The 544,276-nt window shown below is 50.1% G+C and overlaps 171 protein-coding genes across 171 annotated transcripts; 82 read left to right on the top strand and 89 right to left on the bottom strand.

Annotated features, from left to right (window-relative positions):
* Nucleotides 1–1,418: 1,418 nt before the first annotated feature.
* Nucleotides 1,419–6,362, bottom strand: MRS44_017979 (uncharacterized protein; the record flags this gene model as incomplete). The annotated part of the gene is made up of 4 exons (XM_065615864.1): nt 1,419–1,571; nt 1,625–4,445; nt 4,592–5,812; nt 5,878–6,362. The coding sequence occupies 4 exons, from the start codon at nt 6,360–6,362 to the stop codon at nt 1,419–1,421; spliced, it is 4,680 nt and encodes a 1,559-aa protein (XP_065471936.1).
* A 644-nt stretch (nt 6,363–7,006) lies between these two features.
* Nucleotides 7,007–7,225, top strand: MRS44_017978 (uncharacterized protein; the record flags this gene model as incomplete). The annotated part of the gene is made up of 1 exon (XM_065615863.1): nt 7,007–7,225. One exon carries the CDS (start codon nt 7,007–7,009, stop codon nt 7,223–7,225), a length of 219 nt encoding a protein of 72 aa, XP_065471935.1.
* Nucleotides 7,226–7,746: 521 nt separating this feature from the next.
* Nucleotides 7,747–7,974, top strand: MRS44_017977 (uncharacterized protein; the record flags this gene model as incomplete). The annotated part of the gene is made up of 1 exon (XM_065615862.1): nt 7,747–7,974. The coding sequence occupies one exon, from the start codon at nt 7,747–7,749 to the stop codon at nt 7,972–7,974; it is 228 nt and encodes a 75-aa protein (XP_065471934.1).
* Nucleotides 7,975–9,343: 1,369 nt separating this feature from the next.
* Nucleotides 9,344–14,273, bottom strand: MRS44_017976 (uncharacterized protein; the record flags this gene model as incomplete). Its single annotated transcript, XM_065615861.1, has 2 exons — nt 9,344–9,445; nt 9,855–14,273. The coding sequence occupies 2 exons, from the start codon at nt 14,271–14,273 to the stop codon at nt 9,344–9,346; spliced, it is 4,521 nt and encodes a 1,506-aa protein (XP_065471933.1).
* Nucleotides 14,274–15,313: 1,040 nt separating this feature from the next.
* On the bottom strand, nt 15,314–18,048 carry MRS44_017975 (uncharacterized protein; the record flags this gene model as incomplete). Its single annotated transcript, XM_065615860.1, has 2 exons — nt 15,314–17,442; nt 17,670–18,048. The coding sequence occupies 2 exons, from the start codon at nt 18,046–18,048 to the stop codon at nt 15,314–15,316; spliced, it is 2,508 nt and encodes an 835-aa protein (XP_065471932.1).
* Nucleotides 18,049–19,047: 999 nt separating this feature from the next.
* On the bottom strand, nt 19,048–21,471 carry MRS44_017974 (uncharacterized protein; the record flags this gene model as incomplete). The annotated part of the gene is made up of 1 exon (XM_065615859.1): nt 19,048–21,471. One exon carries the CDS (start codon nt 21,469–21,471, stop codon nt 19,048–19,050), a length of 2,424 nt encoding a protein of 807 aa, XP_065471931.1.
* Nucleotides 21,472–24,758: 3,287 nt separating this feature from the next.
* On the top strand, nt 24,759–26,522 carry MRS44_017973 (uncharacterized protein; the record flags this gene model as incomplete). The annotated part of the gene is made up of 1 exon (XM_065615858.1): nt 24,759–26,522. The coding sequence occupies one exon, from the start codon at nt 24,759–24,761 to the stop codon at nt 26,520–26,522; it is 1,764 nt and encodes a 587-aa protein (XP_065471930.1).
* Nucleotides 26,523–27,789: 1,267 nt separating this feature from the next.
* On the top strand, nt 27,790–31,416 carry MRS44_017972 (uncharacterized protein; the record flags this gene model as incomplete). The annotated part of the gene is made up of 6 exons (XM_065615857.1): nt 27,790–28,559; nt 28,690–28,840; nt 29,270–29,686; nt 29,752–30,025; nt 30,084–30,488; nt 30,542–31,416. The coding sequence occupies 6 exons, from the start codon at nt 27,790–27,792 to the stop codon at nt 31,414–31,416; spliced, it is 2,892 nt and encodes a 963-aa protein (XP_065471929.1).
* A 175-nt stretch (nt 31,417–31,591) lies between these two features.
* MRS44_017971 (uncharacterized protein) lies at nt 31,592–32,650 on the bottom strand (the record flags this gene model as incomplete). The annotated part of the gene is made up of 1 exon (XM_065615856.1): nt 31,592–32,650. One exon carries the CDS (start codon nt 32,648–32,650, stop codon nt 31,592–31,594), a length of 1,059 nt encoding a protein of 352 aa, XP_065471928.1.
* A 634-nt stretch (nt 32,651–33,284) lies between these two features.
* MRS44_017970 (uncharacterized protein) lies at nt 33,285–33,707 on the top strand (the record flags this gene model as incomplete). The annotated part of the gene is made up of 1 exon (XM_065615855.1): nt 33,285–33,707. One exon carries the CDS (start codon nt 33,285–33,287, stop codon nt 33,705–33,707), a length of 423 nt encoding a protein of 140 aa, XP_065471927.1.
* Nucleotides 33,708–34,234: 527 nt separating this feature from the next.
* Nucleotides 34,235–35,654, bottom strand: MRS44_017969 (uncharacterized protein; the record flags this gene model as incomplete). The annotated part of the gene is made up of 3 exons (XM_065615854.1): nt 34,235–34,372; nt 34,448–34,747; nt 34,812–35,654. The coding sequence occupies 3 exons, from the start codon at nt 35,652–35,654 to the stop codon at nt 34,235–34,237; spliced, it is 1,281 nt and encodes a 426-aa protein (XP_065471926.1).
* Nucleotides 35,655–36,355: 701 nt separating this feature from the next.
* MRS44_017968 (uncharacterized protein) lies at nt 36,356–38,103 on the top strand (the record flags this gene model as incomplete). Its single annotated transcript, XM_065615853.1, has 6 exons — nt 36,356–36,590; nt 36,644–36,849; nt 36,907–37,201; nt 37,249–37,351; nt 37,407–37,771; nt 38,036–38,103. The coding sequence occupies 6 exons, from the start codon at nt 36,356–36,358 to the stop codon at nt 38,101–38,103; spliced, it is 1,272 nt and encodes a 423-aa protein (XP_065471925.1).
* Nucleotides 38,104–38,477: 374 nt separating this feature from the next.
* Nucleotides 38,478–39,656, bottom strand: MRS44_017967 (uncharacterized protein; the record flags this gene model as incomplete). Its single annotated transcript, XM_065615852.1, has 1 exon — nt 38,478–39,656. One exon carries the CDS (start codon nt 39,654–39,656, stop codon nt 38,478–38,480), a length of 1,179 nt encoding a protein of 392 aa, XP_065471924.1.
* Nucleotides 39,657–42,459: 2,803 nt separating this feature from the next.
* MRS44_017966 (uncharacterized protein) lies at nt 42,460–44,683 on the top strand (the record flags this gene model as incomplete). The annotated part of the gene is made up of 4 exons (XM_065615851.1): nt 42,460–42,500; nt 42,568–42,911; nt 42,957–43,053; nt 43,276–44,683. 4 exons carry the CDS (start codon nt 42,460–42,462, stop codon nt 44,681–44,683), a joined length of 1,890 nt encoding a protein of 629 aa, XP_065471923.1.
* A 1,330-nt stretch (nt 44,684–46,013) lies between these two features.
* MRS44_017965 (uncharacterized protein) lies at nt 46,014–46,799 on the bottom strand (the record flags this gene model as incomplete). The annotated part of the gene is made up of 1 exon (XM_046280186.2): nt 46,014–46,799. One exon carries the CDS (start codon nt 46,797–46,799, stop codon nt 46,014–46,016), a length of 786 nt encoding a protein of 261 aa, XP_046128622.2.
* A 1,608-nt stretch (nt 46,800–48,407) lies between these two features.
* Nucleotides 48,408–49,613, bottom strand: MRS44_017964 (uncharacterized protein; the record flags this gene model as incomplete). The annotated part of the gene is made up of 1 exon (XM_065615850.1): nt 48,408–49,613. One exon carries the CDS (start codon nt 49,611–49,613, stop codon nt 48,408–48,410), a length of 1,206 nt encoding a protein of 401 aa, XP_065471922.1.
* A 3,630-nt stretch (nt 49,614–53,243) lies between these two features.
* Nucleotides 53,244–54,260, bottom strand: MRS44_017963 (uncharacterized protein; the record flags this gene model as incomplete). Its single annotated transcript, XM_065615849.1, has 5 exons — nt 53,244–53,451; nt 53,532–53,660; nt 53,732–53,828; nt 53,885–54,139; nt 54,218–54,260. The coding sequence occupies 5 exons, from the start codon at nt 54,258–54,260 to the stop codon at nt 53,244–53,246; spliced, it is 732 nt and encodes a 243-aa protein (XP_065471921.1).
* Nucleotides 54,261–55,289: 1,029 nt separating this feature from the next.
* Nucleotides 55,290–62,589, top strand: MRS44_017962 (uncharacterized protein; the record flags this gene model as incomplete). The annotated part of the gene is made up of 8 exons (XM_065615848.1): nt 55,290–56,396; nt 56,488–56,989; nt 58,910–59,982; nt 60,044–60,470; nt 60,572–60,625; nt 61,378–61,595; nt 61,749–62,137; nt 62,202–62,589. 8 exons carry the CDS (start codon nt 55,290–55,292, stop codon nt 62,587–62,589), a joined length of 4,158 nt encoding a protein of 1,385 aa, XP_065471920.1.
* Nucleotides 62,590–64,666: 2,077 nt separating this feature from the next.
* MRS44_017961 (uncharacterized protein) lies at nt 64,667–65,576 on the bottom strand (the record flags this gene model as incomplete). Its single annotated transcript, XM_065615847.1, has 3 exons — nt 64,667–64,845; nt 64,943–65,092; nt 65,396–65,576. The coding sequence occupies 3 exons, from the start codon at nt 65,574–65,576 to the stop codon at nt 64,667–64,669; spliced, it is 510 nt and encodes a 169-aa protein (XP_065471919.1).
* Nucleotides 65,577–68,059: 2,483 nt separating this feature from the next.
* On the top strand, nt 68,060–68,515 carry MRS44_017960 (uncharacterized protein; the record flags this gene model as incomplete). The annotated part of the gene is made up of 1 exon (XM_065615846.1): nt 68,060–68,515. The coding sequence occupies one exon, from the start codon at nt 68,060–68,062 to the stop codon at nt 68,513–68,515; it is 456 nt and encodes a 151-aa protein (XP_065471918.1).
* Nucleotides 68,516–70,814: 2,299 nt separating this feature from the next.
* Nucleotides 70,815–71,102, bottom strand: MRS44_017959 (uncharacterized protein; the record flags this gene model as incomplete). Its single annotated transcript, XM_065615845.1, has 1 exon — nt 70,815–71,102. One exon carries the CDS (start codon nt 71,100–71,102, stop codon nt 70,815–70,817), a length of 288 nt encoding a protein of 95 aa, XP_065471917.1.
* Nucleotides 71,103–73,483: 2,381 nt separating this feature from the next.
* On the top strand, nt 73,484–75,172 carry MRS44_017958 (uncharacterized protein; the record flags this gene model as incomplete). The annotated part of the gene is made up of 3 exons (XM_065615844.1): nt 73,484–73,561; nt 73,630–73,746; nt 73,796–75,172. The coding sequence occupies 3 exons, from the start codon at nt 73,484–73,486 to the stop codon at nt 75,170–75,172; spliced, it is 1,572 nt and encodes a 523-aa protein (XP_065471916.1).
* A 1,986-nt stretch (nt 75,173–77,158) lies between these two features.
* MRS44_017957 (uncharacterized protein) lies at nt 77,159–78,610 on the bottom strand (the record flags this gene model as incomplete). The annotated part of the gene is made up of 5 exons (XM_065615843.1): nt 77,159–77,603; nt 77,666–78,109; nt 78,158–78,237; nt 78,290–78,481; nt 78,536–78,610. 5 exons carry the CDS (start codon nt 78,608–78,610, stop codon nt 77,159–77,161), a joined length of 1,236 nt encoding a protein of 411 aa, XP_065471915.1.
* Nucleotides 78,611–84,242: 5,632 nt separating this feature from the next.
* On the bottom strand, nt 84,243–84,719 carry MRS44_017956 (uncharacterized protein; the record flags this gene model as incomplete). Its single annotated transcript, XM_065615842.1, has 1 exon — nt 84,243–84,719. The coding sequence occupies one exon, from the start codon at nt 84,717–84,719 to the stop codon at nt 84,243–84,245; it is 477 nt and encodes a 158-aa protein (XP_065471914.1).
* A 1,272-nt stretch (nt 84,720–85,991) lies between these two features.
* MRS44_017955 (uncharacterized protein) lies at nt 85,992–90,913 on the top strand (the record flags this gene model as incomplete). The annotated part of the gene is made up of 3 exons (XM_065615841.1): nt 85,992–88,352; nt 88,440–90,774; nt 90,828–90,913. The coding sequence occupies 3 exons, from the start codon at nt 85,992–85,994 to the stop codon at nt 90,911–90,913; spliced, it is 4,782 nt and encodes a 1,593-aa protein (XP_065471913.1).
* A 4,844-nt stretch (nt 90,914–95,757) lies between these two features.
* MRS44_017954 (uncharacterized protein) lies at nt 95,758–103,646 on the top strand (the record flags this gene model as incomplete). The annotated part of the gene is made up of 8 exons (XM_065615840.1): nt 95,758–95,767; nt 96,051–96,510; nt 96,558–96,638; nt 96,685–97,054; nt 97,104–97,718; nt 98,019–98,259; nt 98,985–100,171; nt 101,334–103,646. 8 exons carry the CDS (start codon nt 95,758–95,760, stop codon nt 103,644–103,646), a joined length of 5,277 nt encoding a protein of 1,758 aa, XP_065471912.1.
* Nucleotides 103,647–104,157: 511 nt separating this feature from the next.
* Nucleotides 104,158–105,813, bottom strand: MRS44_017953 (uncharacterized protein; the record flags this gene model as incomplete). Its single annotated transcript, XM_065615839.1, has 1 exon — nt 104,158–105,813. One exon carries the CDS (start codon nt 105,811–105,813, stop codon nt 104,158–104,160), a length of 1,656 nt encoding a protein of 551 aa, XP_065471911.1.
* Nucleotides 105,814–106,838: 1,025 nt separating this feature from the next.
* Nucleotides 106,839–107,941, bottom strand: MRS44_017952 (uncharacterized protein; the record flags this gene model as incomplete). The annotated part of the gene is made up of 4 exons (XM_065615838.1): nt 106,839–107,089; nt 107,150–107,490; nt 107,562–107,785; nt 107,837–107,941. The coding sequence occupies 4 exons, from the start codon at nt 107,939–107,941 to the stop codon at nt 106,839–106,841; spliced, it is 921 nt and encodes a 306-aa protein (XP_065471910.1).
* Nucleotides 107,942–110,018: 2,077 nt separating this feature from the next.
* Nucleotides 110,019–111,269, bottom strand: MRS44_017951 (uncharacterized protein; the record flags this gene model as incomplete). The annotated part of the gene is made up of 1 exon (XM_065615837.1): nt 110,019–111,269. One exon carries the CDS (start codon nt 111,267–111,269, stop codon nt 110,019–110,021), a length of 1,251 nt encoding a protein of 416 aa, XP_065471909.1.
* A 211-nt stretch (nt 111,270–111,480) lies between these two features.
* Nucleotides 111,481–112,706, bottom strand: MRS44_017950 (uncharacterized protein; the record flags this gene model as incomplete). The annotated part of the gene is made up of 4 exons (XM_065615836.1): nt 111,481–111,541; nt 111,594–111,667; nt 111,750–112,490; nt 112,542–112,706. The coding sequence occupies 4 exons, from the start codon at nt 112,704–112,706 to the stop codon at nt 111,481–111,483; spliced, it is 1,041 nt and encodes a 346-aa protein (XP_065471908.1).
* A 1,068-nt stretch (nt 112,707–113,774) lies between these two features.
* On the bottom strand, nt 113,775–114,251 carry MRS44_017949 (uncharacterized protein; the record flags this gene model as incomplete). Its single annotated transcript, XM_065615835.1, has 1 exon — nt 113,775–114,251. The coding sequence occupies one exon, from the start codon at nt 114,249–114,251 to the stop codon at nt 113,775–113,777; it is 477 nt and encodes a 158-aa protein (XP_065471907.1).
* Nucleotides 114,252–116,850: 2,599 nt separating this feature from the next.
* MRS44_017948 (uncharacterized protein) lies at nt 116,851–117,747 on the bottom strand (the record flags this gene model as incomplete). The annotated part of the gene is made up of 2 exons (XM_065615834.1): nt 116,851–117,470; nt 117,708–117,747. The coding sequence occupies 2 exons, from the start codon at nt 117,745–117,747 to the stop codon at nt 116,851–116,853; spliced, it is 660 nt and encodes a 219-aa protein (XP_065471906.1).
* Nucleotides 117,748–117,779: 32 nt separating this feature from the next.
* Nucleotides 117,780–119,588, top strand: MRS44_017947 (uncharacterized protein; the record flags this gene model as incomplete). Its single annotated transcript, XM_065615833.1, has 4 exons — nt 117,780–118,284; nt 118,367–118,722; nt 118,834–119,507; nt 119,561–119,588. 4 exons carry the CDS (start codon nt 117,780–117,782, stop codon nt 119,586–119,588), a joined length of 1,563 nt encoding a protein of 520 aa, XP_065471905.1.
* Nucleotides 119,589–120,382: 794 nt separating this feature from the next.
* On the bottom strand, nt 120,383–125,474 carry MRS44_017946 (uncharacterized protein; the record flags this gene model as incomplete). The annotated part of the gene is made up of 6 exons (XM_065615832.1): nt 120,383–120,463; nt 120,518–120,706; nt 120,760–122,018; nt 122,358–122,548; nt 123,226–123,436; nt 124,049–125,474. The coding sequence occupies 6 exons, from the start codon at nt 125,472–125,474 to the stop codon at nt 120,383–120,385; spliced, it is 3,357 nt and encodes a 1,118-aa protein (XP_065471904.1).
* Nucleotides 125,475–126,119: 645 nt separating this feature from the next.
* MRS44_017945 (uncharacterized protein) lies at nt 126,120–127,417 on the bottom strand (the record flags this gene model as incomplete). The annotated part of the gene is made up of 3 exons (XM_065615831.1): nt 126,120–126,464; nt 126,514–126,825; nt 126,896–127,417. 3 exons carry the CDS (start codon nt 127,415–127,417, stop codon nt 126,120–126,122), a joined length of 1,179 nt encoding a protein of 392 aa, XP_065471903.1.
* Nucleotides 127,418–127,927: 510 nt separating this feature from the next.
* MRS44_017944 (uncharacterized protein) lies at nt 127,928–128,869 on the bottom strand (the record flags this gene model as incomplete). Its single annotated transcript, XM_065615830.1, has 1 exon — nt 127,928–128,869. The coding sequence occupies one exon, from the start codon at nt 128,867–128,869 to the stop codon at nt 127,928–127,930; it is 942 nt and encodes a 313-aa protein (XP_065471902.1).
* A 2,868-nt stretch (nt 128,870–131,737) lies between these two features.
* Nucleotides 131,738–133,186, bottom strand: MRS44_017943 (uncharacterized protein; the record flags this gene model as incomplete). Its single annotated transcript, XM_065615829.1, has 5 exons — nt 131,738–131,824; nt 131,888–132,526; nt 132,566–132,740; nt 132,788–133,077; nt 133,121–133,186. 5 exons carry the CDS (start codon nt 133,184–133,186, stop codon nt 131,738–131,740), a joined length of 1,257 nt encoding a protein of 418 aa, XP_065471901.1.
* A 712-nt stretch (nt 133,187–133,898) lies between these two features.
* Nucleotides 133,899–136,250, top strand: MRS44_017942 (uncharacterized protein; the record flags this gene model as incomplete). The annotated part of the gene is made up of 1 exon (XM_065615828.1): nt 133,899–136,250. One exon carries the CDS (start codon nt 133,899–133,901, stop codon nt 136,248–136,250), a length of 2,352 nt encoding a protein of 783 aa, XP_065471900.1.
* A 618-nt stretch (nt 136,251–136,868) lies between these two features.
* Nucleotides 136,869–137,650, bottom strand: MRS44_017941 (uncharacterized protein; the record flags this gene model as incomplete). The annotated part of the gene is made up of 2 exons (XM_065615827.1): nt 136,869–137,473; nt 137,587–137,650. The coding sequence occupies 2 exons, from the start codon at nt 137,648–137,650 to the stop codon at nt 136,869–136,871; spliced, it is 669 nt and encodes a 222-aa protein (XP_065471899.1).
* A 1,960-nt stretch (nt 137,651–139,610) lies between these two features.
* On the bottom strand, nt 139,611–142,061 carry MRS44_017940 (uncharacterized protein; the record flags this gene model as incomplete). The annotated part of the gene is made up of 3 exons (XM_065615826.1): nt 139,611–141,089; nt 141,308–141,562; nt 141,924–142,061. 3 exons carry the CDS (start codon nt 142,059–142,061, stop codon nt 139,611–139,613), a joined length of 1,872 nt encoding a protein of 623 aa, XP_065471898.1.
* A 1,551-nt stretch (nt 142,062–143,612) lies between these two features.
* Nucleotides 143,613–146,910, bottom strand: MRS44_017939 (uncharacterized protein; the record flags this gene model as incomplete). The annotated part of the gene is made up of 3 exons (XM_065615825.1): nt 143,613–144,525; nt 144,637–146,043; nt 146,609–146,910. The coding sequence occupies 3 exons, from the start codon at nt 146,908–146,910 to the stop codon at nt 143,613–143,615; spliced, it is 2,622 nt and encodes an 873-aa protein (XP_065471897.1).
* A 748-nt stretch (nt 146,911–147,658) lies between these two features.
* Nucleotides 147,659–149,130, bottom strand: MRS44_017938 (uncharacterized protein; the record flags this gene model as incomplete). The annotated part of the gene is made up of 2 exons (XM_065615824.1): nt 147,659–148,815; nt 148,974–149,130. 2 exons carry the CDS (start codon nt 149,128–149,130, stop codon nt 147,659–147,661), a joined length of 1,314 nt encoding a protein of 437 aa, XP_065471896.1.
* A 281-nt stretch (nt 149,131–149,411) lies between these two features.
* On the top strand, nt 149,412–151,110 carry MRS44_017937 (uncharacterized protein; the record flags this gene model as incomplete). The annotated part of the gene is made up of 2 exons (XM_065615823.1): nt 149,412–150,929; nt 150,982–151,110. 2 exons carry the CDS (start codon nt 149,412–149,414, stop codon nt 151,108–151,110), a joined length of 1,647 nt encoding a protein of 548 aa, XP_065471895.1.
* A 3-nt stretch (nt 151,111–151,113) lies between these two features.
* On the bottom strand, nt 151,114–152,447 carry MRS44_017936 (uncharacterized protein; the record flags this gene model as incomplete). Its single annotated transcript, XM_065615822.1, has 2 exons — nt 151,114–152,129; nt 152,423–152,447. The coding sequence occupies 2 exons, from the start codon at nt 152,445–152,447 to the stop codon at nt 151,114–151,116; spliced, it is 1,041 nt and encodes a 346-aa protein (XP_065471894.1).
* A 2,338-nt stretch (nt 152,448–154,785) lies between these two features.
* MRS44_017935 (uncharacterized protein) lies at nt 154,786–157,700 on the top strand (the record flags this gene model as incomplete). Its single annotated transcript, XM_065615821.1, has 5 exons — nt 154,786–154,876; nt 154,954–155,068; nt 155,197–156,179; nt 156,295–156,615; nt 156,979–157,700. 5 exons carry the CDS (start codon nt 154,786–154,788, stop codon nt 157,698–157,700), a joined length of 2,232 nt encoding a protein of 743 aa, XP_065471893.1.
* An 852-nt stretch (nt 157,701–158,552) lies between these two features.
* Nucleotides 158,553–159,146, bottom strand: MRS44_017934 (uncharacterized protein; the record flags this gene model as incomplete). The annotated part of the gene is made up of 1 exon (XM_065615820.1): nt 158,553–159,146. The coding sequence occupies one exon, from the start codon at nt 159,144–159,146 to the stop codon at nt 158,553–158,555; it is 594 nt and encodes a 197-aa protein (XP_065471892.1).
* Nucleotides 159,147–159,709: 563 nt separating this feature from the next.
* MRS44_017933 (uncharacterized protein) lies at nt 159,710–160,807 on the top strand (the record flags this gene model as incomplete). The annotated part of the gene is made up of 5 exons (XM_065615819.1): nt 159,710–159,746; nt 159,848–159,942; nt 160,043–160,183; nt 160,326–160,525; nt 160,582–160,807. 5 exons carry the CDS (start codon nt 159,710–159,712, stop codon nt 160,805–160,807), a joined length of 699 nt encoding a protein of 232 aa, XP_065471891.1.
* Nucleotides 160,808–162,309: 1,502 nt separating this feature from the next.
* Nucleotides 162,310–163,014, top strand: MRS44_017932 (uncharacterized protein; the record flags this gene model as incomplete). Its single annotated transcript, XM_065615818.1, has 1 exon — nt 162,310–163,014. The coding sequence occupies one exon, from the start codon at nt 162,310–162,312 to the stop codon at nt 163,012–163,014; it is 705 nt and encodes a 234-aa protein (XP_065471890.1).
* A 1,143-nt stretch (nt 163,015–164,157) lies between these two features.
* Nucleotides 164,158–164,838, top strand: MRS44_017931 (uncharacterized protein; the record flags this gene model as incomplete). The annotated part of the gene is made up of 1 exon (XM_046272950.2): nt 164,158–164,838. The coding sequence occupies one exon, from the start codon at nt 164,158–164,160 to the stop codon at nt 164,836–164,838; it is 681 nt and encodes a 226-aa protein (XP_046128688.2).
* Nucleotides 164,839–165,508: 670 nt separating this feature from the next.
* MRS44_017930 (uncharacterized protein) lies at nt 165,509–166,120 on the bottom strand (the record flags this gene model as incomplete). Its single annotated transcript, XM_065615817.1, has 2 exons — nt 165,509–165,988; nt 166,058–166,120. The coding sequence occupies 2 exons, from the start codon at nt 166,118–166,120 to the stop codon at nt 165,509–165,511; spliced, it is 543 nt and encodes a 180-aa protein (XP_065471889.1).
* Nucleotides 166,121–168,969: 2,849 nt separating this feature from the next.
* On the top strand, nt 168,970–172,200 carry MRS44_017929 (uncharacterized protein; the record flags this gene model as incomplete). The annotated part of the gene is made up of 6 exons (XM_065615816.1): nt 168,970–169,841; nt 170,220–170,612; nt 170,783–170,943; nt 171,026–171,366; nt 171,527–171,661; nt 171,727–172,200. 6 exons carry the CDS (start codon nt 168,970–168,972, stop codon nt 172,198–172,200), a joined length of 2,376 nt encoding a protein of 791 aa, XP_065471888.1.
* Nucleotides 172,201–173,405: 1,205 nt separating this feature from the next.
* On the bottom strand, nt 173,406–174,300 carry MRS44_017928 (uncharacterized protein; the record flags this gene model as incomplete). Its single annotated transcript, XM_065615815.1, has 3 exons — nt 173,406–174,043; nt 174,101–174,134; nt 174,199–174,300. 3 exons carry the CDS (start codon nt 174,298–174,300, stop codon nt 173,406–173,408), a joined length of 774 nt encoding a protein of 257 aa, XP_065471887.1.
* A 4,056-nt stretch (nt 174,301–178,356) lies between these two features.
* MRS44_017927 (uncharacterized protein) lies at nt 178,357–179,353 on the top strand (the record flags this gene model as incomplete). The annotated part of the gene is made up of 2 exons (XM_065615814.1): nt 178,357–178,979; nt 179,041–179,353. The coding sequence occupies 2 exons, from the start codon at nt 178,357–178,359 to the stop codon at nt 179,351–179,353; spliced, it is 936 nt and encodes a 311-aa protein (XP_065471886.1).
* Nucleotides 179,354–181,253: 1,900 nt separating this feature from the next.
* MRS44_017926 (uncharacterized protein) lies at nt 181,254–183,542 on the top strand (the record flags this gene model as incomplete). Its single annotated transcript, XM_065615813.1, has 3 exons — nt 181,254–181,372; nt 181,692–181,811; nt 181,868–183,542. 3 exons carry the CDS (start codon nt 181,254–181,256, stop codon nt 183,540–183,542), a joined length of 1,914 nt encoding a protein of 637 aa, XP_065471885.1.
* A 1,619-nt stretch (nt 183,543–185,161) lies between these two features.
* Nucleotides 185,162–186,904, top strand: MRS44_017925 (uncharacterized protein; the record flags this gene model as incomplete). The annotated part of the gene is made up of 3 exons (XM_065615812.1): nt 185,162–185,672; nt 185,725–186,065; nt 186,125–186,904. The coding sequence occupies 3 exons, from the start codon at nt 185,162–185,164 to the stop codon at nt 186,902–186,904; spliced, it is 1,632 nt and encodes a 543-aa protein (XP_065471884.1).
* Nucleotides 186,905–186,911: 7 nt separating this feature from the next.
* On the bottom strand, nt 186,912–188,854 carry MRS44_017924 (uncharacterized protein; the record flags this gene model as incomplete). The annotated part of the gene is made up of 2 exons (XM_065615811.1): nt 186,912–186,929; nt 187,037–188,854. The coding sequence occupies 2 exons, from the start codon at nt 188,852–188,854 to the stop codon at nt 186,912–186,914; spliced, it is 1,836 nt and encodes a 611-aa protein (XP_065471883.1).
* Nucleotides 188,855–190,244: 1,390 nt separating this feature from the next.
* MRS44_017923 (uncharacterized protein) lies at nt 190,245–194,359 on the top strand (the record flags this gene model as incomplete). Its single annotated transcript, XM_065615810.1, has 7 exons — nt 190,245–191,106; nt 191,160–191,530; nt 191,578–191,967; nt 192,158–192,527; nt 192,915–193,144; nt 193,212–194,090; nt 194,138–194,359. The coding sequence occupies 7 exons, from the start codon at nt 190,245–190,247 to the stop codon at nt 194,357–194,359; spliced, it is 3,324 nt and encodes a 1,107-aa protein (XP_065471882.1).
* Nucleotides 194,360–194,713: 354 nt separating this feature from the next.
* MRS44_017922 (uncharacterized protein) lies at nt 194,714–198,609 on the bottom strand (the record flags this gene model as incomplete). Its single annotated transcript, XM_065615809.1, has 6 exons — nt 194,714–195,368; nt 195,435–196,349; nt 196,776–196,807; nt 196,915–197,646; nt 197,706–198,046; nt 198,099–198,609. 6 exons carry the CDS (start codon nt 198,607–198,609, stop codon nt 194,714–194,716), a joined length of 3,186 nt encoding a protein of 1,061 aa, XP_065471881.1.
* Nucleotides 198,610–199,920: 1,311 nt separating this feature from the next.
* MRS44_017921 (uncharacterized protein) lies at nt 199,921–200,850 on the bottom strand (the record flags this gene model as incomplete). Its single annotated transcript, XM_065615808.1, has 1 exon — nt 199,921–200,850. One exon carries the CDS (start codon nt 200,848–200,850, stop codon nt 199,921–199,923), a length of 930 nt encoding a protein of 309 aa, XP_065471880.1.
* A 188-nt stretch (nt 200,851–201,038) lies between these two features.
* MRS44_017920 (uncharacterized protein) lies at nt 201,039–202,026 on the top strand (the record flags this gene model as incomplete). Its single annotated transcript, XM_065615807.1, has 2 exons — nt 201,039–201,346; nt 201,417–202,026. 2 exons carry the CDS (start codon nt 201,039–201,041, stop codon nt 202,024–202,026), a joined length of 918 nt encoding a protein of 305 aa, XP_065471879.1.
* Nucleotides 202,027–202,652: 626 nt separating this feature from the next.
* Nucleotides 202,653–205,901, bottom strand: MRS44_017919 (uncharacterized protein; the record flags this gene model as incomplete). Its single annotated transcript, XM_065615806.1, has 5 exons — nt 202,653–202,961; nt 203,009–203,387; nt 203,445–203,461; nt 204,266–204,916; nt 205,140–205,901. 5 exons carry the CDS (start codon nt 205,899–205,901, stop codon nt 202,653–202,655), a joined length of 2,118 nt encoding a protein of 705 aa, XP_065471878.1.
* A 4,473-nt stretch (nt 205,902–210,374) lies between these two features.
* On the bottom strand, nt 210,375–213,669 carry MRS44_017918 (uncharacterized protein; the record flags this gene model as incomplete). Its single annotated transcript, XM_065615805.1, has 4 exons — nt 210,375–210,991; nt 212,653–213,188; nt 213,266–213,295; nt 213,353–213,669. 4 exons carry the CDS (start codon nt 213,667–213,669, stop codon nt 210,375–210,377), a joined length of 1,500 nt encoding a protein of 499 aa, XP_065471877.1.
* A 479-nt stretch (nt 213,670–214,148) lies between these two features.
* Nucleotides 214,149–214,424, top strand: MRS44_017917 (uncharacterized protein; the record flags this gene model as incomplete). Its single annotated transcript, XM_065615804.1, has 1 exon — nt 214,149–214,424. The coding sequence occupies one exon, from the start codon at nt 214,149–214,151 to the stop codon at nt 214,422–214,424; it is 276 nt and encodes a 91-aa protein (XP_065471876.1).
* Nucleotides 214,425–214,679: 255 nt separating this feature from the next.
* Nucleotides 214,680–216,500, top strand: MRS44_017916 (uncharacterized protein; the record flags this gene model as incomplete). Its single annotated transcript, XM_065615803.1, has 1 exon — nt 214,680–216,500. The coding sequence occupies one exon, from the start codon at nt 214,680–214,682 to the stop codon at nt 216,498–216,500; it is 1,821 nt and encodes a 606-aa protein (XP_065471875.1).
* A 75-nt stretch (nt 216,501–216,575) lies between these two features.
* Nucleotides 216,576–220,575, top strand: MRS44_017915 (uncharacterized protein; the record flags this gene model as incomplete). Its single annotated transcript, XM_065615802.1, has 3 exons — nt 216,576–217,037; nt 217,100–218,142; nt 218,301–220,575. 3 exons carry the CDS (start codon nt 216,576–216,578, stop codon nt 220,573–220,575), a joined length of 3,780 nt encoding a protein of 1,259 aa, XP_065471874.1.
* Nucleotides 220,576–222,391: 1,816 nt separating this feature from the next.
* Nucleotides 222,392–224,094, top strand: MRS44_017914 (uncharacterized protein; the record flags this gene model as incomplete). Its single annotated transcript, XM_065615801.1, has 4 exons — nt 222,392–222,434; nt 222,837–223,097; nt 223,363–223,670; nt 223,723–224,094. The coding sequence occupies 4 exons, from the start codon at nt 222,392–222,394 to the stop codon at nt 224,092–224,094; spliced, it is 984 nt and encodes a 327-aa protein (XP_065471873.1).
* Nucleotides 224,095–225,064: 970 nt separating this feature from the next.
* Nucleotides 225,065–225,649, bottom strand: MRS44_017913 (uncharacterized protein; the record flags this gene model as incomplete). The annotated part of the gene is made up of 1 exon (XM_065615800.1): nt 225,065–225,649. The coding sequence occupies one exon, from the start codon at nt 225,647–225,649 to the stop codon at nt 225,065–225,067; it is 585 nt and encodes a 194-aa protein (XP_065471872.1).
* Nucleotides 225,650–227,967: 2,318 nt separating this feature from the next.
* On the top strand, nt 227,968–229,666 carry MRS44_017912 (uncharacterized protein; the record flags this gene model as incomplete). Its single annotated transcript, XM_065615799.1, has 2 exons — nt 227,968–229,485; nt 229,538–229,666. 2 exons carry the CDS (start codon nt 227,968–227,970, stop codon nt 229,664–229,666), a joined length of 1,647 nt encoding a protein of 548 aa, XP_065471871.1.
* Nucleotides 229,667–229,669: 3 nt separating this feature from the next.
* MRS44_017911 (uncharacterized protein) lies at nt 229,670–230,551 on the bottom strand (the record flags this gene model as incomplete). Its single annotated transcript, XM_065615798.1, has 1 exon — nt 229,670–230,551. The coding sequence occupies one exon, from the start codon at nt 230,549–230,551 to the stop codon at nt 229,670–229,672; it is 882 nt and encodes a 293-aa protein (XP_065471870.1).
* Nucleotides 230,552–231,421: 870 nt separating this feature from the next.
* MRS44_017910 (uncharacterized protein) lies at nt 231,422–233,254 on the bottom strand (the record flags this gene model as incomplete). The annotated part of the gene is made up of 2 exons (XM_065615797.1): nt 231,422–232,303; nt 233,051–233,254. The coding sequence occupies 2 exons, from the start codon at nt 233,252–233,254 to the stop codon at nt 231,422–231,424; spliced, it is 1,086 nt and encodes a 361-aa protein (XP_065471869.1).
* A 2,945-nt stretch (nt 233,255–236,199) lies between these two features.
* Nucleotides 236,200–238,623, bottom strand: MRS44_017909 (uncharacterized protein; the record flags this gene model as incomplete). The annotated part of the gene is made up of 1 exon (XM_065615796.1): nt 236,200–238,623. The coding sequence occupies one exon, from the start codon at nt 238,621–238,623 to the stop codon at nt 236,200–236,202; it is 2,424 nt and encodes an 807-aa protein (XP_065471868.1).
* A 1,211-nt stretch (nt 238,624–239,834) lies between these two features.
* On the top strand, nt 239,835–240,944 carry MRS44_017908 (uncharacterized protein; the record flags this gene model as incomplete). The annotated part of the gene is made up of 2 exons (XM_065615795.1): nt 239,835–240,295; nt 240,470–240,944. 2 exons carry the CDS (start codon nt 239,835–239,837, stop codon nt 240,942–240,944), a joined length of 936 nt encoding a protein of 311 aa, XP_065471867.1.
* A 1,262-nt stretch (nt 240,945–242,206) lies between these two features.
* On the top strand, nt 242,207–243,091 carry MRS44_017907 (uncharacterized protein; the record flags this gene model as incomplete). The annotated part of the gene is made up of 2 exons (XM_065615794.1): nt 242,207–242,584; nt 242,726–243,091. The coding sequence occupies 2 exons, from the start codon at nt 242,207–242,209 to the stop codon at nt 243,089–243,091; spliced, it is 744 nt and encodes a 247-aa protein (XP_065471866.1).
* A 1,589-nt stretch (nt 243,092–244,680) lies between these two features.
* Nucleotides 244,681–246,141, top strand: MRS44_017906 (uncharacterized protein; the record flags this gene model as incomplete). Its single annotated transcript, XM_065615793.1, has 3 exons — nt 244,681–245,217; nt 245,282–245,505; nt 245,559–246,141. 3 exons carry the CDS (start codon nt 244,681–244,683, stop codon nt 246,139–246,141), a joined length of 1,344 nt encoding a protein of 447 aa, XP_065471865.1.
* Nucleotides 246,142–249,655: 3,514 nt separating this feature from the next.
* On the top strand, nt 249,656–250,627 carry MRS44_017905 (uncharacterized protein; the record flags this gene model as incomplete). The annotated part of the gene is made up of 2 exons (XM_065615792.1): nt 249,656–249,805; nt 249,881–250,627. The coding sequence occupies 2 exons, from the start codon at nt 249,656–249,658 to the stop codon at nt 250,625–250,627; spliced, it is 897 nt and encodes a 298-aa protein (XP_065471864.1).
* A 1,876-nt stretch (nt 250,628–252,503) lies between these two features.
* Nucleotides 252,504–253,391, bottom strand: MRS44_017904 (uncharacterized protein; the record flags this gene model as incomplete). The annotated part of the gene is made up of 1 exon (XM_065615791.1): nt 252,504–253,391. One exon carries the CDS (start codon nt 253,389–253,391, stop codon nt 252,504–252,506), a length of 888 nt encoding a protein of 295 aa, XP_065471863.1.
* Nucleotides 253,392–256,456: 3,065 nt separating this feature from the next.
* Nucleotides 256,457–258,744, top strand: MRS44_017903 (uncharacterized protein; the record flags this gene model as incomplete). The annotated part of the gene is made up of 2 exons (XM_065615790.1): nt 256,457–258,559; nt 258,610–258,744. The coding sequence occupies 2 exons, from the start codon at nt 256,457–256,459 to the stop codon at nt 258,742–258,744; spliced, it is 2,238 nt and encodes a 745-aa protein (XP_065471862.1).
* Nucleotides 258,745–259,906: 1,162 nt separating this feature from the next.
* MRS44_017902 (uncharacterized protein) lies at nt 259,907–261,034 on the bottom strand (the record flags this gene model as incomplete). Its single annotated transcript, XM_046284251.2, has 1 exon — nt 259,907–261,034. One exon carries the CDS (start codon nt 261,032–261,034, stop codon nt 259,907–259,909), a length of 1,128 nt encoding a protein of 375 aa, XP_046128645.2.
* A 1,881-nt stretch (nt 261,035–262,915) lies between these two features.
* On the bottom strand, nt 262,916–265,725 carry MRS44_017901 (uncharacterized protein; the record flags this gene model as incomplete). Its single annotated transcript, XM_065615789.1, has 8 exons — nt 262,916–263,066; nt 263,107–263,154; nt 263,498–263,652; nt 263,708–263,763; nt 263,956–264,300; nt 264,339–264,663; nt 264,713–265,520; nt 265,565–265,725. 8 exons carry the CDS (start codon nt 265,723–265,725, stop codon nt 262,916–262,918), a joined length of 2,049 nt encoding a protein of 682 aa, XP_065471861.1.
* A 2,268-nt stretch (nt 265,726–267,993) lies between these two features.
* Nucleotides 267,994–269,277, bottom strand: MRS44_017900 (uncharacterized protein; the record flags this gene model as incomplete). Its single annotated transcript, XM_065615788.1, has 1 exon — nt 267,994–269,277. One exon carries the CDS (start codon nt 269,275–269,277, stop codon nt 267,994–267,996), a length of 1,284 nt encoding a protein of 427 aa, XP_065471860.1.
* Nucleotides 269,278–269,317: 40 nt separating this feature from the next.
* MRS44_017899 (uncharacterized protein) lies at nt 269,318–272,940 on the bottom strand (the record flags this gene model as incomplete). Its single annotated transcript, XM_065615787.1, has 2 exons — nt 269,318–271,627; nt 271,807–272,940. The coding sequence occupies 2 exons, from the start codon at nt 272,938–272,940 to the stop codon at nt 269,318–269,320; spliced, it is 3,444 nt and encodes a 1,147-aa protein (XP_065471859.1).
* Nucleotides 272,941–274,724: 1,784 nt separating this feature from the next.
* On the top strand, nt 274,725–282,036 carry MRS44_017898 (uncharacterized protein; the record flags this gene model as incomplete). Its single annotated transcript, XM_065615786.1, has 6 exons — nt 274,725–275,017; nt 275,125–276,574; nt 276,653–278,275; nt 278,328–279,008; nt 279,113–279,854; nt 279,914–282,036. The coding sequence occupies 6 exons, from the start codon at nt 274,725–274,727 to the stop codon at nt 282,034–282,036; spliced, it is 6,912 nt and encodes a 2,303-aa protein (XP_065471858.1).
* Nucleotides 282,037–285,082: 3,046 nt separating this feature from the next.
* MRS44_017897 (uncharacterized protein) lies at nt 285,083–285,481 on the top strand (the record flags this gene model as incomplete). Its single annotated transcript, XM_065615785.1, has 1 exon — nt 285,083–285,481. The coding sequence occupies one exon, from the start codon at nt 285,083–285,085 to the stop codon at nt 285,479–285,481; it is 399 nt and encodes a 132-aa protein (XP_065471857.1).
* Nucleotides 285,482–286,171: 690 nt separating this feature from the next.
* MRS44_017896 (uncharacterized protein) lies at nt 286,172–287,251 on the bottom strand (the record flags this gene model as incomplete). The annotated part of the gene is made up of 1 exon (XM_065615784.1): nt 286,172–287,251. The coding sequence occupies one exon, from the start codon at nt 287,249–287,251 to the stop codon at nt 286,172–286,174; it is 1,080 nt and encodes a 359-aa protein (XP_065471856.1).
* A 626-nt stretch (nt 287,252–287,877) lies between these two features.
* Nucleotides 287,878–289,233, top strand: MRS44_017895 (uncharacterized protein; the record flags this gene model as incomplete). Its single annotated transcript, XM_065615783.1, has 1 exon — nt 287,878–289,233. The coding sequence occupies one exon, from the start codon at nt 287,878–287,880 to the stop codon at nt 289,231–289,233; it is 1,356 nt and encodes a 451-aa protein (XP_065471855.1).
* Nucleotides 289,234–290,167: 934 nt separating this feature from the next.
* Nucleotides 290,168–291,278, top strand: MRS44_017894 (uncharacterized protein; the record flags this gene model as incomplete). The annotated part of the gene is made up of 2 exons (XM_065615782.1): nt 290,168–290,725; nt 290,787–291,278. The coding sequence occupies 2 exons, from the start codon at nt 290,168–290,170 to the stop codon at nt 291,276–291,278; spliced, it is 1,050 nt and encodes a 349-aa protein (XP_065471854.1).
* A 361-nt stretch (nt 291,279–291,639) lies between these two features.
* MRS44_017893 (uncharacterized protein) lies at nt 291,640–293,266 on the bottom strand (the record flags this gene model as incomplete). The annotated part of the gene is made up of 2 exons (XM_065615781.1): nt 291,640–291,699; nt 291,749–293,266. The coding sequence occupies 2 exons, from the start codon at nt 293,264–293,266 to the stop codon at nt 291,640–291,642; spliced, it is 1,578 nt and encodes a 525-aa protein (XP_065471853.1).
* A 1,233-nt stretch (nt 293,267–294,499) lies between these two features.
* On the top strand, nt 294,500–295,408 carry MRS44_017892 (uncharacterized protein; the record flags this gene model as incomplete). The annotated part of the gene is made up of 1 exon (XM_046271317.2): nt 294,500–295,408. The coding sequence occupies one exon, from the start codon at nt 294,500–294,502 to the stop codon at nt 295,406–295,408; it is 909 nt and encodes a 302-aa protein (XP_046128888.2).
* Nucleotides 295,409–295,435: 27 nt separating this feature from the next.
* On the top strand, nt 295,436–295,729 carry MRS44_017891 (uncharacterized protein; the record flags this gene model as incomplete). Its single annotated transcript, XM_065615780.1, has 1 exon — nt 295,436–295,729. One exon carries the CDS (start codon nt 295,436–295,438, stop codon nt 295,727–295,729), a length of 294 nt encoding a protein of 97 aa, XP_065471852.1.
* Nucleotides 295,730–296,921: 1,192 nt separating this feature from the next.
* MRS44_017890 (uncharacterized protein) lies at nt 296,922–298,145 on the bottom strand (the record flags this gene model as incomplete). Its single annotated transcript, XM_065615779.1, has 1 exon — nt 296,922–298,145. One exon carries the CDS (start codon nt 298,143–298,145, stop codon nt 296,922–296,924), a length of 1,224 nt encoding a protein of 407 aa, XP_065471851.1.
* Nucleotides 298,146–299,431: 1,286 nt separating this feature from the next.
* MRS44_017889 (uncharacterized protein) lies at nt 299,432–300,824 on the top strand (the record flags this gene model as incomplete). The annotated part of the gene is made up of 2 exons (XM_065615778.1): nt 299,432–300,037; nt 300,084–300,824. The coding sequence occupies 2 exons, from the start codon at nt 299,432–299,434 to the stop codon at nt 300,822–300,824; spliced, it is 1,347 nt and encodes a 448-aa protein (XP_065471850.1).
* A 782-nt stretch (nt 300,825–301,606) lies between these two features.
* On the top strand, nt 301,607–302,713 carry MRS44_017888 (uncharacterized protein; the record flags this gene model as incomplete). The annotated part of the gene is made up of 1 exon (XM_065615777.1): nt 301,607–302,713. One exon carries the CDS (start codon nt 301,607–301,609, stop codon nt 302,711–302,713), a length of 1,107 nt encoding a protein of 368 aa, XP_065471849.1.
* Nucleotides 302,714–304,690: 1,977 nt separating this feature from the next.
* On the top strand, nt 304,691–306,691 carry MRS44_017887 (uncharacterized protein; the record flags this gene model as incomplete). The annotated part of the gene is made up of 3 exons (XM_065615776.1): nt 304,691–305,443; nt 305,633–305,709; nt 305,761–306,691. 3 exons carry the CDS (start codon nt 304,691–304,693, stop codon nt 306,689–306,691), a joined length of 1,761 nt encoding a protein of 586 aa, XP_065471848.1.
* Nucleotides 306,692–307,549: 858 nt separating this feature from the next.
* On the bottom strand, nt 307,550–308,404 carry MRS44_017886 (uncharacterized protein; the record flags this gene model as incomplete). The annotated part of the gene is made up of 1 exon (XM_065615775.1): nt 307,550–308,404. The coding sequence occupies one exon, from the start codon at nt 308,402–308,404 to the stop codon at nt 307,550–307,552; it is 855 nt and encodes a 284-aa protein (XP_065471847.1).
* A 548-nt stretch (nt 308,405–308,952) lies between these two features.
* MRS44_017885 (uncharacterized protein) lies at nt 308,953–309,699 on the top strand (the record flags this gene model as incomplete). Its single annotated transcript, XM_065615774.1, has 1 exon — nt 308,953–309,699. The coding sequence occupies one exon, from the start codon at nt 308,953–308,955 to the stop codon at nt 309,697–309,699; it is 747 nt and encodes a 248-aa protein (XP_065471846.1).
* A 2,684-nt stretch (nt 309,700–312,383) lies between these two features.
* On the top strand, nt 312,384–313,185 carry MRS44_017884 (uncharacterized protein; the record flags this gene model as incomplete). The annotated part of the gene is made up of 2 exons (XM_065615773.1): nt 312,384–312,435; nt 312,497–313,185. 2 exons carry the CDS (start codon nt 312,384–312,386, stop codon nt 313,183–313,185), a joined length of 741 nt encoding a protein of 246 aa, XP_065471845.1.
* A 318-nt stretch (nt 313,186–313,503) lies between these two features.
* On the bottom strand, nt 313,504–316,999 carry MRS44_017883 (uncharacterized protein; the record flags this gene model as incomplete). Its single annotated transcript, XM_065615772.1, has 5 exons — nt 313,504–313,871; nt 314,535–314,878; nt 315,396–315,985; nt 316,457–316,603; nt 316,655–316,999. 5 exons carry the CDS (start codon nt 316,997–316,999, stop codon nt 313,504–313,506), a joined length of 1,794 nt encoding a protein of 597 aa, XP_065471844.1.
* A 1,966-nt stretch (nt 317,000–318,965) lies between these two features.
* Nucleotides 318,966–320,147, bottom strand: MRS44_017882 (uncharacterized protein; the record flags this gene model as incomplete). Its single annotated transcript, XM_065615771.1, has 1 exon — nt 318,966–320,147. One exon carries the CDS (start codon nt 320,145–320,147, stop codon nt 318,966–318,968), a length of 1,182 nt encoding a protein of 393 aa, XP_065471843.1.
* Nucleotides 320,148–322,380: 2,233 nt separating this feature from the next.
* On the top strand, nt 322,381–323,737 carry MRS44_017881 (uncharacterized protein; the record flags this gene model as incomplete). The annotated part of the gene is made up of 3 exons (XM_046271297.2): nt 322,381–322,429; nt 322,482–323,292; nt 323,674–323,737. The coding sequence occupies 3 exons, from the start codon at nt 322,381–322,383 to the stop codon at nt 323,735–323,737; spliced, it is 924 nt and encodes a 307-aa protein (XP_046128918.2).
* Nucleotides 323,738–324,883: 1,146 nt separating this feature from the next.
* Nucleotides 324,884–326,319, bottom strand: MRS44_017880 (uncharacterized protein; the record flags this gene model as incomplete). The annotated part of the gene is made up of 2 exons (XM_065615770.1): nt 324,884–325,298; nt 325,586–326,319. The coding sequence occupies 2 exons, from the start codon at nt 326,317–326,319 to the stop codon at nt 324,884–324,886; spliced, it is 1,149 nt and encodes a 382-aa protein (XP_065471842.1).
* A 1,409-nt stretch (nt 326,320–327,728) lies between these two features.
* MRS44_017879 (uncharacterized protein) lies at nt 327,729–329,436 on the bottom strand (the record flags this gene model as incomplete). Its single annotated transcript, XM_065615769.1, has 2 exons — nt 327,729–327,825; nt 327,989–329,436. The coding sequence occupies 2 exons, from the start codon at nt 329,434–329,436 to the stop codon at nt 327,729–327,731; spliced, it is 1,545 nt and encodes a 514-aa protein (XP_065471841.1).
* Nucleotides 329,437–332,568: 3,132 nt separating this feature from the next.
* MRS44_017878 (uncharacterized protein) lies at nt 332,569–334,314 on the bottom strand (the record flags this gene model as incomplete). Its single annotated transcript, XM_065615768.1, has 3 exons — nt 332,569–332,931; nt 332,984–333,756; nt 334,041–334,314. 3 exons carry the CDS (start codon nt 334,312–334,314, stop codon nt 332,569–332,571), a joined length of 1,410 nt encoding a protein of 469 aa, XP_065471840.1.
* Nucleotides 334,315–337,492: 3,178 nt separating this feature from the next.
* MRS44_017877 (uncharacterized protein) lies at nt 337,493–339,016 on the top strand (the record flags this gene model as incomplete). The annotated part of the gene is made up of 1 exon (XM_065615767.1): nt 337,493–339,016. One exon carries the CDS (start codon nt 337,493–337,495, stop codon nt 339,014–339,016), a length of 1,524 nt encoding a protein of 507 aa, XP_065471839.1.
* Nucleotides 339,017–340,708: 1,692 nt separating this feature from the next.
* MRS44_017876 (uncharacterized protein) lies at nt 340,709–341,679 on the top strand (the record flags this gene model as incomplete). Its single annotated transcript, XM_065615766.1, has 3 exons — nt 340,709–340,741; nt 340,797–341,040; nt 341,099–341,679. 3 exons carry the CDS (start codon nt 340,709–340,711, stop codon nt 341,677–341,679), a joined length of 858 nt encoding a protein of 285 aa, XP_065471838.1.
* A 1,862-nt stretch (nt 341,680–343,541) lies between these two features.
* MRS44_017875 (uncharacterized protein) lies at nt 343,542–344,315 on the bottom strand (the record flags this gene model as incomplete). The annotated part of the gene is made up of 1 exon (XM_065615765.1): nt 343,542–344,315. The coding sequence occupies one exon, from the start codon at nt 344,313–344,315 to the stop codon at nt 343,542–343,544; it is 774 nt and encodes a 257-aa protein (XP_065471837.1).
* Nucleotides 344,316–348,527: 4,212 nt separating this feature from the next.
* MRS44_017874 (uncharacterized protein) lies at nt 348,528–349,398 on the bottom strand (the record flags this gene model as incomplete). Its single annotated transcript, XM_065615764.1, has 5 exons — nt 348,528–348,587; nt 348,643–348,912; nt 348,970–349,022; nt 349,078–349,192; nt 349,375–349,398. 5 exons carry the CDS (start codon nt 349,396–349,398, stop codon nt 348,528–348,530), a joined length of 522 nt encoding a protein of 173 aa, XP_065471836.1.
* A 313-nt stretch (nt 349,399–349,711) lies between these two features.
* MRS44_017873 (uncharacterized protein) lies at nt 349,712–351,439 on the top strand (the record flags this gene model as incomplete). Its single annotated transcript, XM_065615763.1, has 2 exons — nt 349,712–351,220; nt 351,269–351,439. 2 exons carry the CDS (start codon nt 349,712–349,714, stop codon nt 351,437–351,439), a joined length of 1,680 nt encoding a protein of 559 aa, XP_065471835.1.
* Nucleotides 351,440–351,614: 175 nt separating this feature from the next.
* On the bottom strand, nt 351,615–355,828 carry MRS44_017872 (uncharacterized protein; the record flags this gene model as incomplete). Its single annotated transcript, XM_065615762.1, has 6 exons — nt 351,615–352,976; nt 353,895–354,121; nt 354,413–354,548; nt 354,767–355,026; nt 355,079–355,508; nt 355,808–355,828. 6 exons carry the CDS (start codon nt 355,826–355,828, stop codon nt 351,615–351,617), a joined length of 2,436 nt encoding a protein of 811 aa, XP_065471834.1.
* Nucleotides 355,829–356,521: 693 nt separating this feature from the next.
* On the bottom strand, nt 356,522–358,130 carry MRS44_017871 (uncharacterized protein; the record flags this gene model as incomplete). Its single annotated transcript, XM_065615761.1, has 2 exons — nt 356,522–357,368; nt 357,493–358,130. 2 exons carry the CDS (start codon nt 358,128–358,130, stop codon nt 356,522–356,524), a joined length of 1,485 nt encoding a protein of 494 aa, XP_065471833.1.
* Nucleotides 358,131–359,197: 1,067 nt separating this feature from the next.
* Nucleotides 359,198–360,025, bottom strand: MRS44_017870 (uncharacterized protein; the record flags this gene model as incomplete). Its single annotated transcript, XM_065615760.1, has 1 exon — nt 359,198–360,025. The coding sequence occupies one exon, from the start codon at nt 360,023–360,025 to the stop codon at nt 359,198–359,200; it is 828 nt and encodes a 275-aa protein (XP_065471832.1).
* A 1,439-nt stretch (nt 360,026–361,464) lies between these two features.
* Nucleotides 361,465–362,277, top strand: MRS44_017869 (uncharacterized protein; the record flags this gene model as incomplete). The annotated part of the gene is made up of 1 exon (XM_065615759.1): nt 361,465–362,277. The coding sequence occupies one exon, from the start codon at nt 361,465–361,467 to the stop codon at nt 362,275–362,277; it is 813 nt and encodes a 270-aa protein (XP_065471831.1).
* A 318-nt stretch (nt 362,278–362,595) lies between these two features.
* On the top strand, nt 362,596–363,777 carry MRS44_017868 (uncharacterized protein; the record flags this gene model as incomplete). The annotated part of the gene is made up of 1 exon (XM_065615758.1): nt 362,596–363,777. One exon carries the CDS (start codon nt 362,596–362,598, stop codon nt 363,775–363,777), a length of 1,182 nt encoding a protein of 393 aa, XP_065471830.1.
* Nucleotides 363,778–366,675: 2,898 nt separating this feature from the next.
* On the bottom strand, nt 366,676–367,129 carry MRS44_017867 (uncharacterized protein; the record flags this gene model as incomplete). The annotated part of the gene is made up of 2 exons (XM_065615757.1): nt 366,676–366,957; nt 367,013–367,129. The coding sequence occupies 2 exons, from the start codon at nt 367,127–367,129 to the stop codon at nt 366,676–366,678; spliced, it is 399 nt and encodes a 132-aa protein (XP_065471829.1).
* Nucleotides 367,130–367,778: 649 nt separating this feature from the next.
* MRS44_017866 (uncharacterized protein) lies at nt 367,779–369,814 on the top strand (the record flags this gene model as incomplete). Its single annotated transcript, XM_065615756.1, has 2 exons — nt 367,779–368,993; nt 369,059–369,814. 2 exons carry the CDS (start codon nt 367,779–367,781, stop codon nt 369,812–369,814), a joined length of 1,971 nt encoding a protein of 656 aa, XP_065471828.1.
* A 1,291-nt stretch (nt 369,815–371,105) lies between these two features.
* Nucleotides 371,106–371,648, bottom strand: MRS44_017865 (uncharacterized protein; the record flags this gene model as incomplete). The annotated part of the gene is made up of 1 exon (XM_065615755.1): nt 371,106–371,648. One exon carries the CDS (start codon nt 371,646–371,648, stop codon nt 371,106–371,108), a length of 543 nt encoding a protein of 180 aa, XP_065471827.1.
* A 2,621-nt stretch (nt 371,649–374,269) lies between these two features.
* Nucleotides 374,270–376,098, bottom strand: MRS44_017864 (uncharacterized protein; the record flags this gene model as incomplete). The annotated part of the gene is made up of 5 exons (XM_065615754.1): nt 374,270–374,620; nt 375,358–375,664; nt 375,726–375,805; nt 375,963–376,005; nt 376,058–376,098. 5 exons carry the CDS (start codon nt 376,096–376,098, stop codon nt 374,270–374,272), a joined length of 822 nt encoding a protein of 273 aa, XP_065471826.1.
* Nucleotides 376,099–379,165: 3,067 nt separating this feature from the next.
* On the top strand, nt 379,166–382,470 carry MRS44_017863 (uncharacterized protein; the record flags this gene model as incomplete). Its single annotated transcript, XM_065615753.1, has 4 exons — nt 379,166–379,422; nt 379,512–380,588; nt 381,371–381,925; nt 381,966–382,470. 4 exons carry the CDS (start codon nt 379,166–379,168, stop codon nt 382,468–382,470), a joined length of 2,394 nt encoding a protein of 797 aa, XP_065471825.1.
* Nucleotides 382,471–383,161: 691 nt separating this feature from the next.
* Nucleotides 383,162–384,086, top strand: MRS44_017862 (uncharacterized protein; the record flags this gene model as incomplete). Its single annotated transcript, XM_065615752.1, has 2 exons — nt 383,162–383,516; nt 383,584–384,086. 2 exons carry the CDS (start codon nt 383,162–383,164, stop codon nt 384,084–384,086), a joined length of 858 nt encoding a protein of 285 aa, XP_065471824.1.
* Nucleotides 384,087–384,410: 324 nt separating this feature from the next.
* Nucleotides 384,411–384,981, bottom strand: MRS44_017861 (uncharacterized protein; the record flags this gene model as incomplete). The annotated part of the gene is made up of 2 exons (XM_065615751.1): nt 384,411–384,563; nt 384,637–384,981. The coding sequence occupies 2 exons, from the start codon at nt 384,979–384,981 to the stop codon at nt 384,411–384,413; spliced, it is 498 nt and encodes a 165-aa protein (XP_065471823.1).
* A 1,458-nt stretch (nt 384,982–386,439) lies between these two features.
* On the top strand, nt 386,440–387,620 carry MRS44_017860 (uncharacterized protein; the record flags this gene model as incomplete). The annotated part of the gene is made up of 3 exons (XM_065615750.1): nt 386,440–386,504; nt 386,558–386,845; nt 386,903–387,620. 3 exons carry the CDS (start codon nt 386,440–386,442, stop codon nt 387,618–387,620), a joined length of 1,071 nt encoding a protein of 356 aa, XP_065471822.1.
* A 510-nt stretch (nt 387,621–388,130) lies between these two features.
* Nucleotides 388,131–388,735, bottom strand: MRS44_017859 (uncharacterized protein; the record flags this gene model as incomplete). The annotated part of the gene is made up of 2 exons (XM_065615749.1): nt 388,131–388,562; nt 388,667–388,735. 2 exons carry the CDS (start codon nt 388,733–388,735, stop codon nt 388,131–388,133), a joined length of 501 nt encoding a protein of 166 aa, XP_065471821.1.
* A 675-nt stretch (nt 388,736–389,410) lies between these two features.
* On the top strand, nt 389,411–389,872 carry MRS44_017858 (uncharacterized protein; the record flags this gene model as incomplete). Its single annotated transcript, XM_065615748.1, has 1 exon — nt 389,411–389,872. The coding sequence occupies one exon, from the start codon at nt 389,411–389,413 to the stop codon at nt 389,870–389,872; it is 462 nt and encodes a 153-aa protein (XP_065471820.1).
* A 970-nt stretch (nt 389,873–390,842) lies between these two features.
* Nucleotides 390,843–391,481, top strand: MRS44_017857 (uncharacterized protein; the record flags this gene model as incomplete). The annotated part of the gene is made up of 1 exon (XM_065615747.1): nt 390,843–391,481. One exon carries the CDS (start codon nt 390,843–390,845, stop codon nt 391,479–391,481), a length of 639 nt encoding a protein of 212 aa, XP_065471819.1.
* A 702-nt stretch (nt 391,482–392,183) lies between these two features.
* Nucleotides 392,184–392,924, top strand: MRS44_017856 (uncharacterized protein; the record flags this gene model as incomplete). Its single annotated transcript, XM_065615746.1, has 2 exons — nt 392,184–392,201; nt 392,256–392,924. The coding sequence occupies 2 exons, from the start codon at nt 392,184–392,186 to the stop codon at nt 392,922–392,924; spliced, it is 687 nt and encodes a 228-aa protein (XP_065471818.1).
* A 607-nt stretch (nt 392,925–393,531) lies between these two features.
* On the top strand, nt 393,532–394,329 carry MRS44_017855 (uncharacterized protein; the record flags this gene model as incomplete). The annotated part of the gene is made up of 1 exon (XM_046270348.2): nt 393,532–394,329. The coding sequence occupies one exon, from the start codon at nt 393,532–393,534 to the stop codon at nt 394,327–394,329; it is 798 nt and encodes a 265-aa protein (XP_046128887.2).
* A 431-nt stretch (nt 394,330–394,760) lies between these two features.
* On the top strand, nt 394,761–398,132 carry MRS44_017854 (uncharacterized protein; the record flags this gene model as incomplete). The annotated part of the gene is made up of 3 exons (XM_065615745.1): nt 394,761–395,022; nt 395,328–396,096; nt 396,164–398,132. 3 exons carry the CDS (start codon nt 394,761–394,763, stop codon nt 398,130–398,132), a joined length of 3,000 nt encoding a protein of 999 aa, XP_065471817.1.
* Nucleotides 398,133–399,401: 1,269 nt separating this feature from the next.
* MRS44_017853 (uncharacterized protein) lies at nt 399,402–403,609 on the bottom strand (the record flags this gene model as incomplete). Its single annotated transcript, XM_065615744.1, has 3 exons — nt 399,402–399,993; nt 400,052–401,918; nt 402,178–403,609. The coding sequence occupies 3 exons, from the start codon at nt 403,607–403,609 to the stop codon at nt 399,402–399,404; spliced, it is 3,891 nt and encodes a 1,296-aa protein (XP_065471816.1).
* A 1,147-nt stretch (nt 403,610–404,756) lies between these two features.
* MRS44_017852 (uncharacterized protein) lies at nt 404,757–406,481 on the top strand (the record flags this gene model as incomplete). Its single annotated transcript, XM_065615743.1, has 1 exon — nt 404,757–406,481. The coding sequence occupies one exon, from the start codon at nt 404,757–404,759 to the stop codon at nt 406,479–406,481; it is 1,725 nt and encodes a 574-aa protein (XP_065471815.1).
* Nucleotides 406,482–407,689: 1,208 nt separating this feature from the next.
* Nucleotides 407,690–409,057, bottom strand: MRS44_017851 (uncharacterized protein; the record flags this gene model as incomplete). Its single annotated transcript, XM_046272949.2, has 1 exon — nt 407,690–409,057. One exon carries the CDS (start codon nt 409,055–409,057, stop codon nt 407,690–407,692), a length of 1,368 nt encoding a protein of 455 aa, XP_046128681.2.
* A 732-nt stretch (nt 409,058–409,789) lies between these two features.
* Nucleotides 409,790–410,956, top strand: MRS44_017850 (uncharacterized protein; the record flags this gene model as incomplete). Its single annotated transcript, XM_046282271.2, has 1 exon — nt 409,790–410,956. One exon carries the CDS (start codon nt 409,790–409,792, stop codon nt 410,954–410,956), a length of 1,167 nt encoding a protein of 388 aa, XP_046128682.2.
* A 230-nt stretch (nt 410,957–411,186) lies between these two features.
* On the bottom strand, nt 411,187–411,591 carry MRS44_017849 (uncharacterized protein; the record flags this gene model as incomplete). The annotated part of the gene is made up of 1 exon (XM_065615742.1): nt 411,187–411,591. The coding sequence occupies one exon, from the start codon at nt 411,589–411,591 to the stop codon at nt 411,187–411,189; it is 405 nt and encodes a 134-aa protein (XP_065471814.1).
* A 2,139-nt stretch (nt 411,592–413,730) lies between these two features.
* MRS44_017848 (uncharacterized protein) lies at nt 413,731–414,630 on the bottom strand (the record flags this gene model as incomplete). Its single annotated transcript, XM_046277989.2, has 1 exon — nt 413,731–414,630. The coding sequence occupies one exon, from the start codon at nt 414,628–414,630 to the stop codon at nt 413,731–413,733; it is 900 nt and encodes a 299-aa protein (XP_046123884.2).
* Nucleotides 414,631–415,344: 714 nt separating this feature from the next.
* On the bottom strand, nt 415,345–416,103 carry MRS44_017847 (uncharacterized protein; the record flags this gene model as incomplete). The annotated part of the gene is made up of 3 exons (XM_065615741.1): nt 415,345–415,568; nt 415,659–415,884; nt 415,927–416,103. 3 exons carry the CDS (start codon nt 416,101–416,103, stop codon nt 415,345–415,347), a joined length of 627 nt encoding a protein of 208 aa, XP_065471813.1.
* Nucleotides 416,104–416,713: 610 nt separating this feature from the next.
* Nucleotides 416,714–418,420, top strand: MRS44_017846 (uncharacterized protein; the record flags this gene model as incomplete). Its single annotated transcript, XM_065615740.1, has 1 exon — nt 416,714–418,420. One exon carries the CDS (start codon nt 416,714–416,716, stop codon nt 418,418–418,420), a length of 1,707 nt encoding a protein of 568 aa, XP_065471812.1.
* A 59-nt stretch (nt 418,421–418,479) lies between these two features.
* MRS44_017845 (uncharacterized protein) lies at nt 418,480–421,806 on the top strand (the record flags this gene model as incomplete). The annotated part of the gene is made up of 3 exons (XM_065615739.1): nt 418,480–419,264; nt 419,346–419,956; nt 420,215–421,806. 3 exons carry the CDS (start codon nt 418,480–418,482, stop codon nt 421,804–421,806), a joined length of 2,988 nt encoding a protein of 995 aa, XP_065471811.1.
* Nucleotides 421,807–422,650: 844 nt separating this feature from the next.
* On the top strand, nt 422,651–423,493 carry MRS44_017844 (uncharacterized protein; the record flags this gene model as incomplete). The annotated part of the gene is made up of 2 exons (XM_065615738.1): nt 422,651–422,793; nt 422,851–423,493. 2 exons carry the CDS (start codon nt 422,651–422,653, stop codon nt 423,491–423,493), a joined length of 786 nt encoding a protein of 261 aa, XP_065471810.1.
* A 7,519-nt stretch (nt 423,494–431,012) lies between these two features.
* MRS44_017843 (uncharacterized protein) lies at nt 431,013–433,081 on the bottom strand (the record flags this gene model as incomplete). Its single annotated transcript, XM_065615737.1, has 4 exons — nt 431,013–431,491; nt 432,063–432,109; nt 432,153–432,545; nt 432,615–433,081. The coding sequence occupies 4 exons, from the start codon at nt 433,079–433,081 to the stop codon at nt 431,013–431,015; spliced, it is 1,386 nt and encodes a 461-aa protein (XP_065471809.1).
* A 1,186-nt stretch (nt 433,082–434,267) lies between these two features.
* Nucleotides 434,268–434,657, bottom strand: MRS44_017842 (uncharacterized protein; the record flags this gene model as incomplete). The annotated part of the gene is made up of 1 exon (XM_065615736.1): nt 434,268–434,657. One exon carries the CDS (start codon nt 434,655–434,657, stop codon nt 434,268–434,270), a length of 390 nt encoding a protein of 129 aa, XP_065471808.1.
* A 1,002-nt stretch (nt 434,658–435,659) lies between these two features.
* Nucleotides 435,660–439,995, top strand: MRS44_017841 (uncharacterized protein; the record flags this gene model as incomplete). Its single annotated transcript, XM_065615735.1, has 9 exons — nt 435,660–435,727; nt 435,802–436,393; nt 436,570–436,914; nt 437,241–437,675; nt 437,717–437,801; nt 437,996–438,247; nt 438,543–438,837; nt 438,902–439,032; nt 439,394–439,995. The coding sequence occupies 9 exons, from the start codon at nt 435,660–435,662 to the stop codon at nt 439,993–439,995; spliced, it is 2,805 nt and encodes a 934-aa protein (XP_065471807.1).
* A 1,784-nt stretch (nt 439,996–441,779) lies between these two features.
* On the bottom strand, nt 441,780–444,743 carry MRS44_017840 (uncharacterized protein; the record flags this gene model as incomplete). Its single annotated transcript, XM_065615734.1, has 1 exon — nt 441,780–444,743. One exon carries the CDS (start codon nt 444,741–444,743, stop codon nt 441,780–441,782), a length of 2,964 nt encoding a protein of 987 aa, XP_065471806.1.
* A 235-nt stretch (nt 444,744–444,978) lies between these two features.
* On the bottom strand, nt 444,979–445,903 carry MRS44_017839 (uncharacterized protein; the record flags this gene model as incomplete). The annotated part of the gene is made up of 2 exons (XM_065615733.1): nt 444,979–445,426; nt 445,857–445,903. The coding sequence occupies 2 exons, from the start codon at nt 445,901–445,903 to the stop codon at nt 444,979–444,981; spliced, it is 495 nt and encodes a 164-aa protein (XP_065471805.1).
* Nucleotides 445,904–448,847: 2,944 nt separating this feature from the next.
* Nucleotides 448,848–450,771, top strand: MRS44_017838 (uncharacterized protein; the record flags this gene model as incomplete). The annotated part of the gene is made up of 5 exons (XM_065615732.1): nt 448,848–449,324; nt 449,376–449,500; nt 449,551–449,676; nt 449,726–449,809; nt 449,871–450,771. The coding sequence occupies 5 exons, from the start codon at nt 448,848–448,850 to the stop codon at nt 450,769–450,771; spliced, it is 1,713 nt and encodes a 570-aa protein (XP_065471804.1).
* A 115-nt stretch (nt 450,772–450,886) lies between these two features.
* MRS44_017837 (uncharacterized protein) lies at nt 450,887–452,979 on the bottom strand (the record flags this gene model as incomplete). Its single annotated transcript, XM_065615731.1, has 6 exons — nt 450,887–451,325; nt 451,470–451,629; nt 451,966–452,366; nt 452,550–452,622; nt 452,683–452,782; nt 452,878–452,979. 6 exons carry the CDS (start codon nt 452,977–452,979, stop codon nt 450,887–450,889), a joined length of 1,275 nt encoding a protein of 424 aa, XP_065471803.1.
* Nucleotides 452,980–454,485: 1,506 nt separating this feature from the next.
* Nucleotides 454,486–457,303, top strand: MRS44_017836 (uncharacterized protein; the record flags this gene model as incomplete). Its single annotated transcript, XM_065615730.1, has 6 exons — nt 454,486–454,646; nt 454,717–454,771; nt 454,840–455,041; nt 455,099–455,346; nt 455,400–455,585; nt 455,639–457,303. The coding sequence occupies 6 exons, from the start codon at nt 454,486–454,488 to the stop codon at nt 457,301–457,303; spliced, it is 2,517 nt and encodes an 838-aa protein (XP_065471802.1).
* Nucleotides 457,304–457,514: 211 nt separating this feature from the next.
* MRS44_017835 (uncharacterized protein) lies at nt 457,515–459,310 on the bottom strand (the record flags this gene model as incomplete). The annotated part of the gene is made up of 4 exons (XM_065615729.1): nt 457,515–458,333; nt 458,405–458,486; nt 458,549–459,069; nt 459,146–459,310. The coding sequence occupies 4 exons, from the start codon at nt 459,308–459,310 to the stop codon at nt 457,515–457,517; spliced, it is 1,587 nt and encodes a 528-aa protein (XP_065471801.1).
* Nucleotides 459,311–460,549: 1,239 nt separating this feature from the next.
* MRS44_017834 (uncharacterized protein) lies at nt 460,550–461,865 on the bottom strand (the record flags this gene model as incomplete). The annotated part of the gene is made up of 4 exons (XM_065615728.1): nt 460,550–461,012; nt 461,080–461,447; nt 461,514–461,618; nt 461,695–461,865. 4 exons carry the CDS (start codon nt 461,863–461,865, stop codon nt 460,550–460,552), a joined length of 1,107 nt encoding a protein of 368 aa, XP_065471800.1.
* An 868-nt stretch (nt 461,866–462,733) lies between these two features.
* On the top strand, nt 462,734–463,750 carry MRS44_017833 (uncharacterized protein; the record flags this gene model as incomplete). The annotated part of the gene is made up of 1 exon (XM_065615727.1): nt 462,734–463,750. One exon carries the CDS (start codon nt 462,734–462,736, stop codon nt 463,748–463,750), a length of 1,017 nt encoding a protein of 338 aa, XP_065471799.1.
* Nucleotides 463,751–465,316: 1,566 nt separating this feature from the next.
* On the top strand, nt 465,317–466,128 carry MRS44_017832 (uncharacterized protein; the record flags this gene model as incomplete). Its single annotated transcript, XM_065615726.1, has 2 exons — nt 465,317–465,719; nt 465,851–466,128. The coding sequence occupies 2 exons, from the start codon at nt 465,317–465,319 to the stop codon at nt 466,126–466,128; spliced, it is 681 nt and encodes a 226-aa protein (XP_065471798.1).
* Nucleotides 466,129–466,476: 348 nt separating this feature from the next.
* Nucleotides 466,477–469,019, bottom strand: MRS44_017831 (uncharacterized protein; the record flags this gene model as incomplete). The annotated part of the gene is made up of 4 exons (XM_065615725.1): nt 466,477–467,280; nt 467,690–468,137; nt 468,698–468,853; nt 468,955–469,019. 4 exons carry the CDS (start codon nt 469,017–469,019, stop codon nt 466,477–466,479), a joined length of 1,473 nt encoding a protein of 490 aa, XP_065471797.1.
* A 559-nt stretch (nt 469,020–469,578) lies between these two features.
* On the bottom strand, nt 469,579–473,036 carry MRS44_017830 (uncharacterized protein; the record flags this gene model as incomplete). The annotated part of the gene is made up of 3 exons (XM_065615724.1): nt 469,579–470,625; nt 470,952–472,259; nt 472,428–473,036. 3 exons carry the CDS (start codon nt 473,034–473,036, stop codon nt 469,579–469,581), a joined length of 2,964 nt encoding a protein of 987 aa, XP_065471796.1.
* Nucleotides 473,037–473,050: 14 nt separating this feature from the next.
* MRS44_017829 (uncharacterized protein) lies at nt 473,051–473,299 on the bottom strand (the record flags this gene model as incomplete). The annotated part of the gene is made up of 1 exon (XM_065615723.1): nt 473,051–473,299. The coding sequence occupies one exon, from the start codon at nt 473,297–473,299 to the stop codon at nt 473,051–473,053; it is 249 nt and encodes an 82-aa protein (XP_065471795.1).
* A 747-nt stretch (nt 473,300–474,046) lies between these two features.
* Nucleotides 474,047–476,587, top strand: MRS44_017828 (uncharacterized protein; the record flags this gene model as incomplete). The annotated part of the gene is made up of 2 exons (XM_065615722.1): nt 474,047–475,057; nt 475,103–476,587. 2 exons carry the CDS (start codon nt 474,047–474,049, stop codon nt 476,585–476,587), a joined length of 2,496 nt encoding a protein of 831 aa, XP_065471794.1.
* A 101-nt stretch (nt 476,588–476,688) lies between these two features.
* MRS44_017827 (uncharacterized protein) lies at nt 476,689–478,314 on the bottom strand (the record flags this gene model as incomplete). The annotated part of the gene is made up of 1 exon (XM_065615721.1): nt 476,689–478,314. One exon carries the CDS (start codon nt 478,312–478,314, stop codon nt 476,689–476,691), a length of 1,626 nt encoding a protein of 541 aa, XP_065471793.1.
* Nucleotides 478,315–478,429: 115 nt separating this feature from the next.
* MRS44_017826 (uncharacterized protein) lies at nt 478,430–479,323 on the bottom strand (the record flags this gene model as incomplete). The annotated part of the gene is made up of 1 exon (XM_065615720.1): nt 478,430–479,323. One exon carries the CDS (start codon nt 479,321–479,323, stop codon nt 478,430–478,432), a length of 894 nt encoding a protein of 297 aa, XP_065471792.1.
* A 2,262-nt stretch (nt 479,324–481,585) lies between these two features.
* MRS44_017825 (uncharacterized protein) lies at nt 481,586–482,503 on the top strand (the record flags this gene model as incomplete). Its single annotated transcript, XM_065615719.1, has 2 exons — nt 481,586–481,801; nt 482,024–482,503. 2 exons carry the CDS (start codon nt 481,586–481,588, stop codon nt 482,501–482,503), a joined length of 696 nt encoding a protein of 231 aa, XP_065471791.1.
* A 3,227-nt stretch (nt 482,504–485,730) lies between these two features.
* MRS44_017824 (uncharacterized protein) lies at nt 485,731–487,185 on the bottom strand (the record flags this gene model as incomplete). The annotated part of the gene is made up of 2 exons (XM_065615718.1): nt 485,731–486,889; nt 486,959–487,185. 2 exons carry the CDS (start codon nt 487,183–487,185, stop codon nt 485,731–485,733), a joined length of 1,386 nt encoding a protein of 461 aa, XP_065471790.1.
* A 918-nt stretch (nt 487,186–488,103) lies between these two features.
* MRS44_017823 (uncharacterized protein) lies at nt 488,104–489,789 on the top strand (the record flags this gene model as incomplete). The annotated part of the gene is made up of 3 exons (XM_065615717.1): nt 488,104–488,726; nt 488,873–489,620; nt 489,673–489,789. The coding sequence occupies 3 exons, from the start codon at nt 488,104–488,106 to the stop codon at nt 489,787–489,789; spliced, it is 1,488 nt and encodes a 495-aa protein (XP_065471789.1).
* A 114-nt stretch (nt 489,790–489,903) lies between these two features.
* MRS44_017822 (uncharacterized protein) lies at nt 489,904–495,262 on the top strand (the record flags this gene model as incomplete). The annotated part of the gene is made up of 4 exons (XM_065615716.1): nt 489,904–490,546; nt 490,803–491,500; nt 491,583–492,767; nt 492,824–495,262. The coding sequence occupies 4 exons, from the start codon at nt 489,904–489,906 to the stop codon at nt 495,260–495,262; spliced, it is 4,965 nt and encodes a 1,654-aa protein (XP_065471788.1).
* An 852-nt stretch (nt 495,263–496,114) lies between these two features.
* Nucleotides 496,115–496,954, bottom strand: MRS44_017821 (uncharacterized protein; the record flags this gene model as incomplete). The annotated part of the gene is made up of 1 exon (XM_065615715.1): nt 496,115–496,954. The coding sequence occupies one exon, from the start codon at nt 496,952–496,954 to the stop codon at nt 496,115–496,117; it is 840 nt and encodes a 279-aa protein (XP_065471787.1).
* Nucleotides 496,955–498,149: 1,195 nt separating this feature from the next.
* MRS44_017820 (uncharacterized protein) lies at nt 498,150–499,200 on the bottom strand (the record flags this gene model as incomplete). The annotated part of the gene is made up of 3 exons (XM_065615714.1): nt 498,150–498,431; nt 498,478–498,810; nt 498,865–499,200. The coding sequence occupies 3 exons, from the start codon at nt 499,198–499,200 to the stop codon at nt 498,150–498,152; spliced, it is 951 nt and encodes a 316-aa protein (XP_065471786.1).
* A 581-nt stretch (nt 499,201–499,781) lies between these two features.
* MRS44_017819 (uncharacterized protein) lies at nt 499,782–503,229 on the bottom strand (the record flags this gene model as incomplete). Its single annotated transcript, XM_065615713.1, has 11 exons — nt 499,782–499,811; nt 499,858–499,884; nt 499,959–500,226; nt 500,270–500,641; nt 500,687–500,951; nt 501,352–501,505; nt 501,969–502,067; nt 502,149–502,278; nt 502,322–502,508; nt 502,561–503,011; nt 503,062–503,229. 11 exons carry the CDS (start codon nt 503,227–503,229, stop codon nt 499,782–499,784), a joined length of 2,151 nt encoding a protein of 716 aa, XP_065471785.1.
* A 294-nt stretch (nt 503,230–503,523) lies between these two features.
* Nucleotides 503,524–504,769, top strand: MRS44_017818 (uncharacterized protein; the record flags this gene model as incomplete). Its single annotated transcript, XM_065615712.1, has 5 exons — nt 503,524–503,780; nt 503,826–503,867; nt 503,918–504,022; nt 504,078–504,650; nt 504,715–504,769. The coding sequence occupies 5 exons, from the start codon at nt 503,524–503,526 to the stop codon at nt 504,767–504,769; spliced, it is 1,032 nt and encodes a 343-aa protein (XP_065471784.1).
* Nucleotides 504,770–504,888: 119 nt separating this feature from the next.
* Nucleotides 504,889–505,677, bottom strand: MRS44_017817 (uncharacterized protein; the record flags this gene model as incomplete). Its single annotated transcript, XM_065615711.1, has 1 exon — nt 504,889–505,677. The coding sequence occupies one exon, from the start codon at nt 505,675–505,677 to the stop codon at nt 504,889–504,891; it is 789 nt and encodes a 262-aa protein (XP_065471783.1).
* Nucleotides 505,678–506,385: 708 nt separating this feature from the next.
* Nucleotides 506,386–507,636, top strand: MRS44_017816 (uncharacterized protein; the record flags this gene model as incomplete). The annotated part of the gene is made up of 1 exon (XM_065615710.1): nt 506,386–507,636. The coding sequence occupies one exon, from the start codon at nt 506,386–506,388 to the stop codon at nt 507,634–507,636; it is 1,251 nt and encodes a 416-aa protein (XP_065471782.1).
* A 3-nt stretch (nt 507,637–507,639) lies between these two features.
* On the bottom strand, nt 507,640–509,346 carry MRS44_017815 (uncharacterized protein; the record flags this gene model as incomplete). The annotated part of the gene is made up of 3 exons (XM_065615709.1): nt 507,640–507,768; nt 507,821–508,569; nt 508,617–509,346. The coding sequence occupies 3 exons, from the start codon at nt 509,344–509,346 to the stop codon at nt 507,640–507,642; spliced, it is 1,608 nt and encodes a 535-aa protein (XP_065471781.1).
* A 588-nt stretch (nt 509,347–509,934) lies between these two features.
* On the bottom strand, nt 509,935–510,232 carry MRS44_017814 (uncharacterized protein; the record flags this gene model as incomplete). Its single annotated transcript, XM_065615708.1, has 2 exons — nt 509,935–510,066; nt 510,113–510,232. 2 exons carry the CDS (start codon nt 510,230–510,232, stop codon nt 509,935–509,937), a joined length of 252 nt encoding a protein of 83 aa, XP_065471780.1.
* A 655-nt stretch (nt 510,233–510,887) lies between these two features.
* Nucleotides 510,888–511,244, top strand: MRS44_017813 (uncharacterized protein; the record flags this gene model as incomplete). Its single annotated transcript, XM_065615707.1, has 1 exon — nt 510,888–511,244. The coding sequence occupies one exon, from the start codon at nt 510,888–510,890 to the stop codon at nt 511,242–511,244; it is 357 nt and encodes a 118-aa protein (XP_065471779.1).
* A 906-nt stretch (nt 511,245–512,150) lies between these two features.
* Nucleotides 512,151–512,969, top strand: MRS44_017812 (uncharacterized protein; the record flags this gene model as incomplete). The annotated part of the gene is made up of 1 exon (XM_065615706.1): nt 512,151–512,969. One exon carries the CDS (start codon nt 512,151–512,153, stop codon nt 512,967–512,969), a length of 819 nt encoding a protein of 272 aa, XP_065471778.1.
* Nucleotides 512,970–513,829: 860 nt separating this feature from the next.
* On the top strand, nt 513,830–514,735 carry MRS44_017811 (uncharacterized protein; the record flags this gene model as incomplete). The annotated part of the gene is made up of 1 exon (XM_065615705.1): nt 513,830–514,735. The coding sequence occupies one exon, from the start codon at nt 513,830–513,832 to the stop codon at nt 514,733–514,735; it is 906 nt and encodes a 301-aa protein (XP_065471777.1).
* A 9,168-nt stretch (nt 514,736–523,903) lies between these two features.
* MRS44_017810 (uncharacterized protein) lies at nt 523,904–525,559 on the top strand (the record flags this gene model as incomplete). Its single annotated transcript, XM_065615704.1, has 1 exon — nt 523,904–525,559. The coding sequence occupies one exon, from the start codon at nt 523,904–523,906 to the stop codon at nt 525,557–525,559; it is 1,656 nt and encodes a 551-aa protein (XP_065471776.1).
* Nucleotides 525,560–534,367: 8,808 nt separating this feature from the next.
* On the top strand, nt 534,368–535,249 carry MRS44_017809 (uncharacterized protein; the record flags this gene model as incomplete). Its single annotated transcript, XM_065615703.1, has 1 exon — nt 534,368–535,249. One exon carries the CDS (start codon nt 534,368–534,370, stop codon nt 535,247–535,249), a length of 882 nt encoding a protein of 293 aa, XP_065471775.1.
* Between the last annotated feature and the right edge of the window lie 9,027 nt (nt 535,250–544,276).

Raw genomic sequence — 544,276 nt, 5'->3', positions numbered from 1 at the left:
CGCATCTATTCCCTGCTCAACATCCTCGTCGTCATCATATCCTCCCTCCTTACATACATTGCAACACCTACTTCACTCGTCCAACTCTGCCTCAAAATCCGTCGCATCTTGCGCCTCCTTTATCACATCCAACGCTCGCCCCGTCTCTATCTGCCGGATCAACCTCCTGCTTCTCTCATAATTCGCCTCGATATCGCCACCCTCGCCCTCGCTATCTTCTCTTCGTCTTCACCTTCTCCATCGGCCCATGATATATCCCTCACCTATGCCTATGTCTTCATCTAATCCTCAACGCCCGCTCGCTATAAACATCGCAATGCTCTTCTTCGCCTACCTCGCACCTTGCTCGCCTTACCCTCTTCTCTTCCCTCTACTTTACTTCCCCTCCTCGCCTCCTTTCCCCTTGTTTATCTCCCCGCTTATTATTGCCTCACTTGCCTCATCTCTTTCTCTTTCTCTTACCTCATCTCCTCCTCAAATATCCCTTGGTCACATACATCGCATGCGTCATATATCTCTTAGTCGCATGCCTCTTTGGTTGCATCTCGTCTATAAATCCGCCTCCCCTCTCTTCTCAAACTCTCACCTCAATTCTTCCTTTCTCCCTCCACCACCGACCGAAACCATTGCCTACGCTCGGACTTTCGACATCTCGACCGCAACCCCTCGGCCGTCGCCCCTCCGTTTAAAACCACCTCACTCTCGAAACTCGGTATTTCACCTCTATCCCTTGCCTCGGCTCTCTATGGCCGTATCTGGACCTCACTCCCCCTAACTATATTCATAAACTACTCCCCCTATCCTTCTCTTTAAACCCTTACCCTAATTTTATTCTTAAATCTATCTCTCTACTTATATTTATAATTATTCTTTTATTTTTATTTTTATTTTTATTTTTATTTTTATTTTTATTTTTATTTTTATTTTTATTTTTATTTTTATTTAATTTTTCTATTTTATTTATGTTTTATATAACTATTCCTTTATTATATTTATTAATTTATTTATTTAACCCCTTTTATATAAAACCTTTTTATTTTTTCTTTTATTGCCCTTACTATCTAATTATATATATTTCTTTTAAAAAACTCTCTTATTTATATTTCCTTATTTACCTCTTAGCTTCTTATCCCTCCTTCTCTTGCCACTGCCTCTCCAAACTCACTACTACTTGACATACCCTACTTGCTTGAATCCCGCCGCCTATGCCTCCACCCCATTCAATCAACTCCCCCAACCACTCGAATAATCTACCCATCTGCTCGCTATCTACCTCATCAATCACCTCACCTATCTTCCGCCCTACCTCCCTTAACCACCAGTCTATATCCCGCACCCACTGCACTGCCATGATCTCAAATAATACCCCCTTATACTGACATGTCTTGCCCCTTGCCCTCCTAAATAACCTCTCATCATCACCCGCCGCTTCCCACTGCTCGCATATATCTTGTGGTAACCCGCAGTTGAAACACGCCGAGTAATCCGCGAATCGCTTCAACTCCATCATCGCCTCCTCTGCCCGCGTTATGCTCGCCCTCACCTTCCGCCACTCCTCTGACCCCTTCCATCTACATGCCTCCATCTCATGATACACATCCTCTACACCCTCGCACCTGCATACACTGCAGCTTCCACTCCAATCTGCCAGCATGTTCTCGAACATGATGACCTCCCCTGCCTCCCGCATTGCCTTTGACCTCCTCTCCACCTCTCGCTGCTGCACCAACCGCTGACTCCTCTCATAATCCAGCGCTGCCTCTGCCTCTGCCTCTGCACTTGACCCCTCGTCAACGTCCGTGATCCCCATCATGTCGCGACGATCCGCGATCTCTCTTTCCACCTGCTCCGCCTCGCATATATCACACATCTCCTCCTCATCCACGCACCCAAACCTGTCAATATTGCCATCCATCTCCCGATCAAGCACTTCTCGTCGACAACACTTGCCCTCGACGAACTCGACCGCATCCCTATCCCACTCCCACTCGTCCTTCTTCCCCTGCCGCTGCTGTTCCCACCTCTTCTTCTCTGCCTCCTGCTCGAGCCACGCCCGCCGTATGACCACCACTGACTCGCTCCTCTGCCCGTCTCGCCCTCCTCGTCCACTCTCCTGCACAAAGTTCTCCAGCGTCCGCGGCATCCCCACGTGCACGACTAATCGCACCTTGCCATCGTCGATGCCCAACCCCAACGCATTCGTCGCCGTGATCCATCCCTCCTCACCCCCGCTGCTGCTCATCCACTCCTGCAACCGCCGAGCCTTCTCTGCCGAGTCACCGGCTCCGCGCCAGTACGCTATGCAACCCAGCCTCTCTGAAACCATTTGCACTCGCCGGATGGTTCCCCCGTACACAATCACCTTGCCCTCGCCGTGTGCCTCTGTCCACTGCCGGACAATCTCGCACGCACGCTCCACTGCCTCTTCGTCTTCACCATCATCCCCATCCCCTCCTTCCTCCTCGCCCTCCCGGTTAACCCTGACAACAACACTACTACCACCACCACCGCCGCCGCTGCTCTTTATCATCCTCCTGCGGCCGGTATTCATCGAGTTCCTCCTCGTCTCCTGCTCCTTGCCCTCCACGACGTCGACGCTATACCGTATGTTTCGCCGCGTTGTTCGCTCCCTGAATATGTGCACCCGATCCAGCGTGAACTCCATCGCTTTGAACAACGCACTCTCGTCCGTCGGCTTCAACGTTGCCGTCAAGCATATCACGGGCACGCCAAAGTCACGGAGCGTCTGGCCTAGTCGCTTTATCTTTGGCCGGAACTTCTTGCTGCACCGCAACACCGTGTGACACTCGTCCACGACGACCCGGTCAAGCTTGTGCTGCCCGTGCATTCGCTCCACAAACGTCCGGAACCCCTTGGTGACGGCCGACTCGGGCGTGATAAACACCAACGCCGCCGCTCGCTGGACGACACCGCGGCTCTTCCACACGTACGCGTCGATGCCCGACCTCATACACCTCGACACCATGTCATCCTGCAGCGACACCAGCGGCGACACCACCACCGTCACCCCATCCGGCGTGCAGTACGCCGGGAGCATGAACGTCAAGCTCTTGCCACCCCCCGTCGGCGTCACCTGCACGATGGGCCAGTAACCACGGGTGACGGCGTGGATCACCGCCTCCTGTAACCCCCTGAACTCGGCCCCCGGTCCCATCATCTGCTTGAGCTGCCCCCGCATGTCGGCCCGGTGCAGCCGGTCGAAGCGCCTCCGCCGCATGCCGTCCCGCTCGTCGTCGATGGCGTATCGGCCCCGCTTATCCCCGATGCCCAACTCCGTCCGGTCCTCCGCCCCGAAGCCGAAGAACCGGTGCCACTGCATGCTGATCATCCGGAACCCCTCCCGCCGCTTCATCGTCCCCAGATCTCCCTGCCCGTACAACCTCGCGTATGCCAACCCGGCGATGTGTGACCCGTGCCCGGCCTGCATATCATACATGCTGTCGGCAAAGCCACTGCCCTCATCGTTGTTGTCGTCAAACCATTCGTCCCCGTCCGGCTTGAACGCCTTGTTGAAGTACCGGTTGCTGATGCCGATCGCGATGTGCCGCCAGCCACTGATGTTGAGCTCTTGGCCGGAGAACTGTGAGCTGTAGCGCTGTATCACCCGTCGGGCACGGTCGTTCCCCCACTTGCGCTCGCTGAACCAGTCCATGAATGCGGCCTCCTCCTCCATCATCATCTCGTTCTCGCTCTCCTCCTCCTCCACCGTTAACCCCCCGGGCTCTCGGTTCACCCTCTTCACATTCCACACCCGCTTCTTATCCTTCCGCCCGTCTTCACTGACCACTTGGTCGGCCCACAAGAACGCACTCCGCCGGCGCTGCTGCTTCACCCTGCCCTGCACCGCCTGCCACCACGGCAGCACCAGCCACATATACCACACCAGCAGCTCTCCGACCTCGCGTGGCAAGTACCGGTGGATGACCTTGACGGTGCCCGACCTGCGGTAGCCCTTGTGGTACATGGTCACGAAGCACACCATCCCCTCGTGGATGAATATGTTCCTGACGCCGCCGTTGGCCGTGTTCCACATCCGGATCCCCATGAGCTCGGTTGACCGTGCCGGCTGGCCCCCGAGCATATGCATCAGCATCAGCAACTGCCCCCGGAACTGCTCGACCAGCCGTCCATACTCGCGCACTGCAGCTTCTCGGTATACGCTCTGGCCGGCTTCCGACATGGTCGTCCACGCCTCCCGGGCGGCCGGCGAACCCTTGATCTGGTCCTTGACCCAACCCTCCCCTCGCCTGACCCAATCCGCGTTATCCTCGTTGCTCAAGAATGAATGATCTAGCATGGTCTCGCCGTGCCGGTCCTCTATCCTCGACCATGGTATGCGCGGCAGTGACCGGGGTAAACCTTCACCCTCCTCTTCAGCCATCACATCATACTCTCCTCCTCCTCCCATCACCTCATGCTCCCCCCTTCACCTGCCGTCACCTGCCTCAGCTCTCTCGTCCTTGCCCTGCCCTGCATCTTCCTCTGGCACCCCACCTTGCCCACGACCAGCTGGGCCAATGTCTGCCGCGTGTGCAACAGCAAATTGTGCAGCATGTCCGATATCTCATACATCCTGAACTTGATGCTGCCGTGGATGATCTGATCACCCCTCCAGTCGATCGTCTCTCTGCCCGGAGTCGTGAAGTGGATGTGCATGCCGTATGCGCGCGTGTTCAAGATCCAATTCATCGGTGTCGGGTCAGCGGCTACCCCCTCTGGAGTCCGGATCATGAACTGCAACATCTTGTGCCGCACGATCCTGAACAGTCCCTCGGCCTCCTCCCTCGCCTGGCGGGCAGTCATGTACTGCCGCAGCTGTGTCACCTGCGCCTCCCGCTCCAGCATGGATTGGTACAGCACCAGATACCTGGCCACCTTGATGACGGCCGAGTATATCGGCGTGTACTTCCCCACCGGCACCCAGCCACGACCCTCTCGGTCTATCCCCATGACGGCCAACGCACTAATAATAATATTCTCGTAGTGGTTGCCGGTCTTGAACGGATGATCGAGAAACTGCACAACCAAATCGAGACAGCCACGCTGCAGCTGGGCATCGCTGTACTGTCCCGTGGGCTGAACCCCGTGCCTAGTGGCGTACGTCACGGCTCGGCTGAACTCCTTCCACAGCTCCTCCTGCCGGATGGTCATGCGGTATGGTGGCCTCTTTCGCTCGACGGATGGCGTCTCGCTGGACCTGCGACTGTGGTTACTGCTGCCGCCGTCGCTCTCTCCGTCACTGAACGGACCACGCTGCTGCTGCTGCTGCTGCTGCTGCTGCTGCTGCTGCTGCTGCTGCTGCTGCTGCTCCTCGTCGCCTTCCTCCTCGTCGCCGGCAACACTCCAACCCGGGCCCTCTAGCCGCCGCCAGATGATCATCAACGTCATCCACCACGCCTTGTAACGCTGCCACGCGTCTGGCTCCATCAGCCCCTGGAACGGGTCGTTCGTCGTGATGGAACCTTCCTTGCGCTGGACCTCAAACAACTCGGCCGTGCCGGGATGACAACGACTCGCAGCGGCGTACGCACTGTCCAGCACGCGTTCGAAAACCTCCCACATCTTCTGCAGCACGGGCTCGTCGGGTCGGATCGGCTGCATGACCTCGAGCATATGGTCGGGGTTGATGCCTTCGAGATGGTGGGCCCAACCGCATCGCATTATCCAGCTGTTGGCCTCCCACTTGTCGTGTATGCCCTGGATGTCCTCTCTGGCCTCTGTGGTGAATGCCTGCGTATCTTCGTGGTACATTCGATCTATGTCGGCGGCCGGGTTCTCATCGTGACCTTGACTGTCATGATGGTCTTCGTGCCCCCCTCGTCGACCCGGCCAACTTCGAACCATCGGTTGCCGTACCCCCAATGACAAATCCGTTGGCACTGAACCCCAACCCTCCATGGCACGGGATCCTGCTCTCGCCGAGTACCCCGCCGCGTGCTGCCGGTCCTCTTTGGGCCATTGGTTAAACCATGCTGCTCCCGATAATGCTTCCTTATCTGAACTGTATCTCGGACGACGTATGGGCAATGTTGGCAACCTAAGCCGTCGTTCTTTGGCGGCTTGATATATACAATCGGGCCGGTCGTGGGCGGCGGCAGAGCCCAACAGCGTAACTCGGCCTGATCCTTGGCAACACCGTCCATCGTCATGATGGCTGCATTGATCCTCTTCCGGTCCTTGCGATCAATCTGCGAATGCTTGGACTTCAGATGGTTCATAACCTCGCTGGCGATGATGCCAATGCTGCAACTCTTACAGATGACGAACGGGTACTCGTCCAAGTAGATAAATGGCCGGATGCTGGGCATAGAGCTGCCTAAGTTGCCTTGCTGGTTCGTCATGGTGTCTTATAGCTGGCTCCTAAGTAAATGATTGCCGTGTTGATATGTTATAAACTGTAGATATAATGTTTTATGGGGTAAGAATAAAATGGAAGCTGGTCTTATTTTTTATTTGGGTTTATATATTTGTGGCGTTTATGAAACTCGACTTGAAGTTGCTTTTGCTGGTTGCTATAGAACCATGCTTACTACCTATACTAAGCCTACTAATCACCTATTAAATATAGCATATAGTTATATATTAATAAAGCTTCTTTATAGTAAACTTGACTATATTTCTGCCTTATGCTTTCTAGTATATTACCCCTTGGTCGCATATCGCTCGGTTATATATCTCTTGATCGCGTATCTCTTGATTGCATCTCTCTTGATGGCATATTTTTTGTTCGCATGACTCTTTGTTCACATGTCGCCTATAAAAACTTCTCTTATCTCTCACCTCTTGCCTTCTTCTTCTTCCCTCCCTCATCGTCATACTCACATCGACCAGCCCGGCTTAATACTAGCAACCTCAACCATAATCCATTTCACCCGTCTCCATAGTCACCCCTTTCGATCCAACATCAACTCTCTTGCAACGGGTAATAACCTCTTGTCTACTATGCGGCAATTAGCGCTAACTTCTGCTCAAGTCGTCTGTCGAAATGCCTGCCCTTGTACCTATCGGCCCTCTCGCCGTGGCCGCCACCTTTGACCACGGCACTCTCACTCTGCGCTTCGGCCTCGGCTTTCCGGGCTTCTATGCCATCGTCTACATCAGCATCGGCTTCCCCCTGCGGCCCGGCCTTTCAACGTCGCCTTTCTTCTTCACCCTGCAAACTGGATGCAACTGCGCTGGATCTGGCATTATAGCTACTACTTGACAACGAAATTCAACGCTGCTGTTACCCTCCTGCTGCACGCGTGCCACGTTTGACTTTATCACTAAATTGCCTCTTGCCTGCGCATAGCTTCTGCTATCTGCTATGTAGTCTCTCTCTCCTACTATTAGTATTTTACTGACAAGCTGGGCGACTTGCCTCTGTGATGTGCTGCTGCGCACAGACCACGTAATTCACCCAATAATATTACATGCTGCCCTCTGATTCTCCCCTCTCTTTCAACCACATCAAAAACTCCAGCATAACTTAAATCACTTACTGCTTAAGCAATTTAAGATATAATACCTTATAATCATATATATAGTATTGCATATAAGTTATCTTTAGATCCCTCTCTTTTTTATATTTTTTTCTCTTATAGTTTTCAAGAGTTCACCCCCTCTATTTATCATGAGTTCGCCCCCCTGTCTTCAATAGCGCATTTTCCCCCAGTATGGTGATTTTCATAAGTTCGCCCCCGAACTCGCGTTGATGTATAGTTAGGCCCCCCTGCCCTCGCCCTCATGTACGGCAACGGCACTATCACGCTGCGCCTCTCTCTTAACTTCCCGCGCTTCACCGCCATCGTTCTCTTCAATATCGGCTTCATCCCTGCCGCCGCACCCTTTAACGTCGGCTTCTTCATCAATCCCATCATCCCCGACAACTGGACGCAACGCAATGGTTACTGGTCTTGTGGCTATGGACTCACTCTGAAATACAAATCAACACCTGCAACTACTCTGCTTTGACCCTCCTGCGTGACTATTCTGTGATGAATTATACATGCTATCCCTTGCCTCGGCTCTCTATGGCCGTATATGGACCTTACTCCCCCTAACCTTCTTCTCAAACCCTATCCCTAACCATATTCATAAACTACTCACCCTAACCTTCTTCTCAAACCCTATCCCTAACCATATTTATAAACTACTCCCCTAACCTTCTTCTTAAATATCCCCCTTAAATATCTTCTTAAATTTATCTCTTTACTTATATTTATAATTACTCTTTTATTTTTATTTTTATTTTTATTTTTATTTTTATTTTTATTTTTATTTTTATTTTTATTTTTATTTTTATTTTTATTTTTATTTTTATTTTTATTTTTATTTTTATTTTTATTTTTATTTTTATTTTTTTTTATATCTTATATATATCTATACTTTTATTTACTTCTTTTTTATAATTTCTTCTTATTTTCCCTTTTATCTTTTTCTTTATAATTTCTCTTCTTATATAACTTCTATTTCTCTTCCCCCTTCCTTTTCTTTTCTTTCCTTTTTTTCTTTCTTTATTTTACTCCCTATATATCTTTATATTTCTCTTTTATTCTTATTTTTATTTTATTTTTATTTTTATTTTCTTTATTTACTTTTACCTTTTTTTACTTCTTATTCTTTCTTATATATTTAATGCTTTCTTTATATTTACTTTTACTTACCCTATATACATTATATTATACCCTCTCTCTCTCTCTCTCTCTCTCTCTCTCTCTCTCTTCCTTCCTCTCTTTCTCCTTTTTAACCCTATTATCCCTATTATTACCTATCTCTCTCTCGTCTTTCCCCTTTATCTATATAATATGCTGCCCCTATATCTATATCTATATACGCAATGATTAACTCGCTTCTTTTTCTATCTACCCTACGTTCTCTTCTATACTTCTTATCTCCTTCCAATATACAATGCACCTCAATGCTACTGTAATCCTCTTGACCCGCTTGATCATTCCTCCTCGTATGCAACCGCCCCGCCGCCGACTTCTACATTATGAATCCTTTTGTTCCTTGCCTTGACTCTTTGCAACGGACCTAATTGCTCTCCCATTATCTATCTACCCCCTGCTGTATCCATAACCTATCTAATCGTATCACTACCTGGCATAACCGGCTCGCCTGTATCCCTCCGCCCGCCTTTCCACCCCACTCTACTAATTCCCCTAACCATCTATATATCCTGCTTATCTGCTCTTTGTCTGAAAACTCGACCTTCTCCCCCATCATCTGCCCTATGTGATATTGCCACCACTCATCTCCCTGTACCCGCTGCGCTACCATGATGCCGACCAATACCCCCTCGTACTGACGCTTCCTCCCTCGGACCCTCCTGAATAACCACCTATGTTCGCTCGCTGCCTCCCAACGCTCGCATATTGCGGCAATGGCGAAACGCTTCCTTGTCATCGTCTCCTCCTGCCACACCCTCACTCTCTTCCTCCCCCTTGCTTCATCATTAACTGGATAATATCATGAAACCCCTGACAAAACCTGCTCGTCTCTAATGAACCCATTTGAACTTTATCCCCTAACCACTTCATTAACCCCTCCCCGTAAATCTCTTGATCGTCCGTATCTTGCCAATCATACTGTCGCTCCACATCCATCTTCCCCATCACCTCGTTGACATCGCTCTCATACCATGCACTGGCCGCTCCCCATACGCTCGCCAATAACCCGGCATACTGGCACTCCCTATCTCTCCGCAACCTATACGTCCCCTGATCATCGCCCACTGCCTCCCAATGCGTGCAAATATATTGCGGTAACCCGCACCAAAAACAACCGGAAAAATCCCGCATCACGCCCTTCTTGAACATGCCCTGCTGCCATTTCTCCTCGCATCGTCTTACCTGTCGCCACCACCTCGCACCTCGTACCGGGCACTCTTCCCTCGGATGAAATTGGTCGTCCTCTACCGTGCCCGTCGCCATGAAACAACCCATACATCGACCGGCCATCAATGCCAACTCCTCCTCTAACATCTTGGCCTCCTCGTTTACCTGCATTGCGTCCTGTCTGGCCCTGAACTGCTCGTATCGGCTGTTCTGCTGTGCCCTCCTGAAACGCTCCTCAACCTCTGTCTCTTGGCACTCCTGTACCCTCCTTGCTTCCGCCTCTACCGCTATGTCGCCTTCTCTTTCAAACCATAACATATCCTCCTCTAATGCCAATTGGTCCCGTTGCCGCTGACACACATCACATGCCACCTCCGACTCTGGATGACAACCTGCTCGATCGTATTGGCCATCCATCACCTGGTCCAACACCACACGGCGGCACCACTTCGCACTGATAAACCGCTCAACGGCTGCTTCCTTTGCTGGCCACTTGGCCCTGTCTGATACTGCCGCCTTCCTTCTTCTTCTCCCTGCCTTGGCTGATGACCGTGGACCTCCTGCTTCCTCCCCCTGCTGGCATATGACGACGACGGCCTCGCTATGGTTACCGTCCCGTCCGGCCCGTCCGCTCTCCTGCACGTAATCTCGCAATCGGTTCGGCATCCCGGCGTGGACCACTAACCGCACATCTGGCACGTCGACCCCTAACCCTAACGCGTTCGTGGCCACGATTAAATGACCTTGATCGATCCACGACCTCAATCGCTGCGTCTTGCCCGCTGCTGTGTCGACCTTGGAATGAAACACGCTGCACTCTAATAATCGCCCCAATCGTTCAACCCGGTCGATGGTGTTGGCGTAAACGATGACGCGACCTTGGCTGTTTCTGTGTAACCAATCCTGCACGATCTTGACCACGCGGCTGTCTTCCGCCTCTTGGTCTGCCCCAACCTCGCCGCCACCGGTCTGACTGGTATTCTGCTGCTGCTGCTGCTGCTTCTTGTGGTGATCTCTGCGCTTGGCTGGTCGAACAACCACTACCCTATACCCGATATTCGGCCTCGTCGTTCGTGATCGGAATACCTTTACACGGCTGGCTGATAACCCGACGACCTCGAAAAACCTCCCAATCTCATCTGGTGGCAACGTGGCCGTCAAAAATACCTTTTGGACGCCCCATTCGTTCAATACCCGGCCCAACTCCATCAACTGCGGCCGGAATTGGCTGGTACTGTCCAAAATGGCGTGGCACTCATCCACGACGACACGATCCAACGCTTTCCGTGCCTGCAACCGGTTCACAAAATCGCCGAACCCTTTTGTCACTGCCGACTCGGGCGTGACGAACACGATGGGGGTGATCTGGTGCCCGCCGCGACTGTTCCAAACGTATGTCGCGATCTGGCTCTTGGCACAACGGCCGTGCAAATCATCTCGCAATGCTACCAACGGCACGATGACGATGGTTGTCCCTCCGTCGTCGCTGGAACAATACGCCGGTAACATGAACGACATGCTCTTGCCTTCTCCCGTGCCTGCGATCTGCACAATCGGGCTCTCTCCCCGCATGATGGCCCGGATCACCGTCTCTTGCTGGCCACGGAACGCGGCGTCTGGTCCTATCATCTCCCTTAACCGGGCGGCAATGTCGACCTGCTGCAATCGCCTGAAACGCTGCAACTGGTGGTACTCCCGCTCCGTCTCGAATGGCTCCCGCTTTCGGCGTATCGCCACGGCCAAACTATCGCCCTCGCGGAACTCCAAAAACCGATGCCACTGACGACTGACGGACCGAAACTTATCGCGCATCGTGGCCGTGCTGAATAACCCTTGCTGCAACTCTCGTGCGTATACCATGCCGGCCACGTGCGTTCCATGGCCGGCTTGTAAATCGATCGGGTTATCGTCCACACCGTCGTCGTCTTCTTCGACCCCATCTATCGTCGACTCCTTGAATGCCTTGTCCAAATATCGACGGGATATGGCGATGGCAATCTGCCGCCACGAACTAATGTTCAACATGGTGCCCAATAATCGTTTGCTGTCTCGTTGGATGATGCGGCGGACACGGTCTGGCGTCCAATTGCGCTCCTGTACCCAACTGTCGAACCTCGCACTGGAACCGGGCTCATCGGTACCATCCTCATCACCACGATCATCGCCGCCGCCGCCAATGCCGTCCTGGCTGCCCTGGCTCTCCATTTCGGCCTGTCTCCTCTCCCTCTGCTCCGTCTCGCTGACTTCGTCCCTGCGAACCACCTCGTCTGGCCATAAATACGGGCTGCGTATGCCGGCATCTTTGACGACGCCCTGTACCTGCTGCCACCACGGCAACACTAACCACAAATACCACACCAATAACTCGCCCACCTCGCGTGGCAAATATCGGTGGATGACCTTGGCCTGCCCCGTGGCCCGGAACGACTTGTGGTACGACGTGACGAAACACATCAACCCGTCGTGCGCGAATATGTTGCGTACGCCGCCGTTCATGGTGTTCTTATATCGAATGCCTAAAATCTCGGTGGATCGCGCCGGCTGGCCACCTACCATATGCATCAACAAAAACATCTTTTCCATGAACTCGTCGAATGTCTTCCCATATGACTGCACCTCTCTGGCCTGGAACGGCTTCCCGTCCTCCCTTCCGTGGTCGAACCAACTCTTACGCCGCCCTTGCGTCTTGATGATCTGTCGCGCGTTCCAACTCTTGCCGGCTGCCAACCACGTGTGGTTACGGTCGTCATCCAAAAATGAATATCCCACCTTGTCTTCGCTATGGTCGTCTTCCATCGACGACCACGGGATCCGCGGCAACTGGCTGATGTCGTCCACCATCGTCAACGTCGCCAACAACTCTCGGGCTTCCCTCTTCAACGCATGCAACATCTCTGTCAACTCGCCCATGCGGAACTGCACCCGCCGGTGCTTGATGCGGTCCCCAACCCAATCGATGGTCCCGCCGGCCGGCGTGTTGAACCGGATGTGCATCCCGTACGTGCGTGCTTCGTAAATCCAATCCATCGGCGTTGCCTCGGCGTGGGGATCCTTGGGCGTGACCGTCATGAACCGCTGCACTTTCCCACGCACGATGCGGAATATGCTGGTGGCCTCCTCTTCTGCCTCCTCTTCCGCCTCATCTTCCGCCTCCTTTCGGGCATGCTGCTCTTCCCACGTCTGATTTCCCTCCTGCCGCCGCCGCACCATCCACTCGTCCATCTTATCCTGCTTCAAACGCATCACCTCGGCCTGCCTCTCCTGGTATGACTGGTACACGACCATGGCACGGGCGACCTTGATGACGGCGGAATATATGGGCGTATAATCCAACACATCCATCCAACCGCCGTCCTTTCGGATACCCATCACGGCTAAACCGCTGATGATGGCGCTGCGGTACTCCCCCGCGGTCAAACGGTGGTCCAACAACGCTATGACGACCTGCAATGTCAACCCGTCCACTCGGTCCTCGTCCAATGGCTGTGCCTCCGGATCGTTAACGTGCGCCTCGACCAAATCCGCCAAATCATCCATTAAATCGCCTTGCCGCTTGGATAACCGAAACTTGGGCCTATCTGCATCTGGCATTTTCTCGGCACGGTATATGTAACACACCAACTTGGTCCACACGGCCGTGTAACGCGTCCACGTATCGTCCTCGACCCGGTTGTCGAACGGCCGCCGTGGCTTCTTGTCCACCTCTTTTCGCTGTACCTCGAACAATGCATGGCTGCCAACGTGGGTGGGCGTGGCTATGGTGCGTGCTCGGTCCATCACTCGCACCAAACTGTCATGGATCAACTGCAACTCATGCTCCTGCTCGCCCACTGGGTCGACCAACCGCTGCATGGCTTCCGGATCGAACCCCTGCAAATGGGTGGCCCATCCGACGTGCTCTAACCACGCGTTGGCGTCCAACTTGGAATCGGCGGCCTTGATCCGTTCTTTGTCCTCCAAATGAAACCGGCGCTCCTGCTGGTCCAACGTTTGCATTAAACGGTCTGCAACGGCTGCCTCGTCCGGGTCCTGGCTGATCGGTGCACCGAACCCGACCTCGAACCAACGGCTGCCCGGCCCATTGCTGAAAAAACGTTGACACTGGACACCGCTACGCCACGGGACCTGCTGTGTCTCCATGGCTCGCTGCTGGACACTTCCGCCCCTGCCTCGGGGATTCGTCCATCCATGGTCACTGCGGTAATGGTTCTGCATGGCTCGTTCTGAACCGACCACGTATAAACAACCCTCCTCGCCGCAACCCAATTTGTCGCTCTGTGGTGGGTGGATAAATGGGATGGGGTCGGTTGTGGGTGGCGGCGTTGGCCATGTTGCCAACTCGGCCGGGGTCTGGATGACATCTGGGTCTGACTGGATCGCTTTTGTAATCTCGTTCCTTTCTGCTACCCGGATGGACCTGTGGTATTGCTTCATGTGCTGCTTAATATGCTTACCGATGTATGCATAATGGCATGTTTTGCAAATAATTAATGGAAACTCGGGCAACTTGATAAATGGCTCCATCTCGGCCACTGCTATTCTGAACTGCGATGTATGTTAACGGGCATCCTTGACGAACAATATGATCTAAATCCGGCTGGAACGAATGGCTCTTTCTCTCTTTGGATTTATATTATGCTATTATCTCTCATTGGTGGCTTGCACTCACATATATCGTGCTGGCTTCGATGGTCTGACTGGCTGTGTGCTGATTGCTCTGTCTGTTTTACGGGAATTGGTGGTGTGCAATGAATTAATGTTTATCTATTATGATATTTGTTGCTTTTCATTGTTTGTGGCTTGGTGCTTGAACTTGCTTCTGCGGTTGCGGGGGCGCTCCCGTTGACGTTTTTATATATGGATTATTAATTAACCATTGCACTTCATTGGATATCTCGATGAAAAACCCTTCTATATAATAAACCTGCTTTAACTAATCTCTCTTGATCAACTACTGCTCTTCTTGACTTATACCTGCTCTGATACTCTCTCACCGGATGGTTGGCGGCTTTATGGCTGGACTTCTTGGCGGGTGAATTGCCACGGGTTATCTTATGGCAATAATATAAATCACTTATTTAACCTGGCATTATATGACCCTTAACCTAACTGCCTTATTCCTCATATACTCTCTTGCATGTAGTCCTTTCTACCTTGGCTATGCTGACTAATAATTCTGGGAATCTGGGTTTGATCAAAAATGGAATCTTGCTGCACTCGGGTCAATACTTGGGTTAAGTTTAACCTCGCCGCAACGCCGCAATACTGGATCTCTGATGCTGATAATTGAAATGCGATATGCCCTTAACGTAATGAATTGATGCATGTACTTGAAATCCATTTTTATCTACTTTTAAAAATGTCGACCTGTTTCCGTTGGGGGCAATCGTATCAGGTCGACGATTTCACTAGCGCGGTTTTTTTTACTATGGGATTGCCATTGGAATCAGACCTGTATTCGCCATGCAGCTGGGTTAGTCGATACCAAAATCTTCGCGGGCCCGATCCAAGATGTCGTCCATCAGCGCCACGAACGGGACCACCACGATGCTGGTGCCAGTCTCTTCCGCAACCGCGGGGAGCATGAAGAAGATGCTTTTGCCACCACCGGTTGGAAGCACGCAGATCAGCACTTCACCCCTCCTCATGTCCATGATTCTCACCATGCATTCGTGCTGCTCGTCAGACTTCCAACTCGCGCCCTCTCCTAGAAGCCGTTGTAGTCCTTGCTGAAGCGGAGCGCCTGGTCCTCCGACCACTGCCCCTCCTCCTCCTCCTCCTCCTCCTCCTCCTCCTCCTCCTCCTCCTACCGTTGCCGTCCCTGCTTCGGCTGTCCCGACCTTCCTCCTTTTTTTGCTTTCCTCTCCCATGCCCGCCGCCTCGATCTCAACGGCCTTCCGCTTGGCAGCACCCTTGCCTGCAGTCGCCCCCAAAATGTCGGAGCAGCCCTGATGATGATGATCATCATCATCATCATTCCCTATCGGGCTCGCGAGAAACCAGTGCCACAACCGGCTGATCTCTCGATAAGTGGCCACCATCTGCGGCTGCAGCTGGTCTGGGAACTGGATGTTTACCGCATAGCGCTGCGCCAGCACGCTGCCGTGCGTTGATTGCAAGTCAAAGACGTACTCAAACCGTCGCTTGCCCCGTGTTTCTCCGGTGACCGGGTCCACCTCAGCCGTCATGTTGTTCTCCTCGCCGTCGGCCTCGTCGCCGATGCCCACTTCCACCTGCCTCACCGCCAATCCTCGGACCTTCCTGCCCATCTCGATCCCGACGTGTCGATACTCCGAAACACCCATGGTAAGACCCGTATGCTCGGCAGTCAGAAGCCTCAGCCGCTGGGTGAGTAGCTCGGTGTCCCATCGGCCTTTCCTCGCATCTGCCCAGAGAAAGCCTTCGAGAGACGGTCCGGGCCCCTGGATGCCCGCTTGCTCCTGCAGCATCCTCGCCGTGGGGATGAGCCACGCGATGTACGCGACCATCATCTTCGTCGGCAGCTCGGGGAGGAACCGTGCCACCTTCCTGCCGATGCCGCGGATTGCCCGGCTCTTGTCCCGGTCGGTGATGAGCATCATCTGTCCGTCGAAGATGAACGCGTTGCGGATGAGCTGCTGTGAGTCATAGTGCCGCATCGTCAAGATCTCCGGGCCTCGCCCGGGCATCCCCCACCAGATGTGTGTGACGACGACCATCGCCATTGCGAAGAGCCGGAAGGTTGAGAGAAACTGCTGCACGGCTCTGCGTCTCCAGCCCCGGCCCTGCCGCCAGAGCTTGGCCTTCCCCAGCTCGGCGACTCTGCGGTGGCCCGGCCGGAGCCACTGGTTCCTGCCGTTCGTCGCAAACGACCGCCCGGCACCCTCGAACGTCAAGCTGTCGACGATCCGCCCCAGTTCGATCGTCGCTTTCACCTTCGCCCATTGGCCGTACGTCAGCCGGTCCAGCAGCTTTTCGGCCTCCCTGACCGCCACCTGGGCCGCCTTCCGGAACTCGTCGATCGTCAGCCGCTGCCCCAAGTATCGCAGAGCCTCGCCGTTCTCTTCCCACATCACGCTCGGCATGCCGCCGTCCTTCTTCCGGTGGCCCTTGCCGTACGCCATCAACCCGATCATGGTGCTGAATGGTGAGTAAGATCCGTCGACGAGCCACTCTCGATGTTCCTCCTGGAATTTCTCAACGACCTCGAACCGCATTTCCTCCGGCTCCTCGGGCTCCTCCTCGAAGATGTGCTCCAGCATCAGCATACGTACGCACCAGACAAGTCCTGCCAGCTGCCCCGTATAGCCGGCTGGTCGCTTGTACGAGTGCCCTGTTCTCTCATCGCCAATGCCTAGCACCGCCGTGAAGTGTACGAGCGGGTTGCGATGAACGTCGTATGCTACCTTGTGCTTGATCGAGCTGATGAAGAATTGGAAGACCCTTCGGTCGAGCACCGCCCTCCTCCTCTCCTCCTCCTGCTGCTGCCTCGCTTCTTCTTCATCCTCGTCGTCGTCGTCGTCGTCGTCGTCGTCGTTCTCGCCACCTTCATTGCTGGCCGATTCCCTGTCGCCGTTGGGGTCGTTGCCGCTGTCGTCGCGGCGCCCGCGCCGGTCGTCGTTGACTGTGGACCCGCATCCGCTCCGTCCCATGGTGGGTCCCGACGGCCCCGGTACCCCCCGCCAACCTTATTATTATCGAGAGCCTCCACAACGGCACATAAACGGCCCCACTGCTCGTCCGTGAAGCGTATCCCGACCTCGGTCTGTGCCTTGTCCCGCCCAAGCTTCCACACCCGCCAGCAGTGGCATAGATACCGCCCCCCGTACGCCCAATATTTCTCGTTGGAACTCTCATGCTCCTTCAGCTTGAACGGCTGCCCTACCGGAGTCTCCGGGTTGATGCTGTTCAGCCAGCGAAGCGTCTCGTTCGGCACCCGTTCCAGCCGACCGACGCACCTCGACATCTCTCGATCGAAGCTCTCGATAAGCCGCGCCAGCGTCTCCTGCTCCTCGCGTTCGGCGCCGTCTCGCATGCCTCTCCGCACGGCCTTGGACTTGGGCCCTAGTCCGAGCTGGTAGATCCTCTTGAGATCTCGCCCCTGGAAGTGCTTGGCCCAGCCCGTCTTGTTAATCCATGTCGAGTCGTGGTCGATACCGCCGGGCTTCTGCGCGGTCCGTCGCCTCTCGTCTTCCTCTTTCTTAAGTACACGGCCATACTGGGTCAGCATCCCGTCCCAATCCCCCCATCGGCCTCGTCCCCGTAATAATACCCACCGGCATCCGAGCCCGGCTCTGATTCGTCCGAGCACCGGCTTGCATCCCTTTCAACCGCAGCGTCCCGCGGCATCGGCCTCTTGATGACCCAGTACCTCGCGAAGCGTCCCTGTGAGAAGGTCTGGAGCTCCACCGTCTCCCAGTCGCCCCCGATGTCCGCGTGGTCCGATTTCCTCGGATGGGCGAGTATGTTCTTTCGGTTGATCGTCAGGTACCCGCATATGGTGCACCTGCAGCCCGCTAGCACGGCGAGATCCTCGATCGGTGCGCTGCCGTCGGCTGGCAGCTGGATCTTGTGTGGATCCCGTAGCGGCAATCCCGAGCAGTATGCGGTCACCCGGGCCAGCTCTCCTCCTTTGAGCTGGTGCTGCTTGCGGAAGTGGCTGATAATCCCGCTGATGCGGTCCCTCCCTGGAGGCACCGCCGCTCTACGCGTCAGGCATATGCATACCTCATGTTGCGTATCGAACCTCACCCGGCGCTGCGTGTTAATATCCCCCCTCTTGGTCCTTGTTTTCTCCCACCGTTGACATTGCCTTTACCTTTGCCTTTACCCTTGCCTTTGCCTTTGCCACTGCCATTGCCAGGAGGTGGATGGTGATTAATGATAATATTAATGATAGTGGTGGTGGAGGTTCTGCAAAGCAATGTCAACACCACCCCTTTTTAAATGCATACTACCCATACCATATATATATGCCGAATTAAATTTAAATTTAAATAGATATAATTAATGATGGTCATGATATCCCCTTTTTCTCTTCACCAACTGAAACCTCAAGTTAACCCCGAGCTAAAACCCCTGAACCATGCCGCACAAGTTCAGCCAGTCATCTAATCATCAGGGGCCCCTGCTATATATAATGAGAATATAAGATAAATATAAATTTACTATGAAAAAGGCCGATGGCAATTTTACCCTCTTCATATTCCATCCAAACATATAAATTCCTCTACTCTTCCACAATCCAATAGCGCGCATATTTACCCTTTGCAAATGTTTGAATAGTAACATCCTTCCATCCTCTTTCACCAGCCTGTTGAGCTCCATGCTTAAGTTGACTACAGTGGCTAAGGATATTTTTACGGTTCATAGTCAAATACTCGCAACTCTCGCAGCTGTGCCCTCTCAATATTGGTAGCTCAGGGATGGGCTTGCTTTGGTGATTTGGCAGCGGCACCGTAGTCGGATCTTGGAAAGATCTGCCACTGCAGAAAGAGATTACTCGCTGAAGCTCGTCGCCTTTGAATCGGTGCATTTTGCGGAAGTGCTGGACAATGCTCTTGCCCGGCCCGATTGCAAACTTGCAGAGGAGACAAATGAGGATCTGGTGCTCATCAAGAACGCAGAGAACGCGGTCTATCCATGCGGGATTTTCTCTTTCAAGAAGTCGTGGAGTAGCATGGGAGGATTTGTCATCTGGCGGAAATAAGACTTCACCACCCTCGTCTTCTAGTTCCAGTGCCGGCATAGATCCTGAACTCCGCTCTACTAGTGATCCGACAATTTCCCATCCTCTTGGTCGCTTGGTTGGATAAATTTGGTCTATGGCAGACACAGAGTCCAGTGAAGCATCGGTGATTGTTCGCTTGTGGCATGTGGTGAGCGATTCAAGGGTGGTAAGCGCGTGTTGAGGTGACAAAGATAGCTTCTTGCTTGCTTGACGAATGAATTCGTGCCAACGGGTCGAGGCCCACTCGTAAGCACGCAGCAGCGGTGGTTGAAGCCGGAAAGGGTACGCCCCATCAAGTCCGTATGTGGTCCCACGCTGTAGTGGGCGATGTCCACTTTGCCAAGCAAATACGACGTTGACATCAGCATCGCTGCTATAGTCATCGTATCTGTTGAATGGGGTGTATACTTCACGGACGTGCTTCTCGGTGACTGCTACTGCTAGTTGGCGATACAGACGAACATGGACCGCCTGCTTCCAAACTTCCAAAGTGGCCTTGGTAAGAATACCTGTGAGGCGAGAAGTGGGCCATGCTTTTCCGTTACTGTGAAAGAGCAGTCGCGTTTGTGTGCGTTCCTGGTGGCTTTCGATATACCCGACCTGCTCCCGTCGCAGCAAATTGGCCAGCTTTCGGATGTAAACAAGATACAAGTATAAAACACGGCCCAGCCTGACCGGCAGAAAGCGGACCACATAGAACTCGCGATTCGTCAGCCGCTTCACTTTGTGATGGCGGATGACGTATACCATATAACATGCCCAGACGTATATCCCACAAGTCGTGCTTGGACCATTCTCACATTCAAGACTGAAGAGTTCGCGCACTCGCGGAGTCTGACCGCATGCGGTGTGAAGACCACCGGCGAGCTGCTCCTCCATCTCGGCCACTCGTTTCAAGTATGATACGACGGCATGCCACTTCCAGGTGCCGCCCCTAGCAAGTCCATTCTTGCTCGAAGTGTAAGCTTGGACGAGTAGATCTAGGTATGCTGATTTAAGGCCATTCCCCGGGTGCTCTACGAAGCAGTAGCCGCTTTCTGAACTAGCCATGTCGTCTTTGATCTTTGAGAGGTCGACATCGGGTTTCATACCGAACATAAGACTATCACATAGTGCTTCCGCCCGTGAGATGAAGTATTCTGGGAGTTTACGAAATTCCCTCATTGTCAGCTTGAGAGTTCCGTCAGAGACTGTTTCGCCGTCACTGCTCCAGTGGAAGAGGGTCGATGGTGGCTCGGTGCGGGCAGCATTGCGGCCAAAGTCTCGAAGGCTCACCAGCTCTGCGACTGGGGATTGCGAGCCTAAAACCATGTACTTTTCTCGAATTTTATTCAAGGTCTCGAGCTGCTCCGTCCGCGGCCGCTGCGGAATGCCGACAATGGGATATGGACGTAGCGGTAACGCACGCTCCAGAAGCAATATGCGCTGGATATGGATGATTGCTGACAGTTGGGGGCAGTACTGCCGGGCGAGTAGGAACTTGCGACAGTCTCCAGAGAATCCAAGAACCCCACTGAAGTATACCAACAACGTAGAGCCCGGTTGTCCATCGATGAATGTCTCGGTGCATAGCGTGAGACATAGTTGGAATAGAAGCTCATGGAACTCGTCGAATGCTGGCTTGGCAGACTTGCCCTCCACTCTGATAAGCGGTTCTGAGTTGGGCTCTTTGTTGGTTCCGATAAGGTCGCTATCATATCCAGGATCATCATCATCGTAGTCATCCTCGTCGTCTTCGAGCTCCCAGTCCTCCACGTCGTCATCATCATCATCCCCGTCATCCTCCTCTTCATCTTGTCTATCACCGTGTATCCCTTCTCCATCCTGCAACACATCGCATGCGTCCCTGTTTGATCGATCGTCGCTGATAGGAGCATCATCAAGTGTTTCTCCAATGCCACCATAGCAACTCTGACTTTCCATCCTAGGTCAGAGCCCCTTCGACGTGTCAAATAGGTCCCAGACTCTATGGTTCCAGATCTGCTCTAGTTGGCCGGAGAGTTTCGAATTCAGCCTGATGTCTGCAATTTCTTGTCGAGCATTGCTTGGCATTCGGTACGTCCGAAAAGTGAAGGCCAAGAGTTTTTTCTCAATCTGCCTGTATCTGAGCTCGGTATTCCTCTCTGCCACGAGACCGAAGGGTATTTCCCGGGGGCTTTGAAGTCGTGAGCTGAGCAGCCAGCAGAGAAGGGTACGGCTGGTGTGGCGAACCGTATCCTCGCAACGATCTATGACCGAGTCCAATGCTCCCATAATACACGATATCTTCTGTTCGTCCTCGTGTGGGCTTGTAAAGTCTGCGTCGTCTTCAAGGGTCCCTTGACCCAAAATATAATCTGTCGTCAGGGATTGCCGGTTTGGTAGTCTGGTCAACGCCCGTAATATGTCTCGCCGAGCGTTTTGGTACGTAGAGGGCCATTGAGTTCTCTCCAACCAGAGACTTGTAGCTGCGAAAGTTTCACTGCCTGAATCCTTGCTGGTTATACGTGGCTGATTCATGGCGTCCCGGTATCCCTCTTCTCGTTCCAATATCTGTCTCAGGTGGACGGACGCTTCTGGGGGAAGACTTTGAATCGCCGCCTGCGGCTTTGAGGAAGCTGCCTTCGCTTGCGACTTCTTCTTCTTCTTTCTCTGCCGACTGGTATTTTGACTGACTTCAAACCATCTGCTGCCCGCCCTGGAAGGGAAAAAGCGTTGGCATGTGATGTTTTCGATCCACGGCAGTTCAGTGGGAGGTATTGGGCATCCCTTTGATGGTCGTCCTCTGCACCTTGGATTGACCCATTGATGGGCTTTGGCACAATGAGCTTGAATTTTCTGAACCTGACGTAGGATGAGGCCGCATGCTCGACACTTTAGTCCATCCGGCTTCGGTGCGCCGAGACAAGCAATGGGCTCGATTGTCGGTGGTGGATACTGCAGCTGATCCAGCTGAGACTGATTTCGTAACACATAGGGCAATTTTTGTATGGTTTCCACCAGCTTGCGCCGACTTTCCGGGTCTATGTCGTGATGTCGTGTTCGCAAGTGCGTGGCAACTTCATCTGCAACACACCCAAACTGGCACAACTGGCACACAAGAAGTTTGTATTCAAGAAGTAGAACGAACGGGTAGATGGCACTAGATGAGCCTCGTTCTATGATAAAACTCATCGTCGTGGCGCAGTGGTGATCGAAAAGTTGAAGTGCCACAGTTAAAAATTCCAACTTCTTTCGGATTGCGGTTCCTCCCCTTAAATGCTAATCACGACGAGCCCCAGGCGACGCGTACCAGCGTTCCTCGCGTATGACGCGCCTCAATTGGATGGCAAGGATTATGGCCAATCATAAATTCAACTCTACCCCTTGCTTAAATGAACTCTACCCCTGGTAAATATCAACTCTACCCCCCTGTTGACCTGTAGAGTGATTTTCTGAAATTCAACTCTACCCCCCGGCATAAATCAACTCTACCCCCTGTGAAGTGGGGCAAAATAAATCAACTCTACTAAAGTTGATTTTGGTATGTAGCAGTAGGGAGGCCTCGCAGCCTACCCTAGACCTCATCCGGAGGCCCCTAGCCCCACAGCCTACCCTAGACCCCTCCCAGAGGCCCCTAGCTCCTTCTAGCCCTAGCAACGGCCTAAGCCCTAGGCCTGCCAAAACAGCCCAACAGGTGCTAAAGGAAGCAAATAAGGCTAGGCTAGCAGGCTTCTTAGAGGACCTTCCCGCTAGCTATAGGCACGCTAGGCTAGAAAATGCTAGCTATCTCGGCCGTAAGTGGCTTGGAGTCTTGCCTACCCAAAAAGCCCTATCTTTTACAGACTCTGAGATCACTGAAGCCCTCCGAAGCCGGCTTTTCTACCCAATCAAGCCAATTAGCCTACCCTGTAGCTCTTGTGGAGCTATAGCTACCCTAGGCCATCAGGATACCTGCAAGGGCGCTAATTGTCACGGCCCAGTACCAGACCAGGCGGTCTGGCAAGGCAGAAAACCACCCACGTGACAAAGACGCTGCAAGAGTGAGCAGGACCCACTACAAGGCAAGTGAGCACTTATACGTCGCGCTCACCCGCAACAGTATAAGGACAGTGAGCAAGTGAGCACCACGGGTTCTACCCCGGTGAGCACCCCAAGTATATAGGACATACTCGTCACACCCTCTTATGTAGTAGCTACCCCAGCTATCAATACAACTTGGTTACACTCAATACCCTTGAGCATATTACCAGACGTGACTACACCCTCTGCCTCAGAGTACGCTACCTGATCCCCTGCCAACATAAACCTAGCACGACCGGTTTATCCCTTGGGAAATACCCACTCGTCACACTAATAGAAGGTGGATTGCAAGGCATGACGCTATAACTAGGGCTTTTTTCAAAGCCCTAAGCAGCCAGCCTACCCTAGAGGTCAAGAAAGAGCCCCTAACCCACCCGGAAGGCAACCTAAGGGCCGACTTCGCAGTTACCCTAGGAAATAGCCGCTATTACTATGATATCCAAATCGTAGCTATTTCAAAGGATTCTGCCAAGGAAGACCCTTATAGCACCTTAAGAGAGGCTGCAGAAGAAAAACGCAGAAAATATAGGTCTCTGGGGCCTTTTTTCAGCCTCTTATCTTCTCAGCAGGTGGCCTTATGGACCTAGAGACAGCTAAAACCTACCAGAAGCTCCAGGACCTTATTGGCCCCCTCGCGGCTAACCAGCTAGACTCCTCTATAAGCCTTGCCCTTATGAGGACCAGGGCTACCTCTGCGGCTTCTATAGCCCGAGATACCCCTAGTAACCTAGCTAGGTCGATCTGGAATACTTCTAGGGCTTCTTAAGGCTATTTTGCCTTTTATTATCTCTTATCTCTTATCTCTTATCTCTTATCTCTTATATCTCTTATATCTCTTCTCTAGCTATATTTCTCTCTTTAGTTATATTTCTCTTTTCTTAGCTTTATTTCTCTTTCTCTTAGTTATATCCCTTCTTTCTTAGCTATATCTCTCTCTTACTTATATCTCTCTCTTTCTAGCTATATCTTTTTACTTTTATATCTCTTTTACCTCTATTTTCTAGAAAAATCTCCTCTCTTTACCTTATAAGCTATATCTTTAGCTAGAAGAAACCCTCTGGGCAAAATAGCTTAGATAGTAAATACTAACCCCAACCATAACCCTAGAACTTCCACGCAAAAAGGCAGCTCTGCCACCACACGATACCAACCCACAGGCTGAGGAGATTATGTCGGAGAATGAAACAGACACTATTCATGTACGAACATCCGAGCCTCGCCATGACTCGACCGGGGTGACAGACCAGGACGAAGAGCTCCGAGTCTCACAGAGATCAACCAAAGCAAAACTTCCTTCGAGGTACCTGCTCCTAGGAACCAATACTCTCACTAACCTCATGTGCGCCCACGTTAATCTTGCGGCTTCCGTGGAAGACGAGGCGGAGCCCCGAACGATAAAAGAAGCCCGAGATTCTCTTCAGTGGGAGAACTGGTTCAAGGGAATGACTGCCGAGATAGACTCCATTAAGGAGAACGGAGTCTACACCTTGGCAAATCTGCCACCAGACCGAAAGGCACTGAGGGGCAAGTGGGTGTTCAAACTCAAAAGGGGAGCTAATGGAGAAATCCTGCGGTTCAAAGCACGCTATGTGGTCCGAGGCTTCGAGCAACAAGAAGGAATCGACTACAACGAGACGTTTGCCTCAGTCGTCAAGCCTATGACTTATAAGGCAATTTTTGCTATAGCCGCAGCGCTTGACCTCGAGCTCGAACAAATGGATGTCAAAGCTGCCTTTCTCTATGGGAAAATCGACGAGGAAATCTACGTTGGGCAACCAGAGGGCTTCGATGACGGAACCGGAAGAGTCTGGAAACTGCGAAAAGCCTTATACGGGCTGAAGCAATCACCTAGAATATGGTACCAGACTCTCTCTTCTTTCCTCCAAGATCAGGGATTCCAGCCTCTCGTCTCCGACATGGGTGTCTTCGTTAAGAGCCAAACCTACATTGCCGTTTACGTTGATGACCTGCTCATCGCAGGACCATCAAAAGGGAACATCGAGATGATAAAACAAAGCCTCAACCGGCGGTTCAGCATGACAGACCTGGGGCCTTGCCACTTCTACCTAGGGATGTCCATCACTCGGAACCGCAGACAGCGAAGACTGAGCCTCTCGCAAAAAGGGTACATCGAGAAAGTCCTCAAGGAATTCGGACTATGGGACTCCAAACCGACTGCGACCCCAGTGGCAACAGCGAAGCTAGAACCCGCTCCTGACGATGACGAAGCTCACCCAGATCGCAAGCGCTGGTACGCTAAAGCGATCGGATGTCTGATGTATGCAATGCTAGGGACCAGACCAGACATTGCATTCGGCGTCTCCCTATGCAGCCGCCATCTCGCAAAGCCCACTAAGGCCCACGAAGCCGCAGTAAAGCGCATAATGAGGTACCTACGAGGAACCTGCGACTTCAAGCTCGAGTTCCGAGGAGATCTGCGCCCGTTGACCGGCTACACGGACTCGGACTGGGCCGGAGACACTGAGACTCGAAGGTCCACTGCGGGATATATCTTCAATGTTGGCAGCGGTGCGATAAGCTGGGCCGCAAAGCGACAACAATCAGTGGCGCTGTCTACCTGCGAAGCTGAATACATGGGGCAGACACAAGCAACCAAGGAAGCCATCTGGTTGCGAACCCTGCTAAAAGAACTACTGGGAGGTCTAAACGCCACAGACCAAATCGCTGCCACAATTATCTACGGAGACAACCAAGGGGCAATAGCAATGGCTAAGAACCCCCAATACCACTCCCGCACAAAGCACATTGCGATTCAGGAACACTTTGTGCGAGAAAAGACGGCCAGCGGAGAAGTTGAGATGAACTATATCCCAACCGACAAACAAGTGGCTGATGGACTTACAAAAGCACTTCCCAAGGACCGGTTCCAGTTGTTCCGGAAGGCTCTGGGAGTTGTCGGATCGGACGAGTAAAGCTATTCGGGCCAGAAAGGGGATCCACGCTACGAGGCTGTGCGATTTCTGGAACATATTCAACACATTGTTACCCCTAGCTCACTCCGCGAGGATCCAGTGGGAGTCTACTACCCGATTATCACATACAACGGCAGCTCGTCCGACTCACTCCAACCACCGCTAGAAGGCCAATAAATGGCCCGGCCGCATGGTTGCAATTCCCGACCAGACCAAGACCCAGACATCTGGCAAAAGACGACTCGAAGGCTTTGGGGACTGTACACAGTGGACCGAAGCCGGGAAGGAAAGCTGCTTGGGTTGCAAGTCCCGAACTGGACCATGGACCTTGGTACTGCCAGCAGCCGCAGTGATTGCCAACGAGCACCAAGGACCCGAGGCTGCTAACACGGCCTGGTGCGCTGCTAACACGGCGTAATGGATCCGGCAAATGACGAACTCGAAGGCTCGGGGGCTGCACAGAGTGGACCGAAGCCGGGAAGGAAAGCTGCATGGGTTGCAAGTCCCGAACCGGACCGTGGAACCTTGGTACTGCCAGCAGCCGCAGTGATTGCCAACGAGCACCAAGGACCCGAGGCTGCTAACACGGCCTGGCGCGCTGCTAACACGGCGTAATGGATCCGGCAAAAGACGACTCGAAGGCTCGGGGGCTGTATTCAGTGGACCGAAGCCGGGAAGTATAATGTATTAGAAGCGCATATAGCGCTCATTGAGGACGATACGGAGGTGGGCTGCAGTGGGAGCCTTGTCATATCTAAGACAATATTCCCCACGCGCCCAGGACTGTGTCGAGCCTTGACGGGTCCAACAGTACTCTTTCCTCTTTCACCCACGAAGGTGTTTTAAGGTTTTAATGAGACTGCTGAGATCTTAGATAGTCTAAGAACCCACCGCCTTGCTCGAGTGGGAGTGTTGGAGATCACAAGTGTGAGGCGACCAAGTCGGTGGCAAGGTGTGGAAGAAGGAGGAACATTCTACAAGAAATCGTGCCTGTACATAAATAGTGGTTCCCCTACTTCACTTTGAGAGATGAATCAAGCAATTAGCATCTTCTCATTTCAACACATATACACTACCGCCGTGGCACAGCCGCCTGCCCATCGGGTACGACCTCGACCGAGATATGGCGACAGAAACTGCCAGCAGGATGGAGGGCATCTTGGTGGCAACCAGTGCTTCTGAGAAGGCAGGAAGAGTAGGCATGGGCGGCATCGTTCGTGATACCCCGGGCAACAGACCGGGCTAAGTGGCGGCCAGGTACTCGATTATGATTGGCTTGAGAGACGATCAGAACGTGTACACAGCAGAGCTGGAAGCTATCGCAATGGCGCTGAGATGCATGCCGGACGGACTTCAACATCGACAGTTGACCATTATGACGAGCAGCCGATCAGCACTGCAGGTGATCGCGCGGCCGCAACAGCAATCGGGACAATGTACCGTCCATGAGATTCACAGGCACGCCGAACGACTCCAGAAGAGTGGCAATATCGTCAAGATGCTGTGGGTACCATCCGGAGCCAAAGACTTCCCCATGGGCAGCGAGGCAAAGGCGGAAGCGCGAAGAGCCGCACGAGGAAGACACAAACCAGAGAAACCAGCATACCAAGCTCGCTCCACACGGATAAGACTGGCGGTCGCACAGCAGCAGCGGCAGAAGACTCTGCCCGACAGGGTCAAGAACTATTCGAGGCGTATCGACAGAGCGTTACCAGGCACACACACACGCTCCCTGTATGATGGATTGAAAAGACGCGAATCAGACATGCTCTCCCAGCTGCGCACGGGAACGGCAAGGATCAACAGCTACCTGCACAAGATTGGAGCAGCGGAATCGGACATGTGCGGCTGTGGACAAGCAGCAGAAACGATGGAACATTTTCTATTCCGGTGTACGAAATGGGACGCGCAGCGAGAAGGCATGCAACGAGTCGGACAAACAATGGTGGGAAACCTCTCGTTCTTTTTGGGAGGAAAGGCAGCATCAGATGGCCCAAAATGGGCACCCAACCTACAGGCGGTGCAGGCGGCGATTAGGTTCGCCATGGATACATACATACATACATAGGTTCGCCATGGACACGAAGAGGCTTGATGCAAACCAGGCTGGATGGCTTACTAACCAATAGCGTTTAGCGGCCAAACCTAGCGATACTAACACCAACAGCCTCAAGCTGGCAGACCACGCTTCAGCTGCTGAAGATAGGATGCTGAACACTTGGAGAAATTGGCCTTCAAGCAGGCCTGTCACACAGAGGCGAGACCAACCAGCGGATGAGGAAGAGTGTGGGGCTTCTGGGAGACGCGAGCAGGATGGCGTAAAACTGTAAATAGCTTAGCGTACTTGGCCCTATGAGGTTAGTCCTCCCGGGTGGAATAAATTTCGTTCATTCATTCATTCCGGTCAACTCTTCGGACCAGCCAGCGGGACGCGCGGGACCCGCCCCAATATCGGCTCGGCCGGAATACATTCCTTCCGTTTGCCGAAATCAATCCAAGATCCATCTTTCTCCTCCACCATCCCGAACTTCTCTGATGGCGGATGCACAACGAAACGCCGCCCTGCTGTCCCCGGACACTCGAAGTGGCCACTGGACATGCATCGCCTGCAGAAGAAGGAAAATCAAGTGTAATGTCATCACCTTCTCCAGCATGTCCTCTCGTGCGACAACCACGCTGGGCGAGCAACTACTAACGAAACGCTGGCGGCAGGTGACAAACGCATGCCTTGTAACAATTGCATCAAGGCCAATACCGAATGTATCACGCCAAGCTCAGGTCGATCTTCTGCCAAGTCTCTAACGCGCCCGGATCCGAAGCGCCGGTACGTCGAGCGCATCGCAGCAATCGAGGAAATTGTCCAGTCTTTCCACGAACCAGGCGGAAGCAAGATCCCTGATGTTTCTAGCGAATATTCGCCTGGGGACGACGAGACTGAGTTGGTCCGCAAATGGCGCAAAGTATCGCATCTCAACGATACACCAGGGAACAGGAGCGTTACTGGTGAGACGCTTGGGTGTGACGCTGGATCACTGACCCCTTCAGCTGTCATTTCGAACCACAGCCTTCAGCCAACCATCAAGATCAATTTGGAGCAGCTTTTTTCCAGGTCTAGAGGAGGCCACTATGTCAACACGTGTTTATTGGACGTCCTGCAGCACGAGGTGAGTGGTAGCCATCATACCGACGAGCCAATGAGATGGCATTGATAGAGATGTTGTTTCTTTAGGTCGGCGGCCTAAACATTGCCCTTGACCTGGATAGCAGACAAGCTCAGCCTCCAACGGGCGGTGGTTTAGGTTTCCATTTGCATATGTGTGAATCTCAACAGCTCAATGTTCGCCATGAGCAAGTAGCACACTTGTGGTGTTATTTCAAGGTGAGAGTCGATCCGATCATGAAGGTCCTACATGTTCCGTCGATGGAACTTGTCATGACAGCTGCTAGCAATCTACAGCCTGTCTCAAGAGAGGCTGAGGCCCTCATCTTCGCCATATCCTATAGTCAGCTTGCTCACCAATTCAAGCTCCAGCCAAGCGGGACATAGGCTGACGTCCGCAGTTGCCATCCGCTCCCTGACAGCCGACGAATGCATGTTTGCGTTCGGCGAGTCCCGCGACGCTCTATCCGCCTACTACCGCCTCGGCTACGAACAAGCCTCAGCACGTGCTGGGTTCATCGAGACCACCAACCTTGCAACAATGCAAGCACATATCCTGTATCTGGCTGCGCTAAGAAGCGAAGCAGACGCTAGAGCCATGTGGACGATGATGGGGCTCGCCTCGAGGGCAGCGCAGTCGTTCGGTCTCCATAGAGATGGCGTTCATTGGAGCCACCTCTCCCCGTTCTCCGTTGAGATGAGAAGAAGGTCGTGGTGGCAGCTACTTGAGCTTGAGGCGCGAATATCGCAAGTCTCCCTTCCTTCCCTTGGTCAGTTGATGCTACCGTGCGCGGTACTCAACAATGGTCTGTGGATGCCTTGAAAACCAGACAACTGACGAGGAGACATCACAGGGAAGATAATGGGCGTGCCCCTCTCATCGCGGAGACGCGGTTCGACACTCAGATGCCGCTAAATGTGGATGACGCAGATCTTTCTGAAAAGATGGATGAGCTTCCAAAGTCTCGGAGAGGGCTTACGGAAATGACCATCAGCTTGATTGCATTTGAGCTGACAAACACTCTCCGACGCGTCTTGTTGAGCTTGGAAGACCCCAGCAGCCAATCCCCCAAGGACCTACATTACCAATCGACTGGAGAGGAGAGAAAAGGTTGGGTCATTCAAAGTCACCAGAGGATCGAGCAGACATACCTAGCCAACCTGGATGTCAGTCAGCCGTTTGCATGGGTCGCCTTCACCTATGCTCGCCTCGTCATGTCCAAGATGTGGCTAGTGGTTTACACTCCTGCGACAATACCTCACGAAATAACAGAGCTCCCCGCGGACATCGTTGGAAAGCTCTTTGAGGCTTCGTTGGAAGCGATCGAGGAAGGAAACCGCCTTGATAACGATCCCCGAGCTGGTCAGTGGCGGTGGTATTTTGGAAAAGACCTCCAGTGGCACTCAATAATACTCCTACTTTCTGAGCTAAGTAGACACTCGAGCGGTGACCTCGTCGACCGCGCCTGGAACGCCATCGAGGGGTTGGTGCGTGGCAGGTTTCAGGGTGAGGGGAATGGTCCTCAGCAGCAAGTACTGCTTTGGCAGCTCATAAGGCGATTATTGATCAAGGCTAGGATGACAAGGGAAAAGAAATTTATGGAGGAATCGCGTCTGCGGGGCGAAGGGTTGTGTGTGAATCATCCCAGGCCCTTGGATTGTCACCCAGCCATTGATAAGCTGCTGGCCAACGAGAGCCGTGTCAAGCCTGGCATTCAAGAGCAATGGCACTGAGACTAGAGCCAGAGGAGTATTGGCAGAAAATAGGACAGACAATCGAATGGTCTAGGTTTATCGGGCATGAAAAGCGTAGGAGAGTGTTCATCAAACCAGTATGATTATCGAGAATACTTCAGGTTCCCAGAGCGATATGCGCCCCCTTGTAGCAGCAGGCTAAGAACATCCAATATTACGAAGCTTCCTGCCAGTGTTTCTCCATATACTCACGGACAGAAACGGGCTTCACAGTTGGACACAGTCGGTTCAGCGTAGGGCGCAGAACAACCTCATCGTCCCTATCTCGGATATAAGCCAGATTGAACTCGATCCACAAACGTGCCATGAAGTCGTCGTAGCTGGTATTTGCCAGCCTCTCGAGGAGATCCTGCCGTTTGAGCTGAGTAACCTTGAACTTCTTCCCCGTCACAGCTTCTGCGGAAGCCAGCAGTTCGCCCATAGTCAAGGTGTCCCCGGCCATACTCAGCTCCTCCTCCCATTTCGGTAGGTCAAGGGCCGCGGCAACAAACTTGCCCACGTCCCTCATGGATGTGAAGGTGATACGCGGCCACTGTCCATCATCCTTGACTGGAAGTTCCGCGATGCCGTTCTCCAATCCAACGAGGTAAGCCCCAGACTGGTCCGCCAACGGGCCTTGTCGATGGAGCCCCTCACATGCCGCGTCCTCGCCCAGCTTATAGCCCTCGCCGGCTCGGTACTTGGCTAGGGCTTCGTCGGCAGTATCCTCAGGCTCCGGAGTTGCGAATATGCCATGACCAATGTAGTTCATGAACGAACCCTGGTTGAAGTAGGCGATCTCGATCTGATCTTGGTGCTTGGTGCATTCCTCTCGAACACCTTGATTCGCCCACTGGAGTGATTCAACTTCGGCCCAGCCCGTAGGCCCGAAGCCCCATTGAGATGGGGCGAAGCGCTTGCACCCAGCACTCACCGCCGCCTGGAGGAGATTGATCTGAGCCTGTGCTTGCGTACCGTCGACAGCCGAGGTGACGGAGATAAGGGTATGGACCCCCTGGCCTTTAAGGGCTGTGGCCAAGGAGTCGACGGAAGCGTAGTCGACCGCCGCAATCTTGTGACGCTTAGCATCTTGATCGATTGCGCGGAGCCAAATGGGCGGACGCGTTGAACGCGAAAGAATGAGGACGTTCCATGAAGTTTGCGCAAACACGGCGGCGACAATTGCCCGACCGAGGCTGGGCGAAGTGCCACCGGCAAGTGCTAAGGTAGGCATAGTAGGAAGCAGATGAACAAGTGGCCGTGAGTCGATCAAGCAATACCTCTAGTAGTAAGCAAAGCAGACTTGGCAATGAGGCAGGAAAAAAGTGTGAGGACGTTGCTTGCAAGCTCGAAGTGCTGGCAGGTCAATACGAAATGCTGGATATCGAGGTGGGATTTATACATCTCTGACGATCCACTCCAACCCGACCGGCCAGCCTGAACACGGACGAAGAAGACGGGATCCTACCCTGCCCTATTATTGAGGCAAAGGGAGTGCTTGACCGAGCACCCCGAGAGGCCGAGAGTGAGGTGGGGTTGCCACTTACGGCAGACCCACCCCGGAGGCAATCGTTGAGCGACGCCTCCGCGGCCGCTCACAACAGTCGTTCCGCTTGGTTGGAGTTCCCGAGGACCGAGAGCCGGGCCACAAGTTATTTGTCAGTGCAGAGCCCCATACATTCTTATATAACCCAAGGCGTTGTGTGGAGATTCTTATGCTCTCCTCCTCGATCTCAGCCTTTCTCCTCCTTCGCGCTGTTGCCCCGAATCCCTCATCGAAATCAACGTACGGTCGTGGCACCTGTCGGATGCTCGTACCTCCCATCCCCTCCCCGATACCCTCCTCTGGCTCTGTCTCCGCTTCCATCATGGCACAATCCACGATACCTTATTACGTCTTCGGCGTGCTGGAACCGACTTTACAAATCCTTGGTTTCGCCGTTGCCTCTTTCACCCCTCACTACCTCGCCCTTACCCAGACGCCAACGCCAATCTCGCACACTTTGCTGCCATCCGAGAAGATCATTACGTATCAGCTGGGCAATCTCTTCCTCCTGGTCGCCATCTTGGGCCTGAGCATCATGAACTCAGCAAGCGATCCTGCTGTTATATCGACATACTTATCGGCGTTGTGGTGGGGTGACCTGGGCCACATCGGTGTTACCGCTTGGGGCATGGGTTCCCAAAGATTGCTGAGTGTACGGGAGTGGACTTTGATCAATTGGGCCAGCATGGGCTTCCCAACCTTCTTATTCACGATGCGAAGCCTCTACTTCCTCGGCAGTTTGTAACCCTACTGCAGGTGTAATCGGAGACATCATCTCGGCCACATCACCCAACGTCTTAATGACATCACCTCGCCATTACAGCAATCAACTCTCATAAATGCAATCATTAAACTGATTTCTTCAACATAGATGCTCCAAATACTGACCGTGAATATTATTTCTATGGCTCTTGTGGAGGCCGAGAGGTCGAGTGTCACGGCCGCAGCTGCGATGTACCTCGCCTAGCCCGCTGTGAGCTAGCCAGACACGAAGGGTCCAATGTGCCAGTATGTGGACGAGTGCAAGAAACAAATTTTCTCGTCCGAGGGATCCCCGGAGAAAGACAGTCTAGGATAACGTCGCTTGACCGCCGTTCTGGCACAAGTAGGACTACGTTTGGGGGAAGGGACCGCGGAGCGTATTGGTTTATTCCTCGACACGCAAGGGGAATCGATTGGTTTGATGTAGAAGACGAATGCAACTCTTTGTCATCGTAACTCGTCCTTCTAAATCTTAAAAATATCCGAACCGAACCTGGCTACTTGAATATTCTAGTCATGGATTTCGGCCTTCATGTTCCCATTGAGATACCACCATGCCTGGTTGACCTCTAAATCCAGATTCTTGGTCTTACCTGGCACCATGATATCTCCGCCCTTTCCATCTGCAACATACGTAACATTATCCTCCTAATGATTTGCGACGTCAGTTCAATCCCATAAGCGGCACGCAGGACTAAAGGAAGGGGCACTCTGAGGACTCACAAGGCCTAAACTTAACTTCAGCATGCCATCAATAACCTTGGGCTCGTAGTCGCGCAGCATGGTCCCTTCAATCATAGCCACAATATTCTCGCACACAAGATCAGCTTGTGCCATGGCTGTTCTGCCTATCTTGGGTCCATTGCTCTCAGCGACGTCGCCAAGGGCGAAGATGTGGGAATGAGCGTCGTCATCGAGTTGGAGAGTGGGTCGGACGAGGACTCGGCCTGTCGTGCTTGAGAAGCCAGAGGGGATGAATGAGGTGAGGAATCCTATATTCGGGGTTGCGCCTGTACAGGGAATCTGTTCGCAGAGGCATGGTTAGCAAGGAATTCGTCGTCAGGTTGGAATGGAAGTAGATTCTCACGATCAGGTCGAACTCGGCTTGCTTACCGCCCTGGAATTGCAGCACGCCGCTTTCTTGGATGCCGCCATGGCCCACTTCAGCCCCTTTGGCCATCGTTGGCAATATCTGAGGCCTCTCTCTCAGGACGACCTGGATGCCCATCTTTTCCATCTTTGACTCCACATAATTACTCAACCTCTCCCCAAAGTTAGTTAATAGCCTCTCCCTCGAATGTACTAGCAGGACGTCCTTGTGTGGAAATACACTTTTGATGTCAGTCGATAGCTGCACTCCAACAGGCCCGCCTCCCACGATGGCTATCCTTTCTGCTTGCTTGATCTTCGCCCTGAGGACCCTTAGATCTGTGCAAGCCTCGTCTCTGTCGGATGAGACCATCCTTGCTGGCAGCGGTTGTTGGGAACCGGTGGCAATGGCCAAGTAGGCGAATGACAGCTTCTGCCCGGACTCTAGCAGAACCACTCCGTCAGCAACACCGGATACCGTGTCCCTGAGTAATACCCAACTCCCCTCGGGAGCCCGCCCGAAAGCATTGGTGTACGGTATGAACGCCTTCCTCTCCTCACCCACAACGGAATAGCGAGGAAAGTTGAACGTAAAGTTGAAATGAGAGTGCTTTTCCACGAGCACTACACGGAAGCCGGAGGGCAACGACTGAGAAAGCCGCTTCGCAAGCTGTAGACCGGCGAAAGAGCCGCCGAGCACCACTACATTGCGGGCGTCTGGTGAGGCTTGATAGGTGTACCGATGATATACGGCGTGCACTTGTTGAGAGACTATCTTGGCACTGGATTCGAATATCATGGATGTAAAGTTGGTGAAAATACGAACGGAATCGGGTGCCATGATGTGTCGGCTCGGAAGCATTCTGCTGGCAAAGAAATGGGAAAAGGCGTGTACGAAAGAAATGTCGGCTTGCGCCATCAGGACACTTTTCAAGCGCATAGCTTTCCACCTCAGCCGAAACATCAGCGCCCTGGAGCGACCGGTCAAGCGAATAGTGGCAGTGTCCGCAAGGGCCTCGACTAGCACCGGAGCTCGGGCTCGGTGTAAGTTGTATAGCGGAAGTTTATCTCCCCACCAGAGCGCTAGTGTCTCCACCTCAATCTGTGTAAGCCGAGGCCGAGACCCCGAAACCAGCCCCGGCCCCCACTTTCCGCCCCCTCTCCCGAAGCATGGCAGAACGAACAAGGGTAAGGATACTCGTCGGCCCCGTGTCGACTCCGGTGAGTTCTTGTAAGGCTGCCTGGACGTCTCCCTCCACTCTTACTTGTTCGGCGGATCGGGCTCGGTGCCATGTATGATCAGACATGCATGCTACCTCTTTTGATGATCTACGAGAGCTGCGTTGCCTTCTGATCATGGCCAGCCCCGATCTCAAAACGACCGACAGTTCCACGCCATAAGTTAGGTGCAACACCTCTGACAAGGCTGATTCATTTTTTATTTTTTTTTTAATATTTTTTTTGAGTTGATTTACTGGAATATCGCCTTGGAAAGGCACTTTTCGCACCTAAACCTGGTACTGTTCTCCAAGTTTCACTGGGATGACTAACTTCGACGCTGAAAGGAGCCCTGAGGCCAAGGACAACGCCATGACTACCACTGAGGGTTTCCCTGACGGAGGCGTCCAGGCGTGGCTAACAGTTGCTGGCTCTTCGGCCTGTCTCTTCGTCTCCTTCGGCTGGGTTAATTGCATAGGGGTCTTTCAGGATTATTACCTGGCACACCAGCTCCGGGCTTACACAGAATCGGAAGTCAGCTGGATCCCTGCTCTGCAAGGTGAGTATTCTCCATTAATTTCCCACATCCCACTTGCTAAACGTGACCCGCAGTCTTTTTTATTTTATGCGGAGGTCCCTTTGTAGGCAAGCTTTTTGATGACTACGGACCCCGCCATCTCTTATCTGCTGGTGCAATTCTCCACGTCCTCGGCTTGATGATGGCGAGCATTTCAAAAACCTACTATCAGATTCTACTCAGTCAGGCTGTCTGCTCTGCCATTGGGGCTTCGATGGTTTTCTACCCGGCAATATCTTCCGTAAGTTGAGGATTCCAGAAGACGTTGTCCACAGTACTGATTGATTGCGCCTTGTAGGTATCAACCTGGTTCTCACAGAAGCGCGGTATCGCCCTCGGCATTGTGGCTGCCGGATCATCGCTAGGCGGAATCACATTCCCTATCATCGTCATTCATCTCATCCCACAACTCGGATTCGCCTGGGCGATGCGTGTCTGCGCCTTTGCCATATTGGCGCTGCTCACCTTCGCAAACTTCACAGTGAGGTCTCGCATCAAGCCCACGAAGCGCCCATTCAGCCCCATGGCTTTCCTTAGACCTCTTAAGGAGCCTGTATTTTTGCTCTTGACCTCAGCCGTTTTCTTCTACTTTTGTGAGTGTGTCCACTTGGAACTATTGGTGGGAAACCTGACGGAATAGGGGGAATGTTCATACCTTTTACTTTCATCGTCGTCGCCGCACAGGAGCACGGCATGTCCCCGCGACTGGCCAACTACCTGGTGCCGATTCTCAATGCTGGAAGGTCAGTCCCCAGCCTTGTCACTATGACAGGGTGGTTTTTGCTAATTATGAACCAGCGTAATCGGACGGACCATTCCCAACGCCGTCGCTGATAAAGTTGGCCCTTTCAACGTGATGGTAGGAATGAGCTTTTTCACAACTATTCTTGTTCTGGTACTGTGGCTGCTTGCGACGGGAAATGCAGCCATTATTCTCTTCGCTGCGCTTTTCGGCATCGGTTCCGGTGCGGGCATCGGCCTGACTCCAGTGCTCTGTGCGCACATAGCACCAGTCAAGGAAATCGGGACCTTCACAGGCACTGTCTTCGCATTTGCGTCACTCGCAGCGTTGACTGGCTCCCCAATTGGAGGCCAGCTCATATCTCTGGATAATGGTTCGTTTCGGTACACCACAATGTTTGCTGGTGTTAGCTGCGCTGTGGGTACGGTTCTTTTTGTACTCTGCAGGATTACTCTCGGGGGAGTAAGAATGGCCAGGATTTGAGTCGCAATCTGCCCAGCGGAGCACAAAAGCTTTACCTTGTGGAGTCGGCAGGGAGATCTCCCCTTTTGCGGACTTCGCCTAACGGTACTATTCTGCGTGATACCATTCTGTAACATGGGGACAAAAGAGGAGATGGGCAGGTGCAATGTTTGCTTCAATTGGAAAGGTTGTAAATACGTTTCTATTGACGGACCGAGTCCAGAGAACAATGCCGAGGTGGTCCTATTAACCCAACCCATGAAGCTTGATCGTTACAAGGAAGAAGACTAAACCTATAAAGTGGCTGGCGACCAATGTGCTCGCCGTATGTGGTAGACAAACTGGTGGCAATCTAGCTGCGAAAAGCAAGGCACTCTCTGCTGCATTTGATGGTGGTTGACAGTAGATTATGGTGGTCCTCACTGTTCAGCAACCTCGTTGACGGTTGAAAGGTTCAATCCACCAGCTTCTGCATCGATACATTGGATGCTCTTCCCAGGAAGCACCCTTCTACAACGAACCCGGGAAGATTCACCAACGGGAAGAGGCTGCACCAATACGTGAGTCAATGTCAGCTAACAGAATCACGCCATCCACCAATGCAAGATATGCCGCCCAAAGCCCGGGCTAGTGCCGGAACGCCAGCATAGCAAATCCAACGAGTCTCAATACCAAGCCCCCATTTCGGTGATAGAGCCAGCGTATTGCGCCCCGTCCGCCGATGTTATATCATTGCAGGTTTCCGAATTGGGCTTTTCGTCCGCATGGCCCAGGTTGTGCTGGTAACTTGTACCCTCTAGCATTACCTGCGTCGAGATCTGAAACCCAAGCTGCTGGATTTGTGGGTCGGCAAACAGCATGTGTGGTTGCATTGGTGGTTGCCCGGGTATCAACGGACCAGTATCAATGTCTGTCATAGACCAGTCGAAGCCCATGTTCGACAGCATATCCACCTCCTGCTCAACTCCATAAGTTCCGACGTTTAGAGTTGCTTGAGATGGGCTTGGGAAGACAACTTGGGTCGATGGATCGTGTGTCGGTACTGCATACTGCTCAGAAGCAGCGCGGCCAATGCTCGCCCAACCTAACAGCATATCAATCGCGGGGTAACTTGCCACGGATCTAGCATCCCCAGGTACAAGTAGGCGTTGTTCTGCCAAGGAGGCCTGCTCTCTTGCCATCTTGGCTTTCAACATCAGCCTCTTCAACGGCTGCCACAAAAGTGCGCGGCGGGGGTCTGTTTGTGCATCGCCAATTCGCGTCTGCACCAGTACTTCCATGGCCCGCCAGGCACGCTCGACAAGCTCGCCTTGGGTGCTGCTGCATAGCTCTGAGAGCAAGAAAGCAACCGAATGCCACTGGAAATACGTTCCAAAGAGCCAGCTCCATTTTCGGGTGCGGGCGTCGTTGTCAAGTTGATTTGCGTATTCGATAGATTCGACGGAGACGAGGAAAAGCTTGTCCTTGATGCGCTGAGATAGCTTTGGGTGGTCGCCAAGTCTCTGGAAGGGATGATACGCCATCAACCACATCTTTGACATGACAAGACGTGTGAGGGTAGCTGCGGCCCAAATGGGCGGCACGGTTAGATCTGCGTTGGCGAGATATGTCTCCTCCATCCTTCGGTGGCACTCGTTGATCCATCGCTCCTTGTCGTCGCTGTCTAACGCTTCGAAAGAGGGTTTAGAATTTATGGAACCGGGAGGTCCGTGTTGGATGCGCCGGAAAGTGTTCGCGAGTTCGAAGCCAACGAGGCAAAAGGTCATGTCGGTGAACCCTTTACGGGATCCAGGGAGTTGGGTCATACCAGGGCTGACGTCGGCGTCATTGACGTTCAAAGGCATTTGGGTATCAAATTGTGCCTCGACAATCGTGGCGTCACACCCATGGTCTTCTCTAGATGCCCCTCATGGTTAGCCGGGGATAACTTTTCTCAACAGGAACAGGGGAACTTGCGAAGCCCTTGCATCTAAAAGGCACACCTGCCACCATAGCCTTCTCCTCATTTCAACCTCGAATGGAACGAGACCGAAATGGACCCCATCCCTATGCAACCCGATTGCTCGGGCGATTCTTACCACCAAGCCTGTCAATGCCCAGACGGTCATTGCGTTGTCATTCCGTCTGAGCACAGCAAGGAATATTACGAAAGCTTGCAGAACTATCAGTTCTGCAGAATGGAGGAAGCTTGCACGGGTAAGGGCTTGTTCAGTGGCGAAGCGGTAACGGGTTAAGAGGACGCTCTTGGTTTCACCAAGTTCTCCAATGCAATCTGTTGACGTGAGAGAGGTAACGACGCCTAGAAGTTGTGAGTCTGGATGTGGGCAAAAGCAAGGGGAGTGTGGAGGCGGGGGTTGGGGGAACTATACTATAGTATATGGCGAACATCAAGGCTTCAATCCCTCTTGAGAGGTTATCCAGGTGGTCCTTGGCTTCTAATATTATTGGTTCCATGGTGGGAAGGTGAAGAATTTTAACAAGCGGATCGACGTTCGCCTTGAACATGGCCCATATGCGAGATGCCAACTCGCGAGGGGGATGCAGCGCTGTCAGGTCGATGTTGCTAGAAGAAAAGCCAAAGATGAAGCCATGACAAAGTGAGGCGTCTTGCGGCATGGGGGTGGGGGAGGATCATCATCACTGTCGGGTGGCTCACTCAAGATAGTTTTGAGATCCTTGACCTTTGTGAGTACCAATTGTTACCATTAGTCCATAGCCAAGAATGCTCCGCACAGAACGTACCTCTCGATCTATATTTGCCCAGAAATAATCGTTGATGTAGCGAGTCCCACCCTCGTGAAGCATCAACCTCCCTAACCTATACTGAGGCGGGGCGTCCGTGGCATCTTCGCCAGCGGATGACCCGTTTTCGTGCTGTCTGCGACCCTGAAGGGGGTTGGGTCCGGTCCTGCTGGCATCTGACACCTTACGCCAACGACGGAACAGCTCGGCTTCGTCACATTCTCTAGAAAACGGTGACATACCATCTTCAATCCCCCCAGCTTCTGCGACTTCAATGCGTTTATTGTGCCCTCCAGTCGTGCTAGGCGCTCAAGAACATCCTCCTCGGGGCGTTTACGCGGCTTGCGGGACATGCGGCTAGAGGATGGGACCACGCACTCCGTCTTCGCTCTCGTGCAGTTACTGCAAGGGTTCCTCCTGTCGCCTGTAGGAGTCGCAGACTCGGTCAGATGTCGCCAAGAGGGGTGGCAGGGAGGTAGTGAAGGACATTACATTTCACCTTTCGGTTTCGACAATTCACGCATGACCAGATGTTCTGAGATCCAGTATCAGCGCTTGTGCCCTCAGTGGCCATCGCTTCTCCTGAAGTCGTTCGCAGTGTGGTCCTGATCTGGACTGGGGAACAGGGAAGTACTGGGTCGTGCGCCACACTATTGGTGGGTGCCGCTGTGGCTGAGAAGGAATCTGTTCGAGGGGCAGAGTGAGGCAAGAGTTCTGGTGTTTTTGAAACCGACAGGTGTTGTAAATAAGGAAGACAAATAAGCAAGTGTGAGGATGACAGCTGCACCTGCGGGGGTGCAAGGGGTGCCTCAGGCATGCATGCGTTAGTCCAGGCAAAGCGGGGCCATTGGCTACGAAAAGAGCTGTTACGGTTAGACTGAGATAAAAGCCCTGCTCAAAGGACAGAAGATACTACCCGGGGGGTTAGGTAAGCGATTTACGCAACCCCTCTCTTCATCGGAGAGGGGGCGTCACAACCTGTAACTGCGTCACTGTTGTACTTGCGGGGGCCTCCAATTCGGCACCCCCGTGGTCGCTGCCGCTCCCACGGGGGGGGCGCTGACCAGCAAAAGGGGCCCTTGACTCGCAAAAAAAAAAAAAAAAAAAAAAGATACCTCCCCAATCGAGCTGATACCACCAAAATAGAAGTACCTCTTTTTCATGAATAATCCCGCATTCTTGCACACATGACCCTGTTATCTGCAACACCGCTGACTAATCAGGAATGGAGACTGGAAACGCACCGTGTTTCCAACTCTGCGCCAATCAGCGTCCATAGAACTCTACCCTAAATTTCCCCTCTTGAAACGCATTGCGCTTCCTGTCGAGGCCTGCTTTGCAGCACGCGAAACATGTCGCGTTTTGTCAGACAATTGGTTCCGCAGGGATCATTGGTGGCACCAGTCGATTGATGAGAATTATCTAAAGAACAAAAGAAATCGAACAGCCATGTGTTCGGGCACAGCTATTTAAGCTGATGTCGTTAGGATTATGCGACAGGCCAGATGTGAAACCGGATAGTTACATCCGGTCACACGAATGTTATGCGACACCCACCAATTCAACGATCAACAGCTTCTACAACGTCAATTGCATGATCAACAACTTCTACGGCATCAATTTAACTTGCCGCGCCTTTCTTCTGCTACAATGAACTCAATTGGACCTCACCGTCGCTTCCCTGCTGACGCCCTCCCCTGAAGGCCAATTCAGCTCACGGGAGGAGCTGCGTACGGCGATCAACGCTTGGGCGGCGCCGCGAGGCTATGCCTTTATAACGGGGAGATCTAGGAAGACTCCCAGTGGAAGGACTGTGGTTATCTTCAGCTGTGACCGTGGAGGGCGCCCACCGCCCCCCAAAGACCCAAAGCAGCTGAAGCGAGATACCATAACACGCCGTACAGGATGCCTCTTCTCTATTATAGCGAAGGAAAGCCTGTGCGGCGGTATATGGAGTCTGAGGCATCGCCCCGAGGCTGCCTATGGTCAACATAATCACGAACCAAGCCTCAGCCCGGTGGCACATCCCTCGCTTCGCCAGCTTTCACGCGAGGATGAATCAACGGTCCAACGACTCACCAACGCTGGCGTTGCACCAAAGAAGGTTAGATCCTACCTACGCATCCACTCAGATACACTTGCTACACAGCAAGATATCTATAACTGCATTGCACGGGGTAGACGGGACCTTGCTCGAGGCCAAAGCCACATACACGCCCTCGCTGATCAGCTCGAGAGCGATGGCTTCTGGAGTCGAATTCGCCTTGACGAGACTGGCAGAGTTGTGGCAATATTCTTTGCACATCCGAAGTCACTGGGATACCTTAAATCATACCCCGAAGTGCTTATATTGGATTGTACGTATAAGACCAATAAGTATAACCTGCCTCTTCTCGAGATAGTTGGTGTTGATGCCTGTCAACGAACCTTCTGTGTTGCATTTGCCTTCCTCAGCGGCGAGGAAGAGCATGACTACATCTGGGCTCTTGAACACTTGCGGTATATATACGAGCTTTATGGCATAGCCCTTCCATCTGTGGTGCTCACAGATCGCTGCCTTGCTTGTATGAATGCGGTTTCTTATCATTCTTGTTTCCCCGAGTCAACCTCGCTACTATGCTTATGGCATATCAACAAGGCAATCTTAACCCATTGCAAGACTGCTTTCCTTCAAGTTAGGGGCGACCCTCAAGGGCTTGAAGCGTGGAACAAATTCTATAGCTGTTGGCACGAGGTTGTTGCCTCACCGACTGAGGTTATCTACAACGAGAGGCTTGAGAAGTTCAAGAAGCGATATATCCCTGACCACATCGACGAAGTGGGCTACCTCATGGAGACCTGGCTGGATCCCCATAAGCACAAGTTTGTCAAGGCGTGGGTTAACCAATACCTTCACTTTGAGCAATATGTCACATCACGTTGCGAGAGCATTCATAAGCTTGTGAAATCCCACCTAAAAAACTCACAAGCCGACCTCTTCGAGGCCTGGAAGGCCATCAAGCTTGTTCTGTCAAACCAGATTGCTGGGCTTGAGGCCAACCAAGCTCAGCAGCATGCCAGCACACCCCTTCAGTTATCTGGGGCATTCTATAGTCATATCCGTGGTTGGACCTCACATCAAGCCTTACGGAGGGTTCATGCTCAACGGGAACGACTATTAAAGGAGTATCCCGCCTGTACGGGGGTCTTCACCCGGACTCTTGGTCTGCCGTGTGCTCATATCCTTCAGCCTTTGCTGGAGCAAAAGCAGCCACTTCAACTACACCATTTCCATTCACATTGGCATCTCCAGCGCTCGGGAACCCCCCAGCTGCTTATCGAGCCTCGTAAGCAGTTCGATCGCCTAGTGGCCAGTTCAACGCTGCCGCCGACAAGCACACAGCGGGAGCCCTCTGCTTTCGAGTGTGTTGAGAAGGCAACACAGCCAAAGGCGCCGCCAAAGTGTTCGAAATGTGGCGAGGTTGGCCATACTTTGAGGTCTAAAGCATGCCCCTTACGCTATGAGCATCTATTGCCGGCCTCCACCGAGACCGCTACGACAATGCATACAACAACACACACATCCACTCGCTCTGTGACCCGCTCATTATCCCCGGGATCCCCATCAGGGGCCTCTATTGTCTCTGAGACTATTACAATAACACATACAACAACACACACAACAACCCGGGTGCTGTCTCCCTCGGCAGCTAAGCCAGTAACCGCAAAAGAGGCGCCTGTATTGCGAGCTGATGACCCCCGTGCCATCTATCAGCGATACAAAGAATCACGAGAGGCCTGGTATGCTGCGTTGCCTCGGGGAGCCCCTAAGACCAATCAGCTATATCGGAGGGCTATGGGGCTGCCAACCCGCTATAGTAAAGCGGACTATGACTGGTGCCTTGACTATAAGCAAATGGGGAGGCATTGCAAGGCAGGAAGAAGCATTAGAGATTGGACCAAGGAGGAGATGATGAGTTATCTTGATTGGGATAAGGCTGGGAATGAGCGTGTTGAACAAAACGTAGGGATAGAGATGGCAGAGCAGCCTTTCTCGGGGCGGCGAGGTATGCAGGAAATATGGGATGCTGCCGAGAGAGATCTTGAAGTACAGGAGGGGTGGTACGGAAATGAGAACCCCCCCAATTAATATTTGTAGTAATAGTACGGTATGCAATTAATATGTATCATTATAAAGACAAAGAAAATGCCAATCTCCGAGTATAGTTATGGTGACCTAATTACTTAATTGAATAGAGCTATGGCCGAGTTTATATGTAGTGCAAAGTGGGCTTGGTAATCGCTCATAGGTATGATAAGTCGCGACATAGCAACAACACGATAATATTACCTATTAAACTATTTACTGTGTGCCCTGCCAAATCCACGTAACATACCCATTCGGATCAACGTTCTAGATATAAATCCCTGACCGCCAAACCTCAACTGGGAATGGCGTTATTGATGCATAATGAAGGCGCCCCGGGGCCTGTGCCTGTTGGTTATTGGCAATGGGCCGTAGAATACACTGGTTGTTATTATTTACTGTTAAAGGCTCTGTTGGTGTTGCTGTATTATCCATAAAGATGGGGATGTCTTGAGGGTTCTGACGCTGGCTTTGGTTGCGGTTATACATCTTGATGATGATGTTGTATATGAGAATAGAGACCATCTTCTAATAGAGAAGGCCCTGCTTTATATATTTCACGCGTTGAAAGTGATTCACTTACATCGTGATCGCCGTGGTGTTCATCACAGCCTTGGGCAGCCTGATGCGTCGCCAATAGATGACGCCAATAGATGATATATTATTCATTGAACAGCTGTATGCCTAGTGAATCATTCAATCTCTTCAATTGCACGCATCAATGCTGTTTCTTTAGCTGAAGGAGAGGATATCTCTCTCTCACACATATGCCTCTTACATAACAGATCTTATTTGCACCGCCGGCGGTGTCTGTATTGGCTGCCCGAAATTGTGGTGATATTACATAATGTTGAGGGCAAGGATCACAACCATCGTGAATAGCTTCACTGTCAGCGTGAACGCTACACCACAACTAGCATCAGACAATAGTCTGCTGCCTATGAGATCGGCAGACTGAACACAGGTACAAGAGACAGACTCTCGTCACTCCTTTAGATAGAAATTTAAGCGCTCATTTGATCCTCGATTCCTCATGGCCCATCAGTGCCTGGAAACCTCCAAACCGTACCTCGCCCCACATGATCCCGGTCATCCCTGGGGTACGAGAGGGGTACGAAAAGTGTCATCTTGGAAAGAATTCTTGCCAATTCCCTGCCAAAATACTATCAATTAATTTAATACCTACAATGAATTCCCCTCCAATTCTACAAGAGATATAGGTCATCAATGCCTATGGTATGTATTACAATAAACTACTTTATTGTCATATTATTCGCAACACTGATTCTGTGCGGCAGACATGTTTCCAAGCAAAGAATCTGCATTCTGTCTATCAGAAACCGTGAGTTGCAAAATCGACCTCGGATGATGACTTCGACACGGCCTCCCCGTCAAATGCCTTCGTCACTCCAATGGTTGAGTCGACCGATAACTTTCTGCAGTTGCTCCCCGTCTCATCATCCCGCCTTTCCACGCGGTGGACGACAATCTCCGTTGTCATCATGACTCTATTGTCATCCTGAGTCGGCGACATCTGTACACTGTCATTGGAGCCTTCGCCGCCTCCCCTGGCATATGCCGGGTATGAGACACCACCAGTAGGCTTGCCGCCTGCGTCGCCGACCAACGTTTTCAGGGCGACACTGGTCTTATTAAGTGTGATATTGTTTCGACTCCGTGAGCCGGAGCTAATGTCCTTGTTTCCAGTCGTCATTTCGACAAGGCGATTTAGGATGGTAAACTCCAGTTTCAGCTTAGTGCTATAGACGAAGCACTTATATGCTGTCTGGTACTCATATTGGTTCGCATACTCAAGACCGAGGATGGTGATATCGAGGAGGATGATGAGGACGTTGACAAGGATAAGGTGCTTCATCAAACGGCGGCTCGACTCAGTGTTCCCCATGGCCCGTTCGAGCCTCATGAGCTTGACTGTTTCGACAATGTAGAAACCGGATAGGATGACTTCTTGGAGAAAGAAGGCGGTGACTTCGATCTTTTCCATGATGGTATAGGGTTTCTGCCACATCTCAGGGCTGCTGGAGAAGGAACCATAGACCATTGGGATAATGGCTCCATGGCAGACGATGGCGTTGGTGATGATCATCCACAAGATCATCTTGAGAAGCTTTCGATCCCGCAGCACCAAGTGGACCCGGGACCAAAGCACCATTGACTGACCGGTGACCAAGCATATCCAGCCTATCACGATCAATGTGCAAGAAAAGTAACCCAACGACGGGGACCCCAAGTATTTGGTGAGGAAGCCCGCGCAGTATAGTGGAATGCCCCAGGTAGCGACGACGAAGGACCAGAAGTACAGGCCAGCATGACGTTTGAACGTCCACCAGATAATGCAGTTGAGCTCGATGAAATTGTGGAGGGAGATAGCAAGAAAGACGATGATGATGGTCACGGATGTTTGAGAGAAGCCGTCAACCCCGGAACCGAAGCCGCGACTTTTCATCCAAATCGCCATCGGAGGTTGCAAGACGATGCTTCTTGCTTGGTAATGGAATATATTAAAGAAGGGCTGCCCAAAGGCGTGAGTGCCGGCCAAAGGGTGACAGCTATTTGAAGACAGGGGAAAGGAGGAGCAAAGCTGTCTTTCGACCCTGGGATGATATGATAGGGTCGATGGTCACGAGCCATGCACTCGGTTACCCCCTGTGGCTGTTGCATCTGCACAGTCTCTGGTCGCCGCTAGCTGGGGGCTTGGGTTCAAGCTTTTGACTAAGGGCGACCGCTGATGTAAGAGGCTTCGATACCGTTAAAGTCTACCTGAGGGGCTGGGTGGGGTTGTCTACTGGATGCAAGGTCCTGACTAGCAGGCTTTTCCCGACCTTTTCCTCAAGCCTCAGTCAGTGGGAGCCGGGAAGCGCTGGTACGTCTTGAGGTCTGAGGAAAAATGTGCAGAGAGGCTCTGGCTGTTGTGTCGAAAGCTGAAGATAGATGGGGTTGGCTACGGGCTTAGAAGCCACTGATGAGACAAGTCAGTTACGCTGACGCGCTCACCTGGGCAGGCAATGTCAAGAGGCAGAGGGAGGGAAGCCACTTGAGAAGAACTGAACGTCCAATTCGACTTGCGGCGAATAAGAGTACGACATGTGGGAGCCCCCCGAGAGTGATGAGCGAGGTGCCTCAAAGCTTCTGGCCCTGGGTGACCAAGTCGGAGATGCCAGCGTTGCTCGGATGCCATGCTAGGTGCCCGTTCGGTCCATGAGTTGAATTGAATCCGTCGTGCTGCGAATACTGCTTTCGTAATATCGAGAGGAATATGCTCAATGACGAATTGATCGAACTGATCAATCAACCGACATACCATGGAGTCATCCCACCTGCGGATGCAGTTATTAGCACCCTTATTGTCCCACCAATATCCCTTCCGACGCAGCCGCCGGAGGGACACGATATTGCATGCGAGGTTTTGGCAAAGTGCGACATCAGAAAGTATCATGATGCACGAGCCTTGTGGTCCGTCAATGCAGATGTCAATTTCGCCGTATCCTTGGATCGGCACCTTCACCTCTCCAGCGAATACAAAATCGCCAGTTGGTGCGTGTCGGTAATTTCGGAACCTTGAGAATGAATTAAAGATATGGATCGTAGAACCCGAATCTAAGATGGCGGAGTTCTTCAAGGGGTACGGGGACGTGTTAAACGCTGCTTTCGATCCTTCACGAATGATAAGGAAGCAGCTCTTGGTCACTCCGACCCCGTGGTCTAGTCAGTCATCTGACTCGAGTTTTGCTTTCTTCGAGAGCCGGTTGACCTCCTCTTTTATCGCCGTATCTGACTCAATTTGGATCTTTACAAATCTTGCCGCCGCCTCGTTAAACCGAAAGCCTTCCGGTGCCTTCTCCGGAAAGACATAGAAGCAGCTGCTGATTGAATGACCGGGCGCAAGGCAAGCTTTGCATCTTCTTCCGCTTTCAGTCTCAGCGTCTGATTCCTTCCGTTTGCGCTTCTGATCTGTCTTCTTTCCGCCTCGGCCGCTGTTGCTGCCCTTACTGCCTGCCTTACCGCGAGGGTTTGCTGGCTCTGGGGGCTGAGTATCGCGGTCATCTTGGTCGATATCGTCCTGATCAGCCTGCTGACCGTGGAGAGTCAAGAAGCCGGCCTTATAGCTGTCTCTTGGAACCGCGCTGCGGTTGCGTCTGTTGGCGATTTCCCTCAACAGATTCGTTGCCACTTCGCGATAGCTGACTTCGCGATTGTTCACTGTATCTAGCTTGTTCAGTCGGTAATTCGATACCCAGAGTGGCGCCGTTTCTTCGACTGCATTGACGAAGTCAAGAGCCCACGCTCGGGGCTCCGTCGTCTCGGGTACTCCTTGTCTCTGACCTTCAGCCATGAGTTCTTTCCATCTGACGATCCACTTCTCGAGCCCTGCTTCCTTCTTTGGAGCTAATCGGAGATGATTCTTGAAGGCGATTCGAGCGTCTTCCATCCGGTGACTCGCGTATTCCTCGCCTGATTGGGCCAAGATCGCGTACCACTTGTTGAGATTGCCGTTAGGCGGAAGGTCGGTCTTCTGGATTGACTTGTTGACCGTCTTCAGCACCCACTCGCGGAGGGCTCTCAGTGACTTCTTGATTGTCTCGTATCTCTGTATCGCGACCGTATATTCATTCCAATGTTGCTGGAAGCTCAGCCTCCCAGCGTCGGAGAGATCGCCGAGGCCTTGTGGAATAGCCGATCCAGTTGTCTGGGATCTACCTGATCGTCCGGAGCTGTTCGACTCGGTATTGGCATGGATTGTATTCGACTGGTAGTCCGCGATATTCGGTGGCGTGGGCTCTTGCGGCCACGGAAGGTCGCTAGTCGGCTCGATATACTGCCAGACGTCTTCGCCTTCCGCTCGTTTGCGGAATTCCATCTGCCAGTCTTCCCAGTCTTTGGCGTCGTTGTAGTAGACGGCGTTGTCAGCCATGTTGGATAATGTCTGTATGATGTGAGGAACGCGTATCATTCGTAGCGCGGAAAGCTCTTGGAGCGGATGAGACTCTTAATTGTCAGACACGCGTGTTCGTATAATGATGGGGACAGATAGTCAGAAGATGGGGGAGGAGTGAGAATGATTGATTTAGGATGATCATCATGTGTGTGACTGATCTGTAGATGTGTTGTCTCCTCGTTCTTCGTTCTCCCTCCTCGTCTCTATATCTGAAGAGGCGAGGCCAAGATACTAGATCTGCTGATCCTGCAACAGGTCTGTAACGCTGTTCAGACAATTCATGTATCATCGTGAGACATCTTCCCTTGAGGTGGCTGCCTGTGTAACATCATCATGCATGCCACTTCTCCAACAATAATGGCCTATCCAGATTGGAGCAATGCGGAAGATGATCGGGTTGAGGTAGAAGTGGCGGCAGAGATGGAAGGGAATATGTTTTCGAGTAGAAGAGGTATGCACGATATCTGGGAGGCGGCTGCGAGGGATATCGAGGCGCAGGAAGCTTTCTATTTAGGTAGGTAGATAATTAATAATTCATCGGTATTCTAGATTGTAAGAAACGCTGCGCACTGCAGGCCCTGAGAATTGCAATTGTGGCTCAGTAGCCACACTGGCTTAGTCAGGGTGCGCGCATTTAGCTGAAGGGGTGCGCGCACCTAGACGGCGCCTGCGACCAAGAGGAGGGAACTTTAAAAAACGAGAGTGACAGAAGAAATCGTCCTCATAGTCGAGCTGAGAGGCTGGTCAAAGTTGTAGAATCGCAGCATCGAGGTCGTGTTTTAAGGGAGCCAAGAACCGAACATGTTAATGTTGACGGAGTGCCGGTTGAGAGACGGAGTCTTGTAGTCTCTCTTCTTGTCTATACCCAACTCGGTCAGATCAAAAGCGCTCTGCTGAATAATGGCTCAAGGTTGTAGCAACTCGAAAAACCCGCCCTCTTGGCATTTCCACTTTTTACTCCACTATGCACGTTAAACAGCCTAGCGGCCAGCCACGCTTCAGGTTGCTCAAATCAGAGACGGACGCTTTTGCTATCTCCCTCCTATATCCAGAGCAGCCATTGGTTGATCGTGAATTTGATGTGGTCCACTTTGCCAAGAGGGCGGATTTTTCGAGTTTCTACGGTATTAGCCACCCCTTCTCTGGATTCAGGGGAACTGTGCAGGAGCCCACACGCCAAGGCCATATCGTAGTATTGACCCGCACGAGCTGAGGCCTAGTTTTGCGTTAACACGTCGGTTGTGTTTCCCGACCGGTGATCATGAGTCAGGACCTCTTGTAATTACTTGAAAGACTGCGACCCTGCAACCTGGGATCCCGGAAGCAACAGGCTTGGCGGGTGCCATTATGTCCCTCTTCATTCCATGGCGGCGATGCGTGCAGAGCGCTAAGCTAGAATGCTAGATTAACATTAAGATTGTCGTCAGTGGCTCAAGAATGCCCTTATTTGTATTAACCTTCGCCAAAGGTGGAGATCTGGCCCAGCGGAACACTTCCCTGGCGCGGCCTTGTCTTCATGCACGTTGGTGCTAGGGGTTTGGTGCTGTCGCAAAACCTGCTGCAGATCCTGCACATGTTTTGCCTTTCACAACTCCCCTTCGCCTGATCATCACCCAGTCATAGAGTTCGCCTAGTCCACCGTTTCAAGCGAGGGGAGCATGACCTCGAAGCGCGGCATTGTGGATTTCGCAAAGCTTTAGCCTTTCAACTCCAGGGCTGATTGACCTGTCTTGTATTTCCTCTTGAGTGGTTGCCCCATTCCTCATAAAGATGAAGTAAGGCCAGTTGTAGAATCCGGAACATAAAGCACCGTGCGTCTCGTCGCTCAGGCGTAATGGAGTAGAGAGTTAGCGGCCTTCCCCTACTCAGCTTGCGGCAGGGCTACTCGCAATCTCCGACATCGCACGGTCCTCCTCGATTCAGAAGCTTTCAGGCATGCTATATCCGGGCAGCGACGGATGCCCAATCTACTCGCAAGCAAGGAGTAGCCCAAGAGCCAGTTTACGAGGAGAAACGACCCATTGTGAGCAAAGATCAGCAGCTCCTGCACAGAGTGCGAATAGCGAGAGAGATAAGTGGGCACGTGTCGGTTGCTGGAAGAACTGAGAGTTCCCCCTAAACTTCAGGATCAAGATTAAAGTTTGAAGTCCTACGATTACCCAGGGGGCTGACTAATGATAGGCCGCCCCTCTGTTCATCACAGAGGGGGCATCACAACCTGTAACTGCGTCGCTCCTGTAACCACTGTCAACCTATAGAAAATTGGCTGTCTGACAAAAATAACCCTGTAAAATCGCCCTCTGAAAAAGTGGGCCAAAAGTTTAAATTTTTTTGATTGCTTATTTTTGTCAAATAGCCAATTTTCTATAGGTTGACAGTGGTTACAGGAGTGACACAGTTACAGGTTTTGATGCCCCCCCATGAGGAACGAATGGAGGGGCACTTCGATAGAATATGCCCCCTGGGTAAGGTTCAAAGTCCTAGATGGGAACATTCAAAAATATAAGGCGCCAAAGGACCTCTCATTGAGATCATGAAAACCTAACCAAGAATAATTACAATCACGACAATAAGAACTACCTTTTGTCAAATGCACTCAGCATCCCTGCGCGACACAACATCGGTTCCATAGCTGGGCTGAAGATGTGTGCCTCCTGTGCTAAGAGAGATCCTCGCAACAAATAGTTTCACATTACGCGCTAGTGGTTCCTCACTACACGTGGTCGGTTTACGTCTCACTCACTCACGGATCTCGAACGTACTCTATCGGGGGTAGAGTTAATGAACATGAGCCCCCTATCTCCTCAGTGCGTGAAGCCCTCCAGTCCGTACCTCGCCCCACATGACCTCGGGAACCCCGGAAGTACGTGAGGGGTACGGAAAGTTTAATCCGTGAAAGATTTCGTGCCAATTCCCCGCCAAAACACCACCAATTCATTTTGATGAAAACGATAGAGTCCCCTCCAAGTCTTGATGAGATCCGGGTCATCAATCCCTATGACGACAAGAGCTTTCTCGATGAGAGGTACAGCCATCGTATTTGGCCAAATGACTCGACCCGGGCCGCGGTTTTTCCGGCCGAAGAGGACCGAGGCACGACCTTCGAGCCCTTCCAAGTAGAACCACGCAAATTTGTCGCTCGGTACGGGTGCATGACTAGCTGACGACCGGGCAGAAAGTCCCTCGGTGAATCGGGCAACGAATGACTCTTGATTTCTCTATCTAATGAGGGTCTAAAGGTTAGTCTTTTATAGTTAAAGTCTGCTGCCAGAGCTGGGACTTCTATGTGTTTGATCCTTCGGATAGTCTCTATCCGGCTCGGATAACCCCTATCCATGTGACACTATTGAATGAGCGACCTGATCTTGGCATTGCTGTAAGTAGGTGCTGCCTCCTGTCCGTCTTGGAAGGCCGACTGGTCTTTGGCTGCCTTCTCTTCAGGCTACTACAGAGGGGGTTCTGATGGCGTTTCACAGCTTCGTCCCGTGGGCGCGGTACGAAGCTACCGGCTGGCTCAGTGACTGGATTGCGTTTGCATCTCCTGGTGGCTATCTTCCTTGAACAATGACCAGTCATTAGTCCTCGACAAGCCCCAGCATCTGATGATCAAATCGACCCGTGAGAGGCGGCGGCAGCTCTCAACAATTCGGCGCCACACGCGGGTGCAATGGCCATGACGGAGATCTGCCAGAATTCGCCGCCTGGAAGAACCCTAAGTGAACCGAGGACTGGGCCGGAGGATAGTTCTCCGGGTATACATTCCATGGCTGTTGCTGCGTATAGGACGGATGCGATGGCGGCATGGGAGGGTTGCCTGAATAAGGGCTATGATTAGCCTCCTCATGCCTTATTAGACCATGGGGTTCCATACGGTGACTCTTCACCTCCTCATACCCCAATTTGATGTCCTTGTGGGACAGGGCGTTGACGTTGGTGTTGCTGTTGTTGGAGGACACCATGGAAGTTGACACGCTGGTGTGGATGTACCCAGCATTGTAGTCCGCACTGGCGGATGACGAATGGCTGGAAACGTTGGAGTGGACGGGGCAAGGGACGGTACTTGCCCAAGGTTCACATTTGGTGGGGAGAGGAACGTATTGTTGACTGTAGTCGGCGGAGTGTTGTAGTTGCCAGAGGCGAAGGGCGACGTCCTGGGAATGGCTCCACTACCAGGGCTCAGGTTGTCGGAGACTGTTGAGAAGTGTCAACATATCAGTCACCTCACAAATGAACTCGTCCGGTAATACTTGGTGTTGAGTACGGAGAAGAAGCCATTGAGATGGCCATATTCTCCTTTAACCGGTTCAACTCATCCTCGAGTGCCTTGTTTCGTCGAAGCAGCTCTTGAACAGTCTGATCCCGGCTTTGCTCGCTCTTGAGCTCTCGCTCCAACCATTCAATGTGCTCCTTAGTCCGGGCTCGAATCGCCCGCTGGGCCTCTCGGTCGTTTGCTCGCTTTCGAGCAAGTTGTGAAGGAGTCAAGGTCCGCACACCTCGAGTGCCTGTGTAGCATATCCGTATTAGTCGCACGATGAGGGTAATTACATCCAAACAATAACAAACAATGAGCGTTCCCTTACGCTTAGTAGTCTTAGCAGCCCCGGCCGAAGATGAGCCCACCATCTTGATGGATGATTCTAGTGAGGGCGCAGAATTGGTCGCAGAAGATGTGTGTTGTTGCGTGATTGAGAGTATTTGGACTACTACACATGTAGATGCAGGGTCGTGTGGGGCAATCTTCAGTGGTCGCATACTGATCGACCATGTCTCACGGTGTCATGCAGATGCACGCTGTGCGGCATTCTCGCCTTGAATTTCAGGAGGGATTGGGCTCTCTGCCACCAGGATTAGCGCGGCCGAGGGCGAGCGAATGGCGTCAGTGAACCCCGGTCTCAGATCCCGGAGCGGCAAAGCTCTTGTGGGTTGTTGGTTCGCCCGAGCGGCTGGCACCGCCCAACGCCTCGGTTCGCGCTACCCCAAAAACCAACTGAACGCCAATTCTTGTTCTGAAAAGAAAACAAAGTGGTCCCAAGGATCTGGTAGAAATGGCTGGCATGCATCACACAAAGATTGCGCCCCTGATTGGCAGCTAGGAGATAACTGAGAATCTTCCCGAAATTCGGGATCTTCGTTGAAATTGAGCATCAGAATCACGCCACCATACATTTTGAGCGACAGCACCCGCCAGGGAAATTCCCTGCCCGTGTGGCCTAATTTGATTGCAGTCTCCTGAAGACTCACTCGAGGCTGCCTCCATGGCCAACGATGCCTCACGCTGGCCAACTACCGTGGGATCTCGAGAAATTCGGACGCTCTAGCTCCTCCACTTTTCCACTTTTTAACCTCCAAACCGTCGAGTTACCATTGGTTAATTGGCTGATACGGAGTTTTGTGGCGACGCTAGAGTGCCCGAATTTTTCGAGATACTACAGTACCACCGTGTCTGGCGCCACTCGGCTCAGCTTCCCCTCCTCACCCAGTGCCCCTGCTTCTGGCCCTGGGCCTGGATCCATCTCTTAGACTGCGCGAAGGCATCCAACGCGTACCCGCCCCACTCTTTCTAGGTAATCACGTGGATACAAGAGGGGTACGAAAAGTGCCTTTGAAATCAATTACTGCCAAAACACCATAGAATTCATTTTAAAGATACTCATGACTTCTCAATCAATTCCCGGCGAGGCACTTAACGCCTCTGATCCAAGTAGCTATATTACAGAGGAAAATAGCCGCCGCGAGCAACCTAACGATAACACGTGCCGCCCGGTCTTCAACCCGGCCACAAGGTGCGGGGCTTATTTCCTTCCAATGCAGATGCCTTCACAAGGCCCGAAGGTCAACGAGCTGCCCCAGACGCCCCTAGAGCTTTTCCAGCTCTTTATACCTTATTCGTTAGTTGAAATATGGGTTCAATACACCAATAGCTGGGTTGACAGCCTCATCCAAGAGCGGGATTTGCGCCCGGCCGCCCGGCTCCGCAGCTGGCACCCAACCTCCGCCGAAGAGGTATTCGTATGGCTCGCTATCCTGATTTACATAGGAATTCATAAGGAACCTACGATCCACGCCCATTGGGAGACTTCTTCGCTAGAGCATCAGGCCCCTGATCATAGCATACGCAAATATATGACATATGATCGATTTCAACTTCTTCAACGCCACCTTCGAGTCTTCAACCCTTTCAATATCGCCGATATAGCCCTTCCGAGGGTATTCAGAGCCGTTGATGAGTGGTCTGAGCATATACAACGCGTGTCTATCGAGATATGGAGCCCGGGCACGAATATCGCTGTGGATGAGTGTATGACCCGCTATACAGGGAGGTCATACGAGACAACGAAGATTCCGAATAAGCCCACGCCTCTCGGCCTCAAGATATGGGTTGTGGCCCAATACGGCTTCTTCTTGCGGTGGATTTGGCACCAGCCAAAGAAGAGATACGGGCCAGTTGCTCTTCCAAAGAAGATGCCGACGAAGAAGAGTCATCTTGCGAGCCAGGTACGAGGCCAAAGAAGAAGGGATCTTTACGCACCTCTCAACCCGACGCAAGCAGTGGTTGTGGCCCTAGTTAATAAGCTTCCAAAGGCCAGACATCACGTCTTCATCGATAACCTCTTCTCATCGGCAGGCCTCTTTACGCAGCTTCGAAGACTAGGCCACGGGGCCACAGGCACAGCCCGCCGCAACTGTGGCATCTATAGGCCCTTCGTGCAGCTCAAAGTCGATGACACTGCCGGCCGTAACCTTCTTGCCTTTGGCGAGGTACGGAAGGCCCCAACAGTTGATCACAAGGCAAGGAATTCAGACACCTTTACGTGTGATTTACATACTAATTTGTCTCTTGGCTTGGAAGGTCAACCAAATCGCATGGAAGGATAACGCCCTCGTGCTCTTCCTGATCTCTGTGTTCGACGGAGACGAGCGTATCCTACGCAAAAGGAAGAGGCCAAACACACAAGAAGCTCGTGCACGCCCAATACAGCGTTTTTTCGGTGACGAAGGCGTGAAGGAATTCAGGATTCCTTTGGTTGCTGCTACGTACAACGACGAGATGAATCATGTGGACCGAGGAGACCAACTGAGGGCATCCTTAGCTTATGATCACCGCATTCGTCGTGGCCCTTGGCAAGCCCTAGCTTGGACCTTCCTCCTGGGTGTTGCTCTTATTAATAGTTATCTCGCGCAGCTTCACGGAGACCCTATGTGGAAGAAATACGAGTCGCAAGAGGCGTGGAGATCCCGGCTTGTTGACGACCTCATCGCAACCTACGCTCCGAAGTGTGAAGGAAGAAAGAGATATCGATCCGGCTGCGATAACCTTAATCATCCGGGCCACAAGCTCGTCTATAGAGGCCGTACGAAATATAGTTATTGTCATGCCTGTCAGGGCCATCGCTGTGGCGATGCGAGATCACAAGGAAGAGACCGAGCCTTGGTGGAGACGAGTGGGAATAGGGGCAAGAAAATGGTGCCCAAATCAAGGTACGGCTGTGAGTTGTGCAATGTTGCGTTATGTAACTCATCAATTTGCTTTGACAAGTATCACCATAGAAATTAGGTAGGAAAAGAAGTACCCTTCATCAGCTGCATTTTCATTGGACCAGATCCCTGCGGGGTACGCGTTGGATGCCTTCGCGCAGTCTAAGAGATACCAACGGGACAATCTCTTTGCTTGCGCGAAGGCATCCAACACGTACTTTGCAAGGATCTAAGCCAATTACGGCTAGCGGCTCACTTAGCTCACTTAGGTTGCAATATGATAATAACAGCCCTCTACTAAACTTCTGAGACACTTAGATAGTGCGTTAGCAGTGGGGCGAGTACGCGTTGGATGCCTTCGCGCAAGCAAAGAGATACTACGTACAGTGGGGGGCAATAAGTATCTCCTTGACTGCGCGGGGGCTACCATTAGGTACTGGTCTCCACTGCTAGAGCACTATCTAAGTCACCATTGAAACTCGTGGCATCGGGTTAATGCCTTATCGCATTTTCAGTAAGCCAAAGGAGCGACTAACCGTAATTGGCTTAGGTCCTTGCAAAATACCCAATGGTAGCCCCCGCGCAGTCAAGGAGATGGACTCTTGCCATGCCGACCCACTAACTAGCCCGATTAAGCCAGCTTTTTCGATGCCGCTTTTACAACTCGATTTCCATCTTTCAATAATATCCCATGAGTGCCCACAAGACTGCAACCAGGTCACGACGGGGGGTTGAGGCCAATCAAAACTCCCAGTGGCGACGATACTTCGTTACTCTCTATTATCCGCCTGAGAACGAAGTATCGCGATGTTAAGGCCTTAGCAGTCATGCGACCAGGAGAAGCAGCTGATGGCTAATGACATAACACTGGGGCAAGATACGGTTTGCAGTCTTGTGGGCACTCATGGGATAGTTAATTGACTCGTGAAAATCACAGGCAGTTTAGCGCTAACTATGGCCCATTTTAGACTGACGACATTAAAAAGGGCTATCTCTGCAATACGGAGCATCGATTCGACATTATGCCACCGATTACTTGTATTGAATCCTGACCTGCCACTTGTGGTTCAGTGCGAGTGACTCGTCACCCTGCCAAATCAAGTGCCTGCCGCAGATCACGATCTATTATTGTGACGGTCAAGGTTCCCAACGTAGTAAACCGTAACCCAATTGGTTTATGTTGGCAGTTGTGACGGGGCGTCGTACTGAGCGTAGGGTGGCGAATCACGTCTGATAATATCAAGAAGTATTCTTGAGTAATCAAATTGTATTGAAAGCTGAGGTAGCGAGAGTGTCTGTCTAAGGGATGTTGTGTGGTTTTTTATAGGCAGGGTCTGGGGAGCATCTCACGATGCCCATCGTGAGATAGTGTTACATTCTCACTTGTCCGGAGTGAGAAAATGGGTCCCGCTCACTCGCACCGAGTGAGCGGAATACGTTGATCCGTGCCGTGTGGCGACACGCATTCGATCGCGGCATGGGCCGTGACAATTATCCCTTCAATTGTCGAAAGCCTCCGTCATGTACCTCGCCCCACACCACCCCTGTCACATGACCAGTACATGAGGGGAACCTAAGACACATCATCAATGATTCTCACTAAAATCATCATATGAATCATTCTGCAGCCGTCAATGAGCCCTCAATCAATCCCTGCAGAGGCAATAAATGCCTATGACGACCGTAGCTTTATCAATGAAGCTAACAGCCGCCGCGAGCATGAGTGCGACAGCACCCGGCGCCCCGTTTTCCCCCTTCTGACACCCGAGGCTTCAATTTTCAACCTTTCGCTGTAGAAAGGCGCGATCTCAAGGTCAAAGAGCTGCCCCAGGGGCCGCTACAGCTATTCCAATACTTTGTGCCTCTATCCCTAGTTGAAAGCTGGGCTCAGTACACCAACAAATGGGTCGATAGCCTGTTAGAGAGAGGCGTTATTGATAGCGCTAACCATGAACTAAAAGACGGCTCACGACTGCGAGAGTGGAAGCCAACTACCGCGGCAGAAGTATATATCTGGCTTGCAATCCTGATTTACCTGGGAATACATAAGGAAATCGCGATTGAGGACCATTGGAAGACCCCCGAGCTACAGGATCAGCGCCCTGAGCACTCTATCATTAAGTTCATGACTTATAACCGGTTTCAACTCCTTCACCGCCACCTTCGCCCTTTTAACCATACTAAATTCGAAGATGACGAATGCTTCCCTGAGGTCTTCCAATGCGCGCAACCGTGGTCTGAGCATATACAGCAAGCTACAACGCAGCTCTGTGAGCCGGGCTCTCATCTAGCTGTAGATGAGGGCATGATCCGTTATACAGGGAGGAACTCAGAGGTCACATATATACCGGGCAAGCCTACTGACACAGGGTTCAAGGTATGGGTTGTGGCCCAACTTGGTATCTTCTTGCGTTGGATTTGGCACCAACCCGGCGCGAAATATGGCCCTATCGGCGTCGAACGTCCTAAGAAGAAGTTACCAACACGAGGGAGAGGCAGGGGCAGGGCCAGAGGCAGAGGGAGAGGCGGCTTAAAGAGGAAGGATAATGAGGCTGATAAGATCGAAGAAGTCATTGAGGTCGCTACGACAAACGGAGGACAGGCTATCGCCCTTAATTCGACCCAGAGCGTGGTTATTGCCCTGCTAAATTTGCTACCAAAAGCTATCTATCACGTCTTTGTGGACAACCTCTTCGCGTCACCGGATCTCTTCCGCTCCCTTCGTCAGCACGGTCACGGGGCTACAGGCACAGCTCGCCCTAACTGCGGCATTTACAAAGAGCTCGCAAACTCTAAGTTAAGGGATCAGACTGGTAAATCAGGCTTCCAATTTAATGAGATCAAGGTTGTACCTACCCCTGATAACCAGGTAGGAAGCTTCGACTCTTCTAGCTATATTTCCCTTACTAACTTATCTACTTATCTAACAGGTGAATCAAATCGCCTGGAAAGATAATGCCCTCGTATTATTCTTATCAACTGTGTTCAAGGGCGATGAGAGGACCGACCGTTGGAGGAAGAAACCATCAACGAAAAAGGCTACAGCGCGGCCGATACAGCATTTCTTTGGCGGTGAGCCAGTCAAGCTGATATCTATCCCTACGGTGGCTGCTTCCTATAATGATGAAATGAATCATGTGGATCGAGGAGACCAAATGAGGGCATATCAAGGTTATGATCACTCGATCCGCAGAGGCGCTTGGCAGGCTCTCACTTGGACCTTCCTTCTTGACGTGGCCCTTGTGAATAGTTACCTTCTTCAACTCCATGGGCAGCCAAGTTGGAAGCGATATACAAGTCAGAAAGAGTGGCGCCGATACATTTATAACGAGCTCTTCAAGGCGTTCCATTCGACCAGTCAGTCAAGGAGAAAGTTTCGGACCGGAGACGAATTTACGCCTAATGCACAGCATGAATTTATCGCAAGAGGGAAAAAATCGGACTGCGTAGCCTGTCAGGGTCATCGCCTTGGGCAGCCGAGGTCGAGGAGCTCGAGGCGGCCGTTGGCGCCGGTCAGTAATAACAGAAGGGGGCAGCAGCGCCGACAATCAACGAAAGGATGTAAGCAATGCGATGTCGCGCTTTGTAACTCAGATTATTGTTGGGACTTCTATCATAGGCTAATTTAGGTGGGAAGTAATGTACCTTTCATGTTTGGATTTTAATTGGCTAGACACCCCTGTAGTGACCTCTACGGAAGTTTTCGACAATTGAAGGGATAGTCCAGTGTTGAAATGAGAAGATGCTAATTGCTTGATTCATCTCTCAAAGTGAAGTAGGGGAACCACTATTTATGTACAGGCACGATTTCTTGTAGAATGTTCCTCCTTCTTCCACACCTTGCCACCGACTTGGTCGCCTCACACTTGTGATCTCCAACATCCAGATCCCCACCGGGAAGCCAACGGTCTGGTCCGTGGGCCGATCCTGCACCGAGGATCGTGAGAGTTGGCGCCGTCTCCTCTAGCGGTGTTTATCCCAATTACAAAATTAGCCGTGGCTTTCTTCAAGCACAAGACTTTTGACATGTGTTTCGCTACGTGCCCAGGAAACTGTACGCGTGTGCCCACCAATGAAGATCGATTTGTTGATCGGGTTCAAATCACCAAGTCCCGGACTCCCATGACTCTCCTGCGACCAAAAGAGGAAGGGGTTGTTATATAAGGTGAGCGAGGCAATCCTACCTTATACGACCTCTTTCCCGTCTTAATTCTTGCTTTTGTGCCCAGCCTATTTCGTTGCTTTGTCGCTCTGATCACACCAGGTCTTTTCATGGATCTCGCTTCCATATACTTTGGGCTCTTTTTGGGCGTTCTTGTGTTTACTTTTGCAAAGGCCGTGCAACAGACTCGCGGCATATGGAGACGTACGCGGAGCCTTCATCATGGCTACCTATACATGATCTGGGCTGAGGCTTGGGTGAATTTCGTATTCGCCCTCGTCACATTCTTGTACCTGAATGAAATCATTCCCGGAAGGCGAGTACTAGTCCTTCGGTGGTCGCACTAAGCGTCAATGCTAACTGACATCTCCAGTGTCGGGTTTTACTTATTCACGGGTAATGATCAATAGTATGGGAATCGTGAGAGAAACTCTTTAGCTAACAATCATGCGGTGGCACTATGGGCAATCCAGACGCAACTCTTGCCCCAAATCATTACCAACCGCGTCGCTTTGATCATGACCAACAAGCGCAGAGCCAGGAAGTTGAAATGGGGCCTCGTGCTTGCTATCGGTTGCATCAATGTCGCCGTTGCCTACATATGGGTAGTCGCGCACCTAGATGGAGCTACACCTTTCCAGGTCCATCTTAACCTTGTGTTCGAAAAGGCGGAGAAGTCTTTCTTCCTTGTCGTTGATCTAGCGCTCAACTTATACTTTTTGTATTTGGTGCGCTTCCGCCTGATTGCCGATGGGTTGAGCAAGTATTGGAGGCTCTTCAACTTCAATGCTGGTATGATAGTTGTCTCAACATCCATGGATATTCTGCTCCTTGGCTTCTTGAGCTTGCCAGACCCCTACTTGTGAGTTTCTGACTACTGTGACCCTTCCATCTTGCCGTCAACAGCCAACTGACTCCTCACGCAGATACGTCCAATTCGCCCCTCTCGCATACATAGTCAAGCTGTACATCGAGCTCCTCATGGCCAATTTGATCTCCAAAGTTGTGAGAAGTGGTGCGGCTGGGCAAGGAGATGGCTACCACGGAAGTAGCAGTCACAAATCTAACCCAACCAACTATATCACTTCCCGTGTTGTCGTTAGCGGTAGCCACGCCATGCCAAAGCCGGGTAACACGATTTTGAGTAAGTTAGGAAAAGACGAACGACCTCGTCAAGGTAGCTCTGGCTCAGAGATACATCTAGCCACATATCCCGGCCCACATGGCATCACGAAGACGGTCGAGACTACAATTGTGGTCAATGATGGCGATGATGATCGCAGCAGCGATACCTCATCTAAGGAGGCTTTATAAGAAGGCCTTATGTTTAATAAATTCAGTTGCCCGTCTCATATCTATGCAACGAGAAAGAAAGAGTAACGTACTTGATAAGTGAGTCGGACGGACAAGTCGGACAAAAATTACTACCCTCAACATATAATATCAAATAAAAACACAACAAAGCGACTGGTCAATTAAAAGTCATCGCTGTACTCTTTACTACACATCGCAACAACTATCTGACATGTTCTTGCGTTATGACCGGTCTTGCCGCATGTTCCACAACGCTTTTCCTTCGGTCGCGCCAACCGTCAGCCACGCTTAGTATCTAGACGCTAGGTTTCGCCTTAGCATTCCTCCGCTGCTGCCCGGCACTCTTCATTCTTACCCCTACATGTCGCATCACTGGTGGTAGTAGTCAACCTGCAATATATATCCTATGTACTGCCCTCAGCCGCAGTCATCGGTCCACTGAACCCTTACTCAGGCTGCTCAACCTAGTATGCGCCCAGCTTGATCATGCTGCTGACGTGCCGCCTCAATGGGCTTCTGGTCGGCTTCGTCCAGAACTGTCGCTGGCAGAACCAGGACGAGGGGATCTGCCAGATTCTGGGGCCTGCAAAATTAGATATGCAGTCTCTATTTCGAGATAATGGCCAGTGACGAGTTGCATGCTCGCCAGTGCACATCCCCATTGCAGATTTGATTCGCAATCTTTTGGAAGCTGCCGGCATGACCCGTCTCACGGAGCGCATCGCCATCTCATCCGCTGGCTTGCACACCCGACACCCGTGGCTCCTGCAAGCCCGCTCCCCATCCCGTAGTTCTGTACCGGAACGTGACGGACTGCAAATCACAAAATGTGTTGTCACATCTGACGAGGGACTCTGACTGTGCGTTGAAGCTTTTGATTTCTAACTAAATGAATGACTGAAGTTGGTCTGTTTCATCCTTCCTTGGATAGGGTCGTATTCATCCGCTTTGACGGGGTGTGCCGCGTGATCTGTTTCATTTACGTCTGATCCCGTAGGTCACACAGCCCGTGTGTCAGAGCGGCCTTAGTGATACGATGTGACATGTGTTACTCTCAACTCTTAAGCTTGAAGTTGCATGAGCAAGGCTGTCCGTCTGGCTGTGATATAGAGTTCGCCGACTTCTCAGCCCTGAGACGGTAGGAATAAGCCATGTGGCATGTTGGGCGTGAACAAGTCTGCTGCAAGTGCAATGCGCCTGGCTGATCTGATAGATGGCATGCTGCTAACGATGTTTTGGTCTTAGTCTTGTTTTGGTAGTGAGGGGTTAGTTGCGGCCATTTGTCGGCGAACGGTGATCAATGAAATGTTTCCTGGAGGTGGTCTGAGAAGGTGAAGGCGGCCGACGCTTTTGCTGATTTGTGACAGAGTTCTATCCGTTTGCGGTCGACAGTGAGAGTGTCGGAATCCCCCGACTTTGCCCCAAAGATTACAGTTGCAGCATGTGAATGTTCATGTTGACAGGTCATTTTCGGCATCAGGGTGATGAATCCAGACCATGGCATAACTCCACCATGATTGGACGCCACAGTCCATACCCCTTAGAAATGCTACCCCAAAATGCAGGGGTCCCAAAAGTTGGCTCTCATGGGAAGGACGTCAGGGGTTGGTTCACGTTCCACTCTCACTATCTGACCCAAAATCGCCCAATCAGCTTACGTCCATGGCAGGATCCTGGTAACAAGGATCAACACAGGCACCAGTGATCTGCCCGTGTTTAAAGACGTCACCGGCTGCTTCGTGGCTCTGGTGAGCAATTACAAAGCATGCTCGCCAAGGATTGAGCTAATGCGAGGAACTTCATTTAACCAATGAAACAAAGTCCTGCTACTTGGCACTGTGTCACACGGCCGAAGGCTGAGTGGGACTGGTGAGGATTGTTCTGTAACTGCCGAATGCAGAACTTCAGGAACCCTCATTGGGCACAGTTTGTGTCCCGAAGCACAGACCGCATACAATGCGCCACTGCCCCTGGGGAGACGGTGCGGAAGTTGGTGCATTGTGTGGACAGTTGTGTCGTTACAGGCAATGTGTCAAGAACCTCCGGGACTCATCGACACATCAACTGGATTTGGACTTCAGGCCGCTCGTTCCTCGGAGTCGCCAAACGAATCGAGACACGCGGAGTCGGTAAATTCCGAGACGACAGTGCAGGCCAAACCACCGCGACCGGAGCCCGCCCAGAAGCAGCGAAATCGTGTGGCGGCGTCCTGTTGCTCGATCTTGAGTTCTCTGACTGCTCTTTGGTGGTACTTGGCTGTCAGTTGTGGCGCAACTTATGTCCCCACAAGCAAGGAGATAAGTGCGCCGTCCACAACCTCAACAAACTTCAGAGGGAACCCTATTCATCATACCTTCAATTCCTGTTCCTCGTGGAGTTTCCTTTGCGATCGACGGAATCGTCAGTGGGCTGTTCTTCGTCTCACTGAGCGCCGCAGCATTGCCAGAAGGCTCAGGGCCACTGGCTCGATCGCGCCTCGCAACAACTGACGTGGTCCACCGAGCTAATAGGGTTCATGTCTAAGGCTCTGACCAGAAGGACGGGCCTATGCTTAGAGCTCTCTTAGGCTCTGCCCATCTGGTGCTGCTCAAGGGTTCTTGGCTTATGATGAGATCAATCAGCTGCGGCACATTCTCCGTTCCAAGGAGCTGAGGTGGATGGAGGCTGGTGGCGGAGGAAGGCGTTAAGTTGGCTTGGTGGGAGAGGGATTTGGCGATTTGCCAAAGGGGAGGTAGTCTCGTGTGAACTCCAAGGCGAGCGCGTTCCGTCATGAATTTCCTGGCGGTTCCGTCAAAAGGCGACGCACCAGGCCTTAGAAATGGAGACTCTTCAGTGGAGCGAACTCTTGACCGAGCTCGTTGGCAACTCCCATCCCAGAATGGACCAGCTCGCTGGGATGCGTTCGGGAGGGAAGGGGGGTTAGAACCGATTCTGATTGCCTCGCCGCCAATTTCGGGAACCATGTTAGGCGCGGTTAGCGACGCCATGGCAGACAGCCGCGGCACCCCTGGACCGCGGAGTGGATTGCTTGTACTAGCGCGCAGGTATTCCCAGAATATGCCAGCAGAGCCAGCGTCTTAATATCGCAGTTAATGATATTCTAGCGGCAGGCTTTCTATCCATATTCCATATTCCATATGGAACGATTCTTGTATGGATTACGGATTCCTCCTCGTATGGAAGCTTATTCCATACGTATGGAATACAAGAAATGACGTCATCTATACTTTGCCATTTCCGTATTAGGAAAAGCGCGCATTGTCTCGCTTATCTGTCAGCGCGGCTGGAATCCCTGATGCCTGGTTTTGTCCGACTTATTGTACGACTTCCTAGCAGCTACATCGATCCTGGATACGTTTCGCCGTGCTCCAGAAAAGAGTCAAAAGACACGCTCTGGCTAGGTGGACATGGCATGTTGATATCAATGGTCATTTTGGAGAGACGGTGTTGTTCATGAAACCATACTGCTCGCCGAGCCACCAAGTCAGCGGGGACCGGCCACTAGCGGCACAACAACTTTTGTTCCTGGCGGAAATCATGAACATGAACTTGTTGCCTGACTGCGTCGCCCAGGATGGTGCCCGCCGGGATTAACATTCTTCCGCTGTATTTCCATACGTATGGAATACAGCCATCTCATATGGAATACGAATAATCCATATGGAGCGTTCCATATGGATTAACTTAATCCATACGCGTATGGATAGAAAGCCTGTCTAGCGGCCTGAAGGATCCTTCGACAACTAATGCGTTGCGAAGGATCTGTCCAGGCAAGGGCCATTTGCGAGGGCAGCAAGCTATTGACTGGTTCGCGAGACATGGCGGAGTGACAGTGCCTGGAATGTTTGTGAGCTGTCATCTCCCAGCTTGTGGAATACTCTCAGAAAGGCAGAGCGGCGACACTGATCGGGTTTAGCCCGCCAGCACAATCCCTGCCGATGACGCCCTGTTTTGAGGCACAGGAATGCGGCATGCGCCCTGCCAACAGGCAGCAGCCAACACTAGTGGCAATACTCACCACCATGCCCGAGTTCCGCCACGCATGGGCCTTCCTGCAAAGTTCCGTTGCAGGAAGGGGGATGCTTCCTTGGGTTGTGGCTGGACTGGATATGGAGACAACAGTTGACAGCTCATTATCGTTGCCAGGGTGGTCATCAATTCAATCTAGGACATCGATTGAGTTGAAGCATGGGTGGCACGCTCAATTCTATGGCACTTGCACGCTCGCACGGTTCACTTGTTGATCTTTTGTCCACCAGACGTGTGATTGAATTGAATTGATGACCACCCTGATCATTGCCGTGAGGTGCCCTCGTTTGATTGGAACATGGGATTGAACCAATGGGTGTTGACCCATAGACAGGGGCCGCCGCGGGTAGCAAAGAACGATGACGGTCGACGGCGCAGATATTTGGAAATGGAAATGCAGCGTGGAAGTCCTGAATCAATCCTGTATCAGACCTTCGGCAACCCCCTTCGAGCCACTGTATCCATGACCCAACCACAGAACCCCCCAGAGATGTCTACAGGCAGACGTTTGCAGTTTGTACTTTTCCTTTAGAGGGCAAGGACCAAAGAATGGTCGAGACGGTAACCACCGTCTGGAGCAGTGATAATGCCGATATGGGAGCGACTGTGGGTGGCTTCTACTATCTCCTGAGTGCGTGAAGCCCTCCAATGTGGTCACGACAAGGGTATCAGGCCAATCAGAGTTCTCGTTAAAAGCGATACCTCACTCTCGCCTATCTTTCGGCCAAGGCTTAAGTAGACGTATGATAAGACCTTAACAGTCACTAACAGTCACGCTCCCTGAGGTCCCCTATAAAGGGCGCCAGCTGTTAAAGGCATAACACTGGGGCGGGGTACGCCTTGGAGGGCTTCACGCACTCAGGAGATTAGGGCTAGACTCTCCTGGACGGACCTCAACTCTATCACCAAAACTTTCCCACGATGAGACACAGAGTGCTGCCACGTGCCTGACCTGTCATTGGCAAAAAGAAGCCATGTACAGCGGCCATGGTGATAATAAGACGTCACACGACCTGCACTTAGAAATTGGTGGGCGAGCAGGGTGTTGGAGGACAGTGACGTCATTTGGTTCTCCAAAGGCTCTGGTAGCCTGCCTATGATGGAAGGTCTGGTGTGCATCACAAGGCACCCCTCGGACAGTGGATTGCCTTTTCCGTCCTCTGCTACACCATCTCAAGTCTTTTCAGGACATGGCGCGTCCGTGCCTTGCATCTACCTGCTTTTGCAACATTCCTCCCCGCCATTGCTCGCCACGAAGCTATAATCTCGACGACCTTCAGCAACCCCAAGCTAGTAGATTGCACGTCTGAACACCAACCGTCGCTACAACTAGATGTCTCTCAACCTTGCGGCATAGGAAAGGGCCTCGAGTATTCCTTTTCCTTCTCGTCTACCAATCGCTTTCGTTGCCTTAGTTTGTACTCACATACACACAAACACCATGACTTTCGATCTCTGGACTTACCAGTTTTGCCTTGCCTGCGACAAGCAGGTGCAATCTGACGGTGCAGCCTACTGCTCTGAGACTTGCAAGATGGTCGACTCCGAAAGGGCAACGTTGCCGCCCAACTCGCAAGTCAGCTCCCCTGGATTCCCTCCGCCTCCCACCAAGTTCTCTGCCCTCCGGGCGTACGACTTAAGTACCGCATGGCCCTATGCGCCTGCGCCTCAGCAAATGCCCTGCATCCATTATATGATACCTGGCACTGAGCAGTTCAGCTCTTCTGTTACAACCCGAAACCTCAAACACGCTAACTCTCATAGCAGCCTTGGCTCCATGCAGAGTACCCCTTCCACCAACGAGACAGGTCACCTGTCAAACAAGGCGAGGATGGAACTCCGGGCATACGCTGTCTCCTTTGAACAGGCGACGATGCAGCGGAGACGGCCATACTAGTCAGCATTGCTGAGATGTCTTGCGTTCAGCCGATACACTGCATCATCTGGCTTGACAGCAAGCTGCCGTTTAGAAGCCATGCGGAAAAGTGGACAACCAAAACACAGGCTGTTGCCTACCACCTGAAAGGGCTTACCAACATGAAACATGGCTCGTTACCCAAGGCTGTTCAAAGAGCTGTCAGAGCATGTATCGAACCGATCTTGCTGTCTAGAACGGAGGCATGTAATCCAGGCGGAACCCGTCCCGTATGGAACCATCCCTCCAAAGAAGTGCCGACCAGAACAAGTCATCTCGTACAGAGGATGAACAAGGCCTTGAATGCAATCTATGCAGCCAGCTGCCCGTATGGAGAACGACTGGAAGCTCGCCGCATACGCTTCGCTGCTCGCCTAAAATTCCTCGATAAAGCTCACTCTCTTGCGAAGCGCACGGCTCCGCCAACCCCTTCGATCATGAAGACAATCAAACATTGATACCAATCGACGCGGAACAGTTTCGGAACCCCACTTCGACAGACTGATGAACTCCTCACAACGTGCGCGCAGCCACTTATTCCACAACGCTGCGGCGGTGAACAAACAACACCGCTGCATGGAGCATTAGAAGAGGAACCTGCCATAGCTTTCCATCGATTGCTAGAGTCAGTATCTCCACTCGCCTTGATTGTGTAGACGGACATATCCTTATCCGCCGAAAGAGCTGCTGGGTATGGCTACACTATCCACAAAAAGGCCTAGGCAGTCCTCGCTGGCTCGGGCCGTCTCGGTTCAGCTGAAGTCTTCGATGCTGAGGCAACAGCAGCGTTGAAGGACTCGCAGGCCGCTCTCAGCCTCCCCGATGCAACGACGCAGGACATCGCCGTCTGCCTCGACAGTCTAGCAGTCGTCACATGCCTGCGGGACGCACCCTCCGACTCCTCTCAAGAAAGTCTCCCTCAAATTTCAGGCTCTAGCCGCATCATAAGGAGCCACACTGGTGCGCCGGATACCTGGTCACACCAACATCCCTGGCAATGAGCAGGCCGACGGCTTGTTCAAAGCCGCATGCTCCCTGCCCCAACCTACAGATGTCCTCTCAACGTTAGCATACAAGCGAAAGATTGCCAGACGACCGAGAGCAACGACATATCTCTCAAAAACCTAGCCGTTGACTTTGGCTTTAACAAACAGCACCAGCCGCTTCGTTGCTGTGGGCATATTATCAACCTTGTCGCCCGATCCGTACTCTTCGGCACGGACGCCGACGCCTTCGAGGACGACTGCTGAGCCAACAAAGAGGTCCAAGATGAGATAAAACTCTGGAGGTCGAAAGGCCTAATTGGCAAGCGGCACAATATTGTTGATTGGGTGCAAAGATCTGGCCAGCGCATGGAAGGCGGTGCCGAATCCTAACAAACGTTTTATGACTCTTGGTGAGACTCTAGCCGGTGGAGAGGCCATAGCCGAAGAGGAGACTCAAATTATGCCTGTTGTGGTGGAATGTGGCTGTTCAGGCGAGCAGGAGTCAGAATCGGAGGCTGCCTCGGTCATTGAGGTCAGAGAGGAAACCATACCCCATCAACCAACCACGCGATCAGGGCGGCTTATCAAAAGACCCAGGATTCAATAGAGAGATTCAATTATTATTAATAAGACGAAAAATTTTGCGCATATCTATCATTTTGGTCAAGTTCTTTGTAAAGTTGTTGATTTTTGGTGGTGCTTTTTTTTTTTTTTTTTTTTGCGTGGCGAACGAGTGGGGTTGGCGAAAGAGTGGTTGTGCATCTATGTATGTATGTATGTTTTATTACACCCGGGAGAACTAATCTCATCCCATGAGTGCCCACAAGACTGCAACCAGGTCACGACGAGGGGTTGGGGCCAATTAAAATGCATCAAATGAAAGGTACTTAATGCCACACCTAAATTACACGGTGATAGAAGTCCCAACAATATTGGCTGTTACAAATCGCGACATTGCACAAGCGGCAGCCGTACCGAGTCTGCTTCCGGCTTTGGCAGTTGCCGCTGAGCTCCCCAAAGGGACTTATTTTCTCACCTTTTGACCTTATCTGCCCCTGCCGAAAGCCCTTACAAGCTAGGCAGTCTGAGTTTACCTTGCGATTGACATGATTGACCTCTTGATTGATGTGAACATGCTGTAAATCAGGGCTTTGAAGGTTATGCTCGTCGCCGGCTCTGTAATGTTGCCGCGACTGACTTTCCTGGCCGTAGGTGTTGAATAACTCATTGTAAATGCACTCTCGCCACTCTCTCTGAGTCGTGAATCGCTTCTAACTTGGCTTCGGGCCCCGTAACTAAATAACATAGCTATTGACGAGTGCAACGTCAAGCAGGAAGGTCCAGCAAAGAGCCTGCCAAGGGCCGCGGCGCAAGGGATGATCATAGGCGTAATATGACCTTAACTGGTCGCCCCGATCCACGTGATTCATCTTATTATTATACTCAGCGGCAACAGTAGGGATAGAGATATCCTTGATGGCTTCATCGCCGAAGAAGCGGCGTATCTGCCGGGCCTCTGGCTTCTTGGAGGTGGGCTTCTTCCTGCGGCGTTCGACCCGCTCCTCGCCGGAAAAGACGGTCATGAAGAAGAGGACGAGGCGGCTATCCTTCCAAGCGACTTAGTTAACCTTATGAGATGAAGAGAAGATAAATTAATAAGAGATTTATGTGTGAAAGTATCTTAGCGTCATACCTTATTATCAGGCGTAGGGATTACTTTAACCTGGTTAAAGTCATAGCTCGTACTAAGCCTTTTATCGCCTCTGAGATCATAAATAAGCTCCTCATTGATGCTGCTGTTAGGTCGAGCCATGCCTATGGCTCCGTGGCCATACATACGAAGGCTGCAGAAGAGATCTAACGACGAGAAGAGGTTATCGACGAAGACGTGATATATCGCTTTTAGCAGTGTATTTGCTAGGGCCACGACGACGCTTTGAGTCGAGTTCAAGGCGATAGGCTCATCTAAGGAGCTCCCCTATGTCTCCTATGATCCTTGCATGCGGCGGGTGCAGCGGCGCTTTGCGGGAGGAAGCTCAACACCAACGGCGCCGTATTGTGCGCCCGTGATATGCCAGAACCAGTGGATAAAGAAGCCATGCTGTGCGATAACCTAGATCTTAAAGCCTTGAGGAATAGGCTTGCCTTTGACGACTGTTATCTCATTAGACCTACCCGTGAAGCGGATCATATACTCATCCACAGCGAGATGAGAGCCCAGGGTAAAGATCCTTATAGACGCAGCTTATATGAGGTCAGACCACTCGTCACAGGCTTAGAATACCTTCGGAAGAGGCGCGGTCTCGTCGATCTTGGTGTAGTCAAAAGGGCGAAGGTAGCGGTGAAGGATCTAAAACTTCTAATAGGGCATGAACTTGATGATTGAGTGTAAAGGGCGCTGTTCCCCCGGCTTTAGAGTACTCCAATGGCTCTTAATAGTCCTTTCCTTATATAAACCTATATAAATTAGCACTCCAAGCCATATATATACTTCTGCAATAGAGGTCCCTTACTAAGCTCGCAGCCTAGCGTTCTTCGTCATCAGGTGATTCCAGCTATCGACAACGTCATTTTCCTTAAGCCACGAGAGCCAGCTTTAAGTATATTAGACCCATCTCTTAACAAGGGAAATAAGAAGGAAAAGCTGGAATAGCTGCAGCGGCGATGGCGGCGGTATGTTGATGTGGAAGTTACGTATCTCTACGTAGAAGGGTTCAAAGTTAGTGCCGCGACCCTTTTCGGCCAGAAAAACAGCCACCCGGGTCGGGTCATTAGGGTGCATTTAATGACTATGATTTTCCTTGATAAAGCTCTTATCGTCATAGGCATTGAGGGCTTATGCCTCTTGTGGAATTAAGAGCATGGCCATTGTTTAGTTTAAAATAACTTATATGTGATTTTGGCTATGATAGCTTCATTAAGCTAACTTTTCGTACCCTCCTTGTACTAAGCCTATCACGTGGTCAATGTGGGGCGAGGTACGCGTTGCAGTCTTGTGGGCACTCGTGGGATAGGGCCGCTAGATACGCTAAGCCATTTACACTTCCGTCGTGTTGATCCTGACCACAAAAGAATCCCAACCTTCTCCGATTCTTTTTGTTCCAGCCTCGCTTGATTCGTCATGTGTTAATCATGTCAATGCTGTTTTTTTCGCATCTTGACACCGTTTCCTTGGCAACCAGTTCCCACTTGATACCATACCTCGTCAAATGTAACCTTTCATCTGTGCTTATTACAGACCTGGAAATTACCATCTAAAGCTTGAGTCAAAGGCGACGCGAAAAACACGCGACACGACGTCGCGCCACCGTGAAGCACCAGGACTGAAATTTCGCGACGCAGCTAAGAGGCCAGTATCAACGCGTACCGATGCACTAACGAACCTTAATATTACCCCAACACAAATTAAGCAGAGCAGTAGACGAATAGAGGCTTAGGACGGAGTAATGTATACTTACAAAACCTGGCTGTGAGAAGTAGAGTAAACGGATTATTGGAAAGGAGAAAATAGCCATCAGAGGAGAAGCAGTATGAGCAATACACCGGGTCCGACACTGCCCGGTAATTCGGTCTGGTAAAGTCAGCCATAATGTTAGCAGTCTTGTAAGGCTGCTTCAAGGTGGTGCCTTTCCCAACGCAAGGGGACTTGACGCAGCACGCCAGCCATTCGAGTATGCTCTTTGACGTCAGTTACACTCAACGAATGTCACCTTTGCTTGTACCATTGACACAGAATGTCTCCTCCGCGTCGTGTTTTCAAGGCCCAGGCCGTAACTCTCCTCTTCGCTTCTCCTCCCTTATCTTGCAAGCATATTCCTCTTCCCTGGTCGCCTTTTCTTCAGACGTACCTCAGACTGCTGTTCCAGAGCGTATTGCAATTCAGTCACCAACATAACCTTGACACTAAACTACCCCCTCTGTCTTGTGGCTTCCTCTGCCTTGCGTCGTTGCCCAACAACGCATCATGTTCTACTCCGAGACTCTGCTCCAGAAGAGCGGGCCGCTTGCTCGCATCTGGCTTTCCGCCAACCTCCAACGCAAGGTTCGAAAAAGCATGTGCTCCAGTCGAATATCATCGATAGCATAGCACTCATCACCACGCCGAGCCAGGCACCTATGGCTCTTCGACTGAGCAGTCAGCTCCTGCTTGGAGCTGTCCGGATCTACCAGCGCAAGGCACGATACTTGCTGGATGACTGTGACGACACTTGGATGACGATGCAGATGGTATGTAGGACCTCTTGATCCATTTAATTACATGCATTGACATTTCTAGACCTTCCTACCAAGCATAGACCATGATCTGCCCATCAGTCTTCAACACCCCGACCCCGGAGCACTCAGACTTCCCAATGAGGTGATACCTTACAACGGCTTTGAGCTGGCTCCTCCCCCCGACGCGAACTGGCTCCTGTCTCAGATAGGGGATGTTGGAGTGGCCCCAATCAGCCGCAAGCCCCGCGTCAGCCTCCGCGACATTTCCTTGCCAGAGGATTTGAGCCCGAGTCGGTACCCCGGCATGTATGAGGAGGCTGCGGTGCCCATGGAGGGCTTGGATCTCGAGCTTGATTTTGATATCGAGATTGGCCGAGAAGCGCCAGCTCCTCGCCCATTTGAGGAAGAAATGGTGAGCGAGCTGGAACCAAGGCCACCTGAAAAAGAGGGCGTTGCGATTGAGCCATCCTTTGAAGAAGCACTTGAACTCCCGATAGGGGTTGAAGAGTTTGAGTTCCATCCAGCGGATATCAGTGGCGCTCGAATCCCCGAATCCCCCTTGTCCGAGATCAGCGAAGAAGTTGTTCGGCAGATTGAGGCAGAGATTCCCTCACTCCGCCTGCCCGAACTTCGTGAACCCGAAGAGGAACGCGCTATATCGCGACGACCTGAGCAACGTGTTAGGAGACGGAGGATTCTGGTACCGGATGAAGAGATTACTCTCTCAAGCCGCCAAATCCAGGAGCAGAAGACAAGCCACGAAAGCATCATCAGACCCACAAGATTCATCCCTCGAGACCCGTTTCTGGCCGCCTTGGTAGATATGCAGACATCCGGTGGCTTTGTATCCTCTATTATGATGGAAGGACGAAGCTCTGGGTGGGCTCCCGAGTTGCGAGGAATCCTCTCTTTTGATGCCATTCAGGAAGCAAGACAACTGGCACGGAAGCGTCCAGCCCGAGTTGCTGAAGTTGAACCAGAGCCTAGAGTCCCCAAGTCCCCACGGCTGGAAATTGTCGAGGAGCCAACATTTGAGCTTGGAGCGGAGGGCCTTGTTGAGCCGAGCATGGCCGCCGAAGAAACCATGATTGAGATTCCAGCCTTGGAGCCCAGTCCTCTTCCTCCCAGCATTCCCACTGAGCGGCCCCCAATCGTGGAAACCACCGAAGATGTCGCCTACATCTTGCAAAATCAGTTCGGTCCGGAGGGTGCGATCAGTTCTGACGTTCGGGCGAGAAGCTCTGTCATTTTCCAAGACCTGGTCCCCGAACAAGAAACCACGAAGGTCGAGGCAACCAAAATGTTCTTTGAGTGTCTAGTGCTTGCTACCAGGGATGCAATCAAACTTGAGCAAGGGCCGGGGTTGGGAGATACTATCCAGATATGGGCCAAAGAGGGCCTTTGGGGAGACTTTGCCGAAGCAGGTACGAGTAGTTGAATAGAGCCTCAGGTTACGGCACTGGTCAAAGCAGGTAGCCAGCTACAAATTTTTTTTTTTTTTTTAATGTCGTCGGACTTAGTTTTGAAGCCCAGAGAAGCTACGAAAACTACCAGTTATAACACTGAGCTTTGGAGAAATATAAAGACTTGCCTCATCGATTTCCAAACAGCGCGCTGCTTATTGTGGTGAGACGTAAGCGTCGCGGTAAACTTCCAGGTTTATTTGGCCACGGAGCGAATCTGTCAACACATCCCAAAATTCCATAAAGCGCAAGATAGACAAAAGCCAGAAAGGACTCACACAACTTCTAGCTTACAACGTCATGTTCACTAGTATCAACCTCTTGGTCCACCTTGCTGATTGGGAATGCAACTCTGGGATAGCTAAGAACATTCCAAATAGTGCCATAGTCCCAATACCCGGACTTGTTAAAAGGCGAGGTAGCACCTGGAAAGAGAAGACATAGAACCACGTCAATGAGCTCGTCACCTGGTCCACAGCTGTCGCCCAAAGCTCTCACAAAGCTTGCTCGGTATGAATCTCTCTTTTATGTATAGTCCTAAACCTCCTCGAGGCTTCCCTTGACTAAGTGGATGTGCTCTCTCTATATCTAAGTGGCAAGACGCTCCAAGTCTTCGCCGGCATTGTTCATAAGCCCCAGCCAACACGCCTTCGCCGTTATGTAGTCAGTAGTGGATATGCCGATGTGGGTAGTAAAGAAGTTGCACCCCCAGCTCTCTATGGTGAGGTGCTTCTTGGTGCTGATAGGCAGCCCATTAATCTACACGCGCCTAGGACGTCGATTGACTGTTCTCGCCATCTCTAGATACTCTCTGTACGCAGATAGGTATCCCCAAATGTGACACTCCATCTAGCAATTAGGTCAACATCCATGCTATTATGCTTCAAAATAAAGGAATCAAAGGTTTCCTATTTCACCTCTTACGACACTATCGTACAAATTGATCCGCAAAGCTGGCACTTAGTCCAACCGCCTCATAATGCTTCCTTGCATTATCCAACTTGCTAAACACATCCTCGACGTCGTCCAGATACATTTGCCTCGTTGCCCAGTCCTGCGGGGATTTCCCTGGCCATGTATTCATCTCTCGTTCTTCCTTTATCAGAACCATTCACAGTGTATTTCCAATTCTCAATGATTCATCGCCTCCCTTGCCATTCATGACTGGCGCCGCTGGAAGGGCTTCAACCTGTGCCCCACGCCCCTTGTTCATGAATCCTCGCTCCTCCAAACTCTGTCAAACGGTCGTTGCAGCATCGTGTCGGACTAGGTATCCTTTTCTATCAACCAAATCTCCTCGGCCCCTGCCCTCACCCGTTCTCACCTGCCAAAAACAAAATTAATAAACCTCCCAAATCGCCTTCAATGAGGTTACTGTCCGCCTTTCGTGAGATTTTACCCTGATCGCTGCTAGAAAGACTGACAATACAAAATAAAAGGCGAAACGATATCAAGCGACCAAGCAATGCGTATTATTGTCAATGCCATGCGCTTGCACAGGTAGGGCTTCGAACAAAGGGGAATCGTAATGCGTGATATCAAAAAAAAAAAAAAAAAAAAAGGGGGGGGGGTTTCTCGTCAGAACACCGACTACTGCCCAAGGAGAGTTTGCTTAGCCCAGGCATAGTCATAGAAGAAACAAGAAAACCGGCCCGTTCTCAAATGCTCTAGACCCGGGTAACAGCGCAAGAACGCCGAGAAATGCTTCCAAGTCGGGTGTTGTAGGTCCCGTCCAATCCGCAATGATTTCGGCGCCCCCTTGGCAGCGTCTTGGTTATCTGCTCGCATTTGTTCCCGTACAGATATCCTAAGTGATATATCCAATAAAAGCGAAAGAAATAAAATTAAAAACCGGGATAATATTTGCCTGGTCCATCCTGGGTATGATACTGATACAGAGATAGGCTCAATTGGGAACCAACTCATGCAATTATGCCTGTGTAGCACGCCATCGAGGGGTTTTAGATGGTCCTGAGTCTGCTGCTAGGCAATTGCATGATGGGATCGTCAAATTCGATCTTTGGACCACAAAAGTCATAGATAGTAGTGCCATAGGCGGGCAACTGGCCAGTAGTGGTCACCTTGGTCGGGGGTTGGTATCGAGGCCAATGTTCCTCCTGAGGCTGACAAGTCGGCTGAGGGTAGTTATTGGTCGCGGAAACTGGGCTTTGCTGCCATGCCTGGGTAGTGACGGTCCGCTGAGCCTGAGACATGGCCTGGCGCATCGGTTGAGGGTAGGTGGGCAATCTCTGATGAGAGTCGACGGGGGAAGCAGCCTGGATGGTGTACGAAGGTGGGTGTTGCTGTTGGGGCGGGTAGAAGCCGCTATCCTGCATCAGGGTGCTCTGCACAGAGGCAGCCGAAAAGCACTGGGACTGCTTTGGATAAACGGCTTCGCCGCCATGCCTGGGGTCGAGTAAGGCATCCCGATGGGAGGTCGCTCAACCTGCTGCTGAGCAAGCTGGTACTGGGACGAGACAGGATTGGTCGTTATGGTCGTGATTCCAGGGTTGCTCTGGTCAGTAACATAACGGGCTTGTCGAGGAATGCTCGCTGTTCGATGGGTCATATGCATGTCGACTTGCTGTTCACCAGCCGTGTGCGAATGGAACTTGGGAGGAACATTAGAGCGGATTGTTTGGCGGCCAACGTATTGCTGGTGGTGCTGGAGAGGGTAATCATGCATTTGCTGTCCAAAGTCAGGGTAGGAACTGGCACGATGCAACGCGCCCTGGGGTATTGACGAGTTGGTTGCCATCAGAGGAGACCAAGTCATCGAGGGGGTCTGAGGAGTCGACGGGAATTCATCAGAGTCGGAGTCCGACGAGCAGTCGTCCAAAGGATCGTGAGGGTCCATTCCGTTCTGGTGCAATCTACGCTGATGCTTGGTCATCGTAGTCTTCCTGCAGAAACTGCCCCTTCGTTAGCTGGAGGGCTTTAGCAAGGGCCAAATTGCTGACCTCTTCAGGCAGCCATTATGGCCACACTTGTAAGGGCGCTCTCTAGTGTGGATTCGGCGGTGTCGGGCGAGACTGGAAGACTATTGAACTGGTTAATTGCGGCAGGGATTTCCAGCTTTACGAACTACTCACGTCGGAAAAGCGCTTTCCACAGCCAATGTATTGACACTGGTAAGGCTTTTCACCAGTGTGCGTTCGGATATGGACAGTCAGGGCACTTCGTTGAATGAAGCTCTTGCCACAGCCAGGAATTGTGCAAGCGTAAGGACGCTCATTCGTGTGAATTCGGTAATGCCTCTGCAGGTCAGACTTGCGGTTGAAGCTCTATATCCGAAGTATCAGCCTCCAAAAGGCTCAAGGAGGAAGAAGTACACTAACCTTGATGCATTCTTCCCAGTTGCACCGGAATGGGTGGGCCGCAGGCTCGTTCTCGACAAGTTCTAGAAGTTCCATTATAAATTCTGATATCTGCTCTAAGAGCCGTGGTTGCAAGCGATTGAATGCGTTGAAGCTCTTAAATAGATCGGTGAAGCGCCAAGTCTTCCAATAGGGGCATGCACAGGTTCAGGAGACGTGATGCTGGTCTCAAGGGTCAGATAATAAGCCTGGCCCGTACCGGTGACAAAGAGAACAGGTCGTATTACACAGGGAGTAGTCCAGGAGGAGAGCCGCGGCTTTGGCACGGGGGAGTCGGAAATGATGTTGTGCTTCCGGGCGATGATGCTCTTAACCGCTCTCGTTTCCAGACCAAGGATTTGAAAGATCCCAGGCTACAGCAAATTAGGGCACAGGAACGTTGAGGCCGAGATCCGGCTGGCCAGAGTGCGATTGAATTAAGAGCTCGAATATGAGAGGGATCTTGTAACTGGGACAGCCCTTGGCAGAGCGATGATTTGCAGAGCCGTTGATTCGAGACTTCGGTGGTGGTAGGATCTGTTGCAGAAGAATATCGAGCCGACTCTGAGTGCGAGGACTTGTGGTGAGGAGTGACTCCACCAGCGGGATTTTCTATGTCAACCAAGTCGGCAGCTAGGTGACTTATAGTGGGGAGGGAAGTGAAGAATTAGAGAAATTAGAGAAGGGATGAAGGTGCATTAATCAGTTAAACCGGGCGATTATTGTGAAGTAGAAGTTGTTGAAGAAACATGGGGAGGATCAAGTCGAAGTTGAAGAGGTAACCAAGGAGCCTATAGAGGAGAAGTGGATGAAGCCGAGAGTTGAGGGCATGTGGCGTTTTAATACTGTATTAGAAGCCGCAGATAAAGAGGTACAATAGAGTTGACCTGTGCTTAGGATGCGGTGGAGGAGGGCCGATTCAGTCAATTGGAGTCAATCCAGGATGAGTGTCGAGAGTTGAACTGGGGGAATCAGCGGAGATATCGATGAGCTGAGTGGGTGATGCGCCTTGATCAAGCTGGGAAACGTTGTGATGTCGGCCCAGGACCAGGGCTGGGCGATGTAAAATGCTAAAACTGAACGGGGATGGGGAAGGAGGCGCAAGTGTGAATCTCCACCTTTCAAACCGGAGATTCAGCGACCTTCACGAGGTAAGCCGAGCACTTTACCATTGCGACCATCATTGGCCAGTCCAACTGCTGTTTCGGAATCCAAGCCACTTACGCTCTAAGCTTGGGGATTTCTGATGAATCTTGCATAACCGAGGATCATGAACACCGGTGACTGGGGAATGGGCGGCTTGCCTTCTCCGTAAAGTGCCTTGAGTTCTGAGTTGCATCCTACCTTCGTCCTAGCACAAGCAATTGCCTCGCTTTATTGGTCCAAGGAGTTGGGATCAACACAGAAACCGGGCATGTGTCCGCGCTCCGACCGCCATGTTGCCCATGATGCCCATGGCCTTACACTCACGTCCTTGAGCCTGGCCTGGCCGAGACCGTGACGTTGTTGGGTTGGGAGCTTAGGTACATCACTAGCAAGCTGTCCGCAGTGACCCATTTTACGTCATCACATCATCGATCTTTGTCGCATATCAGCCTGTCGCACACACGGCATAGCCCACCGGATTATTTCCGGAATTCCACTCGGAATTTCCGTTCCACACGGATTTCCGTCTTCTATATAAGACAGCAACGTCATTCTCTTTTGTATAGTACAATTGCTCCTTAGATAATTCTCATCAATCGACTGGTGCCATCAATGATCCCTGTGGAGCCAATTGTCTGACAATCTTACTACCCCGGCAACTTTTCGGTAGCGCCACTACTGGTGGCTTTTGCGTCTGTCGAGGTTCTGGGGTGATGTGCCCTTGAGGTAACGCGCACCTTAAAGCTCCCCTCCCCGCTAGAGCACTCGAACAGTGCCCGAGACTCGAGTTCCACAGAGCTTTATTTGGTTCTTGGATTGGCCGGTGCCGGTAGTTGACGCTTCATTCGGGACGTTGATGTTGAAGATGTCTGGGATACGGCCGTCAGAGTGGACATCCCTTGGGCAAGGCCCGTTCGCGAGAAGCAGATGGAGCTTTGATGCCGATGGATGAACAACCTAAACAGTGCTTTCTTTCGAATGCAACCCACATCCACTGAGTACAGCAACCGCATGAGTCAACGATGAAAGGGGCCCACTATTCATCAATTCAGGGTGGAGCTAGTGCTGGCAAGCTGGAAGGAGGTGATGGTTGAGGGACCAGGGATGAGAGCTCATGCCCAACTTGGATCCACGTTCGCAGCCTCTACTAATCCAGCAAATGTCCAGAGAGCACCTACAACTATCTGGCCAGCCCAGCCTCGCGCGCTGATTGTGCGATCGAGAATCTTTTTGATAGAGACCGAAGCATGCTTGAGCTGTTCATGCCCCCCCCGGCTCTCCCCCTTCCCCCAAACCCCTTCAAAAAAAGAAAAAAAGAAAAAAAAGAAAGCATGAAAGTTTACGTAGTTATCGTATCAAACAATTGAATTCCACATCAAACAATACAACAACAATCATGAAAGGCGTCCTAGACGGTGCCAGTCGATTGCTGAGAATTATCTAAAGGGCAAGAACTCAGGAACAAGAGGCACTAAGTCGTGCAGCTCTTTATACACAAATGAAAGCGTTGCCAGTTGAGGCAGGAGCAGCTGCCTGCAAGGCAACTGCTCTAGTGGGGCCAGGGCTTGATATGCGACATGTCGCTCTCGCCAACGATTGAGCGCTGCGCTCCATTGACTGCCTATGTGACGACTCTCAGTTGGGAGCCAGTATCGTTGCTGGCAGGATCAGCGGAGGGTGCGGGTATTCTGTACTCGGGCCAATCCGATCTTGGGAGTCGCGAGTTTCGCTGTCATCCCAAGTTTGTTGTGTAAGGGAGGCGTTGCATCGAGAGGGATGTCTCTTATGAATGGCACTTGTCCTGGATAAAGCTTCCGCAGCACTCTGTTGCATGGAGGGGAATTCTAGACTTCGCAGGACTGTTTGGGCCGTTATGTGCAGCTTCTAGACTTATGCCAGTTGCCTGAGCTCCTCCTGCTCCAACAAGCATCTGACGGTCTTCAGTCCACGATCTTATGGTCTGGCACCGGGATCGGCACCAGAGGTTCTTCTCCTGGTCTCTTGCCCTAAAATCGGGCTCTTTAAGCGCTCAAATCTGGCGTTTTGTCCCGGCAGATCGGAGTTGAGAGATACCCCAACGCGACGCGACATCACTCCGGGGTCCCCAATAACCCAGGATTAGGAGATTTCCGGACTAACTTCACTGTGCCTTGAAGAACGAAAGGACTCTGCCCCAGCCACCTGCCTCAACCCTCAATCTCCCGCTTTTTGGTCGTTGGTGCCTTTTTTTTTCCCCTTGTGTGTTGTCTACCCCCCCGCGCAGGAGATGCAGGTTGATGACGGTAGCTAAGAAGCCAAATCTCATTCTAGCCCAGAAGGAAGGGGTCCAGTTTTCAGTTGGGGCTTCGGGCACGGACCCATCACGCCTTTACCACCAAGCACGGTCTTCACACTGGCCCACCCTAACAATGCGTTCCGCTCCTTTGGGTAACGTTGACCAGGGTGAGTTCTGACGGCTCCGCTTTGTTAATGTGGCTATATGTTGGTGAGGAAAAGATCCGTAGAGTTCTGCAGCCTCTTCCTGATTAAGGGTCATCTTCATTTCCAGAGCTGTGGCCACAGATGGGAACAGACCCGCCAGTGCTGTGGGTGGGTTTTATTGTCCTCGTTGGATTGTGCATAGAGGGTGAAGGGCGAGGCTTTGCAGGGGCTTTGAAAGGACCGGATATGACAGGCGTTGGCCCCTTGCAAGTCCAAAAACAACATGTTGCATGGTGGGGCTGAGCGACGGGAGCAATAAGGTCGCTACAGGGGCCAGGGCAGCATGCATCCTCCCTTTTCCCTGGGTCAGCTCGCGAAATCAAGGGTCAACGTGCAGAGGTGAGCTCTGTGTCTGCGAAAAGCGACGTGTCATACGCGGACGTGGCGATTAAACTTGCATATATTGCCTCCTTCACCGGGACTATGGCTTGGTTTTCATCCGAACTTCGATTTCGATTGTAAGGGAGACATACACAAAGAGAAAAAGAAGCCCATTATCGTAGAATCAATCCCATTGCGTTATCCTTCCGTCAGTCGATTCGGCTCGCTCAGCTTACATACATCTTGAGAACTTCCCTGCCACTGCCTCTAGCCTGTACTACGAAAGTCCTACTCATAGACGCCGCGGAGATGCGGAGGAGTTGTCTCAGACATCTTTGTGTGACGGTCCCACGCCGCCGTTCGTTACGCCCTAACTGGACCGGCGCCTATCACATGTTGATATCTCCTCAGTGCCCACAAGCCTCAATCCCGTACCTCGCCCCACATGACCCCGGTCATGACGACAGTACAAGCGGGGTACGAAAAGTCAGTTCAATGAAGCAATTTCGGCCAAAACACCATACAAATTATTGTGAAGTTATCAATGAATTCCCCGCCAATTCTAGAAGAGATACATGTTATCAACGCCTATGATGACAGTGGCTTTATCAAAGAAGATCACAGTCGCCGTATACACCCAAATGACCCGACCCGGATAGCTGTTTTTCCGGCCGAAACAGACCGCGGCACCAAATTCGAGCCTTTCCCCGTAGAAACACGCAGCTTTCGCATCAACACACTACCCCCAACGCCGCTGCAGCTATTCCAGCTTTTTCTTCCTATTTCCCTTGTTGAAAAATGGGTTCAATACACCAAGGTCTGGGTCACGTGGCTCAAAGAAAACGGCGTTGTTGATAGCTGGAAGCACCCAATGAAGAGAACGGCAAGTCTGAGAAAATGGGAAGGAACCTCAGTTGCAGAAGTATATGTATGGCTTGGAATACTAATTTATATGGGCATACATAATGAAAGAACGATCAAGAGCCACTGGAGTACCCCCCAGCCGGGTGTTCAACGCCCTGAGCACTCAATCATCAAGTTCATGCCGTATTAGAAGTTTCAGCTCATCCACCTCCTCAGCAAACAGTTGTACACGTTCTTCCCAAGGCCCCAGCGCAAACGGGTGAATGGCCTCCATCCTGTCTACAGGTACCCCCTGATGCGCGCTGGCGATCCGCTGTAAGGGTGAGACAAATCTTCTGAATGTCCGGCCTCCAACTCTTCGGAGGGGGTTACTATTCGGTAGCGTTTGGAGGTCTATCCACAGCTTGGTCGCCCTCTTAGCGAACCGTTCTCGAACTGGAAGTATGATCGCCTCTGCCTCGGCCACGGCGGTCGCCACCGTGTGGAAGGTGCCGACTATCGCTTGTGCTCCTAGCCTCTGAACTCTATTGATGGCCCTTATAGACGTCTCCCTGCACGCATGCATCCAGATGTTGGAGGCGTAGTCTGTCACCGGAGCCACCATCGCCACAAATAGGTGTCTGGCGACCGACCGGGACAGCCCCTTAAGTCGTCTCGGTGCCATCGCTGCTTCGAGGCCTTTGGTTACTGCCATTGCAATGTGTTGTTTGTATAGAAGCTATGAGTCCATCACGACGCCTAGGATCTTGACCTGGTCTTTAGGTTAAACCGTCTCTCCTTTAATAGTGAACGGGATAGAGTCCACCCGACTTGCCTTTCTGGTAAAATGTATGATTGCCGTTTTCTCCGCCTCGAATGTACCTCCACTCCGCCGTTCCTAGTCTAGAGCTTTCTGGATAATCGCCTGGATCCCTTCGCGGTTGGATTGAGCCGATGGTCCTGTGACCCATGCCGTGTAATCGTCTACGAATGCGACCGACCCTCCCCTCTTGTAGATGTGGTGCTGCACCAAGTCTGCATTGAAGAAGAGGAACAGGATGGGTGATAGGGGTGATCCTTGGGGGAGCCCGGCTTGTGGTAAGACGCGAGTTTCAGAGCTTTGGCCGTTTACTTCGATAGTTGCTGTGCGCTTTGAGCAGAACGCATCGATCCAGCGTAGTAGCTTCTGCGGGATGCCACGTGCGTCCAACCTCTGGAGCAGTCTCTCCTTGCATACACCGTTGTACGCCCCCTTCACGTTGAAGCTGATCAGACTGACGACCTGCCGAGATCGCCAGGCCTTGTAGATATATTCTTGCAGTAGCATCAGCGCCTGCTCTGCGGATCGTTTCTTTCGAGCTCCGAAGTGATTCATGGGCAGCAGTCCGAACGCCTCAACCAAATATGATATCTTTTCTGCTACTACCGACTCCAGCACCATACCGAGCGTCGATAGGAGCGAGATTGGTCTCTACGCCTTCGCAACCGTGTAATCTCCCTTATGTGGTTTCTTGAATGGTATGATCTTGGCGTGTCGCCATTGAGTGGGTAGTTCTCCTTTTTGCAGCGATGTACGAAATAGTGCCAGGACCCTGTGTTTTACCACCGGCCATGTTTGCCTCCATACCATTGCTGGCAGGCCATCCTCCCCAGGGGCCTTCCATGGCTTTGCAATAAAGAGCTGTCGTTCCACTTCTTCCAATGTGATGTCTGGTGTTGGTACCGGCAGCAGCCGGGGTCGTGTCCCTTCGTCCGCAGCACGCATCGATATGAGTTACCAAAGTAACTGAACATGGCCACAGAAGCCATCCTGTCGCCAGCAGAGCCGCGCTGTTGCGGCCGATTGTCCGTGCGATTGTTCCTCGATACTTCCAAGGCCGTAGTACAGGCCCCTCCCTTCCCTGCCCATAGAGGGGCCTACACATCCCGTCCTTCTCCGCAGTGTTGCGAATAATTCAGCCCGAAGGGCGTTTTACTCAGTCAGAAAAAAAGAGCATAAAACTTTTTCTGATTGGCTAATTGGCATGGTCTATGCTCAACTCGTGCTTGAATTGGTCAGTTGTCAACGCTAACGACGCCACTACATGGGAAAGCCCGCGATCGTTGACTAGGTAACGCTTTTGGCAAGCTCTCCAGGAGCTTTAAGGTTGTCCTTCAATCAACTCCGGCCTCCAAGCGCGATTCTGGCTGGAGCACCGACATGGCGTCTGCTTTCCCTTTGCCGTCAAAACTATTATCCACCAAACCTTACGAGGTTGCTAACGACGTCTCGGCTCACGTATCACCTGCCTCCGGTCGAGCGGTGCAGTGTCCCCTCCTTCCCTGATCGTTCGAACCTAATCAAAACACCCTACAGACAACCTCCCATATCGAGATCTGTCACGCTACGGGACATCTAAGCAAACCCTCGCTGCCAAAGCGGTACCTACCCGGTCGTCTGCATGGGTAAGAGGCGGATAATAATATATGCAGCCGGATGGAGAATGATATACCCCAGGCAGTTCGGAACTGCCATACTTGCAAGCAAGACCTGCCCGAGGTCGAGTTTCGAAGCGTCAAGGACCCTGCGAGGCTTACGAGACAGTGTAGTAGCTGTAGGGCACGCCAAAAGGAGCGAGTGGCCGAATCCCGAGCCGCCGTTGCCGCCATGCGGAACATCGCCTCGAGGCTATCGCCGCGCAGAACGACGAAGAGGACCGATTCTCAGGCTCAATTGACGCCTCCACGGCGAAACGCGCAAGCGCTCGTGCCCATCAATAGCTCACAACCCCCTGCAACGCCTGCTGTATTCCGTGGTCTGGCGCCCGTCCTCCAGGGACTGCCCAGACCTCTGCTGGGCCCATCTACCTCAAGCGCAGCGGAAGGAGCCCTCCCTATCCCTCCCACCTTAAGCCCGCCAAGAGTAGTCCTGGGCACGCCGATTCCTAGTGACACGGCCACAACGGCTCCTATTGTGCTAGGCACGCCTGTACCACAGGAATCGTTCCCTACCACTGCTTCATTACTGCCACAGGGTCATCGCCGCGGCCGCTATACACGTCAAGGCATCGTGAACCGACGGCCACGGCCACAGCTTCAAGAACGACAGTTTGATCAGATAGTTAATCCACCTTTTACAGGGGACCTTGATTTGCCTGCCCTTAGTGAGGAGGATCGGGCGCTTGTGCGGGAGTTCTATACTGCCCTGAATGACGACAAGATGCATAGTTGCATTCGCTGCCGGGAGCATTGGTTCGACATGAAGAAAAACAGCTTAGGAGTCTGCAGCCGCTGCATTAGTCGAGATAGGGAGAGAACCGCTGATGAGCCCTACTTCTTTAGCGCTGCGAATAGCCTTGACTTCGGGGAAGTCCCCGGTAATCTACCTAGCCTAACGATGGTTGAGGAGATGCTGATTGCTAGGGTTCACGTACACGTGAAGGTCCTACAGGTACGTGGCTCTCAGTATAAATACCGCGGCCATGTTGTCCACTTCCTTCGCAATGTTGGTAGGCTATTTGAAGAGCTCCCGGTCCTACCTGAAGAGCTAGATATCGTGCTCCTGCGGCCTCCTGATATGGAGGGCGACCCTCACTTCCAGCAGCAGTTTGCTCGCGATTTCCGGGTACGCCGCTCATGCCTGTTGACCTGGCTGCATTACCTACAGCGCCACCACCCGGGCTATCGCGATATCGTTGTGAGGCAGGATCGCTTGCAACGGCTTCCTCTTGACGGCAGCATAGTTGCTTCCGTTGCTAGCCAAGTGGCTGACATACCTGACGGCGAGGCCCCTCAAGGTCCCGTTGAGGAGGATGTAGAAGAGGATCCAGCAGATGCAGATGCATCGGTGATCCCCGATTTGCAGGTTACAGACACCGAATTAAACGCCCTGCAGTCCCGATTGCTTCATGGTACCCCTGGCCCTGAGCGTATGGCCGATCTTGAGCATATACCGCCTAACGCGCAGGCTCAACACCAGATGCCACTGCCTTCCGTTCGCAGGACTCCTATCAACGAATTCAACCGTTCCCAGCCGCTGTTGACGCTCGCGTTCCCCACCCTCTACCCTGACGGCAAGGCCGACTTCGTGGAGCCTCGCTTACGGAGCGTCACGTACCAGGACTACCTTGCCCATGCGATGAGATGGCAAGACGGACGTTTTGCCCGGCATAAGACGTGGCCTTTTGTCGCCCTCAACACGCTATTACGTGCGCAGGTCAGAAAGAGGAGCAACTACTCGGTCAAGCAACACGAAGGCCGCCGCCGTCAACCCCTTACGCGCGCTGATATAGAGGAAGCGATGGCTAGGCCTGACGAGCCAGAGGCTCAGGCCCTGATCCAGTCGATCACGCGCCAAGCGGCCGTGATCAGGGGCACCCGTCCATATTGGTATAAGCAAAGGAAGGAATTGGAGGCATACGCCTACAATCTAGGCAGGCCTGGCCTTTTCGTCACAGCAAGTGCGGCTGATTACCACTGGGAGTCCCTATATCGTCATATGCCTCGATTCCAGGAGTGGAAAGCAGCTCCTGAGGCGGCGCGGATGGCTCTGTCCCGGCAACTGCTGCGAGACAACGCCCACATTGCCGCTTATCACTTCCATAAGCGTTATACGCTCTTCAGGACTATTGTCCTGAAGAAGAAGTTCAACCTAACGGACTTTTGGGGTCGCTACGAGTGGCAGGGCAGGGGTTCCAGTCACCACCACGGCCTATATTGGCTAAGTGGCCACCCGGACTTGGATCCCGATGACAGCCAGTCCCGGGAGCGATTTGCCCGAATCTGGGGATATCACGTATCCGCTGTCAACCCAGAGCCTCAGAGGGTGCAGGCACCTGGGGAAGGGAATCCCTTGATCAGTAATCTATTGGAACATCCCCTTACCGTCCAGTTCCTGTCGATGGTGGTAAACCGCGTGCAGCGCCATCGCTGCAACAACTACTGTATGCAGCTCAGCAAGCATACCAAGCAGGTGGAGTGTCGCTTTGGATTTCCTCACGGGCAGCGCCTGCTAGCCTCCCTTGAAAAGGTTCCTCATTCTAAGCACTGGAGCTTCAGGGGCGAGCGGAACGATAGCCAGATGAACCACTACAACCGCTTACTTGCCGTCGCGTAGCTAGCCAATACAGATGTCTCACCCTGCACGAGCCTGCAGCAGGTGATCGATTACGCAGCTAAATACTGCTCCAAGTCAGAGAAGAAGAGTGAGTCTTTTGCCCAGATTAGGAAGGCCCTGATGCCCCGGGTCAAGGACCACAACCCGCTGATTTCCTTCACGTCAAAGCTCCTAAATCAGCTAGTTGCTGAGCGAGACTACTCGAAGCAGGAGGTTAGCCACTTGCTCCTCGGTCTGCCGTTACAAGAGGGCTCACGAACCTGCTTACACATTGATTGCCGTAATCCTGACATGCATTCCCGCTCTTTACGGATTGACGCCGATGAGGTTGACGAGGCCCCCAACGTTTACGAAAAGTACTGTCAACGCCCCGAATCCCTAGAGGACCTGACCTATGTTTCCTTTCTCAAATACTGGAATTTCCACTCTAGGGACCCTTCCAAGTGGAAGCAATGGCAGCCAGCCAACGTCAACGGCAGGCCGCGTGTATTGGTCTACTTTCCTCGCTATCAGGCTGATCCAGAAGGCCAACAGTGGCCAGAGTACTGCCGCGTAAAGCTGGCATTGAACCACCCACATCGTCGGCATGATGAGCTCCTCATGTTTGACGGCCATCGTTTTAATTCTCACGCTCAGGCCTTCTCCTATTGTTGGCAGCACCACAGTCATGGTGATGACCATTACGGCCGGCCAAAAGAGGTTCGATTACAACCTCAAGAGGATCAGTACGAGGCTCTGCCAGTGGAGGAGGAATTTGATGATGAAGACTGGATCCGTCTCGCCGCCCTTTTACCTGACAACCCCCTTACCCAGGAAGGTCTTGACCTACTTGGCCGCCGCGATATCGATGTCAATTACGACTGGACACGGCATGTGGGCACTTATCCAGAGTTTCGAGACAGCTACTGGAAAGACCTCATCGCTAGCAACCCTATAGCCAACGATGTGGAGGTCCTTGGCCCTCACTGGCGTGACCAGCTCAACCCGCAACAGCGGTTAGTGTACGATACCTTCATGGGTCACTTCCAGGCGCAAAATCCTACTCAAATCCTTCTCCACGTCGACGGCGGCGGTGGCACGGGCAAGTCCTTCCTTATCAAGGTGCTTTCCTCCCACCTTCAGGCGGCTGCCCTGCCCAATCCTAGCCCTATTTGCCGCGTAGCGCCAACGGGTGTTGCGAGTAACCAGATACAGGGCAGCACCATACATTCCTTGCTACGTCTCCCAGTAGGCGGTGCCTTTACCGACCTTCGCCCAGCTGACGCAGCCGCCCTTCAGTCCCGCCTACGGCACGTCAGGTACCTCGTCATTGATGAGAAGAGCATGCTAGGACTTGAGCAGCTCGGGCGAATTGATTCTCGCCTGCGACAGGCCTTTCCACAGCGTAGCCTCGAGTTCTTTGGTGGTGTGAGCGTCTTGCTTGTGGGCGATTTCTTCCAGCTACCACCCGTCCGACAAAAGCCGCTGTATTCAACCGCCAGCACTGGCCTGTCTTCGTTGGAAAGGAGAGGACAGGTGGCCTACCGGCTGTTTGACCGCACCGTCTTCCTGACCACGGTGCAGCGCCAGACTGGTGATGATCAGGCCCGGTTCCGCCAGGCCTTGCAAGAACTGCGTGAAGTCAAGTTATCTATACCCTCCTGGGACCTCCTTAGCAGTCGGGTGCAGGCCAAGCTAACGCAGAGCGAGGTTGACAGATTCAAGGCCGCTATGCGGGTGTATTCTACAAAGGCCCGCGTTAACGAATACAATTACGAGCATATGGTGCACCTGAACGCCCCGGCAATACAGGTGGAGGCAAAGAACCAGGGCAAAGGCGCGGGGCAGGCGGCAAGCGACAACGCTGGCAATCTATCCAACAAGTTTGCTGTTGCTAGAGGCGCCAGGGTAATGCTCACAACTAATTTGTGGCAACCAGCTGGCCTGGTTAATGGCGCCCAGGGTACGATATATGATGTCGCTTGGAATGAAGGCGCCAACCCGTGGCAAGATCCCCCGGACGTTATCATGGTGGACTTGGATAACTACGACGGACCGCCGTATCTGACAACTGACGAGGGCAGGAAAATCGTACCCATCCTTCCCGTCACGCGTGATTTCCTAGTGGGCAACGAGACCTGCTCTCGCACCCAGTTTCCCCTGATCGTGGCATTTGCCATCACTGTTCACAAATGCCAGAGCTTAACGAAGGATCAGATAGTTACTGACCTCGCTACACGCGACTTCCAGGCCGGTATCAGTTATGTTGCAGTGTCACGAGTTACCTCGTTGCAAGGCCTACTCCTCGAGGCGCCTTTCGACCGTCAGAACCTCTATAACCACACGCCCACGGAAGGTTTATACGCCTACGTTTTCTACGTACTGCGATTATGGCTGACTACAACGTAGGGATGAAGATGCGCCTTGCTGACCAACAACGCCGTCAGGCTCAGCAGCTGATCGATCCGCCGTATCCACCACGGTACATTGACTAAATGACGTTTTCCTATAAGCTACAGGGAAAGGGGAACTCAATATACGGTATATAGTTGATTAGACTTGACAGGAAGTGGTAGAGGGACCCCTATGTCTATCAGTCAATTCCCTTACTACAGGTTTGAAGTGGTTTTAATAGCTGGTTACCGCCGCAGTCGAAAGGGGGTTCTAGGGGGTTCCTCCAGAAGAGTTTGATAGCAGGTATACGGTATTTACCCTTTGGGCTGAATATTCAGCCGTTAAGCCCTTGCCTTGGCAACTTAACGGGTGTTCGAAGTATTTTAGCTTGTTCGTCGGAACGGGTAAGGGCTCATGGTGCTGATTCCCTGCCGCCGTAAATAGGAAGCAGCTTGATCGGCTCTATTTTTAAAATGGAAGAGAAATTACTGGATGATGACCCTACACGGAGAATGAGATGATCAAATTAAACCCGGCCTACACGCATATTGTTTCGACTCAAAGCCAAAAGTCAGAAACGGACATGGGTCTGGAGGTCATTGCCCTCACATTCGTACCATCGCTCAAGTGCCCTTAAGCCAGCTTCCAAGGCTCTCAGGCCATAGCTTCGACGCGGAGCGGGAGAACCAGGGACCCTGATGGGATGATCTCGTTATCTCCTCTCTGGGGAAAGAGAAAACTGCGTCGATCCATTGCCATTTTTGGTTTTGATGGAAACCCTTGTCGGGGGCTCCATTGACGGCTTGTTTGACCGGCTGCAGCCACAACAGCCCCGTCGCAGGGTCGAATCTTACGAACAGGGCGGACATGAGCACACGCCAGACAGGTGCCTAATTGCAGGCAGCTAAAAATGTCGTGGCGGGGACACATGGGTATCGGACCTTCGGTTGCGTTTGATCGTCGGGCGGGTGTGGGGGTAGGCGGGGTAAGGCGCAAGCGTCTTGAAGGAAGAGGTATAGTTTGTAGTAAGAAATCGTGGTGGGGCAGTGGGGGAGAAACTGTCGACTCAACCGCAAGGATTGGGGAATAATCGCCGTGGTATCTTGCCTCAGCTTAGAGGTGACACGACAGGTCAAGTCGTAGTAGGGCAGGCCGGCCCGCCCCGTGCAGATCGCTTATTTTGAGCCGACGAGATGATCTGCGTTATCTATTCGCCCTCAAGAAAAAAGCTTGCTGCAGCATTGCAGAGGTTGGTTGTGACCGAGCTTGCTGTCTTGCCTCACACAATACGAGTTGCTTGTCTACCGGCAGCAGCCAAGGTGGATAAAACCGGCAAGATGCGGAATTTTCTCAACCAGCGTTGCCGGAAATGCAGAGACTCATTGCTGCCTGATTGTCAAACCTGCAGCAATACTAAAACAGTCATGCACTGTGCCGTCCGAACTGCGCGTTGCTGTGGCCGAGAGGTGGCTTACTAGGGGGTTGCGGGGGCGCGTGATCGGCCGTGCTACGTTTGAGGGGGGCCGAGCGGTGGTCGGTGATCAAACAACTCTCTTTGAGTTGCTCAAGACGTGCATCCTGATAAGACACTGGATCCGGAAGGGGAGACCATTCCGTCGTTATTGCAGCCTAACAGCTCTTGGTGTTGTGGGTCACTATCTGTGGTACGGGAGTAATGAGGCCAGACGGCAAGTGGGGCTCAGATCAGAACAGCGTGTCCGCGATTACTTTAAAAAGTAAGAAAAAAAGAATTTTATCATCGACATGGTAAGCATAGCATTTGCGCTTTGTGGAACGGATTCCTTCCCCTCTCCCAAGACACAATATAAACGAAATACGTGGGAATATCTTTCGCATCTCGTAGCCCGCGTCCAGGGAATATGCGTCGAAAATGACACCACGCGTCAAGATGGCAGGCGGGACGCGCTGGACCACCATTGCGGGGCAGCTCCAGCTACCCCGCCAAGTCATCGTCAGTTGGTGTGTAATCGAGACTGTCAGCTGCGGGTTGTGGCCGGCAGGTCGGTGACCCCCGAGAACGCCCAAGAGTGGATCTGGGTTCTTTCATTATCCACTCTGCTTGCGCAATACGCTAGTGGAAGAGTGGTTGAAACTGTCTCTCATTGCACCCGGTCCCCTTGCTGGTGGCTGTCTCCGGAGATGCCGAGCATTATGCTTCTCAAACGAGAGGTGATCCGCAGCATGTGCTATGCAGTGTCGGCAACGGCTTTTGTCAGTCTGGTTCCGCAGTTGGATAATTGGCAGAGATACAACTGACGCAGCGTCGTCCTCCTTCGTCCAACCGGCATGATTGTCGGGGAACTATGGAAAAGCTGGAGGTGAGGTCTCTGACACTGGGGTGGTGACGCTTGATCCATTCACGCGCTTTTACTGGTCAATCTTTTTAAAAGGCCTCTACCAGTTACGCCATACCTGACTCCAAGAGCCGGGTCAGTCCCTGCCGTAGGGTGCTCCACTTGAGCTCTGACAGCCTTACGTAGGGTACATGCAACGGCTTTCGTTTGTCATTACGTAGTATTTCGTTTTTCTTTCGACCACCAGGTGCCATTTGTGGCTCTATGTAGTAAGAACCAGGCGCCGCATTAGTAACAACTTCGGTTGGCTTCCTTGTGGGGCCATCTTTAAAGGGCTGTCAGCGGATACAGCTCCCAAGCAAAATCAGGCTAGCATATCTGCAGCTTGCCTGGAAGCATCCTTGGGCTTCATCATCGGCAAGGATCAGCGTTGTGACGCCGCGCAGCTACGTGGCGGACGCTGAAATCTGCTTCCAATTCGCTAACTACCCGTCACGGTGCATGCGTACCGTAAGACATGTCAACGAAACCCCGGTTGAGCCACGTAACTGGCTAATTTCACATGTCCTTCACTCCTGCAGCTGAAGCAAGCGAATTACTCGGAACCAGGTTGATACAACGTGTCCTGATTGGAAATTATACTGTGCTCAGCCCAACATCCTTTTAATTGCACCCCGAATCTAGCCAAACTTGTGGATGCGAATTCTGAAGTTCATCCACGAACGCCCATTGGAATCATCATCGTATAACTTGCTGATTCCGATTTCTCTACCCCTTATCGTACCGCATTCATTCAGATTCGATACATTCAAGAAGTCAAGTGAGTTACTGAATTTGAAGTGGGTGGAATACGCAGAAGTCAATTCCGGCAGCAACACATGTGCTGGCGTCTTTAGATGAACTGATTACAAGCCAAACTGTCCTGAACGCCACTAACTATGTTGTAGAATGGCTGTAAGCAAACTAGGCTGACAGTGAGCATCTCTGTCCTTGAGTTGGTGGCTGACCTGGTTTTTCGAATGGAACATAGCCCGTAAGTCAACCAGGCCACTACTGAGCATCTTATCCTTAAATTAATGGCTGACCTGGTCGTTTGAATGGGGTAGGATGTAAGTCAACCAAGCTGACACTAAGCATCTTCGTCCTTCCATTCATGGCTGACCTGGTTGTTTAAATGGGATATAAGGCAGTAAGTTAGCGCTGCTGATACCGAGTATTTTGTGCTTGAATTAATGGCTGACCTGGTCATTCGAACGGAATATAGGGCGTAAGTCAAAGCGGCTGATACTGGGCATCTTATCCTTGAATTGATGGCTGACCTGGTTGTTTGAATGGAATATAGCTCGTAAGTTAGCTCCCCTGGTACCAATCATCTTGCTCTTAAGTTGATGGTTAACCTGGTCGTTTGAGTTGAATATAGATGGTGAGTTAGATCCGCCGATACTCAGTATCTTCCTCTTTTAAATTGGTTGCTGACTTGGTTATTGGAACATAGCTCGTAAGTTAACCAGGCCACTTCTGAGCACCTCTGTCCTTTGATTGATAGTTGACTTGGTCATTTGAATGGGATATAGGAAGTGAGTCAACGCAACTAATACTGAGCATCTTTGTCCTTCAATTGATAGCTGACCTGGTCGGTTAAATGGGATATAGGATGTAAGTTAACACGGCTGATACGGAGGATTTTATCCTTGAATTGGTGGCTGACCTGGTTGTTTGAGTGTGGATATAGTTTGTGAGTTACTGCAGCTGAGATTGATTATCTTATCCTTGAATTGGTGGCTGACCTAGTCGTTTGAATGGGATATAGGAAGTTAGTTAATGCGGCTAATACTGAGGATCCTATCCTTGAATTGGTGGCTAACCTAGTTGTTTCAATGGGATATAGCGTGTAAGTTAACGCGGCTAATTCTGAGGATCTTATCCTTGAATTGGTGGCTAACCTAGTTGTTTCAACGGGATATAGTCTGTGAGTTAACACGGATGATACTGAGGACCTTGCCCTTAAATTGATTGCTAACCTGGTCCTTTGAATGTGGGATATAGTATGTGAGTTAACGCGGATGATACTGAGGACCTTGCCCTTAAATTGATTGCTAACCTGGTCGTTTGAATTGGTGTAGGAAGTAAGTCCACCAACTTGGCACTGAGCATCTCTATCCTTTGGCTGATCGCTAACTTGGTCATTTGAATGGGATATAGGAAGTGAGTTGATATGACTACTACTAAGTATCTTATCCTTGAATTGGTGGTTGACCTAGTCGTTTGAATGGGATGTAGGAAGTAAGTCTGCCAACTTGACACTGAGTATCTTTGTCCTTTGATTGATAGCTGACTTGGTCATTTGAATGGCTGTAGTTTGTAAGTGAATTTGTTCAAGTATATCTTAGGGACATTGTTAACGCTGCTTCCCATTCCGCTATAGGAAGTGAGTGAACCTAGCCACAAGAAAGCACACCTCGCTATCGAATTGATTTCTAACCCCCTCTAATCACTACAGAGGGTAAGTCAACCTGCGCCATCTCTTTTTAATCCATTGGCTTTCTAACCCTTTAACCACTACAGAGGGTAAGTCAACCTGCGCCATCTCTTTTCAATCCATCGGCTTTCTAACACAAGGTCTCTTCACCATGTCAGTTTGTAAGTCATACCGCTAAAGCGACGCATTCCTTTTTATCGACTGACATGTGACCATGTTTCTCTGCTTCGCAGAAGGTTAGTGGGCTGTGGTCGAATTGCATACCCTCCATTGAATTGATATCTCACGCCGTCTCTTAAAATCATTGCAGAGTGTAAGTGAACTCCGCCGAACCATAGAATCCCTACTGGCCGAACAACTGCTGATGCAGGCCATCATAATCATCACAGGTGGAGAAGTGGGCATTCCACTCCGTTTCTTGTCCTGGAGAACTTCGGACTACAGATGAGCCAATGTATGGCTCTGGCTGTGATCCCGATAGTGAAAACGCCTCATCTTCTTTCATGAAATATGAAGCCCCAAGTATACCTCGAGATTACGCGGATATCGACCGGAACGACTTGGGCGCCGCGTTGTTTGTTCCACAGGATGGAAGAATCAAACTTGCATTCGACTTGCATTGGCTGCGCTTGCATGATCGCCACAGATGGAGAGCGGACAACTTATGGGGCGACATGGAGGAGCCTCCACCAGACGACTTGCTAGCCAGAGCAAAAACGAAGATGATGTCACATAAACATTTCGGCAACGAAATGAAGGAATACGGTGATTTCTTCGTCTTAGACACTGATCCCTCGAAACCAGAGTCCGGTAACTTATTGTACCGATTTGGAGAAACCAAACCTATACCCGGTGTATCTCCTGATGAGAAACCTGACGGGATGAGTGAAGAGTGGCTTAGACTGTCAGGTTCCCCTGGTAACTATTGACTCTCAAGCTGACATACACTAGGTTTCGAGAGGGTCGCCTCATCGAATCTGATGAACCTCCACGACGAAGTTGCCATAGGATTGCACCATGGCGAAGAGTCATGTGCGTAGGACCTTCTGGATAGGCAACAGCATCCTAACATTAGCAGATCCTGCGAAGGTGTTTCGCTAGTCGCTGAGGAGAAGAAAACTGAGGACGAACTGTCCTTCCCCTTTCTTGTCTTTAATGAGAGGGACGATCCAATCAAGAAAGCGACCGACATTCATCTATCTGGCGAACGAAGGAGTGGAAGCAACGCTACAAATCCATACTCCAACGCCCACAACGGATTTCACATCACGTTCTACGAAATGTTAAAGGACCTACGTGAGGTCATTCCTAATCCATACTACCTGGAGAAGGTAGTGAAGCGGCTTCGCGACAAGAAGCAGAAAGTTGGCCGCCTTTACCAGAAGGAACGGAAAGATGGTGGTAAGGATAGTTATAGGGATCTAGCATTTCGACAAAGCTCGTTCACGGTGAGACTTTATATCTTCATGAAAGAAAACTGTGCTTACGATTCATCAGATGCTTGCAACTGGCGCACTCCTCAAGAGACCATCCAGGTCGCAAGCACCATTCGACGACTATTGGACAATTTTACTATTGAGCCCTTCTCGATTCTTCCCCGAACCGACAGAGAAAATGGCGATGCGCCCCGACGTAGGACAGTCATGCAAACAAGTCGCTGAATTATCCTGGGTCGTCTTTGCGCTAAAGGTAGTTGAGAAGCGATGGAGAAGTTTGAATACCTATATCGCAAGCTTACTCAGTGAGGACTTCATGGACCCAAAAACTTACACTCAACTCTTATTCGACGACGAAACTTTCAGTCGATCCAGGTTATACTTTTGGGTCATTGGGTGCCTCAACGAATTTGATGTCACTATCGGGGACAATATCAAGCAGTGGGAGCTATTTCGAGAAGCCCGGGTTGGTCCGCTGTTAAAGCCACTATCAACTCAACCAAGCGAAAGCGACAAGTCCGATCCCGACTCTCTTCAGACATCTGAAGCAGACGAAGCAGAGTTAGGCAAGCTCCGAGAGCTAGACAGAGAAGCGGAGGAGTTACGACAAGGCCTGAAAGACTTGCGGTCAGAATTCCAGAACAAACTGACCACGGTGCAAGCGTTGCGAGATGGCGTGAGTAGTCTCTTACCCGCCGAGTCATTGTATTTTATGCGTTCCTTCTCAAATTAATATTTCCTTGGACCGACTACTGACGTTTTGCTTAACTCTTCAATGCAAGTGCTCTCATCGAGAGCAGGTCCTCTACCAGGTTGGGACAAAATGTGCAGTTGCTTACCTACGTCAGCATCTTCTATTTGCCACTGGCATTCTGCGCCGTAAGTACTCATCGCATAGCCTATTGTTGTGTACTTTACCTAGTATCAAATTCCAGTACATAGAGCATGCTAATCTGACCGGTTTACGGATCTATAGGCGCTCTGGGCCATTCCTAATGTCACCGATAGTGACACTAGAAATCCCTTCATCATCACAGCTGTCCTGGTCGGCTTTGCAACCTACCTGATTGTCTTCAATCTCGGGAATATCGCGGGAGTTCTCGGGAAAAGATATCGAGATCGGAGAACAGGGCTGCTAGAGAAGATGCAACATGATCCAGATGAGCGTTGGCAAAGGCGTGGAGAGGAATTTGAAGAATTTCCTCCTAATAACGATCGTAAGACCCCATCTGAGTGGTGGGCAATCACTTACCAGGTGCGGAGACTCTTTTGGAGACTCTCGGGAAGGAAGCGAACAATGGCTCAGTCTTCAGAGGATTGGAGTTGATGAATTTTCATATCTCATTGTGAAGTAACGTACTTGATAAGCGAGTGCACCGGACAAGTGAGTGCACCAGCACACTGTATAACCTAAAATCACTAAATCTTAAGTTTCTAAAAATAGCTATAAAATAGCTATAAAGTTAAAAAGAGTATTTATATAAATCTAACTTTATATAATATCTAAAAATATTTTTTAATATTTTTTAGAAAAATCCCTTTATAAAGAAATAGCTATATATACAGTGCGAATATGAGTTTTTTTTTTAAACTAGCTTAATAAACGATTCTTAAAAAATCTATAAAAAAATAGGGAATAAATTTCTTATTTTATATAACGTACATGATAAGCTTATGTCACAGACAAGCATGTGTCACAAAAATCCCTCATTCTCTTCTCTTTACATTTGATCAATTGATTCTCAACCATTAAAGATGTCCCAGTCAAATGATGAAGCAAAAATTCTTCTTGCCCTGCAAGCCCTTCAAAATGATCCAAAATTAAGCATCCGAGGCGCCGCATCAATATACCAAGTCTGTCATCAGAAGCTAGGTCGCCGCCAGCGAGGGATGCAGTCTCGACGCGATTGGGTCCCTAAATCACGCAAACTATCTGATCTAGAGGAACAGATCATAGTTCAGTTCATCCTCGACCTGGATTCGCGAGGATTTCCCCCGCGACTGCGTGGTGTGGAAGAAATGGCCAACCGATTGCTCGCTGACCGCGACGCGCCACCCGTCGGCAAGCGCTGGGCTTCTAACTTCATTAAGCGACACAAAGAGCTTAAGACGCGGTTTTTTCGCAGATATGACTACCAGAGGGCTAAATGCGAAGACCCAACGGAGATTCGAAAGTGGTTTAAGCTCGTGGAAAACACAATCGCGAAATATGGTATCGACCTGGCTGATATCTACAACTTTGATGAGGTTGGCTTTCTAATGGGCATGATTGCAAGCGGAATGGTCGTCACAGGCTCAGAAAGGCGTGCAAGACCAAAATCAGTGCAGCCTGGAAACAGGGAATGGATTACTGTCATCCAGGCGATCAATGCGGAAGGCTGGGCGATCGCGCCGTTCATCATAGGTGCCGGCCAATATCACCTCGCCAACTGGTACCGGGAAAGTAACCTCCCGGACGACTGGGCTATTGCAACATCTCCAAATGGCTGGACCGATAACGAGCTAGGCCTTGAGTGGCTGAAGCACTTTGACCGATGCACAAACACGCGATCAGTTGGTCGCTATCGTCTTCTGATCCTTGACGGCCACGAAAGTCACCACTCTCTCGACTTTGAGAAATATTGCCAGGCAAACAAGATTGTTACGCTCTGTATGCCGCCTCATTCATCTCATCTACTTCAGCCTCTTGATGTTGGGTGCTTTAGCCTGCTCAAGAAGGCTTACGGGCAAGAAATCGAGCATCTGATCCGATGCTCTATAACCCACGTTTCCAAGACCGAGTTCTTTCCCGCCTTTTATGCAGCGTTTCAGGCCACCATGACAGAGAAAAATATCAAGGCAGCTTTTAGAGGGGCTGGGCTTGTTCCTCTTGACCCGGAAAGCGTGGTATCGAAGCTTGATGTGCAGCTACGGACTCCAACGCCGGTTGAGGAGGAGGCCGGCCCCTCTGCCGCTTGGGTTTCAAAGACACCCAGGACTGTCCTTGAGGCCCAATCTCAGTCTGAATACCTCGATAGACGAATTAGAAGGCATAAAAGTAGCTCGCCAGAGTCAATTCTGGAAGCATTAAAGTCGCTTTCTAAGGGAACAAAGGCAATGATGCATGAGAACGCCTTATTGAGAGCTCAGGTCCGTGATCTTCAACAGGCAAATGAAACACTAAGCCGGCGTCGAAGGGCAAAAAGGACCAGACTACAGAAAGGAGGGGTGATGATAGTAGGGGAAGCAAGGGAAGTAATTGATCAGATGAATATAGATGGGCAGGTCGAGGGCGAATCGTCGAGAAGTGGTGGTCAAGGAGGGTCGGCGCGACCGAGGGAAAGGCGCTGTGGAGGATGCGGCAAGACGGGGCATAACGCAAGGACATGTCAAATAGTTGTTGCAATATCTGAAGAAGAATACAGCAATTGATTTTAATTGATTAGAGAGTTTGTTGTGCTTTTCTGGTGATTTCTGTTTTGAAGGTTGAGATTTTTTGTGACACATGCTTGTCTGTGACATAAGCTTATCATGTACGTTAATTATATTTCAAAATTATAGCTTTCTAAGATTTTTCCTTAATTTTAGAGAATTCTTTAAAGAGATTAAAAATTAAAGTATAAATCCTAAGAACTGTTGTTGTGTCGCGCAGGGATGCTGAGTGCACTTGACAAAAGGTAGTTCTTGTTGTAGTGATTGTAATTATTCTTCGTTAAGTTTTCATAATCTCAATGAGAGGCCCTTTGGGGCCTTATATCTTTGAATGATCCCATCTAGGACTTTGAACCTTAATCGTAGGACTTCAAACTTTAATCTTGATCCTGAAGCTTAGGGGGAACTCTCAGTTCTTCCAACAAGAACTTTCAAAATGGTGCACTCACTTGTCCGGTGCACTCGCTTATCGATGGTGCCCGCAATTACGTCGTAATTCGCCCAGGCCACGTGACGACTTATCCCCCGCAAAAAGCGGCCCGTGAAATCGTGTGCGCGACGCCTGATAAGTGCGTTTGATAAGTCCCCCGCAACTTATCTAGCTCCGGACGGAAAAACGACACCACATAGAAAGGCCTCGATCGACCGAGATGGCCGCAGACGACTCGTACACGGCCGCAGACGAGCGCGCCCGCGCCGCCCGGAGGGTGGGCCTCCAGGCGAAGAAGGACGAACAGCCGGCGAACACGGCGCGGAGTTACGCTGCGAAGCAGCGGGAGTGGAAGGCGCGTCCTCCCCGGCCGCCCCCCTCTCTTCCCCCTTTCCCTTCCCTCTTTTTACGCAGGAGCCCCATGGACGGCTAACAGACGAAAACCTATAGGCCTGGTGCCGTACGCCCCGGGCTGCGGCAGACGGCTCACTCTATAGCTGGCCCGACGGCGAGCTCGTAACGCCGGACAAGCTAGCGGCGTGGCTCAAAGAGGATATCCTCTTACGACGCGTAGCGCCGCCGCAGAAGAAGCCACGGGCACGGGGTAGGGGTAAGGGTAAGGGTAAGGGTAAGGGCAAAGGCAAGGCGGTACAGTTACGGCAGCAGCTTGAACAGGAGCAGCTCGAGGCCGCGGCCCTGGCAGAGGCCGAAAGCCTAGCCGAAGCCCTAGAGGTCCCCCTGGTCGAGGCCGCCGAGCTGCTCGCGGACGACCGCGAGGGCTACGTGCCACCCACGGCCCTTGCGCCGGCTGCAGCAGACCTTGCCGAAGGATCTCTGCTTACGAAGGGCACTATCGACGCCTATATCGCGGCCGTTATCGAGCTCTGGCGGCTCCAGGTAGCCCACGGTAACGCGAACACGGAGAACCCCAGGGGCGCCGCCGTATGGGGCTTTCTTGAGCAACGAGGCCGACAGCGGGGGAAGCACGACCGCGCCTCCTTTAAAGACCGCGGAACCGACGGGATCCAGGCCGGCTATTCGCACGATGAATGGCTCCGGATCCAGGATCTCCTTCTCAGCGGGGCCGTATACATGCCGCAAAACCTCCGTACGCGAGTCGACCTCCTATTCGGCCACTACTACCTCCTACGAGGGGAGAACCGCCGTAAGATGGAGCTTGCAGACCTATCCCTACTCGACTATCCGTCTTCAGAAGGCCCGACCCCCTGTGGCTGCCTCGTGACCCTTCTGCGAGACGGTAAGCTGAACAAGACGGCAAAGAAAGAGTTCATGGGCGCCCTCCGGCATAAGGACCCCTTGCTCTGTACGCAAGGGGCTCTGGCACAGCTCTTCTTCTGGCGCTGGCACGTCGCCGGCGAGTCGCCCCCGTCCTTCCGGCGCCGCCAGGACTGGTATCGGATCAAGGTCCTTGTTGGACGGGACCGCGAGCAGGAGCTCTCGTACCCGACGCAGCTACAAGAGACCTGGCGTATCTTCGGCGCCGCTGGCCTTGTCGCGTCAAAGAAGACTCACCTCCCGCGCAGGGTAGGCGCCCAGGACGCTGAGACCCACGGCACGTCGCTCGCCCAGATCTCGCAGGCCGGCCGCTGGAACCAGAGCGTGCTCTGCCAGGCCTATCTTACGCACCTACCGCGCCAGTTCATGCGTATCGTCGCCGGCTTCTCGGCGTCACCGGGGGACTACTTCCTCGCGCGTGCGGCTAATGAACCCCCGTACGTCTTACAAAAGCAGCTCTGGCCGTGGATCGAGGAGTGGGAGCCTCGCTTTGAAGCGCGCGCGCGCCGGCAATGCTGGGCAGAAGGCGGCCTCGACGACGACGACCTAGCCGCTGACGGCTTCCTTAAGCTTATGCGGCGCCTGCGCATAGTACTCTTACAGGACCTGGCTGTCTTGCAGCCTCGCTACCCGTCGCTGCCCTTCTTCGCCTATGCCCCTTTCAACGGGTCTGAATGGGACGAGTTCGCCGTCGCCGTTCGCTCCGACGCGGCAGGGGCTACGGAGCCGTTAAGCCTGCTCGTACAACGCGCCCTGCCAGAGCTAAGCGGCGTGTTAGAGAGCACGCGCGAGGCCCTCTTACAGAATAACCAGCGACTCGCCATCCGGTTAGCGGCCCGGCTAGAGGGAATCCAGGGCGGTCTTGATTCCCTGCTCCAGGGCAAGGTCCCAATCACCTTTACCGGCCACTTTGGAGCCGGGCCAGCAGTGTCACTTGCGCCGGCGCCGGCGCCGTCGACAGCCCCTACCTTGAACTTCAATACGGCTCCGGCTCCGGCTCCAGAGCCTCCAGTACCAGGTATGCCCGTCGTTGCAGCCCTGGCCAAGGTCTTTACAGTGCGGGACGTCTGGAAGGAGTGGGAGGAAGGGATTGCAGGTCAGCCGGCTGTACGGGTGCTAGAAGAGACGTGGGGAAGCCGCTGGCGCCCGGGGAACGGGATCAGGGTGCAGTTCTGTCGCCGGAAGGTGATCTGGGACGAGCTCTTGGCCCGCACGGCGTCCGGCAAGAGCGAGGAGGAGGCAGTTGCAGAGCTAGAGCTCTTACGCGCCGGCCGGAGCTTGAACCGGCTCGTCGACGAGCTCAAACAGCGCCGCCGGCGGGGCCAGGGCCAGGGCCGGATACGGGTACAGGTAGGGACCCCCGTGCCCGATGACCCAGACCCGGGACCAAGGCCGACTCGGGGCCAGGGCCATCGGGGGCGCTGGGCTCGGCTAGGGAGGAGGCGGACCGCCCCTCGTCGACGGTAAGCTGGCCGTCAGGTAGGATCTTTATATATTTGTATAGCGGTAACTAGTCCGTATATATCTATCTATCTATCTAGAAGGCGTATTTTTTTTTTTTTGAAGATTAAGGAGCAGCAGGATCAGCGCATTGCTATGTCGTAGTCCTTGCAGCGAAGCCTGGCCCCCCAGCCGCTGCACACGCAAATATCTCAGCGCCCGCTCGCCTATACAGCGTCTCTCTTGAACCAAACGGACCGCCAGAGCGTAGCAGTCCTGCAGCCCTGGAATTGCATCGATTTGGCTCCTAACCGTCGAGATATTCGCGTGCGCGGCGCCGGGCACTTATCAGATGGTAGTTGTGTAATCACATACGATTTCCCGAAATTACTCCGCAAAACGACCCCACGATAAGTTCTGCTTATCATGTAACGTACTTGATAAGTGAGTGGATCAAACAAGTGAGTGGATCAAAAATCCTCACCCTTCTCAATTGAAAATTCTATAAAAACACAACAAATCATCTAATCAATTAAAACTAGTCGCTATACTCTTCTTCAGACATTGCAACAACTATCTGACATGTTCTTGCATTATGCCCCGTCTTGCCGCATCCTCCACAGCGCCTTTCCCTCAGTCGCCCCGACCCTCCTTGACCACCACGTCTCGACGATTCCCCCTCTACCTGCCCATCCACATTCATCTGATCAATTGCTTCCCTTGCTTCCCCCACTGTCATTACTCCTCCTTTCTGTAGTCGCCTCCGTTTTGCCCTCCGCCGCCGGCTTAGTGTCTCATTTGCCTGCTGAAGATCGCGGACCTCGGCCCTCAACAAGGCAAGCTCATGCATAGTTGCCTTTGTTCCCTTGGAAAGCGACTTTAATGCTTCCAGTATTGACTCTGGCGAGCTACTATGATGCCTTCTGATTCGTCTATCGAGGTATTCAGATTGAGATTCGGCTTCAAGGACCGTCTTTGGCGTCTTTGAAACCCAAGTAGTAGAGAGCCCGGCCTCCTCCTCAGCCGGCGTCGGCGTCCGTAGCTGCACATCAAGCTTCGAAATCACACTTTCCGGATCAAGAGGAATAATGCCAGCCCCTCTAAAAGCTGCCTTGATGTTTTTCTCTGTCATGGTGGCCTGAAATGCTGCATAAAATGCTGGAAAGAACTCGGTCTTGGAAACGTGGGTTATAGAGCATCGCATTAGATGCTCGATTTCTCGACCATATGCCCTCTTGAGCAGGCTAAAGTACCCGACATCAAGGGGCTGAAGCAGATGAGACGAATGAGGCGGCATAAAGAGCGTAACAATCTTGTTTGCCTGGCAATATTTCTCAAACTCGAGAGAGTGGTGACTTTCGTGGCCGTCGAGGATCAAAAGACGATAGCGGCCAACCGATCGCGTCTTGGTGTACCGGTCAAAGTGCTTCAGCCACTCCAGACCCAGCTCATTATCGGTCCAGCCATTGGGAGACGTTGCAATGGCCCAATCGTCCGGGAGGTTGCTGTCTCGGTACCAGTTGGCGAGGTGATACTGGCCCGCACCTATGATGAACGGTGGGATCGCCCAGCCTTCCGCATTGATGGCCTGGATGACAGTAATCCATTCCCGGCTTCCAGGCTGCACTAATTTCGGTCTTTCACGCCTTTCTGTGCCTGTGACGACCATTCCGTTTGCAATGACGCCCATCATAAAGCCAACCTCATCGAAGTTGTAGATATCGGCCAGGTCGATACCGTATTTGGCGATTGTGTTCTCCACGAGCTTGAACCACTTTCGAATCTCGGCTGGATCTTCGCATTTGGCCCTCTGGTAGTCGTATCTACGAAAAAACCGCGTCTTGAGCTCATCGTGTCGCTTGACGAAGTTGGAAGCCCAGCGCTTGCCGACGGGTGGCGCGTCGCGGTCAGCGAGCAGTCGGTTGGCCATTTCTTCCACACCACGTAGTCGCGGGGGAAACCCTCGCGAATCTAGGTCGAGAATGAACTGAACTATGATCAGTTCCTCTAGATCGGATAATTTGCGTGATTTGGGGGTGGTATCGCGCTGAGACTGAATGCCATTGTGTCGGCGCCATAGTGTACCATAACCAACTTTATAGGTCTTTGCAGCGCGTTTGAGACCTAGATTGGGGTTATTTTGATAGGCATGAAGTGCCAGAAGGATTCTTGCCTCATAATTTGTCTGTGACATGCTTGGTGGTGAAGAATCAATTGATCAAGTAGAGAGGGTGGAGGATGAGGGATTTTTGATCCACTCACTTGTTTGATCCACTCACTTATCAAGTACGTTACGTTATGAGTAATAGATATGCCCTCATTCGCGAGTTCTCACAGGAATTGCAAGCCCCGTTGGAACGGTTGACCGGGATAACTTGACCCCCTGCGTATGACGCCGAGACCGTTGCGTCGGCAGTCAAATTCCTCACTTTGGAGGAACGGGAACGCCGTGCAGGTCGCAAGGTGCTTACATTGGAGGCTGACGGCTTGGAAATAACAGTTGAAGACTGCATTAAAGTCAGCCAGGGCGTATTTACGGTGCCAAAGGAGGAGGAAGTTGAAGTATTAAGTTGACTGGTGTAAATACATGACATGCCCCCGGTCGCAAATATCACATATTATTCTCATAATGAAGTGACTTCCAAATTTGTGGAAGCCCCTCCTGTTCAGAAGTACCTTTTTTTTGCGAGTCAAGGGCCCCTTTTGCTGGTCAGCGCGCCCCCCGTGGGAGCGGCAGCGACCACGGGGGTGCCGAATTGGATGCCCCCACAAGTAGGGTCATTACGCGGATATGGGCACACGCTGCACTGATCTACCTCTCCACCACCATCTCAGGGTGGCAGCCAGCCAGCGATACGATTCGACAAAATGTCTCGGCCATCTTGGAGCTTCTGAGCGAAGTCAAGTCTGGGGCACAACTACGAGCTTCAGCGTGGCCCGTCTGTGTGGCTGGCTGACTTGCAATTGCCGACGATGAACAAAAGTTTCGTGAGCTTCTCGCTGATGTTGGCGACCAACAAGCGTTGAATACGCTTCGTGAGGCTGGTGAGGTTATGCAGGCTGTGTGGGTGAACCAGGAGAAGACGGGTCACAAGACGTGGGATATGGAGTATTGTCTGCAAATTTTAGGCCGGCCGGTCCTGCTAATATAAACTAATGAATAAAAGAACGAAACAGAATCTTGAATCTATCTAGACACTCTGCATGCTTAGGAGCGATTCATTTGCTCTTCCAAAGGTTCAACATGTCCTCAATGGTCGTCGTCTTGATCTCGGGAAACTTTGCGTTCAAGGTACTTTCCTTTGGAAAGTCATACAATCCATCGATTGCGTACAAACTATAGGCGGCAAAGCTCGCCTGGAGAATCTTTTTTGGAAGCACCGAGTACGACTCAACATGCGCCGGGAGTTCCGTCATTTCTCCCCGTCGAAGCTTCTCGACGCTATCATATGCCACATCGAAGTTGGACCCTGTTTGGAAGTCTCTTAGCATAACATTGATGACTATAACAACGACAGGACTTTACATACCTGTTATCTTCTCTGCCAACTTGACAACCTCATTGAGCGTAACCTTGTCGCTGTAGCAGAACAGATCCTCGTCCCACTTGGGCAGGTCCAGTGCGGCAACGAGGAACCGCGCCATGTCGAAGCTGTAAGTGTAAGCAATGACATCGTTTCCCGAGCCTGGAATAGCTGCTGCTTTGTTGGCCACGTCGATGTTGATGGGGAGAAAAGGCAAGTAGCTCTTAAGGTGCGGGATGCCGAAGCTGTCGGAAATCTGCCCGATGCGGATAGACGTCCATTCCAAATCTGTTTGGCGCAGCTCCTTGGCTGTGCCGGCTCGAGCGAGAATACGCCCGAATTGTTTTCTAAGTGGCCATTGTTTAGAACTTCACAGTACATCCAGGATGTGGTAGTAGAATTATGGAGATGGACTCACTCTTCTGGAATGGGAGCTGAGTAGTCACTCGCGACGAAGCGCTTTGTCGGTCGTGATTTGCTAGCAGCCCTAACGAGATTGATCTCTGAAGCCCCAGACTCATCATCTTTGACTAGAATAGCAGAGATTATTGTGTGAACTCCATTGCTTTCAAGAATGTCAGCCACCGAGTCGATGTTATTATAGTCCACGACAACAGTGTGAGTGTCATGGTCGTTTGGTGCCTAGGGATTATGTGAACAAGCCGCCCTCAAATGTCTGCTAAGGGCAAGTACCTTGCGGGACAGAGCAATGACTTTGTGAGCTTGGCTTTTTTTCAAGATATCGAGGATAGCCTTGCCAATGTGGCCGGTGGCTCCAGCGATTGCAACGGTGACCATTATGGTAAGGTTCGAGGAGAAATGGAGGGAAATTGACCATGTATGCAAACTGAAAATGGAATGAAGGATTTAAGACCTGATACGGGGCTACTTGTTCCCTTTAAATACCTGATTTATTCCTAGAAAACACCGACTGTGCCGTGATACCGACGTGATGTGACCGACAGCACCGCTTCACTCACCGCGCGATGTCGCCCAAAATGGAAGACCGCGCGCTCATTTCCTATTTGGGCCATCTCGGCGCTCTGCGCAAGCTTAGGTGACTGTATGAAGTCTTCCATTCCCGCCAAGGAAAGGATTTCACCCCGAGCCAGGGGCGCCGCCTAGCGTAGCTGGCCGTATTAATACGGTCAGTGATCCACAGGTTTTGCATCACATTCGGGGGGTTTCGAAATCACGCTTTGTAAGCACGCGATTTGTCTGGCTTGTCTTGAAGTCCAGCAGCGGACCAGGATCTTCTGAACTATTTCGGTTAAATGCTGAGGGAAATGGTTATGTAGAATCGGAACAATTGGAACCCCGACCCTATTTACCTGTAGAATCGTGTCTGGCCCAGCCGTCTCTTCTGCTAAATGCACCACGGGCTGTATATGTGGGGACAAGCTTCGAGGGCTGGACGATACTTTACACCACTTTCGTGGTCGTGTAGCATTTGGGCACGGCCGCTGGCAGGGCTTGCCGAGTTTGTCAGCAAGCGATAGCAGTCCATGCATGCTATCAACCAGCGCAGGGAGGAGTTGTCACGAGCTCTGATTCTGTGAGGCGTCCGATTGGGTGTGTGTATATTCCGAGTCACTCAAGATCTACATCTCTATTGATCCTCCCTCTTTCACTGAAAGTGGACGTTTCCCGATCACATTGGCTGATAATCCCTGTATCTCCCCCGCATTCCACTTTCACTTGAGGGAGGGCTCTCAATAAAGGATTCCGACCAAATTTCAAGTCAAAGTGGGGCCTCTAGCCTTTTGATTAGTTGACTCTCCTGCTTCTTCTATGTCTTAATGAGATCCGAGTTTAGAATGGTTGAAAGATCTGGACCCAGCGACGCGTGTAGGATATGCATCTAGTCGTTAATGGTTTCAGTTGAATACCTTAAAATTTAGAAAAGGGAATAAATATTAAGAAATTTTAAGACGTGATATTCCTTATTTATAATACTAACTAAGTAATTAGCAATATTTGGAATAGCAGGCATCTATTAAGGTCGCAGTTTTAATAATTTAAGTTGAGTTATCCCATCGACTGTCATAAACCTCCAACGCGGTCACGACAGGGGGGTCGACCCAATTAAAATGGCGCAAATACAAGGTACTTCTCCTCCCCACCTAAATTAGCCTATGGTAGAAGTCCCAACAATCCTTCGAGTTACAAATCGCTACATCGCACTTGTCGCATCCTTTCCATGACTGCCGCGGCCGCCTTGGCCTCCTTCTGTTGCCGCTCACACCTGCTAAGGGCTTCCTTTTTTGGCTTTTTGACCTAACCTCCCCAACCCGAAGGCCCTGACAAGGAATGCAGTCTGATTTTTTCCCTCTTGAGACGTAATTGTGCTGTTGAACAGGCGTAAATTCGTCCCCAGCTCGAAACCTTTGCCGCGACTGACTGTCATGGTGGAAAGCCTTGAAGATATCATTATAAAGCCGCTCACGCCACTCAACCTGACTCGTATATCTCTTCCAACTTGGCTGCCCGTGAAGCTGAAGAATATAGCTATTCACAAGGATAACCTCTAAGAGGAAGTGCCAAGTTAGGGCCTGCCAAGCGCCCCGGCGGACAGGGTGATCATAGCTGTGATATGACCTCAATTGGTCGCCTCGATCTACATGATTCATCTCATTATTGTACTCAGCGGCAACTGTAGGAATGCTAATTAGCTTGACGGTCTCATCACCAAAGAAACGCTGTATCGGCCGTGCCCGGATGTGGTCTGTTGACGGCTTCTTCCTCTTACACTCAATTCTCTCATTCCCCTTAAAAACGGTCGACATAAACAACACGAGGGCATTATCCTTCCACGCGATTTGGTTGACCTAGGACGAAGAGAGAACTTAGTAAGGGAATCATATATAATTCCATCTTAGTTACTTACCTGATTATCAGCTGTTGGTATGACCCGGATCTCATTAAACTCGTAGCCTGATTTCCCTAACTTATCCTTGTTTTTTGAGACTGCGAGGTCTTTATAGATACCGCAGTTAGCACGGGCTGTGCCTGTAGCCCCGTGGCCGTGCTGACGAAGGGAGAGGAAGAGGTCGGACGACGAGAAGAGGTTATCCATAAAGACGTGGTATACGGCCGGCGGCAGCATATTGATAAGGGAAATAACCACGCTCTGAGTCGAGTTCAGAGGGATGACCTTATCCCTTTCGGTCATAACCTCTATAACCTCCTTAACCTCCTCAACCTCCCTCGGCCTCGCCGGCCTGCCTCTGCCTCCTCTGCCTCTGCCTCTGCCTCTTCCTCTTCCCACTCCACTCCTCCTCTTCTTAGTAGGTTCAACGCCTACAGGGCCGTATTTTAGACCGGGCTGGTGCCAAATCCACCGCAAAAAGAAGCCCTTTTGGGCTACAACCCAAACCTTGAACCCCGTGTTGATCGGCTTGTTCTGTACGGTGGTTTTCTGGTGAGATCTCCCCTCATATTGGATCATGCCCTCATCCACAGCGAGATGAGAGCCCGGCTCTAAGAGCTGTGTTGATACGTATTGTATATGGTCAGACCACGGTTGTGCGCACTTGAATACCTCAGGGAAGCGTTCATCAGGTACGAATTTAGTGTGGTCAAAGGGTCGGAGGTGGCGGTGAAGAAGCTGAAACTTATTGTAGGTCATAAACTTGATGATGGAGTAGGTAGGACGCTGGTCCCCAAGCGAAGAGGTTTTCCAATGGTCCTCGATCCTAGTTTCCTTGTGGAGTCCAATATAAATCAGGATTCCAAGCCAGATGTATACATCGGAGACCTTGAGCCTCGTCCACTTTTGCAGCCTTGAGCCATCTTTCAGTTCGTGGTTTTGGCTGTCAATGACGCCACTCTCATGCAAGCTGGCGACCCAGTTGTTGGTGTATTCAACCCAGCTTTTGACTAGGGAAACAGGCACAAAGAGCTGGAAGAGCTGTAGTGGATCCTGGGGCAGTGGGTTGACCTTAAGGTCGCGAGGCGGCACGTTGAAAGGTTGAAAGTTGAAGCCGCGGTCTTCAGCTGGGGGAAACTCAGGCCGGCATGTATTATCAGCCGCTTGCTCACGGCTGCTGTTTTCTTCTGTTATGAAACTATTGTCATCATAGATATTGACTGCCGGTATCTTAGGAGGTATCTTTCGGGAGGGCATTGTAATGAGCAAAATGAATTATGTGTGATTTTAGCTGTGAAGGGTCTGAGAGGGGTTTTTGGGTTCCCCGCAGGTACCGTCACGATGACAGGGGTGATGTGGGGCGAGGTACGGAATGGAGGTTTATGACAGCCGATGGGATAGTTAAGATTCTTTCACAGCTTACACACTTAGTTACATCCTTGCTATAAACTAGCATAGAAAGCTACATCTACTCAGTATTCACTGCAACTTTGCCAAAATGCTTCTGATCTAACATGTACTTGTAGGCCCTGTGATGCATTAGTTAGTAATATAAATCGTTGCAAAATGGAATCGACGTACTCTTTCAGGTCCTCGAGCTTGAAGATGTGTTGATCAAGAACGGGCTTGATATTGGAGGCCTCAATGACCCGGATCTACATATGTAAGTAACCGCTTATCAATCGAAAAGCTAGCAGAAGCCACCCAAGGGAGGTAATCCGTTTCCATAGTACATACCATTGCTTCGAATTGTTCTCGGCTTCCGACAACGATTCCCCTGACAACTGCCATGCTGGATAAGATTTGGGGGAAACTCGGTCCAGTCTCTCCCTCTCCGCCGATCCAGCCAATGATGGTGACAAGACCACCGATGGCGACGGCTTTCAGACTCTCTGTCACAGTTGTCGCGCCTCCAACCTCGAGGACATGGTCGACACCAGCACCTCCCGTGATCCTCTTGGCCTCCTCGCCCCAGTTCGGAGTATCCCTGTAATTGATGACATGATCTGCTCCGAGGTTCTTCAATATCTCAGCCTTGGCCGCAGAAGAAGTCGTGGCAATGACTCGAGCCCCTGCCGCCTTCGCAAACTGCAGGCCAGAGATGCTCACACCGCCCGTACCCTGCGTCAAGACCCAGTCGCCGGGAAGGACTGCTTTGAGCCCGTAGAGAGCATTCCACGCCGTCAGGGCGCTGCAAGACAGTGTCCCAGCCTCCAGATAGCTGAGGTTCTTTGGCATATCTACCAGTCCATTCTCGTTGAAAATGCCGTACTGACGCAGAGTGCCATCAATGCTACCACCTACCCCCGTCCCCAAGACCTTTGGGGTCAACGGCCCACCGTAGTGTGCTTGCATGAACAGTGTCACAACTTTGGAGCCTTTTTCAAAGCGGGTGACCTTAGAACCAACTGCGATGACTTCTCCAGCTCCGTCGGAGCCTGGGATGATATTTGGCGTCACATGAAAAGGATAGGTTCCCTGCAAGGGTTAGTGGATGACAGTGGAGTATGTATAGGAAGGTGTAGTTACCAGGGCAATCATGATGTCGCGGAAGTTGAGAGACGCCGCATGGAATTTGACCAATACTTCGTTATCGGAGAGCTCAGGAAGAACGTGCTCCTTGTTAAACTTGAGGCTATCGAGGCTGCCCTTGCCCTCAACCGTCCAGGCTTTGGTGGTTCTTGGTGTAGACATGATGGTTCCTTTAAATTGGTGTTAAATTTGAAATCTGGATGAGAAAATAATGAAGAGACTTGACCCACTTGATGCTTAAGGGGACAGTTAATACTTGGTCGGACAACTTGAACCTTTATATAAGATGGCAGTCTTTCTCCGGTCTTCCTTTGATTATCAACGCGTTTATCACACCATCTTCATTCTGCTATTAATAATTTTACAAGGGGACGAATGAATTGCCTCAAAGTTCCTTGCCATTTCCTCAGGGTCAGTGTACCTGAGTCATAGATTCGGCAACATGATGCTCAGCGTAAAGAGGATTAGGTCAGCTGCAATCAGAGAGCATTGCTGCCATGTATAGCTTGTGGATCACTGACCGTATCAATACGGCCTGCTACGCTAGGCGGCGCCCTTGGCTCGAGCTACTGCCGGTGGGGATTCCGGGAGCAGCGGCCCCTGCGTTTACGGACATGGTAATCCGGAGTACTGGGAGAATGGGTCCTTGGAAAATTAACTGACCGCAGTATACGAGAACTAGAGCCAACACGACGTGAATGAGACATTCTCCTTCATCCATCCCCTATCAGACCTCCTGATACCTTACGCCGTTGCGAGTGGCCGCGGCAGGCCCCTCGGCGCTAAAGTTTCCAACCCAAAGATAAGATCACTCGGCCACTTCATAGCGTCTTCCCACCCATCTCCGAGAACCCCCATGATATATCCCAGCAACCCGCTTGGCCAGTCTCTTAGGCACCAGTGCTCCTTATAAAAGCTCATCAAAACAGTAAAGTGAGCCATAATGACGAGCGCCACGGGATGTCGCGCCGAGCACAAATCTAGAAAGGTCTGATATACCTCGAGTCCCCAGCCCCAAATCACCTTGCCCGGTTCGGGGTCTCCGAGGTTGTCCGAGAGCATTACAATGCGGCGGAACAGTACTCTGGCGGCATGGAGGCACGCTGCCTTCTGTTCCCCCATACACCGACGCTCTATATATTCCCGGAGAGACGCGAGCTGTGGATATCTTATCTCAAGATCCTTTCGAGTATTTTGGTGGTTAGCCACGAATTTAGTGAGAAGCCACGATTATGAGACGACTAGAGGGGGGAAGTTCTGCTGTACAAACGCCAAGGTAGACCGGCTAAAGTGGAGTGCCTTTAATAGCTCCTCGATAGGGTCGAACTGTGCTAGAGAGCGGACTCTAGGGGGGCGAAACATAGGTTCCGCTACCGCATACATTGAGGTGAAAGCAGAAAATCCCAGCAGGGCTTGTTGCTGTGTCTGATCCAGGGACTCGAAATGGGGCCTGGCTCGGGTGATTGCGGCTTGCTGATGTGCGACGGCTCTAGCGTACCACTTAGACCGGGACTGGTCTTCACTATAGAGCTGAAGGGCTGTAAGGCCCAGGATACTATTCAGCAAGTAATGGTGAGAGAAGCCCAGGCGGACAAGGTCATATTGCAGGTGCTTCGTAGTCTCCGATAAGTCGCCTGTGATGGGATACCGGTGCCAGTGCTCCAGCAGCTCGAGATCAGCTAAGCTGTCCTCGTTGAGTGGCGTCATGGTAAGGGTAGGGGACGAGAAGCTGCACGAGATATTGGCCCGCTCGCATTGAAGGCATTGCGGATGGACCTCGTTGCACTACAGGGTTCAGCTGTGGGCTTCGCCTCGGCATGACGAGTAGTAGGGACAGCACAGGGAGGGGGCGCACCGTACCTTAGCGTGCCGCTCCTTGCATTGAACACAGCCTTCCCGAGACTTTCTGTGCACTTTACGCCTTCTGATCATATTTGTCATGAGCCGTTGTGTCGTGTCATGGAGAGATACGTTGAGGGTCGCACGAGGCGCCGTATAGATACGGTGATGGAGTGCGGAGCCTGGTTGATATATGCGTTGAGGGGGGTCGCACGAGGAGCCGTATAGATACGGCGATGGAGTGCGTGGGCCCGGTTGATATTTGATTAGTTTCAAGCTAGCAAATTAAGCGGCCACACTTCATTGGCCGCTTGCTAAAGCGGGGGCAAGACGAGTCTGCTTTGAACGCTTACCAATCAAGGGGCTTCCAGATCGGAGATGCGCGAAACATTGCTGGGCGTAAATGTATATATGTATGTAACGTACATGATAAGCATATGTCACAGACAAGTATGTGTCACACTAATACTGTGCAGCTAAAAGTAAAAAAGCTAGATTTTCTAAAAACTACAATAAAATAGCTATAAACTTAAAAAGAGCATTTTTAACCTAATTAATAAATAGTTAGAAAGTTAGTATTTTTCCTAGAATTTTCAAAAAATTATCTAGCTTATAAAGTAAAAAAAGGCTTAAAAAAACAGTGCGAATATGTTTTTTCTTAATAACTTAATAGGAGTTTTTTTTTAAAAATCTTAGAAAAATTAAGCTTACTTTATATACTGCTAAGAAAGTTATTCCTAAAATTTAGGTTATTTTTAAACTAATTTCAGTTTTTAAGAATTTTTTAAAAATCGCGATTTAAGGTGAAAATCTTACTGAGACACATACTTGTCTGTGACATATGCTTATCATGTACGTTATGTATATTTTTCGTCCGGGGGCCGTGAGGCTCGTAAAGTCCCCTATTGGGGCATAGGACGTGCTGAGCTAGAGTCTCTAGTGCTAAATTCTACGTAAAGCTTTCGCAAATTACAGAACAGACCACTATCCAGCATATCATTGGCTCAAAGGCGCGTCCTGTCGAGCCTGTTACCCGTCAGCGGGATGACCAGGTGCGGCTATCATAGCGGTAGCCGCTATATCGGTCAGTCTTTAGTGAGACTGGGAAGAGGGCGTCGGCGTGACCGCACGAGGCGGCCGAGCCCGTGAGAATAAAGAAAAGAAACAAAGAAACAGAAGGGAAAGGAAGATAGAAGGAGGGAGGAGACGCAAATGCATCTCCGAATTGCTGGGCGTAAACTAGCCGGATCAATGATGGGTCTAGGGTGTCGGATTTCACTGTGTTCGGGAGGATTCAGCCAATAAGGTCGCGTCTTGGACGAACGGCACCCTTGTAAATTTCCAGGACTAGTACGTATCGGTGGTAAAGCGAACGCTATCCCTGTTAAACAGCACGGTACCCCTGTTCTCTCGACAAGATTGAGAGCCCTCTTTCAGGTGAAAGAGGATTGCGGGGAATTGCAGGGGTCCTGAGCCAATGACAACGCGAAACGAGCACTTTCAGTGAAAGTGGGAGGAACAATATTGCTGTAGAAAAATTGATGACTTTGCCTCGGATCTCGGAAAGGCGCATGAATAGGGGGCCTCGGAAGAGTTGATTACTATACTGCCGATGTTTCAAACCGAACGGCATTTGGTTCCTTGACGTTCTCAACAGTGTGTCACGGGGCGGGGCACTCCACGCTTCGGTCTTCGGCGTTATAACGCGGGGATGATTACATATCATCTCCGAATCAGAAACTCACCCATCTTTACCGAAATGTGAGGGCTATGATTTTTCGCCTGGAAGGGGCCAGGCCGATGGACACCTGTCGTCGGGGCGTATTAGTGATCTATCCGCAATTTGGACCTTGCCCCGCTACATCTCCAGTTTGCCTCGGAAAGCAACATGTTAGATCAAGGACAGTCGTAGGCTCCATGCTTGATATATAACTGCCTCTATTAACTCCTCAAAGATACTTTTGCTTTTCTAAATATCTCTGCCACAAAGAATCCCTCTCATCCTTCTCGCTACCGTGCCCTCCGCAATGTCTTCCCCCAGATTTGCAGTCTACGTTGCACCCCCCATCCCGTTCGAAAGTCCAGATCCAGCCTACGAAGCCGGAGTCTGGTCTCCAATTTCTTGCACTTTAATATATTCAGAGCAAGAAGCAGTCCTTGTCGACACGCCTATCACGACCCAGCAGACACAAGAGCTCATTGCGTGGATCGAGAAGGTTGCCCCTGGCCGTGCACTATCCTATATCTACGTCACCCACGGTCACGGAGATCATTTCAGACCTGCGTATATCGATATCCACCGAAATTCTGGCCATTATATCGATATCCAGATAAGTGGGAGAAATTATCTGGATATCGATATATCCAGGTAGATATCCATACAGCCACATAGCCACTTTAGCAAGGTTGATATCCAGATAAACCACATATAATTCTTGTAGGCTAGAAGAAAGAACAAGAAAGTACCCTAATCTAGAAAGTCCTCTGCCTCTGTTTCAACGCTAAATTCAACAGCAACGCTGGAAATAACGCCCCTGCCACCGTGAGACTTGGGTACAATGATACCCTCGCGCATCCAGTTGCCCACACACTCAACCTTCGCCAGGTTCTCGCAGGTCATGCTCTCTCTATCCCATGATAGCGTACGCCGCGCCGATGAGAAGTGAGACTCAACATCAGATGATTCAGGAGGGATTGAGAGGATATCAATTGCCATGCGGGATAACCGCGGATATGCTTTCCTTTGATCTCGATGTAGCCACCACTGGAGAGGAGAGCCAGTTATCCGGGTCGGTGGTGCATCAATAAAGGTTTCGAAGTCATCGGCGTCGTCTAAGATAGGGCCAGTAACAGCAATATCGCTCAACAACTCATCCAGCTCGTTGTGCTGCCTCCCAGATGAAGAGGACACATCTAGAGGTACCCGCAAGGATTCTGGGATTGGCGCGGCATTATATTCATCTAGCCAAATTTGCTGGGCGGCGGCAATAGCAGGCGCGTGCCAGGATTCTTGCCAATTCCGCTCAATGTATTTTCTTCGTTTCGAGGGATCGAGAAGGAGTGCGGCGGCATACACAGGTGTCTGGTCTGATAAGGTGTACCATACGCCACCACCCTTTCGCCAACCCCACCCTTTCGCCAGGCAAAAAAAAAATCCCCCCACCAAAACTCAACACTTTCATTTATACACAGCTTGGGCAGAAAAACGGCCATTTACAAGCGGTTGCTTCTGTCAAATATAGAATTGATTGCAATTTATGGTTTAGGTCTCATGCAGTTGAGTGGGGCACGTGATGTATGTGGGTCGTTGCAAGGAAAATTCACCAGTTCGATCCCCAATTTCCTCACCACTCCTCTCCAACATTTCTGCTGCTGGTCTCTCACAACACGGTCAAAATGCCTTCATCGCGGCCTCGTTGGAAATATACGGAAGACGATATGGCTGAGGCTATACTGGATATCACCGATAATGGCTGTTCGCCCTCTCAAGCGGCCCAGAGACGGGGCGTGCCTCGAAGGACTCTAATCGACAGATTTAACGGCCAGGCGGCGGTAAAAGAGCAGATTCAGCCTGGCCAACGGTTATCCAAGAGTCAAGAAGATAGATTGGCTTTCTGGATTCTTCGTCAGGAGTCTCTAGGTTATGCTCCGTCCCACAATCAGATTCGCGCTTGCGTCATGGGCCTCCTACGACAACAGGGCGACCAACCGGAATTAGGACGCAACTGGGTAGCCAGATTCATCGAGCGCCGTCCAGACCTTAGGACCAAGATGGGCAGACGCCAAGAAGCCAATAGATTTGACTCCTTTACGCCGAGGGCGGTTCATTGGTACTTCGATATCAGGGAGGGCCAGTACGGCTGGATCAAGCCTGAGAACACCGTTAACGTCGACGAAGGAGGTATCATGGCTGGTTTTGGCAAGCCCCCATTTCTATTTTCTCTATAGTTTTCAAATTTAACTAACTAGACTCCCTTCGTTAGGGCTGGATAGTCTGGTGGTCGGAAGCGCGGACCCGAAGCGAAAGGCTCTTCTCAAGGGATCACAAACTCGAAATTGGACCTCGTTTATCGAAGCCATCACTGCTGACGGCCGCGCCTTGACTCCTGGCATAATCTTCAAGGGGAAAGAACTCCAGAAACAGTGGTTTCTGGAGGAATTCAAGAAGATAGCAGATTGGCACTACATAACTTCGCCCAACGGGTGGACCGACAACCACATTGGCATTGAATGGCTTGACCGGGTCTATTTGCCCCAGACAAAGCCCGCCGACGAGTCTGATGCCAGGTTGATCATTCTGGATGGCCACGGGAGCCATGCAACGGCATGTACTTTGCCCGTTCCGTGAAAAATGACTGCTAACCGAGAGAAGAATGAATGGATGGCCACGTGCTTTTTGAACAACGTTTATTGTTGTTATCTGCCAGCACACTGCTCCCACGGACTCCAGCCATTAGATAACGGGGTATTCAACGCCTCCAAGGCCGCATATCGTCGAGAGTTGGAAAAGTTCGCTTCCCTGACCGATTCTGCTCCGATAGATAAGGTCAATTTCATCCGAGCCTACGCCAAGGCTCGTCAAGTGGGAATGACGAAGAGGAATATACTCTCCGGTTGGAGGGTTACTGGAAATTGGCCGATTTCACGATCTAAAGCCCTGCGGCACCCAGAAATCCAAGAAGATAGGCCAAATGACAGCCCAAGGAGGACTCCGGAGCGGGCGCCGTATTTTGGCTCGGATGATACACCAAAAACTAGCCGCCAAATTCGCGATCTTGGGCTAAACAAAACACCCAAGACACGGAAACGATACAACGTGATAGCCAAAGGCTTTGAGGCTCAACAACAGACGTTGATGGCGCATACCGTGAGGATTGCTGGCCTGGAGGAGGAACTGGCCCGTCTGAAGAGAGGGAGGAAGAGGAAGGCTCTTCCGAATCCCAATAAGCGGTTCATGACTCTGAGCGAGGCTCTAGCATCTGGAGAAGCGATTCCGGAAAAAGGAAGCGAAAAGAAGGATGCAGTGGCGAATTGTAGCTCCTCGGGGGAGTCAGAGTCGGAATCGGAAGCTGCTTCGGTAATTGAAGTCGGAGAGGAAATCGTACCACCGCAGCGCACCACACGGTCGGGGAGGCTGGTAAAAAGGCCTAAAAATCAATAAACACATCAATTTTAAGTTTAAACCTAGCAACCATTTACAAATAACTTTTATTTTGGTCAAGCTGTGTATAAACGAAAGTGTTGAGTTTTGGTGGGGGAATTTTTTTTTTGCCTGGCGAAAGGGTGGGGTTGGCGAAAGGGTGGTGGCGGGAATTGATCCAGGCACCGCCGGCGGTGTGATTATCCGCACGTGACCTGGGCACCGCCAGCGGTGTAATTATAATCCGTTATGTAAGCATGATAGTTGCGATGGGGCCCCATAGGGACACGCCTAGGCGCGCCTCCACTCGCGAACGCGTAGGCGTGCAGATTATGTCAGCCCTCAATTTGGCTTAAACCCCGCACAGCTATAATTCCGAGTTCTGAGGTAGTTCTTAAAATCCTATAAACTCTACTACTACTACTGAGTACTAAAATCCTATGATCCCGAACGGTGAGGAATAGTTGATTATCTACCTGAATAAATAGCCTGCTGGGCCTCGCCATCTGCCGCTGCCGCCTCCCAAATATCACACATACCTCTTCTACTAGAAAAAGGCATGCGTTCCATCTCCGTGGCTACCTGAGCCTCGACCCGGTCATCTTCTGCTTTGCTCCAATCTAGGTAGGCCATCATCTCCTCTTTAGTCCAATCTCTAGAGCCAGTTGGCGTATCGCAGCGCTTGCCCATCTGCTTCCAATCGAGACACCACTGATAGCTTGATTTGTCATACCGCAGAGGTAGACCTAGCGCCCTCCGATATTGCTGGTTGGTTTTAATACTGCCACGAGGCTGCGCCTTGTACCAGGCATCTCGAGCAGCAACATATCTCTGATAGATAGCCCGCGGGTCATCATACCTAGGTGCCGGCACCATCCTTGCCTGAGCCGACGGTGCTGATGATGATGCTGCCGGCACTGTACTGTCTGTGTCGTCGATACTAACAACAATGCAGCTAGCACTATCCCTGATTGGCCTTGCCTGCCCTGATGACCCTGAAGACATTGGTCTTAGAGCTTCCCCTGCCTGCAAAGATGGTGCTGATGAAGATGTCATCGGCACTGGTCGTACCTGCCCTGATAATGCCGACGGCAACGCCGCTGGCATTGCCCCTACCTGCGCCGACGATGCTGACGACTGCAAAAGTTCCTCGTATCGCTGAGGGCATGCCTTTGAAGTCATTCTATGACCTACTTGGTGGCATCTGCTGCATTTGGGTTGTGCCTTTGGCCGTACTATTGCCTGAACTGCCTCGAATGCACTTGGCTCTCTCTGGGTGCTTGATTGCGGTCTACCAGTAGTCGAACCGGCGGCTATTCGATCAGGTCGATGCCGAGGCTCTAGTAGTAACTGATGAACACCATGGCGATTGAGGTGCCAATGCGTGTGAAAATGCTCTAGGCGAAGGGCTTGACCTTGTTCTTGTAGAGCCTTGAGAGTATGGGCGCAAGGGAGGCCGTGAGATCGAGAGAATGCGCCGGTGCAACTAGGCAGGTTTTCTTTCAAGAGCAGCTTCCGCTGTTCTTCAACTTTGCGTAAAGCTTCGTGAGATACCCAGCCACGTATGGCACTATATAGTGATCCAGAGAGCTCAATTGGTATTCTCATTTGCTGTCTCGCTTGGTTGGATCGCAGTTCGGCTAATTGATTAAGAAGCGCATGCTTCATAGCCCTCCAAGCCTCGAAGAGATCCAGCGTAGATTTCTTGAGGTGGCTCTTAAGGAGCCCATGGATACCCTCAACCCGCGAGGTAACTACATTACCAAAATGAGGGTGCTGATCAACCCAAGCCTTCACCAGCTTTTCCTTGTATGGATCGAGCCAATTGGCCTTGATATAGCCAACCTCTTCAATGTATTGCGGTAGGTAGCGCCTTTCAAGCTCTTGTACGCGCTGATCAAAGGCCTCTTCGTCTGGTGACTTCATAATTGAGTGCCAGTGGTTGAAAAACTCACTCCAATCGCTCAGACCCTGCTGATAGGCCTCCGATCCTTGTTGGTGGCGCACGAATGTCGGCTGGCAATAGCGGAGGACTGCCTTGTTCGCGTGCCATAGGCATAGCAGCGAGATTGAAGATGGAAAGCAGATCTCTGCGGCGTTCATACAAGCCTTATCGCGGTCTGTTAAGATAACAGATGGAAACCTTGTATTGCAGAGTTCATACAGGGACCTGAGCCGGTCCAAGGCCCATAGGTAGTCCTGCTCAGTCTCGCCACTAAGGAATGCAAAGGCGATGCAGAAGGATCGCTGGCAGGCATCAACGCCAATCATATCAAGGAGTGGCATCCCATATTTGTTCGTCTTGTATGTGCAGTCCAGGAAAAGTAGGTCTGGATAAGCCTGGAGGTATGCCAATGACTCTGGATGGGCGAATAACACTGCCGTGATTCGGTCATCTGAATCAAGCTGCATCCGGTTCCAGAACCCTTCCTTATCCAGCTGGTTAGCAAAGGCGTGTATAGTGCTCTGTCCCTCACACAGCTCTCGTTTGCTATCTGCGATACGATTATAGATATCTTGCTGGGTTGCAATGGTGTTCGAGTTCTGACGGATATAAGTCCTGATATCCTTTGGCGCTACCCCGGCATTCGTAAGGCGGCTGATTGTTGACTTGTCCGCATCAGAGAGCTGCCGATGGACTGGATGAGCCGATTTGTGCCAGCTTGGCTCGTGGTTGTGTAAGGAAAATCGGCTGTCTGGACGATGCCTTAAAGACCAGGTCGCCTTATCCAGGGATTCCTTCGCAATGATTGAGAACCGACAATTGGTTCCTCGTGTAGTAGTCTTGCGCTAGCGATCTTTTAAGGCGCTAGGTAGACGACACCACCGATCACATGCGTATGTAACAATCTGCCTTCCACTAGTTGATCGCGAAGACCTCCCAGTTATGAATGCGTATCCTCTGGGTGCTGCCCATTCGTTGATAGCTGCGAGTAGAGCCTCTCGTGAATCGTATGTACCCTCCGGCGGGAGCACATCATCAGGAAATGTTGCTTGGGCCATAGCGGAAGCCCGCTCCTGGAGACTGTAGTTGTGTTCAGCAGTGGCAGCAACAGACGGAGCCCCTGAAACTGCGACTGTGGGGTTTAAGCCAAATTGAGGGCTGACATAATCTGCACGCCTACGCGTTCGCGAGTGGAGGCGCGCCTAGGCGTGTCCCTATGGGGCCCCAGTTGCGATGTCCCTCTCCCATCTAAAGACAGGGCATCTATTTACATAATTGAAGAGATACAGCAAATCGCTATATATGCAGCTATTCAATATAGAGTACATAGTCTATTTACAACATACAAGCCCGCTCAGGGCCGTGGAGATTACACAATGCGTACACTCGCATCATCCGAACACCACAGCTATCACGATGCAAGTGAATCACTTTACACATCGTAGTATATAAAGCAGAGGCCTCTCTCTTGTAGAAAGCTCTTCGTTCTTGTATCAACGCATTGAAAAATACCATCAAAATGGCTAACTTCACCCCAAACAACACTCAAAAACTAAGCCCCTTCACCCTGTAGTATAACATCTCTCCCGGCAGCATCCCAGATATCCTGCATTCCTCGCCGCCCTGAGAAAGGCTGCTCTGCCATCTCTTTCCCTACATTCTGTTCAACCCGCTCATTCTCAGCTTTATCCCAATCAAGATAACTCATCATCTCCTCCCTAGTCCAGTCTCTGATGCCGGATTCCCCCCTGCAATACCTCCCCATTTGCTTGTAGTTAATACACCACTCATAGTCTTCTTTACTATAACGTGTAGGTAGCCCCATAGCCTTCCGGTATTGTTGATTGGTCTTCTGAGATCCCCGAGGAAATGTAGCAACCCAGGCCTCTCGTGCTTCTTTGTATCGTTGGAAGATGGCACGGGGGTCATCGGCCCGTAATGCAGGCACCGCATTTGCTGGTCCGGCCGCTGGAGGAGATACCACATGAGTTGTTGTGTGTGTTGTTGTACAGGCTATGATCTCCGATACTATAGAGGATCCCGATGGGGATGATGGGGATAGCGATCGAGTTATAGAGCGAGTAGTTGTATGTGTTGTTGTATGCGTTGTCGTAGTGGTTTGAGTAGGAGCCTCCAATAGATATTGGTAACGTAAAGGGCATGCTTTAGACCTCATGTTATGGCCTAGCTGATGACAGCTCGAACACTTCGGCGCTGCCTTTGGCTGTAGTGCTTTCTCAACACGTTCAGATACACACGGCTCACGTTGTGTGCTTGTTGGTGACAGCGTTGAACTAGCAGCTAGACGATCAAACTTCTTGTGAGGCTCAAGAATAAGCCGGGGGGTTCCTGAGCGTTGGAGATGCCAATGTGAGTGGAAATGATGCAGTTGAAGGGGCTGATTTTGCACTAGCAAAGGCTGAAGGATATGTGCACAGGGCAGACCAAGAGTCCTAGTGAAAAGCCCTGTACATGGAGGATATTCCTCCAGCAGTCGTTGCCGTTGAGCCTCAACCATCCGCAGGGCTTGATGTGATATCCAACCACGGATGTTGCTATACAACACCCCAGATAGTATACGAGGTGTGTTGATGTGCTGCTGGGCTTGGTTCGCCTCGAGCTCGGCAAGCTGGTTTGACAGAACAAGCTTGATGATCCTCCAGGCCTCAAAGAGGTCAGATTGCGAGTTTTTCAGGTGGGATTTGAGAAGCCGATGAATCCCCTCGCACCGTGACGTAACATATTGCTCAAAGTGAAGGTATTGGTTAACCCACGCCTTGACAAACCTCTCCTTGTAGAGATCTAGCCAGGTCTCCATGATGTAGCCCACCTCGTTGATATGGTCAGGGGTATAGCGCCTCTTGAACTTCTCAAGCCTCTCGTTGTAGATTGCCTCAGTCGTCGAGGCTACAATCTCATGCCAAGAGCTGTAGAACTCAGCCCACGCTTCCTCCCCTTGAGGGTTGCCTTTATCCCCAACAAATGCGGGCCTACAATGGGCCAGAACTGCCATGTTGATATGCCACAAGCATAACATCGAGGTTGACTGAGGGAAGCAAGAGGAAACAGCATTCATACAAGCAAGGCAGCGATCTGTGAGTATCACAGATGGGAGGGCTGCTCCATGGAGCTCATACATATACCGTAACCGTTCAAGAGCCCAGGTGTAGTCATCCTCTTCCTCGCCGCCGAGGAACGCAAATGCAATACAGAAGGACCGTTGACAAGCATCAACACCAACTATATCGAGCAGAGGCATGCAGTACTTGTTGATCTTGTATGTACAGTCCAATACAAGCACTTCGGGATATGATTTGAGGTATCCCAGCGACTTCGGATGTGCAAATAACACCGCCGTAACTCTGCCACTCTCGTCAAGGCGAATTTGATTCCAGAAGCCCTCGCTCTCGAGCTGATCAGTAAGGGCATGTATGTTGCTTTGACCTTTGGCAAGCGCTCGTTTGCCCTCTGCAATGTAATTGTAGATATCCCTTTGTGTAGCAAGTGTTTTTGAGGTCATCAGTAAGTAGGATCTAATCTCCTTTGCCCCAATGCCGGCACTAGAGAGTTGTCGGACTGTTGATACCTCTGGGCCTGATAGATGACGATGCGTTGGATGTGCTACTGGGTCGATGCTTGGTTCGTGATTGTGTTGATCAAATCTAGCCCCGGGCCGATGCCTCAGACTCCATATAGTCTGACACAGGCTTTCCTTTGCTATCACAGAGAAGGTGCATCCTGTGCGACGTGTTGTAGTTTGCCGATGCTGTTTCCCCGGGGCCTTTGGGGCTGAGGGGGGAGGAGAGACCCCTGGTCCACGGTCACAGTTGAAGATAACTACTCTTCTACCATTGGGAGTCTTCCTAGATCTTGCAATCGTAAAGGCATAACCCCGTGGCGCTGCCCAAGCGTTGATTGCTGTGCGTAGTTCCTCCTGTGAGTTGTATTGGCCTTCAGGGGGAAGGGCATCATCAGGGAAGCGGCGGGGGACCTCAATTGGGTTCATTGGAGCAGGGTGAAGGCGCGACAAGTTAAATTGATACTGCAGAAGCTGTTGCTCGTTGAATTGGTGGGCCAATTTGCAGTATGTTACCCCTTTTCAAAGGCCGCGTAACTATCATGCTTACATAACGGATTATAATTACACCGCTGGCGGTGCCCAGGTCACGTGCGGATAATCACACCGCCGGCGGTGCCTGGATCAATTCCCGGTGGTGGCGTATGGTAGTGCTTATTAAGTACAAACCAGCCCATATCGATGCAGTGTACCATGTGGGGATCATGGTTTTCCTTTGAACTATAAAGCTCCTAAATAAGACAATTAGTTAGCCGATCAATTAGATAAAAGAAAAAACATCGCCACCGACCTTATACTTCTCGTACTGTCGCAATAAAACATCCATTATCGAGAGTGATTGGGAGAGTGTAGATCGCGCCCCTTCGGCCAACAACGTAGCTGAGGCAAACGGCTGTAGGAAACGATGCGTCCGTTCAATAAACTCCCACTCTGAAGCTAGCAGGATATCGTCTTGAAGCTCTCTATCATGGTCAATTAGGAACTGTTTTACACGGGATTGATACCGCAGAAAATTATCCAACAATCGATACCATGAATTCCAGCGTGTGGCATTATCTATGCCTAGTCGGAGCTTTATTTCATCGTCCCATATAGCCGAATGAAGCGTAGATTTACGTATCCAGACCGCGATGTTGTGTACTTTCCGTAGGGGCGCGATATGCTGCCATCCAGTGAAGTTCTCAAGTATACGATTGCCTCTTCGCGAAGCTGATGGGCCTCATCTGTTCTTGTTGTCTGTCCGGCGTCGTGCAAGGTGTCGTAGAACTGTGCAAACAACTGATCGTTTGAGGTATCATCGGTGGCATCAAGAGCGGCGATTAGTGCCTCTTTTGAAGACGCGAGAAGAAATGCTTGAAGGGATAGGTTAATAATGTGGGCGACGCAGCGGATACGGCGCTTAGAGGGATCAAACGTCAACTAGCAACCAATTAATCCTAATCCAGAGATAAGGGAAGGGTTATCGTACCCCATAGTCTTCTCGTAACCGCCGTGAGAGATAAGACAAGCAGGTATCATTTGAAGTGGCATTATCCCCTACATGGTAGCCCACTTTAGAAGCAATGCCGTACTTTGCCAGTGTATCGATAATTAGAGATGCCTGGGTTTCACCACTATGGCTATAGCGACATTCTGGCATCGCTAGCAGTGCCCTTCGTGGCTGATAATCCTGATCAACCCATCGCGCAGAGATGGCGAGTATCCCATGGCGATGGGGCGATGTCCAGAGATCAGAGAGGATATGGATCTTTGAGATGGAAGCTTCAAGAGTTGCCATGAGCTGAGAAGTGAGAAGAATATAACTCATATGTGGCATCAATTAGTCGCATTAGAGCACTTCGGTTGGTCACTAAAAGGTCCTCTATAGCAGGATTAGCTGCTAGCATAATCTCTTGCATCTCATCCCAGGTAATTGCTGAGAAGGCAAGCCGGCGGCGTGTGATTAGGCTGATTATTGCATCTAAATACCGATCGCGGTCGAACATACGGCGGAGAGAGACATCCGAGTAACGAGAGGGAAAGAAAGCATCAATCCGAGGACGTTTGGCTTCCCTTTCATCATCTAGAACATCAGAACTGCCCCCAATGAGCGTGCGATCGAGGGAAGAGATAATATCGGCATGGCACCGCCGGGCGTGATGCCATGCGTTGTCCCGCTTCCGATTCGCCCAGGGCTTATCGGCAGGGCAATGGAGACATCGATACATCACCATACCCCTAGATTTGCGCTTACGTGACCCGCCGGTGGCGTTCTGGGTGTCCTCATCAGGATACGTTGCTTTGAAGAAGAGGAAAAAGTCCAGAGACGTCCCAGTAATGGGCTGGTCCGAAATCGAGGGCGTAGAGGCGGCGGTGGTCTGAGATGATGCCATGGTCGATAAATCACCTGGATAAGCTAATTGTGCTAGAATACCTAGAGCCGTTTGAACGAGTACTGAGATGGTGGTGCTGATGTTGAAATTGAGAGAAGTTGTCAGACAATTGGCTCCACAGGAATCATTGATGGCACCAGTCAATTGATGAGAGTTATCTAAAGAACAAAAGAAATCGAACAGCCATGTGTTCGGGAACAGCTATTTGAGCTCATATTAGGATTATGCGACAGGCCAGATGTGAAACCGGATACGCGACCCCAAGGTACGCCCCGTGTTTCATATCCAGTCGCACGAACCTAGTGGTGATGTGCGACAGAAGCCTTTTCATCATCTGATCAATTGATAAGATCTTTTCAGCCAATCAGAGAGCGGTATTTAGGTGGATATCAATCTGGATATCCATTTAAGAAGCAGAGAGTTATATCGATATCGATATATATCAATATCGATATATCCAGATAGCACAGTTGATATCGATATATCATATCCAAATACGCAGGTCTGCACTCACGTCAAGCGGCTGCGTGATATGAGATGAATTGGGGGGGGGTTTAAGTAGACGAGCTGAATTCGATGAAATGCAGCCCGGAATCGAAATCGAGGAGATATATGGCCATCGAACCCATCGAGGACCAAAATCCTCCAGGAATCGACTCGTGATGGCCTCGTTTCCGGTATAAACACCTCCTTCAACCGTTTTTCGCATATCCGAGCATTTGACCAGCCTGTGGCCGAACAATCATAGGCCCAGTCTGGAGGATTTTCCGGAAACCACTGTTGTTGGAAGTTGATGCCCGTAAATACCACACACGGCTTGATGCGTCTCCCAACAGCGTTGGCAGCTTCCAACACAGAGACCCAAGTGCGATTATCGCTCTGTGAGACGAAAGAGCGGCGACTGAAGGCATCGCCAAACACTTTTCCGGCCTTGGTTTTCCCCTCTGTGAGGCCGTGTTCATCCATATTGTAGATGCGGTCCGGCGGGACATTCTTCTCTTCTATTTGAGTCTCCAGATCAGTGGAAAAGCGACGGATTCGCTCGGGAGTTGCTTCTTTCGCTCGGGCGGCCTCGATAGGTGTAGATGGCTTCAATTTGATGTCTGGGTTGCGTTCAAGGAAGCGTGAGGGCCAGTTCTTTCCAATCGTGATGTCTTCACTTTCAGGGTCCAAAATCTCCTGTGCAATCTCACGGATATCACGCCGCGAGAGGCCCCGGCCGGCAGCCTCTTCTTCGAGAAGGTAATTGGCCAAGACCGCCTCTTGTAAAGGCGATAGTTTTTGAGCCCCAATTTGCGCTGTGCGTGCGTCTTTTGCGCCCTTTTTCCGACCGCGTAGCATACCCTCATCCAAGTCATATAGCGTGGCAAGAGAGCGTAATTTCTCGCCATTCTGGTTCCTGCGAAGGACTTCAGCTATATCATTCTCACGAGCGACTTTAGATAAACTCATAATGAAGATTTGACACGGATTAGATGAGAATTGGTAATATTGTGGTGGTTTGATTGAGGGAGGAGTACCAGAGCGCGTCGCGAAAAAACGCGTGGGAGGGGGGGCGTGGAAAGGCGGTGAGCGACGTTATGCCCGGATAGCGGGGTCAGGCGAACAGCCGAAGCCCCTCGGATCTGTACTGATCCGCGGTGCCCCACTTCGCCAACTTCAATGCCGCTGACCAGCTGTTCCCAGATTTCCCGCTTTTTCCTCCCTAACCACTGTTTACATTTGCTTGCCGGCCCTTGTAAACAGCGGTTTCCTGCTAACGCATACAAAGTTCTAGGCTCTGGCAGGACATAACTTTTGAAAGCGCCCTCCATAAGCTTCAATTCAATCTCTTCTGGCTACACTCTATCCTCCCTCTAAGAGGTAGTATTAACGCTTATAAACAGCCTAGTACATACTCGTTATAGCGATATGCAAGCCCCTATTCCAATTCGACCACTAGCCAGGGTCTGCTCTCATTCCATGTTGATTATCCATAAGCGGCTAGTGTCTAAAGCTGAAAACTATTACACGCCACTCTGCATTTAGGTCCGAGCTCTTTAATTACATTTGCCATATCGGTACGGAGTACAGAGTAATTATCCATGAGCGGCTGAAAACTATTACACGCCACTCTGCATTTAGATCTGAGCTTTTTAATTACACTTGCCATATCCGTAATTATCCATGAGCGGCTAGTGTCTAAAGCTGAAAACTATTACACGCTACTCTGCACCTAGATCTAGCACACTCGGTCTGGGTTTAGCGATTCATCTTAGAGCAAAGAATGGCTCTATCTGGAAGTCGCTGGGCACTTACCGGCTGAGTAGCGTTGAAGCTTAAATGTCGTTACCAACCCGCGCATAGCGAGCCCGGACATATTAAAGGGCTCCTCCCTCAAGAAAATAAAGATCTCGACTATAAAATCTATACTCTTTCCCTATATCAACATATCCCATTCCCAATAAGTCCAGCCTGCAATGATCTTAAGCAACACCTTAGCTGTCCTTTTTGCCGCTCTGGCCTTTACACGGACAAGCGCCAGTCGCTGCAAGCCGGGTACGTCCCTGTCGACCTCGACGACTACTACATCTACTGCCGCAACCACTACCTCCTCGATATGCACGCCTGTTTCCGAACTGCCGCAAGGAGTGCCATGTGGCTTCCAGGGGTACGCAAATCCAGGTTCGTTCCCCGGCGATGCGATAATCGGTTCGGGCGATCCGTCGAGTCTCCAGACATGCCTCGCCACATGCACCAACAAGCAAGGATGTGCTGCTATCGCATTTAAGTCCGGGCAAACCTGCATCTTGGTTTCGAGTGTTTACGCATCCATCGATTTCGTGCCCAGGGACGATTGGCTCTATTGGTATTCCTTGGAATGTTTCTGTCCATAAGAAAGCGCCGCCGTTGAATCGAGTTGTTGGTCTGTGGATATTATAAGGGCTAGGCTGATTCCTAAGGGATAAATATGGTCAAGACTGGGTCTATGTTAGCAGATGGACTACTGGCGTTTATCCTGAGCGTTGCGGTGGGTGTTACGTTTGGTAATGTGCTTGGGACCGAAGGTTCCAAGGTGTAACCAAATTCACTGTATAGAGTAAGGAGTCTAATGGTAAATCATGTTGAAAGCTGAGGCAGCTTAGGTACTATCCAATGTTCAAAATGAATGTACTTATATACTATGTGTCTGTGGTGAAGCTCACGATAGCTCATTGTGTGAGCTATCGGCTGTCACGGGCTAAGCCCATGGGGAGGTCTCGGCTTGCACTCTGGAAGTTTTGCAAAGGATGTCAAAGCGAGGAGGATCGGAAATGGGATCGGACCGCGTCCGCAATGCACATTGGAAGTATCCACGGCGGGCGGCGGGGTATCTTCGACACAATTAACATATTCATTCATCCCGTCGGAAAGAGGAGGCCGAGAATGATGTTAGCTGGATTACTGCTGGCCTTATTGTGAAGTTAGATGCATGCAGTTTTTCGGTGTCCGCCGAACAGTAGCCTTTTCAGACTTTGAAGTCTCTGGTACTACCCGGGGCACGAGATATTGCACAAGGCTGCCCCTCTCCTGCCGGAGAGGGGGTAGCAAAACCCGTAAATTCGTCGGAACCCGTAAATCTCACTGAAAAAGGTAGAGGGATAAAAGTGGGCCTAAAATCTGAAAATTGAAATGTCCTATTATTTCTGTCAGCCCACCTAAAATGCCCCCATTTTTAGTGGGGTGAAATATTTACAGTTTCGACGAAATTACGGGTTTTGCTACCCCCTCTCCGGCAGGAGTGGGGTCGGCCTTGTTAAGGAACGTACATCACAGACCCCTGGGTACCTGCTTCAATGTGGGGAGACTTGTGCTGCTGCTGCTGGGCGGGTAAAAGTCATGCAGCAAGCGCTTCTTGTTGATGTTCTTCGGGTAATTCTGGGATCCGCACGCTTAGGAGTAAGCATCGACCAACTCGGATTGCAGCCGTACCGTACCAGTGGTTAAGTTGTAAACAGTTACGAATCAGGTGTGGTATTGTGCCTGTCATCTTGCCGACGCTGATTGCCCATATAGTATAAGATGCCACCCTTGGATACCACACTGATCAATTCAGTGTGGTCGGCGAATTCAACGTCATAAGACAGACTCGAGGGATGAGGCAGCGCCAACGTTCCTAAATAAAGACGGGAATATTATCGTAGTGCTCTTCACAGTGGTGAGACCCTGGCCAGGCTTCACTGGGACATCACCTGGCACTTCACCCCAGCTTCTATTATCGGTCTAGAAGTATTAAATACAAGCGCCGATCATTCTTGATAGATACCAGCATAGTTCTAGATTTACTGTTTTTGCGCATCTTTATTTGCCATGCCTTCCCTCAAAGAATCGCGGTGTGCCATACAGGCTCTCGTAGTAGGATGATCCGACCCACTTGTCAGACGACAGCTACAGCCGTGTGCAAAACTGCACCAATGCATGCATCTGGAATACGTCGCTATCGGTGATTACCGCCACCATTGAGCATCCGCGTAGGACCTCGAGGTCCTCCTCAAAATCATCTTCGCCGTATTCCAGCTGGTCTCGTATGTAAGCTCGGAGCACAGACTCGGGAATTCCTTGCGGACTAAAGCAGCTCATGAAGGAGAGTAGGTTGGCAGCCGATGGCCTCTCGCGACGGATCTGCTCGAAAGTGATCTGCCACGTGGTCACGATCGAATTGGAGGCGGAATCGTCCCGACGGAGATCTCCTGCATCTCTGTTAAGGAGCCTCACCCTCTTCGTGTCGCTCCTCCGGAACTCGTCCGGGTATTTGGATATTGACATCCGCGGTGCCCGGCGGTTGATGAAGGCGGCCGCCTGTGTAATCGCAAGAGGCATATAGTCGAGAACACGTACTAAGTCAGCTGCGATTCCATTGTCACGGTTAAGTCCGAGTTTTCCTCGCAGTAGTTGGCATGCCGCATCCCTTTCCATTGCCGGTATCACAAAGAGGTTGCTCCGACCACCCGCCAATCTTTCCGCCACATCCATGCTTCGCGATGTAACGACGATGGATCCGTTACAACTCTGCGTCAAGAACGAGGCAAGTCGTCCCTGTGCAATCGAGAAGAAGACATCGGCATCATCAGCGTTATCGACGATCATCTCCTATGGCCCGTTCTCCTCGACGCGGAGCCACTCGCTTACCAGCCGAAAGACATTAATATCGGGATCGTTCCGTCTGGGTAGTTCGAGCCTGTCCGCGATAGACTCATAGGTCTCCTCAAATCGCCCTCGGGTGCTAGCATGCACCCAGAAGACCCATGTGTTGGGCGAGCGCTGCCTGATTTGATGCGCATATTGAACGGCAAGCTGCGATTTTCTTTGATCGTGAGTCGAGGGTGGCAGTTGTGCCGTATTTGGACTTACCCTATGCCGCCAAGGCCGACGAGCGCGATGCGAGCAGCAGGTCTGGCACATTTCTCATGCATCCATTTCAGGATATCGGGACGGTCGACAAAGTCGGGATCAGGTGGGAAGGGCACTGTTGAGAACGGCTTGCGGGGTTTAGGTGGATTTCGCTCAGCTGGGCCGACTGGTGCACGGGGTCCATAGAAGTGGAAGTTGTTCGATCCACCATGGGACGCTTGCGGGCCCGCGATGGTGATGGCGGCATGAAAACAGGACGGAGCAGCCAAAGCCGCGCAAGGGCCAGTCTTCTATGGCCCCATCTCAGGCAAATACGTCATCCCGGGAACTCACACGACGGGAGGGACCGCCTATCAGAAACAATGCCGCTGCGCCATATACAAAGTAGGAGGCCCCCATACCTTCGTACAGGGACAACAGGGCATACAGTGGGGTGCAAGAAATATGAAGCTTTTCAACCGTACCGACCCATCTGACCTAATCCAAATTAGCTGAGGTACCATGGCCGCTTTAAGGTTGTAATTTCAACTTTTCATATCATCAATTGAACACATCTAATACTTCGGATGCCAGCCATTAGCCTTGATAACGGCGGCAACCCGGTTAGGCATTATATCTAAGAGGTTCTTTAAGACCCGATCCTCGATCTCATCCCAAGCTTCTATCGCAGCTTGTACCAAGGCGTATTTGGTTTCAACCGTATCCTCGGCGTAGTTAAGTTCAGGGTATAAACGATAGATTTTTCGGGCCGTCCCCTTCCCACCGGATCCCAAGTTTGTTGAGCGGAACGCTAGGGCTGGGCGGTTCTGGACTCAGCTCCAGGGGTATTCAGCTTGCGGAGAGAGCTGTCAAGACCGGTCTAGTGTTGGAAGAACTGAGAGTTCCCCCTAAGCTTCAGGATCAAGATTAAAGTTTGAAGTCCTACGATTACCCAGGGGATTAGGTAAGCGAGTTACGCAACCCCTCTGTTCATCACAGAGGGGGCATCACAACCTGTAACTGCGTCACTGCTGTAACCGCCTTGCGCACCGTATTTGCCTCATTTGTCCACGAATTGAAGTCCGAATAGCTTCAAATTAAAGGCAGACCTTATTTTTAATTGAAATTAACTATGCCTCGATTTTCAAGCAAAGAAAGCGCCGCTGCGGCGCGTGCGGCGCATGCGTATCTATCCGGGGCATCCACGCCACCGACAACTCGGGCGAACCCCTCACCAGGCAAATACAGCATCAGTGACACCGCCGCGCTCCACCACGCAAAGGCCGCCCTGACTAAGAAATATATATATCTATTGAAAGCTGGGAAACCGCTGCCTTCTGATTCCAAAGGAGGGACACCGTCAGCGCTAACTGGGCCGGAAGAACGGGCTTTGGTGACCTTTATCCGCTCAGTTGAGAGGAGCGCTTTTGCTGTGTCAGAAACCTCCATCCGTAACTACGCCAGTTTCCTTCGGGGGCACCGATTTAACAGCCCACAGCTTCCTGTATCAGTATCGTGGGTACGGAGGTTTAAAAAGCGTCATCCAGAGCTTCAATATAAGTCCCCAAAAGTCCAAGAAGTCACCCGTGCCGCCGCCGAGACCGATATACAACACATCGACAATTGGTTCGAGGAATTCGACGCCCTGATGAGCACCCTTGGTATCCAAAAGTGCAATCTTTGGAACTTTGACGAGACCCCCTTACAAATTGGGTGGGTAAATGGTAGCCTTAAGCTCTTTTCTACCCGGATGAAACGAAACACACGGACGACTGTCTTTCAGCCCGGGAATAAGGAGTCTTTGACGTCTGTTGATGCCGTCAGTGCAGCTGGGAGGTCAATTCCTTCGTTCCTGATACTCACGGCGAAGACGTTATTAGAGGAATATACGCGGGCTGATATTGACGACCGGGTTGTCCTCACATTCACTGATACGGGTTTTAATAACTCTCATCGAGCTGTCCAGTGGCTGCAACACTTTAACCGCTGTTCCTTTGCCGCCAGCGAGACCTTCGCCGGATCCTCTATTGAGGAGTGGTTTGGCTACCCAACGACTATCACAAAGTCCCAGTTTGACGAGGAATATGCGTTCAAACCTCGTTACCAAGTCAAGAAGGCTCCGACCTCATACCGGCTCTTGCTGATGGACTCCTTTTCCGCTCATGAGGATCCTGAATTTCTATGGTATTGTGGGATGTTTGATATTATCCCGTACCGCCTGCCAAGTCACCTGAGTCATCGTCTGCAACCTCTTGACGTTGGTGTCTATCAACACCTTAAAAATGAACAGAAATGCGCTCTTAGAGACTTCATGATGGCCGGCGGTATGCAGATCTCTCGATTTGACTTTCTTAACCAGTGGAATCGTATGTATGTAGCCGCCTTTAAGGCCTGTCATATATACGTTGGGTTTGAGAAGTCAGGTATCTTCCCTATTAACCCAGAAGTTATCCTAGGTCCGCTCCGCCGGCACGCTGAAGAGCGAGAAAAGCCGCTATTCCCAGTCAAATTAAATAGGGATAAGGTGACCCCGAGGAGAGTCAAAAAGCAACTCTCTGATCGCTCTGTCCAAAGGTCTATATCCCTCCTTGATACACCAACGAGGAAGGTTATCCGGCACGCTGAAGCGTGTGTTGATCTCGCCATTGTGACGCAAAAGTCACATGAGAATACCCTCACTTTACAGAAGGAACATATACGACTCGAGGGACGCCGCACACGAAGTCGACGCCAAATTAAGGGCGTAAAAGATGGAGCTTTTACTGTAGGAGAGTTAAAGCGTATGGTTGAAGCACGAGACCGAGAGGAGCAAAGACTAGAGTCAAAGAGACTGACTCGGCAGCAGAATAATGTCCTCCAGAACCTTCGTGACGATGGCCGGCCGCGCCTCCGTGGCGGCGCGGCCGTGAAAGCAAAGCGGGAAAAGGCGGCCGCAGAAGCGGCCGCGATGGCTTCACAAGCGGCCAACCGCCAGAGAATAATATCTGAGACGGAAAAGGAGATCTTAGAGAACCGTCGGCGCCTTTGGATTGAAGCTGACGAGGAAAAACGGGACTTCCAGCATCGAATTTGGGGCCGGCACGTTCTTGAAGCTATTCCCGAGGCCGCCGACTATTTGGCCGACCTTGACAAGGCTGCAGCCTTGCGAGGTCAGCTAGATAACATACCTGAAGATGTGCTCTCGGTATCATCGGGAGACTTGACGCCGCTTTTGGCCGGCAACGAGGAGGAGGATTGTGACGATATTGAGGTCATCATGAACACACAGATCGAGGGATTCACACAAGCCGCTTTGGCGGCCGGAAGAGGGGATTATTCGCCTGAAAATAGCGATCAAGAAGAGGATCTATCACACCGAGAAGATTGGGGCGGATTCGGCTATGATCGCGTGCCTAATAACTACTCGGATGACGAGAGGGTCGAGGCGTGCATTGTGGTGGCCGGGATGACAATTCCCGTGCCGCCGTCGCGGGCCCGAGACTAGGCATTACACTCACTTACACACAACAATGTGGGAATAGCTTCAAGAAGGTTCAAATTGTCAGAATCAATTGATCAGATAAAGCGCTATCTATTGATTATATTTTTATTGGGATTGGACTTTATTTGGTGGAGAAATGAGGCAAATACGGTGCGCAAGGCGGTTACAACAGTGACGCAGTTACAGGTTGTGATGCCCCCTCTGTGATGAACAGAGGGGCGGCCTATTATTAGTCAGCCCCCTGGGTAAGGTTCAAAGTCCTAGATGGGATCATTCAAAGATATAAGGCCCCAAAGGGCCTCTCATTGAGATAATGAAAACTTAACCAAGAATAATTACAATCACTACAACAAGAACTACCTTTTGTCAAGTGCACTCAGCATCCCTGCGCGACACAACAACCATCTATCGAATGCGACTCCCGCAGATTCGAATTGAATCGAGTGCGTCTCCCATAGATTCGATAACTAGCGAATGCCAAGACTCGATCGAATTCGATTCGAATTCGACCGAACACATAACAAATCCCGCGACGGTAGAAAATGTCAGGCATCGTGTGACTTCGGGAGAGACGCGGCAGAACAGAGGCAATTAGGTAATTGAAAAAAGCTACTAGGCAGATTACAAGTCGCTCATGTCCTTCAGCGACGCAAGTACATCAACCCATTGGCTATCCCTGAGGCTAAGCAGCGGCAGTGAAGGCTTGTAGATCCCAGCTTTACTCCATGATCGAATGCACTGAGCCATCGCCACTGTCTCCCTCCTCAACCGGCTTCTCAACGGTGCCATCATACGTCCTGCGCTACTAAACGTCCTCTCGCTCTCTGCAGACGACGATGGGATGGTGAGCATATCAACAGCCATCAGAGACAGTCGCGGGTACCGATTGGCGTTGACTTTCCACCAGCCAATTGGTCTGCTCCTGTAGTGGTGACTGTGGACAATATCCTCCGCACAGTACCGCGCATATTCGTCGTCAGTCATTGCTACCGCGGCTGTCTGTTTCGTCTTACGGGTGGTCTTGCGAGGGTTGGACGCCGCAGAAGTTTGGGTTAATGTCGAACCGGCTACGCTCCTAGCAAGCCTTCCCTCGATGTAATCCATTGACGCCTCATCAGCCATGCTGAGGACCTCACAGTTAATGTCGCGTTCCTTATACGTCTCCCAGATCTCCACTAGCTTCTCTTCGTAATCAGATCGCCAGCTCCTGGCCTTAGGGGAAGGCACTCGAGACCATAAGCGGCGCTAGTCAGACGGCTGTAGTACCATGCAGTACCCACCTACCGGCAAGCAAAAAAAAAAAAAAAAATTCCCATAGAAAATGCTCAATTTCACTTACACGGTGTTTGGCCAAGATTGAAGTTATTGGCATGATACAATGCCTGTTGTATTGAGAATTTCATGCCGTTTGATATTATCACATTGATTTTTTGATCACGTATGCGGTATGGTCGCATGGCACTAATGTAAAATTTCTCAAAACGCCGCCTTCGCCACCCAGCCTCCCCGACACTCCTTCGGATGTTTCTCTACATTAGCCTTCCATAATCGCCTTGAAAATGCCTCGAGTGTCTTATACAGAGGATGAAGTTGTTGAAGCCATACTAGATGTCACAGATAACGGCCTCTCCCAGAACGAATCCGCCCAGAAGCACGTGATCCCTCGATCGACCCACGGAGACCGATTAAGAGGCCTACCGTCAAAGTCCGAGGTCACCCAGCCTTCCCAGCTGTTATCCAAGTCTCAGGAGTCCAGATTAGTCACCTAGGTACTTCGACAAGAGGCCTTGGGCTATGCTCCCTCTCACAGTCAAGTTCGCGCCACCGTCGCTGCCCTCTTGAGACAGGAAGGCCGGGAAAGGCCTATCGGCGTACACTGGGTAGCAAGGTTCGTAAAACGCCATCCGGCCATCAAGACCAAGATAGGGAAACGTCAAGAGGCATCGAGGTTCAATTCTTTTACCCCAATGGCTATCAATTGGTAGTTTGATATCCGGGAGAGCGAATATGGCTGGATCAAGCCGGAGAACACAGTTAATGTTGACGAGGGCGGTATCATGGCTGGATTTGGTGAGTACTGATTATTTTTGCTACAAAACTCACTAATCCACTAAAATACTAGGCTTGGATTCCTTAGTTATCGGCAGTAGCGATCCCAGGAGGAAGGCCTTCCTGAAAGGCCCATAGTCCCGCGCTTGGACTAGCTTTATTGAAGCCGTGACTGCAGATGGCCGTCTTCTGAAACCAGGGATTATTTTCAAAGGCAGAGAACTTCAGCAGCAGTGGTTTATCAATGAGTTCAAGAAGATAGCCGACTAGTATTATATCACTTCTGAAAACGGCTGGACGGACAACCATATTGCAGTCGAGTGGCTCAAAGAAGTCTATCTGCCTCAAACCCGACCAGAAGATGAGTCTCATGCGAGGCTTATTATATTAGATGGCCACAGAAGCCATGTATCTGTGAGTATCTGGCTGCCTGAATCGTCCACGTCGCTGACTCGAAATCCAGGATGAGTGGATGGCTGCCTGATTTTTGAACAATGTATATTGTTGTTACTTGCCCGCTCATTGCTCTCATGGCCTTCAGCCGCTGGATAATGGCGTTTTTAATGCCTCCAAGGCTGCATACCGCAAAGAACTGCAAAAGCTGGCAAGCCTGACCGATTCTGCACCGGTGGATAAGGTCAACTTCATCAAGGCTTATGCCAAAGCCAGGGAAGTGGGCATGGCGAAGAAAAATATACTCTCAGGCTGGAGAGTGACTGGAAATTGGCCAATTTCACGACGGAAAGCCCTCATACATCCAGAGATTCAACCAGACAAGAAGGAAACTACACCTGCATCAGAGGGTCACAGAGACGGGCAACTTGAATCCGAGAGTTCCGATGGCAGTTCCTAGTTGTAATAGAAACGTCTCAGCATGCTACTTATGGGTCGCGACAACCCTCAAACATGAATTATGTCTGAAGGTTATCGCGATCTAACTCGTATCCAGTCAGAGACTATAAAGAGGACTTATAGACACTCAGTCTTCGCAAATCACATCGAGTATTAGTCTCGGTCCAGTTGACAAGCTGACCGCGCTGCCAAGGATCTCACTAGGTTAAGCCAAGCTACTTGCTGACGGCATCTATGCACCAGCATTGCAGCGGAACCCATGCTACCGAGCTCGTGTCTATTCCCCGAAAGGAATAAATGATGCGAAACAGCTCTAAATAGGCCATTCGCATCGCGATGCGGAACTATCGACAAGGAATAAAGATAAGACAGCAGCCCAAGCCCTGTCTCTCAAAAGCTTCCGAACATAATGTATTCAAACCTATCCAGTTTTCGCTCCCTAAAACTCCCTTTGGATCCCTTTCAAAAAGACTTGCCAGAACTTGACCCAGGAGTAGATCCACTGCTTTCAGGGAGCCTCAACGACGACAACTCTGCTGCCAGCTGCGATTTCCCCCAAGGCAAATCCTCCCACTCGACCATATTCTGCGTCCTGGCAGCTATCATGGTCTCGTAAATGTCGGCAACCTCCTGGCTGTCCCAGATCCCCTCTCTCCGGCGCACGGTACGTAGCAAGGATATAGCTCTGTACTGGATGTCGACGTCTCGGCAGTACGTGCAGACCTTAGAGAGCAGCGGCACCAGGTAGCCGTTAAAGGCAAACACAGGACTCGGCCTCCAGTGCTCCATCTCAATTAGCACCTTTGCCCTCTGCAGGATCCTCTCTCCATCTTCCCTCGCAATCTCCTGGTCGATCGTCTCGAGCTTGACCAGCCCGAACCAGACAGCCTGGTACATGTCGAGCGATGCGATTGCGCTCTTTTTCTCGGGCGTGGGGTCCTCGTACATCTTTTGACGTTTGGTGAGCTCGTAGCGGGAATTCCACACGGCAAAGGCTCGTCTTGCGGCATCCAGGGCGGCCTTTCCTGCGCCATAATCAAACGCCGCTCCTGAATGCCCATGGGACGGCGACTCGAATGGCCCATGTAGTCGAGGGCCAAATGCGATCCCAATGTAGCTTTCATCGTACAACTCGTCGACGCGCTCTAAAAAGAAGGCTGCTTCGAACAAGCTAGAAAAAGGTGTGTTGGGGTCGCCCATGTATCCGGTTCGAGGTGGCAAGTCGAGGTCGTCAAAGGTGTCGTTTCCCACGTAGATGGCAACATTCTGTCCGAGCCGGTAGAGCATTTCAGTGACCAGGTCGAACAGGGTATATTCAGCTTCTTCGCCCTCCGGGAAGTACAACAGCGATGTCGGCACATTCCCATACTTCTTTTCCGCCCGCACAGAGTTGAGGAGCTGGCAGCCAGCCTTGAGGTGTCGGATAGAGTCTGTGTAGCGTCCATGCAAGCTCTCGATGCAGATAAAGATGACGCAGCAGATGAGGGTGGTTTGCAGGTTGATCTCGGAGTTCTCCTCCATGAGTGGCTTCATGTGCAGTATAGCCTGGTTGTACTTTTGAATAGAGGCATACTCGAATTCGGCGGCCGACGACAACGATGTGGCGTCTCCCCTATAACCAGCCTGGAACCGACGATGTGCTTCGCCGAGGGCGCAGAGCGCATACTTGACTGGCTCGACGGTGTGGGCGAGCGGTAGCACAAAGTTATGCCAGAACATGGGGCCGGACAAGACATCGAAATCTTTGATGGTGTACTCCCGGGCGTGGTAGAAAAGGGCGGCGTCGGCTGGGGAACCGAGATTCTCGATCGACAGGGCAGGTCTCAGTGCCGAGAGGGCTCGGCAGGCTTGACTCTTCGGCTTGGACTGGTACTGCACAAGCTTCAATTGCTTCTTTGCTTTGGGGGCAGGAGGTTTGGGATCTTCGTAGCCGTCGCATTTCTGTCTATCTTTTAAGCACCGCTGGCACACGGGCTTTTGCTCGTCACACTTCAAATGCCGGATTCTGTCGAGGCGGATCAGTACGCAGGGATAGACGACTCGGCAGTCTGCACAACTAACTTGCTGCCAGGGGTTAGCAACATAGTCACAGCAAGCACAGTAGGAATTCAGCGGCATGACAAGATGACGACATACCAAGTCTTACAGCCAGTCCTCACCCGGGGCGCCTTTGCCCTTGTCCACTTCTTGCGTGGTGGTTGCTGAGGCTCAAGCGGAGCCATCTTTCTCAGAGAACTACGAGCGGCCCAATCAAGGCTCCCAATGTGGATTCCAAGAGGTGTACCTGTCGCGTGGCCAGACTTGCAGCGGCGTAAAGAAGACTCGGAGAATTCACACGATACCCTTGGCGGCGCGGCTTCGAGAGTTAAATGGTTTAGGGGCGCCATGGACATGATCCTAGAGACATAGCGGGTCTGTCGAGTCTGAGCACGTCTATTGGCTACACCGTAAAGAATACGGATACTTTGCCGTTTCCGGTAAGTCAGTCAATGACAGTCCTGCGCCTCAGCCCTGTGTCGGGGACGTTTGTCACCGGCGTGGCTGTGTGGTCTGGACCTTTCCACGACTGGTCTCATCAGTCGGTCTGTTTAAATACCCGAGCATCCCCTTTTGCTCTGCGTTACGTGGTGGACGACGTAATCCAGATTGAGCTGAAACCACAAATGCGGCTCGTTCATTTGAAGAGCATGGCTATCTCAGAATGCCAAGAGGCTTGGCTCTAGGCAGCTTCTTAGAGGCAAGGCTTTCTTTCAGCTCATAACTCAAACCACTCACAGACTCCTCTTCAGGTGTTGGATCCTTGAGCTCTTTTGCCTCACCGTTTGACATGCATCGTCCGTGCAACATTGCCAACACGAGAGCAACCCTAAAGAGGCCGCCAAGTCTCAGAGGTCGATCAGGGTTTCTGGACATAAGCACTATTCAGCTATACTGTTGATCACGGTACTGCTTGTGCCGCAATTCGTTCTTGTGATTCCTTCGTTACAATGTAGGGCGACAATCTTTGTCTCGATCGACGTGTGAACTGGGTCACGTGGGTGCCGACTGCCGGGTTTAGCCGCGTTGGAGCCCCTCTTCTTTGACAATTCATGACTCTACCGCTGAGAACATGCAGAGTGTGGATTGCCAGGCAGCTAAGAGATGGACTTGGCGGATCTGCCCGAGATACCGGCTGTCGAATACGTCCTGCCTAACTCTGCGTCTGTGTTGCCGCCATGACGGCGAGAAACATCCGCTTCGACTCTCTCTGTCCCAATCGCCAAGTCGCAACTCAAGGTAAGTTCTGCCAGACCAACGCTTTGGATACAGACCCTGACTTGACTGAGTAGACTGTCCTCTCTGAATTAAACGACGGATAAAGTGCGATCGAAGCCTACCAACACAGGGTCAGACATCTTACGAATGGGAAGCGAATCGATAGATTCGATTCATTCGATGCCAAGTCTTACGAATGTCGAATCGATTGTCTTGGCGTTCGATTCGCATCGAATCAAATGGGCGCCCTCCATTCGACATGCGAATCGAATATGCCACATTTCATTCGACATCGAATCGAACGGCGCTAAGCATTCGACCGATTTTCGATCGATTCGGTCGAACAGGGCTCCCGATTGTAGAAACACGTGTTGAGATCCGTTGTTTTGACGGATCAATGGCTATTCCGATCCATTGGTGGCTGGGATGTGAATGTCTTGTCTATAGCTTCCGCTGGTTAGCGCTAGCCTTTCTTCTTCTTTAATCAATACAACATGCTCATTTCAACAACACGTCAGGGGGCCTAATTTTGATCGACGCGTTAAGAAGCCACTAGCGCGATCTTACGCGAACGACCGCGATTCGCTACATCATTCGCCACGAGCCTGTGTTGTGCTAATATACGTTAGTGAGTACGTCGATCCTCACCAAGAGATCTATGGAGTAATAGGTACCTTGCAACTTCACTCATCATCCCGACAACAACCCACAATTGGATGTTTCATAAAAAGTTCGAAGACAATACCATCTTGTAGCTTGGAATGAGGTATCTAGTCGATTTCCATGAAGAACATACGGTTTGAGGGAGGTGTTGAAGTGCGAGTTATCTTGGCTGCAAAATCCAACTTGCAAAGTTAGGAGGTACTGACATTACCATTATTACGGAGGTCAGAGCTGCGGTAGCCCCTAACGCAACTGTATAAAACAAAACTCTCTAATCTCCTGGCAAAAAAAGTAAGCAGCGTCATAGAATACGAAGAGTACGATTTTCGTGTTCCCCGTATACTGTCAGGGTGGCGATCAACGCAATCCACTCAACCTCAGCCTTCAATTGAGTGAGTTGACTGCTTAATAAGCTTTTCCTCGGTTGAGTTGATCAACCCAGGTCCTATATTGAGTTGGTTGGCGTTGCGTTGATGGTTGACCAGCGCCCCATCCCGCCTAGTCCGACTTTCACCGCCAGCTTGGAACCTAACGGCCAACGCAAGCCTACTCCCACCCTGCCTCCTCCTCCCGCATCTGCATTGGCAAACCCCTAAGCCATTCTCTTACCGACTTCTCCTCCACCGACTTCTCGCCCATTGTATCATCCGCTTTGTCCAACAGCATAGGATCAACTTCCTCCACGATGCCTGCCTGCAGCCATGACCGCAGCACCTGGCAAATAGCAATGGTACTTGCCTCCAGCTGATTCCGAAGAGGCGTCACCATGCGGCCTGCCGCCGAGAATAGCCTCTCGCACTCAGCGCTCATCGGCTGAACCGTCATAAAGTCCTCCGCCATTCGCGACAGCCTAGGGTACTTGAACCGCTGCGCATGCCAATACTCGAACGGATCCCGAATCTGGTTATCCGTAGGTAACACGTCCTTCTGCCACCTGGCATACTCGTCTTCTGCCTTATCAGAGTCCCTTTCTTCGCAAGAACGTATCCGAGCTTCATCCTTATATCGTTCAAAGGGAGAATAGTACTGTGTCCGCTGACGCTTAGCGGATGGTTCGCCATTACCCTCCGTAGAAATCTCCAAGGTCTTGTATCCTCTGTCCCAAACAGACTGTACCACATCTTTCGCTTTTGAAATCCACGTCGGCCGTCCAGACCACACCATCTCGAAATAACCCCAACGATAAGCGGGGTGGAGTGCTAGTGAGGCGTAGTATATCGGAGTCTCATCCAGCTTGTTGTAGTATTCGTCAAGCTTCTTCCAGCCAAGGTTAATGTTAACCTTGAAGTGCTCGGGTTCAGGATATTGATTGACCATGGCTTTGGCTTTCTCCAATTCCGCCAGCAGGAATTCATATCCCACGATCACGTCCCACACGTTGCCATAGGACTCGAAATGTCCCTGCTTGCGCTTCCGTTGAATCCCATCACCTTCAAGCGCCTTGACTGCGTCCTCGAAGCTCTGCAGGATATTTCCGAACGCCTCTAGAACGGCCCAGTCCTTGTCGTCGAGTTTATTCTCGTCTCAACATATGGCAGGCATGATTGCGCTTGCCTTGAGCCGCTTTGACCGCTTCGACGTGTTGTCCCTCTCCCATTCTTGCTTGTGCTTCAAGACCAGTGTCTCGAGATAAGGTCGAAGCTTCAAGGCGCGGCGGATCATATACAGCTGCGATAGCCAGCGGGTTTCGTTGTCGACAACCACATTTAGGGGCTTCCGAATTCTCACACGAGGATCCTCGGATGCATCGAACTCCAGCCGTTGGATACTGCGGAGAAGTGTGGTGAGTACATCAGATCGGTGGATCGCAACCACAAGATTATGGAGTTTGCCGACCGGGCCTCTCTTCCGCCAAAGCTCATGCTCAGCCGTGGCTAAGACATCTCCATGTTCCAACCGGGATTCAAATGCGTCGGCATCCTTTCCAAAGAGAATGGCTTTAACTACAAGATTGATTACGTGGCCAAAGCAACGGCCCCGCCGTTCCTTGCCATGGAACTTGAATCTCTCCCCAATGGTATCCATTGCAGTGTCGTTGTTTGGTGCGTTGTCAAGCGTGAAGTACCCGATTTTCTCCTCTGGGATCTCATATGACTCGAGTATTTCGACGATCTCGTGTCCAATATTGGCCCCGAAGTGTCGAACTGTCAGCTCAGGCACTCCCAGAATGAGCTTGCGGGCCTTGCCATCCTCATTTCGAAAGAAGCATGCAACACCATGTAAAGCGTGCCTATTCCGCGATCTCCAACCGTCGAACGAGATGTGTATCAACCCAGCTGCATTTCTCAATACTTCGATTACCTTGCCCTTGTGTTTCTCAAACTCGGCAACGGCGCGCTTGCGAACCGTGTCATGACCGACATGGGCATCCGCGCTCGCGACAAATGGATTGAGGTACTCGAAAATGGCCCGCAACCTCTTATTTTCGGGTTCTCGGAAGGACAGGTTGCTCTCGACGATCCATTCGACCACTAGACGCTGGAAGACATTCCTATCAAAGCTCTTAATAAGGTGATTCGCAATTGCTTGCTCTCGGGGCGCGTTAAGATCGAGGTTGAAGGCTTTCGTTATCGTCTGGTGTCCTGTGGACGCTTTCTTTCGAGACGCTGGCGCAGACCGTTTCCCAGAGGGATCTTGAATCTTGTGGTGGTCCCAGAGATGCCGTTCAGCGTTTTGGGTGCCAATGGCAATTACATTGCCCGGCTTCGGCCTGTTCCTTTCAATGCACAATCTGCAGACCCATCGCCGCTCCGAGTCCTTCTCGATATCGAAGCCGTATTCCCACACCCATGATTTTGTATTTCTGCTTCGTTGAGACCACGTGTAGCCACGGAAGTGTCGGAACAGTCGATCTTCGTCTCGTCGAGTGGCGCGGGCTTCGGCTGGTGTGGACGGCTCCGGTGTTGATGGAGCTGGTGTTAAGGGCCCCGGTGTGCAATGGGAAGCTGCTGCGAAATTCACAGCCTCAATATCTGAACTTGGGGACATGTTAAAAGCCGGAGAAGTGAAACGCCAGAGAAGCAAGCCGTGAAGGGGAGGTCAGGCTGATGCTGCTATAAGAATGACAAAGTCTATGGGACGTGCGAGACGAGCAAATCGCATCTGACGCGTTGACGCGTCGAGCCAATAACACGTTAAGGTAAGGTCCAGGTGGGCTCCATAGTACCTAGATTTATGATATAATTAGGTGTGGTGGGAAGTATCTCCTAATAAGCACCAACACCCGACCCGCCTCGGGCTAACCTACCCGGCACCGGAGTCTGGGAACATCGCTGCGATACCTAATCAACCTTATCAACGCAACCAACTCAATATCGTGATGATATTGAGTTGGTTGATTAGTAAGAATAGGCTCCGTTGAGTTGGGTTGAGTTGGTTGACATCAACCTGGTTGACAACCTCTTGATTGACGTTGCGTTGATCGCCACCCTGGTTGGGACTTTCCGCCGTATATGTGATGTTGGTTGCGAAGGTGAGCTTCGATGTTGGTAGTCGCTGATGCAAGATGGGCAGTTATCTTCGGATCCTTCTTCCGGACACACTCGTAGCAAACCCATCTATAGCGACTCTGGTCTTTGACCTCTTGAAGGTCATAGCCATGCTGCCAAATCCAAGACTTGGGGCGCCCGCGCCTCTCAGATATTGTTAGATTGGGGAAGCTGTGCCAAGGGAAGATGTTCCAATCATCAGCGGGTCGTGGTTGACTCAATTGAATGGAAAGGTTCGAGGGCGCTGGTGATGAGGCACTGGAAGGTGTTCTGGGCTCAGAAAACGGATCTTCGAAAGGGCCACTGGTAATGCTGGCCTCCGGAATCGAGGCCATGGCCGTCAGTCGTTCAGCCATCTTTGGGAACAGCTCCAGTGAAGTGTGAAGAGCGAAGGTTTATCGAAAGAAAAGGGGCTGAATGAAAGACGAATGTTACTCGTAAGTATAGGAACCTTCTCCTTGGCTAATTCTGCTAGCACAAATAGGTACCAGAACTCAACCACGTTACGCAGGGGGTCACCTGTCTTTCATTTCATTATTGTCATTTCATTGCCGTCTCTCCAATGCAATGATCATTATTTCGGGCATGGCGTCAATGAAATGATTGATAGTGATCATTATTGATCATTCAGCACTAACTCAATCACTATTAATCAATGATGCGCCAGCCTGACTGTGGGACGGAGCGTAGCCCAAGGACTCCTGCCGGAGTATCCAGGCAGCCAATCTATCCTCTTGGTTCTTGGACAAGCGTCGATGAGGGTGGATCTGCTCTTTAACGGCCCCGCGGCCGTTAAGTCTGTCGACTAGAGTGCTTCGAGGCACTCCCCGTCTCTGAGCGGCTTGAGGAGGTGAAACGCCATCATCAGTAACATCCAAGATAGCCTCTGCCATGTTTTCCTCTGTATATTTCCATCGGGGTCTCGACCTAGGCATTTTCTTGTCGTTGTCGCAGACAAAGGTCAAAAAACACGGAAAAGAGCGGTGAGGAGTTTGATGATTAAACCAACACTTTATTGGTGACCTCACGCAGTCAAGAGGGACAGAGTGTGTGTAGTTTGGCCGCAACGGGTCACCTGTCACTGCGGTCTTATGCGTAAGCGTGTTAGACCGCAGCGTCAGAGAGGGCCCAAATGACCCGGGCCAAACTAGGATGGTGGAGGGGACGGTGGTTGAACCAGAGACAGCGGCGCCGGCGAGCCCGTCTGGAACTGGTGGTTGAGCTGATACAAGACTGACGCGTTCGTCGTGAAATAAACTCTGAATGCCTCCGAGGTCCGAATGCCTCTGAGGTCCATCTCCCGAGCATCTGAATCTGGTCGTTGAGAATCCCACTATCGTGCGCATGTTGCGCTGCACCTTTCCGAAAGCTGTGGCCTGAGTAGCCGTCCGTTTGCAACCTAAGAGTTCTTAGTTTGGTAGAGAGGGTAGATAGGAAGTTGCTGCGACTGAATGGTTTTCTGTGGAAGGAGAATAACGGGGCGTCGTGTTCCTTGGGGTCGAGGAGTAGTAGCTTTTGAAGCGCGTCGATTGGGCATGCTCCGTCTCCTGTTCTCGCGAGGATGATCTGCACTCCTTTGTGGCGGCGGTCCGTCTTACTCTTCTTGAGTGTGAGTTGAGTATGGTTGGACGAAGACGAGAATCTGATGTTTGAGCGCGTTAGTTTCGTTGCTAAGAAGATGGAAGGTGTGCCAAGGTCTTCTCTCTTGTATGTGAATTCTCCGACGCGGAGGAATCCAGTAAATGCCACCCGGCAGGCGGCTGCGAAGTTTAGATCATCCCTGAGGTCAACGGTCATCTGCGAGGGCTGTAGCGGAAGTGTGTCTAAGCCCGCGGATAGCGCTGTGATGGCCTCACGCGAAATCGGCTTTCTGACTCGTACTTTGGCCGTTGGGCTGAGTCTTCTCGCGCCATCGATGAGACGGCGGAAGTGCTTGTTATCAAAGAGTTTATCATCAAGAAAGTTATCAATGTGGTAGGCCCGGAGGGCGGCTAAGTCTGCCAGGGCCGTGTCTGGCTTGACTGATTTCTGGCCGGAATTTCCAAGAAGTCGTGAGGTTAGCCACGAGATCAGCGAGTGCCTCGAAGCTGGCCACGCTGGCAAGTTTTGCAGCGCGCAGTGTCTCTCGTAGTTGCGCTGGGCAGAGAGGTACACGGAGCGCGTGTTGGCGCCGAGTCCGTTCCAGAGCAGCTTCAGGTGGCCTGCGTTGAGCTGATGAGCTCGTGAGGAGAACCACGCGGGCGGTTCAATACCGAGAGGTCCTGCCAGTGAGGGCAAATGTTAGCAATCTGTTGAAGGTTATTACGCGAGAGCGCGTCTGCTAATGTGTTTTCCCCGGAGGGTAGCCAATGTGGCACGATTTGGATGTCCCTCGCCGCGGCTAGGATAAGCAGGCTCTTCAGAGGTGCATTGGGCGGACCATGAAGGAAGCCTTTACTTAGTCCTGTGTGCGCTGTAGAGCTGTCCGTGTGGACCACGAGGGTGTGATGAAGCCAATGTTGGCTGAAGAGTAGGAAGCCTTGTAGGATGGCGTCTACTTCGTTGGTGTTGATGTGCGCATGTGTACGGTCGCACATTACCACATGGGTGACAAAACCATGTACGAAAATGACTGGAGCTATTTCGCACATAGGCTTTAGGCGTTTGTATATAGGGCTACAGTATTGATACGATAGCGCACTGTTTTGAATGTAGCAGAGCTGATGCCATACCAAGCGGTGCTGATGCCATTCCACCGGCGCCGAAGCTCCGATATGCCGGTCCAGAGGGGGCAGGATATTGCAGCTGGAAGCCTTGGAAGGAGGTATGAACTCCGACCTCTATCACGACCTCGACCCCCTGGTCTGCGTCTCGCACAATGCCGAGGCCTCGTAAGGACTTGGAGCGCGTCAAGGACTTGATCCTCGAGCAGCGGCGAGAAGGACTATCCATTGACACTATATGTGCCCATCTCCGCGACGATGGGCACGTACCCAACGTCAGAACCCTGAAAAGGAGGTTAGCGGAATGGGGTGCCCAGGAGTACTCCCCCCTTCACTCAAAGATTGATACCAACACCTTCGTCGAGCTGATCAAAGGCTACTTCTACCGATACGGATATAGCGACACTTCCATCGTCCGTGATCTCAAGCGACGCGGCATCGAGATCTCCGAGCGGACTGTACAGGAGTATCGTCTGAAGCATGGCATGAAGCGGCGCTTCCGAGATCTGGCTGAACGACAGGAAGCTATTCAAAAAGCGAGAGAGTTCCTCTTCCAAGACGACCGTCAGTCTTCAAGCATCAGAGGATTTGGCAGGGGGTATCTATACCATTGCGTCCGCATCCGTGCCGGCGTCCTTGTCGGCCAGAATACCTTATATCGCGAGTACCAAACGAACCCAGAGTGGAAGAAGCGGGCCGAACAAAGACGCCTTGCTGACTGGAAGCACCGGAAGGACTTCCAGGTTCCTGGGCCTAACTTTATGTGGTCTCTCGATGGGTACGAGAAGCTCAAGAACTTCGGCTTCTCTATCTACGCCTGTATCGACACGTACTCGAGAGCCATCATCTGGATATATGTCGGCAGGGGGAACATGACTGCGCTGAGTTCACTCAAACAATTTCTACGGACTGTGTCGTACTCAGGGGTCCGCCCCCTTTTCACCCGCTCGGATCATGGTATCGAGACTCCTCTTTGGGCCGGAGCCCAGGCGATTCTCGCCGACCTTGATCAGACAGAGCTTCGGTATACCACCGAGGATAACGACCAACGAGTCCACAGGCAGGGAGCGAGACTGAGCTCCTGTCATATCTGGGGCCCAAGCACATCTAACCAACGGATCGAGTCTTGGTGGGAAAAGCTACTCAAAGGTGTCAGTCAGCGCTGGATCGCGTTCTCACACGAGCTGATTGATAGCGACCTCTTCCAACCAAACCGTCTTGCTCACCAGATCGCGGTGTATGCTCTCTATGGACCCATGATCCGTCAAGAGGTTGCGGACTTCACGGAGATGTGGAACGGCCATCGGATCCGGCCACGGAAGAATAGGGAGCATCTCGTCGCCGGGATCCCGATGGATCTGTATAATACAAGCGAAGTGGAGAACTGGGCAGTCCATCTAGGGCCTGCGGCTCGAGATGGGCTTGCCCAGATGATGACCGCTGTCGATTCTATCGATATAGACGATCTGCTTGACCCAATAACAACGGACTGGTGTGATCAACAGCTCCGGGATCTTCAGTTCGATGGTCAGCTAGATGGGGAGCTTGATCATAAGCGGCCACACCTCGCGATCTACTTACGGCTTAGAGACAAGATTCAGGTTCATCTCGACTGCGGGGCAAGTCCGGTGCTGAGCATCCCAGAGAGTCCAGTTGGAGGGCAAGAGAGATTCGTACGTAAAGAAGTACTCCATCGCACTCAAAAGCTAGCTGACAATGCTTTAGTTTCAGCTCCTCGAGCAGAACTACCTTGAGCCTATTAACAATAGCCTCTCCGGAACTGAGCTACCCAGCGATATTATCAATAGTGTGGACGAGCTGATGGGGGACCTGGGTCACCTTGAGCTAGAGTAACTACTATTTCCTCGTCTGTTTACGAGGATGCCGACTACTTGGCCTCCTCGTATCAACTCCTCTGGTTCCAGCAGCGGGACCATGGGCAGTGAAGGCAGGGTCAGCCGAGAGCTCCTCATCCTCTGCCTCTACCGAGAGTGCTGAGCTTATAGAGTCTCGAGCCCGTTTCTGACCCGCGCGGGTCTCGTCCACGTCGCTAGTAATAACCTCGATCTGGTCTTCTGCGCTAGCTCTCGAAGGAGGTAGAACTGGGCTCAGAGAGGGGCTCAAGGAGGGCGAGTTGAACTCGCTCCCGATTAATAAGGCTGGCTGTACCTTCACCTCGGTCTTGACTAACTCTTTCTTGATTCCCTTCTCCTTTTTGAACGGCTTTACGGCTGACCTCGCCGTCTTGATATGACGAGGGGCCGGGACTTGTGGTCGAGGAGGCAATGGCTCATAGAAAACAAGGAAAAGGAGATATCTGCCCTCTGTTTTACTGAAACGAAAAGGGCAGTCCTCGCCGAAAAGCTCTGCGACTGTCTGTCTCTCCCAGTCGAGGTCGCTCAGCTCCGTGATACCCTCTTTAATATGGGCGTTCTGAACGAGTCTCTTGTCGAATTGAAGAACAGAAGAGAGGGCAGGCTTGTCCTTGAACTGAGGGAAGAAGATGCTGTCGAACCAGAAGTGGACAGGTAAAGATGGTTCCTCGTCGACGAAGGGGCGCAAAGCGACCTTCAGCAGCTCTCTAGCCAAAGACCACTGGGGCTCCTCGTCTTCGTCTAGTATTTCCCATGGGTCAGGCCTCGCAAGGAAGACAGTGAGACGCATCGAGATCTTCCGTCTGCTCTTGTTTTGGCTCTGTTTAGCCACAGCCTCACTGAGTTGCGACGAGCTCGCCCTCATGCCCCTCGCGATCCGACTCTGGGTAAGTTTGGCATCTCGATACACGGCTGAGGGCCGCGATGCTGCGAGGATACGGCCAGGGCCGTCTCCAGAGCCGGTGAAGATCGTCTGTGAGGGCGTGGAACGATCAGAGGCTGTTAGGTCGATAGACTGTATAGCGGAGGAGGTGGAGGCTGTCTCAACGTCTCGAAACGGGACTGGCGAGCTGTCGAGGATGGGGATGCTCGTGGGCTAATGTCTGCCGCAATATGGACAAAGATTAGACCCTAGGTAGCTATCGCGGATGAAATCGTGGCTCCGTTGGTACGATTTAGGGGCCACGGTCTTCGGAACATCGGGACATATCTGCGATAGGACGTGATCGGGCATATCTACGTATAAGATAAGGTCAGTCGCATAATCTCATAATAGATAGACCTGAGCTTACTGGGGAATGGATGGGGATAGCCCATGACTGCTACGAGGTGGCGATGGGCTGGGTATTGATGCTGGTGTGTATGTGTGAGTGAGTGAGTGAGTGAGTGAAAAAATTGTGACGCGTCACCAGGAATTATCACGACATATTCCCTAGTGGAGATGCCATCCAAATGGAGAGATACCTTCCGGATAGTGTGCAGTACTGTAGTCTTGCAAGGGTCCACAAAATTACTAAGTATTTTAACATGGTTGAGGCTTCCCAAAAGGGTTTTGTCACCCATGTGGTAATATGCAACCGTATACCTGGCCGTCACGTTCGTTGTCTCCGCCCTCCAGTATCATCTCCTATTTACTGTCAGGGAGAAGCGCCGCCTCACCATCAATTCCATGACGCCGTCCTGGATCCTTCCCGTATTTCCCATTATGCTCACTGGAACCCTTGCCGGTGCCTTTTCCAAGACCCAGCCGGTGCACCAAGCCGCTTCGATGCTTTACGCGGGCCTAGCCGCCCAAGGTTTGGGGCTGCTGATATCAGTCTTTATGTACTCGACTTACTTATCTCGACTTATGGCTGTCGGACTTCCGATCCAGCGGCCCGGTATGTTCATTGCCGTAGGCCCGCCGAGCTTTACGTGCGCTGCATTGATAGCTATGGCGTCGGACACCCCGCGAATCCTTACCTATTTGTCCAGCCATGAGGTATCAATCTTAGCAGGCCTTGGCGATCCGATAATGTTGGCTGCTAGTGTCCGCATTACCGCATTTAATGTATCGATATTCTTATGGGGATGGAGCTTTTGGTTCTTCACCTTGGCCATGGCTGCTGTCCTCACGAGTATGACTGATCGACGATTTCACCTCAGCCGGTGGAGTTTTGTCTTTCCCAATGTCGGCTTTACAATTGCCTCTATTCGGATAGGGCATGCAGTTGCCAGCGACGGTATTTTATGGATGGCCACGGTGATGACACTCTCCCTTTTCCTCGCTTGGGCTTTCATCTCATTCCGCTGTGTAAGAGCTGTATATAAACGCGAGATTGTGTGGCCCGGTCATGATGAGGATTCAAGTTGACCCATGGCTTTTCGAAAATGCTGACGGCTTCTTCTTGGTAGCATAGAAAGTTGTGACCCATGAACTCAAAAGGCTGCGCCCAAAGGCACGACAATATACGTAATGGCACGGAGGTACGGCGAGCTGTTGGACAGCATAGCAAGGTCCAGTTTCCACTACTAATGCAACAAGCTAAAGTCCCTGGGACTGAATGCCTGATCGTTACACAGATGTATTCTAGCGGAGGACAAGCTGCCATGCGCGATTGGGAATTCTAGCCCGCCGTGGGACAAAATCTACACGCAGTTGACCGATATGTTTTCAGGTCGGAGTCTCGGCACACCGCAGGTGAAATTATGAAACTGAAGGGGGTCGAGCAAGGCGGAGTTCTCTAAGCTGAAAGGGAAGGAACATTAAGAATGAGGGGAGGGGATGCAATATGTCGCAGGGTAGGCATGATCTTCACGGTCTCATGAAACAACTGCGTTAGTAATCTAGCCGTAGGCTATAAGTAGCTCTGCGGGATGGAGTACCTGTCAACCTAGCACCGATACATGAATGCAGACATCGAACAAAAGATCAGTGTAAATTGAGGATCAAAAGGAGCGTGTAATTTTCTATCTAAAGGAGCGACGAGAGTCGGTATCTTTATACCCGTGTTCAGTCTGCCGATTCATAGACAGCAGGCTGTTGCCTGACGCTAGTTATGGTCGTTCACTCTCATCGTGATCCTTGCCTCCAACAGTAACCGAAGGTCTCCGGAGCTTGACAGTACCCCGCACCAGAGACAACCTCAGACAACGATTAATTAACGCACTGCTGCTGCTCATTATCGTTTACCTGACCCTTGATCCTTTTAGCACGCTCAGTGCGATACTTTGTATTTAAGATGATGTCCCAACATTCACAGTGCCCATAGTCCCGGGCATACACTATATACAACGTAAATCACGCCACTAGGTTCATCTACCAGCGACGACTTGTGCTGTCGAGTTTGCAGTTTGTCACCTTCTTGAGCCCCCCCCCCCCCGCACCCTCTTTTGATTGTAAGTTTTAGGGTGTTTTCCTTTTTTTCGGAGCGCCTAATCTTAGGTCAGGAAGACGTCAGTGTGAAGTGATGGCGCAACCTGAATGTAAATATCAGATCATGGCTGCATTTCCAAAGAGCTCGCAAGAGCTTCTTATGCGCTATCTGCGACCGTCAGATCATGTTGCGGTTACATGTTATAGGAGCATGCTCCTGTCAATCTGTCAACTGGTCCATAGCTTGAGTCCTGGAAATCACTCCCCTCCCTCCAGCCATGACAGAATCCACTTTTCACAATGTCCGAATTTGGTAAGAACCCCTTCGGGCAACCGCAACAGCGACCGACCGGCTTTGACGCATTCGGATCAAACACTAGCAACTCTAACCGTACGATACCCTGCGAGCTTAGTCTCCCCTCCCGTAGAGCAGCGACACTGATTTCGTTAGCAACTGACTTATCGTAGGACCCAGTGGTTGGATTTTCGGTTCCAACACGCCATCGCCTACTGGATCTTTTGATACCACACACGGATCATTCCCTGGAACCTCTGGCGGTAAGGCCCCTCTAATGCCGCTGTCGTACGGTTGTCCGAAGTCATCTGATATCTATCTCGAGTAATGGTGAAAATACAGGAGCAAACTATAATGCAAAACACTCCCTTCCCATAGTTTGTGATACTAAGTCCCCCTTCTCTAGATTCTCTCAGTTCGCTCGGACCACGGTCGTCTAGCTCGGCACCCACGTTCCCACCTACAACAACTGGCACTAGTTGGTTTGGGCGGCACAGTAACACACCAGGGACGACTGCATTCAGCGGTTCTGGCGGAGGTAATGTCGCGAGTCCTTTCGGCCTGACCGGGTTTGGGGGCGGATCCTTTGGTTCAAGCGCCACAAAGACGGGCTTCGGCACAGGAACGAGCCCAGGTACGGCCAAGTTTGGCTCAAATGCTTGGACAGGATTCAGAACCCCAACCACCTCCATCTTCGGGGCTCCGAGCCAACCTTTTGGGGGTTTGGGTTGGGGGAGTCCTGCGACAGATACCTCGAAGCAGCCATTCTCTCCATTTGTGGAAGGTGAGCTGGGCAGCAGGCAGAAGAGTTCGTATCAAAATCTGTGTTTCCAAGGTCCATACAAGAACTTCTCCCAAGAAGAGCTGAGACTTGCAGATTACGCCCTTGGCCACCGCTATGGTGTTTCATTTGGGTTCGGCAGCTCAAGTTTTGGAACCGGCTTCGGTACACCCATGCGGAGAAGCGCTTCTGGTCCACCTCACAGTTTTGGAATGGGCTCTCAATCTGGTGCATTTGGCACAGACTTTGGAGCCATGGCAAGTGGTGCAACTGGCTTCGGATCTGCTACTACTTCGCCCTTTGGACAGGCCAAGGCCGACGGAACCTTCATCTGGGGTCAAAAAAATCAGGGTCCAAATCTGTCCGGGATCCAGCCGGACTATGTTAGAGGAGCAGGAAGCAGCCAAAGAACATTCGGAGCTTCTGGAAGCCCAGGAACTGGGTTTATTCAGAAACCACTTCCTAGTAGTGCTCTACAAACGAGTGGCACCTCATGGTCGAGCCCTTTCACCTTTGGACTCCAGGGTCAACAGCAAACACGAGGATTGACGTCCTCTGCTGAAGCTCAAAAGCCGAGCTCTGGCGGACTGTCTACAGGATTTACGTTTGGGACGACGAGTACGAGCCCTGCTCCTAATCCATTTGCTCTGAAGCCTACCGCAGTGCCCGCGGTTTTCGGGGCCCCCAAGCCAAACATCCTGGTTTACTGAAAGGGGTGCGACTACTCAGGCAGGGCAGCAGGCAACACAATTCCCAAGTACGGGAATCTCGGTTGACCAAGTTCAAGTTCCCCAATCATTTGGCCAGCAGAGTCAGTATGGACAGACCGGCATAGCTCGTTCTGAGGTTTTTGGAAGGCCCACTTTGACTTCTGGTGATGCTATGCTCATTCAACAACAACCACAAGCCGCTGGTTTCGCAGCCTCTCAGCCAGAACTGATCGCAAAAATCGATGAAATTACTGCCTACGGAAGACCGTGGTTATTCTTGACTGCAGAGGAGAAACAGCAACTCCAGTACCGAGGTCCGTTGGCGGTCCGACAGGCAAGCAAGGGTAAACCTAGGAGCAGATCCGTGCCACCTGGATTTTTACATTTAGGTACCCTAGGTTTGCATCTCGCCAAATCCTCTCAAAGGCTTCTGGGTCCGGGTTTCGGTACGGGTCGTGTACTTCGTCAGACCAAGTCGAAGGAAGATCTCAGAGCTCCAGCTGGATGCGTCCCCCAAATCCAGGTCGTCAACCGATCGAGAGCCTGTTTACGAGCGGCTCTGGCCAACGTCTTACCAGCGAAGGCACGCCGTCAATCAGCAGCCATACAGAGGGTTCGAGCACAGTCGAGAAAACCCTGTCACAGGTCTCTAGGCAGCTAAAGACGCTTGAAATCAAATAAAGGCCAAGACAAACATTTATTCTCAGGTTTGCCTAAGTGCAAGGGCCAAGGAAAGAACATCGACACGATGATACCCACTGGCGTTGTCGTTGACGAGAGACAACTGCAGCCACTTGACCCTGGTAGAGAAAGAGGGGCAAAGAGCGAAACCCTAGGCACTACAACCGAAGGCAACGAACGTGCTAGTAGTCCACCCGGCCCGGGTAGGCCCGTCGTTAGATTGAATGACGAAACGGACGTGGATCAAAACATGGAGATAACAACACAGCGGCCAATTCCCGTCGGCGAGTACTGGATGCGACCTACAAAGGAAGACATTCTTGCTATGGACAAAGATAAGCGGAAGGGTGTGATAGGCTTAACCATTGGACGGGAGAATGTTGGTATCATTCGCTTTAAAGCTCCAGTTGATCTTACAGTCATTGACCTTGAAAGTTTGCTCGGTGGTCTTGTCATACTTGAAAGTCGATCAGCAACGGTCTATCCCGACTCCGTTGGACTCAAACCTCCTATTGGTGAGGGCTTGAACGTTCCTGCCTCAATTTCCTTGGAACATTCGTGGCCTCGAAGAATGACGAAAGGAAGGGGTCCGTCAGAGGCGGAGACCAAGCGCCAGGTGGCGAGCCATATTGAGCGTCTCAAGAGCGTTGAAGGAACCACATTTGAGAGTTACAGCGAGGAAAACGGAACCTGGACTTTTTCAGTCAATCATTTCTCAACCTACAACCAAGTTACATACAATAGCTGAATTGCTTACCAATGATATATGATGTCACTTAAAACAAATAAGAAATGTTCGGTCGAGTGCGCATGAAAACCTTCTCGTCGTCAATTTTCGAGGTCCAATGACAACCCATTCTGGAACATGTCTGGAGGAGGTTAAGCGTTTGGGTTTGGAAGTTTGTGAGTGCCGTCTCGCAATACTCGAAAAGTGACAAAACAACCTGCTAATGTGTTGGCTTCACGAGGCAACTCTTTCGATGTAACAATGACAATGTAGTTGCCCGTTCTTGTCTCTAACCTAGGCGATCATACCCAAATTCCGCTGCCTTGCAACGAATACGATAAATTCGCGCATTACTTGGGGGAACTAAAAATCCCCCTCTCCCCCCGGACCATATGTCAAGGGCCAAAGCTGCATAACCAGCTTGGTTAAGCAGATCTAGGTGACACGCCTTTACTCATTGCCTGGTCTCTGGAGAGGTTTGCAGGACCAGCAAGTCACGCACCGGTATCACCGAGTCATCTCTACAAGTCAGCACAGAGCTCCACAGCCTGCAAATGGAACATGAAGCAAATACAACGGAGGATCCCGGCTTTCTCTCACGAGGCGGAGTGGCTCGTGCATGCACACACTCTTTTTATGTCCAACAGATTTCATAGATAGTAATTCCGACCGAGTGTTATATTGTTCTCATTGATACTAAAAGAGTTTTCAATACTACCCCCTCTGTATTAATATCTCAGATTAGTTACAGGGAATGTATAATTTAAAATAGACAAGTAGTGCCCCAGTCGTGCTCTGAATTTCACGAAATACATTACAGATAATAAAAGCAGGCGAAGCACAATGCAACCAGCTCCCGGTTTTGATGCCATGTCAAGTGTTGATGCTGATTTGCTTTTTAAGAAACATGGATTCGGCGCGATTCGTGTTTCTTAACCTTGGGAACGACAATGCTGAGGATACCATCTTGGAACTTCGCGCTGACGCTATCCTGATCCACCTTAGAGGGAAAGCTAAAGGTGCGAGAAACTCCCCGACGCTGCGCTCAGCGAGCCAGTACTTCGTCTTGTCACCCTTCTTATCGGTCTCCTCCGTGCGTTGAGCGGGCTGCGATGTATCGGGCTCCTCAGCATCACCTACGATGGCACCGCGCATAGTGGTGCCTTCGATAAACCCCGCAGGAGGGTTGCCAGAAGTATAGGTCCGTTCCGATTTTCCACGGATGACCATTGTCTGAGGCTCAGTGAACTCAATGTGAACCTCCTTTTTGTCAATGCCAGGGAGCTCGCCATGGAGTTCGTAGGCTTGACTGGTCTCGCAGATATCAAACTTAGGCTGCCAACGGCGCAATGAGGTATCTCGACCGCTCTGGCCCTGCCGAGTATAGCTGTCGTAGTCGTCAAGAAGCCGGAACAGGGGAGTAAAGGAGGAGTCAGAGTTGTAGAAATGGCGAGGGAAAAGAGCCATTGTGCGTGAGGTTGGCGGTGGGCTTTAGAAAGACGCGTTTGTTGATAAATAGTTGACCTGCAAGGGTGCTCGTCTGTCTGCAAACAGTTGATCTGCAAAGAGAAACATGACATGAAGGTGGTTGTTCGGGTTCTCTGTCAAAAACTCTAGGACTGGGGGATGGAAACCATCGCTTTATACCTGTGGAAGCAGAACGTGGGGATGATGGCTTTGCAAAAGATGGCTGGCAATCCTGAAGCACACCTCCACTCAGGGTTTCTTTGCAGGCGAATGGAAGCGCTGCGAACTGTATGATGTGATGTTCGGTGTCATAGTGACGCGTGCCCCGAACTTACTTGAGGGGTTCTGTGTTTCAGCCCTCACCAGCGACTGGAGTGCTAGAGTCGAGAGAGCGCGAGGAGAGACGATGACAAAGCACCACAAAACTCAATTTTGCATTTGAGAGAGGTATGCGTACTTGCGATCATGGCATGATATACTAGATTGGACTAGTTAGTAAAAAAGGGGCTCATTCATATAATTATTCCCTCAGATCTCAACATTCTCACCCATAAGCCCACACCATGGATAACTACCAGAAGTTAGAGAAGATTGGCCAAGGTACGTCTGACCCCAGCCTAGGGCCCTGGCCACGATTTATGCAGCCATCTTATTTTCCAATATATCCCCCGTTTAATTACCGGACTAATTAAATCTATCAGGTACCTGCGGTGCTATCTATAAGGCTCGGGACCTTGCCAGTGGGGGACGAATTGTCGCGTTGAAAAAAATCCGTCTCGAAGCCGAGGACGAGGGTGTACCCGAGCACTTCCATCCGGGAGATTTCTCTCCTCAAGGAACTGCAACACCCCAACATCTTGCGTCTTCTGAACATTGTTCACGCCAATTGCCACAAGCTTTACCTCGTTTTCGAATTCCTTGATATCGACCTGAAAAGGTACATGGAGGCCTTACCGGTCAGTGATGGTGGACGAGGCAAGGTGCTTCCCGAGGGATCGTCGGCATACCTCATGCAACTAGGCATGAACGACATGGTGGTGAGAAAGTTCATGTTCCAGCTCTGTGCTGGCGTTAAATACTGCCACTCCCACCGTATCTTGCACCGAGATCTGAAGCCCGCTAATCTCCTCATCGACAAGGAAGGAAATCTCAAGTTAGCCGATTTTGGACTGGCAAGAGCTTTTTGGTGTGCCTCTGCGCCCATACACTCATGATGTCGTGACGCTCTGGTACCGAGCACCTGAGCTTTTACTGGGTGGAAGACAATACTCGACGGGTGTTGATATGTGGTCTGTCGGCTGTATCTTTGCAGAGATGTGCGCTCGAAAGCCGCTGTTTCCTGGTGACTCTGAGATTGATGAGATTTTTAAAATCTTCCGGTTAGTTATAGCCTTCGCCTATGCTGTGGGTGAGAAGTCTGACCTTGATGCTCTAGCACACTGGGCACTCCTACGGAAGACGTCTGGCCTGGCGTTACCTCGTACCGGCATTTCAAGTCCTCGTTTCCTAAGTGGCAACGTAACTACGACCAGGCTCTCTGCAATAACCTCAACAAAGCAGGCCTCGAACTTCTCGATATGACGCTGATCTACGATCCGGCCAGACGTATTTCGGCTAAACAGGCCTGCAACCACCGTTACTTTGAGGGCTTCCTTGCATAGTCAGGCCACCTGAAAAATTACTACAAGTAGGGGAACTGTCACATATTACCACTAGGTTCCTGCGACTGGATATGAAACGCGGGACCATACTTTTGGGTTATGAATCTGGTTCCACATACTTCTCGCCTGACTCTCTTCTGCTCAACTCTCGCCTGACCCTGTATGAGTTTAGCATCATATCCTCAGCAGCTGAAGCATGGTCTGTCAACAAGAGGCTATTTTAAGTTTGTCATAATCTTGATTGCTAGTATATCGAATCCTCCTTATTCACGCGCAGTCTCCCCGTTTCCATTGCAAATTTAATCTCCGAGATGCCAATTTTCCGCTATCACAAGGGATAAGCAAAGGAATGGAGGCAACAGCATATCCGAGGGATGCATTTCAACATGCCTCACTTACATCGCCACTCACAACATAAGAACTAAGACTAGCAACATCATTAGATAGAAGAAACAAGTCCTTCCCCAGCCACATCATCCCAGAAAGCTTAGTGCGACATCCGCCGTCTAATGCCGTCTTTTTCCTGGGAAGAATGAGAGGCTTCCCGTCTTGCTCTGTCCGATTCTTCGCATGCCTTTGCGCTGTGTATCCCATTTTGTGCATCGTAAAAGAAATTGCTTGATCGTTTCGGCCGTTTGTCCACCACAAACACACACATCCGACTCCTCTGCGCCTATTTTAGACAGGTAGCTATTGCTGCTTGCTATCCCTGTGCGAAGGTGCGAGAGGACCTCTGCTTCGCGCTGCTTCATTCCGTTATAACGCGTCCTTGATTTGCTGCACCGGCCCACGGCTCTAACCTTTCTTGGATAGGGCCGTATTCGTCAGCTTCAGCAGGGTTTTGCTCACAATCTGTTTTTATATTGATAAAAATGGTCCCCTCGAAGCTGGTCCTTGGCCTGCCAGAGTTGAAGAATTGCCATTCGGGGAGAATATTGCGGCCCAGATCCTCGAGATCTTAGAGAGCTATGAGATACTTGATAGGGTGGGGTACATCACACTTGACAACGCTGGCAATATGGATACAGCAACGGAGGAGATTGCGGGGGCGCTGGGTTTCGATCCGAAGAAACGGAGAGTGCGATGCTTCGGCCGCGTCCTCAACTTGGTGGTAAAAGCCCTGTTGTTTGGGCACAAGGCTGAGGCTTTCGAAGCAGAGATTGATGGGGGAGTCTGGTTTTGGTGCTGCCCAGCACGAAATCTGGCGAAAGAAAGGCCCCATCGGAAAGCTACACAACCTTGGTCCATTGGATCCATCGGTCCGACAAGCTGACTTACCGTCTTCGTGCGCTGCAGGAAGAGTTCTTTCAACATTCAGACAACCCGAAGATTCGAGCAAGGAAGCCTGTTGACGTTGTCCGCGATAACCAGACTCGCTGGTTGTCGACTCTGTATATGATGCGGCACGGTCTCATGTTGCGTCCGTTTCTCGAAGACCTCGTTGAGAAGGTCACGCTTGAATTCAACAAGGAATGTCGCAACGGTGTTAGAAGGAGGAAGAGATGCCCCTCTGTCTCCGAGAGGAGAGTCTTCTTAGCCAGAAAGATTGGAAAGTTATTGAGTTGATGGACAAGGTGCTTGTTGACTTCGAGGAGGCACTCCGAATGCTTGAGGGTGACGCCCAAAGACGAGTACGCAAAGGGGGCCGTATTGAGGCATACGGCAATATGTGGGGCGTTGCCTCAACCTACGAGTTCCTGATGGACAGGCTGGAGGAGTGGAAAGCAACAGCAGAGAACTGCCCGGATCCCGAACACTTCAAGATAAACATTAACCTGGGTTGGGACAAATTGAACGAGTACTATACGAGGCTGGACGAGACGCCAGCGTACTATGCTTCGGCGATTTTGAATCCAGCATCGCGTTGGGGATATTTCGAGAATACGTGGACCGACCGAGCACAGCTGCCATGGCTTGAGGAGGCAAAACGAATGGTGAGGACACTGTGGGACGAAGAGTACAAATCACTACCGACTCTTTCGAATTCGGATGAAGAACCTCCATTCAAGCGTTTAAAGGCAATGAGTGCGCTAGAAAGACACCGAGCACATAGGACTTCGTCTCTGGCAGGCAGATGTTCTTTGGAAAGTTCACTGAATGCAGACCATGACGAATATGACCACTGGCTGTCGAGTCCCGACGCTAAGAACGACCCTCTTGTTACGGATCCCATCCAATATTGGTGGGAGAGACGGAAAGATTACTAACGCAGTTGTTTCATGAGGCCGTGAAGATCATGCCTACCCTGCGACACGAGGCTAGGCTGGAACAATTGTGCGGGAGAACAGTAAACGAGGCCCGGTTATCATTATTGCGCCCATCCGCACAATACCAGCAATAATATGGTTTATAGTTTAGATAGCCAGATATAATATAATAGATTTCACCTAACTCAAGCAGAAGCAGGAATCTCACAAAATGCAAACGACAAGAGCAACGACATTATTATAAATTAAAAGCTCACGTGAATCCCACGTGACTTCTTTACACTTGATCTCGCGGGGGTGAATTCGAAGTTCATCCACATGTGCCAAATGAGAGTGGGAGGATTAGGACCATTAGAGGGACCCGGGTGTGGTATTAATCCGGGCCAACAAGAGGTGCAGTTGCGCTTCCGAATCGGGTAATTTTGCCAAGGGGGGTGGAATATTGGGGGTGAAAAAAATCCCAGAGCTTAAAGAAGACCTTTCGTACTCCGTACCGAAAGGCAAACTGGGCCACTAACGCAACTCAATTCAACCGGGGTATGGAGCCTTGTCAGACAATTGGCTCCACAGGGATCATTGATGGCACCAGTCAATTGATGAGAATTATCTAAGGAGCAATTGTGTACTATACAAAAGAGAATGACGTTGCTGTCTTATATAGAAGACGGAAATCCGTGTGGAACGGAAATTCCGAGTGGAATTCCGGAAATAATCCGGTGGGCTATGCCGTGTGTGCGACAGGCTGATATGCGACAAGCCTCTTCCACCTCAGAGAGCAGAACCCATCGGTTAAGGTTCACGCGATTGGAAAGCACCCCCGTTACAAGACTGGTGGCAAAATAGAGTCACTGTTTTGTATCACACCCGCAAGGATATAGACGGGGAATGGCGGTCGGTCTCTAAACTTTCGCTGGGTATTTCCCGGATATATATTATTTAGCTTTAACTAACTAGTGGCAATGCCTTTTGGTACTTAAGGCTTACCCGCTGTACAAAATTCTTTCAGTCACATTCTTCACCTTTATCGCATTCGCGCACTCGAGCCACAGTCTCCAGTTACCTCTTACATCCTTGTTTTTTGACAACCCAGGTCTACCGCAAGTAGCGATTCTGTATCAAACGTTTTATTGCCACGTTACTGAAATGGAAACGACAGACCTCCAACATCCCACCCTGAGCGAGATTCTCTTGGATATCTCCCCGTCGCCATGGACTTTGGGCGCCTTTCTGTCTCATCTCTCCCAACACCACTGCGAAGAGACTCTTGAGTTCACATGGGACGCCGAGAACTATGACTTCGTCTATAACCAGCTAGCTGCCGAGAGCCCTATGCAGCGTGATAGAACTGATCGTGTAATCTCGTCATGGCAAAAGTTGATACGAATCTACATTGCTCCTGGTGGACCACGGCAAGTCAATATCTCTAGTCGAGAGCGAAATCACCTCTTGAATCTCCCTTATGGGCCTCTACCCCCTCACCCTTCCGAGCTAGATCAGTCTCGCCGAATTATCTACAACCTCATGAACGACTCCATCCTCGTCCCCTTCCTCGAGTCGGTTAGTCTCATGCAGCACGAAAGTCCGCTTGAGGAGCGGATACCCACCCCCGACATTCACCCCCAACCAAGCGTCGGTTGGGATGCCGCACAATCGGCGTCCTCGAGAAATGCCAGGGAGTCTGAGGACTCGGTGGATAACGGCAACAGGAATTCACCGCTCTCCGATTCGGCCCTTCACATATCTCCAGGACGGTTCCATCATGTCATCGCCGCATGCAAGAGATATTGGGAAAGGATCAGGCGCTATGCTACCTTACACCCATGAAAGTACAAATTTTGCAGTCTATACTGTCTGCTGCCTCTAAGCAAGCGGCCCTGAAATTGTGAAAACGCGGAAGAGGCGACGATACGAAGAAAGAAATGGGGTTAAGGGATCTGTTATAGTATACTTATGGTTTTGCTGAGGATCCTAGCTTCGATGCTAACTTTAGAGCCCTGTATTCTATATAGAGAAAAGCTATAGAAATAATGAAATTAAATTTAAGGTCGCAAACATCAGGGTGAGAACTACTGCGTAATCGTTAGGATACTACGGGGTTCTCAATCCAGTCTTGGCAACGCATCCCACGCACGACACTGTCCCGCCAAACTTCCCCAGGTCAACAGAGGAAGTTGATGTTTTATTGTCCCAATTGGTAACGTTAAAGAAAATATAAGCACCTAGCTGGGACCTTTAACTAAATCGCCTTTTGCATATGCTCAATAAGGTATACTAGGGATAGGGTGTAGGTGGAGATCCCCTGCCTGAGTGTAATCGTCTCCGTAGTTTTGCGATCCCAACTCCATAGCCTGAATATAGTGCTGTGCCTCGTTTTTAATGTAATGCCGTATTAGGGTGCAGCTGCAACTTGTGTGCTGCAATAGTTGCATCTTGAGATGGAGAAGCTCTTCGTTCAGGTCATCCACGCAGCTGGACAGCGTTCTATGGCGTTGCTTTATTGCCTCTTCGTCGGACTCGAGCCTCGCAAGATCCTCCCTCTTATGCGAAATTTGTTGGCAGCGATGCGGTTTCTCTCTTGCACTCGCTTATGTTTCGCGCCTTGTTTGCGATTACTCGTGCCGCTGCTAATGCCGATCTCATTCGCGTGAGTATGAGTCCCTTTCCTGCTCGGATCATCGTTATTGTCTCCTCTGGAATGGAGTCTAGCGGGCTTAGGAGCTGCGCGCTCACTAAGCTGCGTCTTGCGTTTTCGTCCAGGCTTTTTGGGTGGCTCTTGTGACAACTGGAGCGAAGGAGTCAAGGTCGAAAGTGGTTCGTCAGCGACCGTTACCAGGCGCTCGGATGATAGAGCATGGTTCTTGACGGTGGAGTATTCATCGACCAGACGGTCTCCCGAAGTAAAGTCCCCGTAGAATACAAATTGGTCGTGGGGAAGGCGGGCTTGCCTGTATGAGGCAGTGAAGTCAACTTCATCCTGGAAAGCGCCTAGGAAGGGTGACGGGTCAATCAACTCCGAGAGCTCTCATCGCGGGTGGGACGGAACGGCCGCGCCGTCTACAGTGAACTCGTCTCCAATAGCCTCGTTCGGGGTGTAGCCGTCGAGCATTGTCACCCCTTCCATATATGGAAAGGAGTTCGTGTGGGTATCTGCTTGAGAATGTCAGGTCATACTGCTCAGGCATGGTCGCAGAATAAACCTACCGTAGCTCATTTATCTGCTGAGGGTTGGAACACTGGCGGAAGGACGCTGCTATAGATGACTGTCAGTGGCTTGTTGAATGGGTCAACAAGTGTACAGACGATGGTCTAGTAACTTTTGGTAACCTGGTAAAAGTTAAGACCTTGGGTTGGAGACCAGTCTTGCTGGAGGTTGATGCAGGGTGGAACGGAAGTTTTGTTCCTGGATCGTCCCCAGTATAAAACCGCTCCAAGACACTAAATCACGACCGTCTCGTTTGAGTGACACTCAGTGACGCCTGGCTGCATATGGTAGCACCAGGTACCCTGAAACACGCGGCCTGAATTGAAGGGGCGACCAAGAGGGGGGCACCAATGAGCCGTTGGGTTGTCGGGTAAGGTCCCTAAGTTTCCGGAAGACATGACTCCATACGTACCTAAGCGCCAAAGGGTGCACCCAACCCAATATCTGAGCACGGAGACGGGCGAGAGGCTTACTCCTTACTAGACCTCAGTCCTCAGTCATATCTTCCTCGGGGTCGAAGCCTGGATCTCTGGGGCCACCAAAGCCTGTACGTAAAAAAGGCGAGCTAGTCTAAGAGTTTGAGAGACGGGAGATGGGGCAAGGCAGCGGGAAATGCATTGCAAGTCGACGAGTTCTTGCTCACTGCAGGTCAGAGTTTAAGGTCAACACTGGTTGGTCATTGTGGCTCGACGCTCGACCTCTCGCTGGAACACAACACCCCCATCTCTCCATGTTGTGATTGGTGTGCTCGCTAAAGCGGCGGAAGAGGCCTCGTGCCCCATTGGATTGAGCTGCATTAGCGGCAACGCCTCAAGGCTCTCCAGCAAGGAGTGTTTGCCGGCCTCTATGATTGGACCAAATGCCCGGACCGCATCCGGACCCCTGGTTGTCCACTGGAGGCGAGAGAGGTCTGACGCGCTATGACGCGTTGCGCCGCCTCATTTCAAGAAAGCCCAACGCTTCTTACCACGATCAGCCGCAAAAATTCGATCGTCGCACCAAGGATATCGAGGAGGAGAATGACTTGTGTTTATCTGGGCAGATCCGTTCAGAATCTAAGCCGATTCATGTGGACCAATTGCCAGGACCTTTGGGCGGCTCACTGAAGTGGCTTTGAGAGCGTGGAGACAAGTGCTGACCCAGGCTTAGCGTACAGGCCGTTGATCGAGATCGTCAGGTTTGCAAGTACGGTTCAGAGTTACCTCTGAGACCGGTCAAGGACAAGAAAGTGTAAGACAGATGCTTTATTTCCCCGGGATCAATGCTGGCTTCGCCAATTACTTACGGCGCATCGGGCCCTCATATTATTCTTAGTGGCGAATCTCACCTCGTGTCAAGCTCCGGAGACCTTCGCTTACTGTTGGAGGCAAGGATCACGATCATCGTGAACTTGTTCACGATGAGAGTGAACGACCACAACTAGCGTCAGGCAACAGCCTGCTGTCTATGAATCGGCAGACTAAACACGGGGTATAAGAGACCGACTCTCGTCGCTCCTTTAGATAAGAAATCACACGCTCCTTTTGATCCTCAATCAGCGCTCCTAATAGTCCAGACCGTTTGGACTATTAGTCCAGACTGCAGATCAGGGCAGGGGGAATACAGACGCCCGGTGTGGACGCTAAGTACGCTAAATCCAGGGTACCCATGATTGTTGCTGTGCCAACCATTTTGTTGTGGATATTTCCGATCAATTTACTGGTGCGATCCAGATCAACAAGGCCCGTTTCAAGGGACGCGTCATCCTAGTCGTCAATCCACGAACGCCCGTCGTGGATTGATTATTGATCTTGGATTGCAGTCTGGACTAATAGTCCAAACAGTCTGGACTATTAGGAGCGCTGCGGAGGCCAGTAAGTGTATAAAGGGTTTTAAAGTGACTGTATTGGAAAGGCCTGCGGCATTGAGGATAATATCGCCCATCCTAATACTGATGTCAAGTGCGAAGTGGCGTGACAACGACAAGTTAGATAAAAACTGATTCAAATGGATGTGTGGGTGATGACGGTCTGGCCGTCTCAAAGCTGTTGATCATCATTTTAAGCGAGCAGCTACTTTAAAAGCCAGCATGGTCTCGTAACTCTGTCTATTATAGTGAAATTCAAGCCGGGGGATGATGGCCCCACGTTGCGAGGTGTCAACCTAGCACCGATACATGAATGCAGACATCGAACAAAAGATCAGTGTAGATTGAGGACAGCGCTCCTAATAGTCCAGACTGTTTGGACTATTAGTCCAGACTGCAATCCAAGATCAATAATCAATCCACGACGGGCGTTCGTGGATTGACGACTAGGATGACGCGTCCCTTGAAACGGGCCTTGTTGATCTGGATCGCACCAGTAAATTGATCGGAAATATCCACAACAAAATGGTTGGCACAGCAACAATCATGGGTACCCTGGATTTAGCGTACTTAGCGTCCACACCGGGCGTCTGTATTCCCCTGCCCTGATCTGCAGTCTGGACTAATAATAGTCCAAACGGTCTGGACTATTAGGAGCGCTGGGCCGCTCCGCCTCTTACGTCTCTCTGCATGGCCACTATGGAAACCGCAGCTTCAGCTCCGACATTCTAGCACCAGTTACCACTCTGTAGACGGCTTGAGAATACGACAACTGTTCCAGTCCACCATGGCTGTACTACCAGCTTTCCCTTTTCCGAGCGGTCGTTTGCCTAGATATAGCTCTCGCACATTCTTACTATCTCTCAGTTGCCACAGCAGGCTCAGTTTGCCATCAACCCGTCGTTCAATGTCCTATCTCGTGAGTCCGAGGGACCTACGCAATGCCATTAAGACGAATCCACCATCCACCGTCTCACCTGAGCCGCGGGTTATTCCCTTGTGCGCCTCCTGGTTTCCAGCCAATGACCACGAGAGTCCCACCGGTGTCCAGACCTTCCACCAGAAACGAATCCCGGAAGCCCGCTTTTTCGACCTCGACAAGGTTATTGACACACAATCCCCTTTTCCTCATCTGCTACCCAGCGCCCTGGGCTTCGCCGCCTCTATGAGCGGATTGGGCATTCGCAGGGAGGACATTCTGGTAGTGTACGATACAAGCGAACTAGGTATCTTCTCGGCACCAAGGGTAGGGTGGATGTTGAAGGTTTTTGGCCACCCGAAGGTGCACATCCTCAATAATTTCCGGCTGTGGGTGGAACAGGGCCTTCCGACAGAACAAGGGGAGTTACCTAGCCTCAAGAGTCGCATGACTTGTATCTACCCGGTTCCTCAGATAGATGGGGGGAAAATTGCCAGCTATGAGGAAGTACGCGAAGCAGTCATGGACCATAACAAGGAGGGTAGAGAGGGCATACAGGTTCTGGACTCGCGATCCAGCGACGACTTCAGCGGAAAGTATCCGGGACCACGACCAGACTCACCGTCAGGACACATGCCCGGCTCGATAAATATTCCATACGACTTAGTGCTGGATCCGAAAACGAAAGCATTCTTGCCATCTGATCAACTTGTGAAACTATTCAAAACGAAAGGTGTGGATCCCCACAAGCCGATTATCTCGAGCGGAACAAGCATCACAGCGTATGTGATTGAAACAGCGCTGAATGAAGCACAATTCGGCTCTTCCGACTCACGCAAGGTTTACGATGGAAGTTGGAGGTCAGTTTCTAACCTCTACTGCCCGCGCCTTCTACCATGTTTTCCTTGGTGACTGTTAAGACGTGACTGACTACCATCCACAACCCCTCTTTCGGCACAACCCCTCTTTCGGCAAGCAAAATAAAAAAAGCTTCACCAAAACTCACCGACTTCACTTATACCAGAATTGGCCAAAGTAAATAGCTACTTAGAGGACAATGCCTATATTGATTATAGAAATGATTGGAGTTAACGACTTTAGCTCTCTTAGGCTGTGCGGGGTACGCGATCTATGCATGCTGTGCTATGGAAATAGTGTTGGTTTAATCATCAAACTCCTCACCGCTCTTTTCCGTGTTTTTTGACCTTTGTCTGCGACAACGACAAGAAAATGCCTAGGTCGAGACCCCGATGGAAATATACAGAGGAAAACATGGCAGAGGCTATCTTGGATGTTACTGATGATGGCGTTTCACCTCCTCAAGCCGCTCAGAGACGGGGAGTGCCTCGAAGCACTCTAGTCGACAGACTTAACGGCCGCGGGGCCGTTAAAGAGCAGATCCACCCTCATCGACGCTTGTCCAAGAACCAAGAGGATAGATTGGCTGCCTGGATACTCCGGCAGGAGTCCTTGGGCTACGCTCCGTCCCACAGTCAGATTCGCGCCTGTGTCATGGGCCTGTTGAGACAGCAGGGCGAACATCCCGACTTAGGACGCAACTGGGTGATCAAGTTTATCAGTCGCCGCGCAGATCTAAAGACCAAGATGGGTAGACGTCAAGAAGCCAAGAGGTTCGACTCTTTCACACCCAATGTTGGAAGAACTGAGAGTTCCCCCTAAGCTTCAGGATCAAGATTAAAGTTTGAAGTCCTACGATTAAGGTTTAAAGTCCTAGATGGGATCATTCAAAGATATAAGGCCCCAAAGGGCCTCTCATTGAGATTATGAAAACTTAACCAAGAATAATCACAATCACGACAACAAGAACTACCTTTTGTCAAGTGCACTCAGCATCCCTGCGCGACACAACAACACCCAAAGCGGTTCATTGGTACTTTGATATCAGGGAGGGCCAGTACGGCTGGATCAAGCCCGAAAACACCGTCAACGTTGATGAAGGAGGTATTATGACTGGTTTCGGCAAGCATATACCTATATTCCTTGCCAGTGTTTGAAATTCGACCGACTAATTCTCTTTATTTAGGCCTGGATAGCCTGGTTGTTGGAAGCGCGGACCCGAAGCGGAAGGCATTTCTCAAAGGACCACAAACTCGGAATTGGACTTCATTTATCGAAGCCATCACTGCTGACGGCCGCGCTTTGATTCCAGGCATAATCTTCAAGGGGAAAGAACTCCAGAAACAATGGTTTCTTGAAGAATTTAAGAAGATAGCAGACTGGTATTACATAACTTCGCCTAACGGATGGACTGACGACCACATTGGCGTTGAATGGCTTGAAAGAGTTTATCTACCCCAGACAATGCCAGCCGACGACTCCGACGCGAGACTGATCATTTTAGATGGTCATGGGAGCCACGCAACGGTATGTTCTTCGTTTATCTCGGTTCAAGATCACTACTGAGTGACGGAAGGATGAATGGATGGCCACGTGCTTTTTGAACAACGTTTATTGTTGCTATCTGCCAGCACACTGCTCTCATGGACTCCAACCACTTGACAATGGAGTATTCAATGCCTCCAAGGCCGCATATCGACGAGAGTTGGAAAAGTTCGCGTCATTGACTGATTCCGCTCCGATGGACAAGGTCAACATCAGGGCCTACGCCAAGGCGCGTCAAGTTGGAATGACTAAGAAGAACATACTCTCCGGCTGGAGGGTTACTGGGAACTGGCCGATCTCACGTACCAAGGCACTGAGGCATCCAGAAATCCAACAAGATAGGCCAAAGGGCAACCCAAGAGCAACCCCGAACCCGCGCCGTATTTTGACTCGGACGATACACCACAAACGAGCCGTCAAATTCGTGATCTCGGGCTGAACAAAACACCAAAGACGCGGAGACGGTACAACGTGATAGCCAAGGGCTTTGAGGCTCAACAGCAGATAGTAGCGGCGCATACGCTGAGGATTACTAGCCCAGAGGAAGAATTGGCTCGCCTGAAGAGAGGGAAGAAGAGGAAAGCGGTGCCGAATCCTAACAAACGTTTTATGACTCTTGGTGAGACTCTAGCTGCTGGGGAAGCCATATCCGAAGAGGAGACTCAAAATATGCCTGTTGTGGTGAAATGTGGCCGTTCAGGGGAGCCGGAGTCAGAATCGGAGGCTGGCTCTGTCATCGAAGTCAGAGAAGAAACCATACCCCGCCAACTCACCACGCGATCAGGGCGGCTTATCAAAAGACCCAGGGTACAATAGATGAACCTATTCGTTATTTATGAAAGGAAGATTTTGACGCATTTCTATCAATTTGGTCAAGTTCTATGTAAGTAAAGTTGGTGATTTTTGGTGGTGTCTTTTTTATTTTGCTTGCCGAAAGAGGGGTTGTGCCGAAAGAGGGGTTGTGGATGGTATCTCATAGTGAATGGACGCGAAGAGTACGGGCATCGGATTATTTGGTTCGGAAGACAAATCCTTGATGGAAAGGATGGAGAGATCGTTTGTTTTATCGACTGGAGACATGGGCTCGAGGATTTGGTCGAAAGTATGGCAAGAGCTTCGTTCCTGGTGGGAAGGAGATGGGAGGTGGTGGGAACCACGGATTTGTTCAATTTGGAAGGCACAACCCTTCTGAATTGTCGAGGGCAAGGATCACAACCATCGTGAATAGCTTCACAGTCAGCGTGAACGCTACACCACAACTAGCATCAGGCAACAGCCTGCTGCCTATGAGATCGGCAGACTGAACACAGGTATAAGAGACCGACTCTCGTCACTCCTTTAGATAGAAAATCAAGCGCTCATTTGATCCTCATGGCCCATCAGTACCTGCGACACCAGATATCCAAATAAAACTGGACGTCGCGATTTGATTTGATTTGATTTAGATGGATTTGATTTGATTTGATTTAGATGGATTTGATTTGATCCGAATAGATTTGAATTTGATTTATTTGTTTGCAAGCCTGAGCCAATGTCGATTCCCGCGGGATCATAAACAGATAATAAGAGCATACCCGCCGGCAGCAATAAATTCGAGTGGCAGTGCTGTCACGGAGTGATCAGCCGCGCCGTGCAGCTCGGAAGGGCAAGGTGCGCTATTTCAGTTAAGGAACAGGCAGGTTATATTCCTGGGCAAATGCCACCCACCTATATTATATTGCCCCACATGACCCCTGTCACATGACAGGTACATGAGGGGAACCTAAAGATGCATCATTAACCATTCTCCCTAAAATCGTCATATAAACCATTTCAAAGTTATCTATGAGTCCTCAATCAATACTAGGCGAGGTCCTCAATGCACATGACGACCAAAGCTTCATCAGGGAGGATAACAGCTTCCGGGAGCATGAGTATGGCCGGTCAGCAGCAATAAAAGGAGGCATCAATCAAGGCGGGGATGGAAGCAGTGTGATGTCGCGATTTGTAACTCAAAATATCGTTGGGACCCCTACCATGGGCTAATTTAGGTAGGGAATAATGTACCTTTCATTCTTGCATTTAATTGGGCAGACATCCCTGGAGTGACCTGGCGGGAGCCTTTCGACAATTGAGGGGATAGTCAAGATCTCGTTCTCCTTCTGCAGCCCCATTATAGTCTCCCTCGCCGCGTCCAGGACCTGCGCCCTGCTGAAGCACTGGCCCGGGTTCACCGCGGCGATCTGGTCGGCGTGGCCGAGCGGCTGCGCTACCGGCAGCACAGCCAGTAGAGCCTCGAAGTGCGCTTTCAGGCGGCTGCGGTACTGCTTCTCGACGAGGTTATGGCACTCACGGGAGTTGGCCTCTTCCCGTGACGCGGCTGGTCTACGGCGGGTAGACCGCTTAGGCTTCGTGGACGCGGACCGGAGCGTAGTATCGGCGCGACCAGGGCGACCCTTTCCCTTGAATACTGGGGAGTCTGGTATAGAGATATCCGGCGGAGGCGGCTTGCTTCTTGAAGACGGCTGGTCACGGCTGACACTGTAGCTGTCAATGCTGCTGGGGTTCCCTTCGCCGGCTAGTAGGACCTCAGAAAGTCCGTAAGCCAAGGCAGCATCTTGGGCAAAGTACTCAGAACTAGATGATCTGTCCGTGTCCCAAATCGCTGCCGATAGAGTAGCTGCGTGAAGATCTAGTAAGTGCCTGCTCGACTGGTTATCTTAAAGATGGGGGTTACCTTGGTCCCAATGCCATGGTGACTCTAGTGACATCTGGTGGTTGGTATTAGTTAACGGTCAGGTACCTCTCATCCCAGCAGGCCAAGACGTAGCTCACCTGGAATTGATTTTGTTGCAGATGGAACATATCAAGGTCGTTATGGTCGTTGATGGGGATCATCTCGGAATCAAACGGGGGTGGCGTGCGTGGCGAGCTCATAGTGAAGGTTGAAATAAGGAATTGACTTGTTGCACGCTCGGATATACTAAGGAGATGGTGAGATGGGACCGGGATAATTATATCTGCTGCTCATCCCCGAAAGGCTTGGCACTGCGGGTGCACGATCGAGATCGTGCACCTGCTGTTACCTTGTCGATCAGCAGTTGGGCCTCGTTCCGTCGACAAGGGTGTCTGAACAAGCGGACGCAGGACAACCTTACCAAGCCCGATTAATCATCCCACATGCCCATGGGGGGTGGCCTCATCCCTAGCGGCTTGAAGAGAATCGAAGACCAGTCGGACATGGCCGGGTTCCATTCTGGCCGTACGAAGTACGACTGCGAGAGGAGATGAGGGTGCGCCATCGCCGCCATTGCCCTGATCCTAGCAGACCTCCATATCTCCTCGGCGGTCTTAAGCCTCCAAGACGTACTTTGCCCCACTGTTTTTTTCCTCTAACAGTTAGCCCCTGCTATAGGGGGCCTCGGAAAGTGTGATTGATAGGGCCTTATTATGAGGTTACTTTCGTCTCACGCAAAAGAGAGTAGAGGATAGGGTATCGGCACTAACGTGTGCTCTGATTCGTCTGAGCCCCCGCCGTGACCTGCTTGGAGGCATGAGACCGCCGAGGAGATAAAGGAATTAACCCTGACCGTTATATGCCCTAGCCGTGCTCGCCATTGGCACAGACCAGGCTTCGAAATCGATCGTATAGATCGATTCCGAGCCCTGATCGATCGATTTATATCATCGTCACCCTCAATCGATTGATTTCGAAGCTTGGCACAGACTGATCTCGACCACATCCGTTCCCGCTAGCCAGTAAGAGCTGAAACAAGCACTCTAGCCAGCAACTATCCATGCATCCCCGACCTGTGGCGACCGCCGCTGTCCGTCGGGTGGCCAGCCCGGCACGTGCGCCAGATGGCGTGTGGTGGGGTTGCTAGGGCGGATCTTCTATCGACACGTTGATTACCGGTGGACATAGTGGCCTGCCTCTTTATTGTGGTGGTAGCTAACTAACCATCGCAAACCCGCATTGGGCAATCTCCCTGGATATCCAGGTGTCGTGTTAGGAGAAATGCACAACGCCAATAAAGACTTGAGAGAAAATGACGGCTCATACATAGAAAGTCTAATATTTTTACTTTTAGCTGTACAGGATGAGTGACCATTTCGCTTGTGGAGTACGTTAGTGCAAGTGCCGGAATAGCGTGGTTATAGCTATCTACTCCTCCCATTTGATCGGAGAATTCATGGAGGTCGGCTGGGCAGATACTGGGAGGTGTAGAAAATACCATCTCGGTCGTGGGAAGAACACCGAGGTGTAACAGCAAATCAACAGGCCACTAGCTTCCTTTTTCAGTTGTCTGAAACTCGACAGGACCTGGCGGGACCGGGTGAGGGTGGTTTCAATCAAATAAATACTTGATGGGTTTTCAAGGTGAAACAACGGAGAATCGGCGGGCTTAGGCGAAGAGGGAGGGCGCGGGGACAGATCCCTTCGATTCCGGTAAGCCTCCAGTCACAAAACCAGCATGCACCTCACTATGCACACCTTTTCGCCACAGTGGCAAGTTTATTTAGCATCAGATCTTAACAGATAAGCCATCCCGCTATGGGTATTATTAGATGACTCTGATATTGGTCTAATAATGGAGCAGTTACCTACTGAAGGCTTACCGCACGTCGAAGGGATACTTTGGGTGGCAATCAAAACGGGCCGAGGGTTCGCCTCATCTTGGACTGGCAGCTCTGAGGACCCCAATTTTAATCATCCATATTAGCGTCATATTCCATCGGGGCCGTCCTCGTTTTAGTTGCAGGCAATATTCGAATTATTTGCCGCTGGCCAGCTTATAGTATTCAATCGGGGACCTTATTTACATGCCGCAGTACCGTTGTCTGTGTGTCTCGCGAGATATCACCTTCGGCATCTAGATCATTGCATGTGTTGTCTCAACCGTTACTATTTGGCTCTGGCTAGCTCTATGTAGATCAACCTCGTTATTTGGACATGAGGGGGCGCAGCCAAACTCTTTAATTATGAATTGTGAACGATGATGTCATGTGAATTGCGAACGATATCGACATCATCCGCTGCGCTTTCTCACGGAGCAGGATTGCCAAACCGAATATGGCCCTCCAAAGACAAGACGGATCGAGATTTGCAACCCGATAATGCTACTGCCACGTCGCGCACATCCGAAGCAAACTTTTGTGGTGTGTGGGTTTTGACTTTTTATTGATGGGATTTATAAATGTAAAAATGAACTCTCCCATCTTCTCCTTATGTTACTCCTCCCCTTTTTTATTTTATGTTTAGAAACGGCGCATCGTTACGTAGCTGTTATCCAAGGTCGGATTCCGAGTGATTGAGCCACATCCGTGGCAAAAACCCATGTTTTAGTGATTGCCGAGCTGTTATAAGATGCCAAGGACGCGATCGGGGAACCCCCCGCTCGGAAGCGCCTCGGTGAGATGGCTCAAACCAATGAGGCTTGTGTCTCGGGCACCACCTGATCGGCGACAAACCGTAAACCTGGGCTTACGGAGCGCCTCCGTAATGCCTTATTGGTAACGCAACGGTCGAGACCATTTCGTTGTGGGGGGCAAGATCAAACTTCGCAGGAGGTCGTGCAGCCAGGGGTTCCTACATGACCACACGATGAGCGATGGATCGTGATGTGTCTAGGGGAAGCTTCCATACTGACGTACCTTACATCTAACTTTTCCGTACATTGGTGTGTGTGTATTATGTGTTGTGTGTTGTCTCTCAGACTTGTCCATGACGACACGTATGTCCTCCATCCTTTTACCGTATATTCGAACAGATGCGGCAGCTTCCCTCTAGGACCGTTCCGAACGCATGACCAAACGCAGGGCGATACCATCACTGAGACCTCGCGAACACCGCAAATGTGGTTCTGCTCTATGCCCATCGTCCTCGTCAATGATGAGGACCTGACACACCACGGGAAGACATTGAGCGCCAGGTATGAAGAAGGGCGACTTCGAGCAATTCAGGTGATGACGGGCACAGACGAGCACCGGGGCCGGCCAAGGGTAAGGTCCAACTTGATCATGCCAAACTGAAGATAAAGAGGAGATTGCCAACGCTAGTCTTGATAGCTTCCCCAGCGACCCCTTCGCCCGAGAATCCAGACAAGTCATTAAGTCCAAAGGTCGGACAATGACAACGGATAAGCTGTAGGGTGGGAAAATATCTCCACAGTCGCTGTAGAGCTGTGAAAGCCTTGCCTCGATATGGTGAATATGTGCTGAGCTGGTGGATGGATGCGATCCAGCAGATATTAGGGAGAATGAATGAAAGTCATAATCAAGGCATGGAGCCGAGAGTGTTCGAATCATACGTGAGAGAGGTCGGGGTTGATATGATGTCAGTCTTGGGCTATTCTCAGATCGTACAGATGAGTGGGTCGAAGGCGGGCATTTAGGGAACAGCGGATAGGTTTGGGAAGGTCACCGCGTTTGTTAAAGTTGGCTTCAGTCTGTTGGCTATTCACAAAGCGCTTGCTTTTTTTCTCGTTTCCTTCAATAGCTTCAACGCTCCGCTGCCATGCGTGCCTTATATACTAGGCACGTGCCATGGCGTCTAAGGAACCACTTACTAATGTAACCCGAGTGGAAGATATGGTCCCAGTGTTAATGACGGTGAGAGAATTCTAACCACTGCACCATCTGCCAAAAGGTAGGGGCCCCATGTCAACTGGTATAGGCTTATACCGTAGAAACCCGAGAAATTGGCCCTCTTGGCAAAGTGGATACAGTTGAAAGCATGATCAGCGAATGGCTGCACTGGAAATACGAAGGGGATAAGGGTACCCTATACTATGTGTGATTGGGTAGATGATGGCAGGCCCTCTCCTCTAACCCATTTTGGGTGCATTAGCGAGCAGAAGCGTGCATAACTCCACTTTGTCAAGAGGGGAAAGAAGCGGGGTGATGCAATCTGCAGCACAGTCGGCACCGTGCGAGGCCTTCAGTGGCCAGTGGGTTTTTATCAGCCGCCCTAGCGCCCCATCTCTGTCTGGCATGTTTCCCCACAATGCTCCTCCGCGATCACAACCATCACCACCCCCGCCTCAGCAACAGCAACCATCTGTTACCTCTCAACCCCAAGAAATGTCCAACGGTGCGACAACTGCCAAACCCGAGGCGAAGCCAGCATCGGGCCCTATTGACCCTCACGATAACGACGCTGCGAATGGTCTATTCATGTTGGCCCAAAGTAGGAACGATGCCCAGAGTACGAACCAATTCGCCATCACTTCAGGCGCCCCCGGTCACGGTCACCCTCCTCTTGTCGCTCCACAGAATATGAACACTTTGCCGCAGGTGTCGAGTGTTAATGGAGGCTCAATTGGCTCTGCTCGCAGCATGAGTAAGGGTAGTATTGCTTCGGATAAGAGCGAACAGGCCAGGCCCAATACGCGAGGCAAGGGCAAGAGAAACCCCTCTCCCACCAACGGTCAACGGAAGGCGGATGAACCCCCAGTCAAGGCTCCCGTTAATAAGAAATCCAAGACCAATGCCGCTGCTATCAATGGTGACATGGATTTCTCTGATGACGAGTCCAAGATGAAACTGGAGGAGGGCGGATCCAAGTTAAAGATGACGGACGAGGAGAAGCGAAAGAACTTCCTCGAACGCAATCGGTATTTTCTTAAACACTTGATTGTTCTGTATTGGGGCATATTTACTGACTCTTTAAACCAGCGTCGCTGCCCTCAAGTGTCGTCAGAGGAAGAAACGATGGCTTACTAACCTGCAGACCAAGGTTGAGATGTTCAATACGGAGAACGATGCTTTGACGGTGCAAGTCACCCAGCTCAGAGAAGAGGCGGTTAACCTAAAGACACTTCTTTTCGCCCACAAGGACTGTCTAGTTGCTCAGCAGCAAGGACTCCACGGTACCTTCATGTCGCAGGTCGTCGAGCCCTTCCATCCGCAGACGAACCCCTATGGTATGGCTGCGCCGATGTCAAACCAGGTCATGGCTGGCCAGGGCGTGCAGTGGCGTTTCTCATAGCGCGAGCGCCTCCCTATTCCCATGTACGGTCTAGAAGCTCAACGCGTTCAGTTGAGTGACAGCTCTCTGTGTCACATCGTATGACCAAGGCCGCTCTGACACACGGGCTGTCTGACCAAGAAAGATCAAACCTGGATAAAACAGATCGTGAAGAACACTCCGTCATAGCTGACGAATACGAGGGATCCAAGGAAGGATAAAACAGACCAACTTCAGTCACTCATTCAGTTAGAAATCAAGAGCTTCAACGCACAGTCAAAATCCCTCGTCAAATGTGACACTTTCCAACGGTGCAGGCGTGAGGTTTTCCCCATTTGGCCCATCCAGCTGTCAACAACTTCATTTCTCTTGAGCCACGTGACTCAGATCCTGGTGTAAGAGACCCATTTCTCAACGAAATAGGTAGGAAAAGATGGAATAGCTGTAGCGGCGTTGGAGGCAGTGTGTTGATGTGAAAATTGCGTGTTTCTATGTGGAAGGGCTCGAAGCTGGTGCCTCGGTCATTTTCAGTCGGAAAAACCGCGACCGGGGTCGGGTCATCCGGCCATAAGTGTTGGAATAGGGCCAAAAATAGGCAGCGATCACGATCACAACTAGCATCAGGCAGCAGGCTACTGCCTATTATATTGGAAGACTGAACACAGGTATAGGAAGCCTACCATCGTCGCTCTCTTAGATAGAAGAAAGTAGCGAAAATCCAATCTCTTCTGCCCATACCCATGTTGCACACCTCTAACTTCTGAGACACTATCCGTACCCTCAAGGCCGTCCCCACTCTCACCGCGTTTGGCAATTACAACTCCAGACTACACTTCCCCTCGGCAGCCCCACGTCCCGGCAAATCGCATCGCATTGAAGCCGCAGGGTTCGTGAAATTCTGTCCTTGTATCTTTGCGTGCTCGCCGAACTCTCCATCATCTCATTCTCATATTCTTATCCGAGACATCGACCACTGTTAGATTGGCGCCTGTGTGCGGATAGAAGGGAGTTTGCTCTTCGTTATAACAATGTGTGGCTTGTGGCGGTGAAAGCTTCAAGAATGGACCATCGCCCCCGCACGATGACGAAGGAAGGAAGAAGAAGATGAAGATCATCGACTTCAATCAATAAAATCATCAATTTCTGGCCCACAGTCTACTGAATTCACCCCTACCCCATCGCGTATCCAACAACCACCCACAAATATCCTCCGACCAACCAAAACCTCTTGAAGCCCTGGAGTGAGCTGATCGCGGCCCCAGCAACGCAAAAAGAGTGTCAGGTGCCGCAGCCTCTGCGAGTTAGGGTGGACTGCTAGAAAGCTTAAGGGTTGCGCTCTCGTTTATTCGTCGCAGTGGTAGACAGGCCTACAGTCTGCCTTCGACTAACAATACACAAACTGATTCAGCAGCGATCAGAGTTGCTGTGGAATCTCATCCAGATGGTCTCGAACGGTAATAAACTCGAAAGGGGAACGATGGCCCAATCTAAAACGGTCAGTGACAAGGTGCTAGAGTTTCAGTGAAAGTAGCAGCCTACCCCGGCCCGCGGGGGACAGAAAACACGAGACTCGCTGAAGCGACAGTCCAGCCAAATGAGTCTCATGTATTATATCCCACACCAAGTCCGGCTATCAAGCGCCGAGCTTAGCGGATAGTGTTGGCTAGAACCCCCTAAAGTTTAAAGGGACTAAGTTCGTTAGCGTCTATCACCCGCTGAAGTCAACATGTAACATTATGTTCTGCACGTATCCGGCGCCATGAAGGCGACTCTTTGATAAGAGAGGAGAGGGCTTTTATCCTTAAACTTTGAATGATCCCTTCTATTCCTCTTATCTCGCCTCCTATTCAATTTTCGGATCGAGAAACTTGATATTTACCTCCTTGAGCTTCGGCGACGTCGCCAATTGGGACGAGACAAGATGCCTATTATGGACGACACAGATTTGGGCAAAAACATCGACCGGGAAGCCCAGGCCGCCGAGAGCTGTGCCTCTCGTGAGAAAAGATTTCAAAGTGACGGTGTGCATCTAGAACCTAGGTGAGCCACAAGGAATATAAATACACATCCCAAGGAGCATGCCTCAGCCGTTCTCAGCCGTTACTAACACGATGCCCTTTCTTCGTGTCGCAGTCGTTGGTGGTTCCTCTCATCGGCGTTCCCCATGATCGCAGGGACTCTCGGTCCTGTGGCTTCAGCGTTTAGTATATGTGCATTAGTTCAGCCATGGCGACAGCATCTCGTTCCCGGGGGGGATGTCCAGGAAGCCCGTTTCGTCGCCAACCCGTCCTGGTTTGCAACCCTAGGGTTATTCTGATGAATGCCTAGAGAGTCTTTTCTCTGATATATGTTACTATAGGTTGACGATTGCCAATGTCATCCAGCTTGCTATCGCCGTCACCTCCAACATATTTCTACTCCTCAACATGGCAAGAAGAGTCCGCTTTAGTCTGGCACAACCCATCACAATAGTCGGATGGTGATACACAAAAAACTCCATGCAATAGGGGTATACTCCTAACGTAAGATTAACAGGTACATCTCAGCTATATGCCGCATCTCTCTAGGCGCTACTGCTGCTGGGCCGCTCCTCGAAGACATCAAGTTTCCCGAAAACGAGTTCATCTGGTCCCAAGCATTTTACTATGGCATATGGGCGGCCATCCTGTACTTCGTCGATGCTTCTCTGATGGCCATGACCTTCTGGGGTGCTTCATCTGGTCACTACGCGAAGGACTTCATGCTAACCTTTAGTCAACGCACTCTGATGTTGCAGACCATTATGTTCCTTTTGTACCTCCTCCTTGGCGCCCGTGTTTTCTCTGCAGTCGAAGGCTGGAACTACCTCGATGCCGTATACTGGGCAGACGTTACTCTCTTCACAGTCGGCTTCGGTGACTACGCCCCTACAACTACCATTGGACAAGCTCTCTTGATCCCATACGCCCTCTTTGGTATTATCAGTCTTGGTTTGGTCATCAACTCAGTCAGGAACCTAATCCTCGAGCGTGAAAGACCCCGCTTCGCAGCCCGGATGGAAGAGAAGTCGCGACGCAGGATGGTCCGGACCATAACACACAGTGGTGACGATGATATCCTTACGCCCATCCGCGAAGAGTCTGAAATCTCTCGCACACAATCAGTCAAAATTCCGGCAACCGAGTTTGAACGCCGCAGGGCCGAATTTGCTCTAATGCGCAAGATACAAGACCAATCTTCATCTCGCAGAAGATGGATGGCCATGGCCATCGCTACTAGCTCTTGGCTCGTTCTATGGCTAGTAGGTGCGGTTATCTTTGAGGCGTCTGAGAAGCCCTATCAAGACTGGTCATACTTCGACTCTTTCTATTTCTGTTTCGAGGCCTGGACTACTATAGGATACGGTGATCTCTCCCCTATATCTAATGCAGGCAAATCCTTCTTTGTCTTTTGGTCTCTCTTAGCCCTGCCTACTATGACGGTGCTTATCTCACACGCTAGTGAGACTGTGGTCAGGTTGATCCGAAATGGTACCCTTCGACTGGGTAATGTCACGATCCTGCCAGGCGACGAAGGTTTTCTCGGTAATATGAAGCACATCATCAGCAAGATTACATTCGGCAAAGCCTACCCAGACTATCTAGACTCTGCATCTCCGGAGCTAGGGGAGTCCTCGAAGAGCATCAATCAACGATTAGAGGGGAGAATGGCCCAGGCCTACGAACAAACTCTCCAGGACAATGGCAGAGGGTGCCCCAGTGCCTCCGCTGTCGATCAAAGGGTTTCACAGAACCGTCGCCCACAATGCACTCGCGCTTCATCCCGACGATCGCTCTCCTACCTCCGTAATCCCCACGATGAGCTTCCTACGGGCACCGATTTCCACTTCCTCCTTATCTCCGAGATCCAGATCATTGTTACCCACTTCAAAGAATCCAAGCCGCATCGCTACACTTTCGACCAATGGTCCTGGTACCTCAAGCTCATCGGTGAAGACGAACACAACGCACAGACACATCGCAAGGTCAAGCCAAAGGGAAAGCGCCGGGATCCTAACGATGAGGACTCAGATAAGGAGCTGACGTGGTCGTGGGTCGGGGATCGCAGTCCTCTGATGGGTAGCCAGGAGGAGAGCGAGTGGATTCTGGATAGGCTGATAGATAGGCTCCGGGAGTCGTTATCGGCAGGGGCGGCGGCGGCAGCCGAGGAGCGGTGCCAGGGTGGTGCCTAGGGAGGTGTATGATTTGGATGGAGATGGTGGCGTTAAGGAGACGCAAGTACGGTTGGATGGATGGATTTTATTTCGCCCGGAGGGAAGTCCCTATCCCATGAGTGCCCACAAGACTGCAAACCGTATCTTGCCCCAGTGTTATGTCATTAGCCATCAGCTGCTTCTCCTGGTCGCATGACTGCTAAGGCCTTAACATCGCGATACTTCGTTCTCAGGCGGATAATAGAGAGTAACGAAGTATCGTCGCCACTGGGAGTTTTGATTGGCCTCAACCCCCCGTCGTGACCTGGTTGCAGTCTTGTGGGCACTCATGGGATAGGGCCTTGGCACAATCTAGTTCACATTTCAGTACATTTGGTACCTGGCACCCCAAGCCCCACGGATCGTCGTCTCATCGCTTGCTGCTCAACCTCGTTGCTGCTTGTTCCATGACAGGCCTGCTTGAAGGCCAAATTCTGCAAGTGTTCAGCATCCTTGTTGGAGATCACAAGTGTGAGGCGACCAAGTCGGTGGCAAGGTGTGGAAGAAGGAGGAACATTCTACAAGAAATCGTGCCTGTACATAAATAGTGGTTCCCCTACTTCACTTTGAGATATGAATGAAGCAACAAGCATCTTCTCATTTCAACAATCCTATCCTCGGCAGCTGAAGCACGGTCTGCCAAAATCGAGGCTGCTTTTTGTTAGTATAGTTGCTCGCTAGAGGTTACTTGTGGGGGCCTCTAATGCGGCACCCCCGTGGGAGCGGCAGCGACCACGGGGGCGCGCTGACCAGCAAAAGGGGCCCTTAACTCGCAAAAAAAGGTACTTCTGAACAGGAGGGGCTTCCACAAATTTGGAAGTTACTTCATTATGAGAATAATATGTGATATTTGCGACCGGGGGCATGTCATGTATTTACACCAGTCAACTTAATACTTCAACTTCCTCCTCCTTTGGCTCCGTAAATACGCCCTGGCTGACTTCAATGCAGTCTTCAACTGTTATTTCCAAGCCGTCAGCCTCCAATGTAAGCACCTTGCGACCTGCACGGCGTTCCCGTTCCTCCAAAGTGAGGAATTTGACTGCCGACGCAACGGTCTCGGCGTCATACGCAGGGGGCCAAGTTATCCCGGTCAACCGTTCCAACGGGGCTTGCAATTCCTGTGAGAACTCGCGAATGAGGGCATATCTATTACTCATATCTTCATTTGAAGATAGAAGCTGCCGGCGTGCCGCTTTCACCCACCAACCTCGCCTTGCGTCGACCCCTGATGCCTCGTTAAAGCTGGCTCGAACAATATTGCGTACATCTTTCATCCAACGATGTATATACCATCTGGTACCCCTCACCCGGTCATACCCCTCACTCGGTCAGCAAAAAAAATATTCCCCCATACAAAATGCGATTTTTCATTTGAACAGTTCTTGAACAAAAGCGAAGCTATCAGCATGGAAAAATGTCTATTCTATTGAAAATTGCATGGAATTTAACATTTCAACGTTGCTTCCCCAGTGACGCATGCGGTATAGCCGTATGGCACTAATATAAACTGTCTTGAAACGCCTCCCTCATCACCCTCCCTCCGCCAGGTCTCATCGGATTTTTCTCTACACCAGCCTCCCAAAACGACGCTCAAAATGCCCCAGACGCCTTATACAGAGGATAATGTTATTGAAGCCATGCTGGATGTCACAGATAATGGACTCTCGCAGCATGAGGCCGCCCAGAAGCATGGCATGCCCCAGACCACCCTCTCTGACCGACTAAGAGGCATACCGCCTAAACCTGAAGTCACCCATCCTGCCCAGCTGTTATCCAAGTCCCAAGAGACCAGGTTGGTAACCTGGATACTCCGGCAAGAGGCCCTGGGCTATGCTCCGTCCCACAGTCAAGTCCGTGCCACCGTCGCTGCCCTCCTACGACAACAAGGCAGGGAACGGCCTATCGGTGTACATTGGCTAGCCAGGTTCATGAAACGGCATCCGTCCATAAAGACGAAGATCGGAAAACGCCAGGAGGCGTCGAGATTCAATTGTTTTACCCCGACCGCCGTCAATTGGTACTTTGATATCCGGGAGAAGGAATATGGCTGGATCAAACCCGAGAACACTGTCAACGTTGACGAGGGCGGTATCATGGCCGGATTTGGTGAGCATCAGTCGTTCTGGCCATTGAATGAGCTAATCCATTGGGAACATAGGCTTGGATTCCTTGGTTATTGGCAGTAGCGACCCCAGGAGGAAGACCTTCCTCAAGGGCTCTCAGTCCCGCACTTGGACTAGCTTTATCGAAGCCGCGACTGCAACTGGCCGTCTTCTGAAACCGGGGATTATATTCAAAGGCAAAGAGCTTCAGCAACAGTGGTTTATCGATGAGCTCAGGGAGGTGGCCGACTGGTATTACATCACGTCCGACAACGGCTGGACAGACAACCACATCGCAGTCGAGTGGCTCAGAGAGGTCTATCTTCCCCAAACGCAACCGGAAGATGAGTCTGATGCGAGGCTTATCATACTGGATGGCCATCGAAGCCACGTATCTGTGCGTATCTGCCTGTTCCGAACTTTCTGAACCAAAAATGTCGCTGACTCCCAATCTAGGATGAGTGGATGGCTACGTGCTTTTTGAACAACGTGTATTGCTGTTACCTACCAGCTCACTGCTCCCACGGCCTACAGCCACTCGACAATGGCCCATTCAATGCATCCAAGGCTGCCTATCGCAAAGAACTCCAAAAACTGACAAGCCTGACCGACTCTGCGCCGGTGGATAAGGTCAACTTCATCAGGGCCTATGCCAAAGCCAGGGAGGTGGGTATGACGAAGAAGAACATCCTCTCGGGCTGGCGAGTGACTGGAAACTGGCCGGTTTCACGACGGAAAGCACTCATACATCCAGAGATTCAGCCAGACAAGAAGGAAACTACACCTGCATCAGATGGCCCGAGCGACGGGCAACGCGACTCTGATAACACGCCAAAGACCAGCCGTCATATCAGGGATCTGGGGAAGAACAAGAGCCCCTCAACGAGAAGGCGCTATTCTGTGATATCGAAGGGTTTCGAAGCACAAGAGTCAAAGATCGCCTCGCTGAGCGCAAGAGTAGCCAGTTTAGAGGAGGAAGTCGGGCGGTTGAGCAGAGGCAAGAAGAGAAGAGCGATACCGAATCCCAACAGGAAGTTCATGACACTAGCCGAGGCTCTAGTGGCTGGTGAGACTATTTCCAAGTCAAACGAAGTAATTGAAGAGGCAGAATCTGTTGAGGAGGTGATCGAGGTGGGAGGGGTGGAAGAGGATGAGGGCTCAGATTCGGAGGCGGAAGAATTACCAGTTGTACGGACCCGCGCAGGCCGCGCAGTTAAAAGACCAAGAGGATATTAAAATACATTCAATTCTGATCTTGATCCTAAACATGAATTTATTTTTGCTATTTTTGTCAGGTTCTTGCCAGCATGATGAAAAATCGCATTTTGTATGGAGGAATATTTTTTTGGCTGACCGGGTGAGGGGTACTAGATGGTACTTCACTTCGTCAATTGCTTCTTTCTTCCTATATCGTCGTTCTTCTTCAGCCTGAGCAGCTCGTCGATGGTAATCATCCTTAGCAATGCGAAGTCTCGCATCACTAACGCGAATTGGGCCGTAGTTACTTACAATAGAAGTCCCTTCCTGTAGTGCCCGTCGACGCAAATTCTTCTCTTTCAAACGTTTCATCTCCTGAGTCGACGTAACGCCATTTATCATGAGAACTTCAGTTGCTTTCCTCGACTTCTCATGAACACGGGCAACCGAGGGAGTCAGCCGGATGCCGGAGACGATAGATGCCTCGATCCGCAGGGCAACATACTCCTGGTAACGCTGGATGACACGTATGTTGAAAGGTGGCGTGTCGACGGTGCTCCAGTTCATCATTTCTGGTGTTTTGGGTGTCTCTGGCTGTTCCTCCTCACTCTCATCGTCATTGCCGGCTTCAGTATGACTTCCGGTCTCGTCCCCGCCGTCAGAAGCGCTATCAGAAGTCTCTCCAAGTGTGATATAACCAGGGAGGTCTTGCTCGTTGACTTCTTGGCTCAGAGATGACAACGGATCGACCATCTGATCCAAAACCACTGACGGGTCGAAAGGATAGATACCGCACTTCCTCCAAGCAGAGACTATCGTCGACTTCTTAAAGGTTCGATTCCTCATCTCCTGAAAGTAGAAGAGAAAGTCAGCCTTATTAAAGTCGGTAGCACCATCACTGATTTCCCGATATAAGATATGCTGTTGCCAATGCTTGTAAGGGCTGAACACTCCGACATCCAAAGGCTGCATAAAATGCGTCAAATGGGCGGGAAAAGGGAAGAGGTCGATATTGTGCTGTTCACAATATACATAGAGTTCCTTGGTGAAGTGACTCTCGCATCCATCCAGGAGTATGACTCGTTTTTCGTTGGGATTTGAAGGTCTCGTCAGTTTCTCAAAGTGTTCAATCCATTCTAAGGCGAGCATATCAGCGATATAGCCCTTAGGGCTCGTGGCAATGACGGTATCGTCATGTAGGTCGTTATCAAACCACTTGATCGGGAGCTGGACTCCGGGCATGATTTGGAATGGTGCAATCGTCTTCCCAGTTGCCGAGATAGCCTCTATGACTGTCATAGAGACGAGTTCATGAGCATCAGTGAGAATTGGCCGGTCAATCTCTGCGAAAGTCCATAAGAACGTGCCTTTCAGGAGGTATCCAAGCATGAAGCCAATCTCATCGACGTTCCACACGTTCTCGGGCTTGACATAACGCATATACTCTCGCCAAGCGTGGAACCACTTCTCAACGAGGCCGCGGTCTTCCATTGACTTCCTTTTGGCATCTCGAGTAGTTGACTTCTTCCTATGAAAGGTGTGCTTCCAACGTCTCATAAATCGTCTTGCCCACTTCCGAGATGCAGTTGGCGACCGCCCCTTGGCCCTCAGAACTGAATTAGCATGTTGACGGAGGGCACGAATCGTGATATGATGTCCGTGAGTGACGCGGCGATGTGCCCAGATAACTATCGCACCCTCCTCTTCCTTTGAAAATAAGGTACGGTTGCCACCATTCCGACTGACTGGATGAGAGCCCTTGGACCGAGAATACAGTCTCCAATAACTGACTTTGAGCTCACGGCTTGCGGCAGCGAGACTCTTATAGTAACCGGCTCGAAATAGCTCGACACCGGCTACCGTGCGCAGTTCGAGGTTCTCATCAGTAAACCGCGGAAAGTTTGGCTTCCTAGTCTCTGAGTTGATCCAAAGACGCACTACGTCTTCTCCTGATCTAGGGCTATCACATGATATAGTTTCCGTCGTCATTGGTGCAGGATTGCAATAGTTGTGGCCGTATTTGCGATAGTGGTGAGGACGTAATATTATCCAAGATGACCGAAGTTGGTGATATCATGAGCGGGGTTGCAGATAACAGGGTCATTTGTGCAACAATGCGGGATTATTCATGAAAAAGAGGTACTTCTATTTTGGCGGTATCAGCTCCGTTGTAGAGGTATCTTTTCTTTTTGCGAGTCAAGGGCCCCTTTTGCTGGTCAGCGCGCCCCCCGTGGGAGCGGCAGCGACCACGGGGGTGCCGCATTAGAGGCCCCCACAAGTAGGCGAACCCAAGGGCGGGGAAGCGTTTGTTCAGCTAAGCGGGTCACTGGCTGGTGTGGGAGGGGTAAGCCGCAATCGTCTTGGAGGAAGACGTATACTATGTACTAGGAAATTGTGGTGGGGCAGTTAGACAGTTAGAGGGGAATCTGCCTATTCAGCAGCAAGTGCGGTCGGATTGGAATCATTGGCCGTGGTATCTTGCATCTTGCCTCAGTTTGAGGCGGTACTGAAGGTTGCAGCAGTGGGCACATGCAGTCCGTCACTTACCCCGCAAAACCCTGTCAGGTCAAATCGTAGTGGGATAAACCGGCTCGCCCCGTGCCGATCGCTTAGAGCTTACTAGATGATCTGCGTTATCTAGTCCGCCTCGAAGCAAAAAACTTGCTGCTGCATTGCAGCTGTTGGTTGTAACGGAGCTTCCTGTCTTACCTCACACGATACGAAGACCCATGAGTTGCTTGTCTATCGGCAGCAGCTAAGGCGGATAAACCCGGCAAGATGCGGTGTTTTCTCAGCCAACGTTGCCGGAAATGCATTAACCCATTGCTGCCTGATGCTCAAATCTGCAGCAACACCAAAAGAGTTATGCACTGTGCCGGTTGAACTGCACGTTGCCTTGGTCGAGCTGAGGTGGCTTACCGGGGGTCGCGGGGGCGTGTGATCCGCCGTGATACGTTTGAGGGAGGCTCCAGCGGCGGGGATCAAGCGGCCCTCGTTGTGTTGTTCAAGACGTGCATCCTGATGAGACATTGGCTCCAGGAGGCGCACGCCATTCCGTCGTTGCAGCCTGATAGGCTTTGGTGTTGTGGGCCACAGTGGGCCACTCTTTGTGGTCCGGGGTAGTGAGGCCGGGGCCAGCGCCGAAATGGGTTCCACACCCAGAACAGCGTGTCCGCGATTACTGTTGCAAACTTAATCCGGATTTTTTTGTCTTTTTGGCTATTGTCACGGCAAGAACGTAGAAGCCTGTCTTAAGGAGACAGTCCAACGAATAAGTTAATCGACGACACGTACCCTCCTGCGAACTCTGACAGCCTCATCTTTCCCATTTGAGTACGAGGACCCGCCGAACCAAGCACCTCCCCCTTCAATTCTCATCATGAAACCATCGATCTATGAGTTTGACGAAGACAGCAACACGGAGTTAGCCCTTGACACTTGTCCCCCGCATTCTTTTTATTGGGAGAATGAAACATTGTTGGATGGTAAGGAAAAGTGCAAGAAAAAGAACAACGACCAGCGTCGAAAAACGAAGGCAGGGGTTCCAGTCGAAGAAGTAGCCGCCGAAGAACCAGCTGCTGGAGATACACCCTTCGACGAACCTCCTGCTATGCTTTCCGCCGGGTCGGGTAGCGAACATGATGAAGGCTTCAACCATGATCAAGCACGTCTCTCCATGTCTGGCCTTGTCAAAGACCAAAAAGTCGACGATGATCCTACCTGTCGAATAACTGAAAAAACTTTAGGAGGGTGCCCTGGAATAGTACCTGGGCGAGTGCGTTTGCGAATGCTGGTTTCCTGGCAACATTTGAAGCTGGCTTCGCCCGTCTTTCGAAAGATGTTCGCCGGTCCGTATGTGGAAGGGGTGACCGATGATCGAGGACTTCGCCGCGTTTCCGCGACCGATTGGGACCCGGAGGCTTTCGTTATTGTACTAGACATCATACACGGCCATCACCGAAGTGTACCAAAGTCACTCAGCCTTGAAATGCTCGCAAAAGTGGCCGTAATTGTTGACTACTACGGGTGCCACGAAATTATTGACGTCTTTGTTGACATCTGGCTAAAAGAGATGGAGAAATGCCCCCCGACCATTTACGGCAAAGACTCCTTGCTTTGGCTTCTGGTATCCTGGGTATTCTCGCGGGCAGATACTTTTCAGAGTTCAGCCGGACTCGCGTTGAAGCATAGCGAGAGGTCGATCATGGTAGAGAATCTGCCAATCCCAGCAATCATTTTGGGTAAGCTCCGTAACTGCGCGTCATACTCTGCCTTCCGCTGACGAGGCTTACAGATCGAATCGACAGTGAGCGCCAAGATGCTCTTTCTCAGGTCTTCTCAGCAGTGTACGGTCTGCTTGACTCTCTATGTGATCAGTCGGACTGCTCTTACGAATGCTCGTCCATGCTCTTGGGCTCCTTGACAAAGGAATTGAGCAAACGCGGCATCCTGAATCCACGAATCACAGGGCCTTTTACTGGCTACAGCATTGCAACCGCCAAAAGTATGATCCACAGCTTCCGGTCACCGCAATGGTGCTCTTCCTCTAGCTCTGGCTCATACTACGGCTGCAGTCAACACTATTGCAACCTCATGGAAAAGATGGCTCCAACCCTAGAGGAGATAGAAAAAAAGTTGCCCGTCCTCAAGCTAAAGGACTTCCAGGTTTAACTAATCATAAACGCGCTATTGATCCTAGAGTTTGGGTTTAGGGAAGACAGACGGTCAAACGAGGGAGGAGGAAAGGCAAAGGAAGAGGCAGCCAACGGAGGGCTCCTAACGAGGTTGACGAGGTCAAGGAAGTTATCCACGTCATCACAGAAGCTAAGGATAAGATCATGGCGTTGAACTCGACCCAAAGCGTTGTTATTGCCCTTTTTAACCTGTTGCCGGAGTCGACATATCACGTCTTCGTGGATAACCTCTTCTCGTCGCCAGACCTCTTCCGTTCCCTTCGTCAGCACGGCCACGGTGCAACTGGCACAGCTCGGCCTAATTGTGGCATCTACAAAGGTCTTGCAGACGCCAAAAAGGCCGATAAGGCAGGGAAGCCAGGGTTCCAATTCAATGAGATCAAGGTCATCCCAACGGCCGATGATCAGGTAGGAAGACTCGACATTCTTCCTTACAATTCGACTGATAACTTATCTTCTTCTTCTCTAGGTCAATCAGATCGCTTAGAAGGACAATGCCCTCGTATTGCTCCTTTCAACCGTCTTTACTGGCGATGAGAGACGTGATCGTTGGAGGAAGAGACCGTCAACGAAGACCCCAATGGCACGGCCAATACAGCGCTTTTTTAGTGGCGAGCCGATCAAACTTATATCGATCCCTACTATCGCCGCTTCCTACAACGACGAAATGAAGCATGTTGACCGAGACGACCAAAGGAGGTCATATCTAGGCTATGATCATCCTATCCGCCGGGGCGCTTGGCAGGCTATTGCTTGGACCTTCTTATTAGATGTGGTCCTTGTAAATAGCTTCCTCTTACAGCTACACGGGCAGCCGGCTTGGAGCCGTTATACGAGTCAGAAGAAGTGGAGCGAATGCCTCTACAACGCTGACTTCAAGGCCTTCCATCCACAGAGCCGATCAAGGCAGGCATTCCGAGCCGGGGACGAATTTACGCCCGTGACACAACATAAACACGTCCGAAGAGGTAAAAAGTCGGACTGCCTTGCTTGTAAGGGGCTTCAATTAGGGCAGCCAAGGTCAAAAAGTACAAGGAGGCCTTTGGCGCCGGTGAGCTATAACAAAAGAAGGCGCCAGTCAATTTGGGGATGTGAGCAGTGTGATGTAGCGATTTGTAACTCGAGAGATTGCTGGTACTTCTATCATAGGCTAAATTAGGGGGGGGCAACAGGTATCTTTGACATGACGCATTTTAATTGGCTGCACCCCCGCCGTGACCTGGCGGGAGGTTTTCCACAGCTCAAGGGATAATATGGTTCAAAGCTGGTGGAGGTGGCGTCTCAGTTCGATCTGACCGGCTAGCGGCGTTTGCGAGGACATCGAGGCAGCTTATCGACTCTGTGTGACGTTGCAGCGAGGATAGAGGCCGCAAAGCTTTTATCGGTTAGAGGACATAGACTTAAAATCGAAAATCTCCATGCGCCGTGTTTTGATCCTCGATGTGACAAAAAGGAGGACCCGCAGAACTTGTCGACCGAGCATATCCTTCCTTTCACCTCTTGGGTCAAATTGACGACGACGGAGTTTGGCAAAGTGTACAAAATTCAGATCCATTCTGGCCATCACGCCTTCAATAGCACTCCGGTAAGTCACATTTTCACCCACATCTCCGTTTTTCTCCTGCCAGAGTCTCATTTAGTTGAAATCTTAGGTTCCTGGAGCCTCGCATCAAGCGTTTGCTCTCAAGAAGGTGTACAGAGGCAACAAACTTGACCCCAAGCACGAACTGAGCATACTACGAAAATTCAAAAATGACAGGCACATGCACCTGGTTTCTCTCCTAGCAGCATACATACAGCATGATGCTTATCACCTCATCTTCTCGTGGGCGGAGGCTGATCTCCTCGGTTATTGGAAGAAGATCAACCCATTTCCCCCACAGAATGAACGGGATCAGAACCTTGTCTGGCTAGCAGAGCAATGTCAAGGCCTTGCTGAGGGGCTTGCGTTCATTCACCGCTACGAGACGGCTTCTTTCAAGTCCCTTCTGCATCCTCTCTCGTTCCCTTTAAAGGCTTACAGCCAGGTGCAGACAGACTCTGAGAGAGAAATCCGTCGGCTATTCGGTCGATACGGCGACATCAAGCCCGAGAATATCCTTTGGTTCCCTGGTTGCGGCTCCTCGAATGGGAGTCATAGAGGAACTCTCAAGATAACCGACTTTGGCATTGCCGAGTTCAGTACGAGGCCAGAGGTCGAGCGGGACAGTCGAGGCTTTACTCCTAATTCGCCTACATACCGCGCACCCGAGACAGATTTCCCCGACGATGATGTTGTTTTTAGCGCTTCATACGATATTTGGGCTCTTGGCTGTGTGTATTTAGAGTTCCTTACATGGTGGTTTGGCGGTTGGCACTACGTTGACGAGTTTACGCAGTGGCGGCTAGACTCAGACCTTGTTCTGTATGGTAAGAGATCAGACCATCTCAGAAGCGATGTATTCTTCTCCATCACAAAAGGGGGGACCGGAGAGCAAGAGGCTCATGTCAAAACAAAGGTAACAGAGGTCAGCATCCTTCCAAATCCGTGTGTATGCCTGAAGGCCTACGTTACTCTAACAATACATGGCTGTGGCAGTTCATGGAGGAGTTGCATAAACACCAAGACTCCACCGATTTTGTTCGCCAATTTCTCGACTTGATTAAGACGAGGATGCTGATTGTTATGCCCCAGTTGGAGGAGAATGGAAGCTCCGGCACTGGTAGGCGGAGTTCAAAGAACGTAGCTGGGGATCTCAGTGAGATGCACGAAAAATACTTCCCTAAGAAACAATATCAAGGCCAGGATTCATGGCTTTAATGTTGCCAGAGTAGTTACACCGCGAAGAAAGGTGTATCGTTATAGTAGGTACATCTCTGGAGGCAACGCCAGGGCTTCGGGGTAGTGGTACTTGAGCTGTTCCTTAGTCCACCTTGCTAACTCGTCCATGCTGTCTCGCTGGGTCAATGGTGCCGTCTGAAGTCCACTTGATTATGACACGGATGTGAAAGCCGGCGATATCATCTGCCTGGGGGGCCTATAGTCTGACCGGCTCGCCATTGGCATCCAGCTCGTCGTGTACTTTATGGTCAGTGATAAGTCACTTAATGGTATGTTTAAAACGTATTTCAAATATATCTTCTGTAGCAAGACATGGCTGGTCTCTACTTATGCTTACAAAACAAGGGGCTGTCCGTTACATCGTGGCCACTCTCGCAACAGTTGTTGCAGCCATGCCCAGTATTCAACCTGTGCCCATCGGCGCAAGAGCTGCAAAGTACAAATAATCTGGTAAATCCCCTTTGAGCTCGACGTATTTCCGAATGTCTTCTTCTGCCAAAAGATGGTCTTGTCCCCTTCACGCGTCGTTATAACAAGGTGCCAGTCATGCCCTTGAATGATAATGCCAGGCAGGAAGTCGGGGAGCTCGTAGCCGGCGATGGGACTTGACTCGGGGTCAGTTGCAGCAGCCCCTATCGCTTGTTGTCCTATTCTCGATAGCTCGTCTGATGCACGTTGTCTCAATTCCAAAAGCTTTCGCAGGAATTGCCAATGTGCGGCACTCCACACTTGCATCTGTAGCCTCGCGTTTTCCCAGCCTTCGCCCGTCTTCTTAGTTTCGATGCTTACGGCAATGGGTCTATCAGAAAGGGAATTCAAGTTGGTGTGGTTAAACGCTCCGAGTGGCAAAACGTCCCTGAGGGCGTTGATGACCTGCGGTGCATCTGCATGTTGTTGGTCGCAACTCGGATCGAGGTAGATGCAAAAGTCAACTTTCTTGGTGGCCGAAACAGGAGCATGGTACTCTTTGATCAAAGCCGCAGTAGTACTAAAGTCACAAATGAGCAACGTGAAGGCTAACATGGAGATGGGCATCTGCAACAAAAGGACTCACCTCAGCCTAAAATCAACTAGTTGGTCTACTCCGGGCCCTTGCAAAGGCCTCAAGGCTGCTTCGAGAACTCGATGGTGAACTTCAGCATTCCAGTCCGCCTCTGGGCTGCTTCTGCTATTGCAAAAAGCCGCTTGATGGAGGATCTTGTGGATGGTCTCGGGAGGAGGGGTGCAGCCAAGGTCCTTGCGCTGGTCTGAAAAGTATATATCACTGACGCCCCTTCGCCGAGTCCATTTGAAGTCGCTGTACGTATTGTCATCTAAATGGTTGAGCAGTTCTCGTTGGGAGGTTGGAAGGATGCCGATCCCCGTCGAGACGAGGTCGATCTTGTCGAGCAAGTCTTCTAACAAGGGCGGCTGGTTGTGAAAGGCGCTCAGCTCTCGCGGGACAACGCCCTTAGCATTTCTCTCGAGCGCGGAAAGTTGTTTTGTTGGCGAAGAATAACCCGACCTCTCGGAGGCTTCGTACTGCGATTGTGTGGATGGGAGAGAGTAGCTGGACTCGCTCCTTGGAGCCTTGACCTTCCTGCCGGATGCCCGGGGTGTTTCTTCAGAGGCATCACCATGGTCATAGTGGTTATCGGGATGACTGCGCTTCCCAGGACTCCCATGGCTACGAGCTGAGGCCATGCTGTGGTGGCTACTATCGCGACTCCGCGATGTCTCGGGGGTCAGAGTGTTTAACCGGCGTCGCTTTCGGCAAGGCTGGATGTCGTTGGGTTGATGAGTGGTGGTTGATTCGCAAGTTGGTGCAGTCTCTTGTAGCCAGGCCTTGATCCTCTGGTCAAGCGACATTTCCTCTGTATCGGGTGGTAGATAGGTCGAATCGTGACGTGCTGCTTGATGCTCTATACTCGCTCGTGTTGATGTTTTGAATGAGGTTGTTAAGTCAATAGTGCCGTTGGCGGGGCAGTGACTGATTCGTCAGCACATAGTCTATCTCCCTATTGGATAATTTGCGAGAGCCATGACTTGGGCCAATAAAAGCCAACGTTTCAAGATCCCGGAAAAATAATGGTCCACAGAATCAAGCGAAAAGGCATGCTCTGGCAGCCCTGAACGTTGAAAGGTTGTCAGACAATTGGCTCCACAGGGATCATTGATGGCACCAGCCGATTGATGAGAATTATCTAAGGAGCAAGAACTCAATGGCAAGGCGCGTTGAGTCGTGCAGCTCTTTATACACAAATGAAAGTGTTGCCTGTTTAGGCAGTAGCAGCTGCATTGCAGGCAGCTGCGCTAGTGGGGCCAGGGCTTGATATGCGACAAAGGTGCTACCATCTAGTACCCCTCACCCGGTCATACCCCTCACCCGGTCAGCCAAAAAAATATTCCTCCATACAAAATGCGATTTTTCATCATGCTGGCAAGAACCTGACAAAAATAGCAAAAATAAATTCATGTTTAGGATCAAGATCAGAATTGAATTTATTTTAATATCCTCTTGGTCTTTTAACTGCGCGGCCTGCGCGGGTCCGTACAACTGGTAATTCTTCCGCCTCCGAATCTGAGCCCTCATCCTCTTCCACCCCTCCCACCTCGATCACCTCCTCAACAGCTTCTGCCTCTTCAATTGCTTCGTTTGACCTAGAAATAGTGTCACCAGCCACTAGAGCCTCGGCTAGTGTTATGAACTTCTTGTTGGGATTCGGTATCGCTCTTCTCTTCTTGCCTCTGCTCAACCGCCCGACTTCCTCCTCTAAACTGGCTACTCTTGCGCTCAGCGAGGCGATCTTTGACTCTTGTGCTTCGAAACCCTTCGATATCACAGAATAGCGCCTTCTCGTTGAGGGGCTCTTGTTCTTCCCCAGATCCCTGATATGACGGCTGGTCTTTGGCGTGTTATCAGAGTCGCGTTGCCCGTCGCTCGGGCCATCTGATGCAGGTGTAGTTTTCTTTTTGTCTGGCTGGATCTCTGGATGTATGAGCGCTTTCCGTCGTGAAACCGGCCAGTTTCCAGTCACTCGCCAGCCCGAGAGGATGTTCTTCTTCGTCATACCCACCTCCCTGGCTTTGGCATAGGCCCTGATGAAGTTGACCTTATCCACCGGCGCAGAGTCGGTCAGGCTTGTCAGTTTTTGGAGTTCTTTGCGATAGGCAGCCTTGGATGCATTGAATGGGCCATTGTCGAGTGGCTGTAGGCCGTGGGAGCAGTGAGCTGGTAGGTAACAGCAATACACGTTGTTCAAAAAGCACGTAGCCATCCACTCATCCTAGATTGGGAGTCAGCGACATTTTTGGTTCAGAAAGTTCGGAACAGGCAGATACGCACAGATACGTGGCTTCGATGGCCATCCAGTATGATAAGCCTCGCATCAGACTCATCTTCCGGTTGCGTTTGGGGAAGATAGACCTCTCTGAGCCACTCGACTGCGATGTGGTTGTCTGTCCAGCCGTTGTCGGACGTGATGTAATACCAGTCGGCCACCTCCCTGAGCTCATCGATAAACCACTGTTGCTGAAGCTCTTTGCCTTTGAATATAATCCCCGGTTTCAGAAGACGGCCAGTTGCAGTCGCGGCTTCGATAAAGCTAGTCCAAGTGCGGGACTGAGAGCCCTTGAGGAAGGTCTTCCTCCTGGGGTCGCTACTGCCAATAACCAAGGAATCCAAGCCTATGTTCCCAATGGATTAGCTCATTCAATGGCCAGAACGACTGATGCTCACCAAATCCGGCCATGATACCGCCCTCGTCAACGTTGACAGTGTTCTCGGGTTTGATCCAGCCATATTCCTTCTCCCGGATATCAAAGTACCAATTGACGGCGGTCGGGGTAAAACAATTGAATCTCGACGCCTCCTGGCGTTTTCCGATCTTCGTCTTTATGGACGGATGCCGTTTCATGAACCTGGCTAGCCAATGTACACCGATAGGCCGTTCCCTGCCTTGTTGTCGTAGGAGGGCAGCGACGGTGGCACGGACTTGACTGTGGGACGGAGCATAGCCCAGGGCCTCTTGCCGGAGTATCCAGGTTACCAACCTGGTCTCTTGGGACTTGGATAACAGCTGGGCAGGATGGGTGACTTCAGGTTTAGGCGGTATGCCTCTTAGTCGGTCAGAGAGGGTGGTCTGGGGCATGCCATGCTTCTGGGCGGCCTCATGCTGCGAGAGTCCATTATCTGTGACATCCAGCATGGCTTCAATAACATTATCCTCTGTATAAGGCGTCTGGGGCATTTTGAGCGTCGTTTTGGGAGGCTGGTGTAGAGAAAAATCCGATGAGACCTGGCGGAGGGAGGGTGATGAGGGAGGCGTTTCAAGACAGTTTATATTAGTGCCATACGGCTATACCGCATGCGTCACTGGGGAAGCAACGTTGAAATGTTAAATTCCATGCAATTTTCAATAGAATAGACATTTTTCCATGCTGATAGCTTCGCTTTTGTTCAAGAACTGTTCAAATGAAAAATCGCATTTTGTATGGGGGAATATTTTTTTTGCTGACCGAGTGAGGGGTATGACCGGGTGAGGGGTACCAGATGGTAAAATGTAGACAAATACTTGAGTTGCCCTAGTTGAGCTGCCGCTTCTATTCGTCAGCTGCAAACTCTGATTGTGTGTGATGATTGCTCTGCCAACTTCGCTCCTGTTTAGCAAGCAAGACTCCCGTTCTCCCCAAGCAAACGCCAAGGATCGTTGAGCCATTGTACGCAGTTCCAGGCACTCCAACTCTCTTGGGCATCCTCATTCAAAAGACTTTCCAACAATTTCTTGGTCTACTGGTGCTTAATAGTACGCGGCTGAAGTACTCTAGCAAGCCATTCCCTATATTGGGACATTGGCTGAGTCGTTGGGTTTTACGTATGCTGCATCAAGTCCCAGCTAGTAAGCATTTCGAGCGCAACCATCTCGGGTTACCAGATATCAGCGGCATTTTTAGTTGCTAACCCATCTTTCCAAAACTCAGGGCATAAAGATGCTCAACCCGGTGAAGGTCTGCATCTTACTAGGGTTCGTATTTAGTAATTCTCACTACTATCTCTCTACGCGTCATCCCCAAAGAATGCATTGGAAGGCAGATCTACAAGTCATTCAAACAAGTTCTGCTCACTTTCTCTGTGCACCGCCGACAGCTTGTTTGGCTTCACCCAGTACTAGAAACGGAAAAAGTTCAGAAGCGCCATCCCAGTATACGTAACAGGTACATATCTCGCTCCACGCCGAATCCACCACAAGGATAGTTTAGCTGCCCACCGCGAGCTGACGAGCGCCTGGCCCATTCCGGATGAGAACGCCGCCGGAACAATGTGCCGGTATATGAAGCTTTCGTCGTCGTAATAAGCTCGAGCAAATGGAACGAAAGCACGCTTCGAGCCGGTGTAATGCAGCGCTGCCCTCAAATCAAACAAATCAAATCCGGGGTCATATTTGATTTATTTGATAGCCCTCAACGTTGGATTTGTTGTTTGAAATATTTATTCAAATATTTCAAATATTTCAAATCTCAGCTTCCGTGCTCTCCATACTACTACCATTTCCAATCTCCCACTAGAGTTCATCCCTCCCTCCCGCTGCCGTGCCGAGCTTCACTGCGCCATGCCTCACCCAGTTCTTGAGGCATTGCAGCTTCCCTAGTGTTTCCATCGTCATTGAAAGCCTCTGGGACGTCAACGTCAACTTGGCCAGGCTAAACGACCTCTCGCAATCAGTCGCCATCGCCGGTATCGCAAGTATATCCAGAGCCAACTGGCTGACCATGGGAAACTGCCCCTGCCGAGCCATCCACCACTCAATTGGATCCTCGGTTTCCTGCGGCTCCAGCCGCAGATACCGCTCCAGCTCGCTACCCATCGCCGTAGCCTTCGCTGTCCTGCTTTTGACCCACTGCTTGAACACACTGCCTTTAGATGTTTTCCCTGGCACGCTTGGGGGTGCCGCTGTCTCCACAGTTGCCTTTTGCTGCTCATCCACCGGCCCGTCGCAACGGTACCAGCGGTCGAGGTAGTCAGAGAGTCCGATTTTAGCATCCCTTACCCACACGAGCTGCTCCTCCGACGCCCAGTTCACCTCTAGATAGCTCATGCCGAGCGACGGATGGAGGATAATGGATGCGGCGAACAACGGCGACTCTCCAAGCTTGGTGTAGTACTCGTTGAGTTTCTGCCCGGCAGTGATGATTGAGAGTCTCAGATAGCGTCGGTGGTCCTTTCCCATGTCGTCAGTTCCCAATGATCCCGATCGCTTGCCCGATCCACCATCACATTGTCCCGAGCCGCGACCTGGCAAGGAGCTTTCCATTGACTTTCGTGGATACAGATCCATCTCGCAATCCCTTAATCGAGCAGGAAGCTGCCGATTTCGGTCTGGTCGCCCTCGGCGTAGTTCGACCTGCGAATCGGTGTTCTCTCCTGCTGCCTCGTCTGGGGCAGCCTGATAGAACAGCTTCCGATCTTCCAGGTGTTCCAGCAAGTATTCCATGCCTGTCATCACCTCCCAAAGTCGTCCATTACCTCCCTCGCTACCCCACCCCTGCGTTCTCATAGTCTGCAGATGGAACGGCTCAAGGATATGCTTGATTTCTGCCAAGAGCCTCCAGTCATTCCCCTTTTAACATGTCGGCCTCGGGTAGCCATTTCTCCACTTCTGGATGAACTAAGAATGCCCTAATGTCTCCCTGCTTGACGAGCGCTCGAGATCATAAGGTAAGTGGAGTTCCATCTCGTGTCATTGTTCATGACGACCTCGAGCTCCGCCGTCGACTCACTCGCCAAGAGATATTCTTGTGCTTCATCGTTCTCGCGCGAGATCCTCTTAAAGAGCTCACACCTCTGAGGGGACGACCTGATGAACTTGACAACATTGTGGAGTTTTCCCACCGGCCCTTTCTTTCTCCAATGGCGCAGGTCATCCTCGTGCCGGCCGAGGAGGTCAAAGACCTGCGATTCGGCCTCGAAAGCAGACTTCTCAACAAGCAGTACTGATTGATAAGGCCCTTACTGATAACTGATTGATTGATTACCATGCTACTGATACTGATTGATTAGCTTATCAGTGGCGGACGACGAGCTCCCACCTCCACGTGGTGTCCGCTGGGAACTCTCAGAAACAGTTCGACTGTCTCTGGGTGCCAAGAGGAGTTCAACGACGCGATTATCCCCCTCTCTACGACGCGCCGACGCGCCGAAAACCGAGCCTCCGAACCTCACGAAACACCAAACATTACAGCCCCAGTACGGTAGAGGGAGTTGCGCCCCTCTCATGTACGCACCGCGATGGAGAATGGAAATTGGGTTACTCCATTTGTCCTGCCCGACAATCGTTTACGGCGCCGGAGCTCGAACAGTACGCGACGGCGACGCGGAGCAGAAAGACGGATATGACCAAAACAACATGGCTACAACCACCAACAGCAAAGAACCCATCCCCAAGAAGACAACCACACTCTGTCACCGACGTACCGACGCGTCGGAATCAATCTCGAACCTCACGAAACACCAAACATTACAGCCCCAGTACGATAGAGGGAGTCGCGCCCCTCTCATGTACGCCCCACGATGGAGAATGGACTTGGATACCCCATTTGTCCTGCCCGACAACGGTTTACGGTTTTCGAGATCGATGAGGACGCGCGGGAGCTGCGACGGAGGTGGTTGAACGACTTATTGCTCAACAAATGGACACCACTACGACAACAACAACACCACCAACACCACCAACAGCTCAGTACTTCAATTCGAAACACGACATATTTTGCAACCTCACAGTTAACCTGTGCCCCAGCAGACCGTTACTCCGCAAGACGCGTCCTGGCGCGTCTTTGTTGTAATCACGTCTACACGGCCTCAAGTCAACACAGACCTGGAACACATCAACAAGCAAGCCACATACACTTCCGCTGCCACACATACGGTCACATCGGCACTCTATGAAGCACACTGCAGACATACAGAACAAGCAACCAAGATCATCGCAGGACGGGGCCCTCCACCCCATCCACAGTGCTCAACTTACTGCAGACGAGTGATTATCGGTATACAGAAGCAGAAGCGGGCCAGGAAAGGCCTGACAAGTCAGAGACACAGAACAGTCATTAGGACTATTGGTACTAGAGAGACCGCGTCCGAGCGGAAAGGGAAGCAGTTTGGACTAGAAACGGCTTGTCCCATGAAGTATGGAGCGGGAACTCTTGTATCTGTAGTTGTACGCTGCATAGCTGCCACTAGGGCGGCTGGGACAGTCTATGAATAAAACAAACAAACAAACAAACAAACGTATCAGTATCAATCAGTAATCAGTACTGATTGATAGCTGACTGCTTGTTGAGAAGTCTGCTCGAAAGCCTCGAAATCTTCGCCGTAGAGGAACGCACGAGCAACCAGGTTCAAGATATGTCCATAGCAGCGCATACGTCTCGCCCGAATATCCGCCGGGCCCATTTCTGCGTCAAGATCTCCGTAGAAGTTCAGAAGGCAGTTGTCGTTCGAAGATGCGTTGTCTGAGATCACTGTTCCGACTCGATCCTCTATCTTCCATTCACGCACAACTCGCCCAAGCGTCACAGCAAGATTTTCCCCGCTGTGACACCCGAGCTGGCGTCGAAGTGCTAGTAGACGCGGTCAAGAAAATGAGCTGTAACCGCCATGACAGCGTGCCGATTGGGTGAGGTCCATAGGTCGAACCCCAGATGAATTTTGCTAAGGGCATATGAGAGCTCCTGCTTGACCTCATCCTTCTTACACCTGTACGTGTCATCCAGCAGACGGCTCATCGATTGCCGGCTCCATGATATCTGGTCAGATAGGTGAGGGTCAAGTCGCCAGGCGAGTTGTTGAAAGAACGCATCGCTAAAGAAAGAAAAGGGAGCATTGGTGTTGATCAGAAGTCCCAGGCTCAGTTCTCGGATCACCTTGACCCTGGCACGCGGCACGGTGCTGTACTGCAAGCGCCGTCGCTTGGGCCGGTCAGATTCCTCGGTTGACGGGTCTGTATCGGCACCTTGACTGCTCTCGAAGATCCTGTGAGACCTATATGTGGTTAACAATGCTCAAGCTCGCGACGTCGTATTCTCATACTTGCGGAGGGTGGTCAGCTGCTGAACTCGTAACAGCAGCGGCGAAGAACTCGGGGCTGGCCCTTCGCGTCGCACAAACGACAGGCCCAGTAAGGACTCAACGGAATGTCGTTAGTGTCAATCTCAACGAGAAAGAATCCATGGCGCTTGATCCAGCTCTTCCGGCCCTTCGAACCCTTCCGGGATAAGGACTCTTCAAAAACATATCCTTTGTTCCTCCATATTGCTCGCGGAAGATCTGCAACGGTAGGGTGGTCAGGTAAAGCCACCTGCGTCGTCAGCTCAAATTGACTCGCCAAATTTCGCGGTGGCCGGAGAAGGGCAAAGGCAGAGGGTGGGGAAGGGAGCATGATGTTGTTAGATTCCATCAGGTTAGGCGTCGATTGTGAAGGGTAAGAAGCTACTTTCTCCTTGGCTGATTTATGTGTTGTCATCAAGCGTACCTCACTAATAGATGTCGCGAAAAATAGCTCTGATTGGTCGGGTCCACTCTCTGGCATCCATCAGGTTCCGGGTAAGTAGCAAAGACACGCTCACCAGCCTGGCAGGTTATACTCTCAACCTTATACCCTGTATCAAATATATCAAATGTCATTTCAAATCCGGTGTTTTCCATTTGTTTGATTTGATATAAGATTCTGGCATATTTGATTGATTTGTTTGGCTGTTTGTTTGATTGCATTTGATTTGTGGGCAGCGCTGAACAACATACAATTAGACTAACAAGAAAAAAAAAACGCTTGCTTGCCAGAGCAGAAGAAGTCATCTCGAAACAGCCACATGAACCAGACCGAACCTTCCGCGACCTGCTCAAGTACTCACATCTTTCAATATATCACCAATCGACTCGGAAAACCCCGGAAACTCTTCCTCCAGCAACCCTATCCCCCTAGGACCCAACCTCACAATGCCCGCAAAAAACCTCGCCGCGCGGCATTCCTGCTGCAGCTTGTCTCGGTGGGCTCCCCGCGCCTCCATTGAACTCTTGAGATCATCGACTTTCCCCCGGGCCTCCTCCATCTGCCGCCTCGTTCGCTGAAAAGCAGCAGCAGCCTTGCCATGCTCGCCCAAGGCCTCCTTGCGCTCGATGTCTAGCTCGGCTAGCTTCTCGGTGGCTTCCTCAATCGCATTTCGAATCCATCCAGACGGAGATGCATCCGAGCCAGCTATTTCTTGCCAGGCTTGCAGGATCTTGCGGCTCAGCTCCATGTAGCCTTCGTTCGTACTGATTTTGCTCGCTGCTTCGACCTGGGCTTTGGCATTGATCCGATGGTCTCGTCCGAGTTGCTGGTGAACCTCTTTGGCTCGCTCGAGGGAGGATTGTAGGGCTGCGTTCTGGCTGTAGTGGTCGGAGAGTAATCGTTCTAGTCTTTGGGCTCCTCTTTCAACCGCCTCGGAGCACTTTCGACACGCGTCGTACATCTCTCGGCGAACTTCGTCAAGGGAATCGGGGGCAGCAGAGTGAGCAGCGGGCTACAGCCGTTAGTGTGAGGCAACGTTTGGGAGGGAAAGTGGGCTCACGCTGGAGAGGCGTCTGGCGGACGAGTTTGATTGAGATGTCTTAGTGATTGTGTTGTCTTTGAGGGGGATATTGAGCGTCGAGGCTGGGAGGGACGATGAGTTGGAGTTGGCGTTGATGTTGGAGGCGTTGTTTGTTTCCATCAACAGGTCCTGAAACCGAACGTCTTCCTTGTACTGATGGCCTCGATGTGGCCCCTGAAGCATCGTCGGCGGTTTTCTCGGTCTTGTTGGAGCCGTTCTGGGCGGTGTTGACGTGGACAGAGTCCTTATTGTCAGCAGTGTTAGTGCTCAGCGTCCCAGGACTCCAGTTTTTGTCTATGTCAGAGTCATCAAAGGACTTAGACGAAGATGTGCTATCGTTCGAGTATAAAGGACGTTTTGTTATCGAAGCGGATGGCAGCCCCGGTATCGACTTTCTGTTTGACGACATAACTTCTTGGATCCTCTGTCGCTTCGGCGATACCTGTACAGACTCCTCCTCCAGATCATAGAAAAGGGATCTCTTGGCGCGAGATGCCTCGGGGGCGTTAGTGGTTGACCGTGACTGGTTAGCTCCTCCATTCCCCTGACTCACAGGAGCTTGTTTGGCTTTTGGCGCCCCCGAAAAGAAATGATCAATAGCGCTGTCCACGTCGCTCAGCTGCAATTTAGTTTGGGCCTTGGGCTTGTGATACTTGACTCTCTCGGCGAGGTAGGCCTTGACGTCGTCGAAAGTGATCCAGTCTTGTTCCGAGAGCTTGACGCCGAGAGTAAGAATGCGCTCTAGAAAAGGTGAATGCGTCCCAGTATGTGTCGCAACACTGCGGAGCGAGTTCGCAAGGGAAATGGCCTGTCTTGTCGTAGAATTTGCGGACGCCTCGTTCACGGCGCCAGTTGAGGTTTGCATGTTCCCGAGGGAGGGCGAGGCTGTGCTGAATAGCCGGCCTTGTATTGCCATCGGGGGCTGGACTAGACATGGCGATCTCTTGAGAGCGAAAGTTGGTCGGGGCTCTTCAGAGGAAAGGCGAGATTCCAGGGCGGAGTCAGCTGCTTCACGGGAATAGATAAAGACCTGAATACCCTCAAATCAGGCCGCCAGGCGTCGAGACAAAAGGTGGGCCCACCCTTGTTTATATAGAATGAGCAATCATAATAACGCAGTGACCCTTGTCCCTCGCAGAAGAGAACATGTCGTCGCGGTGACTGCCAAGGAGGATGTTGGGGTGCAAGCCTGAGTGTCGTTGGTTCTTAGGTGCTGCACTTGTAAGGTTATGACGGCAAAAAACCTTGGAGTTAGTAGGTAGGTTAGTGAGGGAGAAAGTTATGGTTATGGTGTGCTGTCCTCAAACTCATGTCGCAAACCAGTATGCGAGGTCGTATTATTTGCTGTTAGCGCAGCGATGCCAAGGGCCTAACAATTTTACGCGCATCGCCCCGCTTTGTATTCCATCTTCCCAAAGAAAACCCGGTTCAAAAAAAGATCCACAACTCCCACCCACAGTGCGGACGAGTGTGAGGGTGAATTGAGGTTATTATTTGCGAGCGTCACGAGGAAATCTAATAGGACAAGGATGCCTTGAGTTCGCCTCGCCTTCCCCCCGCCTCGGGTCCTTGTCTTGGAGATGACATCGATCATTGATGATGGAGAGAGCCAGCGACTCTCGAATCTCATGCAATCATGCACGAAACAGGGTCACAGACAGTAAGAGACCCCAGGGATGCATTCTGCTTTATAGGCCATGACGCCATAGTTCCTGTCCTTACGTATTACCGTTTGTCAATTCTTTTCATCTTGGTACCTCGGAATGAATGACAGTGCAGGCTCATCGACCGAGGCCGTGAGCTGTGTTAGCAATGAGGGACCCTCGAAGCAAATTGGATGCCATCGGTGCTTAATAAAATTCTGTGGCCAGGCCGCCTTTTACTGTTAGTGCATGTCGCGAGCATAAAGCAAGGACCACTCACCAAAAGAGCGAGTCGCTTCACAGAGACCGCAAATGGACAGTATTTGAGTTCATTCCAAATTAAACCCTCAAGGCCAACGAGAGCAAATGAGGGCCGCCAACAAGCTGACAAATGTTGCCCATAAGGTTTCTTCTCTATCTCCACGAGATGGCTGAATACCACCATCTCCGCAGTGCATCTCGACCTCCAAGTCGTATCTCGCCCCACATGAACCCGGTCATCCCGAGAGCACAAGCGGGGCTGCGGGGGTACGAAAAGTTTGTTCAATGAAGCGTTTGCAGCCAAAACACCATATAAATTATTTCCAAGCCACCAATGGATTCCCCACCAATCCTAGAAGAGATACAAGTCATCAAACCCTATGATGACAATATTTTATCGAGGAGAATTTCAGTCATCGCATACACCCAAATGACTCCACCCGGGTGGCTGTTTTTCCGGCCGAAAAGGACCGCGGCAGCAAATTCGAGCCTATCACATCGTCTCACTAAGGCTGCTCTGACACACGGGGTCAAACGTGGATGAAACAGGTAGTGAGGAAAACCCCGTTGCAGCTGACGAATACGACCTCTATCCAAGGAAGGATAAACCAGATCAACTTCAGTCACTCATTTAGTTGGAAACAAGAGCTTCAACGCAGTCTAACAATCCCCGGCTGAATGTGACAGTGTAACTTGGCAAGATTGGGCCACGAGCCTGGGCTCCGCACACATGGACAGTAACTAATACCCTGAAAGTTCAAGTATCTTGTCCGATGGAAGCAGCAGGATGCGTTTCCGAGGAAAGGGAAAGGGATGTATCCCATCGATTGTCATAAACCTCCAACGCGGTCACGACAGGGGTCGACCCAATTAAAATGGCGCAAATAAAAGGTACATCTCCTCCCCACCTAAATTAGCCTATGGTAGAAGTCCCAACAATCCTTCGAGTTACAAATCGCTACATCGCACTTGTCGCATCCCTTCCATGACTGTCGCGGCCGCCGAGGCCTCCCTCTGTTGCCGCTCACACCTGCTAAGGGCTTTCTTTTTTTGGCTTTTTGACCCAACCTCCCCAACCCGAAGGCCCTGACAAGGAATGCAGTCTGATTTTTTTTCCCTCTTGAGACGTAATTGTGCTGTTGAACAGGCGTAAATTCGTCCCCAGCTCGAAAGCTTTGCCGCGACTGACTGTCATGGTGGGAAGCCTTGAAGATATCATTATAAAGCCGCTCACGCCACTCAACCTGACTCGTATATCTCTTCCAACTGGCTGCCCGTGGAGCTGAAGAATAGCTATTCACAAGGATAACCTCTGAGAGGAAGCAGCGCTGCCCATAAATCAAATGCAATCAAACAAACTGCCAAATAAATCAATCAAATATGCCAAAATCTTATTTCAAATCAAACAAATACAAAATCCCGGATTTGAAATGCCATTTGATATATTTGATACGTGACATGAGGTTGAGGTTCGACTGGCTAGGCTGCTGAGTGAGCTTACCTGGAACCTGTGTGTGACAGAATCCGATCAGTGTCCTGGCCAATCAGAGCCATTGCCCATAGTTGCTATTAGTGCGCTACCTTCAGACCTCACTCTAAATGCGCTACAGATAAAGTAGCTTCTTAATTTCCCTGCTTTTCGTCCCCACATCATCAGACCGTGTCTTTGGCAGTTTGTTTACTTCTCTCGACGCGTGCCAGCCATCTGTTGCATATGCCTCTACCCAGATTGTCACAAGAGTGCACCACAAGAGTCAGAGTGGTGTTACAGATCTGTTGCAGGTCCGGCAGGTCTCGTATCACAGCCTCGTCTCGTCGAATATAATGAGGACGAGGAAGGACGAAGACGAGAAGAGAGAGTTGAATCAATCACTGATCTGTTCTCCATCTTGAGATCATCATTCATCTTGACTGACCACCCTACTCAAGAATGTACGCCAGAAACGCAGTGCGTTTCCCCTTTCTGACCAATTAGCGTCTAGAATTTCCGCCCCGTATTTCCCCTCGAGAAAACGCACTGCGTTTCTCACAGATCGCCAATAAAATCAGAAAACCTAAAACGCGAAACGCGTCGCGTTTCCGTCTTCTTGTGACGGTCAAGGTTCCCAACGTAGTAAACCGTAACCTGATTTGGTTTATGTTGGCAGTTGCAACGGGGCGTGGCGTACTGAGTGTAGGGTGGCGAATCACGTCTGATAATGTCAAGAAGTATTCTTGAGTAATCAAGTTGTATTGAAAGCTGAGGTAGCGAGAGTGTCTGTCTAAGGGATGTTGTGTGGTTTTTTATAGGTAGGGTCTGGGGAGCATCTCACGATGCCCATCGTGAGATAGTGTTACATTCTCACTTGCCCGGAGTGAGAAAGTAGGTCCCGCTCACTCGCACCGAGTGAGCGGAATACGTTGATCCGTGCCGTGTGGCGACACGCATTCGATCGCGGCATGGGCCGTGACACTTCTGACCCCTGTTGAATTTAATGACTTCGCTACTCCAGAACTAAACAACAACATTCATCATCATCCACTATATATTCACATACCTATCCTCTCTATATATAATATCTCCTTAGCTTCTACCTATTCGTTCTATCTATCATATAGGTTTAGTCGTAATGGCCCGTTTCTCTATCGACGATCAATAATGCAAGTAGGATCAATGATGGGTTTAGGGTGTCGGGCTTCACTTGTGTTTGGGAGGACTCAACCAATAAGATCGCGTCTTGGTCGAACAGCACCCTTGTCAATTTCCAGGACCTAGTACGCATCGGTCTTAAATGGAACGCTATCCCTGTTAAACAGCACGGTACCCCTGTTTTCTTGATAAGATAGGATAAGAGATAAACCGCAATAAGTATTCATCCGGACACCTCTAACCCCGGCCTCGGAGAAACGCCGCCTCATTCCTTTTATGTATTGCAATATATTTCTTGCCTAATGAATATCCCAGATTGACGCCCATAATGTTTCGTGTTCGCAGATAATGTTATTCGGGCAAAGCATGTCGGTTGTGGATCGGATGTGTCGATCGGACCAGGGAGAAATCAGAATGGAAGGAGCTGCAGGATGGAAGAGCTGGGTTGTCCAAGGATCCACTCAACGCAAATCAACATGTTGAAATGGATTGACGTCGACCGTCATCCCAACTCAACCAACATCAGGTTTTCTGGTCCAATTTTCAATTAGTCCTACTTCTCGGTAGATATAATCAAATTATCCAACACATTTTGGTCAGCAAACCCGATGTTGGGTGAGTTGGTTGACGGTTGACGTCAATCCATTTCAATATATTGAGTTGACTTGAATGGTTCCCATCCTTGGGGTTGTCAAGTGGCATGTTAGCATAGATTTACGACGGGAGGCCCGTAGAGGAATAGAAAATAGTCGAGTAACGTCAACCAACCAAGCAAAGCAAGCCACTCTTACCGAGTAAACCAAGTCAAGCAAGGGGGTCCCGTCAACCAAGTCAAGTAGAGGGTCCAAATTTTGCTTTACTTGGTTGATGGACACACTGGAAGCCGCCTCTTGTGAAACTCTGAGGGTCGGACAAGATGCTCTTGCTGAAGCGGGAACCGAGGGTTGTCGAGCCGGTCCATTTCTGTATCCATAGAGTTAGAGCCAAGAGGAGCGATAAGTCGTGGGTGCAACACATTAACCTTGTATTTCTTAATGATTTTTCGGAAGGCGACGACTTGGGCATTGGCGAACCGCGGGAGGGATTGAATATCTCTTCCGCAGCGTAGTAGCTCCCGCTCGTACTTGACGAACAACCTCTGGACCTTTACCGACTGTTCCGCGTCCAATTGATCGTGAGACTTAGAGAGCCACCGACCGATGGCCTTCGAGAGGTCTTCTATCGTGCTCGTCAGCATAATTGGCGTCGTGGAAGTCGCGGGGGGTGACGCACCTAAACGACGAGATATCTCATCGGCCTTGCTCGCAACGAAGAGACCGAGTCGGTTATGCTGGCGATCCAGCTCGGCGTAAAGATCGTCCTCGAACCGCTGAAGGGTGGTATCCTGGTGTCCCGGGATGGCCACGGCGGTGACCTGATCTCGGGTCGTGTGGACTTTAATCTCATGCTTGAGGGAGTTATAGTCGAAGTTATCTGCAGGTCATTTCTGTCAGCCAGTTTTGGCCCCTTCTTTCATAATGCAGGTAGCCGGCCGCCGAGGTCGGAGAAGGGGATATAGGCAACGTACGGAGACTCTATTCTGGGACGGACTCGTGCTCGAGCCGCTGGCCGTATTTCATATTTTGCGAATGGGCTCAGTCACCAATTGCAGCACGAACGGAAGAGTGGAAGACTCTAAAGCCGGCCCCTCGGTCCCCCGTGCTGCAAGAGGATTAGGCAGCAGGCGAGAGGACGACGGGTAGAGAAAGAGGAGAGAAAAGTCGTAAGAGCGAGGTTCCCGGGATTTCAATATGAAACGGGACGAGTTGGACAAGCGTGTGGTACGAAAGCAAGAAAGCAGGCGGCCTCAGTCAGTGAGCGTGGGCTGGCCGTTGTGATGAAGCTAGAGGCTCGTGGGTCGGAGAGGAGACAGGGTTACAGTCTAGCTAAGAACACAAAGGAATTGAGGCTGACCCTGGAGAATTTCAGGACAAGGATTGATTCCACGGCAACTTCAAGTCACACTTTATGGTCCAGAAGGCGACAGAGCCAAAGAAGGTGGGCGGGAAGAAGCCGTTTCTGTGGTATTATATCATTATTCCATCTGTCCATCCTCTTGCGCTACGCTAAGGTACCGGTACTACATGTTGAGATCCATTGTTTAACGGATCAATGGCTATTCCGATCCATTGGTGGCGAGGATGTGGATGTCTTCTTGTCAATAGTTTCCGGCGGTTAACACCAGTCTTTCTTCTTCTTTAATACAACACAATATGCTCATTTCAACACAATGATGTTAGGCTGAAACGTGCAGCAGGTCTTTGTGAAACATGCCCCTAAAACTCTAAAACGAGCTTGGTATCTTAAGATGGACCCCGCCCCTCCCCAAAAGCTTATGATTAGAGAATTTGCGTTCAGTTCAATTGACTATTGTCACAATTATAGAGCTCATATACCGTCACATATCGTAAACATGACCACGCGCCCAGTTCGGTTCCAGTTCCTTTGCGACAAGGTGGCCGAGGGCTTAAATTTCAATCATCCGGTCCCAGAGAGCCTAATCACCCCCCTATGCAAAGCTCGCGAAGAATCATCCTTTCATGACCGTTTCCGGCGTGCGATATTGCCTTTCATGAAAGAGCACGAAGCCGCTTGTCGCGCGGCGTCCAATCCTTTTTGCGTCAATTGCGGATCGCCCATCACAACTGTTCTGCAGGCACCAATGTCCTATCTTCACAAAGCGAGCGATCCCCACGTAGCGGTCGTCGTCAGTGGCGTGTGTGGGAAGGTCGAATGCGAAATCAAGACACGGCAGGCCATCCAAGGGGAGATGCTTGAGGCTGGGGCAGGGTACGAGTCGGAGGTTGCAGGCACGTATTGCGCGGTATGTGGAACGAGGGAACAGATCAAAAGGTGCGGTCGGTGCAAGGCGGTGGGATACTGTGGAAAGGATCACCAGAGAGTGGATTGGAAGAGGCACAAGAGAGTGTGTGTACATCAAGACGCGGAAACAGCAGGGGAGAGTCAGACTGCATAGTTGGGTTACATCTTTGAATCGTGGGAAATGCATGGGGACTTTAGTACAAATGCAACTGCCTAGTCTTCGTGAGAATACTTCTTCGGGGGATGGCGATTGCGATGCGGCCTAGTCCCACCGTCTGGGCCCGGGGAAGGAGCCAAAGTGATGGAGGACTCGTCAGCGTCGGCCATGGTCGATGGAGACGGGGGATTGGTAGACGGATTTGCGCTCTCTTCTGCAATCGATAGACGAGAGCGATCCTCTATGGCTTGTGGGGGTTGACTCTCGTAGGAAGGCCCTGCAGCGCTGGCGCTCTCGTCGCCTCGTTGCCTTTTTGAAGGGGTGGACGGAGTGGCTCGGCCCTCCCAGCGAACAGACCGTTTTGAAGTCGGGGTAGAGGACGGCGTCGGCGCGGCCGTGGGTACGGGGGCCGGTCTCGGGAGGTAGGCCAAGTCGAGGACACGGAGGGCCAGCTGGTTGGTGTCGGTGGTGCGACCAGCAATCTTGGCCGTGATGCTCAAGAGAGCCCCTGCCGTAGGCGTTTTAACTCTATGCCAACGCTTCGTGATTTCCAAGAAGCAGGCCACGGAGAATGCCACCGGTGCGGACTTTGAAGAGTCGTAGACGGATGTTTCGACGGTAAAGCGGCGAGGCTCGGACGGGTCACCGGTCCTGTCGCCGGTAGACGGCACCGACCCGATAACGGTCACCATGGGGGGCACCACTGCCCCGGTAGGTGTCGGCGGTACTCGTCGAAGTTGGACACATCACCAGGGTGTCTGGGAAGATCAGATCAGATCAGTAAGAGCGAGATCAGGCGGCAAACTCGGACGAACCTCATCAGGCTGAGGGCCTGGACACTAATCTGCAGGACGCCACTAGGGGACTGGGCCGCGGAGAAGCGGCCATCGGCGTAGAAAAACGTATTAGGGGTGCATAGCTCCCGCTCTTCTCGTGTCAGATAAGCGTGGATGCGGGTGTGAATGGGGTCAATGTCAACGTGTGAGCCGCAGAAGCCGTCCTCCTCGAAGATGTTGATGTCGGTCTGGATCTCGACGTAGTTGGGAGCGTTTTCCCGAGTCGGATCGTCCGTGATGGCGTCAACAAAGTCGCGCAGATGGATAGTATTCGAGAAGGTCGTTGGTCGAGACATGGCGAAGATAGACGGAAGTACAGAAACGGGTGAGAACATGCAGGAATGGGGCCGCCAGAAGGAAGTCATATAGGAACTCAACCCATACTAGCTACACACCACCACTTCTGTTACGTGCCAGATGCTGTAACGGATGTGGTGTCAGGAAGAAACTCTATTGCCCTCCCTCGATCCATTCGCGGAGCGGGAGAGAAAAAAGATACCGCTGAAACCATCGAAAGACATCACCATCGTTTCAAGGCGGTCAAGCCGACTCCCACGGTCATGGGTAGACTGGATTCCAAGGAGCCGCCCGTGGCAGAAGATGTAGCATCGGTTAGATGGAGGTGTGGAGGATGGGATCCGAGTTTCTGCAAGGGCAGGGCCCATGGGCTAGCAGTCGGGCGAGAAGACGGGGGCTATTTAGCTGGAAGCTGTGACGTGATATGCACATTACCGAGGAAGGTCTGGACAGGAAGAGCTACTGAAGTCGATTCGTTATGGACAGAGAGAACTTAGACGAGCTGGACCTCCGGCGGGATATGCGTAACCGGGAGAACGTGGCGCTCGCCGGTCTGGGAATCCGTACGTCGGCGGACATCTTCGAGGCCGCAGAGCGGCAGTTGGAGGAGGCCAGATCATGGAAAGCGCCGCCGCGGGCAGGACCGGCAGACACTTCGGCGCTGGCAAGTCTGGGTATCCGGACGTCGGCCGACCTGTGGGAGGCGACGCAAAAGCAGCAGGAAGAAGCGAGGGAGAAGAAGAGCTCTCGCTAGCAGCGGGGTCGGAAATCGAGGGAGTCTGGCAGCGTCGAGAGGCAGCCAAGGAGCCTAGAAGGCAGACCGGGAAACAACCAGCCCGCAGGGCCTGGAGCATCATTCCGGTCCGTTCAGATCGACGGAGGCCGCAGGGTGCCGTTAGCCCCACGGCCGTCGGTGGGTAGTCTGGCGGGGCCGGCCAGCGAGGAGGAAGCGCATAATCAGCCGAACACGGTGACATTCGCGGGACCAGATTTCCGTCCATCGGCGGAAATGCTGGAGGCTGGGCGAAGGTCTCTGGTCGCAGCTCTGGGGCTTCGGACAGTGGCTGATATTTCCGAGGAGTCGAGAAACGAAAATTTCCGGCAACGGAGACGGACGAGGACAGTGGAGTCGTTCAGCCAAGTCGCCACCGGCGGGGCGGAGGACGCGGCGGAGGACGGTGCCCCTCCTGCGGGGCCGAGTGGGCGGCCGGGAAGGAAGCGAGCTGGTTCTGGCCGCTCTGATGATCAGCCAGCGCCAAAGCGCAAGAGGGCCGCGGCCCGCCGAGAGAGGGACGAGGAAGAACAGGCGGGGGATCTCGCCAGCGTCTTAGGGGCGCTCGACGAAGAGTTTGCGGAGAAGGAGCGGCTCTCGTACGGACAGGAATGGTGTGCGCCTGTGCCCCACGAGAGGAAGGTAAAGACGGCCCAGGACTTTTACAAGGCGTTTCATGAGACGAGGACGTTACCGATCCTCACCTGCATGTTCTGCTACCGTAAGTACAGCAGGGCAGAGCTGGAGGATGTTGAGTGGGACTGGTGGATGGCAAGTCCTGTCGAGAAGTGTGATGGATCACCATTCAAGTGCCTCCGGTGCTTCCCTGTGGGGGAGAAGATTGGTGGGTGTGCGGATTGCGTGAGACAACTGAGGAGAGGCGCCTTGTCTCCAGCCGCACAGCTGCACACCAAGCTAGGATGCGAGCATATGTTTCCCGAGGAGCTAAAGGACCTTACGCCGGTCGAGGAGAAGCTCATCGCGCTCAACTCGTGTTATGGCTTCATCATCAAGCACAGCATCGCAGACGGGCACCGGCAGAGCACCAAATATCCGAGGCACGTCAAGGGGCATATCACCGTATTCCCAAACAACGTACAGGAGCTCGTGACGAAGGTGCTGCCGCATCCGCTGCTGAAGGTCATGGACGAGATCCATGTGTCATGGCAGGGGCCGGAGAAGCCAGAGCCGAGTGATCTGGCCGTGCTTCTCTCGGTCCGTCGCCGTGTTGTAGAGAACGCGCTGATGTGGCTGAAGGGAAACAATCATCTGTATGTCGACATCAACATTGACAAGGCGGAGCTGGATAGCTGGGAGACCCCGTCGCATGGTGTGCCATCCCAGGTCTACGGTCGACTGGAACTGAACGAGCCTTCGGCAAGAGAAAAGACGCAAACTGCGCACATTGTCCCGCCGACGGAACGTGGACTTGACGATGTTATGCACGAAATCGGCTCGTCCGGCATGTTCGGCTTGGATTGCCAGCCAGACATCGCGGACGTGGAAAAGCTGCGGTATCTTGTGGATTCCATCGGCGAAACGGTTGCTGGACAGGCGACGTGCAGAGCCGCCTGGAGAGGGCCGGGCGAAGGGCGGCACGGGCGCGCTGCTGAGCCGTATATCGTCGTTTCCCGGGGCCAGGACTTTGCAGATTCCTTTGACACGTGGTTTTTGGCAAAAGCATTCCCTACTCTGTTTCCGCTCGGTAGGGGCGGTCCTCGGCAGGCCGAGGAATGCGTCATAGGTGCAGAAGGGGGGTCATTTTGTGCTGTCGACGCGGAAGTCGTTGCGCAGCAGTTGGTGTCGTCCCGGAATATGACCCTGGAGGCTTGGGCCAAGCTGGTACTACAGCGTCACGGCGGCCGCTTTGCAGCGCATCCCGTGCTTGCCTTTCTTGTCTTCAATATCGGGGTCCGGTCTAGAAATCGTCGCGTAAGCATGGCAAGCGTGAGGAAGAGCGACTTCCCCGAGGTAGAGCGCACCATACAGGCGCTGACGGCGTCAAGATTTGAAAGAGCGAGGGTCGAACTGGAGGCCTTTGGGAAGACCACAGACTAAGGTGTCAATCGGCTACTCAGAAGCCTGTCGCTGTACGGCTACTGTCAGCCCATGTCGAGGGAAAGCCGATTAACCATGCGGCGGAAGATCAAGTCCCTCATAATCCGGTACGGCATCCCCGCGATATGGTTCACACTCAATCCAAATGATATTACGAATCCGATCAAGATTAAGCTCGCCGCATACCGCAACCATGAGACTGGTGAAGCCGAGGAATTCTTGAGAAGCCTCGATCAGGTATACAAAAGGGTCCGACTCGCGATATCAGACCCCCTGAGCTCTGCCATCTTCTTCCATCGGGAGATCTCTATGTTCTTCAAGCACTACCTCAGGATCGGGGAGGACTCGATCTTTGGCCGCGTCAGTCAGTACTACGGGGTGGTGGAGACGAATGAGAGGGGTGCGCTCCATCTCCACGGCCTCCTCTGGCTTCAGGGAAACATAAACCTGAGCTCCCTCATGACCGATGTTCGGAGAGAGAATCAAGCTGCATACCGGGACCGGGTGATCGAGTACATAGACACCGTCTTTACGGAGGTGGGTTGGCCTGACGATCTGGAGTGGGGACGTCGATGAATAGGTGCTGACATGTGCAGTAGGACCTCGACGCAGAAGCATCTGCAGCAATGCGGGCGGGCAGGTCAGTCTCTGCCGAGATATCGTCGTTGCTGGACAACATGGCCCAGTTCGAAACATCGTTCGAGGAGGAAGCGAACTTCTGCGCCGGCGCAACCCAGGTCCACACGCATAGCCCTACATGCGTGAAATACGCCATGGGGAGGCACAAGAGGCAGAATCCCTGCAGGTTCGGGGCGCCTTGGCCACTGGTCGAGAAGACCTGCTTCACGGAGGACGGGCTACTGAAGATTCGGCGCGGCCACAGCCTGGTGAATCGCTGGAACAAGGCGATGGCGGTGGGATTGAGACACAACCACGACATATCCTTTATCGTGACGAAATGCAAGGGTCTGGCTCTGGTTTATTACGTGACCAACTATGCCACCAAAGTGGAGGATCCGGTGTGGAAGCGTGTGGTAGCGGCTAAGGAACTGTTTCGGCTTGTGGGCTACGGGACAACGACGGATCAGTCGAATGAAGAGCCGCGCTCGACCGAGAGTGATGGCCGAGGGAACCGAACGCGGCAATTCCTCCTGCGCGTGGCCAACAGGATCTTCACGGAGCGGGCTTTGTCGCAGGTCGAGGTAGTGGCCCATTTTCAGGGGTATGGGACAGAGTTTACAAGCAGCAACGCCTGGACGTTTCTCAACGTGTGCACTCTGTACTGGCACATATTTCGGCGGTGGCCGCTCCTGCGGCGTGCAGCCGGCGGGGAGAGCCTGAAGGAGCCAGTCGAAGAGACGGTCCTGCTAGGAGAAGACGGACAGAGGGTCTCGTTGTTGCAGGCATATCCACATCGCGGTCGGCTTCTAGAAGGCCTAGCTCTTTACGACTACATGTCGGTGGTCAGGCTGAAGCGGAAAGGGCAAGGTGCTGCTTGGGGTGAGATCGAACTCGACAGCTCCTGGCCGCTGTCAAGATCGTGGGTTCAGGTGCTGCGGCGGCCAGGGCAGCATGCAACCCTCTGCTTCGACGGATACCTGGGCATGGATTTCACTGAGGAGGATGGCTCTTACCACAGGAGGTATGAGGCGCACCCCCATAGCGACGAGAGTGCAGAGCAGAGAGCTGACGGGGGGGTGTCCCTGGCTTCAGAGCAGCAGTGCAACATCTTGCCCTCTTCGTCCCATGGCAGGCGTTCTTGTGCGAGACGTCCGGCGAAATAAACAGCATTTGGGACAGAAAAAGAGCATGTTTACCCAAGCGCGTCTCGTGGCTAGTGGACAACGTCCAATTGCTGCGGCGGTCGGCCGAGGACGTGGCGCAGGATGCCAAACAATGGGCGGCATTGTCCGGTGAGCTCGAACCCGTCATTGAGGCAGCTGAATCAGGTAGTGCCGAAAGGGACCACGCACAAAGCGCAGCCTACCAGTCAGGTACGGTCGGGACGGCGACACGCCTGATAGACGTAATGAGAAACGCGATATCCGCTAACGAGATTACGGCCGGCTCGAAGGAGATCTCTGCAATGGTAGAGCAAATGTACCGCTTCCAGGCGGCCGCTCTAGAGTCGGGGGACGACCTCTATAGTACGGTCTTCCCCGAGGCCGAAGCAAGGACCGTCAGTATCCTAGGAGGGGCCATCTCGGGAGCGGAAACCCCAGGGCAGGAGCAGTTAAGATCTATCAAGGCGCAGCAGGCCGGTCTCTCCCGCGAGCGGGAGAAGGCGATCCAGGGAATGCAGAGCAGGTCAAACAGCCGCGGCCGAGAAGACGGCTCTACAGCGGAAGACGATTGCACATGGCCATCGCGGGACGCGGAACCGTCAACGAGAATCCGGTTCGGCCCGTCCACATCGTTCTGTGAAGTGGGGAGGCTGGTGGCCGATTCCTTGACGCTCAACCGAAGGCAGAGCCTCGCCCTCTGGCGGATCTGCCACCAACTTGACCAAGTTCGCCGGGATGAGAGCGGCACCGCCCAGCTCTGCTTATTCGTCGGAGGCGAAGGTGGCACCGGGAAGTCACGCGTCATCGCGGCTATCGCCGAACTGTTCGCCTGCACGGCACAATCCCATCGCCTGCTGGTGACGGCGACGTCTGGCACAGCAGCCGCGAACATCAACGGAATCACCATCCATTCCGCCTGCAAGTTCTCCAAAGACACCAGAGCCAGCCGGGGCGGAGACCCAGACGGTTTCACGTCGTCCAGCTCCGCAGCTCTCCGCATCGACGGGCGGACCAAGATGGACTGGCAGGAGAAGTACGTGCTGATCATAGACGAGGTTAGCATGTTGGGTGTGCGGACACTCTACGCTGTCAACGAACAGCTCTGCAGACTCCGGGAGTCGAGCCGGGACTTTGGCGGGATCCCGGTGGTTCTATTTTGCGGAGATTTCCATCAGTTTCGTCCAGTCCAGGAGAGGTCGATTCTCCTCCCCAGCTCTACCATTCCGTGGGTGGAAGATCACGGTTTCGGTCCGGAACAGAGACGCCAACACGACGTAGCCCACGCCCTGTGGGGGAAATTCACCACGGTTATAATGCTGAACGAGCAAGTCCGTGCCGCGAATGATCCAAGGCTACGCCGGCTGCTAACGCGCATTCGACGAGTGCAGAACCAGTCGGACGTGAACTATCTCAACAGCACCTGCTACCAGGAAGGCAGGCGGATCCCGTGGGAGTCGGACATCACGGTGGTGACGCCGCTGAACAGGAATCGGTGGAACCTGAACATGGAGGCGACGCTCGCTTTCCAGGGGAAATGGCAGGTCCCGCTCCGCATCTTCGTTTCGGAACACAAGTGGAAGGATGGCGAGCCGACGGAGGAGGAAGCCTTGATGATGTTGGGCCACGGGGATGACAGCGCCATCCCTGTGCCTGCCGTCTTCATGTTCGTGCCGGGTATGCCCGTTGTGGTGAACCAGAACACTCACCAAGGTCTGAAACTGGTCAACGGCGCAGCCTACACGGCGATAGATGTCGTCCCTGACAGGGGACGACCGGGGTATCGGATCAATAAAAATACCATTCTCCACTTCGGTCCACCAGCGGGCATCGTGCTGGCATCGGAGACGACGAGAAACTTCCGTTTCGTCGGCATGCCCCCTGGCACCATCCTGCTCACGCCAATCGGCACCAAAATAGAGGGCCAGAGAAAGCGGCCGTGGCAACAACATGATGTCTCCCGCAGGGGGCTGCCATGCGCAGCCGCGTTTGCGTGTACCGATTACAAGGTGCAGGCGAGGACGCTAGACCGGGTGGTTCTGGAGCTGCGGGGGACGAGGACGACCAATGTCGGCGGCCAGGCGGTTCCGAGTACATGCGACCCATACAGCCTATACGTGCAGCTGTCCCGGTGCAGGTCGCTGGACGGCATCATGCTCCTGTCCAAGGCGAGAGAGCGTGACTTCGTAGGCAACACGGTGCCTAAGGAAATGACGCAGGCTGAGCAGAGGCTGGAACAGTTGAGTGAAGAGACAATTAGGGTAGCGGAATCGTCTTGGGACTGGTCGGGATGAGGTTGAAGAGGGAAAAAAAGAGGGCGAAGTCGAGAAAAAAATGGGGGTGTGACGTTTGACGTCGCGAACTAATAACGGAACGCGACTCAGACGCCGACTTGACACGACGGCACGTGATCCCCATGCTGGGCTATGATTGGTGGGCGGGTGAAGAAGTCACGCTGCAAGTCACGCGTCAAAAATTATAGACCGCCCAATCACAGGCCTTGAATCACGTGGTTTTTGTCTGGTGGTTTTTGGCTGGGCCCCTCTTTTCCCCGCGCCCGTCCTCTAAGAGCCTTTCGTTCCTCAAGGCACAGGAGACGCAAACTGCAAGCGGTTTGCCCAAAAGAGCCTTGAGGAACGAAGGTTTGATGACACTTGACAACTTTCTAGGAAAAAGAGAGCGAAAAGAGAATCGCCTGTTGAGGCTAATCTAGCTTCTGTGGCTTGTCGCGTCCCCACATCCCGTTGGGTCTCAGCGTTCGTAGCGAGGCTGTGCAGGTTGATGCCTGATTGCGAAGCAAGGGCGCCGTGACCCGTACGAGGCACAAAGAGGTGATTGAAAGAGCCTTGCTTTGGTGCCTTGTGAGGGCTGCCATGAGCCGTTTACGTACAGTGAGCTAGGCCCCTATTGTGGGACTGCTCGGTCCAATCAGAGACCGCCTACAGCACCGCACTGATCTTACCCGCAATGATAAAATGCCAAGTGCCACCAGACGTCCATTACCCCCAAGCAGCCAAAGTCTGGCAGGAAACAACAATCTTTCAAATGGCATCTACAGAGGAACAAGGTCGCCGCTGGATTCATTACGATTTTGAAGTGAGACTCAAGCTCCAGCCAAAGCACTGGGATTGAAATCTAACCGAGATACAGGATGTACGTCTACGGTTGAGGGCCGTGATACGCCGATACTAATCACACTATCCCATGAGTGCCCACAAGACTGCAAACCGTATCTTGCCCCCCAGTGTTATGTCATTAGCCATCAGCTGCTTCTCCTGGTCGCATGACTGCTAAGGCCTTAACATCGCGATACTTCGTTCTCAGGCGGATAATAGAGAGTAACGAAGTATCGTCGCCACTGGGAGTTTTGATTGGCCTCAACCCCCCGTCGTGACCTGGTTGCAGTCTTGTGGGCACTCATGGGGATGTAGGAGGTGTGTGCACAATAGGTTGTGAACTAACAATACATGCTGACCTTGGCGTGTTTGCTGGTGTAGCGTGTAAGTGGACGTCTCCGAGATGGATGAGATGGCGATGGTTGCTGACCTTGACGTGTTTACTGGTATTTAGGAAGTAAGTTAATGCCTCCGAGATGCACGAAGCGGCGATGATTGCTAACCTTGGCGTGTCTGCTGGTATTTAGGAAGTAAGTGAATGCCTCTCAGATGGATGGCTGGACGAGAAGACGATTACTAACCTTTGTGTGTTTGCTGGTGTAGTGGGTGAGTGAATTCCTCTAAGATGGATAAGATAACGATGGTTGTTGACTTTGGTGTGTTTCCTGTTATACAGATGGTAAGTGGACGCTGCTATGATGGACGAGATGGCGGTGATTACTGACCTTGGCGTGTCTGTTGGTGTTTAGGAAGTAAGCGAATGCCTCGAGGTAGGCGAGATGGCTGTGATTGCTGACTTTAGTGTGTTTGTCGGTGCAGTGGGTATGTGGACGCCTCTGAGATGTACGAGATGGCGATAATTGCTGACCTTGGCATGCCTGCTGGTACAGCGTGTAAGTGGATGCCTCTGAGATGTACGAGATGGCGATGGTTGTTGACTTTAGTGTGTTTTCTGTTACATAGATGGTAAGTGGACGATGCTATGATGGACGAGATGGCGATGATTGCTGACCTTGGCGTATTTGCTGGTGTAGGTGGTAAGTGGACGTCTGTAATATAGTTTCCTCTTTCCTATTCATTTGACCCTTCTCTGTAGACAACTTGGACACGCGATGGTGACGGGCGAATTCGCCAAGGAATTTTTCAGAGCATTGATGGAGAATGCTCCCCATGATACTGTCTCCTCCGACTCTACTGCCGGCCATCCATACTCCCTCTTGCTGCGCAAGTGGCTTTGGGACTGCGACCAAAACCACACCCAATGCGAGCGGCCGCAAACAAAGGAGAATTTTTGGCCGAAGAGGGTTATTTTTGTGGGTGATCCCAACAAATTGACCCTCGTCGAGAAGCGGCTTCAGGGGGAAGACTACCTTGTGCTCTCGCACTGCTGGGGGCACTCCGACAAAGGAAGAAAAGAAGCGCTTTTGCACCATCCCCAGAAAACTACCAAGATCGTTTGCAGGGTTTCAGCTACGATGAGCTGCCTAGGACATTTCAAGATGCGATTCGGGTGACTCGACTACTTGGGAAGCAATATCTCTGGATTGATGCCCTCTGCATCATTCAAGGGCCCGACGGCGATTGGAACAGCGAAGCAAGGACAATGGAAGATGTATTTGCTTGTGCCTACTGCACCATTGCCGCAAGCTCAGCGCGTGGCTGGGGAGATGGCTTCCTGAAGCCAAACTTGGATTCCTCAGGTATTGGATTGCAAGACATTCCAAGCACACTGACTTGCGACTGCGACTTCGACAAAGACGTGGATGAGGGGCCCATGAGGGGCCCCTTGTGAAGCGAGCTTGGGTACTGCAAGAACGGGTGCTGTCTCGGCGAATTATCCATTTTGCTGCGACACATACGTATTGGGAGTGTGGGGTGGGAGTTCGATGCGAACAGTTCACCAAACTGGAACCGTAAGTCTGCAGTCAACGGTCATACGTGTAACAAAATCTGACATAGCTCCAGGCCATTCGGGAGGCAGTACTTCATCCTTGATCCTAACTTCCCCCATCGACTCAGCCAGTCTGGGTATCAGACCACCATTGATTTTATCCAATTCTTATTTTAAGAAGTATGCAACATCCGGCCTTACTTTTGAATCCGACCGGGATGTTGCGATTTACAGCCTGGTCGAGCGCATGCGACGTGTGTTACGGACCGAAGTGAGATACGGGATCGTTGGTTGCTTTCTTGTTCCCCTTCTCCTATGGAAGCGGACCAACGAGGACAAGACGGCACTGATTAACTACGGGAGATCGAACGGTGCCATCATGGTCCTGGATGGCGTACCCCGGAGGCATTGATTTTATCTCGGACGTGACGCAGAGACTCATGGTTCTGCGCTCTGCAGATCTTGAGTTTACCAACAACGGGGACACATTGACTGTCACCGTGAGGCGATTCAAAGATTGCCGGATAGGCCAAGACGGGAAACAGTTTGCCATTTTTGCTACGTCCACTTTCGCCTCACCAAGAAAAGTGGGTTCTTTGTGGTTCGATGTGGCGGACAGGATTGAGTTCAAACATTGTGTTATTGTTGGTATGGACGAGGACCACCAGAAGGAAGACCCTTGGAAGACTTACTACTTCCTCCTTGTTCGTGAGAGACAGGGTGGAGAAGGATTTGAAAGGCTTGGAGTTGGAAAGGTGGAAGCGCAGTACGTCTCGAAGGCGAGCGATGCTGGTAAGCTTTGGTGAAATTGTGCTTCCTTCATGGTAGATATTTCCTACGAGAACAGAGAATCGCACCTTCATTGCCGGACACAAGTGGAAAGAGGCAAGCCAACAGAGGACGACGCCCTTGTAATGCCGAGCCACGGGGATGGGTATGAGCAACATCGACTGTCAGTCAGTTCCGAGCGCGTGCGACCCATACAGCCTGTATGAGCAACTGCCGCGGTGCACGTCGCTGGACGGCATTATGCTCCTGTCAAAGGCGCGAGAGAGGGACTTCGTAGGCAACAATGTGCCCGACAACATGGTTGCAGCGGAGGGGAGGCTGGAACGGTTGAGCGACGCAACGATCAGAGAAGCCGAGCTGTGGGGCTGGTCGGGATAAGAACTGATCGAGAAACGAGATAATAAAGTGTTGGTAGAATATAGATGAAGGGGGATCACGAGGTGAAAACGCATTCATTCACCGAATTAAAGTTCGACGTTCAGGATGTGACTGGTGATCGATTTCGATTTCGGGTCGTCAGTATAAAGCTAGAAGAGATGGCACGTGCTTGCCGCTAGCAACGATTGGGAGCCCATATAGGTTCGCTAGGTTCGCGGTACCCCGCGAAATTTTAAATCCGCGGGTACCGCGAACCTATGGGCTCCCGCAACGATTAGGGGGTCCTCATACATGTACGACCGGCCGTACAAATAAGATCACGTGATATATCATACGGCCGGTCGTACAAATAGGCGCCGTCTAGGCGCACAGGTCCTGTGTGCTCGGGGCACAGCCCCCCCTGTCGGCAGGCTAGGGGCACAGTCCCCTGACTAAGCATTTCCTTCCGTTGAATCAGGAACTGACTGAATACACCAACGCATTTAACAGAGTCGATTACTACCTTTCAAATATGATTGCTGAAATGGAGGTGGGGAGAGTTATCCAATCCAAACTTACACAGCTACGGCAACTAGAGGATACTCGACAGCTTTTGTACCAAGTGATCGTCTAATACCCATTACTTCCAACAATGATACAGTCTTCTGTGCGCCCACGAGCTAAGTGCAAAGCATCTTGTTCCCTACTGTCCGCTTCGATTCTCCCCCAAATATCTTTGACTCCCCTTCTTCTATTCGCTAAAGGATCGTCTCCCATCTCCTCGGCAACCTGTGCTTCAACTCGCTCATCCTCCGCTTTACTCCAGTCCAAATACGCCATCATCTCTTCTTTCGTCCAATCTCTTGATCCTGTTGACGTGACACAGCGCTTGGACATCTGCTTGTAGTCCAAGCACCACTCGTAGCTCGGCTTGTCATACCTTAGTGGGAGTCCCATTGCCCTGCGATATTGTTGGTTCGTCTTGATGCTGCCAGCCGGCTGCGCTGCGTACCACGCGCTCCTTGCGGCGACATATCGTCCATATATGGCCTGTGGCGAATCGTACCTCGGTGGCGATGGCGATGGCGGGCCAGGCAAAGGAGATGGTTCATGAACAGGGGATCCTGGCCGCCGAGAGGCGCCGCCGGTCGAGTCTTGCAGGATCCCGGTCATAGTCTCTGGCTGATCAGCGAGGGCTGTCGGTGCCGTTGTCATTGCCGATGCTTCTGTTACTGCCAGTGCCTTTGCCTCTGCTGCTACCCTTTCCAAAAGCTCTTGATGCCGCAAGGGACATGCCTTCGAATTTCATTTGGTGACCAACTTCATGGCATCTACTACATTTTGACGGGGCCTTCGCTCTTGCCTTTCCTATAGCCTCAGCGGCCTCAAAGGAGCTCGGTAGTCTTCTTGTGCTTGATTTTGGCAAGTTCGATACGGCGGGCCTTGCATCTATTCGAGCGCGAGGCTCAAGAAGCAATTATTGCTGCCCTGAGCGCTTGAGGTGCCAATGCTTGTGGAAGTGCTCAAGAAGAAGAACTTTGCCTTGTTCTTGCAGAGTCTGAAGTAAGTGAGCGCAAGGCAATCCCAGTGTTCGCATAAAAACGCCAGTGCAGCGGGGCAGGGGGAAGTTTTTATCCAAAAGCCGCTTTCGTTGCTCTTCAACCTTCCTCAACGCCTCAAAAGATACCCAGCCTTGAACAGCGCTATATAGAGCTATACGAAGCTCAATTGGTTGTCGAAGTTGCTGCTGGGCTTGGTTTGACTGTAGCTGATGGACTTGGTTGGTAACAGCTCGTGTAATGGCACCCCAAGCCTCAAATAAATCTAGTGTAGACGTATTCAAATAGCTTTTAAGCAGGCTATGAATACCTTCCACACGGGAGGTAACAACAGTACCAAAGTGGAGATGTTGATCAACCCAAGCTTTTACAAGCTTCTCCTTGTGAGGGTTTAGCCACGTTGCATGCAAATATGCAATCTCATTGGTGTAGGCGGGTAGATACCGCTGCTCAAGCTGCTGAACCCGCTGATCGAAGGTTATCTGATCAGCTGATTGAATGATCGAATGCCACTGGTTATAGAACTCCTGCCACCTAAGAAGCCCTGCCTCCATTATCTTTGGGTCCGTCCGGTATTGAATAAAGGCTGGTCGACAATAAGCAAGGACTGCCTTATTGGCATGCCAAAGGCACAGCAGAAGGACTGCAGAAGGAAAGCAGATAGCAACTGCATTTATACAAGCTAAAGCGCAGTCTGTAATAATGACAGATGGAAAGCTTGTATTGCAGATCTCATATAACGACTTCAGTCGTTCGAGAGCCCATAGGTAGTCTTGTTCCTCTTCGCCGCTGAGGAATGCAAAGGCAACGCAGAATGATCGTTGACAGGCATCAACGCCGATGATGTCCAGAAGCGGCATGCCATATCGGTTCGTCTTATATGTGCAGTCTAAAAGAAGAAGGTCGGAGTACGCTTGCAGATACGCAAGTGAGTCAGGATGAGCAAATAAAACCGCCGTAACCCTGCCTTCACTATCCACCTGCATACGATTCCAAAAACCCTCTTGGTCTAGTTGGTTAATAAGAGCATGCATTGTATTTTCGCCAAAGCGAGATGATCGTCGAGCTTCTGCGATACTGTTCGAGATATCCTTCTGGGTTGCAATGGAATTTGAATGTTGCCGCATATATAGGTCCTGATCTCCTTTGAGCTGATTCCAGCCTTTGTAAGATTGCTAATTGTTGATTTGTCGTCTTTTGAGAGCCTTCGTAGAACAGGATGGGCAGTCGGGTGGGTGCTTGGCGTATGGTTATGTACAGCATATTGACTATCCGATCGATGTCGTACAACCCAGCCAGATGCGTCCGGTAGTTCCTTTGCGATGACAGAGAATGGGCAGAGAGTACTTCGAGTGCAGGTTGCCCGAACACGGCTTCTTGAGGCGCTTGGAGGCCGACGGGCACGATCGCAAGTGAAGTATACTGTAAGCCTCCCAGACTTGCTTTTGTTGGACCTTCCAGTAACAAAGGCATAGCCTCGTGGCGATGCCCAGTCATTGATCGCTTGGAATAGATCATCTCTGGATGCATATGTATGCTCAGGAGGTAAGCAGTCTTCCGGAAATTGATCCATTGAGGTTGATTGATGACATGATGCAGAGGTCAGGATAAAGATGCTTAACCCCTGAAAATTGCTCCCTTGGAATTGCGTCAAGATGGATGCTTAGTCAAGGGACTGTTACGGTCGCACATTACCACATGGGGTGACAAAACCATGTACGAAAATGACTGGAGCTATTTCGCACATAGGCTTTAGGCGTTTGTATATAGGGCTACAGTATTGATACGATAGCGCACTGTTTTGAATGTAGCAGAGCTGATGCCATACCAAGCGGTGCTGATGCCATTCCACCGGCGCCGAAGCTCCGATATGCCGGTCCAGAGGGGGCAGGATATTGCAGCTGGAAGCCTTGGAAGGAGGTATGAACTCCGACCTCTATCACGACCTCGACCCCCTGGTCTGCGTCTCGCACAATGCCGAGGCCTCGTAAGGACTTGGAGCGCGTCAAGGACTTGATCCTCGAGCAGCGGCGAGAAGGACTATCCATTGACACTATATGTGCCCATCTCCGCGACGATGGGCACGTACCCAACGTCAGAACCCTGAAAAGGAGGTTAGCGGAATGGGGGTGCCCAGGAGTACTCCCCCTTCACTCAAAGATTGATACCAACACCTTCGTCGAGCTGATCAAAGGCTACTTCTACCGATACGGATATAGCGACACTTCCATCGTCCGTGATCTCAAGCGACGCGGCATCGAGATCTCCGAGCGGACTGTACAGGAGTATCGTCTGAAGCATGGCATGAAGCGGCGCTTCCGAGATCTGGCTGAACGACAGGAAGCTATTCAAAAAGCGAGAGAGTTCCTCTTCCAAGACGACCGTCAGTCTTCAAGCATCAGAGGATTTGGCAGGGGGTATCTATACCATTGCGTCCGCATCCGTGCCGGCGTCCTTGTCGGCCAGAATACCTTATATCGCGAGTACCAAACGAACCCAGAGTGGAAGAAGCGGGCCGAACAAAGACGCCTTGCTGACTGGAAGCACCGGAAGGACTTCCAGGTTCCTGGGCCTAACTTTATGTGGTCTCTCGATGGGTACGAGAAGCTCAAGAACTTCGGCTTCTCTATCTACGCCTGTATCGACACGTACTCGAGAGCCATCATCTGGATATATGTCGGCAGGGGGAACATGACTGCGCTGAGTTCACTCAAACAATTTCTACGGACTGTGTCGTACTCAGGGGTCCGCCCCCTTTTCACCCGCTCGGATCATGGTATCGAGACTCCTCTTTGGGCCGGAGCCCAGGCGATTCTCGCCGACCTTGATCAGACAGAGCTTCGGTATACCACCGAGGATAACGACCAACGAGTCCACAGGCAGGGAGCGAGACTGAGCTCCTGTCATATCTGGGGCCCAAGCACATCTAACCAACGGATCGAGTCTTGGTGGGAAAAGCTACTCAAAGGTGTCAGTCAGCGCTGGATCGCGTTCTCACACGAGCTGATTGATAGCGACCTCTTCCAACCAAACCGTCTTGCTCACCAGATCGCGGTGTATGCTCTCTATGGACCCATGATCCGTCAAGAGGTTGCGGACTTCACGGAGATGTGGAACGGCCATCGGATCCGGCCACGGAAGAATAGGGAGCATCTCGTCGCCGGGATCCCGATGGATCTGTATAATACAAGCGAAGTGGAGAACTGGGCAGTCCATCTAGGGCCTGCGGCTCGAGATGGGCTTGCCCAGATGATGACCGCTGTCGATTCTATCGATATAGACGATCTGCTTGACCCAATAACAACGGACTGGTGTGATCAACAGCTCCGGGATCTTCAGTTCGATGGTCAGCTAGATGGGGAGCTTGATCATAAGCGGCCACACCTCGCGATCTACTTACGGCTTAGAGACAAGATTCAGGTTCATCTCGACTGCGGGGCAAGTCCGGTGCTGAGCATCCCAGAGAGTCCAGTTGGAGGGCAAGAGAGATTCGTACGTAAAGAAGTACTCCATCGCACTCAAAAGCTAGCTGACAATGCTTTAGTTTCAGCTCCTCGAGCAGAACTACCTTGAGCCTATTAACAATAGCCTCTCCGGAACTGAGCTACCCAGCGATATTATCAATAGTGTGGACGAGCTGATGGGGGACCTGGGTCACCTTGAGCTAGAGTAACTACTATTTCCTCGTCTGTTTACGAGGATGCCGACTACTTGGCCTCCTCGTATCAACTCCTCTGGTTCCAGCAGCGGGACCATGGGCAGTGAAGGCAGGGTCAGCCGAGAGCTCCTCATCCTCTGCCTCTACCGAGAGTGCTGAGCTTATAGAGTCTCGAGCCCGTTTCTGACCCGCGCGGGTCTCGTCCACGTCGCTAGTAATAACCTCGATCTGGTCTTCTGCGCTAGCTCTCGAAGGAGGTAGAACTGGGCTCAGAGAGGGGCTCAAGGAGGGCGAGTTGAACTCGCTCCCGATTAATAAGGCTGGCTGTACCTTCACCTCGGTCTTGACTAACTCTTTCTTGATTCCCTTCTCCTTTTTGAACGGCTTTACGGCTGACCTCGCCGTCTTGATATGACGAGGGGCCGGGACTTGTGGTCGAGGAGGCAATGGCTCATAGAAAACAAGGAAAAGGAGATATCTGCCCTCTGTTTTACTGAAACGAAAAGGGCAGTCCTCGCCGAAAAGCTCTGCGACTGTCTGTCTCTCCCAGTCGAGGTCGCTCAGCTCCGTGATACCCTCTTTAATATGGGCGTTCTGAACGAGTCTCTTGTCGAATTGAAGAACAGAAGAGAGGGCAGGCTTGTCCTTGAACTGAGGGAAGAAGATGCTGTCGAACCAGAAGTGGACAGGTAAAGATGGTTCCTCGTCGACGAAGGGGCGCAAAGCGACCTTCAGCAGCTCTCTAGCCAAAGACCACTGGGGCTCCTCGTCTTCGTCTAGTATTTCCCATGGGTCAGGCCTCGCAAGGAAGACAGTGAGACGCATCGAGATCTTCCGTCTGCTCTTGTTTTGGCTCTGTTTAGCCACAGCCTCACTGAGTTGCGACGAGCTCGCCCTCATGCCCCTCGCGCGATCCGACTCTGGGTAAGTTTGGCATCTCGATACACGGCTGAGGGCCGCGATGCTGCGAGGATACGGCCAGGGCCGTCTCCAGAGCCGGTGAAGATCGTCTGTGAGGGCGTGGAACGACCAGAGGCTGTTAGGTCGATAGACTGTATAGCGGAGGAGGTGGAGGCTGTCTCAACGTCTCGAAACGGGACTGGCGAGCTGTCGAGGATGGGGATGCTCGTGGGCCAACGTCTGCCGCAATATGGACAAAGATTGGACCCTGGGGTAGCTATCGCGGATGAAATCGTGGCTCCGTTGGTACGATTTAGGGGCCACGGTCTTCGGAACATCGGGACATATCTGCGATAGGACGTGATCGGGCATATCTACGTACAAGACAAGGTCAGTCACACAATCTCATGATGGATAGACCCGAGCTTACTTGGGGAATGGATGGGGATAGCCCATGACTGCTACGAGGTGGCGATGGGCTGGGTATTGATGCTGGTGTGTATGTGTGAGTGAGTGAGTGAGTGAGTGAAAAAATTGTGACGCGTCACCAGGAATTATCACGACATATTCCCTAGTGGAGATGCCATCCAAATGGAGAGATACCTTCCGGATAGTGTGCAGTACTGTAGTCTTGCAAGGGTCCACAAAATTACTAAGTATTTTAACATGGTTGAGGCTTCCCAAAAGGGTTTTGTCACCCATGTGGTAATATGCAACCGTAGACTGTGCCCCTAGCCTGCCGACAGGGGGGGCTGTGCCCCGAGCACACAGGACCTGTGCGCCTAGACGGCGCCATGTGGGGCTCGGTACGGCCGGGAGGCTCAACACAACTCAAGGGATAGTATTAAGAGATAGCGATAGCCACTAGCATCAAAACTGCCAGTATAAGTCCCAAGCAATCTCATCCGCTTGATGTTCTTGCGGTCCCACGTCGACATCTTGCCCTAGTCCACATTCGGTGAGGGACAACGTTGGAACTGGCTGGGCGGAGACCATCGAATCAGGCGGCATAGTGGCCGTTTGAAATTGTTCTAAACCCATGTCGAACATGTTGTCCCTAACCTCCGATGCACTAGATCCCTGCTGAAAAGGGTTCGTCCAGATAGGCGGGAAGCTACCCGCTTCCAGACCCTGCATGTTCAACTCTTCGGCGGTGCTGACATCGCTTGGGCTCCCGTAGTTGGGGCTCAGCGAACTGCCGTGGGTATCAAAGGCAGAAGAACAAGCGAGCAGCCCACCCACACACTTCTTCGCCTCTTTCGCGACGTATTTATGGATGAGAACGCAATTGCAGTGGGTATGCCGCAGTAATTGGGTCTTCAGGTAGTAAACTTCGGCATTTAAAGAGTCGACACATGTTGAGAGATAGCGGTTCTGGTCCTCCATAGCTGCTTCGCGAGAGGCGAGTGCTGAGGCTTCATCACGCTTGCGGGCACGACACTTAGTCGCCGCAATGCGGTTACGTTCGATGACTCGGCGCCGGCGGGGATCCTTGGGAAGACCATCAGCGTCCAGTTCCTCCTGTTGGCTCGCTACCTTCTGCTCTTTTTGCTGCTTCTTGGGTTTTCGGCCCCGTTTCCTTGGCTTAGGTGACCCTACAGCCTGCCCAGTGGCACTAAACTCCAAAAGCGCCTTTTCTGCTTGCGATTGACTCCGTTTACGGGGCCGCCGGTTCAGGTCCTTGTGTCCTATGACGGATGGTTGCATATTTTGCGGTGCTTCGTTACCTCCAAGATTCTTGAATTCCGCGGGCTGAGTCGGTAATGCGATGTAGGAGGATTTATGACCCACTTCTATCGGGACCAGGGAGGCATCAATTGCTTCTTCAAAGAATGAGCAGCCACCTATTTGGCTTGGCGTCGGCTGATATGTCAAACTGTTTCGAGGCTTTGGGAAGCAGTACTCATCCAACTGGATGGCGGGATCATTAGTAAGATGTGGTGGCGATGACGTCGGGGGGACGCATGATCTCCTGGCAGGAGCATACGGAGACAAAATAAAATGATCCAGCTCCGCGGATTGCTAGCTCGGATGATAAGCTGCGACGAGAGGGGTTAGAAAGCCTAAGTTGATATGCAAGGAGAGGGAATTCAAGGGAAGTTTCCCAAGCAGCGAGACCAGACGACATGGGTAGGGCACGGGAGGATCGAGGAGAATGCGAGGATAAAATATGGCAGCTTTCACAAGCAACTAGCTGACCGGAATGCGGTACTAAGAGCAGTGCGCAAAAGTTTATCCATACCCTAGCAAGCAGCACAGCATCAACCGAAACTAAGCATAGGATAACCGGGCCATGAACAGAAAACAAACTTTGCCCATGGGAGCGGGACGTCCAAACGCCCATCTTTGAAACCGGAGGAGACCAGAAATCTCTCCGAGGAGATGGATGACCTATGAAGCTATGATTGGCCAATCTGCCGAGGGTTTCGGAGTGCAGCAATTAGCCATCACCCATGTCGTTGAGTCTCGAGGAACAAGCAATTTCCCAGGGCCACGGACCACATAGAGTCCTGCATGCAGAACTGCTCGACTTGCTTGAGGCTCATAGAGTTCTGAGATGGAGTGGCCTGGACGGGCACCAACGAGGCTGCGAAGGTAGGGGATGGGTGGGCGGTTTAAAATGTGCGGAGGCATGTGATTGTGCTTCTTTTGGGACCGGAAGGCGCCGAATAGAGGCTCAGATGAGGATACTGCCGGGAGCATCTTGACCCTAGGTCTCATCCAGCGTCAATGCTGAGCACGTGAGAATATGAGTAAAAGAAAGAGAATCCTCTCTGAACAGCTCTCAAGGGCAGATCTGCATGGCCCCACTCTACTCCGTATGCTGCGAGGAATGGGAGGGTACCGCGTTTTCTCAACGGCGATTAGCGCCGGGTCCTCACCTCAAGGTTTTGGCCATTGCGTCATGTTTTCACTCGATCTCCTGACACCACATAAACTCTATGTTGGAGCCAGGGAGTGCGTCGGACATCTGCTACGTGGTAGTTGATGATCGGTGGGCCGTGCTTTGTCGATAGCACTTGAGGCTCCGCAAATACTGGGGCTCGTCAATTTGTCGGCTTCAATCGGAGGCGACTGGGCGAATCAAGATCGCTCTGCGGATAACTCAAAGTCTGCCCGAGCTGGTTGTGCGTTTCTTGATGTCATCCATTTTGACTGATGGTCACTGCAATTGCAACCTGTCGCATAACATTCGTGTGACCGGATGTAACTATCCGGTTTCACATCTGGCCTGTCGCATAATCCTAACGACATGAGCTTAAATAGCTGTGCCCGAACACATGGCTGTTCGATTTCTTTTGTTCTTTAGATAATTCTCATCAATTGACTGGTGCCATCAATGATCCCTGTGGAGCCAATTGTCTGACACAACCTCGTGTCACCGACATCAGAAATGCGTTTTCCACAGGTCGAATCCCGGCGCGGGGCGAACCGTCGTATTGCAATTAACAAACATGATGTGACCAAGCCGCCGGCTGCAGCTTGGCCGTTTCCTTTATTCGCCAAATCTGGAGCGCATACACACATTCTGGTTGCTTGCATAGGCCACAGGGAAACAGCGGTATAATCTTTTCACATGAACACTTTGCAATGACGACAAGAGAACATTTGAGGATCTTCGACGACAACGAATGCTCGAGGGTCAGCGCGGGCAATCAAGAAGGCTCAGCACAGCGCGGTAGCTCATTTGGCTGGGTATGTAACCAGCGCTATTGGGAAGTTAGTACGCCGAGTACGCGAGTACAAGTGCAATATCAGTCGCCATCCGGTCGATGAGGCAGAGTCAAATCATAATCCCATACATCTCAAACCCCCTTAAAAAAATTCACAAACAGCGAGAACGAAATGTGTGAAACAGCAGCCACACAAGAACTCAACACTCCTGCATGTAGCCGCAATGGCTTCAACGGTTCATTACATCTTCTTCCGCGTTGTTTTGACTCGAGAGAACACGCCACGAACACGACGCGTCCACCAACGACAGCGACGATATCCGAGCAGCAGTACAGCCCACGGATTGTGACAGCGGAGGCCAAACCTTCGAACGCCGCCAAAATTTTACACTGATGGCTACTTGTGGGGAACTCAAAATCGTCATCCCCGTGGTCGCGCTAACAAGTATGGCTCTTACACCGGCGTAGTGCATTCTTCGTGCGTCATCCTCATTCTCCGCTCCCGCCCCAACAGTACACAGACAAGGAGATCGTATCATGGCTACGGCTAACCGCCATAAGAATGGCGTTCAATTCTTTTCACTGGGCTTATAGTTCAGGGTAACCAAGTCAAGATCTGCAACCGCCAATTTCCCCAAGTTCAGCGCCGAGACGCTGTGCACTTCGCGCCGCGCTGCACATTGCTCGCTAAGTGAAGAAACGACATTGCAAGTTAAGCTACAGTTGTCAGTTAGGCAAATGATGCGTCCGTGATCTGATACACCGAGTACAGCTCAGAGACCACGGCGAGGTGGCTCGAAACTTCTGACCAGTCTGCAACAGTACCCCCGCCACATGAGTTTCCCCGAAGTATCCCTGATACCTGGGAGTGATTGGCATGTGAACATGGCTGAGAGCCGGGGCGAAGATTAGTGTACTGTATCCCTTGAGTTGTGGAGGAGCGCCCAACAGGTCACGACAGGGGGATCTGGCCAATTAAAATACATCGGATCAACGGTACCTCTTTACCCCACTACTTTAGCCTATGATAAAAGTACCAGCAATCCCTCGAGTCGAGTTACAAATTGCTACATCACACTGCTCACATCCCCAAATTGATTGACGTCTTCTTCTGTTACGACTGACCGGCGCCAACGGCTTCCTTGAGCTTCTTGACCTTGGCTGCCCAAGCTGATACCGCTGGCAAGCGAGGCAATTCGCCTTTTCCCTCTTCGGACGAATTTATGTTGTGCCACAGGCGCAAATTCGTCCCCGGCTCGAAAAAGCCGCCTTGACTGACTTTGCGGATGAAAGGCCTTGAAGACCTCGTTTGTAGAGGCATTCCCTCCACTTTTTCTGACTCGTATAACGGCTCCAAGCCGGCTGCCCATGTAACTGCAAGAGGAAGCTATTCACAAGGACCACGACTAATAAGAAGGTCCAAGCAATAGCCTGCCAAGCGCCCCGACGAATAGGATGTTGAGATCGTATGACTAAGATGGTCCGATCTGCTGGGGCCCCATAGGGACACGGGTACCCGTGGCTCCAAAATTTCACGGGTACCCGTGGGCATTATCTAAGCGTGGATGGCTAACACTGCGACAACTACAACGAGATATGGCTATAGGCTTGTGCAGATCGGGTTAATGAGGAGGGATCGCAGCCGGATTGGTGTGTTAAGTGGCCCTATGAGGACGTTCTCCCGGGCGTAATAAATTCTACTGCTACTACTACTACTACTCCTGCTACTACGACTATCCCTTGAGTTGTGTTGAACCTCCCGCCAGGTCGCGGCAAGGAGGTGTAGCCAATTAAAATGCGTCAATCAAAAGATACCTGTCACCCCCCTATTTCAGCCTGTGATAGAAGTTCCAGCAATCTCTCGAGTTACAAATCGCTACATCACACTGCTCACGTTCCCAATCTATCACGAGGTTCCACCCATGTACCTCCTAGAAGATGGTGGGCATGTGGGGCCTGGTACGGCCGGGAGGTTCAACACAACTCAAGGGATAGGGCTGAATACAATGCCTGTTGCTCCTCACTATCTTTCTCATATGCTCTCCATATCTCCCCTGGCCCTCGTCTACTCGAAAAAGGTGCTACTACTATCTCATCGGCTACTTTGACATCAAGACGGTCGTTCTCTGACTTGTCCCAGTCAAGATAGGCCATCATCTCTTCTTTAGTCCATTCCCTAGAGCCTGTTGGCGTCTCACAGCACCTAGTCATTTGCTTCCAGTCGAGGCACCAGTCGTAGTCGGCTTTACTATACTGCAAAGGCAGACCCATCGCCTTCCGATACTGCTGATCAGTCCTGGTGCTGCCGGGCGGCTGCGCCTTATACCAATCTTCTCTTGCTGCAGTATATCTCTGGTAGATAGCTCGTGGGTCATCGTACCGCAGTACCGGTGCTACCGCTACCGCTTCCACCGATGATTCAACTGCTGCCGGTCCCTTCGTTGTCGCTGGCAACAACGCTATTGTTGAAGTACCGGCTACTGTTGGCGGAACAGCTATGGCTGCCAACGTTTCTGTTGCTGACCGTTGTGAAATCTCCGCGTGCCGTAGAGGGCATGACTTTGAGCTCATTTTATGGCCTATTGCGTGGCATCTGCTGCATGTAGGCTGCGCCCTGGGTTGTGTAGCTGCCTCGACTGCCTCGAATGCACTAGCCTCCCGCCGAATGCTCGACTGTGGCTTAGCTGAGTTATCAGCTACTCGATCAATGTACTGACGAGGCTCAAGCAGCAGCTGAGGACTCCCAGGGCGACTAAGATGCCAGTGTCTATGGAAGTGCTCCAGACAAAGGGGCTGATCCTGCTCTTGTAGCGCCTTGAGCATATGGGCACAAGGGAGACCGTGAGATCGAGAGAATGCGCCGGTACAAGCTGGCAGGTCTTCTTTCAAGAGCAGTTTCCGCTGCTCTTCGACCTTGCGTAAAGCCTCATGAGATACCCAGCCATGTACGGCATTATAGAGAACCCCAGAGAGCTCAATCGGCACACGCGATTGCTGCTTGGCTTGGTTATATCGTAGCTCAGCTAGTTGATTGAGCAATGCATGCTTCACGGCCCTCCAAGCCTCGAAAAGGTCTAATGTAGACTTCTTCAGGTGGCTCTTCAGGAGCGCGTGGATACCTTCGACCCGCGAGGTAACTACGTTACCAAAATGGGGGTATCGGTCCACCCAAGCCTTGACGAGCTTTTCCTTGTAGAGATCAAGCCAGTTGGTCTTGATATAACCAACTTCTTCGAGATATTGGGGCAGGTAGCGCTCTTCAAACCCCTTGACGCGCCGATCGAAGGTTTCCTCGTCCGTTGATCTTACAATCGAATGCCAGCAATTGAAAAACTCGTTCCAATCGTTGAGACTCTCTCGGCGAGCCTCTGGCCCCTGGTCATGGCGTGTAAAGGTTGGCTGGCAGTAGCGGAGGACTGCCTTGTTAGCATGCCAGAGGCATAAAAGCGAGATTGCACTTGGAAAGCAGCGAGCGACAGCATTCATACAAGCGAGGCACCGATCCGTGAGGATGACAGACGGGAGGGCTGCACCGCAAAGCTCGTACATTGATCGAAGCCGGTCTAAAGCCCAGGTATAATCCTCCTCGCTCTCGCCACTCAAGAATGCAAAGGCGATGCAGAAGGATCGCTGGCAGGCATCCACCCCGATGATATCGAGGAGCGGCATTCCATATTTATTCGTCTTGTATGTGCAATCCAAGAAGAGCAGGTCTGGGTAAGCCTTGAGGTATGCCAATGACTCTGGGTGAGCGAACAATACTGCTGTAACCCGGTCATGTGAATCAAGCTGCATCCGGTTCCAGAACCCTTCCTTATCTAGCTGATTTGCAAAGGCGTGTATAGTACTTTGACCCTCACACAGCTCTCGCTTGCTATCCGCGATGCGATTGTAGATATCTTGCTGGGTTGCAATGGTGTTTGAGTTCTGGCGGATATAAGTCCTGATATCCTTTGGCGCTATCCCGGCGTTTGTGAGGTTGCTGATTGTTGATCTGTCCGTGTCGGATAGTGTGCGATGATTTGGGTGAGCAGACTGGTGCGAGGTTGGCTCATGATTGTGAATGGCGAATCGGCTATCTGGACGGTGCCTTAAAGTCCATGTGGCCTTATCAAGGCCCTGCTTTGCAAGCACAGAAAACTGGCAGCTTGTGCCTCGGGTGCTTGTCTTCCGTCGTCGTTCTTTCGATACATCTGGAGGGCGACAGGCTCGATCGCAAGTGAATGTGACTGTAAGCCTCCCGGACTTCTCTTTGTGGGACCTTCCAGTAACGAAGGCATAGCCCCGTGGTGCTGCCCAGCTATTAATCGCCTTAAATAAGGCATCTCGGGATGTATACTCGCATTCAGGAGGGAGACAGTCATCTGGAAAACGAGCAGCCGTTCCCCTTGACCCCATTTTCCACCATGCAACAGATGGATATCTAAAAGAAGCGTAGGGACTGGAGAGAATTTTGAAGCAGGCACGCGACGTGTTCGCGTTAGCGCATCCACGCTTAGATAATGCCCACGGGTACCCGTGAAATTTTGGAGCCACGGGTACCCGTGTCCCTATGGGGCCCCGCCTGCAGGGACAGGTTGTCGCGCACGGGCCATTAGATTACCTTGGGCTTAAGGGACCCACGCAGTTGGACATGCAGGCGAATCTTATTTAGTAGATTATGGAGCAGAAGCTGGTGGTCTTATTGATTGATGGCTGGAAGATATTTTGTTCTTCTTGCTTATCCTTCGTGCGGAGCGTCGGTTCTTTCCTTACACCTTCACCGCCACAAGCCACAGATATTGTTGTAACCAGTGGGACACCCACTCTAGCGCCTCTACAACCGCACACAGACGTCAATCTAACGTGGGCTATGAGGCCCCACTAAGTAGATCTGTGGCGAATATGGTAGTGCGAGGACCAGCCATTTCGAAGGATAGACCATCAACCTCCGGAGATGCCTCATTTAGCAAGGTAGAAGCTCAGACCTCTCTCAGAATCAACAGCCACCCGCTGCGAGTTTACCAGATCATGCAATCGTGAGGCGGTGACCAGGGATCTTTATCAGTAAAGGACGGGAACCTTGAAGCAGTGCACGAAGGAATAAGCTTTTCAATCGTCGCACTGTTCACATGCGCCTATGACGCGGCAATTGGCGAGACCACACCTAGTTCGTCAAGTCGCAGACTTGGGGGATTTCCCAAGACTATGACGCTTGGACATCGAGGATGCTGGTGCTAACTTTGTAAATGGATTAACCGTGTGTTTGTTCTTACTTTGCCATAAGGCATGGTCAGGTTATTTGGATGAATCTTATCAGAGTGCTCGCTCAACCGAGCTGTTTGCCATTACTTGTTTGGCGCTGTGGCTGGCATCTTCAACCCTAACCCACGAGCCACGGGATACTCGCGTCACACGGCCCGTAGCCACATCCCAATACCCCTGTTCATCCTGCTGCAGCTCGTCCTCCCTTGACGCCATCACCACCGATTCTCCACCCACTCCCTTGCTACGACCTGATTCTCCTCTCTTTTTTATTTATTTACTTCACCACACATTTATTACTCTGGTACTTTAAGACACTTGCTTCTTGAATCGATCTTTTGCTTCAGATGGCCTGACCGAGAGAGATGGTCAACCCCTCCCCCCTCCATCAGGGCTCCTCTAGAGGCCATCTTCCGGTACCCCTACAACCTCCCGCGCCTGCGACTTCGAACTCAACGACGACTCCAACGACAGCTCCCTCCTCTTCCTCGAACGCCGACGCCCCCTTACATCCTTCTCTCCTCCAACCCCGTGTCGCCGTCGTCTTAAACGTACCCATGCCATGGCATCCATGGCTCTTCGCCCTGCGTCTTGTTTCCGTCTTGCCCGCGCTCTGGTGGGGTCTACCCTCGGCAGTCCAGCTGTTGTTACGCCTGCTACCGGGCCCGGAGCTTGTTGTCGTTGTGCCGTCGGCGGCTGGAGGAATCCAGGGGTTGAGTGTCGAGGCAGATGCTCGGTATGCCCTTACTGAGATGGGCCTCGCAACTATATGGGTGCGTTTTCGCGCGGAGAAGCTTGCTTCACCTGAAGCATCTGCAAAATGGAGGTAGAAGAGAAGAGTTATGCTGATTTGGTGGATGGTTCAGTGTTTTGTGTCGGGATATTTGTCATTCTTCTTTACAGACTGCTTGATGTCTCGATGGTACGTTCCTGACATAGATTCCCTTTGGCGCTCTGGATGATTTTTATGAAATACAGCTTGATCTGACAACTGGAGCAGGCTCATCAACTACACTCCCCAAGCGACAATGGTCCGTCTCCTTACCATCAATGCCTGCAACGCCTACTTCACAGCTGTCGTCCTCTCCCTCACAGGCGGCTTCCAAGATCCCCGTCTCCTGCTACCAGGCTGGATCGGCATAGCCACCGTACGTTCCCCCTCACCTCACCTACCCCTCACCTTCACCTTCACCGCAACAAATATCCCCTCTACTAATATCGCCCTGCAGTCCCTTACCGTAATGTACCACATCACCCACCAAAAAATGAACATCCGCAAGCAGACGCCCACGTCCATCGACGTGTCCTCCATGGCCAGCTTCCTTAGTATGGTGACCCTGCTGGCGCACATGCACCTACACTCTCTCGACTACCCCCAGATACCCCTCATCTCCTCCGGACGGCGCGCCTGGGACGAGGTGTTGCGCGTTGTTGCGCAAGTCCGGGGGAGCATCGAGCAGCATGATGAATTGTAACCAGGGACTGTGGTAAGGAAGTTCTTCTAAAGCTCTGGATGATCTTTGGCATTCTTTGCAGAAGCGACGATACCAATTTCTGCTCACGGAAGAGGCTGAGGGATCTCGTCGGCGCCGTGGTGTGTTCGCAGCGCTTCAATTTCGCCCTTTGTAACTGGGAAGCCGGATCTTCTCTATCCACTTGCAGGGCGGGCTGGTCAAGGTCAATGTCATAGGCCCCGTCGCCTGCGCAGGGCGAGGTCATTGATTCGGCAGTGCAATTTTAGGGAAATTGATGATATCGGTGGCTTTACAAACAATACAATGCGCTTAACACAATCGAGGGGATAAAATCATATCAAAGTCAATTGTCTGCATCCTCCCCTGTCTCCAATCATGGAAATCACCGTTGCCGACCAAGATACCTATCTCCTCAGAGCATAAGGACCTCCGAGGCGGTCACGACAGGGGTTCCAAGCCAATCAGAGTTCTCGGTAGGGGCGATACCTTATCCCAGCCAATTTTTTGCCGAAGGAGTAAGTAGACTTACAATGCGACCTTTCACAGTCATGCTCCCTGAGACCCCCTATAAAGGGCGCTAACTATTAGGCACAAACACTGGGGCGGGGTACGTCTTTGGAGGTCCTTATGCTCTGAGGAGATGAGGGGGTATGGAGCTTAGCCACCGAGATATGTAACAGGTGACCCATCATTGGCAAAGTCGTGGCTAAATGACGTCATAATTCGTTAAAAAAGCGATCAATGGTACTCCAGCCCGGTTTGATTCGATCATTCATGGCGTGACGAAACGATCTTATTTGGCTTGATGATGATACGCTAATTAATTGCCTTCTTGACGTTACATAGATGCGCTCGTCTTGGGCTTGCGGCACGTGGCGGCCCGCCACTCCTTTCAATTTGCGGCTGACATGATCATGTGTCGTAGGGTAGGCATGATCTTCACGGCCTCAGGAAACAACTGCGTTAGTACCATCTCATGAGTGCCCACAAGCCTGCACCGCGTACCTCGCCCCACACCACCCCTGACATCACGAGGGTACGAGCGGGGTACGGAAAGTTAGTTCAATGAAGCAATTCCCGCCAAAACTGTTGAAATGAGCATGTTGTTTTTTATTAAAGAAGAAGAAAGATTGGTGTTAACCACCTGAAACTATTGACAAGAAGACATCCACATCCTCGCCACCAATGGATCGGAATAGCCATTGATCCGTTAAACAATGGATCTCAACAAAAACACCATACAAATCATTTTGAAGCCAACAATGAATTCCCAATCAATTCTAGAAGAGAGTCAGGCACTCAATGCCTATGATGACAAGAGCTTTATCAAGGAGGATCACAGTCATCAGCTGCACCCAAATGACCCTACCCGGATAGCTGTTTTTCCGGCCGAAACTGGCCGCGGCACCAACTTCGAGCCTTTCCACGTAGAAACACGCAACTTTCGCATCAGCACACTGCCGCCAACACCTCTGCAGCTATTCCAGCTTTTCCTTCCTATTTCCCTCGTTGAGAAATGGGTCCAATACACCAAAAGCTGGATCTCGTGGCTCAAGGAAAATGACGTTGTTGATAGCTGGAAGCACCCGATGACGAAGAACGCAAGGCTGCGAGCTTGGCAAGGAACCTCTGTTGCAGAAGTATATGTCTGGCTTGGAATGCTAATTTATATGGGTATACATAAGGAAAAGACGATTAAGAGCCACTGGAGTACTCCGAAGCCGGGGCAGCAACGCCCTGAACACTCAATCATCAAGTTCATGCCGTATTAGAAGTTTCAGATCCTTCATCGTCACCTTCGCCCCTTTGACCACACCAAGATCGATGATACCGGGCCTCTTCCGAAGGTATTCCAAGCTTGTGATGAGTGGTCTGATCATATACAGGCCGCGTCTGCGGAGATCTTCTTCCCGGGCTCTTATCTGGCTGTGGATGAGTGTATGATCCGCTATACGGGCAGATCTAACGAGACAACGGTCGTCAAGGGTAAGCCTATCCCCCTAGGGTTCAAGATCTGGGCCATCGCACAACAGGGCTTCTTTATTCACTGGCTGTGGCACATCAAAGGCGCAAAATACGGTGCCGTTGGTGTTGAGCTTCCAAAGCCGAAGTCATCCCCACGAGGTCGCGGCAAGAGGGCATCATAAATACCAAAGAAGGAGCCCAAAGAAGAAGACAAGCCTATCGCCTTAAACTCGACCCAAGGCGTCGTTGTTGCCCTAGCAAATACACTGCCAAAAGCGACATATCACGTGTTTGTGGATAACCTCTTCTCGTCGGCAGACCTCTTCCGCAGCCTCCGCACACATGGCCACGGGGCCACAGGCACGGCCCGGCCTAACTGTGGCATACACAAGGAGTTTCAACGGGATAAGAAGGCTGATGGGGGGGCTAAGACCAGCTATGACTTCAACCAGGTCAAGATAATCCCAACCCCTGACAACAAGGTATCAATCTAAGACACTTTTCTATATGAATTCCTTACTAATATGTCTTTACGCCATCTAATTAGGTCAATTAGATTGCTTGGAAAGACAATAGCCTTATATTATTCCTTACAACTGTTTTCACAGGCGAGGAGCGTGTCTGCCGGAAGCGGAAGAAGCCGTCCTCACAGAAGCTGTTGGAATAATTGGGAGTTTCCCCCTCACTTCAGGGTCACATCACAAAGTCCTAGATTGAAAGTTGAAAGTCCTAGATGGAATCGCATGGGATATAAACCCCTAGGGAGCTCTCACCATGACAATAGCAATAACAACCTTGATTTTATCAATCACACCCAGCATCACTGCGCAATTCAACAACAGAAGCCCGAGGCCAAGCCAATACGCCGCTTTTTTGGTGACGAAGCTATCAAAGTCATCTCGATCCCGACAGTCGCTGCTGCTTATAAAGACGAGATGAATCACGTTGATCGGGGTGACCAGTTGAGGTCATATTATGCATATGATCATCCCTTACGCCGGGGCCCTTGGCAGGCTCTCTGTTGGACCTTCCTTCTTGATGTAGTGCTTGTTAACAGCTAATTATCTTGCTCAGCTTCACGGGCCACAGCCAAATTGGGAGAGATATACGAATCACAGAGAGTGGCGAGAATGCATTTTTAACGCCTTATTTAATGAATATCATGGAGAAAGCCAGTCAAGGCAGAGGTATCGAGCTGGCGACGAATCTGACCCTGTAATACAGCAAAAAGAACATAATCTTGTCCGCCGGAAGACAAATTCAGATTGCCTCGCTTGTCAAGGATATCGGCAAGGCGAAATAAGGTCAAAGGGCAAAAGGAAGCCTCTCGGGACGGTCAACAGCAACATCACGAGATCGCAGACGAGATTTTGGTGTAGTGTATGCAAAGTCGCACTTTGTAACAATAGGAAGTGTTGGTACATTTATCACCATAGAGAAATAGGTGGAAGCTAATGTATCTCTTCTTTGGCGCATTTTAATTGGCCCCACCCCCCTGCAAATACCTCGGTGCAGGCTTGTGGGCACTCATGAGATAAAAAAAGCCATCGACAAACTAACGATAACGATAGCGTTATTGCGGGGTTATTCCTTTCTCGGACTGGCTGGTGTGAGCGTCGCTTAGTCATTCAATCCTAGGATGTGATTCGCCCCCAGGCGAAGCGGAATGGTTGCTGCGACAACAATCAGCAATGTTTTTCCCAACCGCGCTTTCTCACCATGAAATATCGCCATCGTCGCAACTCCACGCCTGACCGAAAGAACCCAAATAATGCCCTACAATCTTTCCTATGCAAACAGCCCGTACATTTTTGTCGAGTCCTGGCTTGACGAGCTTCCGCCGGCCTGCGACCTCGACAAAGAGCCAGTGTTGCCGCCTTTCGGCTACGACATGTCCGGCACCAGCAGGAGAAGTGAGCGTCTGCGGGCGCGGCCGGCGTCTGGAGTCGAGGGCCCCGCGGACAGTTCTGAAGCTGGCCAGGCATTTACGGTCGCGAACGATCTTGTTTACCGTGGCAACCCCTTCCGCAGTGCGCCGAGTTTAACGTCAAGGAACGGCAGTTTCCAGTCCCAAAGGACAGGGGATTCTGGGCCTCCGCCTCTATCACCAACGCGCTCCGAGTCAAGTACAGCAACTGGGAAGACAACAACGACATCCCGTCGGGCTAAGAGTCCGGTTAAGTCGGTGGCGGACCTGTATCTCGCCGCGAAGCAATTCGAATTCGATAACGAAGGGGAGGTACCTGATGGAATGGAGAAGTTGCTCGACATCAAGGATAACATGGAGATAATACCTGGTATCATCGAGGTACGCGTATGGCCCTCGTTGTATCTTCTCCGTCACTGACGCGACGCAGTAAGAGATTCAGCAGGCACTTGGTACGCAGAGCAAAGTGCTGCCATGGATGGTCGACAAGGACACGCCGACTTCCAGAGACACTGCGCTCCGAGAGCTGGATGAGTTGCGGCTCATCCTTGAAGAGTCGCAGTTCTGTGAGAACTTTGGGGCGTCGGAAGCGGCATGGAACGATGGTGTTACGAGCCGAGTCCTGTTCGAGGCCCTACGTGCCATCCCCTCAGTCAGGCATCATAACATGTAAGTGACGCGACCTAGGCTGTATTTGAGTCCTAAGATCTGACATCACGCAGCACCACTGCACGCCCTGAGAATTGTCTCTTGCCTGTGGACCTGAGCGGCGAGCAGTTCGATAGCAAGCTCGTCGACTACTCCATGAACCTCGTCCCCAGCGCCGACGCAACCCTCGAGAAGTCCATCCGCCACCTCCTCGGCCTTGTCCCGCGAAACCGCAAGTTCATCAATCAGTCCACGTACGGTCCCATCCGCTTCAGTCCCGCGGGCGTGCACATCGAGACGAAAGCCAGCTCCGCGTCCGACGGGCGACCACAGCTTTCCATTTGGATTGCCGCGTGGCTGGACCAGATGCGGTTCCTGCAGTGCATGGCTGCGGAGCCTCTCGCCGAGTTTGACGCCGCGAAGTCTAAGCCTGTTAGTGTGAAGATGCCGCTTGTCATTGCGACGGGGAGCTCGTGGAGGCTGTACCTTGCGACGGACCGAGAGGACAAGGTTGTTGTCAGCTCGTTGTTCGATATAGGGGATACGAGGTCGTTGTTGGGGACTTATCGACTTATCAAGTCGCTGAGGGTGTTGGCGGAGTGGATGCAGGGGTCTTTTCGGACGTTCCTGGATCACAACATACTGGGAGCTCTCTAGAGTACGTGATTGATTCGAGAGAGGCTTATTTTGTGTATTATATAGTGATACCCGGAGGATTCAAAGTACGCATCTCACACCAATCTGACGTCAGTCACGACAAGAGACCGACGTGTCAAGCTCCGGAGACCTTCACTTACGATTGGGGGAAACTTGTCAAGACCAGGTTGTTGCAATGAGGCCAAAATTAGGCAAGTATCATGATCATCGTGAACAACCTCAACTAGCATCAGGCAGCAGGCTGCTGCCTATGATATTAGAAGACTGGACATAGGTATAAGAGGCCGACCTTCGTCGCTCCCTTAGATAGAATTAAGCAGCTCAATGAAATCTCTTCTGATCACACCCTCCGTTGCACAACCCGTCTTTTGAGACCATATCCCTATCCTGCAACGTCTGCAAACAAATGACGCTAGGTGTGGAGTTAGAGCATAAACACCAGTGGGCTGAGTTTTTGGAAGTCCCTCCAGAAGTGAAAGGTGCCGGGGGATTCAACGGAGTTCCCCGCATCTTTCGTTTCGGCTTTCCATGTCTTGGAGGTTTGGGCTGGAATTGCTTGGCCTAAGTTTTCAACTGAGGAGACCCCTGGTAGCCTCTAGATCCTCCGGGTGGACGCCCCCTCGTTCGCGTTCCAGTGGCCTTGATAAATACCTGTGGCCTCCGTCAATTGTCGAGTGGGGCAAAGGACGAGTGAGCCCATTGGCGTGTGAGGAGTAACAGACCAAGAAGAGAAGACTAATAGGACTATGACGAACTCAGCGCCGAACAAGATGAGCAGCGAAAGATATTCCAGCTGTGCAGGTGAGGTTCCCTCGTCCGAAGCAGTGGTGTTGGTGGTCATGTTGACAGTCCAAATTATCGATGAGGTCTCCATCGTTCATTGAATCGGGACCGTTATGCAACGTGGAAGGCGATTGAGCGTCCGCTTTAATAAGTTCTGTGAGCGTCGCGCAGATGCGGTCGGCAGTGGGACTAACATTTCCAGTTCCTCAGCAGGCCTAGTAGTAGGGTCGATTGGCCAATGGCGAACCTGGAGCTGACATGCCCATGACGCTAAGCAGACGTCTCCATCGCCGACACGTTCTGAGTGTGCACTCGCCTTCCTCCCCCAACACGGCGTAGCAAAGTACACCCACTCTTCTGCTGTTCAGCTGAGTGGGGGTCCTTCCAAAGGAGGACTGTGCCAACAGCACTTCGAGCGGGCAAGGCTCTGAACCCTTGCCATCCATTCCACAACGCATGTGAACTAGTTGCCGCCCCCCAAGAGCTATCCACTCAGTGGAAGAGGCTCAGGCTACGCTCTAGTAGTAAATTGTTTGGCTGTCTCTTCAAATGATTCGCAGAAAGCTGTGAATACCCCGCTAGTTCCACCTGTTTGCGCGCAAGCCGGTTTGCCGGTTCGACTATGGAGACTGGTTGGTGTATCCTGGGCAGGGTGAGGTCAGGTCAAGATGGGAGGACTGGTGCGCTGAGCTCCTTCCGTAGCTGCAGTCAGTGTAAGAGGCCGCATTAAGCGGCGAAGATGGTGACTGTACCGTCCACCTAGCCGTGGGATGAGACACCAATCGAGTGATTCACAGTGGGGGAACTGTTTCGTAGGAGGGCTGCACGGCGCCTCGAGCAAGATTAGCGGGGGGTGTGAGTTCCAGCGAAGGCTGTGCGTATGAGCAATTTACGGTGCACCTGTTAAGCAAAACGGTGTAAATCATGATCGGGTCGGTTGGTCGGCACAGGCCACATTCGTCCATTCATGCTCCTGGCCGAAACACCAGTGTCAGACAACTGGCTCCACAGGGATCATTGATGGCACCAGTCAATTGATGAGAATTATCTAAAGAGCAAGTATCCCTTCAACTGTGATAAGCCTCCCGGATGTAACTCGCCCCACATAACTCTGTCCCATGACTAGTACATCAGAGAAACCCCGCGACGCGTCATCAATTATTATCAACGCGAAGTCGCACTTTGTAACAAGAAGAATTGCTGGGACAAAGACCACGGGCTAATTTACGTTAGAATAGATGTATCTTTTATGCTCACATTTTAATTGGTCAGACACCCCTGTAGTAACCTGGCGGGAGGCTTATCACAGTTGAAGGGATACTATCCCCTCAATTGTCGAAAGGCTCCCAAAAGTACCTTGCCCCACATGACCCCTATTACATGACAGGTACATGAGGGGAACCTAAAGATGCATCATCAACTATTCTTGCCAAACTCGTCATATAAATCATTGCAAAGTCATCTATGAGTTCTTAACTAATACCGGGCGAGGCCCTCAATGTATATGATGATAGCAGCTTCATCAGAGAAGATGACAGCCGGTCAGCAATAATAAGAAGAGGCCTGAATTAAAGAAGAAGAGGCATCAATCAATTTGGGGGTGTGAGCAGTGTGATGTCGCGATTTGTAACTCAAAATATTATTGGGACATCTATCATGGGCTAATTTAGGTAGGGTATAATGTACCTTTCATTCTTGCATTTTAATTGGGCAGACATCCCTGGAGTGACCTGGCGGGAGCCTTTCGACAATTGAGGGGATACAAAAGAGAATGACGTTGCTGTCTTATATAGAAGACGAAATCCGTGTGGAACGGAAATTGCAAGTGGAGTTCCGGAAAATAATCCGGTGGGCTATGCCGTGTGTGCGACAGGCTGATATGCGACACAGACAGTAGCCCACATCCTGCTTCAATGCAGGAAGCACACCGCACTTCGAAACCAGGAACTAGGCCAATATCCAGGACGTCAAAATCTCCGGACACTACTGAGCGAGCGCAAAGTAGCAGCAAAAGTCGTCAAGTTCATGGAACAAACCCAGATCCTTGGGCAATTCAGGATCAGTCCGTAACCAGACGAAGCCGAGCGCTGGGGGGAGACTGTAGGTAGAAGGACCCATAGACGGGGCGCATGGCTCGCCTTACAAGAGCCTAAAAGCATGTGTACATCAGTATTTCGAACCGCAATCTACAGAGGTTGGCAGGCCGATGTAGATAGAGGTTTAGGAGGAAAAGTGGGAAGTCTGGAGACGGCTGGCCAAACGCCAAATGGCGTTGGCGAAGTGGGGCGTAACGGATGAACATTCGGAGCGCTTCGGCCGTCGGCCAAACCCCGCTTACCCGGCATGGCTGCTGGGGAGATGGCGGCTAAAACCGAGTAGGAATAGAACCTGAACCTGAATCTGAATCACCTCTCCTATGCGAGAGGTCCCGGGTTTAATCCCGGCCAGACCCTTATTTTTTGCGCCCTGCGCTAGTTTATTTTTGGTGGCGCTCACGTGCTTGGTGTTTGGGCGACTCCACTTGGGGGCTACCCCCGCGCGTCCCATCATGCGTGGGGCGTTTGCCAGCAGTGGCTGCCGTTTCGATTGGCGCAAAACAAATCAACAACGAGTGAGACAGGCAAGGTCAAAACCGTCTGCAATTCTCCCCAGAATAGCGCCTTTCCTACGTTCTTTGCGCCCCTATCCGTGACCACTCAGAAGTTCCTTTGTCCTTCCCCTGCGTTTCAACATGGAGACTATCATGTCCCTCGTCTCTCCGCGCAAGCAGCCGTCCGTGGAGCCGCCCAAGCCGCTCCGGTCGAAGACGTACTCGCCAAAAGACCAGCTCAAGGCCAAACGCGCGCTGGGCCGCATATCCAACACGGCGTCGCGTAGTCCGGTACGTTTCACTAGGACATGCCCCTGAGTCTGCGCTGGCTGTGTGTCTAAATAACTGACTGAACCGCCGTAACAGCGCACCAGGACAAGCAACGTTTCTTCCATCACTACAGCACACGACACGACGGCCGATATCACCCAAGGCGAAACTTCCGCACTCAATATCCACCAGACCAACCCTTCAATTCCCACCATGTCCTCTCCTGCTACTCAGGCATCGCCCGCTACGCGACCTGCACGAGCTTCTCCGGCTCTTCGAGTTCGCATAATTTCGTCAGGTTCCCGAGTCGCCAAGCGCACAAGCGGAAAGACGGGCACCCCTCGCGGCAACCATGGCCAGAAGCGCCCTACTCGCGCCCCTGCGAAGGTGGAAGAAGCCAAAGACGTCGGGATTGCCGACCCTCGAGCCTCCCCAGAGCTTGGGGACGATAGGAGCGCCATCGAACCCGACAATGGAGAACACGCCTTCAACAGCATCATCGCCCATAGATGGAACGGCACTGCCTTCGAACTCCGCATCGACTGGGAGGTCGGCCCTAAGACCTGGGAGCCTGAAGTCACCCTGCACCAAGACGCCCCGGACGCGCTGTTCGCCTACTGGCGCGCTAAAGGCGGACGCCCTGACAATCCGCTAGACGCCGACATGTACGATGTCTACGCCATCCGCAAACTCTCCAAGAACAAACGCAAGGTCCTTGTTGAGTGGGTTGGCTACGAGGAGAAGGATATGACTTGGGAAGACCGCAAGGAGATCGAGAAGACGGCTAAGGCGAAGGTCGATGAGTTCCTCGCGAGTCAGAAGAAGAAGAAGAAGAAGAAATGAAGGATGATGTTTGGTGATGTCTGTTTGTGCGAATGATTGGACAGATTGAGATTGCAAGCATGTTAATCAACGATGCTGGACGTTGGCAGGGAAAATCCTGGAACCAAGGGTATCGGTATGGGTCATGACGACGATAGGATGGGTGTTTGGCTATATTTACGTGGTCTCCCAAATGTTGGCGCTAAAGCAGTGTGCGATACAATGGACATAATATTATTATCTGATATTTGGATACTTGATGGTCGATTGGTCGTGTTGAAGCTCGTCCGTGGAGACATCGCTTGCTGCGGAGCTGAAGAATTGCTGACCTGATGCGCCCGGAGAATGCTTGGTAGTCTCTCTTATTGTACCACCAATTCTTCTCTCACCCCAAGTCATCTTGTTCTTCTCACAACGGCGCATCATCCTTCATCTTACCGACAGATTATCATCTGCCGACATATAAACCGCATTCACGATCAATTGTCATCTCATCTCAATTAGGGATGCCTCGAGGTAAATTACCAGGAGGTAAATTACCAAAACCCCTAGGTAAATGACGGTCATAAACCCGAGGTTTATGACGCGTCATTTATCACGTGCTTCCAAGTACTATTTGGTGACTACGAAACGGCGTTGGTGGAATGATAATACCCACATACACTCTGGTGTCATTGGTATTCGTCGGAGATGAGGTACCGATCACACCAAAATTGGCTGTGCGGGTACAAGAGGTCTATACCCCCGTGCAACGGCCCCGTGTTCGTTTCTCGTTTCTTCGCCAAAACTCGTAGACTTACTACTTCAATATGATAGTATTATATATCTCGAAAGCCAACCTATTTACATCTCAACGTTAATAAACAGACTCTGTCTCTGCATCCGTGCCTACATCTACAAAAATGCAGTCCTGGAAGTCGTCCTCGAGCTCTAAGAGCAGCTTCACGTCAGCCGTCTCCCAGGATTGGCCGCTCGGCATTCTCCAAGGTGTCTCTTAGGCCGTCTCAAGTCTTCTTAATACCCGACTATTCATATATATGAATGTCAATTTATTGGTGCTAGTGATAGTAAGATGATTGCGAATCTTATTGTGGAGGAAATTAATCGAGGAAAAAGATCTCTCAGAAGGTACGGAATTAGCCAAAGCGCCCAGGACTCGTTTGGCTAATGCAGCGAGTGACATATTCATAGAATAAAGATACCGCCAACTATCAAGGACGTGTTAGTGGTGCGGAGTGCCCTCGGATGCTGCTCTGTATATGCGACTTCCTGGGCCAAAGAGGCTGCCCTCCCGAGCCCTAAATTGACAAAACTCCTAGAAGATATTGCCGTATTCCTCAGCGTTAGTGTTATCCTTAAGAAAGTTGTGTGCTCTTCTGACAATGTCTGCGGTCAACAAATGGTGCTTCGGGTTAGTAGTGGCAGGGTCCAAAGCAAAGGCCATGTAGTGTATGTCGTCCGTTTGCACGTCAAACCGTTGCTTTCATAACGCTCTTAGTTCTTGGTAGTTTATTAGTGGGTCTTAACTAGCCTCTTCCAATGCGTCCCATGAAGCCTGAATGGATAGCCAACGTGGAATGACCTCGCCAAGACCCGCGCGGTCGCATTCTGAGTTGGCTTAGGCATGGCCAATCAGCTAAAGAACTTTGAATAACATTTCTAGATTGGCCTAAAATTCGAGATCATTAATATATGATATCACCTGAGGTAGACTTGACTGTGTCACTTGTTCCTCCTCTTTGACAATTACCTGCTTCATTCCGTTGAGAATAATTGGATCGCGTGCGAAAGCTCGAAGGGCGTCTTTGTTGTCAAACACAGATTTAATAGCAGCAAGTTGTGTTCCCCAGCGTGTGATTGCAGCAGTAATGAACGCCTTGCGCTGCCCGTAGCATTCCTACTGATAAATGCGAAGCCTTGATAACTGCAATTTGGCTTTCTTAAAGAAGGCAATGAGAAAAGTAACCTTCCTAAGGATTGGCATCCACCGCTTCGACTCCACAATGTCTTTGATAAGCAATTGAAGTCCGTGAGAATCGCACAAGATATAAAGGCAGTGGCTGAACTCTGGCAGCGCCTTCATTTCTCGATGAAGCTTTCTCATCGTGCTACATGTATCTGTATAGATAGCATTTAGCCGCGAGAAATCGTGTCTGAATATTTCAAGAAGAGATGGCTTGATAAGGCTTAAGGTCGTCAATGCCGTGTGATCATGATCTTTGGTATCGATTGTCGTCCAGTAAAATGCAACTGAACTAGGAATCTCAACAGATATATTGATAATTCGGTTGCTTGAGATATCATCGGAGGCATCGAATATGACGTTGAGATGCGGGGCCTCGTCCAGAAGAGCCTTGACACGTTGCTGATAGTCCAGGTAGACAGGGTCGAGGAATGAGGTAATTCGATTGCGATCTAGAGGTTTATATGCCGAATTTAGCATTTGGAATAGTTTCAGTGTCTCAGGCTCTTCATAGAGGGAATAGGGTTTGCCGGAGGTAAAGACTGCGATGGCGGCTTGACGGTCCAATGCATCCTTAGATGCTTTGCTAACACTATCCAACTTAGTGTTGATGAGCGGTTGTCGGCTGGGAATGACTTCATGAAGCTGTCGATATGCGGTGTATTGCGTGTGAAGGTGTCGAAGTTGTTTGGAGGTGTGCTTCGCCATAGTCTTTGAGCAGAGCTTATAGACTACACGGTTCAGCGTAAAGCCCTCTTCTGAAGCCGGCCGGAAATATTCGTCAATGCCATGAAGTTTAGGATGACCTCCCCGATTCGTCATATTGACTCAGTAATGACCATAAAGAGTTGTTGTCGGTGAAGAAATCTCAATAGGAACATCGGGGGGTGATGAAGCCTACTCAGGGGTCGCAACAACTCATGGTCGTCCCCCACTCCAACCTCTTTTGGGATACCCACTAAACCTAGTTAGGAAGGAGGTTTATGACGGTAAATTACCCGTCAGTTGGGGTTTATGACGTCAATTGGTAACTTGGGGTTTGTGACGTCAAAAAGGCATCCCTACTCTCAAGAGATATCCTATCATGAACCCGATTTCGTCGATATTCCACACGTTGTCGGGCTTGACATAACGTGAATAGTTACGCCACGACTCAAACCACTTCTCAACGTGTCCTCGGTCTTCCATTGACTTCCGCTTCGCATCTCGAGTTGACGACTTCTTCCTATGAAACGTGTGCTTCCAACGTCTCATAAAACGTCTTGCCCACTTCCTAGAGGCAGTTGCTGGTCGCCCCTTAGACCGTAGAACTGCATTGGCATGTTGACGGAGGGCACGAATCTGTATGTGATGACCGTGAGTGATACGGCGAGACTCTTATAGTACCCGGCTTGATACAGCTCGACACTGGCAACGGTGCGTTGTTCAAGGTTCTCGGCAGTACATCGCGGAAAGTTGGGTTTTCCGGTATCTGAGTTGATCCAGAATCGAATTGAAGCTTCCCTCAAATCAGGGCTTTCGATTGGTATATTTTGTGAAGCCATTGGACTTTATTTGCAATTATTGTGGTGGTTTTAATTATGGTAGTGCAGACGTGATAATGTCAAAGTTGGGTAATGTTGGTGATGTCAGGGCGGGGTTGTTGAGACGCGTGTGCAAAATGCGGGTTTATTCTTAAAAACGAGGTACATAGGATTTGGTAGGGATGCCTCCTATTCAGAGGTATCTTTTTTCTTTTGCGAACCAAGGGCCCCTTTTGCTAGTCAGTGAACCCCCCGTGGTCGCTGCCGCTCCCACGGGGGAGCCGAGATACAGGCCCCCACAAGTATGGGCAAGTCATCCTGCCCCCAGTCTGCTTTGTTAGCTTTCTTGGCTTGCTTAGCGGCGGTGGCGAGCCAATCCTACTCGGGCCCGAGAGGACTGGCCGTCCGGTTCCCCGTGGGGGAATGCCACAGTCAAGCGCCGATTTTCAGGGTGGTTCAACGGTCAACGGCTCTTGGCGCAAAGGGGCTTGTGGTCTAAGACGGACCCGCCGGAAGCTCAACTCGAACGCAAAATACTGGCATGAAGGTAGGGTTATTGTGGGCGACAGGCTCCGGCTGAGGGAGTATCGCCGATCGATTAACGAATGCAATGAAGGAGACGGTTTTGATTATATGGAGACTGAACGGTGAGCCTTCTACGTAAAGGCCACTTCTTTCGTCTTTCCCTTTTTCGCTCCACTACCCTTCGGGATATGGGGTTGTTGTGCACATAAGTCTGGCATGCAGGGATCTGACAGGACTCGTTCGGCGTCACCGTCCGAGATGGAAGGATTTTTTAGTTCGTCACTAGTTAGACGACGCTCGGTGCATCAGTAATGATTAGTGACCCATATAAAGATCACCGAGCGGGATCAGCCACCTCTACCCAAACACCTTGGCGGTAATGCAACTTGCTCAGTTTTCTGCTGAAAGTTCGGCGGACTACCTCGTGGTTCTTGCACGGGCAAGCACAAAGTGAACCAACTAAGCTGCCAGCCGTGACAGTTGCCCACATGGACCAACGGCCAGTAAGGGCTTTGCGATTCCTACCACCAATATTTTAACCGACATCTCTCGTCGCCACAATCAGTCCTTGCTCCATCCCCAGAAGCGATACAGCCTCAACCCGAACCACCCAACACCAACACTAAGAGCCTAGTAAGCTAAGGGACACCGGGATTTAAAGCACTATCCTAACGTATTCATCATAGTCTGCCACCAAGCTCATCCTCCGCCACAATGTGCGACTTTACCAAAAACTATTACATCTACTCATCTTGTGTGGACCCTGGAACACATTTCTGCCAGAGCTCCTAATAGTTCAGACCAAAAACTGTACTATTAGTCCAAACTGCAGTCCAGACTAATAGTCCACAGACTATTGGTCCAGTCTACGTCTCTCGGACTGGACGGATGGTTCAGTCTGACTTCTACCAGACCGACCAGTAGTCCAGTCCGAGGGTCGCAGACTAACGGTCTGACTATTAGTCCGTCCCAAGATTCGGGGTGACTCAGGCAACGTCTTTCCAAATCTGTGGCCTGCTGCAGAGTGCCAATTCAACAACTACGCGATCCAACGCGTCCAACGTGTGACACGCGTTTGGTAAAAACTTCGACGCAGTGCTAAGACATGTTAGCCGGTACAGCCCAGCACAGCGTTAATCTATGGCATACCAAGTACCTTGCAACTGAAACCATCGGCCGAACAAGATCCCAGAATTACATGTTTCGACCTGTTCAACAGCATCCTAATTTTATTGCTTTGAAATGGCTACCTGGACCTGCGCCAAGGCCAAAATACACCCCTGGACCGATGTGCCAGCGACCGCAGATCCCCCGCATACCTTCTCGTGGATGCTCAACTTCCGAGCCCCCGTCAACCATACGTGCGCAAGCCGAATAACGAACTCAAGAATCAATTCTAATCAGACACCAAGCTGCCGCGAGAAGAGCGCGAAACCGGCGCGGGTGGAACAGTGCAACGACGATCCAAGGTTTTTCGTGAAGCATGACGGGATGGCGCCAGGCGGGCAGTTTCACGGTGGCCCCCAGACGGAGGAATCGGTTGGTTGCTGAGCGCAGGGAGTGAGATCTCAGACGAGTTGGGCCACAGATGGAGGATCCAACGCCTCCAACGATTGGAAGTAGTTCGTTGATTACGCACCCTGCGGCTTCGCCCGAATGGCTACCGAAAGTCATGTCTGGCTATTTGTACTCATTCACTCTCTCGTGTCCAGAATGGTCTGAGAGAAAGTCGTCTGCTACATAATCTCTGTGCGCACCACCATCGAAGTCGCCAGATAATTCTCTCCCACGGTGTTCTGTCATCACCACCCTTGTTGTCTACTTGCCATCTCCTGAATCATGTCTTCTATCCTGGATTTCTCTGAGACTGCCAGTGCTATTGGCAGCGTCAGCCACCTGGATGATTCTGAACTTACAGTAGCCACCCGTGCGCTGACACCATCGTCTTCGTCAACTCCTAGCATCTGCCGCCCAAAGACATCTCCTGTTTGGGAGTATTGTCGAATAGAAGAAGGCAAGAGCACTCCAGCAGCCTGGGTCGATTCCAACGGAACGAAATGGTGGCATTGCCAGCCCTGCTTCGACAAGAAAAGAGAGAAGAAATACAATTACTCAGGTGGATCGTCCACCATCGTCAATCATTTGCGCAAGCAGCATAACATTCTGATCTCTGGAAGACAAAAAATCCGGCGGGAAGTCACGCAAAATCGTCTTGGAGACATCACTGCATTCCTGGCCAATGAAACTCTACACTCCGCCAAGAAACGCAAGGCGACGGCAGAGGCAGATGCACTTGACCAAGCCACCCTGCGCGAGCTGTACTGCCGCTACACCGTCGCCTGCAGTCTCCCCTTTGCTCACGTCGAACAGCCGGCCTTTCGCGACTTTATCCGGTACATTTGTCCGGCTGCGGATGACTTCCTCCCGAGGTCTGGTGATACGGTTAAAAACGACTTACAATGGGGCTACGACAACAAAAAGGAGTTTGTGAAGCGCGCTCTCCAAAATGCCCTTTCCTCGATCCACATTGTTCCGGACAATTGGACATCGCCAAATTGTTTGGGCGTAATAGGATTCACAGTCCAATTCGTTACCGAAGATCATGGCCTGCAGTCCCTTGTGGTGAGGATTAAAGAATTGGAAGGGCAGCACAGCGGCGAGAACATGGCAGAAGCCATCATGGAGTTCATACGAGAATATGGAATCGCATCGAAAGTTGGATACTTCATGATGGATAATGCCACCAACATGAACACCATGATCGACAAAGTCTCCGACGACTTGGAACACGAGTTCGATGTTTTCTACGACCCTCTTCCACATCGACTTCGTTGTTTCGGCCACATCATTGATCTGGCTGTGATGGAGTTTCTCATAGGAAAGCGACCACCGACGACAGATTCCTACCGTGGGCCGTCCGACGAGGAAGTTGAACAATGGAGAAAGCGAGGAGCGATAGGGAAACTTCACAATATCGTGGTCTACATCATGTGGACCCCTCAGCGGCTTCAAACGTTTACTGGTCTCAGCGACGGTCTGAGGTTACGTCGCGACAACGAGACTCGTTGGAATTCGTGGTACAAAATGGTTGAGTGGGTACTCAGGCCTAAAGTCCGGCAAGCCATCACCATATTTTGTGCGCAAGAGCCGGCCCTGCAGGGGGATGTGCTGACGTCCTCTGACTGGGTAACTTTGGCTGAGACACACAAATTTCTTGAGCCATTTCACGATGCTACAATGGCCAACGAAGGCATGGGAGACTCCATATCTGACGTTCTGCCTACCATGGATTACCTCCTGCATCACATCGAGGCCGCCAAGAAGGCCACCACCCTACCCCACTTGGCTACAATGATGGAGACGGCCTGGGCCAAACTGGCCGACTACTATGAACTGACGGAAGATTCACCAGTCTATTCAGCAGCAACAGTATTACATCCTTCTCTCAAGTGGGCTTACATGGAAAAGACGTGGGAGGACAGGAATGAGTGGATTGAGAAAGCTAAAGCTCGTGTGGGGGAACTGTGGAGGGAGATATACAAGTCAACCACCTCCTCCTGCCCTGTTTTTCGACCAAGCTCGGCACAAGGACCATCTACCGGACGACCAAATGGTTACAAAGTGTGGATGAAAGAGCAAAAGGCTACGATCTTCAACATGGATGATGACGAGTACGAAGTGTACTGCCGCGAGCCTGTGCTGATGGTATCGGATCCGTTGAAATGGTGGCTAGAACCGGCCCAGCGAAGGCGATTCCCTAACTTATCTATGATGGCCATCGACATTCTATCGATTGCGCCTATGTCTACTGAGACAGAGCGACTCTTCTCCAAAGCCAAACTTACGGTAACTGACCAGCGAGGATCTATGAATATTGAAACTTTGAATCTCTTGGAATGTTTGCGGTCCTGGGACAGGAGCACTCTGATAGTCCCTTCAGAAGTAAGCATTCCGCTTCGTGAGGTGTTCGATTGTCTAATTATGGGCTCTAGTATTGCTATGTCGATCCGGCAACCACGGCTGCTATCTCCGATGCCTATGATTCAGAACGTGAGAAGGAGAGTGGCCGAGGAGACATTTCGACGATGTCATTGGAGGGCTTGGACGTCACACACGAGGGAGGATAATTGAGGGCCATCGAGTGCCCGATTCCATGTAGAAGAGTATAGGAAGCTCATTCTTTATATCATGCCAGCTTCCGTTTAGCGACGGAATTGCGTTGTGTGGTTACGGAGGTATTCCGTGATGCCTTGGACCACTATCATGTGATGTGTCACATTCAGGCCATAAGGCATGATTAACGACCGCACTAATGGTGTGCGCATTCCCTTTTGCCTCAGTTGGTAAAGCGACATGATGCCTTCAACATTGGAGGCCGGTATGGAGAAGGGCCACCAGTTACGTGTCTAGACTAATAGTCTAGACCGCAGTTTGCACTGCAGTCTGGTCTGACGGTGACGGACGGACCGATAGTTCAGTGTGCACATCTCGGTCAAACTGCCAGTCCAGTCTGCACACCTCAGCCAGACTGCTAGTCCCGTCTGACCAAAGTCAGACGGACTGCTGGTTTAGTTTAGCCAAGTCAAACGGACTAAATGGGCAGTCTGAGGCATCCAGACGGACTGATTGGACTATTAGGAGCGCTGATTTCTGCAAAGCGTCCACTGACGGGAGCCGAAAGGATTCCTGCCCAAAAAGCCCCCATGAGCGCTATATTGTGTTGCCTGAGAGCTGTCCACTATGTTGCCGTTGAAGTTAAACGATTGACTCCTGTTCTGCCTCCCTAAAATAGCATCCGCTTTACATCGCACGGCATTCGCTCAATACCTGCAACAGCATGTGGATTATCTGTCGAGTATTCAGGGCTTCTGGCAATCGAGATTCCAGCATGTCGCTGTGGCCATTGATCTCGAATGCCCTACGACCGCCATACGGACGAGGTCCTCCCAATGAGATTCATCTCTTGAACTTCAATCAGCCAAGATCGACCGAATCTCGGACCTGTTGGACGACCATTTTCAAGCAAATTTTACAAACTCGAGATCAATCGAGGCATAATGGGAGACGAATTTAACACGTAGCAAATTCCAAGCCATCGCTCTGAAAGTGTGTTCTGAAAGTCTGGAGATTCAGTTAATCCACAATACTCCGCTCTACCTCGTTCTTGGCCTGGAGGAAGCGTATGGAGCAATTCGTTATTAGTAAGATGTATTTAAAAGAATAATAGTTACAGTAGTCATGCGATGGAATTAGAGAGTATTTCCAAGTAAACCGCCACACTTTGTCCTACTAGAACCCGCGAGTTGCCAGTTGGACCTCGGAAGATGCCTTTGACTCGCCGTCATATGTCTGCGCTGCTCCAGTGGTTGAGTTGGCTGATGACTTTCTGCTCCTCGTCTCATCATCCTGTCTTTCGTCTCGGTTCAGGGTAATCTCAGTCGTCATCATTATCCCATTGTCATTTCGAATCGGTGACATCTGTGCTCCATCATCGGCACCCTCGCTACCTGCCATGGCATATGCCCGATTTGAGATATTCGTAGCCTTGTTATCTCTTTCGCCGTTGAAGGTGTCCAGGGGAATGGTGGTGTGGTTGGCTGTGGCGTGGCTTCGACTTGGACCAGAGCTAGCATTCTTGCTTCCGGTTGTCATTTCGACAAGGCGATTCAGGATGGTGAACTCCAACTTTAGTTTTGTGCTGTAAACAAAGGACTTATACGAGGTCTGATACTCGTATTGGTTCGCATACTCAAGAGCCAGGATGGTGATATCGAGGATAATAATGATGACGTTAACAAGGATAAGGTGCTTCATCAACCGGCGGCTTAACCTCTCATTTCCCATAGACTGTTCGAATCTCATGAGCTTGACCGTTTCGACGATATAGAAACTGGATAAGATAGTTTCTTGGAGAAAGAAGATAGTGACTTGGATCTTTTCCATGATCGAGTAGGGCTTCTTCCACATCTCGGGACTGCTGGAGAAAGAACCGTAGACCATGGGGATAATAGCGCCATGGCAGATAATTGCGTCGGCGATAATCATCCCTAAGATAAGGCGAAGACGTGTTCGGTTCCGGAGCACTAAATGCAGCCGTGACCATAGCACCATTGATTGACCGCTGACCATGCATACCCAGCCGGCCACAATCAACGTGCAAGCCAGGTAGCCCAGTAACGGAGACCCGAAATATTTGACGAGGAAGCCCGCACAGTACAAGGGAATGCCCCAGGTTGCGATAAGGACGGTCCAAAAGTATAGCCCGACATAACGTTTGAAGGTTCCCCAGATGAGAAAATTGAGCTCAATGACATTGTAAAAAGAGATTGCGAGAAAGACGATAATGATGGTCACGGATGTGTGGGAGTCGCCGTTAGAATCGGAACCGAAGCCGCGAGCGTTCATCAAAATCGCCATTGGGGGGTGCCACGGAAAAAAAAAAAAAGCAATATTGAAGGGTTTACCCAAACACAAAAGGGGCCGAGAATGTGGCATCTGTCTGAAAACAGGAAGGAGAAGCACAGAACAGGCAGTCTTTCGATCGCGGATAAAAGTAGAACGCCGATAGTTATAAGCCAAGCACTTTGATTTCGCCATTGTGACCGTTGCTGTTGAACGTCGAAAGCTCGAGCCAGAGCTTAAATTTCTTCTGGGCTAAGTTCTTCGGGAGTTGAAGACTACTGAAGGGGCTTGATCTAGGGGGCCCACCGCACGCAGGGTCATGACTCGTAGGGGCCCAGGCCTTGTCTTCAAGCCTTGGCTGGCGGAAGCCCCGAAACGCGCCATCTTGGCCTAGGCCAAGTGTCGGAGAGGCTGGCAATGCGCATCCGGTTTCGAAAGCTGAAGAGCTGGGGTTCGCGGGACCCGGGAGACGCCAAAGAGCCAGCCAATTCCCCTGACTCGCTTCCCGGCCAGGCAAAGCCAAGATGCAGAGGGAGGTAAGCCATTTGAGAAGAATGTCATGTCAATATCGAATTGAGCCCCAGAGCCGAACAAGGTATACGATCGGTGAGGGTCTTGGGAGCAGACGTAGTAGCACGTCGCCGAATTGGAGCGGCCCGGCATAGGCTTTGGCTAATTATTAGTGCATCTACTAGAGGCAAGTGCACGGACTCTAAGAGTAAGGGCTCCAATCTTGAAAGGACTCCGATTGAACCGTATCTTGGCAGCGTTCGATGTTTTTTTCGAGATAAAGCCCCTAAAGATCTTTAATATCAACATATGGGTTGTGCCCAACAGGACGCATCTGGTAATATCTCTCAACACCAACGTTTCTTCCAGTAGTAAGCCATCTCATCAAACTGTCAAAGCACCCAAGCTATTTAGCCCAGCCATAGCAACATCAAGTTTCCTTTTGATCCCATTTTTTCCGTTCCTCTTTTGCATCCTCAGACTCCTCGTGTATCTAGTGGCAGAGCCGGGCGGCAGAGGGATTCGACCCACAGCGCTTATTTGTGGGGGAAATCGCTAGCAGGGTAACTAAAAACTGCGAGAACAAGGGTATGGAATGCACGACAGCCACCGTTTTTGCTCCCCCCATTTATGTGGACATCTGACCCTCTACTCAGTCTGACTCGCCTACTCAGTAATTGGCCGTTCTGGGCTTTCGTGGCAATTGATGGCAGATGACGGCGTCTCATCCCTTTACCAGGAATCATGCCATTTCCTTCTCGAGACCTCCGCGGAGTTAGACTGTGAGCTGATGCGCCAAGATATATGCTGAGGTGATGCAACATAGTAACCGATCCGCGAGTCGACTACCGGCATCTACCGTTGTCTCCGGTACTCCCTCACGTACCGGTATTGCGTAGTAGTCTGGAATATTTACTACTAGCAGAATTTCGCGACCGATCCTGCACCAGGTCATCCAACTCCATTCAATCCGTCGTTTGACTATCCATGACCACTAGTCCCAAAGAAAATCTAGGGTAGCACACGGGCCATTAGACCTGGACAACCGTCTCGGAGAGCAACCCGATTCGTTGGCGGTGCAGATGGATGATTTGAGCGGCATCCCCTAGGTTGTCTAAGAGGGCCGGAGAATTGCGCCAAGCCCGTCCGAGAGACGTTTATATCTGTGCACGCACGACATGAAAATAAATGGGCCTTGCTTCAATGTACATATTGTGAAGTCTGCCAGAGCGGCGGTATCTTTCAGTGGTAGGAGAGACCATCGGTGCTTTACATGTGCAAGACGACCAGATCATGAGACCTTCGGCGGTCGCTTCAGAGTGAGTTTCCTGTACAGCCAGGGGACGGAAATTTCCCAATAAGTTCCGAACCCGTAACCCTCGGCTCTCATCGGATAACCTTGAACTTCGGCTCGGCGTCTGCGGGGTCGGCCTGAGAACAGGCTGCTTTAGCCGAAGCATTGGCTCGCTCGTTAGATAGGATATTCAAAAAGCCGCATGTGAGCGTGCCTTCGTGGCTCGCGCAATACAATGAGGTTCTGGGATTTGAGGAAGACTTTGTTAGTTGATATAACTTACCGATATGCCTCATTGTGCGTCTGAAGTTTGGATACGGAATCAGCTAGGCTATGGACTGATAGAAGTGTTGTATCACATCGTGAATCAGTAACGTCTTGCGTGCCCTTAGGTACAGTTGCCTCTTTGGTTACAGGCAGCCTTTTCCAGTTCTCAGTAGCGATCTACGCAGTTCGTTGTGTTTGATTCCACGTCGCGAAGCTGCTATAGCTTTGGGAGCAGGAAGCCCCGCTAGCAACTATTTCGTACCTTAGCTAGCCAGCTCTGTATTCACTGAGCTTCGAATATGCTATAGGGAAAAGCCAGCGTTATTTCTTTCTCTTTAATTTCCTTTTCACTTTGATCTCGGAGGGCATGCTCCATCTCCAACAGCGTCACCATGGCGACGGCGCACCCCTTGCCGACGCCTCCAAGGAAGACGTTCTCCCTGCCGACGGTCCGCGCCTCATCTTCGACCACCATGTCGACCTGCTCCGCCGCGTACATGACGTGCTGCCACTGATCCAGGCTCGCCGCCTCCCCGCACCCCAGCTGGGGGTACTCGAGGGCCTACCAGTCCCGGCCGCTGGTGGGACACGCGAGCGGGCCATCCGGGAAGACGAACCGGGCTCCCGGGACTCAAGTACGAATTGGGAGTGAATGCTAACATGACATCAAAGGCTGTTTAATAATAGAGTAGGTATGAAGCCAAGGCCAATAACTTTACGAGTCTTTGAAAGCCGTCCCTTATCCCATACTTGCTCGTATTCAAGAGTATGCTGCACAATTGTGTCCTAAACGAAAACAAGGCTACCCGTCAACTACACCATGTTACGCCTGAGTCTTCTTTTCAACTTGCATCAATGTCCGTACCAGCCGACCCGAACGCGCCGTTGCGTTCTCTCCTTTCAGCCTCCATACTCGCCGCCATGCTCCCCTTTCGCCGTAGGCCGGGGGCCTTGAACTTTCTCACAACCTGGTACGACCTGTCCAGCTCGTTCTCGACGGCGCACCTGATCCTTAGGGCTGCCACGGCAGGCCACACGCTTCTCTCACCCTCAAGATCCAATAGTCGAGCGTCTCCCGCATGGGCGTTTCCAGCAATCGCACAAAGTCTCCCACCGTCACCTCTGGCACGAGCATCATCGAAGCGGCCGGGACCTGTTCGTCGACCAGGAAGCGGCGGATGCCTGCAGGTAGTAGGCTCAGCGTGTCCAGCTGGCGCAGACGGTGTCTTATTTCCAGCCCAAGCATACGAACCAGAAAGGCAGACACGTGGGTCGTCTTGCTCCTGGCTTCGACTAGGGACGGCCCATGCATGTCGGACTGGATGAAAGGGATGAGGTATGGTCGAGCTTGACTGACAATGAAATGGTTGACGTTGAACAGCTCGGCGATGCGGCGCAGAGGGGAGTCGCGGTCAGAATGGGACGTGTGCGTCCAATGTCGAAAGTCGATTGTGCTAGCCGGCGCCCAAGGAACAATGTTCCCCTGAGCATCCTTGCAGAGCATCGTTGTCTTGCCGCGACCATACAGTGATGGCAAGGACGCATTCGACACCACGGCAGCTGTCCAAATCAACTGTCACAAGTTAGCAATGACATATGTAGAAGCCCAGCGATTAACCTACCACATTGGGTGCAGTAAGGTAGTTGAGGAGCGTCGGGACGCCTCCCTGGCCCTCTGTCGCTACCGTAATGTTCAAAACTCTCTTGCTGCGGTTGTATGCTTCCTCAAACGTTAGATCACCCACGTTGGCCCGGACACACTCCTCCAGGACAGTAACATCAAGGAAGTATCCCCCTCTCGAGAAGCGACAGATGCTCCGTAGCAGGGTTTCCCATCGTGAATGAAATGTCGAAACGTCGCCATTCTCGTTCCCGCTCTTGGGCGCAAACGCCGACAGGTCGATGCCATCGCCACTCAGGACAGCAGGTAGCTCATCCTCTGTGTGGGCCGCGACGAGGGCCGCGATCAGGGCGCCTGTAGCAGTGCCAGTGATGATGCGTGGGAGCAAGCCGCGCAAGAACAAGGCCTTTACGACGCCCAAGTGACACATGCCAAATATGGCACCACCCTGTAGCACCAGCGTGCTCCTCCCAAAGGCCTGCCTCGTGTCATGGATGCAGTCCAGCTTCATTTGCGTCGTCAGAGACGGCCCAGTTCCATGGATAGCCGATGGACTGGTCGGGAGGGCGCGAATGTCCTCGACTGCCTTGGCGATCTGTGTAATGTATTCCTCGATAAGATATTTTGTGCCGGCAAACGATCGGTTATAGAGCTTGGGCGAGGTGATGTTCCCTAGGTTTCTGACAAGACCGGATCGTAAGAGGTTAACGAGCTGTTGGAAGTTGCCATCTTCGCGGGCGCTCGCGAGGGAGTCGAGTCGTTCTGCGATGAGTCGCCAGTCGTAGTACTTGGATGCCGGGTTACTCCTCCTGCGCGTCAGCGTGTTAGCACGAATCGCACAAGCGTCACTGACGTCACTGAAGATGGGTACCATAGATCAAGGCCGAGGAGGTTATCGAGGTGTATTGCGGCTTCTTCCCAGTCCTCGAAAGCCTCGGCAGTCCGCAAGATGTCTAGCCACAGCTCGACGGGGCTCTTGCGCGCGTACCAACTGCGCAGCTTCTGCAGCAACATGGTCAGAAACGAGATGCCAGTAAAGCCAAGCCAAGGGAAGGGGGTGTTACCGTCTGCCAGAAGCTGGCAACGTCGACAACGACACCCCAGACGGCGACAACTACCCTCATTATCGTTGCCGAGGGGCGATCACAAGCACCATCGAAGAGGGCCGAAGGGGTCGGTTCGAGCGCGGCAGGATCACGCGCATCTAACTAGGTCATGGTCGTCGGGGAAAATAACAACCAATGCCACATGCCAGGCCGACGTCGACTGCTTTTGGCGTCTAGCCTCGACCAAGAGGCGATGGTGCGGCCTCGAGACCGTTCTTATAGGATAACTTATGGATGTGTTGAACTGTTGTTGTTGGGTTCGTGGAGCTCCCCGCCCTTCAACAAAGTGCGAAGCTGCGCTAAATCCAGGCATGTGATTGCCAATGAGATCACCAGGCTCCAGACAATCTCCGGCATTTGCTCACAGTGCCTACCCATGCCAGGCAATGGCGTACGTGCCTAGTTTGACGCGCATCAAGCAATTGATACATGTAGACACGCGAAAAGGATCAACCCGGCCCTGTCGCGGAAAGTTTGAAGCCTTCACAAGAGTTGTCGCTACGTGCCAGCTGAGAGGCTGCTGCCGAATACAGCCAATGATGGCTTTGGGTCGGCCAGAGATCCGAGATTATCATGTATTATCATAGTACAAACCAACTCCAGTTCGACTGTTCTCTCCAGGAGCCTTGAAAAATTCACCCAGAAAAATATCAAAAAACACCCCCCTAGTCGTCATCATCATCGATGACATTCCTCCGTCGAGCTCTACCCGCCACCTGTTCGACTGCCGAGACTTGGCCGCAACAATGCTATCCTAGCCGTCATGGCCTACTGCCCTGTTCAAGAAGCGCCTTTACTCCGTGCCAGCAGAAACACGGCGACGACCAGCAAGGGCTCTGTCCCTAAAATTCCAGAGACCGCAGACAAAGGCCGTCAAATAAACGACGCCCTGGGTACTGCAATCACTGACGTCTTCGTGATGAATCCGACGGATCGAAGCCGAGATGCTTCCTCTGCATTGGACGGGCCACCCCTCTCCGACCGCCATCGAACGCCTAATCAAGCCGTGCTATTCCCCGGGCGACGTGAGCAACCATTTCAAACGACACCACCTCTCCAATCTTCAGGGTCACGAAGAGCTGCATTGTCGCCTAGTGCTACATACCAAAATCAATTCTAGTAGAATTGATTTTTCCCGCTCCACACGACAGGGGGTAGACTTGAATTACGCCAGGGGCTAGACATGAATTTGCGAAAGTCACTGACCAAGGGGTAGACATGATTTTTGCAGGGGGGTAGATTTGTGTCGCACTGAGCGTGCTAAAAGGATCAAGGGTCAGGTAAACGAACCATTCCGCAATGAAAACGGTCTCGTGCTAGATGATAAAGTGAAAGGAAGGGCGACGCAGACTGCGAGTTTGCCCTGTCAGTCGGAAGGAGGTTTGCCTGGGTTGGGTCCTGAGAACCTGAATGAAAGACGCGAGTGGCCAACAGAAGGCGCAGGTCCTGACTGAAAAGCGAGCAGGCGCGGTCAAAGGCACAAGTGAACCCACTGATCCAGTAAATGTTTCGCAAATAATCCCTCGTGCGACGAGCCAACGATGCCGACCAATCTAGTTTGCGCGTCAGACTTTTGTTAGGTTGCCTGTGAGGCTCGAGATGAAAGTGGCGATGATTGATTGTCCAGTGGGTGTTGAGAATCTGCAGGACTGGACAGGGGAACGCGTTCACCAACAGATACGGATGGATGGATGGATGGATTTTATTTCGCCCGGAGGGAAGTCCCTATAGGGCCTTGGCACAATCTAGTTCACATCTCAGTACATTTGGTTCCTGACACCCCAAGCCCCACGGATCGTCGTCTCATCGCTTGCTGCTCAACCTCGTCGCTGCTTGTTCCATGACAGGCCTGCTTGAAGGCCAAATTCTGCAAGTGTTCAGCATCCTATCCTCGGCAGCTGAAGCACGGTCTGCCAAAATCGAGGCTGCTTTTTGTTAGTATAGTCGCCCACTAGAGGTTAGTTTACCGAGGGCCGCTGGTCCGCATCGAGCCTGTTTGTCGCGATAGCAAATTTGATTGCCGCACGCACGGCCTGCATGTTTGGCTTCCACTTTTTCGTTATCCGACGCAGCTTTTCCTCCCAAGAAGAACGATAAATTCCCAATCTTTGTTCGTGAGCATTTAAACATGACTTCCCGTTGCATTTCCCACTTTTTGCATCGGAAGAGGAAGTGCTCAATCGTCTCTGCTGCTTGTCCACAGTCGCATATGTCCGATTCCGCTGCCCCTATCCTGTGAAGATAACTGTTCAGTCGCGCCATCCCGGTCCGAAGCTGGGCTATCACGTCCGATTCTTTTCTTTTTAGCGAGTCGTATACTGCACGGGTGTGCTTGCCCGGCAGCGCCCTTGTCGATGCGCTTTGAGTACTGTCCAACCCCATCCGGAAGTCGCCCACACTGCCGTTGTTGGAGGAGCGCCAGTCGAAGTGTTGTAGACCTTGCTTGGTACGACGGTGTCTCTACCATGCACTCTGCTTTGGTAGCTCTCTGCGCTGCTGCCTTGGCCATCGGTCCCAATGCAAAACCTTCGGCCTTAGCCGGCACCCACATGACTCTAACAGAACAGCCTCTTTTCCGAAGGCACTTGGTGCGGTCGTATATCTGACGGATAGTGCATTGACCGGATTGCTGCCGAGGCCTCCTGATCACTTCCACGGCCGAGCGGTTGCTCGTCATGACCGTCACGTCCCGAAAAGGAAGCCTGGGCGGCGTGCACTCCAGCGCCATCGCTATTGCTGCTAGCTCCGCTGTATACGGATTCTGCTCGTCTCCGGGTCCCAGAGTGACGGAATAGCTGGCAACTACCTCGCCTGCACCGTTGCGAGTCGCGTCGCACACGACGCCTCCCATTCCCACTATACCGCCCTTCTGCGAGCTAGACGTTGCTATGATGATGCCCTCGACATCGTTTGGTGCCTTGGCCGCCTTCGCTGGGTCGTCCTCGCCCACCACTGGGATGCGGCTGGTCCATGGCGGCAACGCATACTCATGGATAACCTCCATTCGATCCATATGGACCCTTTCCACAGCCGAGACAATCTTCTGCATTGGTGATATGAATCGCCTGCTTGCCTTGTTCTTCAAAGCTGCCAGCGGGTGTGTCTTCGGAAGGGTCCGAAGGTTGATGCAGAATCTCGTTGCGGCTTGTCTGTGTCGTTCCTCCACCGTCTGGATACTGGCTTCAGCCTCGGCCACCGCTGTTGCGACAGTACGGAACGCTCCTGTGATTGCCTGCGCCCCCACCAACTGCGCTTTGTTCAGCCAGGCAGCTTCTCTTGCGCGGCGAGCGTGCGTCCAGACATTGGAGGCATAGTCCATTGCCGGCGCGACTGTCGCTACGAATAGCTGTCTCGCCATCCTCGGTGATAGCATTTTCAACCTTCTGAGGCACATGGCGGCAGTGAGTCCCTTGGCGGCGGCTCTAGCCATGTACTCCTGGTACCGCAGGCCCACGTCCATGACCACTCCCAGAATTTTTGCACTGCTTTTAGGCTTGACCTCATTCCCCCTTGATCAAAAACGGCAGGTCACTGTTGCGAGCGGAGACACGCGTGAAGTGGATGACTGTCGTCTTGTCCGCTTCAAACGTTGCGCCGCTGCGTCTCTCCCACTCGAGCGCTTCGTTAATGATCGACTGAATACCTGCCCGGTTCGCCTCCGCAGTCGGGCCGGTCACCCAGGCCGAGTAGTCGTCCACGAATGCAATTGAGCCACCTTCCGCCTTAATCCTTCTCTGCACCAAATCTGCGTTGAAGAAGAGGAACGAGACCGGTGACAGCGGCGATCCCTGAGGGAGACCTGCTTGGGGTAGCTCCCGCTGCTCAGACGTGTGTCCGTTCACCACCACCGAGGCTGTTCGTCCGGAGCAGAAGGCGTCCATCCACCTGACCAGTCTGTCTGGTATCCCTCTCGCCTTCATCCTCTCGAGTAGTCGCTCTTTGCACACTCCGTTGTAGGCGCCCTTGACGTCGAAACTGATCAGGCTCAGCACTTTGCGAGCTCTCCATGCCTTGTAGATTTGTTCCTGCAGGAGCAGGAGCGCCTGCTCGGCCGACCGTCGCTTCCTCGCTCCGAAGTGGTTCGCGGGCAGGAGCCCGTAAGTCTCTACCGCGTAGGAAATGCGCTCAGCGACGACCGCTTCCATAATTTTACCAAGTGTTGACAAAAGCGATATCGGTCGCCACGCCTTCGCTACCGTGTAGTCTCCCTTGTCCTGCTTCTTCAGCGGAATGATTTTCGCACTTCTCCATTGGCGAGGCACTATGCCGTCTCTGAGCGACGCATCGAAGAGAGCCAACACCCGGTACTTTACCACCGGCCAGAGTCGTCTCCACACCATCGCCGGGAGGCCATCGTCGCCGGGTGCTTTCCACGGTTTTGCTGCCATGACCTTTTCCTCGATTTCTTCCAGGGTCAAGCCCGGCATGGGCACCGCTTTCCGCTGTGGCCGCTCACCTTCATCTTCGATTTTCGCTGGCAAGGGGGAAAAGAAAGTGCTGAGCAGCTCCTCAGTTTGTTCTGCCTTGTCTTTGGTCATAGATCCATCTCCCCTCTTTAAGGGTGGCACCTTGTCGCCCATGGTGTACTTGCTAGGTTCGAGATACTTGGCTGCCTTCCAGATATTGACATCGTCGGCCAGGAAGCCGTCCCAATGTGCTTTCTTCTGGTTCCGTATGGCGTCGTGGTACTCCTTGGCTGCTTCCCTGGCGCGTCGTTCCAGGTCTGGTCGCTGTTGGCCTGCTCGCCGTTGCGCCCTCGCTTGGTTCCGCCAGAACGTGTATGCCCGCCGCAGTCGTGTTAGGTCCTTTGTCCACCAGCGTTTCGCGTACGGTGGAGGTTGTGCTCGAGGCGTCAGCTCGTGGATTGCCTCTAAGGTGACCCGCATCAGCTGGTCCGTCTGCGTCTGCACGTCGACAGCCCAGGGGAGCGGCCGGAGGTTATCTTCCACTCTAGCTCCTATAAGAGTCCAAGGAGCATTCTTGAACAACAGCCTGTGCGTCGTGATTCTCTCGGGCATCGCGATGTCGAATATCGTCTGGATCGCTCTATGGTCTGACCCGTGATCGGTCGGATGGGGGGCGCACGTCACCATCTCGTCTGCCAGTTCCGACGTTGCGAGCACCAAGTCGATGGTGCTCTCTTTGTCTGGGCCTTGCCACGTCTTTGTGCCCCTCGGAAGGAGGCTGCAGAGGCCGTGCTCGTTCATCAGGTCGATGATCGGCTCGGCTTCGCCTTGTCTTCTTGCCGACACCTCGTCTCCGGTCCAGAGTAGGTCATGGCGGTTGAAGTCTCCAGCCAGCACCACGTCCGTACGCGTACCGGTGCCATTACGGAATCGCTGGATCAGGCCATGCAGAACTCTAACTACAGATGCTAGCGCCTCTGTATCCTTCCCCTTCACGTACACTGACACCATCAGGATGTCTCTCTCTGGCAGTCGAAGCACCGCTGCCGTGAGATCTGCCGATGGTATCGGCACCTGCTCCACCTCGATGTCGCTTCGCACCCAAAGCATGCTTCGGATCGGCCAGGGCGCATCGTGCATGTGCGTCGGTATTATCCTCGTCCAGTTGCTATGCCCCGCAGGGCTCGTTACCACCTTGCCGTCGATCTTTTTTGCGTAGGGTTCGGAGACCGCCAGCACTCCGTAGTCCTTGAGGTCTGCGTCGTTCATCAAACTTTGTTGGACCGGTTCTCGCTTTCGTACATTGAGCTGTAGGATGCGGAACGCCTTACACATCGCTCCGTCGTCCCACGGGGACCGTGAGTAGTTTACCGTCCATTTTCCGTGCCTGTGGTTCTTGGATCGCTATACCGGTAACTGCAAAGTCTCGGAGTAGCTGGAACATCCTACTCATGCTGGGTAGGATAGAGTTTCGGGCAACTTCTGCTGAACGACTCATGCGGTCCGCCACAAGGCACACACTTGGGTACCTGCGTCTGGCACGCGCTATGATGATGGCCTTGGGCAGCGCACCTTGCACATACCCGACTCTTGCTGCATGAAAAGGCCTTGTGGCCAAGCTCCTGGCAGTTGTAGCATTGTACCGGTCCGGTTCTCCGCTCGAACACGTTGGTATAAGCCGACTCACCCGCTACGAGGAAGTACCGTTCCTGTAAGAGTCTCCTAGCATCACTGTTTTTAGTAAGGTATACCACCATGGATCCGTATGCTTTCACGCCGTCCTTGCGGCTCAGCCAGGCCATCTTGGCAATCTGCACTTCGTTCTCCTGGCCTAGAGCCTCCATCGCTCCGAGAAGGACCTTGCCGTCCTGGTCAAGAACGGCTGTGCGGTTAACATTGTCCACTTTGACTGGGTACAGTTGGTCTCGGAGGACTCTCGTGCCCGGTGTTTTCTTGGCCTCAATGATATCCTTGATCTTCTTCAGTTCCTCCTCGTTCCTGCTTATAACCCTAAGACGGTTGGCATTTCTTCCATCTCTAGTCACTGCAACGCAACGCCAACTAGGCTGGTCGCCGGACGCTCGCATTTCCTGCTCGATGGTCTTGCGTAGCGCTGCTGGTGTAGCTTCTCCGGTGTGTTCTTCTGGCACCCTAGACATATCTACTGTGCAGAATACAGGTTCCGGAGTCGCCGATCGAACTGTAGAGGAGGTTCGGGTGGTGATGCTAACAGGCGGTGTGATTCTGGCGACATCCGCATATGAACGGCCAGCCGATGGCGCTCCTTGAGCCCCAGTCATTGCGTCTAGCTGTAGCCGGGTGTGCTCCAGCTCGCTGCGAACCTGAGTAAGCTCCTCTCGCGCCTGCGATAGTTCTTGTGCCATCTGGGCCGTCGTCCTAGCGACTTCCTCAGCCATTCGGTCGCTAAGCTTTGTGAACTCGAGCTGGAACTCTGCTTTCATGATTTCGATTCTCTTATGAAAGTCTTGTTCCAGGAGTTGTTTCAGGCCCTGGATCGCCTCGGTCATACTGTCGGCCGCCTTAGATGTGGTCCTTTTCTTGGTTCGATTGTTCCTCGGCACCCTCTCACTGCTCTCCTCCTCCTCCCATTCCATTTCACAATCTTGCTGCGCCGATTCCATTGCCCTCGTCGTTCTGGCTCTTTTGCGCTGGGGACGATGATGTTCCCCTCCCGGAACGCCCGATTCGCCTTCCATGACGATGATGACGTCTGAAGCGGGGTTCACAGCACCAGACATCCACCAAAGACCAGAATCTCCGCCAAGCGGCTACCAGGTATTCGAAAAGGTATAAAAATAAAAATAAATAATGAGATCGAGAAAATAAAAGCGTTTTTCGTCGCTTCCCCGGCCTTTACCTTGAGTACGGAGGCTGATCATGTAGTACGGTTGGATGGATGGATGGATTTTATTTCGCCCGGAGGGAAGTCCCTATAGGGCCTTGGCACAATCTAGTTCACATCTCAGTACATTTGGTACCTGACACCCCAAGCCCCACGGAGTGGACTACGGTGGGCGATAGGGGTCACTGTTGCAAAACTCCCTGTCACTTCCTTTTGGGCTTAGGCGCTCTGGTCCTTAGTCATCCGAGTACTTCGTGTGAGCATGAGATATGTACCGCGGACTAGCAGCGGGCCCGCGCGGTGGCCTTCTGCCAGTCCAATTGACAGTTCGCAGCATCAGGTCCATAATGGTAGTCGGTTTGCAAACCATTTGCCACCATATTGATGCGCAAAACGCGATATCTAGAACTTGGTCCCGACAAGCTGAATTGATTCTTCCAAAACCAGTTCACCAAACAACTTTAGTTTTGCCATTGTCCTGATCGAAAGCGCGCCTGTTCCAGAAACAAGGAAAGCCGTCACCCAGTCCCTACCCTGATGGGGCTGGAAATGTGTAAATGTCGACGCCCATAAAGAAAAAAAAACATACATATATGGCAACGACTTTGAGGGCCTGATGTTTTTCGCTATATGATGGTATCTGGTTGAAATTTGGGGTTCAAAGTCTCGACTCTACGTCCTGGCCATGACCATTGTGTACGGTCTTCATCTTAACGTCCCCCCAAACTTGGAATGAGGAGCGGGACAGTGAGGTAGCAGAGGACTACCGCAGTAATCCCGCGTCTGGTCAGCAGCGGACTAGCGTAGCAACCTCGTGCTTAAATGGGTCTAGCGACTTCATCCGCTGTGACAAAGGGGGCATATTGTCCATCGCTGAGGCTGCTCGGCTCTGGATTGTGAGCGTGATCAAGTCGTCAGATACATTTCCACTACTAACTCGATGCGCAGCAGCTCAATAAATCGGACGAGGAAGAGATGGAAGAGGACAATTGAGTGTTGGTGCTGTCCAGTTCGACCGTCATGGTGGCGGCCGATGTCTGTAGGACTAGATAGAAATCTGCTTTGCTGGTCCGCAGCGACCCCGCAGCTTTGATTACATCCTCTGTAACGCGAAAAAAAATCTAAGAATCTATGCCGAGGTACACGTAGCAATGTACTGCGGGTCGGGTTGCCCATCTCGCTAACCCGTTTTGTCTCTCTTCCGGTGGTTTTGGGGTTTTGCAACAGTGACCCCTATAGCCTGCCGTAGGCGAGGTACATGACGGAGGCTTTCGACAATTGAAGGGATAGTTATATTTATAACTATAACTACAGAAAATGATTTGTCCTCAGTCCGACCTTTTTATAACTACAGAAAATGGTTGCGATTTTGTCGTCAGTGGCACGGGAAAGACCGTCCTACCAGTGGCTCTCGGTTGTTTCTTTTCTACACGTGGCGATCGATTGTTTCTTTGGCTACCTGCCTCCTAACCTGATCTTCCTGTTCCCCCCCGATGGCAGGGCCGGGCCTGAAATCTTCAATGCCAGACGCTTGCTCTCTTTTGTTTCGACCGCTTTCCACGTCAGACATGGCGCGCCATTTGTTTTACCTCTCCTTTCCCTCCTCACCACACCCGTGGCTCATATCCACTTGCTACCATGCCCCGGCAAGAACCAGTCAGAGTTCCAATTGATGAGATACCCCGTACATGGGAAGATCTGGATGGGCAGCGCACTCAGAATAGGGCCCGAGGGAGTCAGGGAACCCCTCAATCGACGGTTCCAAACTCCCTGGCATCTCAGAGAGCCGTCCACCGCCCGCAAGGGCCGCTCAGTGTCCATTTTGACGATGTCACTCTACAGGATCTCCTCAAGCTTCGAAGGGAGCTGGTCAGAGTCCCTCATGAGGAGATCCTCCGCATGCTGGCTCTCCTCGAGCCCGAAGAGAGCCGGTCAGAGTCCCTCACGAGGAGATCCTCCGCATGTTGGATCATCTGGACCGCCAGCGCGCCGAAGACCGAGCCCGTCAAATGGCCGGAGAGACTACGCAACTAAACAGCTCCCCGAAGAGGCCGCGGCCGATGGGGGAAACGCTTTCAACTCCGCCGAACACGCAACCAAACCGCGCCGCAAAGAGGCCGCGGCCGATGCGGGAAACCGTCCAACTCCAGCGGGAGTCCGTCAAATCTATTCTACAACACCACGAATCGTGCTTTCGCGACAAGGAGGAGGCATCGGCAACAAGATCATGGTGCAAAGAGGTCCCACTCGCCCTTCAGGTGGAGGCTTCCAAGTCGTTCTACCAGGCGTTTAAGGATGAAAAGACGTTGCCGATTTCGCATTGCGTCTTTTGCTACAGAAAGCATGCGCCTTGCGAACTCACTACCGTCCAGTGGAAGAGGCTGTTGACGCCATCCCTGCTGCAGGCAACGAGGACTCTTCAGCAGTGCCGGAAGTGCCTCCCACTGGACGACAGGGCTGCAGTTCAGGTGTGCCGCGAGTGCCGCACCGGCTTGGAAAATGGAAAGCTTCCGAAGGTCTGCTCAGTCAACAATATGGACATCGGATGCGAGCATCGGTACCCTGAAGAACTTGATGGCCTCTCTCCTGTTGAAGAGAGGCTGATTGCTCTCCAGGCCCCTTTCGGCTACATCACAAAGTTCACCGTTGACAACAAGACCCCGTCGGGCCTCAGTTACCGGAAGCATGTGAAGGGCCATATTGTGGTATTTCCGAACAAGGTGGAGGACCTCGTTGCTACAGTTCTCCCCCACCCCCTTCTGGAGACCATCGAGAACATCCACGTCTCTTGGAGCGGCTCGAGCAAACCTAACGCTGCAGACGTTGGGCATCTTCTTCAGGTGCGCAAGTCCCGTGTAAGGGCTGCCTTGTCGTGGCTCCAAAGGAACAACCCACTTTACGAGCACATCAGAATCAACCACGGCGAGATAGATGGCTGGCAGTACGCGGAGGGCTCTAATGTTCCCACCCTCATCATGAGCATGCTGCAGAGGGAGGAGCCGTCTGTTGTTGAGAAGACGCAGACGGATCATATCGTCCCAGATACCGATCGAGGGTTGGAGGAGAACCGGTTCGTGAGTATTGAAGAACTTCTCAACACCTCGGCACCAACCGGCTCCGGCTCCGGCCACTGCCCTCGGGATGGCACTCTGTCGATCGAACAGCACCATCCCTTGCCTCCGGATGACGCCGACGGCGACGGTGAAGTCGTTTATGGGACGTCATCATCCGGCATGTTTCCTCTTGACGGGCCAGCCGCCTTCGAGGAGGCTGATAAGCTTTCCTTCTTAGCCGACGCTCTCCAGACGAGTCGGAGTCGAGATGCCGACGATGCTGAACCATGCGCTATGCGACTTCAGACAACAGGTGAACAGCCGTTCATCAGAGTGGAGCGTGGTGCCGACTTCGCAGATACCCTGCACGAGGACTTCTTCCCGCGGACCTTCCCAAAGCACCTTCCTTTGTCATCACACTTTCTTGGCATACAAGTGTTAAGAAAGTGGCTCTGTCTACACCTAATTCCTTAACAAGTGCACAACAAACGTCCCAATCTGCGCTTTGCGCAGCTGCAAGCTGCGGCGATGGCTTCGTCAATGACGAACCCGCCTGCTGCCCCGGACCCCTTCGATCTGGGGATCCACACTCCCGCCAATCTCAATCGAGGAGCCCGTGCAGCCCTCTTGCAGAACAGCCCGGCGGCCGTCAACGCCCCCGTCGGTGTTTCACCTAGACCCGGGCGGGCGGCCCAGACACCGTCTTCACCACTCATCGCCGCCACCACTGCTGCAGCTACGGAAGGAACTGCACGCGAACACCCCTCATCGATCTTCGAACAACGACCAGTTTCTATCATCGAATCAGCCAATGATCTCGCGCGCGAGCGCGTTGAAGAATACAACGCCAAGTTGATGGTCTTCCAGGCCTTTTGCGCCAAGTTTGAAGAAGCCGCCCAGCAATTCACCACCGGACCGCAACGGCGTTTCGCTCAACAATTTGCCGACAGCTTCCTTGACTCCTGGAAGCGGGAGCTCTCCAGCCACGGATCTACCTCTAAGCCCACGTACAGCAGCGTCACTGCCGCCTCGCCTCCCGTTGCAGGCGACCGTCGGACCCACCCGCATCAGCAACATCGTCAGCAACAACAACAGCGCCAACAGATTCACCCACCTCATCGTCAGGGGCAACCGACGACCGCCGCCCCACCCCGACAGGATCTCCGTGTCTTCATCCGTCTAGAAGCCGAAGCTCCGGCCCGGGCTCAGAGTAGCTACGCGATCCGGACCCTAATTCGGGAGAAACTCGGTGCCGTTTCAGATAAGATTCGACAAGTATTCCAAGTCAGGTCTGGATGGGCCATCCAGACTGCCGACCCTGAGACTCGCGACTTCCTCGTAGAAAAGCAGGCCGAGTGGGCGGCTGAATTGGGGGCTACGACAGTAGAAACGAATAAGGAATGGTTCACCTATGTGGTCTCAGACTTTCCCACAAAACTGACTGACTTTCGTGGTAACGAGGTGGACAGCGACAGTATTGTCAGCGACGAGATAGAAATTCAGACCGGACTCAAGCCTGTTAGTGTACGTCCTGTGCGACAAGTTTCGGATAACCCCTGGACTAAGACCTTACTTGTGTCCTTCTTGAAGCCTACGAAGAGATACTGGTCTCTCTTTGGCAGCCGCGCGGCTAGACTTCTCGATAAGACTGACCGCCTCAGACAATGTGAAACATGCTGGGACTACCATTTAGCCCGCAACTGCCACAGACAGCCAGTCTGCCAACGCTGCGGTAAGACTGGACACAGTGCAGACGACTGCGCTGCATCAGAGCAGTGCATCAACTGCTTAGGTCCTCATCCGGCCTGCTTCCGAGGGTGCCCTGCTCGGCCGAGGAAAGTGCACGGCGTCTTCCGCCGGCTCACCAGAGAGCAACGAGAACACGTCCGGGCAGTGGGCGCACAGACATACCGACAACGTCACCTGGAATCACGACTAGAAACTCAACAAGACAACGCGACTATTCTACAAAGAAACGACAGCACATCATCTGAACAGCTGAGCGTTCGTGCTCCAAGTCCAGCGGCATCAGGCGCACCTTCGTGCATCATGGTGGCCACGACCCCCCAGGCCGGCTACGAAGGGGAGGAGGAGCCCGAGCAACCCAGACCAGGCTCACCAAGGAAACGTCGAATAGTACTTATCACCCGTACTCATGACCAGGAATAAGTACTCACGGACTCAAAAGAACGACAGGAAGCCGCTCAGGATCTTCCAGGCAAACGTCGGCAAGATCCCTCAGGCCCACGACTGCGCCCTGGCGCTGGCCGACTCTGAACGATACGACATCGTCCTTCTGCAGGAGCCATGGACGGCCCACACAGACAGCCTCTCCCTGACCAAAACCCACCCGGCATACGACGCATTCGCACCTGTCGAGATGTGGGATAGTAACGACACTCGGCCGAGGGTCATGACATATGTCCGAAGAGACCCAAGGCTCCTGGCTGATCAGATCAGGCCCTTCCAGACTCGAGACATTCTCTGGCTGGCGATCAACGGCATGACGATAGTCAACTTCTATCGTCAGAACGATGAGCATGACGCCCTGGAGACACTGCTGCAGTGGCCTGTCCCAGGACGCTGCCTCGTTGCTGGCGACTTCAATGCCAGACATCGTAGTTGGCAGACAGGCCCTACTACCAACCGCGGCCAGGAGATCGCAGCCTGGTCATCAGAAAACGATCTAAACCTACTCAACTCTCTGGACATCCCAACAAACCCATATGGCAATACGATCGATCTCGCCTTCACGAATATGCCATTGGCCGAGGCTATCGTCGAGGACCATCTCGCCACTAGCTCCGACCACTTCACGCTTAGCCTGACGCTGCCCGACGTCAGGCCAGCTCCGACTCAGCTGGGCAAGGTACGGGTGACAGCAGACGACGAGCTCAAACGATTTGTAGAGATCGTAGAGCTCGGGGCCGCAGAAATCCCCTCGCGGATTCGACTCCGGCGGACCTAGATGAGCTAGCCTCCGCACTCGTGAATCTCTTGATGTCGGCAGCGAAGGCAGCCGGACGGCCTTCACGGAAGAGCACGCGTTCTGCTCCGTGGTGGACCGAGGAGTGTGTCGGCGCCGCCGCAGCTTTTCGTGCCGTCAGAAGACTCTACCCTCGCGGCTTCAATCAGGATGTCCAGATCGCCAAGAGGGACCTCCATCGCGTGGTCCGCCGGGCTAAAAGACAGTATTGGCGAAACCTCATCGATAGTTTCTCCGACAGCAGTGCTGTTTTCAAAGCTGTCCGCTGGCTAAAATCTCCAGGACCTTTCCAGCCCCCACCGCTACAGGTCGACGATGTCGTATACGAGTCTCAGATGGATAAGGCCAACGCACTTCGGCAAGCCACACTGGAACGACGGACTGCTGAAGACGACATCACAAACCCCTGGATATCAGTCTCTTCTCCTAGATCGATCCCATTCCCGCTGGAGATTTCGCCGGACGAGGTTCAGTACGCGACTCTTCACACAGGCAATACATCTCCAGGATCAGATAGCATCACAGTGGATCTCCTCAAGGCTGTATGGCACATCATCGGGACGCACGTCTGCCGCTTGTTTAAAGGATGCCTGACGACAGGCCACCACCCGAAACCGTTCAAGGAGGCGGAAGTGGTCATGATCGCCAAACCCGGACGCCGCGACCTCACGTCGCCAAGGGCCTGGCGACCTGTCTCTCTGCTCTCCTGCCTCGGCAAAGGGCTGGAACGTCTGATCGCACGCCGTCTATCGTGGGCAGCTGTCCACTACAGCGTCCTTCACCCACAGCAAGCCGGGGCTCTCCCAAAAGGTCAGCAACAGACCTGGTGGCCGCCCTGATCCATGATATCGAAGAAGCGTTTGCACGCAAGAAGGTGGCCACCCTGGTCACGATGGACATCCAAGGTGCTTTCGACACCGTCATGTGCAACAGACTGGTCTTGCGTCTTCGCGAACAAGGCTGGCCTGACCATCTGGCTAGATGGGCCGAGTCCTTCATGAGGGATCGATCAGCCCGTGTCAGGTATCAAGACACCCTTACCCCCTTCACCCCTCTCCAGTGCGGCCTCCCCCAAGGCTCACCGGTATCGCCGATCCTCTTCCTGCTCTATACCGAACCAATCTACCGACTGGGCAACCCCCAAGGCCGCTTCGGCTACGCAGATGACACGGCCATCCTATCCATAGGCGACACAGTAGACGAGAGTGCTGCCATGGCATCCAGCGCCATCGCGGAGATGGTGCGTTGGGGCGCGGAAAATGGCGTGTCCTTCGACCCGAAGAAGACTGAAGTCATGCACTTCTCCCGCGGCAAACTCAGGACGGCACCGGCAGTAAGTCACGGCGATGTCGAGAAACACCCCGAGTCAGCTCTACGCTGGCTTGGCATCTGGCTCGATAGCAGGCTGTCGTTCCGGATCCATGTCGAAAAGTGGGCGGCGAAGGCACAGGCCGTCGCCTACCACCTGCGAGGACTGACCAACACGATACACGGTCCTCTCCCGAGCGCCGTGCGAAGCGCCGTCAGAGCGTGTGTCGAGCCAGTGCTACTGCACGGCTCCGAGGCGTGGTACCCGGGCAGGACCAGGCCGCGGTGGAGCCAGCCTGCCAAGGACATGCCATCAAGTAATCAGCATCTCATACAAAGAATGACGAAAGCCATGAACCAGGCCATGAGAGCCATACTTCCCGTCTGGAGGACAACACCAATCGCTGCTCTCCACCGAGAAAGCGGGATACCGCCGGTTGATCAGCTACTCGAAGCAAGGCGACTCAGATTCTCGGCGCGACTCAAGTCGCTTGATGAGGCTCACCCCCTGGCGAGCCGGACACGCCCACCCCGCCAACCTACCTACCACGACCTTATCAAACGAAAATACCAAGCACCGCCAGAGAGCAGCTTCAGGACACGGCTTCAACGCACCGACGAGCTCCTCGCACCCTGCGCACGACCAAAGCTTATCCAGCAACGCTTTAGCGATGAGCAAACGACACCGCTGCAGACAGCATCGAAAGAGAAGACGGCTGAGGCCTTCCTTCACTGGGTCCAGACTCTCAATCCACTCGTCCTGGTCGTATACTCAGATGGCTCCCTGTCTTCGGACGGGGCAGCTAGCTACGGCTTTACCGTCCACCAGAACGGTCTCCCGATCTCTGATGGATCCGGTCGCCTCGGGCCGGCCGAGGTCTTCGATGCCGAAGCAGCAGGAGCATTAGAGGGCTTAAAGGCCGCCCTGAACCTGCAAGAGTCAGCAACTCAAGACATCTTCATCTGTCTGGACAACCTCGCCGCTGCTACATGCCTGCGGGGCACACCATCAGACTCCTCCCAGGAAGTCTTCCTCGAGTTCCAGTCCTTAGCAGCATCCCATGGGGCTGCTCAGGTGCGCTGGGTACCGGGCCACACCAACATCCCCGGTAACGAACAAGCGGATAAATTAGCAAAAGCAGCGTCCTCGCTGCCCGAGCCCGAGGGCGCTAGGCCAACGCTGGCCTACTTGCGAAGATTCGCAAGGCTGAAACCGAAGGAAGCATTCGGAACCTGGTGGTCTTCCGCCTCCCCTGAGCAGTACAAGAGATTGAATCTCAAGGCGACAGTAGCTTGCCCGCCGGAGCTATCGCTCCCGCGTACGGTCTTGCACCACTTGCTCGCCGCAAGGTCCCTTCACGGGGATTTTGCCGCATACCACGAGAGGTTCAATCATACTGAAGCACGAGTACTCTGCTCATGCAATCGACGCAAAACACCTGACCATATCTTCTACTGCAGAAAGGTACCGCCACGGAAGCGAGCGAGGCTCGCTCCATCGCCGAATACGGCAGTGAATCTGGCGTTAGGAAAAGACTTTGATAAGTTCGTCAAGCTGGCCAAGATAAGCGCCTTCTTTGATAGGATCTGCCCTCGCTACTAGACAGGGGCCGACCTGAGATGCAGTGGCGTCTGCCCCCTCCTTTATTCTCTTTTCTCTTCTGTTGTTACCTCTTTCTATTACATAGGCTTGGCCAGACAGGGAGCCGCAACGCTCTCTGTCTGGCTGCGGCCATCCTCAACCACAGCCCTCCACCATGACTATCCTAGTCATGAGCTGCCCCGCGGCTACTATTTACTAGCCGTGCCTGGACCGCCCGCTGACGGGTAACAGGCTCGATGTAATGCGCCATTTGTGCCGATGATATGCTGGATAGGGGACACTGTATGGTTAGATCATAGGTAGACTCCCGTAGCTCAGCACGTCCTGTGCTCCCTTAGGAGACTTCTGGAGCCTCACGGCCCCCCGGACGAAAAATATACATACATACATACATACCAGGTTCTCACATATTCCCCCACACTTGCGCAAGTACCCCCTAAACGGCACTAGTCGCATTTCATGGTCACGAGGATTCGCTTTTCAACCTCTCCCACGCTGGACATAGTCCACATGGGAATTGGGAAATAGTCTCATTCAATAAATTACTATTGAAATTTTAGAAAGTAGTCGTTTATGGGATGCGAGGAAGCATGATTGCTGCAGTTGCACGATACCTATTCTAACGTGTAAGTCTCGGCGGTTTAGATGTATACACTAACACATCTTAGCACATCCACATAGCCTGGGCATTCAAGACACCAAATCAAGCTCGATCGCGTCAGGTAGCGTCAGGGGTCGGTTAACGCGTTCAAGAAATGACACTAAAACGAGCCCCGCGTGAGTTTCAGCGAACCGCGTCACTCATTCGACCGAATCGATCGATTGCGATCGAAAGTTTGGGCCCGTTCGATTCGATGGCGAATATAATATGGCCTGTTCGATTAAATGAAAAACGCCACATTCGATTCGACGCAATCGAATATCGAATGAGACCTTCCACCTTCGATTCGATGCAAATCGAACGGGCCTGTGGCAGATTCAACATCGAATTGAACGCCAAGAAATTCGATTCGATATTCGTAAGACTTGGCATCGAATTAATCTATCAATTCGATTCCCGTTCGTAAGATATCCATCCCTGGGGTTAGAGAAGTGACATGGATAATAGTGTTGCATAGGCAGCCACAAGAAACGGTGTCACGATTACGCGTAAATCGTCAGAACAGTGTTACAGGTCTGTTGCAGGGTCAGCAGATCTAGTATCGTAGCCTCGCCTCTTTACCTATAAGAAGGAGGAGAGCAAGAAGACAATCATTCCGATCATCATTAGATTATAAGTTACCTAGTGAGAGCGCGCTGTCCGACAGTCTGCTGCCTCGACTTTCAATATTGAATTATGAGTTCATCTTCAAAAATTATCACTAATACCCTTACTCGATCACAGACTAGAGCATCACCCGATGATCTGCCCTTCGAATCATCTAGCTTCGACGTCATTTTCCGTACCACTCATCCAGAGAAGACCAAACTAGGCCCATCTGGAAAACGAAAGACGTCTGGTCGTGTTATATATGAATGCCTTCATTGTCCCCCAGATAGCCCATGGTTAAATAGAAAGCATGGCAATGCTATTTACCACGCGAAAAGGAAACATGCCTCTATTCTTCAGACGGAGGCCAGTACCATAGACGAGCACGGCTCAGATATTATTACCCGACCATCAAAGCAGCCTCGGATGGACAGTTTTTTTCACAGTCGGCCATCAGATACCACTTTACGCCGCGTCTTTAACCGACAGCAATATATAGAATCGATTGTCGGTCTTCTCACACGCCGTCGTTTACCATTCTCCGCGGTGAAATGGGATGAGATGCAGGATATCATATTGGCATGCAATCCGGCTATTGAGGATCTTCTCCTCACGTCCCGCGACGCAGCTATGCGTCATATTACCACTACTTTCGACTTATACCGATCCCAATTGAAAGCAAAGCTTCAGGCGTCCATATCGAAGATCCATCTCTCGACCGATCTCTAGACATCGCCTCATCGGCATGGCATTTTAGCAGTATGCGCTAGATGGGTTGATAATAGCTATCAACTTCAAAAGGCCCTGTTAGCTATGCCTGAATGTCGATACAGCCACAGTGGCGAGCGCCAAGCAACTCTAATGGCAGAAGCAATCAAAGAATACAGTATTGCAAAGCAAATCGGCTATCATACCGGCGATAATGCTACTTCAAACAATACCTATTTAAAGCATCTCTCTCAAATGCTACAGGATAAACACGGTATATATTATTTAGAACGTTAATTAATAGGTAGTGGGTTAACTAAGTCTAGATATCTTTCCATCCCAACCAGCGTCGAATCCGATGCATCGCTCATATCATAAATCTCTCCCTTCAAGCCTTTCTCCTTGCGTCCTCGAAAGAAGCTTTACGCGCAGCACTTGCCGCTGCTAGCGACGTAACCGGCGCCGAGATGTACAAACAATTCTACTTCACACTATATGATATATCCGCCAATGAGCCAGCATCGCGGTCTAAAGCTTCGGGACAGCAAGAACAGTCTTTCAGTAAGATATGGAAGGGAAAGGCTAAAAGGGCCGCTCGGAAGCCCCCCGATTTCAAGGATGACAAATTCAGAGGCTGGCAAGCCATCCCGGCGATGCATAAACTACATAACATTGCGGTCTAGCTTCGAAATTCATCTATCCACAGTGATCTATGGGAGGATCAAGTATGCTTGCGGCTTGGGATCAATAACGACACCCGATGGAACTCTTAGTATAAGCTAATCGATAATCTTATCCGAAGACAATCATAGATCAAGCAATTCTTACTTGATTACGATAAGGAGATCAACGATAATATCCTCAACTCATCAGATTAGGATTACCTTAAAAAAACACATAGATTTCTCCACCCATTCGCGTCGGCAACTTTATGGGCTAAGGGTAAGAATTCTACCTTGTCGCAAATATTAACAGTTATGGATGGCTTATTACGCCACTATGAAAAGAACAAGGTTTACTATCTCTTGATAGACTTAAAACCCAAGCTTGGCTAATTATCCAATCTAGGAACATTACTCGAAGCCAGAGATGCTTGATCGCCGCATCCTTCATTCAATTGAGATGGGCTGGTTCATTCTCGACAAGTATTATACTATGACCGAAGATGCGCCTGTTTACGCTGCCGCCCTCCTTCTTGATCCTTCAAAGCGAATCAAGTACATTGAGCGTCACTGGCCAGAGTCATGGCACGAGAACGCCATTGCTGGTGTCCGTACAATTTGGGAAGAAGAGTACAAAGCTCAGCCTGAGACTAGACCTGCAGAGTCGGTTAATGAGGTATCTGCTTCGCAAAAGCGGCAGCCGAACGAGTGGGACGCTTTACTTAAAGAGTTAGAAGTCACCGAGGATCTGGGTAATTGTATGGACGATCTTGAAGACTTTATCAAGGCAACACCCATCAAAATAAGTGGATCACCACTTCAATAGTGGTGTCATAAGGATCAGCGGAAGACTTATCCTCAGCTAAGCCGAATGGCTATTGATATCCTCTCGATCGCGCCTGAATCAGCTGATCCGGAATCTGCTTTCTCTGGTGGTCGACGTACTCTCTCCTGGGATAGAGAACGAATGACTTGCGAGAATCTTGAGAAGGTTAAATGCATAGGTAACTGGCTGCGTGAAGGGCATATCCAGAAGGCTGTTCATGGTGGTATGGGTGTAATTACTGATACGGGTTTTGATAGTGGCGGCGATGAAGACTCTGATGTTAATTTTGATTGATTTGCGGATGTCTGACAGTATAGGTGCTAAAGTACTATAGTGATATCAATTGTTCTAAAGTGCTATAGTGATATCAATCGTGCTAAAGTGCTAGGGTAATATTCTAGCACACTTTTTGCGAATATATGAATATGAATATGAATATCACTTTAGCGCGTGATATCACAATACGCAAGTATGTATTGCTCCCGGAAGATATTGGATAATACATCCAGATTGCCTGCATTCGTGCTCTCGTCGTATGGGATAGGACCAAGCGATAGGTGAGCCGTCTTCCGTCGTGGTAGGATATCTATCACCGGCATAGGATGTTGCGGTGGCATTGACATGCAGTCCGAAAAAGCAGCCCTGATTGACTCGTACACGAAATGACGGGATATCTACCTCTTTACAAGATCAGCTAACCGTAAGGTGGATGGGTGATATGGAAATGAATCTCACCTCTACTTCAATGGTATCTCTTTGATTCCCTGGGGATAAGAATATATCCTCCAGTTGCAGCCTTGCTGCTGGATTCAGCATGCTTTGCATCAGGCCTCCTTCCGGCATCTCAATGCCTTGGATAAGCAGTCCAGTCGTGACTGAATGGAACGAGCCCTGATTATCAACACGTTGTTCTTTGACGTGCTCCATCTGCTCGAAATTATCGTATGCAGTAACGACAGTTGGTTGTTGCCCTTTTGCAGCTACTGCTTTCGCAGCGTGCTCTGACTGCCTTTTGATCACCTGCAATGTCTTGTGATAAGAGCAGCAAAGCCCGAGTCGTTGTAGGGCTTCTAACTGCCGTCTTTTAACGCCTTTGGAGTGGAGATATACGCTCAGTTGTATCTGGAAACCCGACGATCGATTCCGCTGGTGCGATCTACATATTACTGCCAGGACGTTAATGAGATATCCGTTATCTTCATGGCCCTCATAGCCTCTCCTGAGGTGGTTATGTGGCCTCAAAACACTCCGCAGAGTCTGCATAAGCAGTGGGCACTTCTGCTGAGCGGCCTCGATGATCTGATTGCTGTCCAGTCGCTCAAAATCAACCACCTCTTGACCCTGAGCATAGAGAAATGGCGTTATCTTGCCAAGTTGCTCAATCTCCTGCCGCAGCTCCATAGCACCGATGTTTAGGTACTGGATCAAGTAACCTCGAGAGGATGCTACAACCCTATTCTCAGACCGGCCCACGTATGCAACCAGGACTGTAGCATCTTGGAACGTTGCTTTGGCAAATGCAGTCCTCCTCTGAGTATTCCGCTGGCCCTCAGAGGTTGCCAGAGCTCGAACAAAGTCGCCAATCGACCAGTTCAAGTCGTCACGTATGTATTTCCATATCAGATCAAGCTTCTCGGTGCTATCTCGCTTCTGTTTTCGTGCATCCATATTGCGCTGCGATGGAGATGGCGGAGGAGATGACGGACTGCTGATAGATTGCGGGCTGCCTATCGAGCTGAGGGATGACAATGATGTGGCGGGTTCATGCATCGTGCGCTTCGATGTTGAAGAATCGTCCTGTGTCGTATTTTTGCCCACGGTCTGATGGAAATGCCTGTGGCATTCGCCTGGACAAGCTAGCGATGGTGCGGGGTGGCGGGGACGCGTCGATGGAATGAATTCAGTCGCACTCGCACCAAAACGCGTCGGAAACCACTCAGGCCCTCTCACAGAAGCACGTGATCGGTACGTCTGTGCGCTTAGTGAGTGGGTCTGAGCCTGCTGAGGTAAAGCCGGCTGTGAACGTATGAGACCCCCCCCTGATTGGGGAATAGAGTTAAGGGCCCACAACTTGTTTCGGTGGGATAAGGTTCTGGATCTACGTCAATCGCGACGCCCCTGTGCCCGTGTCGCTACGCTTTCCTTCCAGCCACTCTTCACCGATTCGCCGAACTTGCTCTTGAACTGTATCCGCTAAGCGTCAAGGCCATGCCGTTTTGCCGGCTTGGCGTGCGGTGTGAATTTGCAGGGGCGCCGAAGTCGAGACATGGCGTGCAGCCGCTGACATCACGTGCAGACCTTGCTTCTTTTTAACCTGGTCCACATGCTCAGCTCAAGGACCAAGAGGACCCGACCGCCATTATCTCACTCACCCCAGCTTGATGTGCATTTGCAACATGCCATTAGATCTGGAAAGCTGCCCAGAACTCGTTGTCGAATGCTTTGTCAATCTGCTAGACCTGGACGATATTTGCAATCTCCGCCTAAGCTGCAAATCTCTTGCCCTGAAATCCTCTCAGTATCATTTCAAGACTTTCTTTCGTTCCAAACACGTCGACGTTACAGCCGATGCTCTACGGATATTCGCTCAGGGTATTCAGGCCGGGGGTCTTCGATCTCTAGTCCAGGAACTATACCTCATAGGTATTGCCAACGAATCTAAAACACGAAGGAAACCGAGAACGCGAAGCGATGGGCAAAAGGAGGAAATAAGGATGAGGCAGGAAATAAATCTACTTGGCCAAGCGTTTAACGGGCTTGCAAAATACAGCAAGAATGGAAGTCTTCCGTCGCTCACGCTGAGGGTAGCCATCGCCCGTAACGACAAAGAAACACCTTTACCTGCCGATGCAAGACATTTGATGCCCTTGCGGAAGAGTATGTGGCTCTGCACAATCTACACATTTGACACGGCTTTACGTGCATTGGCTGCAAGTACCTTGCGAATCGAGAGCCTCAACGTCTTCAACGAACCGGATATGCAGCACTGCAGCCTGGCCTGCGAGCAACTCAACGTCATCGACTGGAATGATTCCGGGTTTGCCGAGTCCTTTGCAACTTTAAGGTCACTATCAATAAGCATCTCCACTCGAGTTTTCAGGTTTCACAAAGACACACACGAGGATGAGCATGACGAGGGGCAACCCCCGAGGCGGGATGCAGCCGAGGTACAAGCAGAAGCTGAAGATGAAAACAACTTTGTCGGTCTTTCAAGACTCCTCCGGCTGTGTAACCGACTTGAGAATCTGGAAATAGATTATCTCCGGATCCCGACAGGTTATTCGGACTTGATCGGTCGCTTCTGTTGCGAAAACATTCTACAGCGCGTAGTCGAGATGGACAGGTTGCCCATCCTACAGCATTGCAGACTTTGCGGGATCTCTGCTAGGGAGATGGACTTACTTGACTTTGTTAAGCGGACAAGAGTCCGCGAGCTGTCCCTGGAGAGTATGATTCTAAGTACAGGAACATTTCGGCCAATTCTCGATCACTGTACCAGCAAGACGGCAAATTTGACGAAGCTACACTTTGACGCCTTATATGAGAGGCATGACCGCGAGAAGATGATTTTCTTTGCCGGTGGTGGAAAGTCTAGGATTGGTTTTCCTTCTGCATATGCTACTGAAAGACTGGACCGAGAAGGCGAGAGTGTTAGGCATCCCATCACGTACTATATCCCTCCTCTAACACCGAGCGAGAATCCTTGGATACCTGGATGGAGGAGGTTCAAGCGCACAGCATATGGCGCATGATTTTGCAGGATATGTTTCACTTTTTTTCATGATTGAAATACCTTGTTATATTGCGGAATATTGAGGCTCTTCGAACATGTCATGGCTTTATTCCTTTTAGATAGATATTTCCTGTTGGTGATATTTGAAACCATCGTCAGTCCCCTTCCTACTAGTCTAGACCAAAATTGCGACCTGTGAAAGTAACTGTTTCCACCTAGAGACGCTAATGCCGTGAGTACGAATCTCGGTCAAAGTGAAGTCGGGTCAAACGATTCTTGCAATTAAGTGGTGGCAGAGGCTGAAGCTAGGTAGTATTCTACCGGTACAGGAACGGCACGCCCAAGCAGCAACAAGGTTTTTGATCAACTGTCAACCTAGCACCGATACATGAATGCAGACATCGAACAAAAGATCAGTGTAGATTGAGGATCAAAAGGAGCGTGTGATTTCTTATCTAAAGGAGCGACGAGAGTCGGTCTCTTATACCCGTGTTTAGTCTGCCGATTCATAGACAGCAGGCTGTTGCCTGACGCTAGTTGTGGTCGTTCACTCTCATCGTGATCCTTGCCTCCAACAGTAAGCGAAGGTCTCCGGAGCTTGACATACGGTTGCATATTACCACATGGGTGACAAAACCCTTTTGGGAAGCCTCAACCATGTTAAAATACTTAGTAATTTTGTGGACCCTTGCAAGACTACAGTACTGCACACTATCCGGAAGGTATCTCTCCATTTGGATGGCATCTCCACTAGGGAATATGTCGTGATAATTCCTGGTGACGCGTCACAATTTTTTCACTCACTCACTCACTCACTCACACATACACACCAGCATCAATACCCAGCCCATCGCCACCTCGTAGCAGTCATGGGCTATCCCCATCCATTCCCCAAGTAAGCTCGGGTCTATCCATCATGAGATTGTGTGACTGACCTTGTCTTGTACGTAGATATGCCCGATCACGTCCTATCGCAGATATGTCCCGATGTTCCGAAGACCGTGGCCCCTAAATCGTACCAACGGAGCCACGATTTCATCCGCGATAGCTACCCAGGGTCCAATCTTTGTCCATATTGCGGCAGACGTTGGCCCACGAGCATCCCCATCCTCGACAGCTCGCCAGTCCCGTTTCGAGACGTTGAGACAGCCTCCACCTCCTCCGCTATACAGTCTATCGACCTAACAGCCTCTGGTCGTTCCACGCCCTCACAGACGATCTTCACCGGCTCTGGAGACGGCCCTGGCCGTATCCTCGCAGCATCGCGGCCCTCAGCCGTGTATCGAGATGCCAAACTTACCCAGAGTCGGATCGCGAGGGGCATGAGGGCGAGCTCGTCGCAACTCAGTGAGGCTGTGGCTAAACAGAGCCAAAACAAGAGCAGACGGAAGATCTCGATGCGTCTCACTGTCTTCCTTGCGAGGCCTGACCCATGGGAAATACTAGACGAAGACGAGGAGCCCCAGTGGTCTTTGGCTAGAGAGCTGCTGAAGGTCGCTTTGCGCCCCTTCGTCGACGAGGAACCATCTTTACCTGTCCACTTCTGGTTCGACAGCATCTTCTTCCCCTCAGTTCAAGGACAAGCCTGCCCTCTCTTCTGTTCTTCAATTCGACAAGAGACTCGTTCAGAACGCCCATATTAAAGAGGGTATCACGGAGCTGAGCGACCTCGACTGGGAGAGACAGACAGTCGCAGAGCTTTTCGGCGAGGACTGCCCTTTTCGTTTCAGTAAAACAGAGGGCAGATATCTCCTTTTCCTTGTTTTCTATGAGCCGTTGCCTCCTCGACCACAAGTCCCGGCCCCTCGTCATATCAAGACGGCGAGGTCAGCCGTAAAGCCGTTCAAAAAGGAGAAGGGAATCAAGAAAGAGTTAGTCAAGACCGAGGTGAAGGTACAGCCAGCCTTATTAATCGGGAGCGAGTTCAACTCCCCCTCCTTGAGCCCCTCTCTGAGCCCAGTTCTACCCCCGAGAGCTAGCGCAGATGACCAGATCGAGGTTATTACTAGCGACGTGGACGAGACCCGCGCGGGTCAGAAACGGGCTCGAGACTCTATATGTTGAAGCAATACTGCTGCAGTAGAAGGTGTTATGTTGTTGAAAGGTCTAAGTTACATATGTCTCAGAGGAGCACAGCTCCTCACATAGGATCCACATCCCAGCCACCAGCTGATCGGACCATCTTAGTCATACGGTCTCAACACTATAAGCTCAGTACTCTCGGTAGAGGCAGAGGATGAGGAGCTCTCGGCTGACCCTGCCTTCACTGCCCATGGTCCCGCTGCTGGAACCCGAGGAGTTGATAGGAGGAGGCCAAGTAGTCGGCATCCTCGTAAACAGACGAGGAAATAGTAGCTACTCTAGCTCAAGGTGACCCAGGTCCCCCATCAGCTCGTCCACACTATTGATAATATCGCCGGGTAGCTCAGTTCCGGAGAGGGCTATTGTTAATAGGCTCAGGGTAGTTCTGCTCGAGGAGCTGAAGCTAAAGCATTGTCAGCTAGCTTTTGAGTGCGATGGAGTACTTTACGTACGAATCTCTCTTGCCCTCCAACTGGACTCTCTGGGATGCTCAGCACCGGACTTGCCCCGCAGTCGAGATGAACCTGAATCTTGTCTCTAAGCCGTAAGTAGATCGCGAGGTGTGGCCGCTTATGATCAAGCTCCCCATCTAGCTGACCATCGAACTGAAGATCCCGGAGCTGTTGATCACACCAGTCCGTTGTTATTGGGTCAAGCAGATCGTCTATATCGATAGAATCGACAGCGGTCATCATCTGGGCAAGCCCATTTCGAACCGCAGGCCCTAGATTGACTGCCCAGTTCTCCACTTCGCTTGTATTATACAGATCCATCGGGATCCCGGCGACGAGATGCTCCCTATTCTTCTGTGGCTGGATGCGATGGCCGTTCCACATCTCCGTGAAGTCCGCAACCTCTTGACGGATCATCGGTCCATAGAGAGCGTACACCGCGATCTGGTGAGCAAGACGGTTTGGTTGGAAGAGGCCGCTATCAATCAGCTCGTGTGAGAACGCGATCCAGCGCTGACTGACACCTTTGAGTAGCTTTTCCCACCAAAACTCGATCCGTTGGTTAGATGTGCTTGGGCCCCAGATATGACAGGAGCTCAGTCTCGCTCCCTGCCTGTGGACTCGTTGGTCGTTATCCTCGGTGGTATACCGAAGCTCTGTCTGATCAAGGTCGGCGAGAATCGCCTGGGCTCCGGTCCAAAGTGGAGTCTCGATACCATGATTCGAGCGGGTGAAAAGGGGGCGGACCCCTGAGTACGACACAGTCCGTAGAAACTGTTTGAGTGAACTCAGCGCAGTCATGTTCCCCCTGCCGACATATATCCAGATGATGGCTCTCGAGTACGTGTTGATACAGGCGTAGATAGAGAAGCCGAAGTTCTTGAGCTTCTCGTACCCATCGAGAGACCACATAAAGTTAGGCCCAGGAACCTGGAAGTTCTTCCGGTGCTTCCAATCAGCAAGGCGTCTTTGTTCGGCCCGCTTCTTCCACTCTGGGTTCGTTTGGTACTCGCGATATAAGGTATTCTGGCCGACAAGGACGCCGGCACGGATGCGGACGTAATGGTATAGATACCCCCTGCCAAATCCTCTGATGCTTGAAGACTGACGGTCGTCTTGGAAGAGGAACTCTCTTGCTTTTTGAATAGCCTCCTGTCGTTCAGCCAGATCTCGGAAGCGCCGCTTCATGCCATGCTTCAGACGATACTCCTGTACAGTCCGCTCGGAGATCTCGATGCCGCGTCGCTTGAGATCACGGACGATGGAAGTGTCGCTATATCCGTATCGGTAGAAGTGGCCTTTGATCAGCTCGACGAAGGTGTTGATATCAATCTTTGAGTGAAGGGGGAAGTACTCCTGGGCATCCCATTCCGCTAACCTCCTTTTCAGGATTCTGACGTTGAGTACGTGCCCATCGTCGCGGAGATGGGCACATATAGTGTCAATGGATAGTCCTTCTCGCCGCGGCTCGAGGATCAAGCCCTTGACGCGCCCCAAGTCCTTACGGGGCCTCGGCATTGTGCGAGATGCAGACCAGGGGGTCGAGATCGTGGTAGAGGTCGGAGTTCATACCTCCTTCCAAGGCTTCCAGCTGCAATATTCCGCCCCCTCTGAACCGGCATAATCGGAGCTTCGGCGCCGATGGAATGGCATCAGCACCGCTTGGTATGGCATCAGCTCTGCTACATTCAAGACAGTGCGCTATCATATCAATACTGTAGCCCTATATAAAAACGCCTAAAGCCTATGTGCGAAATAGCTCGAGTCATTTTCGTACATGGATTTGTCACCCATGTGGTAATGTGCGACCGTATAGAGTGGCTTGGACGGGCCCCGACTGGGTTGCGAAAAAAAAAAAAAAAAAAAAAAAGAGAGGGGGGGCGTTCATAATTTACACAAGCATGTACTCGGACAGACCGAATGAGTATTGGGACAAGAGCTCTATGGAGAATTTCCGAGGACGCCTCCTCACCTAAGAGTTTTGGCCATCATGTTTTCACCTGATCTTTCGTCATATAAACTTTGTCTTGGAGCCATGATGGGCGTCGGAGGTCTGCTACACGGCAGTTGATGATCGGAGGTCCGTGCTCTTGCTGATAGCTCTTGGAGCTCCGCAAACACTGGGGATCATCAATTTGTCGGGCTTCAGTAGGAGGTGATAGGTGGGTGAATCAAGATCGCTCCGCGGATATCTCAAAGTCTGCCCGAGCTGCTTGTGCGCTTCTTACTGTCATCTGTTTTAGCTGATAACCATCCCGGATTGAAGCCTCGTCTCACCGACATCAGCAGTGCGATTTTCACATGTTGAATCCCTGAGCGGGCGAACCGCTGTGTTGCAGTTAACAAACATTACGTGGCCAAGCCGTCGATGCAGAGGCTCGACCAAACCCCTCTTAAGAATACTCGATTATGACGTCTGCTCGCGTGCCAACCCGGATAATTTCTTTAGGAATACCCTCGATACCAGAACTATATTCTACATTGCACCGAAAAGCTGAGGAAGAAATCGGCCTCTGCTGAGGTTCAGGCGCGTCCTGATCGTTGACACTGTAAACCAGAGTTTTGTTTATGCAGCAAATGACAAGACGGATTACCATCCCACACCCCACATCAATGCTAAACAAAGGGAAAAGAACAAGAAATCTCGAAAATTCCAGAATTTCACCAGCAAAATCTGTAGGAGCTTGGAAGAGAGCGGTTAGTTTTTTTTCTTTGGCGGATATCAGTTTCGCATCACCTCATTACCAGATCATGAGTTACCCTTTTCCAGGAACTCCTAGATGGAGCCCAATCCTCAACCACGCCAGTGTCTACCCATGGATGTCATCTGTAACTCCTAATCCCTCGCCCTATCGCGCCTGGGCTGAGACGATCCATCACTGTCCCACAGCCCAACCAGACTTCGGACGCTTCAACAGCTCCTCCCAGCAGGGTAACTTCAGCCCTCGTCCACCCAAGGGCTCTCCCCGCTACAGCAGCTTAGGGCAGTATAGCACTGCAGTTATAGACCACAGAACTTCTTTATCGCCCAGGCTCTCCGCTTCGTCTCGGCGCTCCAAGTGCGACCGCCAATACTCGTTTGCCTTTATCGGGGCTTCCAACCCCTATGGAGAGTCTGACGAGGACGAGATCATCGAGGCTCTGGGACACACCTACGTGCTTCCTGCGCAGTCGCGCCTCAGCAATCATCACGACTACCGACCCGCGCCATACACTCAAGACTTTAAATACGATCTGGGATTGTACACTAATTACGATCACAATGACGGCCCGGAAGCTGCCGCCCCCACCGCCTATTATAAAAAGCTCCACGGTCGAGAGCAGACGCCTGTGCCCCAACCCCAGCCTCCCACCAGTTTCGTGCATAGCCGCCGTTCCTCGACCGCTGCCATGCCAACCCAGCCCCAACTCGTCCGACCTACCAGCTGCCACTGCATCACAAAGCCGATTTTGGCTACTCCCAAGGCCACCGAGGCTGATGCCGGAAGGCACCACATCCCTCAGGGCTACTCACTCAAGAATTGGGATTCCACTGAGGAGCCCGTCCTGCTGCTGGGCAGTGTGTTTGATGCCAATAGCCTTGGCAAGTGGATCTATGACTGGACTAATTACCATCACGGCCCGGCTACCCCCCTCTCCGATATGGCCGGTGAACTCTGACTTCTCCTCATTCAATTGGCCAGCAAGATGAAGCGAGCTAAGGAAGTTGTGGGTAGGGCTAAGAACCGGGTCCTTGTTGGGGAGTTCATTGACGCCGGTGAGCGTCTTAGTGAGAAGCTGAGGGGGCTTCTCAAGGCCTGCGAGTACTCCATGCTCAAGGCTGCCGAGCGAAAGACATCAGGTCCAGGCAAGCATGCCGGCATCGAGTTCGTCGAGACGCTCTTTGGCCGGGACAGGGAGCTCGACAAGACTGAAAAATTCATGCAAAATGCGAGGCTTTTCAACCTTCGATTCGACGCCAACTGCGAGGAGATTCTCTAGGAACGCAACCAAAGTAAGTGGGCCCATCTCTTTTCATAGCATCTTCTAGAATTTCATGTCTCTGTTGCTTCATGTTTCCACGAACACTTACTCGACCACTTACTCGACCACTTACTCGTACTAGAAGATTTGAAAGGTCTTCTATGGCGTCCACGCTAGAGGACAAAGGGAAGCACTGTCTGTTGAAACCCAGCGGGTTATCAGAATCCGTTGCCTCGGGATCGTTGTGTTTCTTGTTGGGAATTGCACGTTTAGGGAACGGCCAGCTAAGAGAATTGCAAGCACTGCAACCTGCGTTCTACCAGTCTCAAATCCTTTCGAATCATCTTAAGCGGGCCCATGAACATAAGATCAAACGTACCGGAGTCAACTAGTCTTACTAAAAAAGTCCCCGCGACCGATGGTGGTACATACATGCTGTCCACATCGTGTCCCCGGCGGCTTAGCTACTTAGAAATTGATCTAGATGAGGTAAATAGAATGCCCGGTTGTCTCTGGCATGATCATATTCTGGCCAGAGAATGTCACCTAACCGAGAGGCCAGTGGTAGGAAGCCCCCACCCCAGAAACCGGCCACCTTTTTCCACAAGATCGGGCAACGAAGGCATCATTAACACCCTTCATTTAATAACAACAAAATACTATTTAAATAAAATATGCTGACACCCTCACCGGCGGTGGGGAGGGTGTAATACAGTCCGAAGGATGTATCTCTATGCGTGACATTTTTTCGCATTCTCTGTGTATTATAGCGACGTCATCAAGAAAAAACAGGTTGGAATAGTGGCCGGTCAAGTTGCTATTGCTTGCGCCGGTCCTGGTCCCGGACTTTCATCAAAACACCTGCTAATCTGTTAGGACTTATAGAGCCTCAATCGTGAATAACATTATAGAACCACACTTGCCATCAGGTAGCTTCTCATAGTGGAGAGATGCCCGTTCAAATGGGCATCGATCATTAACCCGTCTAACATCTTGACCCTGGACACTGCAACATAGCTAAGTCCTGTCTGGAAGTCCCGTTCAGACAGATCCGTCACCATCTTGTCCACTGTGATGCTCTGTGACTTATGAACCGTAATGGCATATGATGCCATAAGTGGGAACTGCTTCCGTGTACACGCGGATGTCCCAAGAAAGAAGTCTCGCTTCACTGGGAGTATGGGTACTACCTCGCGTCCATCATCCGTGGTTAAATTGATGGCCCGGTATACTTATCCATCACCATCATAATGACAGATGGGGGGTCACGATGTGCATCAGCGCCAGGGGCCCAACCGATGTCATATACTGTCCCTCGGGCCCCATTAACCAGGCCTGCTGGCTGCCAGATGTTCTGGGTTAGCATGAGACGAGCACCAATACATACTGGAAACTGGCCAGCCAGGTTGCCAGCTTGTTCAGGTGTTGCCTTCTCAGCACCGTTACCAATGTTCTTGGCCATGACTTGAATTGCTGGGTACTTCAGACGGACGAGGTGCTCGTAGTTGTACTCGTTAACACGAGCTTTCTTGCTATAGATACGAATAGCAGCATCAAACGTATCTACCTCGCGCTGGCTTAGTTTGACCTGCACACGCTGGCTCAGAAGTTTCCATGATTCAATGGATAACTTTAGACCACGTAATTCTTCCAGCGCAAGACGAAAGCCAGCCTGGTCATCGCCCTGTTGCCGCTGGACCTTCTTCAAGAAGACAGTGTAGTTGAATGCCCTGTATGCCGTCTGGCCAGAGACCTCTTGCAGGTCTTTGAGTGGCCCATCAAAGTAGAGAGGCTTGTTCGCAATCGGCGGGAGCTGGAAGAAGTCACCAACGAGGATAATGCTTATGCTGCCAAAGAATTCGGCTGCTCTGCCAGGAAAGACTTGGTGGAGGCGTTTGCCGATCCACGAAAGCTGACGCAGACCTAGCATACTTTTCTCATCGATCACAAGATACCTAACGTCCCGTAGCTTCTTCTGAATAGCATTAGCATCTGCTGGGGATAGCTCTGTAAAAGCCCTATCCACAGGTAGCCGGAGGAGAGAGTGTATTGTTGTCCCCATTATCTGGTTGCTTGCAACGCCCGTGGGTGCAGCTCTCCAGATTGGACTTGGCCGGTTACCAGCGAGCCTCTGAAGATGCGAAGACAGGACTTTGATCATGTAGGACTTGCCTGTCCCGCCACCACCGTCAACATGGAGTATAACCTGCTCCTCGCTGCCGCATTGGAAGTGACCAATAAATGTATCGTATACTATCTGCTGGTCTCGGTTTAGCGTATCGCGGATCTCTAAAGGCAGGTCTTCAACATCCATATAGAGACGATTCTGCTCAATCCGCTGGCGCCAATAATCGCCCTGAACAATTCCTTGGGGTTCGACCTGCAATAACCTTTTGGCCTTGGATTTTGCTTTCTTTAACAAGTGAGTCGTCATCTTCACAGAGAGGGCACCTTGACCTTGTTGCGCGATATGACGATATCAGCGAGATGGCTTCTGCTCCGATCGATGAGTCGGGATGACGATGGAGTGTCACGACTGACAACTTGGGCAGCAACATCTTTGCGGGATTTCTCGTGCGGGGAAGGGAGGCATCAGCAGCTGAAAAGGACCCCTGTAGCTAGGCGCAGCTTGTGAGGCCAATAGACTTGCTGAGTATCGGGATGTGCAGCGGCGCCCGGTCAATCGCACGGCTCTGCCGTGTTCGAAGTGGAAAGTGCGAGGCAAAGTAGGTGAGGAGGGAGGTGAGAACAGACTGGCACGATTTGACTTGATGTGTGCACGGCCGGTTGTCAGATCACGCCGGGCGGGTAGCTTACCCTGGCCATCCACAAGACGGGTGTTCACCCGTTATCTCGGCGTCCATGTCCGCAATTAGCCGCCTCCCCAAGTCGTTGATGTGGGGCATGGAGCGTTGTGGATCCGCTGCTAATTCAAGAGGTCGGGCAGGATCGAGGCAGACCACAGAGAAAGCGTGAAGCTGTTGTTGGGGCAAAAATTATGGACAAGAGCTGGTTGACGGGAGATAATGATGCAAAATAATTGGCCTACACGCGTCATCGGAAGGGCAGATGGCGCGCTGGTCTCTGAGACCAGAACGACGCGTGTCTTCCGAGGCTGCAAGACACCAATGTGCAAGTTTCCTTCAAACGTATGTCCGGGCGGTTTTACCAAGACCTAGCATTGTGTGGTTGTACAGGATCGTGGTTGGTGGAAGCTTTAAGATTTAATTACCTGTGGAAGGAGCATGAAACAGCGGAGGGTAACACTTCGAAACTCTCTTGGGAAACCTTTTTCATGTATATTACAGATACAACCATATAAACGGGCTGTCGGGCCGCATGCAATTCCGTGCTCTCCACAACTGCCGCCTTTCCATGCTTCCTTCGGATCATCTTGAAGCTTTATTCGCCTCTTCCGTATCCCAACGGGGGAAGCAGAGCCATTTTAACTTTTTACCGGCCTGTCAACTCCTGAAAGCTTGCCTAAATCGGTAAGCCGACGGGGTTTTGAAACGACTTTTGATGGCTTATTTGGTTGGGGCCAATTTCCAAAGGTCTCAGCCTCATGCTGGACAGGACGATCCCTATTTCCTTTGCACATTGCTTGTGTAGCACGAGGACAGAGCACATAACCTGACAACATCTACCGACTACAGTGCTATCTTCGCAACTATCTTATGCGTATAGTTTTATTGTCAAGTTCAAGTTCAACGGCTCAACATGGCTTCTCTTGCACTTCTCTTCTTTGGCGTGGTCGTCCAACTGGCTGCTGGTCAGACGCCCGGCAACACAACCGAGGTGCATCCCAGGCTTGACACGTTCCGATGCACAGTCCTCGGCGGCTGCAAGAAGCATACAAACTACATCGTCGTCGAGTCGAGCCAGCACCCCATTCGCCAAGCCTCCAACGGCTTCCACTGCGGCAACTGGGGCGAGCGGCCAAACAGCACGGCATGTCCCGATGCTGCGTCTTGCGCCAAAAACTGCATCATCGAGGGCGTCCCCGACTACCAAGTCCAGGGAATCAGCACATCCGGCAGCGAGCTCCGCCTCCGGCAGATGCACAAAAACGTCACAGTCTCTCCTCGGGTTTACCTGCTGGACGAGAACGAGCAAGAATACGACATGATGTATCTTACAGGTTCCGAGCTGACGTTTGACGTCGAAATGTCAAAGCTGCCTTGCGGCATGAACAGCGCCCTCTACCTTTCCGAGATGCTAGCGGATGGTGGCAAGAGCCTGAGTCCTCATAACAAGGCCGGGGCGTACTACGGTACTGGATATTGCGACGCCCAGTGTTTCGTGATTCCGTTCATCAACGGAGTGGTAAGTGTACTATCCCCGCTGTTCGATCATGACTAACATGACAAAGGGCAACATTGCTGGACGAGGTTCATGCTGCAACGAGCTTGACATCTGGGAGGCAAACTCTCGAGCTACCCACATTGCACCTCACCCTTGCAGCGAACCCGGCCTCTACGAATGCACCGGTGCGGAGTGCGGCTCCGAGGGTGTATGCGATAAGTCGGGCTGCGGATGGAACCCCAACCGCCACCGCAACACCGACTACTATGGACGCGGCGGCTCTTTCAAGGTCGACAGCACACGAAAGTTCACCGTGGTGACCCAGTTCCTAGCCGATAAGAATGGTGCCCTCAAAGAGTTGCACCGACACTACGTGCAGGACAACAAGATCATCGAGAGCGCAACCGTGACTCTCCCCGGCGTCCCCAAAGTCAACTTTATGAACGACGAATACTGCTCAGCCACGGGCGCCGGCGCATTCACAAGACTCGGCGGCATGAAGGGCATGGGCGAGTCCATGGCCCGCGGCATGGTCCTCGTCATGAGTCTCTGGTGGGACGAGGGCGGCTTCATGAACTGGCTTGACCAAGGCGAGGCCGGACCTTGCAACGCCACCGAGGGCAGTCCCGCCTCGATTCTCAAGATTGAGCCAAACCCAGAGGTGACTTTCAGCAACATTAGGATCGGCGAGATCAACTCGACCTTCTCCTTGGGCTCTCATTGTAGGCGGGATAGCGTTCTGAGGGCGGTAGAGAAGCCTCATGTACGGCATCATCTTCACCAGCACCAGCGTCGACACAGCCTCTAGGTGTTTAAGCGTTTGCTACAAGGCGGAGTTTATAGTCGAACATTGTTTATATTGAAGAAGTGTATGGTTGAATAGTGCTTGAGTGTACCAGTGGTGTAAGACCATCTGCTTTTACGAGAAGAGGCTAGTTCATCCACATTTCCACGCCACGCCTCCTGAGTTTAGTCAAGTCACGAGCGAGCTCGATATTGTTATAAAGCACCTTGATGTTTGATTCTATGCTCTCACTATATGTTCGGTAGTTACTTGCAACCCACACAGGAGTCCAACCACCCGCCAAAAAGAACCTAATGCCTCTTGACTGAATAGCTCGAGGGAGCAAAAAACATACAACAGCGGGGATTCGCTGGTCATCACCGACCCAACTACTAATCCGCCCCTCACCGGCTTGTCTATGGGAGAGCGGACGGGATCCCGAATTCTCCGGTGGGTATGGTCGTATGTGCTAGAGGGAGGCGAGGAAGCAGCATTTCACTGTGAGGCGAGAGTGCGAGGAGCATGGTGTCACCAGGGCCTTTCTCTGCTGTAGGGCGAGCTACAGTACGAGTAGGAAAGTGCCTCATGGTTGGGGGATCGAGCATGTATAGGGCTCCCCGTTGATCTATATGTATGTATGTATGTATATTGTTCGTTCCCCGTTGATCTAAGGGGTCTTTGCGGGTAGTCTAGGCGAGGTCAAATGCGGTAGCAATTACCGGTACTTTTCTAGTGGATGGGCAGTAAAGGAACTGAGACATAGCCCCCATGACCGGAATGACCGACATGGTCCACTGAACGCCACCATGCTCATGGGTGCACACAGCCAAGGCGTGTCAGACTCACGGGAGCAATCAAAGAACCTTGGACGGATCTCAGGATCAATTTTTGCCTGGTCCATCATCGAAACTCTCACATCAACAACAAGTCCGCTCCTTGAAAACGACATGGACAGCTCGCGGGAACACTCTGTACGGCCCGAGGAACACCCCCTACAGCCCGAGGAACCGACTCCACAACAGACGGAGACATACAACGCTTTTTGCAGAACAATCGTTGATGTCTGCAAGGATCATGTCACTCGCCTCTGGCGTTACCAGACTTTCACTTTCAGCGCGCAAGACGATCAGTGGGGATATTCTTGGACTGGTCGTACAGGAATCCCCTTGAATCACTTCGCAAGACGATGGCATGCTCTGGAGGTTGTTCCATACACCAGGTCTGCTGAGGATACGATAAACATGAATACCGATCCCAGCAATCCCTCTTTTCCAGGAACTGCTGGGCAGTCAGCGACAGGTGCAGAAGCAACAGTTGACGAGATGACAAGAAACATCTGTCAGAACCGCGTGGCTCACATGGCAGAGTTGTTTCTACAGACCTGCCCTGCGGACTGGAACTCTGGTTTTGGTCCACTGGCTTACGGCACCATTTCACGTGCTTTGAAAAGAGATCTGCCAATGGAAGAACTCGATGAAATTGCTGCCACCATCGCATTCCGGTGGGAAATGGCATTATATGCCGACCACCTTGTTGAGGCGTTCGACCTTGCAATGCCTGGTGGGAAAACCTGCATCTTGTGGGACAGGCAAAATGGAAACTTGGAAGCTGGGCGCTTTCACCAGTATTCTGTGATCTATTACTTGTTGGTCAATGCAGAATTTGATCCAGTCCCAGCTGACAATCAAGGACCCCCGTTCATCAGATTCTTATATTATATGGCCGCCGCGATTACAATCACGAACCTGCCTGAGGATGCGACCACAGCACTGATAAAAGAACTGATCAGCTACACGGACAGCATGAAGAGGTTTCACCAAGACCGTGTCAGTTCGGAGTATACCACCTTACAACGTGCTCAAGACTGGTTCAAAGAGATTGGGAGAAGGATGAGGATTGCCCAGCGCGTTTAGTTGTGGCGTTGAGGTTGCGATATGTCTACTCCGTAGACGGCCTTGGGATAAAAGGGAGAAGACGGGCTGGGATGTTGGATCTGTGTTAGTGTACACCAGCTTTTGGTGTCTTGTTCGGAAGATTTCCTGACCAGGGGTTGAAAACCCTCTGGTCCCTTATCTGGCATGGGCCAAGCCTCACCGTTCACATGGCGCGGCGCTATTGACTACCGCCGTAAACTATTAATTGATGCATCGATTGGCGGTGTGCTAGTGATCGACTAATTGAGGTTCATCCTATCACGGTGAGAGGTAAACTAATGTACCGTCCATCATTTGACCCAGAAGTGCCGAAATGGGCGCAATGTCTTGCCACTCCAATTGCCGTCCCTGAAACCTCCTCCAATAGGACTACAGGGAGTGACGTGCGCCTGGACAAGCGCCAACGCAGGTGGCTGTCAACTGAACTTCGGCCCCTCGCTGCGGGCATTGACAGGGCCGTTGCATTCCCACGTTGATCAAAGCGAGCGCGCTACCGGATGCCGAGACGGATCTGGCAACGTCGGTGATTGGTCATGTTGGCAGTCTCGAACGACATATAACCGGTGCCCTGGATTGTCTGTTCTCAGCTGAACCACAACAGGCGTTGTGGCGTTGATATTCAACGAATTATCAGAGTACACGCTGCGGGGAGACATGCTAATTCTCAAGTTGGAGGATAGCCACAGCTGACAATAAGCTGATTTTCTTTCTCTTCCGTTCGGAATTGATCGCAATTACGTCACAATGAGACGAATCAAGTGCCACTGTGGTCGAGATGCCCCTTGCGTAGTATGTCCCCGGCGTTATGGTTCTGCAACTGTGGGGGGAGGGGATGGTGAGCAGGTGCCTGCATCAACACAGTGGGCAATTCCGCGAAATATTGGGCTTTCAAGTCTGAGTGCGGGTGCCCAGTTGAATTTGTCTATGGCCCAAACCTACTCTACGATAAGTGAGAAGCCTTGGGCTAAGTTCCCCGTAAGCGAGCAACCTAACTGACGGAGTTTCTAGACCCAAAATTCCATTGTCTTATTGAGGCCGTAATCGCAACCGCTTCCGAATGTAAAGACAAACAGCTCACTATCAGTTGTGGCCCTCCACCAACCTGGAACCAGATGCCCCACGCAGCGTGTGCACTGATAATTCGTAGACTCTTCACGCCACGGCCATTGTGGTTCAGCTGAGGAACCCAGGCGGCCGGTAATATTGTGCCATGTGAGCAACCATCGACGTTGCCGGACCCGGTCTCGGCGTCTTGGCATCGGGCACTCGCTCTGGGGAAACGGTGGACCCGGTGGGCTAATGCAACGACCCTGGAGCGAGGAGCCGAGAGACCTGGTCCAGACCCCAGCGGTTCAGCTTGAATGGGATGTAGTTGTTGGTTGTTTCGCCCCCATGATGGACCGGAAAGCTCGCCGAACTCCCTGTTTGGAGGTGACAACTATCAAGCAAACATGCGCCTAGCAGACAATAGTGTCCCGGGCGCTTCCCCGCGGCGAATGACGAGGCTGGGAGTGAGACCGTTCGCCCTATCTCCTCGAGCTCACAAAGAATCTCACTCAACGCAAGTCGCCAAAGAGGGGTTTGGATCACTTCTGATTTCCAATAGTCGCAGTTCTCGTCAAGCCTGAGTACTCTCCAAAGGTCTAGACTGACTCTGGCCTCCCAATCATAGCTCATGCTTATTGTTGCTTACCAAGTGGTGGCGAACACATGGCATACAATCCCACAGACCACGGTCCGGAGATGCCCAACCCGACATTGTCCTGTCTCCTACTTATAGGTTTCGGGCCCTCGCCCCAGCTCAAGCCGGAGAGGAAACACAACCTCAGCCTCGAACTACCAGCAGGTCTGGGCTGGACTCCTAACACATCCCCTTCAACCAGAGTCCTTGCTTCCAACTGATCTTCTTTCACCTTTCCTCGTCGACGGCTGACGTACCCAACGACAGTCATCAACATGAAGTCTCGCCTCTCGGGCTTGGGCTTGGGCTTGACAGCCCTTGCCTCCTTTCTGAGCACGGCTTCGGCTGCGACCTGCAGCAACCCAGCCACCGCCTTCGACCAAGAAACCTTGAAATCTGGCTGCTGTACCTCATGGATCACTAAGCGCGATGTTGGCGCGATGCCAGTGCCATCCCTCATGGAACGAGACGACTGCCCCACTGCTACGTGTTGCGAAAAGAAGAAGACCTTGTACAGCCTTACCCCCAAGGGATCTGATATCCAATGCGGCAGCAAATTCGCCACCAGCGACCAAGACGGAGACACTACCGGCGGGATCCAATACACTTTCGGACCCTGCTCAGGCGCGTCCACAAAGACTTGCTTGATCATCACTGTCACGCCCGTCAAGAGTGGTGGTGACTGCTACACACTGGCCAGCGGAATCTCTGTCTTCATCGACGATGAAAGCGTGGCACCAACCACCAACGCCGGTGGTTGGAACTTTGGCAACGCCGCACAGGGCACCACGCCGTATTGCACTAAAAAGACGGGCTCATCTGGTTGCCAGTACTGGAGCTGCGAGTTCGAGCAGTCCCTCTGGGAGAGCAAAGTCAAGAACCAGGGCGACGACGGGCTCTGCGGCAACACCATCTCGGTTGGTGTCCACTTCGGCATTGGCTCGGCCACCTGCACCCAGGGAAACACAGGCCTGAAATACGGCAGCAACTTCTTCCAGTATGAGAAGGTCAAGTTCACCTGCTCCGAGGTATGCGATACCTCGTCCCTCTGCTGCTGCCCCTGCAACTCGGATACCCATTGCTGTCCGGGTGATACCTACTGCGGTGGGGACGGGAAACCAGCAAATCCCCTATGCGAGCCGGAGTGCTGTCCAGGCCAGACGAGATGCGATACCCCCTTGTGTAAAAACGACCCGACTCCGAACTGTTGCCCCAAGACGGAGAACTACTGCGGCACCGATGACCACGTGGAAAATCACGAATGCCCAGCGGAATGTTGTCCGGGCCAAACGAGGTGTGACAGCCCCTTGTGTAAGAACGACCCAACTCCAAACTGTTGCCCTAGCACGGAGAACTATTGCGGTACCGATGACCACGTGGAAAACCACGAATGCCCAGCGGAGTGTTGTCCGGGCCAGACAAGATGCGACAGCCCCTTGTGTAAGAACGACCCAACCCCGAACTGCTGCCCCAGCACGGAGAACTACTGCGGTACCGATGACCACTTGGAGAATCACAAATGCCCGGCAGAGTGCTGCTCAGGCCAGACGAGATGCGATAACCCCGAGTGCAAAAACGACCCAACCCCGAACTGTTGTCCAGACACGGAGAACTACTGCGGCAACGATGGCCACACCCTCAACACACAGTGTCCGCCAACATGCTGCGGAGGACAGTGCTGCGACGACAAGCTCTGCTGCGACCCCCCAAGCGATTACAGCTTCTGTCCCCAGCCGCAATGCCAGTACGGCACAGGATGGGGCTGGATGCTGCCGGATGTCGATGATGCGAGCCACTTCGTCAACAAGCTCAAGTTGTGCAGCGCAAACCGCTGGGGCGAGTGGTTCGACATCGCCAGTCTCCCATACACAGGCGACCTGGTTGTCGGGCGAGGAGCCAACCAAGTCGCCAATGGAGACGTTGTTGGCACCGTCTCGCTCAGCACTGACACCGCTACGACGGTCAAGGCCTGCTTCGACCTCACCAAGGCGAGCGCGCACATCACCAGCGTGCACGCCGAAGTGTCCTGCGACCCCTTCGACAGCACCAAGTACATCAACAGCAAGAAGAAGTCGTTCAACATTTGCGCGCCTGGCCAGTGGACTTACAAGTTCCCGCCGTCTGGCTGCCTTGACTGGGTACACTCGCAGCACGATATCTGCATCACGGGTATCCCGAAGTGCTCTGGCCATTACTACGCCATCTTTCATGCTTCTATGACGAAGAACTCGGATGGGTCTTGCAGCACGCTCTCATCTTGCTGGACAGATACTTGAAGGCTGGTCTAATCATTTGCAGAGGGTTTCAGGGAATTTCTCATTCTTTGCTCTTGCATCTTTGTTTGTCGTTGGGTTGACGCTTCGCCGCTCACACGCAGCCGGATGACACTGATGAAGCAACACTGCGGGAGTAGAAGGTGTTGTGTTGTTGAAAGGTTTAAGTTACATGTATCCGAGAGGAGCACAGCTCCTTACATAGTATCCACATCCCAGCCACCAACAGATCGGACCATCTTAGTCATACTGTCTCAACAGACACAGAGGATGGTCTCATCAAGTTGAGGGAAAAGGATATACTCAGAGGATTAAGTAAGCGATCTACGCAACCCGGCGACTGATAGGTGGTAGTAATAGTAGCAGGTTTTATTACGCCCGGGAGAAGTAGTCTCATAGGGCCGTTAGATACGCTTTGCCATTTACACTTCCGCCATCTTGATCCTGACCACAAAAGAAAACCCCACTTCTCTCTCCGATTCTTTTTTGTTCCAGCCTCGCTTGACTCTGTTTGACAGACCTGCTTAGAGGCCGATTTCTCCAAGTGTTCAGCATCCTATCTTCAGCAGCTGAAGCATAGACTGTCCACCTGAGGCTATTGGATGTTAGTATTCCCTAGGTTCAGTTATTAATGTGTCATATCTCCCGGTTCGCCTCCAGTCTCCCTGTCTCTATTGCAAACTTGACCGCCGTTCACACCGCCTGTAAATTAGGTGTCCACTTCTGTCCATCCGACGTCGATTTGCCTCCCAGAAAGAACGAGAGACTTCCCATCATGCTTTGTCCAACTTGTCTCATGCCTTCGCGCTATGCCACCCATTTTGTGCATCGAATCAGGAAATATTCCATCGTCTCGGCTGCTTAAACACAATCACACATGTCCGACTCCACCGCGCCTATCTTGCACAGGTAACTGTTGATCCTCGCCATTCCCGTACGGAGCTGCGAGAGCACGTCTGCTTCTCTTCTCTTTAGTCCATCGTATAGCGCTTCCGTGTGTTTGCCTGGCAAAGCTTTGTTGATCCTCTTGGAGTAGCCGCCTACTCTGTCGGGCAGTGCCCGTTGCTGCCGCAGTTGCAACCTCGCCAATCTGGTCCGGGTAGAGCGAGCCTGGTATAGTAACGACTCCGGTGTGCGCTCTGCCGCGGTTGCTCTTCGGGCTTGCCTCTTTGCTATGTGGCCCATGGTAAAGTCATCGCTTCGAGACGGTATCCACATCATCTTGACCCTGTTGTTTGCTTTTCCCAGTCGTTCGATGTGATCATAGATCTGTCGAATGGTGCCCTGGCGCGACTGCTGTCGTGGTCGTGTAATCGCCTTTAGGGATGACTGGCTGCTCGATAATACCGTAAGCTCTCCGCATCGAAGTCCGTCGGGCATACATCGAAGTGCCATCGCTATCGCCTCCAGCTCGGCCGTGTATGGGTTCTGGTCGTCTCGCGAACCGAGAGTGACCGAATACCTGGCGACTACCTTATCTACCCGGCCAGGCGATTTGTGGCAGATGACGCCTCCCATGCCTACTAGTCTTCCCCTGTCGGAAGCACTAGTCGCGATGACAATATCGTCGGCACTCTCGGCTGCTGCCACCGCCGCTTCCCGATCAGCCTCGCACACCAGCGACATGCGGCCGTGCCACGGTGGTACCGCATAGGCTTGGATCGTTTCCATTCGCTCGATTCCGCTCTCGGTATGTGCAAGTGCCAGTCTCTTCATCGGCGATATGTATCTTCGGCTTACTGACACTTTTAATGTTGCCAGCGTGTGATTGGGAAGATGATGGCAGGCCCTCTAACCCATTTTGGGTGCATTAGTGAGCAGAAGCGTGCATAACTCCACTTTGCCAAGAGGGCCAATTTCTCAAGTTTCTACGGTAGTTCCGTCAGCAGTCGACTTGGATGACCTTCGGGGCGGAGTTGTGGCTTATTGAGCCGTGTGTCAAGCCCAGCGATAATTGCTAGTCTCGCCACTCATTTCCACCCGCTCTGCTACGACGAATAGCGTCGAGTGGATGACGGGCACGCTGAGCTAGGAGACCTTCGGGAGATGCCGCACACGGGTTCGAGAGGCTATGAAAGAGAGAATCGCTTAGACAGTTTTGAAGTGGGACGGCTGTTCTGCATGCTGAATCCTCTGGTTATATAAACCACCCAGGCCGTCGCTTGTCAACTCTTTTTGGATCCCCAACCCAGTCCTTCGCTTATCCAGTTACCGTTGTCTTCTTTTGTTGCCTTTGTTCGTTCCCGCACCGCCTCACCTCCAAGATGAAGTTTGCAAGCTTGTCTGGCCTTGCGTGGCTTATGCTGGCGCATCGCGGCCTCGCGACGGTTACCTTTGACACGTGCTCCGCTGACGAAGCCACCTCGTGCCAGTGTCCTCCCATCAGAAGGTGTGCGCCCCTGTCCTACAACTACCCAGATGAGCATTTCCCCAGGGACGGCGACACATGCCCAGACACGTCGCCACCTTGCTGCGCCGAGAGCACCACCGGAGGGCTGCAAGTCTCTCCCTCGACGACCAACCTCCAGTGCGGCAAGAACTATGGAGACGATCAGCACGATGTCCAGGATGGAGTCTCGTACACGATCGAAGACTGCCCGGCTGGTCCGTACTTTGGACAGCAGTGCCTCCACATTGACGTCACCACGGCCGCGGGCGTCGACGTCCACGACATCCACCTGCAGGTCGACGATGCCCCCATCACGAAAAACAACGCGCTTGGAAACTGGGCCTTCAACAAGTACTGCACTACCGACCCGACCGAGTGCTGGGTGCCCATCAGCAAAATCATTGACGAATTCGATGACCTGAAGCCGGCTTCACTCTGCGACAAGACCATCTACGTTGCGGCGGGCATCTCCATCGCAGGTAGCGGCGACGATGCCACTTGCTTCAACGAAGGCGAAACCATTGGCACCGGCAACTGGTTCATGTACGTCTCTCTGGGCCTCACGTGTTCGGGAGAGACCTGCCAGCGCAAGTGCTGCTGTCCAACTCTGGCGACTCCATGAGAGGTTGGTTGGGATATCGAGGACCTGTGTATAAGCATCCTGAGGAATGGGGCAGTGCTGTCTTGTGCGGATTACTTTTCGGGGAAATATTCACTTTAGCTCGATAGCATCGATGCAGGTTGTTGACCAGCAGTCTGCAGTATTGGACACCCTGACTCGCTATCAGTATCAATTGTTAGATGCATCTGTCAGCCAGATCGGCTGCCTGACATTAAATTTTAGTGGGAACAGCGACATCGGGCACCTACCCACAGCGTTTGAACTTTAAAGGCACATTCGAACTGGCAGCTGATTATTTCTTGTCATGGGCCGACCAAATCCAACGTTCGAAAACCTGTCACGTCTGAACGATTCAAGTTTGGAACGCGCTACCCAATCCTTTCCCAGACGACTCGGGTCGGCTATCCGAGACTTCACAATCAATGAGTCCCTGGCAAATATCCAATCGTCCATCCCGACTTTCTGCTACATAACATCCTGCTAAACGACGTGTTCGAAGTGGTTGGCGTCATTGATTGGGAGCACGCACATTCTGCTCCAGCCGGCGTGTTTGCAGCGCGGACAAACATGTTCGCACGGTTTGATCCTACCAACACGTCATTGAAGTGGGATAATGAAGGAGCAAGATATATAGCTGACATTGAAGCGATCGATAACCCAGACCTAGATGACAGACTATCCACGGCGCTCACAAGCCCTCTGGCTGTCTTGGGATTGTGCATGCAATTGTATGGAGGAAGAGCGATACCCTTCGACAAAGTTTTGGATAGAATTGAAGGGCTTGAGTGAATGATAATTTCCCCTTGCCATTCTTGCCGCAACAAAGCATGTACCGAGCATGAACTCAATTGCCTACTTTCATTTTAGATTACGTCCAAAGTCCCCGAATTCTCACAGACGACTTCCCTTCCAATATTCTAGAAGAGATGGCCACCACAGGCATGGGTGCTTCGGAAATCGTTACACAAACGAGCGGCAAACGATGTGCACGGAACTTATCCCTTCATGTTGAGACCGTATGACTAAGATAGTCCGATCTGCTGATGGCTGGGATGTGGTCAAGAACAACACATCATCTTCCACTCCCGCAATATTGCTTTATCACTCTAAGCCTCTATCAATAGTTTAGTTAATAGCGCTGCGCCATGTGAACGGTGAGGCTTGGGCTATGCCGGATAAGGGACTAGAGCAATTATCAACCCCTCATCTTGAACCCGTTTCCGCCGGCGTGGGCGACCGTTAACACATCGACGGTATATAGTTTAAAGTTCAGCTGCTAACGTTCTGTTTGCGATGAGAATCGTGTTCTTGGCGACTGACTCTTAAGAACTTCTTACGTCTGTGAGCTCATCCCAGACAGGGTGTGGGCTTTATAGCCCAAAGCCTTCCTTACATAACAGACGAATTGAGCTCTCTCTAAGCTGTGGTTCCTGGTTCCGTAGCGTGATGTAAGCAGGAGGTTTGGAACGTCCTAGCGCGGTCTAGATCACGCCTCTAATTACGAACAGACGTACTAGTATCTAGCGGCGACATTTGTCGGATGATAGCACGTGGCGTAACACCATGGGGACGGTCGTGACCAGGTTGTAATCCTCAACTGAAAGCTGGGAAAATTCTGACCAATGAGCATGCGTGTCAGGCCAGCACTTCCGCATCCAGACACGGCGTACCGTACAATGGGCCCATAATCCTTCTAGACCACTTTTCAGACGGTCTGAATCCCGAGGGAGAGTAGAAGAGACGGTGGGGTTTATTTCGAATCGTCTCCTGGGGACGGCCACGTCAGGAACTGCGGCAGCGCGGATCAACGGCATCACAATCCACTCAGCCTGTGGCTTTTCGAAGGACCAGTTGTGGCGCACAGACCTGGAGAGGGGCATTGACGGGGTCAGATCGTCGAATCTAGTGGAGCGTTCCATCAACTGCCAGTCTCGAATGGACTGGCAGGAGAAGTACCTGCTCATCATCGACGAGGTGGAGTGCAGATGCTGCATGCGTGAATGAGCGACCCTGCACGCTGCGCGGCTGCCAAAAGGTTTTTAGAGGGGTTCCAATCGTTCTGTTCTGCGGAGACTTCGACTAATTCCGACCTGTGCAAGAGAGCTCGATTCCTTGAATCCGGCAAGCGCGCACGGGCGAAAAGCGTGTATTATGACAAAAGACCGGCAAGGTCCCTCCGGCATACCAAAAACGGAGAATGCTTGGGGCACAGACGTGTGCACGGATGCGTTTGGGCATATTTTCATCGAAAAGCGAGCTGTACTCAGCAAAATAGGTAATTTAAAATGTTTAATTGGATGGGTTACCAAGAAACCTTTGAGAGGCCGCTTACAGTTCGTTTACAGAGGAAGGTAACCAACTCGAGAAAACAGACTAGTTAATGTATTTCCCAGCGAAGCAGCGGGCACTTCGGGTCTACCCAAAGTCTAGCTCCTGGCAGGTCTGTCCTGTAGATGTTCCTCACTTCATCTTTGTGCGACGAATCGTTCGATCGTTCGTTTTTCTTTCTCACCTGTCGAATTCTATCGCAATTCGCTATCGAAACCTAGCCATTGCCAAGCCTGCGCTGATGACCCACCCAACTTAAGCTTGGCTTTATCAGCCCAAATGATCGACACTTGCCAAACTTCGAGCGCCGATGTTATCTCAATTTCTTATCGGCCTCTAACTGTTGAGACATCAACATGGGCGGGTCTCGATACTTCGTTGCCAGAGACTTAGATGAGTTAGGACATGGTCAGTGACTATGGTCCCTTTATCCTCATGCCTATCGACAGCCGCTGATGGCGGTTCATAGCACTTCAGCTCGTCCCTCGAGACAACGACTGTATCGAGTGTGACGATAGCACAGGACTCCAATGCCCTAAGTGTTTTAATGGTGAGAGCTGCCAATTTACCGTTCCTCTCGACTGCACCCAATGTGCTACATCCAGCTGCATGAAGGATGAAGAGGCCGAATCTGACAAAGGCGGCGGCGGCCTAAACATTGGCGGCATCATCGGCGGTATCATCGGTAGCATCGTAGTGATTGCCGTCGCTACATATTTAGCCTGGAGGTTCTATATTAAGCCTAAGAGGTCACAGACTCCCACATCTATCAATGTCGAAGACATGGACCCTGTGCAAAGCGCCGAGAAGAATGCCGCCTTGGGGGGGACTCGTCCCCCATCAACACATACCGTCCATTCTATCGCTCCCACCGTCCTTACTCGAGCCTCCAATATTATCCAGATCGCCTACATCCCCGGCGTTACCAACCGAGCGACTCCGACGTCACCAAACCTTCTTGCTCCTCTCGTCTTGCTGATCCCCGTGCGTCGCGACGAGGACAACCGAAGCCGTGGGAACGACGACCAACACTTTTTTGTCCCTAGCGACCTTCAACACTCGACCTACTCGAGTCTATCTGGCTCCTCAAACCGAGCCTTATACGCTCGCACCCCTTACGCACCTCGGTCTAATGTTACTTTCCTTCCGAGGCTTTAGCATGATCAAGAGGCCAGCATTCTTAGCAAAGTAGTGCGTCTTGAACAGGAGGCTACCATATCAATGCAGTCTCCAGCGACAGTGGAATCGAGGTCATTCTGAACTCTCATAGTCAGATTGGTAACGGCCCTCGGAGACATGAGTTTATCAGGGGGGTACCTTTGTCACCCTGTCGCCGTTCCCCCTGGTCCGAATTATCTCAGCGTCTTCGCCGGTTTTATCATTTCAGAGAGGGCAGTATGCACTTTGAGAGATTGGGTGGAGTCTGGCTGGGGCCACAGGCAGTTGTTGCACGAAGTGGAAACCGTCTGAACGTATTCATCCTTCGGGATCGATAGCGACACCTCGCGCAACCGGTTTGATGGGTGGAACCGGATACCATCGCCAGCAACATCTCCACCGCTCAGCAGCGTATTTACGAGTCTGTCCGACGCTATCACCGTGAACACCAAGCGGATTGAGGCCTGCATGATCAGCCAAGACCTCAGAATGTACCGTGCACAGTTGTTGGATGGCGAAGTGTGGAAGTGACTGGATAGTGGAGGGTGGATGGAGCATCAGGAAACCAGTTCTGGATTCGAGCGAGCCAGGTGAGCTGGGCATCTTGGCAGTCCGTCTTGACAGCGCTCTGTATCGCAAGTGGTGGGAGGGAGAGTCGTCGAGACCTAGAGCCTCGGACCACAGGGCTGCCGTCAGATCAATCAAATCAGATCAGGACCTAAATCTGATCTGAATTGATAATTTAACCTTCATACCTGACCTGATAGGTTGATTGATTAATATCTGGCATAGCGTAGGTCATGTAAGGCTATCCCCAGCTTCGGGATTCTGCCCTAGGTTCTAACTGGCCTGGTTGCTCAAGCATAGGGCCCCCTAGAGTAACACGCCCTCCCCTGATCCAGTTCTTCGGTAATTGAACCGACTCAATGCTCGATCCAGGCAGGGAATGCTGCTGTGAGGTTGTTGGAGATCACAAGTGTGAGGTGACCAAGTCGGTGGCAAGGTGTGGAAGGAGGAGGAACATTCTACAAGAAATCGTGCCTGTACATAAATAGTGGTTCCCCTACTTCACTTTGAGATAGAATTAAGCAATTAGCATCTTATCATTTTAACAGAGGTGACTGTAAGCTTCGCAAGACTGAATGCTCTCTCAAAGTCAGTTGCCATGGCCGGAATAGCAAGGACGTCTAATGCGAATCTGCTTAAACACGGGAAAGCGTTCCTATGATCAATCCATCCCTGAATAGGGTCATTCACCTGCTACGGTTCAAGCCTGTAGTATCGTTCAAGCTCACTGCCTGTTGCTGAGAGCTTAGGCTGCCGGCTTTTTACCCACTGCTCAAACCTACTTTGCTCAGGTCGGGGCGTTAACGAAGGCGTGGCGAAAACACTCTCCTCAGAGGCATCATCGTCATTTGAGTACCAACGCTCAAAGTAGCCTTTGATGCCATCCTTTGCATCACGAAGCCTTTGCAGCTGCTCTGGGAAGGTCCAGTTAGTCTCGAGCCACCGGGGGCCAAGGTCCGGATTTAGAACAACAGAGGCCGCAAACAGAGGCGACCGTCCGAGGAGAGTGTAGTACTCGTTAAGCTTAATCCAAGCATTATTGATGCTTGCCCAAATACTTGCACGCTCTTGGCCCTCCATACTAGCAATACTGCTCACGGAACGAGCATCGTCTGTAGGTAGTCCTCTAGAGAATATGCAGGGAGGGCATCTTCATTAAACTGTGGACTGGTAAGTGGATGGGCCGGAAGAGCTGTTTCGCGACGGCGGCGTAACTGCGCAAGCTCATACCCCTGAAGTCTTAATGGTAGTCGTGGCTGGCGTGAGGGTCCCTCTCGAGTTTGGCTGACTGCTAGTAGCCGCGCAGATCTTGATTCCATACCCATAGCTAGTTCAGGCTCCTCTCCCTAGGTTAGATGCCTTACTTCCGCTGCTAGATGAGCAGTTTTCTCCTCGCAGAGAACCCGCCAGTCTTCGAGATATTCCAGGATAAACTCCATCCCGATCATGACCCCCCAGAGCCGGCCGTGACCCCCGCTTATACCCCATCCCTGTGTTCTTATCGTCATAATATTATGGCAATCTGGATGCTAACAGTCAAGATGAATAATGACGTTATACAAGTTGATTTCCTTATTAAGGATTAATACATTTAAATCAAACCATATCTCTTAGTAGCTCACAGCATTTAGGACCTCCTTCACAGTGCCTTCTTCTGCAAATCTGTTACTGCTGCTGCGGCATCCGTTTTTCCAGTAGAATCACCTCTCATTTTCCTAACAGCACTGATCAAAGCTTTGCGTTTGGCCCAGTCTGGGAGAGCTTCCAGCAATGCAAGCTGCACGGCATGTGACCAGTATGGGAGAATCGTGGGCCGCCCACATCCGACTCTCGCCAATGCAGTCTTGACCCAGGTTGCTGCATCAGGAATTAGCAAACTGGGCGGCAGTGCTGTTGTGCTGGTTTCTGTCACTTGGAAAATTCGCAGTCCCAAGACCTCCACATCTCTTCCCTCCAGTACTGATTCTAGGCCTAACTCGATGGAGCTATTCATGAGGAAAGCCTTGGATGGGCCATACGAAGGGAAAAGTGGCATACCTACATCGGCCAAGGAGCCAACATTGAGGGTCAAGCTTGGTTGGTTCGCTACCAGAAGTGGCATGAGAGCTCCAGTGAGGAGCAGTGGGAAGCTTGCATTTATTGAAATGTTGGCGGATAGCTCTTCTGGGGTGAATGAATCCACTGGCCCAAAGTGGTGTCGCGGCATCATCGCACCAGCGTTGTTGATCAGAATCTTGAGTGGAATGTCAGATAGACTTGCCCAGTGATGGAAGTATACATTGAAACTGAAACATAGCCTCTGTTTTGTTTGTTTCACTGAAACTTGACTTTCGTTTCAGTTTGTTTCAATGTTTGTGAAACATGGCATTCAATATGGTGATTCGACGGCGTTGTTTATACTATCATCTCTCCCAGTCAATATAATGAACTCAGTATGACAGAACTCAGAATAGCTCGTATAGAGCCCTACGTACTTGCTATAGCAGCATGATATGGTCCTCTTGAGGATCTTGATCTGCCTCTAGTCGGGCGTCTTTAAGTATTGCTGCGGCCTCCTCAACTTGCAATGCATTCCTGAATATGCCACTCAATACAGCTCGCTCTTTGCCAGGTGGAATCCTCACCCAGCTCTTTACACACTCGGTGATTTCTACCATCTCTGGTCCTAACCGAATACGCTCAGGCGCAATGGTATGTTTTGTACCTGAGAAAACCCGTTCCGGCTCGGCTGACATTGGTGGGATCGAGAAGATCGTGGTAGCCCTCTTGCGAGGTTCGGATAGACGAACTGGCGGGCCGACTCGAGCCACCAACTTAAGGCTGATTGTTCGCCAATAATGTGAGGCGTTGCCTGGTCTGCATATTAGTAAATATTTAGAACGTAAATTGGACGCAAATATACCCCAAGGAAGTCGTCGAATTCGTCTCGGAGCTGATCATAAATGGCACCAGCCGCATTAGCCTTGAAGCGCTGAAACGGATTCTCTGTATGTCCGATCTCTGAACTTTGGGGCGTTTGCGTGGTCCCTTCGATTCGTGGTTTGAAGTGCTTCTGCCATAGCCTACGCGCGGCATGGATTGTCGGTTCGATATATTGCCTTTGATGGGCCCAATGGGTATCAAAATAAGCCTTGCGGTAAGCTGGATGGAGAAGTACTGCAGCCGCATAGACTGGAGTGTCATCCGTGAGCTTATCCCTTGAGCTGTGGAAAACCTCCCGGCCGTACCGAGCCCCACATCCCCCCATCTTCTCAGAGGTACATGAGGGGAACCTTATGACGCGTCATTAATTGATTCCGCCTACATTTCCATAGAAATTCTTTCAGATTGATCAATGACTTCCCAATCGGCACCTATAGAGATATCGGAGGAGGCTCTCAACGCGTATGATGATAACAGCTTTATCAATGAAGATAATAGCCTTCAAGAGAATGAGGGTGACAGCACCCGGAGACTGGCTTTTCCGCCTGCCGAAGACCGAGGCTTCGATTTTTAACCCTTCGAAGTGCCGCGACGAGAGCTTCTCGTCAAGGAGCTGCCCGAGGACCCGTTATCCGTCAATCAATTGAAAATGTGAGCAGTGTGATGTAGCAATTTGTAACTCGAGAGATTGCTGGTACTTCTATCATAGGCTAAAATAGGGACGGGATTAGGTACCGTTGATCTGATGCATTTTAATTGGCCGCATCCCCCTGCCGTGACCTGGTGGGAGGTTTTCCACAGCCCAAGGGATAGTACTTATCAAACTTAAACCACGAAGCCAGGATACGTGCTTCAAGCCGTGGGTGATTTGAAAGAACGCACTTCTCCTTCTGCTCTTTATAGTGCTGAACCAGATAGTCCATTGAGAGCAGCATATCATCCAGTGTATTTGCCCTTCCCTCAGTATCCTTTGTAGCAAAAACAAAGGCTTGCAAAAAGGAGAAAATATCTTCGAGCTCCTGCCAATCATCGTGGGACAGATAGTCATCCTTCAGTTCGTTATCCCATCGACTGTCATAAACCTCCAACGCGGTCACGACAGGGGGGTCGACCCAATTAAAATGGCGCAAATAAAAGGTACTTCTCCTCCCCACCTAAATTAGCCTATGGTAGAAGTCCCAACAATCCTTCGAGTTACAAATCGCTACATCGCACTTGTCGCATCCTTTCCATGACTGCCGCGGCCGCCTTGGCCTCCTTCTGTTGCCGCTCACACCTGCTAAGGGCTTCCTTTTTTGGCTTTTTGACCTAACCTCCCCAACCCGAAGGCCCTGACAAGGAATGCAGTCTGATTTTTTCCCTCTTGAGACGTAATTGTGCTGTTGAACAGGCGTAAATTCGTCCCCAGCTCGAAACCTTTGCCGCGACTGACTGTCATGGTGGAAAGCCTTGAAGATATCATTATAAAGCCGCTCACGCCACTCAACCTGACTCGTATATCTCTTCCAACTTGGCTGCCCGTGAAGCTGAAGAATATAGCTATTCACAAGGATAACCTCTAAGAGGAAGTGCCAAGTTAGGGCCTGCCAAGCGCCCCGGCGGACAGGGTGATCATAGCTGTGATATGACCTCAATTGGTCGCCTCGATCTACATGATTCATCTCATTATTGTACTCAGCGGCAACTGTAGGAATGCTAATTAGCTTGACGGTCTCATCACCAAAGAAACGCTGTATCGGCCGTGCCCGGATGTGGTCTGTTGACGGCTTCTTCCTCTTACACTCAATTCTCTCCAGCGCTCCTAATAGTCCAGACCGTTTGGACTATTAGTCCAGACTGCAGATCAGGGCAGGGGAATACAGACGCCCGGTGTGGACGCTAAGTACGCTAAATCCAGGGTACCCATGTTTGTTGCTGTGCCAACCATTTTGTTGTGGATATTTCCGATCAATTTACTGGTGCGATCCAGATCAACAAGGCCCGTTTCAAGGGACGCGTTATCCTAGTCGTCAATCCACGAACGCCCGTCGTGGATTGATTATTGATCTTGGATTGCAGTCTGGACTAATAGTCCAAACGGTCTGGACTATTAGGAGCGCTGATTCTCTCATTCCCCTTAAAAACGGTCGACATAAACAACACGAGGGCATTATCCTTCCACGCGATTTGGTTGACCTAGGACGAAGAGAGAACTTAGTAAGGGAATCATATATAATTCCATCTTAGTTACTTACCTGATTATCAGCTGTTGGTATGACCCGGATCTCATTAAACTCGTAGCCTGATTTCCCTTACTTATCCTTGTTTTTTGAGACTGCGAGGTCTTTATAGATACCGCAGTTAGCACGGGCTGTGCCTGTAGCCCCGTGGCCGTGCTGACGAAGGGAGAGGAAGAGGTCGGACGACGAGAAGAGGTTATCCATAAAGACGTGGTATACGGCCGGCGGCAGCATATTGATAAGGGAAATAACCACGCTCTGAGTCGAGTTCAGAGGGATGACCTTATCCCTTTCGGTCATAACCTCTATAACCTCCTTAACCTCCTCAACCTCCCTCGGCCTCGCCGGCCTGCCTCTGCCTCCTCTGCCTCTGCCTCTGCCTCTTCCTCTTCCCACTCCACTCCTCCTCTTCTTAGTAGGTTCAACACCTACAGGGCCGTATTTTAGACCGGGCTGGTGCCAAATCCACCGCAAAAAGAAGCCCTTTTGGGCTACAACCCAAACCTTGAACCCCGTGTTGATCGGCTTGTTCTGTACGGTGGTTTTCTGGTGAGATCTCCCCTCATATTGGATCATGCCCTCATCCACAGCGAGATGAGAGCCCGGCTCTAAGAGCTGCGTTGATACGTATTGTATATGGTCAGACCACGGTTGTGCGCACTGGAATACCTCAGGGAAGCGTTCATCAGGTACGAATTTAGTGTGATCAAAGGGTCGGAGGTGGCGGTGAAGAAGCTGAAACTTATTGTAGGTCATAAACTTGATGATGGAGTAGGTAGGACGCTGGTCCCCAAGCGAAGAGGTTTTCCAATGGTCCTCGATCCTAGTTTCCTTGTGGAGTCCAATATATATCAGGATTCCAAGCCAGCTGTATACATCCGAGACCTTGAGCCTCGTCCACTTTTGCAGCCTTGAGCCATCTTTCAGTTCGTGGTTTTGGCTGTCAATGACGCCACTCTCATGCAAGCTGGCGACCCAGTTGTTGGTGTATTCAACCCAGCTTTTGACTAGGGAAACAGGCACAAAGAGCTGGAAGAGCTGTAGTGGATCCTGGGGCAGTGGGTTGACCTTAAGGTCGCGAGGCGGCACGTTGAAAGGTTGAAAGTTGAAGCCGCGGTCTTCAGCTGGGGGAAACTCAGGCCGGCATGTATTATCAGCCGCTTGCTCACGGCTGCTGTTTTCTTCTGTTATGAAACTATTGTCATCATAGATATTGACTGCCGGTATCTTAGGAGGTATCTTTCGGGAGGGCATTGTAATGAGCAAAATGAATTATGTGTGATTTTAGCTGTGAAGGGTCTGAGAGGGGTTTTTGGGTTCCCCGCAGGTACCGTCACGATGACAGGGGTGATGTGGGGCGAGTACGGCAGGCTATAGGGGTCACTGTTGCAAAACCCCAAAAACCACCGGAAGAGAGACAAAACGGGTTAGCGAGCTGGGCAACCCGACCCGCAGTACATTGCTAGGTGTACCTCAGCATAGATTCTTGAATTTTTTTCGCGTTACAGAGGATGTAATCAAAGCTGCGGGGTCGCTGCGGACCAGCAAAGCAGATATCTATCTAGTCCTGCAGACATCGGCCGCCACCATGACGGTCGAACTGGACAGCACCAACACTCGATTGTCCTCTTCCATCTCTTCCATCTCTTCCTCGTCCTCCTCGTCCTCCTCGTCCGGTTTATTGAGCTGCTGCGCATCGAGTTAGTAGTGGAAATGTATCTGACGACTTGATCACGCTCACAATCCAGAGCCGAGCAGCCTCAGCGATGGACAATATCCCCCCTTTGTCACAGCGGATGAAGTCGCTAGACCCATTTAAGCACGAGGTTGCTACGCTAGTCCGCTGCTGACCAGACGCGGGATTACTGCGGTAGTCCTCTGCTGCCTCAGTGTCCCGCTCCTCATTCCGAGTTTGGGGGGACCTTAAGATGAAGACCGTACACAATGGTCATGGCCAGGACGTAGAGTCGAGACTTTGAACCCCAAATTTCAACCCAGTACCATCATATAGCGAAAAACATCAGGCCCTCAAAGTCGTTGCCATATATGTATGTTTTTTTTCTTTATGGGCGTCGACATTTACACATTTCCAGCCCCATGCAGGGTAGGGACTAGGTGACGGCTTTCCTTGTTTCTGGAACAGGCGCGCTTTCGATCAGGACAATGGCAAAACTAAAGTTGTTTGGTGAACTGGTTTTGAAAGAATCAATTCAGCTTGTCGGGACCAAGTTCTAGATATCGCGTTTTGCGCATCAATATGATGGCAAATGGTTTGCAAACCGACTACCATTATGGACCTGATGCTGCGAACTGTCAGTTGGACTGGCAGAAGGCCACCGCGCGGGCCCGCTGCTAGTCCGCGGTACATATCTCATGCTCACACGAAGTACTCGGATGACTAAGGAGCAGAGCGCCTAAGCCCAAAAGGAATTGACACAGGGTTTTGCAACAGTGACCCCTATCGCCCACCGTAGGCGAGGTACGGAATGGAGGTTTATGACAGCCGATGGGATAGCTTGCGCGTATATTTCCCCGGCAGCGCAGAATCGACTTTATTCGAGTACTTTCCTACTCCTTCTCCAATCAAATCGGTGTCATCTTTCTGCGCTCTCATAGTTAGATCGTTCACGGGGTTCTAAGTTGGTAACGGCCCTTGCAACCATGAGTTGGTGAGGGGTCTTTTTGTCACCATGTAGTGGCTTCCACTGGTCCGAACCATTTCAGCGTGTTCGCCATTGGCTTTGTCATTTTAGGGAGGGCAGGACGAATGTTGAGGTATTGAGTGGAGTCTGGCCGGGGCCACTGGCAGCAAGGGCATGGCGATATGTACGTGGAGGCTGGCACGTCACTACGTTCTCTTCAATGGATGTACATTATCAGAATTAGACTTTGGCTTACTTGTGCATTCGCCACACACCTCCCAACTTTATTCTGCGGTTACCGTGAAAGACTAACCGTGGCTGAGGCGACAAGCTAGTCATGACCCGGTCTATGACGAGATCATGGAACAAGAGCTCGTCATTTACTGAAGAACAAAAGACATGACGTCACCTGACGCGGGATAGACTAACCCGGGTCAGCAGCGTTGTTAAATTCCAGCCGTCCGGCTGAGAAGCCTCTCATAAGATCCTTAATAATTCTTCAACGAATGTCAACTCACAAAATATAAATGATTTTCCTAGCCAATCTGACCCTCAAGATCGTCACGCTAGCGATAAGCAGAGATATAGCAGTCGTCGGCAAACCGAATACTCCGACCTTCCGAAAGTCAAACGTGGAAACGATTGGGGATATTCAAGCCACCGTTCCGCGGGCAATTCAACAGCCAAATGTACCAGGGGTGGGTTTCAACCGTATGTTTCAGATATGGCTGGAGAATGTCAATTTCGAGGTATGTGCCAGCTCTATTCTGCTGGAACGGTAGGCTGTAAAAGCGACATAAGACAAGCTCTTATATCAGTGACAGACAGCAGCTGGTAATAAAGAAATGCACTGGCTCGCCGAGCAGGGCGTTCTGCTCGAGAATTACTACGCAGGTCAGATATTAAGATCTCAAAATGACCGCCCTGCAATTAACACTTCTTGCAGTCACCCATCCATCGGAACCCAACTATATCGCCGCCGTAGGAGGCGACACATTCGGCTTGCAGAACGACCGCTACCATCACATTCCGGCTAACATCTCTACCGTCATTGAACTCCTCGGCACTAAGAATATCCCCTGGGCTGAGTATCAGGAGGACTTTTCGTACAGAGATGCCCCAGGAGCTAGTAGAGATGGCTATGTGCGCAAACACGATCCGCTGTCCTCTTACGATATTATCTCAAACAATCCAACCCGCATGGCTCGGATCAAAAATTTTACCAACTTTGAACAAGATTTGGCGGGTAGGAACCTCCCTCAGTGGGCATTTTTCACGCCAAATATCCGCAATGATGGACACGACACTGGACTTGCCTTTGCAGGCAGGTGGCTCCATGAGTGGCTTGGTCCCCTTCTGGAGAACGAGTACTTCGTGAACAAGACTCTCATAGTGGTTACCTTCGATGAGGCTAAACAGCACGACATTCCTAACAAGGTGTTCACGGTTCTCCTCGGAGGCGCAGTTCACCCGTCCCTACATGGCACCACGGACAGTATGTACTACAACCATTACTCCATGTTATCTACCACGTCGGTGAACTGGGGTCTTCCCTCTCTCGGCCGCTGGGACTGCGATGCGAATGCATTCTCCATCCTGGCTAACAAAGTGGGCTATAAAAACACCAACATTTCGTATGAGGACTTGTTGTGGAATGTGTCTTACCCCGGGCCGCTCAACGATGTACAAGAACTGCCCGGTTGGTGGCCGAGACCTGACACGGAAGCCAAGTGCGCTGCTGGCAGAGGCGTCTTGGGGTCAGTCAAGTCAGTTTGGGGCACGTCTGGGGGCTCATACAACTACACTAATGTTTATCCTTATGACAACAATTACCCTGCCACCAAGGGGAACATTCGGGCTGTTGGGGTTAATGATGCTTCTTCATCGATTAATCCATCCAATGCCGCGCCGACTCAGACTGGTTCCACTAGCGGAAGCAAAAAGTGCGGTTCTCTAACGAAGACCATCTCTATTTCCTTAGCATTGCTAGTGTCGGGCATTGTTATAACTACCCTTTTGTGATACTGGGTAGTTTATCCAGGCTCGGCGTCAACTGAGATAATAAAGAATAAATGGTATATCTATTAAATAGAGACAGCAAAGTTGTCCTAGGGGTTTAAAAACTAGGTATTTCGCAGAGGAAGCCGCGATGCGATACTTCGAGAGTACATGGAGAAGCAGGGCGACTCGACGCCCCAATAGTTCGTGGTTTCTGCGTAACAAGGCAAGTATATAATACATGACAGATTATCACAGCCGTTGGCCCAGAGCCATGCAAGTTTGTGTGCACTATCAAACAACCACTTAGAGTGTGCCCAAACTATCCCTGGAACTCCCCCCTAAGCATGTCTTGCGCGAACCTCGTCATTTTTGGAACTCGCCAGATAAAAGAGTGGTACTAGGAACGAATCTAAGCTTGTGCAGCTGTAGCATGTCTGTTAGTGATTATCTATGTCTAAGGAGAAAGAAGAGGAGGGCTTCGCTTAGGGGCCTCGGTACGACACTTGTTGGGTGAGCATAATTGTGAAAACCTTCGGTCTGTGCTCTTGTCGCATGGCTCCTGCCAACCCAAGGACTACCAAATCGTAACGATCAGGATTCCCAAGGCAATAAACCGGTCATAGGGGTTTATATTGGGAAGGGATCAGGGTGTTTTTTACTGAGCAACGAGAAGTATCACGTCATATTCAACTGGAATTTTCACGGGCTTGAAGCTTTTCATTTTCTTTTTCATAACTAAGTAAACAACTGAAGATAGTCTTGACAGCAGCGGTCATACGGCTGCCAGATCGGCTAGTCCTGGGAGGAGAAGTTCAGGCTCTGCAGGACACGTGTGTCAACCTTGGCAAAGTCATTACGGAGGTAAGACGGGGATCAGTAAGGGCAGTGGATGTGGTAATTACCGGCGATTTTAATCATCACGACCAACTGTGGGGTGGATGTATGTATGTATGTATGTATATTTTTCGTCCGGGGCCCAATGGACCCGAAAAGTCCCCTACTGGGGCATAGGACGTACTCAGCTAGGGGGTCTATCTACAATATTTCTGCGAAAACCGGCAAAAGACCACACTATCTAGCATATCATCGACATAAACGGCGCATTATATCGAGCCTATTACCTATCAGCGGGATAACTAGGCGCGGCTTAGAAATAGTAGCCGCAAGATAAGCTTGTGACCAGGACGGCTATGTTGGGGCCATGGGCGTGCGTGGCCACGGTCAGTGGAGGGCGTTGCGGCATCCCCTATCTAGCCAAGCCTAGGTCGAAAGAAGAGGTAATAAAAGAAAAGAGAAGAGAAGATAAAAAGAGGGAGGGGACGCAAGTGCGTCTCGAGTCAGTCTCGTCTAGCAGCGAGGGCAGATGTTATCGGAGAAGGCGCTTGATTTGGACAGCTTGACGAACTTGGTGAAGTCTTTTCCTATTGCGAGGTTTACTGCTGCATTCGGTGAGGGTGCCAGTCTCATCCGATGGCGCGGCGGTATCTTTCTGTAGTAGAAGATATGATTCAGTGTTTTGAGTCGGTTGCACGCGCAGACCAGTCGTGCTTTACTATGGTCGAACCTTCCGTGGTAGGCGGCAAAGTCCCCATGCAGAGATCTCGCCGCAAGTAGATGGTGCAGGGCTGTGCGCGAGAGCGAGCTCTCCAATGGGCAGCCTGCGGTCGCCTTGAGATCAAATCTCTTGTACTGCTCAGGGGGCGGTAGAAGACCACCACATCCCGAATTCATCTTTTGGTATCTATCTTGCCATTCTTCGCAGCTACGCCAGCGTTGGCTATACGCCTTTGGGCTCGGGCAGCGAGGATACTACTTTGATTTCCTGGTGGTACTTTTATTATCTTTAATTATATAATTAATTACCTCTTACTCCTTAAGGAATTAGTCAAGATCATTCAGTTTACTCCTTTCCAATACCTAGGATAGCGTATCTTCCAGATCTCTTATCGAAATTTCGGTCTCAAGCCTCTCCAAGGACAGCTGAACTATGAGAAACCTGACAGATATTAGGTAAGTCATAAAAGTGCTTAGTAGAATAGACAAACATACATGCCTTGTGAGGCTTCGAAAAGAGTATCATTGATCTTATTAAGTAAGCCAGGTGTCTCACCCACGAACCCCGGTAGCATGTGTTTATGGCCATCGATATATAGAGCAACATCTGCTCGCGACGCTGAGATTTCAACTGACGTATATCCATGAAGTGTCTTTTTGATGTCTAGAACAGGTCTCGAAGTGGCGAATAGGTTGAGACCTGTCTTGGCTTGGATACTTAGCAACTCGCGCAGCATCAAAGATCGATCGGCTTCTATGTCTTTCCATTCATCCAGGGCATCAACAACCAGATATATCCTCTGGAACAGTGCTGATACAGTTTCGATAGCTTTAGATAGCTCTTCGATCCGTGGCTTAGTCTGTAGTCGTATGTGTTGGCCATGCAAGGACTTGACAGCATCGGGAATAGCAGGCCGTCGTTGACAAAGTTGCTTGAGCACACTTGCTAGCAACATTCGGATGTCCTGGTTCTGTTGGTTCTCGGAATTGCAGTATATGTGAGCAAGTCCAACTGTTGTGTCGGCGGCGAATCTTATCTCCAAATCGTGAATCACAATTGAAGAAACGACGGTCTTCCCGCCCCCGGGGATGCCAGGGCAGTAGAGAATTTGACTGCCGTTTTCAACCCAATTGTGATATTCAACAGAGTCTAGCAGCCATTGACAAGTACCAGGTTGTCTCTCAACATGGAAGCCGTGGCAGACTGGGCCCGGTTTAACAAGAGACATATCTCTATCTTCGTCTCGACCCACACCTGGCGGAGTGGAACCCTATCTCAGAACGAGATCGCCCGGACTATCGAACAAGGAGACGATTCCAACTGCAAGGTTCCTGGTGTCTTCTTCTATGCCCAGGGGATGCCCGTAGTTGTCAACAAAAATATATATACCGGCTTGAAGATTGTGAATGGGGCTGAGTTTACCGCTGCGAACGTCATCCCTGATCCGAAATCCCCAGGCTACCATCTTGGGGAATTGATCCAGGCACCGCCGGCGGTGTGATTATCCGCACGTGACCTGGGCACCGCCAGCGGTGTAATTATAATCCGTTATGTAAGCATGATAGTTGCGATGTCCCTCTCCCATCTAAAGAAAGGGCATCTATTCACATAATTGGGGAGATACAGCAAATCGCTATATATGCAGCTATTCAATATAGAGTACATAGTCTATTTACAACATACAAGCCCGCCCAGGGCCGTGGAGATTACACAATGCGTACACTCGCATCATCCGAACACCACAGCTATCACGATGCAAGTGAATCACTTTACACATCGTAGTATATAAAGCAGAGGCCTCTCTCTTGTAGAAAGCTCTTCGTTCTTGTATCAACGCATTGAAAAATACCATCAAAATGGCTAACTTCACCCCAAACAACACTCAAAAACTAAGCCCCTCCACCTGTAGTATAACATCTCTCCCGGCAGCATCCCAGATATCCTGCATTCCTCGCCGCCCTGAGAAAGGCTGCTCTGCCATCTCTTTCCCTACATTCTGTTCAACCCGCTCATTCTCAGCTTTATCCCAATCAAGATAACTCATCATCTCCTCCCTAGTCCAGTCTCTGATGCCGGATTCCCCCCTGCAATACCTCCCCATTTGCTTGTAGTTAATACACCACTCATAGTCTTCTTTACTATAACGTGTAGGTAGCCCCATAGCCTTCCGGTATTGTTGATTGGTCTTCTGAGATCCCCGAGGAAATGTAGCAACCCAGGCCTCTCGTGCTTCTTTGTATCGTTGGAAGATGGCACGGGGGTCATCGGCCCGTAATGCAGGCACCGCATTTGCTGGTCCGGCCGCTGGAGGAGATACCACATGAGTTGTTGTGTGTGTTGTTGTACAGGCTATGATCTCCGATACTATAGAGGATCCCGATGGGGATGATGGGGATAGCGATCGAGTTATAGAGCGAGTAGTTGTATGTGTTGTTGTATGCGTTGTCGTAGTGGTTTGAGTAGGAGCCTCCAATAGATATTGGTAACGTAAAGGGCATGCTTTAGACCTCATGTTGTGGCCTAGCTGATGACAGCTCGAACACTTCGGCGCTGCCTTTGGCTGTAGTGCTTTCTCAACACGTTCAGATACACACGGCTCACGTTGTGTGCTTGTTGGTGACAGCGTTGAACTAGCAGCTAGACGATCAAACTTCTTGTGAGGCTCAAGAATAAGCCGGGGGGTTCCTGAGCGTTGGAGATGCCAATGTGAGTGGAAATGATGCAGTTGAAGGGGCTGATTTTGCACTAGCAAAGGCTGAAGGATATGTGCACAGGGCAGACCAAGAGTCCTAATGAAAAGCCCTGTACATGGAGGATATTCCTCCAGCAGTCGTTGCCGTTGAGCCTCAACCATCCGCAGGGCTTGATGTGATATCCAACCACGGATATTGCTATACAACATCCCAGATAGTATACGAGGTGTGTTGATGTGCTGCTGGGCTTGGTTCGCCTCGAGCTCGGCAAGCTGATTTGACAGAACAAGCTTGATGATCCTCCAGGCCTCAAAGAGGTCAGATTGCGAGTTTTTCAGGTGGGATTTGAGAAGCCGATGAATCCCCTCGCACCGTGACGTAACATATTGCTCAAAGTGAAGGTATTGGTTAACCCACGCCTTGACAAACCTCTTCTTGTAGAGATCTAGCCAGGTCTCCATGATGTAGCCCACCTCGTTGATATGGTCAGGGGTATAGCGCCTCTTGAACTTCTCAAGCCTCTCGTTGTAGATTGCCTCAGTCGTCGAGGCTACAATCTCATGCCAAGAGCTGTAGAACTCAGCCCACGCTTCCTCCCCTTGAGGGTTGCCTTTATCCCCAACAAATGCGGGCCTACAATGGGCCAGAACTGCCATGTTGATATGCCACAAGCATAACATCGAGGTTGACTGAGGGAAGCAAGAGGAAACAGCATTCATACAAGCAAGGCAGCGATCTGTGAGTATCACAGATGGGAGGGCTGCTCCATGGAGCTCATACATATACCGTAACCGTTCAAGAGCCCAGGTGTAGTCATCCTCTTCCTCGCCGCCGAGGAACGCAAATGCAATACAGAAGGACCGTTGACAAGCATCAACACCAACTATATCGAGCAGAGGCATGCAGTACTTGTTGATCTTGTATGTACAGTCCAATACAAGCACTTCGGGATATGATTTGAGGTATCCCAGCGACTTCGGATGTGCAAATAACACCGCCGTAACTCGGCCACTCTCGTCAAGGCGAATTTGATTCCAGAAGCCCTCGCTCTCGAGCTGATCAGTAAGGGCATGTATGTTGCTTTGACCTTTGGCAAGCGCTCGTTTGCCCTCTGCAATGTAATTGTAGATATCCCTTTGTGTAGCAAGTGTTTTTGAGGTCATCAGTAAGTAGGATCTAATCTCCTTTGCCCCAATGCCGGCACTAGAGAGTTGTTGTCGGACTGTTGATACCTCTGGGCCTGATAGATGACGATGCGTTGGATGTGCTACTGGGTCGATGCTTGGTTCGTGATTGTGTTGATCAAATCTAGCCCCGGGCCGATGCCTCAGACTCCATATAGTCTGACACAGGCTTTCCTTTGCTATCACAGAGAAGGTGCATCCTGTGCGACGTGTTGTAGTTTGCCGATGCTGTTTCCCCGGGGCCTTTGGGGCTGAGGGGGGAGGAGAGACCCCTGGTCCACGGTCACAGTTGAAGATAACTACTCTTCTACCATTGGGAGTCTTCCTAGATCTTGCAATCGTAAAGGCATAACCCCGTGGCGCTGCCCAAGCGTTGATTGCTGTGCGTAGTTCCTCCTGTGAGTTGTATTGGCCTTCAGGGGGAAGGGCATCATCAGGGAAGCGGCGGGGGACCTCAATTGGGTTCATTGGAGCAGGGTGAAGGCGCGACAAGTTAAATTGATACTGCAGAAGCTGTTGCTCGTTGAATTGGTGGGCCAATTTGCAGTATGTTACCCCTTTTCAAAGGCCGCGTAACTATCATGCTTACATAACGGATTATAATTACACCGCTGGCGGTGCCCCCAGGTCACGTGCGGATAATCACACCGCCGGCGGTGCCTGGATCAATTCCCACCATCTTGCGGACGACATCACCATCCACTTTGACCCGCCACTGGGCATATTATTGCAGTCGCGAGAGACAAAGGATTTAGCCGTCCCAGCCCTCCCAACGGGGACAGTGCTCATCAGGCCTCTCTCACACACCCTCGATCCAGCCAGCTCCCACTTCAGGTTCCTATCGGGGAAATGCACTCGCCGGGGATTGCCGGTTGTCCCGGCATTTGTCCTTACTGATTATAAAGCCCAAAGCGAGACATTTGTGGAAGTGCTCTTGGAGCTGCGAGTAAATCGTATGACCAATGGTCAGCCTTCTAAATGCGACTTTACTAGTCTCTATGTGCAGCCATCCAGGTGTAGGACACTACAAGGCATCAGGCTTCTCAGTCCCGTACGACACGAGGATTTCATCGGGAATAAGCTGGACCAGAGTATAGTTGATGGCATGCAGAGACTGACGGATCTAGCGGCAGAAACGAGACGGGTATTTGAAAGTCAGCAAAGCCATGCGTAGGACAGCGTGAGATACCATCCAAAAGAGGTCGGCACGGTTGGCGGACCGAGTGCCTACGCGGTGGAGGACCAGCGGGACCTCGATGTGTTGAGATCCATTGTTTAACGGATCAATGGCTATTCCGATCCTTTGGTGGCGAGGATGTGGATGTCTTCTTGTCAATAGTTTCCGGTGGTTAACATCAATCTTTCTTCTTCTTTAATCAACACAACATGCTCATTTCAACACGATGAGCCCCGGGACGGGAGGCACGGGCTGCGAGAAGATGGGATGATCTGCCTGGATCGTCGTAGCGGACCAAGGCAGAATTTCAGTCTCTCAACGTCGCACCGGACGATGACGGCTTGGATGGACCCTGACACGCTGTGTGCTGCCGTCGATGCCGGTGCAGTCGACTGTGAGGTGGCTGGAGCGGGTAGGTTTGCTTCGACCGGAGGCACCTGCTCAGTGGGCGTTTGTGGCTCGGAATCGGTGTCTATATTGTCCCATTTGGAGTAATCGATTGGCGCCATGGAGAGTGGCTCAGTACTACAACCTGAGAAAGATGAGGCGGTCAAAGAAATAAAGATAAGGATATCATATCCCTTCGACTGTCAGGAGGCTCCAGTTAGGTCACTACAGGGATGTCTAGCCAATCAAATATGAGAGCATGAAAGGTACATTATTCTCCACCTAAATTACCCTGTGATAGAAGTCCCAACAATATTTTGACTATCAAATCGCGACATCACACTACTTACATCGCCCCTTGATTAATGACGCATATTTAGGTTTCCCGCATGTACTGCTCATGTGACAGGGGTAATGTGGGGCGAGCTACCTACTGGAGCCTCCTGGCAATCGAAGGGATAATATAAATTTGCTATTTCGGAAGCTTTTCAAGTTTGTTAGGAGAATTGATGAGTCAAGTTCTTTCGTAAAGCTCCCATGGTATCGAATCCCTACGTCACACTGATTATGGAAAGCTCTGTACGAAACGGAAACAGCTTAGTGCAAAGGCCCTCTGGGGTGTATCCTCCCGAGCGAATAACCTACCTACCTACCTACCTACCCTACGTCACACGGCAGATAAGGTTCTGGGCGGTAAGCCACGGTGATGCGAAACGAAACCTTCGTCCTTTACTCACCTCCCAAAGGACCACCTAACGCCGTATAATACTTACTCTCGATCCATATACCGAGCCGTGATCGAATAGCCACAGGGAAATCAGAGGATCCGAAGGCTCGTTCCGAAAGGCATTGGCGGGCCCGCAGGGACCGGTCTCCTGTGCTTTCGTCTGCGTTCTCGAGCACGTGCTTGCTTTCCTTCAAGTGAAAGTGCCCGGCGACCCATCTTCGAGAATGCAACAGAATGTTTCCTCACGAACAATTTGTCAAGCCTCAATAATCTTCTGGGTTCGCAACCCTTTTGACTTCATCGCTCGTTCACGATGACGATGGCTGGAGCTGTGATGCAGCAGCCCCTTTTACTTTGATTTTCCCCTGGACCGTTTGACATATCCAATCGTCAACCAACCTGCTTGCTTTTTTTTTCAGTCACCTACGAAAGTCCAAGAGAAATTATCCACAAACGCGAAACCTTTGGTGCCTCAATCTAGGATGTTTATTGGGCAATAATTATTCTCAAACATGAAGGAAATGAAGAGGTGTCTTCTCCAAGGATGAGGCTTGCATCTGTCCGGATTAATATTTATTGCAGTTTTGCCTTTATCTTATCTTATCTTATCTTATCTTATCCTATGCCAAGTAAAGAGCAGGGGTGCTGCTGTTGAACAGAGATCGCGCTCGCTGAGTGGAGACTGCTCGTTTTATCCGCGGTCTGATTGGCTGAGCCCTTCCAAACACAACCGAAAACCGAAAACCTAGACCCATCATTGATCCCAAAGTACCGGCGGCGTTTCATATCCAGACGCACGAACCTAGTGGTGGGGTAGCTTATCAGTGCTAACCAAATTAAGGAATCGTCAAGCTCTCTCAAAACCGTACTAATCCAAAAGAGGAAATCGTCACGGTCGAGCGATGACGGCATTGTCTCTTGAGGTTTAACAAGCAGCTACAACAGGAAAATAGATCTAATTAAAAAAAAAAAAATCATTTCCATGTTTTTTAGCGACTAGTCTTCTGGAAAGAATTATATAAGATAAGGAATCTTGGTTGTGGTGTTGAAAACCTAAGTGCTGATTCCCCCCTGGAGTCACATGGGCAATGATGGGGGATGAGCACGGCATGAAGATTGCGCCTCGTGGGAGAGTCACTGTTCCAGCATCTATGCTGGAACAATACCCTTTGGGAGGCCAGCGCAAGATTAGTTAAGGGAACAAATCAAGGATCGTTGCATTGGACTTGGAGAGTAAGGTCATTCTGTTATGAGTGGGTAGAGAATCATCGGTAGGGACGGTCTTAATTTTCAGCGCACTTGGTACCTCTCATGGCATCAACTCGAGGGCACTGCTAGAGTTGCAATCGATTTGCTCCATCCCCTTCTTACCTTTGTGCCACATCATCTCCTTGCGAACAGCCCCCGCCACGTACGACAAGAACACGACAACTCCAACTACGGCATATGCAACTATCAGGCCGGTAGAGGCTTCGGCCAGTTGCAGTCCGATGCCTCCGTTGATGATGCCAATGATCATCAACGCCCGCCCGTACCAGAGATGTCCGTGACTGACAGAGGTTCGCTTCTGGTGCCTGACAAAGTTGCGGTGGTGTAACCAACCCAGCACAGGCTGCAGTATCATGAGGAGACAGATGGCTAGACCGAGCTGCACATGAGGCTCGTTGAACCACTGCACAGATGTTAGCATGTGACGCTTGGTGATAAACCTCGGGGCTTCTTACCTGGCCGTTTCTGTCGGCGGCAATCTTGCCAATGCCGAAACCAACCCACATGCCTGCGAAGACGATGATCTGCCAACCAGCATGAACAAGCCATTTACCGATCAAAGGCATCAGCACGGACCCGATGGGGAACCCTATCAGGAAGACTATCGACATGATGATGCCATGGATTGTCCCGCTGTGGTCTTCGCCACCGCCGCCAGAGACGGCACTGTTGCCAGAGCCAGAGCCGGCCTGCTTGCTCGATGAATTGGTGAAGGGGTTTTGGTCGGCGCTGATGCTGGCTTTGGCAAAGTCGACCGAGAACTCGTCCGTGCCGTCGTGCTCTTCAATGAAGGCGCGAACGTTGGCAGAGTCCAAGGATTGACCCTTCTTCCATGCCCCGATCCAATGGTTGGATCCAGAAAAGTCCATATTGGTAAGCCCATCGCATTGGATATTGGCAATCATGGTTTTGTTGGAGATTCTAGTTCCCTCGAGCAACTTGACGCCTTGCACCAGGCTGTACTCGGGCATGTCATGCCCATGTCCCTTCCTCGTGCTTAGAGTGACGTTTCCGGAACCATCCTGGTACAGGACAAACATGGTAGAACCACTCATGCCGCTCCCTGTTCCGAGGGCGACCCATTGGTAGTCGGCTGGAGCTTCGAGACGAAAGAAGATGTTGCCAGAGCCTGAAGCGGCGGTTGACTCTGGGACGCCCCAGCCGTAGCATACGTCGTTGGAGTCACCGGTGCAGTAGGTGGCCGGTGTCGCTGATGCTCTTTGGGTAACTGTAAAACAACAAAGGAGGTCTGTCAGATGGTGTTTGACGGTGCAATTCAGAGTGAGCTTCTACTTACGGAATGCAATCATCGAAGTGACGGCTACTCTAGCGATGGACCTCATAATGCAGAAGGGCTGAGACAGCGAAATACAGAGTATAGAAAATAATGGAAAATGACAGGAAGGGAAACGAACGAAGGAATGCCAAGCCAGAATGTACAGTGCAACTTACTTGAGCCGGCCGAGACGCCTTAATTATTCCAATTCTTTCAACCACCCCCAGAGCACTAACCGGCCATAGCCCAAGCCATGGGAGGCGAGCGTACGTAACCACGATAAAGACGGTGGGCTATAAAAAGGGACGGGGCAGGGCGAGTCTCAGCCTCAAAGCCACCTCCGTCCAATGACGGGCATGGCAATTTTGATGACCAGGTTCTAGAACGCCCTGGACTCCCATGGCGAGGGGACCAGGCGACGCTCCCGCCACCTTCAGTCTCGTGCCTTGTCGTTCCCTGCGGATCATGGTTCTCGGATCCCGTCTTGGCATCGATTGACAGCATCCACATCGCGACTCCCTCGTCAGTTGTTGGACCCTATATCTCTCTAACCAGCCATGTATAGCTTCGACATTGCTAGCGATGACCTTGCACTCACGCCGTGGCGCTCTACGCTGCGCATTGAGGCACATACGAAGCCACCAGCCGTCGATTCGTTGTGGCGCTCGACTCGCCGTGCACTCCCCTGCCTGAGCAATGCATCCCCCAAAGCCAGTTAGCCACTAAAAGCTTGCCCGTCTCATGTCATTCGTGGTCTAGCCCATCATCATCATATCATCTTTACCGGCAAACAATTACGCGGCCCGAGGCTATTATACAACCGAGCCTAGCACACGTGGCCGGCCTCTATTTTAGTGTTGCCTTTTCCGGTCTAAACATGTTTCCTCTGAACATTTCCATGGCCGGATATTGTCTCATGAGCCAGGGGTTGTTTCATTAACCTCCAGCAGAGAATCATGCTCCCCTCCAGCCTCCGGAGCCGGTTCCCCATCACAATGATGTATTTCTTTCGTGACACCATGCTATAGACGGTAAGATAGGGCGTCGTGTACCGGTCCAAACCACAGGTCCTGTTCCAAACGAGGTTTTATAGTGTCCCAGGTGTTGGAATAATTGGGAGCTTCCCCCTCACTTCAGGGTCACATCACAAAGTACTAGATTGAAAGTTGAAAGTCCTAGATGGAATCGCATGGGATATAAACCCCTAGGGAGCTCTCACCATGACAATAACAATAACAACCTTGATCTCTTCACGGCTATGGCAGCCCCCAAGGTGGACTACGCCTCCAACGTCTGGATGCGCGCATGCAAGACGAGACCGGCAGCTGCCATCCAACGAGTGCAAAGACTAGGAGCACAAGCAATCATAGGGTCCTTCACAAGCGTGCCGACAAAAGTAGCAGAAGCGGAAGCCTACATAGCGACCATCTACGAACGGTTCTGGAGAAGAGCGAGCAAGCTTTGGGTAGACCTACATACTTTGCCACGGACCAACCCACTCCGCAGCCTCCCACGGGGAATCAAGGCATTCAAGCGGTTCATCTCCCCATTCAGGCGCATTGCCGACGTCTGCAAGGAAATACCAAAGGGCACCATAGAAGTTATTCAGCCATGCACGCTAGCACCCTGGGAGGCACGCATGCAAGCTACACTGAGCGACAGGGGGAAGAAGAAGAAGACAAGATCAAGGACTTGGCTCAGGCTCGACGGGCAGTCAGAATAGCGACCAGCAGTCGCTCAAGGAACGGACTGGTCGGCATGGGAGGAACCGTCCGGCTTCCGCTCTCCATAACAAAAGCGGGCAAAAATCATCGAAACCTTTTCGGTCACCCTGGGTACGAGGGAAGAACACAATCCCTACACAGCTGAGTTGGCAGCTATCGCTCACGGCCTCAAATGGCTGCCGGAGATGAGGTATCGAGTCATTATCATCCTAACAAGCAACAAATCTGCGGCGCAGGCCATACGCAATCCCCGTCAGCAATCCAGACAAGGGTATATCCGGGACATATACAACTCCATGGAGGCACTTCAGAGAGACAAGAACAGGATCAACATAGTCTGGTTACTCTCGCGCGCTGAACTCAAAGTCCAGAGAATAGCCAAGACATCAGCCCGCCAAGCAACGGAGCCATACGCCACGCCACGACGAACATCAGTGAAAGCAAAGTGCACCATTCTGAACCAAACAAGGGCAGAGCTCCGAAGCGAAAGAACACTGCCAGAAGGGGGTGGGTAGACACTCCAGAGGGGTCGATTCAGCCCTGCCTGGAAGACACACTCGCCTACTATACGACCAGTTGCCGTGGAAGGAGGCTAGCGTGCTGGCACAGCTTAGGACCGGAATGACCCGGCTCAACGGTTATCTGTATCAGATTCGAGCTGCGCCGACAGATGAGTGCCCGTGCGGACGGGCAAAAGAAACGGTAGAGCATTTTCTCTTCCGCTGCGTGAATTGGACGACACACCGCAAAGAGATGCTTCAATGTACAGACACAAAGCGTGGCAATATCTCCTTCTTTCTGGGAGGGAAGGCAATATCAGATGGACAGAAGTAGACACCTAACATGAACGCTGTACGAGCGACAATCAGATTCGCAATCGCTACGGGTCGCCTTGATCAGAGATGATCCAAATTCCGCTAACCTATCAATACTAACTAAAAACCCCTCGTATAATCAAAAGCAGGCACTGATTCAGCTGCCAGAAATGGGAAAATGAACACTTGGAGGAATTGGGCTTCAAGTTGACTTGCTACTAACCTTCACGAGGACCAAGATGAAGAGCAAGGAGTAGCCCAAAAGAACAATGCGGGATCCACAAGGGCTTGGCGAGATTAAGGCAAGAATTAGAGTTGTGTATATATTTTCAGCTTCAGAGCCCTTTGTGCATAGCCTACCGGGCGTAATAGACCTGTGTGTGTGTGTGTGTGTGTGTGTGCGTACAGTAGGGCATCAATTGATTCGCACACTAACAGGTCACCATCAGGAATGGGTGTGATCTCAGTGCATGATGGGGTGTTAGACAACTGGCTCCACAGGGATCATTGATGACACCAGTCAATTGATGAGAATTATCTAAAGAACAAAAGAAATTGAACAGCCATGTGTTCGGACAGAGCTATTTAAGCTCATGTCGTTAGGATTGGAATCCTTGATATGACAAGTTGGATGTGAAACCGGATACACGACCCCAAAGTATGAGCCACGTCTCATCTCCTTGCTTGCGCGAAGACTACCGGGCCGTACTTGCCCCACTGCTAGGGCACTATCTGAGACTGCCGAGGTCATAGTGAGCTTCTGTTATCAGTCTATTGCAATCAGAGTGAGCTAAGTAACATACTAACCGTAATTGGTTTAGATCCTTACTCAGTACATCATGGTAGTCTTCGCGCAAGCAGGAGACATCCAGTCGCACGAACCTAGCGGTGATATGCGAGATGGGGCCATGTTTTGTCCGTGTCCATGCAAAGCCCTGTCGGACCGACAAATGGCCCTCCCATTTCGGAACAAACTTCCTCCATCCACCATGGCCGAGCCTTATCTTATCACGCAGCCTAGCAACCGAAAACAACAAAGGCGTAGAGAAAACATCACGTCATCAATGAAGCAATCCACCACCATCGTCATCCGCCAACCAATGCATCATCCCACAGGACAGCGTCAATCATTCAAACCCCAAGTCGTAAATGGACTCTGAAGTCATCGTCGCCTGGATCTCCGATCAGCACCGTCTCCTACACGCCTGCTCCGATCCGGAAACGTGCCAGCTGACGCTCCAGTACGAGGAGAGCATCTCAACACCCTCTCGCAGGCGCCAGCGCTACGATCTCGAAGATCATCCATCACCGAAACGACTCCAGACGAACCGACCGGACATTGACTCTACCTTTGACGAAGTGGTAGTTGGAGACACGATGCGACGAAGCCCGAGAAAGAACGCCGGCGCACCATCTAGCCAGCAGACCCCGACTACAGCCACCTCGAGCCAAGACGACGTAGCTATCATCGAAGAACGGTCAACGGCTAGGACAACCCTTCCTCATCGCCAACTGCGTCAACCTGTCCTCCCCCCGCCTCAGTCTTTCACTGCCAAGCTCAGCTCTAGCGAGCGGCAATCCTTCGCCTCCGCCTCGCGCGAACAAAGCAGCGTGACCAGCCGAACGAGCCGGACGAGATCAACAAGCCCCGTTAAGAACCCGGACGATCTCCTCAAGCTCGAGAAGCCTGTGACGTGGACGACGCCGGATCCCCGGGCGTTGCGGAACAAGATCGAGGAGACGGGGAGTGCCCAGGCTCTCGAGTTGTTTAGCGATATTTGGAAGGTGATACAAGGGGACGGATTCCTGCCACGGGAGCTGAAGACGGTGTTGCAAGATGAGCTCATGGTTCCGGATGGTCGATTTGCAGCTGAGGATCGAGTTGCGGTTGTTGATGCGAAGGCAGTGCACGATGCTCGCACACTCTTCCCGTCTTTCAATGACGGAATGGGGAATCTCCTGGCCATCTACAACGAGCTCAGCACCGTACGAGACATTGTGGCGAACACTATCCGGTTCGTCAAGACAACTCGATCTGAAGCGACATGGAACGATCACATACACGGTCCAGTACTCCGGCTCGCTATGTCTAATATGCCGCACGTGAACGCAGAGAATATTACGCAGGCCTCCATAGCCAAGCCTTTCGTCCCGGCCTCACGAGGCGAGCTTGAGACGTTGAGCGGCAAGATGATTGACTACGCTCTCCTGCTACAGCCTGACAAGGACCTTTCCTCGCGCATTGCGACGTTCGTTGACGAGTTAGACGGACCGAAATCCTTTAACCAGTCGACCCATGGCCCCTTATGCTATGAGCCGTCGGGCGTCCTAGTCGAAACAAAGGTCGACACGCGGCGCCGAGCTGAGGGCAAAGCTCAACTTGGCATCTGGCTCGCGGCCTGGTACGGGCGCGTGGCCAAGTATGAGCCACTGGCTTCTTCCCCAGGCAATAGCGAACGGCTCCCGTTCCTCCCTGTCCTTCTGGTGGTGTGTGAGAGCTGGGAGCTCTACTTTGCTTTTGACGCCGGGGGCGAGTTCGAGGTGTGCGGGCCTCTTGAGATTGGGAGCACCATGACTGTGGAGGGATCGTATCGCTTGCTGGCGGTGCTGCGACTGCTCGCTGACTGGGTTGATGGGGAATTTCGGAATTGGGTTGAGCGATGTGTTTTATAGGACGGTGTTTCGATGTTGTTATGAGTAAATACACCGTTGACGAGTTGCTTTAATTCTACACCCCGTGATATGTATTGAGAATGAAGCCTAAGAATTATTCGCAGACGTGACGACCGTTCTGGTAGCCCGGCCGGGCACCTTCAAACGACTGGCACTGGAAGCCGCCGCGCAGCAAAAGGCGGCAGAGACGAGTGGGCGTAAGAGAGCGAGAAAACGGCGAATTGATTTTGGATTCAAGGTTCCTTTCGAGGATATTCCGCCGTTGGTACAAGAGGGGTTTAGAAGACTAGAACAGCTTTTTAGCAAAGGCAAGGGCGATGATGAAGTCTTGGAATATTATCAACAAGCCTAGAACTGTCTACAGCGAAATCTCGGAAGCCCATTTTGCGATTTGATGCTAATAATAGTACTCACTTACTACTGTATAATGACTATTGGAACTGTAGTAGAGTTCTTTCTTATGCCTCGCTTTTAGGGGGTAGAGTTCATTTAAATGACAGGAGTAGAGGGGGTAGTTTTATTGAGGTTGCCTCACGTAACAACCACACTGCAGAATAGGCTTCCCGGCTTCGGAGGGCTTACTGAGGGGTTTCTTCCCTCCTGCAACTGCCTCACGGGAGTCAATTGCTCGCCTCTGCAAGTAGCCCGTCATCTCTCACGCAGTCAAGACTCGATTTTCCCTCCCTCCCTCCCTCTGGATATAGAACCACTGCAATATACAGACACTTTGCCTCCCTACAGGGGAGCGCGGACGGGGCCCTCTCTGACGCTACGGTCTAACGCGTTTTACGTATAAGACCGCAGCGACAGGTGACCCGTTGCAGCCAAACCATACACGCTCTGTCCCTCTTGACTGCGTGAGGCCACCAATAAATGTTTATTATCTTAGAATAAACTCGTTGCAACTCTTGATTCCGACAACCGCTTACTTCATACAATGGATACCTTTAATTCAATCTACTATCATTCTCCTCTTCATGTACTCATATGTCTTGAAACCGTATGGCTAAGATGTTCCGATCTGCTGATGACTGGGATGTGGATACTATGTCCTTTGAGCGGGTGGTCGTAATTGGTACAGGTTAGGGTGGGTATTTGCATTCGTAGACATGTTTTGAAGCTCGGCCCAATTAAAGTGGGGCCATATTATGTTGCGAGGGGTTACCCGAGTGCTAGCGCAGCCACCGCGGACTTCCTTTGTCTCCGAGACTGCAACTTATCACCAAACTTGATGCATCACTTTGTCAATACAACATGCACCCGTCCGTTTGACATTGACGACACTGGATGAACACTGTGCAAACAGAAAAAGGAGGCCGTTGTAGCGTCCTAGACGGGCCCTCAGGAGCTCCACTAACATTGTCGGATGCATGCATGGCAAACAGAGCAGCAAGCCTGAACACAGACTTCCCAGAGTCACCCCTTGGACAAACGGCCTCACAAACGAGGCCATGCGCCCTTTAACGTACTTTCGACCTGTTTGGAAGCCCTAAAGAAATTTTTATGCCTTGCTTCTCGGGTTCAAAGACTTGAACGCTGCGATTAAATCTAACTCGTCTCCCGCCTTGCGAATCTATTTCATCAGTTACACTTGCCTCGCAGGCTGATTCATCTTTGATTTCAACTTCTACCCATCCGCTTCTGTCCCTATCCTGCCCGCTTGAGTCACTCTGGCTCAATCTCGTGCCCGCCATGTGCCAAGATTGTGTGCATAATGGCTGCACGGTAAGTCCATCCTTGCACTTGTGGAAAGACGAGGCCTAACCTGCTTCACTGCCAGATGATAGCTGGCGTCAATCTCTTCACCTATCTCGAAGCAGATTCCAACAGACAGCCCTGGACGCTCAAGTTCTACTTGGATCTCGAGGCAAAGCTGATGATGGCTCTGTCGAAACGGTTGAGAGGTGCATCGATGGAATTCATCGACCCAAACAGTCTTCCCGAAGGTCCGCTGCTTCACCAGTTGATTGACGACATAGATTTGGACTTCGAATACACAGCTCGTCTTCATAATGTTGTTTTCCGTATGCACTTCCGTGCGACCCTCGGTGCCCACAGCTTACTGACGACATACATATACAGGCGGCTTGGCTGCGCAAGCCAAGGGAATTCTTTCGGATGCGATCGCATGGGAAGCCATCTTCAAAGTCGAAAACGGGAGAGATGAGAACCTCTTCCAGTGGAGAGTCGGTTTCATCTTGAACGATATGGCGACGATCGAAGGTGCGAAAAAGTACATCACGGCCAAGCGCATCGGTGAGGCTCAGAGCCAGGAACTATGGGGGCCACAGTTCGTGGCTCATCCATCAACACTTCCTCCAACTCAAACTCCGGGTTCGGCTCCATGGCAGTATGCCAACCAACCTCCAGCACCGGCGGCTCCGTCACAGCCAGTGACCAGTGGCACTCAACCCGCCCACGGCTATGAAGAAGGCGTAGATAGAATCTCCGCCTCCCATCTATGCTTCGACTTCGAGTCTGTACCAGAAGCGCCTGCTGCCGTTTCCCCCACTCGGGAGGTCAGCCAGCGTGGGGGTCCTTGGCGACATGGTCATGCCCACGCTCACGCACCTGCTATTGCTTCACCTCTGTCTACTGTGCAGTCATCCTCTCTCATGGACGCAGGCGCACAACCGTCGGCTCTTCCTCCTTCGCAACCTTAGAGAGTCATGTATCAGCCGATTGCCCACGCCAACGTACTCGGCAACCGCCATTCTACTCCGTTGTCGGTGTGGAATCAATCCTCTGCTGCCTCCGCCGAGGTTGCTGGGTCTTCCTCCCGCCGCCGACGACCTGTGGAAATATTGCGCAGGGGTGCTGAGTGCAAGTATTCCATTGAACTTGATTGTTAATTTTTGAGATAAGAGTTCTTGTCGGGTTTATATCTCTATATGATTCCATCTGGGACTTTGAACTCTAAATCTAGGACTTTCAGACTGCTGGTCTGGCTCCTGAAGGGAAGGGGGATCGTCGGATTTCCAAGAATTAATTGAGGTGGCTGGGGCGGTATTCGAAACACCTGACCATATCTTCTACTGTAGAAAGGTACCGCCACGGCATCGAGCGAGGCTCGCTCCCTCGCCGAATACGGCAGTGAATCTGGCATTAGGAAAAGACTTTGACAAGTTCGTCAAGCTGGCCAAGACAAGCGCCTTCTTTGATAGGATCTGCCCTCGCTACTAGACGGGGCCGACCCGAGATGCAGCTGCGTCCGCTCCCTCCTTTATTCTCTCTTCTCTTCTTTTATTACCTCTTTCTACTATGTAGGCTCGGCTAGATAGGGAGCCGCAACGCTCTCCGTCTGGCCGCGGCCATCCTCAACCACGGTCCTCCACCATGACTATCATAGTCATGAACTGCCCCGCGGCTACTGTTTACTAGCCGCGCCTGGACCACCCGCTGACGGGTAACAGGCTCGATGTAATGCGCCATTTGTGCCGATGATATGCTGGATAGGGGACACTGTATGGTTAGATCATAGGTAGACTCCCGTAGCTCAGCACGTCCTGTGCTCCCATAGGAGACTTCTGGGGCCTCGCGGCCCCCCGGACGAAAAATATACATACATACATACAGACTTCACGATGCCGCTCCCACCAAGAAGGAGCGACTTTTCAATGTCGCTCCCATACAAAGAGATGCAGTATATAGCGTCGCTCATTTGCACATTTCCTGCATCTATTAACTCTCCAAGCTTTCAATACAACTTGATTACTCAAGAATATTTCTTGATATTATCAGACGTGATTCGCCACCCTACGCTCAGTGCGTTACGCCCCGTTTCAACTGCCAACATAAACCCATCAGGTTACGGTTTACTACGTTGGGAACCTTGACCGTCACAATTGCTCTTAAGTCTCTTCCAGCCTAAGGAGACCGAGCTCAATCACATTAAGGTTATAGATGCGGCCTATGTAGGCGGCCAAGCTCTTAGAGACAGCAAGAAATATACTCGTGTTAGTACGGCTACTACGAATGAGCAGTTCCGACGCTAGTGCATTAACGAGGGGAATATTACTTTGCCAATGAATATCATCGAAGCCGACATTCCTGAGTAGGTTCTATCGGCTTAGCTCGTGACCGACCTAGTCAGCCTTTAAGGGGTCGATAAAATCCCAAATGTTGTAGGCTGTTGCGAACTTCTAGATGATGTTAATCCATAGCTTCTAATTACCAGGCCCTTAGAGGATAACCCGGGAAGAATCTAAGCCGTTCTGATCCATCGTGTGTGCTAGTAGCAGTAGAAGGTATCAAATTGACTAGCTGGCTTATTATTTTAATAGCTAAGAAGAGAGGTTTCTAAAAAGGGTCAAAAAGATAGCTAAGTTGGCAAACCGGGCTCATAACTATCACATTCAATGGGTATTTTAACTCCGTTGAAGCTCTTGATTTCCAACTAAATGATTGACTGAAGTTGGTCTGTTTTATCCTTCCTTAGATGGGGTCGTATTCGTCAGCTATGACGGGGTTTTCCTCACGATCTGTTTCATCCAAGTTTAATCCTGCTAGTCAGACAGCCCGTGTGTCAGAGCACCCTTAGTAATAGGATGCGTAGCCATCCTTGCCATAGCCATCTTTGCCATAGCCATCTTTGCCATAGCCATCCTTGCCGTAGCCATCCTTGCCGTAGCCATCCTTGCCATAGCCATCCTTGCCATAGCCATCCTTGCCGTAGCCATCCTTGCCGTAGCCATCCTTGCCGTAGCCATCCTTGCCGTAGCCATCTTTGCCATAGCCATCCTTGCCATAGCCATCCTTGCCGTGCATCTTTGCCATAGCCATCCTTGCCGTAGCCATCCTTGCCGTAGCCATCTTTGCCATAGCCATCTTTGCCATAGCCATCCTTGCCGTAGCCATCCTTGCCGTAGCCATCCTTGCCGTAGCCATCCTTGCCGTAGCCATCCTTGCCGTAGCCATCTTTGCCATAGCCATCTTTGCCATAGCCATCCTTGCCGTAGCCATCCTTGCCGTAGCCATCTTTGCCATAGCCATCCTTGCCGTGGCTCTTCTTTTTATCGCAGTCCTTTCCGTGGCCGTCCTTTCCGTGGCCATGCTTGCCGTGGCCGTGCTTGCCGTGGCCGTGCTTGCCGTGGCCGTGCTTGCCGTGGCCGTGCTTGCCGTCACCGTAGTTATTGTTGTGGCCGCCGTAGCTGTGGCCATCCTTGCCGCCGTAGGTGTTGCCGCCATAGGTGTTGCCGTACTTGTTCACATTGTTATCCCTATCTCCGTAGCCTCCGGGAGTGGCAGAGGCTCCGGCAGCAATGAAGCTGAGGATGGCAACGACTTGATGAAGCTTCATGGTGAAAGATGGGGTGATTTGAGAAGAGAAGGATACAAGAGGGTTTTTTAAAATGAGGGTGTGAAGGTAAGAGATCCGGAGCTGGGTACTAAAGGAGCTTGTGGAATGAGGATGAGAACTAGATAATAACAATCAGTTTCGAGGAGGTAGGTGCCTCCTTTTATAGATGAAATGAGTGTATACCTATCTGGACGTCCGAGAGCTTCTCCGGGAGTATCCTCTTGAGACTCTGGAACCAAACTTCTCCCGTCCTAGCCCAATGGATTCGGCATTAGGCGCAAGCCATGGAGGTTCTCCCACAAGGACACGATGGGCTCACTACGAGCCTCTAACCTTTCCGTCATCGGGGATCACCCATCTGGTGTGTTTGATTTTGCGATAAGCTCGGATAGTCTGAAAGCTTTGTGCCTCATGTGTTGACCCTATGCAGCTTTCATCTCGCCCATAGGGTAATATTAAGCCTCATTCCGCATCCGAGCGACTTCAATAGATAATAGGTACTATGCTAACATTGCATGTTGCATTCCGTTTATATGACGGACTGCGCCGTATACTGCATGTGATATTTGAGCTGATGCCCTAGAAAGGAAGTGCCCACTCCTGGGAGACCGCAAATAGACGGACTCATTTAGACCGCACTCTATTTTAGTTGATTCGGTCTAGGTTCCTAAACAAGCTTCTCTTGAGAGGGTGTCAGCGGTCGGATAGCACAGGGGACGCTGCCGATCCTTCATCAAACGGGTAAGTTTATCTTCCCGCAATTCTTCGGCACCTCTTTGATTCGATGAGACGTGCGGTCGGTATAGCTAAATATAGGTCTAGCCACCCGTTCGTATATGCAGCAGACGATGTCGTTGTGCCTCGCCGTTGACGGTGTGGCCCCGGGACGCTATGGCTAGAGAGTTAGCCAACTACTTCGGGATTCAGGTCAGTTTAGGTACCGGCTTCGAAGAATTAGGCAAATAATTAGCAGAGGAGCAGAATATCTGTCGTCCAGCTCCTCCACCCATCTTAGAGTCGATATCTATGGTGACGAGAACTTACTCGTTCCGGCTTCTCCGCGCACAACTCTTCTCCACGGCAGCTCGCAGGCGTTGTCCAGCCGCTCCTCCATGCGAGTGGCCATTATTGTTACCGCTCCGACCGTAAAGAGTATCAACAAAAGAGTTCAGGTCCGAATGCAGGTCTCAGGTAGGTCCTACGGCCTAGAACTCTAGGGACGGGAACGGGATCTCGGGCCTAGCATCACTATTAGGTAATGTTTCATTGGGTGGCGCTCAACCGATATACCGGTTCCCCGTCATCGACCTTATCTCGATCGGTTCATAGCCGCAAGAAACAGCTTGACGCCGCTCAGTTCCCATCTTCCAGATCGAGGGTAGGTGGTTGAGAGGCAGAGGAGGAGAAACGAAACGAAAAGAATCGCGTAGCCATGCGGTGTTAGCCTAGTTTCATGTTGATCATCTCGGCAACAAAAATAAATCCAACGTTAATCATGGACGGAACCAAACAAACAGGTGCTAGCCGCGAGGTATCATTGGTCGTTCATGCATGCAACCCATCTCCTGAATGCTCAACAACCTCCAAGGCGGTCATGACGAGAGGTTGTAGCCAATTAAAATGCGCAAAATTAACGGTACACATTCCTCGCCTAAATTAGGTGGCGAGATAAGTCCCAACAACGCTGGTTATTACAAATCGCTACATAACAAATCCGGCAGCCAAACCAACTCTGCTTACGCACGGCGACTGATACATGGGCACCCGGATGCCCAAGTATGTATGTCCATTGAATTGGAAGATCACCTTTCTCTCACAAAATTGATACACTAAGAACGAACAGTCCTCTGGATCTAACTCTGCTAAAAGCCGATCCAGCGGAGCTTCGCTGTTCGTGCCGTTGCTTGTACGATTTGGCCGTGGCTGTATCAGTTAGACAATTCTTGCGTTCAATTGGCGGGTGGCTGGCGCAAGGACCCCTACTAAGCTCCTAGGAATGCCACAAGGACCCACCTGTTGGGCTCCGGGCCGGCGAATGCCTCCCCATTCGCCCAACGGCGCACTCAACTGGCCCAGCAGTGAGTTCTGCGTGCTACTTACGCGGAACGTGGGTGTTGCGTCAAAAACTGCCGAGGCGAAGAATAATCTTGCTTCATGGAGCCGGTTGGAGTGATAATTCTGTGTCTGCCTGGTGGTGGGAATTAGTTCTCAACAACCAAGCCAAGATCCTGAGCCAATCCCAAACCTTCCGCTAATTGCGGCGGTAGCCGCTTGTTTCAGAAAGTTCGCCGTTACCATGTCATGTCGTTGTACAGGGGTATGAGTGACCGCTTGCTGACCAAATCGTGCATATGGAAAGATCCATGCAAATTTGCTCATGCTTCGCTGGCTAGACGGAAGGCTCAAATGCTAAACCCATGCACCCTATTGCAGCCGAAGCAGTTTTGTGTATATCATGCGAGCCCTAACACTTTAGCTATGCTTGTAGTCTCGCAATTCGCTTGCTCTTTGGTTATGTAGGCATATCTTCGTGTCCCTATAGGATGATATTTTGCACGGTAAGCTGTTTCATATTAGCTGCCCGTAAAAGTATATGCTGTACGCTCGCCGATGTTCCCGTGACATTCGATAAGCAGATATCGTTAACCCTGACGACCACACCACGTTTCAAGATGTCAAAGAGGCGCCCGATGCTGGCCGCACTGTACAGCTCTCCAGATGGAAAATGCGATTGTGTCGCTCAGCCTGGTCGCAATCATGATTTTTTTTAAAGCATGGGCAGCCCAACCTGCCGTAAGTCCAGCACTGCAGGGCCAAAATAATATATATACACTGTACATGTCTCCGACCAACCAAAGAAGAATCATCATTAACCAGTCTTACAGTCCACTGGTGCCTTATGATAAATTCTCCTTGCATTCCCGGGTCGGCAAACGCGGATGAGTAAATATGATTGTGAAGGCTCTCTTCCTTTCCGCCTTTCGCAGAATTATTGCGATTTGTGAGGTATTTCACGTTAAGGCAAGCACTCATTACAAGCGTTTGGTCGACAGGAAAACGTCTAACTTGCACCCCACAGAATTTTAACAATAGCCAAAGTATTTATGATCGTTCCAACAAAAGACTTCAGCTCAATCTTCCATATAGTCTCCGTTCATATCCTTACTGAGGTTGAGGTATGTTATACATCTGCTCATAAGTGCACGGAGGTGATAACAGTACGACTAGTCCGTTTCCTCCTTTGACGGGTCTTCGGGGGATTCCGACTATTGACGACTGTGTTGCCAGGGGCTATGGCGTGGCATTGGGCATCGACTTAGCAATGTGTTTTCTATCTCGGGAAGAGATGCCGCAGGGGGGGTTATGAACCTCCATTCTCTATTCGCGGCGGTTGAAATGAAGCCTTTGGAGCAACCGGACTGCAACGGACAACTACATGTGATTTACCCCAGTAGCAGACCACTGGTTCATCACCACTAAACTGGCCTTTCCGGATTACCGCGTGGCCATTCCCATAATCAGTAATGATGGCTGGGTATATGTAATGTGGACATTTCCCAAACGCCGAGGACTCCAGAGCTTTCTATTGCCGCCCAGGGTATCACAAGCCACGATACACGGGCGATATCCACCAGTATGTCCCTGCGTTGGTGGAGTTGCTCTGCCAACACGGAACCAACACTCGGACATGGCCTGCTTGAACCTCAGGGTGAGTCGTTCAGGCAATGGATCCTTCGTACCTTGCCAATTTGTTCCCGAAGTAGGTTTATGAGCGGCTCAAACGAAATTAGAGCAGCGAGGAGCTGTCTCGGATAGTCTTAGAGTGCTTCAAACCGCAATGCGGTTTGACGAAAACACGGCCCTCCTCACATCCAAATTTAGATGGCAGACCGGCGGTAGTGTCTTCACGTCGCCTGACACTTACCATGCAGTACCCACCTGCCGTACATACCCACCTACGGCAGACTATAGGGGTCACTGTTGCAAAACCCCACAAACCACCGCAAGAGAGACGAAACGGGTTAGCGAGATGGGCAACCCACCCCGCAGTACATTGCTCCGTGTACCTCAGCGTAGATTCTTGGATTTTTTTCGCGTTACGGAAAATGTAATCAAAGCAGCGGGACCGCAGCGGACCAGCAAAGCAGATTTCTATCACGTCCTACAGACATCGGCCACCACCATGGCGGTCGAACTGGGCAACACCAACGCTCAATTGTCCTCTTCCATCTCTTCCTCGTCCTCCTCGTCCTCCTCGTCCGGCTTATTGAGCTGCTGAGCATCGAGTTAGTAGTGGAAATGTATCTGACGACTTGATCCCGCTCACAATCCAGAGCCGAGCAGCCTCAGCGATGGTCTCCAGCGCCATGATCTTTCGCTCCTCGGGGCTCTTCTCAGCTATCTCGCCGAACGAAGCCAAAGCGGGAGCTGGTCCTGGAGCGGCAGGAAGAGCCGCACCACTACCGCAAGCTCGTAATTGTTGTGCTGCGCGCTGTGCAGCAGTCCGCCAGGCATCGTCTGGATCGGAATTCGCACGCTTGAGCTGCCGATTCAGCTCCCAAAAGGCGCGCACAGCAGCAAGAGCACCAACCGGGACCTAGAGATGCAGCTTTGTCAGTGGCTCGATACCTGAGAGCAAGCAGATATGCCTTACCGGCCTGCAGGTGTGAGCGTTCTTTGCGCAGTCCCAGCACGCAGCACCAGTATCTATTCCGTGCATGTCAGCGTAGCAGGTGTATGATCCTGGGGCAACCCAACATACTGTCTTGGGAGGCACATTCATGGCCGGGGGCTTTGGTGGCGCGTGTGACGCAGGGGCGGCATGGGAAGTCACGCACCGAGCCGATGGGAGGGGCCTTTTTCGTCTGCTTCTTCTTCTGCTCGGACGAGCGTGTTAGCAGCCGTCTCTTCGCCACATGAGGACTTATTGGATCGTACGGTAACCTTGGCCGTGGATTTGCGGGCGTTGGGTCGGACCAATCCTCTGCCCTTCTTGACTATGTTAACTCCTGCTGGGCGAGTCCCCCTCCGTCAGGTCACCGGCACCAGTTTCACTTACAATGACGGGATCGGTTGTGGGCATGACAACGCTGTTGACCATTGGCTTTTCCAACGGATACGACGATACAGAAGGGAAGGTAGGAACCAGGGTTGTAAGGGATGTGGGTTGTGTAAATATGTGCAGGTCAGCAGCGTCGATCCTGTTCCCGGTTTGGCAACGTTCCAGCAGTAAACCCCTGACACTAAGCCGCAGCGGGCCAGTTGCAACACCGCTGCGGGGTATTGCGGTGAGTCAACGTGCTAGGGTATAGTGAGACCAGGCCATCGCCGTCCCCCCCTTTTTCCTGTCGTGAGGACCAAGAAAATCGCCCACGCCTTCGACATTACCGCCAACAATGGCACGTCCGCCCAATCCAATCGATCACTACCGTGACTATGTCACTCATCTCTACCTTAACGGTGTCTCGCGAAGCAGGATTCAGTATAAGCTTCGGAAGCAATATCATGTCGCAGTCAATCTCAGTACAATCTCTCGCCGAATCGCAAGCTGGGGTCTCCCGCGCCAGCAAGCCCGTACCAAAGAAACCCCAGAGCTGATAGAGGCCACCCGCGACCTGATCTTTCGCGTTGGGCTTACCGAGAAGCAGACGCTGGGCGTTCTGCAGAGACAGGGCTGGCCGATCACGAAACGAGGTCTAAAGCGCATCAGGCTTCACCCGGACCGCCGCTGGGTACGCAGGATCAATAGCGACGAGGAGCGCCTTGCGTTGCTGGAAAAGACAGAGCAAGTCATCATCGAAATGACGCGGCGCTCTAATGCTATTTCGGGATATGGCAAAAGCCTTCTCCAGCCTTATCTTCGTCAGAAAAAGCAGCTCTGGGTACCAAGAGACCCTCTCTTTGCGATGTACAAAATCATGTTCCCAAATGAGGTCGAACTCCGGAAAAGGATGTTTCGGAGGAAGAAGGGACAGTTCCTTGTCCCAGGACCAAACTACCAGTGGTGCATTGACGGTCATGACAAGCTCAAGGCGTATGGATTCGAGATATATGCCGCAATAGACGCCTACTCGCGCAACATTATCTGGTTCTATGTTGGCCACACTGCTACAACTGCTTTGAGCGTGTTGAAGCAGTACTTGGCCGCATGTGATGCCTACGGCTTTCGGCCATGGTATTTGCAAGCAGACAGGGGCAGCGAAACGCCATTGGTCGCAGCAGCACATTGGAACTTTGTTTTGGCAACAGACGGGCGAGTGGAATGGCATGGGCAAGTGTTCCAGCAAGGGAAGCGCCTGAAAGATTCGTACAAGGCGGCTCCAAGTACGAAGAATGTTAAGATTGAGAGTTGGTGGGAGCGCATGCTGCATGTCTCGTCCCGGCAGTGGGTAGACTACTTTGGGGAGCTCGCCAGGGACGGGGACTTTGACAGCGATATGTTGGAGGATCAGATTGCCATCTACGCCGTCTTCGAAGATGTATTACGCCAAGAACTCTTCGACTTTGTGGAGGCGTGGAATCTTCATCGAATTCGCCTTCAGAAGAACCGTCCACACGTGATTCACGGCCAGCCCTGGATGAATTACCATTACCCCGATCCAGACAAGGCATGCAACTGGGGTATCCCCATTGACCGCTCAGTTCTAGGTGAAATGGAGCGACCATTGGCTGATATCGACATTAGCACATGTTTGGAGCCGGAGACAAAGAATTGGTGTCGCCAAGTTCTTTTCGAAATGGGCTACGATCAGGTAGTCCTTGGAACTCGCCAGGAGCCGGACAAGTTGCGGCCTTTCAAGCGCTTCTACCTTGGTCTTCGAGATAGAATCATTCAACACATCGAAAGTGGTCAACAACCTGTGCTGGCATACCGTAAAGCGCCAACGGGGGGCGTTGCCGAATATGTAAGCCACACTATTTGTTTGCTAGTAAACCAATCTAAACGCATATAGCAAGCATTGCTTGAACGAGCAAATCAAGCCCGAGGAGAAGAGCTTGGAGACGGGGAACCAGCAGAGCAGCCACTGGTGGAACTGGGATTTGAAGATGAGGAAGGAAACGACATTGAGGGAATAAGTGATGACGGAGAGGATAGCGACAGTTCAAATGGGGAGCCTGAGTAGTCAATCCTTCCTTCTCCCATAGCGAACGGCAAACGTTGTGGGGATTTTAGTGCCTTTGAAGCGTGTAGAGTGGGCCGGTGGAAGGGCTCTAGCAGTATCAGTGTCGAATAGTTGTGCTTGAGTTTCCCCCACGGTTCGACGAATCAATTCCGGGTTTACCTGTTAGGGTCAGTTCTTAGCTCAGTGGTGAGGTGGTCTGGTTTCTTACGAACTCTGGAATAAAACTTGTCTCTTCCTCACAATATTCTTCATCCACTTCATCTTCGTCGTCGAACACGCCCTCGCCTCCTTTCCCATCAGGCAGACTGTCAAACCCTAGATCGCAGGGTGGATCTTCCACTTCACTAAGATCTGCCACATCCCCATGTCCAACGGTATCTTTAGCAGTATCTCCAAGCTCGTCCTGTGTCGGGCTCTGGAAGGAGGAAGCCGGAACAGGCGTTTCCTGCTTGATCTTGACGTGTATCTCCTGCTCGACCTGATCCGTCTCCACAGTGCCCCTCTCTTCCTTGACCTGCGCCTCTTGCTTGACACGCTTCTTGCGCCCGGAGTATGGACTTGTGTCCTCTTGCTTGACCTTCCGCTTCTTGTCTTCCTTGGCTGGCGTTGAATACTCATCTGGCCTCAGCGGTGTGGCCGGCTCCTGCTTATCGACTACATCCGTGGATGTCAGGACGACTAGCACCTTCAACTGCCCAGCTTGGTTGTTCGAAAAGTGCCCCGAAGCGAGCATGCTCGACGGTGTCGTGTACTTGTCGGTATTTGGAACGGTAACGATCTTCTTGCCAGAGACCGTCGAAGCGTAAGAAAGGCTCCAGAGATCCTTGTTCGTAGGATCGATTGAGGGCGGAAGCGGACGGAGGTGATCGATTAAAATCTCAGTGAACGAGGGCCAAGTCAGAAGATCCGCCGAGGAAAACTTGATCACCGTATCCTTCAAAGGCAGCACCGTCTCTGGGACCTCCACTGCAAGCCCATTGAAGTACTTGGTCTCCAAGCTCACAAGCAGAAGACTTATATGGACCCATTGGTAGCCAGTTCGTTGCCTCGCAGGCTTTCTGGTGCTGCCTTTGGAGTTCTGAATGGCTCGACTGGCCGCTGAAGCGACAGTCATGAACTGAGAATTGCTCGACGTCGGTATGCGTGCCCGTGTATTCACCGTGCCAGGGGCAGAAAGTTCGTTGGGGAGTAGTTGGGCGGCACGTTCAATGCCGATGGATGACACTGGTTTCGGTCTGTCACGCATCAGCTGACTTGCTGGACTCACAGGCCGTGGCGGAGAGTCCTCGAGCTCCACCACCTCATCATATGGGCCAGGAAGTGCTGGAGTTTTTGACCTGGCTCGACGCTGGGGCCGAAAGGGATTGACCAAGCCGCAACGGCCGCAATAGTTCGCGCCAACATATATGGTGGTGAAGAGGTCATAGTGCTTCTTTCCAGCTTGGACGCAATAGACATGCTCAGGGGGAATCTTTGGAGGGCCCATTTCAGTTGAAGAGAGACGGTGAAAGTAGGAAAAGGAGAGAAGAAATAGAATCTGGTTTAAGAACAAGATTTTAATTTAAGCAAAACAAAACAATATCCCCCTTTGTCGCAGCGGATAAAGTCGCTAGGCCCATTTAAGCAGGAGGATGCTATGCTAGTCCGCTGCTGACCAGACGCGGGATTACTGCGGTAATCCTCTGCTGCCTCAGTGTGCCGCTCCTCATTCTGAGTTGGGGGTACGTTAAGATAAAGACTACACAATGGTCGTGGCTACGAACGCAGAGTTAAGACTTTGAACACCAAATTTCGACCCAGTACCATCATATAACAAAAAAGGTCAAGCTCTCAAAGTCGCTTCCATATATATATATATTTTCTTCCTACTCCATAGGGCGTCGACATTTACAAATTTCCAGCACCATCCAGGGTAGGGGCTGCGACTCGGCTTTCCTTGTTTCTGGTACAGGCGCGCCTTCGGCCAGGATAATGGCAAACTAAAGACGTTTGGTGAACTCGTTTTGGAAGAATCAATTCAGCTCGTCGGAACCAAGTTCCAGATATCGCGTTGTGCGCGTCAATATGGTAGCGGGTGGTTTGCAAACCGGATACCTTTGTGGACCTGATGCTGCGAGCTGTCAATCGGACTGGAGAAGGCCACCGCGCGGGCCCGCTGCTAGTCCGCGGTACATATCTCGTGCTGACATGAAGTACTCGGATGACTAAGGGCCAGAGCGCCCAAGCCCAAAAGGAAGTGACAGGGAGTTTTGCAACAGTGACCCCTATCGCCCACCGTACCCACCTACCGGTAAGCAAAAAAATATTTCCCCATACAAAATGCAATTTTTCAACCAAATGTGGAAAATTCACCAAAAATAAAAACCGTGAAATGATTTTCGAATTTCGTTTTAGAATCAAGTGGGTTTTAATATTTTCGCGGTATTTTGACTTCACACCCTGCGCGTGTGCGTACCATAGCTAACTCTTCCTCCTCCGAATTTGACCTCTCATCATCTTCCATCCCTCCCACCTCGATCACATCCTCAACAGCATCCGCCCCTTCAATTGCCTCATTTGGCTCGGAAATAGTGTCACCAGCCACTAGAGCCTCCGCCAATGTCATGAACCTTTTGTTGGGATTCGGTATCGCCTTCCTCTTCTTGCCTCTGCTCAACCGCCCAACTTCCTCCTCCAGACTGGCTATTCTGGTGCTCAGAGAGGCGATCTTTGACTCTTGAGCTTCAAACCCTCTCGGTATCACATAATAGCGCCTTCTTGTTGACGGACTCTTGTTCTTCCCCAGATCTCAGATGTGGCGGCTGGTCTTTGGCGTATTATCAGAGTCGACTTGCCCGTCTCGGTGGCCGTCCGACCCGGGCGTCATTTCCTTCTTATCTGGCTGAATCTCAGGATGTATGAGCGCTTTCCGCCGTGAAATCGGCCAGTTTCCAGTCACCCTCCAGCCTGAGAGTATATTTTTCTTCGTCATACCCACTTCCCTGGCTTTGGCATAGGCCTTGATGAAGTTGACCTTATCCACCGGCGCAGAATCGGTCAGGCTGGTCAGTTTCTGCAGTTCTTTTCGATAGGCAGCCTTAGATACATTAAAGACGCCATTATCCAGCGGCTACAGCCGATGAGAGCAGTATGCAGGCAGGTAACAGCAATATACGTTGTTCAAAAAGCACGTAGCCATCCACTCATCCTGGATTTTTAGTCAGCGCCGTCAGTGGTATTTCCGATCTAGAACAGGTAGATACTCGCAGATACATGGCTCCCGTGGCCATCTAATATGATGAGCCTTGCATCAGACTCATCCGCCGGTTGCGTTTGAGGCAGATAGACCTCCTTGAACCACTCGACTGCGATATGGTTGTCCGTCCAGCCATTGTCGGACGTGATATAATACCAGTCGGCGACCCCCCGGAGCTCATCGATAAACCACTGTTGCTGAAGCTCTTTACCTTTGAAGATAATCCCCGGTTTCAGAAGAAGGCCATCTGCGGTGACGGCTTCGATAAAGGTAGTCCAAGTGCGAGACTGAGAGCCCTTGAGGAAGGCCTTCCTCCTAGGATCGCTACTGCCAATGACCAAGGAATCCAAGCCTATTTTTCCAGTGGATTAGAGAGTTTCGTAGCAAAAATGATCAATACTCACCAAATCCAGCCATGATACCGCCCTCGTCAACATTAACCGTGTTCTCCGGTTTGATCCAGCCATATTCGCTCTCCCGGATATCAAAGTACCAATTGACGGCCATTGGGGTAAAGGAATTGAACCTTGCAGCTTCCTGGCGTTTTCCTACCTTCGTCTTGATATCGTCATGGCGTTTAATGAACCTGGCTAGCCAGTGTACACCGATAGGCCTTTCCCGTCCTTGCTGTCTCAAGAGGGCAGCGACGGTAGCGCGAACTTGGCTGTGGGAAGGAGCATAGCCCAAGGCCACTTGTCGAAGTATCCAGATAACCAATCTGGACTCTTCCGACTTGGATAGCAGCTGAGCAGGCTGGGTGACCTCGGATTTTGACGGTAGGCCTCTTAATCGGTCAGAGAGAGTGGTCGGAGGCACGCCGTTCTTCTGGGCGGCCTAGTTCTGGGAGAGGCCATTTTCTGTGATATCTAGTATGGCCTGGATAACATCGCCCTCCGTATAAGATGATTGAGGCATGTTTAAGGTGACTAAGGAAAGATGGGGAAGAGAAAAGTTTGGATGAAGCTTCGAGGAGGCTGGTTGATAAGGGAGGCATTTTGAGACATTTTATATTAGTTCCGTGCGACTACACCGCAAGCGTCACTATGGAAGCAAAGTGGAAATAATAAATTCCATGTAGTTCTTAATATAACAGACATTTTCTCATTAAAATATCTTTCATTTTGACAACGTACTCTATAAGTGAAATTGGGCATTTTGTATGGGGAAATTTTTTTTTTGCTGTACGGTAGGTGGGTACGTACGGCAGGTGGGTACTGCATGGTAATCCAAGATAAACAAGAGATCCACGGCGGTCTTCCGTTATATAGTTTAGATAAAGAGTCAAGCTAGAGTCTTTTAACAAGGAGATAGATTTCGATGCATGCATGCTATTACGAGTGTGCAACCTTACGTGTAGGTTATCTACTTCTCCAAGGCGCCACCGTACTAATCATGTTACCTTGTCCCAAAGTAACCTATGGGCATTGGGGCGACCCATGGCGACTTGTGATTTCGTTCTATGGTATTGGTCAACGGCAAGGTGCCCTGCATTAACCGGCAGCTTAGAAAATGCAGCTCAATGAAGGGCATGGCTCCTGTATTGAGGTTGGCCTAGGCTAGATCACATCAGCTTTCTTCCCAATTGGGACAATTCAAGGAGAGGAAAGAGTTGCTCTCGCTAAAAGTCCTAGTTCAGGCCGACGAACCCTTGCTGCAAGTGATGTGTGAGACGTTCGAGAGGCCGGCCGATCCAGCACAGGCAGCAGAAATCCAAATCACAGTTGGTCTGGCCACGCTATAACGTCAGTCCCCGCCTTTCTGCGCACCCCCCCTTCTGCGCAAAAGCGTGATTTCGAGCCACAACAGAAAGGCCGCATTTCTCCATGAAATCAACGTAAATTAACTAGCTACGCCTGGAATTGGCTCATCATGTTGTTCATAACAAAATTACCAATTTCTTCCACAGTCTGCTCGGTCGTGGGTTGCGCATTTCCCCGTCTTCGCCGCTTCCTCTTCTTGGTCTTCTCCTTCTGCCCTTGAATCTCCTCCGTCGGAAATCGACCTATAGGATCATAATCGATGGCTTTCTTCTTCGTAGACTTCTGAGATTCCTGTTGTGCCTGTAAATATGTGAATTTCGCCTTCCATTCTGCTGCTTCCGCCTTCAGAAATTCGTAACTATTCCCAGTCCTCTCGGCAATTAGATTCGCCTTGTGTTCAAAGTTCTCAGGGTCCTTCTGGAGGGATAAAAGCTGTGCCTGAAGCTCGGCCTTATTCTTGGGCGTATTGAGAATAGAATCTCGTCGTGTGCGGCGGCGTTTTGGTGTTCTTGGTGGTGTTTTTGGTTTGGCTTCCTGCTCGGTAGTGAGCGCCTGCGAAAGCGGCTTTTCCACGTCAATAGGCCAAATTCCAGCGGCCAAAAAACCATGTCGGATGTTCTTCTCGGTGATCGCTTTCTCAGAAGCTATTTTATATGCTTCTATGAAGCGTTGTTTTGCGATAGGAGATGCTGTTGTGAAGGACGCACACTTGCGCATAAGATCCTCGAAAGCCCGCTTGAGAGGGCCAAAAACACTCACATCAAGCGGCTGCGTGATGTGGGATGAATGGGGGGGGGGGTAAGTAGATAAGCTGAACTCGATGAAATGCAGCTCGGAATCGGAATCGAGGAGAAATATGACCATAAAATCCATCGAGGACCAAAATCCTCCAGGAATCGGCTCGTGATGGCTTCGTTTCCGGCAGAAACCCCTCCTTTAACCATTTCTCGCATATCCGGGCATTTGACCAGCCTGTGGCCGAACAATCATAGGCCCAGTCTGGAGGATTTTCAGGAAACCACTGTTGTTGGAGGTTGATGCCCGTAAACACCACACACGGCTTGGTGCGTCGCCCAACAGCGTTGGCAGTTTCCAACACAGAGACCCAAGTGCGATTATCGCTCTGTGATACGAAAGACCGGCGAGTGAGGGCATCGCCAAATACTTTTCCGGCCTTAGTTTTCCCCTCTGTGAGGCCGTGTTCATCGACATTGTAGATGGGGTCCGGCGGGACATTCTTCTCTTCTATTTCGCGCTCTAGGTCGCTAGAAAAGCATTGGATTCTCTCGGGAGCTGCTTCTTTGGCTCTGGCGGCCTCAATAGGTGTAGATGGCTTCAATTTAATATCTGGGTTGCGTTCAAGGAAGCGGTCCGGCCAGGTCTTTCCGATCGTGATGTCCTCACTTTCCGGGTCGTAAATCTCCTGTGCAATCTCGCGGATATCACGCCGCGATAAGCCCCGACCGGCAGCTTCTTCTTCGAGAAGGTAATTAGCTAATACCTTCTCTTGCAAAGGCGATAGCTTTTGAGTCCTAATTTGCGCTGTGCGTGCGTCTCTTGAGCCCTTTTCCCGACCGCGTAGCATTCCCTCATGCAAGTGATACTGCCGCGCAAGAGGGCGCAAAGGCTCGCCATTTTCGTTCCTGATGAGGACTTCAGCTATATCATTCTCACGAGCGACTTTAGATAAACTCATGACGAAGATTTGACACGATTTGGATGAGAATTGGTAATGCGTGGTGTTGTGATTGAGGAAGGATTACCAGAGAAAAAAAACGTCGGCTGACCCATGTTGTTGAATTGCGCAGTGATGCTGGGTGTGCTTGATAAAATCAAGGTTATTATTATTATTGTCATGGTGAGAGCTCCCTAGGGGTTTATATCCCATGCGATTCCATCTAGGACTTTCAACTTTCAATCTAGGACTTTGTGATGTGACCCTGAAGTGAGGGGAAGCTCCCAATTATTCCAACAACAAGTAGACCACTGTTGTGTACGTAAATTACCAAAAACAAGCGACTGCGATGCAAGGAGCACATGGCTAGAGCAGTCACCAAGGGCCTCTCAGCAGCTTTGTGTCTGAGAAGGCTCAAGACGCTCTCGCCGCAGACAGCGAGGCCCGAATCCAGGTCTCAGTCGATAAAACAAACGTGCTCTCCATACTATCCCTTCAAATGTCGAGGAGCTCCGGTCGGGTCACGGCAGGGGCGAGTAGCCAATAAAAATGCATCGAATCCAAGGTACCTAACCCCCCACCTATTTTAGCCTATGATAGAAGTACCAGCAACCTCTCGAGTTACAAATTGCTACATTACACTGCTCACACCCCTAAACTGTCTGGCGCCTCCTTTTATTACGACTGCCCGGCGCCAACGGTCTCCTTGAGCTTCTTGACCTTGGCTGCCCTAATTGAAGCCCCTGGATTGACTGCCTCTATAGGCAGTGATGAAGATACCGATTGGGAAGTCATCGTCTGATTGAGAATGGTTTGTATGAGAATTTGGGTGGTGTTGCTTATGACGCATCGTGTGGTTCCCCTCATGTACCTCCTCGTTGATAGGGGTGGTGTGGGGCGGGGTACTCGCCGGAGCTCCTCGACAATTGAAGGGATATCAAGCGCTATGCTCAAGCCTGTGTCTTCCGAACCAAATAGTCCGATGCCCGTACTCTTTGCGTCCATTCACTATTAGATAGTCAGCCATGCCTTTGACAGTCACGAAGAAGAAGCATAGTAGAAGGTGCGGGCAGTAGAGGGCTAGAAACTCACCTCCAGCTTCCTTCATAAACCTTGCGTAAATCGGGAGAACCACATTGGGCCTCATTCAGCGCTGTTTCGATTACATACGCCGTGATGCTTGTTCCACTCGAGATAATCGGCTTTTGAGGATCCACGCCTTTCGTTTTGAACAGTTTCATCAGTTGATCAGATGGCAAGAATGCCTTCGTCTCCGGATCCAGCATTAAGTCGTAGGGGATGTTTATGGAGCCGGGCATGTGTCCTGACGGTGAGTCTGGCCGTGGCCCCGTATACTTTCCACTGAAGTCGTCGCTGGATCGCGAATCCAGAACCTGTATGCCCTCTCTACCCTCCTTGTTATGGTCCATGACTGCTTCGCGAACTTCCTCGTAGCTGGCGATTTTCCCTTCGTCTATCTCAGGAACCGGGTAGGTACCATGCTTGAAGCTGTGTATCTCCCCTTGTTCTGTCGGAAGGCCTTGTTCCACCCACAGCCGGAAGTTATTGAGGATGTGCACCTTCGGGTGGCCAAAAGTCTTCAACATCCACCCTACCCTCGGTGCCGAGAAGATGCCCAGCTCCTTTGTATCATACACTACCAGGATGTCCTCCTTACAGATGCCCAACCCGCTCATAGAGGCGGCGAAGTCCACGGCGCTGGGTAGCAGATGAGGAAAAGGGGAGTGCGTGCCGATAACCTTATCGAGGTCCAAGAATCGAGCTTTCGGGATCCGTTTCTGACGGAAGGTCTGGATACCGGTGCGACCCTCATTGTCATCGACTGGAAACCAGGAGGCGCATAAGGGAATAACTTGTGGCTCAAGGGAGATGTCGGATGGTGGATTCGTCTTCATGGCATTGCGTAGGTCCCTCGGACTTACGAGGTAGGAGGACATTGAACGACGGGTTGATGGCAAACTAAGCCTGCTGACAACTAAGAGGTAACAGAAATGTGCGAGAGCTATATCTAAGCAAACGACCGCTCGGAAAGAGGAAAGCTGGTGGTAGTACAGCCATGGTGGACTGGAACAGTTCGCGTATTCTCAAGCCGTCTACGGAGTGGTAGCTGATGCTAGATATGTCGGAGCTGAAGCTGTGATTTCGGTAGTGGCCATGCATCAAGGGAAAACGGAGGCCAGCAAGTGGATAAAGTGTTTTAAAGTGACTGTCTTGGAAAGGCCTGCGGCGTTGAAGATAATATAGCCCATCCTAATACTGACGTCAAGTGCGAAGTGGTGTGACAACCACAAGTAGATAAAACTGATTCAAATGGATGTGTGGGTGATGACGGGTCTGGCCGTCTCAAAGCTATTGATCATCATCATTTTAAGCGAGCAGCTTTAAAAGCCAGCATGTTCTCGTAACTGTCTCTTGTAAGAGTGAAATTCAAGCCGGAGGATGATAGCCGCACGTTGTGAGATGAGATTCGCCGCCAAGAATAACATGAGGGCCCGATGCGCCGCAAGTATTTGGCAAAGTCAGCATCGACCCTAGGGAAACAAAGCATCTGCCTTCCACTTTCTGATCCTTGACCAGTCTCAAAGGTAACTCTGATCCTTGGACTTGCAAACCCGACCATCTCGATCAACGGCCTGTACACTAAGCCTGGATCAGAACGGACCCGCCCAGATAAAACAACAAGCCACTCTCCTCCTCGGTATCCTCGGTGCGACGATCGAATTTTTGCGGCTGATCTTGGTAGTCCGCGTTGAGCTAGGTAAGAAGTGTTGAGCTTTCTTGAAAAAGAAGCGGCACGACGCGTCATAGCGCGTCAGGCCTCCCTCGCCTCCAGTGACCAGCCAGGGGTCCGGATGCGGTCCGGGCATTTGGTCCAATCGCAGAGGCCGGCGAACACTCCGGTGCAGATGTGGATGTTGTGTTCCAGCGAGGGGCGAGCGTCGGGCCACACCGACCTGCAGTGCGCAAGAACTCGTCGACTTGCAATGCGTTTCCCGCTACCTTAGGCTAACTCGCCTCCTTTAGGTAGAGGCTTTGGTGGCCCCAGAGATCCAGGAACAACAAAACTTTCATTCCACCCTGCATCAACGTCCAGCAAAACTGGCCTCCAACTCAAGGTTCTTAGCTTTTTACCAGGTTACCAAGAGTTACTAGACGATCGTCTCTACATTTGTTGATCCAACCAACAAGCCACTGCCGTCTATCGGAGCATCCTTCCGCCAGTGCTACAAGCCTCAGCAGATAAATGAGCTACGGTAGGTTCATTCTACAACCATGCATGAGCAGTATGGCCTGACATTCTCAAGCAGATACTCTCACGAACTCCTTTCCGTATATGGAAGGGGTGACACTGCTGCACGGCTACACCCCGAACGAGGCTATTGGAGACGAGCTCACTGTAGGCAGCGCGGCCGTTCCGTCCCACCCGCGATGGGACGGTTCGGACTGGATTGACCGACGACCCTTCCTGGGCGCTTTCCAGGATGATGTTGACTTCACTGCCTCATACAGGCAAGCCCGTCTTCCCCACGACCACTCTGTATTCTACGGGGCCACCGTCAAGAACCATGCTCTATCATCCGAGCGCCTGGTAACGGTCCCTGACGAACCACCTTCGACCGTGACTCCTTCACTCCAGTCGTCACAAGAGCCACCCAAAAAGCCTGGACGAAAACGTAAGACGCAGCTTAGTGAGCGGGCAACTCCTGAGCCCGCTAGGCTCGATTCCAGAGGAGGAGAAAACAACGATGACCCGAGCAGGAGAGGGATTCATACTCACGCAAATGAGATGGGCATGAGCAGCGGCGCCGGTATTCGCAAACAAGACGCGAAAATAAAGAGAGTGCGAGAGAGAAACCGCGTCGCTGCCAACAAGTTTCGCACAAGAAAGAAGAAGGATCTTGCGAGGCTCCAGTCCGACGAAGAGGCGATAGAGCAACGCCATAGAACGCTGACCAGCTGCGTGGATGACCTGAATGAAGAGCTTCTCCACCTCAAGATGCAACTGTTGCAGCACACGGGTTGCAACTGCACCCTAATACAGAATTACATTGAAAACGAGGCACAGCTGTATATTCAGTCTATGGAGTTGGAATCGCAAAACTACGGAGACGGTTACACCCAGGCAGAGGATCTCCACTATCCCTAGCATACCTTATTGATTATTGCAAAGGGCGATTTGGTCAAGGGTCCCAGTTAGGAGTTTACATCTTTAACGTTACCAGTTGGGACAATACAACATCAACCTCCCCTGTTGACCTGGGGAGGTTTGAGGGGGCAGTGTCGCGGGATGCGTTGCCAAGACTGGATTGAGAACTCCGTTGTATCCCATCGGCTGTCATAAACCTCCATTCCGTACCTCGCCCCACATCACCCCTGTCATCGTGACGGTACCTGCGGGGAACCCAAAAACCCCTCTCAGACCCTTCACAGCTAAAATCACACATAATTCATTTTGCTCATTACAATGCCCTCCCGAAAGATACCTCCTAAGATACCGGCAGTCAATATCTATGATGACAATAGTTTCATAACAGAAGAAAACAGCAGCCGTGAGCAAGCGGCTGATAATACATGCCGGCCTGAGTTTCCCCCAGCTGAAGACCGCGGCTTCAACTTTCAACCTTTCAACGTGCCGCCTCGCGACCTTAAGGTCAACCCACTGCCCCAGGATCCACTACAGCTCTTCCAGCTCTTTGTGCCTGTTTCCCTAGTCAAAAGCTGGGTTGAATACACCAACAACTGGGTCGCCAGCTTGCATGAGAGTGGCGTCATTGACAGCCAAAACCACGAACTGAAAGATGGCTCAAGGCTGCAAAAGTGGACGAGGCTCAAGGTCTCGGATGTATACAGCTGGCTTGGAATCCTGATATATATTGGACTCCACAAGGAAACTAGGATCGAGGACCATTGGAAAACCTCTTCGCTTGGGGACCAGCGTCCTACCTACTCCATCATCAAGTTTATGACCTACAATAAGTTTCAGCTTCTTCACCGCCACCTCCGACCCTTTGATCACACTAAATTCGTACCTGATGAACGCTTCCCTGAGGTATTCCAGTGCGCACAACCGTGGTCTGACCATATACAATACGTATCAACGCAGCTCTTAGAGCCGGGCTCTCATCTCGCTGTGGATGAGGGCATGATCCAATATGAGGGGAGATCTCACCAGAAAACCACCGTACAGAACAAGCCGATCAACACGGGGTTCAAGGTTTGGGTTGTAGCCCAAAAGGGCTTCTTTTTGCGGTGGATTTGGCACCAGCCCGGTCTAAAATACGGCCCTGTAGGTGTTGAACCTACTAAGAAGAGGAGGAGTGGAGTGGGAAGAGGAAGAGGCAGAGGCAGAGGCAGAGGAGGCAGAGGCAGGCCGGCGAGGCCGAGGGAGGTTGAGGAGGTTAAGGAGGTTATAGAGGTTATGACCGAAAGGGATAAGGTCATCCCTCTGAACTCGACTCAGAGCGTGGTTATTTCCCTTATCAATATGCTGCCGCCGGCCGTATACCACGTCTTTATGGATAACCTCTTCTCGTCGTCCGACCTCTTCCTCTCCCTTCGTCAGCACGGCCACGGGGCTACAGGCACAGCCCGTGCTAACTGCGGTATCTATAAAGACCTCGCAGTCTCAAAAAACAAGGATAAGTAAGGGAAATCAGGCTACGAGTTTAATGAGATCCGGGTCATACCAACAGCTGATAATCAGGTAAGTAACTAAGATGGAATTATATATGATTCCCTTACTAAGTTCTCTCTTCGTCCTAGGTCAACCAAATCGCGTGGAAGGATAATGCCCTCGTGTTGTTTATGTCGACCGTTTTTAAGGGGAATGAGAGAATCAGCGCTCCTAATAGTCCAGACCGTTTGGACTATTAGTCCAGACTGCAATCCAAGATCAATAATCAATCCACGACGGGCGTTCGTGGATTGACGACTAGGATAACGCGTCCCTTGAAACGGGCCTTGTTGATCTGGATCGCACCAGTAAATTGATCGGAAATATCCACAACAAAATGGTTGGCACAGCAACAAACATGGGTACCCTGGATTTAGCGTACTTAGCGTCCACACCGGGCGTCTGTATTCCCCTGCCCTGATCTGCAGTCTGGACTAATAGTCCAAACGGTCTGGACTATTAGGAGCGCTGGAGAGAATTGAGTGTAAGAGGAAGAAGCCGTCAACAGACCACATCCGGGCACGGCCGATACAGCGTTTCTTTGGTGATGAGACCGTCAAGCTAATTAGCATTCCTACAGTTGCCGCTGAGTACAATAATGAGATGAATCATGTAGATCGAGGCGACCAATTGAGGTCATATCACAGCTATGATCACCCTGTCCGCCGGGGCGCTTGGCAGGCCCTAACTTGGCACTTCCTCTTAGAGGTTATCCTTGTGAATAGCTATATTCTTCAGCTTCACGGGCAGCCAAGTTGGAAGAGATATACGAGTCAGGTTGAGTGGCGTGAGCGGCTTTATAATGATATCTTCAAGGCTTTCCACCATGACAGTCAGTCGCGGCAAAGGTTTCGAGCTGGGGACGAATTTACGCCTGTTCAACAGCACAATTACGTCTCAAGAGGGAAAAAATCAGACTGCATTCCTTGTCAGGGCCTTCGGGTTGGGGAGGTTAGGTCAAAAAGCCAAAAAAGGAAGCCCTTAGCAGGTGTGAGCGGCAACAGAAGGAGGCCAAGGCGGCCGCGGCAGTCATGGAAAGGATGCGACAAGTGCGATGTAGCGATTTGTAACTCGAAGGATTGTTGGGACTTCTACCATAGGCTAATTTAGGTGGGGAGGAGAAGTACCTTTTATTTGCGCCATTTTAATTGGGTCGACCCCCCTGTCGTGACCGCGTTGGAGGTTTATGACAGTTGATGGGATACTCAAGATTACGCAGTAGATCTCTTACCCTTATATTTGTGACCTTGAATTCAATTTCGTTATTTCTATAGCTCTTCTCTATACCGATTACACGGCGCTAATGTTAAGCATCGAAGCTAGGATCCTCAGCAAAACCATAGTAAGATTACACGATCAGTTCCATCACGCTGCATAGGGGTCTCAGCAGCCAGCTGGTTATAGACGAAGTCATAGTTCTTGGCGTCCGATGAAAACTCAAGAGTCTCTTCGTAGCGGTGTTGGGAGAGATGAGCCATGAAGGCGTGCCGAGTATTATCATTATCCCTTCGTTAAGACCCCGTATAACCTGTACGTGCATGACTGAATAGAGAGGGGTTGATACAGGCAGATGATATGTAAAAGCCGGTTGTATCCCTTCGATTGTCGGGAGGCTCCGGTAGGTAACTCGCCCCACATTACCCCTGTCACATGAGCAGTACATGCGGGGAACTTAAAGATGCGCCATTAATCATTCTCACCTAAAACACCATGCAAATTATTTTGAAGTTATCTATGAGTTCTCAATCAATCCCTGCCGATGCCCTCAAAGCCTATGACGACCAGAGCTTTATAGGAATATCTGCTTGCGTTGCTTGTAAGGGCCAACAGATTGGAAAACCTTAGTCAAGGACCTCAAGGAAGCCTTTGGGAGCGGTCAGCAGCAATACAAGAAGGCATCAATCAGGGGGGATGTAAGCAGTGTGATGTCGCGATTTGTAACTCATAATATTGTTGGGACTTCTATCACAGGCTAATTTAGGTGGAGAATGATGTACCTTTCATACTCTCATATTTGATTGGTTAGACACCCCTGTAGTGACCTAACTGGAGCCTCCTGACAGTCGAAGGGATAGAAATTGGCTACAGCAAGATTCGAAAGCGTCATGAGACACATCCAGGCACCACCGTTTCATGGGATAGACACCGGCAACCGCGGCGAGGGAGAGATGGTAGGGTTTTTGGATGTGCGGGGGGATAGTGTCGAGACAAAAGTAACGAACGAGCTGTGGAATCCAAGAGCCCAGGTCCGCGGGAGGATTTCAAGGATAGAACAGGACAGAGCTGCGCCGAATGCTCCTTCATCAACCAGGCTACCGGTACTTCTTGGGCTGCTGAAGTTGGTTGCAAGGCTGAAGATGCAGGCGGCAAAAGGCGGCCAGGAGTGTGCGGGGCTACGGTTGCACAGGTGAACCAGATGGAAATCACGTGGAAAATCGGCGAATCGGGCCACTCTCTCGACAATAAATGTTACGGGAGCTTGGAACCGCAAGTGTATTATTTAGCCAAAAACCACCATCAACAAAGTGCCGGCACGCAATTGTGGACAGAGGAGAACCGGGAAGTAGTTGGCAATGCTGCAGTTCATTGTGCGGATGCAGAGCGGTCAGAAGAGCATGAGATACCCCCGGTCGAAAAAACGATGTACGGCGCTGGCTGGAAGCAACGGAAATTTTTCTCAACCCGAGGGAGGCTTTTCTAATATTTACTGAGCAAGGCATAGAGTAGACAGCCACTACACCCACTAATTAGCATCCGACGAGAGCCAATGAGTACTAGAATAATATATTTTAAACTGCTCGAATACGAAAGCTTCCAGCTTGAGTAGAGGTTATAGGCCTGCCTATAAGGCCGATGGAGGGGAGCTGGTATCTATGTACTGCTCTCCTGCTTCGTACCTCCAGGTTCGCCTTGACTTTGAGAAGCGATCTCCTGTTTAAGGCGACTATCAGATCGCAACTCGCCAGTCCCTATTTCACCTCGAGATTCTTCATTGGCGCAATCCTCCACGTTGCTGGAGCTTGGCACGGGAGCTAATGGATGGGATACGTTCTCCCGGAGGGGATGTTCGATGCCGGTAGTTACAGTGCCGATGTTCGAAGACTTCTGAGCCTGTGAGAGCGCAAAGTCACCTGAATCGAAGTACTTTCTTTCCTAGTGTTGGTAGCTAGATTAGCCTGGCTTGCGAATTTATAGGATATATTAATACCTCTAACTGGCGATGGAGAAGATTCGGTGTCCTTGGCGTCCTGGGCGAGATACCATACAAATGGTGGGCACGCTTGTCCTTCTCAGTAGGGGTTTCAGTATCTTTAGGTGAATCCATATTCGCAGAATAATATGCAAGTTCGGGTGAGTAGAAGAGCAAGGCAGGGCAGGAAAGTCGAGAGCCTATTACTGGAGTAGATAAGAGAGGAAATTGTTCAGAAGAGTGGATGGATGGGCGTTAGGGTAGGAATTTATTGCCTAAGGAACACAGAGTCCCAACGGCAGGGCTTAATAAGGTTTCCCCGCTCAACCAATCCATGAGCAATGACGTATCTGCAATCAGTCTCGACCGTTCTCGCACCGTAGTCTAAGGTCATGGGGCAGGTTTGCAACCCACTTGTTAAATATAAACCCTGGCTGGCTACCCTCAACCAGGTCATGTTTTCGATACCATCATCTTCCCAACCATGCCTTGCTCCCAGTCCACACAACAACCGACAACCCTACGGGCCTATACCCACTCTATGCACCAATACACAATGAGCCAATTAATGGTTCTATCCGGTTCATCCACTACGGTATTGATGACAACCGGGATTTCGACCTCAAATTCCTATCTCCTGAGTGCGTGCGGACCTCCGCAAAGTCACTCGCCCCACTTATCTCGGTCACCTCGGAAGTACGTGAGGGGTACGAAAAGTTTAATGCGAGAAGAAATTGATGCCATTTCACACCCTAAACACCATCAAATTATTTTGATCTCATCAATGAGCTCCCCTCCAACTCTAGACGAGATACAGGTCATCACCCCCTATGATGACACGAGCTTTCTCGATGAACGGCACAGCCATCGCATTTGGCCCAATGATTCAACCCGGGCCGCGGTTTTTCCGGCCGAAGAGGACCAAGGCACGAGCTTCGAGCCCTTCCAAGTGGAAACACGTAAATTTCATATCAACACCCTGCCTCCAACGCCTCTGAAGCTATTCCAACTTTTCCTCCCTATATCCCTTGTTGAAAAATGGGTCGTCTATACGAGAAGCTGGGTCTCGTGGCTCAAATTGAACGGCTGGATCGACAGCTGGAAAACCGAAATGAAGCGAACCTCAAAACTCCACAAATGGGAAGGTCCAACGGCTTCAGAGGTGATGACGATGATTGCAGTGCTTATTTATATGGGAGTGCATAAGGAAAAGAAGATACGAAGCTATTGGGAGAGCCCCAAGCCCGGCATTCAACGCGCTGAGCACTCATTTGTTAAGTTCATCTCATACGATAACTTTCAGCTTATCCACAGGCACCTTCGCCCCTTTGACCACACCCAAGTTGACGAGACTGCACCACTTCCGAAGGTATTCCAAGGCGTTGAAGAGTGGTCTGAGCACATACAAGCCGTATCCATGCAGCTGTTCCGGCCTGGGTCCCACCTAGCTATCGATGAGTGCATAATCCGCTATACGGGCAGAAGTGACGCTACCACGACTATCAAAAGCAAGCCCGACCCTGTGGGTTTCAAGATTTGGGTCATAGCCCAGCTGGGCTTCTTAATTCACTGGCTATGGCATATCAAAGATGCAGAACATGGCGCCGTTGGCGTTGAAATTTCAACGCAGATATTATCATCACAGCCCTCACAACCCTCACAAGCCCGGCCTAGGAAAAGAAGGAAGGTCTCAGCCAAGGCCGCAGAGGAAGCCCCTGATATAGAAGACGATGATGAAGCAGTGAATTCGACCCAAGCCGTCGTTATTGGCCTTACAAAAACACTGCCAAAATCGACATATCACGTCTTTGTGGATAACCTCTTCTCGTCCCCACCTCTCTTCCGCAACCTCCGCAAGCAGGGCTACGGGGCCACTGGCACAGCTCGTGCGAATAGTGGCATCCACGAGGAATTAGTCAGGGATAAGAACGATGACGGCAAGGTCAAAAAAATGTACGAATTTAATGCCGTCAAGGCGATACCAACCCCTGACAACCAGGTACTGACTTCAGACACTTTTGGCTGAGAATCCCCTACTAATTCGCCTTCGTGCTGTAACCACAGGTCAACCAAATCGCTTGGAAGGACACTAAGCTTGTGTTATTCTTGTCTACCGTGTTTACCGGCGCCGACGATGAGCGTGTTGTCCGACAGAGGAAGAAGCCGTCATCCAAGAAGTCAGAGGCCAAGCCGATACGCCGTTTTTTTAGGAACGAAGCTGTCAAAATGATCAACATACCGACAGTGGCTGCTGCTTACAACGACGAGATGAACCATGTTGACCGTGGTGATCAGCTGAGGTCATATTATAAGTATGATCATGCCCTCCGCCGGGGCCCGTGGCAAGCACTAGCCTGGACCTTCCTCCTTGATGTGGCCCTTGTTAACAGCTATGTTGCTCAACTTCACGGGCAGCCAAAGTGGAAGAGATACACGAATCACAGGCAGTGGCGAGAGTGCATTTATAACGAATTATTCAACGCCTACGGTCATGATAGTCAGGCAAGGCAGCTTTACCGAGCAGGAGACGAGCGTGATCTACAGGATGCCGAATTACAGCGTAAACACGTGGACCGGGAGATCAATTTTATCAACCGTCATGCCAAATCAGACTGCCTAGCCTGTCAAGGGTGTCGGCAGGGGCAGCTGAGAACAAACGCCTCGGAATGGAGCCCTCTTACGGAGGTCAGCGGCAATCAGGAAAAAAAGGAGAGGAAGCGGCCTAAGGTGCGTAGTCAGACCACCTTCGGATGCCGTATCTGTGATGTTGCGATATGTCAAAGCAAATATTGCTGGGACTTCCATCACCACCTAATTTAGCATGGGAATTTTGTACCTTTTATTTCGCACATTTTAATTGGCCATACCCCCTCATCGTTACCACAGTGGAGGTCCGCACGCACTCAGGAGATAGGTATTATGCTGCCACATAACTTGGTTGAGATTGAACAGACTAGCAAACCCAAAACATTCCCATTTTTCTTTCGATTACCGAATAAGTTTCAGGAGCAGAGGGGCTTAGTAATCTGCACGGTCATCCGGGATTCCGTGGTGGTAGATCCAAAAACTGCCATTGAGATGCCATGAGACGGGTGTTTAATAGGGTAGCAAACTATGGAACAAAAAAGAAAGTAGACTAATTTAGCTCTTTGGGCTATCCGTCGTATATTTAGGGATCCACAACAGGATTTGATTCCTTTTAGGACCCAGCGCAGAGAATTATAAATCAGGAGTCCTCTTGATCCAACTATGCTCTATCCACTTCTTTCGGCACCAGAAGTCCTATCATGTGTCAAATTCAGGTCATCAAAACATCCTGCAGCACTTACAATAAAACAATGGAGAGAGAGTCTCGCAAAACATGGTGCAAGAAAACTCTTAGAAATAGGCACTCTGGACGTCGCGGCTGGGGTCTCTATCGGAGGTGTACCACAACAAAACTCCCCCTAAAAACTATCCACCGAACCTGTGATGATTGCTCAGGCTAACATGCGGCGACTTTCGACAACCAAGACGTGACTGGAGGAGACTTGCAACCTGTATGAATTTGGCCAGGCGGAACGAACTTCACAAGCATAGAGGGGCACAGTCGTATGCTGGGAATGAATTGGACAATACAGTTTGATGTAGTTGATGGAGAAATGTTCTTATTGAATTAATTATTGTCCTTGATGATGTTGTCACTAATAAGAGATCGCTCAAAGCATTCTACCACTGACTGATCTCTGTCCACGGCCTTGGGCTGTCAATGCAGGACTTTCAAGTTTTAATCATCTCACCATAGTAAAGGGGGAACTCTCAATTCTTCTAATGTATGTTATATTCAAGTGGGTACACATCGCGTAGAGAGGCGGCAGTGTCAAGGCCAGTCACCACTTCTCTGAATCAACCACAAAAATTCCTCGCGTCTATCATCGTTGCCATTAACTAACCAAGTCTGCCAATGCTCACCCGCCCCTTATACGGCCAGCAGACAGTTCCGCCATCGACCTTCTGCGGTAGTTCTGGGTAGACGTAACCAAAGTGAAATATATCCAACTTGGCCGTTAGGGGGATATAACAAATGACGCCTTGTTGTAGCTTCAAAGCCGTTCAGGTCCTGGGCCTGGAGCTACGAAGATCGTTTGGCTCGTGTTCGCCTAGGGCGAACGGTGTTGCCATCGCCACTAGCACCTGGTTCAACAAGACCACCAGGTTCACTCATCGTTATCCATGCCCAGATGGCCATGATGACGAGTCCCCCCAGTAGGACGGAGAGCTCTACTCCAACCGACGTGGCAATCCAGGTGGGATACTTGTCTGTGTACCACAAGATGACACCGGCCGAGAACTCGATAATGACAAGATCAAGCAGAGCCAAAGGAGCCCATGCCAGAATTTTCCCCATGCGGCTTGGTTGTTTGCAGCCTTCAAATGTAAATTGGAGCATTGTAGCAGAGGTAATAGCTGCGATAGAGGTTATCGTGGCGCTGATAAGCAACCTACACGCTATCTGCGAGCGTACCCCCATGTCTTCGGCCTGGAGCACGCCGAAGACCATGGCTGTGAGCGACATGACTCCCAGCGTAGCGGCAAAAGTATTGAAGGCGTCGTAATATTGCAGCAGTCGATGGAAGACAATAGTCGATGGCTTATCGGCTAGTGAGGAGAACATGGTTAGGTCTAGGTGTAGAAGATCGTACTGTCAACTTACGTTGAGTCATATTTGGTTTGACGCAAGTCAATGGCCACTGGTTGGATTGTAAGGCACGGTATTGACCAGAGGAGTACGTGATGCTGAAGAAGACAGTCGTGGTGTCAGATTATTGAGACACGGTCGGTGGGTAGGGCGGAACAGGTACAGGTTATAACTGAGCGAGCGGGTATTTCACTGATTCTTTTGATCCCAGAAAGAGTTTCCGTTTCTTGTCCTTCCGCCACGGCTGTAACTTCTGGTGTGAGTGGTTGATCTCCTATTTTCGGTCCCGTCTGAATTAGTTTTAATGCGAGAAGTCGAGGCTAAACCCCTATCTCGTATGCCGCTCGAATTGACTGCTCGCGAACTGAGATGTCACCTATCAAGTTGTCTAAAATTGGCTGCAAAATCGACAGGGTGAATTAGATCTAGCATCACTGCATGTTAAGTCTACACCTTAGAACTCGTGAGTCAGATTGATCGGGTTGACATCCACTTCAGCAAAATTGGTGGTTCGGATTGTGTTATGTTGAGAGGTCCATTTTGGTCGCCCTCGACGGTCACATTACCTCAGGTCGAGAACGGGATGTTTTGGCGCGTACGTGATGTGGGATTCTAAGCTTGAGTCCGGTAAAAAGAGGATGGACAGCACCTTAATGCAATATTAGACCCGCCGATACGCAGCAGTCGAACAATGTAGGTTCCGCAGTATGACGCTTTAGGACAAAAAGTATAATAATCACTCTCTGCCGCGAGCTTGCTTAGTTCTCTTGCTGCTCACGTCCGAGGCCTTGCTGCTCCGCTGACATTAATGTGTTTCTGTGTCTTGTAAACTATGGATGCTCTCTCGTATACTCTGGGCGGCAACGATCAAGAGAGTGAAGAACATGATATACCGGAAAGTTATCCTTATAGCCCAAGCCTGTATACGTCAGTTGTACGGGCCTCTACCACGCGCCCCACGCCAGAGGCTTGCACACATTCCTGGTTAATCAGGGTCGGCTATCTAATCGAATGGATTTGTCCTTCCTGCAGAAACGTAGAACCTGTTCTCTTTTTTGAGTGCCACTATTGTGCACTCAAAAGGTGTAGGGTTTGTGCCGAAGCTCAACACGGTCCTAGCTCCAACGACTGAGCGTCGGGTCTCGTGCACATCGGCAGAAGCAAAGCTTTGATTGAGCGGACTGCTCGCCATCATACCTTCTGAGATCGACCCAACTACTGGGCATCGAGGTGCAATGGCAGCGGCAGTCACAGCAAGGGTGGGGGCTGTGAGGTTTTCGTACGGCATCCTTGATGACTTGATCATCGGTAACGCCCCAAAGCCCAGATGCTGCATAATCGCATTAATAGCTTGTGATACACGGTCTGTATTTATTAGCCTGGCTAGCCCTCAAACCATTCATACCCATTAACACCGTGGTAACGCTTTATCAAATTCACCCTCCCAATGCAGAGATGTCCACATGTTGTGCACAGGAAACACAAGGTCTCGCTTGCGCTGCTATCTTGTAAATACACTGAGGTCCTCCGTGCTTCTACAATCCTGTTGCACTTCCTCCGCTAGTGATGCTATCTGGTTGATGACTTGGAGACATTTGTACAGCATTGACTCGCTCTGGCTTGCTTTTTCAGCCTGTTGCCTGAATAGCTGAGCGAGATGTTCGTGCTCTGCACTCAGGGACTCTGGTTCCTTCTGCAAGCATTCTCTGCTGGCTACCTCCGCTTTCAAGCTTTCTTCTATCGAGTACAGCAGACATGTAGTTTGTGTGCCCAACTCCCCATGCGTCATTGCCTCAGACTCGGCAGAGAGGACACTAGAGGCTGGCGGATAGGTCGATGCGCGATATATGTCGAGGCTCGGATGGTCGGCGTTGATAGCGGTCTTCGCAAAGGTGACTGCATGGAAGCTCTGCCCGACCTCCCGACAAAGTTCTTTGTGCGCCGTCAAGCCGTGGTCGCTCAAGTTTTTCGAAAAGAGATGAGCGACCTCGGCCGTAAAAACCCAGCTGTAAACATCGCTCTGTTTGGTTACAAGCCGAACTTTCGAGGGTTCGATCGTGATGCCAGTTCTCTTTTCTTTACTAGAGTCAGCATTTAGCACACTTGTTCCAATAGAATCCGTCTTACTTATATGGGCGGCAAGTTCCTCCCTACACTTTTTTACAAGACACCGCCGTTCTTCAATGGCCTGGTTTTGGCCCAGAGAACTCGTTTCCCGCTCATGGAGTGTTACACCGAAGTTGTCCATTCTCGCAAGCTTGAGTCCCTTTGATCGATTGGCTTTGTTTTTAGCCCACCGATGCCGGGTATTGCTGGGTAATTGAAGGGAGACACGGCTGAACGGGTAGGTCTTCGTGCCTGTGCTGTTGCATATTGCACAGCCGTAAATATACTGACATGCGTCGTGTGGTCCACATAGTTGACTCCGAATGGTAGGCGAATATTGGCCTTGCGACTGTTGATCAGAAGGCCAAATACTACTTCAAGCATGTTTCTTTCGGCAAAGCCTAGGTAATAAGTTTTAAATTTTTTTTTTCTTCTTTTCCCACTTGAGTAATCAAACCTAGCTATCCAAACGAGAATGCAGTACGTGTATCCTAGATACAGGATTCGTCTCCTGGAAGCAATATGGGATCTTCGGACTCTTCCTCCAGGTCCTCAACTCCAGTGCCTGGTCTGTGCAGCGAGAGTAATCTTTCGATAGTTTGATTTTGCACGTCCTGCACGCCCCGCATGTAGTGGATTGTCTCCTTCAGCTCGCCTAATTCCTGGCTCACCTTGGCCATTGTATCCAAAAGGCTCTTATGCGCAGTCTCTATGTGACATTTTGTCAATCTTTTATCATCGAGGCTGTCATGGACGCACGTCTTTGACTGGCTTGCAACATCGGTTGATTCACCTGAATCGTTTCCGGTGAAATCCTCGCGTGTGACGTTCGTCCTTAGTGTCTGACGTTGTTTGTGGTGCGGAGAATGAGAATAACACATGGCTGGTGATTCTGGAGCCAACGGTGCCCCCTTAGTTCGGAGATGAATGAAGTACAGAGGTGGTGGATTGGCTAACTGGGCATGCCGATTTATAAGTGTGGTTATATGCCTAGCCTTGCGAACATCAGTGTTACTGCAGCGCTATTCAAGCCGAGGTCCAAATTGGCCACGGGGCTGGTGTTCAATCATGGTTTCTACCAATTAAATTGCGAACCCGGCCCATTGACCTTTAGTCAGTGATTGGCTTCCCTCATAAGCGATTCTATGTCTCCTATTGAAGGTTCACCTGAAAGCCGGACTGGTGGATTCACGTCGAAAGATGATCAGACACTTGAAAGGCAGGTGTAGTAGTATCATAGCTATCTCGTAGTATTCCGAATTCCTTTCCGCCGAGGAGAGGTGAAGTGCGAACACGGCTGGCTTGAGTGGCAAGAGCTGGTAAACCATCCCAAATAAATACCAATCCTGGAATGCGAAAGTAATTGAGGTAGCCTCAAGAGTAGGCTTGCCTTCTCTGCGTGCAGGCACAGAGATGGCGAGGCTGATTGAAAGAAGCCTGCATGCCGTCTTTGCGTTTCGTGATCATGAAAACACCACAAAACGCTCGTAGAAACGAAGCAACTGGATCTATTAGCGAAAGAGGACATTTGGCAGGTGGCGAGGAAATGAACCTTTTGCGGGCATTTTGTATGCAATACCTGAGCCTTGTGCCTTTTCTTTTCGCCTCCCTTCCATGTAGCGTAAACAATCAAGTCCCCGTTGCCTGCATCCTCGCAGCCATCAATGGTCTGGATGTGATCTTCCCAAGAGCCGACAGGGGGCCTCCACTTTAGCTTTTTAGAAATAGGAAGAGAAAGACCGAGTCTTCGAGAGGATGCTTTGGGAACATGACCACCAGCACTCTCGTGGCGTTTGGTGTCGACCGCCTTGTTCGACTCCTTCATGCCGCTCGACTTTTCAGCGAGCCGATCGAAGTACTCTCGAATCATCTCTTCGCCAGAGATTCTGCCATAACCCCGAAGAACTTAGAAAAGTGCTGTGGAGCCCGAGGGATTGCATCACTCACCTGAGATTTTCCATAGGCTCCCATGTCCAGTCTTTTTCATCTTCATAACCTTGCCACTTGACTTGGAACTTTGTGTTTCCCTACAAAGAAACAGGATTGAAATTGGGGATCAGCTGCTCGATTCTTTACAAAATGAAATCTGTTTCGTTTCAAGGCCTCTCGCTGACTATGATGGGCTCGGGAGAGGGGACAGCGTCACAACGGAGACGCATTAAACGGCGAAGGTGGCGTTCTCACATTTTTGTCCACAGTATGCTTCTGAATCGAGTCTACTATGAATCTTAGAGCCGTCAGTACGCATTTGTCATAAGCCCCGTCGCATCAAGTCTTACATGTCGCTCTTAGACTTGCGTTTCCTATTCTGTTTGACCATGTCGTCAGTGGTGACAGGTTGTTGTTCAACCGCGATGTCTGTCACGTCTACACGGATATCGTTGCCTACGTGGCTAAATTGGCGTAGCTTTGTGTCAGAAAATGATGGAACAGTCAATCGAAAATCTCTAGTTTAACCCCGGTTTATAACTGCCCCTTAAGTAACGTATGAGCATCGTGGGGGTAACAAGAGCTACCGGTATTGTTGTCGTATGTGGCCATGAAGTTTGTCGTGCGTGTCCTACCTTTGATGGTGAACTCGATGGTACAGATCGTCTTCACAGCACGAAAAATGACCTATGGCACGTTTTCTGGACTTCTGGGGAAGCTTTTTGGACAAGTGACATGGATCGAGAGCGAGACGGGCCGATAGTTAACATGTGCAGCAGTGTGGTGTGCGTTCATTCTACTTGCAATCGCCCGGAATTGGCCTATGGCCTCTATGTAGCATACAATATACGGCTCAAGGCGTTTATCGAACGCGGTGCTATACGGCCATTAACGGCTCCCCTCCCGCTTTCTATCTAGGTACTTATTTACACAAGACCGCGCTTGCCACGGGACCGAACTCCAGCGCCAGAGATCGGTCAAGAAGCCGCCTGGATCTTTGTGAAACGAAAGTTCCCGTTCTTCAACCCGTATCATTCAAATGAAAATCACATCTGCTTTATGTGCCCTGTTCCTTACGATGGAAACCGTTGCGTTGCCAATCAACATGCCCAAGGGGCGCTCGATTTTGGCCCCGCGGCTAGTAAACACGAAGCGAGACGAAGCGCAGGATGATTCAGATGAGCTTAGAACACCGAAGTAGAGTACCAAGTGCTTGGCTGGTGGCTGCAAAGACAGTTGAGAGCTGTCTGTCATATACGGATCGAATGTTCTTGGAGAACTCGAAGTCCTACAAGATACCTCGACGGCCTATGGGTTCCCGACAATCCATTGCCCCTAGAGTGACTCGTGCAGAGCACAGCAGTTAAAATATGCCAATTACAATCAATACCGCCAATTTGGGCCACGGCTAGGCGTGATACGAACAGCAGAGCGCATCTCGGCCATCGAGCATGTATGCCAAACATATCTACATAGACCGTAAAGAGCAATGCCACGATTTCATCGGTAGCCTGAATAAAAAGTGTCTCAGGGGTTCCCACCCAGAAACTCAGCAATCACCTCTTCTCGGGATCAGCTGCTACATAACCTGTAGTTGCCCTTGGCCGTGTGTATTGTTTTAGGTGCTTAATGGGACATGCCTACAGAGACGCCACCGAGAATCGCCACTTCCCTATATCTCTTGCTATCCCTCGAGTCTCACAAAAAGAGGAACGTGAACCATCTCAGCGACATGGCGCTTCTTCAGCCGACAAACTTCCTCCACAGGTCGAGGTTAGTGCTCGCGTATGCACCGTAGGCTTCGAACGGCGAAGCGGCCTGACTTCTAACCTATGGTCCCTCTACTCTAGCGCTTCCCCATCTCTTAGCAGCTATCATCGCAGTGTCTCCCTGAGGCATCCGGGTCAGACCATTCCTAATACGTGCCTGACCAGATCCAGTCTGGACCCGGTGACTACCTGGCCGTCCATAAAGCTGTACATGAAATGTGGTAGCGTCCACTCAAACACGCCATGGAAGCTTATCGTAATCGACAGAAAGTGTCCAGAAACAGCTCACCCTCCGCAAAGCTAGATATTGGACCATTTTCCCAGTCACGATAGATTTAAACGGAAGACGGGTACCTCAGCCGGTCACGTCCACCCTACAGGTTATCCTTTCGTCCTCAAACATAGGCAACATTGCCGTCATGATAACCCGGTCTCAAAAGAAGGCCAGCGGAAAGCCGAGCCTTAAACCCAACCGGATTCGCCGGAATTACAGCACAGCAAAGGAACGTAACAACTGGGAATGTTTACAAATTGATCGCATGGAACTCGAAGAGTCGACCAGGCGTTTCGTCATTCTTGTAAAGTGGCCTGGTGGCAACATATCCGAGCATGATAAGGAAGAGATCTATATCAAATGTCCCAAGAAGGTGCGTAGAGAGCCACGGCCCTAAGATTGGACAGAAACCTACTAATTTCTCACGGATAGATGCTAGAGTTTTACGAAAGACACATACAATTTGTCGATAGAAAGGATGCTAAAAGGTTTTATTAAACTGAGTAAAGGGTCAGATACTTATGCTAACCTAGAGACTAAGTAGTGACTATTGGCGTTAAGGTCCATGATCTATTCGCCGGGCGGCGGTTATCGATAGGCCAAGGGTTGGGTATTCTATGGAAAAACACAATGCCTCTAAAATAAAAGAATAAAATTCTTTAAAAAAAAAAGTCTTTATAGACCTTCACCGGTGTATAAGTTACCAACCCCCTGGGGGTTCAATGACCCCCAGAATAGAGTTGCAGGGCCATATACAGGGTAATCAGAAAATATCACGATGTGGCTTATTAGAAGGGACGACTCCCAATTTCATCATCTATACTACAGCAAAAGAAAGGCCAGGTAGCAATATAAGCCGGGGGTCATTACTTAAAAGGCTTAAGAGGTAAGCTAGAGAGCGATATTAGACCACTTTCATCTTGTAGGAATCTCCACCCCAGGACCAATTACAACGGCCATATCTATAACATGTAATATCTAGAGAGTATTCAGTGGTAAAAAAAAAAAAAAAAAAACAGACTATATCGAGAACATCATCAGTGGAAACGAAAACTATCGTAGCCTGTTACTGCTGACCACTACCGCGCACTCAGAGTAGAAACGTGGACAAAGATTAGCGACTTAAACAGGCGCTTTCTAGGCTAGCTAGCCATTCTAAGAATAGGGATATATGTCAAATTCGGGCTTTGGCTACTAGCTGTCTCTTCTGGGTGTAAAGGTGCGTCCCGGGGTCGGAGTGTTGTGGTGCACTGCAAGCCGTTAGGAGTGTGGATGGCTCAATACCGGACGCTTAATTATCAATTTCTTCTATATATATCATTTCACTATTCCACCCCCCCTTCATCATGATAGACTCCAGCTCCTATGTAAATCCATGATACAAGCAGGTCAAACTCAATTCAGATCTTGTCGACATGCATCCTGGCGGTTTTCTGGCATCATCTTGGCGGATCAAGATGATCGAGAGGATTCGTCGGAGCACTAAGGATCAACGTGAGGAATGGATCCGTGCGGCCGGTTACAATCTATTCGAACTCCAAAGTGATCAAGTCTTTATCGACCTTCTCACCGATAGCGGGACCGGAGCGATGAGTGATCGCCAGTGGGCGGCTTTGTTAGTGGGAGATGAGACATACGCCGGGTCATCCTCCTTTTCTCTCCTCGAGGGAAAGTAAAAGCCCTGTTCGGATTCCCGTACGTCCTTCCGGTCCACCAGGGCCGTGCCGCCGAGAACATCTTATTCTCCGTGCTCATCAACAGGGGCAATGTTGTGCCGGGTAACTCTCATTTCGACACTACACGGGCCCATATCGAATATCGACATGCGACGGCGGTGGACTGCCCCCTCGACAACGCCTTCTGCATCGGCGAGCATCACCCTTTCAAAGGGAATGTCGACTTGCAGAAGCTCAAGGCTGTCCTGGACTCGGAGAATATCAACGTACCGATGATTGTTGTGACAGTCACCTGCAACAAGACCGGTGGTCAGCCAGTGTCCCTAGACAACATGCGTCGTGTCAGGGCACTTGCTAGAGAATACCGCATCCCTGTGGTTTTTGACTCGGCACGATTCGCAGAGAATGCCTGGTTCATTCAGAAACGGGAGCCCGGCTATTCCCAAAAGACCATTGAGGAAATTGTCTGGGAAATGCATCAGTGCGCGGACGCCATGGTGATGAGTGCCAAGAAGGACTGTAATGGCAATGTCGGAGGCATCTTGGCGATGAGGGACGAAGGTTGGTTTCGACAAGCTTCGGAAAACGTCATACTTTTTGAAGGATTCACGAAATACGGCGGAATGGCTGGGCGAGATATGGAGGCTGTAGCCATCGGCCTCGGCGAAGCCACGTGCTCCGACTACTTGGACTTTCGCATTGGCCAGGTCCAGCGGCTTGGAGATAGGTTGATAGCAGCTGGTATCCCTGTCCAACGGCCGGTCGGTGGCCATGCAATCGTTGTCGATGCCAGTGCCTTCTTGCCTTTGGTTCCCAAGGACGAATACGCCGCCCAGGTGCTGGCCGTGGAGCTGTACCTTGAGGCCGGTGTGCGGGGCGTAGAAATAGGCACGCTGATGAATGATCGGGACCCGGACACGGGTCGTGACCGTCGCGCAAAAGCTGAATTTATGCGTCTCGCCATCCCAAGGAGGGTGTACACAAACGATCAGCTGGACGTCGTAGCCAACGCGCTCATCAGTATCTACCGCCGCCGATCGACTATAGTCAGAGGATTTCGAATTCTCGACGAGACAAAAAGGCTCAGACATTTCACTGTGACTTTGGAGAGAGCGGGAGACTTTATCGATGCCTCCGTGAGAACGCCTGCAGGTGATATCTTGTAAGAGACAACGATTGCTCTAGGTGGAAAGGCCATTTGCCAATGGTGGTTGAGGGCTGCGCACGGCTAGTTGACTATTCTGTGTTCAGGGTTTAATCCCTGAAAGGAATAAAACGAGATTTTAGTGAATGAGTCGACCTCGGGGACGTGATCGCATATCTCGAAGAGTCTCATGAGTTTGAAAGACACGTGGGATGAGCTACCTCTGCTGTAGATAGAGGCATCCGGGCGGAAAAATCCAACAAGTCGATATCCACCACCTAGACTGCGGTTCAGAAATTGAATTACATCCTATTTGGCTTGCTTACGCCTGAGTAATACTCACGGTCGAATGAGGTGCCCGGCGAGCTGGTCAAAGATGAAAAGGGGGAGGAAAATAGACTGCTTCCCTATCGCGGTCTGAATATTCTCTATCTGCAGCTTGGCTGCTTCTTCAATGGCCCATTCTGCACCTGTATTACGCGTACGGGAGCATCTACCGTCGATTCGGGACATTCGGAGTAACCCAAACATGCTGTTTGTCCATGACATCCTATGATATGCTCACCAGACGACTTTATAAGATAAGACATCGCTTGCAACTCATAACGGGTCAGAAGACTGCGTGATCTGCATGGTTCTATTGCTTCTGCTTCTTTTTCTTTGCCCTTTGGCTTGATTACAACTTTTCGGCCGCCACCCGCAATTTTTCCACCGCTCAGCAAACCCACATCAACCAACCCCCAAAGTCTCCTTCATCATGCTGCTCATGTTACCAGAAGAGATCATATGTATAATTGCAGAACAGTGTTCACTGAGGGATCAAGCTTCACTGGCACGCTCGTGTATCCGGCTGTATGCAATCACATCCTGTACAGCAACCTGTACAGCAACGACGCTCGGAACCACAGGTGTTCTTCTGTGTTTCATGCTATAGCCTGGTGCCACGACCAGTTTCTTGCCCTGAAGACCCTCATGGCAGCCAAGGCAGGTGGAGCAGACTTCAAGCGATGCCGTGATTCCCGTAATCATCATCCCGCGTCCCTCCACCACTCCGACGCGACGCTCCATTCTCCCATCCATCTGGCAGCCAGGCGCGGACTGGATGGCATCGTCTCCTTCCTTATCGATCAAGGCATCCCCCCAGATGGACTGGAGGATGTAAAAAGAACGCCGCTCGCGGAGGCCATCTTACACAAGCAAGAGTCGGCTGCCATCCTTCTAGTTCATCGAGGTGCGTCCGTCGGGCTTCAGCCTCCGCAGTTCGAGGCATACTGCGCTGCTATTCGCCAGGGCCTTGCAGAGCTCACAGAGATCATCGTAAAGGCAAGGGGCATCGACGTCAACTCTGATGTTGGGTACGGTTGCACGGGATTCCCTATTGGCTGCGTACTACAGACAGAGTCGAGTGTTGCGCGCCCTCCTCGACCTCGGAGCCGAGGCGAAAGGGGCATTGCGGCATTTTAGCCAGACTCACTCGTTCGCATCTCTTTTGTGGACCTTGGAAGCGGGTGCTGTAGCCTTGCGGAAACACCTGGGCCCCAGAGGGCTCCTTGACCTCGTTGTATCCGTCGTCATGGAACAGGCGGCGCCGATTCAGAAGAGCCAGCAGGTGGCCGCGTTGCACACTCTGCTGGATCTGTTGCAGAGAGAAAAGTCTGCCGTATATTCGGGATCCGCGCTCCCGATTGATGAGTTAGACCGCTTCCTGGATGCCCTCCTGCAGAGAGTGCTATCGGTTAATCGCGCAGACGCAGCTATCGCGTCGGCACTGTTGCAGCATGGTGCCCGCATTCGAGTGGGCATCTTCTTGCAGCTTTATAGATGCCCTCAATTCATCGACCTTTTCCAAGGACACTTCGCGCTGCCTACGTCGCTATCCCAAGCTCCTTCAAAGCTTTGACTTTGTATATTCTTACTGCGTCAACCTTGCGCCCACAAAAAGGAGTTTCACGATCGACTACTTCATCGAGAACGTACCGAATCAAGCCGTTCGACTCGTGCACGAGTTGAAGCGGCTCGATTTGCCACTTACAGCCAGGGGAATCCAGAGGATGGGTCTCAGAATAGCTAGGGAAGGGAGCCGGGAAGCGCAGTCCGGCAGTGCGGCTTAGTCTGTGTTGACTAGTTAGCTCCCGCATGACGCGACGTTCCTTGCTGCGTCTTGAGCGCGTCTAACATCTTTCTCTGGTGATACCAGTGTGCTCTTGATAGTTATTATACTTACATGCCGGTAAATGGAGGAGTTGGATGTTGACGCGGGTGCACGCGAATGTGCCCGTTGTCCGGCTGCGTCTGAGGAAACAGGCTCTGCCGTAGAGTCGGATCAAGAGATTTCCGAAAGACGCGGCAGGCATGGTGGTCGCGAGTCTCAAAACAGTGTGCGATGTGCTTCATCCGTCATCACTATCCCCATCTTGGCGCATGTTTAGCTTCGCGCGAGGACCTGCGGAGAATGCAACCAACCACTCGTCTACCACTTTCTCTCGCCACCACTTCGGAATAAATACCGGCGGAAACCGTCGACTCTCTGGCATGAACACAAGCAGTCTCAAAGAATTTCCTTTTGGCGCCCACCACCATCATTCTTCTACATGCACATCCTTACGTCAATCGTTGGTTTCCTCTTCAGACGTATTTCTACCATCGAGATGGACGCATCGCTGGAGCTTAGTATCTTTGCCGTCGCGACGGTCATCCCATTAGCAGTTCAAACTATTTCGGCTATTGTCCTGTATGGCCGCAATTTCAAGTCTGTGTCCGAATCCAAAGCGGTGCACCCCGAAGGGCGTCCAAAGGATGAAGGCCGCTGTTCGAGGACAGATGTGGTTTGGCGCCATCTCAACGCCCATGGCATCCATATTCCTGGTGGTCTCTTGGTACTACCGAATCGAAGAACTGCAGAAGGTTTTCTGGGGGCTTATTATCCTATCTTCGTCTCTATTTCAGGTTTGCCAGATATGACTTCCATTGCATGCAGAGCAAGAGCTAACTGCTTAGATATTTTCCTTGCCAGAGGAAGCCCTTTCAGCCGCCAAAGCCCTCCATGCCAGCAGCTCGTACAGAGAGTTTTGGGATCAAAACAAGCCAGTCTTGCAGATCTCCACCGTCCCTCTCATATCTTTCGTGATTACCACGTTCGTCGCCGTCACTCTACGAATCACACTGCCCGCCTATTGGCCGGCCGCATGGGCCATGTGGATGGCTCTCGGCTGCGTTTTGAGCATGGCTCGATCTTTTCGTTACTTGAGCATCTTTGACGAGTCGGGCGATCGCTGGAGGGCCTATACGCTGGTCACGGCTGGCTGTATTATTCTTGGCACCTCGAGTTTGGCCCGAGATCAGGCATCTACCAGAGTCGTCATTCTAGGAGCGAACCATGTTGTTTTGGCAATCCATAGAATGTGGACGATGTGCGGCATGGATAGCGTACTGAGAGCTGAACAGGAGTGCAAGAGTTTAAGGCCTGCATCATCGTCGGTTTTCTCGGATGGAAGCTGCAACAAGGGCGAAGTTTGAGCGGCCTCTCATTGCTCGGGCCGAATCCAACAACCCAGCGTTATCAACGAAGGGGTGATGAAGCAGAGCCACGGCACAAATGGGGGAAGGGTCAAAGATGGTCGAAAGTCATGTTCGAAGTAGCTCAGTTCACTGAGGTTGCCTTCCCCAGGTCGTGGACACAAGCACGCACCACCTCTTGGGACATCCTTCCAACGGGAACTGCTTTGGGGTCTCCCTCATCTCCAGGACGGCTTATCTCAAGTCATGTCATGCTCAATAAATCGCGCATAAGTAGAGCTTATTTCATATCTAAGAATGTACTGCTGAGTTCATATCTGGTTATCAACAACCAGTTTCGCCGACCACGTTAATGCCAGTCGCAGCCCAGCCACTCCCCTCCAATCTCACCTCACTCGTTGGGCCTAGCTGAATCTTTATGTAAAAACTGGAGTTCGATCTGGCTGTCGGCGTATCGGTCGCGTGCTCGCCGGGTGTCTAATAGACATTTAAAGTATTATTAGCTCCACTGCTTCTTCATTGTTCGCTAGAAGATAAGGCTGTAGCTTACCGTGATGTTCACAACGATAGTGACTGGTGATTTATTGACCTTGCGTCTCTGTTCGTGCCACTCGTCGCCTTCAGACCTTGCCGAGGAGGAAGGGGTGCAAGGAACGACCCTTGTGGGCGTTGTCGGTTCCTGGCCCGGCTCTGTTGGTGTGGCCGCCTCTATGGACGATCTTGGTGCAGTGGTGGAGGAGGCTGAGCCTGGTCCGGTAACACTCCCAGAAACCGACTCGCGACTTCGACGGATTCTTTGCTTATGTCCTCTTCTCTCCCTCGCTGAGCGGTTCTGAGATCGGAGTTTAAGTTCGTCCTCGTCTAAAAAAGATTGTGTGAAGAGCGGGCTTGACATTCTGAATTTGTGCACTCAGCAGCTTTGGCGAGTTCTCGGGAGGAATATGATCGAGTGGGATGGGGCGAGTCAAGGCAAAGAGAGATGGACGCATCAGCAGCGTGAAAGGGCTAGGGGAATTCGACCCCTTTTAAAGCCACCACCGTTACCACCAAGCATCCCTGCATCCGTGCCAGAGGATTGAGGGCGTGAAGTTTCAGCGCTAAAGTCCTTCATAAATCTCACAGAGCACGAGGCGATTGTGTCACCTCCAATCATTAGTCTCCTACACCAGCGAAGCCAGGTAGGAGGAAGGATTCGACGGCCCCCGTTGGATGCAGGCCGTTGGTGGGGAGATGCCGGCTGAGCTGATGTCACCAAGCATCGGATTACTCTACGGAGAGCAGCAGGGATATTTCGGCAAGTAGGCTGGGTCGTGTGAACTACCTTGAACGGTGCGTGCGGTTGCGAGTAGAAGCAGAACACAGCTACCCCCCAGAGACCAGGCTACAGATATACCTTGTTCGAACTCCCTACGATGGCAGAGGGCACTATACAGAACCGGTTTTTAAATCACACTTCAGGGACAGTGAGCAACGAGGCGGATGAGGGAGAAGGATTTCGGGGGCAATGGTCGAGAAAAAAGATTCATGTGCTTCTGCCGTAGGTAGGACTCCACACATCAGTACAGAGTTGGTCCGTTCTGGTCGTGAATAAGCCTCCCACTTCTCAGCCAATCACGGTGGCACTGCAGTTGGATGTTGGTCCAGCAAGGTGGACTGTTATTGGATCAGCAGAGTTACAATATCTGAGCGCGGAGGAGCACATGTCAAAAGACTTGCGAAGACGTCAATTATCGACGGTTATAGATGTGCAGCGTGTATAGACTTGCGAAGATTTACTCATAGAAATATACTTCCATCGAGTGAACGCTGGAAGAACATCAGTAAACTGCATTAGTTTTCCGCCAGTTGCATATTTCTAGTTGAGATTCCTGACGGTCTACCTTTCTGCATGACGATGAATGAGAACCATGAGCCTGACTTGGTAATTGAAGAAAAGCTCCCGTAAAACGCCAGGGGTGGCATGCGCAGGAAGGGTGCCGGGTACCAATAATGAACCAATCTAGTACCGTCACAAAGTGCAAGTATCATTACTTCCGGCCGATCTGGGAATGTCGGTTAGAAGTCTTGTTTTTTACGAATGCGTTGGGTCCAAGTCTCACAGCGATACTTGGCCCTATCCACTTTAGGTCATGGCTTTGAATTATAGAAGGCCCATTGCCGGCTGATAGGAGTACCCGGCGGCTTCAATGGGCCATTTTCGATTTCTAATGGCATCACTGAACCGAATATTATATTTCTCTTGAATCTAGATCGCTCAAATAATCCAAATGTACCCCTACGCCGTTTGGAAGGGTCGTCTCACCGCCTCTCAGCCCTTACGAAGTGCCTCGCGATCGCTTCTCCTTCCGCCAGCATGGATGCTCACCCTCGAGGTAATGGCCCCCCGAAGTCTATCAAGGCCACAATGAGGGCTCAGCAGTATGTGAGGATACTTGCCTCTGCTGCGTATCGGTCTCTAACACTGCCTCCAGATATGACCCGGCTGATCAGGAACTGCATCTTAACGAGGTGGAGATCCCGAAGCCCAACGAGAGCGAGATATTGGTCAAGGTCGTCGGTGCATCGCTCTGCCACTCCGACTGCCTAACCTTCGATCCGGGCCTCGCCATGAACGAGGTGAAAGTTCCTACTACCCTAGGGCATGAAGCAACCGGTGTCATCACGGAGGTCGGGAAGCAGGTGAGGCAGTTCGAGGAAGGGGACGCCGTCGGTTTTCTTGCTTCCAGCGGATGTTTTGAATGTGATGCCTGCACCACGTGGTAAGTGCGCGAGGCCTCGACCGCAGGAGGACGGGTTTCTCTAATGGTCGACGATAGGTCAAGCGTTGGATGCCCGCAAGGCTGCAAAGCACAAGGGTTTACTTGCGATGGATACTTCCAGGAGTACGTCGTCGTCGATGCCCGCAGTGCCGTAAAACTCCCAGCAAATCTGGACATCGCCTCTTCGGCACCCCTTTGTTGTGCAGGCGTCACTGCGTACAACGCAATCAAAGAATGTCAGCTTACCCCCGGAAAATGGTTAGCTGTAATCGGCGCCGGAGGTGTCGGGCAAATGGGCATTCAGTACGCCAAAGCCATGGGGCTGAATGTCATCGCTGTTGACATCGATGGAGGCCAGCTGGATGCCGCGAAAATGGCAGGAGCAGACTATACGTTCAATCCAGAACTATGTCCGACTTATGCAGATGACATCAAAATCGTTACAGAACATGGGGTGGATGCTGCTGTCAGCTTTGCGCCATCCGAGAAAGCTTATGACGATATGCCCGGCATGATCAGATGGGGTGGCCTCCTGATGGTAGTGGGGGTTGTCGATGGGCCTCTGACGATCGAACCGTTGGACATCATCTTCAAACGATACGTCATAAAAACAGCGTGCAACGGAACTGTCAGAACCCTAGAAGAGTGCATTAGCTTCAGCGCCGAGCATAGCATCAAGCCCTTTGTGGAGTTCATCGGGCTGGAAGATCTTCCGCAGGCAATAGAGATGATGGAAGCCGGCAAGCTTCGAAAGCGCGTCTGCGTCAAATTTTAGGCCAGCACTCCTTCCACAGCGCAAGATCCGGCGTCAAATATAATATACTGACCGTTATGGATTGGCTACGTTGGGAAGAGGGACTCATGTGGTGTCCACTAGTGAAGTATGGGATAATGTAGAATACAATCGGACGAGGCACGAAGGGGCTAGTTAAACACACACTGTGGCTATCACTCTCTGATAGTCATCAATGTACCGTGCCCTAAGCAATTCCCACGGCTCCCCCTCCTGAAAACAAATGTCCTGCGAGCATTGTTCCCGGCCAGAGAACCCCGCGCCCGTCACCAAGATGTGACCCCGACCAAGTCGACCCCGAATCATCAACTCAAATCCCCGCCGACTGAACCCTCCCTTCCATCAGCTAGCGGGAAGCTATTTCGTCGTTCCATACATTCTAGTATTGCCTCTTCCACTCTCGTATTGGTCACACAAGGGCGAGGCGTGGAGTTGGTCTCTCAAAACGCTCTATTTAACGTTGCACCATCCTCAGATGCCTTATAGTAACATCTACACGTACACCCAGTCTTGTTCCAGAACATGCCGGCACGTGTTCATGAGTTGAACAACCTCTGTAGACACCAATTTCTGATCTCTGATCAGCTTCGACCGAGACATTGCTTTATGCATTTGCTCCGGGTCAGCCTCCTCCATTGAACCGGTCCCCTCAATGTCGACGATAGCGCCGTATATCACATGATTCTCTCGGGCGGAGTATTGCAGGTCGAAGCGGCGCTGAAACCGATCCTGTTCGCCGCCCAGCTCCTCGAGGAGGCCGCGCGCGAGGGCGACTATATGATGGGCCTGAGCGTAATCAAAAGATCCTGGCTCCAAGTGTCCTTCGACTTGCATGAAGGGCGCCAGTAAGGAAGCCTCATCCCGCGCCAGCAGTTCAGATGCTGCGGCCCCGTCGTAATTTCCAAGCAGGCTCAGGCCCAGAATCTGCAAGCATAAACAGAATTTCACCCGGGTGAGTTCATTGGCCTTCTGCAAGCAGGCTCAGCATCAGCTTTCATACTTGTTCTCGGCTTGAAATATCGTCATACCTGGAGGCTACGTCCTAGCATCATCCACTCGAACAGTGTTTCGTTTGCAAGTGCTTGGTCGGAAGGCATGTTGCCTGTACCTGAGCCAGCGCCTTCCATGCTTTTGGGCCGCTCTGGAGATTCCGAACGTCTCGCGGTGATGGTGCAGACCAACACTCGACCTCCTAGCTTGCGGACTGATAGATATGTGTGACTGGAAGAACCCGACTCGTGGCTGGATGATCCCGTAACTACGCTCTAGGACGTTGGCTTAGCGAGGGATGAAGAAATTTCAGACAGTCTTAATTTTTCCAGAAACCGTGACAGCTTTTCTAGGAGGTTGGCTCTTCACAGCCAAGAGAAACCCCTCTGCCCCCCACTCGGGCCAAGATTGAGGACATCCGTCTCCGCTTCCAGCCATTTGAGGACTCGGACGTTTAAACTCAAGGCCACCAGACACGTTTGAGCCCTCCGAGTTACCGGTACATTTAGATGTCACTAAAATCTAACGGCTTGGTTCCCACTTCCACGCCGTCGCTTTTGGACTCAATTCGACGGGGTTCGCAAATAGAGAACAGTAGATATCCATCGCGTGCAGTGCCTTTAATCTCCTCACCCTTCCCGTTCCCTGTTTTTCCCTTGCAGTTGCTTGATTACTCCGAGTGCCCTTTCTACCGGCGGCGAGATCTCCATCGACGCTTAAAACCAAAGCCCGTCATCGACACATCCCTTCCGCGTTGTCATCGAGAGCGACTTGAAGAACCAATGGACGACCACGGCGAGTCGCATAGTCGCGATAACCAGACTTCAAAGGCCAAAATACGGTTCAAATATGTTATAATATCGTCGCGTTCGCCCACTCTTGTCGGCAGATCTTGGAATCCGGAACAACACTTCACCGATACCCCCCTCACAAACTTTATGCATGCGACCCAACTCAGCCTTGTCGGCGCATCAGGGCTACTCCTGAGATTACATGCGCCAGGGCTCTCAATGGAAGAGACAGCTTTCGACAATGAAGATTTTGCCGAGGTGAAGATGGCGTTCAACCGGGCTATTGGAGAGTTGAAGAAGCGACTAGCCCCGAACAAGGTTGCGAGGGTTATGATGCGGATAGAGCCTCTATATTTGACCCCTCAGCAGAAGCCTCTATGGATATTTGAGACGGACCAGGCTTGCGAAGCACCGCGCATGAATACAGAAGCGCGGAGGCGTAACAGTGTGTAGGCGGTCCAGCCATCCCCCCCTGGAGGGCTTTGGCTTCCTCGGAACCCTCCCTTCTTGCTGGGCATGGGCTTATCCGGTTTACATCTCCCACGTTCAGTTCCGGTGTTTTCCGGCTTGTATTTGTGCCGCGCAAGGATGGGAGATGTAGAGGCAAGGACGAAGTCCACGGGCTCCTTCCTCTCCGAACAGCAACCCCCCTCCACGAGGACAGCGCCCTGCGTCCGTTGACATGTGCCATTTTATCACAAGCGGCAGCGAAAATCAGGTGTTTGACACGAACATGTGACCAATCAAATCAGCATGAAGAAAATCAGTTGTTCAAGGTAGGTGCTCCCTGGGGGCAACCACATGTCATCAAGTCCTCAACCCCTTTTTCACACCCTTCATACCATTAAAAGCCACTGCCTCCACGATCCTCAATCAAGCCACTCTATTCTTCTCTCATAACCCTGGGTCTACCGACTGGACAGAAGCTCTTCTCTTGCCTTACGTGGCGAATTTGGTTTAAAAAGATATTCGCGGCGTTCGACATAGGTTCGGCGTCAAAACGTTCTCCTATCCAGTCGCTCATTCCCAAGACTTTCCTCGCATCCCGCCATGTCACACCTCCAGAATACCACACAGGGTCTATTTCCATCACTCCAGCCTAGGGAGCAATTATCACCAGACCAAATGCATCCGATGACAATGTATTATGGAAGCTTCCTGTCTGGCCCAAACTACTGCCAACCAGAAAATATTGACCCAAGCCTCACCCTTCTTTCTACAACATCGAGGGTGTTCGAGGGGGCACAAGAGACCACTCTCTCTTGCGTGAGCGAGGCGCCGCACTTGGCGGCTGATACACCAGATATGTTCACGGAAAGCTGGGTATTCGGCCCCTCGGGAGCCCACCTGTGAAGGCTGCCCTCTGCAGGATAGTTCAAGGTCTGTGGCCCCTCTTCCTTCGCAGGTCGACCAAGAGACTACCATGCCTGTCCCCGACCAAGTACTTGCCGTCTGTCACATACACCCAGAACAACAGCAATGCCAATATGGTGGTCCTTGTCTGGCCAGTGAGACCGGGCACAACCAGGGCACCACTGATACTATGAACCAGCAACCGGGTTCTACCGGGTCAATTGCCGATTTCCCTAGCGACTGGCCAGAGGGAGATGCACCAACTATCATGATGCCGTGGGACTCTTCTTTCATTTTCTATGGTGAAATTCTGGCAGAGCCATTCGAGCAGGGACACTTCAACTGTAGAGAGCTGCGGTCCGATGGGCCAGACGGCGAAGTCCTCCGTGTTCCTGATGACTGGGAGATGGTCTACGCCACGGGAGAAGAGAACGTGAATCAGACAACACTTTTTGGGGCTTGCGAGAGAACGCAAGACCATCTGCGAGGAGAGCGTAGCTTTATCATGGAAAGGGATGTCTGCTGTACGGAATTGAAGCGCGATCACAACGGTTCAGGGCCATTCCCTACCGATTGCAATAGAATGCAAGCCGAGGAGATGGAGGGGAATCCTTTCGAGAGAGGTGATGCCTGCTTTGAAATTTGGAAGCTGGTTTCAGAAAGGCCCGAGACAGCGGCTAGGGCGAAGAGAATATATAGTGGTTTCTAGTGGCTGGACAATAAATTTATTCTAGCATCATATTGTCAATGAACGTAAAGGATCATGTTGGCCACGAGGCGGAATTCTGCTTCTAAAAACCATGATGACCTACATTTTGGGAAGTGAATGATATAGTGAGTTGCATCCACAGACAGACAGAGAGGCGGGCGGATAGAATACCATTCTTTCCAGGGCCACACGCCACGACGACGACGACGGTCGGTCGGTTTGGGCAGGCATTTGACGCGAAAGCCTCCAAGCTTTTGCGATAAGTCCTTTTCATAGGCGTAACGATAGAATTCTCGGAAAACATGTATCGTCAATCATGGCAGCCTGTATTGGCCCTCGCTTGTTTCGACGAAGCAAAGGGGCGAAGCGGACAAAAGCCGCGGCATGCTTATCGCCTCAACCAGCAGTATATGAGTGGGCTTTGGCACTCCCTGATGTCTTGCACTGGCGAATGCCACTTTCAAGTTGCTATTGCGCGATCTTCTTCTCTTCCGGCAGCCGCATCAACCTGACTTTGCAGGACACCGGTTGCGCATAAACACGCCGCACACACGCCTGAGGGACCTGAGACTTTTCCTTTGTGTGTGTATATGTTTCTTTGTATATTTTTCTTTCTATCTGGACAGACTGTCTTAAAGAAATTTGGACCTGTGTAACTCGCCAAGCCACGGGTGTCATCCATACAGGAGTTCAACATCCATCATGGCTGGATGCCAAAAGGTAAGTAGCATTGCCGCTGGCTGCGTTCTTGCGATACGTCTCGTACTTAGCTAGGTCACCGCTTGGATGAATGATTCTAATGCGACTCTCCAGTTTCCTACACTGCTCGACGAAGCTCCGACGTGGTACCTGCCGGACCCCGAAGACAACTATTGTCGCTTAACAGGCGGAAAGAGCTTCGAGGACTTTGAAAAGGTCCCCGAGCACGAACGCCGTAGTGTATTCCGCGCCTACTTAGCTGAGAAGACGCCTATTTTAATACAGGAGCCTATTGCCTGGACCAGTCATGAGAGCATTGACTCGTTCTTTCTTCTGAAGAATGAGGCTCGAGACAACGAGGCTGGACAGCGTCTGCTGCAGGAGGCTCGGCAAGTGTTCTACGAAGAAAATTCCTTCATAGTCCTCTGGAGCGACTTGGATCGCTTTTTCGGCGACCTACTTGGCCGGTGGACCGACGCCACTCCGGTCAAGTCGCTGGTGCGAAAAATCACAGTCAGGATTGAAAGGCACGAGTGTGGATGTGGAAACCTTGGGGACTATCTGCAGCGCACCCGCCACTTTGCCACGAATCTGGAAAGCATCACATTCGAGTGGTGGGATTCTTGGAAGCATTGGGAAGCGAACAATATCGAGGAGAAATCGGTTGGAGATGGCACAGATGACGACGAGTCGGGCAGAACCCTGAAGGAGTCGTCCTCAATTGGCAGTGTCTGGGAGTTCTGATGAGGGTAAGGCCTAGGACGGGTGTCAATATTTGTTTTATTTTAAGTTATTTTATTTTATTTCATTTTTGGGTGAGCAACGGTCAATACGTGTAGCCTTTATGTTTGCTTTGAGGAATCCACGGCGAAAATCGATCACAAGTGGCGGTGGTTCAGGGGCATGCGCAACTTGGGCCCACTTTGCCAATTGTCTGACGTACTACGTACGTTTACGCCCCTATCCAGCATCGCGAAATGGCCAGATTCGTTCGTGCAGTACCGAAATGAGGCCCCGGATGTCAAAAAAAAAACACACACCACCAGCTCAGAACACATTTTTGAAAACGCGTCCAGTTTTGTATTCCCTACAGTCTACCTGTATCCTGCTAGGCAATTACTACGGATAACGCGTCTAAAACGCGCGTCTATCGGTCGTGATGGCGCCTAAGTGGCCGCAGGTAAACAATGGCCCTGAACACATCAACGAGCACGCCGCATATCTCAGAGAAGCATGCAACCAATTGCAGGCCGTAGACAGAGGCAGGCAGAACCAAGTGCCATGGAACATAGTGCACTCATTCATTGCATCCACCATAGCGCTCGCAGGCAAGGTGCTCCAGCAGCCTGCAATGAGCGAGATCCTCCACCACATCCAGGATACCGCCAAGTGCACGCAGAACATCCAACGAGACGTCTCGGTCATCAAAAACTCCGTGGGAACAGGTACCGCCCCGCTGAACTCAGCCAACTTCAGCGGCGGCAGAGCCGCAGCTGCAACCTGGGCGCAGGTAGCAGCACGGGTCAATGGCCCTCATCCCATACCACCGCCAATCCCATCAAACGCCCGTTCCACCAAGACTCAGCCCACAATTACAGCATACAAAGACAGAGCAGTAACCGTCAAGCTCAAGGATCGCGGAATTTCTCAGAGATTCCGAACGCTATCTACAGTCATGATAAAACACAAAGTAGAAGCATCAATCCGGGAAAATACAGACACCAAGTCAGTAGAGATAGTAGCTGCGCACCAGCTCAAGAGCGGCGACATACAGATCTTTACATCCTCCACAGCGGAAGCCACGAAACTCAGGGAACACAGAGGGTGGATCAGCGGTCTTGGAGAACACGCAGAACTTATTGTACCGACCTACGGAGTCATCGTCCACGGCATCTCCACGAATTCCATCAACGTTAAAGACCAGAAAGCAACCATCCAACACATACTCGCAGACAACCACACAGTTATCCCTAAGGCCGAGATCTCATACATTGGGTGGTTAACTCGGGAATCACCCCTCAAGCGCGCATCCTCGATTGTGGTAGAGTTCAAGGACCCCCCGAAATGGCCAACGCCATCATCTACACAGGAATGGCATGGGAAGGACAGATCCACATCTGCCAGCTTTATGACCGCGCCTGCAGAATAAAGCAATGCTTCCGCTGTTACAATTACGGTCACATCGGCGCTCAATGCGACGCAGCTCAGACATGCGGCTATTGCGCCCGAACTACACGAGACCAAGAACTGCGGCCAGAAGGGAGTAGAAGGCTTTACTCCCAAGTGCACAGTCTGCAAAGGTGTCCACACAGCATGGAGCAATGCCTGCCCGGAAAGGAAGAAAGAGATGGGTAGAGTAGAGCAAGCCAAGCAGATCCGGAACACCTATGTGGCCCGTCTTCTCCAAAGAGGAACCACCCAAATATGACAATACACAGACAACCCGTCGACGCACACGCAACCCTGACAGCAACCAAACCGTCACGATACTGGATACCCCTACGGCGGAACCCTCAGGTCAAGCAACCAACACCCGAGAGCCACCGATGAGACAGGCAAGACATACCTTCCAGGAACCTCATGCATCCCCCGGAAACCACAGAGATACCAGCACCTATCGATTTGCCCAGTGTAGAGGAATGGGCGACACCGGCAACCCAGCAAGAGGATACAGAGCAACATCCGCTCATCGACCCACAGATACTGGCAACAGAACAACCGCCCGCGATCATTCTCACAGAGGACGACGTCCCGACCCTGGAGACTAATGAAATAACGCCAGCAGATGCAGAGTCAGCTCAGCCATCTCTATATCCCCTTGATGGAATACAGGAAGAGTTCAGTATGGACGACGCAGACGCCTGGCTGGCCAACATAGCAATCAATGACGGCAACGACAGGCTACCTGACACAGCAGAAACCGATGCAATAGAGACTGAGATATCTCCACCAACCTCCATGGCGACTGACACTCGCACGGCTCAAGGAAGAGATCTACAAAGCATGCAGATGCCCTCGGCACCAAGACATCTATGACACCTGGCCGACACGCAACGCCAACCTGGTCATCGCCACCTGCATGAAGATATGCACCTACTGTGGCAGGGACTGCACATCAACGACAAACCTCCGGAAGCACATGATCAGGTCGGAATGCAGCCACAGAAACCTGGAGATCATCGCCGGGAAGCCAGGACGAGGTTCCGCCACCACTCCTGGCTGGACCCACAGAGAACCCGAGACTGGGTCCTCTCAGCCGGCAACAGAGCCTCTGGGACGTCAACCGAACGCCAGGACAACTCGGAGTCAAGTTCTCACACACAGTGCCACAACCGCCTCACGTTAATGGCGGAACACCGGGAACTACGAATCTTACAGTACAACGTTCAGAAGTCGAGAGAGACGCCGTCATGGCCAGCCTGTTCCAAGACAACAGGACTCTAGAATACGACATCCTAGCCATCCAGGAACCCTGGCGAAACCCAGTCATTGCCACGTCCTATCACCCCTTGAAATCGCATTTCCAACTAACCTACCTCGACAACGCGGGAACGCGGGTTTGCTTCTACATCAGCAAACGAATCGATTCCGGTACCTGGTGTGTTTCATACATTTCCAAGGACATCATATTATTAAAACTCTCCAATCCCCACATCGACAAGACCATCCATATCTTCAATGTCTACAACGAAGTGGGCACAGACACGATCTCAACACTAGCCGAAGCCATCCGGGAACTAGGCCCAAACAGCGATACCGTCGTTCTTGGCGACTTCAACCTCCACCACCCTCTATGGTCTGCAGAACACCGACGGTCAGGATATGGGCCGAGTGCCCAGCCCCCTACTCGCAGTCATAGAGGAAGTTGGCCTACAGCTGCTCACAGTACCAGGCACCCCGACCCACCGGTGGAACGGTGGGGAAACAACGATCGACCTGACCTTTGCCACGGGGGTCGTGGCATCCCATGTGATCCACTGCAGGATCGACAGGAACCTGGATTGCGACTCTGACCACCTCCCAATTTCCCTGGCGACTGATTGGGACTGGAAACCGGCGGCCATAGTTAGGAAGCGCCTATGGGCGAAGACTGACATAACAAAACTTCGACACACCGTCGAACAACGCCTTCCGCAGCTATGTGATAGCACAGAATTGAACAACAAGGAAAGCATCGAGGGACTGGTATCATCGATTGTCAATGCACTGGAGGCAGGTATCGAGGCATCAACCCCGTGGTCTAACCCATCTCCCCGATCCATGGCAGGGTTCAACCAGGAGTGCAAACAGATCTGTACAGAAGTTCAGCAACTCCGACGAACGTGGCAGCGGACAAGGCAAGAAGACGACTACGAGGTGTACCGCCAGGCACGCAACAGGAAAGGTCGACATATTCAAAAACTCCTCCGCGACATTCACCGCGAAAGAGTAGAGGAGGCATCCTCATCACAGCAGGGTCTATGGAACCTAGTCAAATGGGCCAAGAACAGGCACAACACGGCGGCAGCATGCACCCCGGCGCTAGTTAAACCAGACGGAGAGCTTGTCCAGCAGCCCGAAGAAAAGGCTGAGGTGCTGCGCCAGTCCTTCTTCCCGCCCCCATGTCAAGCGGACCTCTCGGACGTGGAAGGATACGTATATCCACCCCCAATCGAGTGCCCAGATATAACCATGCCTGAGGTCGAAAGAGCTGTACGAAGAGCGGCCCCGAACAAGGCCCCTGGCATCGATGGCATCACCAATGGCGTGCTGCATCAAACGCTTGATCTTCTCCTCCCAACACTCTGTGTACTCTTCAACGCATGTCTTCAGCAGGGACACTGCCCCACGCACTTCAAGGATTCGGTCACAGTAGTCCTGCGCAAGCCGGGAAAAGACGACTATGCGCAGCCCAAAGCATATAGACCCATTGCCCTCCTCAGCACCCTGGGGAAGGTACTGGAGGCTATCATTGCCAACCGGCTAGCATATCTCGCCGATGTTCATCAAGTACTTCCCAGCCGACATACGGGAGGCCGGAAACTCGCCTCGACAGAACACGCAATGCACTTTTTACTCCAGCGAATACACGAAGCATGGGCGGAAGGCAAGGTAGCCTCTCTCCTACTGCTCGACGTGTCTGGAGCATACGATAATGTATCCCGAGAACGGCTTCTCCACAACCTCCGGAAACGGCGGGTCTGCCAGAACATAGTACGTTGGACAGACTCATTCCTACGTGACAGATCCACCACACTCAAACTGCAGGAGTACACGGCGCCCTCGGCGCCCATCCAAACGGGAATTCCACAAGGATCACCCGTTTCGCCAATTCTCTACCTCTTCTACAACGCGGACCTCATCGAGGCATGCAAAACAGAAGACACAGAGGCAGTCGGATACATCGACGACGTATCCATCCTGGCAGTGGGCCCAAGCGCCCCAACGCAATTGCAAGACCCTCAAAGGCATCCATCGAAAGGCGGAAAGATGGGCAGCGAAACATGGGTCCCAGTTCGCACCCGCCAAATACGAACTTATACACTTCACCAGGGATCCGAAGATGAACTGCACACACGCCCTCCGCCTGCCGCATGCCACGATCAATGCGTCACCATCCTGCCGTTATTTGGGCATCCAAATGGATACCAGACTCCGCTGGGATTACCATCGAGAGAAGGTGGAAGCAAACGCCACAAAGCGGCTCTCAGCCCTATCGGCCCTAGCGTCGTCGACGTGGGGTACTGGACTCGTCAACCTCCGACAGGTCTACAGAGCAATGATCATACCTCAGATGCTCTATGGCTGCTCTGCCTGGCACATTCCCGGCAGCAGCCGCACTGGAAGGGGCAGCTCCATGTTGAAATGAGCATGTTGTGTTGTATTGAAGAAGAAGAAGAAAGACTAGCGCTAACCAGCGTAAGCTATAGACAAGAAGACATCCACATCCCAGCCACCAATGGATCGGAATAGTCATTGATCCGTCAAAACAACGGATCTCAACACTCCCACTCGAGCCATTGGTGCGAGATGTTTCTGCGTAACAGAGTGTGGCCTCATTAAAACCTCAAAAACACCTTCGTGGGTGAAAAACAGGAAAGAGCTTCTATTACCACACCTGCGTTGGATTGTTCGGTCACCGGGGCCTTAGCACCCTGGATCCCCCAGATTGTTTGATGATTTGATGTCTGTGAGGCGGACAGCCTTGAGTTTCTGGTCACTGGAGCCTTAGCACCCCAGATCCTCCAGATTGTTTGATGTTTGGATGAAGCCTTGGAATCTTCGATCACTAGGGCCTTAACACCCCAGATCTCCCACTTCATCACGGACAGATGATATTGATGTTTTGGATGAAGCCTTGGAATCTTCGATCACTGGGGCCTTAACACCCCAGATCTCCCACTTCATCACGGACAGGTGGTTTTGATGTTTGGATGAAGCCTTGGAATCTTCGATCACTGGAGCCTTAACACCCCAGATCTCCCACTTCATCACGGACAGGTGGTTTTGATGTTTGGATGAAGCCTTGGAATCTTCGATCACTGGAGCCTTAGCACTGCAGATCTCCCACTCCATTCTAGGTTTATATTTTCCGAAATAAATGTAGAGGACATTGATATTATCCTTTGTTGATATTGACGGCTGACTACGATAGTCGAACTGTCTTGTTTTCTTTGGCCGGATCCGATTGAGCAGGTTCCGTTGTATGTCTCGTAGGACTGTGGTTGTTAAGGCTGAAGAAGCCAATCCAGCGGCGTTTTTTTGTTTTTTTGTTTTTGTGTTTTTGTATTTTTGTATTTTTGTGTTTTTGTAGTTTTGTAGTTTTGTAGTTTTGTAGTTTTGTAGTTTTGTAGTTTTGTAGATCCTGTGTGATCCGTTTCTGAATGAAATGGCTCTTGTATGTACGTATTGAGCGTTCAGTTATAGCTGGAATTGTTGTAGAATTGTTGTAAGAAGCCGAGGAATTCCGAGCTGAGGACCTGTGGGTCGCTTGGAGGCTCGATGAACGAGATAGACTGTTGGGCACCCATTTTCTCCCACTTGGGGCATGATGAAAAGGGATAAAAGAAAAGAGAAATCGTGTGAACTTGATATAATAGACTTTCGATGCCGCTGCTTCCAAATCCCAAGTCGGTTTGTTGGTAGGTCACTTGGTTGTCGAGAGATCGCGGAGTGTCAGTTGGCCAGGTGTTCCCGGCCACCTCCTTTCTCATGACCCATACTTGCGTGACCAACAGCGAATCATGGGTTGGAGAGGCCCAGCGCGTTGCGAAACACGATGAAACGGTCTTTTGGAAGGGCTTTCGTAAGTCCATCTGCAATTTGTTGCTCGGTTGGGGCATATTGGAGCTCAACGTCTCCATCCGAGACTCGTTCTCGAACGTAATGCCATTGAATGTCAATGTGCTTAGTCCTGGCATGGAACTGTGGGTTTTTGGCCATTGCAATTGCCCCTTGATTGTCACCGTAGAGGATAGTTGTTTGAAGGTCTCCATGTTTGTATTGGGCCAGAAGTTCGCGCAGCAACCCTCGTAGCCATATCGCTTCTTTGGTGCATTGTGTTTGTCCCATGTACTCCGCTTCGCAGGATGATAGTGCGACCGTTGGTTGTCGTTTGGAGTTCCAACTGATGGCGCCTGTGCCGACGTTGAAGACGTAGCCAGCCGTTGATCGTCTGGTGTCGTGATCGCCAGCCCAGTCTGAGTCGGTGTACCCAACTAACGGTCTGAGTGGTCCGCTGAAGGTGAGTTCCAAGTCGATCGTCCCTCGCAAGTACCTCATGATGCGCTTGACGGCTTGGACGTGTTCGTTGGCTGGGTTTCCCAGATACCGGCTGCAGAGAGAGAGAGACGGCAAATGCGATGTCTGGGCGAGTGCCAAGCATGGCGTACATAAGTGAACCAATTGCTTTTGCGTACCATAGTTTCGTCGTTTCAGACACTCTGTATTCGTCTGGGACGGGTTGGAATTTTGACGTGCTCAGGGGAGTTGTGACTGGCTTGCTCTCCCACATGTCAAATTCCCGTAGGACCTTCTCGACATATGCTCGTTGGGAGAGGAAGATGGCCTTGTTGCGTCTGTCTCTCCGGACGGACATTCCCAGATAGTACTGACACGGGCCAAGGTCAGTCATTTCGAATTTCTCACTCAAGGCGGCTTTGATTTGGCGGATTTCTTTCTTATCGGGGCCAGCGATTAGGAGATCATCCACGTAGACGGCGATGTAGGTTGTGCCACGGATGAAGATGCCAGCGTCGGCGTTGAGTGGCTTGAAGCCGAGGGTTTCCAGGAAATCAGATAGAGTCTGGTACCAGATTCGGGGAGATTGTTTGAGGCCGTAGAGAGCTTTCCGCAGTCGGAAGACTCTGCCTGAGTTGTCGTCGAAACCCTGTGGCTGAGTCACGTAGATTTCTTCTTTGACGCTGCCGTAAAGGAAAGCAGTTTTGACATCCATCTGTTCCAGTTCAAGGTCCAAGGCCGCAGCGATAGCGAAGATCATTTTATAGCTCATCGGCTTGACCACGGAGGCAAACGTCTCGTGGTAGTCGATTCCATCTTTTTGTTCGAAGCCTCTGACGACGAAGCGAGCTTTGAATCTGGTAATCTCGCCATCCTTTCCCCGTTTGAGCTTATACACCCATTTGCCTTGGAGCGTATGTTTTCCTGGAGGCAAGCTGACTGGTATGAAGGTGCCGTTTCTCCTCAAGGAGTCGATTTCGTCAATCATGGCTTGCATCCATTGTTCGCTATGAGGCGAGTTCATTGCTTCGGCAAAGGTTTTGGGTTCGGTCGGTTCAAGGTTGTTGGCGATCATAGCCAGATGAATGGCAATCATGTTGAAGCGCCATTGGTTTTGTTGAGCTGATGGGTCTTGTTGAGCTAGGACTGTGTATCTTGATGGAATTTGTCCTCTGGTTTCCCGTACTGGAAAACGTTGTTGGGGATGACCGTCGGCTGCTTCCGCGACGACTTGGTGTTCGTCGACTGCACTGTCGGGGCTTTGTGTTCTTTCTGGAGTCCCCAGTTCCACATGGAAGCTTGGCTCGTCTTGATTCGGTTGATAGGATTGGTTGGGGGCTGACTGTATCTCTCCGTCTGTTCTGATGTTTTCGGTTAGGGGTATAGTTGGGAGAGATGATGTGAGATCCATCCGTTTTGCGTTGGGTTCGTCAGTTGGTTGCTCGGATGCAATTCGTTTTCTCAGCAGGGATTTCTCATCGAACACGACGTTGTTCGCAAAGAATATTCTTCCATTATCGTCGACTAAGGCGTAGTTTGTGCTCCCTTGATACCCGAGGAGTCGGCAGGGGATTGTCTTGTCGTCCATCTTCTTCCGTTTGGCTGAAGGCAACTTTGCAAAGCCTCGGCTGCCGATAACTCGGAGATGGGAGAGATCCGGCACTTCCTTGTGCCATGCTTCATAAGGTGTGATTTGACGACCCGAGGCTGGTGAGAGGTTTCGTACGTATGCCATGGCTTTGAGGACGTATGGCCAGAATTTCTTTTCCAGTCCTGAATGGATGAGAGTCGTTGTGAGCTTCTCGAGTAGGACACGGTTTGCTACTTCGGCCACCCCGTTTTGTTCGTGCTGCTCGGTAGCAGAGAAGATCATCTCAATCATCTTGTTTTCGCAGTAGAGAGTGATTGCATCAGCTTGGTTTTCTCCCTCGATCGAGGCGAAGGTAACGGCAGCGACGGGTTGGTGTCTCGGCTTGTTCCAGAAGTTGTCGAAGGCAGTTGCCAAATTCGGACTTTTGCCTGATTGGGAAGACCCAGGTCATTTTAGTGAAATCGTCTATGAAGCAGGCCCAGTATCTATAGCCGTCGATGCCTTCGTCTGGGAAGGGGCCAGCGATATCGCCATGCAGGCTCTCCAGTGGTCGTGTTCCTTTTCGGATGCATCCGCGATGAGGCCTTTCCTTCATGCGCCCTTTTACGCACGCTTCACAGACGTTGGAGTCAGATAGAGGAGTGATGCCCGTGGACATCTTCATGAGTCAATGTAAGTTCTGTTCACCCAAATGGCCGAGTCGGTCATGCCAGATCTGCAGTTTGGGGTCGCTGACGGAGTAGGCGGCCATAGCGGTGTGCAGTTGTTCGTCATCTTCGTCGATGACGTATAGACCGAATTTCCTAGTGGCGCTAAGGATGGCTTTACCGTGGTTTGTAACGACAGCTCGTCCTTTTCGAAATAGAATAGTTGCTCCATCTTCCTCAAGGGCTGAGACTGAGATGAGGTTGCAGTGAGCGCCTGGCACGTAAAGTGCCTTATGAAAGGTTGTCGTTCCCTTGGTATTGTTCTGTCTGGTTTTGAGGGTGTATGCCCCTTGCCCCTCAGGCATAATGGCCGAGCCAGCTATGCCGTTGATGGCAGAGCCGGTGAATTTCTCGAGTGATGTAAAGTTCCGTCGGTGGCAGAACGTGTGGGAGGAGGCGCCACTGTCCAATACGTGGATTCGCTCCAGCAGTTTGGATGGTTCTGACGCAGCCAGACCAAACCGGGGTTGAAAGGATAGAAGGGCCGTGTTTAAGAAGGCGACGGCGGCAGTGTGATCCTCGTCTAGTTCCAGTGACGAGGTGTTCTCCTTTCTCTTCTCAAGCTTGGCTTCTCGTCGTCCACTCCGAAGTGCTCGTTTTCTTCTGAACTCCTCAAGAAGGTCGGGGTGTAGGCCAAAACATCCGGCCTTGGTATGACCTGGTTTGTTGCAGTGGCCGCACGTCTGAGCCACTCGTTCTTTGCCAGGGCCATGCATTCTAGCCAGCAGAGCCGTTTGTGTCTTGGCCTTTTCTCGCTGTTGAATGTTCATTTCCTCTTGCTCTGCGGCGGCAAGAGCGATTTCGAATGTTACGGCAGGTTTGGTTACTTCTCCGTTAGAGCCTCGCTCGGGTAGCAAGTTGTGGTTTTGGTAGAAGGCAGTGAGGAACATTTCGTATTCGGGGCCAAGTCCGGTTAGGAACTTATTGATGAATTGAGGCATGCCGATTTTGCATGTCTCGTCTAGTTGCAAGAGTTCAGATTGAGCTTCTCGCAGCCGTTCTGCAAAGTTCATGACTCCCGAGCATTGGTCTAGGGTGAGGCAGTTGTATCGTCGGTCGAGCTCTTGGAAGACCGCACTTCCTTTTGGTTTGAAGCGCTTCTCAAGCTCATCGAACATCTCCGTGACGGTCTCCTTGTCCTTTACCTGCTCCCTGGCGTTGTATCCAAGTCGATTGAGGACGGCTCCGCACGCGCGTTCCTGCTTGGAAAGCCAGTTGTCGATCTTTTCGACGGTCGCGGCACTGGTGCCGGTGGGTTTGTCCTTGTTTCGTTTGAACAAGTCTCCGTATCCCGACATTGTGAGATGGTCCTTCATTTCTCGGCTCCAGTTGATCCATCCGGCTGTTGATTCTAGCTTCGGGATGTTGGCTAGGTTGCCAAGTGTTCCAGTCGATTCCTTCGAGGCCGACATGCTTGAGGATGGGTTCCTTGATGACTGGACGAGAGAAGGCGTAGGAAGAGTGTGAGGTAGGCTCAGGTGAATCTTCCCTTTTCGGTGTAGCGATGCCTCTTGCGAGCGCGAAGCTGGAGTTCTGATCGTTGTTGATGGTATCGGCAACGGGTGCGTCAGAACTCCCACTGGATGGAACGTGGATTTCTTCTGGTTCTGATGAGGCAATTGAGGCAACTTCAAGGCTCCAAATGCTGGTTGAACTTGCGTCTGAAAGCGAGTCGTCGGTGTCCAAGTGGATTGCCCTAGAACCTGTTGGAAGGACTGAGGGCTCACTTAGATCGTAGGATGTCGCATATCACCACCAGGTTCGTGCGACCGATGCGAAACGCGGCTCGGTCCTTAGGTCGTGTATCCGGTTTCATCCGGTTTCACATGCGGTTTCACGTCCGGCTTGTCACATCAAGTGCTCCAATCCTAGAGAGGACCACTCGAAGATGTAAGGTCTCAAAGGTCCTGTGCAATCCATCAACAGAATTCGACAGCGGAAAAGGTCGGTTTCTAGAGCGGTCTAGCTCTCAAATTATGGTCGTGTGAGGCCATCATGAGGCCGAGTCTCGAGTAAAAATTTGCGCAAGGATTTTGGTCGGGAGGCTGGTGACGGATGAGGCCGGGAGGTGTGCAAAATCAAGCGCTTGATTCCTAAATAAGGCGGCTAGCAGTATTCAGCGAAAATTCGGGTAAGGTGTGATGAGTATCTTTAACGCAGTGGAAGGAGGCGGTTAGACCTCGAGTTATATTGGAAATCATGATTAGGAGGATACTCAGCTGTAAGGTGGCTTTCCGGGCTCATAACCTGTTGAAATGAGCATGTTGTGTTGTATTGAAGAAGAAGAAAGACTAGCGCTAACCAGCGTAAGCTATAGACAAGAAGACATCCACATCCCAGCCACCAATGGATCGGAATAGTCATTGATCCGTCAAAACAACGGATCTCAACACAGTACGCGACCCTCCATACGGGAAACACTTCCCCAGGATCAGACAACATCACAGTCAAACTCCTCGAGGCCGTGTGGCACATGATCGGGACGCACGTCCGCCGCCTATTCAGGCATGCCTCACTATAGGCCATCACCCAGAACCATTTAGGGAAGCGGAGGTGGTCATGATTGCGAAACCGGGACGAAGGGACCTCACGAAGCCGCGGGCGTGGCGGCCCATCTCACTGCTCTCCTGCCTCGGCAAAGGACTAGAACGACTAATTGCACGCCGGCTAGCATGGGCAGCCATCCACTACCAAGTCCTCCACCCGCAACAGGCCGGGGCACTCCCGAAGAGGTCTGCAACGGACCTGGTGACTGCCTTGATCCACGACATCGAAGAAGCATTCGCACGCAACAAGGTGGCCACATTGGTCACGATGGACATCCAAGGCGCGTTCGACACCGTCATGCGCAACAGGCTGGTTCTGCGCCTACGCGAACAAGGCTGGCCCGATCATCTGGCCAGATGGGCTGGATCTTTCATGGGCGACCGATCTGCGCGTGTCAGGTACCAAGACACCGTCACCGCTTCCTCTCCCCTCCAGTGTGGCCTCCCTCAGGGGTCGCCGGTATCGCCGATACTGTTTCTGCTCTATACGGAGCCCATCTACCGTCTAAGCAACCCCCAAAGCCGCTTCGGCTACGCAGACGACACAGCCATCCTGTTCACAGGTGACACGGTCGACGAGACCACCGCTGCGGCGTCCGCGTCCATCGAAGAAATGATCCGCTGGGGCGCGGCAAACGGTGTCTCCTTCGACCCCGAAAAGACCGAAGTCATGCACTTCTCTCGCAGCAAACTCAGATCCTCCCCGGCGATACGCCACGGTGACGTCGTGAAACAGCCCGAATCGGCCCTGCGCTGGCTGGGCATCTGGCTTGACAGTAGACTGTCATTCCGAGTCCACGTTGAAAAGTGGGCGGCGAAAGCAAAGGCGGTGGCCTACCACCTGCGGGGACTCGCCAACACGAAACACGGTCCGCTGCCGAGCGCCGTGCGAAGCGCCGTCAGAGCATGCGTCGAGCCGGTGCTGCTCCACGGCGCCGAGGCGTGGTACCCGGGCACAACCCGGCCGCGGTGGAACCAACCATCCAAAGACGTACCATCGAGCAACCAGCATCTCATCCAGAGAATGACCGAGGCCATGAACCAATCCATGAGAGCCATCCTACCCGTCTGGAAGACAACACCCATCGCCGCCCTCCACCGGGAAAGCGGAATACCACCGGTCGCCCAGCTTCTCGAAGCACGGCGGCTCCGCTTCTCTGCACGACTCAAGTCGCTCGATGAGGCTCACCCCCTGGCGAGCCGGACACGCCCACCCCGCCAATCTACTTACCACGACCTTATCAAACGAAAATACCAAGCACCGCCAGAGAGCAGCTTCAGGACACGGCTTCAACGCACCGACGAGCTCCTCGCACCCTGCGCACGACCAAAGCTCATCCAGCAACGCTTTGGCGATGAGCAAACGACACCGCTGCAGACAGCATCGAAAGAGAAGACGGCTGAGGCCTTCCTTCACTGGGTCCAGACACTCAATCCACTCGCCCTGGTCGTATACTCAGATGGCTCCCTGTCTTCGGACGGGGCCGCTAGCTACGGCTTTACCGTCCACCAGAACGGTCTCCCGATCTCTGATGGAGCCGGTCGCCTCGGGCCGGCCGAGGTCTTCGATGCCGAAGCAGCAGGAGCATTAGAGGGCTTGAAGGCCGCCCTGAACCTGCAAGAGTCAGCAACTCAAGACATCTTCATCTGCCTAGACAACCTCGCTGCCGCTACATGCCTGCGGGGCACACCATCAGACTCCTCCCAGGAAGTCTTTCTCGAGAGTTCCAGTCCCTAGTAGCATCCCATGGGGCCACTCAAGTGCGCTGGGTACCCGGTCACACCAAAATCCCCGGTAACGAACAAGCCGATAAACTAGCAAAAGCAGCATCCTCGCTGCCCGAGCCCGAGGGCGCGCGACCCACGCTGGCCTACCTGCGAAGAATCGCGAGGCAGAAACCAAAAGAAGCATTCAGAACCTGGTGGCCCTCCGCCTCCCCTGAGCAGTATAAGAGATTCAATCTCAAGGCGACAATAGCCTGCCCGCGGGAGCTCTCGCTCCCGCGTACAGTCTTGCACCACTTACTCGCTGCAAGGTCCCTTCACGGGGATTTTGCCGCATATCACGAGAGGTTCAATCACACTGAAGCACGAGTACTCTGCTCATGCAATCGACGCAAAACACCTGACCATATCTTCTACTGCAGAAAGGTACCGCCACGGAAGCGAGCGAGGCTCGCTCCCTCGCCGAATACGGCAGTGAATCTAGCTTTGGGAAAAGACTTTGACAAGTTCGTCAAACTGGCCAAGATAAGCGCCTTCTTTGATAGGATCTGCCCTCGCTACTAGACGGGACCGCCCCGAGACGCAGTTGCGTCCGCTCCCTCCTTTATTCTCTCTTCTCTTCTTTTGTTACCTCTTTCTATTGCACAGGCTCGGCCAGGCAGGGAGCCGTAACGTTCTCTGTCTGGCTGCGGCCATCCTCAACCACGGCCCTCCACCATGACTATCCTAGTCATGAGCTGCCCCGCGGCTACTATTCACTAGCCGTGCCTGGACCGCCCGCTGACGGGTAACAGGCTCGATATAAAGCGCCATTTGTGCCGATTATATGCTGGATAGGGGACACTATATGGTTAGATCATAGATAGACTCCCGTAGCTCAGCACGTCCTGTGCTCCCTTAGGAGACTTCTGAGGCCTCACAGCCCCCCGGACGAAAAATATACATACATACATACATACATACATCGTCTTTATGGCCGATAAAGATCTCCTCGAATAGATAAAAAATCATTTTCTTGGTGAAATATAACTCAGCAAACTTTTCTCTATAATCTGATATACTTTTCACTCTGTGCATTGTTATAGTGGAGGCTTGGTGCGTCAAAATGTCTTTTCTGGCCCTTTTGTAACGCACATGTCAACCCGGACCCCGAAGCTCATCATAGATGACCTATATGACCTATGCTTTTCAAAAGGTCATATATCTAGCTTAGTAGATTTCTTAGGCTATGTGAAGAATCTGTCCCAGTCTCTGGGTCTGTCTTTTTATCCATTCAATCTGTCTATCACGAATAACATTCCCCATAACCTCGTCCCCTAGAAGCTCAAGCACTGTCTTCAAGGTGCTATACATCATGAATAAGCCGGATGCGACCACCTGCTGCGTGTGCTGGGCTTTGTTCCTAGGAAACATTTGACTCGCGTTGTTCCCGTCAGGAGATGGCTGCACCACAGATGGCAGAAGCACCGTCATTGCTCTTAGACCACCCGCAGTCGCATCCCCGGTAAGGAACGGCACACTGGCGCATATTTCGTCGACGAGAACCTGGGCTCTGAATAGGAGGGCGGGTGGAAGCACGCGCAGTCTGCAGTCCTGCTCCAGGGATGATAGGCTCACAAGACAATCGCCGATGAGCGACAGGCAGCCTAGCTCAGTAAGTCGGTGCCGATTGTACGAGTTTGCTATGGAAAGGCTTGCGTAGACGGCGGGATTCGCGTGGCTGTACGCACCAGCAGCCTGTATTGATGGGGAGAGGGAACAGGCCGGAATAGATAGTACCTTCCAAGCTGATGGAAGGGTATTCTGCCAGAGACTACATTCGCTTGCGAGGTTAATGGCGCGTCTGAGAATCTCGTGCAAGCTCAAGGCTGTCCTCGCCAGGAGCTTGAGCCGAGACAGCCTGAATGCGAGTGTATCGGCCTTCACCGCCGGGCTGTACATCTGGGCTCCGGTACCGCAATCCCAGACATCTCGGAGAGTCTCAAAGCCTCCTAGTTCATCCAAGCCGTGCCAGGTGTGTTGAAGTAGCCTGTTCCGAGTGGCAACGACCAGGCGCCACGATACTTCGTCCTTGTAGTTCAGGGACCCGCGGTGTTTCAACAGAGCGATGGAGCCAAGCATATGCGTGTGAGACTGCGATACGCCATGATTCCTCTTCCCAAATGTGGCACGGGCATTTTCGTACGCCTCTAGAACAAGAGTCGTCATGAGAAGTTCGTTCGACTTGCTCTGCACCGATGCGGTGAGGGCTTCTTTGGTTCGGATCACCGCCTCAGTGTATGTGCTATAGCCCATGACTGAATGCCCTCCAGTCGACCGGTGCAAGTGAGCCACCTCAAGAGCAAGCGCCGTGGTGGCCTTTGCCAGGGGAGAGTTCGAGTTGCACTTTGCATACATGCCTGGGAGGATGCCGAAGATACTGCAGGTAGCTTGGCCGTCGTAGCAGCGGCTGTAGTGGAAGAAGAAGAAACCCAAGGCATCGAGCTCGTCGTTTGATGGCGGACTTGGAGGAATTCGTGGTGATAGCTGCGTTAGCCTGAGCCCCGGTGCGGCCGTGGAGGTCGTGTTGCTCCTGTGCGAATGTCGCATTCTAGTCTTGACGGTTTCGTCCCGGTGCGCTTTGTCGAAAATATCACCATAGCCTGGACACGAGCTTCCTCTAGTAAGGCAATTTCCACAGGCTGGTGTTTTCTGATCACACTATAGGCCCTCAGCTCAGCTCGGGCCAGATAAGACAACGTTGCGACTCACCTTGACCCTCCTGTCCCGGCACCTCCGACACCCCTTACTCGGACCGTTGTAGACCATTTCATGGGCAGCAAGGCTTGGAAGATGAGAGACGAAGATGCGTTGAAAGGTTGTTGATTGATGTGGGGAGAGAAATATTCTACATGGTTCGGCGATCCATTTAACTCTGTCCAATGAAAACAATGTCGCAAGGGAACCCCAAACTCAGGTTAGTTCCCTGTGCTCAGCCACGCCCAGACAGGATCCCTGTTTGTAAATTGCTCAACCAGTTTCAGAGGATACTTGCGATTACGGCATGGGAACCAATTTCCCGAATTACAGAAGCATCAGGACTGAATCCATCAGGCTCAATTCGGAGGCTCCTTGCGACATGATAAGCCATGATGATGGAATGGCCCACGTCATGTTCTTCTGAGCCTCACTCGCTTCATCTGGAATTTTCTTCCAGAGCCCTCGAGTCCACAGCTGTAGGAGTATAAAGAGGCAAGATGATAACCACTATCTGCACCTCAGCAATCAATCACAGCGCAAACATCATCCAACACGCAAATCAGAATCACAGAACCTTCAAGCATGCATCTTCCTCATATTGCCGCCCTTCTGGCCGTCCTGGCTGGACTATCCGTTTCAACAACCCCCCAAGGCATCAATTGCGTTCAGCACCGGGCTCGAGCAGGTGACTTCATGGATGGACCCGCCAAAATAAGCGCAGATCCTCTCATTCACTTTGATTCCCCAATGGTCACTGGGTTCAATGAAACCGTGAGCGAAAACTGGTCTTTCGACGCTGCCTCTCATGACGGAAAGGCTAGTATCGTCCTCTATCTCACCCGGGGCACAGTTGCCAGCAATATCGCTGCCCAGCGTGGCTTGATTTCGATCGCGTGGGCCAACGGAACCCGATACATGGAGAATGCTTTTGTCGATACATCAACCTTGACGACCTGCCCCAAGACCACAACTGGAACTTGGACTAACAACGCTGGAAACATAACCTGGGGCTTCTCCGCGACCAAAGATTTCAAGCAGTCTGTTGCTACCATCAAGTCTCCCACCATCAACGGCACATTCAAGCTCAAGCCGCGAGGACCTCCCATCTACCCCGGTGGACTAGTGTACCCCGATTCCAGGGCCAGCGTGCTGCTTGCCCCGGAGATGTACTGGCAGGAACAGTTCCCGGTCGCCGACGCCGAGGTGCATCTCAGCATTCGTGGTACACCCTTCGACTTGTACGGCGTCGGAGGACGGGACAAGAACTGGAACTCCCGACCCTGGGCCGTCATCAGTGGGAAGTGGGACATGGCTCGGGCTATTGCTGGGCCGTACGGCCTTATGCTTTGGAACTACACATCGGCTGTAGACGGCCGCCCCTACTTTAGCGCTACTCTGACGAAGGGCAACAAGGTCATCTTCCGCACCGCCAATCAGGAGTCTTTATGCTCCGAGACCTATGGTACCGTCATATTAGCCAAGGATGGCCCTGTCCATCTATCATCCGCCCCGGGAACCAAGTCCCCGTTGCCCAAGTCGCGCCACACGGGGTACCTCATCGACTTGGTGTCCCCAAAGACAGACGAGCACTGGCGCTTCGCTCTTGACTTTTCGCAGACCACGTTTTGGTTTCCTGCTAGCGAGACTCTGACCGTTGGACAGTTCGCAGGAAATGTTTCTGGCGGACTGGTGGGTGGGAAGCAATACAAAGGGGTTGCATCTGGCTCGCTTCAGGAGTTTGTTCTTTAGATAAATATGAAACTTCTTGCAGAATATAGAACTAAGTCAAGGCGGTACTGAGTTCGGGTATTATTTTCAAGAGTATTTCGAGATATGCTATCTCATTAGAGTACGATAAGACACCTGTTAGCACCTTTACATTAGAATGTAAATATATGATTACAAGAATTTAGATAATATTTACAGTCCCAGTGCTCCGATCGACGCACCATCTGAAGCTTGTAAAAGTCAATGTTCCCTTAAACTCCATTTTTTCCGTTAGCTAGTTCATCATCCTTCCAGCCAGTACGTCCAAGGGCCCTCTCGAAGAGCGACAGGTTAAGTTGAAGTCTCTGTGCGTCTGTGAGTCCGGCATGCGTATGTTCCGGGAACAGACTCCCATCTAGGCCAGTCAAAATAGCTTTGGTTAAGTCGACTCTCATATAGTGAGGCAATCTATCCTCACCATGCTTCCAGAGGCTGTGCATAATCTGGTCGGCATCCATCTCGTAGTAATTCTTTTCGAAACCAACCGAGGATCTCCACAAGCCGATCTGCAGGAAGGCAACGCTGATGGAGTAGATGTCGTGAAGGGCATTGGAACGCTTCTCAGGCGGGACCTTGCCTGTCAGGGTGACGGTAGATGTTTCGCCCCAGGCAGTCATCCTGCTCAGTCGTCGGCCTGTCCCTCTCGTTGCGAGAGAGCTCGAACCCCACAGCGAACGGGCTCTTGTAGGTTCGGTGACTATCTTGATAAGCAGAGAGAACGTTCTCGCTTCTGATAGACTTATGAAGCCAGTCTACAGAGTGAAGAGTGGAAACGATCTTGGCCAGACTCTTAGCCATGGCGGACTTTCGTCCAGTGTCGGCCGCTCCATTGTTCTCGAGTTTATCGCCTGGAGTAGGGTTGTCGGATCCGATCCATTAGCAAACGAGTGATATGGCAGTCTGAAGGCGAGTACATATGCATTCTGTGGCGGAGGAACCCGGAAAAGGGCGACGCACTGGGGAGTCTGAAAGCCAGCCTCGCTAGCTTCGGGGTGACCCAAGACGCGGCCAAGTCTCCGGACACCTTGTTGAACGAGCCCTGACGGGTCCCTGGACGAAGTGGCCGAGTCCAAGACACTGGAAGTCCTTGAACACGCAATCACCCTTTTGCACCAGGCCAGTATGACTGAAGAAAGTAGAGCAAATGTCGCTCTTGCGTTCCAGAAGCTGCTCTTGTAAGGATGCACACCTCGATGCGAAGAGGATAGCTCGGGGAGGACGGAAGTAGTAGATGGGGAGGAAGATGAGGAAGACCGTGCGATGATTGATTTACAAGATCTAGTGGCTTGGGCGGACTCTTCTATTAAAGCCCTACAGGAGGCTAGGAAGGTTACATGTTGTCCTAACAGTATACCTAAAGTGCTATTCAATCCTTAAATCAGATGAGAACAAGCCAGGCAGCTTTATCATAGAATGACGGATAGCCTTTTGTATTTTACTCGATTGATAGTTAATCAATGCGTTTAGTCAAGCTAATGAACTCCCAGTGCAGCTGTTGTTCTTTGTCGCTCGCTGAATCAGGTGGCTGCTATGTTGCGAGAAGCCGCGGGCTGAGTTATGATAAAGCGAGAAGGACCTTGTTCCCTCTCCTTCTGATCGCTTTGCATCATCGCACCTTCCCTCTTCTCCGGTTTCTAAGCGCTCACGTTACATACCATCACCCGCGCACGAACCCGACGGATGTGCCCGATCCGAGCTGAGCCGGTCTTCGCATCAATGGCAGAGCTTCGGGACGGCGGCACTGAAGACTGGAAAGCCTTTTGCAAGGGCTCAGAGCATTAAAAGTGTTAGAGATAGAGCTATCAGACGCAAGATGGGGCCTTGTATCAAAGGGTAACGTGGTGCGAGATGCTAAACAAGCTCGTAAATCTCACAAGAACGCGGGAATAAGAACAACTTTGTGTAGTTGGCGTTGAATCTAGATTGGTATTAAACTCTTAATACTTAAAATATTACGAAATCATAGCTCTCTCTATCTTTATATATAGAGTTAATAGAAATAGTAAGGCACTCCATAAATGCCTCTCGTTATAACAGAACGTAGCTACCAGTCTAATAAATTCTTCACTTATATTTAATCACTCCCACTATTTCTCAGAGGATTGTCCCAGCCCAGCCGTAGACGGTTTCATCACCTACAATAGTTTCATACAAAGAAATACAAGCCTCCAAGGCACTCATCAACAATGCAACGGCCCCACGCGTCGCCACCTTCATCGGCGGTGTATTAGGCATCGAAAAGGTCACGGTTAGGGCCATAGTCGCTACAGGTGTGAGCATGAGAATCCACCTCGTCCGGCGCAAGAATTCTGAAGAGCGCATGCATGCTTCATCCAGGAGTGGTACGCCATCAACCCCAAGGCGGAAGTTCCTAGGACCGAAGGCGAGGTCGGGTTTCTGCCTTTGGACTGGGATTGCTCGACAATTTCCCTCAGCCGTGATCTAGAAAAGATAATTCACTGTCAGAACCAGTCAGAGTGTAAGGTTCCTTTCGCACCCCCGATATCTAGATATCTCTGGATCGACTCTCTGTGCATTGCCCAGGACGGTAATGCCAGAACCCTAGTAACAGACACGACATTGAGGGGCAGCGTTCGCGCTCTACTGCCACGAGAGGTCTTTGCTCTGTATCTCAAGTCGCTAGATTTGACCGCACTAGATGAGGAGCTGGTGAGAATATGGAAACTCTCAACCGCATACTATAACATATTTAGAATAATGATAGCTACTTCGCAAAAAGATATCCAATTCTTCAGTTACTTCGCCCACTTTCCCTTGTTCTCCTCGATCCAATCCCGGAAGTTCTTAATACCCGGGTACATCTTGCGGCACGCCTCAACATCACCACCGTAGCCGTGCTCTCCAAACCAACGAAACATATCGCCCGCAGTATCCCTCAGCACCAGCTTCACCGTATTCGCGATCACGCAAGGTCCAATAGGCATGGACTGGCCTGTTACTTGCTTGAAGATAGCGTCGGCCTCGGGCTGAGTCAGCTCGTCGCCAGCGATGGTGATGGCGGCACCCGCATGTGTAGCGGGATCTAGGAAGCTACGGGCTGCAAACCATCCAATATCAGAGGTGGCCACAAACTGAAGCTTCTTGGTGCCGAGCTGCTCCCACATGCGGACGAAGCCCCTGCCGTGGATATCGGCAGTCAGGTTCTCGAAGAAGGTGACGGGTCGCAGGATAGTATAGGTCATCTGCTGCGGACTGAGTGTCGCCTGGGCGATGAGGTGCTTCTCGATGTTGTACTTGGCCGCAAAGTTCTTGACATTGGTCGGGTCAAAGTTGGACTTGCCCGGCCCACCGCGATCGCCCGAGGCATAGACAAAATGCTGGACGCCATGCGAGACGGCGCCATCGACCATAGCCTTGCCGTAGCGCTCCTCGTCGTTGGAATTGACCAGCACGCTGAAGACACCCCACACGGGGCCGACCTGGGCAAAGATGGCCGAGACGTCAGAGAAGTCACCCTCGATCACCGAGACGCCTGGGAGGGCGGCCAGTCGGCGTGCACCGTCACTCGCGCTATTGCGGGTCACGCCAATGATGTTGAACGAGCCTTGGGTGGAGGCGAGGATACTGCTGATGATGGCGCCGCCTTGCTTGCCTGTAGCGCCGGTCACGAGCAGAGTCTTGTGCGGGAGAGACATTATTATATAGACGAGGAAACGGGGTAGATAGAATGGATGGAGATTGTCCAGAGGCCGGGGCTTTTATCCATATTTATGGGAAATTTATGCGACAGAAGCACTTGGTATGACGGTAGGCTGTTGCGTTTAGAGGGTTTGCGGTGCGAAACCGACGGGTTGATCCTCCTCCGACGGGCGAAACCGACGGGCCGGCCAGGTGGGTGGAAGACTAAGGAAAGCACCGAGCAACGTTCTCGACTGCCTTGCTCCGTTGGCATGGTAGGATTGTACAAGGATTATGGGGCGCTCTTAAGCGAAAGAGACTCGCGCTTGGCGGTGGAAAGAAAACACGGGAATGGCTCGAGTGAGTAGCGGGGCAATTTTCCCCCGGGGGTCGCGGCGCGATGCGAATGCGACGGCTAATTTAGCGCCTCTCTACTTGGCTATGCCTAATTTGTAGTAGCTGCAACAACTTGGGAGGCCGATGATTATGTGGGGACGCTGGCACCCCGAAACATCAAGACTAGGGACCCTGTGTCGCAGCTGATAGGACAATGGGGATGGTAAACGTCCGTCTGTAACAAGAGGGGGCCTGCCAGGGATCTTTTTTTAGCCACTTGAAGCACTCCGTGCAACGTCGAGCAGGGGCGCGCTAAGGCTCGACCAGCCCTTCTGAAACGGGCAGAACCCAAACATGCTGATATCCACCAACCATACTGAACTCCGGCGTCATACCTAGTAGGCGGTGATGGGGCCTAGACTGAGCTGGGATAAATAGTTGACGCATCGTTCTACCACACGATTTCCGCGGTCCAGATTTTGCAATGCCTCGATGGCTATGTTGAAATATGGCAGAGCGTCTTCGACAAACTTCCAACGTGATACACGATCTGGATCCCTCCTGCAATCGTCGTGCGCCACTTGCATGGCGGCGAATATTACCAAACCGGCGTTGAACGCTTCATTGTGTCAGTATATGCCTTGATCCGCCGGGTTCAGGGGGCTGAGAGATGAGGAGACAATGAGGCGGCTTCGAAGGATTGACTCACTGTAGAACGCCACCACGCCACCTGGAACTGCCGTACCTCGGTGCGTGCGCAGGCCTTGCGAAGGCAGGAAGAGATCGCGGTGTCCCTCCAGACCTCGCCGTCCAGGCTCGACCACAGGTACGGCGACAGCAGGGCGCCGGGCTTTCTCTGACGAAGGAAGACCTGGCGCAGCGGCGGCACCAGTGTTGAAATGAGCATATTGTGTTGTATTAAAGAAGAAGAAAGACTGGTGTTAACCGCCGGAAACTATTGACAAGAAGACATCCACATCCTCGCCACCAATGGATCGGAATAGCCATTGATCCGTTAAACAATGGATCTCAACAACCAGAGCCAGATATGTCAAGAGCAGATCTCCAATCGCGCGGGGCAAGAAGCGGATGTTCTCCGTCTCGGCACCAACCTGTTCCTGGCTCTTGTGATACCGCACGTACACCATGACCATCTTCTCCCAGATCAATATGTATCGACGACGACCTGTGTTGGTATAGGTGACGGAAAGCAGCTCCGGCGCCCGCAACGGAGGAGCCGGCGGAACATAGATATGTTGAAATGAGAAGATTCAAGTTGCTTCATTCATACTAAATGAACAGTAGGAGAACTACTATTTATGTACAGGCACGATCTCTGTGGAATGTTCCACCTTCTTCCACACCTTGCCACCGACTTGGTCGCCTCACATTTGTGATCTCCAACAGGGTACGGGAAGGTCTCTCAGAAAGGAATTACAGCCAAAACACGATAGAAATCATTTTGAAGAGACCTATGACTTCTCAATCAATTCCCGGCGAGGCACTTAACGCCTCTGATCCAAGTAGCTTTATCACAGAGGAAAATAGCCGCCGCGAGCAGCCTAACGATATCACGCGCCGGCCGGTCTTCAGTCCGGCCACAAGGTGCGGGGCCTACTTCCTTTCTATAAAAAAAAAACTTTTCACAACAGCGAGAACGAATTTTTGAAACAACAGCCCTAAAACAGAACTCATACGCCTCTCCGACGGGTCAATTGAATAGCCTGAAGTCTAGCGCATCGCCCAGTGCGTTTTTAGACCATCATGGCGACCTCGTGGCCCCAAGAGGTGGCCTGGCCCGCCGAATTCCGCGAGCACGCCACGCAACTCGGCAAATACCTCAGGGACGCCCTCCTGTGCATCGAACGCGCGAGAGACCAACCCGTTCCCCAAGGCCTGGTCAAAGTCATGGCCATGGGCGCACTATCCCTCGTCAGCAAGATCCACAATATCCCAGACCTCGACACCGTACGCGACGCGCTCCAAATGGCGAGAACCGAATCGAAGATCGCGGCGGAAAGCACGACGCAGGCTCTCAACGACATCAAGACGGAACTCAAACAGGTAGCGAACACGAGCCAACAGGCATTGGAAGGAATACGCGAGAGCCATGAAGCACAGAACGAGACGAAAGCGGCAGCCAGAGAATCGACCGATATTGGCAGAACAGTCATGACGATGGTGAGAGATATCAAGAACGCGGACCAGCATAACCGACCGAGCCCGCTACGGACTTACGCATCTGTAGCAGCCGGGAATGGGCTAGCCACTAGCATACATAACCCATTGAACCAGCTCAAGGCGCCGCCCGCGCAAGTGCTCCGTGAGATCATCGTGAACATTCGGAACCCACTCACCATAACTAGCCTACGGGCGATGTACCCCCGTAGCCTGAAAGCACACGTAGACCGTGCTATAGAACAAAGTGGAAACGAGCACATAGAGAACATCAAGACGGTGTCAACTAACCAACTCAAAAGCGGTGACCTTAGCATCAAGACGGCTACGACCTCTGACATGGAGGTACTCCGACAGTTCGCTGAGGACTGGGAGCGCAGGCTCGGCAATGGAGCCGCAGTGCGCATTCCAACATACGGAGTTCTTGTACACGGCATCCGTACCAACTCGATGGATGTGAGCCAATTTGAGGACATCAGAGACATCATTCTCCAGGAGAACAGACCGTTCATCCCGAGCGCCGGGATAAAATACATTGGCTGGCTCACGAGGAAGTCTGCGGCAAAGAATGCTTCCTCGATCATCATTGAGTTCACAAGACCCCAAGACGCCAACAAGATTATCGACGAGGGACTGATCTGGCAAGGGGAGGTCTTTCAGTGCGAGCTGTACGACAGGTCGTGCCGACTGAGGCAATGCTTCGGCTGTCAAGGATATGGCCACATAGGAACCCAGTGCAAGGCAACGACGAGATGCGGCTACTGCGCTCAAGAACATGCGTCCCGCGATTGCCCTGTCAAGTCTGACAAGAGCGTACCCAGAAAGTGCGCCAACTGTAAAGGTCAACACGAGGCCTGGAGTAATCAGTGTGCAATCAGGAAGGAGGAAATGGCCAAGGTCAAGGCCGCCTTCGCCGCACGTCCTAGGTACCACCTGGAGCCACAAAGCAGCATGGCAGCTAGCCAGGCGAACCCACGCGTGAGAGCCCAGGAGGAACCGACCGGACGAACCATCCGGGAGGGAGCACCATCTCTCGCACCTGACCGCAATCAGCAGAACTGGCAAGGAAGAAGTAGGGCACCGACGAAGAGAGGGCAAAAGAGAGCCAATCCTGGAGGCAACACAGCCGCCCCGAACGAGGTCGAAAACGTAATCACAGTCAACACGGGCAGTCAGCGGCCCCAAAGAACCATAACGCCATCTAGAAGGGCACTGGAAGCCCTCGATGCGAACTCGGCACGACTACACAGCACCTACCAAGCAGACAACATGGACGTCGACAACCGCGAATGAGACACATGGAACCACTCTCAATACTACAGTACAACGTCAGAAAATCGAGAGACATCGTCATGGCTACCCTCCTACGGGATCCAAGGGTAATGAAATTCGACATCCTAGCTATTCAAGAACCATGGGCCAATCCCTTCATGCACACCACACACCACCCGGCAAAAGACCAGTTCCATCTATGCTACCCCCAAAATGAAGGCGGAGACCCAGCAAGGGTATGTCTGTACATCAACAAACGCCTCGATCATTCAAAATGGCAATTCGAGTCGCACAGTCGGGATCTGTGCACAGTAACGATAACCTTTGGACAAGGAGACGAGATGAGAGAGATCAAGCTGCACAACATCTACAACCCCAACCGAATGGCGGAAAATAGGCGGAGCGTACTACCCCAACTGCGAAGGGTGCTCGACTCAGCTCAGCAAGCAGATCAGATACTGGTCGGAGACTTCAACCTACACCATGAGATGTGGGGAGGCTCCCATATTCCTCGAATAGAGGCAGAGGCAGAAGATCTCGTCGAGATTATGGAAGACTATAACCTCACAAACACTCTGGCACCAGGCACCATCACGTACGAAGAGAACAACAGGCGAACAACGATTGATCTCTGTCTGGTCACTCTCGGCCTAGTCGACCGGGTTATCAGATGTGAAGTAGACCGTGATCTCGATCACGATTCAGACCACCTGCCGGTTGTAATCTTCCTCGATGTGTCAGTCAAACAGCTCCGCAGAGAGCCTAGCAGAAGCTGGAAGTCGATAGATGAAAAGAAATTCAGGTCTGCGGTCCTGAACAAGCTGCCGCCGCAGCGGAGACCGAGAACCCGAAACGCACTTAATCGGTACGTGGGGGAAATAGTCGCAGCGCTGAAGAGTGCAATAGAGACAGCAGTACCACGAAGGATATGGTCACCCCAATCCAGACCCGGCTGGGATGAGGAGTGTACGCAAGTGCTGGCTGAGGCCAAGCGCCTCAGGCGACTCCACAATCTCTACCACACGGAAGAAACATGGGAGGCATACCGAGCAGCCAGAAACCACAAGGGCAGGGTAATCAAGAAAGCACTGAGAAGAGCGCACCGAGAAAAGGTAGAGAGAGCTTCAGAGTCACCAGAGGCTCTCTGGAAAATGGCGAAATGGGCCAGAAACAGGACCATTCAGGCACCAGAGATAACACCTATACTGGAGCACCCAGACACCTCTCAGATGGTCTCAGAGCCAGCGGAAAAGGCAGAGATCTTCAAGAGAGCATTCTTTCCCTCCCCACCGGAGGCAGAGATTCGCGACATCGAAAACGCGATTTACCCAGACCGAATAACGATGCCACCCATTACAGAACAAGAAGTGGAGAGAGCCATACAAGAAGCCTCGCCGCTCAAGGCCCCCGGCCCTGATGGCATCCCGAACAGAGCATTGCAGCTAGCAGCGACATGGATCAAGCCTCACCTGTCGGCAATCTTCAATCAGAGCCTCAATCTCGGCTACTGTCCGCAGCACTTCAGGGAATCGACAACAGTTGTGCTGAGGAAGCAAGGTAAAGACAACTACACCATCCCGGGGTCTTACCGGCCGATCGGGCTGCTAAACACCATGGGCAAGATCATGGACGCTATAATAGCACACCGCCTGAGCTACGTGGCAGAGACATAAAACCTGCTGCCTTCGACCCATGTGGGAGGCAGAAAGTTGAGATCCACCGAGCACGCCGTGCATCACATCATCGACAACATTTATGAAGCGTGGAACAGAGGCCGAGGGCAGGTGGTTAGCTTACTCCTGCTCGACGTCTCAGGTGCATTCGACAACGTATCACACCAGCGGCTCCTGCACAACCTGCGGAAGAGGAAGATTGACGAGAAGACGGTTAGGTGGATATCGAGCCTCCTAGAGGACCGGCACACCAGGATCTCCGTCGACGGGTTCAAAACCGAGTTGTACAAAGTACGCACGGGAACCGTGCAAGGCTCGCCACTTTCACCAATTTTCTACATCTTCTACAACGCAGACCTGATCGAAAAGTGCAACCTAGCAGACGACACCTCGGCAACCGGGTTCATCGACGACGTGGCGATCCTAACATGGGGAGATACGACCGCGGAAACATGCACCAAGCTTCGAGGGGCACTTCAGATAGCCGAGCAGTGGGCGAAAACCCATGCATCGGTTTTTTCACCCAGCAAGTTTCAGCTCATACATTTCACCAGGGCTCGCACCAGAATAGATACCCGGCAACCACTGCAAACAGCCTGGGGTGAGATCCCGGCAAAGCCGACGTGTAAATACCTAGGTCTCATCATGGACTCGGCGCTGCAATGGAAGCCCCACGTAGACGAAGTACGGCGGAAGGCGACGAAGACAATCTCAGCCCTCAGCAGTCTGGGCAGCTCAACCTGGGGCCTTACCCTGCAAGACATGCGAAAGATCTACCGAGGGGTGGTGGTGCCACAGATCATGTATGCATGCTCAGCCTGGTCAAACTCAAACCGGAGAACGCGGACCATGCCATATCCAAACAAGACACTGGCACAGCTGCAGAGTCTGCAGGCGCGGGCAGCCAGGGCAATATCTGGCGCCTACAAGGCCACATCAGCCCCCGCTCTAGACATCGAAACACACCTCCTTCCCATCGAACATCAAATCTGGAAGCATAATGCTGACTGCCTGGGAAGAATCAGCAATGGGAAACCAGAACCCCAGCGCAACTCCGGTCAAGCGAGAGAAGAAAGGACAAACATAAGCCCGCGCAGAGCAATACAAAAGGCCATACGGGACGAAGGAGGATTTGATCTGGAGAAAATGGAAGCTATCACCCCGCACGTCGTCCCACCATGGTGGACAGGCCCAGAAACGTTCATCGAAGAGAGCGTCGAGAAGGCGCAAGCGAGACACCAGTACAGCACCAGCAACGAGCCAGATGCCTTACACATCTACACGGATGGAAGTGGTATCAATGGCCACATTGGCGCTGCTGCCGTGTGCACCACTATCAACCAAACCAAAAACGCCTACATGGGCGATGATTCCGTATCAACGGTGTACGCCGGTGAACTGCAGGGAATTTCCTTGGCTCTACAGCTTGCCCGGGAGGATAGAGACAGAGGCAACGCCAGAAAGAAAGTCTTGATATACACAGACAACCAAGCAGCTATCCGGTCGGTGGCGAGGCCCAGAGGCGAATCCGGGTCATACCTTCTCCAAGACATTACACAGCGAATACAGGAACTACGAACACAAGGTTTGACCGTCGAGATCAGATGGATCCCGGCCCACAAGGGGATATACGGCAACGAAGCGGCTGACCGAGCGGCCAAAGAAGCCACAGGATGGCGACAAAGAGGTCCGCCGGGACCAAGGGCACAGCACCCCCCGTACTGCATTCCTTGAACTCCACGTTGAAACTGTGGTCGCGCAGAGTTGTCAAACAAAGATGGCAAACACAGTGGCAACAGGAAACCAGGGGCCGGGCAACCTTCAGGCACACGCCAGAGCCAACACCGAAAGTACTGCAGCCACACAAGCACTTCAGCAAGAGGCAGAGCGCCATTTACATCCAACTCCGGACGGAAAAGATTGGGATGAATGACTTCCTCTTCAAACGAAGAGTGCCAGGAGTCACCGACCCGAGATGCAACTGCGGCGAAGGACGGCAAACAGTAGCCCATATCCTGCTTCAATGTAGGAGGCATACCACACTTCGAAACCAGGAACTGAGGCAATTTCCAGGACGTCGAAATCTCCGACAACTACTGAGCGAACGCAAAGTAGCAGCAAAGGTCGTCAAATTCATGGAACAAACCCAGGTCCTAGGGCAATTCAGGACCAGTTCGTAACCAGACGAAGCTGAGCGCTGGGGAAGACTGTAGGTAGGAGGACACATACACGGGGCGTATGACTCGCCCCGTAAGAGCGTGAAAGCATGTGTACATTAGTATTTAGAACCACGATCTACAGAGGTTGGCAGCCGGTTGTAGATAGAGGTTTGAGGACAGAAGTGGGAAGTCTGGAGGCGGCTGGCCAAACACCATTTGGCGTTTGGCGAAGTGGGGCGCAACGGATAAACATTCGGGGCGCTTCGGCTGTCGGCCAAACCCCGCTGCCGGGGAATGGCGGCTAAAACCGAGAAGGAATAGAACCTGAACCTGAACCGTATCGGCTTGAACCTAGGAATTATTCGCCGGCGATTCTGTCACAATCTCCCATACAAATTAGTCGGCTTGGCCTCGACATCATGGCCACTACACGGAACGAGCGACCGAGACAGATGCTGATGCATGTAGCCGACGACGTGTTACCGATCAGGGAAGAGGAGCGACCCATCTGCGAGGACTGGCTCCAGTCAATCGGCTTTCTTGCACCTGGAGAGGACGAAGAGTTATGGCACACGATTGTCAGGAACTAGGAACGGTTCCTCCAGGCAACGAAGACCAGAATCACAGGGTCGGGCGCATCCCGCCGAGTCACCCAGAGCGCGGCCGCCAAACAGCGTGAGGCAGTCAAGCAAGCATTCTGGGACCGGATCGATGGGCTCGAAGCTCTGTCCGAACGGTGGCCGGTAAAGTCACGCCTTGTGCGCAATCAAAGCGCGAAAGGACCTGATGCAAGACCGTTCGAGTCGCTGGCGGCGATATGGCTGTTACAAATGCGGCGACGATTTCAGTCCATGTGGACAGGCTTGATATGCTTCCTAGCGTGGCCCATCAAAGTTGGCGAAGAAAGCCTGGAGGAGATGGGATTGAATTTGAACGAAGAGAAGAAGGAAGGCCTACTGGATTTGGGGGTAATGGTAATGCCAGGATCGGACTGGTTCATGAGCGATGATCATCCGGGAGACATAATTCAAGGATTCCTTACCAGAATGATCACAGATGAGTCTGTGAACGTGCGGATGAATCCGCTGCTCTGGTGGACGGCAATTTTGGTACGATCGGCGATCTCGGACGAGGAAGAAGAAGACTTCATCAGTCGGGGGCGGTTCAGCATGAACAATTTGCCGCTAGATGTGGATATTAGGGACCGGATAGAGGCTATCGGACACTACAGTAAGGTCTTGATCCTTGACAAGGCGTTCTAAGGGTGGCAGAAGGGAAGGGTTGGGCGTCAAGTCTGGCTGGAGGAGGTACTGCGGGACCTGAATGCGGCGGACAACGAATGGCTCAACGAGGAAAACGGACAGCTGCCGGACGATCAGTTGGATAGACGAACGTACCTGTCGCCAAGGTGGAAGATGATGCTAGAGCACCTAGGCAAAGAAGGGCAAGACTGGCTAGGGCAGAACGAAGGGACGGTTATGTGGAAGGTCAGGACGCTTCTCTGTTCGCTCAGGCGAGTCAGAGACTAAAGCGGTGGATGTGGAAGGAAAACTGGGAAGATCAACAATTGAAACAGCATAGATCAAAGCAGTAAATAAGCATCAAAATCTTTTCAGTCTGCTTTGCCGTCTTACGTTCCTTGTGTGCTTCTGCGCGGTAGATTGTTGGGACTGACGGTACCGTTGCGGAGAGACAATGAGATAGGAATTGTTAGAGAAGAATGGCCGATCATCTAGAAGCCTAGGTCGTCGGGAGCTCGTTATCGATCCAACGAGCGTGCTACATGACATGAGGCGAGCTGTTTGCGTTTTTGCAGAGCTAATTCTACGACGCAGGGACATGGCCCTGCCGCTTCCCAACGGTACCATGAGAGCATCTTGAAGTACGAGATCTATTGGCCCCGCAAATCCCTACCTACTTACATCCGATGTTCCCGCCGAGGTGCTCGAACGGAGACGACCTGGTCATGAGCCCTGTCACCTAGTAGTGTTGGAAGACTCACGGCAAGGCGGATAAGTCTTGAACAGCATCTCTGATACAAGTTGGGACGTTGCATCCATGGAGAGACTTCAACAACAGATCTGGACTTTTCCTATTCGGCCTTTTCGGGGAACTTTGTGTGTTTACTTACCATTGCGGTTTGCATCTCAATGCTAGGACCGTTATGGTTGCAGGAAGTTGATGAGGGAAGTAAGTTGCCAGTTGTTAGAGATACCAGATCTTGGATATCCTACAGTTTTTCGTCTTTCTTGGCATGCGAAATGACATTAGAGATATTGGGCCGCCTTCCAGCGAGACTATATTTGCCGAGTGATGGCACCTCGCCGCTTAGGGTGAGACAGGAGTGTCCTCCTCGTTGCATCACCTCCTGTCACTTCCGCAAAAGGTGGCGATTAAAGCTGTCGCCTCGTAGAGAAGGGCCGAAGGCATGAGAGGAAAGAAGACAAATACAATAACAAACAATATGAACAAAACTAAAAAGATGGGACATACAAAGGCGTCTAGTAAGCCAAAAGATGAACCGAACTAGATCTCTCCCAAGCAGAAGTAAGGATTTCCAAACCCCATATGGGTTGATCTGAAGCTTTAATTGGTAAAAGTGAAACGTTATAAGGCACCTGCTTCTCGAACGTGCTTGCCCAAGATAAAGCCAGTGATTCCCTCATTCTCCTCTCGAGCCGCACGAAGGGGCAAACATAAGAACTTACCATGTCGTGAGTGAGCGAGCCGGGCTCGTTGTCTTACCTCAATCACCAAAAGGAACTGAGCAAGGAGTGTGTGCTCCTAAGCCAAGAACTTGCCACGCTTACCCTTGACGACAGTGCAAGGGAATCAAAGTTAAGGAAAATTAAGGCTTCACTGGTTGTTGGTTACTATGCTTCCATCATTCAGCTAGTCAAGCTCGTGAGAAGTCATTTGACATGCCTGTAATTCGAAATCACGACAAATTCACATGCATCCTCGGATCCACCCTGAGGAGAGGCAGCGAGTGTTAGGGGCAAGTCGAATTAAGTATATAGGAAATCGCCAGTTATTTTAGGACACTTGATAATGAGGTGGAAAGCTTGACTAGGTACCTGGGCCGGTCTAAATTGGACTTTGGCGGACGGTATATCCTCTTTTCACACGACGGACAGAAACGGCACTCGGCCAACTTGGCTAAAACAGCTACCGTGCTGAGACTGCTATTCGCGACCACTATCGAACAGCAGTGCCATCTAACCAACTGTCCAGTTTCAGACGAACCATGCTAGCCAGCTCAGGCCGTCCAGTCGAAATCTCCCCGCGGTCTGAAGAACCGGGTCAGCATCTGTACTGTGAGCTATCCGATATGACATCCGGCGTGAAACAATCCCAAAGCAGCTTCGGGATAGCTAGCGACAAGGGTTTCCAGAGAGATCTAAGCGGCCGAAGGCCACAACCTCTCATGGTCGACAATTAATATTAACAAGACACTGATAGCGAGCAGTATGAGCTCTCTTGCGCCCGGACAATCAACGAGTCGTCGAAGCGGTGCGAAGAGGAACAAGGGCCGGAGATGAAATAAACAACGCAGTTCATTTCCTCCCCTTGCGGTTGCACTTGATGCGACTCATATGCTGTCGGATAAGAATGGCACCCAATGAGTTCCACGCTTGACAAGGTCATCACGATAGATTGATTACATTCTAATTCTCTCCGGTTGCCGTAACAAACATGGGAGGTCGCGTATATTAAACTAACGACTAGCGAGTCGTCCTAAGCTAGCAATTCAAATAATCAATCAACCACATTCATCAACCTGAACTTCAAACGAAGCCCATCGCTGTCAGCATCGAAACTAGGACGGTTAATATCCCTGAAAAGGCAGCTTGTGTGCAGCTGGCGTCCTGTAGAGTCGAGACCAAACTAAGATATTTCAGGCCATATTATATCCTCCATCTTGATGTAGGTCACCACGAATAAAACGTCTTCTTTATCCGACTTGCTCCCAATATGTCCAGCCTATTGTAACTCGTGTTTCTTGATCTCAATGCATCGAATAGCCACTGAAGGAGGGATATCGGTACATCCTTTGAGGGCCTAAACTCGGTTTACTTCAAATTTGAAAGAGCCTTAACGTCTCCTGCAGGGCCTGCAACGTCTCGATTTATCTTTAGAGGTCATTGCAATAGGTGGCATGAGTCACTAGATTGACTCGATTTGGAATGGAAGAGATATTACTAGATAATGACCCTACAGGGAGATGACCAAATTCAACCCGGCCTAGATGCCTGCTTCATTTCCTGGAAATATAAAAGCTAAAAACGGCCTTGATTTGCAATCATCACTCTCGCATTCGTAGCATCCCTCCAGTGCCGTTTTGGCCAGTTTCCAAAGCTCTCAGGGGAAAGAGAAAGCAACCTCGGTCCATTGCCGTTTTCTGTTTTGGGGAAAACCCTGTCAGGCTTAAAAACGGCTTGTTTGACCGGCTGCAGCTACAACAGCCCTGTCGATGGGGTAAGCAAGGCAGATTTCAGCACAAGCTACGCAGGGGCTTAATGGCGGGCAGCTGACCACGTAGTGGATGCATAGGGCCATCGTGCGTGTAGTGGCACTTGGGACAGACTGACAAATGCAGGCGAGCAACTCGAAATGAGGGCACCGAATGGGCAATCATTGGCTGTCGTATGTTTCCTCAGTTGCGAGGTGACACGCTTAACCCCGCACACCATGTCAGCATCAAGCCGTAGTTGGGCAGACCGGCCCGCTCCGCGGAGATCACTTAAGCCCGACCTGATGACCTGTATTATCGATTCGTCCTCAAAGAAGGAAACATCCTGTTGCATTGCTGGCGTTGGCTTAACCGAGCTTCCTGTCTCGCCTTGACTGTGACGGTTTCGAGGCAGACAAGCTCCTAAACAAAGATGAAGAAGAGCAATTTGCTCGAACAGCTTGGACTGGTGCTACCCGTCAACGTGTGTGTCGATGACAGAAATAACGTATACCATCGCATCGCTCTCAATCGAGGGTTGTTTGAAGCTGTTGGCGGCAATGAGGATCTTCAACACTGTTTCGATCCAAGTATCTCCCCTATCGCCAATCACGACATTTGTTGCGATGTTTAGCATTGAGAGTTCAAACTCCTTCGACCAAATCGATAAGCGGAGGGTGCGTCAGGCGCTCTCGCGGTCCAAATTGCTCAGTGGATAGGCTCTGGGAATAGAGAATATCAGGTAGTTCGAAATTTCTACAGAGATGTGTTGGGGATAGACGATGGCTTAGACGCGGAACACGACCTGGACCTGCATGATGACATGGGGGGGTCTGGATGTTGGCGGAGTGAGGGGCTGAGTTTCGCAGCCTCGTGTGACATCGGGTCGTCACAGCTAGCTGTTTTGATCCATACCCCTGTAACATATTTGAACATATTGTATCAATACTACTCAGTAACTTTAGCTAGTCCAACATCGGCGGTTGAGCTAGTGCGTGTATCGTTCGAGAACGAGCCAGTTGGCATGTTTAGAGTTAAGACGTGAACCCTTTTGTCCTTCGTCACCTCGTACCCTCGGTGCCGGTGCCGGTGCTGGTGTCAAGTCAGAGCGGGTGGACCGCCTCCGATTGGCCACCCCTTTATGCCCCTGTCCTTGAAGGCACTATTAATAGCTTTAAGGGTGAGGTGTCAGTCGGCCCGATTAATGCCGGGGCTTGGCACATGCGAACTTGGACCCCCCGCAGCGTTTCAGTATGTGGACAACAGGTTGACTTCCGGCATCCAAAGGCCCAAGCTGGAGCTTGAAACAGGCAGGACGCTGACCAGCACCACCACAAATCCTGCAGCGGCATGACCCAGCAAGCCACCGATTTGTCCACGCTGAGGTCTCTGGCTTCCAATGCCTCACACATACACTTTCGGGGTAGTTCCAGACCGCCCTTTGTTCTTTCGATGGAAAGCTTTTCTGGCCCCGTGATCCATGTCTAATACGGTCAAGGGGTCAGCGTGAAGCCTCACAGGGCAGAAGAAGGGGTACAGAGAACAACAAAGCTACCAGTAGGATCGATTAGAGGCTATACTGTCAGATTTTGCGTAGGGTTGGCTGACAATGTCTCCAGCTGGGTAGTGCAAATCGATTAATGTTGGTGGCATGTCTTAGCAGATGGCTCGCACCGCGCTGTTGTGCTCTGACTTCTCGGCGAGTAAATTACGGTTTTGTATTATTCGCACGGCGAAAGTCTAAGGTTCTCAAAACCTGTCAGTGATGAGATACTTTTGGTCTTATTTGGTGGCCAAATACCCTCGAAGAGCCCTCTTGGAAGCGAACACCCCCACCCCCGGGGAGCTGAAGGGCATTTATTCTGTGCTGATGATAGTCGCGTGGGTATGGCATAGGAAGGATAACAGCTATAGTGATGGCCTTGCTTGCGTTTGCCTATCTTGTGCTCTACCAATGACTAAATGAATGCCTATTTGATTTATCTCTGCTATTAGTTTCTATTATGCAGTCGAGAACTAGTTAACAAGTACGATCGAGCAACCTCTTACGTTCATTCTTCTCTGCACTACATCTGTGTTAAACAGGAGGAACACAGGCGATAGTGACCCCTGAGGGAGGCCTACCTATGGGAAGTATTGTCAGTCGGATGTGTGCCTATTTAGTGTGATAGTGGCCAGCGCTCTATTCATATCTATCCCACTAGCTTTTCAGGTGTACTTCTTGCCGTACACTGTTATGATGGACCGCGTGAGCCGCAACTCCAATTACGGTAATATAAAGAGCTTCTGTAAACGCATGTCTGCTACAAAACACGCGAATGAAGGCCGAGGAAGCAGGGGTTGGAGAGGGAGCTGCTCAGAGGGCGTTCTGAGTTGGGCTAAGTGGTGCGGTGCTAGGCTAGCCCATCATCGTAGACCCGCGGGGCACCAACTGTTAGCCAAACCAATATGCCAAGGCAGTGCGTATGTAACGTGGGGTCACGAGCGTGTTAAACCAGACATGGCCGAGTGCACCACACTAGCGGCACGAGGATGCGGGGCGGCCGACTTTTTGGAATCAAAGCAAAAGACGCTATGCAGGCTTACACATAGAGTATGACACGACACTGCCGAGACTTTTGAGTTTCCTGCGCTTGGACAACCTATTAGGGCGGAACACTTGCAAGAGTCATGTGTATATCGTATGTTTATTGTGGATCGAACCGCTATATAAAGGTTCGCTTATGCCCTGATGCCACCGTTCCCTGCCCGCATACTTATTTCTACAGGTACAATAGACTTGTGGGTAAGTGATGGTCTGAATCCGAGCGCACCCAATTTCTGCTAAACCTCGACTGCAGTGCTTCAAACGAAGCGACTCCGACTTACCCTTGAATAGCTCGCAACAGACAGCCTCGCGCGTCGGTTCGGATGGCTTGCGACCAGAGTTTCAATGACTTCCTTCGCTGCGACGTAACAAAACCGGACGTAAGGACTCGAGTGAAAGGGTTAACGTCAAGGAATGCTGCGCTATATGTCGAGGTACATCATCTTCTAGAGGAGCTCAAAAGGCTCAGGGCTCTTCTTTCAGCCCATATAGCGCATAAGGACTGCTGCACAGTCAGCTTGCCTACTAGGGAGCCTGAGTTGAAGGTACGCGAGCAAATACCCGTCTAGAGTCCACAGGCTTATTACAGAAGGCAACTATCTATCTTGATGATGTCTGATTCTCTTGCATTTGCGAGCTCGAGCTTGGCCACGAGGAGATTCTGGAATTTGAAGTAATTCCAGAAAGACCAATAGAACTCCCGGCGCGTATCATATGGACGATTGTCGGAGAGCTAAATTCAGATTTATAATCATCATGGGTGGCGGCTTCTAGCTCGTAGACATATGGTCGTGAAGTATGGCTTTAGGTCTACTCAATCTAGTACTTTGACAAGACTGGCTTAAAACTGGGATTATCTCTACTAGCATGGTTATTATAAGCACAGGGATGCGTGGAAGGCCCGGAACTACCTAGCTTAGAAATAGGAATGGGTTACAATGATCCAGGGTATTAATGACGAGAAAGACCTCAAGTATATCAAACACATCAATAAACATATCAAGGATCGACTGGTCGCTCGACATCGCCTCTTGACCTTTGAGGGGCAGAAAAGTCACCACTCCTCCGACTTCAGGCCATTCTGCGGGGACGACAGGATCGTTAATCTTTGGTCGACTCGCTTGCAGTATCGAGCGAGTACTTTAGATGATGGAAAAATGACTCACCAAACAGGACGGTGGCAATAGAAATTCATGACCCGGAGGCACGTGGTGGTGATATGAATCAGAAGGCCCAGAGCCACCCTTTGGGATGGTCACCCATCACCAATTTGGCCAATGGTTAGGAGGATGTTAGCCGATCATGTTGGTCACAAGCTTTGTTTGGATTAGATGGCTGAATTAGGCCGAATTCTAGCTTAGATAGGCATGCTCCCCACCCTCGGGCTGGTGAGTGGGGTGCCTGTCATGCGCCTTTGCGTGCGCCAACCCCGTTGTCATTGAAACAATGGGCAATCATTGCAAACGCCTCATGCCGCCACTTACGCCGGGTGCAGAGTTACTGTTGCCGAATTTAGCCAACACCTTGAACTAAAAGCACGAAGAGTGCATGCCGAATAGCACATGCTGAAGCCACGGCTGAATCACATCTACCATCCAGGACCACCTAACGCATAGCCCCACCTAATGCATCACCAGAATTTTGATCCTCCCAAGCAAAATCTAAAATTTTGGTGCACATAAAAATAGACCACCGTGCCAATAAAATTCGAAGCTAGTAAAGAGACTCTCCATAAAATTGATCAAAGTTCACCTCTGCATAGGTTTTTGACCTCCCAACCGCTGCGTGTGCGCTGGCAGTGCTTTCTTACGACCATGAAGTCCTCACTTTCGTCCTCCGACCTGACACCCACCTCAATCACCGACTCGACCTCGTCATCCACATCCACCTCTATTTCTGCCTCCTTTGAGTCAAGAAGAGCTTCTCCAGCCGCTAGAGCCTCCGCTAGAGCCATGAATCGTCGGTTCGGGTTCGGTACCGCCTTTCTTTTCTTCCCTCGCCGCACCTTGGCCATTTGCTCCTCCAGCCCAGTAATCCGCGCATTCGGAACGGCCACTTTTATCTCTAAAACTTCTAGCCCCTTTGCGATCTTACTGTACTTCCGCCTGGTCGGAAGACTTCGGTGTTTTGCTAAATCTCTCACGTGGCGGCATGTTTTCGGCGTATCATCTGAGTGCAGTTGAGGAGGACTGGGCGTCTTGAAACGTTCTGGCACCTTTTCTTTGTATGGTTGAATTTCCGGATGTGTTAGAGCTTTGCGACGATTTATTGGCCAATTTCCAGTAAATCTCTAGCTGGATAAGATGATCTCTTTCCTCATGCCTGCCTCTCTGGCTTTCGCATATGCCTGAATAAAGTTGACTTTGTCGACCGGCGCAGAATCGGTCAAGCTAGCAAGCCTTTAAAGTTCTTTCCGATACGCACCTTTAATGATATTAAAAATCCCATTATCTCACCGTTGCAGGCCATAAGAACAACGTGCTGGTAGGTAATAGCAGTAGACGTTGTTCAGAAAGCACGCAGCCATCCACTCATCCTAGATCCTCGTCAGCGATCTTATAGCGGGAGACTTTGCGGCAAAAACCCCAAAAGACTCACCTATTCATAGCTTCCGTGACCGTCAAGGATAATGAGTCTCGCATCTGATGCATCGCAAGGCTCTGTTTGAGGTAGATAGACCCCTTTCAACCCCTCGAGAGCTATATGGTGTCGCAGGTACTGATGGGCCATGAGGATCAAATGAGCGCTTGATTTTCTATCTAAAGTAGTGACGAGAGTCGGTCTCTTATACCTGTGTTCAGTCTGCCGATCTCATAGGCAGCAGGCTGTTGCCTGATGCTAGTTATGGTGTAGCGTTCACGCTGACCGTGAAGCTATTCACGATGGTTGTGATCCTTGCCATTGACAGGCGCGATGATCGAGCAGCCCAGCGACTTTCCCTGTGCAGGTGAATTGGGCATTAGGCTGGAACTGGGAATCTCGCCTCTTGGCCATTTTCTTGCACAGGATGGCCCAGGGATTCGTGTGAATGGGAAAGATGACAAAGACCTGGAAAGGGTGGAAGCCTCTGAATTGAGTCTTGTCGGGGTTTCCGGGACTAAGATAAGTAGAAAGCTGGATGAAGCCGCAGCACTTCAGTTGGGTAGGGTCCAGACCCGGGAGGAGGTCCTGTCGCAGCAAGGAGTGGCCAGGGCCGGTGATGGTGCCGGCGAAGGAAACGACGGGCGGGACACAGGGGAAGCTATCCATGGAGGCGAAGGGCCAGGGAAGCACGCTTTGGGCATATATCAGACGAGTTCGTTCGAGGGCGTGCATGTGGGGAGGGGGCTGCGTTATGACCTACGGCTGGTAGCCTTGATCACGGACGATGAGGGCGGGCATGGTGTAGAGAAGGGTGCGGCCTGCATCCGATTCTAGACCGTCGAGCTGCTTAACCTCCCAGGCAAGTGCGTAGGGGTGGACGCGGCCATTCATGAAGAACCACTGTTCGACCCATTCCGAGGCATCAATAGGTTGATTGTAAATCGAGAGATTGAGACTGAAGAAGATGGACTTCGGCGAGTCGTCAACGTCGGACCGCAAGGAGGCATATTCCGCAGCCAGCAACCACGAAGGGGGGGGCAAGAAGATGCTGGCGAGCGTTTCGGCATTGAGGCCCTTGATGCGATGCTGATCCTGGTGAGCAAATCTGAAGGGGCAGTCTGGTTGGGCGAAGAACATCATAGACATATCACCGCCAGTGTCCCTTTGGGTGTCGAGCGGCTTTCGAAGATGGGGCGAGGCATGGGCGACGGGCGAAGAGGAAGACATGATATGTTCCGCATAGATTGAATGACTGATGTGGCTATAAGTAGGGGATTCAACCGCAGCTGTCGCGCGGCACGGATACATGGTTAGCTAACGACTGGGCAGAAGGTCTCTCAGTGATTCTAGCAAGGGAACGATTCTTGGTTTCTTCCAAAAAGAGTGGTAAACCAGGCTGCTCTATATCCTACACCATATCCGTTCGATACCGGACTGTCCGTGTTGAGACGGATATGTATCTATATAGAGATAGATATATATATAGACATCTCGAGAGATAGATATATTTATATATATGGTAAACTAGGCTGTTCTATATCCTAGACGATGTCCGTTCGATACCGGACTGTTCCCGTGTTGAGACAGTGAGTGGCGTAATGGCCCCCGAGGTCAACGGGTCTGTTATATACAGTTAGATGATATCCGTTTAATATCGGACTGTTCCGTGTTAAGACGGTGAGTGGCGCTCTACGGTAGCTGTGTGTTGCGCGAAACGGCAACGATGTGACCGTCCTCCTCAAAGTCACGGAGGGACGCAGAGGGAGAGCGCGGCGTTGGAATAGCCCGCTTTTGGCAAAGTTGCGGCGACGAATTGTATGCATGGACTGGCCGAGATGATGATAATGGACGCATACAGGCAGGGTTGTAGGTGGTTAAGGGGACTATTAGCATCATCAGCCGGAAGCGAAATCGTGGAACTAAAGAGAGTCCGACGCGGAGGCCTCGTGATCTAACACTCCGCCTAGAGACATCGATGTCGAGAAGGCGACACGAGGATGGATAGTCCAGCAGTGAAGCCACATGAGGCGGTTGCTCACATGGGAGCCTGCCCGTCGTCAGCTGGGAACGGACAAGAGGGTAATGATGTAAACATACCGGAGAGAGAGCAGAAAGATGGGACGACAGGAGTCGACGTAGATGTGGTAGCAGCTGCCGAAAAGGATCATAGGGCACGGGGCAAAAGGCTGGGACGTTCATCAAGGTACGATTCACTGGCGAATGCAGCATCAACGTTCCGACAGATTCTGCCCAAGGAGCCTGAGGTTGAAGACATCGAATGGAGCCAGTATGCGGATGCAATTGCAAGGTCGTTGCCCAGAAGGCCGCTGCGAGGCGACTTGCAGTCTATCAGAGCACGGAAGCCCCATGATCCGGCCAACAGGGGAGGTTCCGCGCGACATCAGCCATCAGGTCAGCTTGAGAATAGAAGGCTTCGAGGGACAGGGGTAGTCTCTAGACCAGGGACGTCGGCGTAGCAGCCTTCCTTGTTCAGGGAACATGGCGCACCGGAGGCGGCGAATTCTGAATTCCCGCTCCTTCGTCGACACTTCTTTCCTCGGGAGAGGGGCCCTGAAGATGATGAGCAGGGCGATACGACGGCGGTTAGCGACGCTTCGCTCTTTCGACGGAATGCGGCATCCACGCTCCGGCCTATCGAACCCAAGCAATTAGCGTCGAACGATACCAGGCGAAGCGACCAAGCGGCAGCAGCCATTGCACGAGGGCTGCCTAAAAGACGGCGGCCGAGACGAACTGAATTTCGGAACTGCCAAGAGACGCCGTCATCAATGGATGTGGACATGGCTGCAGTAGAGCTGGGCCGTGCCGCTCCGGGTGGGCGGCCTCTGTTGCCAAAGCTATCTGGGGCACCGGCCGAGGTTGTTGAAATGAGAAGATGCTAATTGCTTGATTCATCTCTCAAAGTGAAGTAGGGGAACCACTATTTATGTACAGGCACGATTTCTTGTAGAATGTTCCTCCTTCTTCCACACCTTGCCACCGACTTGGTCGCCTCACACTTGTGATCTCCAACAGAGGTACCCTCGACATCAGTTCCCCTCACTGCAACCCTGTATGCGGTGGAACCGGCGCATACGGAGACAGTGATGTGCAGTGAGAAGCAGCTGAAGAGAGGTTATCGCCCCAGCAAAAACTTGCCGCGACCAAAGCGGGCTCGAGTCGAGTGTCGTCGAGAGAGGAGGGAGGATGAGCAGAGACAAGACCTGGCTATGGTCCTGTGCCAGCTAGAGGAAGACTTTGCCGAGAAAGAGCGATTATCTCAGGGCTCAGCTTGGTGCACGCCGATTCCACTTGAGAGGAAGATCACCTACTGTTCGAGACTTTTATGATGCATTCCACAACACGGAGACTTTGCCGATATGGACCTGCAGGATATGCTATCGCTGGAGGGCATAAGTTTGGCTAACTGGGTGTCTTTCCGCGTCAGCGCGAGTGGTGGTTCGCCAAGCTTTTGTCAGAGGTGTTTCGCCGTGGACAAGAATATCTCTGCCTGCGCGGATTGTATCAGTCATCTGGGCAAGGGGGAGTTTTCTCCAGCAGCCTAACTGCATGCTCACTTGGGCTGCGAACACAGTTATCCAGGGGAACTGAAAGAGTTGACGCCGGTCGAGGAGAAGCTCATTTCTCTGAATTCTTGCTATGGCTTCATCAGCAAGTACACCGTGATAGAGGGGGGAAGCAAAGGGCCGCATACCCAAGGCACGTCAAAGGACATATCACGGTGTTTCCGAATAACGTCGAGGATATTGCCACAAAGGTCTTGCCGCATCCGCTCCTGAGGATCATGGATGAAATCCATGTGTCTTGGCACGGCTCCGTGAAGCCTGGACCTAGAGACCTGGCCAAGCTCTTGTCAGTCCGGCCGCGCAAGGTCAAGGAGGCGCTGGTGTGGCTCAAGCGGCATAACCATCTGTACAAAATATCAGCATCGATGTCGAGGAGCTTGAGAGCTGGGAGGCGCCATCACATGGGGTGCCCTCACAGGTGTATGACCGACTGGAGCGCAATGAGCCTTCAGCGAGAGAAAAGATTCAGAGGGCTCATATTGTTCCGCCAATAGAACGGGGTCTCGACGATGCCGGTCCAACGGATATACGGGAGATTCTCGCGTCGTTAGAGGATGGCGAGAAGGGAGAGAATGGCGCGGATGCGACGGACGAGACGGCTGCCATGGCTAGCCTCCTAGAGGAGCAAGACGCAGGCCCCGACATTATCTGCGAGATTGGCTCGTCCAGTATGTTCGGAGTCGACGACAGGCCGAATATTGCGGATGGTGAAAAATTGAGGTACGTCTACGAAGCAGTCAACCAGGGACATGGTGAGGGGGAGCGCCGGAAAGTAAGGGAGTGTCCGTCTGGATCTGCGGAGGTGCGCGGTGGGACTCCGATGGAGCCCTATATTCTTATAGGGAGAGGGGAAGATTTTGCCGATTCGTTCGATGCCTTCTTCTTCGCCAAGACCTTCCCGACGCTGCTGTCATGGGGTATGGGTGGGCTTCGACAGGCAGACGAAAACATGGTAGGTGGGCAAGGCAAAAGCGACAATTCCCTTGGGCCAGGAGAAGCGGCGAAACGTCTTATGTCGTCGCGGAACCTGAGTTTAGAGGTTTGGGCAAAATTAGTGCTTGAGCGTCACGGAGGTCGATTTGCTGGGTATCCAGTGTTCGCCTTCCTCGTTTTTAACATCGGCGTCAGGTCGAGGAATCGCCGGGTGACATGGCATCGGTGATGAAGGACTTTTCTGAGGTGGAGCGCATAGCGCGGTCATTATCGGAGGTGAGATTAGAGCGTGGCAGGGTCGAGCTGGAGACGTCAGGGAGGACTGATGATGCGGCGGTCAATCGAATCTTGCGGAGCCTGTCGCTGTACGGGCATCAGCAACCCATGTCAAGGGAAAGCCGTCTCAGCATGCGGCGGAGGATCAGGGCGCTTATGGTCCGACATGGGTTCCCGGGGATATGGTTTACGTTGAACCCGAACGACCTGACCAACCCGATGAAGCTCAGACTCGCGGCCTACCGAACCCTTGAGCCGGATCAAGTAGAGTTACTCTTGGCGACCATTGACCAGCTGCACAAATAGGCTCGACTTGCAGTATCCGATCCTTTGAGTTCAGCTATTTTCTTCCATAGAGAAGTTTCGATGTTCTTCGAACACTATGTGAAAGTGGGAGAGGAGTCTATCTTTGGTCGTATTAGCGAATATTACGGGGCCGTGGAGACGAACGAACGAGGGTCGTTGCATGTTCACGGCCTTCTGTGGCTACAGGGGAACATGGATTTAATGGGCCTCCCGAAGGCTGTTCGGGAAGGGGACGCGGCGGCGTATAGGGACCAAGTGATTGAGTACATCGAAAGTATTTTCAGCGAGGTCCGTCCCCCAGTGGCGCTGTCCTCCAGCGCAACTCTCCCCTTAAGGTTATTGATACTATGTGGCAGGACCTTGACGAAGATGCGTTCATGAAGGCGCGGGTCAGCAGGTCCGTGGCCTCCGATATATCTGCGCTTGTCAACAATACCGAGGAATTCACCGCGTCATTTGAGGGGGAAGCCAACTTTTGTGCCGGGTCGACACAAATTCACGTCCACAGCCCCACTTGCGTAAAGTACTCTATAAAGAGAGAGGCTGGAAAGAGGGATCTGTGCCGGTTCCAAGCACCTTGGAAGTTGGTGGAGAAGACGACTTTTGATGAGGATGGTGTCCTGCACGTCCGGCGCAGCCACGCTCTAGTGAATCGATGGAACAAGGCCATGGCCGTGGGTCTGCGACATAACCATGGCATATCATTTATCGTGACCAAAGTCTCGCGGCTATCTTCTATTTGGCGAACTACGTCACCAAGATTGAAGATCCGATATGGAAGCGGGCAGCTGCAGCGAAGGAACTCATACCCTCTTTGGGCAACGAAGAGATTCAGAGTCCGGCATGTGAGCCCGGCCCGCCCAGAGGGATTATCGACAAAACAAAACGCGACAATTCCTGATGAAGGTTGCGAACAGGGTCTTTACTGAGAGAACGTTGTCGCAGGTAGAGGTTGTGGTGCACTTGCGAGGGTATAAAACGGAGTTCAGCAGTGGCGACGCCTGGGTCTTCCTGAACGTATGCACCTTATACTGGCAAGTCTTTAGGCGGTGGGCCCATCTCCGAAATGAAGCCGCGGTAGAGGATTCTGCGGCGGGCGTCGAGGAAACGGTACTGCTAGGGGCTACAGGACAGAGACTGACTTACCTACAAGCGTATCCCTTCAGAGGGAAGGTGCTTGAAGGACTGGCCCTCTATGACTATATGTCGCTGGTCGTGTTGAAGCGCAAGGGCAGAGGCGTTGCCGGTTGGGGGAGGTGGAATTCGACAGTTCCTGCCAATACTCGTCTTCGTGGGTGCAGGTGCTCCGACGGCCAGGCAAGCAGGCAGTCGTGGTCTTCGACGGGTACCTGAGCATGGATTTTGCGGAGACCGATGATACGTATCACAAGAGGTGAGTGCCATCCCGACGAGGTTTGGTGAGTGGCTGACAGGCGAGTTGTTGCATATCAGGGCGGCGGTGCAACATTTGGCGATCTTCTCGTCCGGCGGGTTGAATGCAATCTGGGAGAGAGAAAAGGCTTGCCTCCCGAGAAGGGTCTTATTTCTGGTGGGTAACGTCCAACTCTTGCGCCGATCGGCCGAAGACGTGAAGATTGATGCGAAACAGTGGGCCGCTAAGTCGGGCGAAGGGGGATTAGCTGGTGACTCTCTCGACCCAGCCGCGGTCGTTGAAGGAGAAGAGGCCGCCGATGACGGATACCGTCCAGACGACGTAGCCTCCGCAGTCTGCCTCGTAGACGTCTTCCGAGGTGCCTTGAGAGAGAAGGAAGTCATATCGGGCTCATTGGAGATTTCCCGGGCGGTACGCCTACTCTGTCTGTGCTCTTCTGGACACACAAGGATCGCCTCGCCAATATCCGACGAGAATCTGAGTGGCTTGTACGTGGCCCTACCTCAAGCTGGCCTGAATGCTAATGAAGTATCTAGTTAATGGCTTACGCAGCTCCCGGAGGCGGAGTGCTGTGCCTGGAGCTGCTGAAGCCGACGTTCCAAGGGGCCTACCCCAAGAATCCGCGTTTGACACGGTCGAGCCTGATACAGCAGCTGAGCCTGGTCGTTGGGTTCCTGGAGTGGGTTCGTCCGTCTGCACCGAATGGTAAACTATGTGCTAGCTGCAAAGTCGTCATCCAGCGCGTGCTGGATCACTGCCTCAACCAGGAAGTCGACAGCTCGGGGACTCTTTAGGGTTTGACCCAAGCTTTATCGCACAACCACGATTTGCATTTGCATTTGACTTATTGAACTCTTTTGACTGGCTATAACGAAATAACATAAAACGTGCTGTCGTTGCAAAATGTGTGTTTCTTGGGCAGGCAGAAGATCTGGCTAACAAGGTGTTCTAATTGGTTGAATTTCTTCCAGCTGATTCTTCAAGATGATGAGTCACCGGCGAAGGTCGAACGTCCTTGACGCTTCCATTTGAGATCAAAGCTAGGACACATGGCTCATCCCAATCATTTCCTATCCTTCGGTATCATGATCCTTGGAATCAGCACCTTCAAGATGGAAATCACAAAATCAAGGAGCCTTACGAAGGAGAAAGTCGCCGGCCGAGACTTTTCCTTTGAGATTAGTGAAGTCGTCGCCAAACCCTACGACCATCTCTCCAAGGGCACAGAGATCATCACAACTCGTACCACGCCGAAGTTGAAGACCTACGGATTCGATGAGGAGGACTTTGCCAATTTGGATGACCTCGACGCAGTCGTTTTCACAGTGAATCGGGATGGACAGGTCTTGGGGTATGCGCATGCAGCCAAATCGTGGAACAATTTCGTCACACTCAACGACATCGCCCTAGACAAGAGTATTCGCGGCCAAGGGCACGGAAAACGACTGCTCGACGCTGCTGTCACATGGGCCCGCCAGCTTGGAGTAGCGGGGGTTCGATTGGAGACTCAAAACAACAATGTTCCGGCTTGTCGGTTCTACAAGCGGTATGGGTTTGTGTTTGGAGGATATGATGAGTTTCTGTACAAGGGAATACCGGAGCACCGAGACGAGACAGCTTTCTTCTGGTATTATCTTTTCACTTGACGGGTATCTGTTATCGTCCCTTAAAGATAAGATCTCGGCAGCGGTCATTTTTGAGTACTTGAACCGAAATAAACAAGGATCAAGCATCATGTGATTAGCCGTGCCAGGTCAACTTTCTTCCACATTGGAAGGCCGGTTGCTGGTCTTCTCTATCTCGCCAAACCTCGATTACTTCCGCAAAGGTCGCTCCCAACCGTCCGTGAAGCCGGGAGACAGCGGGATCATCTTCCGTTGACATCGAAGACTGCCTTTCAGTAAATATCTCCAACGTGTCCATTTTCGGGCTGAAAGCTACAGTGAATCAGGGGATATAGATAGCTTTGAAAGAAACGGCCAGCGACATCGATGTGGATGATCGAAGGCGACAATGGGACGCCTAGTTTGATCCCTTGTTGCAGCAACAATTGTGCAATCATCCTCGCTCTGATAACCCTTGTACCAATTGATTGCAGAGCGTCTGTTCCCAACGTACGTGGTAGCCTACTTCTGCCTTCCTCTGAGCCAGGCAGAAATTGGGTGGTTGGCAATTGCAAGTCGTATGAAGCTCGCTGTATCTGTCATCCGGACCGCATCTGACTATTGAAAGGATGTATTCTCAAGCTTTCCAGCACAGAGAGCAGATGTTACAGAGGAACAGCTGAAGCTTGGAGGCATGTCAGCTGACACTGATGCGAGAGTCCGAGCACGCCATAACGACGGCGTGGATAGCTACGGTTGTCGTCCTCGCCAACGGCAGACTTCTACTACGCTCTTCTGCTGAGCCATTGCATGGCTATCTTATTTCGAGGCCAGTTGCGCGTCTCTACATTTCAGGTAGGGCTGGGCATAATGAATCTGCATCCGACGACGCTTTATTTAGCGGGAGACCCGAGTGAGTTTTAGTCCAGCGGTGTGACCTACAAATGGCCTAGGAACCAGCTACGATAGCACGAGATTGATCGCAAGCTTGAAAAATCATGTGCTGTCTATTTATTCAATATATATGTCACTCATGCCAAGAGAGGAGTCGAGGGCTTCAGATACGATGGCATTGGGGGCAACTTGGCTGTGGAATTGGGTTTTGGGCAACAAAGCCACTTGGCAATTGTCGCATATCAGCCTGTCGCAAACACGGCATAGCCCACCGGATTATTTCCGGAATTCCACTCGGAATTTCCGTTCCACACGGATTTCCGTCTTCTATATAAGACAGCAACGTCATTCTCTTTTGTATAGTACAATTGCTCCTTAGATAATTCTCATCAATTGACTGGTGCCATCAATGATCCCTGTGGAGCCAATTGTCTGACAGCAATCGATGCTGGGTCCACGGACGGCGTCGCATTCCAGCAAGATAGTCTATCGCCACTGAGAATCGGTAGTTGGCTTGAGATGAACTAAAACATGGTACTCGCTGCAGAAAACAAATTCCTCCGAGTTTACGAGGCCGAAACCCGCCCACCAAAACAATACCCTGTCCTCCGAAAATCGTGTGGTCCGTGAGAAATGCCGCAACAGCCCTGTCCCGATACCCATTGCCCAAAAAATTAGGCAATTGATAGGGGGGCATGACGAATTGATACGCGGGCATGACCCTTAGGGGGGCATGACTTTTGTAACACTTGATTGGGCTAAATGTCCTAGACCCATAAATACCTTTGAGCAAAGGCGGTGAAGCCAGCCCTCTTAACATGCCAGGTCTCCTCAGCAGTGCACCACATATGTAGTCAGGCTAGCCCGCTAGAAGGGTCGCATTCAGGCGTCAAAACAAAGTATTATTTTCGATATCAAATAGGTCAGTTCCATTAAGAGCAGCTGTCTATGTCTCCTCTTACTACTATGGAAGGAAGAATCTCCTCGTCGTTATTAACCAGCTCCCATTGACTCCTTCGTCTCCGGATGCTGGGTTGCGTCTTCCGTCCGCTGGCACGCACTCCTGTAGTTCTCCCCGCTCCAATAACAGCCGGTTGGCTGCGTGCCTGGCGCTGATTTGAGGTACCGGTCTTGCTACTCGCCTGTTGGCTCGCCTCGAGTTCCAATCTAGCCGGAGTCGACTTGTTTAGACTACGCGGGGGTCGACCTCGCCTACGTCGTGATGGGCCCTGGCTGGCTGGTTGACTACTCGGCTGACTGCTCTCTCCGATCGCTAGCCTCGCCGGAACAGCCCGTGCGGTGTTTTGGGGCCTACCACGGAGAGCAGTGGCAATCTTGGGGTCGAGAATCCGTCGGTATGGATCTTGAGAGGATGGCTCTCGTAGTCGCCACCGTGGGTGGACCTCCCACTTAGTGAAGGGCATGGCAGACCCTAGCTTCGAATAGACCTTGTGACAACAAGGTACACCGAGCTCGACTGAGACTGAGCAGTCGGCATTGCAGTCCCCGATAGGTTCCGGGAACGGATTCTTACCAGTCGGCATTGCTTTGCGAGCTAAGCGATATTGCTTGTTGATCAGCCCAAGGCCCTTCGATGATATCGCTGTCCGGAGTTCACCTAGATACTCCGAGTTAGACCCTATATACTCGCGGGCCGTGAGGACCTCGTCCGATGCGCAGGCGTCGTTGAAGTCCCGCTCTTGGTCCTTCACCATGTCCTGCATAGCCTCGACAAGCCGATAGAGGTGACTCATACCATTCAGAAGATAGCTCTTGATGTTGTTGTTGCTTGCTTCTGTGCCAGAGGTGACGCGGATGCCGAAATTGCGATACTTCCTGATGAAACAGCGGGCCCACTGGGCTCTTACAGGCATGTAGGTTCCATGGAGATACCGCAGGATAGCTCGCTGGTCGTCAAACTCTTTGCAGAGGTTTCCCCATGCCTTCTCGTGGGCCTCCTCAGTCTCGGCAAACAAGACGAGCTTCCACACTATGAGAACCCCTTGATAGCTATGAGGGATGACCTCAGATGTTGGCGCATGGACAAACGGTCGGTCTTTGGGGCTTAACTCAGCCTGCGTCCGTAGGGCAGAATCATCCCCTTCGGGGTCGTCGTAGCTGCTACTCCTATCGCGGCGGTCCTTAACCCACTTCTGCTTTGACTTGAGCAGGACGTTCGAATTGATGTGGTGGATACAGAGCTGCTGCTGTACATCGGGAAACTGATCGTTCAATGCGGCTTTCATCTGGTCGTCGAAATCGGTAATGATAACATCCGGTTGTCGGATCGAGTGCTGCTCTGTGAGCTGTCGAATGCTCTCAGAGAGGAACTGGAACCCCTCCCGTCTCTCATTGTCGATCAATCCGAAAGCTTCATTAAAGACAGAACCAAGGCACGTTTGTCCTGTTGCCTGGAACAATGGAAGCTTGAAGCGATTGGTGTTGTATGTGTTGTCGAAGCTGATGACCTCGGGAAACCGCTTCCACATCTGGAGACAGTAGGAAAAAGTCCAGACAAGACCAACGAGGCGGTTCGGCTCATCATCCGCCCACTTAACGACATAGGGAACATCGTTTTCATCAAACAGCTTGATCAGTGCTGCAGTAGGAGTGTACCCGTTTAACTTGTCTCGATTGATGAGAGCCCGGGCGTTGTAGATGTCCCTCTGCGTGAAGGTTGACTCGGGGTGTTGCTCTTGGACCACAGCCCGTACGTCACGGGCCCGGATACCTACCCGACGGCTTGTCGATTCAACAGTTGCCCTAACGGCTGTAGTGAGTCGTCTGTGGGAAGGATGCGCAGACGGGTTAATACTACGCCCATGGTTGTGTTGACCGTGCGCTGGGTTTGGGTGTTGTCGCAGTAGCCACTTGCCCTCTTGTATAGCTTCGGCAATCACCATCCACTTGCATCCGCACTTCCGAGACTTCCGTTGCCGCAGACCTGTGCCTCTACTAGGCCGTGGTTCTCCGTATCGGTCACATTGGAAAGAGTATCTCATCCTCCGACCGTTATAGGAGTAGGCATTCCTTCGGACAATACCAAAGCCATTCTCTTTCGCAAAGATGTTTACCAAGTCGAATAAAGCTTCGGCTGACGGCGCTGGGTCGCCTGGGACCAGTGGGTTTGGGATCGGGTCTGGGGCGGGGGACGAGGAAATCCGAAGAGGAGAAGATCTGTTCTCTTGAGGGGATGGTGTTTGGGTGGACGGCTCTCGAGGCGGTGAGTAAGGAGGAGGCGATTCGAGTGCATCTGAACTGAGTGGCGAGTAGCCCCATGTGTCTCGCCATTGGCGTACCCGTTCGTATGACCGGGCGAGCTCGAGGGTAAGCCTCCGATCCGTCCCAATCACTTCTCGTACTAGCTTCAAGGCAGATTGAAACTCGGCCCGTGTGGATGACGATTGCTCTTGCGCCGATTGCGATGGAGAGGAGGAAGGTAGTGAGTGGGTTTCTGGGCCTGGTATGGGAATTCTGACTCGCTGCCGCCGTCTTCCTTGAGGTAGGAAGTCATTCGAAAGGTATATCTCGTGATCGAAACGGAGCTCCCATCGTGACTCATGAAGCCCTTGAGATCCATGGGGCCGTGGAGCGGTTGTAAAGGCCTGTGGACAAGATGCGAAGAGATTTCCGAGTGTATCTTCGTCGCCGATTCCGTAGTACGGGCCGATGCTTGTTCCAATGCTGCTACTGCTCGCTGAGGGAGATCTACCGGTATTCGTGAGTACCGGTAACGGCGGGCTGAATCTGGTGTGTTGGCTCTGCCGCTGTCGTTTTCGGGGGCGTAATTGATCACTAGGACTAGGACTAGGACTAGGACTGCGGATTCGGCGTCCTGGATTATTCTCTGAGCTGGAAGGAGACTCGGATTGAGACGTGGCGAAAGTTCCAATCATTGAGGGTTGAGAGACAGTAGTGCATAGCTTGCTGATGGAGAGAGCTTGATCGAGTCGAGTCATTTACTAAGGTAAAATTAAGGAGAGCTAAGGTCGAGGTACTCGGGAAGCTCTGGCAGAATTCTGCCAACACTAACAGAAAAAAAATTGACGAATCAGAGGCCCTAAAAGCCATGCCCCCTAAGGGTCATGCCCGCGTATCAATTCGTCATGCCCCCCTATCAATTGCCAAAAATTAAGGCAGCTTAGCAAGCACCCGATATTCGGCATGTTCCTCTCCGCCGATATCAATAAGAATGCCCTGCGACACGAGCTTGCCGGTGAACGGGCCTTTGAACTTGCGCTCGTACTTGGTGCCTCCGTGAGACTTGGTGAAATCGGCGGTTGTCTTTGACCACAGGCGTGCTGCAGCGATTTGCGGATTTTGAGCTTGGTCAAGGTTCTGAGTACTCGCAGCCAGGGCGTCGGTGTGTTCTCTCCATTTGGCGTGGCGGTCTGCGCGTTCCTGAGCGTCCTCGACGCGTGCGATCTCGACGCCAGCCAAGTCCTTGATGCGTGCGATAGTCCTCGGAACGCGTCTAGAAGCTGCCTTGGAACAGGGTTTCCGGATGGGCTTGGTAGCGACTGGTGCCTGGGCAGCTACCTGGTTGTCTGATTGCCTGGCAGGCTTCCGTCGGCGCAGACTGGAACGGTTTATAGAGGGCTGCTCTGGGTCTTGGCCCAGTAAGGGTTCAACGGGCTGTCGTTAGCGTCAACTTCAACAAGAAAAAAACCATGGCGCTTGATCCAGCTCTTCCGTCCCTTCGAGCCCTTTCGAGACAAGAACTCTTCCAAAACATATCGTTTGTTCCTCCATATAGCTTGCGGGAAATCTGCAACGGTAGGATAGTCTGGCAATGCCGTCTATGTCGTCGATTTAAACTGACTCGCCAAGTTCCTCGGCGGTCGGAGAAGAGCAAAGGCGGAGGGTAGGGAAGGAAGCATAATGCCGGGGGGTTCCGTTGGTTTAGGGGTCCATTAGAGCTAGCTGGCACGCGTCGAGAGAAGTAAATAAACTGCCAAAGACGTTGTTTGATGATATGGGGGCGAATAGTAGGGAAATTAGGAAGCTACTTTGTCCATAGCGCATTTAGAGTGAGGTCTGAAGGTAGCGCACTCATAGCAACTGTGGGCAATGGCTCTGATTGGCCAGGCCACTGACAGGATTCTGTCACACACTAGGTTCCGGGTAAGCTCACCCAGCAGCCTAGCTGGTTGGGCCTTAACCTCATATCACGTATTAAATATATCAAATGGCATTTGAAATTCGGGATTTTGTATTTATTTGATTTGAAATAAGATTTTGGCATATTTGATCGATTTATTCGGTAGTTCGTTCGATCGCATTTGATTTATGGGCAGCGCTGCTGGTAGAGCAGGCATGAGGGTGTTGAGTCAAGCCACAAATTCGTGAAAAGGGCGCGGGGTAGTTTTGTCTAGGTATTGCGGTAATACCAGAAAGCCCATCAATTTGCTTCGTTCTTAAGCCAAGGGTTTCAAGGGTTGGCGCGTCTGGTTCGTGATCAAGTGCTCCGCGCGAGGCTCTTACCTGCCGCTTATGCTATATCGTGAATGAAGCCGTGTTCACGATCGAGGGTGGACCCTTCACCCCGTGTTCTCGTTTATTGGTGTGTCTTTCATCGCTAGCGCCGGGGCTTCTGCAGGAGGATCGTTCTTCGCACCATCATGATGAGAACCGATGTCTGCGAGGCCATCTCAATGTGCTCTGACCTCGTCTCTCGTAAATCCCTTCCGGATTCATATATTCATGCCGTTGGTAACGCTCACCTGAATCCTGCCTGTGGCGCTCTTCACCCTGCAACCTTTCGGTATGTTTAAGCGGCTTAAACGAAGCGCCACCGCCCGGACATGGCGGCAATGGGATGGATGAGAATGGTGCTCCTCCGAAAACACCCAGACACATCGTTCAGTCACGGAAATAAAAGCACGTTATTTTTGCATATTAATACTTATGGTCCTCGCTTTTGCGCTAGCTTAGCTGGGCTGGAGCTTAACTGTTTGGAACTTTATGATCGATGCTAGGCTGAATAGACGAACATAGCTAGGCACGATGTATCAGGACTACAGAGCTAATCTCATTGCCATTCGGGGAAGATAGAGAGTGGAGGCGCTATACCAAATGTAGTTTTGGACGGACCTGTCTAAGTTTTTGAAGGATGGGTTCGGAGTACTATTAATCGCCCCAATGCGACCTGGCGAAGCACGGGCCGCCTGCTTCCGCGTCCCCGCCCCTGTCGCGGTCCGTTCTCACGAGTTGGAATCGAAACCATTGCATGGTCGCCTTGATAGAGGGCCAATGCAGACGTCAAAGCCATCAGAGCTTCACACTACATTTAAGCAAGCCGGTAGCTTTGTCACGGACAGAACGGCCTGGAAGCGTTTGCTTCGAGGCAATGACGACAGTATCGGGCGATTAGCCCACTCTCATCTAGACGTCGACCGGTCTTAGGCCTTGATGCGTTGACATTTCGTTGAGAAAATACCCGGCGGGGAGGATGAGACGAGAAGGTAGTGGCCTTATTTGGCACATCAAGATCTGCTGACTGCTAGATGTCCAGCTTGAAGCCGTCCCGATGTGGCGTTATCGCCTTCGGTCCGGATACCCGACGATGCCTCACAAGCGCTAAACACGCCCCGGATACCCCGACACGACTTCCAGCAGATCCGAAGACGTTTGCTAATCATATTCACGAGCCACACCTTATGGAAGCCATTGTCTGTGTCTGTTTGAAGGACATCGACGACACGCAAAAGAAGCCCGTGCTCCAACAGGTCTAGAGCGAAGTGGCTCTGACAGTGCAATCGTGTGATGATAGGCCTCTCGGGTGAATAGTGGCATGGGTGATTATCGTGGTCCACGACAAGCAACCAATAAAAGTATACTAATAAAGAAAGAGTCCAGTATTCACGATATCTTGTCTATCAGCAGGGGTGAAGTTTGCTGAAATGCAACACAACGCCGACGTGATCAAAGAGATCCCGACACTTTTTCCCTGCTCTCCTCCCCGTAGGCCTCGACAGAAGGTATGAATGAGATGGTTCGCATCGCATCGGCTCGCAGGGCTGGAGCGAGCAGCAGCAAAAGATTCTCTAATCCTTGTACGGAAGAACCAAAAACCAACGCTCAATAGACAGTAGACATCGCCAGCCTGTTCGAAGCAGGACTTGATTGTGATAGCCCAAGACAAGACAAGTCATCAAACGGTCACGCCGCATGAAGAACAAGGGAGACAGGAACCTTTTGCTCTCGCGTGTCAAGGGTGGCTCCTGTGCCTCAACGAGATTCTTGATGCCCTCATCAGTTCCCAACTTCGTCATGGCGGCGCCAATACTGGCCCTGAGCGCATTGTCGACTTGGTGACGCGATGTACCGAGCGCCAGTTGAGGGCTGCAAAAAGACAAAACCTCGACGCGCCGAACAATCGCTGTGGCTTTTGGCACAAGCTTTCCCCTCCCGAAGCCCAGGGCCACCGTGCACATTGGTTGTCGCCCTTTACCACTAGAAGTAAAGGCACTGACCCCAGTGATCGGACTCCCGACCAGATGCCAAGTACCGGAATATGGCCGGGGCTATCCAGTCCGCATCCCGCCCCCGTGTTATACCTCTAACAGCTAGCGCCTACTGTAGGGGGCTTCAGGGAGCGTGCTGTAATTGCTTTGTAACCAGTCTACTCTTTCCTGGGGTGGAAGACAGTGGAAACCAAGGTATCGTCACTAAAAAGTGCTCTGATTGGACCGACTACCCTGTCGTGACCGCCGCGGAGGCTGCTGAGGAGATAGGCCGCGCCTTTTCTATCTTCTCTCTTGGTGCCTTTTTGCTTCTCGTGCTAGGCTTTTTTGCTCTCTCTGCTGGAACCAGGGGGTGGCTTACATTCCATCAATCAACAATACAAAACATGTTGTCACCTCCCCTTCTCCCCTACAGAGGTTGCGGAGGCTACACATCCCTTTGCAAACACATTCGTTACTTCTTCCCTCCCCGCCGGCCCTCCCCTCAATCCGTACAGTTCCGATTCCCACATTTCTCTCAATAAACATCGAATAATGGCGGAGTCGGGTTCCAAGGACACCGCAAAAGCCGAGCCGCGGCTTGATGCCCTCGGCATCTTCTGGATGGTCTTCACCTTCGCCTGGACCTTCATGCTCGCCGGCGGGATGTACTTTCTATGGCGTCGTCGCAATACGCCCTTGTTGAGGATCCGAGGCCTGCCGCTGTCCTTTACTGCCATCATCCTCCTCCACCTCTACTGGGGTGCCGTCCAAACCGCTTACGTCTGGTTCCCTCTAGCCACACCCCAGGTCGAATACTGGGTCATGAGCACCTATCTGCCCTTCGGCATTGCTCTGTTTCACGCTTCCAACAGCCGATTCCTCCATGTAGCCAAGACCCAGAAGCAGCTCTTCGCCGCAAGCTCACACGAGAAGCCCCGCCGATCCGAGTCCGGCCCGAAGGGTCGCTTCCAAACACTCAATTACACCAAGAAGATCCTTGTCCTTGTCGGTCTCGGCATGGCCTTCCAGGTACGACACTATGCTGCACCACCGGTCTGGATGCATGGCTAACTTACACAGCTTTTCCTCACAATCTTTATGTTTCTTATCTCGCGAAAGTTCCACCCTTCCTTTGGCATCACCGGCACTGAAGTCACCGGCACTGAGGACTACCAAAAGTCTCAGATGGGCCGCGGCTGGGAATGGTACGCCCAATATCTCCCCGAGAGCCATCCAAATACTGACTCGTACCCAGGTGGCCGTCCGTCTTCTGGCAGTTCTTCTGGGCATGGATCGTTGCCCCCTACATTCTGTGGAAGTCCCGTGATATCAACGATACCCAGGGATGGAGGACTCAAACCGTAGCTTGCTGCATTTCCAGGTCAGTCTCCCTTGAGGCTATGCTCGACTCCAAACTGACCTAGACATAGTCTTCATGCTACCCCAATGTGGCTGATTGCTTTGTATGTTCCTGGCATGGCTCCCGTCAACCACGTCTGGGTTCCTCCCCAATGGTATGCTCATTTCATGATACTTCCGTCAGGCATTGAACTCTCTGACTAGCCGTTTGCTTAGGATTGCCCTCTCGATCATATTACTTGAGATCTTTACCGTCTTCTTTCCTTGCTATGAGGTTATCCAGCACCAGACCCTGCGACAGGAGACCCTTGACTCTATCGCCCAATGGCAGCTCAATAAGAGAGTTGTCGATAGGGGCGCCAGGTCAATCGCCACTGGATCAGCCACCGTTGCCGGCTCCGCCTTGACTTCCTGGTCCAAGGACAGCAAGAGCAGTGGCTCCGGTGAGAGTATTCTTACTATGGAGGCCCTAGAGTACGTCCTTAAACGAGACCCCGAGCCACTACAGCAATTTTCCGCCCTCCGAGATTTCTCTGGTGAGAACATCGCCTTCTTAAGGGCCGTCGCCGAGTGGAAATCCTCGCTACCCGCTGCCGTCCGCGACCCCGAGAAGATCAAGGACGCCTCTGTCCAGGAGCTCGTCCGCGAACGATACAACAGCGCCCTCCGCATCTACACCAACTTCGTCAGCTCCCGCGACGCCGAGTTCCAGATCAATCTATCCTCACAAGACCTCCGAAAGTTGGAAGTTGTCTTCGAGAGCGCGGCCCGTATCCTTTACGGCGAGGAGCGCCAGATCGACCCTGCCACGCCCTTCGACTCGTTCCAGATGACCTTAACAAAGGCCAAGTCATCTGCGGCGTCGGCGCACGGCTCCGAGACGGGCATCATGCCGACCGAGTCGATCAACAACGACTCGGGGTCCATCAGCGACAAGGCTCTCTACTGGGGAGATATCTCCGAGGGCTTCGACGCCACCATCTTTGACGATGCTGAAGGAAGCATCAAATACCTCGTCCTGACCAACACGTGGCCCAAGTTTGTTAAGGATCGACGATGCTCGACTGACTCTAACGATACCCTCGAGGCTGGAAACGGTCTTCCCGCGACTCATTGATTGAATGCATTGAAGCACAGTATGGGTGTTTTACGGTGAATTTTCTAGGCGATATTCCACAACTTGGGAGGGTTTTTAATGCTTCTATTCTACTAATGAAAACGCGACTGGACCATCAGTCTTCTTCTGTTACTCTTCTGTTAACTGCCTCAACTCGTATCGTGATACTACACTTATGGCTGTCAGATCTACCGCTGCTTGGCTTCAATCCATCGTTCAACTTGGCACGCCGGCGGGTGGCGGCCGCGAGGTTGTCGAGGCAGACAACGATGCCTTGTGTCGCCGAATCAGGGTGGCCCAGCGCGGCTTGCAGGCCTCTGAGGGCCCCTGTCGCTTCTGCGTCGAAGACCTCGGCGGACCCTAGGCGACCGGAGCCATCTAGAACTGACCAGTCGCCCTGTCGGATGGTGAACCCATAGCTGGCGGTTCCGTCTTTCGACAGGGAACCGTCTGAGTATACAATCAAGGTATGTTGTGGCACCGTACTTAGCCATTGATGGAAAGCCGTTGCCGATTCCTCTTTCGATGCTGTTTGTAGCGGTGTTGCTTGGTCGCTGTCGAAGCGTTGTTGGATGACAAGTGGTCGTACGCGCGTGATGAGGAGTTCATCTGCTCGTCGAAGTCGTTGGGTCAGGAGATCACGGGTGGTTGAGCCAGTCGTACGAATTGCCCATCCAGTATTGACCTGGATCGCCTACGGGATCCGGCCAAGGTCGATGCCTAGTTTGCCGGAAATATGGGTCCGGATGGCATAGCCGATCTGGTTTCTGGCCGGCGCTTCGGCTTCAAGCCGGACGAAAACACGGAGGTCGTCGGGAGGTGGGGCAAGAGGAGCCGGTTGTCCCTGGAGACGCTGGCCTTTTTGTTGTTGTTGATGTTAATATGGGGGAGCGTTGTTCGTGGCTAAGGTCGTAGGCCGAGTGAGAGAGCGCTCGAGGTTCGCGGCAGCAATGCTGCTGTAGGTCGGTACGGGAGCAGATTTGGCGTCGGCAAGTGCCTGGTTCCAGAATTCCACTCCGGTCCAGAGGTGAATCGTTAAGCCGTCTGTCGCACTGAGCGTGCTAAAAGGATCAAGGGTCAGGTAAAGGATAATGGGCAGCAGCAGTGTGTTGATTGATTGTTGTCTCAAGTTATCTCTTGTGCGGGGTATTCCATCCCGCAGAGTTACTTAAAGCATACGGCTAGATTACTAACGCAGTTGTTTCATGAGGCCGTGAAGATCATGCCTACCCTGCGACACCGTCTCTGCGAATGATGCTTGGAATAGAGTCAGCTTGGCGTTGTATGTCCCCACTTCACGCGCGAGTGTATTGGCTGATTCGAGAATAGAGATGTGACTGTCTCCGCTTCGTGAGTTGGGGCGCGGCAGGCCAGGAAAGTCGGCGCGTTGCGCTCCTTCGGTAGCTGCAGCGTAGGAGGCCCCATTGAGCGGCGACGAAGGGGTCTGAGCCGCCCTCCCAAAGGCGGGCAAGACGCCAATTGGACGGTTCACGATAGGCGAGCTGTTTCGGAGGAGGGCAGCACGGGCTCCTCTGGCAAGGTTAGCGGGGTGTGGGCGGGCTGGAGGTGGCAGATGCCATCGCCGCCGCCGCCGGCTGCTCGGCGTGCAGTTGAACGATTTACAATACACATGTTAAGCAAATGGGTGAAGACTAGGCTACTTTCTTAACATTTATGTGTCAAGAAAGTAAGAATACAGGGGAAGGTGACGAAGTTGTGAACCCAAACTCCCGTCTAACTACAGGGTATCCTCACCGCGCTTTTACGTTTTGCGTTACGTTGCCACACGGGCTGCTGCTCGCGCACGGATGAGAAATGCCAACAGAGGCACAAGAATATGAGCACAGACCCCTTTGTGAGTGTTTTGTCAAGAACACAAGGGGACCTGCGGAGTGGACAGTCTGCATGTACATAATCCCAAGCCGTCAGGTTTGCGACTGGCCTTAGGCTCTGGAATGTAGCCTTGGGCGGGGCCTTGAGCCGCATCCCCTTGGGACTCGGGATTTTCTAACTAATAAGGTTTGTAATCATGTAGGAAGGCCCGCGTCTTATCTTGTCGCGTCTCATATCGGTTGTCTCAGCTAGGTTTGTACAGTAAACACAGACACCAAGATACGCCGCTGAGAATCGAAGATGCGCCTCCTCGCCAATCAAGGACCTAGGGTATCGCGAGGCTGCAGACCTAGGCGGAAGCGCTGGGTCTCGCATAATGTACACACAACACTGGCAGCGCTAGAGTGCATGGGTTTAGCATTTGAACGCCATGAGCCTCCCGCCTATTGCCGCAAGCTTGAGCTGGGTTGCGCGGAACTTTCCATATGCACAATTTGGCCAGCAATTCATCCCACCAGGCGCTATTGAATCCTGGCGACGCGTTGTTCCCGCTGGCATTGTGGTTCCGCACGGCGAGCCCAACGGCTGATATGGACATTGCAACCAATATTTTTTTCCGTGGCTTAGAGAGCACGTACTCAACCGGCCATGATGTGTATAGAAACATGTATCTGGCAGCATACGAGAAGGGGAGATAAGACGTGGCACGCGTAGTAAAATGCTTAGGAGGCTTGTCCCGTGAAATCCGCCAATTCTATCTGGCGAGGCTTCCGGATGAGCTGCTACACAAACAATCCCGACGAACTTTACGAAGGGGACCGTTGCAAACCGTTGCGGAGACGGCGTAGTGCTAGCTTGTATCTGGGCCTTTTCGTCGCGTTTGGCGCCATTTCTGGTTGGCGCGTTCGCTTGAGCCACTCAAACTTACCGGAAGTTTGTGGGTGAATGGCGCCGTAGAAAAGATTCGGATGAATGCTGGAACTGGCATAAACATACGAATGCGGAAAAGCATTGGCCAGAGACAAAAGCGGAGTGCACCGAGATCGCCTCCAGGCCTTGGTTCTCGTGATGATGGTGGGAAGAGGCGGCTGCCCCTTGCAGCAGCCCCCAACGTTAGTGACGAAGGGCGCACATCATTAACTGCCAAAGCTCGGGCGTTAAGAGGTCCAGTTGCGAGCACGGTATTATTTCCGATCTAGCACAAGCGACGGGTAAAACCGTGTTGACCGCGAACCGGACCCGCCACCAATTTAAGTCTTTGGCTCGGCGACCAGGCATGTTGATAGGCTTTTCGATGCAACCACAATCCCTACATAAAAACACCCTGCGCCCATTGTATGAATTCATAGCTTGACTTAGCACCGTCATCTTTGTTTCATCTGGGCAGAGCTCAAGCCACCCCTACGCAAGCCTGCTCGGTGACCATCCCCCGATCAGCTAGCTCAACACCTCAGACGGAAGAGAGATCGCAGATGGCGTTTCAGTCTCAATTCCTAATGGGTCCCCGAATCACAGCCAAGCTTTCACCCTCCTTACGTTAGCCCACCTGGCTAGTCCTTGGGTGTTAGTCCTGGTCTGATGGTGGCCATCCAGGTAGCGGGAAGGGCATCTTGCATCCCAAAATGGCTTCCGACTTCGTAATGAATGACCAAGCCATCTCAAGTGAATCCCAAAGCGTGGCCAGCCTGTCCTAGCAACCAAACTCAACCAGAAGCAATGCTACCGAGCTTCTAAACTCTGTAAGCCGTGCCCCCGTTTGTAGGTGTCAGTTAAGAGCCGCCCGAGTCGCATTATGTTCCACCCAGCCAAGTAAGGATCCTCGCTCTCTACTGCACGGTGTCAGCAACTTGCCGTTGCTCTTCCGCGGGCTCTAGTCTCATCATGACTTCCTACGACTTGCTTGGTGAGTATCAGAATCACATCGTGCCCCAGAGCTACAATGCCGGCTTCGTCGCTCTCAGCTACGTTGTCAGCCTGGTCGGCGCAGGCTCGAGCCTTGAGCTTATCAACAGACGAACCGGCTTCCGAGGCCTGTTCAACCAGTATGTTCACGTGTTTTTGATGCTCAAAGTCACATATTATGTCTTGGAATGATCACACTGACCAAATCAGCCTGTTACTCGTGAGCTCAGCCGTTACCATGGGCGGAGTAGCCATCTGGTGCATGGTGAGTAACAACAATATCCATCTTCATCACGTAGTCCTCGAATGCTCACCATCTGTTTTACCAACTAGCATTTCATTGGAAACAGAGCCATCGATCTTGCCAACGGAGAACCCGAGATGCAAATAGCCTACTCGAGGGGGTTCACAGCTGTATCCTTCTTCATCCCTATCCTCGTCTTGCTGGCCGCCTTTCTCGCAATCGGCACCAATAATACCGTTTCCTGGCGGAGAGTTATTATCGGCGGTGTTCTCTGCGGCGTTGCCACCTGCAGTATGCACTATCTCGGGAACGCGTCTATCAAAAACTATACCTGTGTATATCGGCCAGTTAATATCGTCGGATCTGCCATCATCGCCGTCGTTGCCAGCAACGTTGCCCTCTTCACGTTCTTTGTCTTTAGAGCTGTATGGACCAATTCGTGGCAGAAGCGAGCCATCTCGGCTGCGGTCCTTGCAAGTGCTGTATCAGGGATGCATTGGTGTGCCGCTACTGGAACTCGCTATCGTCTCAGAGATATCAAGTCTGAGGGTAACGAGCCCTCTAAAGGTGCAACTGTCATTGTGGTTATCTGTTTGGTCAGTAAGCAACCGCAGTTGACAATATGAAGAGTGCGGCTAATCCAGAACAGTCTCTTGGTGCGTGTTTCATCATTGCTACCTCAGCCATTATTCGCGCGAGGAATATGAGAAAGTCGGCCCTTCGAGCGCAGCAGGTCACACTGGGAGCGGCCGTCTTCGACAAGGGCGGAAGAATTCTCATTGACCCTGATGGATTCATTCCCAGTACTGTTGTCACTGACTCCTTTCTGGAAAAGGTAGACATATATACTCTGCCACGTTGTGTATGAACCTCGACTCACTTCGCTAGAATACCAAAGACGGCTTTAGCATCAGTCACCCAATCTTCCAATGGATGTTCCAGGCATCAAGAAACTGGAGTACTATCTCGAACTTTGTCGGCGGTATGAGGCGGCACATATCACAGTTGCCGCATTCTAGTACTCACAAGGACGGACGACGTGGCATTCAGCTCATTAGCGAGTATGGAGAGATAATTGAACGCTACGACGTCATTTTTAAGGAACTTTTCTGTCTTGCCGCAGCCGAGCTTGCGGACCGGTTTCATGAGGATATGACCTCAGTAGGTGTCTTGTGGGATGAGATTATCCCTACAGGCCCGGGCGGCAAGTGGCCACGAGCCCAATCTCGAATGGGCTCCCGTCTAAGTCTCTCTTGGGGAACGGGAGACGCTCATGAGGACAACCAAAGCGGCTCTGACATGGCAGAGAAGGGGCTCAACGCTCGACAGCAGGACTTTGGGCGCGGCTTATTGATGTTGTTAATTCGCCGCGTCGAGTCGGATCGGGACGCCGAGCGTTTTGTGTCAGCCGGTTATCGTTTCGCCGAGCTCCATCAGGTCAGCAATATCATCAGGTCGTGCATGCAGATTCAGAGTTCCGATTTTGAGGCGAAACTCCGATCCATGTCGACATATACAACTAAGCAGAACGAGGCACCCCTAGGTGTTCATATAGGATTCTTCTCCATCCGAGCCTGCGTCAGCTCCGGATTCGAGGTTCTGGTACAGAAGGACGCCCGACATCTTCTCCCATCCACGGCTCTTCCACTTAAGACACTCGAGAACTGGCACGTACAGTTCCTCAGGGGGTTTGAAAACATGCCAGTTTCCAAAATACTTCAAAGTCTGAAGGAGGAGATCTCGGCGCGGCAAAACGCTCAGGAGATCGAGTTTGCGGGTCAGCTATCAGAGACCATCAAGACGCTGTGTGAGTGGACACAAGAGCCCCTTTTTGAAGACGCAGTCCTCACCTCTACCATGGTTCGTGTACCCTGCCGAGACGATGAAGAATGGGTGCAATCGACCATGATTGTGATGCGGCGGGTGATTCCCATCCACTCAGTGCTGTCGAGCCCCAACTGTGAATTTGTGCCTCTTAGCTTTTTCAAGATGCGCCAGTTCTCAGCACAATTTCAACAAGAATTTATACGAGGGGTACACCAAGAGTTTGGGCACGTCGTCAAGTTGGCGGATAGGCGTGAGGGATCCCCAGATAGCGAACCTGGCTTCCTATCCAAGTTCTGGCCGTTTGGGCGGTCCGATAGTTTAGTGGCCACAAGGATGAATAGCAAGACTATGGCGACGGTGAGGGGACGACGCGCCTTGTCGCCCAACTCACGACAGGCCCGGCCGTCATGTGGAGATATCATGGTGTTTCAAGACATCACGGTCGACGTTGAAGAAAGAAAGCCGAGAGCAGAGCAAGGGCCCGGATCGGAAGACTCAGACACGCTCACGATCGCACCGACTAACTCGAAGACATCACCGGTAGCAGGGATTGAGCTCCAGTCGATGGGCCACTTCGGAACCAACTTGCAGGCGGACTTACAGGTGTCCAACGACATTGGGGTGCATAAAAGTTCAGTGAACCATACGTTGCCGTTTGTGGATATTCTTTTTGTCGAGACTATTGAGAGCCGCGAGAAAAAGACGGCGAGAGAGGCGAGCGGTTGATTGCGCAGGCGCACGAACATTGTATATCACCCAGACAGATGGATAAGAATCACCGAGAGACTCTTGATTTTCCTAGCTAAATGAATATCTAATGGTGAGTCTCGTACTGTTGATAGTTTCATCCCTGTAATTGGGCTGTGCTGAGGGCTGTGCTGAGGGCTATGCTGGAAGGATCTGACCCCTAATCTTTCTGACCCTTTGCCCTAAGCGGTTAGATTTCCACAACGGGACCATTATAGTCCTTCCTGGCCTGTACGAAGTAATGGACAACGCTAAAAATGGCAACTGAGCCAGTAACTAGAACGCTATAATTCATCATGTCGGGGGTTGGGTTCAGCACCGGAGGCCAAAAGCTGAAGAAGCCAACCACCGCCAGATAGCAGATGGTGAATATGTTGTTCGCAATACCAAAAGCGCCCGGAAGATGGAAGGGACCACAAACGAGTTCGGCGCCTGTGGTGTTAGCCAGGGCTGGGAGATCTGAAGTAGCTGGCAACGCGAAACCTTTGGTGGTACGGCGGTAGAGGAGCAGAATAGCGGCCAAGAGGTAGGAGGCGTAGAGACAGGAAATCGAAAGGGACGTGACGTTCATGAATGCAATAGGAGACCCAAGGTTGATGAGAGATAACAGTACCGAAATGGTGGTAGTGACGGCGACAGCCCAAACGGGAACAGTGGTGCGGTCGTCGACCTTGGACAAGGTGGGCCAGAAAGGGAGACCGCGGTCACGGGCGAAGGACCAGAATACTCGTGAAGTCGAGGCAAGCATGCCGACGGTAGCGCAAGCTCCAAGGATCATGATAATTGTAGCCATGACGGTAGCACCGGCCGTGGAATTGGTCGCCTGCTTGAAGATATACATATGTGGAAATCCCAGCATGCCGGGACCAGAGTTGATAGCCCCGTCAAAATTACCCATGCAGAAGACCATGGCAATGATCATGGCGAAACCGCAAGCACCATTGATGAATAGACTCAGTAGGACGGAAGCGGGAACCACGACAGACGGGTTCACAGTTTCCTCGGACATCTGCAAAAGCGAGTAAGTAACGACCTCCACTGGGTGTATATAAGCAAACTCTCAAACAGGGTAAGACATACGTGGAAAGCGGCATCAGTACCGACAAAGGCGAAAACATTGCCCATCATACCAACCATAAAGGATAATCCCTGAGATGGCCAGCTGCCGTTGTTCACAAATGTCGTGAAGAGCTCGTTGGCATCTCCGTGGGGGCCTAGAATAACGAGGGAATAAGGACGGCGAAGAAACCCAAGACGTGCAGGATCAGGATCAAGCCCTCGAATTTGGGCAGCACCGAACTGACAAGGGTGTTTATGGACACGGCGAAAGCGAATATGGCCCAGAAGAGCAGAGTGCCTTGCCACAGCTTGGGCTCAAAGCTGTCGTTGTTCAAAGATATTAAACCCAGAATCATGTTTCCAGTGAGAAGAGCGCTAGAAGCAACGGAGCCTTGCCAGCCGCCGACCGTCAGAATCCCTGTAAGGTAGCTCAAGAACTTGGCGCAGGATCGCGGTGCCATCATAGCAACCCAGTGGTATTGTCCGCCGGATGTGGGAGCCATGGAGACTAGTTCGCACATCGTAGAGAAGACGCTGAAGTTGCCGACCCAGACGATAAGGAAACTATAGATGACGCCGGCAGTGCCGCCGTTGTTGAGGCCCTGAGCGAAGAGAACTGTGACAGCTTCCCAGGTAATCAGGATGGTACAACTAAAGCCGAGAATCGACATGAAGCCAAAATTTCGCTATTCAAACGATGTAGTAAGTAATGGAATGAGGCTAATGTAATAGAGGCTGAAAGTTGACGACGCGGTAGCGTACCTTGAGAACCTGCTTCTTGCCTAGTCTCGCCAATTGATCACTATCAGCGTAGCAGTTCGAAGACCGAGCAGAAAATGGCTTGACCTCCATCGAGACGCCGGCTTCATGGGCCTCGACGGCCACCGTGTTGCCCAGCTCATAGCTGGAGTTGTCGCTACCAATCATAGCGGAGCGGGAAATGGAAGCAGAAGGGGAGTTCAACAAATGATGGATTAAAGAGGAAGGATGAGAGAAGAACAAGACAGAAGAGTTCAAAATGTAGAGAAATGAAAGAGAAAAAAAAAATGATAAATGGAGAAGTCAAGAATTCCAGACGATGTCAGGATGACGGTAAAAGGAGGATGTTGACGCCACCACCTCCTCCCTAAGGCGAGAAGTTGGTGGTGCTATCAGATGCTTGAGGTTGAGTTTGTTCTCGCGGTTTAACCGGCAGCCTGCTCCGGTGCGCCGGTGCATAACTGTGGAGATTAGCAACCCTGGAACCTGTCCAGGGGCCTTGACACTGCATTAGTCTACCGAGAACGGCGCCTTGATGTAGCAGGTGAAGAGGGTCAGTGCTACAACGTCCAGGGTTCATATTTGCTGACAGCCAGACTACCATTGCTTTTTTTGCGTCTCTCGGTTGTCCAGCACAAGGATCTCTACAGAAACTTTCAAGGCGGTTTCTTAGACACTCAACTTGGCCTATAGAGCTGCGCAATTCGGCTTCATCGGAAGGAGCACTACTTCCCACCCTGACTCAAGGAGACGGTTGCCTCGGGCACCGGAGAGATCATCAAGCAATTGAGCGGCGACGGCATACGGCATTATGAGGCGCTTTGGGAAGACGCCACATGGAAAGTTGACATCCATGCTCCATTCCAGGTCAAAGCGCCCCCTTGTGCGATCTAATACCCCAATCTGCCCTTTCCTATCCAACCACGTTGCCAAATTGGCACCTCCTCCGTTTTCACCCTGCCCCTGTCATGTCCGTGCTATGATGTATGCAAGCATTCTCTTAAATGGCTGCCATCCCGAACCACTCCCGTGGCTAACATGCGGCAAACATGTACAAAACCTGTTCCCCTATGAATTGAATTACCCCTGCCATGGCTCATCTACATGTTGGGTCCTCGCTTTGGCCCCCTGCAGAGTGGCGCATCATCTTGATGCCTCTTCACGCCCTCAGCTTCCCGGATGATTTCGCTCTTGACAAGTTTGGGGATTCAAGCTGTCCGACCCCTTGATCGATTTCCATTCACGACGTTGGTATACAATGTTTCCCTGTGCGTGAGATCCAAAGCGCTGTGCCTCCTTTAGCGGGGAAAGAGAAATTCTCTTCAATCTTCCCCAATGGCTCTTTCGTGCATGCTCCGCACTTCCACTTGCCATGTCTGGAGGACGAGGATAGACTGACTTGAGTGGCTAGTGCGGCGGCTTTGCCCCTCCGAAGCAGCACCCTGCTGCTCCGTCGTCGTTTTTTACAGCCCCTCGTGAGTTTGACTTAGAGAAGTCAGCCAACTCGAATACTTGGCTATGCTGTGGTTCAATCGTGACAGGCTCCTCGATCAACCTGAACGGCCGTGACCCAGTGCCTAGAGGGGTGCTCCGGCTTGACTTGTTTCCACTGTACCCCGGCCTCCCACTCGGGTAGCCGTTGGTGCTAGTCTTGCCCTGTCGCCGAAGGTCATCCATACGGATCTGGCCGGATTCCACGCTGTCGAGAAAGGGCTTGAAGCTGGGAATGCAAACGATGAGTATGGAGAGACACTGGACTAGCTGTAAAGCAATAGTGGCTTTCCAGATCGAGAAAGTGAAATCGGTGGCACCAAAAGCCTTGTTGGAGTAATAGATTTGAACCGCAATTGCGGGTGTAACACTTTTCCGTCTTTGTTAGTGTTTTCTGTTGCACGAAATCTAGATAGAACTATCTCAATTGCGGGATTAAAACGTACAGGATACGGCTGCCAAAAACACCCATCACCAAAGCCTTCTTGGACCATGATGTTTGGATTTTCAGAACGCTTTCGCACATGATGACAACAATAGCAATGTCCGAGGCAATATTTGTGATGGAATAATAAGTCCAGAAAGCAGTTCGGTCGATGCATTCTTTGTCGTCAGCGTACCTCCACGGCGTAGGTAGTCGGCACTGGAAGATGTTGATAACGAGCGCAGTGAATCCCCATCCGCCGACGGCAGCCTCACAGCCAAAAATGGTGCATTTCTGGCTTCCTTGGCTCATAATCCGGAGACCGACGATACCTGATAGCTTGCAACAGAAAAGGGAGGTGATGAACATGGTGTTGGCCGCGTATTGGCTCTACAGTCGCAATACTCGATCAGTGCTCCTGGCCATGACTCTGCGGGTTGCGGTCAACGCATCTACCTTGAAGAATGTGTCGATTTCGCGGGAGTTCAACGTGTTGAAATGCCGCCCCAGTCCATTTTCACATCCTACGAACACAGCGATGGACTGGCCGATTGCAAGGACCTGCGGGTACGGGCGTGAGCACACAGCAGTTGGATGTTTTGCTAGGTGAATCGCGCTGACAAGACTCTCTACTCACACTTGCGACAATGGTGAGGATATCATCGGCCCTCAGGGTTTTGATCATGCGGATCTTGGTTCCCGTGCGGACAGAGCATGCGAGAAGAGCGATGACAAGGAACATCAAGGTTAAGACCTGGACTAGCGGAGACTTGTTGGTGTCGGTGATGACCTTTTGCGTAGGATTCATATCGGGCGAAGCAGCGGTTGTCACGGTTACAATGGTGGGAGTAACGGAAGAATCGAGCGAAAAGGAGAGGGGAACCACAACGATTAAGGAAAAGCACGACGGTTGGGGAGAACAAATAGAAACGATAGCTGCCCGCAGGAAAGGTGAGGAAGAAAGTCAAGCGCCTCAACACCCGAGATTGGGGAACGTTGATTGTGTGAAAAATCCCAGAGCCGCTTCTTGGGAGCGGCGCGGGAAGAGGGCAGGGCGGCATTGTTGACCTAGATAGCAGTTGAGATTGCCAGAATCGCCTTCACTTACTTGGCTTGGCACAGTTTGTCGATAGTGTCTGGACTGAGCCTTGTGGGCGCAAACGAGACTTGGCTGGATTCAATCACTTGCTCCTCCCCGGGCCTAAAACACTAACAGGGGCACGGTCCGCCGTCGACGGGCCACCAATGACGGAACACGTTCGGCACCCGGCCGAGGTCTGGAACAGCCTCCTAGAAAGGACGTAGCTAAGTGGTTCCATGATGCACCGTCGTGAATTGAAAAACCTGCCCGTGACTTTCTGGTCTTTCAATTACTCAGGACCAGTTCATAAGTGTGTAATGTTGACGGGTGTCCAAGCTTCCAGTTCGAATCAAGGTATCTTGGCATAGAAAGTGTGCGGAGGAGATACTTCGCCACCAATCTGCAAGCTTGGCCGAAAACAGGCAAGCTTCACCAAGACTGAGTTCAGGCACAGTGAGAAGAGCCCACATTTCAAGGGGTTCATAGCCTTGTGACATGTGCATTGACACTCCATTCGATCAGGATGTGAGATATGAGGTATCTCCTTGCTTGCGCGAAGACATCCAACGCGTACCGGACCCACTTTTCTCACGTAATGACGAGGGTACGAGCGGGGTACGAGCGGGGTACGAGAGGTCTCATTGAAATCAATTACAGCCAAAACACCATAGAAATTATTTTGAAGAGACCTATGACTTCCCAATCAGTCCCTGGCCAGGCACTTAACGCCGCTGACCCTAGTAGTTATATCACAGAAGAAAATAGCCGCCGTGAGCAACCTGACGATTTCACCTGCAGACCCGTGTTCAGCCCGACCACACGCTGCGGCGCCTACTTCCTTCCTATGGAGATGCCCTCACGAGACCTAGAGGTCAAGTCACTGCCCCAGACGCCTCTAGAGCTTTTCCAGCTTTTCCTACCTTATTCCCTCGTTAAAAGCTGGGTCCGTTACACCAATTCCTGGGTTCAAAGCTTGCTCCAAAGTCGTCACTTGGGCCCGGCAAGCCGGCTGCGAGGCTGGTATGAGACCTCCGTTGCAGAGGTATACGTATGGCTTGCCATCCTGATTTATATAGGAATTCATAAGGAATCTACGATCCACCGCCATTGGGAGACTTCTTCGCTGGGGCATCAAGGCGCTGACCACAGTATACGCAAATACCTTACGTACGACCGCTTCCAGCTTCTTCAACGCCACATACGAGTCTTCAACCCGTTCAACATCGCCGATACACAGCTGCCGAAGGTATTCCAAGCCGTGGATGACTGGTCTGAGCACATACAACGTGTGTCTCTCGAGCTATGGACCCCAGGCACGAATATCGCTGTGGATGAGTGTATGACCCGCTTCACAGGGAGGTCATACGAGACAACGAAGGTCCCTAATAAACCTACGCCCTCGGCTTCAAGTCTTGGGTTGTGGCCCAAAAAGGCTTCTTCTTACGGTGGATTTGGCACCAGCCGAAGAAGAGATACGGACCAGTTGGTCTTCAGAAGAAGCCGCGCCGGCACCCAAGGAAGAAGAGCCAATTTCCTAGTCAGCTACGCAGTCAGAGACGAAGAGATCTATATACGCCTCTCAACCCGACTCAGAGCGTGGTCGTTGCCCTAGTTAATAAGCTGCCAAAAGCCAGATATCACGTCTTCATCGATAACCTCTTCTCATCTGCGAATCTCTTCACACATCTTCGCCGGCTAGGCCACGGGGCCACAGGCACAGCCCGCCGCAACTGTGGCATATTCAAGCCCTTCGTACAGCTCAAAGTTGATGACACTGCCGGCCGTAACCTTCTTCGGTTTGGCGAGCTTCGAATAGCCCCAACAGTTGATCACAAGGCAAGGTCTTGAGACTAATTTATGTGTGATTCCCTTACTAATTTGTCTCTTGGCTTGGCAGGTCAACCAAATCGCCTGGAAAGATAACGCCCTCGTGCTCTTCCTGACTTCCGTGTTCAAGGGAGACGAGCTTGTCAAGCGGAAGAGGAAGCGGCCGAACACGATGGAAGCTCGTGCACGGCCGATACAGCGTTTTTTTGGTGAGGAAGCTGTGAAGGAATTCGAGATTCCTTCTTTTGCTGCTACTTACAATGACGAAATGAATCATGTGGACCGAGGAGACCAACTGAGGGCATCGCTAGGTTATGATCACCGCATTCGTCGGGGCCCTTGGCAGGCTCTAGCCTGGACTTTCCTCCTTGACATTGCCCTCATCAACAGCTATCTTTTGCAGCTATACGGAAATCCAAGTTGGAAGAGATATAGGTCACAAGCGGCGTGGAGAAGCTGCCTTGTGGATGCCCTCATCGCAGCTTACAGTCCGGCCTATGAGGGAAGGAAGAGATATAGGTCCGGCAATGAAGATCTCAGTAACCCGGGCCATCAGCTTATCTATCGAGGCCGTACCAAATATATAGTCCCTGCCACGCCTGTCAGGGCCATCGCTGTGGTGTTGCGAGATCACAAGCTGCGGCGCGTGCCTTGGTGGAGACTGACGGGAATAGAGGCAAGAAGAAGGTGCCGAAATCAAGGTATGGCTGCGGGCTTTGCAATGTTCCTTTATGTAACTCGGCAAATTGCTTCGACTTCTATCACCATAGAAAATGAGTGGGAAAAGAAGTACCTTTCAACAGCTTCATTTTCATTGGATCAGACCCCTGCGGGGTACGCGTTGGATGTCTTCGCGCAAGCAAGGAGATGATATCACCAAATTGCCCCGTGCGTGCCTTCGCGGCTGTCGATCAATCGGTCCGCGGAGAACTATCCGGGAGGGCCCGCGCACCATGTAACCTTCATGATTGGTCCTAAACCCCCGGCCCTCAAGTTTGGCTCAGGAACTCACTCACCTTAGTTCAAGGTTAGATGTCAGAGAACACAGTTCCCGTTGGTTATACTCCGTTCAAAAGGCACAACCACCGTCCTGCCGTGTGCTTGGACGCAGGAGAAACTGCATGGCGGTAATTCCCGTCAGGCGTGGCACAGCATCCTCTCAATCCATTTGTAGAACCAGCACCGTGAGAAAAAATGGTAGAAACTTTTGAGGCTTGAGAGGTAATCAGTCGATCTTTCGGGGTCTCGGCATGCGTTGACTTTGGCCCTGTCTGGACTCAAATGAACCCCCATCTTCGTATGCGATTCTGCGCATCAACAAGCTCCTGTCTCAACCCACAAGATCAGCATCATGCCTTTCAAGTTGCTCGAGGTGGACACCGCCACTGACTTTGAAGTCATCGAGTGCCAATGGGCCGCATATGAGAATCCCTTTCAAAGTTTCTTCCGCCTCTTCTGTCCAGTTCATGGCGACGGCCCTACTGTCCGAGCAGAGTCACTTAAGGAATGTACAGCTCGCCAGCTAGACTGGTACAATTCGGATCCAACGAGCTACTGGGGGAAGGTCATTGATGACAACGGCAAGATTGTTGGCGCTTGTCTATGGAAGATCTGTCCAACCAACCCTTTCGAAAAGCACGATGGCTATTCTGAAGCCTATTGGTACCCGGAAGGAGAGACGCGGGAATATGTTAGCAAGTGTTTGGAGCAGTTCGACGCACCAAAACGCAAGATCGGGGCAAGACCGCAACTTTGTAAGTCAAGGCCCAAATATTCCTTTCGATCCTCTTTGTCATCAAGCTTCAATTGGTCGCTACTTAGTAATTTGGAAAGTTTGCTGATGGTGCAAGACCTTAATATCATCTATACACACCTAGCCTTCCAGCGTCAGGGCGTGGCAGACTTATAATGGACTGGGGTAAGCAGAAAGCTGACGAGATGGGCGTTGAGATGTGGCTGGATGCCACCGAGTATGGTGTACCTGTCTACAAGAAGCACGGATTCACTATTGTCAACATTAACCGACTGCAACCGACAAAGACAGCCCCTGGCGAGGTGTGGAGGAAGATTGACGAGGAGTTGCAACCCATGATCTTCTGGCAGATGTGGAGACCCGCTGGTGGCAGCTACGACGAGGGTAAAAGTGTAAAGCCGTGGGAGTGAGCCGCATTCGCAGATGACATACCAGACTATATCGCTCAAGCTATCTCTATTCCATTCGCGGCTTTCAATAACTATGAATTCTCTCCACCGTAATAAACATTAACCCCGAGAGAATAATATATACCGAATAGATGCGCCTTTCCCGCCTTGCTATAGAAAACCAAGTTTGGGTCATAACTCGAGCCCTAGTCGTCGCGGTGCATCACAACGCCTAGCATGGCCACAAAGTCGGTCTCGTTCGCAAAATTCTCTGTAGTGTAGACGTATTTGCTCAAAGGGTGTTCTGTCCTATTTTTCACCTTCCAGTCGATACTTGGGTTCCCAAAGGTGAATATTCTTAGCCTTTCCTTAATGATTCGTCTCTGATGGGAGCCTTTCGGAATCTTTGTTACCAGCGTCTGTAGCGCTAGGCGCAAGACCAGGCAAGCCTGAGAGTGCGCGATCATGACGATTTTGCCGGGGACCTTTCCAGCGGCGGGCCATAGAGCACCCCCTAAGCTCTTGCTCGAGGGCCTTCTGGGCAGCCTCGCAACTCTGTGTGCTTTCGATAAGAGTATTTGGCTCAGCGGCCCTGCGTTCGCCGCAACACTCGATAAAGTTCCAGAGGATTCCGTCACTTCTGTTGTATACTCCTGTGACTTCTCTGTTGAAGGTGTCACGGACCTTGTCGCACGACCGTTGAAACCAACAGAACTCGTTTGCAATGCCATTGATGAAGAACCATTTCCCATTTGATGAAGACGGCGGCCCTCCGTGAAGCGCTGAAATATACGTTGGTGATGGAGGGTTGACATTTGCATCAAAGTCGCTGCGTAGACTGGCGTTTAGTTGAACGTCGTCGAGCCTGTTTGGCATTTTGCCTCTGCCCATTTTCAGAATGGCAACAGTGGTCAAAGCTACTCTCTGTGCTTGGCAAACCACAGCGTTTCTGTTCTCCGGTAGCTGTAAGACGAGTCCATTGTATGGATTGTCCATGCCTGGGCACTCAGCATCTGGGGTTTTGGTCGCACCGTCAGTGGTCGGAAATCTACCCAAGACGCTCCCAGGTTTGACGAGGTCGTATAACCACTGGCCCAATTCGGGCAGATGGTTCAATATGAAGTTTAGGGAGGGCTTGTTGACGCCGTTGGTAAAGATAGCCCTCCAAATGAGCTGAGGCTTGTGTCATGGCTTCAATACCACGCAGTAACCCACCCGTCGTCCTTACCCACCTACCGTACAGCAAAAATAAAAATTCCCTATACAAAATGTTCACTTTCACTTGCACGGTGCTTGGCCAAAATTGAAGCTACTGCCATTGAATAATGTCTATTTTATTGAGACTTTTATTGCGTTTGATATTCCTACCTTGTTTTTTTGATCGCATAAGCGGTATGGTCGCATGACACATGTAAATTGTCTCAAAATGCCTCCCTCATCACCCAACCTCCCCAAAGCTTCGTCGAATTTCTATCTACGCTAGCCTTCCCTAATCGCATCGAAAATGCCTCAGACGTCTTATACAGAGAATGATATTATTGAAGCCATATTGGATGTCACAGATAATGGCCTCTCGCAGAACCAGGCCGCCCAGAAGCATGGAGAGCAGCCGCAGCCGCTTGAGGTGCGAGGTCGCCCACACGGCGAGCTGCGCCTTGCTCTCCTGTTCCGAGCCGGCTCGCACATTTGTCTCGATGCTGATGGCGATGGGTTGGTAGCGCAGAGGTGAAGTTGAGGAATGGTTGATGGAGTAGGGGTCGTTGGCTGTTGCGAGGCGGTTGTGGACGTCGCGGACGGTTGGGCCGCTGAGGGTGATGCAGAAGTCGACGAGCTTAGCCTGGAGGTCTACGCCGGAACGGTGCTTGCCGAGATACAGCTTATTGATGGTAGCCCGCGTCACATCCCAGTGCGAAAGGTTTTCGAATCTTTCGTTCTTTCTGGGAGGCAAGTCGACGTCGGATGGGCAGAAATGGGCACCTAACCTACAGGCGGTGCGGGCGACGGTCAAGTTTGCAACAGAGACGGGAAGACTGGGAGCGAATCGAGGGATATAACATATTAATCATCGAACCTAGAGATACTAACATCTAACAGCCTCAGGTTGACAGACCATACTTCAGCTGCTGAAGATAGGATGCTGGACACTTGGAGAAATCGGCCTTCAAGCAGGCCTGTCAAACAGAGTCAAGCGAGGCTGGAACAAAAAGAATCGGAGAGAGAAGTGGGGTTTTCTTTTGTGGTCAGGATCAAGACGGCGGAAGTGTAAATGGCATAGCGTATCTAGCGGCCCTATGAGATTAGCTCTCCCGGGCGTAAGCACCCCTATCGCCCACCGTACATGCGCCCATCGTCGTACCAGGTGGAGCTAAAGGACGGTTGCGGAAGGTTCTAGAATGGCAGCAGCACTTTCAAATAAGGCAGGCAGTCCTACTGACGACAACGACGTCTACTAGTCTTGATCAGCATAACAAGTTACCGCAGTATGGAGCGACAAAGCGTCTTTATCTTTGACCCTGGCACGTCAAATCCTGCCACTCTCTCTGTGAAACCACCTTTGGAGCATTGGGCGGTTGTGACGGTACCTACTCACAAGTTAAACCCCGCAAAGCTGCCCTCAAATTTGCGGAGTACGCTAGCTCCGGGTGGCATGCTACCTAAGCATCGGACCTGGAGCGGCGGAGTCTTGTTCACACTGCCTGAGGTCAGCGCAACGCAGGATGGAAACTGGCGGGCGCCTTGATGTTGACTGGAAAGGTCAGTATAGAGTGTCGAGGACAGAATTGGCGGGTGGAGCGGGTCAGGTTGAGGAACAATAGTGGTAGTGCCGGCGACGGCAGGATTGCGCACCAGAGTGGCCCCGCTGCGGAGGACGTGCTGCCGACGGCTGCGTTGGATGAAGGGGGATCAGACATGGTGGTTGAAGAGCGTGAGACCCTGACGCCAGCGTCGTTTAATCACCGTGGCAGGTGTCGCAAACTCGCACGGGTTCGCTCAGGAGTCAGAAGAGTAGGAGGCGGTGTGTGGTCGTGGGTCGGCATGAGCTACATCGAGCGACGTCGGTGGGCAGAATAAGGGCCGCAATCGTTGTGCCACTAGCGCAAAAGGGAGACTGTTGTATTATTATTTCAGAGGATTCAAGCTTGGCAACTCCAGAAAGCTTTACATTCAGGTTCGAATCTTTGCCGTCTGACATGTTTGAAGTAGTGTAAAAGTGTTGATGTTGTTGGCTTGTTTTCAATAGAGGCAAAACAAGAAGTCCAGGACGTGCTTCATAGTACCCACCTGCCGGTCATACCCACCTGCCGGTCATACCCACCTACCGGTCAAAACCTTCCTTTATTGGTGACCTCACGCAGTCAAGAGGGACAGAGTGTGTGTAGTTTGGCCGCAACCGGTCACCTGTCACTACGGTCTTATGCGTAAGCGTATTAGACCGCAGCGTCAGAGAGGGCCCAAATGACCCGGGCCAAACTAGGATGGTGGAGGGGACGGTGGTTGAACCAGAGACAGCGGCGCCGGCGAGCCCGTCTGGAACTGGTGGTTGAGCTGATACAAGACTGACGCGTTCGTCGTGAAATAAACTCTGAATGCCTCCGAGGTCCATCTCCCGAGCATCTGAATCTGGTCGTTGAGAATCCCACTATCGTGCGCATGTTGCGCTGCACCTTTCCGAAAGCTGTGGCCTGAGTACCCGTCCGTTTGTAACCCAAGAGTTCTCAGTTTGGTAGAGAGGGTAGATAGGGAGTTGCTGCGACTGAATGGTCTTCTGTGGAAGGAGAATAACGGGGCGTCGTGCTCCTTGGGGTCGAGGAGCAGCAGCTTTTGTAGCGCGTCGACTGGGCATGCTCCGTCTCCTGTTCTCGCGAGGATGATCTGCACTCCTTCGTGGCGGCGGTCCGTCTTACTCCTCTTGAGTGTGAGTTGAGCATGGTCGGACGAAGACGAGAATCTGATGTCTGAGCGCGTCAGTTTCGTTGCTAAGAAGATGGAAGGTGTACCAAGGTCTTCTCTCTTGTATGTGAATTCTCCGACGCGGAGGAATCCAGCAAATGCCACCCGGCAGGCGGCTGCGAAGTTCAGATCATCCCTGAGGTCAACGGTCATCTGCGAGGGCTGTAGCGGAAGTGTGTCTAAGCCCGCGGATAGCGCTGTGATGGCCTCACGCGAAATCGGCTTTCTGACTCGTACTTTGGCCGTTGGGCTGAGTCTTCTCGCGCCGTCGATGAGGCGGCGGAAGTGCCTATTATAAAAGAGTTTATCATCAAGAAAGTTATCAATGTGGTAGGCCCGGAGGGCGGCTAAGTCTGCCAGGGCCGTGTCTGGCTTGACTGATTTCTGGCCGGAATTGCCAAGGAGTCGTGAGGTTAGCCACAAGATCAGTGAGTGCCTCGAAGCTGGCCACGCTGGCAAGTTTTGCAGCGCGCAGTGCCTCTCGTAGTTGCGCTGGGCAGAGAGGTACACGGAGCGCGTGTTGGCGCCGAGCCCGTTCCAGAGCAGCTTCAGGTGGCCTGCGTTGAGCTGATGAGCTCGTGAGGAGAACCACGCGGGCGGTTCAATACCGAGAGGTCCTGCCAGTGAGGGCAAATGTTAGCAATCTGTTGAAGGTTATTACGCGAGAGCGCGTCTGCTAATGTGTTTTCCCCGGAGGGCAGCCAATGTGGCACGATTTGGATGTCCCTCGCCGCGGCTAGGATAAGCAGGCTCTTCAGAGGTGCATTGGGCGGACCATGAAGGAAGCCTTTACTTAGTCCTGTGTGCGCTGTAGAGCTGTCCGTGTGGACCACGAGGGTGTGATGAAGTCAATGTTGGCTGAAGAGTAGGAAGCCTTGTAGGATGGCGTCTACTTCGTTGGTGTTGATGTGCGCATGTGCGTCTTGAGCAAGGGCCAATGTGGCAGCATTGCTTGCATGAAGCTGGTGGCAATGGGCCAGCCAGCAGTCCGATGTGGACTTGGAAGAAAAGAAGAAGAGCCCCTGGTCTGTGGTGGAGGCATCTGTGTATAGATGCGTGATGTGGCGGCGGCAGGGGTCGATTAGGAGTACGCCGTTGAAGAGAGACAAGGAGTCCCTCCACCATTTCAAATCGTCACGTACCTCGTAGGGGATACGGCGGCGCGCGCTCTTCCCACGTGGGAAGGCGGCTTGGAAGGTGTATAGGGCCTGTAGCCTTGTTCTTCCTAGCCGGACGACTCTTGAGCAGAAGGCTAGTAAGCCTGTAAGACTCTCGGTTTGCTTGAGGCTGAGACTCGCTGCGTTCAGGGCAGCTGCGGCGTCCAATGTGGCGCGGCACAACTTCTCTGGTGGCAGGCGAGCTTCCATCGCAATGGAGTCGATTTGGATACCTAGGACCGCGACGCATGTCCCTTGCTCGTCCTTTTTGGTGTTGCGAGGGATGCCTAGGCGGTCGGTTACGATGTTGTAGACCTCGTCGAAGGCACCCGCAGGGTCGGACACTGAGGGCGATCTTGTGATGGCGATGAAGTCGTCTAGGTAATGGTTCATGTAGAATGCAGGGAGGAGGCACTGGAGTATCCAGTGGAGAGCCTCCGCAAAGAGGTTGAATAGAAATGGGGCTGTTGCCAGGCCAAATGGGAGGCAGCACTCGACGTAGGTGGAATCGTTCCACCGAAAGGCTAGGAGGTGCTGGTTATCCTCAGCAACGGGGACTATTCGGAAAGCGTCCTTGATGTCCCTTTTGATGATTGTGCAGCCTGGGCCGGCCTGCACAACCTGGTCGTATATATCGTCGATATTCATATACTCGATGGTTGACCAGCTGTCTGGTATACCCTGGTTGACGCCTCGGTCAGGGGGCCATGATAGGTCGTGGATGCGGCGCCATCCCCCATCCTGTTTAGGAACTAACCCAAGCGGCGAGATGAAGGAAGGTTCAGAGGTCAATCTAACCCGACAGAGCCTAAGATCCTCTGCTAATTTTTCCGTGATAATGTTGGGTTCGTGTATGTGGTGGTTGGTGGAATGGTAAGACTGCCTCTTGCCTCTGTAGCCTATCTGGACACCGTGCGTTAGGATGCCCACGAGGGTGGGCCCGAGGTTTCCGGGATAGTAGCGGAGGAAGTTGCTCCAGCTTTGTGTGTGTAGTGGTGAAGGAGAGAACTCTAGTTTCGGGAGTTCTGGGTTGAAGACGGGGTACTGGGTGGCTGTGTTAGGCCTCGCCGGTTGACCACACGGTATCGCGCCTGTCGCTGGTAGGTAGGAGGCTACCCCGTTGTTTTCGCTAGGGCCTCTCCTCACCGCTCGGTTGGCTTGCTATTTCTTCTTGCGGCAGGACGAGGCACCGTGGTCGCCTAAACCGCATACCGTGCACTCGTGACGTCTCTTGCAGCCTTCCCAGAGGCACCCTGTTGTGTTGAACTTGCCGCAAACCTCTGTCTCATTGTTTGAAGATCTGGCCCGTCTCGCCTGTCGGGGTCGGGCTCCTGGGGAATGCGGTGGTGACTTGGCTGGCAGGGTGAGGTTGTGGCGGAGGTATTTCTCGCGGAATTGGGCCGTGACCAGGTAGCTATCCGTCGACAGCTCTCCCTTATCCAGTATATATTGATGAAAGTTAAGAGCAAGCGGGAGTACCGCTTCCGACCAGTGATAGGTCTGAGCAAAGTCCAGGATCTGCCTCATGAACATGAGCATGTTGGGGACCGCCTTAGGGTACTTGTCGCCGAAGAGGTATCCTATGGCTGCCAGGTAGGTGAGGAAGCAGCCGGTCCATATTTGGGGGTTGGGGCCCCAGTCCTTGAGCGATGGCGCTGTCTTCTTGAAGCCTACTGCCCCTCCTGACTCGGTCATCTTGAAGACCCTGTCTTCCTGATCTAGATCGGTGACCGATTTTTCTTTAAGGCGTATGAGTTCGGTTGCCTTCAGCTTCCTCTCGAAGATGCGAGTAAGGAGGGCGGCGGAGACACCCGGGAACATGTCGATGAGTGGTTTCACTTCAGGGGTGGCTCACGGTATTCCTCTTGGTTATCCTCGTCGATTTGCAGGTCCCCCTGAGGCCTCCTCCGGCGGAGGTCGGTCTCGGCTATATCTAATTCCAGACGCCTGGCCCTGTCCCGCTGTATTTGACCTAGCCAGCTGGCGCGGTCTGCGGCGCTCATGGTCTCCCAGATGTGGGGTGGAGGCCATGCGGAGTCCTGTGGGGCGGGCGCGACGGTGATGGACTCGCTGGAGGGCGTCATCGTACAGCGGGGGGAGGGGGCGGAAAGGGGGGTACATGCAGCCTTGTTAGTGCTATAGTTGCGAGAGAATGACTTGGAGACTGAAAGTCGAGTCTTGACTGCGTGAGAGATGACGAGACACCTGCCGAGGCGAGCAATTGACTCCCCGTGAGGCAGTTGCAGGAGGGAAGAAAGCCCCTCAGTGAACCTTCCGAGCCAGGAAGTCCATTGTGCAGTGTGGTCGTCACGTGAGGCAACCCCAATAAAACTTTACCTCAGCGAGCTCAGACCATTTCCAAGAGGAGTCTAGCTATATTAGGATTAGCGCGAAGTGTCACGTTACTTTTACGACTCCTCGAGCAAATAGTCTGAGGATTGTGTCAATTGCGCCCACTGACTGTTCGATAATTTGTACGTGTTTTTTACGATTTTGGAAAACCACAACATTTTATTTCCCTTGATAACTGCACCAAAACACACTGTACTTGCCCTCAATTTCACTGGGCTCTGCAAAAAGGTATAATTTATCTAGAAATCGATTTTTTTTACATCTCGCATGCCTGTATCCTGAGGAAAACGCTGATTTGTGATGAGCAAGACCGAAGTAGAATCGTTACTCGACCACTGTTCTCGCTTTCCAGGGCTAGAGAAGTCCATAGATACGCGATGCGGCATCAGTGAGACGCTCTCTGATGCAATATAAACCTTTACTTGGTCCGGACTTACGCCTCTCCAGCGTTTATGAGCAGTGTTCTGCTCGCATTCTCCATGCGCAACAGGTCGAGCATTCGAAGACAGCGTCGAGGGGCCACAGATAACACAAGACGTTTCGTTCAGGATGCCGAAGAGGCCGCGAGTATGCTGGCTATACAAGACCTGGTTGAGAAGGCAAGGCATGCGCCGGAGGAAGTGCAGAAGGGCATTATCCGCGCGGGCTTGCAGCGCCATCTGTATCCATTCGTGCCTCGTCCGAAGCAGGTCGATTCAATATGGCATTTGGTATTCAAGAAAGAGGATCTACTCCTTATGGCCAAGACATCTTTCGGCAAGAGCATCATATTCCAGGCAGCACCGTTATTTTGCCGCGGCGGCATCGGGATAATCATCATCCCTTTAGATCGAATTGGACAGGAGCAGTGCATCAAGATCCAAAGGCTTCCTGGGGCGAGATGCGTGTTTATCAATGCTATGACGGACAAGACTGATGCATTGGCCCAAGATATTGAGACGGGTGTGTATACTCATCTCATCATGGGCCCAGAGATCGCAGCTGGTTGGTTTCGGCCAATAGCAAGCAGCCCATCCTTCAAAAGGCGCGTCTCGGTCGTGGTTGTTGATGAGCTACATTTGGTGGCCCTCTGGGGAAGTAGCATCCGTCCACAGTACGCACAACTCTCTCTCCTTCGACGAAGGTTAGGAGCGCGTATTCCTTGGTTTGGCTGTTCTGCCACACTGGACCAGGCGACCTTGGATATTGCGAGGAGAATGACAGGCTTCCAAGCCAGCTGCGAGTTTTTCCGAACTTCTGTCGACAGGCCAGAGATAAAGCTAATCGTGGAGACGATCGAGCCACGGACAACAAGGAAATTCACTAGTCTCTTCTTTGTTCTGCAAGATGCCATGACGAATGGTTCGCCAACGCCAGAGAAAATTCCGAAAACGGTCATTTTCATAGACTCTCGACGTGATATCCAAAGGTGTGCTGAATCTTTGCGCTCGTGGCTGCGCAGACTGTCGGCAGAGACCATAATAGACCGCGACTGCAGACAGATCATTCAGGTCTACCACTCACACACTGCTCTGAACGATAAGAATTCCCTGTAGGACGAATTCACCAAGGTGGATTCAAAGATTCGAATTATGGTGGCAACAGAATCATTGGGAACGGGGGTGGATCTCTCAGATGTCATACGAGTTGTCCAATATGGCTTCCCTCTAGAACGGCTCTTGTGCGTCCTTATCCAACGGTTTGGTCGAGCAGCTAGAATGAGCGGCATCAAGGGAGAGGCTATTTTCCTGGTGGAATGCTGGGCTGTAGGAGACAGTATTGCATCGACAAGAGCGGTAATGTTTCCCAGCAGTCAGACGCCGTCGACTTTGAGTCGGCTTTCCGCAACGGTCGGTTTAGCCCAGTCGTGCTCTGCTGAACCAATGGCAGGCAGTGACATTCCAGACGATGAATCGGATGTTGCTGCAGACGCCATTAACTGTGATCTGCCAGAAGAGCAGCGCAGACGCAAGACAAACAGAGAACGCCGAAGAGACTTATACAATGACTGCCCGGCGCTGTTCAATTTTGTCAATCGATCCACCTGCCTACGCCGAATTCTGATGGATTGGCTGCAAGAGAGCCTGTCAGACCCGGCGTCCAAGTCACCTTCTCCAGGACCGGACGAGTGTTGCAATGTTTGCAATCCTTCCCTAATGCGAACGGTGCCCTTCCCATGGGATATTGCTCCCAGTCTTCGGAAGCCCCACGCTGGAACAGCGTCAGGTGCATTTTATGACCGACTAGTCCTCTGGGGAGACAACGTTGTAAATTCGACACATCAGATGTCGAAGCCTGAACTTTCCGTGAAGCTGTTCACCCAGAAGAGCGAGTGGATATCATTATCGACGGAATATGCTTTCATACGCACAGCCGCTGAGTTGGAAGAGTTTGTGAAATCGAATTGGTTGAGAGATCATTTTGATGACCTCTTTAAAGAGTTCAGTGATATTAAGTCGTATGTGATGAGGAACTGGCCGGGAGGTAGCAGGCTAGGAACTGCGGCTGCAGCTCGAGTACCCGTTCGACAAGAATCATCGGAAGGAGGAGTTCGTCTCATGCCTGAGCAGCAAGTATCTCGAAAGAGAAAAGCGTCGGTCTCGATCGAAGCAGAGACTGAGAAGGCTCTTGACCAGGAACAGAGAGCATCATTTTTGCAAGAGCGAGAAGAGTACGCTTCCTCGCTTGAGCGAATCATTGCCAAGGCAAGAGAGAGCGCAGCCTCGTGCTCCCCTTATCCATCTACCCCCGCGGTGTCCCAAGGACCAGAAAACTCATCATTCACATCTTTGGGCGAGTCGATAACATCGACAAACGTGGGTTATTCCTCTACCACGTCCAGTGGTTTCGAAGCCAGTGGGAACGAGATGCCGGGCACCACTGAGGGTGATCAATTGTCGAAATGTCCCACGTCAAGTCGAGGGGGAGGAGAATTGACAAAGCGGGTTGCCCTCGGCGTTCTGGACTCTAATACAAGACGAAGTCCTCGCAGTAAGAAAGGGAAGAATAGGCGCTTTGACCACAGCGAATGGGTCTTGTAGGTTGGTTACTCAGACTCGATATCTGAAGGTAGACCCCATTCATGGGTATCATCTCTGTCCTCCAACGGCTTGTGAAGCATGTTAGCACGAGACTAGATACTTCATGGGTATGTACATACCAATATGGCCATCGTGTCGCTATTGGGGTCCAAATCAGCCGTGGCTCCTCTCCTTTCATTTGGTGGCACTATTATCCGATCTTCATCTCTCATGACTTTTGCATTGAACACCGCCAGCTTTTTGGTCGCTACTCTTTCGAGCCCGATCGAGTGTATGTCTGGCGCTTGATGTCTTGCCTTCCTGCCGCCGCCATAAAATATAATCGAGTCGCACGCCAACTCAAATGCCAGTGTATGAATATCATCCACGGGAGATGGAACGGAATGTTTGGAGTTGTCCTTCCGGGCAAACGCTTTCTCTATCGCCTTGCGTAGGCAAACAGTATACTCTGCTGTCAATGACGTAGTCTTGAACAGAGCATCCAATCCAAAAGTCGACGTTCGACGCGCCCAAAGTTCTCTCTTCAGCTCCAGGTTCAGATATTCAAGACTACGATCGACTTCTTGCCAGGTGTCCTGACGACCATGTGGATTGACGAGACTATTCGAGAGTATCGCTCGCCGAAGCTCCTGATCACAAGCTTTGGTGCTGATGAGCCGCTTTAGGTAGAGCATCTCGAATGCGTAGTTTGACTGTCCGGTTCCCTCGAAGTAAAAGCAGCAAACGCCAATGACTCGATCTATGAGTCCTATGTCGCCGTTCTTGATGCCGTACTTCAAGGTCTTGTAGACAATCATCTGCTGAAGATATCGAGCATGACTGAGGAATTCCTCATCAACTGTGTTGTTGGCGTACTTCTCCTTGGATGGTCGCCAGGCTTGCGGTTCAAAGGCCGATTTGCGAATGTCTCTCACTACCTCCATGAATCCTTTGGCGTGCATCTTCTGAATGGCATTGTCGACCTCCTCTTGCTCTGAGGTATCGATGCCGCGCTGCTCGAGGCGGGTATAGAGTAGTCCAACGACCCGGGCGTCGAAACTATGAAGTACTAGCTCTTCCAGAACCTGAAAGGCTGCACGGTCCGATGGTATATTCTTCCGTCCCCAGAAGTTGACGTTGTGATAGAGGGTTGAAGGATCTTGCTGTTCCATATTGCCATAATGCGTCTTTTGCATGAGCCAGAGGAAATTCATGCGCAGGTGAAAGAGAGCCGCGACTCCGATCAGCCAGTCTTTTCTGTCGTACGCTGCAGATGCGTCCACTTGTTCAGCCTGAATGGATCGGATGAGTGAAGAGGTCTTCTGATCTCCAAACGCTAAAAATAGACGATTGTCGAATTCTGTGTTATCCAGTTGGAACTGGTGCTTGTAGATGCTCTCCACAACCTCGTAGGAGCCCTCTAGAGTACCTTCGTTGAAGAGGATTGGACCAAGTGTTTTGCTGTCCGTCTTTCGAAGCTCGAGCAACTCGACTGTTGGCATGGCGGGGAAAGGGTTGTCAGACTTAGCGAAGATAGATTTGACCGATTTTGGATATGCCGTTCGAATTGCCTCGGCGATGAAGTAGGTATCAATCTCGGCGGCGGTCTCGTCGTATAGTGCTGCACCAGGAGAGTATAGTAGGTCTTCTATTGTAAGTGGAACCTCGCGGTGCAGCATCGACTTCCTCAATCCACCTGGGGGGATGTCGACGCCTCTGAATACTTTGCCCGTTGTCACAGAGCGCATTTCTGCATGGTTTGAAATGAGTTGGTGCTTGACACCTTCCCGATAGTCGAAGTTGTCATACACAACACAGGCATCCAGCTGTTGGCCATACCGACGGACTGTCCCCTACCAGCAATCAGTCGACGTCCATACTAAGAGATAGTGAGGATGCCTTTGCTTGTTCTGCCACGGTTTCAAGATGCTTGTGGATCCCCTTATATCCTTCACAAAGCCCGAACTGGTGAAGAAGATCCAGGACACGCCGTTTGACGCCATTGGAGTAAAGAAAGGCACCAAATACGCGAGGAAATCTGTTGCTTCCCTCCGAGGCTCGAGAATAGCAGAGAATAGACGTGATTATCGCAGTCCTGTGGTTGAACTTTGAAGGATCTCGCGGCGGTCGATCCTTTCTTTGTATCTTAGGCGCCATGAGACCGTCGAGCAGTCCACACAGAAGAGGAGCACGGGTGTGGACCTGCTCATACATCTGCCCGAACTGCATGCCACCAAGTATGCGCTCGTAGTCCTCTGGTTGCTGGTCATCTTGAGACTGCCGCTCCCGGCTAATACTAGTCTGTGATGACTCCTCTTGTGGATCGTTGATTCGGTAGGTGCCAAACATATCTCCAGCCTCCTCCAGCGCTTTCATTTCCTTCCTTAGCGATTTGACTGTAACAACTTCGGCAGCACCAGATGCTGGGTGCTCTCGCAGTGCATCTACGACCTGTGGCTGGCCATAGATAGCCTCTGCAAGCCGTTTGGCGCGCGTGGCGGGTCGATCGCCATAGCCATCATCGCCTTGGGTCGTCACGTATACTCGGATGAACTCGGCAAGCGTCAAGTGGTGTGTTTTGGACATGTATTTGCATACATCGCTCACTCGCTTTTCTGCCGTCCACACTCGAGATCTAACGCGTCTACGACGGCGATGGGCCACGGTGGAAGCAGCAATTCGTGGCTGTTCTTGTCTGCCATCAGGGGTCCTCGGGTTTAGCCGTTCGCTCCGCCGAGAGGAGGTTTGAGTCGACATCGTTAAGATTTGACTGGGCTGTTAAAAAATGGCAGAGGTTTCGATTGAACTTATAAATTATCCTGCGCGACGGCTGGTTGTGGAGGAAAACGAGGTTGACGTGGTTCAACGTCTCTCATACAAACGATCTCGACCCAGGCCAAAAAACGTTGACAGAATCCTCAGACCATTTGGTCGAGGACCGCATGTGACTTGCCGATTAGGCATAGTCCGGTTCCGCAGACCCACAAATGGTCTGGGCTTGCTGAGGTAAATAAAACTACCTCCTTTAGGTTCCCCGCATGTACTGGTCATGTGACAGGGGTGGTATGGGGCGAGGTACGTGACGGAGGCTTTCCACAGTTGAAAGGATATAATATTACTTATCATAGATTTATGATTAGCTTCTTCATAAGAATCCATATGTCCGATCAAGTATTCCTTCGGTAAGCTGGGAGGTTTCTGGATGGTAGTGGAGCATCATACTGAGAAGAATCTTCCAGTGAAGACGGAAAAGGAAGACATGGAAGATTGTAGACAAAAGGATTGATCAGGAGTTTGGGGGAGTTTGATACAAAGTCTCTTAGGTGGGCTTTTGATAGTCGGTTTTACTTCTCCAAGCGATGATCTGGAGAACATTGGCTAGGCAAGCTGCGAATGGAATACAGGAATAGGGTTGATGACCTGTATCTCTTCTAGAATTAAAGGGGAATTCATTGATGGTATCAAAATCAATTGATGGTGTTTTGGCGGGGAATTGGCAGGAATTCCTTCCGGGATTAAACTTTTCGTACCCCTCACGTACTTCCGGGGTTACAGCGGTCGGGTGGGGCTCGTGACATCTTGGGAGGGCAATGCGCACCCAGGAGATGAGTGTAATTTTTCCCGTAACCCCATCGAATCCGACCGGTTTTTGCGCTGCAATTGGACCAACCCTTCGCGAGGTACAGGATCTGAGGGTTATGATCACTCAGGGGCTAGGGCCATTTTCCGAGAATACCTGGTCGCCAATCCATTGGTAATTGACGGTCAATTGCTAACCCCAGCCTGCGGGGACGGGTTGTCGCGCACGGGCCATTAGATTACCTTGGGCTTAAGGACCCACGCAGTTGGACATGCAGGCGAATCTTATTTAGTAGATTATGGAGCAGAAGCTGGTGGTCTTATTGATTGATGGCTGGAAGATATTCTGTTCTTCTTGCTTATCCTTCGTGCGGAGCGTCGGTTCTTCCTTACACCTTCACCGCCATAAGCCACAGATATTGTTGTAACCAGTGGGAAACCCACTCTAGCGCCTCTACAACCGCACACAGACGTCAATCTAACGTGGGCCATGAGGCCCCACTAAGTAGATCTGTGGCGAATATGGTAGTGCGAGGGCCGGCCATTTCGAAGGATAGACCATCAACCCCCGGAGATGCCTCATTTAGCAAGGTAGAAGCTCAGACCTCTCTCAGAATCAACAGCCGACCCGCTGTTAGTTTACCAGATCATGCGATCGTGAGGCGGTGATCAGGGATCTTTATCAGTAAAGGACGGGAACCTTGAAGCGGTGCACGAAGGAATAAGCTTTTCAATCGTCGCACTGTTCACATGCGCCTATGACGCGGCAATTGGCGAGACCACACCTAGTTCGTCAAGTCGCAGACTAGGGGATTTCCCAAGACCATGACGCTTGGACATCGAGGATGCTGGTGCTAGCTTTGTAAATGGATTAAGCGTGTGTTGGTTCTTACTTTGCCATAAGGCATGGTCAGGTTATTTGGATGAATCTTATCAGAGTGCTCGCTCAACCGAGCTGTTTGCCTTACTTGTTTGGCGCTGTGGCTGGCATCTTCAACCCTAACCCATGAGCCACGGGATACTCGCGCCACATGGCTCCTAGCCACATCCCAACACCCCTGTTCATCCTGCTGCAGCTCGTCCTTCCTTGACGCTATCACCACCGATTCTCCACCCACACTCCCTTGCGACGACCTGATTCTCCCCTCTTTTTTTATTTATTTACTTCACCACACATTTATTGCTCTGGTACTTTAAGACTCTTGCTTCTTGAATCGATCTTTTGCTTCAGATGGCCTGACCGAGAGAGATGGTCAACCCCTCCCCCTCCATCAGGGCTCCTCTGGAGGCCATCTTCCGCTACCCCTACAACCTCCCGCGCCTGCGCCTTCGAACTCAACGACGACTCCAACGACAGCTCCCTCCTCTTCCTCGAACGCCGACGCCCCCTTACCTCCTTCTCTCCTCCAACCCCGTGTCGCCGTCATCTTAAACGTACCCATGCCATGGCATCCATGGCTCTTCGCCCTGCGTCTTGTTTCCGTCTTGCCCGCGCTCTGGTGGGGTCTACCCTCGGCGGTCCAGCTGTTGTTACGCCTGCTACCGGGCCCGGAGCTTGTTGTCGTTGTGCCGTCGGCGGCTGGAGGAATTCAGAGGTTGAGTGTCGAGGCGGATGCCCGGTATGCCCTTACTGAGATGGGCCTCGCAACTATATGGGTGCGTTTTCGCGCGGAGAAGCTTGCTTTACCTGAAGCATCTGCAAAATGGAGGTAGAAGAGAAGAGTTATGCTGATTTGGTGGATGGTTCAGTGCTTTGTGTCGGGATATTTGTCATTCTTCTTTACAGACTGCTTGATGTCTCGATGGTGCGTTCCCGACATAGATTCCCTTTGGCACTCTGGATGATTTTTATGAAATACAGCTTAATCTGACAACTAGAGCAGGCTCATCAACTACACTCCCCAAGCGACAATGGTCCGTCTCCTTACCATCAATGCCTGCAACGCCTACTTCACAGCTGTCGTCCTCTCCCTCACAGGCGGCTTCCAAGATCCCCGTCTCCTGCTACCAGGCTGGATCGGCATAGCCACCGTACGTTCCCCCTCACCTCACCTACCCCTCACCTTCACCTTCACCACAACAAATATCCCCTCTACTAATATCTCCCTGCAGACCCTTACCGTAATGTACCACATCACCCACCAAAAAATGAACATCCGCAAGCAGACGCCCACGTCCATCGACGTGTCCTCCATGGCCAGCTTCCTTAGTATGGTGACCCTGCTGGCGCACATGCACCTACACTCTCTCGACTACCCCCAGATACCCCTCATCTCCTCCGGGCGGCGCGCCTGGGACGAGGTGTTGCGCGTTGTTGCGCAAGTCCGGGGGAGCATCGAGCAGCATGATGAATTGTAACCAGGGACTTTGGTAAGGAAGTTCTTCTAAAGCTCTGGATGATCTTTGGCATTCTTTACAGAAGTGGCGATACCAATTTCTGCTCACGGAAGAGGCTGAGGGATCTCGTCGGCGCCGTGGTGTGTTCGCAGCGCTTCAATTTCGCCCTTTGTAACTGGGAAGCCGGATCTTCTCTATCCACTTGCAGGGCGGGCTGGTCAAGGTCAATGTCATAGGCCCCGTCGCCTGCGCAGGGCGAGGTCATTGATTCGGCAGTGCAATTTTAGGGAAATTGATGATATCGGTGGCTTTACAAACAATACAATGCGCTTAACACAATCGAGGAGATAAAATCATGTCAAAGTCAATTGTCTGCATCCTCCCCTGTCTCCAATCCTGGAAATCACCGTTGCCGACCAAGATACCTATCTCAGAGCATAAGGACCTCCGAGGCGGTCACGACAGGGGTGCCAAGCCAATCAGAGTTCTCGGTAGGGGCGATACCTTATCCCAGCCAATTTTTTGCCTAAGGAGTAAGTAGACTTACAATGCGACCTTTCACAGTCATGCTCCCCGAGACCCCTATCTCCTGAGTAACACCTCCAAGGCGTACCTCGCCCCACATGATCACGAGCACCTCGGAAGTACGTGAGGGGTACGAAAAGTTTAATCCGATAAGATATTAATACTATGTCGCAGGGTAGGCATGATCTTCGCGGCCTCATGAAACAACTGCGTTAGTAATCTAGCCGTATGCTTTAAGTAACTCTGCGGGAGGGAATACCCCGCACAAGAGACAACCTCAGACAACAATCAATCAACACACTGCTGCTGCCCATTATTCTTTACCTGATCCTTGATCCTTTCAGCACGCTCAGTGCGACATACTATTTCCTACCTTAAACACCATCAAATTATTTTGATTTCATCAATGACTTCCCCTCCGATTCTAGAAGAGATACAGGTCATCAACCCCTATGATGACAGGAGCTTTATCAGGGAGGAGCACAGTCGCCGCCTGTGGCCAAATGGCCCTACGCGCCGTTGATTTTCCGGCTGAAAATGATCGAGGCACCAACTTCGAGCCTTTCCACGTAGAAACACGCCCTTTTCACATTAACACACTGCCTCCAGCGCCTCTACAACTATTCCAGCTTTTTCTACCCATATCACTCGTTGAGAAATGGGTATCTTACACCAATTCCTGGATCACGTGGCTCAAAGAACACGGCGTTATTGACAGCTGGAATACCCCGATGGAGCGGGCTTCAAAACTACACAAATGGGAAGGAACAACGGTCTCATAGGTGTTAACGACGATGGTGCGCTAATTTATATGGGTGTGCATAAAGAAAAGACGATACGAAGCTATTGGAAACCCCCAAGCCCGGCGATCAACGTCCTGCGCACTCATTTATCAAGTTCATCTCATACAACAAGTTTCGGCTTATCCACAGGCACCTTCGCCCCTTTGACCACACCAAATATGACGAAACCGCACCTATTCCGAAGGTATTCCAATGCGTTGAAGAGTGGTCTGACCACATACAAGCCGTGTCCATGCAGATATTCCGGCCTGGGTCTCACCTTGCCGTCGATGAGTGCATAATCCGCTATACGGGCAAAAGCGATGACATAACGGTCATCAAAGGCAAGCCTAACCCCGTAGGCTTCAAGATATGGGTTATCGCTCAATGCGGCTTCTTTATTCGGTGGATTTGGCACGTTAAGAAGAAACCACACGGTGCCGCTGGCGTTGAAATTTCTGTTGAAATGAGCATGTTGTATTGATTGAAGAAGAAGAAAGGTTGGTGTTAACCACCGGAAACTATTGACAAGAAGGCATCCACATCCTCGCCACCAATGGATCGGAATAGCCATTGATCCGTTAAACAATGGATCTCAACAATTTCAACGCAGGAGACATCATCGCAAGGCCGGTCAAGCAAGCGAAGAAAAGTCACAGTCGACGCCCCTGATACAGAAGACGAGTCTTTCTTACCGAATTCGACTCAGGCTATCGTTGTTGCCCTTGCAGATATGCTGCCAAAAGCGACATATCACATCTTTGTGGATAACCTCTTCTCGTCGTCTCCCCTCTTCCGCAACCTCCGCAACCACGGCCTCGGAGCCACAGGCACGGCTCGCACGAATAGCGGCATCCATAAGGAACTCATACAAGATAAGAACAATGACGGCAAAGTTAGGAAAATGTACGAATTTAATACGGTTAAGGCGATACCAACCCCTGACAACCAGGTGCTGACTTCAGACACTTTTCTCTGAGAAATCCTTACTAATTCGTCTTCGTGCTGTGGCCCTAGGTCAACCAAATCGGTTGGAAAGACAACAAGCTTGTATTATTTTTGACCACCGTGTTCACTGGTGCCGACGATGAGCGTGTCATACGGCAGAGGAAGAAGCCGTCATCACGGAAGTCAGAAGCCAAGCCAATACGCCGCTTTTTCGGTAACGAAGCTGTCAAAATGATCAACATCCCGACTGTGGCTGCCGAGTATAACGACCAAATGAATCACGTTGACCGTGGTGACCAATTGAGGTCATATTATAAGTACGATCATCCCCTACGCCGTGGGCCGTGGCAGGCACTTGCATGGACTTTCCTCCTTGACGTGGCCCTCGTTAATAGCTATATTGCTCAACTTCACGGACCGCAGCCAAATTGGAAGAGATATACCAATCAGAGAGAATGGCGAGAGTGCATTTATAACGAATTATTCAACGCTTACGGTCATGACAGTCAGGCGAGGCAGCGATACCGACCAGGAGACGAGCGTGATCTACAAAACCCCGAATTACAGAGGGAACACATCAACCGTGAGATCAATCATGTCGACCGTCATGTCAAATCAGACTGCCTAGCCTGTCAGGGCTGTCGGCAGGGACAGCTGAGAGCAAAAAGTGAGGCTTGGAGCCCTCTTACGGAGACCAGCGGTAATAAGAAGAAGAGGCCCAATGTACGGAGTCAGACCTCTCATGGCTGCCGTATTTGCAAGGTTGCGATTTGTAATGACCAATATTGTTGGGACTTCTATCACCACCTAATTTAGCAGAGGAATTAAGTATCCTGCATTTGACGCCTTCTGATTGGACCAGACCCCTCATCGTGACATCTTGGGAGGGCTACGCGCACTCAGGAGATAGATACTGCCAATCAACCTGAAAAAGGAATGAGGAAATACCTAGCTGTACGGCTATGGAAAGTTTCGAAATGCTTCAAGAGTATCTTAGCGGGATAATCTCCAAGCTTCGTAGGTTTGCGACGGATATCTTGACCTGTTTATTCCTGCCAACTCGTGAATGGTCTGCCCTTGGGAGTTCGGGATGGATCCATCGACCGCCGTGTAGTTGTAGACCCGCGAATCTAGGTCAGCCACAAGACGATCCCGCAGCGCAAAGAAAAGCTGGTAGATCTGATTCGTCTGCCATCTTGTCCCATACAATGTCGTTAACAACCCCACAATCGCGGTGCCAAACGGGGCATATGCGACGATATTCTGGTATACATCTCCATCGCCAAGCTGCCGGTTTTGGGAGACCATTCTCTGATTCGCGGCCTTGATCTCCTTGTCAACTTTTGGAGTCGAGATAACCTGCCCGCCTGGGTCGTTTGCCTTCACAGCCTCAAGGATCCACTTCAACACGAGGTCCGAAACTGCCTCGTTTGGCTGAATCACCTTGCTCGCCCAGTTCCACCTCGCCAAGAGGCGTTCTAACCGCCCACCACCGAACATGCGTAAGAACCGGAAGCGCTGCCGCCCCAGGTCATAGTGTACGCCGGGGAACCAACACTGGGTGATGCCGAAGTCTTTTGGCTTCCCGGGGTGTGGGTTCCGTTCAGCGAGACAGGGAGGGAAGACGTACAGATCATCGTGCAACGACACTGCGTGGTACACGAGCTCGACCACACTTGAGACCTTTTGGTCATGGAATTGAGGCCAGTCCAGCCCCACGCCACCAACGAAGTCCGGAATCCCTAGGCTGCCTACAGTGTCGAGAAGGCCCAAGAATTTCACGGGCGGTAGTAGCTTCGGGGCTCCGGGTTCTTCGTCGCCTATCAGTGGCCAGCTGGCCCTTCGACGGAACTGTACGGACTGGGGTGAACGCGGGCGGTTGATGGGATCGTCGGAGCGGTAAATTTTGTAGACTAGGTGGCACAGCAGAGCGGTCTCGACGTCGTTGACGGTGCCGTCGGAGTTCATTATACGCTTGACGATTCCGCAATTGTTGATCATACCGGCAACCGACCGTACCATGAATGCGCCCCTGGAAAGGCCAAACATCCAGATCTGGTGGTCGGGATAGCTGTAATGATCAACAATGAATTTGTAAGCTGTTATGCATTGCATGGCAATGTCTTGCGCTGTTGTTCCGTTGAAAACATAACTACATCATTTTTAGCGATTGATGTAAGTTGATGTATGGCCAATCTTTGAATGATTGTTGGCGACATACTCAAGGAACGTACTTCCAAGACCAACACCGTGGATATACCACGCCTTGCCGTCCATCACGTGCACGTCTGTGTCTGTGGTGCTTTCTATATCGATTCCGATCATCCTGGCCAGTAGGTAGATGTTCGACCGTGTGTCCGCCTCGCGGCCACACCAGCTGCCATCGCCGAGGAGGACGAGTGGTCTGGGCTCGGCTTGCGCCGTTGCTAACACTGATGTGTCGGACATTATGGAAGGGCAAGATATAATGAGTACACTTCAACCTCAGTGGTGAACGTGCGTGGCATGCGCCCAAACCTTATGGAAGCGCGAAATAAGCGAAAAAGAGAGCCCAAGTTGCTGCTACTCCTTACGCTCCTTCAAAGCTACTTATAGGAATACGAGTCGCCTCATAACACGCCATATGACCTTAAACTAACACCACTAAGCCGTCGTTGAAGTGGAACTTTCCCTAACCTTGTCATTGTTCGGAGTTGATAGGGCCGTCTCGAATCAAACGACTGTCACACCAAGCACTAAATCAACGAATACGAAACTGCCCGATCGTGCGAATCCGGAACTACCCCCAGTCGACGGCAATATGCAACTATATGCATCTCAAGTGGGGAGCAAGCCAGGAAGATGGAAGAACATGAGGAACTAAACCTTAAACTTGAGAAGGCATGTGATGCTATTAAAACGATCATGTGATGCTAAGCTCGAGGAGAGAAAGAGTCCTATGCTGAATGTCGGATGATAGCGAAAGGGAGGACCAGTTGCCCCGTCGGTAGTAAGAACGTGGAGAACGCCGCCTACGTCTCTACTCGGTATTCCGTCGTCCGATGGCATCTCGAATGTTGGATCTGCCCATACTGTGTTGTTGAATTGCGCAGTGATGCTGGGTGTGCTTGATAAAATCAAGGTTATTATTGTTATTGTCATGGTGAGAGCTCCCTAGGGGTTTATATCCCATGCGATTCCATCTAGGACTTTCAACTTTCAATCTAGGACTTTGTGATGTGACCCTGAAGTGAGGGGGAAGCTCCCAATCATTCCAACAATAATGCCGGTTCAGAGGGGGCAGGATATTGCAGCTGGAAGCCTTGGAAGGAGGTATGAACTCCGACCTCTACCACGACCTCGACCCCCTGGTCTGCATCTCGCACAATGCCGAGGCCCCGTAAGGACTTGGAGCGCGTCAAGGACTTGATCCTCGAGCAGCGGCGAGAAGGACTATCCATTGACACTATATGTGCCCATCTCCGCGACGATGGGCACGTACTCAACGTCAGAACCCTGAAAAGGAGGTTAGCGGAATGGGGTGCCCAGGAGTACTCCCCCCTTCACTCAAAGATTGATACCAACACCTTCGTCGAGCTGATCAAAGGCTACTTCTACCGATACGGATATAGCGACACTTCCATCGTCCGTGATCTCAAGCGACGCGGCATCGAGATCTCCGAGCGAACTGTACAGGAGTATCGTCTGAAGCATGGCATGAAGCGGCGCTTCCGAGATCTGGCTGAACGACAGGAGGCTATTCAAAAAGCAAGAGAGTTCCTCTTCCAAGACGACCGTCAGTCTTCAAGCATCAGAGGATTTGGCAGGGGGTATCTATACCATTACGTCCGCATCCGTGCCGGCGTCCTTGTCGGCCAGAATACCTTATATCGCGAGTACCAAACGAACCCAGAGTGGAAGAAGCGGGCCGAGCAAAGACGCCTTGCTGATTGGAAGCACCGGAAGAACGTCCAGGTTCCTGGGCCTAACTTTATGTGGTCTCTCGATGGGTACGAGAAGCTCAAGAACTTCGGCTTCTCTATCTAAGCCTGTATCGACACGTACTCGAGAGCCATCATCTAGATATATGTCGGCAGGGGGAACATGACTGCGCTGAGTTCACTCAAACAGTTTCTACGGACTATGTCGCACTCAGGGGTCCACCCCTTTTCACCCGCTCGGATCATGGTATCGAGACTCCTCTTTGGGCCGGAGCCCAGGCGATCCTCGCCGACCTTGATCAGATAGAGCTTCGGTATACCACCGAGGATAACGACCAACGAGTCCACAGGCAGGGAGCGAGACTGAGCTCCTATCATATCTGGGGCCCAAGCACATCTAACCAACGGATCGAGTCTTGGTGGGAAAAGCTACTCAAAGGTGTCAGTCAGCGCTGGATCGCGTTCTCACACGAGCTGATTAATAGCGGCCTCTTCCAACCAAACCGTCTTGCTCACCAGATCGCGGTGTATGCTCTCTATGGACCCATGATCCGTCAAGAGGTTGCGGACTTCACGGAGATGTGGAACGGCCATCGCATCCGGCCACAGAAGAATAGGGAGCATCTCGTCGCCGGGATCCCGATGGATCTGTATAATACAAGCGAAGTGGAGAACTGGGCAGTCCATCTAGGGCCTGCGGCTCGAGATGGGCTTGCCCAGATGATGACCGCTGTCGATTCTATCGATATAGACGATCTTCTTAACCCAATAACAACGGACTGGTGCGATCAACAGCTCCGGGATCTTCAGTTCGATGGTCAGCTAGATGGGGAGCTTGATCATAAGCGGCCACACCTCGCGATCTACTTACGGCTTAGAGACAAGATTCAGGTTCATCTCGACTGCGGGGCAAGTCCGGTGCTGAGCATCCCAGAGAGTCCAGTTGGAGGGCAAGAGAGATTCGTACGTAAAGAAGTACTCCATCGCACTCAAAAGCTAGCTGACAATGCTTTAGCTTCAGCTCCTCGAGCTGAACTACCTTGAGCCTATTAACAATAGCCTCTCCGGAACTGAGCTACCCGGCGATATTATCAATAGTGTGGACGAGCTGATGGGGCACCTTCCCTTGTAATCACACTTTCTTGGCATGCAAGTGTTAAGAAAGTAGCCTTATCTACACCTTAATCCTTAACAATCGCACACCAAACGTCCCAACCTGCGCGTTGCGCAGCCGCACGCGGCGGCGATGGCATCGTCTACGACGAACCCGCCCGCTGCTCCGGATCCCTTTGACCTGGGTATCCACACCCCCGCCAACCTGAACCGAGGAGCCCGTGCAGCTCTCTTGCAGAACAGCCCCGCGATCGTGAACGGCCCAATTGGTGTCTCACCCGATCCCGGGCGCATGGCTCAAACGCCGTCCTCGCCACTCAATGCCACCACCACCACCACCACCACCGCTGCTGCAGCTACGGAAGGAGCTCGCCCTGACCACCCCTCATCACCTCCTAGACAACAACCGGTCTCTATTGTCGAATCAGCCAATAGGCTCGCACACGAACGCGTGGAGGAGTATAACGCCAAACTAACGGTCTTCCAGGCCTTCTGCGCCAAGTTCGAAGAAGCTGCGCAGCAATTTACCACTGGACCTGAACGACAATTTGCCCAACAGTTCGCCAACAGCTTTCTAGACTCCTGGAGCCGCGAGCTCTCCGGTGCTGGACCAACCCCTAAGCCCACGTACAGCAGCGTCGCTGCCTCACCTCCTGCGGCTGATCCCGGCCATCTACCCCCAACGCCAACGGCAACAACCACATCGACAACAATTCGACGCCCCGCGTCGCCAGGAGCAACCGACGACCATCGCCCCACCCCGAGAGGACCTCCGGGTCTTCATCCGCCTAGAAGCTAGAGCCCCGGCTCGGGCCCAGAACTGCTACGCGATCCGGACCCACATCTGCGGAAAACTCGGCGCCATCTCAAACAAGATCCGGCAGGTATTTCCCGTCAGATCGGGATGGGCCGTCCTGACTGCCGACCCTGAGACCCGCGACTACCTTGTGGAGAAGCAGGCCGAATGGGCGGCGGACCTAGGGGCTACGTCTATAGAGACTAACAAAACATGGTTTACCTATGTGATCTCAGACCTTCCCCGAAGACTAACTGACTTTCATGGCAATGAGGTTGATGTTGACAGCATTGTCAATGATGAGATAGAAATCCAGACAGGGCTCAAGCCCGTGGACGTGCGCCCCGCGCGACAGACCTCAGAAGACCCTTTGACTAAGACCCTACTTGTGTCTTTCCTGAAGCCTACTAAGAAATACTGGTCCGTCCTCGGCAGCCACCCGGCCAGACCTCTCGACAAAACCGACCGCCCTAGGCAGTGCGAAACATGCTGGGACTACCATTCCTTCCGGATATGCCGTAGACGGCCTCACTGTCAACGGTGCGGCAAGACGGGCCACGCCCTGGCTGACTGCGCTGCAGCAGAGCAATGCGCCAACTGCTTAGGCCCCCACCGGGCCGGCTTCCACAAGTGCCCAGCTCGGCCGAGGAAGGTGCACGGCGTCTTTCGTCGACTAACTAAGGAACAAAGAGAACATGTCCGGGCAATAGGCGCTGAGACTTACCGTCAGCGCAATCCTGAACCGCGACTAGAATCACTGCACCGCACCCCCGAACTGCAACGCAACATCAATACATCGCAAGAACGGCCAGACACCCACACATCTAGCCCAGCCGCATCCAGAGCGCCCTCATGCATCATGGTGGCTACAACATCCGAAGCAGAGGAAGAACCAGAGCATCCTAGACCTGGCTCACCAAGGAAGCGCCGCATAGTTCTTATCACCCGCCCTCATGACCAGGAATAGATACTTGCAGACACTAAAGAACAATCGACACCCACTTAGGATCTTCCAGGCTAACGTCGGTAAGATCCCTCCGGCCCACGACTGCGCCTTGGCACTAGCCGATTCTGAACGATATGACATCGTCCTCCTACAAGAACCATGGACGGCCTCCACAAGCCTGCAATGCATCACTAAAACACACCCGGCGTACGACACATTTGCACCAGTCGACACATGGAACAGTAACGACACTCGGCCTCGAGTCATGACCTATGTCCGACGAGACCCAAGGCTTCTAGCGGACCAGACCCGACCCATTCAGTCCCGAGATATTCTATGGCTCAGGGTCAACGACATGACCATAGTGAACTTCTACCGCCAAAACGACGAGAAGGACGCGCTGAATGACCTGCTGCAATGGCCTGTACCGGAGCGCTGCCTCGTCGCTGGCGATTTCAACGCCAGACACCATACCTGGCAGACCGGACAGGCTACCAATCGAGGACAAGATATCGCCTCTTGGGCCTCGGAGAACGACCTAAATCTACTAAATACCCAGGGCATCCCAACAAACCCACACGGAAATACTATCGACCTCGCCTTTGCTAATATACCACTAGCTGAAGCCGCAATTGAGGACCATCTCGCGACTAGCTCCGATCACTTCACACTCAAGCTCACCCTCCCCGATATAAAACCAGTCCCGATGCAACCAGGCCGGATACGCGTGACAACAGATGACGAGCTCAAACGGTTTGTCGAAATCGTGGAGCTCGGAGCCGCACAAATCCCTCTCGCAGACTCGACCCCATCAGAGCTTGACGAGCTCGCCTCGAAGCTCGTGAACCTCCTAACATCGGCGGCGAGAGCGGCCGGCCGACCTTCGCGGAAGGGGGCGCATAGTGCTCCCTGGTGGACCGAAGAATGCGCCAGCGCCGCAGCTGGGTTCCGCGCAATAAGAAGACTCTACCCCCTCGGGTTCAACCAAGAAGTCCAATTCGCCAAACGAGACCTCCACCGTGTCGTGCGCCGAGCGAAGAGACTCTACTGGCGGAACCTCATCGATAGCTTCTCGGATAGTAGCTCTGTCTTCAAAGCAGTGCGATGGCTAAAGTCCCCAGGGGCCTTCCAACCGCCACCGCTGCAAGTCGGCGACGTCGTCTACGAAACCCAGATGGATAAGGCAAACGCACTCCGACAAGCCACCCTAGAACGCCGAACCGCAGAAGATGACATCCAGGACCCTTGGATCGAGGTGCACCCCCCAGATCGATACCATTCCCACCGGAAATCTCCCTTGATGAGGCGCAGCATGCGACCCTCCACACAGGAAACACCTCCCCAGGATCAGACAACATCACGGTTAAACTTCTCGAGGCAGCGTGGCATATCATCGGGACGCACGTCCGCCGCCTATTTCAGGCATGCCTCACTATAGGCCACCATCCAGAACCATTTAGGGAGGCAGAAGTGGTCATGATTGCGAAACCGGGACGAAGGGACCTCACGAAGCCGCGGGCGTGGCGGCCCATCTCACTGCTCTCCTGCCTCGGCAAAGGGCTAGAACGACTCATTGCACGCCGGCTAGCATGGGCAGCCACCCACTACCAGGTCCTCCACCCGCAACAGGCCGGGGCACTTCCGAAGAGGTCTGCAACGGACCTAGTGACAGCCTTGATCCACGACATCGAAGAGGCATTCGCACGCAACAAGGTGGCCACATTGGTCACGATGGATATCCAAGGCGCGTTTGACACCGTCATGCGCAACAGGCTGGTCCGTCGCCTACGCGAGCAAGGCTGGCCCGATCATCTGGCCAGATGGGCTAGATCCTTTATGGGTGGCCGATCTGCCCGTGTCAGATACCAAGACACCGTCACCGCTTCCTCTCCTCTACAGTGTGGCCTCCCTCAAGGGTCGCCGGTATCGCCGATCCTATTTCTGCTCTACACGGAGCCCATCTACCGTCTAGGCAACCCCCAAGGCCGCTTCGGCTACGCAGACGACACAGCCATCCTGTTCACAGGTGACACGGCTGACGAGACCGCCGCTGCGGCGTCCGAGTCTATCGAAGAAATGATCCGCTGGGGAACAGCAAACGGTATCTCTTTCGACCCCGAAAAGACCGAAGTCATGCACTTCTCTCGCAGCAAACTCAGGCTCTCGCCGGCGATACGCCACGGCGATGTCGTGAAACAGCCCGAATCGGCCCTGCGCTGGCTGGGCATCTGGCTTGACAGCAGACTATCATTCCGAGTCCACGTAGAAAAGTGGGCAGCAAAAGCGAAGGCGGTGGCCTACCACTTGCGGGGACTCGCCAGCACGAAACACGGTCCGTTGCCGAGCGCCGTGCGAAGCGCCGTCAGAGCATGCGTCGAGCCGGTGCTGCTCCACGGCGCCGAGGCGTGGTACCCGGGCACAAGCCGGCCGCGGTGGAACCAACCATCCAAAGACGTACCATCGAGCAACCAGCATCTCATCCAGAGAATGACCGAGGCCATGAACCAATCCATGAGAGCCATCCTACCTGTCTGGAAGACAACACCCATCGCCGCCCTCCACCGGGAAAGCGGAATACCACCGGTCGCCCAGCTTCTCGAAGCACGGCGGCTCCGCTTCTCTGCACGACTCAAGTCGCTCGATGAGGCTCACCCACTGGCGAGCCGGACACGCCCACCCCGCCAACCTACTTACCACGACCTTATCAAACGAAAATACCAAGCACCGCCAGAGAGCAGCTTCAGGACACGGCTTCAACGCACCGACGAGCTCCTCACACCCTGCGCACGACCAAAGCTCATCCAGCAACGCTTTGGCGAAGAGCAAACGACACCGCTGCAGACAGCATCGAAAGAGAAGACGGCTGAGGCCTTCCTTCACTGGGTCCAGACACTCAATCCACTCGCCCTGGTCGTATACTCAGATGGCTCCCTGTCTTCGGACGGGGCCGCTAGCTACGGCTTTACCGTCCACCAGAACGGTCTCCCGATCTCTGATGGATCCGGTCGCCTCGGGCCGGCCGAGGTCTTCGATGCCGAAGCAGCAGGAGCATTAGAGGGCTTAAAGGCCGCCCTGAGCCTGCAAGAGTCAGCAACCCAAGACATCTTTATCTGTCTAGACAACCTCGCTGCTGCTACATGCCTGCGGGGCACACCATCAGACTCCTCCCAGGAAGTCTTTCTCGAGTTCCAGTCCCTAGTAGCATCGCACGGGGCCACTCAAGTGCGCTGGGTACCCGGTCACACCAAAATCCCCGGTAACGAACAAGCCGATAAACTAGCAAAAGCAGCATCCTCGCTGCCCGAGCCCGAGGGCGCCCGACCCACGCTGGCCTACCTGCGAAGAATCGCGAGGCAGAAACCAAAAGAAGCATTCAGAACCTGGTGGCCCTCCGCCTCCCCTGAGCAGTATAAGAGATTGAATCTCAAGGCGACAGTAGCTTGCCCGCCGGAGCTCTCGCTTCCACGTACAGTCTTGCACCACTTGCTCGCCGCAAGGTCTCTTCACGGGGATTTTGCCGCATACCACGAGAGATTCAACCATCGCGAAGCACGAGTGGTCTGCTCGTGCAGCCGACGCAAAACACCGGACCATATCTTCTACTGTAGAAAAGTACCGCCACGATATCGAGCGAGGCTCACTCCCTCGCCGAATACGGCAGTGAATCTGGCATTAGGAAAAGACTTTGACAAGTTCGTCAAGCTGGCCAAGACAAGCGCCTTCTTTGATAGGATCTGCCCTCGCTACTAGACGGGGCCGACCCGAGATGCAGCTGCGTCCGCTCCCTCCTTTATTCTCTCTTCTCTTCTTTTGTTACCTCTTTCTATTGCACAGGCTCGGCCAGGCAGGGAGCCGTAACGTTCTCCGTCTGGCTGCGGCCATCCTCAACCACGGCCCTCCACCATGACTATCCTAGTCATGAGCTGCCCCGCGGCTACTATTCACTAGCCGTGCCTGGACCGCCCGCTGACGGGTAACAGGCTCGATATAAAGCGCCATTTGTGCCGATTATATGCTGGATAGGGGACACTGTATGGTTAGATCATAGATAGACTCCCGTAGCTCAGCACGTCCTGTGCTCCCTTAGGAGACTTCCGAAGCCTCACGGCCTCCCGGACGAAAAATATACATACATACATACATACATACGAGCTGATGGGGGACCTGGGTCACCTTGAGCTAGAGTAACTACTATTTCCTCGTCTGTTTACGAGGATGCCGACTACTTGGCCTCCTCTTATCAACTCCTCGGGTTCCAGCAGCGGGACCATGGGCAGTGAAGGCAGGGCCAGCCGAGAGCTCCTTATCCTCTGCCTCTACTGAGAGTGCTGAGCTTATAGAGTCTCGAGCCCGTTTCTAACCCGCGCGGGTCTCGTCCATGTCGCTAGTAATAACCACGACCTGGTCTTCTGCGCTAGCTCTCGAAGGAGGTAGAACTGGGCTCAGAGAGGGGCTTAAGGAGGGCGAGTTGAACTCGCTCCCGATTAATAAGGCTGGCTGTACCTTCACCTCGGTCTTGACTAACTCTTTCTTGATTCCCTTCTCCTTTTTGAACGGCTTTACGGCTGACCTCGGCGGCTTGATATGACGAGGGGCCGGGACTTATGGGCGAGGAGGCAATGGCTCATAGAAAACAAGGAAAAGTAGATATCTGCCCTCTGTTTTACTGAAACGAAAAGGGTAGTCCTCGCTGAAAAGCTCTGCGGCTGTCTGTCTCTCCCAGTCGAGGTCACTTAGCTCCGTGATACCCTCTTTAATATGAGCATTCTGAACGGGTCTCTTGTCGAATTGAAGAATAGAAGAGAGGGCAGTCTTGTCCTTGAACTGAGGGAAGAAGATGCTGTCGAACCAGAAGTGGACAGGTAAAGATGGCTCCTCGACGACGAAGGGGCGCAAAGCGACCTTCAGCAGCTCTCTAGCCAAAGACCACTGGGGCTCCTCGTCTTCGTCTAGCATGTCCCATGGGTCAGGCCTCGCAAGGAAGACAGTGAGACGCATCGAGGTCTTCCGTCTGCTCTTGTTTTGGCTCTGTTTAGCCACAGCCTCACTGAGTTGCGACGAGCTCGCCCTCATGCCCTTCGCGATCCGACTCTGGGTAAGTTTGGCATCTCGATACACGGCTGAGGGCTGCAATGCTGCGAAGATACGGCCAGGGCCGTCTCCAGAGCCGGTGAAGATCGTCTGTGAGGGCGTGGAACGATCAGAGGCTGTTAGGTCGATAGACTGTATAGCGGAGGAGGTGGAGGCTGTCTCAACGTCTCGAAACGGGACTGGCGAGCTGTCGAGGATGGGGATGCTCGTGGGCCAACGTCTGCCGCAATATGGACAAAGATTGGACCCTGGGTAGCTATCGCGGATGAAATCGTGGCTCCGTTGGTACGATTTAGGGGCCACGGTCTTCGGAACATCGGGACACGTCTGCGATAGGACGTGATCGGGCATATCTACGTACAAGACAAGGTCAGTCACACAATCTCATGATGGATAGACCCGAGCTTGCTTTGGGAATGGATGTGGATGGCCCATGACTGCTACGAGGTGGCGATGGGCTGGGTATTGATGCTGGTGTGTATGTGTGAGTGCGTGAGTGAGTGAGTGAAAAAATTGTGACGCGTCACCAGGAATTATCACGACATATTCCCTAGTGGAGATGCCATCCAAATCGAGAGATACCTTCCGGACAGTGTGCAGTACTGTAGTCTTGCAAGGGTCCACAAAATTACTAAGTATTTTAACATGGTTGAGGCTTCCCAAAAGGGTTTTGTCACCCATGTGGTAATATGCAACCGTAGACAACCGCCCCACCGCTGAGCCTCAATGTCCATCACGTCGTGACGTCGCGTCGGTACCATTCACCGATGCCTCTGATGACCTGGAACAGATGACGCACGCAGAATTCAAGGAATTTTCCTTCCAAGGCGTTGCGAAGTGCATTACAATTGGTGGGGAGAGAATGTTCCATTTGGAGTTTTCGCTTCCTGGTGTCTTGGGAGACGTTAGTCTGCCGATGAGCGCGATTGATCATGGATCGCCGAATTCGGGTTCAGGTCCTAATCAGAGGAGGAGAGTGTCGAAGATATCATATCCTGGATCGAGGTCACCTGGCGATAAGTGGACGCCGGAGGAGGATGAGATGGTACGCAGCATGAAACGCGATGGCCGCTCCTGGGCTCAGATACATAGCGCCCTCCCACATCGTTCCAAGGGCACGATTCAAGTTCGGTACTCGACAAAGCTCAAAGCTTGATTGTATCAGACTCAAGTATTTCTTAGTTGAGGGCTTTATAGAGGCTGTTGGTACGGAATATTGAGGCATAGATAACTAGGAGTTGTAGTTCAATTTGTACTGAGCTTCGCCGTAAGTTTTATCTAGGCTATGTAGAGGAGTGAGTGATAAGAAATTACACCCGCAGAGTCTTTCTACCACAGAACTAATTCGTCCTATTGTCAACCTTACTGTTTGCTTCGCCTGTCTTCCGGAAGCCAGATGTACTAGTCACAGCAATCAGCTGCAGAAGAGACCGTGTCTTCCTTCTTCGGGGGCGCCTTTCAAACTTAGTCTTATAAATTCTCTTGTGTATCACAATGTGAGCTGGCAAAGACGTCAAGGGGTATTCCACTCCTTCCTCTGAGTCTTCTATACGACATCTCGAACTTTCAATTCCATCCCCAAGCTCTCCTCGCGAATGGTGGTTTGATTCTGCCCATGTGCCCAGGCATTTGAATTTGTTTGCGGTATTCGCTCATCTCCGTTCTGTGCCCTATGTCGAACCGACCCTTCTGCTAAGCTCGAAGTCGAGTTAAACGCAGCGAATGCTGCACGCGTTTCCTTCGCGGCTGAAGCATATCGACGTCGCAGGCGGAAAGTACTTATCGAGAGCATAGCAAGATCAAGTAACACAAAGCCATAAGAGATGATCTACTTCGTTAGTGCCAGCCCCAAAATATTCTTCCCGTGAACTCACAAGCATCTCCGTATAGGTAGAGGCCAAGCCCGGCTCAGCTAGACGGATCCCGAACGCAACACAGGTGATCCCGAGGACTGCGACTTGCATCATCATGCAGAGAAGGAGCCTCGGTTTCTCCATTGTATCTCTCACAATTGTTCCCCACTCCCACACTAGCCAGCCACGATAAGCGCTGGCGGAAAGGACCACGACGAATATTGTCTCTGGGGCAACCCAGATACTCAAGATAGCGCCAAGAGTCAATGAACAGGCGGTGCCTAAAAGTACCCACAGGAGCAACGTAGAGAACGCATCTTGCTGAGGGTTCCTTGAGCTCCTCAACCACAGGCACTGCGCGCCTCTCAGCATACCATCCATGCGTTTTTAGGGTGCAAGTCGACTTACCTCTATTATCATACTCAAAAGAGTCGGCGTGGTACCAAAAGCAGTCGCCCAGTGGCCCCCTCGAATGAAGGTCAGAACCGCCGAGGCAGTCACAATGCAAATCCCGAAGACCGCAATTGCCACTGCGAGACACATGAAGAGTAAAGGGTGCTCCTCGACGAAGGTTGCGGATGCATCAGGCACCCGGCCCAACTTGAGGATTTGACACTGTTCGGACGGATGATCATGCTTGGAAGGACAGCCATACTTGGGCAGACGAGCCATTGAATACCGAAGCCAGCTGTGGTAGGAAACTGTGCCGAGAGTGAAAGCGAGCGGGCCAAGGAGGATATACATTGCGATCAGATGGCCATTTGTCGGATCCATGATGCATTCGTTTGCGAGCATGAAATAAGTGGTATTGAACAATGAGTCTTGTTGGCACTTGGGTTTATATAAGTCCCCCTCACTCCCAATTCATGTACTAATCCGCCCACGACGTTCCGCGAGCGACCCGGGTGTTTGCCGGACCCCCACGACCTTTTCATGTGCGCGTGGGTCTATCATTACCCCTATTGCGTGGCGCGACTACGGCATCGGACCCAAGTAGGTAAGTAGAGGATCGTTGGTCCCTTTGGTCAGGGAAACTTTAGGAGTCTGATCGCGGAAGACCAACCGGGTGGGCTGTTCCAGACGAGCAGATCACCTCTTTGCTAGAGGTCGGGATATTGACTACCGGTATCACAGTGGGCTGAGATCACGCTTGTTGGGATCAAAGGTAATGAGAATAACTAATTTGATTTGGAGAACATGCTACAGCCCATCGCCCTGCAACGAATTTTCAAACAGGGCTGTGTGATACCATGATGCTGAGACTTCATCCATTGCTTCACTGCCTGACAACTATGGACGACCCGCCTGCCGTCCTTCCGGCAGATTTAACTCTTGGCTTGGTAATTCTCGATCCCCTGGAGTGATTCAGTGTTTGAAAAGCGGTTTCGACGGTAAACTTACCCATGTAGAGTCGGCATCTTCGTGAGCCTGTTGCCCTTCAGCCTATCCCTCACCCGATACCAAGCCCGGCTCAGGGTTGCAGGCTCATATCCTGGAAACACCTTGCAAAGTTCAGTCATCGTATAAGACTCTTGGTCGCGGCTCATCCATCCTCCCATCGTCGTTTCAATTTCTTTCATGGTAACCAGCACTGTGCTTTCTGCAGGGCCTTCACGAGAGCTAATGGTAGAACGCAACTCAGAATCGGCCCTCTCAATCTCTTCTACTTCATCTCTAGACTCGCAATCGTTGGGGAGGTCTAGAATTTCAGGGCTATCACCATCAATAGGATCGCCTGGAGGGGGAAAATTCGTCTTCAACAAGTCAGGCCTACAGTGTGTTAGCTAGTGCAGAATGATAGACCAAGACAGACCTTAGTTTGAGGACGCACACCAACCCGTCAGGCCTCGTAGCATGTGAGCGACCGGCCCTGCATAGAGGCCCGCGGTATGTCAGAGGCTTTGATATCACCCGTATGTCATTTTGACCATTTGAGGCCGTAAAGATCACAGAGAAGCCTTCGTAGCCCTCTGGATCGAATATCGTCGAAAAAATATCGTTGTCGTCCGGTGAGTACGTTGGAAATTCTCGCGAAGCTTGCCCCAGAGATTTAACATCACTCTCCCTGCGAAGCTCAACCATGACTTGTTTGAAGCCTCTGGGAAACTCTGCCGTCGCTTTGCAAGATCGCTCTCCCTCCCACGTCAGCTCTGCAAAACGGCGCCAACCCGAAAATTCTATATAGCTGGATAAGAGTCAGCTATGATCGCGGTACAATGATTCGCCTTACACCTCGAAACCGGTATGCTTCACCATGAAGTGCTGTATTCTTTGCTCCTCGACGTTGAAACGGCACAGCCTGGGTTCCAGGACTTGGAGAAATCGGTCATGATCGCTTCGAATTGAGTTCACGGCGCCGTATCGTGTGATGTATGCGATGTTGTCGATTGATCGCGACGAGAAACAAGAATTGCGCTGAATCACGCAGTAATGAAACACGTTGTACTCCATTTCACGCTTTGCACTCTGACGGAGGACAAAGAGCAAGATGACGTCTAAAAGAGAAATGAGACATAGCACTGGGTTCGGTATCAATCCTTGCCGCTACAGCATCAGAAGGTTTCTTCCTGCTGCAAGTGCAAGGATAAGAAATAGCTGGAACCCGTTGCCGCCACAGCTAACTAGATTGGTGTATCTAGTGGAGCAAGGATAACATCTAAAACGCCGTTGCCCCGTCACAAGCGCTCTTTTTGGAGCACGAACGAGGCACTTGGAGGTAGGGTTCAGCTGAGTGGGACACTGGAATCGCCAAGAAAATCCCCGTCCCGAAATAGGAAGGATGTTCATCCTCCCGTGTGTGTGGTAATTTCGCTAGCTCCGCATGGTGGGTGTATGGAGAAGTAAGCTAGGATCGGAACGTGCGCTTAATTGAGTGGGAAGCCCGGCATGACTTACCAATTACCCCACCCCAAACTTGCGATTCTCTTCTCTCTTCCCTCGAGGGTTTTTGTGGGCAGATCGGCGTCGTATTCCAGATTTGTGGGTCAAGGACGGGGCCAATACCCGTTCCGCGAATTGCGCCGTCAGACGGGAGGCCTAGCGCATAGGCCTGAGGCAGCCACGCAGATCTATCAACATCTTGCTCCGAGGCGCGGTGGAGGCTCCGATCAGCTGAGGCATTCTTTATCGTCTGCGGCCTTTTCCGTGAGACTCCATGACCAACAGTACGATAGAGACAGACCAAGCAGCGCTCTCTCGACCGCGGCCACTGTTTGGATTCCACCCTCTGAACGCAGAATTGAAGAGACTTCGTCAGGAGGCAATAGCAGACATCGTCACTGTGCAACCACCAGAAAAAGAGTTCGGCCTTCACAGTTATGATTCGCCAAAAGCTTGCATCAAGATGCACGAAATCCTTGAAACTCAGGTGCGTTGCCCCAGTATGGAGTTCCCACTGTGGCTGACGACCTCGCTCCAGACGCATTTAACCGAGCTGGTGAGTGCAGACATCGGGCGAAGGGTGCGGGAACCGGAGGCTTTTCGGCTCTCCGTGGGCCACGAGGCAAGCATACCAGAAGAATACTTGGGACGTGCCGTTCTCTTGTCACAGTACAAGGCGAACTTCCGAATTCGGCATAGGGGTATCTCATCAGAGCAACAGACATGGGAGCCTGATCAGGAGTTGCACTTCAGTGGAGCATTGGTAGCCGGCGCTGAACACATGAAGTTCTCTTTGGCTATCTATGAACTACATCCAAAGCCGAGGGAGCCGACTCTTTCATCATCGCCATCATATCGTGGCTAGTAGGCGGGTGGTCACTTTTATCAGGGTTGATGTCGCCGGTGCCGGGAACATCGAGATAGCGTTCAATCTCAATCAGACTTGCAAGTCAGCAGTGGCTGTGAAGCTGGCCTGGATGCATACCTGAATTTCCCGCCATAAAGCTCGTGAATAATATCAGGCAGACGGAGTGAGTCCGAGGATAGCTGTTTCCTAGGGATGTAGACCCTAACATCATCGAGCACCGCATGATCTTCTTCGATCCTCATCTCTCCAAGGATCCCGATATTCTCGTCTGAGAGTTTCTTCATCGTATGAATAAAGTTTTTCCCTGTAAGCTCTAAGCAAGTGCATCATCGGGATAATTCTTGTGGGCTACGAACGACGAAAAGGTAGCTCATCTGCACGGCCAAGCCACGTCCGCCGAAGCACATCTGAGGCTTTGATCCACCTCCGGACACCAAGTCGCATTGCCTTCACTGCGGATTCAGGGACCCCTGTGCATTCGGCCACCATCGTATTGACGTCTTTGGCACGGAGGCCTAATCCAACCGCAACTTTCCCCAACGCAATGAAGACAAGCATGTGGATTTGTGATTGTGCTTCCTCGAGCAAGGCAGCATGCTCCACTGCGAATGCTTGGAGAAGTGCCCTCGGCCCCATTCCCGCACGCTCTTCGCGAGGAATTTTGTCTAGCGTCAGCTCATGCCGTAAGTCATTGATATCTGCTTGGGTGTGCGGCCTTTTGTCATCCCAGTCTTCTTCTCCTTTGGGTAAAGCCCTCAGAAAAGTCTTCACCAAGCTGATTGCATCAGGCGATCGGCCCGGCTTTGGCTGTACGCGTGGTTGTGGTCGCTGCGACCTACCCGGCTCAAAGATGATACTGTCCATGGGGGCAAGGATGTCGGCTTGCTTGATGGCGCGAGGGAGACAGGGCAAAAAGAAATGAGGGCGGAAGGTCGCAGGAAGGCAGGACGAGTCCAGTTGGCATCGGGTGAGTGGAACCCAAAATGTGGAGGCTGATTGGCGTAGCCAGATTCGCTAAAGTGCATCTTGTCCAATCAGCATCCGTAAAGAAGGGTAAAGAAGGCAGGAAAAACCGTAATTAATTGGTTGGCGCTAAATGGGGGGATTTGCTTGGCATTGCCGATCTTGCCCCCTTGGCTGAGTGATTTGCTCTTGCTTGCAATCACCACCCGTCCCCCAGCTGCCGGAGACTTGAGGCACATGACTGGCACTGATGCAAGCCACCCTGTCTGCCTCAATCCCTTTTCCCATGGTCCGCGAACCATTTTCCCATGGCACAACCTGTTTTGACTTTCTTTTCTACCACACAATACCGCAAGATGGCTTCCTCCCCCAAACCTGACAACGAACAAGCGCTCTACAAAGTACAGAATTGGCTCCATCAGTTAGACGATGATGAATTATCGTCGTCCAGCTTAAGCGTCTCAGCTACGTCAGCAAGCGATCCGCCTACCCCGACCTCAGATCTGGACACGAGCGACTCGGAATCAAGCGAGTACACGAACGTTCCGACAGAATACTTCGATTGTTGCCTACTAGGGGGTAGAGCAGTGCCGGGGAATGTTGCGGGTGCATGGTGAGAGCTTTTCCCAAGATCCAATGCTCCATCTGACGTCAACAGGGAGCCTGTCGATGACATAGCCCAGACATCTTCGCTACTATTGTAAGTTAAGTAGAATGGAATCATAGTAGTAAGAATGCTTACCTGTCTAGGCACCTGCTTTGGTATGCGATGAACGATGGAAAGCTTTATAGCAGCCCTACCAGTCACCCTCGGAAGGTGATGGACATCGGATCTGGCACCTGCACTTGGTCGATGTGAGACGCGCATCATCAGCTTCGCCACAAATGAGCAAAAGCTGACCGTTCTCAGGCACTTCGCGACGCAAAACCCGGGCTCACATGTCGTTGCCATAGATAAATCCCCTTTCATGCCACAATATGCACTGCCGAATCTCGAGATGATCTGCGAAGACCTGAATCTGGCTCACCCTTTTGAGGAGAGCACGGCAGATCTACTTTTTTTCCGACAGCTTGTGTGGAGCGAGGATCTCGGAGGGCTATTCCGCAACGCACTCCGACTCCTCAAACCAGGAGGATGGATCGAGTTCACCTTGCTGAAGCCCAAGCCTCGACGTCAACATAAGGCTTGGTTGGCTTGGGAGCGCCTGGTGCGTAAGGTAGGACGGCGCACAAATCGGGTGTTTCCCACTCTTGACCTCGTCAAGTGTTTGATCCAAGACGCAGGCTTCTCCCAAGTTGGTACCAAAGAGGTTTGTCGGGCAGCATCTCAGTGTGGGTTTACCACGACGGACTTGTGTGACTTTGACATTCGGGGCCAGATCATGCTTCCACTCTATGAGGGGTTGGGCTTCACTTTGCCTGAGATTGAGCTCTTGGCCATGGGCATGAGACAGGAGCTAGCGGAGGATATGGAGTTTGAAAGGTACGCACCAATTCTTTTTTTTTTCATTTTGTTATCCAGATGTCATTGCTTACTATTTCGGTAGCTTTGTTGTTTACGCACAAAAGCCACCCCAGACGACCACGGCGACACTGTTCTGAATAAAGTTTGTCTCGGAGGCGGTGGCTGTTGCATTCAACTCATGTATTTTAATTTTATCTTAAACCGGCGGTGAATCTATAATAGTTGCTAATTGACCCAGTTTCATAAACAGAACTACTCAGATCCGGGAGCCTAACTTCTTCAAAGTGTTCTTGTATGCTAAACCACACGCATTACACAGCTTTTCACCCCCAAAACCGGACCGCCATTGACTTGTTTGGGTTCCGCCACACTTTTTACATTCGCCTGGGGCTCCCATCCTGCCCTTCCCTCGGTTTCCCCACCTTCTTTTGATGACACAATTCGTGCGCCCCTGGTTGCGGTGATGTGTTTCTCTTGGGAAGCGGAAGGCCTCGACCTTATGCTGTTGCGCAACGTGTGGCAAGGGAGTAGGCCAAGGGGAAAAGGCATAAGTTCGCGTCTGTGGGTTTCCCGCTTGAGCTCCATACTCCTGTTGCTGGAACTGGGAGAAGGTGGCAATCAATTTTTGTTGAGTGGCGAGCGGAGCATTAACAAATTGCTGCCACTGCTGAGGATGCAGTGAGCTGGGGTTAATGCCGTTGGCGATGAGCATTCGGTAAGCGACGCCGGCGGCGTTATCGGCGGGCATCTGAGAGCCGGGCTGGCCTGGCAGGACTCCACGGTAGCCAGCATCATGAGAAGAGTTGTTCAAGGCAAACGGGGTACCTGAGGTTGTGTGGGGTGCAAAATGTTCCGAGCTTTTGAAGTGATGCGCATGAGAATGAGCCTCATATCCGAAGAACGTGGGAGCAGCAGGTGCAGGAAGCGAAACAGCGCCGGACTGTTGAGGAGGTATTCCAGGGCAATTTTCCACTACGACTTTAGCAAGGGGTGGCAGAGTTTGGTTCTTGCTGTCGGGACATCCTAGGGCCGGGAGACGAATCATATTGACAAAGATGGGCGATGTGTATACGGAGATTATGAAGCAGCTCTGATATTCTGACAGCTGTCGAATGGGCTAAATAGAAAAGAAGTTGTCTCCTGGCTTGGTGTAAGATATATGAAGGGGGTTGGAGCCAAGTGAGCAGCTGGGTAGTGATGTTGCCGGAGGAAGCGCGAGATGGAAGTGACGGCGAGAAAAATAGTGGAGCAAGAGCACGGACTAGTTTGTTTGGCCCCTGTTCGTGGTTCGCTCGTAACGACGATAAGTGCCTCGCTAAGACAGGCGAAACGACAACAAATCCTTGTAGAGGCCGAGGGGTCGCTGAAGCCCGTGCTGGGAGCATCGCAATCGTGGCGTTCTTCTACGGTTGCATATTACCACATGGGTGACAAAACCCTTTTGGGAAGCCTCAACCATGTTAAAATACTTAGTAATTTTGTGGACCCTTGCAAGACTACAGTACTGCACACTATCCGGAAGGTATCTCTCCATTTCGATGGCATCTCCACTAGGGAATATGTCGTGATAATTCCTGGTGACGCGTCACAATTTTTTCACTCACTCACTCACTCACTCACACATACACACCAGCATCAATACCCAGCCCATCGCCACCTCGTAGCAGTCATGGGCTATCCCCATCCATTCCCCAAGTAAGCTCGGGTCTATCCATCATGAGATTGTGTGACTGACCTTGTCTTGTACGTAGATATGCCCGATCACGTCCTATCGCAGATATGTCCCGATGTTCCGAAGACCGTGGCCCCTAAATCGTACCAACGGAGCCACGATTTCATCCGCGATAGCTACCCAGAGTCGAATCTTTGTCCATATTGCGGGAGACGTTGGCCCACGAGTATCTCCATCCTCGACAGCTCGCCAGTCCCGTTTCGAGACGTTGGGACAGCTTCCACCTCCTCCGCTATACAGTCTATCGACCTAACAGCCTCTGATCGTTCCACGCCCTCACAGACGATCTTCACCGGCTCTGGAGACGGCCCTGGCCGTATCCTCGCAGCATCGCGGCCCTCAGCCGTGTATCGAGATGCCAAACTTACCCAGAGTCGGATCGCGAGGGGCATAAGGGCGAGCTCGTCGCAACTCAGTGAGGCTGTGGCTAAACAGAGCCAAAACAAGAGCAGACGGAAGATCTCGATGCGTCCCACTGTCTTCCTTGCGAGGCCTGACCCATGGGAAATACTAGACGAAGACGAGGAGCCCCAGTGGTCTTTGGCTAGAGAGCTGCTGAAGGTCGCTTTGCGCCCCTTCGTCGACGAGGAACCATCTTTACCTGTCCACTCCTGGTTCGACAGCATCTTCTTCCCTCAGTTCAAGGATAAGCCTGCCCTCTCTTCTGTTCTTCAATTCGACAAGAGACTCGTTCAGAACGCCCATATTAAAGAGGGTATCACGGAGCTGAGCGACCTCGACTGGGAGAGACAGACAGTCGCAGAGCTTTTCGGCGAGGACTGCCCTTTTCGTTTCAGTAAAACAGAGGGCAGATATCTCCTTTTCCTTGTTTTCTATGAGCCATTGCCTCCTCGACCACAAGTCCCGGCCCCTCGTCATATCAAGACGCCGAGGTCAGCCGTAAAGCCGTTCAAAAAGGAGAAGGGAATCAAGAAAGAGTTAGTCAAGACCGAGGTGAAGGTACAGCCAGCCTTATTAATCGGGAGCGAGTTCAACTCGCCCTCCTTGAGCCCCTCTCTGAGCCCAGTTCTACCTCCTTCGAGAGCTAGCGCAGAAGACCAGATCGAGGTTATTACTAGCGACGTGGACGAGACCCGCGCGGGTCAGAAACGGGCTCGAGACTCTATAAGCTCAGCACTCTCGGTAGAGGCAGAGGATGAGGAGCTCTCGGCTGACCCTGCCTTCACTGCCCATGGTCCCGCTGCTGGAACCCGAGGAGTTGATACGAGGAGGCCAAGTAGTCGGCATCCTCGTAAACAGACGAGGAAATAGTAGTTACTCTAGCTCAAGGTGACCCAGGTCCCCCATCAGCTCGTCCACACTATTGATAATATCGCTGGGTAGCTCAGTTCCGGAGAGGCTATTGTTAATAGGCTCAAGGTAGTTCTGCTCGAGGAGCTGAAGCTAAAGCATTGTCAGCTAGCTTTTGAGTGCGATGGAGTACTTCTTTACGTACGAATCTCTCTTGCCCTCCAACTGGACTCTCTGGGATGCTCAGCACCGGACTTGCCCCGCAGTCGAGATGAACCTGAATCTTGTCTCTAAGCCGTAAGTAGATCGCGAGGTGTGGCCGCTTATGATCAAGCTCCCCATCTAGCTGACCATCGAACTGAAGATTCCGGAGCTGTTGATCACACCAGTCCGTTGTTATTGGGTCAAGAAGATCGTCTATATCGATAGAATCGACAGCGGTCATCATCTGGGCAAGCCCATCTCGAGTCGCAGGCCCTAGATGGACTGCCCAGTTCTCCACTTCGCTTGTATTATACAGATCCATCGGGATCCCGGCGACGAGATGCTCCCTATTCTTCTGTGGCCGGATGCGATGGCCGTTCCACATCTCCGTGAAGTCCGCAACCTCTTGACGGATCATGGGTCCATAGAGAGCATACACCGCGATCTGGTGAGCAAGACGGTTTGGTTGGAAGAGGCCGCTATCAATCAGCTCGTGTGAGAACGCGATCCAGCGCTGACTGATACCTTTGAGTAGCTTTTCCCTCCAAGACTCGATCCGTTGGTTAGATGTGCTTGGGCCCCAGATATGACAGGAGCTCAGTCTCGCTCCCTGCCTGTGGACTCGTTGGTCGTTATCCTCGGTGGTATACCGAAGCTCTGTCTGATCAAGGTCGGCGAGAATCGCCTGGGCTCCGGCCCAAAGAGGAGTCTCGATACCATGATCCGAGCGGGTGAAAAGGGGGCGGACCCCTGAGTACGACACAGTCCGTAAGTCCGTAGAAACTGTTTGAGTGAACTCAGCGCAGTCATGTTCCCCCTGCCGACATATATCCAGATGATGGCTCTCGAGTACGTGTCGATACAGGCGTAGATAGAGAAGCCGAAGTTCTTGAGCTTCTCGTACCCATCGAGAGACCACATAAAGTTAGGCCCAGGAACCTGGAAGTCCTTGCGGTGCTTCCAGTCAGCAAGGCGTCTTTGTTCGGCCCGCTTCTTCCACTCTGGGTTCGTTTGGTACTCGCGATATAAGGTATTCTGGCCGACAAGGACGCCGGCACGGATGCGGACGTAATGGTATAGATACCCCCTGCCAAATCCTCTGATGCTTGAAGACTGACGGTCGTCTTGGAAGAGGAACTCTCTCGCTTTTTGAATAGCTTCCTGTCGTTCAGCCAGATCTCGGAAGCGCCGCTTTATGCCATGCTTCAGACGATACTCCTGTACAGTCCGCTCGGAGATCTCGATGCCGCGTCGCTTGAGATCACGGACGATGGAAGTGTCGCTATATCCGTATCGGTAGAAGTAGCCTTTGACCAGCTCGACGAAGGTGTTGGTATCAATCTTAGAGTGAAGGGGGGAGTACTCCTGGGCACCCCATTCCGCTAACCTCCTTTTCAGGGTTCTGACGTCGAGTACGTGCCCATCGTCGCGGAGATGGGCACATATAGTGTCAATGGATAGTCCTTCTCGCCGCTGCTCGAGGATCAAGTCCTTGACGCGCTCCAAGTCCTTACGGGGCCTCGGCATTGTGCGAGACGCAGACCAGGGGGTCGAGATCGTGGTAGAGGTCGGAGTTCATACCTCCTTCCAAGGCTTCCAGCTGCAACATCCCGGCCCCTCTGAACCGGCATTATCGGAGCTTCGGCGCCGATGGAATGGCATCAGCACCGCTTGGTATGGCATCAGCTCTGCTACATTAGAAACAGTGCGCTACCATATCAATACTGTAGCCCTATATAAAAACGCCTAAAGCCTATGTGCGAAATAGCTCCAGTCATTTTCGTACATGGTTTTGTCACCCATGTGGTAATGTGCGACCGTATTCTTCCCCTTACCAACGGCTTGGGGTATCCGCTTTCCCGAGTCTTCGCGGATCCACCTGAATCTCGGGACCAGCGTGGCTTTCTCAGCTAAATGCGGGGACGCGGACCCAGCTCATCGTTTGGTTATCACCATTGTTCATTGTATGGGACCATCATAGCTCCATCAGAACGGTAGTGGCCTTCATTCAAGTGCTGACTACAGTAGTGCGCCTCCAGGCCTGCAGGTGCTCATCGACACCATCTTCGGCAATGTTGCCTCAATGCTTCTTTAGTTTCAGTCGCTCTGCGGTCCTCAACGATTCAAATCCTCCCCCATAGCAGGAGAACAGCCCACAACTTTCACAACTTCCTGTAGTATGAGCTTGTCTCCTACTTGCTCTACTTGAATCTCCCCTGCGAGCAGCCAAATACCATTATCAAGAACCTGAAAGAAGTCAGTAAAAATACTGTTGGAGTTCTTACTATCTTACCATCCAATCTGGTAGTGTGAGGGTTCCACCGTTAAGAGCTTTGAACTCGACCGTTACTCTTCCCTCCAGCTTCAGCGTGAAGTTGTAGTGTGCTCCATTTTTGATCTGAATGGGATCCATGCTGTTACGAAGGACCTGTGAGGTGACAATGGCCTTGTGAGTGGAAAAAATGCAAAGAGAACTGGGGTTGCCGTGTTGTCCTACTCAACGCAATGGTAGAGGGGCTATATATCTTGTCCTGTGCGATTGTGGCTTAGGCTGATGCGCCAACGTGTTACCCGCGCCGGTGATTCACGTCTGCTCAGTTGGTTCCATGCCAGAAGTTTTGGCACTAACCAGGGCCTCGGGCTCCAGGTATTGAAGTGCGCCGCCATGGTGTTGACCCGGTGGTGACCTGGTGGTATGCAGGTCTTCTCTCTGCGGCCCATGAACGAAGTGACGATCAGTGAACTCGGCACCGCCATGTAAGCACAGTTCAGCTTGGCAAATCCAGGACTAACGTGCAGGATGGTCTTGCGGTCAACGTACTCGTTCACAGCATTGCAATTTTCAGCCCTGCAAGAATACGTGTCTACGGATGCAAGCGTTGGTTGCCGTCGTCTCCTAGACTTCACTGTTCCATCTTCCTCAAGTATAAATTGGACCAAATGCTATCTCGTAAGTTTGCCATACTAGCATCCTGCCACCCAGCCTTCCAGAATCGCTTTCAGAGTAGCAACAACGTCAGTGGTACCGTTGGTCAAATTGCTCTTATGCTAACTTGAACAGGACAACCATGGAACCAAACACAGAGCATACGAAGAGCCCGACTTCGCGCGATGAGTCTTCGCACAACAAGGCACAAGTCAGTGACTCGTCTACCAATACAGGACAGGCTCATAGGGCCAGTGGTGATATCACGGAACCCGTGACGCCATCGAAGAAGGACAAAGAAGATGACGGAGGACAGCGCTCAACTCCGCGCAGCGAGCCTTCAATGAACAAAGAGGAAGTCAATGGACCATCTACCAGTCATGATATGATGGCGATCATGAAACCTACGGTACATAAAGAAGGAGGGGAAGAAGAGGGCAATTGCTCGCGCAAAGATGGCTGGAGCAAGCACGACTCAGCAGATAAGAACGACGCTTGAATTATGAAGGTGCTTCCATCGTCTGTCATGGAGCTTTTGTAACGACTTGTCCTCAAGAGAAAAATTTACGCGTCTTTTGCAAAATCTAAACAAAGATTCTAGGGGAAATATAACCATTTCACGTATGTTTATTAAGTTGCGGCGGAAAAATTAACAGTCATCCCTTGAAGGCCTGAAATGGCTTCTCAGGACAGGGCTGTCAGGTTAATTTGGCCAAATCTGCGCAGCTTGGAGTTCAAGCTTCTCCAATCGTGGAAAAGTAATTACGTCAGCTGGTGACAGTGGTGAGCGGTAGCGACCGATGCTTCACCAAGGTGCGTCTGGCTTAGTCCAGCCGAGGGCGAAACTTCATTCATAGTGCATCAAGTACTTTACCGGAGGCGACCCAGGATTGACCCAGGGCTGACCCAGGGCTGACCCGGTATCTGACAAATATCTACCAAGCACTTGCAATGGGCGCGAGCGTGAATGCGGAGCCCCGGAGAAACAAGCTCCGAGAACTCGAGATGCCAAGATCGGTCCCGGTCACAACCGGGTGTTGGCCTGGTAATTACCTGGTCTTTACCCAGCATTTACCCAGCAGTGCCCCAGCCTGCGACTTTAGTTCTGGATCTTCGTTAGTCCGAAAACCTGGTTCCACTTGACTCCACCCACCGCAAGCCTTCATGTGTTTTCATCTCGCCCAGATTGATCCCTCGAATGCCCCCAAGGTCAGATTCAATCACTTGGCGCAGACCAATATATTAAACCGATGCTAATACGTTGCTTCAAGCAGGTTCATGTCGTTCATTCTCACGTCACTGCCATATTGAACGCTATTTTTTAGCGGCAATCGAACAAGTCCTACGTTGCGTCGAACGTCGATTTTACTCAGCGAGAACAAGCGACAACGGCAAGCCTTCGGGTATGTGGTGGTCGATCATCGGGCTAGGCGGTAGCTCTTTCATATCTTCCATTGACAAGAAGACCGTCCTTAAAGGCTACCAGGTGTGGGAAGATGGCAAGTGTCGCGCCATGTGCCAACACGTCAGCGAGGACGAATTGGCCAGAGAGGCCTTTGTATACAAACATCTCGGCGAAAACCCTCACGTCCTCTATTGCTACGGTCTAGAGGAGGTACACCAGGGTGTCCATTCCCTTCGTCTTGAATATGCGCCTTTTGGGGATGTGCGCGAGTTCATCCAACAACATAAAGAAGCCCCTCTCTCAATGACGATCCGAATGCGAATGGCTCTGGATACCGCTCTCGGCCTAAAACATGTTCATTCAAGAAGAGTGCGACATTGCGATCTGAGTTGCCGCAACCTCTTCCTCTTCCATGACTATCGTGTGAAGGTTGGCGACTTCGGCGGCTCCTTGATCGAAGGTTCTGACGAGCTCCGATCCAGTGTTTGCGAGGAGGCTGCCTATGAACTGCCGCTTCGAGGGAGAGAGTTTTGGGGTCGACCTACTCAGAAAAGAGATTTGTTCGCGTTGGGATCTGCTATCTACGAGATAATGGCATGGGCACCACCATACGTGGACTTGAGAGATGATGAGATCGAACAAATGTATGCAGCGGAGAAATTCCCTGCCCTACAAGGTATTCCAGCCCATGACGTGATTCAGAAGTGTTGGGACGAGAAGTATGGAAGTGTTGATGAGGTGGTAGAAGCACTGCAGGTCTTGGTCTCATCACAACGTGCTTTCGAGCGACATGATGGGAAACGGGTGGCGTTGATGTGATTGATACACTGGTTTCTTCTAAAACTAGGAAGTTGTTCGCGAATTGCCCTTTCAGTATTGGTCAATCTTGCCAACGTCGGAGGTGCGCGAAAAAGAAATCCAACACTACCCACCCCAAGTTACGGTGCAAGATGGCTTGCATGTCGCTTGTTATAGATAGCCCATGAATTGCCAGCAGACTGTTTGAAAGCAGACTCAAATTAGATAGCCAATTCCAAGCTGCTGAGTCGATTCCTAGCAGTGTTTTTAGAAATGTTATCGGCTAGGAAGAAAAAGAAGAAAAAAGAGAAAGGAAAGGCTTACATTACTGCCGGCAGAGTGGGCAGGATCCAGGTTTGCTAACCGACCCAAAGGTGGTCGATGCATCCTGGACCAAGTTGGGGCAAAGCAATCCTTTCCCGTCATCGCAAAACTCGGTGATTTGCCGCTCCGTGTGGGTATGTCTCGGGGTCATTCTACAGGCCCTGTGGACATACATAACAGGTACAAACTTGCACATCGTAAAAAAGGAGTCGGCAACAGTTGGGATAAATAGTAGAGCAGACCTCTCTTGGGTGGCAGACGAAGAAATGAGAAGTTGCTCAAGATGGTCCTACACACACATTTTTATGTGCAGGGAGAACACGGTAAAGTGCAGATCCAAGTTTCTTCTCCATGTTGCTGCCTGTTTGTGATACCCGGGAGGGCCATCAGGCCAAAGACCCACAATTGAGCTTACCCTGGCTTTACCCATGTTTTCCCAGGTAATTTCCAGGCTTCCCCCGCACAATTGCAGGGTAAAACCTTGACCTTCCCGCGCATTCTCCCAGCATTTCCCTTCTCTAAACTCACCTTCGTTCCCGGTCATTCTACGATTTGCCATGGACGTGCCCAGCATTACTTTGAGCACCGAAGACAAAACGTGCTTCACCTACCAAGATGGGTATGATGGTGTTGCCACGCGAGAACTCCAAGAGCTTTTGCGACTCGGCCAAGAAATGCTTGTTTCTATTAAGGCAGAGCTCACAAGACGCAAAATCTCGGCCCTCGAGACGTTACCCACGGCCGTGAAAACATGTGTCGAGAAACTCCAAGCCAGTATGACCACGCTCAAGATTTTACAGCGCTTGGATGATCCGGCAAACCTCGCCTCGTCCGCGGCCGACACTTTGAAAAGTGAAAGGGCAGATCGCAGAGAGAGAGTTTACAAGAAATTTCTCCAAGATCTCCGAGAACAGTGTGGCGGTGGAATGGTGGTACTCTGCTCATCAAGTCTCGGGAAAAGAAGAATCGTCGAATTGAAGAATATGGAACGGATCTCATTGCTGGGATATCTCAAAAGCAACCGCAATACCTTTGAAGACACCATTCTAGATGACCTAGCGGTGACACTCGGCATCACATACCCAATGCACAGAAGCATGAGCGAGCCGCATGAACCTGAACACGAATTGGACACTACTCGATCGACTGCCCAACCTGTGTCTATCGAGAGACGTGAGCGACCGACCCTTTGCGAGGTAGCAGCTTGGCTGACTCCCAACGCAGAAATTGAATACAAGTACTCCGAAGCAGACGTTGATGCGATTGCCTTGTTAGGTCCCGATCTCGCCTCTGCTCTCCAAGCAAGCAAGCAGTGGATGTGGGAGCGACAAACTGGGGGATTGATGACAGACTGCATCAGTGGCCTCTCTCCCAGAAACCGGGGCGATATAACTCTTCAGTTGTTGCTCGGTTTCAGGGAGGGAACAGAAATCATGGAGCGACTTCGGATGCAAGCCATATGAATGCCACATGTGCCTTTACCACTCGAACCTCATGGTATTTGGGAACAAATCCGGTTTCGCGGCGTTTTTCGTCTTCGTATTCCCAGTATGGCGGACAACTGGAATCTTGAGTCGGATCGTAGACCTGTATCAGCTTGCCTTTGCATCGAATGGTCCTATCCGTATCGACCGCATCAAATACCTTCCCGTGTATAAATTCTTCCTCTCCTCGCAACGCTTTAGCTCCGACCTGGAGATCTCCACGATTAGCATGGATGGGCGGGTACCAAGAGCGAAAGAGGCATCCACCAACAGGTTCATCTTCATTGTTATCTTTCCCACTCCTGTCTCTCTTAGGCATTTCCTTTTGTACGCTCGTGCACGTCGCCTGAACGGTCCCAAACTTCGGTGTTGACTATGACGGTCGGATAAGGAAAGCTGCTAGAATTGGCTATCAGCATCTGTAGTCAGAGTCTGTCGGTATCCATACTCACAGCTATGACCACGACTCGGGAGAGTTGGTTCGATGAACCGGATGCTTTGGTCGCCCGATGGGGAGTGGCGGAAAAGCGAAGCAGCGATTAAGTCGCTCAGAAAACCTGCCTCGCGCGCAACGATCGATAAACGCTGATGTATCAAGTTCGGCGTCAAACTTGTACTTGATTGTGTAGCATGCGAGTAGGCGATATTCGGGTTGTGTGGATGTGATTCATAGTCGATTTCGTTGCTGCCCGACGAAAAGAGTCAGCCCATGAGGGTGTTCGTGACGTGGAGGAAGGTCCGACAAACTTTCTCCGCCCCATGTGGCCAGGTCGCGTGACATGTCAGGTGCCGACACGAGTTACTAACGTGACTCAGCAGATGCTTTCATCGATAGATGTAACATGTAATTTAGTGCACGACATCACCCCGAGTATTGCAGGTCAGGCATGATGATTTGATATTGTAACAAATAAGGCCCAATATTTCTAGAACTACCCACCAAGGGCGCTTCAAAAATGCATCACGCGCCCAGCCCCTTGATGTATAATTCCTGCCTTGTTATTGCGGACCTACGTGTTTTCTGTTGGCTTACCCTAAGCTCACTACTGGCGAGGGTGAAAGCAATACTTGGTGGGGGGTTCCGACTGTCGGGGATGGGCGATTTTTAGCCCCCACCAAGTAGTCAGGAACTCTCCCCTGTTGAAAATTTTTTCTTCCTGGCGGCTATTAGCAGCCTGCTAGTGGAAGGCCATCTTTCAGGCTATCCAACCACGCTTTTGCCCTTGACGCCCCATCGGGGCCTTAATAGGCACAGAGAACGACCTGAGGAGAGCTCATCTTCTCTGCAAAGCTGGTCCTGACATTCAGTCGGACCTCGCGACTGCCTCGAGAGTCAGGGCATATCGGAGAGCCTGCAAGGCCCTCTAAACAACGATGGCTAGTCGCAGAGGGTTTTCTCCCTGAAGGCAAGCTGCGTGCCAGCCTTTGATTCCTTCGAGGGTTTTTCCCCTGCTGCCACGCCTTAGCCATCGCTATCGCCTGGCTACTGAGGGATAGGCTGCATCAGCAGCTTTGGCAAAGGACGTGAGAGAATTCTGACTGGTTGAGAACCAAGGGTTGATGACCCCCCGCCTAGTCCACCCGCTGACGGGTAACAGGATAATTAAGATGACTTTACCGAGGAGGTCTGTAAGCTTTATAAGGGCATAAAAAATACTTACAATAAGCTATAAGTAGTAATATTAAATAAAAACCTTTAGAGTATTAAAATAAATATATTATATAGCAATTTAATATTAATTAAACTTATAATCTTTGATTATAACATTGTTTTTCTACATAACCTCTTTTTAGTTAGTTATAATATTAATAAAAGGTTTAATTGTATTAAAAAAAAGCTTTTTTATTCAAGGCTTGTAAAAGAAAAAACTAAAGAAAAAGAATAATCTTATTGATAGAAATATTAAGTTCCTTAAGGATTTATAAAATAATAATTAATATAAGGTATAAGTTATAATACTTATACCTTATATTAAGACTTTTATAGCCCTAAATAAAAGAATTTAAAAAGTTATATTATAACTAGCTAAGAGCTAACTATATAGCTATAAATATAATTATATTAAGAAATAGAGGTTATTAGTATTATAAGTTTCAAAGGGATTAAGTCTTAGAGTTAGTATTAGAGTTTTAATATTAAAGTTAAAAAGTATTAGCGCTAGGGCTTAATACTAGACTTAGTAGTAGATAAAAATCTATAAGTTTAATTAATCAAACGTATTTAATTAAATATATAATATATATATCATAGGTTATATAAATATATAAAAACTAATAATTTTAATAGTAATTTTAATGATATATTAATAAATATATAAGCTATATTATTAATAAACTTGTATTATTCTAATTTAAAGATTAATTAATTATCTTAAAGTAAAGAGCCTTAGGCTTTAAAATATTTTATTAATATTATAATAATCTAAAAATAAGATATGTAAATGCTTAAAAGATCTTAGATTTAATAAAAAGAAAATTTTATTAATTAAATATAATAAATAATATCTATGAATATATTAAGAGTTATTTAAGATATTAAAGTCTTTATGTATTAAGGTATAGGCTATATAATAGACTTAATTATTATTATTCTTATTACATTTATTTTAAAAAATAAATTTTAATAAGATTTTAAATTTTTTTCTTTTAAATATAATACTTAAATTTATTATTTTATAAAAAATAAACTTAGTATATAGCCTATATAAGATAATAAAAGCTAAATAATAATACTAATAAGAAGATTAATAATAAATAAGAGTTAAATAATTAATTGAAAGTAATTATAAATATAACGCTAGATTATATTATTAATTAAATAAAAATAAAAATACCTTATTATATATAAATCTATTAATAACTTGGCTAAAAAAAAGCTTTTAATTAAATTTTATTTCTTCTTAAAACTTATTTACATTAGCCTTCTCTTTAAGAGCTAGCTTATATATCTCTTAGAAAAGTTAATAATCTAACTTTTAATTATTATCTTCATAAAGATATAAATAAGATATATAAAAATAAAAAATTAATTTTAATTAATTAATGTTAATTTTATTTAATAAGTCTTTTAAAGCATTTTTCTCTTATGAAGGCTAATTTAAAGGACTTTTATGAATAAATTTTAGTTAATACCTTAATAAAAGCTCTTGCTTACAAGGCTTTTAATATTAAATATAATTAATATATTTCTTATTTATAAAGCCCTTAATTAAAATATAAAATAAAAGGAAATAAAAAATATATTTCAATTAAACAAGATTAATAATCATATTAATAAAACATAAGGTTATAAAACTTAAGAAAAATAATCTTAAGGGCTTTTAGTATTTTAAATGAATAATTAATTACTTAAAGATTTATTTATAAAAGGACATAAAATTACTAAAGCTATAAATATTTAAAGAGAATAATTTAAGATCAATAAACTAAGTTCTCTTATAATTATATTAAGAGTATTATAATACTTAAAGAAATATCTTATAATAACTTTTAGAATTTTTTTATTAATATTATTAAAAATAAGCTTAATATATAGCGAGAAATGAATTTAATTAAAGGTAAAATAAGAATAAATCTAGACCTTAAGGTGCTTATCAACCTATTTAATTATTTAATTAGAGAGAATCTTAAGAGTAAAAAGGATGTAAGAATACGCCTTAGGAAGGTTAATAGCCTAGGTATTTATAAGAATTACCTTAAACTTGGTATAATTATTTTATTAAGAAGAAATACTTTTTTAGAAATTAATACAACAATTCTAAGATTAATATTTTAGATATTAAGGAAGATACTTTAATACTTATTAATAAGAATCTTAAGAGGACTTTATATAAATATAATAAATAAATTAATTAAAAAAGTATAAAAAAGAGAAATAAAATTAAAGAAAAAAAATAAAAAAAATAAGGAGTATATGGAAGGTATATATATATATATAACTGTATAAAGTAAGAATATATAAAAAAGGAAGAACAATATATTTAAGTAACCTCTATGCGAGAGGTTGTAATTTATAATTATGCTTTATATATATTAAAAGAAGCTAATTAGCTTCTTAAGAGAGAAGTAATAGATTTACTTTTTTTTATATTTTATATATAACTTAGCTTTTTATTTACTTCTCTTAAAATATAAAGGCATAAACTTATATTATTTTATAATTACTTATATTAATTATTTACTTAAAATATAAAGTCTTTTTTTGTTTACTTATAAAATATATATCTCTTTTCTTAAGAAAAATAGAAATTTTTATCTAATAATATCTTAGTTAATATAAACTAATAATTACGTCTAAAATTATTTTTTTTTAAATTAATAAATATGAAAAGTAATTAATTTCTTATTATTTAATTAAGTAAAGTATAATAGCGCTATAATGATACATTATAATAATAGATATTAAAATACTAAAAGATTCTTTTAATAATACTAACTTTATGTCTCTAAGTATTTTTTAACTCTCTTAAAATATTTTTATTTATGAATTATTTTTTTACCCTTACTAATTACATATAATTTATAAGAAAAAATAACTTACTTAGCTACTTAAGTTAATTATTTTAAGGCAATAAAAAGCTTCCTTAAGGAAAATACAATTATCTTCGATATAATTAAAGGGTTATATAACTCAGAATAATTACCTTTTTATTAATTATAAGATAAATAAAGTTATTAAGCCTTAAGTATTTTCGAATACCTAAATTATTTAAATAATAACTTATTAATTAAATAAAAACTTAGAAAAAATAAGCTTGTATAGTATTACTTTAATAACATAGCTTATACTATAATATAAGAGGAATGTATATAATATTTTTAGCTGTTATATAAAGACTTAAACAGTAATAAAAAGATATTTTTTAATAACTTAATTTTATTAATATCATAAATACTTAGGAATAGCATTAAGAAGGTTATTATAATTACTTACTTTAAGATTAAGATTTAAGGGAAAATATTAAAATATAACTCTAGCTAAAAATAGCTTATACCTTTTCTCTTTAATAACCATAAGAGAATTTAAACCTTTTTTAATATAGGCTTTAAAGGGGCTTAGAAATAATATAAGACTTCTTATAAAAAAAGGTTTTTTATAGGCTTTTTTAGATATATATATACTAAATACTTTATTATCTTTATATAAAACAAGGCTAAAAGTAACCTTTATTATTTTAATACCTTATTATATAATTAAAAGGTTTAAGTAAAGAGTATATTTTTTACTTAGTTAGAATGTCTTATTTTAGCTAATTAATTTTATTACTTTAATTCTTGCTTTATGCGCTTAATGATATAAAAAAGAAAATAAAAATATAGCCTTCTTAATATATTTCATTTCTTTTAAACCCTTAGAGAGCTAATAAGAGTAGTAGCTAATACGCGTATTATAATTTACCTTTTCATAACCTTAGATATTAATAAGAATTAAGAAATACTCTTAGGATTATTTAATTTATTTATGTATAATTAATTGTTAAATTCACAAATTAAGAGAGAAAAGCCTAGAGATGTTATATATATTAATAATCTAGAAGGGATTTAACGTACGTATTAAAATATAATTATCATTAAGCTTAGAATTGAAAATAATTATTTTTAATATAAAAACCTAGGTAATAAAAATATTATAAAATGTTAATCTCTTTATATAAATTTAATTAATTATAATTTACTTAGAGCCTTTATTATAATACTTGAGTATTAATTTTATATTAATTAAGGAGCATATATATTAATAAATATAAGAGATATTAATAATATCAAGAATTAAGATTTTAATTCCTTAATCTTAGCTTTTTAGGTTAACCTAAGTAATATAAGATAGCTTCCTTAGGGCCCAAGGCTATTTATAGTCTTAAACTCCAAGGTTTTGTTTCTTAATTTACTTATATAGTTAATTCAATAATATATTAATTAAAAAATAAAGATTAAGGATAATATATTTAATTATTAAGAAAAAGAAAGTATTTCATTTAATATTAATAATTTAAGCCAAAGGATAAAAAAATAAATAAAGAAATTAGCTATTATTAGATCTAATTAGGTCTAGAAGTAAGCTAATAATATTAATATTACAAAGAGAGATAAGTCTTTTATTTTAATGACTCTTAATAAAATAAATTAGTCTTAGATCTTAAATAGCCCCCTTAAAAACCTATCCCTAAGAACTTTAAAGTAATTATAGCCTTTATTAAATAATAAGTTTGAATATTAATAAGCCTAAAGCCTTTTTTCTTAAAAAGATATAAATAATTTAATTAAGGAGTAAAAATTATTAGATATATCTAATTAAATAATACATAATTATAGCTAACGTAGGATAAGATATAAGTAATCATATATTATTAAAAAGGGACCCATAAAAAAGCTAATTTTATTAACATTATAAATATTACATAATTAAATATTATATTTTATAATTATATCTATTATATGCTTAAATTAATCATAGATAATAATTATGCTCTTATATTTAGCTCACTAATAAATATTTCTATAAAAGAAATATAGTTTAAATTTTAAATATTATTTAATAAAATTTAAGCCTTAATATATATAAATTATTAATATATTATAGTTAATAAATAATTAATTAGCTATATCTTTAATATTATATAAATATGGGGAAAATCTTTATAAATCTAAGTTGAGGATAAAATAAATACAGATTTATTTCTTTAGTTTATATAACTTATATAATTTCTAGATAATATTATATTGAGATTAAATACGTTTCTATTAATATTAAAAATTATTAATTTAATTATGTAAATCTTTATATTATGTTAAAGCTTTAATTTTAGGTTATTTTAAAGGGCCTAAAAAGGTAGAAAGGATTCTAGTTATTTTATTAAATTGTAATATATTAAGTAATTAAGAATTAATTAATTAAATAAAAAAAGTATAAATTAAGAGATTCTTATTTTATTTATTTATTTTATTTATTTTATTTATTTTATTTATTTTATTTATTTTATTTATTTTATTTATTTTATTTATTTTATTTATTTTATTTATTTTATTTATTTTATTTATTTTATTTATTTTATTTATTTTATTTATTTTATTTATTTTATTTATTTTATTTATTTTATTTATTTTATTTATTTTATTTATTTTATTTATTTATTTATTTTATTTATTTTATTTATTTTATTTATTTTATTTATTTTATTTATTTTATTTATTTCTGTTATTTCTGTTATTTCTGTTATTTCTGTTATTTCTGTTATTTCTTTTATTTCTTTTGTTTCTTTTATTTCTTTTATTTATTTTATTTCTTTCATTTATTTTATTTAATTAATTAATCTTTTTATATTTTTTATTATTATTATCGCTTTTCTCTATAAGTATATTTTTTTTACCTTTTAGTATTAACTTAGTCCCTTATTTACTTATTAAAGATCTTATATTTAGCCTTTACTAAGGCATTCTTATATAATATATCTAATATTCTCTTAATTAAAGAGTTAAGAGCCCTTAAAATTAACTTTAAGGAGTTACTTTAATATCTTTTAATTTTTCTCTTAAGGTATTTAAATTAAGACCTAGCCGGAAGTATTATCTTTAGGGTCTTTAAGAGCTTAGTCTCTTTTTTGATTAGTATTAGAGTCTATACCTATATATTAAGCTTTAAGACTTTATTTTTTTTAGTTAAGAGACATAAGCTTAGTCCTTTTAAAAATTAACTTAATATTTTATTTTATTATAATAATTTAATAAATAATGAAAAGGCTAACAAGAATTTTATTTTTAAAATGTAAGTTATAAGATATTGAATTAAACATTTTATTTCTTAATTATAAGCTTTTTCAAATAAGTTAAAATATTTAATATTAAGAGGCTAAAACAAATAAAATAAATAAGATCATATATGAAATACACCAATTTAATTTTTTTTATAATATTTCTTAAAATTAATAAAATAATAATTTTTATATTTATTAAAAATTCAAAAATAATAACAACTAATTAATTACTTAATTTTATATTAATTATATTATTTAAATTATTTAAAGCTTATTATATTATTAATTTACTTAGTTTAAGTTATTATAATAGCTTAATTACCTAAGAGGTTATTTTCTTACTATTAATTAATAAAGTAATATTAACTTATATTTATAATAAAAAACTAAATTAATTAGTTTTTTATATTAATTACTTAAATTATTATAATTTAGTCTTAGCTTTTAAGCTATATTAATCTAAGGTAATTATACCTTTTTAAACTCATAATAATTATTTTACTTACAATTATATTTATAAAATAGATAATTTTATTAAAGTTTTAAATATTATTTAATTTAATATTATACTTTTTAATATTAAGTATTATAAATTAAAACTATTTTTAAATTTAGGCCTGCAGTAATTATTATATTTATAAAAGAAATATATCCTTATTTCTTTTATTACCTAATAAAATTTAGCGCTTAGTGTTTATTAATAATTAACTTCTTACAATTAATAAGTAATTAATTAATTGTTTCTTTAAGAATATATAATTAAGAAAAGAATGCTTATAAATCTAAATTAAGAATAAATTAAATTATCATTTATTTTTCTAGATTAGATAATTAATATAACACTAGGATTTAATTATATTAAGATTAAAGGCTATTTTATTAGTGACCTAAGGTTATATAATTAACCGTATATATATCTATAGTATATTAGATGCTTAATTTAGTAATATTTTCAAGGGCCTAAAGGGCAAAAAGGATTTTAGCTTTATAATTTAGACCTAGTATATTTATTAGTACGAAAATTAATTAATTAAGTAAAAAGTTAGGTATAACTGGGAAAAGTAATATGTATACTTCGATAGTATATAGACTTATTATATATATTATATTAAAGATATTATAAAAGAATAAGAAATAGCCTAACCTATTAAGAAGGTTACTTATAAAAGAAAAATAGGCTACCTTATTAAAAAAAAAATAAGAACTTTTAAATATTTAAGGAAAAATAAGTCTTAATTATTTCAGAATTGAGAAATAAGTATTAAATAGAAAACATTTTTATTATATTCAATACGCTAACGTACTTGATAAGCAAGCGCCGCAGTCAAGCAAGCGCCGCACTTTTCTACCTTACACCTAACCTTTCATTTAATCAATTGATTCTCAACAACCCAATATGTCAGCTACTACTATTGAAGCTAGAACCCTTCTTGCCCTTCAGGCCCTTCAAAATAACCCAAAACTAAGCATCCGACGCGCCGCAAGCACCTATACAGTCGATGAGCGACGACTACGTCGCCGCCAGCAAGGCATCCAATCTCGACGCGATACCATCCAGAAATCGCGCAAGCTATCCGATCTAGAGGAAGAGATCCTTATTCACTTCATTCTCGATCTGGATTCGCGAGGATTCCCCCCTAGGCTTCGTGGTGTAAAAGAAATGGCTGATCAATTGCTTGCCGACCGCGACGCGTCACCAGTTGGCACGCGTTGGGCTCATAACTTCGTTAAGCGGCACCCAGACCTCAAGACGCGTTTCTTTCGTAAATACGACTACCAGAGAGCTAAATGCGAAGACCCAATAATTATCCGCAACTGGTTTAGGCTCGTGGGGAATACAATCGCGAAGTACGGCATCCGATCAGATGATCTCTATAACTTTGACGAGACTGGCTTTCTTATGGGCATGATTGCAAGCGGAATGGTCGTCACAGGTTCAGAAAGGCGTTCAAAGCCGAAATCAGTGCAGCCTGGAAACCGGGAATGGATTACGGTCATTCAAGCGATCAATGCGGAAGGCCAGGCGATCCAGCCGTTTATCATTGGCGCGGGCCAATATCACCTCGCCAACTGGTACCGAGAAAGCAACCTCCCGGGCGATTGGGTTATTGCAACGACCCAAAATGGCTGGACCGATAATGAGACCGGTCTAGAGTGGCTAAAGCACTTTGACCGGTGTACAGCCAAGCGATCAAATAGTCGCTATCGTCTCTTAATCCTCGATGGCCACGAAAGTCACCACTCCATCGAATTCGAGAGATATTGCGAGGAAAAGAAGATTATCCGGCTTTGTATGCCACCTCATTCCTCCCATTTGCTCCAGCCCCTTGACGTCGGGTGCTTTAGCGTGCTGAAGAAGGCTTATGGTCAAGAAATAGAGCGTCTGATCAGATGCTCTATAACCCACGTTTCAAAGACCGAGTTCTTTCCGGCCTTCTACGCCGCACACGAGGCCACTATGACGGAAAGAAATATCAAGGGGGCTTTTAAAGGAGCTGGCCTTGTTCCTCTTGACCCAGAAACTGTGGTCTCGAAGCTTGATGTTCAGCTACGGACGCCAACGCCGGTTAAGGAGGCAGCTAAACCGTCGACCCCTTGGGCTTCAAGGACCCCAAAGACCGTGATTGAGGCCGGATCTCAGTCTGAATACCTCGAAAGGCGGATCAGAAGGCATCAAAGTAGCTCGCCAGAGTCAATCTTAGAGGCTCTACAGTCTCTTACAAAGGGGACAAAGGCTGTTATGCATCAGGTTACCTTATTGACGGCTGAGGTCAGAGACCTTCGAGAGGCGAATGAGATATTAAGCCGGCGCCGGAGGGCAAAAAGGACTAGACTGCAGAAAAGAGGGGTGATGACAGTAGAGGAAGGAAGGCAAGCAATTGATCAAATGGATGTGGATGCGCAGGTAGTGGGTGAATCGTCGAGGAGTGGTAGTCAACGAAGGTCGGCGCGACCGGGTATTCGGCGTTGTGGTGTCTGCGGCAAGCCCGGCCATAATGCAAGGACGTGTCAGGTAGTGATTGAGACGTCTGGGGAAGAGTATAGTGAGTAGTTTTAACTAATTAAATGGTTTATGGTATTTTTATCGCGATAACTCTAGAGGGGGTTAAAAAAAGTGCGGCACTTGCTTGACTGCGGCGCTTGCTTATCAAGTACGTTATTTACTTTATTTTTATAACTAAGAAAAAATAAAATAAGAGAGTATTAAGATATTATTAATAATATTAATTTAATTAATTATATTAAATTAGTATTTTATATAAATAAAAAAATATATAAATAATTTAATTAAAAGATTTAAAATATAAATACGATCTAGGTTAAAAAACTAAAACTAAGGTAAATCTTATTAATAAGCTATTAATAAAAACGCTAATATAAATATAATTTTTATTAATAATAACTCTTAAATAAATTAAACTAATAATATAAAAATAAACCTCTAACTTAGTAATTATATCATTACTGTTAGTATAGATATAAAAAAATAAACAAGATAATGAAATTCTTTTAAGAAGGTACAATTACTAAAATAAAGGCTAATATAATATAAAATAATAAAATATTAATTAATTAAATAATTAATATTATTAATATCTTAATTATTTATTAAAATAAGACTATTATTTAATTGTAAGAGCTACCTTAAATTCTTATATAACTTAATAACCTAAAAGGTTGAGTTATTACAGCTAAAGACCTTATTCTCGCGAGGGTTAAGATCTTTAAAAAGAAAAATATAAATATAATAATAATATAAAAAAAAGATTAATATATTTAAAGTAAAGGTTATAAAGAAATAAAAAAATTTATTAAGAAATTTTTGTTTAAAGGTTAAGAATTTAGTATTAAGGTTTAATAAATTATAGTTAAGTAATATACCTATAAAAATAATATATAAATACTATAGATGATTATATATCTTTAAGTATTAAAATAATATGAATTATTATAAGCTTAAGATATTAAATAACTATAAAATTATATAATTTATTTATAATAGTTAATTAAAGAAATTTAGGAGAAATAAAAATAATTAAGAAAAAACGGAAATAAATAAGAATAAAACACTTAAGATATTAAAAATATTAAATAAAACTCCTAAGAGTAATAAAAAAATATATAACTAATAGGAAATATGCAAGAAAGAATTAATTAAATAATTAATTAAGAAGATATTAAACAAAAGATGTTAATAAGAACAATAAGATATAGTAAAAAATAATTGAAATATTAGTTATAATATTTAAGATAATCTATTATGGAATTATTAATCAATAAAAATATTAATGATTTTTAATAATACAAAGGGTAAATAATAAAGAGATAAATAATAAATTTAAAGTAAATAATGTATTAAGAGTAATTATAAATATAAAGTTAAATTATATTATTAAAAATATAATAAAAATAAGTTAGTATATTTATTTAGATTTATATTTAATTATAGTATAGTAATTCTTAATATTTATTTGAATTAATTTTTTTCTTAAAAATAAACTTTTATAAATTTTAAGAAATTAATAATTTTAATTTGTAAATTTATTTGGTAATATATATATATATATAACATATATAAGGTTAAAACAATGAATTTAATTAAGTAATTTTAATTGACTCTAAAAATTTTATTAAAGTTTTTTTCTGTAAAAATAATTAATTAAAAAAACTCTGAATATTAAATTTTAGCTAATACTTAGTTATGAAGTTTTACTTGTACGACTTTTAATATTAAGTATAATTAATATATTTTTAGTTATAAAAACCCTTTATTAAGATATATTTTAAAAACTAAAACATTTATTTTTTGTTTTAGTTACTATCAATTAAATAGGATTAGTAATACTAATAATAAAAATATAAAAACATAATAATTAAAGAAAGTCATTTTTAAAGATATTTAATATTTTAGATATATAATTAATTACTTAAAGAATTAATTCTAAAAATTAATAAAATTAATATAAATATATATAAATTAAAAGAAATAATTAAAGGTTAAAAAAATTAGCTTTTTTATAACTTTATTAATAGTAGTATAATACCTAAAAAATAATTTTACAAGTATCTTTAAGTTTGAACCTAAGTTAGTATTAAAAATAAGCTTTAAGTATAATAAATACTTTTTTTATATTAAAAGTAATCTAAAAATAAATCTAAACCTTAATATATTTATAAATATATTTAATTATTTAATTAGAAAAAAAGTATTAAAAATAAACCAGATTTAAAACTAACTAATAAAATGTTTAATATCCTTAATCTCTTTAAAGTTACTCTTAAAGCCCTTATAAGTATTTTATTATAAAGAAATACGTTTTTAGAAATAAATATATAAAACCTATGTTTTAATAATAACTTAGATAATAAAAAAGACATTATTATTTAAGAATAAAATTGTCAATTAAAAATAATACTAATATAATAAATTAATTAGTAACAAAATATAAAAAAAGATATAAAATACAAAAAATTAAAATACAAAATAATAACATATAAAAAATTATATAAATATATAAGGTAAAGAGATATATTAAAAAGAATAACTTGATTATATAGCCTTTATATGTGAAGTTATAAATTATAATTAACCTTTATAAGTACTAAAAGAATTATTTAATATTATAGAAATTAAATAATGGGCCTTTCTTTTATATTTATTTTATAAATAATACTTTTTTACTTTCTTTTTAATAATACACCTAAGACTTATTCTATTTCTTATTACCTCTTTATAAATTAATTAATTAAATTATAAAGCCTGTTTTATTTTTTCTTATATAATTGTAATTTATTTATTTTATAATTAAGAGACTTTATTTATAAAAACTTAAAATAAAATAAGCTTGATAATTACCCCTATTATAATTTTTATATCTCTTTAAAATTAATACTATAAAAATAAAAATCTTTATTTATTTACAATAATAAATAATAATTATTTGTTTTAATTTTATAAAAAAATAAAACTATTAAGACTTAATAATCTTTATATATATTCATATAATAAAGAGTTAATAATTAGTTAAATTAAAGTTAAATAAAATTAAGCTTTAATAAAATCATTTTAAAAATATAGTCTTTTTAATATCTTATAAAAAAATTATACATAAAAAGTCTTTAATATTTATAGTAAGATTTAAGCTATATTATAAGGATATTTTTTAATATATTAATTAAAATAATATTATAAACACTTATAAAAGTAAACTTCAGAAAATTATTGTAATTACTTAATATAAATGTAAGATCTCTAAGAAAAAATTAAAATATATCCTTTATTAAAATATCTCTATATTATTTAATTAATTATTATAAGAAAGTTAAGGCTTATTTTACTATAAGACTTAATAATAGCCTTAAGAAATAATATAAATCTCTTTTTAAAATAAAATTCTTTATTAATTTTATCTAAATTAATATAATAAATATTTTATAATATATATTTAAAATAAAGATAGAAAAGTGTTTTATTATTTTAATATTTTATTAAATAATCAAGAGATTTAATTAAAAAAAAGTCTTGTTTATTCCATAACAATACCTTATAATAAATAAAAAACATTATTACTTTATTATTTACATAATTTCCTTAATTTTATAAAAAGAATCTTAAAAATACAGCCTTTTATTTATATTTGATTTTTTTAGAACTTTTAGAAAATTAATAAAACTAAATATAAATATATTTATTAAATTTTAATATTTATATACCTTAGAAATTAATAAAAAAAATAAACTTATAAGATTATTTTAATTTATAATTAAATATTAACTTTTAGTCCTAAGGAAGGAGGCTTAAAGATATTATATATAATAATACTATCAAAATAATTAAAGGCATTTTTTAAATTATAATTATTAATAAAATTAAAAGTAAAAGTAAATATGCTTAATATAAAAATTATAAAAGAAGTATTATAAAGCTATTATAAATTATTTCTTTTTAATAAAATAAAATTTATGAAATAACTCCATATAGATGTAAGAGGCTATATATATATAAAATTAAAGCTTCTTAATATTATTAGTAATAAGATAAATCATTACTTAATTTTAATTTCTTTAATTACCTTAAGTAATGTAATACTTCTCTTTTAAGGGGCTAATTTATTTATAGCTCATATTACTAACTTAACCTTTATATATATACTTATCAATTTAATTTATTAATATATATATAATAAGACTTGGAAACCAAAGAAAATATTTTAGTTTATATTAATAAAGAAGTTATTCTATTAGGCTTTAAAATATTTGACAGAGAGTTAAAATCTTGATGAAAAAAACTAATACACCTAATATTTAAGTATAAAAAGAAATTGTTTAGTAAACTCATAATTAATGATATTCCCTTATTAATAAATTCTTTAAACAAAAAGGGTAACTTTATTATATTAATACCTCTTAGTAAGACAAAAAAGCCTTAAATTTTAAGTAAGCCCTTTAAGGCTATTATTCTTAAGTACCCTAAAACATTTATACGATTTATTAAATACTAACTAAAATATAAATAAGCACTTATTTTTTAGAAAAAATAAGACTATAAATTAAGAAACAAAAAAATATAAAATTAATTAATTAAATATTAAGTAATTATATGTTAGGCTCTCATAGGGATAAATGGCCTTATATTATAAATTATATACTTATTATAAAACATAATAAACCCTTTATTTATTTAACTTATTTTTTAAAAAAATAAAATATATTAACTATAGCTGAAATTCTAATATTAACTCTTAGTTTCTTTTTATAAGATCCCTAGAAGAGATCTTGTTTATTTCTAAGTAAAATAAATATTCTGAAAAATTAAAGGTAATTAATGAATTACTGATATTAAGGGTTATCTTAAGGAAAAAAAGGTAAAAAGCTTTTTTTTATCTTTAACTTTTAATAAAGATAATAATAATTAAAGGTAAAACGTACCCTTAATCTTGTATCTATATATAAGAAAAATAACTAATAGCTTAAAATAGCTTAATATATCTTGCCCTCAACTTATAGCTCCGTATAAGGCTTTATATAAAAAGAAATTACTTCTTAAATATTTATTAAAAAGTTATTTAATTATATAATAAACCTAAAGGTAAATTAAGGTAACTTAATAAGAGAAATAGAATTTTATATATAAATAAGTTATTATACTTAATGCCTTCTAATATAAGACTTAATATTAAATATATTTTATAGATATTTCTATACTTAATATTTTATTATAATAAACCTTATCTTACTAAGAATATATTATTAATTAATAATAATAAAAGTAATTTACTTTCTATTTTAATAATAACTAATTACTATTATTATTAATAATATAGCATAAAATAATAACTTAAATTATTAAGTATATTCTCTTATAAAATAACCTAAGCCTAGAAGTAAATTAATATAAGACTATATTAGCTTACCCCCTAATATATTATCCTTATTAAGATAAAAACTTAAAGCTAAGTTAGACTACCTGAAAGAGATTCGCTTAATAAGATTACTAGAGCTCTTTATAGCCTTATAGCTATTATTAGACCTCTAAAGAGTTAATTTAGTCATTTTTAATTATTACTTATTTAGGCTTTAAGCTATTTTTATACCTAATAAGTAAGATTTTATTAATTATCAGAAGTAATTTTTAAATAGCTTTATTAGGTATATTAATAATAATTACCCTTTGTATTATAAAAAGTTAATATTCCTTATTACTTTATGGTAATAAGAAATATACTTATAAGAGATTTTTAACTTTATAGAGTAAGTTTAAATAAAAAGTTAATAAGTAAGAAGCTTAATTTATAAGTTTCTTAATAAATACGATAAAATTCTAAATAAAGGTTTAATAAAAAGTTTATTAACCTAATTTTAAGTAAAGTTTTAAGGTATAATAATAATAAATATAATATATAAATATAATATAATAAGTAACTTAATTAAATTACTAGGATCTTAAATATGTATATCAGTTTAATTTATAATAAAAATAATAATATTATTAATTATAACCTTATTAATAAATATTATTTTATTAGACTAAGATAATATTATATTATTATTTAATTTAATATTTCTTTTTAAATAATTTAAGATTAAGAAGAAACTTATTGATAATTAATTAAATTAATTTTTAGAGTTAAATATATACTTACTTGCAAAATAAATAAAATATTCAGACTTAAATAATAATTAACCTAAGTTAAAAATACTCTTATTAATAATTTTATTTATAAGATATATAGTATTATAAGTCTCTATTAATTTAAATATATGGCACTTAAAGGATTTAATTAATTATTTAATAAAGGTTATAAGAAAAAAATTAAAATATTTTAAGTAGCTAAAATCTATTATTAATAACCTGTATTAATATTATTTTAATTAATAAAACCCTTATAGCATATGATTAAGTAGGAATACCTTATGCCTTTATTTTAATTATTATATTTATTAATATATATAAAAAAGAGTGTATATTAAAAAGATTATAAAAGAATAAAAAGTAACTTAATTTATTAAGTTATTTATATATACAAGAAAAATAGCCTTCATTATTAAGAGAAAAAAATAAGATATTTTCAGTATTAAACGAAAAATAAGTATTAATAAAATAAGTATTAATTATTTAAGAATTAAGAAATAGATATTAAATTAAAAACATTTTTATTGTATTTAATATAATATTTATATTAATTTTCTAGGTAAATAGCGACATACTAAATCATTATTAAGATGTTATTAGTATTATAAGTAAATTACTTATATTAAATTAATAGCTTATATATATAAAAAAATATAAATTATTTAATTAAAAGATTAATAAAATAGATATAATCTAAGTTATAAACTAAGATTAAAATAAATCTTATTAATAGGCTATAAATTAAAGAGCTAATATAAATATAATTTTTATTAATAATAACCCATAAATTAAATGAATAAATAATATAAAAATAGACTTTTACCTTAATAATTATATTATTATTATTAATATATATATAAATATAAAAATAATTAAGATTATACAAATTTATTAAAAAAATATAATTAATAGAATAAATATTAACATAATATAAAAAAATAAAAGATTAATTAATTAAATAATTAATATTATTAATCTCTTAATTATTTATTAAGATAAGACTATTATCTAATTATAAGAGTTATTTTAAAGCTTTATATAATTTAATAACCTAGAAGGTTAAGTTATTAAGGCTTTAATAAATATTAGTTTGAAAAGAAATATTATTTCTTAAAAATTAATAAAACCTTATAACCTAATAATTATAGGCCTTTATACCCTTTTTTTTTAAGATAAGATTATTATACTTAACTAAGCTATTATTTAATTATATCTTAGTCATATATATATCTAATAAAAGATATATATAATACCTTTTTATAAGATCTTAATTCTTTTTGTTTTTAATATATTATTTCTTTTATTAATAAAGATATTATTTAATTCTTCAATTAGAGATAATTTTATATTTTTTTAATATTAATTAAATGATGTGTAAGTTATTACCTTAGTTATTAATTTTATTAATTAAGATATATTGATTTATAATACAGATAATAATATATTATTGAAATACATATTAATGTTTTTCTTTAAACTTAAAGTTAATCAATAAGATAATTTAGAATTAAATAATATCTTAATATCATTATACTAATTAAATTAAGAATTAAAAAACAATAGTTAATATTAATAAAATACAAATTATTAAATAATATTATATAGCTTTAAGGGATATAAATTATTTAATTAAAAGGTAAATAATAAAGAAATATAAAATATAAAAAAAAAATTACAAAAAGATTTACAATATTAAGATTAAATTACTTTTAAAACTCTTAAATATCAAATAAAAAACTTAGATTTATAAAGAGTAACTTTAAACATTAATTAATTAAATAAATAATATTTTTATATAACGTGCTCCACAAGCGAGTGTCCCATACAAGCGAGTGTCCCAAAATGAAATTTCTTAGCATTTATTTATACCTTATATTAAAATTACTTTAAAAAATTCTAGATAATTTAAGCTGTATTCAAAACAGCTGATATCTTAAGTAACTAGATAGTTATATAATAGAGATTAAAATATAACTTTTCTAAATTTATTTGAAAAATGGCTTACTAAGTTATTAGAAAATAGCTTATTCGCACTGCATAAAGAGCTATTTCTATATAAAGGGATTTTTTAAAAATTATAAAGAAAATAATATATAGTTTTCTTTTTAGTTAAATAGCTAGAAATATTTTTTAAGATTTTTAATAATTATATAATAAGTTTTAGAGATTTAAGGTTTAGTGATGTTAGGTGCACAGTATAGCTGGGACACTCGCTTGTATGGGACACTCGCTTGTGGAGTACGTTATAAAAAATTAAATATATTCCTTAAGATTATATATAATAAAGAAATAATATTTATGTAAAAGTTCTAAGAGTACAAAAAATTTAATTTATTAATTATAATATACTTAATAAGTACATATAACGTACATGATAAGCGAGTGGACCAGACAAGCGGGTGGACCAAAAAATCCCTCACCCTACAACATTTCTATTTGATCAATTGATTCTCAACAATCAATCATGTCTCAATCAAATAAAGAGGCAAATATCATTCTTGCACTTCAGGCCTATCAAAATAACCCAGAATTAGGTCCCCATCGTGCAGCTGAGATCTACCAGGCCTCCTATGGCTCACTCTGGCGCCGAACCCATGGCATTTCTTCCCGATACGATATTATACCTAAGTCACGGAAACTATCTGATCTAGAGGAGCAAGCTATTATTCGGTTTATCCTCGACCTAGATTCGCGAGGATTTCCCCGCGACTGCGTGGTATTGAAGAAATGGCTAACCGATTGCTCGCCGACCGCGACGCATCACCTGTCGGCAAGCGCTGGGCTTCTAACTTCGTCAAGCGACACAAAGAGCTCAAGACGCGTTTCTTTCGTAAATACGACTACCAGAGAGCCAAATGCGAAGATCCAACTATTATTCGCAATTGGTTTAGGCTTGTGGAGAACATAATCGCCAAGTATGGCATCCGATTAGATGATATCTATAACTTTGACGAGACTGGCTTTATGATGGGCATGATTGCAAGCGGAATGGTTGTTACAGGCGCAGAAAGGCGTGGACGACCGAAATCAGTACAGCCTGGAAACCGGGAATGGGTTACAGTCATTCAGGCCATCAATGCGGAAGGCTGGGCGATCCAGCCGTTCATCGTGGTTGCAGGCCAATATCACCTTGCCAATTGGTACCGAGAAAGCAGCCTTCCGGGCGATTGGGCTATTGCGACGACCCAAAATGGCTGGACCGATAACGAGACTGGTCTCGAGTGGCTAAAGCACTTTGACCGGTGCACAGCCAAGCGATCGAATAGTCGCTATCGTCTTCTGATCCTCGATGGGCACGAAAGTCACCACTCAGTCGAGTTTGAGGAATATTGCAACGAGAACAAGATCATCACGCTTTGTATGCCGCCTCATTCATCTCATCTGCTTCAGCCACTTGACGTCGGGTGCTTTGGGCTACTCAAGAAGGCTTATGGTCGAGAAATAGAGCGTCTGATTAGATGCTCTATAACCCACGTTTCCAAGACCGAGTTCTTCATGGCCTTTTACGCCGCATTTCAAGCCACGATGACGGAGGCAAATATCAAGGCAGGTTTTAGAGGGAACCGGGCTTGTTCCTCTTTATCCAGAAAGTGTGGTCTCAAAGCTTGATGTGCAGGTGCGGACTCCAACGCCTTTCGAGGAGGAGGCTAGCCACCCCAACCCTTGGGTTTCAAAGACCCCAAAGACTGTCCTCGAGGCTGAATCTCAGTCTAAATACCTTGAAAGACGAATAAGAAGGCATCAAAGTAGCTCCCCAGCGTCAATTCTTGAAGCATTGAAGTCTCTTTCTAAGGGAACAAAGGCGGTCATGCATGAGATGACATTGATAAGGTCTGAGATCCAAGACCTTCGACAGGCGAATGAGACACTAAGCCGGCGGCGGAGGGCAAAAAGGACCCGCCTACAGAAAAGAGGGACGATGACTCTAGAGGAAGGTAGGGAAGCAGTTGGCCAGAAGGAGGTTAATGCGCAGGCGGTGGCCGAATCGTCGAGAAGTGGTGGTCAAGGAGGGTCGGCACGAGTGAAGGAAAGGCGTTGTGGAACATGCGGCAAGACAGGTCATAATACAAGAACCTGCCAGATAGTTGTCGTCATGTCTGGGGAAGAGTATAGCGATTAGTTTTAATTAATTGGATGATTTGTTGTGTTTTTATGGTGATTTCTATCTCAAAGGTTGAGATTTTTGGTCCACCCGCTTGTCTGGTCCACTCGCTTATCATGTACGTTACTAGATTAATAAATATATTGAAAACCCCTTAATTTATATCTTTTGTATTTAATTAATTAATCCCTTAATATTTAATATATTATTTATTAGTTATGAGGCTAAATTACTTCTTATACTTTAGGCACTTTAAAATAACCTAAGGTTAAAGCTCTAACTAATTATCAGGCTTTATTACGTTGATTATAATACCTTATATTACTACTAAAATAGCATTTAGACTTAATATAATATTACTATATAATTATATAAATTAGTTAGTTTAGAAAAGAGATCTTTATTTATTTTATTTTTACTTTAGATTTATAAGGATTTCCCCCTTGATTATATAGTATTAAAGATATAACTAATTAATTACTGATTAATTATAATATATTATTAATTAATATATATTAAGCTCTACATTTTATTAAGTAATATTTAGACCTTAAGATATATTTCTTTTAAAAATATAATTACTAAAAAGCTAAGTATAAAAATCTAATTATAATGTATAATTAATTTTAGCTTATCATAAATATACTTATAAAATATAATATTTAATCAAATAATATGTATAATTTTAGTATAATTAGCTTTTTTAAAAAATATAATTGTAAATAAAATAATTATTATAAGCTTAAAAAGGTATTTAAGATTAAAATTAATATAACATAGAAGAGGGAGCGGCAGAGGAAGGCCCCCGGTGCTAGCCGCAGCGGACATAATATATAAAGAAGAGGCTTGAAAAGGAAGAAAAGAAAAGGGCGAGATAAAAGCACTATATAAGAGGGGAGTAAGTAGGCGAGAGATTAAGAAGATGTAAAGAAGAAGAAGAAAAAAAGGCGAGAAAGAGGCATAAGGCTAGCCTCTTATCCTCCCTTAAGGAATAAAAAAGCTATAATTTATGGCTAATAAGGCGGGCCTAGATCTACTACTAAGAGGAAAATTAAAAAAAGAATAAAGAATATTATATTAAAGGTAGTATTACGGGGGAGTTATATATATAGTATATATGACTTAAACTTATATCCCTTAGGTACTCTTAGATCTAAGGGTATTTATAAATATTAGATTTATATATAGACCCCCTTAAATTAACTTTATATTTAAGTAAAAACTTATTTTTTATCATAAGAGGAGTATATATATTATATATATAGAGTAATAAAAAGATATATAAAGTTTTTTTTCCTTATGAAGGATTTTTTTCATAACTTTAAATAAAAAGGTATTATAAGTCTAATTAAATAAGTAAAAATAATATAATATTTATATAATATAATAGAATATAGCTTAGAAATTACAAATAAATTATAATTATTTAGGTAAATAATATAAAAGGCTAAGTAAGTTAATTTTTATTATTAATATAAGCTAATATTACCTTATCAATTAATACTAAAGAAATAACCTCTTAGGTAATTAAATAATTATAATAACTTAAAATAATTAAATTAATACTAACATTAGTTTTAAATAATTTAAATATCTTAACTAATATATAATTAATTAATTAATTAATTTTTATTATTTTTTAATACCTAATAATTATAAATATTCTTAATTTATTAAATTTAAAAAATATTATAAAAAATAAAAAATGATTTAATTTTATATATATTTTTTAATATTTATTTTAATTTCTTAATCTCAAATATATTAAAATATTAAAGTAAGCTTATAATTAAAAAATACCATAAGTAATAATTAAACATTTTATAGCTTATTTTTTAAAATTTAAGTTTTTTTTAAATTTATATATTATATATAAAATTATCATTATAAAAAACATTATTAAGAAGGCTTTTTAACAGAGCTAAATTTATTCTTCTTAACTTAGAAATTATAATCTTAAAGCTTAATATATAGTTATAAAAGGCAAATGAAATATTAAGTTAATAATAAAAGGTAAAAAAAAATAAATTAACAAAAATACGTAATTAATTTAATATATATATATACATATATAAGTTATAAATAAATTATTATAAAGTGATAAATAAAAAAGGTTAATATAATTAAATATTTAATATTATAATCTTTATAATAAGCTAAGCTATAATATAAGAATTTAGTAAATAATAATTAACATATCTAAGGAAAAATATAAGAAGTAATTATAATTAATTAAATCATTTTAATAGCCTTAAGAGCTACAAGTAAGGTAAAGTAGGCTTTTTATAATAAAATATAAATTAAATATAATCCTAATTTTAAGGGCCTTATAAGGATTAAATATAATTAAAATTTTATTATAATAAAAAGTAATAGAGATTTTATTTAAGAATTTAAGGGTAAATTAGAAAAAAAAAGAAATATAAAAATAATAATAATAGAATAAATATATAAGAAGGTACAAAGGTTAATATAATTAGGTATTTAATATTATAGTATTTATATTAAGCCTAGCTATAGTATAAAACTTATTAACTCATAATTAAGATAGCTAAGTAAAAGTATACTAAGTAGTTGCAATTCATTAGATAATTTACACTATTTTTATTATAATTTTAATTTTAAAGGTTAGGATTCTGAATATACTTACTTATCTAGTATACTTACGTATTAAGTGTATTATTATTACAAGTTATTAAGGTACTTAAATATAAGGCCTAATAAATAAAAAAATATTTATTCTTAAGGGATATAATAAAGAAATTATTAAGCAGTTAAGTATTTAAATAAAGAAAAAAATCTTAGAAAAAAGTTATAATTCTTATAAAAACTTATATTTTTTATTTTAAACATAAATAATTAATTATAATTAGTTAGTGCAAATATATTTATAAATAACTATAGAATATAAAACAATTTTATTTATTTAAGCTATAATAAGTCTTGTATGGATTTTATTATATATAAGATATTATTATTTTTAGACTTTTTCTTAAGATATATTTAAATAAAATTAATAAAGGTTAGTTAAGACTTAATAGGTATTATAATGTTAATTAAGCTATTAAGGATATATATATTATTATAAGGAGCTATAAACATTATTATTTAATTTACTTTAAATATCTTTAAAATTTTAAGGGATTAAATTCCTAATATATATTAATCTTTTTTATATAATATTTGTACTAAAGGGCTTATAATAGATTATAATAAAAAAAATATAGCTTTAGAGATATATTATTTTATCTTAAAGTATTTAATTAACCTTAATAAACTATTAATAAATATTAAGCTATTTAGCTATATAGTTATATATTAAATATCTAAGTTGTATAAAGAAATCATAATACTTATTAACTACCTTTATAACACTTCTAAAAAAAATTTAATAGAGAAAATAAATATAAAAATCCTAAAATAAAAAGTTTACCGTAATATAAAAAAGGTAAAGTCTTTCTTTAATATTATAAGATATTATGATTAATATATGAAATAATTTATATAAATTATAAAGGCTTTAATATATTTAGTAAAAAAAGATATTAAGTTTATTTATAAATTGAACTAAACCAAACCTATAGATATATAAAAAAAAAGGGTTATAGCTTTATTAATTTTTATTACTCTTAATTACTTTAAAGAGACTAAAGAGATGATTTTAAAAATTAATATAAGCCTTCTAGGCTAAGAATATATATTAATATAAGTAATTAATAAAAAATAGAAATTAATTTAATTTAAAGTTAGATTATAAAACCTAATTAAAATTAAATATACTATAATAAAAAGAGAATGTAAGGCAATATTTTATATTTTTTATTACCTTAAAGATATCATTTATAATTGTTATATATTTTTAAAACTAATTTATAAGTATTAATTGATTAAATTACTAATAAAGTAAATAATATACTTAGATTTCTTATCTTAAGATAAATTAACTACCTTTTTTTCTTTAACTTTATAATTAAATATATACCTAAAAAGAAAAATTATATAATGAATATATTCTTATAAAAATATATAAAATTATCTAATCAATTAAATATATAAATTCAAGGAGATATTAAAGATTTTATTAATTTTTAGCTGAACATAGTTTATATTACTAAGAAACCTAATATCTTGAATAGTATTTACCCTTAAAGGTATAGGGATATAATTAAGTACTTTAATACCTATTCTGATATCTCCTAGAAAACCTTATTAAAACCTATTACTACTTACCTATTTATTCTTAATACCTTTCCCTAGTATATAAAAAGTAAATATTAATAGATAAAAGAATTTACTTATTATAAATATAAAAAAAGAGATATTATTCACTTATAGCTTATACATGAAATATTATTTTTCAATAAGACTAAGAGTTTAGCTATATTTAAGTTATTAGAGGAGGTTTTAATAAAGTAATAATAAAGAATTTTAATTATTAAAATTCTTATCCAAATAATTATAAAAAATAAAACTCTTATTATTTTAATCCTTATAATATTAAAAGCGATTCTTATTAATAATTTTATTATCTTTTTAAAAATATAAGTTTAAATATAAGAAACCTTAACCCCTAGGAATTATCTAATTAAATACCTATTATTATAATTATTATTATAATAGCTATGAAGATAGCTTAAGATAATAAAAGTATTAACCTTATCTAAAAGTCTAATAGTAATTACAACATAAAAATAAGAAATAATAAAGCTACTAAGAGTAATAATAAGGTTATTAAGCTCTAAGTATAAATCTTACCTAAAAAATTTTAATTAATTTTCCTATTCTTATCTTATTAACGTTTTTTCTATTTTTAAAATAAAAAATATAATTAATTACTTTTAAGGCTTTAATGAATAAATAAAACTTATAAATATCTCTAACGATAAAAGGGTTATATTTTTTAACTTATGCTGTAATGTAGAGATTAAGAGAGAAATTTAATAAATTATAAATAAGCTTAATTAAGAAATTACATAAAAGAATTTAAAAGAGTTTTTTTATAAATAAGGATTTTAATTAATTAGAAGGAAAATTTAGAAATACTTAATAAGGGTTAACTAAACGTAGATTTTTATATTATTATTAAATAATTAAATAAATACTAATATTTCTTTAGGTAGATTAGTAATAACTAAAAAGATTTTATACGCTAGTCTTAAGTTATTTATACAGTATTACTTAAAGAAATGATTAAGGGTATTTATAAAAAATACAATAAAAATATTTATAATATTATAATTATAAGGTACTATGTTTTTATTTAACTAATTAAATCATATTATAAGAATTAAATTAAGATTAAAAAGATTTATTATTTTACATTAGAAATAATACTGATTAAATTATTTAGGCCTTAACCCCTCTTAAGAGCCTAAGTCCCTTAATAAAGGCAATTAAGGCCCTAAGAATCCTTAAGGAGCTTAATAAAATTATCAACTTAAGGATTTATAAATTAATTATATAATCAAACTAACTTGCGACTAATATAATAAAAGGGTAAAAATCTTGGTTATAATTTATATAGATTATTAACAGGGAATATAATAAGTAAGCTATTATAAAAGTATTTTAGTTTTTAAAGATAAATACAATATTAATTAATTAAATATAAGATTATAAAAATGTTTAAAATTATTAAAATAACTTAATATATTAATACTATATTAAAAGAATTTATTTTTTAGATATTTATATTAATGTGGCCTATAATAAGAGTACTAATATTACTAGCGATGAGCTTATTAATAATATTATTTTACTAAGTTAAAATAAAATTATATTATTGTTTATTTTAATATTTTAATTTAAAACGTTTAAAATCAAAAAGCTTATTTATAATTAATTAAATTAGTCCTTAGAATTAGATATATATTTACTTATGAAATAAATAAAGTATTATAATAGGGTGGGACTTAAGTAATAACGATTAAGTTAAGAATATTACTATTAATAACTTTAGTTATAGAATACGTAATATTATAAGCCTTTATTAACCTAAGTATAAGGCCTTTAAAGGATTTAATGAATTCCCTATATAAGTTATAAGAAGAAACTAAGATATTTTAAATAATTAAAACTTATTATTAGTAATATTTATTAATATTATTTTAATTAATAAAAACCTTATAGCATTTACTTAAGTAAAAGCGCCTTAGGCTCTTAGTATAATTATTATTATTAATCTATAGAAGAAAATTTATATTAATGATATGATAGAAAAATAAAATATAGCTTAACTTACTAAAAAGTTTAAAAAAGTAGCCTTAGCTAGTAAAAAGAAAAAAATAAGAAATTTTCAATACTTAAAGAAAAATAAGTCTTCATTATTTAAGAATTGAGAAATAAATATTAAATAAATAAGATATTTATTATATTTAATAAGCTATTTATATTATTACTTTTATAAATAAAAAAAGAAGTAATAAAAGATTACCTAGATATTATTAATAAAATTAAGTAAGTTACTTATATTAAATTAATATTTTATATAAGTAAAAGAGAATATTTATTATTTATTTAAGAGAATTATAATATAAATGTAATCTAAGTTAAAAAATAAGACTAAGATAAGCCTTATTGATAGGCTATTAAGAAAAGAGCTTATATAAATATAATTCTTGTTAATAATAACCCTTGAATTAAATAAATAAATAATATAAAAATAGACCTTTAACTTATTAATTATATTATTATTATTAATATTAATATAGAAAAAGAAATAACGTATTCCACAAGCGAGCCGACCGCACAAGCGAGCCGATCATTCAGATTTACACCTTAAATCGCAATTCAAAGAAAATTATAAAAATTCCAAACCAGGCCTAAAATAAACTGTAATTTTGAAATGAGGTTAATCAAATACGAAATTATAAAAGAAAACGTTTCTAAATTTTATTTATTTTTATTTATAGAGTTATTAAGAAAACGCTTATTTACACTGCGTTTTTTCTGATTTTTATACATAGAAAGCTTAATAACTTAATTAAAAATCTAGAAAAAATACTATCTTATGACTTTTTCAATACGATATTTAAAAGTTCTTTTTTTATATTCTTAATAATTATATCGCCTATTTTAGAATATCTGATATTCCTATTTTTAGCTGTACAGTACAGTGATCGGCTCGCTTATGGACTATGTTAACTAAGATTGTAAAAATCTATTAAGAAGGTAAAACGAATAAAATAAAGGCTAATATAATATAACAGAATAAAAAATTCATTAATTAAATAATTAATATTATTAATTTGAATTATTTACTCAGATAAGGTTATTATTTAATTATAAAAACTACCTTGAGTTTTATATGACTTAATAACCTAAAAGGTCAAGTTATTAAGGCTATAATAAATATTAGCTTTAAGGGAAATGTTATCTCTTAAGAGGTAAATAAAAGATTATAGCCTTATAATTATAATAATATAAGCCTTTATAACTTCTTTCTCTTAAGACTAAATTATTATATTCAACTAAGTTATTATTTATTTATATCTTAGTAATATATAGATCTAATAAAAGATATATATAGCGCCTTTTAATAAAATCTTAATTCCCTTTATTTTTAATATATTATTTATTTACTTAGCAAGGGTAGTATTTAATTATTTAATTTAGGATAGTTTAATATTCTTTAAATATTAATTAAGTAATATGTAAGTAATTACCTTAGTAGCTAAGTTTATTAAATAAACAGCCTTAACATATAATATAAATAATAATATATTATTAAAATATTAACCTTTTCTTTAAACCTAAGATTAATTTAAAGTTAAATAATATCTTAATATTATTATAATAATTAAGTTAAGATTTAAAGGAAAAGATAATTAATATTACTAAAGTAAAGATAATAAATAATATTATATAGCCCTAAAAAAATATAAATTATTTAATTAAAGAGTAAATAATTAAGAAATATAAAATATAAAAACAAACCTATTTAATTAAGGTAAATTAAAAGAAATTTTAAATTAATATTTTTTATAAAAAGAAAAATATTAAGATTTACTTCAGAGGTAATATCATGTTAAATAAAGTTATTTTAAAAAATAACTTACAGTAAAATGCTAAAAAATAAAAAAGAGTAAAAAAGAAGTTATAAAGGGTTTTAAAATATTAAAATTTAATTACCTTAAAGTTTATAATTATTAAATAAAAAACTTAGATTTATAAAAAATAACTCTAAGGATTAATTAACTAAATATATAATATTATTATATATGAAGAATTAAATATATTTCTTAAGAGTATATATAATAAAAAAGTAATACTTATATAAGAGTTCTTAGGATATAAAAACCTTGATTTATTAATTTTATTGCTATAAGTTACTAAGGTAATTAAAAATAAAACCTAATAGGCAAAAGCTATACTTATTCCGAAGGGATATAAAAAAGAAATTATTAAGCTCTTAAGAACTTAAATAAAAAGAGGAATCTTAGAAAAGGGTTATAGCCTTTATAAGAACTTATGTTCTATTATTTAGAAGAAAGATAATTAATTTTAATTAATTAGTTTAATCATATTAATAAATA

Source organism: Fusarium solani (genome assembly GCF_023522795.1).
Source record: "Fusarium solani strain SB1 chromosome Unknown bctg00000014, whole genome shotgun sequence".
NCBI lineage: Eukaryota > Fungi > Ascomycota > Sordariomycetes > Hypocreales > Nectriaceae > Fusarium > Fusarium solani.
Note: the sequence above shows the minus strand (reverse complement) of the source record. Positions and strands in the feature narration are given on the sequence as shown.